The sequence below is a fragment of the Lissotriton helveticus genome, chromosome 1_1 (genome assembly GCF_964261635.1).
Source record: "Lissotriton helveticus chromosome 1_1, aLisHel1.1, whole genome shotgun sequence".
NCBI classification, from domain to species: domain Eukaryota; kingdom Metazoa; phylum Chordata; class Amphibia; order Caudata; family Salamandridae; genus Lissotriton; species Lissotriton helveticus.
The window spans coordinates 685,466,921-686,043,636 of record NC_136057.1 but is presented as its reverse complement, the minus strand read 5'-3'; the positions used below and the strand labels follow the sequence as shown (position 1 = coordinate 686,043,636).

At 43.6% G+C, this 576,716-nt stretch overlaps 1 protein-coding gene and 1 non-coding gene across 4 annotated transcripts; both read right to left on the bottom strand.

Moving 5' to 3' along the window:
- Nucleotides 1-205,056: 205,056 nt before the first annotated feature.
- On the bottom strand, nt 205,057-566,344 carry TSPAN19 (tetraspanin 19). 3 transcript variants are annotated; one of them, XR_013606926.1, is made up of 10 exons: nt 566,142-566,344; nt 525,463-525,566; nt 525,308-525,380; nt 498,877-499,010; nt 448,202-448,276; nt 443,799-443,909; nt 350,528-350,668; nt 333,212-333,295; nt 208,994-210,878; nt 205,057-205,724 (listed from the first exon to the last, which is right to left on the bottom strand). XR_013606926.1 is itself a non-coding variant. In XM_078674223.1 (9 exons), the coding sequence occupies exons 2-9, from the start codon at nt 525,526-525,528 to the stop codon at nt 210,804-210,806; spliced, it is 759 nt and encodes a 252-aa protein (XP_078530349.1). In that variant the 5' UTR covers nt 525,529-525,566; nt 566,142-566,344; the 3' UTR covers nt 208,955-210,803. The 3 variants fall into 3 exon arrangements, 2 of the variants coding, with proteins under 2 accessions (XP_078530349.1, XP_078530348.1); XM_078674223.1 differs by lacking the exon at nt 205,057-205,724 and having other exon boundaries at nt 208,955-210,878; XM_078674222.1 differs by lacking the exon at nt 205,057-205,724 and having other exon boundaries at nt 209,174-209,470.
- LOC144781197 (small nucleolar RNA U13) lies at nt 474,728-474,823 on the bottom strand. Its single transcript, XR_013600904.1, has one exon. It is a non-coding gene; the product is annotated as a small nucleolar RNA U13 (small nucleolar RNA).
- Nucleotides 566,345-576,716: the final 10,372 nt, after the last annotated feature.

The window sequence follows — 576,716 nt, the reverse complement described above, 5'->3', positions numbered from 1 at the left end:
ATGAATGATGATTGATTCAACCCAGATCTGTGACTGGGCGTGAGTATCTGAAAAGTTCAGTGCTGTGTCCATCATCTCCTTGCTTGTGTTTGCTTTGTTTGCCTTATGTTGGCAGGGTATGTTTGCTCACTTTGCCACTGGATTCAAGCTAGCCTGGCTGAAGAGGGGTGTTGCCCCGAAACCGGTCCCAGGATGCCTGTTTCAGGTCCAGGGGATACATGATTTGGCAGTTCCGGCTGGACTATTCGCATGAGGCTCAGGGCCAAGCCTGATTTGCATATAGCTCTGTCTGAACTGGGGTGGCGAAATGAGCTAAAGAATGATGTTGTATTCAACCCAGATCTGTGACTGGGGTGAGTGTCTGAAAAGTGTCAGTGCTCCGTCCATCATCTCCTTGTGTTTGCTTTGTTCATCCTCCCACATCCCCCATGCAAATACTAACAATGCACTCAACACCCCCTCTCAACATACCCACCACACAGACATCAACAGCTTCTACGCTTCCACCCTGCACTACACGCCACAGCAAATCTGCACACCAATGCCCATTTGCATGAATTCTTCACAACTCACACTCAGCAAATACAGAATCAAAATATGAAGCAGCGATGCACCCGACATCCTCTTCATCGCAGAGGCCTGGTTCAATTTCTCATCTGCTCCTGACATCACTATGACAATCCTAGCAGGCTACAAGATTACTCAGCAGGACCTCCTTCACAAGCCAAAAGGAGGACTCATTATCATCTACAAAAAATCCATCAAATGCACAACATCCACAGAGAATGCCACCCCATTCATGGAACACTTCAAGCTGCAAATCTCTGAAATATTCACCCTGAACAGAACCCAAGACTGCGGACCACCCTCCGCTTTATGCTTCTGAACGTTTGGGGTGTCTTTGGTCTACTAAGGGCTTTGACCGCTGGGATATGATTGGGATATGTAAAGTGGGTGATGTCTGTGTGAAGGGTAGAGTGAAGTCTTTCCAGGCCCTTAAGGCAGAATATGACTTGAGTGATAGAGAGTTTTTTCGGTATTTGCAGGTCAGGCATGCCCTGGCCTCAGTTCTGACTCCTGATGTGACCCTGCCCGAGTCCTCCCCCCTTGAGGATCGCATACTGGATGGACACCTGCCCGATAGCACTATCTCCCTTATTTACAAGAAACTGATTAATAATCGAGCTGACTTATTCGTCCGACTTAGGGAGGTTTGGGTCGGTGACGGATTGGACTTGGATGACGAGGATTGGCAGTCGGCACTCTCTTCTCCGAAAGAGGTCGCCATCCCCGCCCGTCTCCGTTTGGTTCAACTTAAGATCCTCCACCGGGTGTATGTGACTGGTCCGCGTCTGGTTGTGATGGGTTTTTCCCCAGATGGCTTATGCAAGCGTGGTTGTGGGATGAGTGCTACATTTCTGCATATTCTTTGGGAGTGCCCGGTGGTAGCAGCCTACTGGATTGATGTGCTTGCGGTGATGACTGTTGTGACTGGTGTTACCCTGCGGCCTGAGGCCCGACGATGCCTGTTGAACGTGTGGGAACCCACCGACTATTCTGTGGCCCAGACCAGATGGGCGACCTTGGGTTATATAGTCGCGAAGCCGGACATTGCGCAACTCTGGGGCGCATCCAGACCTCCCGAAGTCTCGGTGTGGGAGGATAACATGGACTGGTCCATGTTCCGAGAGAAGACCGTCTATGTGGCTAGGGGCAGACCCAGGGCGTGGACGAAGATTTGGGGTCAGTGGAATGCATATCGTGGAGATATTTGTACCCCTCCCTTGGTTGACGCTCCCGATGTTACCCTGTCTCCCTAGGCTGACGTTCCCGAAAAAATTTTCATGTTGTTTTAGGATTTTCCTGCCCTCCCCGCTGGCCCCCCCCCCCGGCCTTGCCGAGTCCCATTGATTTGCTTTTGTCTTCCTGATTAGTGGCTTTCCCCTCCGCCTTCTGGGCTGACTTGATTAATGTGCATTCGCCTTGTTTAGAGTTCGTTGTTTTTATGACTAATACAGAAAATTGTTATGTCCTGTCCTATGCTTTGAGCAATAATTGGTATATGCTTTGTGCCTGGCCACGGAAGTGATCGTTTGCTTCTTATGTTGTGCGTTGATATTACCGGCCAGCCCGTGTGGTTGTGGGCCCATCTCTGTAATTCTTATTTTATTGCTCAATAAAAGTCTTTAACCAAAAAAAGAAAAAAAAAAGACTGCGGACCACCCGGACAATGACCCACCTTTACCAACCTCATCAACAACTTTGTCACTCCATCACCATTGACATCAGAGCCTACATTCTCCTTGGCGACCTCAACTTTCACCTGGAAGACCAAAACAGCCCCTGCTCCACAGCACTTGAACAACATCATGCTCACCCAACTTGTCCCAGAACCAACACACACCACAGGACACACAGTGGACCAAGTCTTCACCACAAGTGACATCATCAAATACAACTCCACCAGACAGCTCACAACGACAAACCACCCAATCCTTCATTTCCAAATCCACACACCTCAAGTCGACACCTCTACCGGGCTTAGCACTCCAAGCCACGGCTGGTGCAAAATCACAAAAGCAGACTGGCCAAGCACCCACAGCACTGATCAGCCTAGCCCCACATACAACCTCAAAAAGGACATAAACAATATCAACAACTGGATCGGGAACTGCGTGTACTCATCAAACCCAACAAGAATAGTAGATCAAACAAGTAGGCCAGCTGGAACAGAGAAAACCTCCTGGACACCAAATGGCACTGTAAACAGATAGAAAAGAAATGGAGAACCAGCCATGACGCCATCAACTGTACTACCCACAAGGCTGCACTCAGATGGTATCACCAGCAAATTTGAAACACCAAGAGAAAAACCCTACTGGATCACATAGAAAAAAGCTCCAACAGCTGCTAGGTAATTTTCTTGTTGATCAAGGATTTCCCCTTGTCATCAGCGACTGTTAACAACATTGCTGCCTCCTAACAACTCTGCAACAACCTATCCAACTTCTTCCACAGCAAAATTGCAAACATCTACAGCAACTTTGCACACCAATCCAACCGCAGAGAACTCATCGCTATCCTCCTCACCACCAACCAAGACAGGTACCTGACCGAATGGACAACCCTCACCAGTAACAGCACAGCAGCAATTATGCAGACCATTCACTCAGGAACCCCATTAGACCCATGCCCCACCACACCTACAACCTGGTAAGATCACCAATCAACAAATATATATTCTTTACCGGAGGAACATGGCGGCCGCCGAGTGAACGGTCGCGGACGCCTGCGCAGGAGGCTCTAGCTGTGCTGGATCAATGAGGTTGGAGACCTCGAATCACTTTTACCCTCTGTAGCTTTGAGAAAATTTAGAGCATGTTTTTCGATGGATTTTGATAAATTTTAGAGTCTATTACCTTTTTTGTTCGGATACGGTTGCTGCCTTCTTTCAGCGGCACGTTCGGCTGTGTCTCTCCAGCCCGCTCTACACCCTGCCTCGCTCCGCCTCCTCGTTCAGAGGTCGGCGGTAGCGGTCTGGTATGTGGGGGGGCCAACGGCGAGTTTGAGACTGGAGGTGAGCCCAGGGGTAGACGCTTCTGTTTTTTCTACAGTTGGAGTTTGCTTTGAGGGTCCCCCAGGCGTGCTGCAGTCGGGATGACGCTGGGAGGTTGCTGCCAGTGAGCAGAGACCGAGTGGCCCCTTCTTGTTTCAGAACTGTGGAGGCGTGTTAGGACTCGGGAGAGCCTTACTCCGGGTGCAGGTAGGAGGGGGAACAGGAGCAGGAGATGGAGGGACTGGAGAGAGGAGTTTAGAGAGGAGGGTGGAACAGACAAAAGTGAATTTGCACACTCTGCGCAAGGAGCTCTTTTTGAGGCTGTATTAAAGTTAGAGGTGGTCGGGGTAGCAAATGTTAAAAAATATATGAGGATTGTATGGAGGAGGAAGACACCAAAGTGCAAGAGGGAAAGTCCCCTCCTCCCAGCTAAATAGGTATTCACTAAGAGCGAGAGGGCAGCACACTTCTCAGCCAATAAATTGATAATTCAATCCTCGATTCCACAACATAAATCACCACCAGCGGAGGAAATAAAACTGTCTGCAAAACAGCGCAAACAAGGAGCGGTTGTGTTGGAAGCCACTCCACCGAAATTAAGGATCCGGAAAGGAAAAGGAAATGAGGGTGCAAAGAAAAATATATTCACTAAGCCTAAAATTACTCCATCACTGAAAACTTTTTATCAAGTAATGTCGTTGTCAACTGCTAAAGTAACATCTAAAGTAACATCTTCATCTCCTCCTCCTCTGTCGTCGCCCTTGGTGGTGGAAGAGGGCTTGGAAAATAAGCTTATGCCCAAATCCCCAACTACGATGTTGCAAGGGGTCGCTCAAAAGTCTGAGGTCATTAAGGTCATTAAGGAAACCACAGGAGTCAAGTGTCCGAAGTCTAAAGATGTGCAATCAGAGCTTCCAGGTACTATTATGTCTAACCTTGTAGAACAGGCAGAACCTATCAGTTTTAGTGAGATATGGGACAATACGTCAAGGGTTCATCCTACTGTTACTTTATCTAACAGATATTCAGTATTAGAACCTGAAAATTGGCAGATATAGTAGATATAGCAGGCTCCGACATTGAACAAGCTACATCTCAGGTTGCAGACAAAGTTCCTGATATTAAAGGAAACGGGGACAAGTCGGGGAATATACATACCTGCGGAAATGAAGGTAGCGAAGATCAACACCGGATGTACGTTAGTACAACGTGATCTTTTAGATCGCGGTACTTTACAACGCTACCTTTACAATGCAAGTCGTTACAACGACTTGCGTTGGTGTGCGTGGATTGTGGATTATTATAATATTATATTCTAACACCAGCCCACGTAACAGTAGGGAAGGTGTTGGAATATAAAATTAAAACATTCCTTATACAACAGCACCATACAGCGCAAGTCGTAGTAACGAATTGCGTTGTAATGGCACCGTTGTAAAGGTACTGCGGTGTAAACACCGCGTTGTAAACGATGTTCCCCTCAACACCCCCATTCCCTGGTGGACACTCGCTTTGAAAGGGGATATTGCAAATAGATTTTCAGTTTCAGAGGCAAACCAGGCCGAATTGGCAAAAAGGTTTCTAGTGTCTGAGGCAAATCAGGCCGCCATTAAATCTTCGTGCGAAATCTTAGCCGAGAAATTAGGAGAGGTCACAGCAAGAACTGAGGCAATCGAGGCAGAGATCCCGAGGATGAAGAGCGCAATAGAGTCTACCTCTTTTCAATTGAAGAAACTAGCCATACAGAACAAAGAACTTAAAGAGGATCTGGAAAGGCTTGAGAATCATTCATGCAAAAATAATCTAAAATTTTTTAATGTGCCAGAGGCTATTGAGGGAGAAGATATAAAGGGCTTTGTAATTTCGCTTCTGGAAAAAACGGTGTCTAAGACTCTTCCCAACGTGGATTTAAAGAACGAAATTCAGAGGATACATAGAGACCCGTTTAAATGGAACCCTGGAAGACAGAAGCCACGGAAAATCTTGGTGAACTTCCTTTCTTATTCAGTGAAAGAACAGATACTATCAGCGGCCCTAAAAGCAGGCAGCATAACATCTCCCTTTTCTGACCTACCTGCATTTTCCTTTTCTATTAGGTCTGATATCTCACACATAACAGCAGAAAGGCAATGGGAGCTGGGGAAGAGATTAACAGAACTAAATAGTTTAGGGGCGAAGGCCCAATTAAGGTTCCCAGCCACATTGCAAGTCATGTGGAATAATCACATGCACATGATCCGAACAAACAAAGAGGCAGATACACTTATAGCTCAGATCCGGGATGAAAAACAGGGGGAGGTGTAAGGGAGGTTAATTGTTATGAAAAATTCTTTTTTTTATTGATCCAGCAAGAAGCAAACTTTTTTCAATGTTATAAAATAGAGCCAACTGTGAGGCGGGGTCCTAATAGGTAGAAACCTATTTTGGAAGAGGGGTTCCTCAGGTTGATGGGATGCAAGGGGGTCACAGGGGGGCGGGGTCCGGAAGGGGGGTTCTGGGGAGGGGGCACTGGGTGGCAGTAAAAAAGATAAAAAATTGTCCTTACTCCATGATTTTCGAATAAGTAGGCTGGTCAAAGGGTTTTTTGTCTTACAGACAAGCTTAGTACAAATCGTATAAAGTTAAGACCAAAATAAAGGGTCGGAACATTCAATTTATGTCTTGGAACCTGAATTGCCTGAGATGTCCGAGAAGACAGAGATTAATATTAAAATATATAGAACTTTCACCTGCGCAAGTATTCTTGCTGCAGGAGACGCACTTGAACAAGCCAGAGTTTGAATCTGTATTTATAAAAATACCGTGGCTTCAATGTTTTTGTCATTCTCAACAAGTATTGAGTACCGTGGAGTCGCCATTTTGGTAAAAAGGGGATGTACATGTATAATAAGATCATTCCAGACCAACCAAACAGGCAGATGGGTCATCGCAGTATTAGATTTTGAAGGGGAGAAATTGACATGTGCTTCTTATTATGGTCCTAACATAGACGACCCCCTCTGTCTGGTAAACAAGCTAATCATGAGACATCCACCATTTATTATAGGGGGAGATTTAAACATTTTGCTTGACCCAGTAAAGGATAGACCTAATACTAGTCATGTCATAGGTACTCCAAGAGCTCGAAGGGTTATGAAGAACCTATTAGTAAACATCAATTTAGTCGACCTATGGAGAGCCAAGAAGGGGGACATGGATGGATTCACTTTTTTTTGTAAGAAGAATCACCATGTCTCTAGAATCGACTACGTCTTGGTAAATAATGAAAATATAGAGAATGTAGTCAACATCTCAGTCTATCCGAGCCAACTGCGGACCACGCACCATTAGTGTTCTCATATTCTACTATAATAAGTCTGCAACAGGCTAAATGGACGCTAACTAGGTCGGCGCTCTTGGACCCTGGAATAATCCAGGCAATTAAAGGTACTACTTTGGAGTTTGTTTTCTATAATTGTGGGTCTGCATCCGAGGAGGTCGTCTGGGACACCTATAAAGCGAATCAGAGGTGAGTTCTGCGATGCCAGATGAGCGCAAAGAATAAGCGTGATTTTTTAGAACTGCAGGGTTTGGAGGGAAGAATCTCTTCTCTGGAAATAAAAAGGGGTCATATTTCCCAAAATAATGTAAGGGATATGAAGAGCATCGAGGGTAAGCTCGATGAAGCAAGAAGAGACTTACGATCCTACCTTGATCAGAAATGCAAAGCACAGTGGAAGGCTCGAAATATGGAAATCTTTGAGTATGGGGAGAGAGCAGGTGCTTTATTGGCATGGAAGGCAAGGATCGGCAGGGCCAAGAACAATATAAGAGAATTGCTGATTGACAGTGTAGGCACTAAATCTAGCGAGCCTGTCAGTATTCAAGACTGTCTCTTATTACGCTTTGCAAATCTCTACAAGGAAGACATCAACCCCTCAAATGAGGCAATAAGATCATGATTGATGGGTATAACTCTGCCAACACTAATGGATACAGCTAGGGACTTTCTTGATTCACCTATTAGTATGGAGGAAATCAAGGAACATATAAAGAGGGCAAAAACTAAGAAAGCAGCAGGTCTGGATACCCTGCCTAGTGAAATCTATAAGGAACTGGTATATGGGCTTTTGCCTGTACTCCATGTGTTGTTTAACAAAGTATATGGTGTAACAGGGAAAGTTCCCACCTCCTGGAAAGAGGCCACAATAGTGTTGCTATTAAAGCCAGGAAAGGATCCCCTATTGCCAGATTCATATCGCCCAATTTCCCTGCTGAATGTAGACTATAAAATCTTTATGAGCATATTAGCAGGGAGATTGGGCAAACTGACACCTAGTTTGATTAATTGTGATCAGAAGGGCTTTATGCCTGGGAGAATCATTCAGGAGCAAATACAAGTGCTAATTGGTAACATCGACTTGGCAGATAAAAGAGGGGATCCTCTGGTGGGGGTGGTATTAGATGCCGCCAAGGCATTTGATCGGGTCTGTTGGAGATATTTATGGGGGGTGTTGGAAACTATAGGCATGGGTCAAATCTTCATTCAGACCTTAAAAAATTGTTATAATGGAGCTTCGGCAAAAATCTTAATAAATGGTTCCCTGACCCCGAGCTTTGAAATCCAGAGGGGGGCTAGACAGGGGTGCCCTCTTTTGCCTATGTTGTTCAATATATATATTGAGCCCTTGGCGCAGGCTATTAGGCAGGATAATATAATACGACCTTTTAAATCAGGAAATTATGAATGTAAAATCTGCAGACGATATTATAATTTATACCATAAACCCTGACATCTCTACCCCCCATTTAGAAAATCTACTGCTCGAGTTTGGCGAGATCTCTGGTTACATGGCCAATTCAGATAAGACAGAGATTATGAGCTGGAATCTGATAAATAGTTATAGTCCCGAAATCAAGGAGTTTAGATATTTAGGGGTAAAAAGACTTAAATAAAATACCATTGATAAATCTAAAATAAATTGAAAAGGATATAGACTTTGCTAAATGGAAAAACCTCCCTTTATCGATCTATGGGAGGGTTAACTTAGTAAAGATGACAGTATTACCTAAACTAACCTTCTTTTTAGTGCGCTCCCCTTTATTTTTCCACAAAATAGTATAAATAAAATCCAAGGGAAAATAGGCAGTTTCATCTGGGGCCAGAAAAGTGCCAGGCTATCTTGGAACAAACTATGAAGAAAACTGATAAAAGGGGGGTTGGCGCTTCCGGATATAAATTTATACCTATTGGCCTTTCAATTCAAGGGTATCAGGATGCTTCTATCTAATCCGTCAGAAACTTCATGGGGTAGATTATTAGGAGAACTTGTGTAAGCGGAGGGCGGCAATGGGCAGGCGGAGTTCCTATATAAGTTTGGGGCCCCAAGATTCTTCAAGAAGGTACGCCTTAAGGTGTTAAAGGCAGCACTTCAGATATGGTACAAATTACGACGCATCTGGGGTGTAGGCTATTTTTCTCCATTCGCACCGATCTGGGACTCACCAGGTACCCCGGCCTGTTTGAGAGACTCTTTGGCAATCCCGATAAGAAGAGCAGGGTTAGAAAAGTGGTCGGATTTGGTAGATTCGGATGGGGTTCTCCCCTGGGAAGTACTTTTTGATAAGATTGGGTCCACATTTTCCCGATTTAAGTATCTTCAGTTAAGATCTTGGTTTGAGGCGGAGGTAGGAGAGACAGAAGGCAATTGGGAGTTAGAGCGGCTATTTGAGATTGTTCTACCGAGGAAAAAAGAGGTATCATTTTGGTATAACAGCCTCTTAGATGCAGTAAACCAGGAAGTTCCTCCGCAGGTAGCTGTCTGGAACAACACCCCACTTCACCAAGAATCTGAAACCCTGTTCGAGCTCTCCATAAAGTTAATGTATAAATACATTAAGCCTGCCACACTTAAGAAAAATCACTTTTATTTTCTAAACAGGCTATACTACACTCCAGCGAAGATAGCCAAATTTGCTGGCCCCTCTACCTCAGTACCATCATGCCCAAGGTGTCGCATCAACATAGTGGATGATATGCATATGTTTTTTGAATGCGCAGAACTGGGCAGATATTGGAAAGAGGTGGCTGAATCCTTGTCGGATATTTTTCAAATGCATATAGTGGTAGACCTGCCTCTGGTCCTTTTTGGCGTGAATAAGCAGGAGAATATAACATCATTACAGCCCCAGAAGGGTTTGCTCCTTAATCTGGTGGTTTTGGCCAGAAGAGAGATATGCATAAGATGGAAAGACTCCGCCCCTCCAACAAGGGAAAGTTGGATTAAAGCCGCTCTACGCATGGCGAGCTTAGAATATGTAGAATCATTAACGTACATCTGGTCCCCTTTGACATCATGGGGACGACGCCTGCATATGATAAATGGGTAATATTTGGAGAGTGGAATATAAGTCCAATGATTACGCCCAGTCCTCGGGACAAAGAGGAAGGCCGTGGATGGCTAGACGGATGCAGTAAGTCGGAGGGAGCACAGTCAGTACAAAGCGGCTTGTCAAAACTGCTGTGTCTATGGGGAGATGAGGACAAAAAATATATTAAAAAAAGATCACCAATCAACACTACCCTGACCCACATCATTAACACCTCTATCATGGTTGTCACTTTCCTGGATGAATGGAAACTTGCAGAATTCAATGCTCTCCTCAAGAAACCTCAGCCGGCCCAACTCAACAGAGCAACTTTGACCCATCTACCTGCTCTCCTATCCAGCCAAAGTGATCAAGAAGGCCATTAGCAAGCAACTCACAAACCATCTTGAACTTGACCATCTTCTAGACAACACACTATCAGGATTCAGAAAGATCCACAGCACCGAAACAGCACTCATCAGGGCCACCAGTGACATTTAAAACAACTTGGACCAAGGAGAAACAGCGGCACTCATCCTGCTGGACCTCTTTGTGGCCTTCGATACTGTGTCCCATAAGACCCTGAACAGGAGACTCCACTAGACTGGCATAAAAGGATACGCTCACAAATGGATCTGTTCCTTCCTCATGGAAAGAACCCAAAGTGTCTGCCACCCTTCACATCAGAGACCAAGAAACTGATATGTTGTGTCTAAAAGAGATCGCCACTCTTTTCAACATATAAATGACACCCCTTGCTAACATTATCCAATCACAAGACATCACAGTCATCAACACCCAACTCATCCTCTCCCTGATGGACAAGACAAATACCGCCAGAACCAACTTCTCCAACTGCATGACCATGGTAGCACACTTAACACGAACTAACTGCCTGAAGCTCAACTCTGACAAGACGGAAGTACTGGTCTTCGGCAACAAGTCTTCCCCATGGGATCCCACCTGGTAGATGTCGGAGCTAGGACCAACACCCACAGACCACGCAAGAAATCTAGGAATCATCCTAGATGACAAAGCTCAACATGACGGTTCAAGTCAACTCAGTGTGCACATCCTGCTTCTACATCAAGCGCCTGTTGTGAAAGATCTTCAAATTGTTGCCTCAGCACACCGGATGGACCATAACAAATCACTCATCACCAACAGGCTAGACTATGACAAAACTCTCTACACCGCAATCTCCAAACAACTCTTGCATTGACTCCAGACAGTGGAGAACGCAGCTGCAAGACTCATACTATACCTCCCACAAGGTACCCACATCACATCACACCTCAGGAACCTTCACTGGCTCCCCATCACAAGTGCAGTCAATTTAAGCTTCTCCAACACACATAAAAATCCCTTCACAACACAGGACTAGAATTCCTAAATAGTTGCATACATTCTCACCAACCTACCAGACACATACCCTCTGCATCACTTTCACTCACACACACTCCCAGCATCCACAAAAGCAAAACTGGAGGTTGCCTATTTTCCTACAGCACACCCAAGATATAGAATGACCTCCCTCAACCACATTAGAGCCTCCTCCACACTTCTTGAGTTCATATAAGCACCTTGGGAATGGACACGTTGCCCAAGCACCTGTATAGCCTCTCAGATGGTTAGTGAGCTATATAAATCAACATAACATAACAGGTGAGTGCGGAGGTCTGTGTGTGTATTTGTGTGTCTGGTACTGGTGTCTGTGGTGGTGGTTGTGGTAGCAGTGGGTGCTGGGGTGTGGGTAAGTGTGGGTGTGTGGTGCTAGGGTCTGTGTTGCTAATACTTTGTGGTGTGTTTGAGTGTGTTAAGTTATGTGGGTGGATAATGCTGTGGGTAAGTGTTTGCATTTCTGTTTTGGTGTGTGTGTGGGTGTTGTGCTGGGTTATGGGGTTCTGGGTGTTTGGGGAGAGGAAGTTGGTGGTTGGAATGGTGGTTGGAGGATGAGTTTTGGAAGAGGAAGGGTCCAGAGACAGTGGGGCAGGTGGGAGGCAGTGCTCGTAGATGGGCCTCAGCTCTGGCCCAGGTTCTCTGTATGGCAGACACAGCAGAGTGTATGCCATTCAGGAATGCAACGAACTCCATGAGTTGGATGGCACACAACAGTGCGGTGTATTTAACTTACTGGAGGTAACAGGAGGGCTTCTTGGCCTCAAGGACCCTCAGCATCCAAGGGAACTTCATCCCACAACCAGTTGTGTGCCAGGTGGAGCATTTACAAGATAGTGGACAAAGGGCCTCTGATGACCTACTGGGTTCTGTGGTTCTGGGTGTTAGGGGAGAGGAAGTTGGTGGTTGCAATAGTGGTTGGAGGATGAGTTTTGGAAGAGGTAGGGTCCAGAGACAGTGGGGCAGGTGGGAGGCAGTGCTCTTGAATGGGTCTCAGCTCTGGCCCAAGCTCTCTGTATGGCAGACACAGCAGAGTGTATGCCATTCAGGAATGCAACTAACTCCATGAGTTGGATGGCACACAACAGTGCGGTGTATTTAACTTACTGGAGGTAACTGGAGGGGTTCTTGGCCTCAAGGACCCTCAGCCTCCAAGGGAACTTCATTCCACAACCAGTTGTGTGCCAGGTGGAGCATTTACAAGATAGTGGACAAAGGGCCTCTGATGACCTGCTGGGTTCTGGGGTTCTGGGTGTTAGGGGAGAGGAAGTTGGTGGTTGGAATGGTGGTTGGAGGATGTGTTTTGGGAGAGGAAGTGTCCAGAGAGTGTGGGGCAGGTGGGAGGCAGTGCTCTTGGATGGGTCTCAGCTCTGGCCCAAGCTCTCTGTATGGCAGACACAGCAGAGTGTATGCCATTCAGGAATGCAACTAACTCCATGAGTTGGATGGCACACAACAGTGTGATGTGTTTAACCTACTGGAGGTAACAGTAGGGGTTCTTGGCCCCAAGGACCCTCAGCATCCAAGGGAACTTCATCCCACAACCAGTAATGTGCCAGGTGGAGCATTTTCAAGATAGTGGTATAAGGGCCTCTGATGACCTGCATCATGATTTGCAGTTTCACAGGGGACTGGGGCCATGCTGAGCCATGGGGGTAGATCAGCAGATGTTGAAAGAACATAAACAATAAATTACACGTATTTTAACATAGCAATGTATACTTTCACCCATTTATATCCTCCCCCCATGGACTCAGGGAGCCTCTTTCCTGACCCTTTCACAAGCACTACAGACCAAATTTGAGCCCCGGGGACCATTTTCCGATAAAAGAAAATGTCAGCCACTAATTTTCTGTGAAGGTGCGGCCACATGCCCTTTGGCATGTGGATCCAAGGATTCCTGTGAGAGAATCCACATCCCTAGATATCTATATTTTTGGCCTATAAGATCTCTGAAACTACTGAACAGATTTAACCCAACTCACAAAAAGAGTGCTTTCTGAACCAAGAGCTAGCTTTCTGTCAAATTTGGTGTAATCCTGTCCAGCAGTTGGGGCTGCAGTCATGTTCAACATGGGGAAAATGTGGTTTGGGACCCTCCCTTTTTCTTGGCCCCCACTTGACAGATTACTCCGAAACTTTTACCACAGCAGCTGAACCGACTAAAGTATATGTTGTGAAAATTTCATGAAAATTTGTCATGCAGCGCCAAAGTTATTGGCAAAAAAACAAACTCTCTTTCTATGGAAACTAGGTCCTAAAAGTAACTACCTACTGGTGACTGCCAGTAGGTAATACATATTTTCCACTGGGCCAAAAAAGCATTAAATCCACCAAAAATTAAAAATACGATGAAGAGCTTGCTCCCGTGCTTCATTACTAATCGGCCCGTGGGGAAGGCTGGGTTCCAGTGGCATTTTAATAAAAAGGAGGGGGTGTATTGACCCCTCTCTTGGGGCTTCTGTATGCCCTGGGGACCATCACCTCCCCGGGGCTTGTGTATAAATGAATATAGGGAGGTCCATATTGGCCTCCCCTGGGGCCAGAGGACCACCACCTCCCAGGGGCATATTTTTTTTTAATGGGGGCATTTCTCAGACCCTATCTCCTAGGACTGCCACCTGAGGTACTTCCTGAAAAAATGTGAGGGGCATGTGCCCTCCCCCCAGCAGCCTTGGAGATCAATATCACCTCTCTGGGGCAAAATCCAAGAAAGGAAGGGGGTCGCACAGACCCCCCTCCTGGAGCCAATAATGGCCCTGGGAACTGCCACTCTCCATGGCCAGCTTATGCTATGCCCATGGTGCCCACCTCCAGGACATAGCTGTTTGTTAAGACTTGGTGCCAAGCCATAGCAAACTGAGCTCCACTTTAAGGAAATGAGAAAATGTAGCTTTCGCTTGCTCAAGGTAGACCACATTGCTTTTACACACAGGGTGCTGCAAGTTAGCAGCTCCCTGTATGTAAAAGCAATGCTGGATCCAGCAGGAGGCAGGAAGTGGGCAGGGACTGTGGAGCCTTCAGTATCCTCCTGTGGTCCCCATCAGGGGCGTACCACCGGCACCTGAAGACCCCACGGTGCGGGGGGGCCCGAACAGCAGGGGGCCTCCTCAGCACAGTACTCAGGCCTGATAGCTCCAGATTAAATCTGGAGCGGGAGCACCTCTGTGTACCTTGCAGGGGGGTCCCTTCAACTTGGCACCAACATTAGATGCCAGGCCATAGGGGATGGGGTTCTAGGGTCAATATTGGACCTCCTGTTACCTTCAGTAAGTCCCACACATCGGGATTGCTGAGAGTTTGTCGGTGGCCATACCCTCTTTCTCCACCACTCCGCAAATGTGCCTCCTGAGGCATAACTAGTTGGGGGATGAAGTCCCCTTGGCTGCTGAGGGTCCTTGGGGGCGAACAACCCCTCCTGTTACCTTAGTAAGTCCCATTCTGCGGGATAGGTAAGAGGTCTTCAGAGGCCTTTCTTGCTCCTGCGCTCATTGTGACTCCAGTTGCCACGTCTTCGCTCTGACCGCCGGCTGCAGCAAGTGAGCGGGAGAACGCCGAGGACGAGGAGGTGCTGTGGCTGTGGTTCATCTCACGGCTCCAGGCTCCTCACGGATTATGGCTTCCTCGCTGGGAATACCATCCGGCTGCAGGGCAGCTGAGCGTTGGGTCTCGGCTCCCCACTGGTGCTCAGCCTAATGGTCTCTGAGCTACTGCCGAACCGCCGACCGCTCCCTCGTCTGTGACCTACTGCCCCAGCGACCTCCAGAGAGCAGTGGAGCAGAGCGGAGCGGAGCAAGGCGGCGAAAGGCGGCGAAAATTTTCAAACTTCTTCTCCACCTTTTTCCATGATTTCACTGGCATGCCGCAGGCAATCCTGTTTTCTCCAGCCCACTCCTAAAGCTGTATTCACGGTCGGGCGGCCCCGTACTCCCCCCTCCTGCACCGCTTGTTTCAACCGGCGACGGCAAGCTGAGGTGAGGAACTACAGACATGAGGGAAAGGGAAAGGGAGCTGGGGCCGAGACAAGCCGCGAGCACGGCCACCGTTAGAGGCTGCCGCAGAGTAAGAGCCCGGGGGTCGACTGGGAGGTGGTCAGACTAGGTCCGGCTTGCCCGCGGTCCACCCCTTGAGCTCTACTCGCTACCACAACCACTGTGAGCCCCTAGTGAGCCCCTAGACTCTCTTCCACCCCCGCTTGCCCCCACTTGTCAACCCCTCCACCTATCATCACATTATTGAAATTGGCAATAAACTGACAATGAACCTCCTAGAAGCATCAGGATCCACTGCGTGAAACCTGAGTACTGCCTCTAGCGGGGTCCAGCAGGAAAGGAAGGAGCCAGACCTTCCTAGCCGTCTCCCATCTCTCTCCCATCTCTCCCGCCACTCGTCCACTTGTCCATTTTCCGCCAATTTCGTCCATCACCCACCCTTGCAATTAAATAAAGCGAAAAAAAAGAGTAATGCATTATTACAGTGGTTAGGAACAGACAAGAGCAAACTAAAAACCAGCCTATCACCGTTAACAGAAACATCTGTTCATCACAAAGAAGAGTCCACAAAAATTCCCGTCGTAATCCCAACCAAAGCTACCAATGTCTATAATCACCCGTCAGACCAAGCTAAGAATTTGATGAATCCTATGGACAAAAAAGAAATTGCAGAGAATAATAAAAACAAAAAAGGTCATACTAATTTTACTAAGGTCAGGGAAAACTTTACTAATCCACCTAACAAAAGCATTACGCTCACTGAGCGAGCAAAAAAACGTATTGACCAGAACCTAAAGCTTAAAACAATAACCTATTACGATGAACTCTCCTTGTCCAAAATAGAGGATGAAGTAACAAACACAGAAAAAACTGCAGAAGCGCCATCAATTCAAGTTAAAATGAGAGACGAGAATGGAAACAAAAAGCAAACAGACAATTCCAGGACTTCAATGAAAATAGATGAATCCACGACCCAGTTCACTCAAGAAAAACCGAGAGAAAGTGACCACCTCAAGGACACCCGCCTTCTGAGTCCTAAATTAAACAACCTAGACGACTTAGAGCTCTCAATTACCGAGAACCAATACACCGAGAAATTAGTGGTTCCCCCTAAACAACAATACTTGACCAACCCTAACCCAAATTCTCGAGAGTCATATCATCTCTCCCAAGAACACAAAAAAATATTGCTGTACCCAGAATATGTATCCCAATAGAGGAAACATCTTAAAATTATGCTCGCACCTCCCTGGATTAGAAAATATAAAATCAACGGATATTGAAACCGTGGCCTTCCTGGAGCCAGAACAGGGCCAGAAAAATGAATTGACGGTGGTAACCTTCTTCATCAAAGATCAGGCCACAATCTTAATGAACAGCAAAGCTCAACTGAGTAACTGGGGCTTCCAGGTGGGGGGCGGAGCTAGCCGGCAACCGAGATGGCTGCCTAAGTCCGGAGCTCCTCCGCTCTGAACCACTATCCTTCGATTATCCTGCACATTTGGGACTATCACCGTGACGCTCTAGTGCCCAGGAGGTACCGTGGTCATGGCAGCCCCGTTGGAGAAGGAACGATTGGGTCCACGGGCCGGAGGACGGAGATCTACGGCCCGGTGTGACGCAGGGCTTCTTGAGTGGCTGCCTGGTGGTCTCCGGGTGCGGCGGTGTCCGCCCTTGCCCCGATTTCCCTCACGGGGATCAGGCTGCATGCCGGGCACTGGTGGGTGTCATTCCCCGCCCCAGCTGACACCCCATTGAATGCGGTGGTTAGGCTCCACTGAGGGGGCTGCGTCGTGTGGGCAGGTGTGCTTCTCCATTAAATTTGACGGCCTACACCCCATCTGGAGGCAACTTAGACCTACTCCGCGGTCCACGGCCTGGTGGACGGACTCTTTTGAATTGTGCGTCTGCAGCTGGTGCCTACCTGCTGGCCACGTGGAGTTTGCGGGCGTCTCTCCCTCTCCTGCTGCACTGATTCTCCCCCATGCTGAGCGCCAATACGACTTCTCTGGCCTAGAAGAGACAGGCGGAGAGTACATTGCCTGTGATTCCGCGCAGGGGCCGGGGAGGCTCCTCTCTACGCCATGGGGCGCCAAGATAGGACACAGCCGAAGCTTTCCTTCGCAAAGCAGAGCTCGAAGATGGCGAGGGGGGTGGCGGCGCGACTGGTGGGTACACACCGGAGGGGATGCCGCAGCAGGACCTGAGGGAGATACTCCTAGCCATGGAAAAGAATCTTCAGGGAGGTATGACGGCTATCGGCACGAAACTGGACGCCTTAACTTACCCCATGGACCGCATGGCGGAACGGCTGGATATGTCGGAACGCCGAATTACTGAGGTGGAGGAAGCGCACACCACGCTGGAGACGGACAACAGACAGATTAGCAGGGCTATGCAGACACTTCTGGATAAAACTGAGGACTTGGAAGCCCGTTCCCGCCGCTGTAACCTGCGTGTCACGGGCCTTCCGGAGAGTACCTCTACGGGTAACATGGAGTTGTTTATGGAAGGCCTGCTGAGGAAGCTGCTGGGGGACAATGTAATCTCCCACATGTTTGTGGTGGAAAGGGCGCATCGATCCTTGGGGCCACGACCCAAACCGGGTGCCCCACCGCGACCCATTATAGCTAAACTTTTGAATCATCGCGACCGGGACGTCGCGCTCAAATTGGCTAGAGAACAGCAACCTTTGCAGTATGAGGGATCTACTTTATCTATTTACCCTGACTTTACGGCTCGTGTCCAGGAGGCCCGGAAACAGTTTGCCCCTATGAAGCGCCAGCTACGAGACATGGGCGCTTACTATGCGATGCTATACCCGGCAACATAAGGTTCAATCGGCAGGGGAAGTCCCTAATCTTAACTGACCCTAAGGCGCTCCAAAAGGCCCTGAAAGACTGCCAACGAGAGAAGCGACGGCCGCGAATGGAGGATGCCGAGCTGGATGGGGGCTCCATGAAGGACCAGGACTGATTGGGACATATTTTGAGGTGATTGCTGTCCGGTTAGGACACCTCAGGTTTGGTCTCTGCTTTCTTTATCTTTTAATGACAGTTGTACCGCCCGGCCTATGGGGGCCTGACGTCCCGGAGGCTGACGATCCAATTGCCTACTTCTCAGGCATTGTCGGCCCTTGTTTACTGAACTTGAACTAACTAGACCTGAGACCCTTTGTGTTGATGCATCATTTTGGGAGACATGTCTTGGTATGCCATTATAGTTGTTCGACTATTGCTGCCACTATAATATGTGCGAGTATATGCCCCTGTTTGCTACCTGGTTGTGGTCACGCTAGAGCCCCTTTGGGCGGGGCGATACCTTCTGATGTTCTGCTCTTCGATTTGCCCATGTTTGGTTCCCAAATGTGCATGTTGTGGCGATGATGCCTCGCTTTCTTCTTCAGGGTTCTGGGGCGGGGGGGGTACCGGGGGGGGCAGCCTTTTGAGCTGTTGTTGTTCGGTACCCTTGGTACGCGCTAGCTTGGCTACCTCTGCCCTCGTGTGCTTACCACTGTTCCTATGGTTCTTGGGGGGGGGGGGAGGGGTGGATGTTTTGCGGCTGGAGAGGGTATTTGTGACTGTTGTGGAGCTGAGGGTTGCATGGGGAGGAGAGGAATGCTTGTTGGGGTGGATGGATGAACACGGCCTAGTTGGGGTAGGGCAAGCGTGGGTGGGGGGATGGGGTGGTTCTGTTTCAAGGTCCTTTTTGTTGCTTTGCGGTGTGGAGCAGCTGTTGTTTGAGGCATATGGACTAACTGGTAGGGGTGACGGTGATGGGCACACAATTTCACAGGTTACTAAACTGTATGTGGTAGATGCAATCTTTTTTACTCCTCTATGGCGGGGGACATGACAGAGGGGGAGGCGACTCCTGACACACTGCGGCTCCTGACGTGGAACGTGCGAGGCTTGAATGACCACCGCAAGGTCCGTAGGGTTCTCCAGTATCTGGCAAAACACAGGGTAGACATTGCAATTTTGCAGGAAACGCACCTGGCGCCACATAGTCCTATCCTTGGTTACAGAGGGCTCCGTGATGCAGGTTTTACTACTCATGCCCGTGGGGTTCTTACTTGGTTTAATCCTAAGTCCTCCCTTGCTTGGACGCCGGTGACCACTGACAGTAAGGGACGATTCACGATTACTTCCTGTTCTGGTAAGGGTCTGGACATGTGCATTGTGAATACGTATGGCCCCAATTTTGAACTCCCTAGTTTCTACACGACACTGGCTCAGAAGGTTTATGCGTTTGGGGACAGGGTTGTGTTTTGGGGAGGGGATTTCAACCTGACTCTGATCCCGGCGCTGGACAGGTCGGACGGCCCATCCCGGCCGCCTTCGGCCTCTGCACGCACACTGACTACACATTTGTCTAACCTCGATCTACTTGATGTCTGGCGTCATAGATTCCCATTGCGGGGAGGATTCACACACTATTCTGCCCCCCATAATATTCACACGCGGATAGACTACTGGTTTGCGTCCTCGGCTTGCCTGCGGGACGTATGATCCTGTGATATTCTTCCGCGGACCTACTCGGATCACTCGCCTATATTGCTCTCCGGCTCGGTGCCAGTGAGACGGATACTGCCTTTTTGTTGGCGCTTCCCTCCTTATTCATTACTCGACCCTCTCTTCAAGGAGGAACTCTTTACGGCCCTGGAGACTTATTTTGAGGCCAATGTGGGCTCTGTTGACTCGTTCCAGTCGGTTTGGGAAGCGTTTAAGCTTTATGCCAGAGGAGTTACTATCTCCAAGCATGGAGGTGTGTTAAAGTCGATCAGGGGCCGCCTTGATCTTTTGGAGCGGAAGCTTCGAGATCTGGAGGAGCTGCGCTTACACTCTGGCGGTGACTCGGTCGACCGGGAGATTGCTAGGGTTCTTCGGGAGTACAATGACGAGGCGGATCTGGAGATTAAACACTTAGGGAAATATGCTATTGCCAGGACTTACTGCGAGGGTGAGCGACCGGGTGCGGTGCTGGCCCGCTTGGCTAAGCGGGGCAGGGAGCGCTCTTCTGTGCCGATAATGAGATCTGGTGACGCCGGGCTCCTGCTTACGAACGATGAAATAACGGCATGCTTTAGGGACTACTACGAGGCTCTGTACGCCTCGAGGGGCCCCGCTCAATAGGAAGGGATAGTAGACTACCTGTCACACATAGAGCTCCCGTGGCTCTCCGATATGGACCGTAGGTTTTTGGCTCATCCCTTTGAGAGAGAGGAGGTGGTGTTGGCACTGTCCTCCATGAGGGGCGGGAGCGCCCCGTGCAGTGATGGCCTCACGGTGGCTTCCTACAAGGCATTTTCCGATTTGCTTCTTCCCCATCTGCTGAGCCTGTTCGATGATATGGCCAATTCGGGCTCCATGCCGCCCTCCATGCATGAGGCTGTAATCGTGGCTATTCTCAGACCGGGCAAGGACCCTAATGACTGTGCCTCGTATCGTCTGCTCTCCCTGATGAACGTAGATGCGAAGATCTTTGCTAAAGGGCTCTCTAACCGCTTATACCCTCTGGTCACGACACTGATGGCCCCAGAGCAGTCTGGTGTTTTCCCTACGCGCAATCTTGTTTATAACATCCGAACGGTCTTTGCTGAGTTTCAGCATACCTGCCCAGAGGTACCAGCCGTTGCCGTATTTTTAGATATGGAAAAGGCTTTCGATTCTGTAGAGTGGACTTTTATGCATCATGTTCTTCGCAGGATGGGTGTTGGCCTTCTCTTCCTGCAGTTGTTATCGGTCCTGTACTTCAAGCCGAGGGCCCGGATCCGTAATGGCCCTCTGACCTCTGAGCCCATTGAGGTGGGCAGGGGCACGAGGCAGGGTTGCCCGCTCTTCCCGATGCTTTATGCTTTGGTGGCTGAGCCCCTTGCTTGTGCCCTTCGCGAATACCATGCTCATTGGGGCATCTGCTTCCCCACATACAAGCTTGTTGTCTCTACTTATGCGGACGATACGCTTCTTTATGTACGCGACCCCGAGACTCATCTTTCCCCGGTATTGCGGGAGGTAGTCCGGTTTGGTGCCCTTTCTGGCATCCGGGTGAACTGGACGAAGTCGCTCATGTTTCCGCTTACAGCGGCCACGGTGCAGTTTGAACCTGAGTTTCCGCTGCAGTGGACCACTGAGGCGGTCTCATATCTTGGCATTCGGCTTCATACTGATTCGGAGATCGTTCTCCGAGAAAACTATGGCTGCGCGGTTTCGAAGTTGGAGGATGATGAAGAGAGATAGATTTCTCTCCCACTGTCTCTTTTGGGACGCATCGCGTTAATGAAGATGGTGGTGCTCCCACGTTTTCTTTTTCTGTTCAACACTATTCCTATGGTACTTTCTGTCCAGTTTTTCCGCAGGCTCTAATCGCTGCTGGTACGACTTGCTTGGGCGGGTAAACAACCTAGGGTTGCTTGGCATATTCTAATATGACCATATGCAGTGGGCGGGCTCAACGCCCCAGATTTGGAGCTCTACTACCGTGCGGCCCAGTCTGCTCATGCTTATGCGTGGATCCACGGTCCACAGGATGCCCCTTACGTCTGTATCGAACGGATAGTCGCGGACCCGACCCCCCTGCCGGCCCTGTTAACGCAGGCTAAGGATCGACGTACAGGCCTGGTTGATTCTTTACTACCGGTCACCCACGCCTGGCACTACATGGCGAACGCCCAAGCGTGTTCGCTCCTGTGCTCCCCCAGCGCAAATCTTGAGTGGTGCTACTGGCTGAGTCCCTGTAGGGAAAAGGGAGTGATACTTGTAAACAACAAGGGTTCCCTGTGAGAACAAGTGAAAATCAACCCCTAGGTCAGGGAATAAATCAGTGGAACAAACTACCTAGGCGGAAATTCTAGAATGCTAACACAATATTAATAGGACCCACACTGAGAGTGAACAGTTTCCAGTTAGTTACAAAAGTTTATTACAATCACATAAAAAATACATGTATCAACAATCAATAGCTAAAATTATACATTCCATAAAATGTGAACATACATCAATTATAACATAAAAAATCCTTGTACATAGAAGAGTAAGTTGTGTGTCGACGCGTTTCGGCGACCAGCGCCTTTCTCAAGACAGTTTACAACTTTCTAAAGCAAAAATGGACTAGACACAACGGTAAGGATTTCGACGCTGTGGGGTTCCATATAATTCTTGGAACCGGAATTGACGTTTCTGATTGACAGTGATTCCAATCTGATAAATCTGCAGTTCTTATATTCGAACCGGATATATGGATACTTCAATCTTTAAAATACTTCAGTCTTTGTTGCCAAGGTAAGCGGCCAGCCAGCAGATGAGCTTTTAGAATACGTCGCCTCCACACTTTATTATTTTATGTTTACTTCTAGAGCCTTAGAGTATCAGCGTTATCGGACTTTTCGTGAACTCTCAGACGTATATATTTTAAAATCAGTCACTGTGTCGGACTTGGTACACAATAGATAGCCATACGCGATCCCAAGCCTATAGTGCCGGCTCTTTAAATCTCCGCGGTATAGCGTGATCAGGGTTTAGCTGGGTTGTTTTAATTAAAACAGGTTGGCGGATTCCTTAGGTTTCTTGGATGGAGGCCGCATGGAGGCGAACGTCTAACTCGGACGTGGTTCCGTGGTAAAATAAAAGGGAGTGATTCTTGCACTGAGACGAATTGGTATTCACACCATGGGAGACTTGTTCTCGGGTGGCACGACGCGGACGTGGGACGAGGTGACTGACGCGCTGGAGGACCCCCCCTTGATGGCGCACTTCCAGTTTCATAGGGTGCGCAGTGCTCTGCGGGACCTTCTTGGGCCAGATCTGACGGAACCTGTGACGGTGACTACTTTTGATTATGTGGTCACAGTTAAACCCCCTCAGAGATTGGTTTCCACTCTCTATCGGATAGCCCAGGCGGAGCTTTATGCGGATTATACCAAGCCTCGTCTGGCCGGGCAACATGATTTAGGCACTGATATGACTAAGGACCTCTGGAGCTATTGCTGCGCCAGTGTCCGTAAAGTCTCCCTTAATGGTCGCCATAGGCTTACGCATTTTAAATTCCTGAACAGGACCTACTACACGCCGGAGAGGCTCCATAGATATGGACTCCGTGAATCCCCGGAGTGTGAGAGGTGCAGGGCCCCCCTGGCGGATTTTCTTCATGTTGCATGGTCGTGCCCCGTGGTCTTTTCTTTTTGGCAATCTGTTTTTGTTGAAATTAATAAAACGGTGCCCTTGACACTGGCTCCGGAACCTTTATTAGCTCTCCTGGGCTACTCCAGACCCTTGCGCTCCTCCCAGCGACGTATTGTGGATCTGGCGCTCCTGATGGCCAAGCATTGTATTGCCAGGGCCTGGATGAGAGGCCCCCCACCTACGGTACGAGTGTGGAAGAGAGAGCTGATTTATTGCTGCACTCAGACTGGGCTGTATAGCGATCTGATGCCCCCCAAGAATAGACCTAAGAATTACTGGGCTGCCGTGTTGGAGGGTGCGGCCCATGTGGAAGTGCCGGCTGATACCGCTGTGGCCCCTGACGAGGAACGGGATGGTTCAGTGGGGGAGGCTCCTGATGCTGACACTGATCATTTCTGGAGACTGAATTACTTATGTAGGGTGTTCTTGGCTGTGAGGGGGATGTGTTGCTGTGAGGTTGGCCTGCGTTTGCAGACCCTTTCCCCTTTCTTTCTGTCTGACCTGCCGTAATTGTTGTATCGTACTTCCTCCACGAAATGCTTTTGCCTTCTGCGACAACATATGCTGCTTGCCCTGCTGTTTGACTGTCCACATGTCTGTGATGCTGTTTGTGTTCTCGTTTTCTTGGTTATATGAAAATGCAAAGTTCAACTGGAAACGCTATGTCATCTTTGTCTATCATGTACAGTGGGTACTCTGGATGCTTTATTTTGAATTGCCGCCGGTCCCCCGGGATGTCGGCTGATGGGCTGTGTTTTATTGGAGGCTGCTCTTCTTGATATACGCTGCCGGCCCCAGGGTTGTAGGCACGCATCTGTGGTACATGTGCAATATTCAATAAAGCCTTTTGAACAAAAAAAAAAAACTGGGGAGTCCTGGTCAGTTTTCCTACCAGCATTAAATACCCAGACTTCCTAACAGATAACATACGGAACTCACCAATGGCCAGCAATAACAAACTATTGTTAAATCAGGGCAAGCAGATCCAACAGCCTTCTTTGACATCATGTGCCCCAAGACCAGGAATAAAATCAGTGCCCTGGATTGAGAATCCACTCCAAATAATAGCGTCAAAAGTGGGTGGCCCACGTAAATGTGTCCTCATGCCACATAAATCACAAGATTGGTCTTGGCTCTCTCAGGCCTTAGGGTAAAACACAGCAAATAGGGAATGATGAAAGAAACACCTATGACAAAATGCAACACCTTAATATCTGCTCCTGGAATATTCGAGGACTAACAAAAGAGAAAAACGGACAGCTAACCAAAGGCCTCCTGAAGACTCAGGATATAATAGCTCTTCAAGAAACCTGGGCCCTGGAAAACACAGTTTGGGAAGATTTTACTGTTATTGAATCCCATGCTATCCCTTCAGCTGTAGGTGGCCATGCCTTCGGAGGTGTGCTGATCACCGTGAAGAACACATTAGTTGCAAAGGTAGCACTGCTCTCTATAGGCCAGGGTGTCTACATTTTTATCAGCATTGAGATTCAGTGCCACGAAAAGGAAAAGCCGAGACGGCGAAAAATTATTCTCGGCAGCGTCTACTTGCATCCGTCCAAAGTAAGACGAGAGGTGAAACTGAGCAAAATGCTCCCTGATATAAACAACATTGAGGCTCATCACCCAAATGATATATGGCTGATAATGGGTGACTTTAACACCAATCTAATGGAGGTAGCACCCACTCTCTCTTTTCAACTATCCTTAACCGATTAAATGTGGTCTATCCCAGAGATAATATCTCAGTTCCAAAGGAAGGAAGAAAAAGGGATAAAATTGTCAACGCATCTAAACCAACTAGGCCTTTGCATTTTAAATGGAAGAATTGACTCAGATCAGCCGGCGGCATATACTCGATTAAGCTGCTGGAAGCTTGCAGCACTCCCGTGGCCCTGCAGAGAAATCCTGGAGCCCCTTAAAGGAGGGAAAAAAAGGAACAAGCACGACTATGGGGCAGCGGCTACAAGAGAAGGACTCGGCCCCCCAGAGGAAACATGTCGCTAATAATGAGAGCCCAGCAGTGACTGCCTCCCGCCACCCAGACTTCTACAGTCTCCCGTCAAAAAAGTGCGTGGAGGATTCCTGATTCCCGATTGTCTGCTATCGCCGATGAGAAGTGCTGCCCGAATCTCACCTGTGTCCCGCCTGGGGAACGGTGAAGGGATCCCTGCTGCCGGCTGTCGCCGTAGTGAATCGCTGGAAAAACGCCTGGGGCTGCCAGACTGAAGCGGAGGCCTCACGGACGCTTCTGTCGGTCCAAATGGTGTGGAGGGTCTCGCGTTGACAAACCGAGCAGTCCCGGCTCCCTATGGAGCAACAACTGGGCACCCTGACAACGGACATTAGCCTCCTCCGAGACGACCACCGAAAATTATCCAACAAGGTCTCGGATAATGAAAAAGCAGTCACTTCCATCCAGCCTATGATACGGACTCATTAAGACTCGATACAAACATTGATAGGCTGCATGTGGAGTACATGGAGACCTGGACCAAGTCATTCACGCCAGACCCAGAACGGTCAGCGTTCTTCTCCATTGAGCGGGCCCATCGAGTCCCAGCGCGCTGGCCGGGAGCCCCACCGCGCCCAATGCTGGTGATATTCTTACACTTCAGGGACCTAGATGCTGTGTTGACAGCGGCCCATCAGGCTGGGCCGCTTCGAGTGGAGAACAGACCCATCATGATCTTTTCTGATTATTCCCAAGCAGTCCAGTGCCAAAGGTCATCCTTCCTGGAGGTGAAGCGGTGTTTACGAGCAGAGAAGATGCAATACTCCCTGCTATTCCCTGCTCGCCTTAAAGTCATACATGAGGGTGCCACTCACTTCTTCGCGACCCTGGAAGAGGCGCATGATTGGATGGACCAGCACGGTGCCACAGGTCCTTGTACAGAGCGTGCCCACGAACAACATACTGGAACACAAGGATCCAGAAGGCAACGCTCACAGAGTCGTAACTGACAGGGCACCTCCAACTCGCTCCCACGCACCCTGGGGTCCCCAGACCTGTAGCAAATAGTCCAAGAGAGACGGAAAGCCCTGAAGGCGGTGGCAAGCCTACATTCCCCCCTCCCCTGCAACGGACATTGAGCGGGCCCCCCACATATTTACGTCAGAGGAAGAAGGGGACAGTGAAGCAACGCAATCAGGAGTGGACTCAGTGGCCTTGCCCTTGGTCATCCCACGATCAGCTGATGACTTGATATAAATGGGCACCCGGGCCTCAAAGAAAGTATCGGGGGGAGGAGAAGCCTCTGGGGCACCGGCACAAGTGATTTCCCTGTACGCGCGTCCACACGGCACTCTAGGCCAGGTCAGCCCTTTAATCACCCAAGCAGACCAGCGAGCAGCCATTAACTAGCGCGCATAGCCCACAAGCTGAGATACCTTGCAGACACAGGCCCCCACAAAACGTTGAGGCTCTCACGCCAACGGAGAGCTAGTTTGGACGTATCGCCTTTGTCGATGGGTTCCCCGCATTGGGGCTATGTTTTGCCCCACCCCAGTTTCCCCCCCACTGAACACGCCCATATTGCACTGTGTCCTTGCCAATCTACCGATGAGTAGCTACACAGACGCCATCATACAGCAAACAGGGGAGGGGCAGGGTAATGCCCAAGATCTTCTAGAGGGTCAAGGGGCTCCCCAAATCCTACGTGCCATACACATACACCGATGACACAAACTGGCACCATCACCATCCTTACCCTGAACATGCGAGGAATGCACACTGCGCAGAAACGGTACTCAGTCTATGCTTACATTAAGCGACATAGTACGCAAATTGCGTTCCTGCAAGAAACGCACCTTACGGCAGAGGAGGTGACGAAGCTGCGTAATCGCTGGAGGGGAATCATATGCGCTACTACATATTGGGCCTTTGCTCAAGGCACCCTTATATGGGTAAGTCCCAGTGTTCCATTCCAGGAACAGTCCCACAACGTTTACCCAGAAGGCCGATTCGCTTTCCTACAGGGACGACTGGACGGCCAAACAGTACTATTGGGGAGTATATATGGGTCCAATGTTGACCAAAGTAAATTCTGGGATGCACTGTCCACCCCACTGAGCACATACACACATGTCCCCTGGGTTTTGGGAGGGGATTACAACTGCGTACAAGATATAATACTGGACAGATCCCAGCCCCCCCCATCTGTTGTCTCTCATAGTGGACCAGGCAAAAAGGTTCGGGACATGGACACGACATTGGTCCCTCACGGATGCCTGGCGCGCTAGGAACCCAACCACTAGACTCTACTCGTTCCACTCAGTACCGCATGACCTCAGAGTGTGCTTGGACAGTTTCCTTTACTCCTCCACTATCATACCTCTCATTTTAGATAGAGACTACCTGGGCAGGACCATATCAGACCATGTTATGTTATGTTATGCTATTATTATTTGTACCGCGCACAGCTGCCCCAGCGAAGGGGCGTCCTGGCGCTTTGCCAAGGTAAACACAACACCACATAAGAAACTCCGGGAAGAAAAAAAGACAGCAGAGGAAATTAAGCATACAGAAGAGTTTTGACGGCCCGTCTAAACTGGAAAAGGTTATCCATCGCCCGGATATGCGGAGGAAGAGAATTCCACCACTTCGCCGCTAACACGCGAAAAGAGCGGCCACCAGCTCTAACCAGTTTAAAGCGCAGGACCGTCACCAGATTCTGCCCCAAAGATCTAAGGGTACGTGAAGGGACATACGGCGTTAGCAAATTCTCAAAAATTTTGGGAGACATACCTTTGAGAATTTTGAAAGCAAGGCAAAGAACCTTGAACTGAATTCTCTGAGGTATGGGAAGCCAGTGGAGCGAGTGAAGAGTTTTGGAGACCGAGCACCTCCTTGGCAGGCCAATCACTGCTCTGGCTGCAGCATTTTGGACTCGCTGTAGCCGGGTGAGTTCTGCCTGGTTAATCCCGGCTAGCAAAGAACTAGCATAGTCCAGTCGGGATAGTACTGATGCTTGAACCACCAGTTGCCTGGTGGGCGCATCAAAGAACTTAAGAATAGGTCTAAGCCCTCTAATGATGCCATAGCAAGAAGCTGCCACCTTCTTGGTATGGCAGATGAAGCCAAGGGTCGGGTCCAACCAGACTCCCAAATTTTTTATCTCCGATGCAGGGAGAGGAGTCACACCTAACTCGGAGGGTCACCACTTGTCACCCCACAACACCACCTGCTTGCCAACCACCATCACCTCCGTCTTCTTGGTCTTTAACTGGAGGCAGTTGGAATTCATCCAGTTAGCCACTGCTCGCAGACCATCAAAGAACCTGGGGGCCTCCATATCTGAGTCCCCACTCAGCGTGACCACCAGCTGTGTGTCATCAGCATATGAGACCATCGTCAGGCCCCATTGCTTGACGACCGCAGCCAGCGGTCTCACGTAAAGATTGAAAAGAGTGGGACTCAACGAGGACCCCTGAGGAACCCCCAGGGTCAACGGATAAAGTTTGGACTTACCGGGCGGGATCGCAACCTGAAAAGATCTTTCAGTCAAGAAGGATCGAAACCAACATAAAGCCGAGCCCTTGACACCCACTTCCTCGAGTCGCTGAAGCAAGATCCCGTGCGAGACCGTGTCGAACGCGGCACTAAGATCTAATAACAGAAGTGCCGCCGTCCGACCAGCATCAAGCACGGATCGCAGGTGTTCGACCATAGAAAGTAGGGCCGTCTCAGTGCTATGGCCCGCCTGGAACCCGTTCTGGGTAGGGTCAAGAATGTTAGCCCTAGTGAGATGGTCTGCAAGGATGCGTTCACATGGGCCTCAGCGACTTTGGTGGCCCAAGGAAGCAAGGAGATGGGGCGGTAGTTCTCAGGTTTAAGGGGGTCAAGGGTGGCCTTTTTCAGGATAGGTGTGACTACTGCCTGCTTCCACCTGATGGGAACAATCCCAGATGAAAGTGATAAATTAATCAATGAGAGCATCGGGGTTCGTCATAAGGGCGACATACTCTTAAGCTGGATCGGTTTCAACGGGTCTGCCGGAGACCCTGACTTGATTTTAAGACTAAGTGAGTCAAAAGCCTCCATGGAAAGGGAGGGCAAGGTATTAAGACAATCGCTGTCTCCCACCATACAACTGACCCGGTCAGGGAGAGAAAAACCCATCGAGAAGGTTCTATAGATGGCATGAACTTTCGCGAGGAAAAAAAGAGGCCAACGTCTCACAATGGGAATCTGAGCAAATTTCCGACATTGTTGTCCTCTTGGCCATCAGATCCTTTAATACCTTAAATATAAGTTTCGCTGGATTAGCACTCTGCTGAAACTCTTGAGCATAAAAGGCAGCTCGTGATTTACAGACCGCCCTATGATAAACTTTCGTTTTAGCCAAATAACATGCTTTTAGTGCCAGATCATACGATTTTCTCCATCGTCTCTCGGCCTGTCTACAGGCTCTTTTGAGAGATGCCAAGACACCATCATACCATGGGCTCGGCTCTTTCGGTCGACATTTGGACCATGATACAGGGATCAACGAGTCCAAGGCGTGTGAGATCCACTAACAAAAAGAGTCATAACCACGGTCTACATCAATAAAAGGGCTTAATGGTGTCTCCTCTAGGAGATGATAAAAGTCCTCCAATTTTAATTTATTCCAATGTCGTTTAGGAACTGTTCTTTTTTGAAATGCAAGAGGAGGCTCCGACATAGAACATGTCACTTCCACCAGCATATGATCTGTCCAAATCAACTGAACAGGAGGGGCAACCCTGACTCCCTCTAAATTAGTAAAGAACGGGTCAAGAATATGCCCGTCTCTATGCGTGGGGGAAGTCACCAGTTGGCGTAGTTGTAAAGCCTCTAAATCTGTCAGAAAACTTCCGATGGAGGAGGAAGAGGGACAATCAAGGTGAAGATTAAGATCTCCAACAACGTTGAAATTACCACAGCCTAGTGCCTCCGTGCTAATTAGCTCAGGAAGAGCAGCCCTAAAGGCAGCATCGCAGCCCGGCGGACGATAAATTAGCAGCCCGGAGAAAGTGAAGTGGTGACTGAACGAGATTTTAAAAAGAGCACTTTCACATCCTGGAAGTTTAGCAATCTTCCACTCGCTCGGGTAACACATCTTAACAGCCAAGGCAATGCCTCCCCCCCTGGTGCCACGATTAAGGGTATGAATGGCGTACTCTGGGGTGAAGGCCAAATTAAGTATAGATGTGTCCGAATCCTGCAACCAGGTTTCGGTCAAAAACAGCACATCAGGGGAGTTATCTTTAAGAAGATCGTATACCTCCCGATGATGTTTTACCAATGATCTGGCATTGAGACTCCAAATGTTCAGATCAGGCAATCTTGCCTTTCGATTATCTAAAGATGGTAACTCCAGCGAGCGAATCAAGGAGGGAGCATCCAATGTGCAATATCCACAACTACAGCGGTATGGGCCACATAGCGGGTGCACTGGTAATGAATTACAGGTAAACATCCGATCCCGAATGGACAGTAAATCGGTCCTAGAATACCTGAGAGTAGAGCAAGGCATGGTGGGCAGCCGAAAGATCAAAGTCCTGCCGCGACCCGCGCTTCCTTAGCGCTGACGGGCAAGACTCTGGCACGACTCAGGCGCAGGGAAGGCGCGGCCGCTGCGCGAAACCGCTGCGCGTAGAGGGGAGCTTTAAGTAGGCGTCCCTCAAATCAACCGGAGCGCTATACCGCTCGCAGGTGACGCCCCCTCTTCAGTCCACACCACTCAAAGATGGCGCCTAAAAGATTTCCCCATCCCAGGAACCGGTCCCGCAAAATGAGCGGTGAGTCCCGATTACAGTGCAAGTAAGGGGAGAGAAAGTTCCCTAGTTAAAATCAGGGGAGAAACATATCATAGAAAAACAAATATAAAACAGGTTGTTTACAATAGCAGCGTGATGAATGGACCGCGAAGCGCTATGCAGCATTCAAATACCTTAACAGGACTGATCCCAGGGCTGGTCGCCTTAAGTAGGCGTCCCTCAAATCAACCGGAGCGCTATACCGCTCGCAGGTGACGCCCCCTCTTCAGTCCACACCACTCAAAGATGGCGCCTAAAAGATTTCCCCATCCCAGGAACCGGACCCGCAAAAAGAGCGGTGAGTCCCGATTACAGTGCAAGTAAGGGGAGAGAAAGTTCCCTAGTTAAAATCAGGGGAGAAACAAATTATAGAAAAACAAATATAAAACAGGTTGTTTACAATAGCAGCGTGATGAATGGAGCGCGAAGCGCTATGCAGCGTTCAAATACCTTAACAGGACTGATCCCAGGGCTGGTCGCCTTAAGTAGGCGTCCCTCAAATCAACCGGAGCGCTATACCGCTCGCAGGTGACGCCCCCTCTTCAGTCCACACCACTCAAAGATGGCGCGTAAAAGATTTCCCCATCCCAGGAACCGGACCCGCAAAAAGAGCGGTGAGTCCCGATTACAGTGCAAGTAAGGGGATAGAAAGTTCCCTAGTTAAAATCAGGGGAGAAACAAATTATAGAAAAACAAATATAAAACAGGTTGTTTAAAATAGCAGCGTGATGAATGGAGCGCGAAGCGCTATGCAGCGTTCAAATACCTTAACAGGACTGATCCCAGGGCTGGTCGCCTTAAGTAGGCGTCCCTCAAATCAACCGGAGCGCTATACCGCTCGCAGGTGACGCCCCCTCTTCAGTCCACACCACTCAAAGATGGCGCCCAAAAGATTTCCCCATCCCAGGAACCGGACCCGCAAAAAGAGCGGTGAGTCCCGATTATAGTGCAAGTAAGGGGAGAGAAAGTTCCCTAGTTAAAATCAGGGGAGAAACAAATTATAGAAAAACAAATATAAAACAGGTTGTTTAAAATAGCAGCGTGATGAATGGAGCGCGAAGCGCTATGCAGCGTTCAAATACCTTAACATGACGCCCACACAATCATGCTGCGATGGCGCCCGCCGCATCCCCCTTTCCCTACATGGCGCATCACCAGAGGATGTCTAGACGACCCTGTTTTCAACCTCAGGCGGACAATATTAGCCAGTGCTTTGGAGAGAACACTGACACTGCCACCATGCGGGTGACAGAATGGGACGCCTTTAATGTAGTTATACGGGGCACATGTATTTGACACATCGCAGGAGTCCGTCGCGTCTTGGAGCGTGACATAGAACGCACAGAGCAAGCACTGGCTAATCTTACAAAAGAGACTGACCCAGACAAAGCTACCTGGCCCAAATTGCTGCCGCAAAAACAGCATACGAAGAGGCAATACTCAGCTTGCGTAGGTATAATTTCGCGGCACACACAGCACGTGTTCATAAAGAAGGTGACAGGTAGGAGCACGCTACTGGCGTGGCTGGTCAAGACGGATTCGACCCTCCCGCCAATCACGGGCATCCGCAATGCTCAGGGTGTCCTATTATACTCCCAGGACACAATCATGCATGCCTTTCGAGAGCATTACACATCATTATACGTTAGTCCTGCTCAGGTAGCTCTCTCCCGATTCCTGGATCGCCATCAGCTGCCCCAGATAGACCGCAACACCCGCCAAGAACTGGACGGCCCTATCCGAGCGCCGGAAATTAGACACGGTATGAAGGCATTAGCTACCCACAAGGCCCCCGAACTAGATGGTCTGCCACTAGAGTACTACCGCACCTTCGCCTCCCAATTAGTCTCCCAACTAGAGAGGCAATTCCGAGCGGCACTTGATGAGGGCGCCTTACCCCAATCTATGTGCGAGTCGGTTGTGGTGTCCCTTCTCAAACCAGACAGGGATCCGCAGCAACTGGGCTCCTATCGGCCCATAGCCCTATTGCCTGCAGACTATAAAATCTATGGGAAAATACTGGCAGACAGATACGCCACTGTCCTTCTGCAGTTGATCCATCCGGATCAAAATTGATTTGTGCCAGGTAGGAACACTTCCGACAATATCCGCTGTTCCAAGTACATGACCAGATCCGGGACCACTTCCTGCGTGCGGCGTGCCTGGTCCTGGATCTGGAGAAAGCCTTTGATACCCTCTCATGGGAATACTTGTTTCGAGTCTTGCAACATATGGGAATAGGATACTCCACGCCCACCTCCAGAGTGAGAATAGGTCCCCTCATCTCCGTCCCCTTTTTGGTCCGTGGCGATACCCGGCTGGGCTGCCCGCTCTCCCCCTACTCTTCGCCATGGCAATGGAGCCCTTAGCGGCTTGCCTCTGGGCCGCGGGTGATGAGTGGGGAATCCTTATTGCTAACTCCACACATGCGGTATCACTATATGCCGATGATGTCCTCATATATGCCCGAGACATTGCAGCGGACCTCAACCCTGTATTGTGCATTTTGCAAGACTTTGAGGAAGTGGCTGTATTCGGAGTTAACTCGTCCAAATCCACCGTCTACCCTTTAGTACAGGCAATGCCCCAATGCCAGCTGAGGCTAGGTAACATTGACATCTCATGGAGTCCCCGAGCAGTGTGGTACCTGGGAGTCCGACTGTATCATATGCCGAAGGACATCTACGAGGGTAACTATTGACAGCTGATGGCGGGCATCAGATCATCCATACACTTTTGGAAAGATCTCTCACTAGCAGTCACGGGTAAGATAGCGATAACCAAAATGATCCTAGTCCCCAGACTCCTATACCTCTTCTCCAACCTCCCAGTGGTTCCCTCCCGCTTGTTCTTCAGCAAACTGGATACCCTGCTTGGGACCCTAATCTGGGGATCCGGCTGCTGACGTATTGCCCTGGAAAAAATGCAGATACCTCTTGACCAAGGAGGACTAGCTGCGCCATCCTTCGAGGCCTACCTTGTGGCCATCCAACTACAATTGGTGTCCTGATGGACGGCGGGCCGGGCACAGAGAGAGCTGATCACCACGGAAAGACAACTTCAAACTCCCGCTGTTCACCGTATGCTACTACCAAGAGCTGCGCCCCCCCGGGCAAGCCACTCCAGCTGATGCCGGTGTGTGCCTGTCTTGCACGCATCCATAGAATGCATCGCGTGGCGCCTCCATACTCCCCTCTCCAGCCACTAGTAGGGCTTCCTAAAGGGCGCACACACTACACAGGGAGAATGTTGCATGTCTGGACGGAGCACACCATGTGGGAAGTTGGGGCGCTCTACTTTGACGGACAGTTGCAGACCTTTGAGACACTTATGAATGATTTTGAGCTCCCTAGGGGACAGTTCTGGCTGCATAGGCAGCTCCTAAATGTATGCCGTTAACATTGGCATACAATTGATGAGGAACCCCCTACACACCCAGACCTCCACGCAATCCTACAAATGGGCTCAGGGCGACACCTAGTTACCTGGATCTATAAGGCCATATGGTCCCTTAAGCAGCCTACACTAACATCCCTTAGGGAACAATGGGAAACTGACTTTCGCAGGCCTTTACATGATGGGGAATGGGTCAAAGTGCTGGCATTCACCAAGAAGGTGTCTAGAAACTACCGCTTCAAAAACATACAACTGCATATCCTGCATCGGGCGAATATCACTCCAGAAAAACTCCAGAAGTATTTCCCCGCCGGTTCCTTTGCCTACCCCAGATGTCAAGTGCCCGCTGCCTCCTTTTCCCACATGCTATGGGACTGCCCGACCCTACACAGCTACTGGCGTATTGTTCATAATGCCCTTAGGAAGATCACAGGGCTGCGAGACCTTAACACATGTAAGGCTAGCGCCCTAGGTAGGCGTCACAAACACATGAAAGTAGAAATGCACTTTGCTTCCCTGGTGCTCCCCCTGGCCAAACGGTGTATAACCATGCACTGGAAGGCACCAGGAGGCCCCCCTCTAGCGGCCTGGGTGGGCGTGGTCAAAAAATGGGGCGCAGCGAAAGAGGGAATATTGCGAGGGGAGGAAGTCCAGGGAATTCGAAAGCATCCGATCTCTATGCCTTGGGCCATGCTACTTCACTCCTTTACACAGGAAATTGTGACAGAGACGGAGACGCGGGGGTGATTCCCCAATGGCTCTTGCAGACCCTGAGGGTGCTCAGGAGGGTATACAGGAGGTCCAGAGACCAGACGGGCCGGATTTACTGGCTGCTAGCGACCCGACACCACACTCCCACGTAGATAGCTCTTGGCACTGTCCCCCCCCCCTCCTGCTACCCACTTCGGCACACCTATACCATGATGTCCCATAAAAGCGCAGCTCTCAGGCATCCACATACTCGTACTCATAACATAAGACACAGTGCATCCCAGTTTTTATACCCCAAGTTAGTTCATGGTTAGAATGTGGCTGATATTTTCAAACCCCTACAAGCTCATGTATGGGGGACAATGCACATCACACCTCCAACGCGGCGGGGTGCATGACATGTGTGAAGGTTACTTGTAACTGGACATAAACCCATGAGGGTCATCACCAATTAATGGACTGAGCGTTAAGGCTCAACATCCTTCACAACCATGTGTTCACATGTCAAAATATTCGGTCCCCATGTGGGACAATCTTGTACGCCGACACCAATGGCTATGAAAGATGTTTTGTTTGTAAAAATCTCAAATGTCAATAAACATGTTTTACAAAAAAAAAAAAAATTGTGAAAAAAACTTGACATAAACAACTTGACTTGGAGGGGGTCACATTTACCACTCCCACTCCAATCTGACCAACAGCGGGGAATTGGTCAGGCTTAATATTCCCACTCCAACACAAGGAAAAGTGCTAGATTTTGGAGGTTTGGATTTACTATTCCCGCTCCAACAGAAGCAAACAGTAGGGAAAGTGTTGTAATTTGGAGGGGTCATATCTAATATTCACACTCCAACCTGAGCAACAGTGGGGAAAGAGTTGGACTTAGGAGGGGTCTGCTTTACTGTTTTCAGTGCAACCTGAGCAACAGTATGGAAATTGATGGGATTAGGAGGGTCAGATTTACCATTCACACTCCAAGGAATACTAATTATGATATATATATTTACTTAATTAAAGCTATAATTCTTAGAACAACACAGTTACCTAGCATCTAGTTTACAACAGAAATATAACACTCATTACCAACATATATCATGGCATCAGCCAACCACAATGGACAAATGATTTAAGATGATATTGTGGATTGTAAAACGTCATCAACAGGAAAAACGTATTGACAATCTATAGAAATAAAAAGCAGATTTGAAGTTTCTCCCAGAATCACATTTCTCCAATATTAAACTGACCAACCTACATCATTCAACATAAGAGATCAATGTATACGGCATCTAAATACATGGCAACATAAATATTTGTCAGCCACAATCACCAAGATAAAAACTGATACAGAAAGGAGATGGATAATTGTCAACACATAAATATATGGAAAGGACTATAAATTCATCAATGTAAACATGCTTAGAAAGAATGCCAATGTCAGAGGGTTGGTGATGCAATCTGTTTCTAAATAGCTCTCTTCATCCTACAATCCTGCTATTAAAGATAAAATGAACTGGACATCTGGCCAGTATACTGTAGGGGAGATGGAATGGGTAATCATAGAGATTGCCCGTCAGCTGCCACCACATGTATTGACACACCTGGGTACCAATCGCCGTCTATATTAATGTGTAAGCAGTGGGTACACGCAGCCTGGGTCCCTGAATCTGTGTCTCTGGCAGGACCTGCCCTTGCACAATGTATCCACACATTAGATATTTCTCCTTGCTGGTACATTGTGAGCTAGGGCCGACATACAACTTGCGGCACTCAATAGACTATACTTCATGGAGTCTTCCATGGTGCTGAGTAAAGTAAATCATTGTAACTTTTATGTAGCCCACCCTAAGGCGGTGTCTTTGGGTGGTGGCAGCTCCCTTTTTCCTCCGCTTTGCTTGTGGCCATAATTCTGAATAGTATACACATGAAAAAGCTATTGAATTAATTTTATGATGTAAAGATCGTTTTTTTATTATTTGGTGCATTTTACTCTGTTAACCTTTTTTGTTGTGCAGGACTATTGCTGGGGTATTTTAACTCCTTAATTTGCTCTCTAAAGCCTCTCCTGGCCCCTCTCACCTCGGCTGTTGCTCCGGTCGGGGCGAGGTTTGGCGGCCATCTTACAAGTAGTCCTTCTCCCCAGCAGAACTGGTGGCAGCGTTCTAGCTGGGGGAGAGAGGACGCTGCATAAATTCAGTATGCCTTCATCAGCGCGCAGCGGTCGCGCATGGCGGGCGCGCCTTAGGCGCGCCAAAGGTAAGCCAAAGGTCAGCCCGTCTGCGCCCGTCCGCGCCTCGGACGCGGCGGACGCAGGTCGGGCTGGCAAATATGCCCAGACTACGACTATAACTAATATTAGTTATACACGATCGCCCATCATTAGATAAAGTCCTGCCATGTGCTACTATCGACCCTGTTAGACTCAGCTCCTGCCCAGCCTGCGGTTTTGCATGTGGTATTAATAACTCTACTTCACTGAAATCCAGTTTTGATGTAGCCTCTATTTCAGCAGCCCTAATAAATGCAAGATCAATGTGTAAACATGCCTTTGAAACCTTTTCTTTGTTGGAAGAGGGTACTCTGGACCTGCTATTTATTACGGAAACTTGGTTGGATGGTTCAAGTGCTCCTGACATCGAACAAGCCATTCCAAGAGGGTTTAAGATCCGTAGGAAGGATAGGTCTAGGGGTAGAGGTGGAGGGTTAGCAATCATTTTTAGAGAGTCCTGGGAGCTTAATGTGGAAGATCTAGATGATCTCGAGGACGGCGAGATTATGAATTTCTCGTTAGTTTTGTCCCCTCATTTCACTCTGGGTGGCTCCCTCATTTACCGTCCCCCCGGCTCCGCGGGACGATTCCTAAAAGATCTCTTGGAGACTCTCGTCCCTAGAGCAGTAAGATTCTCTCGTTTCTTGCTGCTCAGTGACTTAAACATTCATGTAGACTGTCAGGAACGTCAGGAAAGTAAGCTTCTATCCGACTACTTTGACCTGGCCTCTCTTACCCAATGGGTTTCCTCCCCTACTCATTCGGGTGGTCACATTTTGGACGTCATCTGTTCTAACTTTTCTTTGAAGGTTGAAGCCCCCCAAATACTCACTTGGACCGATCACCAGCTTATTAGATTTTCTTGGTCAGCCTTGATAGACTCACCTAAAGTCTACCTAAATACACGCCCCCCAAAAATCAACGTAGGCAATTTCTCTGCTTGGTTGGATCAGAATAGGCCCCAGTTGGGAGAAGATTTGGATTCTGCTGTGGAGATTTATGATGGGTGGATTCGAGCAGCCCTGTCTGTGTCTTCAAAGGCGACTGACCCCGGCAGAAGCAGGATGACTCCTTCACAACCATGGTATTCGCCCCATCTTCGAGCTGGTAAATTAGTCTGCAAAAAACTGGAGCGAGCTTGGAGGGTGGCTTATTGCCCACAAGCTAAGGCAGCTTACCGCTCTGTTCAGCGGGAATACTATGCCAATATCAAGCTGGCCAAAACTGAATATTTTGCCAATAGAATTGAGAAGGCGAAAAACAATAGCCGCGAGATCTTTTCTATAGTAAAAAGTTTCCTTTCTCCATGTGCTGAACAAATTTCCATCAAGCCCTCTACGGAATGGTGCGAAAGCCTTTCCTCCTTTTTCTTGACTAAAATTGCCAAAATCCAGCAAAGTCTCAGAGCTATCGGTGGGGGGAGCTGGACTGAGGATGGGGTTGGATCTAATGTCGAACCTACACACACCATGGAGAGCTTTGTCCCACCTTCGGTGGAGGACACCTTAGTGGCAATCAAGTCGTTAAAATCTGGTGCCCCAGGTGACACCTGCCCGGCCAGGGTGTTGGCTGAAGTGGCAGAAGCAGTGGCTCCTGAGGTTTCTCAAATAATGGGTCTATCTTTTACATCAGCCAGGGTTCCTAATGAATGGAAACAGGCTAAGTTGCTTCCTTTGTTAAAAAAGGTGGGTGCAGATCCTTCTGTGCCTAATAATTATAGACCTATATCTCTTCTACCAGCTATGGCAAAAATTAGGGAGAAACTAGCTTTCGCCCAGCTTAATGCCTTTGTAGAAACCTCGGAACTCTTACACCCTGCCCAGTCTGGCTTCCGTGCAGCTTATAGCACTGAGTCGGCGCTGGTGGAGATTACTGAGGCCATTAGGGAGTGTCTGGACAGTGGCGGCAGAGCGGCTCTGATTTTATTAGACCTCTCTGCCGCGTTTGACACTGTCCCTCATTCACTCCTTCTTACCCGCCTAGCGGGAATTGGTGTGGTGGGCTCGGCATTGAAATGGGTGGAATCCTTTTTATCGGATAGGTCTCAGCAGGTTTGGATTCCACCTTTTTCATCCTCGGTCAGGCCCCTCACTACCGGGGTTCCTCAAGGCTCCACATTGAGTCCCCTGCTTTTTAATGTTTATCTCACCCCCCTTATTGTGCTTGCTGAACAAATGGGAGCAAAAATCATAGCGTATGCAGATGATACGCAGCTTTTATTTACCTGGAAGGATGCAGCAACTAACACAGAGGTTGATCGTTCGTGCCTTTCCGCTGTGTTTAACTGGTTAGCAGCTGCACAGCTGAAGTGCAACGAAGACAAGACAGAAATTTTGCTGTATGGCCAATTTCCTTCTAATTTCAGAGACCTCTTGTGGCCGTCTGATTTTCCCCAGCCAGGCTCAATTACTATCGCTGCCAAGAATTTGGGAGTCTGGTTTGGAGAGGATCTGAGATTCGAGGCACACATAAAAAAACTTACTGCTGTGTGCTTCGGGTCTCTAAAAGCCATGAGAAAGTTCTTCCCGTATCTGCCATCATCAGCTAGAGAGTCGGTTGCTAGAGCTCTAATTTTATCTAGGCTCGACTATGCCAACTCTCTTTTTAGCGGCACTCCAGCTTTTTTAGTTGCCCGATTGCAGATTATCCAAAATGCGACAGCACGGCTGCTGTATAACATTCCCAGCAGAGAAAGCGTGCAAGCACACCTTAAGGAACTTCATTGGCTGCCGATTGCTCAAAGGATAACTTTTAAAATTCTCACTTTAGCATTTAAGGCAGTCCATGACATGGGACCATCCTATCTAAGAAAAAGATTTAGCCGCTATGTCCCCACACGGCCGCTACGTTCGGCCGGCTGCAACCTCTTGAGTGTGCCCCGCTTCCAGCGAGTACGACTAGGAGGATACTCGCTTGCTGTTGTCGCAGCCAGGTCCTGGAACGCCCTTCCTCTCTCCATGAGATCGATTGAAAATGTTGTTTCATTTAAAAAAGCACTAAAAACTCATCTTTTTATAACAGCCTATTAGTGTCATGTTTCCTTTAGATGGCCACTTGCTTGTTTTTTTTTTTTTTTCCCTTTTTCGCGCCAGGATACTCTGGAGTAATGGAGCGCGTTATAAAACAGCAAATAATAATAATAATAATAATACATTATTTTCCTTTTTCGTTTTTGGGATTCCTTAGTCACGGCAAGCACTGAATGCGCTCTTTATCCTTTGACGAGATTGTGGAGGCATTTGTGGTTACTACATATTTTCAGTTATTTGAGTAAATAGGAAAAGAAATAGCCCCATAACGAATATATACAACTAGCTGTTCTTGTAAATGATCTGTAGTGGAGCATGATTATATCAGATACTAGATCAGCGTTTCCCAAACTGTGGTCCGCGGACCCCCCGGGGTCCGTGACACATTCCCAGGGGGTCCGCAGGACTTGAGTGCCTAACACGTAAGAGGTGTGAAAGTACTTAGCGCCTGGGCGGCAAGACTGCAATACAATCTGGCCCCCAGGCTCACAGCACGAGAGGTGTGAATGTTGCTGGCTTTGGGGCGGCAAGACTGCAATGAAATCTGGCCACTGTGTTTGCAGCCGCACTAAGTATTTTTCTGAGACTCGAGGTTACTGTCCTGGTTCCCTGCCACAAGACACAGTGAATTTCAAATTCCCTTCCTGGTTTATTGATATGTTCACTATATTGATCCCATCTTATGTGGCTGACAGGTAGTTTCTCTATTATTCTTCCTGTTGGCATTTTTCAGAATCTAATCTCCTTCCGATGCTTCTTATATTTAGACAATCAGGCCTTGGAAATCACTATTTTTCAATACATACACAAAAAACTGTGAAACGTCCGGCCGCTCATAACCCACAAAGTGCAGTCAAAATAAATGTGTTCTGCCCAGGGCCGGCGCTAGGCATGGGCAGTGTGTGAAGCCGCACAGGACCTCGCGCTCGGCTGCAAGACAGGGGGCCCCCACCGCTTCACTGTGAAAGGCCACACTTTCACTGATTGCCCATCTGCTCCTGCTGGGCCCCTCCCTGCACAATCACACTACAATACACAGGCAAGGCTGGAGTCGACCTTGCTGATCACGGCGTGTTGGCATTCTTGGGGGTGCAGGGGTGGGGGGAAGGCAGAGCAGCTGGCCAGCATCACAGTGTCAGGGGAGGGGGAGCACCTGTCTTAAGTACCGGCCATTCCCCTTCTGCAATTTGTTGCCATGTGACAGAAGGCCCCTTTGTTTCCAGGACCAGCCAGACACAGGTAAGGGAGCTGGGTGAGGGGAGGAGGGAGCAGCCAGATCAACTGGCTTTTGTTAACTTGATGTATGTAGAACTGCCAGTGCTAGGGCAGTGTTTTACGAAATGACTCACTGCTTCAAAGGCCCAGGGGAGGGGGCCCCCTTTCCCTGGGCCTCTAAGCACTATAGAAAGCTGCAAGGTCCAGGTGTGGGGGCCCCTTTCCCTGGGCCTTGTAGCCAGTACTCCTTTATTTGTTCTCCAGTGAAATGAATCCAAAAAATAAAAACTGTTGGTGGAAAGGTCATCTTTTTTCTGACATTTTTCACTTCCAACTTGCAGCATTAGGATGGAGAGAAATAAAAGGTTAAAAATGTAAAAAATAACTAAAGCAAGACAGAGTGGGTCGAAAAGGTGCCAGATTGATTTTATTCACACCCAAAACACATTAGTGCCACTTTACAGAGTTTGCCAGTGAAGCACTATTTTTGTTTTCTTGTCTTTCTCTGAACAGCATTGTTTTCCCCGGGTTTGGAAGTGCACCATTCCTGGATGTACTGCAATACCTGCTTGATGGGCAGATTGGAAAACAAAATGCATGCCGAGGCTCTGTATTCATGAATGTGGTCTTTTTGAACTATATTGCTCACGTTTTGTAGGGATATAATCAATGGACATTGAAACTGGCCTCTTCCGGCCCTGTAGTCATGGCCTTAACTTTTCATGCAAAAGCACTCATTGATTTCTGAATAATAAGTGCAAAAGGGTTAAGGTAACCATGTTGTTCCTGCTTACATTTCACATGCTTTTATTTAATCTTACATTCTTTATGAGTGTTTGCTTTTTCCAGGATGTTGTCACTTTTTTTTAGGCAGCATATTGCTCTTGTTTAGTGCCTAATTTGAATTGGGTCGCCTCCAGGTGTTTATAGCGGGGCGCAATTGGATTTGTAGTTGAAGGCAGTGCGAGTTTCTCCCAGTGAGGCAGTATGGTGTTCAGTGGGGGAGAGGATGCGGCACTATGGTCAGAGCTGCCAAATTTGGAACTCGGGAACCAGGTTCAGTCTTCATGACCAGTCCACCAGACAACTCTCCTAAGAGAGCACATTTAGTAGGCCCCGAAAGACCTTAGAAGAATGGTGTCTGAGCACCGGCAGGTGGACCATAGCGGTGGCAAGTGTGGGTTAAACTTGAAGGCCTGTCCATTACAACCCTTATTGAAGCTCAACTTGAGTCTTTTGGGCAGGCCTTCGAAGCAGCACACCCTAGTGACTCTGTCATTGAGGTCATAGGACCCTTGAGCAGGAAGGCTCCAGGGCGGTTCGCCCTATGAGATCGCACTGAGTGCTGACTTCGGGTGGGGGCGTCATGTTTGCGAGTATATTATGTTTCTAAAAGCACTTGTTGCCTCCTTCCTGGCCTCCAAAAATTTTGGCCACAATAAAAATGTCATGAATACTCCGATGATTAATGTTCTTCCTAGAGAGAGATGGAGTTGTGTCAAGTGGAAGTTTTGACTTCTTTAAAAGGTAGTGCAGAGGGTTAATGTGCCTGCTGCAAAGAACATGTACCATGCAGATCACTAAATCCACATAATTTAAATAGGCCAATGGGTTACTGCTTTTGTCAGAGAGATGCTATTGTTACTTGCAGTTTATGAGTCAAAATCTTAACATTGAACAATGAGCTATTAACTGTCTTCTAAGAGCTGCATGCAAACTGCAAGGTATAAATTACAGCGTTATGGTTTTTTCCCCAGTCTTTGATTATCCCCATGTTGCAAAAAGGGTTAATTTGGACAGAAATCAATTCTAGTTATTAAATAGAACCCTGAACCATGGTATTACATTCTAAATTCAGAGTTTGTGTTTTTCCAGATCAATCACTAATACACCATACTGCCTACTAGTATGATTGTAATGGGACTCCTAGTCCTTTGTCTTAAGTAACATTACCTATTGTGATTTACACACATAGGATTGATTGTCTCCATGTAATGTGTGATGTAAAGTTCTCTGACACCCTACACTGGTATCAGTGGTGCTGTAAATCAAATTAAATGCATCTGAGCAAAAATGTGGTTATAGAGACTTGAGTGGCACTGTTAAAGGGTGGTAGTGAGGGAATCCCTGCCAGAGCGAGTCATTGAGGGGCACCAACATTGTCGCACAGGGCTCCACCAGCGCTAAAGACATCCACTTCTTCTTCCTACAGTTCTACCACCAAATCAAAAGTGTTGATTTGAAAACCCCTTGAATCTGAAGTGTACCTTCAAGTCAATGTATGATTTAGCAGTGGTCTTGGTTGTTTCAAGTCTTTTTTTATTTATGTTCAATCTTTATTGTTTGCAATGGAGTCTTGTAATTTTGTACTATGCGTTGTGTTTTTGCACTTAACATAATTCTGGCGAGTAAAGAGCCCACACACAAAAAAGATTGTCCTACATCTCTTAGCATGTGTATGCGGGATACTGGTGAGAGGATTTATGTTAAAACAAATTACGAAGTATTAATTTCATCCTAAGGCAGCACAATAATGGCACAGAAAGATAAGGGAGCCTTTTCAAATTTGCAATTATTTCCATGGTGTGAGAGATTTTCTCTTGTGTCATTTTATATTTTGAATGATCCCGCCCCTCATTACCTCAACAGGATCTTCCCCTTTATGAGGCAGAACTGGAAATTGAATCTTGCACTCATCTGGAAACAATCAGTTAACGAGGAGTAAATAATATACATTTTTGTGAGAACTGCACCTAGCTTTTCCATCCAATGTGACAAATGTATCCATTTAATACAGTTTTAAAATATATGGACTTATTTTATATGTATATTTATCTTTTTGTCCATGTTACTGATATCCACGTTAGGTCTCTTCGGGATGCCAAATAAGATCAATTGTGCTGAGATATCAATTTCTGTGATGTCACTTCTTGTGATGTTACCAAGGGTGGCTCCTCCACTAGGGCGGAGGAGCGTCGCCCTACTGCTTTCTCACAGGGTGGGAAGCAGAAACACAAAATTCTAAAACTCCCATTTTAAGTTCCTGCTTGTCGCACTGCAAGAAAGCAGAAGTGTTTGGTTGGGGGTGGGCAGGTCAGCTTTAGGGCAGGGGAGGAGTCCCTTGCCTACTGCTAAGGGCGCTGACTGTTTGGTCGGCCCTCCGGGGCCGACCAAACCAGTCATGGGCACGGCACCCTACATGGAGAAAAAGGCCTCCCCATAGGCGCCTGGCTGGTCGGCGTACCGACCTATCACAATGCTGCCATTGCAGCCTTGTGATTGGCTTAGGGAAAGGAGGCTGCCTGCTTCCTGTTCCTGCCATAGGCAGGATAGCAGGAGAGCAGGTCAGGAGCTGAGAGGTAAGTTTATTAATTTTTTTAATTACCCCCGCGCCGAACCCCCACGAGACCCTCCAACCGTGCATCATGTCGGCCGGGACTGGATGTTACATGGAAATTAGGGGGGCCTCACATCTTCCCTTTCGCCCGGGGCCCCAGAAGTTCTAGGACCGGCCCTGGTTCTGCCAATACCTGCCTTGTATCCATGCCGCTCTCTTTTTCATCCCTTATCCCTGAGTGAAGGGCATTTTAGAATTCCAGTTAATTTATGTATTCATTCGTTAAGGTCAGCTAAACATTTTGGAGAGCGGGCTCTGTATTTATGACATATTTTGTCATTGTTGTTTACTTTTAGTCAATTCTTGCATGGCATAAATAACTCTGGTGTGGTTCTTGAGCAGAGGTCACAGTTGTTTGAGAACATTCACATGTGATTGTAGTGTATATGGATGGCTCCTTCGGTCACACTTGTAGTTTGCATAACTTAAGCGGAGCTGTGATCAAGTCGACGAATCACAGCCAGACTTGGCGGGATGCTCCTGAATGGAGGAGCCTGGCGAGATGGGTGAGGAATTAATAGAAGAAGGGAAAACTTGTGAGTGACCAGGAGGGACTCCAAGAATGATGACGGATGAAGGTGGCAGAGTTGGAGTGCGCCTGAGCCAGGAGAATAGCCAGTTACGAGTCAATGCTGGAGGACCAGGAATAAAACAAGAGACAAGATTTATGAGCACTAATTTGAGGTAATGGGGAAGTGAAAGCAAAAGGGAGACAGACAAAAGGGAAAAAAAATATACAGAAATATATATTGTGCATAATATATTGATAGCCAGATCCTAAGAGACAAACAGTTTTAGCAGAGACAATTTTTTTTTGTTTCACTTGGTGTGAGAGCAGCAATGAATGCGGAGTGAGACGATAATAATATGATGTAATGTTTGAAATGTCTAATAGCCCTGGCCTATGGAATTATGCGGCCGGGGAGGATGAAATTGTGTGGCAGGATTTACTAAATAACGCGGAAAGGAAAAACAAATTATGTGGCTTTTAATGCTGCACATTTTATTACAGTATTGCATCCCTGCACATTTATTACAGTATTGCTTCCGTATTTTGTAATTTGTACACAGGTTAACACTGCCAGGGATAAGGTTTCACTCCCCATTATTATCACGTTAACACCCAAATACACAATAAGTACCAGAAGGGGAACCAGTCAACTTTTGCAAAGGGCCTTCCACTGCACAGCAACGTGTGTTGCTGAATTTTAAGTAACGTTTAATCTTTTTGAGCTGCAAACAAAGTTTGTTTGCTAAAATCCGAAGATTAGGCAGCGGATGACAGATTATGTGGTATATGCGGCAAATTCATGATTATAGAGAAAACACTGCTGCTGCAAATTTGCATTATCCCAGTGACCTTGCTTATAGTATTTCCCCTTTCTGGGAGATAAATTAAGCAATTGAGATTTAATTGCAATCTGAGGTCTACCTAGATGGCATGGAATCTTTCATAGAAGTGCAGGAAACAGCGTTTTGTAAAACATAAACTACGTCTAGTGTCTTTGGGTGCTGGCTCCCACTTACTGTGGGCCAGAGTTTAGCCTTTTCAATGCAATGGAAGGTGCTGTAGTTTGTTTTTGGCTTTTCGCTGCCCTCTGTTCCACTCGTTTTTTGTGCACTTCTGCCCTCTGTGCCACTCGTTTTTCCCTTATTTTTTGTGCCCTTCTGCCCTCTGTTCTACTCTTTTTTGTGCCCTTCTGCCTTCTGTGCCACTCTTTTGTGTGCCCCTTTTGCCTTCTGTTCCACTCGTTTCCACCGCCGCTGTGCCCCCTGCGGCTCCGCCCTCCTGACTGCCCACTGCCCATTTACTGCCCCTTATCACGATAACTATAACTTATTATAGTTATCATTGGATTGTAGTTGTTGCACTTGCAGATCTTTTCTTCTCAATTCAATAAAATATTTTTTTAATTAAAAAGAGTTCTTCGTTTTAGAATAACAAATTCCCCCTGTCAAACTATACTAACAAGTAAACTCAACTTCTGAAAGTGTTCCCTTCCCAATGTGCACAGCCTTTGGCCAGCCGGGCCCTGTGCCTAACCCACAATTAAGCCTGGGTGGAGTTTGCTCCTACCACTTCTTTATTATAACTTTCCAGCATGCTGCAGACTTCTGTACAGCACAGCTTAAAGACAGGCAAAGTCAATATCTCTGGCTAAACACCTATAAGGTCCCAAAGGCGAGACCTATTGGCTATGCCAATGCTTGTTCTTTCAGCCCCACCTCGACCCTGCTTCTAAATTTAAAGAGGACTGTAATGGAAATACTAATCTGATAGACTCATGGAAGTGAGGACTGTACCACTGACCCTACCGGGGGAGACTGAGCTGGAATTAAGTGTTTTGCTTCGACAAAAGAATCAATTACATATCACTGATCACCAGGTTTACAAAGTAATATATTTCTGTTTGGGGATTCATTTGCACACAAAGACTTACTCCCCTGCTGACTTTGAACATGGCCGTCCTGTCATCGGAGGTCAACCTCGAAGCTGGTGAACCGGGTTTGAGTCTCAGCATGGAAGCTCAACATCCTGTGATTCTGGGCAAATCACTTAATCCCCCAGTGCCTAACAAAAATGCATGTGTCCATCTGTAACGTAACTGGTGGTCATGTAAAGTGCTCTGATACCTGATATCCTCGGGTCTAGTTTGCGCTATATAGAACTCTTAAAAAAAAACGGTATGAAGGTTCACAGGTCTGAACCTGGAGGAACCAGTCGCTAGGGTCTTCGGGGAGCTAAGAGTTGCCCCTGTGTAAAAATCCTATTTGTGTATGCCTGAATGGTTGTGGAATATGCTCCCTTATCAGGACCACTTAATAGACACTGTGTAGCCTTTGTGGTTTGTTGTTGGCAGGGGATGGAGGCAGTGGGCACCCTAACAGGAGAAGGTCTCGTCAGGTGCCAAGTGAGGCCTCTCTAAAATATGCCTTAACTGTACTGCTCACCCATTGGTGGTAAAATGTTGTTCTACTTCAATTCAAGGAAAAGTCCCTGAGTCTGACACATTTTTGGCTGCATGTACGAACAGATTACCCCGAATTATCGTACAAGGCACTTAAGATTTTACTTCCTTTCCCCACCACATATTTATGTGAGAAGGCTTTCTCAAATCTTATGTACCCTAAAAATAAGTGCGGAAATCGCTTGCAAAATGTTGAATCTGACCTAAGTATTCAACTTTCTGAAATAAAACCAAATATTGAAAAGTTAGAAGCTGAGATACAGCACCATCCTTCCCATTAAAATGTTTTGATTTTTGCATATTTTTCAATATAAAATAATAAAAGCTTTAGTAATGCAAGTATTTGTTTGGTGTTTACTTGTTTGTGTATTTTTTGCGAATTACTGTTTTAATTTTTTTAAATTGAAATTGTACAAAGTGCTTGGGGGTCCCCGGCTTCCAGTAGTGATTCAGTGGGGGTCCTCAGGAGTCATAAGTTTGGGAACCACTGTACTAGATGATTCATTATTCGTATATAGGACGTTTTCTTGCTAGCATCATTTGATAAACATTTTACGTGTTGCAATAATTTTTTTTGTAATTGTTTTTTTTTAATTCCAAGAAACTTGATATGTGAAAAGATCCGGTGTCAGGGCCAGGGCAAAAAAAGAATAGGCACTGGTCTTCGCGAAGGCACAAAAACAATATGGTGTTGCGTCATCAGACTGAAAAAAAAACATGACTCTGTCATGAACCGCTAGCTTGACTATGTGGGTCACCAAGATGACTAATAGGGAAGTCTAGGTTGCTTATTTTAAGGGCCAAGATAGCTTAAAGGAATGAATGACTGGACTTGACAATTTCCTCCTGTTCCCAAACTCACACTGATTCGGCGTTGACTCATAGCAGTGGACTCGGGGCCGAATGTACGACCCTTTTTTGCAGCCGCAAACGGAAGATCCTCCCGTTTGCGAGCGAAAAAAAGGGTAATGGCATGTACAAATGCTATTTTGCGAGTCCCTGACTTGCAAAATAGCATTTGCGACTCCCACAATTAGGAAGAGGAGTCCCTTCCTAATAGCGAGTCACCATGCCATGTGCAATTGTTTTGTGTTTGCATTTGTGGCTGCAAAACACCTGCAGTTTACCGCCTACTTTATGTAGGTGGGAAACCACTCGCAAACGGGAAGGGGTTCCCAGGGGACCCCTTCCCCTTTGTGACTATGTGAGAAAAAAAATTTAAGAGCAGGTAGTGGTCCCAGGGACCACTGCCTGCCCATAAAAAAATTAAACTGAAAAGTTTAATTTTCTTTTTTAAATGCATCCCGTTTTCTTTTAAGGAAAATGAGCTGCATTAAAAAAAAAGACTGCTTTATTTAAAAGTAGTCCCAGACACGGTGGTCTGCTGAGCTCAGCAGGCAACCATCCCTGGGAGTGCTAGCCATTCCTAATGGGGTCGCAAATTGAAACAGCCTCATTAATATTCATGAAGTATGCAATTTGCGACCCCATTAGGAATCGCTAACATTGTCTGTGACCCTGTTATACATCCCAATTTGTAAGTCGCAAATTGGTGGGTCGTACATCTGGCCCTCAGTATCTTATCTCACCATTATGAAAGAAGATTATCGAAAACCACAAAAAAGTAAAAATCTTGTAAGCTGCAAGATTTAGGTCATTCTTGAGGAGATGAGCACTGGCAGCTACGAAAATCGTGTCCTGCCTAACTTTCGTGATTTATACTCGCAGTTAAACAGAGACAGCATTGCATAGATGCCTTAGCTTATGCTCCTCAACGATCACTACAGTTGTTATCCAAATATGCAAATAAGATAGAGGGGCATATTAACAAGGGCTGGTGATAACATTATTACCGCTTTAGCGTTCGTTTTCGGGCGAAAAGCGGCAATAATTTTCTTGCAATATCATCAAGGACTCGCCAGCGCGTGTTTCCTTGACTTAGTGCCCGTTTCCAACATGCCTATTTATTTTATTTGTAAGTTTTTTATAGCACGAACAAGATCCCGAGGGATAACAGAGCGCTTTACATTATGATGGCAGGAAGGACAAAAGCAATATCTATAACAATATCCATAAGAGTAAGGGAGAGAAAGAAAATACAGTGCAAAATACAACTAGGAGGGTAATACAATAAAACAAGTGTAGGCGGGTAGCAAGGGTGAAACACAATGTACAAGCGGGAGCTGTATCAAAAGTAAGAGTAAAGTCAGCAGGTGCAATATCAACGGGCCTGTGAGTCTAACCCTACTAGGTTATGAATTTGTTCATTAGGAATCTTTTGGCTTCCACTTTGAACCCCGTCAATGAGGAGATTCTGCAAACTTCCGGTGGGAGAGAGTTCCAAATCTTAGGGGCAGCTCCGGAGAAAGCTTGGTGACAACTTCTCTTTTTCTTAAGGATGAGTGGTTTCAAGAGGAGGGTAGAGGCACTAAGGTAAAGAGCTTTGTGTGTGAAAACAGCAATCTTTATTTGAATTCGTGCTTCGAAGGGCAACCAATTGAGGGATTTTAGGACTGGGGATATATGATCTTTTCGCTTGGTATCAGTAACCAGTCTAGCAGCCGAGTTAAGTGCAGCCCTTAGTGGAGCCAGAGCGCATTTGGGAAGGCCACAGAGGGTAGCACTAACCTCGGCAAGACAAGGGTTTGAACCACTTGCTTGAAATCATTTAGAGGAATGAAAGATTTGCTATTTCTGAGAGATCTCATCAAGTGGTTAGCTCCTTTGCATATATTGCTGATATGGCCTTTCATGTTCAAGTGCTTGTCCATAGTGATACAGAGAGACTTGGCTGCGTCTATGATGAGAGGCGTACAGTTGAAAGCAGTGAGGTGATTCAGCGAGAGGTCTAGCTTGGGGATGAGATTCGGAGGGGAGATGAGCAGGAATTCTGTTTTAGAGGTATTGAGCAGTAGATGATTCTCCGTTAACCAGTTTTGAGTAAACATTAGGGTAGTATAGAGTGAGATGATGTTTTCCGAGTATGGGATTTTCAGATATAATTGCGTGTCGTCCTCATACATGTGGAAGAGAATGTTCATGGAATTTAGAGAATGTGCTAGAGGTTCAAAGAAAAGATTGAGTAGGATAGGAAATAGAGCGGATCCTTGGGGGGACCCCCATGAGTACGGGAGAGGGCTGGGAGAGAGAGTGGTTTGCCTTGACTCTTTGAGTTCTGTGATGAAGGAAGGATGAGAACCATAGTGACACCTGATCAGAAAAAAAAAATTCTATTTTGCAGGATGGATAGGAGGTTGTCATGATTAACCGTGTCAAATGCGGAGGAAAGGTCAAGAAGGAACAAGAGGCCGGATTCATTTTGGTCGAGCATAATTAAAATGTCATAAAAAACGTGAGAAAGCGCTGATTCGGTGCTGTGCCACTTCCTAAAGCCCGATTGGTGCTGGTCTAGGAGTTGATAGTTCTTTATGTGGGCACAGAGTTGGGATTGCACACATTTTTCTAGTAGTTTCGCTGAAGTGGGGATGTTGGAAATTGGGCGGAAGTTATTGAGATCAGATTTGTCAGTGTTAGTATTTGTTAGTATGGGTGTTACCTGAACTGCTTTTAGGCAAAATGGGATCATGCCTTGTGCTAGGTAAGCATTAACAATCCTAGTCCATGTGGGGATCAGTGCATTCTTGATTTCTTTGAAGATAGAAGGGGGCAGCGGGTCGCTGAAGTGGTTGCAAGGGTTTATATTCTGAAGAATCTTGAAGATATCAAATTCACTAAAAGTGGTAAAGGTGCCCCATGATGCATTGTTCTTGGGATTCGTGGAGGTCGATTTACACCTAACAGAGGAGTCAATGGGTGAGTCAGCAATGGGAAAAGGTAGTAGATCCTTCTTAGAGGCGAGGTCAATGGAGATGATTCTTGATTACTCCGTGAAGAAGGCGGCAAGATCATCGCAAGAGAGTGGGTTGCCACCAGGATCAGATTGGTTAGACCCAACGACTGAGTGGTGTTTGACCACTTCGAAGAGTTTCTTGGGGCGGTTTACCACTTGATCCAGTTGGTGTCTGAAATAAGTTGCCTTAGCACTCTTGATTTGTTTGTTGTATCGGCTCGTGGCATCTCTAAGGAGTTTTAGTTGATCCGAGGAGGGATTGACTCGTCATGACCGTTCAGATACCCTAAGGTTGCTGAGTTTAAGTTTTCATTATACCAAGGTTTGGATATTTTTGTTGAGGCATTTTTTAGTTGGAGTGCAGCAATATTCTCCATGATATTGGAGATGGTTGAATTGGTGCACAGACATAATATCGACTCCAAAATATCGTTTGGACAGAATATCGAGTTTTAAATATCGTTTGGACAAAATATCGACAGGACAGAATATCGACAGTCAAAATATCGTTTTTAAGGTAAGTGAAGTAATATCGACTGTAAATAATATAGAAAGTGAAAATATCCAAGTATATAATCTAGATAGTAAAAAATATAGTTTTTTAAATAATATTTAATTATTTATAGTGTTTTTATGTTATAATATGTGTGAAAAGTGTCATTTTATGTTATAATTATTTTTAATTAATGATTTTTTTGTAATCATTGTGTAATTTTATTCTGTAGCGGGTTGTGGGTTTATAGGGGAATAGGGTGGGAAGTAATTTAATTATAATTAATTAAATATGTAAATGTATTAATTGGTAGTAATAATTAATTAATTGGTAATTAAATAATATTTGTTAATTATTTAAAATGTAATTGGTAATTAATTTAATTTAATTGATTAATTGCTAATTATGTAAATAAAAATAATTTATTTCCTGTAGCGGGTTGTGGGTTTATAGGGGAATAGGGTGGGAAGTAATTTAATTATAATTAATTAAATATGTAAATGTATTAATTGGTAGTAATATTTAATTAATTGGTAATTAAATAATATTTGTTAATTATTTAAAATGTAATTGGTAATTAATTTAATTTAATTGATTAATTGCTAATTATGTTAAATTAAAGGGGTATTTTTAGGGTTCAGGGTCAGTTTTTGGTTTTTGGGTAAAGGGGTATTTTTAGGGTTCAGGGTCAGTTTTTAGTTTTTGGGTAAAGGGGTATTTTTTGGGTTCAGGGTCAGTTTTTATTTTTTGGGTAAAGGGGTATTTTTAGGGTTCAGAGTCAGTTTTTAGTTTTTGGGTAAAAGGGTATTTTTAGGGTTCAGGGTCAGTTTTTAGTTTTTGGGTAAAGGGGTATTTTTAGGGTTCAGGGTCAGTTTTTAGTTTTTGGGTAAATGGGTATTTTTAGGGTTCAGGGTCAGTTTTTAGTTTTTGGGTAAAGGGGTATTTTTAGGGTTCAGGGTCAGTTTTTAGTTTTTGGGTTGAGGGGTATTTTTAGGGTTCAAGGTCAGTTTTTAGTTTTTGGGTAAAGGGGTATTTTTAGGGTTCAGGGTCAGTTTTGGGGTTTTGGGTAAAGGGTTTTTTTTAGGGTTCAGGGTCAGTTTTGGGTTTTTGGGGTACAGGGGCACAGTGTAAAAAGAAAGTAAAATTAAATTTACATTAATTTAATTTAATGAAATGAAATTAAATTAAATTAAATTAAATTAATTTTAAATAATTTAAATTATAAAAATTATTATCTACTTACCAATACTTACGTTGTAATGGTAGTGCGTTGTAAAAGTTGCGTTGTAACGTCATATATCCACTGATGCACTCCTTGGAGTGGGAATAGTAATTTTAACCCCTACGCTATCCAACGCTTTCCCTACTGTTGCACCCACTGGAGTGGGAATAGTAATTTTTACTCTATTGTATTTGTACGTTAATAATATTGGCTATTATTTAATTAAATTTTGTTACTATATATATATATGTTTTAAGAAATATGATTAAAAAATATTATTTTTTTACTTTCAATAATTATTTAATTATTAAAAGTTATTTTAAGTATTGTTAAGTATATTTTAGTAATTAATTTTTTATATTAATGTAATTAAACATTGTTTTTATTAAAGTCGATATTTTTTACAACGATATTTTTGTAAACGATATTTTTAACTCGATATTTTTGTACTTACCTGTTTGTAGATAGAAACTCGATATTTTCTCAACGATATTTTTGTTGGTCGATATTCTGTCCCTCGATATTATTTCAGTGATCCGGTTGAATTGTAGGCTTCGGTGAGTGATTGTACCTCAACTATATCAGCTTGGAAGGAGAGGGCAGATTTAGAGTGGGCAGCTGGTTCGTCACAGTGTATAGCTCTTATGTCCCTTTTCCAGATCTTAGATTTCAGTGGTTGAGCCTTTCTCATCAATACCTCCCCATTGATATAAAAGAGGATGCAGTGGTGGTCGGACCAATCACAAGGGGTGATGGAATCTATGGAGATAGACTGCTCCTTAGAAATAATGAGGTCTAACGTTTCTCCTTTGTTATGAGTTGGTTGGACACAGTGCTGAGTCAGATCTTGAGCAATTAAGAAAGATTTAATGCAACATACAGCAGGGTCATTGGGGTTAGACCAATGAACGTTGAACTCACGAAGGAAGATTTGTGACATCGCTGAATTGACATTACTTGAGATGATTTCCATTAGTTGCTCAGTGAAAGGGAGATTGTCACCCGGGGGTGGTAAAAGGTGTGAAGTTTGCAAAACTGGTAGGTTCATACTTGATATAGTGAGAATGAGATGCAAATTGAGCGTTACTGGGCGTACCCCTGATGGACTACCTTGTAAAATATCGCGAAATGTACATCGCGATATTTACAAGGATGCCCACGCATTTTTGCAGACATTAGTTTTTGGCGAAAAACTAACGTCTGCAAAAATGCAGACCTAACTGTACCTAACAATGGGGGTGGATTATGCTGATACGACCACAGGGTCATATCAGCAAGGTTATCGCCATTTTCCATGGAACATCGCTGGAAAACCAGCGATGTTTCATGGAAAACACCGATATCGCTGGGAAATTATCGCCATTGCGCTATGCGTTGTTAATACAGCAATAGCATGGTGATAATTGCCAGCGATAGCTGGTGATAAAAAAAATCTCGCTAAGAGCATCCAGCAATAATTATCACTGCCCCTTGATAATATGCCCCAGAGTCTTTCCCATTGGAGTCTCTACTCTCAAGTCTGCAGAAAATGGCGAGCCTAGGAGGAAGATGGGATGAGTACAAATGCGAAACAACATGCAATACATGTCTAGAAAAGCATATTAAATAGTGATATCGTACAATCTCGAGGTTAAATCAATACAGGGAATCATAACCAGCAACATCCGCAACCTACAATCAGAGACAGTAAAACATATCGACCAAACATATAGGAATATTGGAATGCTAGATATTGGCAGAGCTCAAATTGAAGCATTGGCACAGTGGAGGTGGAGAGATTGGTAACACACAAGCGTAGTGAACCCCCGCTGCTTTAGCAATTTACAGTGGGATGAATGACTGGGTGGATGAATGAGTATGTAGGTGAAAGGATGAGTGAATGATAGCTGGATGGACAGGTGAAATGCAGTGGTGTAACATAGCTTGAGGAGGCGCCCAGCTAAGTACAAAGAGAGGGGGCCTGTGCTCTGGTCCCAGTCCAAAGCTGTCAGCTGTTGCCAGTGCACAGCGCTGGAGGGGCCCCCCTGGAGCTCGGGAGCCCAGCGCACCACATGGGCTGCTGGAGCTATTGTTACGCCACTGGTGAAAGGATGGCAAAGTAAAGAGATGCATGGATGGATGAGTGAGTTAATGGATAGGTAAATGAGCAGGTGAAGGCATGGCAGAGTGAAAGGATGGATGGACAGATGGAGGTACAGCTACAACGATGGCAGAGTAAAAGGATAGATGGATAGTGGATGTACAGGTGGAAGAATGGCAGAGTAAATAGATAGATAAAAGATCGAAGTAAAGGCAAAGCTGGACAGACAGGTGAAAGGATGACAGAATAAAGGGATGGATGGATGGATAAACAAGTGAATGGATGGAAGAGCAAAGGAATGGATGAGTGGGTGAAAAGATGTGTGAATGGATAGCAGAGTGGATTTATGAATGGCAGAGTGGATGGATAGGTAATAGATGATTGGCAGAGTGGATTAATGAATAGATGGATGGATGGTAGAGTGGATGAGTGGACAGATGGCAGAATGGATGGATGGATGGGTGGATGGATGGATGATAGATGGATGATGGATGGGCAGACGATGGATGGATGGAGGGATGGATGGATGGCAGAGTTGATGGATTAATAGATGAATGTCAGAGGTGATGAATGGATAGCAGAGTGCACCGATGGCAGAGTGGATGGATGGATGGGTGCATGAATGGCAGAATAGATTGATGGATGGCTAAGTTTAGTAATGGATGAGTCGATGGTTGGACCACAGAGTGGAGGGATGGATAGATCATAGAGTGGATACATGGATCGCAAAGTGGATGGATGGCAAAGTGGATGGATGACAGAGTGGATGGATGAATGGCAGACTGTATGGGTGGCAGTGCATGGATGGATGGATGAATGGATTGAATGGGGAAAGATTCAATGATGGATGAAATAATAATGAATGACAGAATGTAAAGGTGAAATAGTGGATATCAGCAGATGAATGGAAAGGTGAAAGAATGAATGGATAGATGCATAGATGGAAGAGACAAGGAAACTGATCTAGGGATAGTTTGGCTCACTTGAATGGTGGCTGTTAGATCTGGGGGTCTCTAGTTGGCAATGGTATTCACCTTTGTCAAAATAGGGACCCATACTTCTAAGTCAAGATAAGGGGATTACACTCCTTAATAACCCCCGCTCACCCCCTTGGTAGCTTGGCACGAGCAGACAGGCTTATCTCAGAGGTAGTGTGTTAAGCATTAGTGAATATACACAGTAATACAGTGAAAACACTAGATATGGACACAACACAGGTTTTATAAAAATAAGTATTCTTTATATAGACTTAAACACAAGACCACAAATGACAAAACTCCACAATACTACACTTACGATTACTTAAAAGAAGATTAAAGTCTCTTAGTTCAAGTTGTTGGTAAATGCAACAAAGTTCTCAACAAAGTACCGGGATGCGTAACGCAAAGTGAACAAAAGACTCGCAAAAGGGGAGATGCGTTGGTTCCGTGACCCGGGGGTTGCGTCCTTCCTCAATGCTTACGCAGAGTAGGGGACTCGTCGTTAGCCTTACCGGTGCGGAGGTGATGCGTAGATTCTTGGCCTGGGGGCCCGTTGCGGTGCGCAAGATGGCGCCTTGATGTGATGCGATGATCCGGTTGCGATGCGAGAAGATGGCGTCCTTGATGCGGCAATGTGATGACGATGCGATGACTCTCTGTCAGCCTTGCGACGACTCTGTACTTTGAAGCCGCGACAGGCCCTGCGACACGCGTCTCCGGTGAGGCTATGGCGGCTCTCTCAATGGCATCACGCTTCTCCGGTGATGCAACAGCAGGCAGCTTCGATGAACACACGCTTCCCGGGAGATGCGGCGAAGGCTCGCTTCTCCGGCGTTGCAATGATTTCAGCTGCGGCGGCGACACGCTTCTTCTCGATGAGTCGCGCTTCCAGCTCCCAGCGGCATGCAAGTGTCTGGAGTCAGAATTCCCAGCAAGGAAATTTAGGAGGGAGCTGGAGGTGAAGTCTTATGTCCCTAAGATTTCAGCCGGAGGCAAGCACAGTTCAAGCCCTTGAAGAATATTCTGTAGATGAAAGTCCTTACAAAGTTCCTTCTCCTTTTCCTTGGCAATGAAGCAACCACTGCAGGCCAACCCAGCAAACAGCACACTGGCAGAGGGGCGGTCCAAACTCCTGCAGCTTCCTTGGTTCTTCTCCTTGGCAGAAAGGTTTCTTGTCCAGAAGTGATCTAATTGCTTGGGATCAGGGTCCCAATATTTATACCCCAAAATCCGTTGTTCTCTGAAGGCAGAGAGACCTCTGCCTAGTCCATACCAGTTCCTGAGCACTTTGTTTACATGGCTTTCTTCTTCCTTACACTGTGCAGGGAAGAGACATCAGCCGCCCCACAGGAGGTGGAGCCAGCCCAGGGGAGGGAAGATACAGCTCTGGAGCACTCTGTTGACATTATTCCTCCTCTCCTTTCACAGTGCAGGGCAGAGACATCAGACAAGTCACAGGGGTTGGAGCCAGCATTGTAGAGGGAAGGCCCAGCCCTATTCAGGTCCCATGTGCAACTCCTCCCTCCCATCTAGATGCAGATCTCTCTATTCACCACCGGGATGCCCCAGCCTGTCTCCTGGAGTCCCCCAGTCCTGTCACTCACAAACCCAGACAAGGAATACACAACCCAGCAGAGGCAGGCCTGGATATTTAGGCAAGAAAAAACCTACTTTCTAAAAGTGGTATTTTCAAACACAGAATATTAAAACCAACTTTACTAAAAGATGTATTTTATTATTCTGAGTTCAGGCATACTAAATTCTAATTTCTACCATGTTCCCTGAGTCAGTTAGGATTATAAGAATGTAATAATCTAACTGCCCATTCTGGCCTATGAGAACAGGTAGCCTTCAATGGTGAAAAACGAAAATGGCTGTAATCACTATTAGAACATGCTACACACATCAGAGCATGTCCTACCTTATACTTACAATGCACCCTGCCATTGGGCCTACCATAGGGGTGTCTAATATGAAGCAAAGGGAACGTTTAGGGACTGGCAAGTGGGTGCACTTGGCCAAGTCGACATGGCAGTGCTAGACTGCAGACAGGCCTTGCAATGGCAGGCCTGAGACACACTTTACAAGCTGCTTCTGTGGGTGGCTCAACCAGTGCTGCAAGCCCACCAGCAGCATTGGATTTACAAGCCCTGGGCACACATGGTGCACTGTACTAGAGGATGACAGATACATCAAATAACCCAATCATGGAATCCAATTAGCATATCAATTTACCATAGGGAGCACTTGCACTGTGGCACTGATTAGCAGTGGCACAGTGCCCAAAACATATAACCAGCAAAAACATTTCAAAACAGAGGACCACACTGTTCCGCAAAACAACAGACAGGAATAAAGCCCTACATTATACCAGCAATAATCCCAGAAGTTTAAAACAGAATTTACATTTTGGACAATTCCTTAGGATTCAAAGGAATTGTTCTTGTAAGGATGAATATTTTGCTCATGCAAATAAACTCATGGATTGTCTGGCTGAGAGAGGATATCTGAAAAAATTACTAAAACATTCTTTGAAAAGAGCCTGGTGGGTACCACGTGAGACCTTGCTGGAAAAGAAACTTAAACCTGAACTCAAGAGGTTAGTGTGTGTAACAACGTTTTGTTCGAATGCCCATCAATTGAAGAAGATGATTACAAAAAATTGGCATTTACTTAAAGATTTACACAGTGAATTTGCTGCGCCGCCACTGTTTGCGTTTAAGAAAGAAAAAAGTGTGGCAAACCACATTGTTCGAGCAGCCCTACCTAGTGAACAAGGAGCTACCCTAAGGAGTATGTTAGGATTAGCACCAGTAGTAGGACACCACAAGTGTGGGACCTGCACTTGTTGCGAACAGACCATTGAGGATTCAGTCTTTTCGTTTGAAGGCACCCATTGGAAACATGAAGCTTTTAAAACTAGGAATGTGATTTATGGAATTCTTTGCCCTTGTCCGAAATTATACATAGGGAAGACTAGTCAAGAAGTGCGACAGAGAATTACACAGCACAAGTCGAGAATACGAAGAACAGTGGCGAATGCACCATTGGTTAATCACTGGGCTATAAAAAATCATAAAGAAGCGGATTTAAGATGGACTGTGATATCAAAAATTGAGAAAGATACACGTGGAAGAGATCTTGAGGCAAAATTGAGTCAACATGAGGCATTATTAATTATGAAGTTCAATACAGCGATCAATGGCCTAAATGAGGTCTCAGAAATTTTTAAGGCTAATATCTAAAATACTCATGCAATCAATGGGGACTGGTTTGCACTGTCTGATTTCTGAATTTCCAACACCATCCACTAATACAAGTGTATTAATTACTGGATGAGGGACAGGACCATATGGACAGTACTGTTGAGCACCAGCATTCATTTAGTCGATTGACAGCCCTCATTTATTTTACAACTAAGGTACCACTGCATATGGAGGATTACCCATTGGGCATTTGTGAGGCCTGCCTCAATGTACTTGTTTTATTTTACTAAGCAAGCCCTTTTAATTTCATGGGTCCCGCAAAATCAGCGGTCTCAATAAAGTTTGGTATATAAACTAGAAAACTACAATTCCCAAGTCCAGCAGTAGGCAGCAGGTCTTCCATTCACGTGCTCCTCAGCTAGAAGCATTTTTGACGAATCACACGCAGTGATTTCGCACGTCTTTATACCGGCGGAAGTCAAAGACCGGCATTGTTTACACGGACGCGGTTGTAACATCGATAAGCCTTTCAACCATTTTTGACTCCGGGAACGTTTGGATCTTTATCTTTGCATCTTGACAAAATAAAGGGAGGCATAGAGTGTTAGCTAACACCCTTCCAGTCCCCTTCTTACAGCTTTCAAGCACTGACATTAGAACAACGCACAACGCAAGCTACACAGCTCGGAGGCAGCAGTAAGCATTCCAGTAAGATGCTGCCACCTTTTAAGTATGGGGCTCATCTGACTGACTTGAAGGGGCACGTTTTCATAAGTCGCATTTGAATTTCAGGGGATCCTGTTGCTCACCCAGATAAGACACAAGAAAACTGGGGGTAAGTCTTACACCCGGTCATGTGGACAGAGACTACTATTGACAATGTGATGTTAAGGTGTGATTTATGTCTGTTTCTGTCTCATTGTTGTTTGTGTGGTTCTAGACACTGACACACTTCAGTTACGCAAGAGGGTAATTGACCCTGAAGACTTAACGTAGGGAAAGCAATACGGAGAGACGCTGATGTTGTTGGCCGCAGGGTTTTAAAAGATTAGAAAAGCCTAAAATGTTGTTTTGTTTTGTTTTTTGTAGGGTCTTTTTGGTCCTGAGTAGAACCCCATTAATTCTCGGGTTTGAAATGCGTCGACTTGGACCCAGGTCACATAGAATAAGTTTGTAAATAGAAGGGCAAATCTTTGATTTTGATCATGTTAGAAGATATACAAACCTGAGAAATTTGTTGTTTTTGAAATTATGTTTTACTCTTCTGTTGTGTTGACACTGGGACCTTTTTGTAGTATGGTTGTTTGATGTACGAATGAGGATTGGATATTTTTGGCCAAATTTGCGGAAGAGGATAGTTGTTTTGGTGTGACGATTGAAGGAAGTTTGGATTGTAATGTATATATCTTTTTGTATATAGTCTGTTTCAAGTATTTTGTATGTATTGTTATGCACAAAAATTCATGTCTTTTGCAAAAATAATGAAGGCAAAAAAAGTTGAATAAATCATTAGATGGTGCAATTTAAAAAGCAGACTTTTATGTTTTGTTCGTAAAGTCTTCTGAAAAGAATTTCTAGGAGTCATTCTCAGTATTGGCAATTGTTTTGTTCTATAGTCAGGTCTAATAGTGGCATTAGTATTTTACTTCAAAGTGGGGGCTCTTTTAATTTTCCGGTTACTCCGTTGACACAACCAGACATAATGGAACAGAACTAGCACATATATTAGTACTGTACAACCTTAGAAAACATTTAAGAAAGTGGCCAAGAAAAATGTGTGAACGTAAAGCAGAATTCTAAGGTTTGGACGTATGGTTTCAATCTAATCTGAATTGGAAACCAGCATTTAAGAACATATTTTTTTTAGTTTTGCCAGCATCACGCCCCATGGGTCATGGGGCACCAGTACAAGCGTAATTGCAGAATTGGCTTGATTTTTCAACATATTATTTTGTAATCTAAACAATAAAAGAAGCTGCAAAAAGACACTTGTCCGTGTCTCCTCGCCACAGCCACAAGCAATAATACCTCTCGTCAAACTATTGGTGTTGCACGCGTTCTGCGCTTTGGCCATAGGATCGTGCCTCTGAGTCTAGTGTTGCATTCAATGATGGTGATGGGGCTAGAATAATGCCTTGGTAGTCCACCCAATACTTCCATATTCTGGTGTGTTTTTGGGGGCAGCCCCTAGCCTGAAACATTGGCTTCTCCAGCCTCATACAAAGGTTATCCAAACACCCTGAAGGGGTGGGGATTCTGCCTTCCGGGTTCTGGCAATGTCCCGTTTAGCAAGAGTGAGCCCTAGGAATAGCAGATGTTCCCGCCTATGTCTTCTGAGTTGTGCAGTAATGCAAGTCATGTGTTCTAGGGAGGTTCCAGCCCAGCACCTCGGCCAAGCAGGTGAATACTCCTTCCAAAATCTATCTAGGGTGGAGCAAGTCCACATTGTGAGTAGCTTCTTCACCACTGCATCTTAGACATTCTTGGGATGCATTCAGTCCGGCCTTACGGAGCCTGAGGCATGTGTAGTATGTTCAGTGTAAGTATTTGAGCGGAATCAGTTGCAAAGGTGATGTCATTGAGGCTCCGCTGGGGGACTCTAGGGCCTCGCTCCAGTCATCATTATCGATGGGACCTATGTAGGACTGCCAAGTCTCTCTGAGTGTCATCAGTGTTGGGGCGCTGTGGGTGACTAGCGTCTGATATATTTTGGAAATGTTATACTCCTCTAGATCTCCCATAAGGAGTTTCACTTCTAGTGGGCTGAATTCGGGGAGGGCCTATAGGTTTTTGAGTTATGGAGTTAGTGCATGACAGAACTGCAAGTATTTGTCAAACGAAACCGGCCTGTTTTTGGGATATAAATGATTATTAGTACAAAACTGTATTGAGATCTATTAGGTCAGGTTCAAAGGCCATTGAACCACTCCAGATAACAAAATATTTTGATATTGTTGCAACTACCTGCAATAATCAAGCATTTAGCATTTGTGATTATTGTAAATAGCACCTTATTAACAGATGTTCTATAGTCATCCAATTTTAGCATCTTCTTTTAACCATAACTAGAGAGGATATTAAAGGTAGAATGAAAGCATGCCATTCCCAGGCCATCTTTCAGCGAGTTAAAGATTCCTCTGTGAAATGTGCCAATTCAGAACCATTTGGAGCTCTATGATATTGTGGGACTCTAGAGTTCATTCTACTTCTACAGATCTCTGTAATCAGGGTGACACTAAACACAGTAGGGTTAGAGGACCTGGCCAGAACTGGTTTAGGTGGGGGACACACTTGCCATTCACTCACAGGCTCGCAGAGGGCATAAAAGTGAATCCTAAAGCCTCTACTCAGGACACTCCTAGAACTGTGAAGATCAGTAGTCAGACTGCCCTGCTGTCTGAAATCTGAAGGAAAGCTGGAGCTGCTCGCCCTGCACCCAGGACCCCAGAACTAACTCTAAGGTCAGTTGGCTGACCTCCTGTTTGAGCTACATGGATACAACAAGCTTCCAGAGGCCTCTCTCCCTGCAACTGCCAAACTGACCATTTACAACTGGCCCTGCCCTGGACCCTGGTGTTGGCCTCTGTTAGAGTGAGTCTGATGGTGCAGGGTACCCTGTAATTCAGACACCCCAAAAATCACCTCAATCAGAATGCCCACTTTTTTTAATCAAAGACTATGCTAAATCTCTTGGCAATGTGTCAACACATTAATGCACTTTCCAATGCATCAGAAATACAATCCATTTAGTAAATGGGCCCACTCAATAGTAGAGTTCTAGATCAATAGAAAGATAATGAGTTGTATTACATATTTCAAAGAAAGAAAAAACGGTGTAGAGTCAATGCCCTAAAGGCTCACAGTAAGTAGTGTAATATAGAGAAATGTAAAATCAGAAAGTGGGAAGCAAAATCTGGAGAGTAAGGGACAGTATCCCTAATAGAACAGTAAAATCTTCTGGTCCACCCCTAAAATCAAGGGTTTTTATACATTAGTTCTGCATGTGAAATTAGTATACCTGTAGAATCACTATGGTGTGAGCAAATGTATGATTTCATCAGCTAAATTAGAGCACATGAAAAATAAATGTCATATTGCCTTAACAACTGAATATTATTCCACTACATGAATAATTATTCAGCCTCCTCAATGGCAATGTTGTGAGGAGATGCTGGAACAAATTACATACATGAATAACCAAGTGTTATATGGATGAATAGGCCACAGTGACTATAGTTACAGTTTGTGACTGTGCTGCTGAAAACAAAAATGTCTGAGCTTGACTTTGTGCCTCAGACCTTGCAATGAGAGACGTGGGCAGAAGGGGAAGAGATGAGAGACAGGGATGACTTTCAAGTCAGGTCAAGTTTATTTGCATAGTTAATTAAAACCATTAAAACCATTGCATACCATCTCTGTAAAAAACATAAAACCAAATCTAATACATTCATTTGAGTTGAAAATAATACAATTCTAAAAACAACTTATTTTAACCTCCGCAAAGGATTGCTGCTATTGCACAGTGAATCGTTGTTATTGTGCAATTCGACCTGGTATTAATTAATAATATAATAATAAATGCAGGTAGCCGGGCCTGGGACTTTCAATGGGAAAATATTGCGCCTGTCCTTGCTCGATTCACAGGTTAAGTGCAGGTGCCTTGTGCAAATCAATGTTCTACAAAGTTGTAGGTTCCCAGTGCTGTATTTTCCTCCTGCCCACAAATTGTTAAATCAAACGTGCACCTATCACTGGTCAAAAAGCAGATGCCTTGTACCTAACCTTAATCGTTTGAGCAGGCCACCTTTTTGCTTCATTTGCCCCCTAGAAGCTAATTATAAAGTGCAAATTTCTTATGAAGTTACTTATCCTTTAAAAATAGCCAGGCCATGGTTTGTTCCCAGGGAAGATTATAATAATTTGTGCGAAACCATGTTCTTAAAAATAGCCAAGCTTTGCTGCCTAGTTGGCTTTCTTAAAGCAGAATTAAGGTGCCAGTTCCTTGTGTTGTTGGTAGCTCCTGTGACTTGCCTGCCCATGGAAGTATATGCTGATAAGATGCTTCTATAATAATCAATCCTCACTTTATCCCTTGCCCAATTCATTTAGGATCAGTTTTAGAAATGTTACCCCCATGCAGGCTAAGAGGATTGAAGTACCACTTAACCAAGTAATTACTGCTGGCCTACAAGAGGGATTTGCAAGTTGACCAGTGTTGGTTTCAACAGTTTTTTCCTTTGAGACAGGGGCACCAGACATAGGCAGAAAATGTGTGTTAACGTCTCTTGCTTGTATCCATGAAACCAGCATTTTTTATTTTGACACTGATTTTTCCAATCTGGAATTAAATCTTTGGAGTTTATGATCTCAAAGCGAAATAAAATGAATTGATGCTTTAAGACCTAGAAGAAGTGTGCTGAGAGATATTTCTGTGGTCTCAAGTTGGTATATGAGTCAATCATGGACAAGGCGTGCCGTCTGATTGCGAGGGCATTTTTGTCTATTAAATGGGAGAGGATCCCTATTGAGGTGTTGGTAACTTTGTTAAATGCTATTTTTCCCATACTGCTAGCCCAGGCATCTTGCATACTTAATTCAATAATAGCCTGGCTAGAGTGTTTTCAACAAGAACCTTTCACATTGCTGTGTTGTTGCTCCTCAATTTCCCGCACCACTAATTATTGATTGATCCCCTCTCTGAGGCGCGCAGTCTCCAGCATAGTTTGATAAAGGCACTCTTGCTTTGAAAGAATTGTTTTTTTTAAGCCAAACTGTAATTGTAACTGGGCTAGTGATGCGGATTTGGGCATATTAAACACAGTTTTGTATACTTTAGTTTGGATCTTATTAAAAGTGACTATTTCACGACCCACATAATTTCTGTGCCATTGGTCACCATTGGCATTAGTTGTGCAGACACTGCAGTAAGAAGATGATTTAGTGATGGACAGTTCAATTTCTTCTTTAATAGTTTGAACCCACAGATTAACAATGGTGCTTTAGCCTGAAAAGTGCTTAGATGATGTTTAAAATTCATTCAATGGTCCAAATTGACTCCTAGCTATTTATATGTAGTAACCACATCAACTTGCTTTCCATCTAAAAACCTGGTGAATGAATTACACTTAGAATCCACCAACCGGAAAACTTTAGTTTTATTCCGTTTTAGCTCTAGCCCTTGCACGTCCATGTAGTTTTTGAGTGCGATCATGCTGCATTCCAGGTCTATTGGTGTTTGACTCAGTAGGACGATATCTCTGCATACTGCAGGTAACCTAGTTTTTATGAAGCCAGGATTAGTGGGTGTCTATCGTCTTGTGGGAGGGCTCCTACCAGATCTGCAAGATATAAGTTGAACATATAAGTTGAACAGACTTGGTGCCAAGACGCTTCCTTGTTTGAGGCCATTCATTGTTGCTATTTTGTATGTAACTCTACTGCTATTGCCTACTTTGTCTTGCCCCCAGGTTTCTGTATATAACACTACAATTGCCCTCAACAGAGCTGGAATGCCCCATTCATCCAATTTTGACCAGAGGCATCCACGATGAACCCGATCAAAAGCAGACTTGAAGTCTGCAAAATATGCAAATAGCCGTGTTTTTCTATGTTTGGCCTTCTCTACTAGCAGACTTAGAGCTGTTAACTTTCAATTTTGACAAGATGGCGACTTTACCTAAACTGAACAAAGATCGGAAAAAGGCACTTTAACAAATCATAGGGAATTTGTTTCAAAACCAACAGTACTATATCAGTGTATATATGTATAATCAAGTGTGAAAATACATTGTTTTGATTTGATTTAGAATTTGTAAAGCGCAGCAGTTACCCAAAGGCATCAAGTGCTATAGACTACCATCCGGAATAAGCCCACTAGCTATTCAGCTGCTGAAAATATCTACAGGGAGTAAAGCCAAGTCTTAAGAGCCTTCCTGAAGGGCAAGAGCTGAGGGATGACCCTAATGTTTTGTGAAAGGGTGTTCCAGAGTTTGCCTGTGGCCGTAGAAAATGCCCTGTTGCCCCATTTCTTTCTTTTGGTTCTCGGCACTGTGAGCTGAAGTTGAAGCAATGAAAGAGGGTGCCTGTCTGGGGTGTACCAACTAAACATGGCTTTTAATCTTGTTGGATAAGGGAGATGAAAAGCCTTATGTACCATGCACAGAGATTTAAAGCTGATGCACTTACAAATTGTAAGCCAATGAAGGGTCTCCAATCCCTTCACAGCCGACTGCCCCCTGGGAATGTCCAGTACATTCTGCACCACCTAGAGTCTGTGCTGCATGTTCTTATTCGAGTCCAGGTAGAGTGAGTTGCAGTAATCCAGTCTGGACATTACCAGGGTGAGAGTGACCTGCTTATGAGCAGACAGCTGAATGAATGGGAAAATCTTTTTAAGCATCCTTATAATCCAGGTGCATGTTGCTGTTGTGCGACTCACCTGGGCATTAAAGTTAAGTTCAGTGTCCATTAGCACTCTAAGGTTCTTAGCCTTTTCCCCCAGGGTAGAACAGGTTCCTAAAGAGTGTGGCCAGCAGCTACTATTCCAGCTGGGTGCTCCTGGACCAAAAATCATCACTTCCGTCTTTTCTCTGTTGAGTTTTACAAAGTTAAATGACATCCATTCTGCCATGTTGGCCATGCAACGTGAGAAGTTCTCTGCTATCGGGCATGGATTCTTGGGGAGTGACACCATGATTTGAGTGTCATTAGCATAAGACACTACCTCCATTCCAAATGACTTGATTATTGCTGCCAAGGGGGGCACATGAAGATTAAAAAGCTTAGGGCTCAAAGATGACCCCTGCGGCTCTCCACAAGGCAGGAAAAAGTCATCTGAGTAGAAGTGCTGTAATTTCACCTTTTGGGATCTTTCCCAGAGGAAGGAGGACAAAAGGGCTAAGGCTTGATGAGAGATGCCAAGACCTTGAAGTCTATCCAGCAGCAGCACATGTGAGATGGTATCAAATGCGGATCCAAGAGTATCTGCGCCACCCCTTGTCCTCCATCCAATAGGCACCTTATACAATCAGTGGCTGAGATTAATGTGGTTTTGCATGTTATTAATAATGCACAAAACATGAACGCATAAAAATCTTTAGCCTGCCTCCCTAGGGGCTGGACTTTACCAAACTTCAAGAAATGGGTCTTAGAAAGTTTCTTGCTAGCATTCTGTCTGGAAACCCGTCCGTGACCGGAATTACTGTTGAAGCTGCAGTCATTGATGATGAATTGCCAGTCAGACTCAGCTTGCTGGTTTGCCCTACTGAAGGTGATCTGGCTTACAGAAAAGTTTCTGAATCTGAACATTGATGACTTGATCGGGGCCAACAATGAGCAGCATCCGGTCAACATCAAGGCCTTCTTGGAAATGGAATTCGGACTATGCCCACTTGGAGCTTTCTTGCCATCGTTGACGATTGCACCAGGACCCCGCTCATCAGCAACCCATTGCTGTCAAGCCCATTTTCAGATTCAGCTTGCCTCACCGATGACTCATTGGTGACCACTTTTCAACCATTAAAGTTGCTAAGTCAGAATGTTAACTCTCCACCGGGACGGAACCTGGTCCTTGCATCCGACCTGCGCTCCATCACGGTTGGCTTAACTTTTGACTTTGACCCAGTCTAGGGTAACCACATAACCACATTTGGGGCTTCGAGCTGTTTGGTACAATTTCTGATGCAAACTTTAAAAATTCAAATCTCTGGTTCTATTTTTTGTCATTTTTGTGTCATTTTATTTATTACATTGCATAGATTTTTCTTGTTTTGTGTGCGTATTTATAGATACTTTACACATTGCCTCTAAGTTAAGCCTAACTGCTTTGTGTAAAGCTACCAGAGGGCTAAGCATACATTTATTTATTAACTTTTCAGATTCACCCTGACAAGGGCTGTGATTATCCTGGTTGCTTGTGTTCTGGTTCAGTAAGGTCCTAACCTTGCCGTTTGGGCTGGACTGTAACTATTCCAGCAGGTTCAAGGCTGATTTCCTTGTAGCCACTTGCACTCATGTCATACCATCTTGGACACGAAATATGATTAGTTTGAACTACAATTAAAACAAGCATTGCTATGGCGGGGGGCAGGGGAGCGGGAGCGCATTCCTTTGAAATCTAATGGGGGTATGGGGGAGAGGCTTGGGAGCAGATTCCTTTGAAGTCTGATGCCGAGGCTCAGACGAATGGTGGTGTGCGAGCGGCTTCCTTTGAAGTCTGATGCCGAGGCCGATGGTGTTTGATGTGCACACGCCTGCCTCACACGCCTGCCTCACATGAACTGTACGCGATCCGCAGCTAGGTAGACTTTTCGGACTGCTTACTATATTTCGCCTATTCAATCCCTAACGGGATAGAATAGGCGAGACCTAAAAATATGTAAACTCATAAGAAATCATACAAAGCCAATACCGCTTATATAAAAACCCACATGGGCCTAGCCAAAGATCAACCAAAAACCTTTTGTGAAAAAGTAGAAAACCAGTCAATGCGGGTGAGCCACAGGGTTTATTCTCAATCAGTAAACAAGTTAAACGTACATACTGACACAACCTCAGCCACAGGTAGCAGTCTGGCTGCGACGTCTCAGAACCGCCACTCTGTAGGCGCTCAACCTAGAACCCTCGGAGTGGTGACATTCTAAGTGATGTCACCACGGAGTGTACCAGGGCGAGGGGAGGGCAAGGGGGGAGGCAGAGGTCAGGGTGGGAGATACCACACCTTTTTGGCATTGTTTAAGAGGCCACTAATTGTCATCCTTCCCTCATTTTCATGAAACTATTAGCAAATATAAGGAACGATTTTCCATTGCTAAAATAGCTGAGTAACACCATCATACCCATGAATGATATCAAAGAACCATCAATGACCTAGATCTAGTAAAAACCCTTTCAGTTGTATGACTTTTAATGAGATTTCTAAGACTGAAGTGATCAATTCCACTGCTTACCTGACCTTTCAAATCATTTCTCTGACCCTATCACTGCTACATTGGCAAAGGATATGAATCTGATAAATCTCTCACAAGCTCAGGATGTGATCTGTGATTGTCTCATGGCTGAACAAATCTCATCTCTTGAAAAAACAATCCAAACTTTCCACCTTTTCTCTAGGCTACCTTTTAAAGTCAAAGTATTGTAGAGTTGCATTGATACACAGCTCAAAGAGTTTATCACTTTGAAACAAGCTCATGGTGACTTACTATCAGGATTAAGTTGGGGCTTTATTACTGACACAGCCTTACAGCAAGAAATACATTATACTTTGCCCGTTGGTCTGTCAGTTAAATCTTCTACATTTTTTGTTGGCCTTCAACTCAGTTAACCACAAATTCTTACTTGAGGATCACATGGGCATCAACTGAATGGTACTAAATTGGTTCATCGTTTATGTACCATCTATTCAAACAGGAGCGCAGAGGGAAGGATGAGACACGGGTCGCCCTCCACTCAACAATCATAAATACACAAAAACCCGGTCTCTCAGGCAAATCATTTACAAATGGAAAGTGTATGAATTACTTTAACTTTTTTGAAAACTGCAAAAACTTCTCTTTTTTCTTTCATATATGGTAGTTTGCAACACTTTTATAGCCATTCATTTAAAACCCTTTTTCAATAGACAGTCCTCGAGAAGGCAATTAATTAGTGACTGAAATATGGTTTACATGCTTCTCAATACATTCAGTACACAATATTTCTGAATAAGCAGAAAGCACCAATTACTGTGAAAAAAGTGCAAAGGACAAAATGAACCCTCACGGACGCACCACCAACGGGGTATCTGGTAGGTACTCACCAGATAAGCCCACTATTCTCATCATCGGTAGTCATTTTGTCCCAAAGAAAAAGTGTCCAAACAAAATAAAAGGTGTAGGTGCAATGTAATAGCGAGAAATCGCACTTCACGTTGTGACAAAAAAGTGATTAAAATTGGCAGACACACTTTTATCGAAATTACTTTATTATTCACTATAAGTGTGACCTGTCAAATTAAAAAACAGGCAGGTTGCTATTCATGCATACCGATACCTAATGCCAACATATTTGTTTGCCACAAATTTTTGGGCAAATTCTTCAGGGCCTGACACTTCGTCACAGCACCAGTATTGTACACACCATTCAAGTTGACTGTCAAATGAAAAGTACAGAAAACATCACTATGTTAAAACCACAGCTGCTCACCCACACAGGTCCATATTCTGGGTTTATAATGATTATAGTTACCCTCAATCAGCTTCTGTCTCTCATCATCTCTATCATCGTTTATGTACCCAATCACTCAAGTCAGATAAAAAATAGATGATTCTCTCTCTAATACAGAACCCTTTTTGCAATTAATTCCCCGGTTATCCATGTTTACCCCATTTACTTTTTAAACCTATTGCTTGAACCTCTAGGGACTCCATAGCCCTAGCATATAACATCACCAATATGCTGAAGATACACAGGTATACCTGAAAGTATATATTTTTCTTATGATTGCTTACACTTAGCAGTGACCATTTAGAACATCCATGTCTGTGTTACTTATATTTATCTTACTACCCTCGGGTGAACATTAACACAGTTAAAATACTGAGCTGCTACTCAGCCATCATGGTATGCAATAAATGTATGGCTACATTCCTGACTAAAGTATACCAAAAAAAAGGGATGGATGGAATGCATTAATTAATCTCAGCCGCCAGTAAGTAGTCAGGGCTAAATTCCAGCCTGTCATTATTTTGCACACTGTGCCACCTCAGTTTGGACCCAGCCTATGGGAACAGTCCAGCCGGAACTGTCAGGTCATTGCCTCCGTGAACTGGAACATAAGCATCCTAAGGCTAGTTTCACCTTCACCTTCATTAGTGCTCATCAGTAGGATCTGGATTGGTTTTAGCGGGTGAGTGTGGATGGGACCCATTCTGGGCATACGAGTCCCACTTACAGCTGCTCACTGAAGTATTAAAAAAGTGATGGATGGAATGCTTGAATTAACCTCAGCCACTGGTAATTACTTGGGGACGCTTCCCAGTCCATGATTATTTTGCACAAAGTGCCACCTCTGTTTGGACCCAGCTATAAGGAAATCAGTCTTGAACCTGCTGTAATAGGTACAGTCCAGCCCAAACTGCAAGGCCAGGACCTTACTGACCCAGAACACAAGCAACCCAAGACCGGTTTCACCCTTGCTAGGGCTTATCAGTCGGGCATTATTAAGTTCTAGTGGCAGCGTGTGCACCGGACCTAGGACTAGGCATACCTTTCCTACTAAGAGTGTGGCATCGAAGTACCTAACAAATGATGGTTTGAAGGCCTAAATTAATCTCAGCCACTGGTAATTACTCAGGGCCGCATCCCAGTCAATCTTTATTTTGCACACCATACCATACTGTATTTTGGACCCAACCATATCCGAATCAATCTTGACCCTACTCCAATAGGAACAGTCCAGACCGAACTGCTAGACCATGTTGTTCCTGAACCAGAACATAAATGACCCAAGGCCGTTTTTGCCCATTTTAGGGCTATCAGTGGGATATAGCTTGGCTCCAGTGGCCCAGTGTGCACTGGATCCACATATGGGATTACCTCTCCCACTATGGGTGTCTCACTGAAGTATAAAAATGGCTGGAATGCTTAAATTTATTTCAGCCACTGATAATTTTTAAGAGCCACATTCTAGTCCATAAATATTTTGCATACCATGCCACCTCAGTTCATATACTTTGGTACATTCTTGACTACACTCGCAACCGCCACACTCACATAAATGACATGACCAGAAAAGTACAACCCCAGTTAGGCTCCTATAAGCCATAGAATCATACATCCAGGAACAAGATCTCAGAGCAGTTGATGTCCCATTCATTATATGCAGGTAAGGAAAGCCCACAACTGCTGCTTTACGTCACTGTGTATGACTATTCACAGAGAGCAAATGTTTGGGCCACATCATCCTTGTTATCAATTCATAACACTTCAATGGCAACCAATACTGCCCATGAGCATCTATAACTCGGCCTGTACACACAATTTTACATATTGCAGAAACTGAAAATCTGATATTGAATCTAGCCTTCTTGGAACTTTGGCATTCTTCTTTTTGAGCATCAGGCATTGGCTCAACCATTTTCTGGCTGGTTCTATTTTTTTCAGCAACACCCCTGCTACCCTGGTGTGTTTATCTCATCATAGACTTCCTTCGTAGGTTTCCATTTCATTACGAAACGTTCTCTGATGCTCGCTGGGATGTATCTGCACTATGTAAAACTACAAATCATTGAATACATTAAAAAACTATGACCTTGCACACCTGTGCTAGAACCTCATACCCCTACCCAAAGGCAAGCCCACGTACACCAGTACCAGTGAATGGCATGAAAACAGATGAGAATACTATTCATAATATTTCCAGCTTGCATATTGATAGAGCAGCTCGAGCTCTGACTCACACCAAATTGGACAAAAGAACCACTCGCACTGGCTTGGACAAGTCCTACACTGCAGTACATTACTTATACAGACATCAATATTATCTTGTCTGTAAGCAAGCCCAAGTACGTTCATCTCTATATTTCATTGGCAAATTCAGACCGTCTCTCAGGACTTCATGCAACACACCAATGCCTTTCACATAAAACGTAGTGCAGCCATGCACTCCTCCAACCACGCACACATGCTCCAGCTTCCATCGAATGATCAGGTCTCCCCTCAAGTGAAGCTGTGGCTTGCACCAAACCAGACAAGGTAATTGCGCATGCAAGCGCTGGCACAAAATCAAATAAGACTTCCTGATAGACCAGCCCTGTTAGCAAGGAAATCTTTAATGATACCCCCGGCTTGTACCTGATTGTGAAAAGAAGCACCAGTGCTACAAAGGCACACCAGTGGCAGCAACGTGTTATACAAATGTTAATTCCATACAGTACAATGCCCGCAGACCTTTCTTCTTTGTCATTATGACTTTTGCCATCTATTCGTTAAGTTAGAGGAGCATGACAAAATGCCTCCCGCAGACGAGCCACTTTTATTACACCACAACAATTCTAATAAGCTATTTACATTCCCCTTGTCTATTCAAATTAATAAAATCGTATTTGCTCTTGAGCTTCCATGTCTAGATGAGCCCATGAACGGCTGAAACAAAGTTCAGAGAAAAAAAGCTTGTGATGCAACCTGAGATTACTGACAAAGGGTATGTATTTTGAAGGCATCTCAGCAATCCTACAGTAGTATTCACCTTTGAAGAGAGCCCCAAGGAAACGTCAACATTCTCGTGGTATAAATAGTTCCCTGCGTCAGAAATGTAATCTTTTAAAAGTGTTAAATTCATTCTTTGAAACATAAACTTGAAACTAACAGAGCCATTTTAATAATTGAGCGCCAATGTGCCTCTCCTCTCATAGTTGAAATACTCAACTCATTTAATTGGAACTCGCATTCAACCTATGAACAGATTCTTGATGAAAGGTTTAGTAAATGTGATATAAACTTCGTATGAACAAAATGTTCAGGATTAGAAATGTCCTATCGGTGACTGCAAGATGGCTTGTAGCTGAACTGAAGGGAAAGCAACGTTTAACTGGAATGAATCCCAGAGCGGTTATTTGAGGTGAATTTGTACTAAGAACAAGGGAACCAGCACCAGACATATTTTGCTTTATTTATTATAAAGAAATAACACTCTGCAGGGTTTTATTGTCCACATGAACCTTACCTCCTTATTCTCTCAACTGATTATGCTTTAAGGAAAGGGCACTACAAACAAGGGGGGGCTGGCTCTAATCAGTAAGGCTGAGCCTCAATAATAACTAACAAAACACAAGTGCCAGTACTGATATGAATAATTCAATCAAAAACAATCCGCATCCACATCTAGAACAAAAATCCAAAAGTGGGAAATACTATTCAATAGTATTTTATTTAATGATTTTTAAAGTTATTTTCAAAATTTAGTACATAGTGCAAAATATTTCTGAAACTTACACGTGGAGCATAAAAACATTGACTAAGTATTCAGTCTTACATTCAATTGTTCATGCATATCACAGGCATCCATCTTCCACACTCATACAAGAAGAAAAAAAGAAGAAAACATTCTTTCTGTATATAATTAAAGAAGAAAACAGGGGGTAGAGTAAAAAATTACACAAAGACAGAAACAGAAAACCACAGGTCTGCAAATGATTTCAAAAAGTAATACACGTATTTGTTCAAATGTACATTCCTATTTAACTGATAATTTAAACAACCATCAATAAAAATTAATCCTGCAAGGTAATGTACAACATAGAGCCCGGGATTCGATTGTTTGTATATCCAGATGCTCTCGCAGACCGGTGGCAACAGGGCCTACGCGTTTCGAATCCCACTGAAATTGTTGGGGATTCTCTTCAGGGCCTTCTCAGTTCTCAAATGGGGGAGAGTCCTAAGTTAGAACTTGAGGGAGCACTGTATTGTGAATAGGTCTGGTCTTCAGTTGATGAAAAACGTGTCTCTGTAAAAATTCCACGTATTGCCAATATCCGGTGTCTGGATTCTGGTGCACCACGAGATATAGGAAGTGCCCCTACTCTTTCACGGTTATAATTTGGGGCTGAATACCGGATGGACAAAGGAAGGTTGAGATAACGAAGTCTCCGCCGTCTATCTCACTAGCGGACCCGATGAGTGCAAGTGTCTTCTATTACAAGTAATGATTTCCGGGGGGCACAGTCTTATTCAAACGACCCTCCACAGGGAGCAGCGTGCCACCCCTCTCGTGCAATTTCTAACGGGCGCACATAAAATTCGGGTGCTTTAAAGATACACTCGTATTCCGGTATGTAATCGTGCTAAGGACAAGGTCCTGGCGTGAGGAGTTCGTAGTAATTATTTTCGCAGGGGTCCATCCGAGCCGGCGGCGTTTCCTTGAGCACTTCTCTCTCGCGCATGCGTGAAGGAAAGGGCAGGCACATGTCAGCGTCCATCATGAATTGAGCCACAAAGGTATTTTAAAGTATATATATTGCAATTACAGTTGTGGATGGAAATAAATAGCAAACAATAGTTAAACAAAATTTGCATCTTGCAAAGGAAGCGGCCCCACTTTAGGCAAAGTACCAGAAATTAAGGAAAATCAGACGATGATGTGGGACTCCATCCAGACAGATCACCACCTCGGCCTGATGTCAGCTCCTGTCCTCCATTGCATCCTGCTGCAAAGATTCCCTTACTTGGATTGTGTCATTCCTCTAGGACAAAATGAATGTAGTGTTTGTGCCTCCACTTGGATGCTAAGGTATGTCCAACGATTTCAATGTAATTTCCATTGAAATGAATGGGCACTCCATGACGAGCTGAGCTCGTCATGAGCGTCCAAGGGGTTAACATCCTCAGTTCAGCAAGTTGCCAGAAGAGTGTCTTAAAGATCATCCCTGTCATTCCTTCTGTGTAACATTTATATTTAGTCACTATTAAAGATGTCCCATAGCTTTGGCATCGTGGCATAGAAGGAAGTTGAATAAACACAAACAATGAGAAGATCCACACTGTGGGTTTTACTGACACTATAGGACCTCATTTTACTTGTCTCTTGTCTTCAGAGCACAGAAAAATGTGTGAAAGTAAACTGTTCAAACCTGAATCCCTAAAAAACTGATGACATTGCTTGTGGGACGACTCTGGGTATGTGCCTGGTGGAAATTTGATCAGCGAAAATAGGCACCTTATACATGACAGGTCCAGCTGTCAGAAACCTCTATATAGCAGTGGATTGAGAACTGTTGAGGATTCTGGGTCCAGCTGCTTACAATAAATTAGATCTTTCCATACCTCTGTTAACATTCATGGGGTATTACGGTGACAATGTTGGTCATCTCATGGCAAGGTTCCTCTATAGGTTTACATCTAAGATTACCTAGTGATTTCTTGAAGCTACGGAGAGGGCAGTAGGAGCAACCAAATTCTTGAAAGGCATAGATGGTAAGCTATGTGTCCTTCGTCTCAATAAGTTACACAGGCAACTGCTGGCCAATACACAAATTAGTTTTACATCATTGAAGTATTATAGATTGGTCCACGACACATCCCAGTAGTCTGCATGTGTCGGACATGGTACTGCTAATGGTCCGTTATAAAAACCAGCTGCAGACCCTCCATTTGGACAGTGGAGCGCCGCCCCCCCCCCGCCCCCCAGCCACCACCCTCAAATAAAACAATAATAAAATGGGTTTTAAACCCGTTTTATTATTGTTTTATTTGAATCCCTCTGGACCTTGCCCCAGGACCCAGGACCTGTCTTGGGGGCGGGTCCAGAGTGATGACACTGCTGGTGGAGAAGTGGTGGGCACTGTTACAGTGCACATGGCAGTTTGGTCGGCCGAACCGCCATGAGCTCTGAAGCTCTCTCCAGACCCAGCTGCATTGCTGGGGCTGGAGAGAGCAGGCACAGGCTCCCAGTCTGCCTGGGAGCGCAAGTTTACAGCACTCAGGCCAATCCTGTTGCTGCTTTCAAGCAGCGTCAGGATTGGCCACAGTGCAATCTGGGAGCCTGTCCCCAGAAGAAGACTAGAAGAGCGGACGATCACTGGCAGGATAAGTGGGAGGAGTTGGACCCAGCTTCTCTTGCACTTGAATAGGCTGTGTCCTGTCTCCACACAATGGGCTGCAGAAACCCTGTAGTTAGTCTGGAGGCAGGGAAGGAAAGTTGAGGCGTCTGTGCACTTCACATGCATGCCTCTAGAAGCTCTCCCTACGTCAAAGGTACAACTGAGTGTAAAAAAAGGACCTGAGACACCACCACTTCAGGACACTTCAGTACACTTTTGGACCTGTGTATTTTCTGCCAAGAAGGATCTCTGTGCTGCTGAAGGACTGCCACTCTGCTGCTCTGAGGTAACTGCACCCTGCTGTGCTAGCTAGATGCCTACTGCTCCCTTGCTTGGATGAGAAGGACTGGACCTGCACCTCTTGAACCCAGAGTGACTCCAAGAACTTTTTGGCTGGCCTCCTGATCTGAAGCTTTAGGGACATAACAGGCTTCCAACAACCTTGCACCTGGACTCTGCCATCTGTGAGTCTACCCTGTCAAGTGGTGCCACCTCAGTCCTGGACCCTCGGAAGTGGGCCTCAGGTGCTTGCCAGTGGAAGTGACACTCTGCTGAGTGATGCATCCCGAGAAGAACCAATGCATCTCCTCTGCTGAGTGACGCATCCCGAGCAGAATCCACACACCGCTGCTACTGCAAGGATTGGGTCTGTCGCAAAGACCCTCAACACCTCTGTAATCCTCGTAACTGACGCAGTGCCCCGACAGCAAGGCGCATCAACAGACCAGCATTTATGAATGAAAATTACTTTATTCGAAACAAGTTTCATAAAAGTACAATATACAATATCCGAAATACATTTACCATATTCCCACCCGTAATATAAAACAAAAATTGGCTATACATGAAAACAATTCAGACATCGGGTAAAAGTTTTGACCTGATGAACCAAGCATTCGCCACATATTTGGCCACCCCACAAACCATATGCATTGAAATGACATTAGTTAGAATGATACGCATGGCTACTCTATGGTCCCTCACCCCCAAATTCCTACAAACAGGTTTCAACCACCTTTCTCTTGGTTGTTTGTAAGCTGCACATGCAAATAGGAAGTGGCCTAGTGATTCTTTCGGGCAGGAACAACCTGGACATTTAAGCTCTGTTCCTCTGTATCCCTTCCAACCTTCTTTGAATGAATTAAGGGGTAAAATACCATATCTGAATTTCAGAAACAGTGTTCTATCGCGAGGGACCTGGATGAAATCCATAAAAGGCTCTAACTTTCTAAGGGGCTTGTGGTCAAGAAAGGTACTAGTTAAATGACCCCAGTTTGGATTCCTGAGTTCTTTTGCAACAACCCAATCCCAGTAAAGTTTTTTGACAATTGATTTTGAGGGTGGCATTTGTGAAATCCAACTCTCCTCCAGACCTATTGATTTCACCAGCCTCTTTAAATTGTTGAGCCATTTAATTTTATTAGCTACATTCAAACTAATCAGCTCATCCAAAACCTGGGCATAATTAAAAAGTTCAGGGGTCCTTCTAAGACGAACCCAAAATAACAAGGGGCGAATTTGCACCAGATCAGAAATTGATTTTTTACCCAGATCCAAAAATAAAGGTTTCAAGGGGGACGATAAAGGTAGCGAAACCATATCTCTAATAAATTTATTTTCCGCCACTACTAAAGCTTTTGTATTTTCCGCCCCCCAAAGTTCTGAACCATAAACTGCCACTGCCAATGCTTTCCCTTCATAAACTGCCAGGGTAGGAGCTATGGGTCTACTAATGGATCGTCGCTGTTTCTTAGAAATTATTCCTGAAACCCTTTTGAGGTTTAAAACCATTTTAGCGATATGGGCAGACCAACTCAAATTATTACAAAGTCTCACTCCAAGGTAATCAAATTCTTCTACTACCTCCAGCGAAGCGCCATTCAACAAGAGGTTTACCTTCCTGTGTTTCTTTTTGGCAGTCAGCACCATCAACTTTGTTTTCGAAGTATTTATTGACAACCCCCTATCTTTACAAAAACTGCAAAAACGATCAAGCAGTTTTTGTAAACCCACGGGGGATTTTGACATGAGAAGGGTGTCATCGGCAAAGAGGAGAGTGGGTGTTTTCTCTCCTGCAAGGACGGGGGCATCAGCAGGGTCCTCCCTCAAATGGTCTACCACCCCATTGATAAAGAGGGAGAACAGGGTTGGAGCCATCACACACCCTTGTCTCACTCCCCTATTTACCGGAATCTTCTCAGTCAGTTGGCCCTGGGTTGCCCAGCGAATCCTAGCATAATTCCCTTCATGGAGTTTAATAATGAATTGTAGAAGGTAACTAGGAAAACCCATATCGGATAATACCGACCAGAGCTTAGCCCGTGGAATGACGTCAAATGCTGTCTTAAAGTCTATGAAAGCCAGGTATAGACTGCCCTTAGTAATTAACACTGACTTCCAACAGACTGCACAAAATCTGAAGACCTGATCTATTGCACCTATATTGCCTCTAAACCCGGCCTGAAAATGAGACAAAATGCCTTTATCCACAAGCCAAGACTCTGTGCGATTTATGATCACCCTACCAACCACCTTCTGAATAATGTCTATCAGACTTATCGGTCTGTAATTGGCGGGGTCATCCCTTTCGCCCTTTTTATAAATGGTTATCACCTCAGCACCTTTCCAGGAGTCAGGAACAAAGTGATCAGCCTGAATCAGATTCATCAGACATGATATATACTTAGCCCACACATTTGGTTCATACTTTAACATATCCCCTGGAAGACCATCTTGGCCTGGGGCCTTCCCGGGCAATAATTTAGAGATGGCATCTAATACTTCACTCTGGGAAAATAAGTCTGTGTTGGGGATCAAATTTTCACAAGGCATACTTTCGGGGATAGTAGCTGATAGAGATATCGAGCTATCCAAGCTATCCTCACAATACAGTTTTAAAAAATGGGAATACCATTCCTGTTCAGTAATATGATTTAAAATAGGTCCTGCTCCCTTTCTATCTAGAACATTAATTAGTTTCCAGAATATAACAGTATTTTTCCCACATGCTGCTTCCTTCAGCTGCTGCCAATACTCTTCCTCCCAATCTCTTTTAGCAATTTTTATACTACTTAAATAATCTTTCCTGGCCAACCGGACGGCCACAGGATCCTTGCTTCGTATTGCTTTAGTAATTGCTTTCCTTTTGGTTCTACAATTAATCGTGTACCATGGATTACTTTTGGGTTTAATACCGTTAGAACAGGATTTTACCGTTGGTTTCTTACAAAAGTGGGCTCCCAGTTTACTTATTAAATTATTATAAGAAATCGACAAGCTGAGATCCACTAGATTAACTGGCGAGGAGACTAGAGCTGTCAATCTACTGGTTTCTTTAGATACCAAATCCTTAATATTTTGGAGCTTCCCCTCATCACATTTGACCACATTCCATTTTAGCTTCCGGTTATTATTTACAGGGAAAACTTCTTTAGTTATCAACTCTGTTTTCCAACTATGATCGCGGCCACTTACCCACTTAAATTGCATACATAAGGGGTTGTGGTCGCTATAGGAGGACTCCCTGACCTCCATATCAATTACATCGGGCCAGGAATGTTCATCTGAGAGGATGTAGTCGATACGAGAGGGGCACCCCAACCTATTAAAGGTCATCGCTCCTTCGCGATCTGATTTTGTACGGCCATTAAGAGCCCATAAATTATGATCTAACACCAGGGCATTCATCTGAATAACTCTCGATGACCATTTCTTAATTGGGCTAAGATTTAATGGTGGTATGATCTGTCTACCTTCCACTACATTGGGCCCCAATACTTCTTCTACATCTAAAGGTTCGAATGTGCAGTTAAAATCCCCCCCGACCAGTATTTTAGATCTGGTCGGGATGTTTGATAGCTTCACATCCAACAATTCCAATATTGGGGAAGCGAGCCCTCCCTGGAGGCCTCTAGCATAAATACAGAAGATTTCATAACTATAGCCCCCTGCACAATTCTTTAAAGTAATATGTAAGATGTCATTAGAAACATACTTGTTAGTGATAACACTACAGTTCAGAGATATTTTCACCCAAGTATGTAACCCACCAGAGGGGCGCCCTCTCCCCAATGAAACAGCTGGAACATAAAAGGTAGAATAACCATTCATGTATTCGGGGGATGGGCACGACGTCTCTTGAAACATACAAATATCAAATTTGTTAATAAAAACATTCCAATCAGGGTCTGCTAAATTTTTCTTTAAACCTGCAATATTCCATGATAAAATATTGATAAAGGGACCCGGTGCCTTTGATTCCATTTGTCCTATAGTAGCTATATCTAGCGTACAGTTACCAGTTGCAACCATGGGTTCAATAATATCTGTACCTTTGCTAGTGGAACCTGCAGTAGCCACTCTGTCTTTGGGCGGTTTTACTTGATCTCCAGGTAAAACCTGCACCACCCGACTACCCAATCGCTCAATGGGCCTGTTAGTGAGTCAATCGACTTCCTCCAGGCCATTGAAACGATTGTATACAAAAGTATATATATGCCAACCCACTCTGTTCAGTTTTGCTCTAAATTATTAGCAACAGATCAAACTTAATTTTGATTTGTTTGGTATATTTATTTTTACCTTTTCTTTTAAATACACTCCATAGAAAAAATCAATTGTTTCTATGTCAGAAAAAACAACACAACATATAGAACAAATATACACATTAACTTATACATACCATTTATCAAAAAACACATTACTACATACATATAAACATTCACTGTACACTATACACTAGGTTTTCATTATATACAACCTCACTTATACAAATCTATTTTCAACTGTTCCTTTGGCAAATATCAGCTCTTTGCCTTTTGACAATCAATGAAACAAATCAGAGGAACAATAGTAGACAAAGTCGTAGTTAACAGGAGATAACCCTTGTTATCAATTCAATGAATCAATAATTATTAATATTTTGAACAAATTGTATCTCCGTTCTGCCGACGCGTTTCGAACACCACACATAAGTTGTGAGTTCTCCTCAGGGCTTTGTCACTTCTATCTTTCAAGTGGCTGGGGTAGTCCTATGTTCGGATTTTAAATCTTTAGAGCTGCAATCTTTATTTGATCTTGTGGGTTTGCCTATGGGCGTCTCCCTATGGCTCGGACACAATTTTCACCTTCATTAGGTAATCCGATCACTTCAGGAGCATGTCACTCCATATTTAATTTCTGGGTGCGGGCAATCTGGTTAAAACTGGATCTCCGGTCGTTTTCAAGCGCGCTGTCAGTTTCCCTTCACCTCACTTATAGTGATTTCGCTCCTATCTGCTTCTCTGCAGCTCTTCCACACTTCACTCTAGAAGCTTATGGAGTGACATGCTCCTGAAGTGATCGGAGATACAATTTGTTCAAAATATTAATAATTATTGATTCATTGAATTGATAACAAGGGTTATCTCCTGTTAACTACGACTTTGTCTACTATTGTTCCTCTGATTTGTTTCATTGATTGTCAAAAGGCAAAGAGCTGATATTTGCCAAAGGAACAGTTGAAAATAGATTTGTATAAGTGAGGTTGTATATAATGAAAACCTAGTGTATAGTGTACAGTGAATGTTTATATGTATGTAGTAATGTGTTTTTTGATAAATGGTATGTATAAGTTAATGTGTATATTTGTTCTATATGTTGTGTTGTTTTTTCTGACATAGAAACAATTGATTTTTTCTATGGAGTGTATTTAAAAGAAAAGGTAAAAATAAATATACCAAACAAATCAAAATTAAGTTTGATCTGTTGCTAATAATTTAGAGCAAAACTGAACAGAGTGGGTTGGCATATATATATTTTTGTATTCATATAGGGTTCAGCCAGTCCCATATTTCAAGAACCTAACTCCTTTTTTCTAAAAAATTGAAACGATTGTAGCATTGAATAGGGTAATCCAGCTGGGGGCCAAACCATCCCTCCTTAAACCTATTTCCACCATTATATGGTCTACCTCTCCCTCTTCGGACTTCTTGCCAGTCTCCGTTTGCGGCCCCTCCCAATTATTGGAGCGTTGGTTCCCTTGGGTTTCAAGTCTCCTCCTACCATTTTCGTGTGTGGTAGCCCTTAGCCAACTCCATCTATTATCATGGTTCCCCACGGGCATATAGAAGTATGACAGGGGTTTAACAAGGATCTCCGAGTCATTGTTACGGCAATGCCCAGAGCAAATAAACTCTACTATACAAGGATCTTCAAATGTAATCACCACACAGTCACCTTTGAGATGTTTCTTTTTCTCTCCTACCCATGGTGCTCTCTCAACCATAAGGATATTTTTATTGACATTGGGAGGGGGTGGGAAATTCCTATCCAACCAGTGACAAACTTTGTTTTTAAGGCCCCAAAATGTTTCAGTGATGTCTGATGTAAGCTCAGGGACACCCGTTAACACTATCACAAATGGGCAGGCGTCTGATGGTAAACTAATATTCTGCCGTACCCTTGGTGTCTTCACTGGGGGTGGAGGAGGGACAGCGCTTAAAGCGGTAGAACCAGCTTTTTCCAGAGGTTTATTAACGTCTGCAGAAACTTGTTTAGTGACCACTTTACCAACCTTCTGCACAGTTGGAACGGTTGGACAGGTCTTGGTTTGCTGGTTGGGTGCTGGTAAAGGGTTCCTAGCCAATGGCAGTGGGGTTCCCGATGTACCCGGGGTATTCTTCTGGATTACTTGAGTTGCTTTTTCCCCCTTACAATTCAGGTCCTTGGATATAATTCCAAGTTGATGTTCAATACCCTGGAGTCTAGTTTCCAAGGGCAAAAGCAAGGACCTAATAAGGGTCGCTAGAGAATCAAAAAAGGGCGCATCCTCATTCTCTTCACTCTCTACAGATTCATCAAGGCTACCATTATCAAGAATGCTAGCCAAGCTTGTATCGGAAGCAGTTACGTCAGGTAACTCTAGGGGCAGGGGGTGGGATACACGATGTGGCCTAACATTGTCAACTGGGGCATCCACACTTATCCCTCCCTCCTGTAAACCATTTCCCACACAAACTGAATTCCCCATATAAGGCAAGGTAATCTGGTTTACTACAATATCACTAGGCGCCTCTATAACGAATGATTTTGGGGAGGATGTTGTACCTTCTACAGGGAGCCCTTCTGCCTGTGAAGGGTCTGTGTGTATAATAGCAGAGGTAACCACTGGAGTAGTGAGAGTGGCGGACTCAATTGTGGGTACTGATAGTATGGGTACCGGAGGTATATTTATACATTGAGGCTGGGCCACAACTGATATAGGGGTCACATGAGTGGTTAACGATTGGGGCGTATCTGATAAACTCAAATGTTTAATCGGAGTACAAGCCAAGGCTATATTACCCAATGACGATCTTTTGGCCTTGAGCAAATCTTGAGAAACCCTCCGTTCCATCAATATAATACCCTCATCAATTAGGGTGTTAGTGCGAAGGATAAAGCTATCCAGAGTATTTGTAAGTTTTTTAGTTTTTATATTCTTTATCCCCGCCACCGCCTGACTACGGGTTTTTCGTGATGACATTGTATTACACCAGCAAGTAACTATCAAGGGGTACTCTAGTCAGAAAGTAGAAGGACAGATGCTAAATTAACAAGCCCTGGAATGTTAAATATTACAAAAATAAAAACTGGTACACTTGGTGGTGCTAAAGACTAAACAATAACATCCCATACGAGAATAGAGCACATCAATGACAACAACAATAGACAATTAATAAAACTTGCAAGGGGTTGCGGCCAGTCCAGTCCTTTCGGTCCTATGTCCCGCATTTATCTTAGACAGCAGTCCTATATTACAACGTTTGACTCAGCATTGGAGACTTGCAACTCATTAGAACCAATGCATTGCCCGCTGCATCACCAGTGCTGGACTTCACATCACAAGCCCCGTCAATGGGATCCTCGATGATGATGCCAGAGGTCTTCGTACCAGAGCCACGTGCATCACAGAACTGATGCATCGATTTGGCTGCGAGGCACACCTTCAACGCAAATCCATGCAACCCTCCGCAACCAGGAGTTAGGGTACTCTGTTCAGCCAGCCAAACTGGGTCTCTGTAGCCGGCCTGTGCTCCATCGCATGCTGTCTGAACTTGTGACTTTTTTCCAGTTGGCGCTTTGTGCTTTTTAAGTATAATTTCACTAAAACCTTTCACATTCAATATCTCCAGTTCTACTAATTGGATATTTGTTGTTTTAGTCTTTTTTTATTTATTAAAAATTTCTTCATTATTCTAAATCTGTTGTGGGCTCATTTGTTGTGTGTTTTTAGTGATTGAAGCACCGCACAAATACTTTACACACTGCCTCTGAGTTAAGGTTGACTGCTCTGTACCAAGTTACCGAGGGGGTGAGCACTGGTTAATTTGGGGTTTCGTTGTGTCTTACCCTGAAACAAATTGTCATTGCTACTTGACCGGGGCTTACATCCCAGTCAACCAACATCCACATTTGTTACACTGGTGGCAGAGGTGGGATTGGACTTGTGTTTGTGCAGTGCCATACAGTCATTTTGTGCTACACTACCTGTAAGACCAATTTGTTTTTAATTTTCCGTGATAGGCTTCTTCTGGTTTTTCCAACTCTACCCTCAATCCACTACTGGACTGTCTGAGCCCATACCTGCAGCAACGGAGTTTGAGCTGGCCAATCTGGAAAGCTACACAGTGGCTGCGCTAAACAGTTCTTCAAGATAAAGGGACTAAAAATATAAAAAGGGTACCAAAAAGTTAGAGCTGCAGAAAGCTCAGAGGGCCTGGACAGAAGCCTTCCAGTTAATGGTAGCCACAGAGAAACAAGATGATGAGGATGATATGGAGGATCAGGATCAAGACCAGGACAACAACCCTGGAATGCAGTCTTCAGGGGAAGGGGAGGACTCATCCCCTGTATTGGATCCCCCTGGAAGCAGTGTTTCATCACATTGCCTGTCCCCATAGGAGCAGGTGGACAGGAAGGCAGAGGGGGTGTAAGTACCCTCCTCAAAATGAGGCCCACTACAAGCTGGCCCTCTGCAACCAGATGCACCACTTCTGGAAAAAGTAGAAAAGCAATCTTGCAGTCAGTCAAGAAACTATGAAACTCTGGTTTGACCAGAAGGACACTCTAGTAGAGTTTTAACCTGTGAAAAAGTTGTGGGTTATGATGTCAGTGGAAACCCAAGCTCTCCAGGATCGCTGGACAGGCCCACATGAGGTAAAGAACCAAAAGAGGGAGTCCAACTACTTGATGGATCTCAAGACCTCTAGAGATCCCTTAAGGGTGCTCCACGTAACCCGCCTTGAGAGGTCCAAAAAGAGCATGCCGCTGGTGACAGAAAAGGGAGAAGAGGAGAGCAAGCCTCTCCATGACCTCCTCTCTGCCTAGGAACACGATGGGTCAGTGAACAGCATCAACCTTTTCCCGATACTGACCCAAGAAAAGCAGAGTGACTGTCGCCTGTTACTGGGGCAGTTTGCTTCTCTGTATGTGACATACATACTGGAGAAAGTCCACCTGTTAAGAACAAAATTTACAAGTTGTCAGATAAGGTGAGGGCCAGTTTCTAAGATGCTTGCGTTAGGGGTGAATGAGCCCTCCAACAGTCCCTGGTCCAGCCCTGTAATGCTGGTACCCAAGGATACCCCACAGAGCGCCTCTGAAGAACTTAGGTTGTGTCGGAACTACCGGGGTCTCAGTTCCATCATGAAAAATGACACACTTTCCATCCCGCAAGCTGATAAGCTCATAGAGAGTCTGCCAGGTTCAGCAGTACTTTTGATTTAACATCACGGTACTGGAAGATCGCTCTGACTGAGGGAGCAAAAGAGAGATCTGCATCCTCAACCACAGAGGGCCACTTTCAGATTCAGGTGATGCCCTTCGGTTTGAAGAATGCCCCTGCCACCTTCAGTGGTTGGTCAACAGTGTCCTAGCTTGAAAGAATGCATTCAGTGCCACCTACCTGGACAACATAGCTGTCTACAGCTCCTGCCGGGAGGAACACCCGTACCACCTCCAGGAGGTGCTTCGGGCCCTGCAGAGGGTAGGCCGGACTATCAAGGCCAGTAGGTGCCAATCAGGGCAGGGTTCCATGGATAATCTGGGCCACATGAAGGGTGGGGTCAAGGTGAAGCCCCTCCAGGCCACGATTGAGACTATCCTGTCCTGGCAACCCACGAAAACACAGACTGAATTGAGGGCCTTCCTTGGCCAAACAGAGCTGGCTCCTAAGAAGCAGCCCAGACAGGTTATCTGGACAGAGACTAGCCAGAAAGCCTTTGATACCCTCAAGGAGGCCATATGTACCGCACTGGCACTCAAGGCTCCTGACGTCTCTAAGGAGTTCATAGGGCAGACAGGTGCTTTAGAGCAAGGAATACGGGTGGTCGTTGCACAGTTAATTGTGGAGGGCCAAGACCAACCAATCAATCAATCAGAGCTTCTTGTAGACCGCAGCTTATCACCCCAGGGGGTCTCCAGTAGCCTTCATCAGTAGGAGGTTACTTCCACTGGAACAAGGGTGGACTGTGATTGAGAGGGAGGCCTTTGCTATGGTCGGGGCACTGAAAAAGCTTAGACTATACATGTTTAGGACTCACTTCCGTGTTCAGACAAACGATGGCCCAAACTGGTGAGGTGGTCCATCTCCATTCAGGAAATGGACGTTATGGAGGAACACCCTCATCTGTCAAACTATGCCAGTGCTGATGGTCTATCCGGGTTCTTTTGCCTTAGTGATGAGAACTAGCAGAGGTTGGGTAGTTATCCCCACTTTCAGCTGGAGGGACACATGTTAGTCTTATGGTGGCCTTCACCCAAACTTTTTGCTTTCCTCTTTCATTTTTACTGACCTTGTTTTTGTCGGCCGTAGGACTCTGTGCTCTTTACCACTGCTAACCAGTGCTGAAGCACTCTCCTCAAAACATAGTAACATTGGCTTATACCCAATTGGCATATTTAATTTACATGTAACTCCCTAGTAAAGTGGTACTACTTGAATCCAGGGCTGGTAAATTAAATCCTACTACTTGGTGTGCAGCACTGATTGTGCCACCCACTTTAAGTAGCCCTTTATACAGGCCTTAGGCCTGCCATTGCAGAGCCTGTGTGTGCAGTTTAAACTGCCATTTCGACCCTGGCACGCTCAATTCTTTCTTTTTAATACAAATAAGTCACCCCTAAGGCAAGCCCTGGACAGCCCAGAGAGCAAAGTGCAATGTATTTAAAAGCAGGGCATGCACTTTTCAGTTTTATGTCCTGGTAGTGAAAAAAGCTTAAATGTGGGTTTCCTCTCTGCAAGGCCTATCTTTGCCATAGGATAACATTGGAGGTGCCTTATTACATTTTATAAGTGTAATTTCCACATGGAAAGCGACACCCCTTCAAGTTTGATGTTTCTCGAATCAGAATTTAAAATCCTAACTTATGATGACCTCGGATTTTTAATTGCAATTCATGAAATACCTTATTTAGAAAGTTGGTATTTTCTTGCCTTAGCCATTTGGTGCCTGCAGCCTGTCTCTGGACACATGACTGGGTGTAAGTGATAGTTGGGCTTTATGTATACCTCCTTAACAGCCACACACAATGGGAGATTAGCTGTGACTGAGTTGGCCATCACTGGCAGGATGGCGGGAAGGAGCTGGACCCAGCCTCAGTTACAAAAAGAACAATTGGTGGCCAGGCTAGCTTGATTCGAATGACATGGTGAGCACAGGACCCACGTCTGGGCATAACCTTCCCACTTAAAGTGACAATGCAAAAAGAACAATTTATGGACAGAATACTGGAATAATGTCAAACATTCACCCCCTGTACAGAGATCTGGGCCTAAATTCATCATTTCTTTGCACACAATGCTATTCCAGTTTAGACCCAGACATATGCAAATCCGGCTTGCCCCTGCTCCCCATGGGAACAGTACAGCCCAAACTGCCAGGTTAAGTTCTCCCTAGACTGGAAACAAGGATGCTGGGACTGGTTTCAAGGTATCACCCCTCTTCAAACAGGCTAGTTTGGCTCCAGTGTCATGGTGAGGACGGGACCCACGTTTTAGAATACCATTCCCATTTAGAGTGATGGACCGAATGCTGAAACACTGTCAAACATTCCCCCCAGAACAGAAATACAGGCCTAAATTCATCGCTTTTTGCACACCATGCCAAAATAGTTTAGACCCAACCATATACAGATCAATATTGACACTGCTTTCCATGGGAATAGTCTAGCCCGAACTGTCAGCCCAGGTCCTCCCTGGACCGGATAAAAAGCATCCTGGGACCAGTTTAAGGGTATCACCACTCTTCAGCCAGGCTAGCTTGACTTCAATGGCATGGGGAGCACGGGACCACATCTAGGCATACCCTTCCCACTTAGGGCCACAAATGCAAAAAAACAATTGATATACAGTATGCTGAAACAATGTCAAACATTCAGAGATCTGGGCCCAAATCCATTGTTTTTTTTGCACACCATCCCATTGCTGTTTAGACCTAGCCATATCTAAATGAGGGGCATATTATCAAGGGATTTATCTCCACTTTTTTGGCTTTAAAAGCCAAGAAAGCGGAGATAAAATTATCTCCCTATCAGCAACAGGGTGCTAACACGCAAATTCACATGTTAGCACCCTTTTTCTCTACGCTTCCCCTTGCATCTCTAATGAGATGCAAAGGGGGCGTTCCAGAGAAAAATAATAGGAGAAATGTTGTTAAGCGACATTTCTCCTATTATCAAGGATTTCGATAACCCTGTTAGTGATAAAAAAGCAGCGCTAACCACGGTTAGCACTGCTTTTTTTACACCTGGTATTTTCCTGACTTAGCCATGATATCCTATGGAAGGTGGATATCATGGCTAAGTTTGTGAGCCCCTATCATCAAGCTAACGCCAAACTTCGAGAGATTATCGTTGGTTTTCCAGCGATAATCTCTCATTTGGCAGTTAGCGCAAGGATTTTTATCACTTCTGAGATAAACCTTGCTAATAGCAAGTTATCTCTGCGATAATTTCCGGCGATGCTTAGCGTTAAAAAATTCGTTGCTAAGCATCGTTAGCGATAAATATTGCTAATCGTTGGTAATATGCCCTGAGTCTTTACCCTGCTCTCCATGGGAACAGTCCAGCCCGGACTGCCAGTCCAGGTCCTCCTTCGACTGGAAACAAGCATCCTGGGCTCAATTTCAGAGTATCACCCCTCTTCAGCCAGGCTAGCTTGACTCCAGTGGCATGGTGAGCACGGGACCCATGTCTAGGCATGCCCTTCCTACTTAGGGTGACAAACGCAAAAAGAACCATTGATGGATGGAATGGTGAAACAATGTCAAACATTCACCCCCAGTACAGAGATCTGGGCCTAAATCCATAGTTTTTTGCACACCATGCCATTCCAGTTTAGACCCAGCCATATGCAAATCAGTCTTGATCCTGCTTCCCATGGGAACAGTCTAGCCTGAACTGCCTCCCTGGACCTGAAACAAGCATACTGGGACTGGCGTCAGGGTATCACCCCTCTCCAGCCAGGCTAGCTTGACTCTAGTTTCATGGTGAGCACGGACCCATATCTGGGCATTCTGTTCCCTCTTACGGAAACAGATACAAAAAGAAGAATTGATGGACGGAATTCCTCAGTTACACCTGAATAGGCCATGTCCTGTCCCCACACAAAGTGCAGCATACCTCCTGTAGTTAATCTGGAGCCAGGGCAGGGAAAGCAGGGCATCTGTGCACTTCAAAGAATGACTCTAGAAGTTTTTTCCCCATTCAAAGGCACAACTGTATCAATGAAGGACCTCAGGCACCACCACTTCAGTACACTTCCGGACCTGTGGATACTCTGCTAGGAAGGAGGATTGCTGTGCTGCTGAAGGACACTCACTGTGCTGGAATGCTGCTCTGAAGGAACTGCTGCCCTTCTGTGCTGACCTGCTGACTGCTGCCCTCTTGCCTGGGTGAAAAGGATTGGATATGCATCTCTTGAACCCAGAAACCAGAGTGACTCCAAGGGCTAGTTGGCTGCTCTCCTGATCTGAAGCCTCAGGGACATATCAGGCTTCAAATAACTTTGCACCTGCACCCGGACTCCTCCTCTGTCAAGTGGTGCCAACCGAGTCCTGGACCCTTGGAACTGGGCCTAAGGAGCTTGCCAGTGGAACCAACCTATCTACTCTGCTTCGCGATGCATCCCTGAGCAGAACCAATGCATCTCCTCGGCTGTGTACCACATCCCCGAGAAGAATTGCTGCATCACTGCTGGTGCGTGGATTGGGTCTGTCTCACCTACGCAAGCTTCGGAAACGACGTATCGCCCCAATGGCATGGTGCATCATAGAACAGGTCCTCACATCTCTTATTAATGGCAGCTCAATGACAGACTCCACATTCCAGCCTTGCAGCTCCTCAAAACCAATGCATTGCCCGCTGTGCGACACATCCCTAACATCGGCCTTCGCATCACAAGACAACACCATAGGACCATGCACCGCAGTGTCACCACATCTCAGACTTGACACATCGCTTCACCTGCATGGTGTATCTTCAACACAAATCCACACAACGCTCCACAACCAGAATCTAAGGTACTCTTTTCAGCTGGCCTAACTGGGTCCCTGTAGCTGGTGCACGCTCCATAGCAGTCTGCCTGAAGTTGTGACTTTATCACGGTCTGTCGTGACCCGATGTCCCTAGTTGGTGCTTTGTGCTTTTTGGTGCTATTTCACTGAAATCCTTTAAAATTCAATTTTTCTGGTCCTACTATTAAGACTTTTGTCATTTTGGTCTTGTGCTATTTATAAAAAATTACTCTATTTTCTAAATTCATTGTGGGCTTCTTTTGTTGTGTGTTTTCACCGTTTTACTGTTTGAAGTTTGAAGTGTAATACTTTACACATTGACTCTGAGTTAAGCCTGAGTGCTGGGTGAGCACAGGTTAATTTGGGGTTTGCTTGTGCCGTACACTGGCAACGATTGTGGTTGGTGCTTTAACTTACTGCATGCATGCCTGTTAATGTGCAGTAGCACGGCTACCTCTCAACAGTCGTAGATGATGAATCACTTGGATGTTTTGTTACCTGAATTGTGGTTTTCATTTTTTAAGTACATTTTTTCTTATCATGAACCAGTTTGTGCTGCTAGATCAGTGTTTTTCAGAATATGCAAAGACAAGGTCACTAGTGCGTATCTGTGAAATTAAGTACCTTTGCTATGACAGATCGCCTACTGCAATGATCAGATCATAATGGTGTCCTAACAATGTTTAGTTAATTTTTCTAACACCTGCCTTATTTTAACACTGCTGACACCTTAGATGTTTTAAAAGAGATATTATGAGTGTTGTAGAAAGTGGACCAAGCACTCAGACTCCTTTTTAAATTGGTTGAGAGAAATGGCATAACGTAGATAGATAGTTGACTTCATAAATTCAAGAATGTTCATATTGTTTTATGAAGATAGATAGATCAATCGATAAATGTATTGGCTTGATTAGTTAAAATATTTTGAGTGGTACACATACTAAGATATACAAAACAAGTTAGTGATAGTACAATAGGAGATGATTCAATAACTTGTGTTTCCCTGTCAGCATTACATATTAAAAACAGTGACTACAAGGGGTACTTTGAACACCCCTGTGCTGAGGATCAATCCCTAACTTTGCTTTCTGATGTAAAAGGATAATAAACTGTGCTCTAACCGACTGCCATGCCAAGTCGGTTGAAATTAATGTTTGTGCACATTGGCTGTTCTGTGCAAAACTGCTGCAAATATAATCATAAATTACTGTATCTCAGTGCGTTATTATGGAATTCAAGTACAGATTTAATCACTCCTAAGGGTTATCGATTATGTTACGTCTTATGAAAGTAATCAGTTACTAAGCCTTTAAAATCTTAAGAACATTGCTGATCTACTGCTAACAGATTATTATGGTTTATTCCTGTGTGGTTTCTGGTTGTTCAATCTGATCGCTGAGTCCTTTCACTGTGTCTATAGTTTTTAGTCTTTGTTCGACTATACTTAGGAATTTCACCATACGGCAGCTCAATTGTATATCCTCACCAGAGAAGCATGCAGTTACCACATGCCTACCATCAACCTAATGATCAAATCAGATTTTAAATTACTATCTTAAAAATGCCACTTTTAGAAAACTACCATGTTCCTGCCTGCCAAATGTGGCTTTCTGCCCGTACCCAGGGTCACCAGACTATAAATGGCTCTCCTGCGGTGTGAAGTGTATTACTCCTAGGCAGTGGACCATGGTCCTGGGTGTGGGGAAGTGTGGCAGTCTGGGTGGGGAGGAGCTGTGTCCCTGCTCTCACTGAACCTCAAAGGATATCCTGGGGCTGTACCCAGCCTTTCCCGGCTTCAGACGAAGCCTACCCTGTCACTGGCAGATGCAGCTTGTACTCCCCTTTTTATCACTAGCCACGCTGGAGCCAAGCCCAGGGGAAAGGGAAGAGCTGACCACAATCAGTTTCAGAGTTAGACATAAGGGTGTCCCCCACCCACAGGCAGTCATTGGGCAAACAAATGACATCTGCAAAACCTGATATCAGAACACCCTTGGATCTCTGAAGGTCAGCAGAAGGACTGCCATGCTGTTTGAGAAAAAGGAAAACTGGACCTGCTTTTGATGAACCCAGGACTCCAGACGTGACAACAAGGGTCAGTTAGCTGACTTCCAGTTTGAGCTACAGGAACACAACAAGCTTCCAGGGGCCTTTTCCGCTTCCCCCCTGACCAGACAAAACTGAACCTGACCTGGTCCCCTCTGTTGGCCTCTGTGCCAGTGCGTCCTGATCCTAAGAGTTGCCCTCAAGATCCTGGACCTTGCCTTAGCTGGAATCAGACTGCACTTCTCCCTGCCTAACTGAAGATTTCACCGGATGTGACACACAGTGATGCAGAGTCTTGCATAGCCACAGAGCTCCCAACTAAAAGCCTCACCAGATCCATTGCAGCCAATGCCGTTCAAAGCAGATTCACACAGCCTATCACTGAAGGCTTCACCAGATTTGACACACTGCGATGTTGAAGAACGCAGAACCCCCACAGAGCCACCCCGGTCAGCCAAAGGTTTCACTAGATCCGATGCAGGGCAACACAGACCCTGCAGAGTCGAGCCGCACAGTCCTTGCATTGAAGTCAGAAGGTAAAACTTCCAGCAAGATGAACCTGGTCCTCAGTCCGGCCTGTGCTCCTTCTAGGTCGGCCTGGACATGTGATTCTGTCCCATTCCAGCATGACCAGATACTCAGAGTTGGCGATTCATGACGTTTGATGCTATTTTGATGCTTAAACTTCAAAAATGAATAACTCTGGTTATACTGAGTTCATTTTTTTTATCATTTTGGTGTAAGTTTTTAATTGCAATGTACTCTCTGTTTCGAAATTGATTTCCCTTTGTGTTGGTTTTTTACTATATAACTATTTGAGTAATTTACACATTGCTTACAAACTTAAGCCTGACTTCTTTTGTGCCAAGCTACCAGAGGGTTAAGCACAAGTTTAATTAGTAACTTTTGTGGTTCACCTTGACAAGTATTGTGATTATTATTTGAGGAGGGTTCTCACCTTCGTCAACTAATACTCAAATTTCTTACACAGAGCAGTTGCACAACCAATATATTGGGGCATTTCTTATGTATTGTCCATTTTCTGTGTTCCCTTCTGCTTCTATAAAAACTTGTGAATGTATGCTGTTGAAACTAAGCTCCAATTTGATGTGGAAAATGGTCTTCTTGTGTATGAGCAGTACTACAACTGAACCATGACTGAATTCAAGCTTGGAGAATTCAAACCTGATTCATTACCCTTTAACTGGCCCCAAGGCCTGGGCCCACCACCCATCTCAAAAATATAAGGAACAGTGGTCTCTTTTCAAATATGGGTAAATATTTGTCCTGCAAGTGACGCAGTCAGTCAACATGTAGCATTTCTCTTTTTAGGAAAAAAATCCCATTTTCTCCATTTTGACCATGTGGTCGAGCTGACCAGAGACCTAGTTCTGGCATGCCTTGAGACTAGTATAATATCATTTATTCTATTCACCCAAAAAGCCTCATTCCCATATTCTAAACCATAGCAGTTAGAATGCATCCAACTCTGTAAGCAGAACCACATCAAACTCACGTGCAGTGCAATCTATTAGCTTCCAGTAGGTACCAGGAGTAATTGTAAAAACCTCTGTACTGTCCAAAATGTATAATATGGCAAATGTCCTCCTTATCTCCTGAAACTGACACCTCATTACATCCCTTCCAGAACCTACACAATGTTTGCCCACCGGATCGCGCAACAAGCCTTCAATCCAAGAAAACCAGGTAGTACATCACCGTGTGAGCAGCAGTGGAGACTTTAAAATATCCTGAATCCTGATAAAAAATCTGAATTGAACTAAGTGTGCTTCAAGAAACACTTGAAAATGTAACATTCAACTTGCATTTAGGTGAGCTGAGCAAAATAGTGATTTCCATCGATAAATATCGAGCTGGGTTATTCTTCTTACCTGATTATACTCTAACTTCCACTCATGGCCCTTAAAATCAATTTCTTTCAATCTGTCAGCACTCCAAAGTAACTTAAAGGTGACACTTTTGCTAAACAAAAATCACACCATACCCAGAACCAATACATTAGACACATCTCACCCCATCAAGCATGGCACCACACAACAAAATTCCTCATTTCGCTCCATATAATTATCCACGTGCAAAGTTGTTCTCCAAACATACTGGACCATATCGCATTACACTGTGCTACGTGCATTTCACTGTATCACATTATATAATCCAACAGAATATTTCACCAGCCCACAACATCCCATGCCATAATATGACTTCTAGCACCATCTACCAAATATTTTAATTTTGGATTGGATCTTTTGTACCAACTACTTTCCTTTTGGATTGGCGACTTTGTGAGGGCTTAAGGTGAGTTGATTTTGATAAAAAAAGAGAACTTTGAAGGTGCCTGTAGGATGGTTTAGCACTCTTCTCGATTGGCATCCTTTATCGCTTGAAAACAAATAAATTAGCAGTTAATTTTCGGTGCATTTTGACTGAGTTGCATCTTATTTCTTTCAACCCTATTGTTGTATAAAGTAGTCATAAATATAGTGCATTGTTTGAGAGCGTACTTGGGCATCAAATGAGTTCATCTAATACTCGCAGTCTGCATGCCAACATTGAGACTATTATGGAGGGGGTATTGGTGAGAGTTCCGTGGGAGAGTTGCACTCCTCTTTGTACTTAAGTTGTGAAACGTCTGGCTGTGTGTAAATCTAGCACTCGTAAAATATGCTGCTCGTAAAATATGTGTTGTTGGGAAAATTATTTTATCACCCTGTGCCTCAGCGCCCCAATCTTCCCAAAACTGGTTTATATGTTAAAAAAGAAAAGTTGCATTACACACATAAAAACTGTATCATGCTCTTAGCTTGGAAGTGCCCACGGGCAATTCAGCTTCATGTCATGTGCTATGCAAGCGTCTGTACTCTCTTGTTTACTTGCCTGTGATGTGGTTGGTCACACTTACCCAATGTTACCAAGGGTACATTCACCGTAGTAAAGACGTGCATGATTCAGAATTGTCCTCACGTTATTGGTAAGTGGTTGGTTATGCACCTTCAATGCTTTTTTATGGCGTTCGATGTCCTTTTCCAAGTGAACGGTCATTGTCTTTATCTGGGACGTCCAGTTCACGCATTGGCCAAACTGCATTGTCTGCACAATTTGGAAGAATGGGTCATTCTCCTACTGAGAGCTTGTAATCATGTTTGCAGACTCGAAGGGTTTTACCTCGATTCACTGTGAAGGAAATAATCCATTTTAAATGATAATGCCTGGAGAACAAAGCTTCTTGCAAACAAGAGCATCCAGGCATACACACAACGGGTGCCCTGACAATACCCTCTTCGCTTGGACAATAATATCTGAACGGACCCCAGACCCACTGCTGACCTGGAAGATTGAACATTAATCATTATACCTCTGGAAGGTCCTGAAAGCCTCAAGGTCTGTTGACTTGCGTGGACTTCGATCCGTAGTTGATCTTACTGTGAATCGTGTATTCATTGTTTAAAACGGAGAAAGTATTAGGATTATGCGTTGGACTTTATAAATATTAAAATAAAATCCTAAGCACGTGAATAGCTCCTGTTCTGAAGGGAAGTCACTCTCATTTAGGAGGCATTCCTCATCTAATAATAGGAGTCACATTCTAATTGGAGTGAAGTAAAGCAAGGGAAGGACTCTAAACCCCAGGGGAAGAGATAATGCCTTAGATTTGAAAACTGCGCAAAGAATGTTGGCATAAAAGCGAAGCCTAGGCTTACAAGTTATTCTAAATACGCAGTTGTTGCTGTAGCTAGCATTAATAGTCACCACAGGATTGAATGGCTTTATAGATTGTGTAAAAGAGAAAGAAATACTTTGGTAAGGTTAGAGTGGAAAGGAGAGAGAGAGAGAAAGAAAGATAAAGACATCGTAAAGTGAGAGAGGGTGGAAGAAGTTGAAAGATAAAGTAGGAGAAAGGTGAAACAGACATAAAGAAAGATATAGGGGTATATTATCAACAACTAGCGATAATTTTTGTCTCTAACTTGTTTAGAGACAAAAATTATTGCCGCACATCGGCGATTTTTATCGCAGATAAACCTTGCTATTAGCAAGGTTTATCGCAAATGCGTTAAAAAACGCCCGCAATGCATGAATATCGCTGAAAAGTCAGCGATATTCATGCATTATCGAGCAAATGCTCTTAGCCATGTTATCCACCTCCCATTGGATAACATGGCTAAGAACTGCTCAGGGCAGGTGTTAGCTTTTGGAGATATTCGCCCTTAGCGCAAATATCTCCAAAAGTTGGTAATAGGAGATAGCGATGTTAGCGACTGTTTCCAGTCGCTAACATCTTGGCACGCCCACTTTGCATATCATTAGTGATAAATATCACTGACATGCAAAGTGGGGCCCAAGATGGTCGCTATCTCCTATTAGCTGTCGCTAACTGGTGTTAGCGACAGCTTGGTAATAGGGAGATAATTTTATCTCCGCTTTCTTGGCTTTTAAAGCCAAAAAAGCGGAGATAAAACCCCTTGATAATATACCCCATAGTGACACAGAGAAACAGTGAGTAATAGAAACTATAGGCTGTAACTTTCAATACATTTGGCCAATACTGGACTTAGGGGTATATTATCAAGGGGTTTTATCTCCGCTTTTTTGGCTTTAAAAGCCAAGAAAGCGGAGATAAAATTATCTCCCTATTACCAAGCTGTCGCTAACACCAGTTAGCGACAGCTAATAGGAGATAGCGACCATCTTGGGCCCCACTTTGCATGTCAGTGATATTTATCACTAATGATATGCAAAGTGGGCGTGCCAAGATGTTAGCGACTGGAAACAGTCGCTAACATCGCTATCTCCTATTACCAACTTTTGGAGATATTTGCGCTAAGGGCGAATATCTCCAAAAGCTAACACCTGCCCTGAGCAGTTCTTAGCCATGTTATCCAATGGGAGGTGGATAACATGGCTAAGAGCATTTGCGCGATAATGCATGAATATCGCTGACTTTTCAGCGATATTCATGCATTGCGGGCGTTTTTTAACGCATTTGCGATAAACCTTGCTAATAGCAAGGTTTATCTGCGATAAAAATCGCCGATGTGCGGCGATAATTTTTGTCTCTAAACAAGTTAGAGACAAAAATTATCGCTAGTTGTTGATAATATACCCCTTAGTTCCTGCTATTTTGAAACAAAGTGAAATTAAGCCAGCTTCTCCAAAACCTCCATTTAAAACATACTGAAAAGCCACATCCCTTCTGAGTAAGACTATGATTAGCCCTGTCCTACTTTCTCACCTTTAAAAAGTACCCAGTGGGAGCATCTCTTTCACGCAACTCTTTCAAGACTATTGGTTAATGGTGACCCATGTTCTTCCCAGTAGTTTCCGTGTTACCGTCATCACATGTTGGTCTCTAAGTTGGCATGTCGAAAGTAGTTGGTGTTTTCCTCTGGATAATAACTGTATCGGAAGGGTGGTCTGTAGGCAGAACATAGACTGTGGTACAGAAAGGGTAGCAACATTGGTATCAATTATGGGTCACCAGCGGCAGCATTTGCTAGCCCTGGCTTTCCCTTTGGGAGCCTTGACACTGCCATTGACACTTGCAACCCCAGGTCACCATATGGTGTCACGCTCAAGTGCGGTGCTATTGACAGTTTATATTCGACCAGGCGTTGGAAACTGGAGGTCGGAGCACATTGTTTTCTCTATTTTTCACTGGAAAGTTTCACATGATTTCACTAATTCTCACTGTACTCATATGGATGCTTGATTTTGTTTTATCGTTTCTAATCTTTCAGCTGCAGACCATCAGTGATAGTACCTGTCTACTTCTTTATTTGTACAACATGCTGTCTCTCATCCATTCAAATCGTGGTCTTTCTGGGCACCAAAGTCCAATGCAATCTTGGATGGGCCTATTTTATCATTCTTAAAGAATATACTCTTCATTTTTACTTGTATTTCTATTTCTTGGGGACTATTTTACCAGGGTCACATATACATATTGCCCAATATTGCATGCAGAGAAAGTTCGTTATCATCACTCAAATCTCTCATAGAAATCTATACCAAATACCTCAATCTTACTCTTAAACAATCTACATCAAATCTACCTTCATTGATCAAAACTCTACTAGGTCTTCGTCCAAACGTAGTTTCCTGTGATTGCATCAGGGTAAAATGTCACATGACATCACTTCCTTTGATGATATCAAACTCAAAGGTAGTATTTGACTTCCTGCGACCGCATGTAGGGATAAATTGTGTGTGATATCACTTCCACCACCTCTGGCATTTTTTTTCTTAAATGACGTCCATCTGTAGCAGTCGTTTGTGGAAGTAGAAATAGAACCCTATGTTCTCATACGTTTTTGTTTCTTTGTTTCTTGCGTTTCTTGTATTTTCTAGCCACGTTCTGATTCACGTATTTTAAAACTAAAATAAACAGACTTTATAGAGACCAATGGCACTGTTAAAATTAAGAGAGAAACACTTAGGAAATATTTCACATGTCTTTTCAGTGCTAAGCTTTTAACCGTCATTTTTTCCGGGGAATAAATCACTGTTTCGGACGATTAATCTACTGCTCATAACATATTCTAGACTATTTAGTGAAACATCCTTCTATTGCCAATGTTCATTTGGAGTTGATATATGGATCATACCATTTAACGAAATCATATCTGTCAACTTCTGAAGCAAGCATCATTGTATTTCTGAACATTAACTGCAACACGTCTGCTGCATCCTGCACAAAAATCACCCTGAATCAATCAGAAAGTAACCCGTGTGCCTTCAGTTATTCGTTCCGAACAATACTGAAGAGGACATCAGAGCAAAAGGCCTTGGAAAGATAAACAGAGATGTAATCTAAACCTTTGCTTTCTGAGTCCGGATTTGCTATTGATAACACGATCTTTATACAAATCTGCAAGCTAAGGCTGTCTGTACTTCGTCTGTATTTAACTTGTTCTCACAAAGGGCATGGACACCTTTCTCACTGGCGGGGGCAGAAGCTGGAGTTGTTTCTAACAGGAGTGGACAAACATGCTGATGGTTGCTATTTTAAGCAGTTTCAATTGAGTTACACAACACAAAGGTGATTTGTGGGCCAGGAAAATTAGTTATGACATTTCGCTCTTTCCAAAGATCAAGGAGCAGGGCATCTTGCTTCGTCAGTTATTTATAGCTAGATCAGCTATTATATTCAAAGCAAACAAAAAGATTAAGAGGATGAATAAGTAAGTTTAACTCAAAGGAGCAAGATTAAAGGCTCTGTTAAATGAAAATATTTCTAGCTATGCAGTCTCAGAACACCGAATGAGAGATCCCTGGGAACAACTTCAGAACCTCTATGTCTTGTCATTTGAGTTCATCATTGCCCAGTTTAATAAAATAAATATCACACTGTATCTGCCCGGCCCTCTTCTGAAATATATGGCCAGGCCCAAAAAAATGAGATAAAAACACCTGCATTTTAGATGCCACATAAGCCCCTAATAGATCATTTCAAACAGAATGTTCTAGCTACGCTACAAAGAAATAAAAAAAATATTGCTATATTCAAGTGTCTACTTCAGTGACATTTTATTTATACACCTCGAAAAGTAAGCGTGTTCTCTCTTACACAGAACTGAAGGAGATTACTTTCAGAATCTTGATTGGGAGAGCACCTCATGCAGGATTTACAGGGAAAGTTAGCAATAGCATTGAGAACATTCGGTTGATGTTGAACATGTTTGTCATTTTCTTTGGTTATTTTTAGATTTCGCTAGCATACTGTGTTCCAATCTAACATTAGGCCTCTGCAAAATCTTTTTTCACTGAATACACAGTGCAGCTGATTCAGTGCTGAATGCCTGTTAGCTGATCTGAATGTATTTCTGCACTAAGCAGTGGTGATGGGGAGATGTTCCTTGCACACATTTCTCAGGGATACTCAGTGCAGTTACTTAGATTTCAAGTTAGACGTTTTGGGGTTTATTCACTGAGGTAAATATGTTTACTAATGTGTATATTTACTTCTATACTTAGTTGTAACTCAACACTTTTTTGCTATTCACCATTTCGGACTGTAGATTTATGCTGCATGTAAACCTATGTTTCCACCCCCAAAAATCAAGGGATAGGACCTCCCACAATATTATATTAGTGTACAGTTACTACTATTAACCTTGCACACAAAGGAGATCTTCACCGTGTGTGTGTGATATCCCTATTGACAAATAAAGAAAAAATATTAAAGTTTAAATATTCTTTAAAAAAGCGAATATTTTAAGGTAAAATATGAATGTAAATGGTTCATAGATAATAGTTTAAAAACTAGAGCTAAGAAAAGAAAGCATTATAGAACATTGACTTATTAAGTGAATATTGAATAAATAACTAATTGAACCATGCTCATTTAATTTATGAATACTATTTTTAAACGATAATTTAAAAAATCCTACTCTTGCTAAACATTTTTTAAAATATTGTTAAAAGTTACATGATGAATTATTTTTAATAGTCTAATAAAAGTTTCACAGTTTCATTTATTTTTAAATTGAGAATATTAATACATTTTAAACAAAAAAATAAGCTAAACATTATTTATTTTTTAACACTATAAATATGTGATATAATTTAAATGTTGAAATAATTAAATTAATTTAACATTAATTCATATGTGGTGTTAATTTATTTCCTTGCCTCATTTGTTATTTATGCAAGTGTGTTGCAGTACCTGTGAGTGCTATATTCGGCTCTTGACTTATTCCAAGGTTGTGTTGGAGTGAATTTGAGCCTCTTGTGACACATTTGGGGCTATTACTTTAGAAATGTGTGTGTGTGTGTGTCTTTGTATGAGCATGCCCCTTACTAAACCTGTCCTTAATTTCCCTAAATATCTCCCATTTAATAGGAAGTATACCACTTCTGCCATTCTCCCTCCCCCATTTATTATTAAAACATTTACCTATGTGTGTAGAGATCTCCACCACTATGGGCCTCATTACGATGTTGGGCAGAAAGCCTCCGACCAGCTGTCAGAGGCTTTCCGCCCAACATCTTAGGTTTCAATCTGACTGCCGTATTGGGATGATGGCAGTCAGAGTGAAACTTGCGGGGGGATTCCGATGTGGTTCCGACGGGCTCAAGGAGCCGTCAGAACATCGAAAGCGACCATAATTGCTTCAATGGAGGCAGAGCCAGGCTCGGGTCGGCCGTCATTATTAACATGGCACTTTATAACAGTCTTTTCATGTGGGCCTTTCCGACATGGAAAGGCTGTTGGAAAGTGTCTTTGGAGGAAGCTAGCAGTGCCCATCTCCCCCCTGGCCCTCCGCTACTAGGCCTGTGCCCCCTTTAATATCCCTGCACCGTGTGGCAGGCACCACGAGTTGCAGGGATATTTAAAAACATTAATTTCCCAATGGCAGCTTGTGCTGCAGGTCTTTTTTGTGACCCGCACCAGCTGCCATTGGAAAATTTATGTTTCAAATTCCCTAAAGGGCGGTCACATCAAAATCTGGCGGTTGGAACCGCCGACCTATGGTAGGTTGGTTCAAGACTGCTATGTCCGCACCACATTGTAATGAGGCCCTCTGTCCTCACAGAAAAGAAAAGAGAGGTGGAGATCTCCAGCCATAGGCATGTGAATAGCAGTTTGTAGTACTCGAGTAGTACTACTGTAGTACTACTTTATGTACTGCAAATAGTTTGTGAATACACCCCTTAATTGTTTAGTTTTTAAAAAACATCTTTACAGTGTATATTCATCCACCTCTACAATTTTTTTTAACTTCGCTACATTAAAAATATATTAAGTCTATAATAAATATTGCATATATAAACTTTCCTTGCTTATCAAGAGCCTTCTCATTCCTGTAGATACCCTTGAAACCTTCCCTAAAGCAAGCAGTATAAAAACTGGGTCTTCTACGGAAAAAAGGGAAGGTGTCACTAAGCAGACTAAATACTGGGGCCTATCTTTACATACATGAGCACAGACCAATATTCCAACTTGTGTCTCAGTAAAAACAATAGATGCCTTTCGATGGAGATCCTAAATCTGCATGAACATAGACCATCCTGGTTTAATATCTGTTCAAGGTTTTCTAGGCCTAATGATTCTGAGACAAACCTTAGTTGGGAAATAGGTCATGTGAGTAAGCCATTATTAAAGAAGCCATAACCAGTTTATAAAACAAGAAGAATCCATAAAATTATGGGTTGACGATGTCCCTACTGTGGTTGGGAGCACGTCTGATGTTTTTAGGTACCCCTCACACACCAACAGGCCCCTTGGTGTCATGCTTCATCATCGGGGTCATCGTATCCCTCTACGGGATACGGCGTGCTGCGACCTGCGAATGCGCGGGAGCACTCTTATGGCTATGTGTGGTGTATAGTGAGGGGTGTTTTATCATATAGTGAGTGAGTGTAGTGGTGGGGTTGGGATAGTGAGTGGAAATTAAAAAGGACCTGACTCGTGGGTAGACTCAAAAACTTTAATGGTTCCCCGAGTTGGTACTATTAAAAAGATATAAGAGGAAAAGGTGTAGTATTATGTGCGCCGCCTCTTTGTGTGTGTCAACATGTTTCGATGTAAGAACATCTTCTTCAGGACAGGGTTACACAAAATCCCCACCTTACTCACGTTTTTCTAATCTGTGTATATACAAAAAAGTGATATTTACAAGTGATGGTCTATCATTGTACCTAAACTTTTAGCCGCTATTTTGCAGACCTGTAGAGAGAAAGGATAAAAAAAAAATTCAGGTGATCCTTTCTTTCAAAAAGACCATGGGTTAAATACATCCGTGGTATTGGTCATGCAGAAAAAGTGCGGTTTTTCAAAATGCTGAAAAATAAATAATCATGGCACGAAAGTGTTACTCTACACAGAATTTACGTGCCTATTGTGAAAAATACTATTTCAGAAGATTTCGAAAAATATTCGAAAAAGAGGACACATACATGACAAACACACATACAACATAAAGCACACACTCTAAATTCGGGCCATGTTCGGTGCCACGTGAATTTTTCAATGGTGGTGAGGTCACTGTGATGTGAACAGTAAAAAGGCAGAAACATACTGTAAAAATAGGAGTTCATTGCTCCATGAGACCGTGTCTAACGTAGGGGTTACCCGGGCTTCCTTGCTGCCTGTGAAAAGGAATGGAGGACAAGATATATACATCCTGCTGTTTCTATTTCTTGGTACTTACATTATGGTCTGGAAATGTCCGTTTCATTTTGTTACTCACGGGTCTATGAGGAGAATCCCTCTTCGCTGCCCCTTACGCCGGCTCTGCTGTGTCTAAGAGTGTGTCTTTGACGAGCCCTTTTATGTGCTGGGTGCCCGCCCAGGTTTTTGTCAATTAGCCGCCGATGGGCACATATTTCGTCAATTAGCCGCCGGGGAGCCCATATTTGGTCTGTCGGTGATTACCTGTTAATTGGTGAGAGGCCGCGCAGGCGTCTTGAGCGCATGCGCGTGGGAGTAGCCTTCCCCGTGTGTACTGAGAGAGTGCGTCTCCATTTAGCGCATGCGCACCGCATTCAAACGGGATGGAATGCTTGATGTTCCTGTTGCTCGGTGCATGTTAGTCATGATGTGCTCACATTCATTCGTTTCTCTCATTTCACTATGTATTGATGGGGCACAGCCCCTCAGCAGGTATGAGAGCGGGCAGGGGGGTCTGGCAACTTATTACATCACGGCCCCATGTTGTTCCTGTTGGTCTGCGCATGCTCGTCACAACGAGCTCATATTCTTTCGTTTCTCTCATTTCCCTATGTATTGATGGGACACAGTCCCTCAGGGGGTACGAGAGCGGGCAGGGGGGTCGGTAACCTATTACAGCACGGTCCCACGGTGGATTTTACACTGGATGTGTATATCCTGAATGTCAATGTCCTGCTAGTGGTATCTCAATGTAATATCAGATTCACCTCCTTAATTGCCCCCATGGAATGTCATCATTAAGGCCTGATATATGGGTCCCCAAACGGAACACCCAACGTTGTTCCTTCTCGAAAAGGCCATGTTCTGAGGGCAACTGTTCAATTATGGTCCAGTGGATGTCATTGACACAGTGTCCCATTTCAAGGAAGTGATTGGCCATTTTGGTGGTGCTTTTTTTGCACCGTATATTGCTCTTATGTTCGTTGAGTCTGGTTTTGATCACTCTCGTTGTCATGCCAATGTATTCCAGACGGCAGGGGCACGTAATCATGTAGACAACGTTTTTGCTGTTGCAATTTGTCAACCTTCTCTGGTCCCATTTTTTACCATTGGTGAAGGTTAGTTGTTTACTCCTTTTTGTTAGATGACAGCTGGCACAATTGCCACATGGGAAATGACCCTGTGTCCCATGTACAGAAGGCTGTTGTTGTGGAGAATTTCTGGGGCGTGTATGTACAAGGATGTCCTTAAGGTTCCTCCCGCGTCTGTGGGAGAACATTGGTTTTTCAATCTCCAACTCCCCACAATTCAGGATGCGCCAATGTTTGTTCACTATTTTTGACACCTCATTTGAATGGGTGTCATATGTAGTGATACAAATTGGCCTGGTTTGTTTCTCAACGGTTACCACCTTATTTTCAAGGAGAGCCTCTCTGTTGTTGTTCTTCGCTCTCTTCATTGCTGTGTTGATTACTCTGTCTGGGTACTTCCTAGCTTGCAATTTCCCTTTCAGGTCCTGGGCTTGAGATTTGTAGTTGTCCATTTGTGTGCAGTTCCTCCTCAGCCTCAGGAACTGGCCATAGGGGAGGTTCATCCTAAGGTGTCGCGGATGAAAGCTGTCATACCGAAGTAGACAATTCCTGGCCGTGGGTTTAAAATGTGTTGTTGTTTCCAAACCTCCACTCCGATGGTAGATATTGAGGTCAAGAAAAACCAGTTCTTCATTAGAAACTGAGTGAGTGAATTTCAGGAAGCGGTCTTGGGTGTTTAGCCATTCCATGAAACTGGTCACTGTCTCTATGTCGCCCTCCCAGATAACGAAAATGTCATCGATGTATCGCTTCCAGGTGAGTATATTGCCTCAGTAGGGGTTCCGTGGAGTCAGGATTTTGTTTGTTTCCATATGATGTACATATAGCCCCGCCAGACTCGGCGCAAATGTGCTTCCCATGCTCGTGCCATGGCTTTGGAGATAGATAGTACCATTGAATTAAAAAAAGTTCTTAGTCAGAGCTAGTGTAATGCACTCCATTACCACTCCTCTTGGAGTGTGGTACCGCCAGCTTGCACTGTACAAAACTTCCTCAATTATGGCCAGGGTTTCGTCATGGGGGAGGCTAGTGTACAAGCTTTCCACATCCAGGCTGAGTAGTAGTTGGTGATTCGGGTCAAATGGTAGGTCTTGGAGTAGTTGTAAGACAGCTTTCGTATCTTTCAGATAGGTGTCTGTGGCCTGAATTAGAGGTCGTAAGAATGCGTCTGAGAATTTCGAGAGTGGTTCGAGAATCGAACCGATACCCGAGACAATGGGTCTCCCGGGTGGGTCTCCTATGTTTTTGTGAATTTTGGGTATACAGTAAAACTGGGGTATCCGCGGATGGCTCTGTATTAGGAATTCAGACTCCTTTTTGGACAACCAGTCGTGTGTCACAGCCTCCTCAATCATTCCGCCAATGGTTCTCCTTAGGGATTCAGTTGGGTCATGCGCAAGTATAGTGTAATTGCGTCTGTCTGATAGAAGTCTCAGGCATTCCTGGTTGTATGCCACTGTTGTTTGTATGACAATCGCACCGCCCTTATCGGCGGGTTTTATGGTTATGGCCTGGTTTTCGGTCAATTCGCGTATCGCCAATTGTTCCTCCTTGCTGGTATTATGGAAAACTGGTCGTACCGTGGAATTCAAATTCTTCAGGTCGTTCATTACCGCCTTTTCGAAGGTTAATACTTCGATGGGTAATAGGGCATCAGGTGGTGTGAAAGATGATAAGGGTCTCGAACCTGTGTCTGTCTCTGGGATACTCTCTTTGTCCTTAAAGAAAACCTGTAATTTAATTTTTCGGAGAAATTCTTGCAATTCTGCGTGCAGTTTAAAAGAATCCAATTTATTAGTAGGGACGAAACTCAGTCCTTTGTTGAGTACAGCCCTTTGTGTTGTTGTGAGTTCCCATGGTGTGATATTTACCACTAGGTCCCTCTGGAACTGGTTGAGGGGTTCGTTAGTGCCCCTGTCATGCTCCTCGTGTTCACCCTCGGGTCCTCTTGGTTGGGGTCTTGCCACATCACTGTGTTGCCTTTTCTGTTTCGCCCTCTGTTGGTTCCTCGGCGGGTGCCTAAAAAAGGCTGATTACTGTAAAGATTTGGGTCAAATTCAGGCATCCATGGTTGGTACATCGGACCGAAAGGGCCTTGTCCATAGTTGAATGGTGGGAAAGGTGTTGGTGCTGTGAACGGAGGCTGGAACGGTTGTGCTTGATAACCCCGCCAACCTCTCTGTCTCGGATAAGTTTGGCCCTGACGTCTTTGGTAACCTATTTGCCGCTGGTTGTTGCGGGAGCTTGAGCTGGAAGAACTGCTATCGGAGCCATCGCTCTCATTGTCACTGTTAGTGTTGCTCTTATTGTAGACGTCTCTCGTATACGGGTAGGCTGTCTCTGGAGTGAAGCGATCTTTGTCTTTACCCAGTTTTTTGAATTTGCTTTGTTTAAGTGTGGCCTCGAAGACGGCCATTTGACACAGGTCTCACAGGTTTGAGACCCTTATCATCTTTCATACCACCTGATGCCCTATTACCCATCGAAGTATTAACCTTCGAAAAGGCGGTAATGAACGACCTGAAGAATTTGAATTCCACGGTACGACCAGTTTTCCATAATACCAGCAAGGAGGAACAATTGGCGATACGTGAATTGACCGAAAACCAGGCCATAACCATAAAACCCGCCGATAAGGGCGGTGCGATTGTCATACAAACAACAGTGGCATACAACCAGGAATGCCTGAGACTTCTATCAGACAGACGCAATTACACTATACTTGCGCATGACCCAACTGAATCCCTAAGGAGAACCATTGGCGGAATGATTGAGGAGGCTGTGACACACGACTGGTTGTCCAAAAAGGAGTCTGAATTCCTAATACAGAGCCATCCGCGGATACCCCAGTTTTACTGTATACCCCAAATTCACAAAAACATAGGAGACCCACCCGGGAGACCCATTGTCTCGGGTATCGGTTCGATTCTCGAACCACTCTCGAAATTCTCAGACGCATTCTTACGACCTCTAATTCAGGCCACAGACACCTATCTGAAAGATACGAAAGCTGTCTTACAACTACTCCAAGACCTACCATTTGACCCGAATCACCAACTACTACTCAGCCTGGATGTGGAAAGCTTGTACACTAGCCTCCCCCATGACGAAACCCTGGCCATAATTGAGGAAGTTTTGTACAGTGCAAGCTGGCGGTACCACACTCCAAGAGGAGTGGTAATGGAGTGCATTACACTAGCTCTGACTAAGAACTTTTTTGAATTCAATGGTACTATCTATCTCCAAAGCCATGGCACGAGCATGGGAAGCACATTTGCGCCGAGTCTGGCGGGGCTATATGTACATCATATGGAAACAAACAAAATCCTGACTCCACGGAACCCCTACAGAGGCAATATACTCACCTGGAAGCGATACATCGATGACATTTTCGTTATCTGGGAGGGCGACATAGAGACAGTGACCAGTTTCATGGAATGGCTAAACACCCAAGACCGCTTCCTGAAATTCACTCACTCAGTTTCTAATGAAGAACTGGTTTTTCTTGACCTCAATATCTACCATCGGAGTGGAGGTTTGGAAACAACAACACATTTTAAACCCACGGCCAGGAATTGTCTACTTCGGTATGACAGCTTTCATCCGCGACACCTTAGGATGAACCTCCCCTATGGCCAGTTCCTGAGGCTGAGGAGGAACTGCACACAAATGGACAACTACAAATCTCAAGCCCAGGACCTGAAAGGGAAATTGCAAGCTAGGAAGTACCCAGACAGAGTAATCAACACAGCAATGAAGAGAGCGAAGAACAACAACAGAGAGGCTCTCCTTGAAAATAAGGTGGTAACCGTTGAGAAACAAACCAGGCCAATTTGTATCACTACATATAACACCCATTCAAATGAGGTGTCAAAAATAGTGAACAAACATTGGCGCATCCTGAATTGTGGGGAGTTGGAGATTGAAAAACCAATGTTCTCCCACAGACGCGGGAGGAACCTTAAGGACATCCTTGTACATACACGCCCCAGAAATTCTCCACAACAACAGCCTTCTGTACATGGGACACAGGGTCATTTCCCATGTGGCAATTGTGCCAGCTGTCATCTAACAAAAAGGAGTAAACAACTAACCTTCACCAATGGTACAAAATGGGACCAGAGAAGGTTGACAAATTGCAACAGCAAAAACGTTGTCTACATGATCACGTGCCCCTGCCGTCTGGAATACATTGGCATGACAACGAGAGCGATCAAAACCAGACTCAACGAACATAAGAGCAATATACGGTGCAAAAAAAGCACCACCAAAATGGCCAATCACTTCCTTGAAATGGGACACTGTGTCAATGACATCCACTGGACCATAATTGAACAGTTGCCCTCAGAACATGGCCTTTTCGAGAAGGAACAACGTTGGGTGTTCCGTTTGGGGACCCATATATCAGGCCTTAATGATGACATTCCATGGGGGCAATTAAGGAGGTGAATCTGATATTACATTGAGATACCACTAGCAGGACATTGACATTCAGGATATACACATCCAGTGTAAAATCCACCGTGGGACCGTGCTGTAATAGGTTACCGACCCCCCTGCCCGCTCTCGTACCCCCTGAGGGACTGTGTCCCATCAATACATAGGGAAATGAGAGAAACGAAAGAATATGAGCTCGTTGTGACGAGCATGCGCAGACCAACAGGAACAACATGGGGCCGTGATGTAATAAGTTGCCAGACCCCCCTGCCCGCTCTCATACCTCCTGAGGGGCTGTGCCCCATCAATACATAGTGAAATGAGAGAAACGAATGAATGTGAGCACATCATGACTAACATGCACCGAGCAACAGGAACATCAAGCATTCCATCCCGTTTGAATGCGGTGCGCATGCGCTAAATGGAGACGCACTCTCTCAGTACACACGGGGAAGGCTACTCCCACGCGCATGCGCTCAAGACGCCTGCGCGGCCTCTCACCAATTAACAGGTAATCACCGACAGACCAAATATGGGCTCCCCGGCGGCTAATTGACGAAATATGTGCCCATCGGCGGCTAATTGACAAAAACCTGGGCGGGCACCCAGCACATAAAAGGGCTCGTCAAAGACACACTCTTAGACACAGCAGAGCCGGCGTAAGGGGCAGCGAAGAGGGATTCTCCTCATAGACCCGTGAGTAACAAAATGAAACGGACATTTCCAGACCATAATGTAAGTACCAAGAAATAGAAACAGCAGGATGTATATATCTTGTCCTCCATTCCTTTTCACAGGCAGCAAGGAAGCCCGGGTAACCCCTACGTTAGACACGGTCTCATGGAGCAATGAACTCCTATTTTTACAGTATGTTTCTGCCTTTTTACTGTTCACATCACAGTGACCTCACCACCATTGAAAAATTCACGTGGAACCGAACATGGCCCGAATTTAGAGTGTGTGCTTTATGTTGTATGTGTGTTTGTCATGTATGTGTCCTCTTTTTCGAATATTTTTCTAAATCTTCTGAAATAGTATTTTTCACAATAGGCACGTAAATTCTGTGTAGAGTAACACTTTCGTGCCATGATTATTTATTTTTCAGCATTTTGAAAAACCGCACTTTTTCTGCATGACCAATACCACGGATGTATTTAACCCATGGTCTTTTTGAAAGAAAGGATCACCTGAAATTTTTTTTTATCCTTTCTCTCTACAGGTCTGCAAAATAGCGGCTAAAAGTTTAGGTACAATGATAGACCATCACTTGTAAATATCACTTTTTTGTATATACACAGATTAGAAAAACGTGAGTAAGGTGGGGATTTTGTGTAACCCTGTCCTGAAGAAGATGTTCTTACATCGAAATATGTTGACACACACAAAGAGGCGGCGCACATAATACTACGCCTTTTCCTCTTATATCTTTTTAATAGTACCAACTCGGGGAACCATTAAAGTTTTTGAGTCTACCCACGAGTCAGGTGCTTTTTAATTTCCACTCACTATCCCAACCCCACCACTACACTCACTCACTATATGATAAAACACCCCTCACTATACACCACACATAGCCATAAGAGTGCTCCCGCGCATTCGCAGGTCGCAGCACGCCGTATCCCGTAGAGGGATACGATGACCCCGATGATGAAGCATGACACCAAGGGGCCTGTTGGTGTGTGAGGGGTACCTAAAAACATCAGACGTGCTCCCAACCACAGTAGGGACATCGTCAACCCATAATTTTATGGATTCTTCTTGTTTTATAAACGTTACTTAGGGAGAACGAATCCATACTCTCTCTCTCCTTCCTTTGTTTAAAAATTGCCATAACCAGTTTGCCATGATTTTTTATAAAAGCCTTTTAAATCATCCAGCATACCCAGGGTGATAAAGGAATCACTAGCGACATGCACACCACAAGCAGCAGACAGAACATGGTAACTTAATTATAGGGACTATTCTCCGCCTACTCCATTTTATCTAGTGTACGCTCCCTAATTATTATGTTCTTAGATGGTCAGATCATACTATTTGTGTTATATACATATTAACTAGGAGCCCAGTCTTATTGACACATAAGGAAAACATCATGCTGCACTTTATTGTGGTGTATCTCTGAAAACTCAAAACTTGTAAAAATGGCACTGGCCCCATATACAGAAGCACAAAAAAGAAAACCTTAAGGAACAGGTCTTCTTCAATGCACCCTGCACCTAGAATCTGAAACGACTTTGCTGTATCCAGCATAATCGCATCTACCTCTATTTAATTAGGAAAGAGCTCAAAGCACACTACTTTAAAGATTACATCATGGAACCACAAATGTAAGCGGCACACCAGCCTAATTCACTCTCCGACTCCATCCTAGAATTTCTCTGATTAGATCCCTCCCTTTGACACTGCACCTTACTCCACTGCTTTCAGTTAGGTTTGCACTATGTAAATGCCACAGACATGTTGTTCATTGTACAAACACCAAAGGTAAACACTTAACAATGCATTGTACAGGAGATGGGAGAGCATGCACCTCTTCTTTAAAACAATTACTATGGGAAAAAACTTTGCCAGCCTCCATTCATTTTTCTGACTTTGCGTTTTGCTGGCTTTAGGTATCTGCGCTCTTTGCCATTGCTAACTGCTGCTAAAGTGCGTGTGCTCTCGCCCCTAAACATGGAAATATTGGCTCACCCCCAGTTGGCATATTTAATTTACATATAAGTCCCTAGTGAAGTGCACTACGTGTGCCCCAGACCTGTTAAATCAAATGCTACTAGTGGGCCTGCAGCACTCATTATGTCACCCTCTTAAGTAGCCCTCTAACCATGGGTCAGGCCTGCCATTGCAGAGCCTGCATGTGCAGTTTACATTGCCACTTCGACCTGACAAGATAGACCTCTTGCCAGGCATAAACCTTCCCTTTTTATATATATAAATTATCCCTAAGTTAGGCCCTGTATGACCAATAGGGCAGTGTGCAATATATTTAAAAGGCAGAACATTTGCTATTAAGTTTTACATGCCTTGGCAGTGAAAAACTCCCAACGTCGTTTTTCACTACTGCAAGGCCTATCTCTCCCATAGTATAGTGGAATTACCATATTATATTTCATAAGTGTAATTTCCAATTGAGAAGTGATAAGACTCCCCGAGTCTGGTGTCTCTGGAATCACAAATTAAAATCACAGCTTATGGTGAAGTCTGATTTTAAAATGCAATTCTGAAAGTGCCACTTTTAGAAAGCTGTATATTCTTACTTTAGCCATTTGGTGACTGCTGCCTGTCTCTGTTCAGTCTGGGTTGGGTGATCGTTGGGCTTTGTGTATTTCCTATAGACAACCACACATAAAGGAAGTTTAGGTGTAACGTGATGGACCATTCTGTAAGATGGGATGGGAGGAGCTGGCCAGAGCCTCACACTTACACCTGGATATGCTGTGTCCTGTCCACACACAAAGGGCTGTATAACCCTTGTAGTGAGTCTGGAGCCAGGGCAAGAATGGAGGATATATGTGCACTTCAAAACCTTTCTTGAAGTCACCCCCACTACAAAGGCACAATTGGACATGAGTACTACACCTTTGACACTATGACTTCAGTACACTACTGGACCTGTAAAGACTCTGCCTGAAAGAAAAACTGTTGTGCTGCTGAAAAGACTGCCACACTGCTGGACTACTGCTTTCCTGGACTCATGCCTTGCTATGATGCCCTGCTGCCTGCTGTTCCCCTGTCTGGGTGAGGGGGACTGGACCTGCATCACTTGAACCCAGAATTACTCCGAGGGCTTGCCTCCTGATTTGGAGTCTCAGGGACAGAAAAGACTTCCACCTTACCTTCATCTGCACTTGAACTCTGCCGTCTGTGAGTCTGCCCTGCCAAGTGTTGCCACCCCAGTCTGGACCCTTGGAAGAGGGGCCTAAGGTGCTTTTTAAAGCCAACTCATGCATACTCATCAGAACTGACGCATCTTTGCCCTTGCATGGACTGATACCAGCAATTCCTCATTGTTGTGTGCAGCGGAGCCCACGTATCGCACTCTGTGCCAGCACATCGCACTCGGAATTGACGCATACTCGGATGCAGGAGCAATAGCAGCGCATCACAGAACCAACCATTGACACTGTTGTACATGTCGTGATAGGGAAAACTCCTAAAATCATTTTTTCACTACAGTAAGGCCTATCTCCCCCATTGACTAACACTGGATTACCTAATTACATTTAATAAGTGATCACCGTTGATTGGGAGCAGATAGAAATATGGCATTTACACTCATATGATTTATAATTTAAAGTTGTTTCTAATGGAAAAGTCAGATTTTAAGTCACAATCCTGAAAATGCCACTTTTAGAAAGTTGGTATTTACTTGTCCTAACCATTCATGCCTTCTGTCAGTGTCCTGGGTCACATGGCTGTGAATGACTCTGCTGTTGAGTTTTGTTTATTACTTCCAGACAGTGACACAAAGGGGATTAGGTGTAGACAAGATGTGCTATCCGGCTGAATCGAGCCCCATTTATATTTCAAAGGGCCTGGCTCCAGAACACACAAAGGAACCTGACACTTATCTTTTCTCATCCCAGAATTCTTGGAGCCTTGACAGGCGAAGGGAAGAATTTTCCAGAAGTGGAGGTAGTATTGGGAATTCCCCCACTTTAAATGCTGGTACCATGTATAAACATTGGCCTTACAGAGCAACTCTTCAGTTCATTCCTGGACCTGTGGACATTGCAGAAGACGAACTGCCTTGCACCCCGAAGGACTGCACTGCTGCTACCTGAGGATTGTCCTGATGTTTGAGGACTCCCTTGCTCTCTGAAAAGAAAGACTGGATTTTCTTCCTTCATCCCAGGCTAACCTGAGTGACCCCAAGAGTCAGTTGGCTGACCTCCTATCTGAGCAACAGGGACACAACAAGTTTCAGAGGCCTGCCTGCAACTGCCCAGTGCACTGCACCTGCCTTGGCCTGAAACTGTACATGCCGGAGCTCGGCTGGCTTCATCTATATATTGAGTTCTGATCCCCAAGAGGTGCTTCCCCAGGCCCTGGGCCCTTGGCTGGCATCAGCTGAGCTCCCCCTGTGAAGAAAGGTGAAATTCCAAAGTTTTGGGCTCTGTGTGACCGTGAATGGGTGTGTTCGCATGGAGACTCAGCCACCCATGATGACCTCCAGCGCAAAGCTCCAGTGAATCCAACTCTTCAATGACCGACAGCGACGTCTGGGAACAATAGATGTGCACTTCACGCTACAGCCATGACAACTGGTGGTGAGTGCCAATAACGACTATCTGCGATGGTCGACTGGATCAACGCTCTATGGCTACGACTGTCCGCGACGCGAAGCTAGCTCTTTGCACTAAAGCGATGACCATCCACAATGCTCTCCCTGCTCCTCGCAGCCTCCTCCACCACTAAAAACAGAACTCTTCATGCAGAACTTTCAGAAGGTCTTTTTTCAGCTCAACTAACCTGATCCCGGTAACTGAACCGCACTCTATTGCAACTGGCTTGAATTTGTGAAGTTTCCCAGTCTAGGATGACTGTGAGCAGCGCTTTGTGCTTTTAGGCTCTTTCTTTACATAAAGTCAGAATTAGCCTATCTCCTGTTCCACCTCTTGGATTTTTTTTCTTTTTGGTATTATTATATTATTGAAATTTAGTCTATTTTTCTGAAATTGGTTTGGGATTTTTCTTGTTTTTTATTTTTACGTTGTTACTGTTTGTGTGTTGCATAAATACTTTACACATTTCCTCTAAATTAAGCCTGACTACATTCGTGCCAAGCTTACAGAGGGTTAAGCACAGCTTAATTTAGTGACTTTTATGGTGCACCCTAATATGGCTTGTGGTTGTTGTTTGCTTGAGGCTTTCACTCACTTATCCAATAACCCAACGTTTTACATTGGTGTTCAGTGGTGGGTTCCAGTACCTTGTGCACTACGACTCAGTAATTTTGTGTAAGTTTAAAATCCCATATAAATAATATGACATCAGATTCCAACTTTTTTTTTAAATTCTCCTTAGTATCTGATTTGGTAATGTTTTCCTTTTTCCAAATTTAAGTCTTGCACCCATTGCTTGTTGCTACAATGGAGCTGGAAGTGAGCAACACTGAACACCTCAGCAACGTTGTGCTGCAACGGCTCTGCAAGGACAGAGATGTGGGAAAAAGGCTGCCAAATGGGATCTCCAGCTAGCCTTAGAACCTTTAAGGAGACAGGGAGATACAGGCACCACTAGAGGAGCAAGAGGAAGATGACCTTGAGAATGGTGAAGTGGATTTCCAGGATGAGGATGATGAGGAAAATGGCCAGGTCAGAGGCCCTGCGATGCAGCAGGAGGAGGAGGGCCCTTTCCCACTGGATTGAGATCCCCTGCCAGGGCAAGGAGCAGTAAGTGCTACCACAACCTGTCCCCTGAAGAGCTGGAGGACTGAGCCCAGCTGGAGTTTGAGCTGCTGCTGGCCAAATTGAATTTGGCATTGAAGGGGAAGAACTTGCTTTTGGCTCATGAAGCGAGTCTTAAAGTGCTGGTCTCAATGTTAAGCAATGTACAGAGTCCAGCAGCAGCCATGGCAGGGAACATTTAGTATCCAGTGGAGACAGAAGGGTCCACATACCTAAAGATCTGATGACTAACTTTACTGTGGGGGATGACAACAACAAGTGATTCCAATTTATAAGATTGCCCCAGAGATGCACAAGGTCCCTTAGGAGGATTGGGGAGCCAGTCTCTGGAGCCCATTCCCACTGAAGGGAGGGATTCACTACTGGTCCCAGTAAAGGTGAACAGGATGAAGTGTCCCTTCATGAAGGAAGCACTTGTCAGTAAATATGGCATCACTCCTTAGATTATAGCCTGAAACTCAGGGACAGTTTGAATATGCCTCACTAGTCCTCTGTAGACTATGTGGATTGCTTCAGCAAGGGCCTGATGGTTGTGTGAAGGGCAGTGATGTGAGTAATTTCAATGGGCTACACAATTTGTTGCCAGAGAGAGCACATGTTCCGTAGTTGTTTTCCAGAGCAGCGCCAAAGTACCTGGCCCTCTGTGCAGGATCAACCCCAAAAGGGTTTGCCTTTACTCCTTAAGTTTTCTGAACTCATTTTTGTTGGCTTTTAGGACTCTGTCCCCTTAACCACTTCTAACTAGAGCTAAACTCTGTGTGTCCACTCCTCTAAACATTGTGAGACTAGCCTACACCTGATTGGAACATTACCTTTAATATAAGACCCTAGTACAGTGGTATGCCGTATGCACAGGGCTGCTAAATTTAATGTAACTAGTGCTAGCCACCCACTTAAGTAGCCCATTTAAAACATGACTCAGGCCTGCCATTGAAGTCTGTATGTATTTTTAAACTGCTAATTCTACTTGGCAAAATAAACTTTTTGCCAAACTTAAATCTCCCTTTTTACTACATATAGGTCACCCCTAGGGCCTAAATAGCCCATAGGGCAGAGTGCATTGTATGAGAAAGTTGGACATGTTTTTCTTTTCTTTTTTAAGTTTTACATGGTCTGGTAGTGAAAACTCACAAACTATTTTCTCCCAACACTGAGCCCTAGCTCTCCTAAAGTATAGCATTGGGTAACCTTATTGCAGTTATTAAGTGATAACTTTTTTCTGGAAGCAGGTATAAATAACAATTGGTGTCAGAGGCATTGTAATTTTAAACCCCCTGTAATGCTAAAGTCGGATTTTAGGTCCGAATTCTAAAAATGCCATTTTTGAAAGTTGTCATTTCCTTGTTCTAACAATTTGGTGCCTCAGTCTGTTTCCTAGGTCGCATGACTAGCAGTGGTTGACAGTTGGCCTTTGTGTATTCCTCCCAGAAATCCACACAATGGCGAGCATGGGTGTTGGCAGGATGGGCCATCTAAGACATGATGGGGGCAGAGCTTTCACCAACCACACTTGCACTTGAAAGGGGGGCCTCAGCACACTCAGAAAGAGCTTCACACTAGGCAATGTTATGAACCCCAATGTACCCCAATAGAGGCCTAGGTAGCTACACAACCTTTTACTGACATGTGCCCTACCTTGCACTGCATAACTGTTCTGGCACTGACCTTTTACTTATCTATGTGCGGAATAAATGTTGCTCAGTTTTCTCCGACATAGGCCTTATTTATTATGCATGAGGATTCCTAGTATCATATCTTAATCCCCTGCCCAGGACATACACAGCAGGATTACCATTTTCTGTATATTAACTCTGTACAAAAGTCACCGCTTTCGTCATCCTTGGACGACAGGTCCACTATACATAATGGCAAGCCATTACATATCTATGTAGAACCCCTTAGGGTACGTTTTGGGTATAAAAGAACCACATATTTGCCTGGGTAACCAGAGGATTGTAATTTTTGATAGTTGCCAGAAACTTTTCGCTCCTTGGTAAGGTTATGGGGTTTGTGGGGCACTGTGAGCTATCAGGTCTAAAGTTTAACATATTCTTTGGGGTGTCGGGAATCAGTCTGGACACCAATCCGTTAGTTTATGTTACCTAAACATGCAGATCCTATGTATTACTAGGAACTACACAGCAGTATTTATGCCCTCCAGACAACCTGGGAGCAAGTCAGGGATGCAGGAAATTCGAGACATTCTATGTAGGTAAAACCCCAGAAGCTTCAAACTTCAAAAGGGGCACCAGGTATAAAATTACGACCCTCAGACCAAGTCTTCATTTCACTTCTGGACCTGTGGAAGAACCCTCAGAGGACTGCCCTGCTGTCTGTGGCCTGCTATGTACTCAAGAGAACTGCCCTGCTGCCGTAAGCCTGCATTGTGCCCTCAGAGGACTGCCCTGCGGCTGAATACCTGCTTTTCTGCTTGCACCCAGGAATACCAGAGTGAATCCAAGGGATAGTTGACTGGTCCTCTTGATCAGAGCCACAGGGACAAAAAACACTTCCACCATCTTGAACCTGTACCTGGGCCCAGCCTCAGTGAGACCACAATTTTTAAATGGGTCCCCTCCTGTCCTGGACCCTTGAAAGTTGGGCTAAGTTGCTGTACCAGCCTAACTGTAGGTTTTATCAAATTCAGCATGAAGCGACAAGAAGCCCCACAAAACAACGCCAGGCAGGCTGCGCACCAAGGCCATAAGGTACATTCTTCAGTGGGCCAAACCTGGCCCTGTTCCAGGTCTGTGCTCTATCGTGGTGAGCCTGAACTTTGGACTTTATCCCTGTCCAGCACAACCAGATACCCCCTGTTGCAGATACTTCTATCTAAATCTTTGAAATTGAATTTCTGAATTTCTACTGATTGGATTTTTGTTATTTTGGTGGAATATTTATTATTAAATTTCACTATATTTGTCTAAATTCACTTGGACGATTTTTCTTGTGATGTGTTTTCACTTTATTGCAGTTTATTTAATGTATAAATACTTTACACAAGCCTGACTGCTTTTGTGCCAAACTACCAGAGGATTAAGCACAGGTTAATTTAATGACTGTTTGTTGTTCACCCTGGCAAGGATTGTGGCTGTTGCTTGAGAATGGCTCACACCCCCCTCAACCAATAACCTGATTTCTCATAACCAACAACTAATAGATAGTTAGGCCATTGACACCAGGAAGCAGGTCAAGGAGGCGGACAGCTGGTTCAACACAAGGTTCCCCAAGAAGGTACCTGGGAATCAACAAAAGGGAGGACAAGGTCCCCACCAGAAGAAAGATGGGGAGATTAAAATAAAAACAAGGAGTTTTCTAAAGGCCCCGAAAACAGTTCTCAGTGGAAGGATACTCATTCCCAAACACTGAAAAGACTGCTACAGGTCCAGACGGGAAACATTGTTTACAACGCGGTGTTTACACCGCACTACCTTAACCACGCTGCCATTACAACGCAGGTCGTTACAACGACTTGCGCTGGATGGCGCTTTTGGTTAAGAAATATTGTAATTTTATATTCCAACACCTTCCCTACTGTTACGTGGCCTGGTGTTGGAATATAAAATTATATTAATCCTCAATCCGCGCCCTCCAAAGCAAGTCGTTGTAATGACTTGTGTTGTAGAAACCGCGTTGTAAAGTACCGTGATCTAAAAGATCGCGTTGTACTGACATACATCCGGTACAGACACATCAAAGGGGATGCTAAATGCACTAAGAGGGTGCAGACCCCACTGGTGGGCAGACAGAGGGCTGGCTAGTACAGCGTTTGGGGAGGAGGTGGTCCAAGTTATAAGGGGGGGTGGTTCAGACGTTATCTTAGTGTCCCTGAATAACAAAGAGATTGTGCCAATTTCCCACGTACCAAACAATACTTTAAAGATTAGATAGTGGGTCACTATCAATGGGAAGCAGGTAGAAGCTCTAAGAGACACAGGAGCCAGTATGACTACTGTTAGGTGTCATCTGGTGTACTCGGAGCCTGTTATCTCTGATGTATTCCACTAGGTTGTGGTAGCAGACAACCATGAGAGTCACCATCCCATGGCTCTGACTTGAATTGGAGGGCTCAGGTTCTTTAAGGGTAGCTGTGAGTCCAGCCATGCCTGTGGAATGACTGCTCAGTAACAACATGGAACACATCGTCTAGAAGGAGGTGGGACTCTGGTCTTACCTGGAGATTTTAGGATTGTCCTAGAGGGTATGCTTAGCCTCACGGTTCATGGCAGCCTGAGAGGGAAGTCAAGAGTACCTGAAGCCTGAAAGAATGGCCCAGGAGTCAGCCAAGAAGAGGAAGGGCAGGGGCTGTGAGAAACCCGCTCCTCAGACTCTCAATGTCTGGAAGGAGGCAGAGCCTGATGGCGACTCCCAGGAAGCTACAGGGGAAGACATTGCTACCTTGGGGTACCTACCTAACCTGGCCAGCTGGCAAGGTGAAGGGAGGCATCCACTACTACTATGGTGGCAGACTGAGGCCAAGACAGCTGGCAACATGTCTGGTGATGCTCTCATTTATGGGGAGAATGATCTTCTGTATAGTGAGCCTAAGGTTGCTGAGCCTGGTGCAAACTGTGTATTGGTGGTCCCCCAGCTACAGGACTTCGAAACTGGGTCTGGCTCATGATGAACCCCTGGCAGGATCTCTGGGGCAAGACAAGACATTTGTCATGCTTGTCTCCCACTTTTACTGGCCTCGGATGAGTGCACTCAGATGCATTCAGCAGGTTCTGTCCCACCTGACAGACCAGAGGAAAGTCAGGGGGAAAGATAATGGCTCCCCAGTTACTCTTCTTGTTGTTGGCACCCCCTTTGAAAGATGGTCAGCAACATTGTTGGACCCCTGGACCCAACGACTGCCCTAGGCAACAGGTTCATCCTGGTCTTGGTGGACCACACTACCTATTACTGGGAGGCTATACCCCTGAGAACAGTGACTGGGCCCGGCCAAGTGGCCAAGGAGGTAGCATCTGAGCGGAGTACCAATTGCTTGTCAGCGCATATGAAGCCCATGTGGGATGAGTGTGGAGTAACTTACAAGACCAATGGTCTTGTTAAGAGATTCAACAAGACCCTCAAAGGCTTGATTATGGGCCTGTCAGAGGCCGTGAGGCAGAAGTGGAACACCCTCTTGCCATGCTTGTTGTTTGCCTACAGGGGTATGCCACAGACGGGTGTAGGGTTTACTGTCATTGAGCATCTGTAAGGTCACCCTGTCATTGGGCCATTCTACTTTGTGAAGGGGAGGTTTGAGCAAGCTCCAAGAAATCCCCCCATAAGATGTGGTGAGCTACATGTTGGCTCTCCGGAGTCAGATGAAGTGCTTCTGGAAGACGGCTACTGTGAACCTGGTGGCCAGCCAGGAGGCTATGAAACTCTGGCATGACAAGAAGGCCACACTGGTTGAGTTTCAACCTGGTCAAAAAGTGTGGATGATGGAGCCAGTGGAGCCCCGGCCCTTGCAGAACAGGTGGTGTGAACCCAATAAAGTAATGGAACACAAGTGGAAGGTAATGTACTTGGTGGTCCTCAAGAGCTCCTGGTACCGCTACATGTCAATCGCTTCAAGCCCCACCAATCAGAGGTCCAAAGTCACCATGCTACTGATGATGGATGATGAAATGGAGGAGGAGAGTGAACCTCTCCCCAACATATGTTCCAAGGAGCACAATAGGTGAGTGGAAGGTGTCAAACTCTCCCGTAACATAAACCCCAGAGCAACAGAGGAACTGTTGCCACTTGCTGAGACAGTCTGTCTCTATGTTCTAACTGATCCCTGTACTCCCCATTTGTGTATCCATGACATTGATACAGGGGACAGCATGCCTGTGAAGAATGGGATCTGCTAGCTGTCGGATAAGGTGGGTGAGAGCCAGGCATCAAGGAGGTAGTATCTAAGATGCTAGAACTAGGGGTGATCGAGCAATCCAACATCCCTTGGTTCAGCCCAGTGGTGCTTGTAACCAAGCCCATCCCACTGGGCACCACACCAGCCCTTTGGTTCCGTGTAGATTACTGAGGGCTCAATTCAGTCATTAAGACTGATCCTCATTCAATCCCCCGAGCTGATGAGCTCATAGACCGGGTGGGAGCTACCAAGTTCCTGAGCATATTTTATTTGACGTCCCAGTACTGGCAAATTGCCTTAACAAGAAGGGGCTAAGTAGATGTCTTCCTTCTCAACCCCAGAGGACGACTTTTAGTGTAAAGTGGTGCTGGTTGGGTTAAAGAACACCTCTGCCACTTTCCATAGGTTGGTCACAGAGTCCTGACTGAGATCGGGAGTTTTAGTATTGCGTACCTGGACGACATTGCGGTCTTCACTTGCTAGCTGGGAGTCCTAACTGCTCCACTTCCAGGAACTGCTTCTGGCCCTGCAACAAGCAGATATGGCTTTCAAGGAAAGTAAGTGCCAGATAGAGAAAGGATTTGGTGGTCTACTTGGGACACTAAGTTGGTGGGGGCAAGATGCAGCCCCCACAGACCCAAATTAAATGCTACTAGTAGGCCTGCAGCGCACATTATGCCACCCACTAAAGTAGCCTTGTAAAACATGCCTCAGGCCTGCTACAGCAGCCTGTAGTTCAGTTTTGAACTGTCATTTTGACCTGGCCAATTAAACTTTTGTGAGGACTAAACCTTCCTTTTTAGGTCTCGGCAACGAGAACTATTGTCGCCGAGTAAGCTCGCAAGGGAGTACAGAGCGGTGCACGAGCCGACCAGGGTCTGTGGACGCGCACACACAAAGGCAGGCTGGCAGGCACACACCAGACACACACAGACAGACACACACATGCACGCACGCACACACACACACACACACACACACCCTCCCTCTCTGCCCACTCCCTCTCTGCCGCCCCTTCCCCCTCCCTCCCCCTCTACCCCTACTCACCGGGCTCTTTCCCTCTGCAGCGGGTCAGTCAACAGGCAGCAGGCAGGCTCGGTGTCTTCTCCGGCGATCTTTAGCTGATGTGCACGCTCACGCTGCGTCTCCTGCGCGCCCACCACGCTGTTTCGCACCCGTTGATCCTCAGCTTGTGATTACTACTCCTTCTAACCCGGATTCTAAATTACTATTTCTTGGTTCTCTAACTCCACTCTGTTGATTCGTAACAAACTGATATTCAGCACATTTCACAGTCTCGCTTTTGCTTCTCATAAATACAATAAGATTATTTTAAGCAATGTCTACCCTTCTTTTGGTTCTGTGCCTATTATGCTTCGTACTATAGAGTTTTAGAAAGTGTGGTGGAAGATTCCATGATATCAGTGGTGTGCACAGTGCAGAGTGAGTGTGCAGAGTGCAGAGTAGTGAGTGCAGAGTGTGAGTGCAGAGTGTGAGTGCAGAGTGTGAGTGCAGAGTGTGAGTGCAGAGTGTGAGTGCAGAGTAGTGAGTGCAGAGTAGTGAGTGGGCAGAGAGAGTGTGCAGAGAGTGTGCAGAGTAGTGAGTGCAGAGTGAGTGTGCAGAGTAGTGAGTGCAGAGGAGTGAGTGCAGAGGAGTGAGTGCAGAGGAGTGAGTGCGCAGAGTAGTGAGTGCGCAGAGTAGTGAGTGCGCAGAGTAGTGAGTGCGCAGAGTAGTGAGTGCAGAGTAGTGAGTGCAGAGTAGTGAGTGCAGAGTAGTGAGTAGTGAGTAGTGAGTGCAGAGTAGTGAGTGCAGAGTAGTGAGTGCAGAGTAGTGAGTAGTGAGTAGTGAGTGCAGAGTAGTGAGTGCAGAGTAGTGAGTGCAGAGTAGTGAGTGCAGAGTAGTGAGTAGTGAGTAGTGAGTGCAGAGTAGTGAGTGCAGAGTAGTGAGTAGTGAGTGCAGAGTAGTGAGTAGTGAGTGCAGAGTAGTGAGTGCAGAATAGTGAGTAGTGAGTGCAGAGTAGTGAGTGCAGAGTAGTGAGTGCAGAGTAGTGAGTGCAGAGTAGTGAGTAGTGAGTGCAGAGTAGTGAGTAGTGAGTGCAGAGTAGTGAGTAGTGAGTGCAGAGTAGTGAGTAGTGAGTGCAGAGTAGTGAGTGCAGAGTAGTGAGTAGTAAGTAGTGAGTAGTGAGTAGTGAGTGCAGAGTAGTGAGTAGTAAGTAGTGAGTAGTGAGTAGTGAGTGCAGAGTAGTGAGTAGTGAGTGCAGAGTAGTGAGTGCAGAGTGCAGAGTAGTGAGTGCAGAGTAGTGAGTGCAGAGTGCAGAGTAGTGAGTGCAGAGTAGTGAGTGCAGAGTAGTGAGTGCAGAGTAGTGAGTGCAGAGTAGTGAGTGCAGAGTGCAGAGTAGTGAGTAGTGAGTGCAGAGTAGTGAGTAGTGAGTGCAGATTAGTGAGTAGTGAGTGCAGAGTAGTGAGTGCAGAGTAGTGAGTGCAGAGTAGTGAGTGCAGAGTAGTGAGTGCAGAGTAGTGAGTGCAGAGTGCAGAGTAGTGAGTAGTGAGTGCAGAGTAGTGAGTAGTGAGTGCAGATTAGTGAGTAGTGAGTGCAGAGTAGTGAGTGCAGAGTAGTGAGTAGTGAGTGCAGAGTAGTGAGTGCAGAGTAGTGAGTGCAGAGTAGTGAGTAGTGAGTGCAGAGTAGTGAGTGCAGAGTAGTGAGTAGTGAGTGCAGAGTAGTGAGTGCAGAGTAGTGAGTAGTGAGTGCAGAGTAGTGAGTGCAGAGTAGTGAGTAGTGAGTGCAGAGTAGTGAGTAGTGAGTGCAGAGTAGTGAGTGCAGAGTAGTGAGTAGTGAGTGCAGAGTAGTGAGTGCAGAGTAGTGAGTAGTGAGTGCAGAGTAGTAAGTAGTGAGTGCAGAGTAGTGAGTAGTGAGTGCAGAGTAGTGAGTAGTGAGTGCAGAGTGCAGAGTAGTGAGTGCAGAGTGCAGAGTAGTGAGTGCAGAGTAGTGAGTGCAGAGTAGTGAGTGCAGAGTAGTGAGTGCAGAGTGCAGAGTAGTGAGTAGTGAGTGCAGAGTAGTGAGTGCAGAGTAGTGAGTGCAGAGTAGTGAGTAGTGAGTGCAGAGTAGTGAGTGCAGAGTAGTGAGTAGTGAGTGCAGAGTAGTGAGTGCAGAGTAGTGAGTAGTGAGTGCAGAGTAGTGAGTGCAGAGTAGTGAGTAGTGAGTGCAGAGTAGTGAGTAGTGAGTGCAGAGTAGTGAGTGCAGAGTAGTGAGTAGTGAGTGCAGAGTAGTGAGTAGTGAGTGCAGAGTAGTAAGTAGTGAGTGCAGAGTAGTGAGTAGTGAGTGCAGAGTAGTGAGTAGTGAGTGCAGAGTGCAGAGTAGTGAGTGCAGAGTGCAGAGTAGTGAGTGCAGAGTAGTGAGTGCAGAGTAGTGAGTGCAGAGTAGTGAGTGCAGAGTGCAGAGTAGTGAGTAGTGAGTGCAGAGTAGTGAGTAGTGAGTGCAGATTAGTGAGTAGTGAGTGCAGAGTAGTGAGTGCAGAGTAGTGAGTGCAGAGTAGTGAGTAGTGAGTGCAGAGTAGTGAGTGCAGAGTGTAGAGTAGTGAGTGCAGAGTAGTGAGTGCAGAGTAGTGAGTGCAGAGTGCAGAGTGCAGAGTAGTGAGTGCAGTGTGCAGAGTAGTGAGTGCAGAGTAGTGAGTAGTGAGTGCAGATTAGTGAGTAGTGAGTGCAGAGTAGTGAGTGCAGAGTAGTGAGTAGTGAGTGCAGAGTAGTGAGTGCAGAGTAGTGAGTGCAGAGTAGTGAGTAGTGAGTGCAGAGTAGTGAGTGCAGAGTAGTGAGTAGTGAGTGCAGAGTAGTGAGTAGTGAGTGCAGAGTAGTGAGTAGTGAGTGCAGAGTGCAGAGTAGTGAGTGCAGAGTAGTGAGTGCAGAGTAGTGAGTGCAGAGTAGTGAGTGCAGAGTGCAGAGTGCAGGTATGTGCAGTGCAGTGCAGGTATGTGCAGTGCAGTGCAGGTATGTGCAGTGCAGTGCAGGTGAGTGCAGTGCAGGTGAGTGCAGTGCAGGTGAGTGCAATGCAGTGCAGGTGAGTGCAGTGCAGGTGAGTGCAGTGCAGTGCAGGTGAGTGCAGTGCAGTGCAGGTGAGTGCAGTGCAGTGGAGTGCAGGCGAGTGCAGTGCAGTGCAGGTGAGTGCAGTGCAGTGGAGTGCAGGCGAGTGCAGTGCAGTGCAGTGCAGGTGAGTGCAGTGCAGTGCAGTGCAGGCGAGTGCAGTGCAGTGCAGGTATGTGCAGTGCAGTGCAGGCGAGTGCAGTGCAGTGCAGGTATGTGCAGTGCAGTGCAGGTGAGTGCAGTGCAGGTGAGTGCAGTGCAGGTGAGTGCAGGTGAGTGCAGGTGAGTGCAGTGCAGGTGAGTGCAGTGCAGGTGAGTGCAGTGCAGGTGAGTGCAGTGCAGTGCAGGTCAGTGCAGGTGAGTGCAGTGCAGGTGAGTGCAGTGCAGGTGAGTGCAGTGCAGGTGAGTGCAGTGCAGGTGAGTGCAGTGCAGGTGAGTGCAGTGCAGTGCAGGTCAGTGCAGGTGAGTGCAGTGCAGGTGAGTGCAGTGCAGGTGAGTGCAGTGCAGGTGAGTGCAGTGCAGGTGAGTGCAGTGCAGTGCAGGTCAGTGCAGGTGAGTGCAGTGCAGGTGAGTGCAGTGCAGGTGAGTGCAGGTGAGTGCAGGTGAGTGCAGTGCAGTGCAGGTGAGTGCAGTGCAGTGCAGGTCAGTGCAGTGCAGTGGAGTGCAGGCGAGTGCAGTGCAGTGCAGGTATGTGCAGTGCAGTGCAGGTGAGTGCAGTGCAGGTGAGTGCAGTGCAGGTGAGTGCAGTGCAGTGCAGGTGAGTGCAGTGCAGTGCAGGTGAGTGCAGTGCAGTGCAGTGGAGTGCAGGCGAGTGCAGTGCAGTGCAGGTGAGTGCAGTGCAGGTGATTGCAGTGGAGTGCAGTGCAGTGCAGTGGAGTGCAGTGCAGTGGAGTGCAGTGCAGTGCAGGTGAGTGCAGTGCAGTGCAGTGCAGGTGAGTGCAGTGCAGGTGAGTGCAGTGCAGGTGAGTGCAGTGCAGGTGAGTGCAGTGCAGTGCAGGTGAGTGCAGTGCAGTGCAGTGCAGGTGAGTGCAGTGCAGTGCAGTGCAGTGCAGGTGAGTGCAGTGCAGGTGAGTGCAGTGCAGTGCAGGTGAGTGCAGTGCAGGTGAGTTCAGTGCAGGTGAGTGCAGTGCAGGTGAGTGCAGTGCAGTGCAGTGCAGGTGAGTGCAGTGCAGTGCAGTGCAGTGCAGGTGAGTGCAGTGCAGTGCAGTGCAGGTGAGTGCAGTGCAGGTGAGTGCAGTGCAGTGCAGGTGAGTGCAGTGCAGGTGAGTGCAGTGCAGTGCAGTGCAGTGCAGTGCAGTGCAGGTGAGTGCAGTGCAGGTGAGTGCAGTGCAGGTGAGTGCAGTGCAGGTGAGTGCAGTGCAGGTGAGTGCAGTGCAGGTGAGTGAAGTGCAGTGCAGGTGAGTGCAGTGCAGTGCAGGTGAGTGCAGTGCAGGTGAGTGCAGTGCAGGTGAGTGCAGTGCAGGTGAGTGCAGTGCAGGTCAGTGCAGTGCAGTGGAGTGCAGGCGAGTGCAGTGCAGTGCAGGTATGTGCAGTGCAGGTGAGTGCAGTGCACTGCAGGTGAGTGCAGTGCAGGTGAGTGCAGTGCAGTGGAGTGCAGGCGAGTGCAGTGCAGTGCAGGTATGTGCAGTGCAGTGCAGTGCAGTGCAGGTGAGTGCAGTGCAGTGCAGGTGAGTGCAGTGCAGTGGAGTGCAGGCGAGTGCAGTGCAGTGCAGGTGAGTGCAGTGCAGGCGAGTGCAGGCGAGTGCAGTGGAGTGCAGTGCAGTGAAGTGCAGTGCAGGTGAGTGCAGTGGAGTGGAGTGCAGTGCAGGTGAGTGCAGTGCAGGTGAGTGCAGTGCAGGTGAGTGCAGTGCAGTGCAGGTGAGTGCAGTGCAGGTGAGTGCAGTGCAGGTGAATGCAGGTGAGTGCAGTGCAGTGCAGGTGAGTGCAGTGCAGTGCAGGTGAGTGCAATGCAGTGCAGGTGAGTGCAGTGCAGGTGAGTGCAGTGCAGGTGAGTGCAGTGCAGGTGAGTGCAGTGCAGGTGAGTGCAGTGCAGTGCAGGTGAGTGCAGTGCAGGTGAGTGCAGTGCAGTGCAGGTGAGTGTAGTGCAGTGCAGGTGAGTGCAGTGCAGGTGAGTGCAGTGCAGTGCAGGTGAGTGCAGTGCAGGTGAGTGCAGTGCAGTGGAGTGCAGGTGAGTGCAGTGCAGGTGAGTGCAGTGCAGTGCAGGTGAGTGCAGTGCAGGTGAGTGCAGTGCAGGTGAGTGCAGTGCAGGTGAGTGCAGTGCAGGTCAGTGCAGTGCAGTGGAGTGCAGGCGAGTGCAGTGCAGTGCAGGTATGTGCAGTGCAGGTGAGTGCAGTGCAGTGCAGGTGAGTGCAGTGCAGGTGAGTGCAGTGCAGTGGAGTGCAGGCGAGTGCAGTGCAGTGCAGGTATGTGCAGTGCAGTGCAGTGCAGTGCAGGTGAGTGCAGTGCAGTGCAGTGCAGTGCAGGTGAGTGCAGTGCAGGTGAGTGCAGTGCAGGTGAGTGCAGTGCAGGTGAGTGCAGTGCAGGTGAGTGCAGTGCAGGTGAGTGAAGTGCAGTGCAGGTGAGTGCAGTGCAGTGCAGGTGAGTGCAGTGCAGGTGAGTGCAGTGCAGGTGAGTGCAGTGCAGGTCAGTGCAGTGCAGGTCAGTGCAGTGCAGTGGAGTGCAGGCGAGTGCAGTGCAGTGCAGGTATGTGCAGTGCAGGTGAGTGCAGTGCAGTGCAGGTGAGTGCAGTGCAGGTGAGTGCAGTGCAGTGGAGTGCAGGCGAGTGCAGTGCAGTGCAGGTATGTGCAGTGCAGTGCAGTGCAGTGCAGGTGAGTGCAGTGCAGTGCAGGTGAGTGCAGTGCAGTGGAGTGCAGGCGAGTGCAGTGCAGTGCAGGTGAGTGCAGTGCAGGCGAGTGCAGGCGAGTGCAGTGGAGTGCAGTGCAGTGAAGTGCAGTGCAGGTGAGTGCAGTGGAGTGGAGTGCAGTGCAGGTGAGTGCAGTGCAGGTGAGTGCAGTGCAGGTGAGTGCAGTGCAGTGCAGGTGAGTGCAGTGCAGGTGAGTGCAGTGCAGGTGAATGCAGGTGAGTGCAGTGCAGTGCAGGTGAGTGCAGTGCAGTGCAGGTGAGTGCAATGCAGTGCAGGTGAGTGCAGTGCAGGTGAGTGCAGTGCAGGTGAGTGCAGTGCAGGTGAGTGCAGTGCAGGTGAGTGCAGTGCAGTGCAGGTGAGTGCAGTGCAGGTGAGTGCAGTGCAGTGCAGGTGAGTGTAGTGCAGTGCAGGTGAGTGCAGTGCAGGTGAGTGCAGTGCAGTGCAGGTGAGTGCAGTGCAGGTGAGTGCAGTGCAGTGGAGTGCAGGTGAGTGCAGTGCAGTGCAGGTGAGTGCAGTGCAGTGCAGGTGAGTGCAGTGCAGGTGAGTGCAGTGCGTGCAGTGCAGGTGAGTGCAGTGCAGGTGAGTGCAGTGGAGTGCAGTGCAGTGCAGGTGAGTGCAGTGCAGGTGAGTGCAGTGCAGTGCAGGTGAGTGCAGTGCAGTACAGGTGAGTGCAGTGCAGGTGAGTGCAGTGCGTGCAGTGCAGGTGAGTGCAGTGCAGGTGAGTGCAGTGGAGTGCAGTGCAGTGCAGGTGAGTGCAGTGCAGGTGAGTGCAGTGCAGTGCAGGTGAGTGCAGTGCAGGTGAGTGCAGTGCAGTGCAGTGCAGGTGAGTGCAGTGCAGGTGAGTGCAGTGCAGGTGAGTGCAGTGCAGTGCAGGTGAGTGCAGTGCAGTGCAGGTGAGTGCAGTGCAGGTGAGTGCAGTGCAGTGCAGGTTGAGTGCAGTGCAGGTTGAGTGCAGTGCAGGTGAGTGCAGTGCAGGCGAGTGCAGTGCAGGCGAGTGCAGTGCAGGTGAGTGCAGTGCAGTGCAGGTGAGTGCAGTGCAGTGCAGGTGAGTGCAGTGCAGGTGAGTGCAGTGCAGGTGAGTGCAGTGCAGTGCAGGTCAGTGCAGGTCAGTGCAGGTCAGTGCAGTGCAGGTGAGTGCAGTGCAATGCAGTGCAGGTGAGTGCAGTGCAGTGCAGGTGAGTGCAGTGCAGGTGAGTGCAGTGCAGGGCAGGTGAGTGCAGTGCAGTTCAGGTGAGTGCAGTGCAGGTGAGTGCAGTGCAGGTGAGTGCAGTGCAGGTGAGTGCAGTGCAGGTGAGTGCAGTGCAGTGCAAGTGAGTGCAGTGCAGGTGAGTGCAGGTGAGTGCAGGTGAGTGCAGTGCAGGTGAGTGCAGTGCAGGTGAGTGCAGGTGAGTGCAGTGCAGTGCAGGTGAGTGCAGTGCAGGTGAGTGCAGTGCAGTGCAGGTGAGTGCAGTGCAGTGCAGGTGAGTGCAGTGCAGTGCAGGTGAGTGCAGTGCAGTGCAGGTGAGTGCAGTGCAGGTGAGTGCAGTTGAGTGCAGTGCAGTGCAGGTGAGTGCAGTTGAGTGCAGTGCAGTGCAGGTGAGTGCAGTTGAGTGCAGTGCAGGTGAGTGCAGGTGAGTGCAGTGCAGTGCTGGTGAATGCAGTTGAGTGCAGTGCAGGTGAGTGCAGTTGAGTGCAGAGTGGTGTGTATTGACAATGTAAATGACAATGCCATTTATTTATGATTTAAAGAAAAAAAAATGTCATGAGCAATGCTGTTGGACAGGCCACATGCAGGGCTCGCTCCCTCCCCGCAGGACAGGGCCCGGGCCACCGTCAGCACCATTGCCCGGCCCCGCCGCCATCTTGGACACGGCACCACGCGGCCGTGCGGCCTCAGCCCGACCCCAACCCTGGGCCTGGCCAGGCCCCGACATCCCGGCACCACCCTCCACCCAGGAGGTGAACGGCCCACTTGGCAGGTCAATGGGAGTACGAAGTGTCGATGGCTCTCCCCCGCCAGGTGCCGAGCACCCCCAGCCTCCTCGGGCGCTGGCTCCACCCCCCTGCTGGGTGTCTGGACTCCCTCATCCCGGACCTCCCGACCTCCAAGAGCGAGGGTCCGGACATCAAAGGGCGCCAGACCTATAACTGAGGCAGCCCCAGGACAGGAAGGCAGTTGTATCCTGGAGTCGAGAGACACCGCGACGAACTCATCCTTGACGGACTGTTGGCGCTGCCACAGCCCTGTCTTGTGAACTATTGTCCTGCCTGCTGGCGCTGCCGCGGCCCGTTGTAACCTGCATTCTCGTGGGACCTGCTGGCGCTGCCGCGGCCCGTTGTAACCTTCATCCTCGTTGGGACCTGCTGGCGCTGCCGCGGCCCGTGCCACCTACGACCTCTTCGGGACCTGCTGGCGCTGCCACGGTCTGACCCATCCGAACACCGAGCTCGAGGATTGTGAGCTATCACCGTTACACCCCCGTACCCGTGGGTACCAAGACTGTCCCGCTACCCCCTTCCCTTACTAGAGACTAGAATTGAGAGGATCATCGTGTCCTGATCGCCCTGTATCGTACCACTCTACTACCCGAAGTGCCTATAAAAGATGTTACCCTAATCTTTGTGTGGTGTCCATCTGTGGGGGGGAAGTTACCTGTCTGTGCGATCACTCTGCTCGGCCGACCCTCTAGGTCCCCGTCTAACATTGGTGGCTAGCGGCGGGATCCGAACCAACGCGTACCGTACAGACAGTAACTCACCCTACGACTAAAACCACAATGACGACCAAAGAGAGCGGATCGGCGGAGAAGTTCCAGATGGAAAAGCTGGAAGAATACAACCACCGAGAGCTCAAACAATTTTGCATGGACTTAGGCATTGCTACCACCGGGCTAAGCACAAAAGAAGACTTCAAAAACGCCCTAGAGGCCTGGACAGAGACAAATACCGCAACCCCCCGGGACCCCGCAGCCCCGGAAGTCAACACCACCCGGACGGAGGAACGGAGACCAGGCCCCTCCCATGAAGAGATCCAGGAGCGGGAAAAAAATAGATTACACGAGTTAGACTTGGCACGACTCAGATTAGACGGAGAGTTGAAACTGGCGGAACAAAAAATAAACTTAGAACACTTACGGCTCAGAGAAGAGCGAGAGGAAAAACAGAGACAGAGAGACCTCGAAGAAAAAAGACTGGCATACGAGCACGAGTGCAAACTAGCGGAGATAGAAATACGCAAACTGAACAAAAACCTAGGGGTGCCCGAGCAACCGCACTCCCCGGGTCCTACCGAGCAGAAGGTCCACATCCCCAAGGATGTGGTCCGAGAATATCACCGGAACGACGACATACAGCAGTGGTTCAAAGCCTATGAGATTGCCATGACCGCCCACCGGGTCGCTCGAAGTGACTGGGGGGCCGGTCTATGGGGGAGATTCGTCAACGAGGGTCGTGATGCCCTGCTGCAGCTTCCGGACCATCAAATGACGTCCTATGACCATATGAAGGCCGCCCTCCTCAGTCGATATGGACTTACACCCGAAATGTACCGCCAGAGGTTCCGCAACTGCACCCGGATCCCAGGTACGACGTGGTTGGAATACGTGAACTATTTCAGCCGAGCCTTCGAGGGGTGGATCAAGGGTAACAACGTAACCACCTACGAACAACTCTTCAATCTCATTGTGTGGGAGCACCTCTCCAACAACTGTTTCGTCGAGCTCAGGCAGCACCTCCTCGACAGTAAATTGACTGAACCCCGGCAGCTCGCCACCGAGGCTGACCGGTGGGAGAGCACCCGAGTGGCCCGGAGTGGGCCGAATGAGCAGAACAGAACCAACCAAGGTCACCATCGTCCCCGAGGAGGAGGAGGAGGCCCGGGCCGAGGCAGAGACGCCGCCCCGGCCGCACCCACGAACGCCACCCCGGCTCCAGCAGGCCGGGGAAACCCCCCGATGCGCCCGGGGTTCCGAGCTAACTTGACGTGTCATCGATGCCAGCGAGTCGGCCACTATGCCAGTGACCCGACCTGCCCGAAGAACCAGGTCCCCGGGCCCCGCCAGATGGCGGCCGCCGCCCTGGGAGAAGAACAAATCTCCGAAGACACGGAGACCTATGAGTCGGAGCAGTTCGAGTGGGAACCCGCCGCCATGACCCTGGCATGCCTGGGAGGAAGAGACATGGTCCCACGGACTCCCCTGCCCGCCAACACTCGGAAGTACAGCCAATGGGTGAGCATCAATGGGCGCAAGGCCGAGGCCCTGCGTGACACCGGGGCCAGTGTGACGGCCGTCCGCTGTCACCTGGTGACCCCAGAACAAATCCTACCAAACGTACTTTGCCCCGTCCGATCGGCGGACAACTCGGAGAGCCTGTGTCGGATGGCCTGCGTCCCCTTCGAATGGGGAGGAGTGTCCGGCATGCTGAAAGTAACTGTCCGTGACGATGCCCCCGTAGACTGCCTCCTGGGGAACGATCTCGAGAGCTCCCCGTGGGCCGCCGTGGAAAGAAGAGAGCATCTGGGGATGTTGGGTCTCCCGGACTGGGCCTGCGTAACCACCCGGTCCATGGCCACCCGCACCATCCCTAGACCAGAAGAACCAGAATGGGCAGCGCCTCCGCCCTCGATCACTCCAGAAGAAGACTTCCCCCAGACCGACCACCCGGACCCCACCCCAGAGGGGTCCACACAGCCCCCCGAGCTTCCCGACCTGGCACAGTGGCGTCAAGAAGGGGGGCCCACCCAGGAACAATTCCGGCAGGAGCAAAAGACCTGCCCCTCCCTCGAGGGATTGCGACAGCAAGCGCTCGCCCAGAGCCAAGGAGACCCCACCGGGGCCCACTGGGTTTATTGGGACAATGATCTCTTGTACAGCGAACAGAAAATCGCAGAACTGGGGGCCGGGCGAGTGCTGGTGGTGCCCCTCCACTTCAGAGACTTCCTGTTGAACCTAGCCCACGATGTCCCCCTGGCCGGGCACCTGGGCCAAGACAAGACCTACCACCGCCTGGTGACTCACTTTTTTTGGCCCAAAATGAGGAACGATGTATCCAACCATTGCCGGTCCTGCCCGACCTGCCAGGCCAGTGGGAAGAGCGGCCGCAAACTCAAGGCACCCCTACAACCATTTCCCGTGGTGACCACCCCGTTCGAAAGGGTGGGAATAGACATTGTGGGGCCCCTGGACCCCCGAACAGCACAGGGACATCGCTTCATCCTGGTCCTGGTGGATCACGCTACCCGCTATCCTGAGGCGGTCCCCCTTCGTACGATAACAGCCCCAGTAGTGGGTCGAGCCTTGATGGGGATCTTCTCTCGAGTGGGTTTTCCCCGAGAAGTCGTCAGCGACAGGGGTACGAACTTTATCTCAAAATACATGAAGTCCCTCTGGCAACAGTGTGGGGTTACCTACCGATTCACGACCCCCTATCACCCTCAAGGGAACGGACTGGTTGAGCGGTTCAACCGCACGCTCAAAGGGATGATTGGGGGGTTGGAAGAGCCCCTCCGTCGCCAGTGGGATGTGCTACTACCGTGCCTTCTCTTTGCCTACCGAGAAGTCCCCCAGAAGTCCCTCGGCTTCAGCCCTTTCGAACTCTTGTATGGACACCCGGTGCGAGGCCCGCTCAGCCTAGTCAAAGAAGGCTGGGAAATGCCCCCTCTAAAGAACCCTCCAGATGTTTTCAAGTACCTCCTAACCCTCCGCAACCAGACCAGAAGGTTCAGAGAGATGGCAAAAGCAAACCTGGAGGCCAGTCAGGAGGACATGAAAAGGTGGTACGATAGAAATGCATCCTCCATCGAATTTGAACCTGGTCAACAAGTGTGGGTAATGTCTCCCACCGAACCATGCGCCCTGCAAGACAAATGGACGGGGCCCTTCAAAGTAATCGAGCGCAAGAGCCCTGTCACCTATCTCATCGATATGGAATCTTCCCGAAACCCTCTCCGGGTCCTCCACGCTAATAGACTGAAACCCCACTTTGTACGCTCCGAACTCAGCCTCCTGATGGCAACCGACAATGGAACCGAGGAGGACTCCGAACCCCTCCCTGACCTCCTACGGTCACGGGAGAAGGACGGCTCCGTGGACGGGGTCCGACTCTCGGAGGCCCTCACCCTGGAACAGCGCCAAGGCTGCCGAGTCCTCCTGCTACAGTTCTCCACCCTGTTCTCCCTCACCCCGGGGGTCACCCCCTGGTGCTTACACGACGTGGACACGGGAGACAGTCCCCCTATCCGCCATCGGGCCTACCGCGTACCAGATCGGGTACGGGCCTGCATCCAAGAGGAGGTGGCCAAGATGCTCACCCTCGGGATCATCGAGCCCTCAGACAGCCCCTGGGCCAGCCCAGTGGTACTGGTCCCCAAAGCGGCCGCCCCCGGCACCACGCCGGAGCTCCGGTTCTGCGTCGACTACCGGGGCTTGAATGCGGTCACCAGAACAGACGCACACCCCATCCCCCGAGCAGATGAACTAATCGACCGCATGGGAGCTGCCCGCTACCTCAGCATCTTCGACCTGACAGCGGGCTACTGGCAGATCGGTCTCACACCCCGGGCCCAAGAACGATCGGCATTCTCTACCCCGGATGGCCACTATCACTTCAAGGTCATGCCATTCGGCATGAAGAATGCCCCAGCAACCTTTCAACGGCTAGTAAACCAGGTCCTGGCAGGACTCGAAGGATTCAGCGCCGCCTACCTGGACGATATCGCTGTGTACCGCCACCACTGGTCCGACCACCTCCACCACCTCCGAGAGGTGCTACAGGCCCTCCAACGAGCTGGCCTCACGATCAAGGCCAGCAAATGCCAAATTGGCCAGGGGTCCGTGACCTACCTCGGGCACCAGGTGGGAAGCGGTCTGGTGGCCCCTCTGCAACTCAAGATCGCTGCCATCCAGTCGTGGCAGTCCCCCATCACCCAGACCGAGGTCCGCGCCTTCTTGGGACTCACAGGCTACTACCGACGGTTCGTGAGGGACTATGGCAGCATCGTAGGGCCCCTCACGGAACTCACCTCTAAAAACCAACCCAAGGAGGTCAACTGGACCCCAGACTGTCAAGCGGCCTTCGAGAAGCTGAAGGCCGCCATGTGCTCCGCCCCGGTGCTCCAGGCCCCCGACTACAGCCGGGAATTTATCGTCCAAACAGATGCCTCCGACCACGGCGTTGGGGCAGTCCTTTCCCAGCTGAACCCCGAAGGACTTGACCAGCCAGTGGCTTTCATCAGCAGACGGCTCCTGGCCCGAGAACGACGCTGGAGCACCATCGAGAGGGAGGCCTTCGCCGTGGTGTAGGCCCTCAAAAAGCTCCGGCCTTATCTCTTCGGCACCCACTTCCGGGTCCAGACCGATCATCGACCCCTGCAATGGCTCATGCAGATGCGGGGGGAAAACCCGAAACTACTACGTTGGTCCATCTCCCTGCAGGGGATGGACTTCACTGTGGAACATCGACCCGGCCAAGACCACGCCAACGCGGATGGCCTGTCCCGCTTTTTCCGCCTCGACGAGGAAAGTCCCCAAGAAGATGGGTGACTCTCCCCGCCTTCAGCTGGGGGGGACGCATGTTGGACAGGCCACATGCAGGGCTCGCTCCCTCCCCGCAGGACAGGGCCCGGGCCACCGTCAGCACCATTGCCCGGCCCCGCCGCCATCTTGGACACGGCACCACGCGGCCGTGCGGCCTCAGCCCGACCCCAACCCTGGGCCTGGCCAGGCCCCGACATCCCGGCACCACCCTCCACCCAGGAGGTGAACGGCCCACTTGGCAGGTCAATGGGAGTACGAAGTGTCGATGGCTCTCCCCCGCCAGGTGCCGAGCACCCCCAGCCTCCTCGGGCGCTGGCTCCACCCCCCTGCTGGGTGTCTGGACTCCCTCATCCCGGACCTCCCGACCTCCAAGAGCGAGGGTCCGGACATCAAAGGGCGCCAGACCTATAACTGAGGCAGCCCCAGGACAGGAAGGCAGTTGTATCCTGGAGTCGAGAGACACCGCGACGAACTCATCCTTGACGGACTGTTGGCGCTGCCACAGCCCTGTCTTGTGAACTATTGTCCTGCCTGCTGGCGCTGCCGCGGCCCGTTGTAACCTGCATTCTCGTGGGACCTGCTGGCGCTGCCGCGGCCCGTTGTAACCTTCATCCTCGTTGGGACCTGCTGGCGCTGCCGCGGCCCGTGCCACCTACGACCTCTTCGGGACCTGCTGGCGCTGCCACGGTCTGACCCATCCGAACACCGAGCTCGAGGATTGTGAGCTATCACCGTTACACCCCCGTACCCGTGGGTACCAAGACTGTCCCGCTACCCCCTTCCCTTACTAGAGACTAGAATTGAGAGGATCATCGTGTCCTGATCGCCCTGTATCGTACCACTCTACTACCCGAAGTGCCTATAAAAGGTGTTACCCTAATCTTTGTGTGGTGTCCATCTGTGGGGGGGAAGTTACCTGTCTGTGCGATCACTCTGCTCGGCCGACCCTCCAGGTCCCCGTCTAACAAATGCCAATAGCTCTACCTTTAATGATGCCGAGACCATTGCATTGTAAATGCTTGTTAATGTTTATAAGCCAGCTGAAGGCTTGTGGGAAGCAAACAAACGCTGATCAGCGACAGCGATCAGAGAGAGCCGGGCTATTAACCTGTTCCGTGCTAGTGACAGAACCACTCCGTCACGAGCCACGGGTGTGCTGTGCTCATGACGGAGTGGTTCCGTCACACCGCGGCCGCTCTGCCCACGCGGCATCAATTCCCTGCGCGGGTGAATTAATGACCGGGCGGGGCCGTGACGGAACCACTCCGTCATGAGCACAGCGCGCCTGTGGCTCGTGACGGAGTGGTTCCGTCACAAGCATGGCGGCACCACGTGACTCCCCCTCCCCCCCAGCGCCCCGGCGGAATCACTGCCGCGGCCACGGGGCTAAATGGCTGAGTGAAAAGTCCTGATTGAGTGAATTACTTAAGGTCACTTGGAAACAATGGGTGTTGAACAAGTGGGGTTTATGTTGATGTTCCAATTTCGTAGATCCTAAATAATGAGGTTGTGCGCCTGTACCACGAGCCACCTGAGAGTGGACATCAGTTCTATGTCCTGAGGAGAGCCCCATGAAGGAGGACTAGGGGCTTGAAACGCGTTGACCACTTACAGTGGACCCGCAGTTGCGAATGGAAATTATTTTGCATTATGGAGCATTGGTATAACCTAGGGAGTGCTGTATGAGGAACTTTTGAAATATGCACCTGGGGTACAATTTTGCTCCAATAGGGGTCCAATGTCTAGAAAATTAGGGAGCATTAGGATTGTTATAGAATCAATTGTGGGTACAAAGTATTTACCCTGTGAGTTTGCTCCTGATTTTGTTTGCAATATGAACTGATGTATTGGTGTATCTAATTTATGTTGACATAAGAATTGATTTATTGATGGATTTAATGTTTGTTGTTGTGTATGTCTTAATGTGATACAATTTATATTTTGTATTTATTGCTATGTATTAATGTGGGTGGGAGGAATAAATACTGTTTGATAATTTGTGTATGGTTTTCTATGTGTGATAAAAATGTCCATTAAAATAATAAAGCAATGGGTTATTTACTAACTTAGTAACCACTATTATTGATTAAAGTGTGTGAAATGAAGCAGAGTGTTTGAAAGAGGGTCATTTTGGCAGTTGTGTGTTTTTTGTACTTTAAGAAAGCTGGCGTTTTTTTCTCAACCATTTGGTATATGCTGCCTGTATCCTGGGTCACATGACTAGGTTTAGCGGACAGTTGATCTTTGTGTATTGCTCACAGACAGTAAGACAAAGGAGAATAGGTGGTAGCAAGAGGGGCCATCCCTGACTTGATGAGCGGGAGGAGCTTTCACCTACCACACTTGCACATCACAAAGGCTCTTCCTAAGCACTCTCTTAAAGGGTTCTGACACTGATCCTTTGTTACCCCAGACAAGCTGGGATTAGGGCAGGGAGGCAGGAAATCCCAGAGACCTACTTCCTTGAAGCTAACCAAACCATGTCCCCTGAAGCATAGGAAGGGGCTGGACTACAATGTTGATCTGCCTGTGTCTTCATGCTAGCCTTGGCTACCAATAAATGTTCTTGAGCTTTCTTCCATATATCTGCTAACGCTTGACTCAATGTTGTGACCACAGGCACTTGACCAGACTGTAGGATCAGTATGGCTTTCGGATGGAACCCCATGGAACAAAAAAAAGTGGACACCCTCCCAAGGCTGAATGTATGCTGCTGTTATATTCAAACTCAGCTATAGTGAGTGCTGTTACCCAACTGCCTGTTAGAGAAGTCAATAAACAACGTTAATATTGCTCCATGGTCTGATTAGTACGCTCAGTTTGTCCAACCCTCCGAGGATGTGAGCGGAAGCTACATTTTCAACGAGGAACACAACTCCTTCCAAAAACTGGAAACAAACTGTACCCCTATCTGACACTATAGCAGTGGGCATGCCAAGCAAACGTAACACCTGAGAGATAAAAACATCCGCAAGGTCTCTAGCTGTGGATACTTTAGGCAAGGGAATAAAATGAGCTGGTTTAGTGAACAAATCCACCACCACCTATATAGTAGTACAACCTGTATCCAAAGGTAGGTCAGTAACAAAATCCATCCTGATAGTATGCCATGGTGAAGCAGGTACAGGTAATGGGTGCAGCAACCCCACAGGGGGAGTATGAGAAGCTTTACTAACTGCACAAATAGGACATGAGGCCACAAACACCTGCATATCATGGCCTACCGATTCCCACTAAAAAAAACAAAGACAAAATTCTTTAGTCTTGTTCATCTCAGGATGTCCAACTAAAGAGGAGGAGTGACAGAAGGTCAAAACTTGTTTCCTCAATTCTGGAGGTATGAACAATTGATCAACATGATACAACAATTCATCTTTCAACGTAAATAGTGGATTGCTCAACCATGGCATCATGTGTATATTTCCTAACTGATCTTTGACTGACACAAGAAATTCAGTAATGGAGGTACACCCCACAATTTTATTCCATGTAATTATGGGACTGAATTCAGGGACCAAAACATCATCAAAGGGTGCCACATGTATTGCGATAAAGCATCAGATTTGGCCTGTCGAGCTGCAGGTCTATATGTAATCATAAAATCATATTCATTAAAAAACAAAACCCATCTCATTTGCCTTGTAGTTAACGCTCGTGCAGATCGAAAGAATTCCAGATATTTGTGGTCAGTATAAATTGTGATGGTATGTCTGGCACCCCATAGATGATGTCTCCATTCCTGAAAAGGCATTTTGATTTCCAACAGCTCTCTTTCCGCCACTGTATAATTTTGTTCAGCTGGCTACAGCTTTTTGGAAAGGAAAGCAATGGGATTCATGAGTCCTGATTGTACATTTCGCTGTGACAACACCCCTCCCACAGCATTTTGGGAGGCATCAGCCTCAACAAAAAAGAGAAGAGCAGGATCTGGGTGTTTCAGAACAGGAGCTGAAGTAAACCTCACTACCAACATCTATTGCCAACTGAGCAGCCTAAGACCAAACAAAAGACAACCCCTTTAGCTAAAGGTTTGTCATTGGCATTATGAGGTCTGAAAAATGGGAGATGACACACCTATAAAAGTTTACAAAGCCCAAAGCACCTGTTATACAAGTAGGGGTTGGCCATGTAGTGACCGTTTTCTTATAGTCCAAGATAATCACAAGTAGAACACTTGGTGAGTGTACCAACACCCTCCATTACCAGTATGCTCCTCTAGTAGTAGTACAATTATTTAAAGCAATCCCTTTAAACCCTCAGGTTTCAATCCCATACTGGAAATAAAGGATTACAGGGTACCACAAGAGGACTGGCCCTTCTTGGAAATCTACCCTGATATTATTGGATAACAGGACCGTTACCTTGCTATTTAGAAAGACCTTGAATACTGATTCAGCGCCTGACTCTGTTACCAAGGGTCCTGAGGTAAGAACCTCTGTGAATTAAGTTCCTTTAGTGGCCCCCACACACTAGACATTCCTCTTACTGATATTTATAATTCCTTACAGTCCCCAGGAATGCCTTGTCCTGAAGAGACCCTAATACTCTCAGGTGGGTCGAAACGTCGTAGACAATAAATATGAATAGTCTTAAAGCACTAGAAAGAATCTAGTCCTTGATCTGGGAAATTGAATTATAATCTAAAGACATCCTTTTTTCTCCAATAACCTTCTGTAAATAAAGTCACCTTGTGGGGTGAGTGTTTGAAAAGTTTCAGCACTCTGTCCATCATCTCCTTGTGTTTGCTATGTTCGCCCTAAGTTGGCAGGGTGTGCCCAGACACGGGTCCCTTGCTCACGTTGCCGCTCGATTCAAGCTAGCCTGGCTGATGAGGGCTGTTAGCCTGAAACCGGTCCCGGGATGCTTTTTTCCAGTCCAGGGAAGACATGGCTTGGCAATTTGGGCTGCACTGTTCCCATGAGGCACAAGGTCAAGACTGATTTGCATATAGCTGTGTCTGAACTGGGTGGCGAAGTGAGCTAAAGAACGATGATGGATTCAACCCAGATCTGTGACTGGGGGTGAGTGTTTGAAAAGTGTCAGCACTCCGTCCATCATCTCCTTGTGTTTGGTTTGTTTTCCCTAAGATGGCAGGGTATGCCCAGACGTGGGTCCTTTGCTCACTTTGCCACTGGATTCAAGCTAGCCTGGCTGATAAGGGTCATTAGCCCGAAACCAGTCCCAGGATACTTGTTTCCAGTCCAGGGAAGACATGGCTTGGCAGTTCGGGCTGAACTGTTCCCATGAGGCACAGGGTCAAGACTGATTTGCATATAGCGTGTCTGAACTGCGGTGGCAAAGTGAGCTAAAGAACGATGATGGATTCAACCCAGATCTGTGACTGGGGGTGAGTGTTTGAAGCTGGGTCGAAACGTCTCGACAATGAATATGGATAGTCTTAAAGCGCTAGAAAAGAATCTGGTCCTTGATCTGGGAAATTTAATTAGAATCTAAAGACAACCTTTTTTCTCCAATAACCTTCGGTAAATAAAGTCACCTTGTTTGAATACAAGTTTGTTATGGTCACTTCACTGGGGTCACATATGTCACAAATATACATTTTTTATGCACTATAAATATACTTGGTGTGTCAACATGTTTTACATTTTTTCATAAAAATATTTGTTGTAATGAATAAAAATGTTACTCATTTTGGTCGAAGTGAGTAAAACCAGTTAAACTTCTCAGGCTACCTAATTTTTTGTTTCCGCGAAGACCGAATGATACTACACGTATCTAATTGATCTCTTCGGATTATGATTAAGTCTTTGCAAAAGTATAAACTTTCTCACATTAAATTTTCTTAGAATAAGTTCCTTGTGAACAACAGACACTTAAGTAGCCCTTTAAAACCTGTCTCCGGCCTGCCATTGCAACCTGGGTGTGAAGTTTAAAATTGCTTTTTTGACCTGGCAAAATAAACCTTTTGGCAGCAATAAACCTTCCTTTTTAATACATATAAATTACTCCTAAGGTAGTCCCTAAACAACCATGAGGCATTTTGTGGTGTATTTAACAAATGTTGGATAAGTACAGTTTCATACCTCTCAATCGACAACCCATTTTCTCACAGGCCCAGACAGGGCTTTGTTGTTGGTCTCAGACTGACACACAGAGACTCTCTAAATGCCCTCCGCTAAAGTCCTTGGGGCCTTAGAAGTGAACTTTAGTGGTTACTAGGGCACCAGAAGAAAATGTGGAAACTTTTGGATACTCTTAATCCAGACCAGTAGGATTTAGAAAAGTTTTTGAAGTTTTTGACTTCCATACATTCGCCAGGTCACATAAGACCCATTCAAGGACCGCATGCAAACTTTCTTATATACAAATTACAAAAAGACAGCCAACGCTCGTTGTAGTTTGTGGTCGCTGTTGGCCGCAGTTTTATTACCCTTATATACATACTCATTTTGCAATCCCCTGGGTATATCTTTATGGCCAGGTCACAAATCATTATCACGAGTTGTCATGAAACATGGTGTCATAAATCATTACTTGCTCGTTGTAAATCACGTATCATAAATCATTCGGGCATCGTAAATCATTTTGTGACATAAATCATTTGTTGCTCATAAATAATTTGCATGTCATAGAGTCATAAATCACCCTGACAATTCGTTATTCTGTTCTTCTGCAGGCTTATCGCCTTCCTTGCCGCTTTTGGGGTCAAACCTTGTTCTGTTGGTTTCCATGCGCCGCTCCCCCGCTCCACGATGTAGAAGTGAGCTGAATGTGGGGAGGGGCACCATATATCCCCCCATGCTATTCCCGACGCTACCAGGGCTACGCAATGATTGGGGGTTCAAACATAACCTGCCCCCCCCATTGTCCAGGTGACTATTCACCTCTCTGGTGCGGGTTTGGCGTGATGGGGGCACCCCTTCTGCATCGGGGTGCTTTCCGGGGACAGAAAAACGGTTCTTTGCAGGGCTCTGGCACCCGTTATGGCTCCGGACCATGAGGCGCTCTTCGGGGGCGGCCTCTACAAACCCATTTGGTGTATTTGACCTAAGTTTCATTACGGTTGATCTGAAATTGCACCTGGAACCCAGTCTAGCGCGTCAATTGACTATCATTGACGCTTTACTTTTTCTTTGTGTTTTTTCTACCTAATTATTCAAAAATTCATATCTTTACTAGATTGTTGTTTTTATAGTGTCATTTTGCTTATTGCTTGTTCTAAATAGGAGTGGAATATTTATTGTGTGTGTTTTTAACTCTCTGTCCATTTTCATACTTGCTCTACCCACTTTCTCTAAGTTAACCATGTCTTCTGCTCTGTGCCACAACAACCAGGAGTGGAGTCAGGCTTAAGTTACTAAAATGTCTGATTGGACCTAACAGGTTAGTAACTTTATCACTTGTGATGGACTACCATCCACCCCAATTAGTCATGCACTTTCTCACTGCTGGCCTCCTCAAAATCTAATTGTCAGGCTCTGAAGACTTCAGAACCAGACAGCCAGATTGTGCCTGCACATCCTTATCCTGAACAATGTCAATCGAGCTCTTAAAACCCTTTAGTGGCACCTGATCAATGCCAAGATGAAGTTTGCACCTTACATAAAACATACTGAGACAAGAGCCATCTCCATGTCAAGAAACAGCCATTTCACTATACTCAGAGAGATAGGCTGCTCATTTTCAGCCCTTTGGATCAATCAGTGATTGCTAAAGAGCTTGAAGGACATAGGCAGATAATTGGGTGTGCAAGGCCTTACACACTAGAATACCCCAGCTTTACCCGATCAGAACCCATCTACAACCTGTGCATGAGACATCTAAAAAATGAGCCATCAAATGTGCCTTTAATTCGGTTCAGTTCAGAACAGGGATCGAAATCAAAATATTTGAGAATAAGTTGAGAACAAAAGACACACTTAACCGACTGGACTCCTACGATCTCCTACTTTTTGTCTTCACTTTGTTGAGTGCACAAAGCATTTGAAAGAAAATATGCAGCACTTTACAAAGCTCTTCTATGAATAAATACATAATAGTCAAATATCTAGGCTTAGTCTGTAACACATTTTCTCAATTTAGAGGCTACTATTGCTCGAAGACAGAAACTAGCACCCTAAAACGTTTTGATTTCAACAAACTTGCTCTAGGAGGGTATGTTTTTGTATGTCTTCCTGATTATAAAACACATTGTACACCCACTACAGGCATCTACTTGGTAGGCAATTGATTTAGCAATTGTATACGCCAAGCTGAACATCAGTGTTCTAGTTCTGAAAATAGAATGTTTTCTATATTGAAAAAATTCCCTCAAGACCTATATACTTTTCATTATAAACATGGTTTACATATATGTACTTTGTTCATGCACAACAGCAACAATAGGAAATAATAAGTTTCATTTTAGTATTTTATTTCATCGTTCATTTGTTTTTCTTATAAATTCATCATTCTTTGTTAATTCATTTTCATTTCTTAAAAATATTTTTATCTTTTTTAGGCGTATATCATTTCGTGAAAAAATACATATTACATCAAATACCAACAAAATTATTACAAAAAGGAAAACAAGAGAAAAACCCTGGATTATACAAACACAATAAATACAATACAACTCATACACTCACATTCATTCCAATCCTATTGCTATACACACGTTCCATACACAATGCAGTATCTGAACAAAGCTAGACATAATCAGGCAGAGTTAGAATTATTTCTGCCTGAATTTATGACCATAAGATGTAGAATATGGGTTCCACGCAAGGTCGACGCGCGTTTCGGTGGGTTCTGTACCACCTTCCTCAGGACCTATACATTTATTAGAATAAGTAATCTTAGGTAGTAGTATGTACAAATCATATACACAATTTTATTCACACATTTAAAAAAGGTTATTCAAGGAATAATTAAAAAACATTTAAAACTTCACTAATTTGGTACTTAAACATAAACATTACATAATCATATTCATAAAACAAAAAATTGTTACAAGAACGAAATTGTCGACGCGGCGTTTCGGTGCTTTTTTTCTATTCTGCACCTTCTTCAAGGACTCGCTCACAGCTTAATATTTTCTAGAAAACATATCATAATACATATCGTTAGGCCCAGATCTTTTCACAGTTTCACTTAGATTTATATTGCATGTTTAAACTGTTTTCCCTCTATTTGGTAACCCCGAACACTTAGCAACCCCAGATCGTACGTTACTATATTCTCATATCTTTAGCGAGAGTATAGTGGATTATTGTCATCACTAGTCTAGTGTCCATGTCTTGGTTTTATTTTCTTGACATGAATAGGCAAACGATTAGCTTTTCGTGCCACAAAGATTTTTTTTATATATTATTGTTATTATTCTAGGCCATTATATTAAGTATTATTCTTTACAGCCCATCGTTGTCTTTAACTTACCCAGGTTTAGTCTTTCCTGGTTTCGTTGTTATAGGTATTTCTGAGCACGTATCCCTCTGCTCATGTTGCTTTCATTATTTACTACTATAGGAAAGATATGTCTAGTTTTAAATTAGCTCTATTTATTCAGGGAGTGTTGTATTTACGAGGAGCAGTCATGTGTAACTCTACCTTGTTTCTGTGATGTGTTGAAAAACTTTCCTAGGAAAGGGGATCTCATTTTTAAAAGGCAAATAATAGTTGTTTCTAAATACATTTAACATAGTTTTGTTAACATTGGGACATCTCTAGTGTTTTAAATTAAAAGAGATCAAGGCTGAGGTATATGTACCAGCAATAATATAATCGTTATCAGAACCAAAATTGATCCTACCAAAGGTTGAAGATGCTACCTGGTGAGTCACATAGCAGCCAACAATCCCTTGCAATGCAGGTTTTGCCTTACGTTTTATAAGTCTTGAACGTCAGCATGTTTCTTAAACTGACCATTGCATAGCTAGGTGGAAGGGCAATCCTTCTAAAGCCAACTTTGAGGAATTTAATCCATCTATGGTGTTCTTGTAAAGTTTTGACAATTTGTCTTCTTCTGTGGTCAGAGGGCTTCTCCCAGATCCCTGACTCATGTACCATTTCCCTCTTACCTACATCTGCAAAGGCCTGACTTTATTTCAGGCCACTTAGGTTGATACTGACCCATATTAAGTATTATAACATATGTTGTGATGTACCCTACGTAAGTCGAGGAATATCTTTGTGGTTTCTTTCTTAGGTCTTAGGGACAGGTTAGCATCCATGTAAATCAGCCCCACCAGGAGCAGCCTGCCAGCTGCTCAGCCCAACTGTCACACCTCACCACACAAGCACTCAAACATTCCAATCATCTCCATCACACCAATATTCTACTCAGAACACTCACACTGGCTGAACAGCTAGGAACCAGGTATGGTAGGATAATCATTAATACATATGCAGGATATAACATATCCTCCTCCTTTTAAATGGAATCTAAAATAAAAATACTAAAAATCAATGAGTCGTTGTTGCAGACATTTTCTCGAAGTACTATGAAAGCACTATGACAGTGGCAAGCTGTATCTTGTACAGCTTAAGCAGCTATCATAAATAGATGTAATAAATGTACATCTGAATGGTGTTGCTTGCCTTGAAAGTATAATGTCCTGATGATGTGAATAAATGTAGCACACCTTAGCTGGAGCTGTCCGCTCTTGAGGACACTGATGGGGTTGCGAGGCGTGGTGCTAGAGTTTCTCTGCTTTCTTGTGGACACTTGTGCTTTTCTGTGAATAACTTCTTCCTGGAAATGTACTTTACACTGCCAGTATCTGTAATTTCAGTAGGTTCCTTCAGTATTAAAATCCTCTTTACCATGTTATCTTCATCTTCAGTACGACCAGCTGTCAAGGATGGGTCAGTATCCCATCCTCGTCGCTAAAATTATGTTCTGTACCAGATAAAGCCGAGGAGTATCTTTGTAGCTTCTTTATCAAGTCTTAGTTACAGGTTAGCATCCATGTAAAGCAGACCCACCAGGAGCAGCCCGCCTGCTGCTCAGCCCATATTCAACTGTCACACCTCACCACACAGGCACCGAAGCATTCCAATCATCTCCATTGCACTAACATTCCACTCAGATCACTGACACTGGCTGAGCAGTTAGGAACCAGGTAACACAGGAGAAACATTAAAACATAGGCAGGATATAAGAACATACACATTACATCTTAACCGTAGCAATTACATTCTATCTTTCAAATAAGGTTGCATATGTATAGATTATGTGAGTATAGAAAAAAAAAGGATTTCCAACTTTCCAAAGTATCTTGTCTTTAGAGTAAGCCACACACAAATTTGACAGGGGAGACTGTCAACCCTTATATCCTGATTTTATAACATCACCTTCATTGGTACTATTTAAGACATTCGCCATATCGATGTACCAGATACATTAGATATAATAATGATCCTAGAATATTGCTTCATAATCATGCCCAACATCTTATTTATCTTTTCGGCTTTATGAGGAATGATTTTTTTCTTTATCTGCCCCGCCTCCCACCACCTCCCACGTCCCACCCTGAGGAACCCCCCCTCATGGATCTTGGCGATGTTGGTCGCCCTATGGGAGTCCAGACCCTAACCCAGAATCTACCTCTAACTATAGAAAACATTTTACATAATATGTGCATCTATTTATGGTGAGTGATATCTTGATATCTAAAGGTCAAGAGTATGCAAACGGGGTATACACGTGCCCCCCCTTTTTTTTCTTTTTTTTAAACAACCTTGCAGACATCTTTTTTTTTTTTTTTTAAACAACCGTGCAGACATCTTCTTTTTTTTTGTATTTACACTTTTTTTTTGTATTCCATAAATTACCCCTTATACTTATATAGTTTGCTATATGTTTAACACTTATGCGGTATTCTCTCCGCTATCTCTTGATGCTGCATTTCCCTCATCTGACTTAGAAATGTATCAACCTCCTGAGTGATGTATCAACCTCCTGAGTGTCATTCCAGCTCACTATCTTGATTTTATTTAAGACATTCGCCATATCGATGTACCAGATAAACTTTATATCATCTATCCGTTTATTATATTCAAACCCCAAGGCTAAAATTTTGGTAAATGACCTTCTAACAGAGTGGATACCAATATATCGTGGTACCAGGCAGGGGTGTCCTCTTTCCCCTCTTCTGTTTAATTTATATATTGAACCTTTTGTTACTCAGATGAGATCAGACCCCCTGTTTAAACCCTTTAATATTGCAAACCTGGAGTTAAAATTTGCCCTTTATGCGGATGACCTCTTAATGTTCACCTCAAATCCTGATGAGGCTATTCCTCGACTCTTTGATCAGGCAGAAGACTTTGGGGTGATTTCAGGTTACAAAATAAATAAAGAGAAAACTGAGGTCATGCAGTGGAACCAGGAGGTGGGGTTCCCTGGGTCTAAGACACAGATGAGGTATTTAGGCATTCATCTGGTTCAAGATATAAAACAGTTATCAAAAGTTAATCTGGACAGAGCTTACAAGGAGGTCTGCGGCTTATTACAACGTTGGTCGGGCCTCCCATTAAACATATTTGGCATAGTAAACTTAATTAAAATGGTCATCGTGCCGAAAATCACTTTTCTGTTTAATTCAATTCCATTGACTTTCAGCCAGAGAGACATAGCAAAAATGCAGGGGAAAATAGGCTAGTTTGTTTGGAACACGAAGTCTCCAAGAATATCTTGGAAGAAACTGAGGAGGAGGTTAAAATCAGGAGGCTTAGCCCTACCAGACATACTTATTTATTGCCACTCATTCCACCTAAAAAAATTTAGGATAATGGCAGATAAGGCGGATACATCTTCTTTGGGCCGTCTGTTCCAGGCAATGCTGAATGGTATACCACAGGGACACGAATATTTTCTTTTTAAATTCGGGGATCCCAGATTCTACAAAAAAGTAAGGCTAAAGATCTTAGAGGCGGCCCTAAAAAATTGGGTATTTTTTAGAAAAAAATTGGGAATTCCATACTACGCTCCCCAGGCCCCGATCTGGGATTCTCCAGGGACTCCCGAGTGTCTCAAAGACCAATTAGCACGCCCTTTGAGGCTAGCTGGTATAACACACTGGAGAGATATATTAAATGACTCACAGCTTATTGAGTGGGAAGCACTTTCTGGATTGACAGGGAGAACACTCACTAGGTTTAAACATTACCAACTTTCGGGCTGGTGGGCCACAATGGCTTGGACAGCTGGTTCATTAAATCCAAAGTTTGATCTAGTGAGCAGAAAGGGTAAATGGAAAAAAGAAATATCTTTTTTGGTATTGGGCCATGCAAGAGGGAGAGGGAGTGGCAGAACCTGAACTTCAAAAGATATGGTGCAATGAGGTTGTTTTAGATCATAACAGTCTTCAAGACCTATGGATAGATTCCTTTACGATGTTGCACACTGTGGTTAAGTCAGCTCCACTCAAAAGGAACCACCTGTTTACCCTATGCAGAGTCTATATCACACCCAAGAAGCTAGCAAGGTTTACAAATGCAGAATATTGTTGCCCACGGTGTAAACTCTTGGCTGCAGACGACCTACATATGTTTGTAGATTGCCCAATGTTAACAAATTATTGGTTTAAAATTGGTGAGTTCATTGCTGCAGTGTTGAACATACAATTCGCAACTACTCCAAGTATAATTTTGTTTGGGCTGGCTAAGGAACATCATCTAGATGATATAAAGTGTAAATTCATCTTCTATATAATGTTATTGGCCAGGCGCGAAATATGCAGGGCGTGGAAGAAAGAGAAAGCACCTAGTTTTCCAGACTGTTTGCAACAGATCATTTATGTAAGTGAGTCTGATATGGCCTGCGACAGCTCAAGTAGAGATAAGATCTGGGCAGCACTAGCTGCATGGCGGAACAGATGAACGTGTTCCAATGATTTTACCTGGGCTCTGTTGGGGCTCAGTCTCCAACATAGCGAATGGCAGTCCAGTGAGATACTGTTGGAGTGGATCAAGCAAACAGTGAATACTAGAGCGGATGTGCCTTTCTCTCTCTCCTGGGGGGGTCAAACATCGGAACCAAAATATAAAAGTTCCAGGAGAGAGAGGGAGGTTACCCACCTAGAACGCCCTTCTTCCTATCTTGGTATATGAGGAATACAAAAAAAAAATCACCTTCATTGGTACAATTGAACTAGTTGGGGACCCTTGTTAGCTCCTGTGTTGTTCTGCTCAGAGCATTTTGTCTGCAAACAGGACTTTGGCTACAGAGGAGGAGAAAGGTGATAATGGGGAAAGAAGACTACAGTCCTCAGCTTTCCTGGCCCAGCAGTGATGCAGTCCAAGGTGTCAAAGCGCCATAAATTAAATCAGAGACATACTGCATTGTGGAACACGTGCGGGTCAAGCCCAGGCATGGCCTAGGTGAAGACCCGGCTAAGAGTGGGTCCGTCTGTGCCCGTCAGAGCCCGCAGGAGGCTGGGTTAGGCCACCCCCTTTGGCCGTGTTTTGAGGTATGTTTATTTCATCTGTTGTATCCTGGTTTGTAACTAAACCAAAGGAATCCACCCTTAATGGAGTAAAATTAAGGTATCCTTCCAGAGTGTATTATGCACTTCTTGTGAGTTGCGATTCCCTCCTATTGCCTGGGGAAGTACACACCTTTGTTAAAATAACCCTCGGCCACCAAATGGACCCTGGGTGACATGCTTCATCATCGGGTTCTTCCCGCCCCGCTGCGGGACAGGGCGTGCTACGACCAACGAAGACGTGGCAGCACTTGGTAGTAAACACTATGGGGCCTATGCTGATTCGGGGAAAAAAAGCGTCCGTCGGAATCGTATCTGGAGCCCTCTCCATACGAATCATACACGTCTGTCTGAATCGCATAGTACGATCCGTATCTCGGCAATTCGTCCGAATCGTCGCGAACTGTACGAATTGCAAGGCTGAAACCGTACGACACGGACCCTCACAGTGAACCGTACGATTAGTAAACATGCCGTACGACCCGAAGAGTATGATCTGGACTGGGGTATGAGGACGCGATTCGTACGGGCCAGGTCAGGTAAGGGCGATTCGTACGGACAACCCCACAATCACATGCACACCGTACAGTGCGTACACCCTATGATCGCAGGAGTACGGTGTGTACCCCTGCGATCATGGGGTGTACACACTGTACCCCATGATCGCAGGGTGTACGCTCCGGGGGGGGGCCCATTCAGTACCTGTTTCCAGGCGTTCTCTGCTTCTCCGGACGTTTTGGGGTCCCGTAAAAAAAGCGTTGTACGGTGCATACCCGACACAAATCGACCTTGCCGGGTTGGGAAAACCTGCTTCGAACTGTACGGATGTCGCGTACAGCGGGTTCCGAGGGAGAATCGTGCGAAGATTAGAGTCGTACGGTCTTGGTACGATTCGTACGGAGTCCTGCTCCTGGTACGAATCATACTTCATCGTACGTACGGAGCGGTTGCAGGGTAATATTCATTCGGGAAAAAGCGCTCCGTACGGCTATTCGGAGTGGTTTTTCCCTAATCGGAGTCCGCCCCTGTGTGTGATGCAGAAGTGAGAGTGGAAGGGTCAAACGTGCGAATGGTGAGGTAGATACAAAATACCTGGCTGAGTGGAAAAATTATTTTTAATGTTCCTTCTAGCTGATATTGTCAAAAGTGGGGAAACTAAGGTTCTATGCTACAATGGGCTAACACCGCCTTAGTCGACGTGTTTCAAAGCCATCCCCCTGGCTTCTCATCAGGACCTTTTAGGATCCTTATTCCACTCTTATAATTAAACAACAATGTGATCTGCCCATCAGTTGAGTGGAATATGAAGCATATAAAATAACATGCACTAGATACCCTATTAGGTGTGGTTCCTTAACAGGTCTGGAAGAATAAAAACAACGTTAAATTTCAATACATGGGAGCAGTCGCTGGAACACAACACCCCTATAGTGGTGATGATGAGACTGTTAACAATGTACCAATAGTTGCCACCAGTTGATAGAATTGCACTTCATAAGGATAAGTAAGTTTCAGATTTAGAACCAAAAATAAAACAAGGAGAACAAGGGAAATGAGAAAGAAATTGCAGAACTAACAAACATTATTAAGAAGAAGTGTCTGATCAAATAAAATTTAGTGTAATGTTTGGGTGGTTTTGGTGATGATTCACAAATCATTTAAGGTATTCATGATTTGTCATCATCAAAGGAAGGAATTGATGGAGCGAGGTACAGAAGATTTTGTGTGTACCCCATTCAGATCAATCACCCCCATAACAAAGTAAATATATACATTTTTATTGTTTTGTATTAACTAAAAACACACACATTACATATGGGAAATGCTTTGTACTAACAGGGTTGATTAACATATTAATTAATGATGTAAAACCCATGTTTATTCTATTTTGTGCATTTAAGTGGTGTAATAGTGCATGTCTATGTTGTAACGTACATAGTGAATTGCATGCTGCTTTTCTGCTTCATTTTTTAATGGCTTGCAGGGTGATGCTTTTCTGCTAGGTAATAGTTTAAATATTAGCACTGGTAGGTGGGGGGACAGAAAACACTTATTTTCTGAGTATTTACATTTTCTTTTGTGTTTATCGTAGTTTTGGCAGGTTGTCAGTTCCAAAATGGCTTTGCTTTTCCCGGTTCTGCGCAGTAGAAAGACCTTACATTTTCTTGCTGAGAGAAACTTGTGCATGCTCTGTGCTTCACTGAAAACTTTGCAACCTCAGCTGACTATGTTCGAGGCCTTTTGATATGAATGCCGGTAAGTGGCTGAGGGCCAAAATGATAAACACTAGAACAGCTGAATGTCTGCCAAAGAGAAAAGTCAAATGCCTTCCAAAAAATGACCACATGGAAACATCTGGATCACTGCCAATGAACATTTAAATCCGATGATGAACGGGGACAGTCAAACTTGTATCTATCAGTTTGTCAAACAAAGTTATTGACAGACATCCTGGAAGTTGAGAAATTCATGGACAGTCAAATTTGTATCTGTCAGCTTTTTAATCAGGAAGCTATTCATGGACATCCTGAAAGTTAAAAAATACATTGCCAATGAACGGACATCCTGAGAGCTAAGAACTGCAATGTCATGACCAATCAGAGAAAGTTAAACGGCAAGAGTTGAAACATTTGAGAGTAGAGAGCGAGCAAATACAGTATAAATATCAGACCAAAATTGTGGTTTAGTCAGAGAAGCTGATCGCAGAGAGATGCTGATTGCACTGCAGCTGTTTGCAGAGATGCTGGGAGCCTGAAACTATGCCAGAATGCTCACTGATAACCCCTGTAGGTTGGAGATTGTTGCGGGACATTAGCCTGGGTAAGAGATCGCGCCGAGGAGGCCAGGGTTAGTTGAGTATAGTTTGGGTTTTAGTGCTGGGTAGGAAGGTTTTAGTGTAGGAATCTTAAGAATTAAATGCATGTTTTAACTATGGTTCTCTGATCTTTTTCATGAAGAATTTCTCTTTCAGTTACATGACCAAGGATTGATTGATCTTTTTATTTAGAGAATAATGGAATTAATGTGAATCTGAATTTTCTCTTCATGTCTTTTATTAAACAGATCTTGATTTATTTCCTGAATAAATGGCAATACTCAGTGAGAATTAACAATGACAGAATAAATTATAATTTTCTTTTATGCAAATTAATTATATAAAATCTTTAACATGATTTCAGGTGTTTGTGATTATTTTAGAGTCAATTAATTATGCAAATCAATGTATTGTTGTAGTGAGGTTAAGCTGGTCTTGACAATCACTATCAACTTGCTCAACTAATTGGTCCATCAACCTAATTGGCGGGGTACATTGATGCATGGATTCGTTTAGTAGAATTATTGATGAAAACAAATGTTGGTGTTAAAATCTGTGCTTAATAGTATTCTGTCATAGGAGAGAATTCACTCTACCCATTATATATATATATATATATATATCTATATTACCTACTGGCGGTCGCCAGTAGGTAGTTATAGTTAGGACCTAGTTTCCATAGGAAATCCGCAACATTCTATTGGGAATAACTTTGGCGTTGATGGATGGAATTGGCTGAATTTCTCCAAGAAAATGGCCAGCTCCGCTCCTTCCCTGAAAATTTGGGGGGGATTCGTGAAGTGGGGGCCGAGATAAAAAGGGGGTCCCAAAACGTGTTTGCCCCATGTTAATTTCCATAGGGCGGTTGGACTCACTTTTAGCCCGAACGGCTGAATGGATTTTCACCAAACTTGGCAAAATTGTAGGGACTGGTAGCCCGATGTGCCTTTGCTATGTCTCAGGATATATGCTCCAGTGGACTTTGAGTAATTTAGGTTCAAAAAAAAATATATATCTATATGCGCGCCCGGTACGCGCACCGGGCGCGCTCCAGTGCGTAACGCGAGTTTGCGAGCGGAAAGCTGATTGGCTCTCGGGTGTCTGTCAACATTCCAAACAGTCCGGAGCGGCCGCCATCTTGTGTCTCGGTAGGATCGAGACACAAGAGGTGGCAAAAACAAAGGGGGAAATGAGCAAAAGGGTGCAGGGTAGACCCCCCTGAGCCCCTAGGTTTGATGTGGGGGCCATAAAAAGGCCCCGCAGGGCAAAAAAAACAAAACGATTTTCGCGGGGGGAGCGCCCGGTACGCGCACCGGGGAGCGTACGGGGGAGCGTACCAAAGGGAAAACCCAGTAAAATAATAATTTAAAGTGCTTAGAGGTAGGGTAGCTGTGAATAGAGTTGTTGTGTTGTGTGGGTGATTTAAGTACCAACATGTAGGTACCAATGCAGAGTCTTAAATTCAATGTACACCGTCTCCTCTGTAGATATCTTGCATGTTGTTACAGAAGTTATTGTGGTATATGAAATCCATAACATAGTCTGTCAGGAAAGCAGAAACAGATCCTTTAAGCACTCCTTGAGAAAGCCTATGGGATCATGGGTAGTCTACCCTGCTCCCTTATGATGTTTTCAAGTATTACATTTTACTCTCTTCTGAATCTACACAAACTTGGTGGTGATATGGTGCATTAGAGACAGACAGTGAGAGAAAGGAGGCTGGAGATCAAAAAGAGATGTCAAATACACATTTGAGATAATATAGTGGGAGAAAGGAAGTAACTATGAGCAAACTTACTATGTAACACAAAAAAGTTGCACAGTATACTGTAAGTCTCACTTTATATTATAATCATTTTGGTACTACTTCATGAATTACATATAAAACTGAATAATGTCTCAAACAATTTTTAAGGATTAAATATACATTTATTGTTGTGAATTTTCATAATTTAATAACACTTGCAACATTTCATTATCCAGAATCTACTCCAAATTTGTATTGCATGATTCCATATTATCTAAACAGTCAATGAATTGTTGGTGAAGAGACTCATCCAGGAAGTCAAGTAAATCTTCTTGAAGAATCTCCTCATCAGTAATTTCGAAAATAATCTCCTCATCAGTAATTTCTAAAGAAATATTGATGGTCTGTTGTGTATCTTCCATTTTCTTGCTGTAAATTGCATACAAAATAACTATATCAGTAGAGTTAGGGACTGTTGGGTTTAAGTTCAGAGAGGTACTTCTGAGTTTTTAACAGTCAAGTTATCTTTGGGCAGTGTATGGTATCAGGCAGGAAGTAGAAATATAAAAAAGTGCATGTGATGAAGTCTAAGTAAATTAATAATTATACCAGAGAAGCCTAACTCAATCCATAACTATAACAGAGAAACCTATCTCAATCTATAACTATAACAGAGGGACAGTAAATAAGCATCAGAAAACGTTTTTCCAAATTAACTTAAAGTGCACAACATAGTTCCCCTTACAAATTAACAACTTACCTTACAGAAAGCTGTTGAAGTTTTCTGAGAATATCCTGTATAAATGTACCTGAGGTAGTTCTAGTCAAAATGGCCGTGTTTCCCTCTCATTTTTCATATATATTCATGTACATAACCAATCAAATGTCAGCACATAAAAGTAGAAAATGAAAGTAACATTTTAATTGGTTGTAAATCCTAACACTTTATATGTGTTTTTGTCATGTAATTTACCTCAGGATATTTAGACAGGGCTACAGCCCAAATGGCTCAATGGAATTCCACCAAATTTGGGAAAATGGTAGGGACTGTTATGTAGTAGGGCCTATTCTATATGTGGTGAAAGTTTCTCCAGTGGTTTTTAAGTAAATTGACGTACAAAATTTTTTGGGGGCGCTTACCGGTGCGCGCCCCGGTACGCGCACCGGCAGCGCAACGGGAGTCGTCCATCTTGCGTTTCGGTAGAATTGAGACACAAGATGGAGGATAAACAACGTTGGGAATGGGTATAAGGGGGCACGGTAGACACCCCCTGACCCCCTAGGTTTTCTGAGGGGGGCTTAGGAGGCCCATATAGGCCAAAAAAAATTTTTTTTTTTTTAATTTTCGCGGGGGAGCGCCCGGTACGCGCACCGGGAAGCGCACCGGAAGCGTACCGGGGAGCGTACTTTGGTGAAAAACAGTGAAAAAAGTTAGAGGAAAGTAATCATTTTGAGTGATGAGAGGTAGGGTAGCCCTGAAAAGAGTTTTTGGGTTCTGTGGCTGATTTAGGTGCCTACAAGTAGGTTCCAATGCACAGTCTTAAATTCAGGAGGAATATTCTGATCCCCTCATCTGAGAAGTGCACACCATCTCCTCTGTAGATATCTTGCATGTTGTAACGGAAGTTATTGTTGTATATTGAATCCATTCCATAGTCTCTCATGTAAGCAGAAACAGATTTATTCACATGTTTCCGTGCTTTCTCAAATTGTGGACAAAATTGGTTGGACCACTTCCATTTCTGTCTTTGGCATATATTGGAATATACCAAGGCAGTTTGTGGAAGAAGTGTCATCAATTGCCCAAAGGTGTCCTTTAAAAGCATTTCCAGACCTACCCCAGTCAAAGTGCCTAGGTCATTTCCACCACAGTGCAAAATTATGAGGTCAGGGTGTGGCAGATGGTAAAAGGTTTTCACCAATGGTATCAATTGATGACATCTCAATCCTCTTTGGCCAATCCACTTGATGTCTACATTTGGTAAATCAAGGTTGTGAAAATTTCTGATAACTGCATACCTTTGAGCCCAGTGGATGTAGCTATGTCCAATAATCCAGACAGAATACATGGTGACAGGAGGTTCTGGTGCAGTCAGATGAAGTGTGGGAATGAAATGGTAGTTGGAACAGTAGGAGTTTGTAAAAAAAAACCTGTGGAGTTTCAGTGCTCTTGAATCACAAGCAATGATTGGTGGATTCAGATAGTTGAAAACTGAAAGTTAGGGTGCATGGTTCTGTTCTGTGAAAGAAGTAATTTGAATGGTTAAGAAAAAGTCATTTAAAGAAACATTGCACCGGATAAACTGGTGTATTGAGAGGTCAAACATCCTTGCTGAGTTCATTTGCAACATTGTAGAATACACTTTTAAACCTGAGAGCTCAGTGAGGAGGGAGTTGCTATGATAACAGGTAGAAAGGGCTGAGGGGGGGGAAGGGTGTTGGTTTGAAAATAGAGAGGGAAGAGTTTTAATTGGTTAACATGAGGGATATGTGTGTAGAATTAGAGGTTTTCTGTGCCATTCATTGTTTCAGTGCCTGGAGTACATACCTTTTGTTCTGCTAAAGAAGTATTGGTGTGTGTGTCTGACACTGTTCTCAATCGCCCAACGCATTTGTAAAGGTGAGTAATGATTCATTTAATATAGATAGAGACTTGTATACTCTATGGAGAAGATTTGGAAGCAAATTGTGGTTTTTTAATGTTGCTTTGTGTCATGTTTTTTGATAATGCTTGATAAAAAGTTTTTACTGCATAAAGGAATTGTATTTTGTAAAATTGTGAAGTTTCAGTAGTGACATGGAATGCTTGTACATAGGACCTGTGCTGTGTTTCTTAAATGTGATGTGAAAAACGATTTTGGGGAAAATGAATGGCTTTTACATTTTTGAGAAGGAATAAATAGTGTCTGCATGATTAAAGAAATAAATGTGAACCTTTCACAATGATGTCACCTGTGTTACCTCAGATTAGGAAGCAGATTGAGATTCTTTCTTGTTGGTTTGTGTCATGTTTTTTGATAATGCTTGGTATCAACATTTGCAAGATAGAGGAATAGTATTTTGTGAAATAGTGAGGTTTCAGTAGTGAAATTGAATGCTTGTACATAGGACCTGCGCTCTGTTTTAAAAAATGTTATTTAAAAAACGATTTTGAGACAAATGAATGAATTTTACATTTTTGAGAAGGAATAAATAGTGTCTGCATGATTAAAGAAATAAATTTGAACCTTTCACAATGATGTCACCTGTGTTAACTCAGATTAGGAAGCAGATTGAGCTTCTTTCTTGTTGGTTTGTGTCATGTTTTTTGATAATGCTTGGTATCAACATTTGCAAGATAGAGGAATTGTATTTTGTAAAATAGTGATGTTTCAGTAGTGAAATTGAATGCTTGTACATAGGACCTGTGCACTGTTTCTTAAATGTTATTTAAAAAATGATTTGGGGGCAAATGAATGGCTTTTACATTTTTGAGAAGGAATAAATAGTGTCTGCATGATTAAATAAATATATTTGAACCTTTCACAATCATGTCACCTGTGTTACCTCAGATTAGGAAGCAGATTGTGCTTTTTTCTTGTTGGTTTGTGTCATGGTTTTTGATAATGTTTGGTATCAATGTTTGCAAGAGAGAGGAATTGTATTTTGTAAAATAGTGAGGTTTCAGTAGTGAAATGGAATGCTTGTACATAGGACCTGCGCTCTGTTTCTTAAATCTTATTTAAAAAACGATTTTGGGGTAAATGAATGGCGTTTACATTTTTGAGAAAGAATAAATAGTGTCTGCATGATTAAATAAATATATTTGAACTTTTCATAATGATGTCACCTGTGTTACCTCAGATTAGGAAACAGATTGAGATTCTTTCTTGTTGGTTTGTGTCATGTTTTTTGATAATGCTTGGTATCAACATTTGTAAGATAGAGGAAAGGAAGTGGGGCCTGTGTCTAAGAGTGCAGTGGGGAGAGGCTTCATGAAGTCCATTCCACTGCCCTCTTAGACACAGGCCTAAACACCTCTGCTCCCCAGGACAGGCCTGACCTCATCTGTACTCCTGGTCAGGTCTCACATCATCTGCATCCTGTTACTATCTATTTTACCCAATAGATTGAGGCCTGTCCAGGGGGCACGGAGGAGGTGAGGCTTGTATAGGGGTCAGAGGAGGTGAGTCCTGTCCACAGCACTCTTGGACACAGGACTTACCTCCTCTGCACCCCTGGACAGGCCTCACCTCATCTGCACAATCTGCTTACTAATCGAATGCTTGTACATAGGACAAGCGCTCTGTTTCTTGAATGTTATTGGAAAAACGATTTTGGGGCAAATGAATAGCTTTTACATTTTTGAGAAGGAATAAATAGTGTCTGCAAGATTAAATAGATATATTTGAACCTTTCACAATCATGTCACCTGTGTTTCCTCAGATTAAGAAGTAGATTGTGCAGATGAGGTGAGGCATGTCCAGGGGTGCAGAGGAGGTGAGGTCTGTATCCAAGAGTGCAGAGGAGAGGACTCACCTCCTCTGACACTTAGACAAGCCTCATCTCATCCGTGCCCCCTGGACAGGCCTCAATCTATTGGGTATAATAGATGGTAACAGGGTGCAGATAAGGTGAGGCCTGTCCAGGGGTGTAGATGAGGTGAGGCCTGTCCAGGGGTGCAGATGAGATGAGATGAGGCCTGTTCAGGGTTGCAGATGAGTTGAGGCTTGTCCACGGGTGCAGAGGAGATGAGGCCTGTGTTCAAGAGTGTAGTGGGAGAGAGGCCTGTCCAGGGGTGCAAAGGAGGTGAGGCCTGTGTCTAAGAGTGCAGTGGGGTAGAGGCTTCATGAAGTCCATTCCACTGCCCTCTTAGACACAGGCCTCACCACCTCTGCTCCCCAGGACAGGCCTGACCTCATCTGTACTCCCGGTCAGGTCTCACCTCATCTGCATCCTGTTACTATCTATTTTACCCAATAGATTGAGGCCTGTCCAGGGGGCACGGAGGAGGTGAGCTTGTATAGGGGTCAGAGGAGGTGAGTCCTGTCCACAGCACTCTTGGACACAGTACTTACCTCCTCTGCACCCCTGGACAGGCCTCACCTCATCTGCACAATCTGCTTACTAATCGAATGCTTGTACATAGGACGAGCGCTCTGTTTCTTGAATGTTATTGGAAAAACGATTTTGGGGCAAATGAATAGATTGTACATTTTTGAGAAGGAATAAATAGTGTCTGCAAGATTAAGTAGATATATTTGAACCTTTCACAGTCATTTCACCTGTGTTTCCTCAGATTAAGAAGTAGATTGTGCAGATGAGGTGAGGCATGTCCAGGGGTGCAGAGGAGGTGAGGCCTGTATCCAAGAGTGCAGTGGAGAGGACTCACCTCCTCTGACACTTGGACAAGCCTCACCTCCTCCGTGCCCCCTGGACAGGCCTCAATCTATTGGGTATAATAAATGGTAACAGGGTGCAGATGAGGTGAGGCCGGTCCAGGGGTGTAGATGAGGTGAGGCCTGTCCAGGGGTGCAGATGAGGTGAGGCCTGTTCAGGGTTGCAGATGAGTTGAGGCTTGTCCACGGGTGCAGAGGAGATGAGGCCTGTGTTCAAGAGTGTAGTGGGAGAGAGGCCTGTCCAGGGGTGCAAAGGAGGTGAGGCCTGTGCCTAAGAGTGCAGTGGGGTAGAGGCTTCATGAAGTCCATTCCACTGCCCTCTTAGACACAAGCCTCAACACCTCTGCTCCCCAGGACAGGCCTGACCTCATCTGTACTCCTGGTCAGGTCGCACCTCATTTGCATCCTGTTACCATCTATTATACCCAATATATTGAGGCCTGTTCAGGGGGCACGGAGGAGGTGAGGCTTGTCTAAGGGTCAGAGGAGGTGAGTCCTGTCCACAGCACTGTTGGACACAGGACTTACGTCCTCTGCACCCCTGGACAGGCCTCACCTCATCTGCACAATCTGCTTACTAATCTGAGGAAACACAGGTGACATGATTGTGAAATATGCTAATATATTTTTTTAATCATGCAGATACTATCTAATCCTTGTCAATAATGTAAAACCAATTCATGTGCCCGAAATCTTTTTTTAAATAACATTTACAAAACAGAGCACAGGTCATATGTATAAGCATTTCATTACACTACTGAAACCTTACTCATTTAGAAAATACAATTCCTTTATGCACCAACATTTCTTTACCAAGGATTATCAACAATGTATTAGTCTCGATTATATTCTCGTCCTGACTTACTCTATTTTTCCACCTGTCCCCTTCTAACACCCTCTCTCTGACTTATTCCTTTTTACATCCTGACTCTGTGTTACACTCTGTTACACACTCTCTTTGACTTACTTTCTCTTACACACTGTCTCTAATTTATTCCCTCTCTCTCTTTTTTACAGCAATTTGTAAGTCATACTTTCTCTTACATCCTCTTCCTGATTTACTCTGTCTTACAACCTTTCTCTTTGTAACATTCTCTCCCAGAGTTACTCCCTATTACACCTTTTGTCTGTTTTACACCCTCTCTCCCTCTTTCTGACTTTTTTATTCTCTTCCTCTCTTCGTGTTACACCCTCTGTCTGACTTACTCCTTGTTACATCCTCTCTCTGGTTTACTTCCTCTTACACCCTCTCTCAAACTTACTCTCTCTCTCTCCCTTTTACAGCCTCTCTCTGTTTTAGTCTCTTTTACATCCTCTCACCTTCTAACACCCTCTCTCTGTCTTACATCCTCTTACACCCTCTCTCTGTCTTCCACCCTGTTACACCCTTTTTCTGACTTACTCCCTTTCTCCCTTTCTTTGACTTACTCCCTCTCCCTATTACATCCTTTCTCTGTCTTACAACATATTATACACTCTCTCTGTCTTACTCCTTCTCTATGTTTTACTCCCTCAACCTGTTTTTTTGTCTGACTCTCGCTGTCTTTTTGTGTTAGTTCCTCTAGCTCTTTTTCTCTGTCCTACTCCTAGTTACATAGTTGCTGCGATATAAACTTAGATATGTTGTAAACTAGTGTTTATATCGTTTGCTTATTGTCATTGCTTTGTTGTTTGGTAATAGTGGTCTATAATGTGTTATTTTTTTCTTTAACACAGATTGAAATCAAGATTTCAATAGTAAGGAACTATGCCCTCAAGGCAGAGGAGAAGAAAAGATGTCAAGCGGAAAAAATCAAAAACAGCAACGGAATTAAAGCACTCCTCTACGACAAATACTTCAAAAAACAGGAAAAAAGCTCCTGGTAAGACAACTAAGTCTTTCTTACGGAACATATGTAGATCAAAAAAAATGTTGAAGAGAATGTGAATATACAGAAGGAGAGAGCAAATTTGAAAAGGAAGGAGAGGCCCCCCAAAAATGTTACTACTGGAGCAGGAGAGATTAATATGTATAGGAATAGAAGGCAAAACTAATTTAGGGACATTCGTAAATGAATGTTTCGCAATAGGGTGGTTTTAAATTTGTTAAAAAATATTAAGAAAGGTAAACAGAGAGCTGCTTTTTATAAGAAAAAGAAAAGTGTAGAGAAGATTGTTGATCAGGCTTTTGAAGTTAAGAAAAAATTATTTATTTTAATAATCAATAGAATTAGGACACTTAACAAGACAATTGATGTTTCAAATCAAAAAGTAGATGCAAAAGAGTAATTAATCGGACACATTTTTGTAAAGTTTTTTCAGGAGAATGGATGCATAGTTCAAGTTGTGAGCCATTTTTTAATGAGGAGAGTTACTTCCAGGAGAATGATTTGGTGCATGCAGTTGACACCTGTGGTCGAGCATATGAGGTGAAAGACGGTTGTCCGATTGAAAAAGAGAAACTTGTGTCTAGAGATGCAGAAGAGGTGTTAGCTGATGAAGTTTTAGGGAGACATACTAAGGGTCCTGTGTACACTTGGAAGTGTAGTAGTATTTGTAGTGTGCGACAGGATTCAATCAATTTGCTTCGTAATTTCTTACGGACATATAGTAAGAAAAGTCTAAAACAGAAAATGAAGATGTTGCAAGAGTTAGATCCTTGCAGAGTGAGAGAAAACACAGGTTTGCAGGGGCATTCACTGGCTTGTCTTTCTAGAAAAGTATGTCAGAGTGTTTTTCATCATTTTAGGATGTTAGCAGTACATCATACTAAAGTGAGGAAATTAGTGAGAAGGTTGTATTATGCAAAAAGTCCAGCACTTAAGCTAAAACAGTTTAACAGTGCTCTTTTGCATGGAACTGAATTAGATGTGAAGACCATTTGTGAAGAAATTGAGTTAAATTACTTTGGTGAAAAAGAGGACAGTGTAGAAATTGACACAGAAATTCAAGGTAATGTGGAAGACAATGTACAGACTTCAAGTACAGAAAAGTGTGACCAGGAAATTTCCAAGTTTAAGGTGAAATCAAGTAAAAGGCCAAATTTTAGTTGTGTGTGTTGTCGACGAACTCATTATAAGCACCAGACTAGATTAGTTGATTTATATGTAAAAAAGCGAAAAGGTAAATAATAATGAGTGGAAGGATTATGCAACTTATTTGTTGGTGGAGAATTCTTTTGATTTGAGTTCTGATCAGCGTAATTGTAAATATTGTTATAATAAATTAAATGAAAACAGAATGCCTGCTAGAGCTGTTCATAATAATCTTGAATTGGTAGACATTCCTCCTGAATTGATGGATTTAAATACATATGAATCTATTTTAATTCAATGTGTGCATCCTTTTCAGGCTATTGTTCGCATGGAGCCTAAGATAGGGAAATTGCCTCCTTCAGATTTACAGAGAGGATTAAAGGGAAGAGTTGTTTATTTGCCTCTAGATTTCAAGAAAAATATTGATACAATTGGTGTAGAGAAAGTGGAAGAGGAACCTCTGGTAATTCTAGTTAATGGGGTTCCGACAAAGAGTAAGAAAATCTGGCAAGATTTAGTGGATGTTAGGAAAGTCAAAGAGACAACGTTGTATTTGGTCAAAAACAATGAGTACTACAAACATGTATGTGTTGGAGCAGAGGAAACAGTTGCAGAAGAAGACAGTGATTGTTCAGCCGGCCAAATTGAAAAAGTTGATGTGTCTAGAAGTGAAGAAATATATGAACATTATACTGTTCTTCCTTTGCATTCCAAAGAAATAATGGGGAATGCAATTGACTTGTTTCAAATGAAAGCAGCAAAAGGAAGTCCCATTAGTGTATGGGAAGAAAGTTTGGAAGCTCGTTGTTTTACACAGTTATTTCCAACAGGTCAAGGTGGACGATATGACGATCGACCACTTCAAATTCCTGCATCTGAATACCGGACTTTAAGATTATATGCTGAACATCCAAGGTTTCGTCAATGCATTCCGTATTTGTTTAATCTACTGTATGAAAGTGACTTGTCTGGGCTTTCTTATGCAGTGAACCATATACTGAAAAGTGGACCACATCTGCAAAATGTTTCGGCAAGGGACTTCATGGAGAAAGTCAATCTGCAAGACAGTATTTTGGAATCTCAGCTAATCAATCTCATGGCATGTCAACGTGGAACAAACGAGTATTGGTTCCGTCGTCATGGGGAATTGAAATGTATGCTAAGAAACTTAGGAACTCCTACATGGTTCCTCACTCTTAGCTGTGCTGAGTATGCATGGGACGACTTACTTCAATTTCTACAAGAGGCAAACGCAAACATACAAAATATAGAATTCAAAACACCTGGAGAACTGCGTTCTTTGGATCCAGTGAATGTATGCAGATATTTCAATCATAGATTTGAAGCTATGATGTCTTTTATTACGAACAAAAAAAATCCTCCCCTTGGAGAGGTTTTGGATTTCTTTTGGAGAAAGGAGTATCAAGCGAGAGGTGCTCCTCACATACATATGTTGTTGTGGATTAAAGATGCACCCAAATTTGGAACAGATTCGGATGAGACAGTGATGAGCTTCATTGAAGAGTATTCAACATGTGCTGTTCCGAAAACTACAGAAGAAAACAGTTTAAGGCAACAAGTTTTACGCTTTCAATCCCATCGGTGTGGAAAGTACTGTCGTCGAAAATTCAGAAATAAGGACAAGTTCTACACAAAATGTAGTTTCGGGTTTCCACGACCAGTGATTTCTAAAGGAAGAGTAAATAATTTGATGTCTTCTCTGCGACATACTGTGACGAGGAAATCACCAAAAAATACATACAATTTAAAAAGAAACGAAGAGTCCAAGTACATCAATGACTACAACCCAGTGATTTTGTCCATATGGAATGCTAACATGGATATTCAGTTTGTGGCTGACAACTCTATTGCTGTGGCTCGATATGTGACGTCTTACATCACAAAAAAAGAAAAGACAGAACTGAAGGAAATGTGGGAGGACATTTCACATGAAAAGAGTATAAGTAAAAAATTATACAGTTTCAGTCTGAAGATGTTGTCGCATCGAGAAATTGGAGCAAATGAATGTTCTGATCGGTTATCATCAGCAAGTCTCTACGCCAAGTCTAGAACAATTATTTGGCCGAGTCTAGGTCTTGCTACAACACGAAACCGAGTTTTGAAATCTGTACAAGAAATTGAGAATTTGGCGGAGAAAGAACCAAACAGTACAGATATTTTGAAGACAAATATGTTGGATACATTCTATCCAAATAGAAGTAGTCATCTTGAGAACAGTTGTTTGTATGAAGTTCTGCAAAACTATATTTATAAGAGGAACATCAGAGAAGATATCAATAATGGAATATATGCTGTCATTGGGTGTGAAGGATGTCTAGTGAAGCAGAGAAAAGGCCATTTGATTAATCATCGAAAATTGAGTTGCGAAAATCCAGAGAAAAGAGAATTTTACTATTTAGCTCTTTTGCAACTCTTTAAGCCATGGCGTACAGAAGAGGAACTACTTGGAGATTTTCTCTGTTATGAAGATTTAATGCAACCAAGGATACTATAGAATGTCCTGTTTTTCCAAATTATCTGCAAATGTTGAACGAAGAAATAGAGCAAGAAGCCACAATTGCTGTAGAGATTGCTAGAGACAGTTCTCAAGACAGTCAGAGTTCTACTTCATTGAGTCAGGATCCACTAGGAGGACCGGTTATCCAAAATGAAGCTGCCACTGCCATGAATGAGGTGGAAAGAGCTATGGAACAAGCTCAAGATGATGTAGTTAACTTGGAAGATTTGGTGAAACAACTAAACCTTGAGCAGAAACAGATATATGACGAAGTCACAGAACAGATTGAACATGGATTCAGTCATGAGAAAAAAGAGTGCTCATGTACATCATTTAAGCCTGTCAGACTGTACGTGAGTGGAGAAGCGGGAACTGGAAAACGTTTTCTGATTAAAGCAATTGCAACTTATCTGCAGAAAAGGACTGAATCACCGCTATCTTGTGTTGTTACCGCTCCAACTGGGCTGGCAGCACATAACATTAACGGGATTACTTTACATCGTTTACTGATGCTACCAGTTGAGCATGAAAACAAATTGCAATACCACAAGCTATCTGGAGATGCTTGTTCTGAAGTTTCCAGAGTCCTAAAGAAAATGAAGTTTCTTATCATTGATGAAGTAAGCATGGTCTCAAATCTAATGCTTGCTTTTGTGCATTTGAGAATGCAAGAAATTCTTAGAACAGAGTATGATGTGTTATTTGGAGGGAAACACATTATTGTTCTTGGAGATCTACTGCAGTTGACTCTAGTGAAAGGACAACCAGTGTTTAAAATGGTCATGCATGAAGATACCAGGAAGTGCCTAGGAAGCATTGGAAACGTTAATATATGATTTAATTTCAAATATGCAGCACTACTTCAAAATATGCGACAGGCAAAGGATGAAGATTATAAAAATATTCTACAAGATGTAAGAATCGGAAAAGTAAGTGAGCATGGGAAAGAAGCTTTACATGCACGATTAATTTCAAATTTGTATCCAAATGAAAACATTCTTCCAGAGAATATTTTCAAGAAAATTAATGAGAACAAATCTGGGATATGTTTGATGCCAACTCTGCAAGAATGTTCCATGTTCAACAACAAAATGTTAAAGTTAGAAAATGAAGAGATAGTGAAACTGGAAGCTATAGATAAAATAGAGCATATGGGAGCAACAATTATTTTGTCTGAAAATTTGAAATCAAAATTGGATTCATTAGAGAAGAGTATATCTAAAACTGCTGGTTTTGAAAAGACTCTGAATGTGTGTTTAAATTGTCGTATCATTTTGAGAAGGAATTTAAATGTTGAAAGAGGTCTGGTAAATGGAGCAATGGGTCATGTTGTTGATTTTGTGAATTACAAAAATAGAGATGGAATTGAAATTTTAAAAATTAAATTTGATGGCATTGACGAAATAGAACAGATTTGTTGTTGTTCAGCTAGATTTTTGCTTGTGAAAGACTTATATGTTCGCCGAAAACAGTTTCCTGTTTGTTTGGCATATGCGGTGACAATTCATAAATCTCAAGGTTTAAGTTTAGATAGTGCTTTGGTGAACATTGGAACTTCTGTGTTTAAAGAGGGTATGGCATATGTGGCATTATCACGAGTCAGAACTTTATCAGGATTGTACTTGATTGAGTGTGATGAAACAAAGATTTGTGCAGATCTAGATTGTGTTAAAGAATACAATAGGTTAAGAAGAGAGTATGCTCCACATTTGCCTCAATATCCTCTGTTTGAAAAACGTGTGGTAGGCCGAAAAAGAAGAAATGAGAATAATTGCAGTGAGGTAGTAGCAAAAAGACAAAAAGTAGATGAAACTGTAATTGTAAGCAGAAAGAAAAAGGATTCTGTTGAAGATGTTGTTGGATTTCAGTTTGAAAACAGTTCTGGTGTCAACTGCTATGCTAATGTAGTGGTTAATGTTGTTTTCTTCAAACTTTACAAGAACAGATTGTTGAAAATCGGGATCAAAGATTCTGTTGTTTATTGAATTCTGTGTTTGAGAAATGTAGCAGTGATAGAGCAAAAATAGAAAGTGTTTCAGAAATTCGAAATCTTTTAGACATATGTTCTGGTCAAAAACAATTTTCACAGAATATTCAGCAAGATTGTCAGGAATTTTTTATGTATATGTTTGAAGTATTGGAAGATGAAGGTGTAGATATAAGAAATCTTTTTAGCCTTTCTTATCAATGGCAGCATGACTGCGACAACTGTAGTTTATCAAGTAGTACTACAATAGACACCAAAAGATTTATATATTTGACTTTACCAGACTGCAAATCAGTGCCTTTTAATAATCTAGTTAAAGCAGCTGATCACAATATGGTGTGTACCCAATGTAAGTCTGCAATGCTGTCCACATTATTTATACAAAATTATGGTCAGTATGTCATTTTAATGTTCCAACGATGTAGACCTGATGGAACTAAATTGACAACTTCTATTAAGAATTTCGTGGCTTCTCAGTTATCAATTTCAGGAAGAACTTTTGCAACTGTAGCTATTATTTATCATGACGGTCCTTCAACAACATCAGGGCATTATACAATTTATTTAAAATGTCGAAAAGGTTGGACTAACTGTAATGATACTCATTTGACTTTCAAACAACGTTTGCCTTTTGACTTAAAAAATTCATACCTAGTGTTTTTACAACCAAAATTTAAGTAAAGGTAATTGGCCTATGAAGACGGGAGCAGTTAATAAAAGTTAGTCTGCTGTTTAAAATTATATTGTGAGTAAAAGTGTTCAAGATAATATACAAATTCTAGTTGTCATATAGGTACTGTAAGTGGATCTCATAGTAAGTGATATCAGTATTATAGGAAATGTTGAATATCAGTGAGCCAGAGATGGAAATATGAATATTTAAACATTGTGAAAATGTTGTAGGAGATTTTCTTTCAGAACGTTGGGAAAACGGTAATTTCAGACTTTGTTTTGAGTAATTTGAAAACATACTGATACATCTGACACTATTTGGCCTTATGGAAAAGTGAAGGAATAAGCAAAGAGTCATGACTGAACACAAAAAGGAAATGAAAACATTGAAAAATATTTCACATGTTCTTGGAGCTTTTCTTATAGAAAGTCGATCAAATGGAAGTTTTAGAGAACAGTAGAGTATTTTCCAACGAAAAGGACCTTCATGATGTACTATTTGGCTTAAAAGAAAAGTAAGTGAATCAAAGATTAGTGTACATATGTGATTTGTAAGTTTATATGTATTTTTTTTAAACACAATCTTTTAGATTGTGTTTTTTTTTCCCGCTGTCATATGATGAGTAGTTTTTTTTTTAGTGAAATTCAATATATTCTGACAGCAGCAAAAATAAACTGTGTAACATGTTGTACAAGTTATTCTATAGTTTGTATTGTGTAATTTAAATTGTATTCCCATTATCTCACACTCATTTTCCTTTTTCCACCCTCTTTCAGCTCTCTTTACTCACTCACACTGTCTTTCTCTCACTCTGTTTCACCCCCGTTCCTTTACTCCACTTCTTTCACAACCCCTCATTCCCATTTCAACTGTCTGCATCCTCTCTCTCCCTTGCACCACTTTTCAGCTTTCAGTCTCTCTGCTTAACTTCCCTTTTCCATCTTTTCCTCCTTTGCTCTTTTAGTAATTCCTCTTTACTCACTCACCTCTTTTGTCGCAGTCTGTCACTATAACTCACCCACTCTCCCTGATTTATCTTTCTTTGCTCCTTTCTTTTGTCCTATTCTCTCTGTTTTTTGTTCACTACCTCTATGTCCTCAGTCCCTCACTCTCCTTGTGTTATGCTCACTTGTGTTTATCTACCTTCTATCATTTCTCTTACAACAACTTCACTGCTCCTCTCTCATCGTTCTTCATCCCCTTTTCTTTTACTCCGGTTCCATTACTACCCCTCATTTCCTATTTTTCAGTGTCCTTCTCTTTACTTTCATCACCGAATCACATTCTCTCTGTTCCACTGCTTTAGTCCTCTTCCCCTCTCTTTCCTTCTTTTGCTCCCTTACTCATTTTCTTTTCCTCACTCATTGTACTCCACTTCACTCAGTTCTTCCCTTAGTCCCTCTGTCTACTAACTTCCTCACACCTTTTCCCTCAATCCTTCTATATTATCCTCTCTCCCTTCATCCCTTCACTCTGTGACTCCCCTTCACTCACTCTCAGTCATCTTCCATTCCTCATTCTTGTAAATGCATCCTCAATCAGACTCCTTTCCCTCTCAGTCATTCCCTTTTTACTTACTCCTGTTTCCTGATTTAGTTTTGCTAACTCACATTCTTTTAGTATCTTTCTTACCTTCAGTTCATTTCTCTCTTCTTCTCTTCCTCTCTGTCACTGAATGTATCTGCCTTACTCTTAGTAATTTGCTCTCCTTCTATTTCTTTTTCCCTCTTTTTGTCCTTCTACATTACTTTATTTCCCTTTCTGTGTCCTTCACTCTTACTTTATTTCTTAGTACACTTTTAATGATTTTAACCTCTTGACGTGTCTCTTCTATTTTAAAATATATATTTTACTAATTATAACTTATTTTTTTTCTCTCTTTCACAGATACAAAGTGTAGTAAAAACATGTAATTAAATTTACATTAATTATATGGTAACTGTGACTAAAAAAATGTAGTTTGTCATCAACCTTTGCTTTAACCTCACTACTATTCTCTCACCCTACCTCACTCCTGTTTCCTTACTCTGCTTCCCTCACTTATTCTTATCCTCCATGTTTACTCCTCTTTCCCTTACTCTCCTACCGCATTTAACCTCTTTCAGTCCCCCTGCTTTACTTCCCTTACCCTCTGTTCCCTTCCCTCGCTCCCTCACTCATTCCCTTACTCATTTACTTCACTCCTCTCACTCCTTCTCTCAGTCCGTCTGTCCTCACAGTTCCTCACTTCCGTTCCCTCACTCTGTCTCTCTTACCGTCGCTGTCTCTGTCCCCTCACTCTGTCACTACTCTTTCGTCATGCTCACTCCCTACAACTCACCCACACTCACTTTCTTACCTTTCTTTGCTGCTTCACTCAGACCCTTTCAGTAACTCCTTCCTTTACTGTCTCTGTCTTTTCTCTCTGTCACTCCCCATGTCTTACCCTTATTCACTTTTATCCACCCTCTTTCACCCCTCTTTACTTACACTCACTGCTCTTTTCTCACCCTCCCTCACCGTTGTTCCTTTACTCCGGTTCCGTCACTACCCCTCATTCCCCATCCTTTACTGTCCTTCCTTTTACTTTCAACACCCACTCACATTCTCCCAGTACCTCTGTTTTAGTCTTCTTCCTCTCTCTTCCCTTCTTTCACTCCCTTATTCATTTTCCTTTTCTCACTTACACCCTATTACACCTTCTCTCTGTCTTACTATGTAATAAACAGTCCCTCTGTGTTGCTCCCTCTAGCTCTCTTTCTCTTAACATCACTCTCTCTGTGTCTTTCCCTCATGCTCACTCCTTTATTTATTTATTTATTTTTTTGGGGTGCGCGCCCCGGTACGCGTACCGGTGTGCGTACCCTGGAAAAAAAAGAATGACAGAGTTTTTTAAAAATGTAGTTTTTTTATATAAATTGGAGGTAGTTCTAAAAAGAACTGTTTTTTTATTCTTTTTGTTGTTTTATATTTTTTTATTGTTTTTTTAACATTTTTTACTTTTTTGGCTTTTCTGAACAGTTTTATATTTTTTTGTATTTGGGGAGAAACAAAACACAGGGAATTGTAAACGGCTCAACTGGTGCAAAAAAAATCATGAAAAAATTAAGGTTTCTTTGGGCACTTGTGGTTATCACCAGCAACGTTGATGAGTGTAATACTTTGCTCACCATAGGTAATTGTTTTTCCACTAAATATACAAACGATTTTGTATCTACCAAACTTGGTTTGGATGTTTGGGATCATCTCCCTTGTCTCTGGACCCGATGGAGTGGGTTCTTTGCTTGTTGAGGCTCTGGAAGATGTTTGGGGAAGGTTTCTGGCCAGTTCTCTCACCTCTGCCGCAGAATAGTTGTTAGGATGCCTGCGTTGCATGTGGCGAATCATGGTGTGATTACCAAAAGAATATTTTTTGGTAGGGTTCCCCCTGAAAAGTTCACAGCCACAGATCAGACAAGTTACTTTTGCCACATTGACTTTCTTGTGGCCTCTGGGGAATTTAAAAAACTCCCTCACAATGTGCTCTCTCGGTTTGTAAGGGGGATTGTCTTCAGGCAGGAAAGTCCTCCTCTCCTCCTCCTCATCCTCCTCCTCCTCTTCTTCTTCACCACCAATGTGGTGTTGTGGTGGTCCTTTTGGTGGTGATGGTGGTGGTGGTGGTGGTGCAGATGCTCCTGCTGCTGCTGCTACTGTAGCCATTTCTCAAACAACGGAAACAGGTCTTCCTCACTCAAAGAACAAAGTGAGAATGAGGAAAAAAGGTGGGGGCTTTCATCATTTGGAAAACAAAACTGTCCTGAACCAATGAAAAGTGTTATTTTCAGGTCACATGACCAGGGCTTTCATCATTTGGAAACCAAAACTGTTCTGAACCAATGAAAAGTGTTATTTTCAGGTCACATGACCCGACGCGCTTACGCTACGTGCCCCCGGGCGCGCCCGGGTACGCGCCCGGGGGCGATTACGTAGCGCGTATGCGTTAGGGCGCTTCCGGATGCGCTTACGCCGTGCGTCATAAGACACATCACGCGGCTACGCAATACGTCGCGATGATGTTTTCGTTCGCGGCAATAGCGCTAAGGGGACGCTCACCGGTACGCGCACCGGTGTACGCCGCAAGACTGCGCTTACCGGTGCGTTCACCGGTACGCACACCGGGAGCGCTCCAGGGCAAAAAAAAACATAATAAATAAATTAAAAAAAAAATAGTATTACATAAATATACAATATAGGATTCATTATAAAATAGAAATTAGCTATTAAAAAACCTATGAAATTCACTGAAAAAACCATAGGTTTCACACCAGTTATAGTTAGGAATTAGCATTTAAAAAACCTATTAAATTCACTGAAAAAACCATCGGTTTCACACCAGTTATAGTTACCAGGAAATTTTACTCGCATAAAACCATTGAAATTCCCACGTTATAGTTAGTTGGACTCACTATAACTTGCGCGCCTGCAATGCACTGCTGATGACGTCACATATTACATCACTCATGACATGGCCAGTGACATCACTCATGACATCACTGATGACACCATCCTTGTGACAGAGTAACAGACCTCCTTTCAGTGTAATGTAACCCTTGAAACACATATTCAAAAATAGAAACTAAAATTTACAAAAAAATGGAGATACCCATACCAGTTACAACAACCAATTCAGTAATTCCACCATCTATATACACATCCACTCATTCACCAACAGTTCTATATAGTCACTCATACATATACTCACTCATCATATGTAGTGATACACCTATACGTCCTGTTACACACCGACAGTCATCCAAAAGATACTCTCACACGTACTCACACATGCTAATAAACTATTCAACATCCATTTTTTTGCATATACAGCTATACACACACTACCACTTTACTTCCAAGGAAACTTACACATACTTACTCTCTTAAACAATCACTTATAGAAACACATACTAATTTAAACAGGAACTCTTACAATCCCTCACTTATATACATCAATATTCACATATACTAGATTAAAACATATGTAGTTACTGATAAAGACACTAGTGAGACAGTCATTCACTCACTAACACACACATATACACACTCATCCACCCATACAGTCCTGCACATATGCTGTCTTCAAAACACATACAAAGAGAGAGTCAGTCATTCATGCATCTATGTGCTAAGTAATACCCCCACCAAACTATACAAACACTCATACTGATACTAAGAAAAACATCTAATAACCCGAATACATACACATGTAGCTACTCACCAACCCATGCAGCCACTTATACACAAAGTGAAACAATAATACATATAGTTAAATATTTAAACATTACTCACTAATATATGTATTCACTAAGATACACTTAATAAGCCACTTAACCAATCAATTTTTTTTTTTTTTAAACATCCATGTAAACACTTATTTAAACATTTATTCTTCCATCAACTTTTACATATACATATATAACACATAATCATTTTTCAGAAAGACACACATTCACTGGATGGTGTCATCAGTGATGTCATGAGTGATGTTACTGACCATGTCATGAGTGATGTAATATGTGACGTCATCAGCAGTGCATTGCAGGCGCGCAAGTTATAGTGAGTCCAACTAACTATAACGTGGGAATTTTAATGGTTTTATGCGAGTAAAATTTCCTGGTAACTATAACTGGTGTGAAACCTATGTTTTTTTTCAGCGAATATATATCTATCTATATATATATATATATATATATATATATATATATATATATATATATAGATAGATATATATTCAAGTCCACACTTTGTCCGCGCAAAAGTGCACTCATCACCAGGTCAAAAAATAAAGCACAGCATGTCGAAGTCGGCATGTTCCCTCCATAATACTCGATGTGCCCAACGCGTTTCGGAATCCATTTCCTTGTTCACGGGCTAGCAGCATAGTTACAAATCTCACGAGACTGCCACACACTGCTTATATATCTCTTTAATAATGCTCAGGTGAGTGTCACATCCATAGCAGTGCATGATGGTAGAAGCAGTCCAATCAAAACATATAACTTTTCAATGCTGCTAAAATATCAAAAAATAGTCCATTACCCTGCGGGGTACATTGATGCATAGATTCCTTTAGTAGAAATATGGATGAAAACAAATGTTGGTGTTAAAATCTGTGCTTAATAGTAATCTGTCACAGGAAAGAATTCACTCAACCCATTATAAATATATATGAAAGGAGAACTCGTCAAGAAAACCCCAGCACTGCCACAATAGTTTTCAGGCTGGAAAAGACGAAGAGAGGAACCCAGAAATGGTGCCAAACAAAGTGCGTTTATTCTTGCTCAATTTTGCTCAGCATGCCCGCCATTACGCGTTTCGACAGTATCCACTGTCTTGATCACATGATTATATATATATATAGTCACTGAAAAAACCATAGGTTTCAGGCCTTATATAGTTAGGAATTAGCATTTAAAAAAACCTTTGAAATTCACTGAAAAAACCATAGGTTTCAGGAGTTATATAGTTAGGAATTAGTTTTTAAAAAACCTTTGAAATTCACTCAAAAAACTATAAGTTTTAGTGGTGTTATAGTTAGCTGGACATTTTACTCATACAAAACCAATGAAATTGCTCCTATATAGTTAGTTGTACTAACTATATTTCGCGCACCCGCAATCCACTGCTGATGATGTCACATATTAGATCATTCATGACATGGTCAGTGACATCACTGATGACATCTCAAATGACATCACTGATGACATCACTGATGACATCATCCAGTGAATGTGGTTTGCTTCGTTATTTAAATTTGCATTATATATATAGCAATTTACATTGAAGAATGAGTGGATATATATATAGATAAATATTTGGATGGAGGATTTAGTAGAGGTGTAATTGACTGTTTACTTGACCAATTTATAATGTCTCACTAAATATAGTGGATAGTCACTAAACTGTGTGAATATCTGTAACACCTTGTCAGTTGTTGTGTAAACTGATTCTACAGTTGGTTACTAGCTATGTGAAAGTCTATATTAGTTATTGATTAGTTAACTGAGTATTTGTATGGGAGTGTGAAAGTGTGTGTGGTTCGGTGGGGGTGTGTGACTGTCCAAAGATGTGTGAATAGTTGATTCAGTAGACATATGAAGTTAAAACTACATGTTCTAACAGTTTGGGTGAGGGAATCTCTTTATGGGTGTGGTGATGAGCAAATATATTTCTCAAAGGTACAGGTCCAACAAACTAGAAAAATAAAAGGCAGTGTATGTGTCAGTTGTTGTATATAAATAAGTATACATAAGACACAATGATTGTGTGAGTGACTGTATGGATAACTGTATACTTGTAATAATGATTTTATAATTCACTAAGTATGACTTACTATCTAAATGAATAGAAGAAGTGGTGTTTGTATAAGTGTTTTGCTAAGTAAATATGTAAGTATGATCCATTGTTTGCATAAGTGAGTAAGATGACTTCATATGTGAATAGGATGCGTGCTGTTGTTTAATGTCGATATAGATGTATAAGTATTTTTGATAGTGTTCTATTGTTCATTGACAGCATGTATGAGTGAATCCATAGATAAGTGATTAGATGTGTGTATACATCTATGAATCACTGAGTAGATTTTTAGATACTTGTATTGCTGTGACAATGGATTTAAATATGATACTCTGTATTTTACAAACAGTGATGAAAAATTGTAATAGTGTATGAAAAGGTGTATGTGATTGTCACGTGGATGATGTCATCAGTGATGTCATCAGTGATGTCATTTGAGATGTCATCAGTGATGTCACTGACCATGTCATGAATGATCTAATATGTGACATCATCAGCAGTGGATTGCGGGTGTGCGATATATACTTAGTACAACTAACTATATAGGAGCAATTTCAATGGTTTTGTATGAGTAAAATGTCCAGCTAACTATAACACCACTAAAACTTATAGTTTTTTGAGTGAATTTCAAAGGTTTTGTAAAAGCTAATTCCTAACTATATAACTCCTGAAACCTATGGTATTTTCAGTGAATTTCAAAGGTTTTTTTAAATGCTAATTCCTAACTATATAAGGCCTGAAACCTATGTTTTTTTCAGTGAATTTCAAAGGTTTTCTAAAATGCTAATTCCTAACTATATAAGGTCTGAAACCTATGGTTTTTTTTAGTGAATTTCAAAGGTTTTTTAAATGCTAATTCCTAACTATATAAGGCTTGAAACCTATGGTTTTTTCAGTGAATTTCAAAGGTTTTTTAAATGCTAATTCTATTAGCGGATAACGTTTAAATATAATAATATCCTAATGGGACCACCTGAGCAGCCCTAGGGGGTCATGGTGTTTCTACCCTGCCCCCTTTTTGTGTTCTACACGTTTGTTTTTCTGCTTTCTTGTGCCTAATTCCTAACTATATGAGGCCTGAAACCTATGTTTTTTTCAGTGAATTTGCAAGGTTTTTTAAATGGTAATTCCTAACTATATAAGGCCTGAAACCTATGGTTTTTTCATTGAATTTGCAAGGTCTTTTAAATGCTAATTCCTAACTATATAAGGCCTGAAACCTATGTTTTTTCAGTGAATTTGCAAGGTTTTTTTAAATGCTAATTCCTTAACTATATAAGGCCTGAAACCTATGGTTTTTTCAGTGAATTTCAAAGGTTTTTTAAATGCTAATTCCTAACTATATATGGCCTGAAACCTATGTTTTTTTCAGTGAATTTCAAAGTTTTTTTAATGCTAATTCCTAACTATATAAGACCTGAAAGCCCACCAGGAATCTCCAGTATGCACCAGGGGACTGCATTGCAGAGAGGTGTAATTAAGCCACGGCCCTTTTTACACCTCTCTGCAACGCAGCCCCCGTGCATGTTTGCAGAGGGGGAACTAATTCCCCTTGCATAATGGGGGTCCCTGGGGGCCAACTAGCCCACCAGGAGCCTCCAGTATGCGCCAGATGGCTGCATTGCATAGAGGTGTAATAAGGCCACACCGTTTTTTACACCTCTCTGCAACGCAATCCCAGTGCATGTTTGAAGAGGGGGAACTAATTCCCCTTGCATACTGGGTGTCCCTGGCAGCCATCTTGTGCCTTGTTCAAACCAAGGCACAAGAAAGCAGTGAAACAAAGGTGTGAAACTCGCAAAGGGGCCAGAGTAGAAACACCCTGACCCCCTAGGCCTGCTCAGGGGGTCCCACAAGGAACCCCAAGGCAAAAAAAATAATATATATATTTTTTTTTAAAGTTGCGGGGTACAAAAAAACAATAAAAAAATATAAAACAACAATAAGAATAAAAAACCAGTTCTTTTCAGAACTACCTCAAATTTATATAAAAATGCTACATTTTAAAAAAACTCTGTCTTTCTTTTTTTCTCCAGGGTACGCGTACCGGTACGTGTACCGATACGTGTACCGGGGCGCGCACCCCCTCAAAAAAAGAAGGAAAAAAATAATGAGTGTTTGTGTGAGTGGTGTGTGTGTGTGGGGGGGGTGGGTGTTGGGTGTGTGTGTGGGGGGGTATATGTGTGGTGTGTGTGTATGTAGGATGTGTGGGTGTGTGTGTGGGGTGTGTGTGTGTGGGTGTGTGTGTGTGTGTGGGGGTGTGTGTGGGTGTGTGTGGGGGTGAGGAATGTGTGTGTGGGTGTGGGTGTGTGTGAGGTGTGTGTGTGGGGGGGGTGTCAGAGGTGTGTGTGTGTGGGGGTGAGGTGTGTGTGGGGGATGTGTGGGGTGTGTCTGTGAGGTGTGTGTGTGTGGGGGGGGGGGGAGTGAGGTGTGTGTGGGTGGGGGTGTGTGGGGTGTGTGGGTGTAGGTGGGGGTGTGGGGGTGTATGGTGTGTGTGTGGGTGTGGGTGTGTGGGGTATTTGGGTGTGGGTGGAGGTGTGGGTGTATGAGGTATGGTGGAGGGGGTGTGGGGGGGGTGGGGGGGGTGTGTGTGTCGGGGTATGTGTGTGGGGCACCCCTCAAAAAAAGAAAAAAAGAATGAGTGTGTGTGTGTGTGGTGTGTGTGTGTGGGGGGTGGATGTGGGGTGTGTGTGTGGGGGGGTATGTGTGTGGGGTGTGTGTGTAGGATGTGTGGGTGTGTGTGTGGGGGGGTGTTAGAGGAGTGTTTGTGTGGGTGTGTGTGTGTGTGTGTGTGTGAGGTGTGTGTGGTGTGTGTGTGTGTGTGTGTGTGTGAGGTGTGTGTCAGAGATGTGTGTGTGTGGGGAAGGGGTGAGGTGTGTGTGGGGGACGTGTGGGGTGTGTCTGTGAGGTGTGTGTGTGTGGGGGGGGTGAGGTGTGTGTGGGTGTGTGGGGTGTGTGGGTGTAGGTGGGGGTGTGGGGGTGTAAGGTGTGGGTGTGGGTGTGTGGGGTGTTTGGGTGTGGGTGGAGGTGTGGGTGTATGAGGTATGTGTGGGGGTGTATGTGGGGGGGTGGGTGTGGAGTGTGTGTGGGGCACCCCCTCAAAAAAGAAAAAAATAATAATAAGTGTGTGTGTGTGTGTGTGTGGTGTGTGTGTGGGGGGATGGGTGTGTGTGTGGGGGGGTATGTGTGTGGGGTGTGTGTGTGTAGGATGTGTGGGTGTGTGTGGGGAGTGTGTGTGGGTGTGTGTGTAGAGGTGTGTGTGTGTGTGAGGAGTGTGTGTGTGTGGGTGTGTGAGAGAGGTGTGTGTGTGGTGTGTGTGGTGTGTGTGTGTGTGTGGGGGTGTGTGTGTCAGAGGTGTGTGTGTGTGTGTGGGCGGGAGGGGTGAGGTGTGTGTGGGGGATGTGTGGGGTGTGTCTGTGAGGTGTGTGTGTGTGTGGGGGGGGAGTGAGGTGTGTGTGGGTAGGGGTGTGTGGGGTGTGTGGGTGTAGGTGGGGGTGTGGGTGTGTAAGGTGTGTGTGTGGGTGTGGGTGTGTGGGGTGTTTGGGTGTGGGTGGAGGTGTGGGTGTGTGAGGTGTGGGTGTGGAGTGGTGTGGCTCACTGGTTAGAGGCGGCAGACCCAGAAGCAGAGGACGGCCCGGGACCAGGGTTCAATTCCCGAAGCGGCAGGGTCGTGGACCATGGTCAGCGCACTCGATAATTCTCGCTTCGGTGCCTACTCTAACCAGGGATCACACTCGGCAACTCTGGGCATTAGCTTGCCTCATCTCCACAATGGCCCCCCACATACACCGGGGATGCCTGGTTTCACCTTGGAGATACCCAGCAGGGATCATCTCACAGGGAAAACCAGGACGGGTTCCCCAGTGGTCTACAGCGCTGGGACGCCCCATTGCTGGGGTAGCCATGCGCTTTACAAGACAACATAACATAACATAACATGTGTGGGGGTTGTGTGTGGGAGGGGTGGGTGTGGGGTGTGTGTATGTGGGGGTATGTGTGTGGGGTGTGTGTGTGTATGAGTAAAATGTTCAGCTAACTATAACTGGTGTCAAACCTATGGTTTTCTCAGTGTATTTAATAGGTTTTTTAAATGCTAATTCCTAACTATAACTGGTGTGAAACCTATGGTTTTTTCAGTGAATTTCAAAGGTTTTTTAAATGCTAATTCCTAACTATATAAGGCCTGAAACCTTTGTTTTTTTCAGTGAACTCGCAAGGTTTTTTAAATGCTAATTCTATTAGCGGATAACATTTATATATGTTAATATCCGTATGGTACCACCTGAACAGCCCTAGGGGGGTCAGAGTGTTTCTACAAGGCCCCCAAATCTTTTTTTTTTCTTGTAAAAAAATGAGGTACGCGTACCGTAAGCGTACCCCGCGATTTTTTTGTTTTTTTTGGGCCTAGGGGGTCAGGATGCTTCTACCCTGCCCCCTTTTTGAGTTCTACACGTTTGTTTTTCTGCTTTCCTGTGCCTCAGTCTACCGAGGCACAAGATGGCTGCCAACAGTTTCTGTTTTGGAGTGTTGACAGACATTGGCAGCCAATCAGAATGCAGCTCGCGCACTAGAGGTACGCATACGGTACGCGTACGTGCGCGTACCGTAAGCGTACGGGTAAGCTCACGGGTAAGCTGCCATAGATATATACATTTTTTTTAACCTAAATTACTCTAAATCCACTGGAGCACATATCTTGAGACATAGCAAAGGCACATCGGGCTACCAGTCCCTACAATTTTGCCAAGTTTGGTGAAAATCCATTCGAGCTAAAAGTGCGACCGACCGCTCTATGGAAATTAACATGGGGAAAACACGTTTTGGGACCCCCTTTTATCCCGGCCCCCGCTTGACGAATCCCCCCCAAACTTTCAGGGAAGGACCGGAGCACCGCAGGGCAAAGTTGCTGAAGAATTCAGGCAGATTCCTCAACCGGCGCCAAAGTTAGTCCCAATAAAATGTTGCGATTTCCCTATGGAAATCAATCCTAACTATATATACCTACTGGCGACCGCCAGTAGGTAAAATATATATATCTATATATATATATATATATAGATATATATATATATTACCTACTGGCGGTCGCCAGTAGGTAGTTATAGTTAGGACCTAGTTTCCATAGGAAATCGTCAACATTCTATTTGGATTAACTTTGGCCCTGGTGGATGAATCTTTGAGAATTTCTCAAAGAAGATGGCTCGGTCCGCTGCGCTCCTTCCCTGAAAATTTGGGGGGGATTGGTGAAGTGGGGGCTGAGATAAAAGGGGGTCCCAAAACGTGTTTTCTCCATGTTATTTTCCATAGGACGTTTAGACACGGCTACAGGTCGAACGGCTGAATGGATTTATAAGAAATTTGGCAAAACTGTAGAGTCCGGCTCGCAGATTACGCTTTTTGTGGAATGGTGTAAATCCGTTCAGTAGTTGTTGAGAAAATTAAAGTCAAAGTCAATTATATATCTATAAGCGGGGACGGGCGCGGACTCAAGCGGCTGCGCGCGAGCGGATTTTTTTGTTGCTGCGTGACGTCTGTTAACGTTCGATTCGAAGGAAATCAGGAAGTGTTGACCGCCATTTTGTCACTGCGAGTAAATATATTGTCATTTCAAAGCGTTGGAACATGGAAAGGGGAGAAGGTAGAGATTGTTTTGCTGCGTAGGTTTTCTCAGGGTGTGCAGTAAGGACCTTAAACGCGAAAATATATATATTTTTTTTTTTCGAAAAAAGTTGCGGGGTGCGCGCGAGTAAATATATTCTCGTTTCAAAGCGTTAGAACATGGAAAGGGGAGAAGGTAGAGATTGTTTTGCTGCGTAGGTTCTCTCAGGGTGTGCAGTAAGGCCCTTAAAGGCGAAAATATATATATATTTTTTTTTTTAAAGTTGCGGGATGCGCACGAGTAAATATATTCTCGTTTCAAAGCGTTGGAACATGGAAAGGGGTGAAGGTAGAGATTGTTTTACTGCGTAGGTTTTCCCAGGGTGTGCAGTAAGGACCTTAAACGCGAAAATATATATTTTTTTTTCCCGAAAAAAGTTGCGGGGTGCGCGCACTCGGGCGCGCACAACTATTTACAAAAGTGTGAAAATGGAGATAAATCAGAAGTTTGAGTGCTTTGATATAAGGTGGCTCTGAAAAGAGCCCTTGTGTTAATTGAGTTGTTTCTGCATTTATAAGTAAGTACAGATGCAGAGTCTGATATAATATTGTTGGCAGCATTTTGAAAGGAAAGACAGGGGCCCATTTTCTGGTTAACAGGCGACCAGGCCAACTTTTCACGCCAGGCCCATTCCTGCAAAGTCGACCGCCATTTTTAGGAGATCTGCAACCACCGGCAGTCACTGGGTTGCAGGAGCAGATGGACTCAAGCCTGTCGGGCGAAGCGTCGCTGCACCGCCACAGTGGACGAGACCCTGCTGGGTGCGTGGAGCGTCGATGCACCGCAAGAGTGGACGAGTCCTTTGCCGGGTGCGTGGAGCGTCACTGAACCGCAAGAGTGGAGGAACCCTTTGCCGGGTGCGTGGAGCGTCGCTGCACCGCAAGAGTGGAGGAACCCTTTGCTGGATGCGTGGAGTGTTGGGTGTTGGGGGTGCAGCTGAGGGGCCTCCACCTGGGGAGGTGGGAGAGGCTCATCCGCGCCGCCTCTCCCGCCCAGTGCACCCCACGGCGTCTTGCTGACATTTGTTATGGCCGGACCAGGCGATGAAGAGAGGGGGGGGGGGGTCGGAGGCATATGCAAGACATTCACCCTTGTGGCCTGCAAGGCGCCGAAAAAAGAAGAGAATGGGAAGACAACTACATCTCGGGTAGGGCCCATGCCTTCTCTTGCCGATGGCGGCCGGCCGCTCTTTGCCACGGCCCCAGGAACGGATCCCTTGGTTCATCCTGGGGACAGGCCTTGGCGAGTGGTGTCGCCTCCGGACTATTCACGTAATGGTTCTCCACCCCAGGCCGTTGCCGACGGCTTTTGTAGACTTTCTGACGCTCAAAAACCCTACTAGAAAGCAGCCCAAATGTAGCCCAACATTGCAACTTTGGGGAAGGAGGGACAGGGACGGCGTCAAGTAGACGGCGAAATGCATTGTGGGTTTGTTGCTGCGGCCGTTTGTCATGTAAATAGTTGTTTTAATATATTTTTGTTCAAGAATAAAAACGTTTTAACCTGTTATTTTGCTGTCGTGTGGTATATTTCTAATATTTGTCGCTCTGATGTCGTTTCCCCTCCCAAATGTAACATGTGATTGTAATCTACCGCCGGACATTCCGACAGGACATGAGAGCAAAAGGGGGGGGATCAGATCTGAAGTTGGGCAGGCGATAAGATCACGTTTTGCTATGTGGGGCTATCTATGTTCGTGATGGGGCCTAAAAGGGGGCAAGATGGCGGGGCCACTGTGCCGTGACTTTCGCTTTAACTCCAACAGTGGTGAGGGTTAACACAAATGAACGCCGCTTATGTACATATACATTTTCATTTTCTACACCACATGAAACCTGCGTCAGGTTTCATATAGGCGTTTTGTTGCAGGTGGGCATTCATTTGCATGAAAGCCCTGTAAAACTAACACAGTGAAATTTAGAAGATTTCACTGAGTCGGCTTTATAGCATTCCTGAATCAAATCCTTACGCCTGTTTGAAACAGGCATAAGGAGTGATGTACCATGCAATGTGTGGCTTGCTCCTGTGCATTGGAGTAGACTTGTCGTGCTTATGACGTGATTCCTGCAATGTGCTGCTTTTGCGGCACAGGTGCGTGACGCATCTGTGTTGTTTTTGCTCAATGGTGCTCCACATTGTAAATGCGGCACACCATGGGTGGCAGAGCAGCGGTGCACATTAACTGGTGCATCTCTGGGGATGCGCCAGTTAACATAAATCTGCCCCTTTACATTTAAGTATGAGCAGGGGACACAGAGTTGGTGAGGCTTATCCAAGGTTAAAAAGAGATGAGTCCTGTTCACTGAAAACTTGGACATAGGACTCACCTCCTCAGCATCGCTGGACATGGCTAAATAATAGCTGCAAAATGTTACTCTTGTTAAAAAAATTTACTATTATAGTCTCTGAGATTTGTCTCTTACTCTGCAACATCTCATTGTTGTTCTCTTTCTTTAAAGATAACGACAACATTAACCATGAGTGATAATAAGCAATCCGTTGATCTCGATCTTATCGTTGAACTTGTCATTGAAACGTCAGTGGAAGTGGATCCCTTAGATGAATTAAATCCTGAGGATGATGAAGAACATGATGAGGATGCAAATTTGTCAGAATTGTATGACATAGGGTGGGAAGCTGACGTGCTTCAGCATATGGAACTATAAACATTTATTTTTAAAATGTACTGTAAATAAAAAGTGAAAATGTAAACCGTTTCATTTAAAATTAAACATAACTTGAAAAACAGGTTATGTGTAGTGTTTTAATAAAATAGTCAAATATGCTCATAAAAATATTTCTAAACCAATGAAAAGCTTTATTAACAAGTCATATGACCTGTTATGCTTACGTTACGCGCTCCGCACCGCGCCCCGGATTGTTGGTCATTCAAACTGAGGCTGGCGCCAGCATGAGAGCGCCAACGTCTCATGGCTACGCCATTCAGAAAATATTGTTGGCAGCATTTTGAAAGGAAAGATCTGCAACCACCGGCAGTCACTGGGTTGCAGGAGCTGATGGACTCAAGCCTGTCGGGCGAAGCATCGTTGCACCGCCACAGTGGACGAGTCCTTTGCCGGGTGCATGGAGCGTCGCTGCACCGCAAGAGTGGACGAGTCCTTTGACGGGTGCGTGGAGCGTCGCTGCACCGCAAGAGTGGAGGAACCCTTTGCAGGGTGCGTAGAGCGTCGCTGCACCGCAAGAGTGGACGAGTCCTTTGATGGGTGCGTGGAGCGTTGGGGGTGCAGCTGAGGGGCCTCCACGTGGGGAGGCGGGAGAGGCTCGTCCGCGCCGCCTCTCCCTCCCAGTGCACCCCATGGCGTCTTGCTGACATTTGTTATGGCCGGACCAGGCGATGAAGAGAGGGGGGGGTCGGAGGCATATGCAAGACATCCCCCCCTCGTGGCCTGCAAGGCGCCGAAAGAGGATCGTCCGCGCCGCCTCTCCCTCCCAGTGCACCCCACGGCATCTTGCTGACATTTGTTATGGCCGGACCAGGCGATGAAGAGAGGGGGGGGGGTTGGAGGCATATGCAAGACATCCCCCCTCGTGGCCTGCAAGGTGCCGAAAGAGGAAGAGAATGGGACCACAACTACATCTCGGGTCGGGCCCATGCCTTCTCTGGCCGATGGCAGCCGGCTGCTCTTTGCCACGGCCCCAGGAACGGATCCCTTGGTTCATCCTGGGGACAGGCCTTGGCGCGTGGTGTCGCCTCCGGACTATTCGCGTAATGGTTCTCCATAGTTGTTTTAATATATTTTTGTTCAAGAATAAAAACGTTTTAACCTGTTATTTTGCTGTCGTGTGGTATATTTCTAATATTTGTCGCTCTGATGTCGTTTCCCCTCCCAAATGTAACATGTGATTGTAATCTACAGCCGGACATTCCGACAGGACATGAGAGCAAAAGGGGGGGGGTCAGATCTGAAGTTGGGCAGGCGATAAGATCACGTTTTGCTATGTGGGGCTATCTATGTTCGTGATGGGGCCTAAAAGGGGGCAAGATGGCGTTGAGCTCGGTTTCTCTCACTAGTTTCATATTTCTCATGAGGGGTTGTTCCTAATGTTTCTATTTTACCAAGGTCAAAAAGAGATCCTATCAGTGGCCTACTGATTTTGTTCGATTCCTTTTGTTTTCTCTAACGATTTTTAAGTTAAAGTTTGCTAGTACGATACAGCGGCTAGTCCGCATTTTATATATATGTCTTTTTTATTAGGGGTGTCTTCCGGTGGAGTCCACGATCTACCTCTAATAAACGGTAAGTGTTCCTCTGAAGGAATGCGTCTTGAAAGTGGCTGACTGTAATGTATGATATTTCACTCAGTGACTTTCAGGCCCATGCTGTTTCAAAACTGTGCATGTGTTTGAAGCAGGCGTAGGTATTGACGCAGCATAGAAACTACTAGGAACCAATTGGAAGTGTTGTTTTCAAGTCACATGACTTCACATGCGCGTCTCAGGACGTGTACGCGGTGATAGTATCTGGTTGGAAGTAGCGGTCTAATTCAGGGAAGTTTCAAAACGTGAAAAGGAGTAAATCGAAACATATGCGGATTTAATATATCTTCTGAGTAGTATAAGTTCTATGATGGGTCTATGAAGAAATTTAATAAGTTGCAATCGCGAAGTTTTCCCGAAATATATAGGCGGGTGCGCGCACACGGTCGCGCACGATCGAAAGCCAAAAAACGAGAGATAAACGCCCTTTATAATATGCTCCTGGAGCTGTTTTTGGTACAATGAGTTAGTTCTGAAAAGAACTTTTTTTTTTTTTTTTTTTTTTTAAAACAACTGTTATGTTGTTTTTTATTTTTTAAACTTGCAACAACATTTTCAAGTGTGACACAGGATCAAAATAAAATGAAGAAAATTATCTTTTCTCGGGGCATTTATGACTCTCAATTTTTAGTTTAGTAAGAATGAGGCTCTGCTCTCCGTACAGAAGAATTTCTCCACACTCGTTGCATTTCATGTGCACCTTTGCAAGATATGGTCTCAAGTCCATCACAGCACTCGATGGAGATACAGGTCGTCCACCAGAAGATGTGCTGGCCACCTCTGATGGTAATAGCATGGCCAGGGCTCTTGTCGATGCCTTTGCAAATTCCACAGGGTGCACTTGTTTGACATGCCGCATCATGGTATGTATGGAAAAGGAATATTTTTTTCTTGGATTTCCTCTTGAGAGAACCAAATTGCATATCGTGCAGGTAACTTTTGGTGCATTTACTTTCTTTAATACTTCAGGATAAGTAAAAAATTCCCAAATAAAAGATTCCTTTTTTCTTTTTAAAGGTAGTCGCTCATTTCCTTCAGATTCGGAAGATGAATGCGGGGCGGCAGCCATTTCAGCAAAGTCTTCCGAAGGGTGTTGAACGTTGTTCTCTTTTGAGAGTACAAAAGATTGTGAGGGAAGTGGGTGGAGTCCTCCGTGTAAATTGCAGAATAGAAACTACTAAGAACCAATTGGAAGTGTTGTTTTCAAGTCACATGACTTCACGTGCGCGTCTCAGGACGTGTACGCGGTGATAGTATCTAGTCACGTACGTCATTTGGAAGTAGCGGTCTAATTCAGCGAAGTTTCAAAACGTGAAAAGAAGTAAATTCAAACATATTCGGATTTAATATATCTTTTGAGCTCGATTCAAGCATACAATTGTTAAAGTATAAAACCTTTTATATTTTTTTTTAAAATACCAAGGTGTGTACATTCGGTCACACACGAAAGTTTAAAAAGACATTCGGCTCTATTTAATGAAAATTTTCATAATAATAAAAAAGAAGCCCAGGTTTAGTCTGTTTGACGTATTATAAGTTCTTTGATGGGTCTATGAAGAAATTCAATAAGTTCAGATTGCAAAGTTTTCACGAAATATATAGGTGGGTGCGCGCAGTCGGTCGCGCACGAAAGCTTGGAAATGCGCTATCCATTTTATTGAGAACTGTTGCCGAGAGTGCGCACACCGGGTCGCGCACGAAAGTTTAGAAAGGCTATTTTTATTTACAGACAAATTTTAATGCGTTCAAAAAAAGGCAAGGTACCTACTTTCTAATTCTGTATCGTTTTACAAGGAGTTTCTATGCAACTTGAACAGTGAAGAAAACGGCTTGTTTTCGAAAGAAATATTGCCAGAACTTTATTGACAAAAGTATAGGTTGTATACACGAGATAGTTAGGAATTAGCATTTTAAAAACCAATGAAATTCACTGAAAAAACCATAGGTTTTACACACGTTATAGTTAGGAACTAGCATTTACAAAACCTATGAAATTCACTGAAAAAACCATAGGTTTGACACCAGTTATAGTTAGCTGGAAATTTTATTGATATAAAACCAATGAAATTCCACGTTATAGTTAGTTGGACTCACTATAACTTGCGCGTGTAATGCACTGCTGATGATGTCACATATTACATCACTCATGACATCACTGATGACACCATCCTTGTGACACAGTGACAGACCTCCTTTCACTGTAATCTAACCCTTGAAACGCATATTCAAAAATAGAAACTAAAATGTTCAAAAAAATGGAGATACCCATACCAGTTACAACAACCAATTCAATAATTCCACCATCTATATACACATGCACTAATTCACCAACAGTTCTATATATTCACTCATACATATATTCAGTAATCATATGTAGTGATACACCTACACATCCTGTTACACACCGAAAGTCATCCAAAAATTATTCACACACATACTCACACATGCAAATAAACTTTTGAAAATAAACAGCTATACACACACACTATTACTTTACTTCTAAGGAAACTTACACATACTTACTCTCTTAAAAAATCACTTATAGAAACACATACTAATTTAAAGAGGAACTCTTATAATCCTTCACTCTCACATATAGTCACTTATATACATCAATATTCACATATACTACATTAAATCAAATGTAGTTACTGATAAAGACACTAAAAAGACAGTCATTCACTCACTAACACAGACATATGCACACTAATCCACCCATACAGTCCTGCACATATGCTGTCTTCAAAACACATACAAACAGAGACTCAGTCATTCTTGCATCTATGTACAAGTAATACCTCCACCAAAGCATGCAAACACTCATACTGATACTAAGAAAAACATCTAATAACCTATATACATACACATGTATTTACTCATCAACCCATGCAGCCACTTATACACAAAGTGAAACACTAATACATATATTTAAATATTTAAGCATTACTCACTAATATATGTATTCACTAAGATATTCAATAATATATACATATATAACACATATTTATTTTTCAGAAGGACACACATTCACTGGATGGTGTCATCAGTGATGTCATGAGTGATGTAATATGTGACGTCATCAGCAGTGCATTACACGCGCAAGTTATAGTGAGTCCAACTAACTATAACGTGGAATTTCATTGGTTTTATATCAATAAAATTTCCAGCTAACTATAACTGGTGTCAAACCTATGGTTTTTTCAGTGAATTTCATAGGTTTTGTAAATGCTAGTTCCTAACTATAACGTGTGTAAAACCTATGGTTTTTTCAGTGAATATATATATATATATATATATAGATATATATATATATATATATATAGATATAGATATAGATATATATATAGATATAGAGATATAGATATATATTTTCCAATTGCAACGCTCTCAGAAATCAAATCGTTTTGATTTCTGAGAGCGTTGCAATTGGAAAATCTGCTTTGGAATTTGAATACTCTGCCGGAGTGCGCGCCACCTCCCACGGGGCCGCAAGCAGTCCAGACGGAGCAATTTTGGTAAATATATATACATATCTGCATCATATAAACGGCAGAGGGGACAGAGGTTGAAGCACGAGGGCTACAGCGAAAGCTGTCCAACTGGAAACCGACACACTGGTTACAACCAATGGAAATATACGCCACAAACAAAGTCCCTTAACAGAACCCCTTTGTGGGTTGGAAATATCACCTCAGCAAATAAAGAACGACATCTTGGAGAATAGCCTTGAGAAAGTCGTGGGTTACATTCCCTTAACGACGAAACACGTGTTGGCTGTGACGTCTCCAGAAATTAAACTACACCAACGACAACCCTGACTAAAAAGGATCTGAATTATTTATGAATGTATGATTGATGTATGGTGGAAACACATGTATACTGCCTGAACTATAAATACAAAACGTGTGCTAAGGAGTCTTAAGAAATACATATATATATATATATATATATATATATATATATATATATATATATATATATATATATATATATATATATATATATATATATATATATATATATATTTGCAAGGGTCTTGGGTAAGGTGTGTGTGACATGGTGTGTTGTACTTTGGTGTTATGGGCCCCACCGGAGTGACCTGGACCCTGGGTTGGTGATATTTCTGGGTAAGCGCTGCATCAATCTGTAAGAGAAGTGATATTTTTTCTAGAGAAGTGAAATCTTTTTCACTAAAGGCACCGCAATTATTAGGGTATGTGGGTGCTATGCTGCCCATGAGGAACAAACAAAGACAATACTTGATATTGCAACAAATAACATAAAACACACACTCTATTATAGATCAAAACACATCTTCAGATCAGATTTCACAAAATAACGCCCTGGCCATATGTGTATGGCGTGGAGTATCACGTTGCCTCTATGAGTGAAAAGTAACAAAATTGCACATACATTATTAATACCCAACTAATGCCCCATGAGATTGTTCACGGGAGGGGAGGAGCGCCTGCAGTCACACACCGTTGAGAAATGGTTAAAGAATGAAAAAACGGGGTAAAAACCATGCCCAACTTGTGAAAGAAATGCTAAAGAACTGCTCGTTGTCAGGCGCGGTGCGTCTATTGGGGCGTGGGGGCGTAGCCCCCCCGCCCGCAGATCCCTCGGCTCTTTGAACTTAAGTAAACTGATTCAGTTTACTTAAGTTCAAAGAGCCGAGGGAGAACTGACAATCATGTCAGCATGACGTCGGACCGCCCACCCCTTCAGAGTCTGAAGTGGGTGGGCGGTCTGGCGTCAAGTTGATTAACATGATTGTCAGATGGGGGGCAAGGCAGCAGCACAACACAAGTGCGCATGAGTGGGGACGGAGGGTGAATTTTCGCACCGTGCCCACTCATGCGCACTTGTGTTTTGACTTGTTTTCGCATGCCTATTAGGAGCCCAGGATTGGCTGAGAGGGGCTGTCGGTGCCAAATGACCCGGGCGGCGCAGACCTGCTCACAAGACCTCAGGTAGGATTTTTAAAATGTAGTTTATTAATAACCCCCGTTCCCACCTACCCCCCCCCGGTAGCCCCCCACACACACACACGCGACTGGGAGAGAGTCTGAGACGGTGTGCTTCTGCACTCCGTATGTTTTTGTTATATTTATCAATGGTCATTTTAATGTATATTGTGAGATAGGGGTGCTTGAAAAAAGGTCACATTTAAGATCTGATGGCATGTGGATAGTGGTACACTTTAGATTTATTTCAGCGAGTTCAACACACTGTCGGCTTCCCGAAAGTGGCGAACATGCAATCCTGATGAGCTCAACCTATTTTAAAGGGATACCAGCTGGGTCGGAGCAGAGAAATGAAACCGAGAGTTCCCACCTCCTCCACAGAGCAGCTCCTCCAGGCACAATAAGAAATAGGTGCTTATCTCGAGAGTGGGAGGGGGGGTATGGTGACTAGTGTGCATGGCCCGGGCGTTTCAGAGCTCTGTAAGAGAGTAGCAGGCAGCCACCCTGCAGGCAGGATGCATCAGAGCTCAGCATACCACACAGGCATGAAGCAGAAGCCAGAACAACACAGGCATCCGCGGGCATTAAAGCTCATTGCATAGGTCACAGGCAGGAAGCAGCCGTCAGAGAACAGGCAGGAAGGAAGCAGCAGGCATCAAAGCTCATGCATAGGGGAGGGCACAGGCAGTAAGCAGCAGTCACCGACAGGCAGTATGCAGCAGGCATCACAGTTCAGGCACAGAGTACAGGTAGGAAGCAGCAAGCAGACTTAAGGTAGAACTGGAGCGCCAGCACCCACGCTCTTCAGCTGCTGCACGCGTTTTCCCCTCAGCCTTCAGAGTCCACTTGAAAACCATGCTGAGTTAGCCATGGGGTGCGGAATTCAGGGTCTACCGTCTACGTGAAGAGCCTGGGCATGAGGGACATTGGGTATTGGCATTGTATGTACACATTCAGCCCCACTCTTCAGAGCCTACTGAATTAAATTCAGAAGTGAATGTCAGCTGCACCACGAGTCTGCTGCCCACAGGTAATAATTTTTGGGAATCACCACTTATTTTTCCTCAACAAACACCACCCTCCCAACCCCCCTGGCAAGCGACACTCATCGCCAACTTTTACGCCCTCCCACTTTCAAATGTCACCAGCCACCACTGCTCTTTGTCTCAGGGGAGATCTACAAGCTATGCCGTACTCACGTCATCAAGGTCGCTCATCCGCTATAGGCACTGCCTCGCTGTGGCTCAGCAGAACGGGGAGTCGGTGTGTTGAAGCTGCTTAAATGCAGTGTATCTTCCGTATTTGTGCACAGAAAGGTTATGCTGGTAGAAAAAAGCTAGAGCGTAGAACTACCTAAAAATGTCCGCTGCGGCCAGGACCATGAAGGTATTCAAAGTTGTTCACTTCCTGTTCTCCGTATTGCCTGTGTAGCCCAGTCAATACCAAGGGAAAGGTGGGCAACGACTGACTGTGCCAGTGCTAGTGCTTGTGGGTGTCCGAGATAATTAGCAGGAAGGTCCCATACGTCTGTGTACTCTGTACACATATCTGAATTAGAGGGTGTCTTCCTGAATAAAGGAAAACATGAAAAAACACACATCCAAATCCCAGAACAATGAGGTCCATATTATACTCGTTGTTCTTAATGGTTGTATGATGAAACCTACTGGGGTCTAAAGGCACACTGATCTTGGTCCGATCAAAGGTGTCTGGTGTGCCGGTTCTATAAGCTTGGCAATGTCTGGAAAAATGAATCCCCTTTCGGTCACTATTATGTGGATTCACTATTATTTGGATTCTCTGATGTACTCGTGGTACTAAGCGTCACATCCCAGAGCTATTGAGGTGCGATACACAGAAAACACAGGCTGTTCATAGACGGCTGGATAGACGATCCTGCGTGGATGGAATGTGCTAAGATGCTCTTTCTAAAATGATTATTGCCGGCCTGAAGATAGAAAAAAAGGCCACCCTGAAGTTACAAAAAGGGGCCAATATCCCTAAGTTCCAAACCAGTGGGATGCGGCAGATGACGGTTTGTACCACCCCCAGCCACCTTACATTGTTGGTACCCTTTCTACTTGTCCATTATAATTAGGGCTCCCGGTTTTATGGTATTTATTTTTTACCATTTCCGTCTGTATTTATCCATATTTATTTTTATGTTGTTTTATCTGTATATATCTGTATTTATTTTTGTCGCAAGCAAAAAAAGACGTTGCAGCTAGTATTTTTCCACATTTATTTAAATAGGCAGTGCGCATGGTTGTCACAGGTTTAGCTATCTGCTTTAATTTAATTATTAAATTAAAACAGTGTTTTACATGGATTTTTTTAAATAAAGCACTGCACTCGTTTTAGATGCCTTGAATAATGCCATGCACAGGCATCTTTAAAAAAAAAAAAATCCTCCTGACAACAATCCTGATGCCTGTCTGGTTGTGCCTAAGGTGGCAAGCGCTGCATTTCCTGTGGTGCGGAATGTAGAGCCAATTGTACATTCAAGGCTGTGGCTCCAGATGCCAAATCATACAGGATCATAGTCATAGCTGCTAAGGTCCTGGTTTGTTTATGGGTGATAATTACAGGTTTTCTGTGGACATTCCAAAGTATTATGTCTGACACTTTGAGTGACACCGTTACCAGGATAACAAAGTTTGAATGTCAGAAATTACCCATTTTTCCCAAAAATATTAGTGTTCTTTTAAATTCTGGGAAGAATGGAAAGGCAAAAAATTACAAAAAGGTTTGCGCTTTCAAACTCGAGATTATCTGGATTATTCTGCCCACTTCATCACCCTTACTGTTTACGGACATATGTGGTGTCCTATTGTCCTGTAAAGCGATATGAGCCTGTTGTTTGGGGCAGTCTTGTGGAGCGTGTTCCCTGCCTCTAATCAGCGATTTCTTGATTCAGGAGTATCAAAATCACTGCTTGGGAAGGCAACATAGAGTTTGCACAGCACAAGAGGTTGCCAACAAATTAATTTAGTGCAAGCAAAGGGGAGCCGCTGGCCAAGTGCCCTCCAGGGGTCAGAGAATCTGTCGGATTCATCCCAGGAGTATAAAAAGCACCTCAGCCTGCCACTTGCATGAGGCAGAAGAAGAAAGGGCTTTACAGGGAGAGTTTTATTAGCTGTTTAGCCCTGCCAAGTTGACAATGTACAGTCCTAGCGGGGATGTGAATATTTCACTAATATGCGTTAGTTAGAGACTAAGGGGCTCATTAGGATGGCGTCCGTCCGCCACCCTAGAGGAGGAGGGACCGTCCGCAGGGGCCGCCGCGGTCCCTCCAGTGCAATTAGGATGTGACCGCCAGGGTGGCGGTCACATCCTATATCTTTAACATTGCGGCGGGTGCAGCTTCAAGCTGCACCCGCCGCAATGTTAAAAATGCATGCACCGCATTTGCGTGCACAAAGCGGCAGGCTCCGCGCGGTGCCTGCTGCTTTGTTCACGCATATGCAGGGGAGTACCATAGGTACCCCCCATTTGCACCCCCCACCCCCCCTTCACCCAGGGGGCCCGCAACGGGCCCCCGAAGTGAAGGTCCGTATGCTTTTCCACGGCGGAAAAGCCGCCGCGGAAAAGCATACATTTTACACCATCCTAATATGGCTGGCGGTGTCTGATAGACACCGCCAGCCATGTTAGAGCTTTTCCGCCGCGGTTGTAAGCCAACTGCGGCGGAAAAGCAGCGGACTGAAACCAGGACCCACCAGCCATCCTAATTTGGCGGTGGGTCTTTGGTGGGTCCGCAGAGGATTTTCCGCATCCGCCGGGCCGGCGGTGGCTTCCGCCGGCCCGGAGGATGCAGAAAATCCTCCATCCTAATGAGCCCCTTAGTACTGTACTATCACACAGTGTAGCTGCGCCCACAGTTCTTCCTCGCACAGTGAAAAAAAAAACGATTTAACTTGCAAAGGGGCTGTCTCTGTCTCAGGAATGTTTTGTTTCTTCCTGCCACACCAAGTCACGGAGGAAAATTTCAATTTAAGGCCTGAATGTATATGAAAACGAATGCGGCCTAATTTCCTTAATGTGTTTATACAGCCGGTCTTTCTGACCTTTTTGGGTCACACATTTCTGCCGGTCTACGTTAGTACCAGGTACTCACGCTATTAACCACTCCCCACCTCCTCAAATGTGTACAGCTGTAGTGGTGCAAATAGCGAAATACAAGTCCACCCCCACCCTTTCACTTACCTGTGACCTAAAACTGAATGGGGTGCTGGCGCAGGGCTCACTAGACAGCCGGCGCTCCAAAGATGTCGAAGGAACAGCTGATTGCTGGGCAGGCGGCAAGTCCGAGGGGTGAAAGCAAGTGACATCAGTTGTCTAGCAAATGTATTTTCTCAAGCAGGGTGAGCCGATGGGGGTCGTAGCAGGGCCGGCGCTAGGCATGGGCAGTGTGGGCAGCGGCCCAGGGCCTCGCGCTCTGCCAAAGATTAGGGGGCCTCCCATCAGTGTGAAAGGCCACACTTTCACATTAGCCAACCTATTCTTGCGAGGCCGCCTGCCCCAGCTGATCATATTACATCATGAACTTGCTGGCGTGGTGACATTCCTGGGGGTGCAAGGGTGGGGGAAGGTACAAACTAAATGGGGGACAGCACACCAGTTGGGCCAGCAATTATCTTGGCTCAGTGGTGTCAGAGGCAGACAGAGCCTCAGTTAAGTATCAGCCATTCTAGGCCCTTTGTTTCCTGGGGAAGGTGGACACAGGTAAGAGGAGGTGGGTGATGAGTGGAGGGGGCAGCCAGAACAACTTGTTTTTGACCTTTCTTTGTGTATAAACTGTGTCTTGTGGGAAGTGTGTCCTTACTGTTTCATGGCCCTGGGGAGGGGGCCCCCTCCCTGGGCCTTGAAGCACTGGATCAAGCTGCAAGGTTCAGGTGTGGGGGCCCCCTTCCCTGGGCCTTGTAGTAATTATGCAGTGCCAGGGTTGGATTGGGAAGGGAGTTATTCGGCTGGTGCAAGAGGCCCAGTCCCTGAGGCTTAAGTGGGCAGTTTTTTTTCCTCATTTATGTTAAGGCTTGCTCTGCTGCTGTGAACTCGAGAGGCCTCATCAGCTTCTTCCACTGCCCATTTTCATATAAATAATTCGTTTTTCGATTGTCCTTGAACAGCAAAAGAACTGAATGGTTTTTGGGATTGATTTAATATTAAATGTTCAATCTTGGTGCTCCATGTAAAGCAAGCATTTGCAATGCAATAGGTCTTGCATTTAAGCGAGTTTGAGCTATTGACATTGTAAATGACAATGCCTTTTTATCTATATTTTGTTTTTTTAAATATAAATAAAAGGCATAGTCATTTACAATGCTAATAGCCTAAATTCGTGCAAATGGGAGACATATTGCATTGTGAATGCTTGTTTCCTTCTGGCACTCCGAGCGCCGCAGAAGGGAAGTAAAACTACAGGTCCCAGAATACACATGTGTGAGGCAACTATAGAGCTCTAAGTATCTGCTTGATGCCTGCCCACTAAGTCTAGTTAAGCATATTAGTTGCACAGAGAGCCAGTGATAGCACTGTCCACCTTTGGAGCTGAAATCATCCATAACATTACTCAGTGAGAATTATCATGGCATACTCATCCTCCTGTGTAACCTTTGACCCACAGTGTGTCCGCCTTGCATGACATCTGGCATTGCAAGTGAGAGACCAACTTCACCTCTCTATTAATTTTTGAACTTCCAAAGACTCTTATTTTGCAGTCATATTTAAGTATTATGTCCCTTGTGCTTCTCGCGGAGTAATGGATTAGGAGCCTGTGGTCCCAGACCAGTTATCTGATCTGCATAAATGAGCTGTGTCTGAGGCTTTTTGTCCGTAATTTAAAAAGAGAGAAGTCTGACAATACCATCTGCATGTATGTATTAAGCGGGTATATCGCTCCTTGGTACAGGGCCTGTCCTTTCACCAAAAACACAGTATGTAGCATGCAGCCTTTCAATAAAAGAGACAAAAATAAACACACCCAGCCAACAGTGGTCTGCAGTAGTTTATTTATAGCTGGCAGATTATTTTCAAAGAGCAGAGCAGTGAGTGCCTAATTTGTAACAACATAAGTGCCCGGGCTCTCATCAGGCGGTCACTGCAGCTTGCACCACACATTGCCCTCGCCACGCTGCCAATTTTAGTAACAACACAGCTACTAACCATCACACTACTGCAAGCGCGATAATTTGAACTATTTCAGGCCCCCAAGGCTGTAAGAATGGCTTGGCTGGCAGGTACGCCTGGCTGGTCTGGCTTGTCTGCGTACCGACCAATCACAATGCTGCCATTGCAGCCTTGAGATTGGCTTAGGGGATGGAGGCTTCCTGTTCTATTCCTGTTCCTGTTGCAGGAGAGCTGGTCAGGAGCAGAGACGACGCGAGACCTGGGAAGGTAAGTTTATTTTATTTTTAAATTACGCCCCCGCGTGCAAACACCTACGTGACCCGCCACTCGCGCATCAGGCCGGCCGCGATTGGATGTTACATGCAAATTCAAGGGGCCTCACATCTTTCCTTTTGCCCGGGGCCCCAGAATTTCTAGGATCGGCCCTGGGTCGTAGTGAAGGCAAAAAGGTGAGAGTAAAGGGATGAGGCCCAGAATTTCCCGCGCCTATGAGAGATTAATTGCCTAGCAGGTGTTAATGTGACCAGGCAAACACCGCAATCAGGAAGAGGGGCATGGCAGGCAACCCTGGGCTGGAGCACGGTTTGCCGAACAACTCTTGGAATCAGAGAATCCAATTTGGTTGTATTTTTCCGCTTCTATTTATAAATACAGACGGAAGAAAAATATATTTCCGTCTGTATTTATATGTAAAAATCCGTTTAAACGGAAAACCGGGAGCCCTATTTATAATATAATGGGGAAGAAAAAGGCAGGAGGTTCTTTGAGCTTACCAACCCCTCTCACAACTTCAACATCAATTGATAGAATGTTACTGAGGGCAGTAAACGTTATCAGCAATTAATTTAACCTCATGGAGAGAAGACTCTCCCTTAGTTCAATCAACATGGCGTCACCACCCAGCCATTTACCCGGGGTCTACCAGCTGCAAGGCCACTAGATTCCGTGGTCCAGACACTGCCTGCCGCTAAAAAGAAGCCTGCCTTAAGTTCCACATCAGTCCTAAAACGGTCAAAAAGTTTGGCCAAAATTGAGCACAAGTTAATCTCTACCCAGACGATTGAGCTAATGCCAACTCATTCACCAACTTCGAATTCTGACTACCACCATCTCCCTGATAGGGAAGTAGGCTTGATGGGCTTATTGTCTAAATTACCTAAGGGTTTGATACCATTGGAAGACAGCCTAATGAAGATCAAGGACTTAAGTCAGGTGGCAATTTCACCGATTATAGCAATGTTAGACGCCATAGAATGTATCCATTTGGCCACCAATAATTTATGTTCATAATATATATTGCTGGCCGAAGGGTGGCTAACCAGAGTAGGATGTGGTTAATTTGTTATCTGCACACATAGCTGCACTTCCTTCTGAATTTGTGGAGACTGTAATTGTCAGTTTGAACCATTGGATGTACATCTTAATCTTCATTCTTCTGAAGCGGACCGAGTATGGTCCATACCTCAACTGGCAATCACCACAGTAGTTAGATGGCCCCCCTGGTAAGTCCAGTTAAAAGCTTTCGCCTTAAATCTAGGCCTCTGGGCCTGTAATGGTAGGAACACCTCAGATAGGGAGGGATGTCCAAAATGTATATGGCTCCAGGGATCGAGGGGTATATTATCAAACCCCAGCGATAATTATCGCTGAGCGCGCTTAGCGCGCTTTTAATTGGATCCATGTTAAAATATTGATATAAAAAATATCGATGAAAAAATATCGATGTAAAAAAATATCGATAACAAAAATGTCTCCTCCATATTAATAGTTAAAACATTAGATAGCGGGAGGGTAAAAATTACTATTCCCACTCCAGTGAGTGCAACAGTAGGGAAAACGCTGGATAGCGTAGGGGTAAAAACTACTATTCCCACTCCAGTGAGTGCAACAGTAGGGAAAGCGCTGCATAGCGTAGGGGTAGGAATTACTGTTCCCACTCCAGTTAGTGCAACGGTAGGGAAAGCGCTGGATAGCATAGGGGTAAAAATTACTATTCCCACTCCAGTGAGTGCAACAGTAGGGAAAGTGCTGGATAGCGTAGGGGTAAAAATTACCATTCCCACCCCAGTGAGTGCAACAGTAGGGAAAGCGCTGGCTAGCATAGGGGTAAAATTGACTATTCCCACTCCAGTGACTGCAACAGTAAGGAAAGCGCTGATTAGCGTAGGGGTAAAATTTACTATTCCCACTCCAGTGTGTTCACCAGTAGGGAAAGTGCTGGATAGCGTAGAGGTAAGATTTAATATTCCCACTCCAGTAAGTGCAACAGTAGGGCAAGCACTGGATAGTGTAGGGGTAAAAATTACTATTCCCACTCCAGTGAGTGCAACAGTAGGGAAAGCGCTGGATAGCGTAGGGGTAAAATTTACTATTCCAACTCCAGTGTGTTCAACAGTAGGGAAAGCACTGGACAGCATAGGGGTAAAAATTACTATTTCCACTCCAATGAGTGCAACAGTTGGGAAAGCACTGGACAGCATAGGGGTAAAAATTACTATTTCCACTCCAATGAGTGCAACAGTTGGGAAAGCGCAGGATAGCGGAGGGGGAAAAAATTACTATTCCCACTTCAGTGATTGCAACAGTAGGGAATGCGCAGGATGCCAAAACAATAAAAAATAAAAATATCAAAATTGTCAATAAATTTTATTTCTAATTTTAACATAATTAATATATAAATATATTATTAACAAAGACAATTTTTTTTATTATTTAGCACTATAAAATCCACAACAATTAACTAAAATGAATTACACAATTACATTTAATATTTATTAATTAATTAATGAAAATTATTTTTTATTATTTATTAATTAAACAATTAATTACTTAGCAGCTTTCACACCATTTACACATATCTACACCACAACACACACCTACAATTAATTACACAATTTCAATTAATAATTACTAAATAACTAATAGAAATACATTTTAATCTATTTAATAATTAATCAATAAATAATTAATTACTTACCACCCTTCACACCATTTACATATATAAAAACCACAACACACACTTAAAATAAATTAACATACCTAATTAATAATTAACTAATTGAAATTAATTAACAACTAATTATTAAAATATAATGAATTAATACATTAACACATTAATTAATTAATTAATTTTACATAATTAAATTACTTCTCACCCTAATCCTCTATAAACCCACAACCCGCTACGGAACTAATAACGCAGAACAATTCTAAAATATATAATAAAATGAAAAACAATTCTTATTATAAACACTCAAATACATAACATTATTAAAAAATCGATATTTTAGTAAACTATACTTTTGTAAACGATATTTATTACAATTATATTTTTGTAATCGATATTACTTACCTGTCAGTCGATATTCTTGTCATCTATATTTTTGTGGTCGATATTTCTTCCAAACGATATTTCTGCGGCGATATTTTTGTCCCAAGATATTTCCCAGTCGATATTCCTGCTCTGCACCCTTTTAATTATCGCCGCCTATCGCTGGAATATATTGCCAAGCTAGCGCGGTATTATTAAAGCTTAGCGCTATGGCGATAAATATTCCAGCGATAGCGGGGTTTTTCATGGAACATCGCTGGTTTCCCAGCGATGTTCCATGGAAAACGGCGATAAGCTTGATGATAGGACCTGTGGCCTTAGCCCCACAATCCACCTCCCATGTTCAATCAATCAATCAGGTCATTTGTAAAGCGCACTACTCACCCGTAGGGTCTCAAGGCGCTGGGAGGGGGGGGGGGTGCCGCTACTGCTCGAACAGCCAGGTCTTGAGCTTCTTCCTGAAGGAGAGGTGGTCTTGGGTCAGGCGCAGATTGGTCGGAAGTGAGTTCCAGGTCTTGGCGGCCAGGTAGGAGAAGGATCTTCCTCCTGTTGTCGCTCTTCGGATGCGGGGGACGGCGGCGAGGGCGTGGTTGGTTGATCTGAGGAGGCGCTTGGGAGTGTAGAAGTTGATCCGGTTGTTGAGGTAGCTCGGGCCTTGGTCGTGTAGGGCTTTGTGCGCGTGGGTGAGGAGCCGGAAGGTGATTCTCTTGTTGACCGGGAGCCAGTGTAGATCTCTCAGGTGTCCGGAGATGTGGCTGCGTCGGGGGATGTCGAGGATGAGTCTCGCCGAGGCGTTCTGGATCCGCTGGAGTCTCTTCTGGAGTTTGGCAGTGGTTCCGGCGTAGAGGGCGTTGCCGTAGTCCAGTCGGCTGGTGACGAGGGCTTGGGTGACCGTCTTCCTCGTCTCGGTGGGGATCCACCGGAAGATCTTACGTAGCATGCGCAGGATGTTGAAGCATGACGAGGAGACGGCGTTGACTTGTCTGGTCATGGAGAGGGAGGAGTCCAGGATGAATCCCAGGTTGCGTGCGTGGTCCGTCGGTGTGGGTGCGGTGCCCAGGGCGGGGGGCCACCAGGAGTCGTCCCAGGCGGAGGGCGTGGAGCCCAGGATGAGGACCTCCGTCTTGTCTGAGTTCAGTTTCAGGCGGCTGGTCGTCATCCATTCGGCTACGTCTCTCATCCCTTCGTGCAGGTTGGCTCTGGCGGTGGCGGGGTCGTTGGTCAGGGAGAGGATCAGCTGGGTGTCGTCGGCGTAGGAGATGATGTTCAGGTTGTGTTGGCGTGCGATGGCCGCGAGGGGGCTCATGTAGACGTTGAAGAGGGTTGGGCTCAGCGAGGATCCTTGGGGTACGCCGCAGATGACTTTGGTGGCCTCTGACTTGTACGGTGGTAGGCGGACTCTTTGTGTTCTTCCGTCGAGGAAGGAGGTGATCCATTCCAGTGCCTTCTCCTGGATTCCGATGTTGCTGAGGCGCTGTACTAGGGTGCGGTGGCAGACAGTGTCGAAAGCCGCGGAGAGGTCCAGGAGGATGAGGGCCGCTGTTTCTCCGTTGTCCATCAGAGTTCGAAGGTCGTCGGTGGCGGCGATGAGGGCGGTCTCGGTGCTGTGGTTCGCTCGGAAGCCGGACTGTGAGGGGTCGAGGGATCCATTCGTCTCGAGGAAGGCGGCCAGCTGCTTGTTGACGGTCTTCTCGATGACTTTGGCCGGGAACGGGAGGAGCGAGATGGGACGGTAGTTCTTGAGGTCGGTGGGGTCTGCTGTGGGTTTCTTGAGGAGAGCGCTGAGTTCGGCGTGCTTCCAGCTCTCGGGGAAGGTGGCGGAGTCGAAGGAGGTGTTGATGATGTAGGTATGCCTTAGTCAGGAATTTAACAGACGTTAAATTCCTGAGTTCAGGCAGAGTTAGTGCGATTTAAATTATCGCTACGCCTCGTTGATAATATCGCGTAGCTGCCTTTGCGATATTTTCAAATGTTGTTTTCACAGCCACGCCTACTTTGCATCTCATTATCGATGTGAGGCGGGGCGTGTGAAAAACGGGAGCTAAGTCAAGGAAACACGCGCTAGTGTGTCCTTGTAAATAATGCAATATAATTATCGCCGCTTTGCGCCCAAAAAACGGATGCTAAAGCAGCGATAATTGTATCACCGGCCCTTCGTAATATGCCCCCTAGTCTTTTGGACTAATTCCTCCTGGATGTATTGCTGTGGCCTGCTCTTGCAGACATGACAGTGTTATCTTGCACTGATAGCGGCCACAATCCTTTATTGTAGAGCTGAAATCGATAATGCCCATAGTTTCACCAGACCATGATGAACCCTTTGATAGACGGTTGGCCCTATCCACCAACTGGAGTAGGGTTAAAATGGAGTGTCATCTCTCTGTCTGAAGAGTTAATTGATAATATATATTGCTGGGTTGTCGGAGGAATAGATTAAATTTTGCTAATGTTAGAACAGTCCCAGCATGTGCTGGGTGACTGAACAACACTCATTAATGCCCATTTGCAACTTTTTTACAATCTCCCGGAGTTCTTTTATGTAGAATCTTGTAGCTTGGACAAGAGGCAGAAACCCCCTACTATTATAATCAGCTGTGTAGAACAGCTAGATTAGTGTTGTCCTATCCCAATAAGCAGCAAGATAGATTGAAGGTTCAGGAGGCTTGAAAGGCATACAAAGTTAGTATCAGCTAAGCAAAGAGAGAATGGGAAACTAAAAAGTGGGAATCCTTGGTGGTTTCTGTAAAAAGAGGTGACTCTCGTTCAATTTGGAATACAGTTGCCAATGTAGATCGGAGGGTCTCCCCCAATTGAAAATCATAGACCAATGGATGTTTGGGTTGCGTGCGTTTCAAATTGGTATTCTCCTTATGAACCCAGTGTATCCCCTGACATTGATTCTCTCATACATGATAGTAGTGCTACTATAGAGACTAGCACTGAAGCAATTCCATATGGTATTTTGAGTGACCCTCCGGATTACCAAGTTATTAGTACCAAGGACATTTTATTGGTAATCAGTAAGATTGTTCCTCACAAGTACCCGGGATTGGACAAGGTCCCAGGAGGTCTCTTTTTGGGAAGGCCTGAGGTGTATGGACCTTACTTTGCCCTTGGTTTTAGTGCTATAATGAGGGGAGCTCCTACCACTCTTACATGGACTCGGGCTGAGATTATTCTTATTTTAAAGAAGGCAGCTACACAGATTCTCGCTCCCCTGCAGGCAGGGTTTAGAGAGAGGAAAAGTCAGTCATCGTCAAAGTATATTTATTTCAGTTAATAAAAACCATAACATATTATACAGCATGACAAGTAAAATGTTAAAAATTGCAGATTCACAAGATATTGAGAAAAGACTTCTTTCTAACATTTAAAGGTATAATACAAAAAAAACACACTTCTCAAACAAAATGTGTAGATAAGCCCACATTGGAGATGTTATGCATACAGAGACATGTAATATGGATAAACTGTTCCTGGGATGTCGATATGAGTGTACATTATTTTCATTCTTACAATTACCCTGACGAAGGGTCCTCAACCCGAAATGCATTGTGAATCAAGGGACTCATGTTACAAGCACAGCTGAAACAATACAATTGTACAATGTGATGTAACATTGTTCTAGGCTAAAGAGAGCTACATTAAGCATGAAAATATGTTTGAATTGTAATGCTGAAACAGTTGAAAATGAAGAATAAATATACCTAGATAAATCATTTAAAATAATGTATGCAGTGTACTGAACATTGTTGAACTAATTAAGGGGCCTATTAGGATGATGGGCGGACTTTGTCCGCCATCCTGTCGGACAACGGGACCGTCCGCCATAATGGCGGGGCTCCCGTCCTCGGAATTAGGATGCACCCGCCACAGTGGCGGGTGCATCCCGCATTTTTAACATTGCGGCGGGCGGTGCTAAAAGCACCGCCCGCCGCAATGCTAAAAAAGCATGTTGGGCGTTTCAAAGCACAACATGACAGGCACCGCGCGGTGCCTGCCATGTTGCACTTTGAAATGGTACCCCCCACCCCCCGGAGTCCCCGGGGGCCCGCAATGGACCCCCGCAGGGAGTCTCCGCATACCTTTCAGTGGCGGCATTGCCGCCACAGAAAGGCATTCTCCAAAGTCCATCCTAATATGGCTGACGGTGTCTGATAGACACTGCCAGCCATATTAGACCCCCCAGCCACCCTAGTGTGGCGGGGGGTCATTTCAGTGAGGATGGCAGACGGATTGCCAATGTCAGGCCGGCGGTGGCTACCGCCAGCCCGGCGGGGGCAATTCGTCCGCCATCCTAATCTGCCCCTAAGTTAGGAAGGAACCCTAGAGGTCCACAGTGGTGCACATTGTGTTTGGTACACAGATTTTGAGCACCTTTCTTGAATAATTTGTATACGGACACGAACAGGCTCCATCACACGGCAGCACACAAGTGATTACGTTGATTATATGTTTTAAGCTGATAGAAATTACAAGTGCAGGCTAGAAACTCTTTTTTGAAATACATATAAATACAGATACCAGTGTGAGCACACACTTGTCCTAATTTCTTTAAATTTAGAAGTGTAGATTGGTGTAGTAATGGCCCCACCAAAATTATAACAGAATTCTTATAGAAATACAGCAGCATTAAATGCAAACTAAAATCTTTTAATACAGGTTTGCTTTGTCTAGTGCTCCTCAACAATTCACAGTGTGGCAGATAAGTAAGAGTTTCAGGCATGTTTAAAGGGATGCAGAGCCCATCCTTTTCCGCTTTATTTCCAAAATATAGTGCTGACATGTCTATTTAAAATCACCTCCAGTTAGCAGAATTGTCGATTTTTGTAAGGTGGCGTTCTTTTCCTACCTTTTTCCTTGTTAAAGTGCAGACATGTTCGTGCAAAATCACCGAAAGGCAGAACAATTATCGATTTGTTAAAAGTGGCGCAGTGCCCCTCCTTTTTCTGCCTTTTTCTAAATTATAATGCAGACATGTGCGTGAAGAGTCTCTTAAAGTGCATGAGGATTTTGGTTTAAGAATCATTTGATGAAAGTGCAAACATGTTTTCGCAAAACCGCCTAACGTTACCTTTGCCCATTGTCAGTCCTAAACAATATTGTTAAAAATAGCATTGTTCCATTCAATTACTGAGATACATCTAAAAATGCAAACATCAAGTTAAATGGTGGACAAACTACCTGGTGATCATCAGACCTTTTGCTGACCGTAACTGATCTGCTTTGAGAAACAATTTTATAAAGGGTGCTGTTATTTGTGGGGTTTCACCTTTCATACAAAAAAGTAAGGCATGCCTATATGTTCTAATGCCATGCAGATTGAAGATTCCTTTCAGTATTATCTTATGTTCAGTTAGTAGAAAGGGACAGATGGATAAAATGTGAGACAGGCTTTCTTCATGTAAATGGCATAGTCTACACTTGGTAGCCTCTGGTTTCGGTTGCCATTTAGAGTTGTATTCCAATGTTTGACATAAGCCAAATCGCAGATGAACTAGCTTATTTTTATGGAAAGATCTAAATAATGTTGCTAAATATGTTTGTGGAGGAGGTTGCTTGTAAGAATCAATGTTTGTCCCTGCGTGACTTCTTTTGCTAAACTCATCTTTGTCTCTATGCCATGACAAGAGAGCGAAAAAGTTCTTTAGACCAAATCCTTTGGTTCCAGCTTCTTTATTGGAAATATGTCTTGTTGAGGCAGGGATGGTTATATCTGAGATCAGCTTTTGATTTAATTTCCCGCACTAATTTGTGGCAGTTTTTTGATGATATGAGGATGTTGCACTACTTAACGAATATAATTAAGCAAATGCACAAAGGTAACTCTGCCCAAGTAAGATGTGGTCAGATGGGAACATTAACCAAGCCCTTCCTTGTCAAGAGGGGGGGGGGTCCTTGTGCCAACCCTTTCCTCACTTTTCATTAATGATTTAGCAACTTTTGTAGATCATAGTGGATCTGATGCTCCGACTCTTGGAAACATCAGTACTCCAGCCCTGATGTTTGCAGATGACACACTCCTCATCTCAAAATCGCTCATGGGACTCCAAAGTATCTTGGATAGGTTTGACAACTTTTGTAGCCTTAGAAGATTGTATATTAATGTGGCCAAAACCAAGTTCATGGTTCTCAACCCCTGTAAAACTTCTCACCCCAACCCCACCCTTTGAACGTGTATGTACTTCTGAGTACTTGAGGGTTACCCTTACTGAACATTTTAATTTGCAACCCCATATAATAGGGAGTAGGCTCAGGTTAGAGCAAACATCAGAGGGTTGTTGCACAAGGGCTCACCTTTTCGCCCCATTTCTACTACTCTTCAGATCTTTACTCTTCAAGCACTCGCCTCAGCCCTCTATGGAGCAGAGCTTTGGGGGGCATAGGGATGTGTCTATCCTACGTCTGATGAAAAATTGTTTTATGCGAGTGTTAATTGGCCTTCCTATCAGCATCCCGTTGCTCCCATTAAAATTAGCGGGCACAAGCGCAGATGATATCCTGTGGATGAAATATGTGAGAGTTACCTTTTTTATTATTGGTTTAGGTCAGTTGTGGAATGCTCCTTTAAAGGCCAGTATAATTACTCAGGTTCAAGGTAAGAATGCATACTGGCGAAACAAAATGAGTTTACAGCATAGCCAGACCAATGTTGGGTCCTTGGCCTCGGCTTTCCTCCAACAGAAAGATAGGTAAAAGTGGAAGAATTTTTACGACGGAATTGAGCCGGCAAATGCAAGGAAACTATAGGTGCAGTTTAGATATGGGTCCCTCCCTCTTCCCTCTTTTACAACCAGATGGGGGAACCAAGCAAGGACCCAATCTCAGTTATGTCCTTCCTTCTTTGAAGTAAATGAAACACTAGAGCATGCACTAGTTTTTTGTGCAGCGTACCAAGATGCTAGGAGATTGTACATTTGCCCATTATGTCGCAATCTTGGAATCAGAATGTACAGAGATGCTCTGAAAATTTTAAAAAGCAACATTTCCAGTGTGTAGTCTTTGTGGTTTCACGATTCTTATTGACCATGTGACCAAGGCAGAAATAATTAGATTAATGGTGGAGATTGTCTTATGAAATATTTTATACAATTTTATATTTTTTACAAATTTTTAATGATGTATTTTTTTCTTAATGATTTTATATATTTTTATCTTGATATTAATTCTTAATAACTGCAATTTGCGGGAGATTTTTTAATTGTATGACCGTTGATGGCATTTTATGCCGAATAAAGATTGTTGTCTGTCTGAACCAGTGGTTTGATATGATGTTTATATTATACGTGTTAGGTTATGTGAAAAATTTAAATTAAAATATGGAATTAGGTTACCAGCTCATATAACAAAGAAAAACCATAGCTGTTCTTACTTCCACAATAGGATAGAGTCCAAACATGTAGAAAGTGGCATCCAAAATGGACTCCAAAAGACAGAACATGTTAGAAACCCAGCCCCCATGCCAATTTCATGTCTCCCATTTAGAGCTAGAATCAAGTGCATTGAGGCCACGCTCTTCATCTTCGGCAAGATGGTACACCATTTGGCTGCATACTGCGATCAATCTCACTCCTGCCTTCAACGTTCTCCTGCAAATAGGCTGGCAGGGAAAGTATACTTTCACTAGATATGCACCAATACTCCAGAACAGATTCTCGTCTTACCTTTTGAAAGAAAATAAAAACATTACTCTTTCTATAAACAGAATAGTCTCTACTTAAATGTCTTCATGCCTACGTTTCTATTATCTGTTTGGTTGTCTTCTTTTCTATATCACTCCTAAAATGATATAGGAATGTAGTCCTTTAATGGTGCAACTGAAAGAAAACAAACAGTGAATGGACAGTGGCCCTCTTGGGCCTACTCTACGTCTGGACTTATAACCTTCCACAGGCATTGAGTCTAATGACTCAAATGTTTAAAAAGGCAGTGCCTATCTGTCCCAGAATCTCCGGATAGCATCTCTATAATTTTTACATCAAGTACTAGTTAAAAGCGTCTCAGGGGACTATACAGGTGATATTGGTAAACACATCGGTACCATTTACATATTTAGGTAGAAGATTTGAATTCATCAGAAATTTCCAACATAATGTTTGTATCACTTTGGTTAGTGTATATGATATCCTAGGAGACTTTTGCAAATCTGAATAGCTTTAATGGCAGGCTGACATGGAAGGTATGCTAGTGAAATCTAACCTTTGAAATTTCAAGTTCACTTCTAACAGTTTAGTTTTCCTATAGTTGATTCTAGGGTGACTGTTATCAAACATGAAATTAATTGGCCTATTAAACAAAGAAAGGATCTTGCCAGATGGTCCAAATGTGTTGCTATCTGCCTTATAATTAGAAGTTAATATTAGACAGCGTTCTTTTTTGTAATATTTGTCTACATACAAACAATTCAAGTCTGGTTAAATTAGTAAAGCATTTACACAGGCAATAGGTCTGATGTTGGCTCCATGCCCTTTCGTTTTGTGAGTGCTTGTTTGTTTTGTCAAGGTTTTTAAAATGTTTTATTTTTGTGGAAGCTGTCAGGATCTAGTCAATCCCCCCAAAATGATGGATAAAAGCAAAAATATTGTTTTGTCTTAAAAACCAAACTTCACTATTGAAGTCCCAGGCCTTGAAGAACCTACTTTGTGTGTGTAGATGTGCCCCATAGGCATCGGTCACTGTGAAGTTAAATGATGGATGAAGTGGACTGGCCTCTTGCCCCACCTTGTAATGTATAGTGGGTAGACTACAAAATGTAAATAGCACCTTAGCAGACCAAAGGATGACAAAGGTTGTCTGAAAGCTTGTATACATTGGTATATTATAATTATAATGTTAGTAAAATCAAAAGATCTTGGCTTACCTAAGCATAGATGTGACAACAGCACAAAGTGACAGACCATGAACCCTGTGTCATTACTGCACCATTCCCACCTAACACTACTATTACATTTTAATTTTTATGATTTGAGCTACCAACATTGATTACAAAAAAAATCATTAAGTGCCTTGAACAACTTTGGCCTTCTTTCCAAAATTTCTGAATAGGGTTACAGCAAGGGAGAACTCGAAAATCTGGAAAGACAAAAGGAGGTTTGCTTTAGGATGAAATACCTTTATATAACAATGTAATATACAAACTGGAGACAAATTTAAATATTATTATGTGCACCAATTTTGGCCTTGTCCTCATGTGGTGCGACATGACCACTTTGAGCTTCATTCACAAAAAGCCAAAATATGTAGACAACACCTTTAAAAATCAGTCTTCATAATGTAATGCAGTGTAGAATGTAAAAGGTGAGGCTTTAGTTCCACCATCAGCGGTCAATACCACCCTCTAATTGTTCATTTTGTTTGTTAAAAGCATCTTTCAACACTAAGATGTGCAGAGCATTCAGTGGTGTAGTAATGAGTGTTGCGAATGGATGTGTTTGTGTGTGTGTACACGTGTGTGATTGCATAGATGTGAATGTGTATGGGTATAGGTAAGTGTGCTTGTGTGTCCCGTCAATCCCCCTCCCTCCTAAATTTACCCAGAGCCACTAATCCATGGATGGCTGGAAGTCATGGGAAGAAACAATCTCTAAGGTTCTTATTAGTTCAGGATTCCAATCCTGAACGATATTGCCTGAAACACAGTTTTTAGCTCGAGCCTAGCGACAGCGCGCATGCACTTCTCCCTCTGCGAGACTGGTGTAGTAGAGTATGTGAGAAAGAAGCTTCGCCCACTCTCCTCCCATTTTTTAATTGGCTTGTGTCATTGTCTTTCGTAAATGCTGCCTTCAGATTCATTAATAGGCTTGTTAGTCCCTCCTTAGTACGGCCTTGTCTTCATTGGTACACTCCCATGGTGACTAGCCTGTAATATCTTCAATTGGTTTTACATAAGCTTTATCATTGTTGCTTAAGGCAGCTTCCTTACATTGTGTTTGTCTTTCAACAAGCCTTGGCAGCATCAATCGTCACGGTGATAAACACACTTCACTTTTTGTGTTTGTCTTCCTAACAAGCAATGCCAAGCTCAATTATCACGGTGATAAACACACCTCAATTGTGTTTGTCTTTTCAACAAACATTGTCAAGTTCAATTACCACAGTGATAAACACACCTATATTGTGTTTGTCTTTCTCTACAAATACTTCAACGGTGGTAAACACACTCTTAATAAATGTTGTCACTGCCATCACAGTTCTTTAATTCAACTGACCCTCAGTTGTGTTTGCATTTTCAACATACATTGTTAACCTGTTATTACAGTAAAATGCAGAACGTCACCTTAGCTCCATTTTTTTTATCAAACCCTGGAGATCATCCTATCCGTTGGTCTAAATGGAAAAAGGTTTTCCTTAATTATGCGAGAGTCTGCGGCGTCTCCTTGAGTGCAGAAAGGAAATCCGCTCTTCTCATGCATTGCTTGAGATCTGAGGGTCAAGACGTTTTTGAACATCTACCCGAACTTGATGATGAAGAATCTAACGGCTTAAATGAATTTGAGATTTGTCTTAAAAAGTTAGATAAACATTATCTTCCAAAAATAAGCACGGTCTTAGAAAGGTACAATTTTGGAAGGAGGATGCAACTTCCACCAGAGTCTGTTGAAGTATATTTTACTCACTTACGAAAATTGGCAGCTACCTGCAAATTCGACAACACTCTTGAAGAACGCATCCGCAATCAATTTATGTTGGGATGCAACATAGAAAAGATAAACGATGAGTTGTGGCAGAAAGATGATCCTAAATTAGATGAGATCGTCTAATTTGCCAAACATCTTGAACACTCTCTTGCATGCGTGGAAGTGATAAAAAGAGTCAAATGCTTGTGCTACTAATACTGAGAAAGTTCAAAGTGTGACAAAACCTAGTGTTTCAAAATTTAAAGATTCAACCAATGTACAAACTAGATTCAAAACTTATAAGAAGAACAAACGTGTGAAAGAAGTGTTCGTTTCGAATACTTCTGATTCTGAATCAGATGAAATTCACTGTGGTGAGGTTTTGGTTCAATCTGTTGACTTTACCAACAAAGCATCAAAAAATCCGATTGATGGGGTACAAGTGAATAGTTGTACGGTTAATATGCTTTTTGACTCTGGTGCCAAAATTACTTTAATCCCCAAGGCGTTTTATGATTCTAACTTAAGTCACAAGGTTAAAGTTTTCAAACCTGACATTAAACCTTTAGCATATGGGGGACAGCCGATAAAACTATTTGGTTATTTCACAGGTAAAATTGAGTATAAAGGAAGAATTACTGCCGGAAAGATTTACATATCCTGCAGGGGAGACTGTATCATCTGTTGGTTCCATCAAGCTGACCTAGGTGTGATGTTGGTCCCTGGTGCTGATCCTTGTATAGTTCTGAGAAATCCTGTTATCACCTCCACCAATCAAGTTATGGACAAGGTTGCATACAAAGATGGTCATTCTAAGAATCTAGTCGAAGTTACCCAATCTCACGATTTAAAGTCACAATTTGATGAGGTCTTCAGTGAAAAGTTAGGGTGTCTCTCTGATTATACTCATAAGATTATACTCAAATCTAACTCTGTTCCAGTCTCTTGCAAAGTACGAAATGTACCCCTGGCACTAAGGGAGCCTATGCGGAATGAATTAGAAAAGCTTAAGAGTGAAGGTATCATAGTAGAAACCAGTAGCGGTCGGCAGTAGGTGTTTCTGTAGGGCGGTGATGTGGGCAGGGGAGGGGTAGGGTCGGGGGTAGTAATGTATGGATTACAAAGTTTTACAGGTAAGTAAACATTTAAATAAATAAAATGAATTTCGTTGCGCGCACTGCATCACCAAATGTAATGCAGTGCGCGCAACGTTTTATTTATTTAAATGTTTACTTACCTATAAAACTCCATAATCTATACATTACTACCCCCCACCCAGCTCCTCCCCCTGCCCACGTCACCGCCCTACAGAAACACCTACTGCCGACCGCTATTGGTAGAAATGGAGGCAAGTGATTGGTTGGCTCTGGTTGTTTTGGCTCGCAAGGCTTCTGGCGAGATTAGATTATGTGTTGACCTTCGCAATCTCAATCGTGCTGTTGTTGCTGACAAGTACCCACTTCCCAACATCTCTGAGATGTTCACTCAACTTGAGGGTGCGGGAGTTTTCACTACGTTAGGTCTGAGGGCAGCATATCATCAGATCAAGATAGATAAGGATTCCATGGATTTACCGTCTTTTATTACGCCCTTTGGGACATATAAATTTACTCTTATTCCTTTCGGTCCTAACTCGGCTGCATTAGTGTTCCAAAGAGCCATGGAAAATGTTTGGCAGGGAGTGCCAAGTGTTAAGGTATATCAAGACAATGTTTTGGTATATAGTTCGTCACAGAAGGAGCATGATGAAAGGCTTAGGGAAGTTTTGTCGAGGTTCAAGTCTCGCGGTTCGACACTTAGAGGGAACAAATGCAAATTCAATTTGAGTGAATTGGATTATTTGGGACATAAATTAACCAAAGGAGGTGTTATGCCTAGAGATCATTTAGTTGGAACTATTGCCAGCCTTTCTGAACCTCAAAATAGAGATGAATTAGTTAGTTTTCTTGGGATGGCAGAATACTATTATAAATTTGTTCCCCAGTTTGCATCAAGAACATATACCTTAGGAGCACTTTTAAAGAAAGGGACAACATTTGTGTGGTCTAGCAATGGAAGAATTTGATGATGTCAAGAATGCCCTGAGAAGTGCCCCTTCTCTTCACAGTTTTGACACCTCTGCTAAGCCAATCTTGATTACGGATGCTAGCTCTAAAGGGTAGGTGCCGTTCTTAAACAAGTAAAAGATAGTAAGGAAGAGACCATCATGTTTCTTTCAAGAGCTCTCGTAGGGCCAGAAAATGCGTATTCTGTTATAGAAAAAGAAACCTTGTGCATTTTACGGGCCATCAGAAAATTAAAAAAGTTTTTATGGGGAAACTCTTGGTTCGTTCAGATCACAAGCCTTTAAAAGATCTTTTTACTAAAAAAAAACCTAGACGCAGTCTCCTCAAGAATTTGCAGATGGGTCATTGCTCTCCAAGACTACGATTTTGTTGTGAGTTACATACCTGGCATAGAAAACAAAGTATCTGATTGTCTCTCCCGGCTCGTTCAGACAAATTCGAATGTAGACTCTGAGAACGTAGGTGATTTGTGGGATAATGACGAAAACAAGGTGTGTGAAATTATTACTGAAGTTGTGGAGAAGTGTGGCTCAGGGGTTAGAGGCAGCAGACCCGGAAGCTGAGATCGGTCCTGGACCAGGGTTCAATTCCCCGCCTCGGCGGGTCTTGGGCTAAAAATTCCACGGACTCGATAATTCTCGCCCCGGTGCCTCCTCGACTCACGGGTTCACACTCTGTGACTCTGGGCAATAGCTTGCTTAATCTCCACAACGGCCCCTCGCGGCGGGATGCCTGACTTTCACCTTGTGGATACCCTGCTATCTTCACAGGGGAATACCAGGAAGGGTTCCCTAAGCAAGCGCCGGGAAACCCACTGCGGGTAGCTGTGCGCTATATAAGCTCAACTACATTTACATTTACATTTGTGAGTGAGGATGAGTGAAAAAACTGTTTAAGCAAAGATGCGGTCTTTGTGAAAATCTCCGACGTAATCACTAAAGGTTGGAAGAGTATGAAAGGTCTTGATAAGGATGTTTGCAAATTTTGGAATGTTCTTGATGAATTATCTATCCATTCTGGAGTATTATGGAGAGGTACGAAACTCATACCTCCCACCTGTGTCAGACCAAGGATCATCCAACAAGCTCATCAGGGACATCTTGGTTTCTCAAAAACTAAAGAAAGAATTTGCATGCACTTTTGGTGGCCAGGCATTGATCTCCAAGGTGAGCGTGTTGTGAGAGATTGTGCACCGTGTAATACATGTGATAAAACCTTAACAACGAGAGTTCAACCTATGGTAATATGTAAAGAACCCTCTAGATGCTGGGAGGAAATTGCTCTTGATCTGCTGGAACCCATTTCTAGTTCTTCTGGCCAGTATTTCGTGTTGGTTCTAATAGACATGTTCTCCAGATGGCCGGAGATTAAAGTTGTAAGGAGTACAGAGACAAAGGATGTTATTAGCTTTCTTGAAGAAGTCTTTGCTAGGGAAGGACTTCCTGATTCATCTTATGACCGACAATGGGGTCCAGTTGGTCTCAAAAGAAATGGAAGAGTATTTAACTAAGAATGGAATTAAACATAAATGGTGTTCTCTCTATCATCCCGAAACCAACGGGATGGTAGAGAGATTTAATCGAGTCCTCAAGGAGTCTGTACAGATAGCTATAGCTCAGGGAAAGGACTGGAAATTAGAAATTGCTGAACGTGTGAGAATTTATCGTCTCACACCTCATTCCACCACTTTACAAAGTACTGTTTGAGCTGTTTAGAGGACGAAGTCCTAATACTCATCTGTTTCAACCATGATGAGAAACAATTCTAAAACTACTTCGGGTGTGGGTTTTTCTGATAGTCATGATGACTCTCAGAAATTAAAGGTTTTAAAAAGAAAGAACTATTTCGATCGTAGAAAAGCTGTTTCACACACTCGTATACAGGTGGGTGACAGGGTGAAAGTTCGCTTACCCAAGAGAGTTAGTGGTTTATCAAAATATTCTCCTCCTTTTATTGTCAAAAAATGTTTTGAAAATGCTGTCAAGTTAAGTGATGGTCGCATATGGAATTTAAGTACCTGCTTCCAATCACTTTAAACTTGCATTATCTCATGTCTGTTCCAAATCCCCCTCCTCCCCAAGTAAAATGGATTTAGAAATGATTAGCGAAAGTCATGTGAATTCCAGGTAGCACATAATCCTGTGACATCTATGTTACATGTCATCTGTACTAAAGCCACCTGATGGGTTTTCAAAAGCCTGTTTTATTAACAACACCACCAGTACCACCAAAACCACCACCAATACCAACACCATTAATACCACCACATTGACCAATACCACCACCACCACAAATATCACCACCAATACCACCCTCACTGTCAATACCACCACCAATATCACCACCACCAATACCACCACCAAAACCACCACCACTGCCAATACAAACACCACCAATACCACCAACAGCACCAATACCACTACCACCACCACCAATACCACCACCTCCACCACCACCAATACGACCACCACTTTCACCACCACCAATACCACCACCACCACCATCAATACCACCACCTCCACCACCACCAATACCACCACCAATACCACCAATTCCACGACCACCACCGATACCACCACCAATAGAAAACACCACCAATACCGCCGCCAAACCACCACCACCACCACCAATAATACCAATACCACCTCCGCCACTGTAAGTCTGTAAGCACTATTTAGTTTACTGAGTTTCTCTTACTGCAGGCTGGACATGCGCCTGATCAGCTGAAACCACTTGTGTTTTTTAAGCAGCACTGCCGCCCCTGTATCAGGGGTGTCTGCTTTCAATCACTTTAACACGGCATTATCTTGTGTCTGTTTCAATCCCCCCCAGTAAATTGGATTCAGAAATGATTAGCGAAAGACATGTGAATTCAAGGTAGCACATAATCCTGTGCTAATGGGCTGAAGCTGACAACAGCACATCGGTGTTACATGGCATCTGTACTAAAGCCACCTGAGGGGTTGTTTTCAAAAGCCTGTTTTATTAACAACACCACCACCACCATCAACACCACCACCTCCACCAACAGTACCACCACCACTGCCAATGCCCCCACCAATACCACCACCAATACCACAGCCAATACCACCACCACCATCAACACCACCAATACCACTACCACCACCACCACAAATACCACCACCACTATCAATACCACCACCAATACCACCACCAATAACAATAACACCACCACCAATACCAACATCATCAATACCACCACCAATACCACCACCACCAATACCACCACCAACAATACCACCACCACAACCAATACCCCACCACCAATACCGATACCACCACCAATACCACCACCACCAATACCAGTACCACCACCAATACCAGTAGCATCAATACCAGGACCACCACCACCAATACCAATATCACCACCACCAATACCAAGTCCACCACCACCAATACCGCCACCACCAATACCCCCACCTCTATCAATACCACCACCACCAATACTATGCCACCACCAATACCAGTACCACCAAAACCACCATCACCAATTCCACCAATACCAATACCACCACCACCACCAATACCACCACCACTATCAATACCAACACCTCCACCATCACCACCAATACCGCCACAAATACAAATAACACCACCACCATCAATACCACCACCACAATCCAATACCAACACCACCAATACCACCACCAACACCACCAATACCACCACCACAACCAATACCACCACCACAACCAATACCCCACCACCAATACTGATACCATCATCAATACCACCACCAACAACACCAATACCAGTACCACCACCAATACCAGTACCACCACCACCAATACCAGTACCAGCACCACCAATACCAGGACCACCATCACCAATACCAATATCACCACCACCAATACCAATTCCACCACCACCAATACCGCCACCACCAATACCACCACCTCCACCAATACCACCACCACCAATACCACCACCAATACCAGTACCACCAATACCACCACCATGAAATTCCACCAATACCACCACCACCAATACCACCACCACCAATACCAATACCACCACCACCAATACCAATACCACCACCACCACTACCAACACGACCACGTCAGCGCCTCTCACTCACTGGTAATAGCACGGGCACTGTACAAGGCCAGAGCTGCAGCCGAGACCATCCTTCCCTCCCTCCATTCCTACCATAAAGCACAGCCCGCCCTGCAGTAGGAGGGGAAGTCAGGGCCTTACTACAGCTGGAGTGTTTTTTATTAGGTCAAAGATATCAATGACATTACGCAATGCCACACTGCACACTCAAATCACGGAGAGGGCAGGAACTAGCCCCCCTCCCTCTCTTCCACCTGAGCCGCAACAGTGTAATCACAAAGCGAAAGGTACTGGAGTGCTTTGTTAGTGTTTATAGTATGGATCATATGTAACCCTTACTTTACACTTTGTGTCTGTGAAACTTACAACACTCACACATCTTCTTCACTGCACTATTTATCACTACTTTGAAGACGTCGCAGGCCGGTCTCTTCCTCTGATATTTTACAATTTAACAAGCGGTCGAGAAGGCCCTTTATTGTAATGTTATATGTCTCGCATTTGCGAGAGTTTAAGCTATTAGTATTGTGAATGACAATGCCTTTCATTTATGTTTTAAAACCCAAAACATTAATAAAAGGCATTGTCATTTACAATTCCAATAGCTCAAACTTGCATGAATGCGAAACGTATTGCATTACAAATGCTTGGTGTTGTTTCAGTCACTCCTTTAGCTCATTTTATCTGACATAGGTTTTTGGGCTGTAGTCTACATTGTTTCATTTCTTTTATAGATTGGAGCAGGCATAACTTTGATAACTACATTTATCATTGAATATTACCTTAAACATATGGCCCATATCCACCTATTGCTAGGGATTACTTTGTTAAGCATGTTATGACATTGAAAAGCACGATACCTTATGTGGTGCTCAATGCAAGAGAGGAGGCAGCACCAGGGATGAAGTCACAAACTGGTCACTTTATTTCAAACATTTCTTTATTTTTCTTCATAAAAACACTCGACAACAGCCAACGCGTTTCGTTCCTGTAAAAGGAACTTCCTGAGGGCAAAAAATGTATGAATACATTCGTAGTGTGGACCCAGAATACTGGCCTTGGACGTAATAGTCTCAATCCTTTTATTTCTTATTCCTTCTTATTTTTCAAGAACCAATACCATGATATATCTTTTCTTGAAACTGTACACCGGCGTAGTTAGACAAAAAAAGGTTTATTTGCCTCTGTCACAGCGTTGTACCGTCGGGAAGCAACAAGTCGACAGAAATATTGTAGAAAGTGAAGCTAAAATTCAGCAGTCCCGCAGTAGGTAGTACAACTGCTACCTAGGGCTTAGGGTCTATTGTGATGGTTTAGATGGGGTATCGTTTCTCATAACAACACTCACACATCTTCTTCACTGCACTATTTATCACTACTTTGAAGACGTCGCAGGCCGGTCTCTTCCTCTGATATTTTACAATCTAACAAGCGGTCGAGAAGGCCCTTTATTGTAATGTTATATGTCTCGCATTTGCGAGAGTTTAAGCTATTAGTATTGTGAATGACAATGCCTTTCATTTATGTTTTAAAACCCAAAATATTAATAAAAGGCATTGTCATTTACAATTCCAATAGCTCAAACTTGCATGAATGCGAAACGTATTGCATTACAAATGCTTGGTGTTGTTTCAGTCACTCCTTTAGCTCATTTTATCTGACATAGGTTTTTGGGCTGTAGTCTACATTGTTTCATTTCTTTTATAGATTGGAGCAGGCATAACTTTGATAACTACATTTATCATTGAATATTACCTTAAACATATGGCCCTTATCCACCTATTGCTAGGGATTACTTTGTTAAGCATGTTATGACATTGAAAAGCACGATACCTTATGTGGTGCTCAATGCAAGAGTGGAGGCAGCACCAGGGATGAAGTCACAAACTGGTCACTTTATTTCAAACATTTCTTTATTTTTCTTCATAAAAACACTCGACAACAGCCAACGCATTTCGTTCCTGTAAAAGGAACTTCCTGAGGGCAAAAAATGTATGAATACATTCGTAGAGTGGACCCAGAATACTGGCCTTGGACGTAATAGTCTCAATCCTTTTATTTCTTATTCCTTCTTATTTTTCAAGAACCAATACCATGATATATCTTTTCTCGAAACTGTACACCGGCGTAGTTAGACAAAAAAGGGTTTATTTGCCTCTGTCACAGCGTTGTACCGTCGGGAAGCAACAAGTCGACAGAAATATTGTAGAAAGTGAAGCTAAAATTCAGCAGTCCCGCAGTAGGTAGTACAACTGCTACCTAGGGCTAAGGGTCTATTGTGATGGTTTAGATGCAGTATCGTTTCTCATAGCAAGATGATTGAGCTACAGCAGACCACACCACATAAGAGTCTGTACTATGGGTCCTTATGTCAATAACCACAGATGATCATGATAAATCTCAGAGACATGGAATCAAATTGACATGCAGAGTCACGGCATCATGGTCCGAAGGTCGCAATCGAGGTGCTGCCTCCACTCTTGCATTGAATTTTGTTTCTGGATTTCCAGTGGGACCAAGCTGCAGCAGGTCCCGTGGTGGGCTGGCACAGGGCTTCACTTAACAAGGGACTTTATGATTGACGTGCCCAGCGCAAAGTCAGCTGTAGGTTCATTTTTGTTGTACCTTGTGTAGTGCTGCATGGCTTGATAAATCTAGAGTAAAGCACCGCACATCGCTGCATTGCTTTACTCTGCCCCAGGGAGGTGTTCCATGGTGGAGCGTGAGCATTCTCATGCATCCATTCACGGATTTTGGCACATTTCTGGATTTACCATTACTGGTAGACTTGGGAATGCAGAAAAATGCTGCGCTTCCCCAGGTCAGGCATAACGAGGAGAAATATCTTTATTTCTCCTCTTCTTTTCCTCTTTCTATGTGTGATAGAAAGAGGAAAATGTAAAACGCTCTGAGGATTTTTTTTGTGCAGGAAGGTGACCCTTGCACCCTGGCACTAGGCAGCAGTTTGTGCGCAAATGCAAGGAAAGGACAGGTATGCGCTGCATAATGATAAATACAGCACATTCCTTCCCTTTCATGCAGGTCAACAAGGTGGCTTACGGAACGCTTGATCAAAATGGCCCTTGATGTTTTTGAAAAAAGCCATGTTTTCAGTTTCTTGTGAAAGCTGAACTTGGATGACTGCTGATGCAATTGTAGTGGCACGTTATTCCATAGTTTTGCATCATGTAACGTGAACCAATGACCTCCTTTTCTAACCCAGACAAATTTTTAAACTGCAATAAGTTTTCTGGTAGTTGATCTAAGAGAGAGAGAAGGACAGTGTGAGAGGATCCAGTCATGCAGGAAGGCACGCCCAAGCTCCATGTGTAATCAGGAGAGCCTAGAAATTAAAAAATGTTTGCACTGGCATATAATGAGGAGAGGTTAGATGGTTAAAGATGGACTGTCTGCGGTTCACAATACTAATGACAATAGCTGCTTTATTTTGGAATTTTTTGGTCTAATTGTAAATGATGAGTATGAGGAAGCCCTGGAGCGCCCCTTTGCCCTGGACGAGGTCCTGGAGGCCATTCCCCTTCTCCACCCTGGCAAAACGCCTGGCCCGGATGGGTATCCACAGGAGTACTATGCTGCCTTTTGAGATATCCTGGCTCACCGATTTTGGCCCTCTTCCGGCATGTGGCGGAGATTGGCTCCTTCCTCCCTGAATCGGATCTGGCCACGATAGTGGTCATCCCTAAGACCCAGCCACCCTCCATGAGTTGCGCGGATTACCGCCCAATTTCGCTCATTAATACCGTGATCAAGCTCTTCGCCACAATACTGGCCCAGAGGCTTGAGCCTCACCTGTAAGATCTGGTCCATCCCGACCAGTGCGGGTTCATGCCGGCCAGGGGCACCCGTCACTGCATCCTCCGCCTTCACCTGGCCTTGGCCCACCATGCCCGCCTGTCCCCATATCTGGCCCTTCTCTTCCTCGACTTCGAAAAGGCCTTCAACACGATGAGCTGGGCATACCTGCAAGACGTGCTGGAGGCGATGGGCTTCGGCCCATTGTTTCGCCGCCTTATCAGGGTCCTTTACGCCAACCTTACGGCCTGAGTTCTCGTCAATGGGACGCTCTCCGAGGCCTTCCCGATCAGCAGAGGCACGCGCCAGGGATGCCCCCTTTCCCCACTCCTATTTGCGCTAGCGATGGAGCCCCTGGCGACGCTCATCCGGCGGGGCCCCCTTGTCCAGGGGTGGGCCTGGAACAGGAGTCACGTAGACAAAATAGACCTATATGCTGACGACGTGCTCCTGTACTTGGCGGACCCGGCGGGCTCAGGTCCCAGGTACTTGGGCATCCTTGCTGACTTTGAGGGGGTTTCCGGGCTCCGGCTCAATGCAGCCAAATCCACACTGGTCCCGCTGCATCCCTCCAGGGAGTGCTTTGACTAGCAGTCGTCTATTCCTCTCAGACACCACTCGGTTAAATACCTAAGGATATGGGTGGCCCTCCTGCCGGACCTTGAGTGGGCATTGAACATCGTGCCCCTGGTGGCCCGGTTGAAGGCGGATCTCAAGAAATGGCAATCCCTTCCCCTCAACCCCCTAGGAAGGAGCGCCCTTTTGAAAATGTTGGTCCTCCCCCGCTTCCTCTACATCTTACAAAACATCTCTATCCCCTCTCCCGCGATTGGTTTCACGAACTTGACGGGACCCAGTCCCGATTCCTCTGGAGTGGCGGACGGCCGCGGATGTCCCTGGTGCACAGCTGCATCCCCCCTTTTGATGGGGGCCTAGGGGTGACCCACCTTTACCTCTACTACCTTGCCACCAAATTGATAGTCATCCACGACTGGTATGCGGGTGGCTGGTCCGACCCAGCATACCGCGTGGAGCTGGAAACTACGGACTTTCCGCAGATCCAGGCGTTCCTGTACGGATGCCCAGTGCCACAGACCAAGGCGCCAATCACTAGAACGGTCCTCTTGGCCTGGCGCGCTGCCATGCGCCACGTGGGGTGGAACCGTAAACTCACTCGTCAGACGCCGCTCTGGCATGGCACCTGGCTCCGGGAGGTTTCGTCACTGAACGGATTCCGCCGCAGGGATTTAATTGGCATCTCGGTCCTTGGAGACGTCTGGGTGGTGGACCATATCCGTGCCTTTGCAGACCTACAACAGCGCCATGCCCTTCCCCACACCCAACACTTCCTTATCTACAGCTACGACATGCCATCCTTGCACATCTCCCCTCGCCGTCTTCCCTCCCAGAGTTCTGTCCACTAGAGGCCCAGGTGATGATAGGGAACCTGGACAAAGGAGGAGTGTCCCGTATCTACCGCTCCCTAGTGAATAATGGCCCCGCGCCCTTGGATGGGTTGCGAGCCCGGTGGGAGGTGTGGGTGGGCCCCCGAGAGGAGCAGACTGGAGAGATGCCCTTATGGCCCCTAGAACCCTAACCATGGCCTCCAGGCTTCGCCTGGTGCAGATATACTACCAACAATGGGATTCTATCAATGTGACAAGAAAATTAATTTTTAATTGGATTTTTTATTATTCAGAAAAAGGGGGGGTGAAAAGGCTACTCTTTGGTGATGGCAAAGGCAAGCACTATGTGTTTTTAAAATACCCCTCACACACTAAGAATCCCTTGGTGTCATGCTTCATCATAGGGGTCTTCCCGTCCCTCTACGGGGCGGGGCGTGCTGCGACCTACGAACTACGCGGGAGCACTTGTTTTTTTTTTAGGATAGGCTATGTGTAATGTGAAGGTAATGTGAGTGGTTAGGAATGTGTAGGGACTTATGTGTGTGAATATATAAAACTTTAAAAATTTCCTGGCTAGTAGAAAAAATTATTTATTCGCTTCTCTAGCTGGAAATGTTAAAAAGGGGGTTGTGGTAGGGCTATAATGTGCCCTACTTGGTCGACATGTTTCATAAGCAGTCCCCTACTGCTTACTCATCAGGACCTCTGCTAGTCCCTACTAAAAAATACTCAAGTAACTCACTAAATTGTATGCCTATTGTCCTAAGATAGAGTAGCAAAAATAGGTTACTCTATTTAGCATTAGGGTTTGAGTAGGCCCTATTCACTGAAAAAGATGACCTGATGTGGTCTCTAGAAGGAAGGAAAAAAGGAGTAAAAGAAAAACACATATAGTCACAAAATCATTGACATATATCTAAACACACAGTAATCAGCAGTCACTTATTTGTCATATTCGACCTGTGGAAAAAGAGCGTGATATATTTTTCTCAATATATTTTTCTCAGTCTCTTTTCTCTTCGTGCTGTGTTTAGCCATGGGGTGGACTGGTGCGGCGCCCAGGAGGAGATCCCGGGGCTCCCCAGAATTGTTCCATAAAATATGGGGGAAATGGTTCAATATGATCCCGTCATAATCCTTGTTGTATCAAAGGCCTCATGCTCCGCCGTCACTGCAATGCAGGTTGAGATGCTGGACTGGAATGGATTGACCCTGCATATATGTTTTACTGATTCAGATCCGATGTCTATGTTGATTAATGAGCTGTAACCGATGAATTCTCTTCGCTGTTTTATATACTCAATAAAGTGGATTATCAAAAAAAAAAAAGACCAGCTTTGTAGGAATCTTGTTCTTTAGTAATATTGTCTGCAAGTGACAATATTACCTTGGTATTATATTTGCGAGAGATAGTTTTACATCCAAAGGGCTGGATCAACTCAGCCAGTTGAGGAATATACGCCCTGAAAAGGGTAGGGCTCAATAAAGAGCCCTGTGGATCCCCGGTTAAAACTGGTCAAAGAGGAAGAGAAATGGGAAAGACAGGTAATCGGTGAAAAGTTAGAAAGATCGGAGTGTAACCAATTGAGTGCTAGGGCACAGAAAACCAGCTTCTTGAGTCCATGCAGCAATACTGTGTGAGATGCCATAGTTAAGTTGCTGACAGATTAAGGAACACAAGGGCAATTGAGCTACCAAGGTCCAGTGAAATTTTAATGTGCTCCTAAGCTGCCAACAATGCCGTCTATGTACTATGTTTCATGCATAACCCCAGTTGAGACTCATGTAACAGAGAATGGGCTTCTAAATAACCAGAGAGTTGGATATTGATCAGTTTCCCAAAATCAGTAGCTAATGGAAACAAAGCTATTAGTCTGCAGTTTGTTAGAGAAGCTGGATCAGTTAAAGTTTTTTTAATAAGGGTCAAACCCAGTGCAGCTTCAAAGCACTGAGGGGTGATCCCCATTTACACATGAGAATAGCTGCATCGGTGTCAGGTAAAGAAATAGCCTTAAATTCTGAAAGTGAAGTACTGGCCACTTGACCGGCATTGGAACAAAAACATGAGGACTCAAGGTCAGATGATAAGTCCTGATAAATCTTAATAATTTTATCTTGTAAAAAGCTGGGCAAGTCATCGCATTTAGGTTTGATTACGATAGCGGACGGAATCAAGTCCACCTGCCTTCGTCCTGGGGATTGGGACTGGCCGCCTACATGAGATTACAATATGACCGTCACTGTGGCGGTCACAGTATCACATGGCATTCTTCTCGGTCGCTTGCGGAAGGTGGGGATAGGAGGCCAGGCTCTGTCATGGCTGGAGAGCTTTCTCTCCAATCACTCACAAAGTGTCAGGCTGGGCTCCCTACGTTCCACCTCTAGGGAGCTCACCAAGGGGGTGCCACAAGGTTCATGCCTAAGCCCTACACTCTTCAATGTGTATGTGGCCCCCTTGGCGGACATTGTGAGAGTGCATGGGTTCACCCCGGTATCGTACGCTGACGACACCCAGCTTCTGTTCCCGTTCCAAACCCTCACACCCTCAATTAGGAAATCTTTCGCTGAAGGTATGAGAGCAGTGTCGGATTGGATGGCCTCTAACTGCCTCCAATGTAACATAGGCAAAACGGAGGTCATGTTATTTGGGGAAGCACCTCTCCTGTGGTCACCAGATTGGTGGCCTCTGGACCTGGGTCCGGCTCCATGTCCCAAGCAGACAGCAAAGAATCTTGGAGTACGCCTAGACCAGGCCTTGTTGCTAAGAGAACATGTCAATCAGGTGACTGGGTCTTGTTTCCATACTATTGGACCCTTAAGACGTATTTTTCCATTTCTGCCTGACCTATATAGAAAGACCCTTGTTCAGACCCTTGTAATGAGTAGACTAGACTACTGCAATGGCCTTTACATCTCTGCCAATGAGGAACAACTTAGTAGACTGCAAGTGGTCCAGAACACCGCGGCAAGACTGGTCCTTAATGCCCCGGCCAGATCTCCCTCCCGTCCCCTCCTTGATACACTTCACTGGTTACCAGTGCGGCAACATATCAAGTTTAAGGTTTGCTGTACCATATTTAAATGTCTCTCTGGTTCTGGACCAAAATACTTGACAGAAAAATGTATCCCCTACAGGCCTGAACATGCCCTACGTTCCAGCAACCAAATGCTCCTTCAGGTACCCCGTGTGAGGTCGAGCTCTGTCTTACAAGGGTCCCATATTATGGAACTCGCTTCCCTTTATCTTGAGACAGGGTACCAACTTCCAGATTTTTAAGAAATCCCTCAAAACCCATCTTTTCCCATCCTTGTAATTATAGTACACCTCACCTGCGCAAGATTAGGCTACATAGCTCTGGCACAAGCGCAGAGATACCCTCTAGGGGGTCGAATCCTGCGCTATACAAGAAAATAAATAAATAAATAAATTGTATAAGTTCAGCATTACGGCGGGTGCTGCTGGCTGCAGCACCCACCGCAATGGTAAAAATGCATGTTGTGCATTTCCCTGCACTACGTGGCAGGCACCAGGCGGTGCCTGCCACCTGGTGCAGGGAACTGTAGGGGGGGCACCCCAAGTGCAAATACTAACTGCCTCTGCCCACAGGGGGCTCATAATGGGGCTCCAAAGTACATCACGGCCAGCCTTTCAATGGTGGCTGAACAGCCATAGACAGGCTGGCGGGGATGCAGCATACTAATGTGGCAGATGGTGCCTGCTAGGCACCGCCCACATTCTAGGGATGCAGGCGAGTCCAACAGGCAATCGTAATGATTGGCTCTCTTGGACCCGTGGCGAGCGGTCTTTCTCTGAGCCCAGAAGTCTGATTGCACTCCTCTGATAAGCTTGTGGTATTTTTTTTAATTGGATACTGTAGGTCTATAATAGGCTCAATATTGTATGCCAATTCTAAAATAAAGCATGCATGAACAAGTGTCTGATCAGTGAAGAAAGAATCAAGTATGAGAACAAGGCAAAAATACTCCCATCAGCCCACCGCTTGGCGGAAAATCGTCATCTGGGTTTTTTGTAAATAGACTGGTATCCGTTAGGTCTCTCACCTGATGATATTGTGAGATGACCTACAAGTACTGCAACCTCTCCCATCTAGCCATGTTATCCATACATTCTCTTTGTCACTGGAGGATCTGTTTGTAGGTCATCTCACAATATCATCAGGTGAGAGACCTAACGGATACCAGTCTATTTACAAAAAATCCCAGATGACGATTTTCCGCCAAGCGGTGGGCTGATGGGAGTATTTTTGTCTTGTTCTCATACTTGATTCTTTCTTCACTGATCAGACACTTGTTCATGCATGCTTTATTTTAGAATTGGCATACAATATTGAGCCTATTATAGACCTACAGTATCCCTTGTGTTTTTGTTACAGTTGGATTGGGGGATAGGATACTTAGTAGGTCTTTAAATTTGTTTCCCCTATAGACCCTCCCACACAGTTGTTTTTTGTTATTTTTTTTAATTGTACAAGATTACTGTGCCAGGGTCGTAATTGACACAAAATCTTCTTTCCAAAACTTTACATTAACTTTTTAGGGCTTTTGGGCAACTTTGGAAGCCAGGGGCCTGTAACTTTCTGTTTAAGAGAATTTTTAAACCTAGGTTGGGAAATAAGGTCCATGGTACTTGACTGACAGTTGTTGGTTTGGAATAGTCATTATCTATTTATTTTTTTTTAATTGTTTTTATTGCAGAATTATAGATAAAACACCGGGGTAAATCAACCATTATCACCACCTCGATACAAGGTACCATACAATCTCAGGGTAGTACACAGCCCATCAGCCCACATCCCGGAGGCCGGGCGGCGCAACTTCAAAGTCCAACAAAAGGTCTCCTAGTATGTTACAGAGGGGTTTCCGGTCAACAATATAATGATGCATCTGCTTTTTTATTGCCCCTCAACAACTCTCCCTCTCCCCCCAGACCTCCCCTGGAAGAGTCGTTCCTTCCATGTGAGCAACACCTGGACCTATTAGATCTGTGGAGCAGGCTCCGCTAACACACTCCTATGTCGACTCTCCATGTTCCCTTCTCGTTGCTACCTGCTTTCCTATCCCTACCAGGGTGGCCAAAGAACTCCCCCATTCCCCCCCTCCCCCTAACTGCTGCTGATGTGGGTTGTGACTGTGGGTTTCGGACAGAATGGCGCGCCATCAATAAAAATTAAGTTTACGCGCCTCCGGTCTCATGGAACCTCAATCTCCGAAAGTCTCTCCTCCTCGTCTCCTATCAAATAATCACACAATGCCTGCACAATCGTCTCCCAAGCCTTAGCCATCTCCAGGCTCCTCTCATTCCCCGTTCTGGTGGCCTGCCGCATTCTCAGTACACTCTCGCACCTCGACCATTTCAATAACTCATTCGTCCACCTCCTCACAGCAGGGCCCTCCTTAGTTTTCCAGCGCCATGTAATCTCCCTCTGGGCCAGCATGAGCCCCAGATCAATGAACTTGCTTGTCATTTTCGTTTTCGCTGTGTGAGGAAACCAAAGTAATAGGCATGCAGCCATGTCAAACTCCACTTCCCTATCCGTGACCGCGTTCAGAAGTGCACCCACCTCAGGCCAGTACGTACCCAGCCTTGGGCAGTCCCACAACATATGATCCAGTTCAGCCTCCGGTGCCGAGCACCTCGGGCATGCCGCTTCCTGCACTTGAAAGTGCCGGCGGAGCTTCCCTGGGGTCAGATAAGCTCTATGCAAAAGGAAAAAATGTACCTGTTGGAACCTGGCATTCCTACTACCCTTCCACGTTCGCGCTATAATGTGGCCCCAATCCGCATCCGGAATAGGCATTGCCTATACTTTCCTCCCATCTGGCCTTCAGCGCCTTGAGCGGTTCTAGCCCTCCGTTCAACATCCGTGATTGGAGACAGGTTACCGCCTTGATCGTACCCGCAGCCATCACCACGTACTGACAAGCCAAGGTCGTGTCCGGCTCCGTCAGTCCCACCTTCCAGTGTTTTTGCATTGCTGCAGAGATCACCGCATGCAAGAGATAACCCCCATCTGGTAGGCCAAATCGCTCTTGCAGCACCTCAAACGGGGCCATGACTCCCTCCACAAACAGATCCCCTAAGACTTGTAGGCCCAGCTCCTCCCATTCCAACAGCGGAGACCAATCCCCTCCGTGCGGCAGCGCCGTCAGGATCCCGAGAGGCATCTCCGGGGCATAAGGTCGCGCAGCCCGCTCACGCTTCAGGCTCCTATTCCAGCACAACCGGAGGGTTTTTTCCTCTAAGGTGAGCTCACTCAATGCCAGTCTCTGTTGCATAACTATATAGGAGAGGACGTGCCTCTGGATACCCGTCCCACGAATCCGGTCAGGACCCCTAAATTCCCTAGCGACATTCTGTGTCAGAACCTGGAGCTGGGCTGCCAGGTAATACAGTTCGAAATCCGGCACTGCCATCCCTCCCTCGAGTTTGGGTCTAGTCATGGTGTGCAACGCCACCCTACGTCTGCCATGCCCCCAGAGGAACTCAATAACCATCGACCTCAGATCCCTAAAGATCCGCCGCGGGACCCAGACCGGCAAGGTTCTGAAGTAATACAGCAGTCGAGGGAGAGCTACCATTTTTAACAATGCCACTCTACCCTGCTCCAACAAAGGGAGGGAGGCCCAGAAGGACATGCAGCCACGCAATCCCCTGATACATCTACCTATATTGCCTTCTAGAAGGCTCGCCGCGTCATGATAGATCCGGATTCCCAGGTACGTGAAGCATCTGTCTGCCCAGACCACATCTACTGCAAGAGGAGGACACCGGGTATCCGTTCGCAGCGGGAAAACACACGTCTTATTCCAGTTCACCTTAAGTCCTGACAATCCGCCGAAGGAGGAGAGCATCCCCATAGCCCCACTTAAGGCCGCCTCCGCGTCCTCCAAATACAGCAACAGGTCGTCAGCATACAACGAGATGTAGTGAGTACTCCCTCTATAGTGGATTCCGTTAAAGGAGGCCCCCGTCCTGGCTTGCGCCGCCAGTGGTTCCATCGCGAGAGCGAACAGAAGGGGGGAGAGCGAACATCCCTGCCTAGTCCCTCTGCGTACCGGATAAGCGGATGATATAAGTGACCCCAATCGCACCCTAGCGGTGGCAGAGGAATAGAGCACTTTCGTCCAACTTCCAAACCCTCCACCCAGTCCGAACTTCTCTAGCACCCCATCTAGGTAACACCATTCAAGGCTGTCAAAAGCCTTCTCAATGTCCACCGATAAGACAGCCGACGCATAGTCCGAGCCTAAGGCATCTTGCAGTATACGGATCAGCCGGCGGGTGTAAGTGGCCGTGTTTCTGGTAGGGATGAACCCTGCTTGGTCTTTGTGTACCAGCGTAGTCATGTGAGGTAGCAGTCTGGTGGCCAAAATACGGCTCAAGATCTTGTAGTCCACCGTCAGCATAGAGAGGGGCCTGTATGACGTCACCTCCAATGCATCCTTACCGGGCTTCAGAAGCGGCACCACCAGTGCTTCTCTCATGGAGCCGGGTAGGTGCCCTAGAGTTACCGCCTCAGAGTACACTGTCAGCAGCCTGGGCGCCAATACATCAACGTACTTCGCATAAAACTCAATTGGCAGGCCATCCACCCCTGGTGTCTTGTTTCTGGCCATCTGCTTAATAGCCCCTCGAATCTCCATTAAGGTGATCGGTCCGCCCAAGGCCTTCGCCGTCGCCTCATCTAGCACCGGGAGCTGCACCATGTGTAAATAGTTACTTATTTCGGAGGGCCCCGCCTCCAACTGAGTATCATAGATGCCCGTATAATACGACTGAAAGCGCTGCAATATTGCCGTTGGAGAGTGGACCACCTCCCCTGTGTCGGTTCTGATACACATAATCGGGCAACTCCTTGGCTCCGGGTTAGCAAGTTTCGCAAGCAGTGTGCCCACCTTATCCCTTTCCGCATGTACCTTTGTGAGGTATAGCTTATAGTCATAGCATCGCAATCTCTCCGTTTCTCTCGCCACCACCTCCTTTGCTTCCAGCAGTCGCTCCTACAGATCTGGCCGCTCAGGCCTACACCGCTCAATCTCTCTCAGCACACATTCCGCCTTCTCCAGATCCGCCAGGACAGTAGTCCGTACATTCGAGAAGCTGCCCATACAGACACCCCTCACCACCACTTTCATCGCGTCCCACTCTATCGATCTCCTGGTGGCCGAGCCCTCGTTCTCATTGAAATAAAGCGCTATACCCTGGTTGACCCTGTCACCAAACACCAAGTCTTCTAGAGTATCCGGCCGTAGCCTCCATGTCGGGACCGCAGACCTCGCCCCCTGCCATCTTACCGCCATCAGCAAGGGGTTGTGGTCCGAGATGGTCCTAGCAAGGTATTCAGTGTGCGTCACCATGGCTGCCAAGGGGGCGCTACACAGCACGGAATCTATTCTGACATGCAGAGCGTGCATTGCCGAGTAGAAGGAATAATCCCTAACATTAGGATGTTGTGTCCTCCATATATCTAGCAGTCCCCACCGCTCTTGCCAATCCTTCCTACGCGCTGCCAGTGTACGCACCGGGGAGTTGGCCAGTGGCGGGTGTGATCTATCCCACGCTACATCGGTGATTGAATTAAAGTCTCCTCCTAGTATAATGGGGCCCGCCAGGAAGTGGGCCAGCGAGCCCGTGAGAACATCCAAATATCGGGCCTGATCAACATTGGGGGCATAAACACTACATAAGACCACCTCACGGCCATATAGCCTCCCCTCCACCGCCACAAACCGACCCCCAGGGTCCACTAATTGACTCGTGACCTGGAATGGGATCCCCGCCCTGATCCATATCAGTAGCCCCCTTGAAAATGCTGAATAAGAGGTACCAAACACACGGCCACGCCATCTCTTCTGCAATGCATCACACTCTGGTTTGGTTAAATGAGTTTCCTGCAACAGAGCAATTTGAACGCCCCTCCTCACCAGATAGGCGTGCACCTTGTATCTCTTTGACATATTCCTGAGACCACGAACATTCCATGTGAGGCACTTCAAATCAGGTAACGACCCCATCGCTGCCGTCCCCCCTCCACCTCAGCATTGTGAACCTACCCCCCACATCGTCGCAGCTATACCCCCCAAAACACCCCAACAAACTTCCCCAACCCCACTCCCAGGACAGGACCTAAGAGCAGTGCTTTAGCCCCCATCCAAACCTGTAACATCACTCGTATTCCACTATCCTGTGGCAGTCACCACAGGAGGCCTTAAGGGCAGTAGGGGGTGCTTCAGTACCGACCCGGGGCAGGTCAACCCTCACCCCAAGCCCATGATCCCATATGAAAGTTACAACAGAGTACCTGCCAAACGCCAAGCATCAGGAAAATAGTGCCCCAGTGGAGAGCCAGCAGCATGCCCCCATACTATTCATTAAACAGTCCATCTGCCGTCTGTGGTGTGACCGTCGGTCCTGCAGAGCTGTCAGCTTCAGAAAGTTCTCCTCCTGATTTTCTTCCTCCGTCCTCCGAGTCCGAGTCCTCCACCAACTCCCCCCTCTGCGACCCCGTGATGATCGCCGTTGCCGCCAGCGCTCCCTTCCTGTCCGCCGCCAACAGATCTTCTCTCATCGCCTGTTTGAGTCTGTCGCGTTTGCGGATCCGCTGAGACTTTCGGATCTGAACTGGCCTCTGTTTCTCCTTCCCTCCTGTGTGCTGACGGTCAGTTCCTGCTCTGTATAATTCTAGCCACGACCAAGCCTCATCAGGGGTTTGGAGAAATTGAGATGCGCCATCCAGGATCACTCTCAGTCTAGCTGGAAAGAGTAGCGAGTATTGTATTCCCTCCTCCCTCAGTTCCTTCTTGACTGCCAGGAACGTTGCCCTGCTCCTCTGAACTTCCTGTGTATAGTCCGGGAAGATTGTGACCGAGCTATTGTCCACCTGGAAGGGTCCCGCGGACCTCGCCCTTTGTATCAATAAGTCACGGTCTTTGAAATGAAGGAGCCTGGCCACCATCGGTCTGGGGGACGACCCTGCGTGGGCGGGCGGGACGGGACCCGATGCGCCCTCTCTATCGAAAAGAACGGAGATAAGCCTTCTGGAGCAATGACGGATCTGAACCAGTTCTCCATATACGCCACTGCATCGTCCCCTTCGATTTTTTCCGGCAGGCCCACTACCCTTACGTTGTTCCTGCGGTTGCGACATTCTGAATCCTCCGCCCGTTTCTCCAGCGTCGCCAGTCGGGCAAGGACATCGGACAGTTTATGTTCTGCAGTGACTACCGCCGGTTTTAGCTCCTGGAGAAGCAGTTCGTTTTCCTTCACCCTATCGGAGAGTTTGGCGGGATCTGCCCTCAGGAGGCCCAGTCCCGTAGCCACCTGCGCTATATCCTGGTGCAGTGTCTCCTTGGTCGCTGTGATCGCCTCAAGTATATTGTCGAGGCGTGCATTCAGTCTGCGTTCCTGAGCCGATGCATCCGGGCATTCCTGGAGCGCGCCGTCCATGCTCAGCATATTCGTTTGGCCCTGATTCAGCCCTGCCGCCGCTGCGCCACCGACATCAGCCATCCTGGTTACCGCTCGGGCCTTTACAACAGCTCCTAAGGGCGGACTGTTCAGCCGTGTCACCTAATCACCAGGCATGGGTACCCCTCTGTTCCAGCATTACGCGTTCACCAGGCAATAACTCCCCACTTCAGGCTGTATATCGCCCGGTGTGAGGGAGAGCACTCGAGCGATCAAAATGGCCGACCCCCAATTGCTCCTCCCGGGGTCAGTCCCCCTCTCACTAGTCGGTGGGGCCTGTGCCGGTCACTCTCGGGCCCAGTCTCCCCGTGTCCTTGCGCTAGCAGCTGATTCCCCACCACTTCGTCCCCGGTCCCATGCAAGAGCGAAGAGCCTGGGGGGGGGAAAGGAGTCCGTAGTCCTTCTGCAGCCGCGGAGCTCCCGACCCAGACCGGAACCTCAAGCTGCGCAGGGGCCCTCAGCCGCCCGATGCAATGTTCGCCTGTGTCACCCGGTTCAGTCCACTCTGTTCGTGGTTGGCAGCGCTATTCCAGGCCAATTCTGCACCAGCGGCAGCAGCCGAACACTGGCCACTGCAGGAGCCTGCGTTGCGCTCTCCGTTACCACAGCCAGTCCCTCCTGACTGCAGGGCGTCTCTCAGGGCTCCCGCTGAATAACCGGCCTGCCTCAGCTCCGGGGATCTGCTCCTCAATTCCGCCGCTCCGCATCTCCAGGGGCCTCCGCCTCTCCTACGCCCGCCCTCGCCCCAGCGCTGCCCCCGCCGACACTGCACAGAGCTACGGGGCAGCCCCACTCCCCGAGGGCAGCGGAGAACAACGGCGGGGGGAAGGGCCCTTCGGTCGCAGACCGCGGTGCGGCCGAGCGCTCACCGTCTCGCGGTCGTCGCCGACCCCCTCCGCGATGTCGGGCCTCTGCACCGCGGCTCCCACCAGGCAGCAGCTCTCTTTTCACCTCAGCCGGAGAGCGCTGCAGTCCGCCGATCCCTGTCCGCCGAGGGGAGCCGCCGCCATCTTAGGTCCTTGGCCCCAGTCCCCCAGTAGCGCCGTGCCGGTTCTCAGCACTGCTGTGGGGCATCCGCCGACCCCCCAAATCGTGCCCCAGTGCATCCGATGCGGTGGGCAAAGCCTCCGGATGTATTGCCGGCTCCGAAGCGAGGGATTCCAGGAGAAATCCGGGATCCGGGACGGAGCTTCGGGCTCACGCCGCCATCCCAGTCGGCGCCCAAACCACGCCCCTCTGGAATAGTCATTATCTATATTGCCCACCAGGGACTGAGGTCATCATTTAAGTGTAGATTCTAGTTCATATATGCCAAGTTTGGATTGAATGTATAAGCGCTGTTGAAGGTGGTTCATTTTGACTATGGAGATTTCCATAGGGATGAGATAGTGATCTGACCAAAAGAGCAGTTAAGCAGTAAGAACTGGAAGTGTGGGAAAATTAGAAAAAACAAACCCAATGATATGGCCATCGGAATGAGTCGAATACAGACCTTTTGAACAAAATTAAGTGCCAAAATCAAACCAAATAAAGCTTCCATTTACCAACTGAAAGCGTCATCTGCATTAAGGTTCTCAGAGAATGATGAAATTCAAATATTGTATGCAGATTAAGCAATGGGCCTCTTTGAGAGATTTGATATAGGTGCTGGAGTATCCTAGGGGCAGATAAACCAGGACTTCTGACATAGAAAAAATAGTAGAAAATTGGATTCTTCAGCTATTTTAGATACTCCACAACAAGGCAGTCTCTTGTGTACTTTTGCTCTTTACCCATTGCATCTTTGTGGGGGATTTCAACATTCATTGGCACTGCTCTTCTGATGAAGAAATTATCAATCTAAATGAAAATACATACCCATTGGACCTCTCCCAATTTGTCTCCAAATCCACTCACAATACAATCAATTTAATACTCTCCAATAAAAGTGTGGGCTTGTGAGACCATCTTCCACTATCACAGATCGTCATCTGATTCATTTTAATTAGCTTACTTCCTCACATGAAAGCCCTGCCGCTGGAGCTGCTCCTAGCCAAATTAGCCCCTATTCCAAGGTAGCTCGGAACAGCTCGCTGAGAGCATTGGAAAATAAAGTGCCAAATATTCCAGGGTCAATTGAGTCTGTTTCTTAGGAAGTCAATAATTAGAGTCACACCCCTGTGGAAAGGTTGGCTCACCTATCCAGAAGCGTGTCAGGAAGAAATAACATTTCAGGACCTTGGTTCAACGATACCTTAAAACAAGAGAAAAACTATGCAAAAAGGCAAAAAGAGCCTGGTGTAAAAACTATAGCACTGAGGACAGAACAAAGTACAAGCGGGCACTTAAGAAATATAATATCAGCCCCTGGGCAATTCCAGTAAGAGGGAATTCTATGAGGGCAGGATTGAACTTGGAGAAAACAAATCTAGACACATTTTTAAAATTGTAAAGAAATATCTCAGATCTGGTTGTCTGCCATAGAAGTTAGGATCCTTCAGCCAAGTGGTGAGAAGAACTGGCCTCAATCTTTTATAATAAAATCCAGGCTACCCACAACAGCTTAAACATAAGAGGGATTTTGGAAGTAGGCTCTCATTGTCAGTTATGAGCCTAAATAATGTGTCCTGCTCTCTATCTTCCTTCAATTTTATCTCTTTGGTATGCACCAGAGCTGCCATTTTAAGCCTAATGTCAGGCTCCCCTCGGATCCCTACCCCCTATTCCCTTAGCTCTGGGAGTGGATGTCATTAACGCAGTGTTGAATAGTCTGTTAATTAAGTTGCCACACTTCTGTCCTGCTGGGCACATGGCAAAATCATATCTTTCCTTAAGAAAGCCAATGTGGACTCCTATGTCCTAGGCAATTACAGGCCCATTTCCCCACTGCCAGCGCTGTCCAAACTATTGGAAAAGTTTGGTAATTGGCAGTTGTCTCATTAAATTGAATCAAATGAGCTATTACACTCCAGCTCGTCATGTTTCAGACCAAAGTTCAGCACAGAGACTGCTCTCTTGTAAGTCTCTGAACTGATCAGAAACACTCTGGATGCTGGAGAAAAGGCAGCCCTGGTATTTTTAGACCTATCAGCAGCTTTTGACACAGTTCCCCATTCCAGGCTGCTCACTCACCTACAGGATATAGGCATCAGAGGAGCTGCAAGGAAGTGGATACAATCGTTTCTGGAAGATAGGGGAGAGGAAGTCTGTATTCCCCTTTTCATCTGGCACTCCGAGAGTCTCAGTAGGAGTGCCTCATGACTCGGCCCTCAGCCCTACAATGTTCAACATCTATATGACACAGCATTGGTCGAGTCTTTTGGTGCTAAAATAATCTCCTACGCTGAGGGCACACAGCTGGTCTTTTTTTAAGAATGGCGAATATCCCATGATGTCATTTATCCCTGTGTGAGAAATCACAACCTGTTTGCAGTGTCCCCCAACTTTCTGCCCTATTTTGACCACAAGATGCTGTTTTTCTGACTCTGACTATACCCTGGGCTCTGCTAACCAGACTCAGGGCCTCTGCTCTGTTTAAAAAGTACATGTGATTAGTTCTAATTACAATTGGTATTGAAAGACCCTGTAAGTCCCTAGTAGACAATAGGACTAGTTGGATTTTGAGAGAATGGTGCTTTCTGGTACAAGAGTAAGTCACACTTTGGAGGAAGTGGCCATTCACCTGGGTGGCACCCTGCATCCCCCAAAACACCGGATAAATATGAAAGAACTGCATAGCTCCTCAGATCAGCTGCCTGAAGAAATACGAAATAGGACTGCCCTGCTGACTCCCTGGCCTGCACCAAGTGGACTGCACTCACCAGGACTGCACCTGCTGCACACTGTGGGATTCAGTACCAGAAGGACTTTGACTGATTTTGAAAGTCTAAAGAGTTGACTCCCTGCGAACTACAGGTTAACAGAGCCCACCTGCATCATCTCCACCAAAAGTCCCCATCCTGGAGTGCGTCCAGTGGACTTTTAAGGATTTGGCCTGGTGCATTGTGAGAATTGTAGCCGAGACAACCCAAGGACCATCTAGGAGATTCCAGACCCTTGTATTTGTGTTTTGGACACTTTGAACCCTCAAGGTGAACTTTAGGAAGAAGTTCCAGAAGTTGGGAGAATTTTGAGGAAACTTTTGAAAATATATCCATAAGGTGACCGACCTGCTGTTGAGAGTCAAGCCAACTACTTTCAACAGCGACCTGGCTTAGATTTCAGGTTCATCCTGCTGAAAGCTCCAAAGCTCAAGACTTCCAAGATTTGACCGGGGCCTGGCAGAAAGTCAAGCCAATGATCCAGCACCGAATCCGATCTGACGAAGTGCGATGCCCTAAGTCTAAGGAAAAAGCTCCAGAAAAAGGACTAAGGGCTAGATGTAGGTAAATAATATTTACCGACTCTTAAATACCGAATTTTACCGATTCGGTATTTAAGAGTCGGTAAATATGAAGGGGGGAGATGTAGGACAATCCAGATGGTTTTTTTCCGAATCGGTAAAAATCGGTATTTACCGATTCGGTAAATACCGACCGGTAATGCCCATTCATTCCTATGGGCTTTGGAGCCCATAGGAATGAATGGGCATTACCGATTCGGTATTTACAGAATCGGTAAATACCGAATTGCACAAGGGTGCAGGGGGTGTCACTTTGACACCCTCTGGCCCCCCCAAAACAGGCTCGGGTGCCATGTGGCAGGCATACATGCCCCAAGGGCAGGTCTGCCTGTCACATGGCAGAGGTGTGCATGCACACATGTGCATGCCCACCGGAATCGGTATTTTACCATCAAATTGGATTTGATGGTAAAATACCGATTCGGTAAGGCTTGTGGGACTCAGAAGAGTCCCACCTACATCTCAAAGGCCCAGGTTGGATTAAGCCAATCCTCTGTGCACAGGTCTCCCACAGTACCTAATGAGGAAATTGCAAATAGTTCGAAATGCGACTACCAAGGCGGGCTCATGACTCTCCACATCTGAAGGATCTGCATTGGCTCCCTGTGAATAAGCGCTTCCTGTTCAAAACCTTACTCTTAATGCACAGAGCATTGAATCACACTGGGCTGAGCATCTGTCCACCAGGATACTCTGCTACAGCCCCAAGAGAAATTTGCGTTCTTCTCAGGGCCATCTGGCTACAGTTCCTAGGATCCGCCTCTCTAAAGCAGGAGGCCGATCTTTTGCCTTCCTGGTCCCACAAGCCTGGAACAAACTTTCAGGAGACCTGCTTCAAAAGGAAGGGAAGGGGCCATTCAGAAAGAAAAGTAACACATGTTTTTTTCATTCATAACTGCACAGTGTGAATTAGATAAAAAAAATGATGCCAATACCACTGCCTTTCCGAGAAGGGTGGCCTTGCTAAGTGATCAAATACCCTAAGGGTATTGCAAGTGCACTTATCTGCACTTACATGGTTGTTTAGGGGAAATCTCTAAGCGCCACCCACCAAGATTTTTAGACTACAGTCACCAATCATGTTAGTGACAATCTTCAAGGATATTTTGACACCCCACAATAAAATCCAGGAAAGTTATTTTTTCAATGTGTCATTTTTCAAACACTCACTAAAGAAACTGATACATTATTTATTTTAGATCTTTTTAAATGCTAATGTCCATGTACTATCGCCTCAGATTTCTGTTCGGTTCCATGTTTACATACAGTACATTTTTCAACAAGCAACGGCAAACCAATAGTTTGGAGTTGTCCACAAGCCTTTTGGCAATTCTTTTTTTATTTTGTGATGGTTTTTGCAAACCTTAATTGTTGGGGAAGCTGCTGGGTGTTTGTCAATCTAAAAACAAACATTGACTAAAGGCAAAAGAAAATTTGGGCCTCAAAAAAGCATACTTGACCATACTCCCTGGCACTGGAGGAAACTACTTTGTTTGTGGGTATGATCATTGTGAAAGAGCAGCATGCCATAATTCATAGTGTCATACTGAAGTCAGCCAATGGCTGAAGTGAGTTGATACGATGCCCCTTGATGCAGGGTTCGTTGGAGAAAAATGTGAATGACACAACCATAGACAAATGAATGATGAGTGGCTAAAACCATGACAAACAACTATGTCATACATCTAATTTTTGTAAAATCAAAAGGTCTTGGCTAACACAGACCTAAAAAGCCACTGATTCTGCCGTTCACTGCCAATCCCTTGCCTTTGGGGAAGAAAGAGAGAAAGAAAGAGAGAAAGAAAGAAAGAAAGAAAGAAAGAAAGAAAGAAAGAAAGAAAGAAATGAAAGAAAGAAAGAAATGAAAAAAAGAAAGAGGCAAGAAGGAAAGTTAGATGAAAAGATGGAAACAAAGAATGAAATGTAGAAAGAAAGAATAAGAAAAAAAGAAAGAAAGAAAGAAAAAAGTAAAGAAAGAAAGAATGAAAGAATGAAAGAAAAAGCATGAAAATAGCAAAATAGTAACAAAGAAGGATAGAAATCAAGAAAGAAGGAGGGAACGAAGGTAAAAACCATGAAAAGAAAGAAGGAATGAAAATATAAAAAAAGAAGGTGGAAAGTTGGAAAAAAGAAGGAAGGAAAGAATGAAAGTTCAATAGAAAGTAGGAAAGATGGAAACAGAGAAGGAAATATTGTAAGAAAGAAGAAAGAGAAAAGATAGAAAAAGGAATGAAAGAACAAAAGAAAGTAGGTAAAAAGAAAGCATGAAAGAAGGAACAAAAGAAGGAAAGAACATAAGAAAGGAAGAGGCAAAGAGGGCACAACATGGAAAGAAATGAAGGAAAGATGGAAAGAAAAAAGGAAAGAAAGAAACAAAAAAGTAAGGAAAATGGGAAGAAAAATAGGAAAGATAGAAAGAGCTCAATTTGTTTTAAAGGAAGGAGATATATAAACATGGAAAGAAAAAAAGGAAGATGGAAGGAAAGAAGGAAAGAAAGAAGAAACTTAAAAGGAAAAAAGAGGGAATGATGGCAAGAAACATGGAACAAAAGAAGAACAAAAGGAAAGAGAAACAAGGAAAAAAATGTGAAGAAAGAAAAAGAAGGAAATATAAATTAAATGAAGAAAAAAGGAAGGAAAGAAGATAAGAAAAATGGAAAGAAAGAAAGATGGTAAAAAGAATGAGAGAAAGAAAGTAGGAAAGAAGAGAAATAGCATGAAAGAAGGAGCAAAAAAGGAAAGAAAGCAGGAAAGAGAGAGAGAAAAAAAGAAAGCAGAAGTAAGGAAATAAGAAGGACAGATGGAAAGAAAAAGAAAGAAACAATAAAGGAAGGAAAGATGGAAAAGAAAGAAAGGAAGATGGAAAGAATGAAAGAAAAAGAAAGAAAGAAGGAAAAAAGAAAAAAGAAAGAATTTCAGATAAAGATAGAGAAAAGGGAGGTAAAGATAGAGAAAAGGGAGGCTAAATATATTTAAAAGGAAAGTATTTAAAAGGAAAGAAAAAAGAAAGGAAGGAAAGATGCAAAGAAAGAAGGAAAGATGTAAAGAAAGTAGAAAAGTAAATAAGTAAAGAAAGTAGGAAATAAGGAAAGAAAGCAAAAAGAAAAGAAGGATGAAAAGACGGCATGAGAAAAAAAAAGCAATACAGAAAGAAATAAAGAAAGACGAAAAAGGGAAATAATTAAAAAAGTGTTACAATTGCTGCAAATTAAAGATGATAAAGGCTGATATTCTTCCTGAGCAAAGTTTAAAGTGTGGAATGTAGCTTGTACTGAGTGGTAGAAAGGTCCTGATTTCACTTCAGACTCTAAACACAAAAGCAACAATAACGTGATTATAAGGTGAAAACACTGGCACTAAAGGAAACTACCTTGTGTGCGGATGTGCTGCTTGTGAAAGAGTAAATACATTAACTCACAATGCAGGATGAAGTAGCCTGATCCGTTGCCCATGCTGTAGTGGGTGGAAGAAAAATACGAGTGACAACAACTAACTAATAGATGAAGAGAGGTGACTGATAACCTTTAAAGTGTATAACATACATATATATAATTTTAGAAAAATCAAAAGGTCTTGGCTAACGTCAGACCTAAAAAAATAATACCTATTGTAAAGGCCTCTTGTCTGTTTATTTTTTCCTCATGAGTGAGTCTTGTTACAACAAACACATTTCACGTTCTGATCTAGCCTTCTGACCTGATGCAGTTAAATAAAAAATCTTTCATTTAGAAACAAATAGATAGTTATGTGTCTGCGACTGGAATATGCACTGAAAGACTCGAATGAGTGTGCTGTGGTGCATCAGCGCCTCTGGTGACTTTCTGCGCTGGACTCTATTGTACTGAAAAGGACCCACTCAAAAAGGAACTACTGTGCTTGACTTCTGATGCTGCTGCCATCACAAACACCTCTCAACTAAAAACCCACACATTAATGAATTTTGGCAACCAGTGATTAGCTGTCCTATCAAATGCTAAATCCAGGGTTTGAATCGCAGTCGCGTGTACTGGTGCGCTCCGCTTGCTCCCACTTACTAATCGTTTTGTTTTGGATGGGTACTTTTGTGTTACACCCCTCAGATGTTGTCTCCACACCACCGTAGCGCTTATGAGCTCTATGGCTGTGAATGATTGGGACAAATTAGAATTTGCTCACAGACTCGATAGATCACATTTCCTAACGGGTTTGTTAAAAATGATTGTCTATAAATCTGTTTGACATATAGAACTAATCAATTGTATCCCCTTTGTCCCTTAAGACAGGAATATGTTCTTTCAGCACAAGCAGAAGTCAATTCCAGCGCACAGCAGTTTTAGCCGGCTAAAAGCACAGAGTTCAAACTCTATCCGTCCCATTATGGTTTCCCCTTTCACACTAAAATAAACAAGGGGCTGCTTTTCCTCTTTGACCCTTCCCCAGGCCAGCTGGTTTCACACTTGGAGAGTGCAGGGAACGTTCGCATCAGACTGGTACCACAAATCGCATCCTATTTCACAGAGCCTAGCCTTAGGGTCACTTTACAAGGCTTGATACAATTTGAATGAAAAGCGGAACATTCTCTGGGTTGTGAGTTGCATTCCAGCTATTTTTCCGAAGTGCAACAAGGGTCTTTATAGTCTCCGGACCAACCACCTTCTCAGTCTCAGGGCTCTTTTTACTCCCCGGACCAACAACCTTGTATATCACAAAACATCAAATTTGTTGTCCTTTGAGTGTGGTATAGAAAACGATTTCTGACTTTGAATTAAAGTGTCTCCATTTGCAATCTCCTTGTACAATTCCTCAAGGAATACACAAGCCCAAAACAAAGATGCAAGTATGAATTGCTGATCTCGTCCACTACCAATGTCTAACTTGTATACACCTCTATTATTGTCATAACTTAGGGGCCGATTAGGATGGCGGACGGATGCATGACTGCTGGGCTGGAGGCGGCGACAATGTACCGCATCGTCCGCCAGCAACAGGCCTTCCGTCTGCCATATTAGGAAGGGGAACTGGGCACATTTCTCGTCCGCCGCGTAAAAACGTTAACCGCCGCGGAACCACACCAGACACCACGGCGAACGGAGCCAAGCCAGGCTCACCGCCGTGCGGAATGACGTTCCGACCGTCCACAATATTACGATGTCGCAAACAAACCAGAACACCGCAGCGGAAACACCTCCATCTCATAGACGGCGGAAGCACCACAACGGAGAGGGAAAGCACTGCCACGAGACCGACCGCACGGACCCGAGCTCCATGGACCCAGCCCTACACGCCTTCCCGGACCTGTTCCTACTTCACTACCAGCAAGTCATGCACCGTCGTGGACGCCGCCGCAGGTTCGCAAGCATGCAATACACACATACCATGCCACAGCATGCATGAACACTGGTACCTGTCCACACCAGACACCCTCGTGGGGACAGGAACACACACAAGTGCACCCACACCAGTCCTACCTCAGCACAATCACCCCCCCGCATCAGGCACACGCTGCCCACGCAACACCACAGCCAGCCCACAGACGGACTCTGCTGCACTGTTGGTGGTTGGGGCTGTTATCGCGGCCACTCTGTCCGTGGCGGTCAGTTTTTCTATTGTTTCGTCCGCAGTCGGTGGTCTTTGGAGACATCCTTCCTCCGCGGTCGAGTTTTGCTTGAGGGGAATCCTAATAGCACCGCCGGTTTCCCCACGGTGCGGTCGGACGGTCATTTCCCGCGAGACTGGCAGTCCGGACGCTTTCCGTCCGCCATCCTAATCGGCCCCATAGTTCCTAATGGCTTGCACACAGTCTGCTGATTATATTAATGGGTTTGTGAGAAAATGGGTTGTTAGTTGAATGGGGTGAAACTCTACGCACTCAACAGCCACAAGCCTTGTCAGGGTGAACATTAAATTAACCTGTGCTTAACCCTCCAGTAGCTTGCCACAAATGCAGTCAAGCTTCACTTACAGGCAATGTGCAAAGAATTTATTCAGCACTTAAACAGTAGTAAAATAAAATTATAACACAAGAAAAATTCCACACCAATTTAGAAAAATAAGTAAATTTTCATAAATTATTTGACCTAAACATGATAAGAATCTAATCAGTAGAAACAGCTTTATCAATTTGTGAAATTTAAAGTGAAAAATAGTGCCTGAAAGAACAAATCGCCAACCATTGACGTCTTGTTGCACAAGACTGGTGCAAAGTCTACAGTTATGGCTGACCGTGATGGAGCGCAATTTAGATACACAAAGTGGATTATGCCCGGTCTCCACTTACTTTCGTAAAAAATGTCTGTGAAGGTAAAGTTGAGTGGGGCAAGGTAGCCAGTGGTGACCGAGGAGAAGGCATCATCTGTGGGGAGCCCATGAATAAAGTTACGGTGAAAGTTTCTACCTTTGGACATAGTCTCTTTTGTGGAAGTTGAAAATCTCCAGCAGAACGAAGCTGCAGGCTGTAGCCGATAAGGGTATCTCAAAGCTGGTTACACATCTGAACAGGAGTCGCTGAACATTAGAACATTATTTTCTGCTGTGGAGAAGAATGTAGTGGGGGCTACAGCAAATTCAGGCTGACTGGTGATGCACCTTAGATGAATCGGTCCAGATCTCCTCTTATTTTACAAGTCCCAATTTTTGGGCACATTTAACACCATTTCCAAGGGTCCAGGACTTGAGGGGCACTCCTTGGAGGATCAGGACTCATTCATGCTGGGTCCAGGTGTGGGTTCAAGAGGGTTGGAGCTTTCTCTGTTCCTCAGGTTCTGATTAGGAGGCAAGCCATCTAGCACTTGGAGTAACTTTGGAAGTCCTGGCTCAAGCAGAAACGCAGGTCTCAAGTAGCAGGTCAGTTCTCTTAGGGCACAAGGAAGGCTTCAGGAAGCAGGGAAGTCTCTTGGTGCAGTAGAGAAGTCCTCTCAAGTACATAGCAGGCCCCAGGCAGCAGGACAGTCTTCCATGGGTCCAAAAGTGAACTGAAGAGTGGGTCTTATGGCCCTAATGTTATTCAGAGAGCCAGATTTGAAGTGGAAGGAATTTCTGGAGTTTCCGCCCACAGAATTGGATTGAATTTCCCACCTCTCCCCCACCCCCACGAAATGGTCCCAGGCTGTCTGCAATAACAACATGCTAATATGAAGTTATTTGTGAGCTGAGGCAGTGTCTTTGAAATGCAAGTGGAGCTGTGCACATCTCTGTCACCTCATCCTGCCAGAATGACCCATCCTGCAAACACCCAGTCTCTCTCTATTGTATTGCTGTCTGGGAAGAATGTGCAACAGCCTACTGCCACCTACACCTAGTCATGTGACCCACGAGAAATAGGCTGAACCCACCATATGGTTAGGGCAAGAAAATGCTTACCTTCTAAAAGTGCCATTTTCAGAATTGTAACTTAAAATCTGATTTTACATTTACAGAGGATTTTAAATTACAATGTAATCTCCAAACATTCCTAATTGCTCCAAACAAAGGCTATCACCTATTAAATGTAATAAGGTAATCCAATGGTATCCTATAGGTGAGGCAGGCCTCATGGTAGTGAAAATGAATTTGTGAGTTTTTCACTACCAGGACCCGAAAAACTTAATATCACATGTCCCGTTTTAAAGTACATTTAATTGACCATTTCTGGGTATATGATGGACCACTTTACAAGGGACATATAAGTAAATTAAATGTGCCAATCAGATGTAAGCCAATTTAACCATGTTTTAGGAAGTGGGCACAAGCACTTTCGCACTGCTTAGCAGTGGTAAAGTGCACAGAGTCCTAAGGCCAACAAAAATAAATTCAGCAAAATAGGAGCGGAGAAGGTAAACAGCTTAGGGGAAGATCACTCTAAGGCTAACTGGTATGACATGTGCCCCCCCTCAGTTAAATATGTGTAGAGCTAGCCAACCTCCTGGAGGAGGAAGAACCTGGACATACCATCAGCGTTGGATTTGTCTGAGCCAGGGGCGTTGTTCCACCATAAAGTCCATTCTCTGTAGAGAGTTGGACTACATCAACGGTTTGGGATTCTCACCCTATTTTTGCAGAGGTCTGTGGTTTGTCTGAACCCAAAAGTAGGTCCCAAACAGGTATGGTCTCAGCTTCTTCAGTACCCAGACCACATCAAACGCCTGCCTCTCAATAGCACTCCCCCTCTGTTACCTGGAAAGTAACCTCATAATGATGAAGGCTACAGGTTGCTCTAGACCAGGTGTCTCCAACATTTTGCTTGTGAGCTACTAGTAGCTCTCCATCTACCTGTGAATAGCTCTCCTTGTGCAACTCAGCCTACGACTATTGACGCTTTTGCTTGGTTGAAATATTATATGTATACCAAAATTTAAAAGAATGTAGTCATTACAAAATGTGCTTAAACTATTATTTGTGTTGGTGAGATTTATTACTCTTATTTATACCTCTGTGCCAGGGGGACTGCAGCTATGATTTGTATGTACTACCCACATAATATTTCAGTTCAAATTGTCAAAGCCTTTCTTACATTACTACTGGAATTCCTACCTAATGCACCGATGTGATCACTACTGACACTCTTGGATGGGGTACTCAAATTTACATCACTAGTATTAGTAGCACGGAATGATTTTCATTGAACATAAGTAGCACTTTTTACAGAAAAGGTTGGAGACCCCTGCTCTAGACCCTTCCTATTAACTGTGACAGTACAGCCTCTTTGAATATTGTATGTAGCGCACACCCTTGTTTGAGAAAGATTTTCTGTGATAGTTCAAAATTACTTTATGTTCCTACTTTGTCAAAAAAATGTGTGTTGCCTACCTCATGTGAACTTATGATGGTTAGAGCATGTGTAAACAATCACTTGTGACCTGGCCGCAGAGCTTGAAGTTTTTTTACCAAAATTCACAATTTTATATTATAATGTACATTCAATAAAAACAAATTCAAAACCGTTAAATTGTGGTTTTTATTGTGGATCACTGTCCACTTATTCTGTAATCATTTCTCGCGTAGCAATAAATAATTTTTTGATAAGAGTGATTACACAGTAATTCTTCTGATAATGGCAATTCTCCATTTTTTGTTTTTACAAATTTTGCATTCCTTCGAATGCATTCTTATTGATGCCCAATTCATTTCGGGATGGAGATCCCTTCTTCAGGGTCCTCTGTAAACATAAATAATGAAAATGCTTTTAGAATTTAGAAAGAAATGTTACATAACTGCATGGAATAACTCTTTCTAAATAGGTGGATTTATGTGAATTAACATGAGGTGCTCATTGAGTGCTGATTAAAAAGTGCACAGAAAGGTAATGTCCACACCACCCGACTTGGTATTCAAAAATTACTACAGTGCTAAACAAATGACACTGAAACCATGTTAGCAAAGATGTGAAACTGTGTACAGAGAACAAGAACACCCGACGTGCAATTAGTCAAAGATGCTGTGTCATAGCTAAGATTAGACTGTAATGTTTAAAAGATGACCACTTACTCGAAGTAAAGTGTATGATAACAATAGTGAAAAAGGTCTTCACACATATCAAACGTGACCTGTGGAATAATGTAGCAGCGTCTGGATTGAGTGGTGTGGGGAGCAGAGGAGCACTGAGGTGGCTAGAGCAGAAAAGCATCGAAGAGGTGTCTTGGAGCTGCAGGTTTTAAAAAAATTATTATTCCTCACCTGCCCCCCCACACATCCTGGGCATGCCACTAAGCTTTTGTGGCAGCAGCTTCCACTGAGTAAATTCAGCGAGGACTGCTCAAGCTGCACAACCACAATTGGCTATACCAGGCATTAGTCAACACACTATTAATGCTGTTAAGGGTAAAATTTCCACCAGACAAGAGGAAATTCCGTTCTCGGTTGCACGAAAAACAAGTCAGCCTGAAGCAGTGTTTCTTTATATGGTACTCCATGAAAAACACCTAATTTTGTACAATACACTTGCGAATGGGGATGGCTCGCCCTGTGGAGGCCTGCGCCACTTGGGGCTCAGTCTTTGCTGAATTACATACCAGGACTCATGGTACACCCTCATTAGCGGCTTATTAATCTATCGTACCCCGGGCCCCTATACCCAGTTCACCACTCATTTGATTGATGGTATCACAGAAACTGCCCTACGCAGAGATAAGTTCCTGCTTCTAGGCGATCTCAACATCCATTTAGATAACCTAGCTGATAAAGCAGTTACTGATTTTCAACAGCAACTTTTATCCCTTCAACTATCCACTGATTCTAAAGCCCCTACCCATTCACAGGGCCACTTACTGGATCCTATATTCGCCAACTGGGATGGTGTAAATATTCATTCTCCTATCCCTGTGGTATGGTCCGATCATTTTGTAGTTCCATTGACACTTACCGTTCCAGCAACAAATACCCACAAACCCCATTGCACCAAATACCTTAGTCGGAAATGGACTACATTTTCTAAAACAAAATTTGCCTCAGCCCTTACTAAAGGTGGTAGACTAGGTGGGGAAGATACTGTCACAGCATCTGACAGACTCGATGAGCGCATAATTATGGCCCTGGACGCTACCGCCCCGCTCTGTAAAAAAAAACCCTATAGCAGGCCCCAGAAATCGGCCCCTTGGTTTAGTGAGGAACTCCGCTTAGTTAAAGCGGAATGCAAGAAACTAGAAAGACAATGGAGGGTTGCGTATCTGGACCAAGCTAAACTGAAATACATAGGCAGACGCAGGGAATATCACAATCTATTCAGACGCGCCAAAACCAAGTACTTTTCAGACAGGATTGGAGAAGCCCAGAACTCCACCAAGGAGCTATTTAAAATTTATAAAGAAATCTCCATGTGTAGCTCCTCTGTCGATCCTTCACTGAGTTCAGTCGAGTCCTGCAATCGTATTGCTACTTACTTCTCTGACAAAGTGGCTAACATCTATTCTGCTTTCACAGGGGGGAACGAAAAGGCAACTGAGTTCAGGGAACTCCCTAATGTAGACGCAGGCATAAACAGATTAGATAAATTTGCGATTCCTCCGCCTACTGAGCTGCAGCGGATTTGCCGCTCGATCAAATCCGGGTCCCCCTGTGACCCTGCGTCGCCGAAACTTCTTGGTGGAAGCATCGAAATTTTAGAACCCTATATTAGAGATGTACTTGACATCTCTTTTAAGACCTGCTCTGTACCCAAAAAATGGAAGCAAGCAATTGTACTTCCGCTCCAAAAAAAATCTAACCTTAGCTGGGACAGGTTGGACAATTTGAGACCCATTTCTCTCCTTCCTTATATGGCCAAGGTGGCAGAAAAGGTGGTTAACTCCCAAATTATGACCTTTGTGGAAGAATCCAATCTCCTCCACCCTACGCAGTTTGGATTCCGTCCTCGCCACTCCACGGAGTCTGCGCTGCTTTTGGCCACCGAGACCATTAGGCAAGGAGTTGATGAGGGTCAAACTATGGCACTCATCTTACTTGACCTTAGTGCCGCCTTTGACACTGTAGCTCATTCCACCTTGCTACAGTGTCTTAATAAGGGAGGAATTAATGGGAAGGCACTTAGATGGCTACAATCCTTCTTGATGGAAAGAGGCTTCCAGGTTAGACAGGGTGAACACTATTCCAAGCTGTTCTATCTCGACCAAGGGGTTCCCCAGGGATCTGCCCTCAGCCCCACCCTGTTCAACCTGTATGCTTCCCCTGTGGCCACTATTGTGGAGAGATATGATAATCAACTGGTAACATATGCTGACGACACGCAGCTGGCCATCTCCCTATCACGGGCACCCGGCACCGCGGCCGCCAACTTCAGTGCCTGCATGCAGGAGCTAGCCTCCTGGATGTCTAACAACTGCCTGAAGTTGAATGGCTCCAAGACTGAGGTGCTCGTGGTGGGGAAGAGTCCATCTGTCTGGTCCTCGGCATGGTGGCCAGACTGCCTGGGTCCTACACCTGTGCCGGCTCAACAGGCCAAAAATCTAGGGGTATTATTTGACTCTGAACTATCATTCACACCCCAGATCAATCGGGTTGTAGGAATGTGTTTTGGAGTACTCAAAACCTTGCGTAAGGTCCTTGATATGCTCCCTGTTGGAGACAGACAGACCTTGGTGCATGCCTTGGTAACATCAAGGTTTGACTATGCTAATCTCCTGTACCTGGGTAGTACGGTCAGTAGTATCAACCGTCTCCAGGTATTGCAGAATGCAGCAGCCAGGTTGGTACTTAGGCTCCCGAGGCGAACCTCCTCCAAGGCGGCCTTAAAATCCCTTCACTGGCTGCCAATCTGTCAAGGGATTAAATATAAGGCCCTCTGCGTATGCCACCGCATCTTGGGAGGCAGAGCACCCGCCCCTCTGAGCGGCCTTATCACCCCCTACAGACCTGAGCGGATGCTCAGATCCTCCAATACTGGCCTGGTCACAGTCCCCAAAATCCGCAGAGCCCGCATGGGTGGCAGATCGTTCCGATTTCTTGCAGCCAAGAACTGGAACTTACTGCCAATTGAACTACGCCTGGAACCTTCTGAGGCCAAATTTCGCAGAGCCCTTAAAACACACCTGTTTTGTCTAGCACTGCCCTAACTCCTCCGCCCTTTTTAAAGCAATCTTAGCGCAGGGACACGCCGGTGAGCATAACTAAGCGCTTTATAAAATTCCAAAATAAATAAATAAATAAATTAGCTGTTTTGCCAGAGGTGCTTAAACAGATTCAAAATGAGTATGCAGCAGCCCCTGTCCTGGATTTGGGGTTGAAACTGGCAATTTTGCTGCAGTATCAGCCATTATGTTGAGTAAAATTACAGGCGAAGGCTAAAAAATAGGTTCTAGAGATGCTCATACAATTTGAATACCAAGGTTTAATGGAAAGTTGTAACCTCTCCTATGAATAATCCTTTGTTTCCAATAATGAAACAAGATCATTCATATAGTCTAGTATTAGATTACAGACACCTAAACACAGTTATTTGTACATTTGCAGTGCAATATGCGCACAAGCCAGCACTAATGAAGAATATAGTGCATAGAAAATACAAAACAATACTAGATATCTCAAATGGATTTGTCTGTCAAAATATAGCACTTTAAAGCAGATATTTGACAAGCTTCACTGCTCTTGATTCTCAGAAACAATTCTGTTGTTTGCCTCAGGGGTTTTAGAACAACCATGTGTTGTTTTTAGCCCTGGTTGCTGAATATTTACAAGAATTTGATGGCCAGGCATTGTCATAGGTGAACGACATTTATTTGACAAATAATGACCTTTCTACACATTTGACAAGAGTTGATTGCTTTGTTCTGGGATTTGCTCACATCCAAAATTGCCCACCACAATGTCCGATTTAGGGCATAGGAGATGTCAAATGAAGGTAAAAGTCTTGCAACACACTTCTTAGAGAACTGTGCGCTTTTACAACCACCAAACACATTCAAGAAACTTCAGGCCCTGATGGGATTCCAAAATTTTGGCAGAACTTGCATTCCAGATGGCTCAGAATGGGTTAAACCATTCGACAACTTGATTGATACAGACTTTTCAAGCACACATTGGACAACTGAACCCACACAGATTTTGCATTAAGTGCAAACTGACATGCTAGCCTCAAAACACTTATACACACGTGTCAACACCACAATTCTGGTGATCTGTATCATTGTAGGTGAATCAGGATATACCTATGTTTCATTACATGAAGGAGACACTGAACCAATTGCATATTAATTGAATTGATACACCAATGCTACGATGCATTTTGCATCGCTAAAAAAAGATTCTGACTGCGGTACAGAGTGCTGTGGTGAGAGAGAGCATTGGCTCAGGGGAAAGGAATAATTTTTGTAAATCCAGTGCCGGCCTTAGAGGCTGTCACAAAAACCACTGCCCCAACGCTAAAGCATTACAAAACAAGATAGATACATCTGGCCAATTCTCTCACAGCAATAGATGTAGACTTCCGATTTAACTCTACATTACAAGCGCAAGTATATGTGCAATATGAGAATGAAGCCCCTCTGCCTAACGGTGCATGCCTCTTGATCAGTCTGATTAAATCACTATACTGGCGGTTCTGCACAGCCTGCCCTAGGGACAAAACAGTAATACTCAGTAGGATGTGCAGTGGTTAAGGGTAGAAGTAGGATGGTAAATTCCAACCTGAAAACACCTACATGCAGTCACAAGGTGATAGCACAGTGCGGCTGGAAGACCTAATAGCTCTAATTCTGGCACTTGAGAATACAGATACAGGATTCTCCACACTCATAATGTGTGATTTGTATTATTGTGTCCAGTCTTACAATAAGTATCCGCACCACTCTAGCCAGAATGGATCCAGAGTTTTCAAAGGGTACACCAAAAAGCAGAAAGCATTTTGCAGACATGTGGCTAAGCTGAAAGAATTCTTGCCATGGACTCCTTCAATTCACACCTTGAGTCATCAACGTGTAGGAATACATGTTGCAGGGAATTCTATGGCTGATGAAGCCACAACAATAACAGTGCAAACTGCTGATGTTGCTCCGATTACTTGTGCTAGTATGAGGATAGCTAAAGACATTATGACGCTGCCAACTCTGCATGTGAGGACACCCATTTGCCGAAAGGCTTTCCAGTGAAGTACTCTGACCAGTTAAGTGAGCAAAACATACTATTTGCTCATATTGTCAGAGTGGTGATAGAGTAATACCAAATTCAGATTGCAGGTTAGGTTGAATACTAGCAGCACATGAGAGCCTAGCATCAATTTCAATATTGCAGCAATGCTATTGGTGGCTAGGTCTTTAGAAACAGATTAGGGAGGGCGGAGGCAATATGGCTGACTAAGTGGACGTCTTTGATCAGTGCCCCGGCAACCGGCAGGCTGTGAACCCATAGGTTGCTTTCTACAACTTCAGAGCTAGGATTCCCGACCCCCACTCAACATGGGCGTCCGCAGGGGGGGCAAGGGGGGGCACTTGCCCCCCCCCCCGGATCACCCGGCCTGCAATGTCTGGTGCTGAGTCAGTGGCATTTTTATTTCCATGCAGCATTGTTATATATTAGAATGATGATCGTCGATTGGAACTTTTAATTTTGTGAGCATGCAGCCAGGCAGGCCTCTTTTTTGTATAATTTTAGGCCAGCAGCAGGCAGCAGCACCAAATCCCTATGACATCATGGCGGCAGACGGAGAGTGCTGCGCCACCTATCCTACGCTGCAAAGTACCGCGCCCACGCCTGCGCGTAAGGTCACACGGCCCCCACCCCCACAGTGCAGTGGTATTGTTTCCACGGCCGTGACGCAGGAATTAGGGAAAACGGCTGCTGAGCTGACGCCTGACCGGCAAGATTTAGAGCGATTGAAGGCCCGGGCTTGCCTTCTCCCAGAAGTTGAAAGTAAGTGAGTCATCATTCATAGCATCTTAGCATGTTGTCCTTGCAAGTTGCGGGCTATAATAGCTGATTTTGTAGCGAGGTGACGACGAGTCCGACGTGACGTTTTTGAACCCCGTGGACTGGTCTGCTCACCTCCCTCTCCCTTCGCACTGGTGGCCGCACAGCTGATGCGTCTGTTGTGAGGCCCCTGTGTCATTTGCGGGCCATTCTGGTGCTCAATCAGTACCGTGTTTAAGTTCAACAGCTACCCATCTACATTGACAAAAGTTACCCCCCAAATAATCATGCGAAGATCTGGGGTAAATAGAGGGAATAATACTATGAACTTGGGCTAATGGGATGGATGGGATCACTAAGAGAGCTGCAAGGATTGCTTTGCGCTGTACTAGGTTGAGGTGAGGAGTGTGTAAGATGGTGCTGTATGTTTTGTTAACTGAGAAAACCAAATACAATTGTTTATAAAAAAAATAAACTTGTCACATGGCCACATGCATCCAATACTCATGATGTTGAAAGCGAGGACCCCCTGTCTAATTGCAGTTGTTGCAGTTTCATCTATGTGAGCAAGATGAGTAAAGCCCTTCAGTCGGACCTGCTGTTTACGGGCCTTTGGAGCATTTTCTGAATCTGAAAGATGGTGAGGGGTGCTGCCTTCTGTTTTGCTCCCTGCAGGAAACTGTAGTCGTGTCCGTGCTGTGCTTGCTGCGCATTAATATTAGAGAATATAAGTATATCAATTCTCTGTTCCAGATCGCTGCTAATTAGTGTGAATCTCTGAATAGGGTGCTCCTATAATGATTTTAACAACTCACCTGCCCTTTCCTAGCCTGTTTACCTTCTATTGCATTACAATTTATATTCTGTATCTTTTATTTCTATTTTCTCAGTATGCCTCACTGGACATTTTTTTAAACTCTAAACGCAGGCCGAAATTGCCATCGGCTTCAGCAGATCATTTTAATCTGTTTTTCTTCTGCTTACAAACTGAGACCTGACAGGCTTTCTAGTAGGCAAGCTAGACCCAGAATGGACAGGGATCCATATTTGCGTGTATCGGGTACAAAAATCCAGTCTCCAATATTATATAAATCTAACCCAGTTTAAGGATGACAGTGAGGTGTCCGTACTTGTCAACCTGGCAAACACTCCCAGCCCAGACAAGTACATATCCTGATTGACCACCAGTAAGTCAAGCCATTAAATCGCTGGCTAGATTGAGAAAGATTTATTGAACAGCGGTTGTAACCTTGCTGACAAGTCTCCAGTTGTAACCTTGCTGACAAGTTTCCAGTTGCTATGGAATATACTCCTCAGTTGATCTTCTGATCATATACTGTCACTAATAATGCTTACCTCAATGGCACTTTCTCATTCTTTGAAAAAGAGATCCAGTTTTAGGTTCAGATCATTTCGATCCTCTGGCAGTGCTTAATTGTTTAAAATAAAATAATGAAAGACAATATCAAGTACAGGGGTGCTATATTTGTTTTAGTAGCCTGCTATTGTCACTGCCAGGGTATCTGAATATAAATGCTGAATGGTCTTGTGTCTACTTCATGCCATGGGCGTCCGCAGGGGGGCAAGGAGGGGCGCTTGCCACCCCCCTCACCCCCTGGAGCGCCCTCTTTGCCCCCCCTGCCAGGGCCGGCTCTAGGGCGGTGCGACCGGTGCCATCGCACCTGCTAGCTTCCTGGGGGCGCCGTGTTTACAACTGAATTATGATTTTAAAAGCACCTGCTGCACGTTCCTTTCCTCTTGCAATTACGGGGCCTCACAAAAATGTCAAGATAACTCCTGTGATTAATGTTCTTCCTGGCCAAAGATCAGAGTTTTGTGATGTTTTTGACTTATGTGAAGGTAGTACAGAGGGTTAATATGCCTACTGCAAAGAACGTGTACCAAGCAGATTACAGAGTGCATTTAATGTAAATAGATCACGGAGCATTTGCCTCTTGCTCTGGTGTTGTTTTTGTCCCCAGGCTGCTCTACGCCCCTTCTCACCTCTCTGAGAGCCAGTGCCCCCTTTGACCCTCTACCTGCCACCCACCCCTTACCCGCCTCTTCTCCCGGTTCACACCTTGGTGCTTTCACACTTAACGTTCACACCTTGGTACTTTCACACTTAACTTCACCTCAAGCTCGCATTTTCAGAGAAGGCCCGCGCTCCCTATCACCGACATGAGGAGGAGGAAGAGAGAGGGGGGACAGAGGAAGACTTGGTGGGGTCGGGGAGACTGATACGGTGGGGGGTGAGAGTGAACGAAGAAGAAGGAGAGAAAGAGAGAGAGAAGCAGTGGGGAAAGAGAGACTGAGAAGTAGGGAGGAAGGAAGATGAGAGAGCAAGTGGAGGGGGGAGTGGGTGGTCTGGGTGAGGGAGAACAGCTTGGGAGAAGTGAGACCTGCGTCCTAACTCCGCCAGCGAAGACAGCGGGTCCAAAGGAGGAAGAACCAGGCCAGACAGAGTAGGTACAGGCAGTGTGCATGGAGGCAGGCTCGGTGGGTATGAAAGAGGGACAGGGCAGGCAGAACAGTTCCAGAGAAGGGCGAGCAGAACCGGACCAGCAGATCCTCCCAGAGCTCAGGGAGACGGTGCGATACACAATCAGAATGTAGTGTTCAGCTTTTGGGGTGCCAGGCGGTAACTTTAGGATTCAGGGTGGGTGTGGGTTTTAAGGTGCCAGGGAGTAATATTAAGGTTCACGGTGGGTTAGGGATTGGGGTGCCAGGGGGATAATTTTAGAGTTCAGAATGTTTATGGGTTTTGGGATACCAGGGGAGTAAATTTAGGGTTCAGAGCGGGTACGGGTTTTGGGGTGCAAAGGGGGACATTTTAGGGTTCAGGGCGGGTATGGGTTTTGGGGTGCCTGGCGTACAATTTCACGGTTCAGGGTGGGTATGGGTTTTGGGGTGCCAGGGGGACAATTTTAGGGGTCAGGGTGGGTATAGATTATGGGTGCCAGGTGGGGATATTTTAGGGTTCAGGGCGGGTATGAGTTTTCGGGGGCAGGGGTAATTTTAGGGTTCAGGGTGGGTATGGGTATGGGTTTTGGGGTGCTAGGGGGTCATTTTAGAGTTCAGGGTGGGTATGGGTTTTGGGGTGCCAGGGGCATAATTGTAGGGTTCAGGGAGGGTATGAGTTTTGGGGGGGTGGGCTAATTTTAGGGTTCAGGGTGGGTATGGGTTTTGGGGTGCTAAGGGGTAATTTTAGGGACCAGGGCAGGTATGGATTTTGGGGTGCCACAAAAGAAAGAGATGGCTGTGGCACAAGAACCCTATGGTGTATGAGATCATATGCGGCCTGCTTCCTGCCCCCATAGCTCCTCCTGCGCCCCAGTGCTTCTTGTGCCCCATCTGGCACTCATCATGTCGGAGGATGGTGATGCCGTTAACATTTTGCCCCCCCTGGAAAAATTTCTGCGGACGCCCATGCCACTCAATCGACCTTCTAGCGGGGGCTCCTGTAATGCCATATTGGAGTGGTGAGGTAGCGAGGCCTATTGGGGCTGACAGTAGCGGGTTACGCAATCCCACCAGCTGTAGAGGAGTGAGGCCAGCAAGTCTACAGAGCGCAAAAGAGCAGTTGGGTGACTGCTGGAAACGGGTGATGACGCACGGCCACTATTACAATGAACAGAGCTGTGATTAACGCTTGGACCCCTCCAGAGCCTTGGGTCTGCACAGGCTGTACCGGAGGCCAACTACATTGATAGGATTAAGGGGGGTAAGGGTGCGATGCCCCTCCTCCTAAAGCAGTAACTAATGCTTGTGCGTCCGGCGCCCGATGAGGGACACACATCCACATGTTAGAAGGCCCCGACATTTGAAAATCGGGCGAAAGGCAGAGGCTTTTGCTGATCACCATAGAGTCGAGGTGCGGGCCTTAAAGGATTCTATTTAAGGGCTCATATTCCTATAAGGAGCTCATCATGACCCAGGAGACTGCAGCAGATCTGTGACAGTTAATTTAGGCTGCTAGTGAGAAGCAGAATTTGGTTGCCTCTACCCCCTCGACATATCTAATTAAGCTATATTGTTGCTTTCACCTGGTACTTGGAAGGCATTGCAGCCCTCAAAAGTGAACTAGAGGGTTAACATGGCAAGCTATTTGAAGAGACCCAGTGTACATTATGAACTATAGATCTGGCCCAAGAATTTACTGGTTTGGTAGAGGAAAGTGCGGGGCTTGGCTTCGGGGTGCCCATAGGAGGGATATCGGTGGAGGCCACTTCTTACTCGCATGCCACCAAAACTCAAAGGGGCCTCGGGCACAGCCTCGAAGTCCTGCAACACTATTGAAGATAGTAGTGCTAGAATGGCACAGAGTTGGGCTGCCATTGATGCTGGTGCGGAGGGGAAGACTGCTTTGCCATCTAACCTGGATATCAAAAATGTAATCTTAGAAGGAAATAAAGTGATCACTGAAAAGATCAACGGATTGGCAATAACAGTAATGCTACTGTGCCAGAATATGGATAAACTGAGGGAACTAGTTAAGGACTTGGGCACAAGAGCAGATGATGAGAAGGAACCTTTGCATGTGCACTCTAATCAGCTGGGGGCCAAGAGCAGTGTATTCACCAGCAGGAGGCAAAACCTGCTGATTTGAGGACTACTCCTGCTGTAATAATGTGTATATTCTTGGATTATCGGAAGGCATGAAGACAGCTCCAGTGGGACTGTTTCTGGAGAGCTGGCTCGCCTCACAGTGCTGCCAAGACTGAATGTGGAGGGCGAGTTGCATGTGGACAGAGCTCATAGAACTCCGCGTGGTAGGCCTAAGCCTGGTTTGCCACCAGGCATGTTGATTGCTCATATGATAAGATATAGGGATAAAGTAGGTATATTGGCAGCGGCTTGTACGCAGGGAGAGGCAGAATATAATAACAATAACACATCCTTTTACTCAGATTATGGCATGGCAACACAAAAAAAAGTTAATATTTTGTTGAAGTTAAACGGACACTCAGAGACAAAAAATGGGATTATGCTTTACCTCCTGCACATTTCAGTGTTGATTGGCAAGGGAAGAGGCATTTTCAGACCGACCAGAAGAAGCCATGCAGTTTATAGAGAGTAATTAATGTATATATGATGGCGAGTGCTATCTCAGCTGACTGGCATGATGAAAAATACAAGTGGTGGGATGAGCCAACATTATGTTACATACCCGAGGCTGCACATGATAGAGAAAAATATATGTTGGCCAGAGTGGGGATGAGTGAGATACATGTTTTGTTCTTGGTATGCCTGTTAACAATGGCGTTGTTGTACCTGGGGGAACCCACACCATGGACCTCGGGGAACACTGCACTGTAATGGGGAAGTTTGATTATGTCATTGTTAACAGGCGGAATGACACCTACTGTGTCAGTTGTAGAGGCCAGGTTGGGGCAAGCCACATGGGAGGTGGGAGGGAGGGCAATGTTTCTTGTATGTTTTCTGAGAAGGAGCAAATACAATCAGAACTGTGTTGATTGGCAGTAGATAAAATGTGCGCCTATGAGATGACTTACACGTACACACGTGGAGCTGACAATTCTATCATGGAATGATATGGAAATCCAGAACACTGTAAAGCAGCAAAGGAAATGGTCTTACGTCTGTAGACAAAAGACCAAGATAGTTATGCTGTAGGAGACACATTTACTACCACAAAAACATGGGTAATTACTAGCCAAATGGCAGGACAGTCTATGGCATGTGAGCTTTACTTCATCGGTGAGAGAGGTGTTACTGTGGGTGGATAGCAGCATCCCATTATGAATAACCAAAGAACTGAAAGCAGCAGATGGGCTCTATGCCAGAGTGGTAAGAGAGATAGAGGGTACCCCTACGGTGCTTCATACTTCATATACTCCACCGTGGATTCCCCTGACTTCTTTATGGAGTTCATGCAGGTTTTGACGCCCCATGCGCACCATGATATTATTTTGATGGGGGACTACAATTGTGTGTTAGATAAGTAGCTTGACAGTTCTCCACTGTTGGTGTAACTGCAGTGCAGGGCATCTAGGGTGCTTTTGAAGAGTTTGGGCATGCTAAATTTGATACAGCTATTGCGAGCAGTGAATGGCCAGACAAGGGGCTACTCCTTTTATTCTGCTCCCCATGCTGTGTTCTGCAAGATTGATTATATGTTTGCGCAGGATCACTGACATAATATCGACTGACAAAATATCGACTACCTAAAATATCGAGGAAAAAATATCTACAGACAAAATATCGAGTTTGTATGTACAAACAGGTAAGTACAAAAATATCGAGTACAAAATATCGTTTACAAAAATATAGTTTTAAAAAATATCGACTTTATTAAAAACAGTGTTAAATTAAATTAAAATTTAAAATTAATTACTAAAATATACTTAAAAATACTTAAATTAAATTATAATAATTAAATATTTAATAAAAGTTATAAAAACAATTAGCAATCATATTTGTTAAAACATATATATATATTAACATAATATAATTAAATAATATCCAATAATATTAACGTACAATAGCAAAATGTAAAAAATACTATTCCCATTCCAGTGGGTGCAACAGTGAGGAAAGCGTTGGATAGCGTCGGGGTCTAAATTACTATTCCCACTCCAGTGGGTTCAACAGTAGGGAAATTGTTGGATAGCGTAGGGGTTTAAATTACTATTCCCACTCCAAAGAGTGCAACAGTAGGGAAAGCGTTGGATAGCGTAGGGGTTTAAATTACTATTCCCACTCCAAAGAGTGCAGCAGAAGGGAAAGCGTTGGATAGCGTAGGGGTTAAAATTACTATTCCCACTCCAGTGAGTGCAACAGTAGGGAAAGTGTTGGATAGCGTAGGGGTAAAAATTACTATTCCCACTCCAGTGGGTGCAACAGTAGGGAAAGCATTGGATAGCGTAGGGGTTTAAATTACTATTCCCACTCCAAAGAGTGCAACAGTAGGGAAAGCGTTGGATAGCGTAGGGGTTTAAATTACTTTTCCCACTCCAGTGGGTGCAACAGTAGGGAAAGTGTTGGATAGCGTAGGGGTTAAAATTACTATTCCCACTCCAGTGAGTGCAACAGTAGGGAAAGCATTGGATAGCGTAGAGGTAAAATTTACTATTCCCACTCCAGTGGGTGCAACAGTAGGGAAAGCGTTGGATAGCGTAGGGGTAAAAATTATTATTCCCACTCCAGAGAGTGCAACAGTAGCGAAATTAAATACTTCATATATTATATCAATAAATATAAATTAATATGTATCAAAAATTAATTTAAAGTAATTACGAATTTAATATAATATAATAATTAATCAATTAAAATTACAAATTAAATTTAATGATTACAATTATTTAACTATTAATACAAATTAATTACAAATTAACAATTAATAATTTAACATTTAAAAATTAATTTACAATAAATTCAAATTAAATTCAATAAATTGAATTTGATTTATTTAATTCATTATAAATACATGACTTCCCACTCCAGAGAGTGCAACAGTAGCGAAATTAAATACTTCATATATTATATCAATAAATATAAATTAATATGTATCAAAAATTAATTAAAAGTAATTACGAATTTAATATAATATAATAATTAATCAATTAAAATTACAAATTAAATTTAATGATTACAATTATTTAACTATTAATACAAATTAATTACAAATTAACAATTAATAATTTAACATTTAAAAATTAATTTACAATAAATTCAAATTAAATTCAATAAATTGAATTTGATTTATTTAATTCATTATAAATACATGACTTCCCATCCTATTCCCCTATAAACCCACAACCCACTACAGAAAATAAATTATTAAATTGACATAATTAGCAATTAATCAATTAAATAAAATTAATTAGCAATTCTAATTTAATTAATTACCCATAAAAAATTAATTAACAATTAATTCTACAACAATACCAATAAATATGTTTGCATATTTAATTAATTATAAATAAATTACTTCCCACCCAATTCCCCTATAAACCCACAACCCGCTACAGAAAATAAATTAGAAAAATTAACACAATTAACAATTAATCAATTAATTTAAAATAATTGCCAATTAAAATTTAATTAATTACCAAATATAAATTAATTAACAAATAATTAAAAATTAATACCAATAAATAAATTTACATATTTAATTAATTATTATTAAATTACTTCCCACCCTATTCCCCTATAAACCCACAACCCGCTACAGAATTAAATAACGCAAAAATTAAAAATTTAAAAATTCATTAATTATTATTATTTATAACATAAATACACACTTTTCACACATATAATAACATAAAAAACACTATAAAAAATTCAAAATTATTAAAAATTAGATAATTTTAATAACCTATAGTATATACTTTGATATTTTAACTGTCTATATTTTTAACAGTCGATATTACTTTACTTACCTTAAAAACGATATTTTTGATGTCTATATTCTGTCCAGTCGATATTTTGTCCAGTCGATATTTAAAACTCGATATTATGTCCAGTCGATATTTTGAAGTAGATATTTTGACTGTTCACCGTTTGCCCACCCTAGGCAGGCTATGGATTTTGAGGAGCTGTTATATCTTGATTGCACGTTATCAGATCATGCCCCTTTGGTTGCCACAGTGCAAGGACGAGCGTATGTGGCCCTATTTACCGTAGTAGCTATTTCAGGCACGCGTCTTTGAGGATGAGGCCTACCTGGAGGTAATCTGTGAAGCAGTGAGCGAATTTTTTGTTAATGATACAGACTCTGTAAATTCGGTTGCGATTCTCTAGGAGGCATTTGACGTCACTGTGCAAGGAAAGTGCATGGCTACCACTAATGTAGTGCATCAGTCATTGACACGTACGGTCATGCACCTGGAGCACCAAATTGGGAATATAGATAGACAGGCACCACATTCAGAAGCGATCTGGGAAGATTGCTACAGATTGCAGGGGGAACTAGATGAGGCTTGTGAAACTCTAAGGCGCCATGATTACAAGACATATACAGTGATCCAATATGAACAGGGTGACACACCGGGTCGATTATTGGCATGGTTGATCAATACAGAAAGGGGAGAGAATGTGTTTCTTACAATAACAGATGTGCATGGAACGACTCTCACAAAGCATGACGGTATCCTAAGCTGTTTTGCAGAGTTTTACTCTCCTCTGTATGCGAAACAAGAAGGGTATGATAAAATAGGTACCATACTAGATGAAGTGCAGCTGCCAGAGGCAGATGATAAGATGAGAGAAATACTGAAAGCCCCAATTGGCAAATCTGATATAAGATGGACTATTAAACAAATGAAAACCGGAAACACACTGGAGAATGATGGCTTGACAGTTGAATTTTCTAAGGAATATGTAGACATATTATGTGCACCACTGTTAGCCATGTATCAGGAGGCATTTAAACAGGTAGTGCTACCTGTCAAGCTGAGAGAAGTATATATATATATATATATATATATATATATATATATATATATATATATATATAGTGATGTTGCCTAAACCAGGGAGGGATACAGCAAAATGTGAATCATTCCATCCATTATCTATGACTAATGGAGATGGAAAGATCCTGGGGAAGATATTAGCTCTCGGTTTGGCTAAGGTAGCTAGGGAACTGATACATCAAAATCAGATGGTGTTCGTGACAGGCCGGACCACTATCACAAATATCAGGAAGGCATTTCTTATAATAGAATATATTCTGAAAGAGGAAGAGCTTTGTGTGCTTGCCAGTCTGAATGCCCACAAAGCATTTGATACTGTAAATTGGCACCATATGACGTGTGTGAATGCAGTATAGATTGTGTGGCAAGTATTTAAAGTGGATACAGTTACTTTATACAGCTAGTAAAGTCAGGGTGATGGTGTGTAACGGATCTCGGACAGCTTGTTGGTGGAAATAGCGACCAGACAAGGGTGTCTGTCACTATCGATTTTTTTTATTATTTTTGAACCCCTGGCAAGATTGCTGCGATTTAGGCATGCAGAGGAGGGAGTGATGGTTGGGAACAAGTGGGAGATTATCTCTCTATATGCACATAATATCGTGCTGACCTTACGACACCATGAACGCTCTTGGCCTGTAGTATATGACACATCCATGGAAGTGGGGATTCATTCGAGAGTTACACTTAATACAGATAAATATGTATTTTACCCAGAGCAAACACCAGGCCACATAGAGGGATCTTTCACTGGCATAAGTCAACAGGCGACCTCCATTACATTTTCTTGGTGTGCATTTGAGTTCCACCATGACAGATACGTATGATACTAGTGTGGATCTCAGTGTCCGTCGCTGGTTGAAATTCCCGCTATCGCTCACGGGACAGATATCGATTAGTAAAATGATTTTTTTGCCCTACGTCATGTATGTTTTGCAACATATGCCTAAGCGGGTACCGGATGCTTGTTTCAGGTGACTAGATGAGCTGCTTAATTTATTTTATTGTGGCACTGGGAGAGCGTGCATACGTCTAAGAGTGTTGCACTTACCCTGGGATGCCGGAAGTTTAAGGGCCCGACATTTCCGAAGTTATGATCAAGCCTCCAATTTGCAGGATGCGATTGACTGGTTTATAGAACAGTATACTGACCCAGAGACAAATATACTAGTACGAATAGTGAAACCGCATGAACTCTTAGCCTTTTCATTGGTGCACAGAAAGAAAAGAGGGCTGCTACTGATGCAAATCCAGACATTACTGGACATATGGGAGCAGGTTTTGAAAGATAACAATGATAACTATATGTATTCCGAAATAATGTATGACGTTACAACGCAAACATTTACAACGCATGCCTTTACAACACAGTTTTTACATCACAACATCCATTATAACGCATGATTTTACATTGCATGCCATCACAACGCCTTTTTAGAAACTATATTTGCAGCGCATTCCATTACAATGCATATCAATACAGCGCATATTACTTTTGGGGCAACAGTAGGGTAAGTGTTGGATAGTGTGGGGTAAAAATTACGATTCCCACTCCAGTGGGTGCAACAGTAGGGTAAGTGTTGGATAGTAAAGGGGTAAAAATTACTATTCTCACTCCAGTGAGTGCAAGAGTAGGGTAAGTGTTGGCTAGTGTAGGGTTAAAAATTACTATTCCCCATTACTTACCTTATATTGAGTTGTAATGGCATGCGTTGTAGTGACATGCATTGTAATGACATGCGTTGTAGTGACATGTGTTGTAATGGCTGCGTTCTAATGGCATGCGATGTAAAGGATGTTGCGTTGTAATGACTGCGTTGTAAAGGTAGTGCGTTGTAATGACAGCATTGTAAAGGTTGTTTCCCATTCCAAGCATTTTATAACCTGGTTAATGGGAATTACCCCTCTATTACAGACATTCCTGGGGCGAGGGTTAGGGAGGCAATTTCCCCCGCACATTAGGAGACATATATGAGGATGGACGGCTAATGAGCTATGTTGCTTTTTGTGCAAAATGGGAACTGACATGGGAATGCTTCTTGGCTTGCGCAGGGTTGGTTGCTGCAATCCACAAAGATTGGGTGGGGTTCCCACAGGAACCAGATCATCAATCAAACCTTACCGGACATAAGCGGAGAGGGTACATTAATTACCAGTGCATTGAGGCTACAGTGAAACACCGATCTGAGTGAAGAATTGCAGGGTCGGAATTGGGCGCTTGTACTCTGCAATTGTGGGTATGTATCACGCAAGACGCAAATTAATCCATTATAAATGTATACACATAGATTATATCACACCTAGTTGGCTACAAAGGATAGACCACTCTAAAACAAAAAATAGCAATGAATGCAGCTACCTTACAGGGCCATTTATACACATGTGGTGGGAATGTCCAACAATACTTTTGAGAGAGAGTTATTAAGACACTGAAGGATTTGACTGAATTACCCTTGCAGTGTCTACTGAGTTTGGGGCCTTGAACTAAGTCTACTGAACATGCAGAAACAATTGTTGAGTTGGGACTAGTGTTTGCAAAGAGATGTATAGCCAAATGTTGGATTACACCCAGGTTGCCTACCAGTAAATACTGGCGGTGAGAGTATGTGCGTTGGGTACGTGCTAAATGTGGGGTGAGGTGCAAATTGGTTTGCATTGGACAGGGTCAAGATGGTAAGATGGTATGGGAATTAGCAGGGGTACAATTGCAGCAGACCATGGGTGATACAGTAACTGAACCAAATGACAATGATGTAAGACCGTAGGTGTATAATACCATTCCACTGTTTGTGATGCTCCTAATGCATTTATCGTTTTTTTTAAACTCATATGATTAATATACTGCTCGAATTTGGCTTATGTTAACAGATTGTATTGTAACTTCCTCCACTCTGAACGGGGAGGGGCATTTTGACCATGGCCTAGAATTGAACATAAGTAAGACTTAAGCCATGGTTTTACACCCTTATAAATCTACCTAACCAAGTTTAATTGTTAATAATACTTTTTTAGAGCAGGTTGATTTTACGTGCTTGGGGGTGACTTTGTTGCACAATCTTAGATGGAAGACCAAAATAAGTAAAATCACATTGAAACTACAATAAGAGACTGGGCTATTTTAGAGATACAAAAAAGGTAAAATCAATTAGTATAGCCTCGACGATTGAGGTATATAAAACTAGGGTGAAAAATGTTGCCCTGTATGGCACAGAGCTCTGGAGCCATGAATCAGTCAGTGAGCTAGCAATAGCGGAAAATAAATTCCTCAAGCACTTAACATAACTGCTGTATAGCTCCTAAACCCTCTCAATCATGCAAGAAATGGGCTTATATCCCATTTCATTTACTACCTAGGCATGGCCACTATTATTCTGGCTCAGATTGTGGTCAATACCAGAGTTGGAGAACGATAGAGCTCCACTCAGAGAGATTGTAAAATCAGAGGGCAATCTAAGGATCCCATGGTTGTTGTATGTAAAGAAAATGTTTCAAGCCACCTCTTTTGAGAATCTTTGGGACTCTCCAGAATACTCATTTAGAATGGTGTAGAGAATATTTCTGGGGAGAAACAGTAAATAACAGCAAACCAGGGAGTCTAACAGATCCATATTTTGACCATAAGATTGTCTCTCTCTATATTCTTTCTCTAGATGGCATCCAGGACTCGCTCCTTAGACAGCTATATTGAAAGTTCAGCTATGGGATTTTGCAAGCGAGCATACCCAGTTAGAAGGGCAAACCCTAAGAGTCTTAAGACTCTCTGGCCTGTCTGTGGTACTGCTTCCGAATCACTAAGCCACATATTATTTTTCGTGTGGCTTACAAAATCCCAAGGAGAAAATGGATCATGCCCCTGTAACTTTACTAGGTATAAGGTCACTGGGCCTAGCACTTAGGGTACTAAAAACAGACGCACGGAAGGTGAATGTCATTAGTCAAGCGAAATATTGGCATGAAGTACGATAATTCGGAACCAATTGGATAGGGAGCTAAAAGACGACTCAGGCTTCTAAGGTGGATACTGTGTTAGGTACAGGACTCATATAGTGCAATATATTCAAACTGGGATCCTGCTATTTTTGATTTATATTTTTAAAGCAGCCATACGATAGAACTGTTTGGAATACTAACCTGCAGAATCCAAAACATGAACTACTGTGCATAATCAGCTTGGGGTATAATTGACCATTTAAAATATTTAAACAGTTTTATGAGAATACATTTGGATGATTTTTCTTGAATATGTATGAAATGATATTTTATTCTTTTGTATGTTTTATGGATTTTTATCCAAAATAAGCAATTTAAAAAAACTAAATTGCACCTATTGAAAAATCAGAATAAACATACATTTAAAAAAAGATATTAACTAGGGACTTCATCCTTAAATGTGACATCTGCCGGCAAATTAAAGTTTTCACCATAGCACCCCCACCACAGACACCACTATTAACATAAAAAAGCTTGTATTTATTTGGACCGCTACAGCCCCTTACGATCAGGTTGGGCTTACAAATATATCTTGGCTGCAGTGGATTCCTGCTCTTGATTCTTATGGGTTTGGCCACAGCGATTGGCTGATGCCCGAACTGTTATAAAGGATCTGAAAGTCTTTATCGGGACTTAAGCAGTTGGCACATTCCATTTGGGCCAGGGGCTGACATTCGCCTCTATGGCTCACAAAGACACCATGGGAAAATTGGATGTGACCATGCAGTATCCTCCCCCTACCATCCTCAGGGAAACGCAGTAGTGGGAAGGAAGAACCAGGACTTAAAGCCGTCTTTAACAGCGAGGGTATTGGATCAGGTGGCAGTTAGGTCCATCCCCTTTATGGGGTTAAGAGGTGGTTATCTGACCTCGATAGTTCCGGCACAGTGCCAGCAGAAACACCCTTTGACATTAATGAACGTTTGGCTGTTTTACAGGAACTGAATAACTTCCGGGACGCACAGAGCAATGTTAAAATAAAACACACCGTCACTATATAAGTAAAGTAAGCACCAGTAAGTCCTGTTTGGCTCCCCAAGATTGTTGAACTGGTCTGGGAAAAAATAGTGGGCTGTTGAAGGTACCAGAGCTATACTTCTACCGCCTCTTGTCGGTTGCAAGAACAAGAGATTTGTGTCGATCAATCTTGCTAAATCGAATCATGTGTCTGGTTCCATACAGGAGCCACTGTGGGATCCTGCATAGTTTTCTGTCTCCTCTTACTACTATATAGTAAGCCCCATTGGAAGCTTTGATCAATGGTGAAGCTTCTACTCCCCAGCTGGGGATGGCAAATAGTGAAGTATCTCTTCTACCTGCTACATCTATACAAACCATTTGTACAGAAACACAGATTTCTATTTGGAATTCCAACAAAGATGGTGTCTACATCAATGTACCACAATTAAAGTCAGCTTCAAGTTCTACACAGCCTGCAGAGCTGCAAAAAAGAGATCACAGAGCCTCTGACTATTTTATTGATTCCGATGACTACTCTTCAGATTCATCAGTCCCACTACTACCTCCATTTCCCCCCGAGGTAGATTGCATGTATTGTTCTTTCGGCTGTAGAAGACGTACGTTGTTTGTCCATGACTGTACCTATGTATGTTTGTACAGTTTTGTTACTTTTCTTCGTCCTTTGGATTGGTTGGATTGGTTTTGTGACAGTCGTTTTCTAGCTTCTGAATGGACACATTCTCCCAGAACGCTGCTGTGCAACTGATGAACTTGGTTATAACAACCCATTCTTCATCATATAAAGTGGGAAGAGACCTTTCCCTGTTGAACATTTCTGCTGGTCTTGTTCCTTATGGAATTGTTTGACATAGGGTATCGTATAATACATTTTGATTTTACTGTACTTTTACAAATACCATATGTATTCTGCATCTCTTTAAAATACATGATCCACCTAGTACTGTCCCAGACGATTGGGACATTGATACAGTGCAGAAATGCTAGAAGTTCCAGAGTATTCCACTGTTTTTAACTATGAGGAAATGTATGATGGTACGACTAACTGTGATGAAATGTTCTGGTTCAACATTATGGTGGCTATTTCTTGTATAAAGCAAGTACTCTGTATACAGTATTTAATGACATACAATGAGATACTGCCCTACACCACCACGGGGCAGCTCACAAACGTTGCACCGACGTTTGCATATTTCTCTGGTCACAATATAGCCAATCCAGTGTCTTAATGTTACAGGCTCACACCATCACAAGCAAAGAAAAATATGCTCATTAATACAAAGCTAATATATTCAAATCTTTTCTACTTCAGTTATCCACATAAGGGTTAAACCTATGGAGAGACACTGTTGATTTAAAATCAATTTGGGCAACTAAAGATTGGCAGGTTCAGGGGAACAAGGTATTATTTAGAGTATACCATATACCACATCAAATGATTTTTCTGAACAAAACTGTGCAACAGACATCAGGTCTTAGCCTGGCTAAAATAAAATATGTAAATACACTTAACATTCCTACTTTTGCACATTTTACAAACTGGCATGGCTTACAAATTACACAGAGGAAAAATTAGACTCCATGCTTTGCAACGGTTGATACAATTCTTCAGTGACCAATCAAAGGGTATGGTTAGTGTGGCCGTTAGATACTAAGGGATATAATGCTTGTTTCCTGTGTGACACCAAAGAGTTTACGATCAGAAGGCTCAGACACAACACTTGGGGGTGGTAACAACTTATAGTGTTGGGAAGTTGTGCTTTGTCTGGCTAAAAACTTCAACATTGTCCCAGATGAAACAACACTCTCTTCTTTCTGATGACATGGGACTACAGGAATCTTTTATTAGGTCCTCGAAAACTAAGTCAAACGTGCTTCTTGTATGACATATACAATGAAGTATGGAAGGTTTCCCAGCAGGAGGCTGCTGAGAGACTGCGCAAGGGTGACAGGACCAATTTGGAAAGGGCTCTAGCAGTAGTTTATAATGCTATGACTACATTGTCCACTGGGATATACTCTCTGGGCAACATTATGTCATCTGTCATAGACATCATACAGCATGGAAGGGGGCGTGGCTAACCGCCAAGCATGGCGGATGCAGTGTGAGCGAGCTCCGCCCGTGCCACTGAAATCCTGTCCTAATCCTTCTAGATCGGCGATACTGACCCCCAAAGGGTACTCTGCTGAGACCCCACGTGCCCCTGGCTGAGTCTCAGTGTTCCGGGGCATCAGCGTTTCTGCTGGAGCCGATGATAACTGGGCAGGAAGGCGGGGCCCGCACGAGCCACGGCCTGCACTGACGGAGCAGGTGGAGAGCTGAGATGGCTGCTGTGACTGGCGTAGAGTCTGCAGAGGCTGGGAGGAATACATCTGACCCCCGTGTGTGCACTGTGCATAGGGAGACCGGGGGTGTCGAGGCTGTGCAACGCGCGCTATGGTGTGGCGTGGAGACCGGCGGGGCTGACAGCAGATCCCTCCACGGAGGCGGTCTGAGAACAGCGGCAGCCCCAATCTCCCTGCGCTGGAAGACGGCAGAGATCCAGCTGAAGGTACGCTGAGCACCGCGTGACCTAGCCCCAGGGGAGGAAGCTTCAAAATAGCGGTGTGCCTGGATGTTGATGGGAAGTCTGGGAGGTGCAATTCAACGATCCTTACAAGTCCCTGGGCCCCGTTGACATAACGAGGTGCACCACAGAAGCCCCGCACTGGCATGGGTGAGGAGAGACCAGCCAAATACACCGGAGGCTTGCTGGCAGCATTACCGCAACCAATATACGCAAGTAGCAGACCTTCTCCTGCCCCCACTCAGCCGGCCCATGCAGGTGTCCTGAGGCCCTGAACACGGCCTGCCACAAGAGTCCACTGCCCAGCGCAAGTGATTGGTGCATTGCCGGGGGACCCCCACTATCCCTGAACAACAGCCAGAGGTTGGGGTATAGACTTTACTGCAGGAGCAGCAGCGATGCGCCTTGACTGGCTCTGCCTGGTGGAGGGGTAATCATAGGAGCAACGCGGAAGGTCGGCCAGTCAGTTACTGGGAGGCCAGCACGAAGTAGAGGCAAGGAGTGCCCAGAGGACCTACTGGGACGGCTGTGCCCTTACAGCTGGATGGTTGCAGACAGTTGAGGCCAACTGTGTAGGTGGAGCTCCAACTGCAGCCTGTGGCCCCCCTTGGAAGACCACTGCCCCTGGCTGGGTGCATTGCAGTGCAACAGAGGAGAGGCAGGGCCTACCGGATGCGCTGGGGGCTGCTATCAAATGCCCGTCAGTTGGTAAGTGCACCTGGAGACCACCAATTGGTGCTTAGAAGGGGGATGTCCCTAGAGTATTGAGTACTGTCAATGCCAGGCCACTGCAGGATAAGGACCTACAAGAGCGGCAAGAGCTTGTATATTGGAGGGTCGTGTCCCGGGTGGCCTGCTGGGGGATTCACCCTGCCAGGGGCCTGAAACCTCACTATTGTTGTTGTGGAGGTGCCCCCGGAGAAGACCAGTGAGGGTTTCTGGGTGCTTCAGGTTGCATGCCCGGCCAGTTGTGACACTCAGTGGCCACAGGCCTCTTAACCCAGCCCTAGATTGAACTTGCCATCCTGACTTCTGTGGGGACTGATTGAGCTCATCACTAGTAGTCTAGCACAAAACCTGTTACTGCCCTACCAATGAGAGCGGCAAGCTGATAATCTGTACAATTAGGCGCCCCAGGGGGAAAATTGCAGACCCTAATCACTTTAAAACGCATTCCGCCGGACGACACAGAGCTCCCCACACAAATGACTAACACTATCCCGCCAACCAACATGGAGTCCCCACCGAACAAGATAGATCTAATAACACAAGAAGTGAGGGACTCGAGAAAAGCTATCGAACAACAAATAGGAACCCTGACAACCCGGTTCACCCTCTTGAAGGCGGATCACACTAAACTTGCTGCCAAGGTCAAAGACAACAAATTAGATCTGGCGGAATTGGTACCGCAACACAAGGAACATAGGGAACAACTCCAACAACTCCAGCTGCAGGTAACGGGGCTTCAGGACAGAGCGGACGATACGGCAGGAAGGGCCAGACACGTCAATATCCGCGTCATTGGCTTGCCGGAAAGATGCGGGGGCCAACGCAACTGCATTTATGGAACAATGGTTCAGAGACCACGTGGCCCCGGAGGGTCTTTCAAGTTTTTTTTGTGTCGAATGGGCACATACGATCCCTACCAGCAGGCCGACGGTGGGTGCCACACCCCACCCTCTGATCATCAAAATACAGAACTACAGAGACAGGGATATACTGCTGCCGAAAGCCAGAGAATTGTCCTAAATCCAATACGAAAACCAGAGGGTATCGCTATCCCCAGATTATACTGTCAACAAAAGCGTTCTCAATACCAGGACATTAAGACTAAACTCAGAGCCCTGGACATCAAATATGCATTGTTGTTTCCGGCTAGATTAAAAGTGATTCATGAGCAGTCGGCACAGTTCTTTAATACCCCATAGGACGCGGAAGAATGACTGGAGATCACACTCTCACCGGGTGGGGTCTGGGCCCTCCTCGCAGAGTACATCTGGCACACCGAGACCTAAAGGGAACGGCGGCTGCGGCGGCGCACATTGAACACGATGACAAAAAACAGGAATAGCCCACCGGACCTGGCACAGAAAGGTCGTGCGGAGGCACTGTTGACTGCCAACATATTTCGGGAAGGTGCACACCAAATATCCTCAGAATCTTCTGAGGAACATACCACCTATTCAGACTCTGACCAAAGCATGACTTTATTCAGTGGCATCACTCCGCAAACTGCAGAAGGTTTTATAGGGTTGGATAGAACCGGGGTGTCGGGGAAGGATCACCATAAGGGCTGCACCCCATCAGTAATATTTATGTAACAGAGAGCATCCCCTTTTCAGAAGCACTGATCTAAATGCATAACAAATACAAAATGGTCCGGGCCGCGTTAAGCTCGTATCATCTTTGTTCAAGTAGCTCACTAGCTAGGACCACTTACCCCAATGGCGAAAGCAACAACTGCACTGTTTATTGGTAACATTGTTATATGTATGGTTTGGACCAGCACAGTTCTAATGCTGGACCGAGTATTTTATGATAAAGTTCAACAGTTGGCACAACCTGGCCCAACCCACCCTTCTACTCTATGTACTGACGACCTACTCTCACTGGATATCTACGGACCACCAACACATCACACTTACACATTCAGGATAGTTACACAATAATTACCTGGAACGTGAGGGGACTTGGGTCCATATATAAAAGACATAGAGTCCCACCTTACTACGACTGAGGCAGCCAAGTTGCGTAGGAAATGGAAGGGCAAAGTTTTCTCTACTTCTTCTTCTGCCTTTGCTCGAGGTACCTCCATTTGGCTTAGGAATGGAGTTCCTTTCAAAGTGTTAGAACAATGGACAGATACATTTTAGTCAGGGGAACCTTAGATGGCACACATGTAGTGTTGGGGAACATGTATACCCCTAACTTTGAGCAGGATAAATTTCTATTGAGCCTTAACCCTGTACTCACGTCCAGGGCGGCATATCCGTGGATTCTGGGTGGAGACTATAATGCAGTGCTAGATATAGGTAAAGTTTGATCGCACCCACCGCTCCAGGGCGCTGGTGCCATCAAACAGGCTGAAGCACTTTGCAAATGGGCGAAGGGCTGGTCCATAGGGGACGTGTCACAACTGAAGTATCCCAACAGTAGAGAATACTCCTTTTTCTCGCATCTGCACCAACTACACATTAGAATAGACAGGGTGCTGTGTTCTATTACTATCTACACCCAGATAACGCACGCCATGTATTTAGGGAAGACTTTCTCGGACCACAACCCCTTAGATGTCCAGGTAGCCTGGGGCAGAGTTCCCACCCCGTTGCCTACCTGGACGCTATGGCAACAGATGCTGGACGATGCGGTCTTTTGTAACACTCTAGCTGAGGGAATCACAAACTACTTCACTGAAAATACAGCCACTGCTTCCTCACCCCAGGTGGAGTGGGATGCATTTAAGACGGTGATTAGGGGAATAGCAATTGGCACCACGGCAGGAGTAAGGAAAGACATACAAGACAAAGTCAAGGAGGTGGAAGACTCGTGGGACGAATTAGAACAGGATGCAGCAGTAGACCATACCAAGGGCGTACGATTGCAGGATGCTCGCATTAAACATGCAGAGCTACTGGAAACTTTACGTCAAATCTATTACACAGCTTTCCCGCACACCAAACACGCTGAAGCTGACAAGTCGGGCCCACTCCTGGCACGCATTATTTGAGATGATCCCTCACAGACTCCAATACATAAAATAAATACGGTACACTGAACCCCTGTTGACACACAGCAAGACGTCAACACCGCCTTTTGCGAATATTACCAAGTATTGTACCAGACACCACCACCAATGGCAGTTGACTCCCTCCATACTTTTTTTAACGGTCTAACATTCCCAAAGCTAACTCCAGATGTGCAGAAGGAACTTTCCGGCCCCATCACAAGGGCAGTAATTGAAGAAGCCATGCGTGACCTGCCACCGAATAAGGCCCCTGGTCTAGATGACCTCCCAATTGAATTCTTCACCACATACTCAGATGCCCTAATTCCGCAGCTAGAGCGACTGTACAACACTGCCATAGACACAGGTATGCTGCCCCATACTACCATGCAGGCCTTTGTGGTCTCCCTTCCTAAACCGGGCCGCTCACCGCTCGACATTTCGGGATATAGGCCTGTATCATTACTCACAACCGAATATAAAATACTGAGCAAGATCCTCTCGCGCAGACTACTCCCCTATTACACAAGATGATACACCCGGACCAATGTGGGTTTGTGCCTGCAAGAAGCACATCGCCTAATATTAGGAGGTTATGCCATGTTATGGGATCAGTCCCCCCAGACAACCACACAGCAGGATGTATCATTTTAGACCTCAGGCAGGCGTTCGACACTCTTAGGTGGGATTATATGATCCCGGTGCTGGACAAATTTGGCCTCCGCCTGACTACCTGAAATGGATACAGTTGCTATACTCAGTCCCCACTGCGAGGGCCCTTACAGCAGACACATTTCACGTGTCTACCCCATTGGAAGAGGCACCAGGCAGGGCTGCCCATTGTCCCCTCTTCTGTTCGTGCTAGCCCTGGAGCCTCTAGCACTTAGGCTACGACTACAGGCAGAACAGAAGGGAATCCGACAGGGCACCACCACCCATATGATATCTGCCTACGCAGATGACTTAATAATATATATAGATGATTTGACATCTGATCTTGCACCTATCCCAGAGGTCTTAACACCCTTTGCATTAATTTCAGGACTTATTATTAACAAGACTAAATCACAGGCCTTTTTCTTACACCCAGAGAGGAGCCCGACGGAGGTACAATTTGGACAACATCTCTTAGCAGTGGCCCCAAAACCCTTTAAATACCTGGGTATCCAAATCTACAGAACAGCACCAGACCTCATAAAAGGGAACTTAAACAAAACTATCAGGGCGCTCCGAGCACAGGTCACCTTCTGGACGTCCCTGCCACTCTCAGTCATGGGCAGAGTGGCGATCACAAAAATGGTGGTCCTACCCCGCCTGTTATATTTCTTTGCAAATTAGCCAGTTTTGTTTCTGGCAGACACATTCACCTCCCTGAACAAGATTTTGACTGACCTGATATGGAGCAATGGCCATCGTAGAGTGGGACTGACTAAATTACAGCTGGATACAGACAAGGGAGGGCTGGGAGTTCCCGATTTTCACGCCTATTGCTATGCGAGCCAACTGCAATGTCTGTCATTCTGGCTGGCAGGGCAGAATCTGCATGAAATTGGCTATACCATCCGGGAACTAGAACAAGCCGTATTACACACACTCTTGCTCCCCCAGGCCACAATACTCACTACTGCCCCGTCACTCCTACGCACTGCGCTCACATACTGAAAACAATCTATATGGTACACGCGCAGTTGCCCCCCCCCTACTCTGACAACATGCCGTTGCTAGGGATACCTACCCCCTCTGGTATACTTACTAAACGGAGAATAAAGGCCTGGGTGGAAGGTGGGGTGACCACGGTGGGCGCATTGTTTGACGAAGGCACCCTTATGGATCTTGGTAATTTCACTAGGTATAATGGGGTAACAGACAAATTATACCTTACACATGCTGCAGTACTTCACTATGTGAAGAAACACTGGGCCCGCACAGGGAAGCACCTGCTCAACACAAACTGGTTCACATAATACACTTATGGGCAACGGTCGGCATCTCACTAAATGACTACATAGAAGCATTACAATGCATATTGGCACCACCCTGACAGAGCTGCGCACTAAATGGTCTAGGGACTTGGATAAAGAATTGACTGATAAAGAGTGGGGTTCGATCTTAGAATATCCCAAGAAAATTCCATGAAACGCCAAATTCATATTTATCCAATATATGGTCATACGAAGGGCATACCTTACACCTCGCAGATTGCAGTCTATGTTCCCCAATGCACAACACTGTTGCCCCCGATACAAGGCAGATACAGCGTACCTGATCCACATGCTGTGGACCTGCCTGGTACTCGCAGGGTACTGGACAGAGGTGGTGGAAATTATTGTTGCAGCAGCGGGTATCCCCGTGCCGAGAACAGTCCGATTGTTGCCTATTAGGTATCACCAGATGCACTACAACTCAGAAAGTAAAACTATGCTTTGTAGACCTGCCTCTGCTCCTGTCTAAACACGCCATCACTATGCAGTGGAAATCAGCCAAGCCTCTGCCGCAATGTGGCTGGCACGGGGAGGTGATGAGCTGGGGTAGCTCAGAAAGTATGACAATCAGGCGTGAGGTGAGGAAGCAAGTGGGCTGCGTAAAAAAGTAATTTCCATGGAATGGGACATCATTCTCAAAAGCGTTCAAGGTTGTAGTTCCGGCTCCAGTCCCCAAAGTACAGGACCAATAGGGGGTTCCCCCTTAACCCAGCCAATCCACTCATATAACCGTTCGCTTGCCTCTTCCTTTATGACTACCCAGAGAACATACTATGGACATGCATATGGACTGTCGAGCCCCAGCAGGAGATAGAGTGCATGCACCTGCTATATCAGTGAGAAGGTTATTCTGAGAATAGGGGCGCTGCCCCGGGACCGGGAGGAGGGCCAGGGCCAGTTGAGTTAAAGGGTTGGGAGGGGGGAGTTATATAGCTCATATCTCGTCTTCATCTACGCAGGCTCATGGGTACCACCGAAGTATCATTATTAATTGGTTCACCAGTGGGTATAACTATATAAACAGACTAACAGCAACAATACATGCGCCTGTACCAGTTATTAGAAATGTTTTTTGACATGTTGTCTGAGAACCTCAATGATGCACTTATAATTAAAGGTATGATGTAGACTGTAAAATACCACAAGTACAGTGTTTTGTTTCTGTATGATGCTATATTGGGACAAATTCAATAACATTTGTTTAAAAACAAAATCATACAGCATGGACACAGCTTAGATCAATAATGTTCCCAAGCCGATCTCTTCAGGCACTTCATGCCGGACGCGTTCCCTGGCGACACATTAATGCCACTAGCTTATTTTTACATTACGATTTCACAAAACAGCAAACAATCATGGCGAGAAAGGACGTGACATACATTACATTACACATAGAGAAGTTGGAGAAGTTGCCATTCACTGTTTCAGAAATACCTTCCATGGATTGGATAACCCACAGGTTTATTCCTCTGCCAATTTGGACATTTTGCTTGCTTGCAATACTGTTTACAATACCATTAGATAGGCAGAAACCAGAACTAGGAGAAGGATATGTGCACAACACATGGATCTTACCTTTTAGATATCGCTGTATGATTAGCCAGACTGAAGTCTTTCTTAGCGAGACTGACTGAAAGAATACTTTAGGGCATTCCTTAGTGTGTAGGAAGGTTTAGCTTTATGGTGCATGTAATGCATCTAAGGCTAATTTGTCCTGCTATCTGAAGGCTTTTCCAGCTGCAGTGATATGTCCAGCTTTCAGATTACTCTTGATTGAGAGTTATTTGATGTCCAGCAACCAGAGCTGCTGCAGCATGAAACAGGAGCAAAAGGAACAAATGACCGACGGAATGCTGAACAATGCAAACATTCACACCCAGTCACAAGGATCTGGCTTTAATCTATTGTTCTTTTGCTCATCACACCACCCCAGCCAGGTACTCCATGGTCCAGAAAAAAGCATCCTAGGAGCAGTTTGGAGCATCACCCCTCGTAAGCCAGGCTAGCTTGAACCCACTGGCACAGCGAGCACGGGACCCACATCTGGGGATACCATTCCCACTTAGGGAAACAAAGGCAAAAGGAACAAATGATGGATGGAATTCTGAACAATGCAAACATTCACCCCCAGGCACAAGAAACTAGGTTTAATCCATTGTTCTTTATCTCACCACGCTACCCCAGTTTGGACCCAGTCATATGCAAATCAGTCTTGACCCTGATCCCCATGGGAACAGTACAGCCCAAACTGCCAAGCCAAGTCCTCCTTTGACTAGAAACAAGTATCCTGGGACTGGTTTTGGGGCATCACCCCTCATCAGCGGGGCAAGCTTGAATCTAGTGGTGCAGTGAGCATGGGGCCCATGTCTGGGCATACCCTTCCCACTTAAGGCGACAAAAGCAAAAGGAACAAATGATGGTCGGAATGCTGAACAATGCAAACATTCACCCCCAGTCACAAGGATCAGGGTTCAATCCATCAGTCTTTTGCTCACCGCATCACCCCAGCTTAGACCCAGCAATGTGCAAATGAGTCTTGACCCTGCTCCTCATGGGAACAGTCCAGCCCGAACAGCCAAGCCAGGTCCTCCCTGGACCAGAAACAGCATCCTGGGACCGGTTTTGGGGCATCACCTCTCATCAGCCAGGCTAGCTTATAGCCAGTGGTGTAGTGAGCACTTGAGCCACCACTGGCCATACCCTTATCACTTAGGACGACAAAAGCAAAAGGGAGAAATGATGGATGGAATGCTGAATGATGCAAACATTTACCCCCAGTCACAAGGATCTGGATTTAATCCATAGTTATGACCTAGCCATATGAAAATCTTATTTGACCCTGCTCCTCATGGGAACAGTCCAGCCCAAACTGCCAAGCCAGGTCCTCCCTGTACCAGAAACAAGCATTCTGGTACCGATTTTGGGACGTCACCCCTGATCAGCCAGGCTAGCTTGAATGCTCAGCAGCCAGGCTAGCTTGAAACAGTCTAGAAACAGTTTCTGCAGTCGTGACCTGTTCTACACAAGTACTCTTTCCACCTGCCAACACAGTTAAGGAGACAACACTCTGGCCTTCGATAAAGCTTTCAAATGTTCCTTTTGATGCTTTGAGCAGACTGAAAGCCTTATTGCTCCAGAATGATGTGGCCTTAATATCTGAAAAGGAGACGTTTCATCTTCAATTTACAAGGTCTTTTTCTGAGATACGGTTGTTACTTCGCGCTAATTTCCTGCTACATTTTGTGGAACTTGTGCACCTCATTTATAACATGGCTAGTACCGCAGGAGTGGTACACTTTTTAAAGAAAATAGGCTTTGGCTTGGTTAGTACCTTCCAGAAAGCCTTTGCAGTAATTGCATCATTCATGTACTCCGCGCAGAGAAGCATTTTTGGAGATCTTCCACTGGTCCTTGTCATGATTGTCAGGACTTTGGTTTTACTTTTTCTGCTCCACAATGGATGTCCCATCAAGAAGCCAAATATAACTTGCACTTCCACATGTGCTCCTGACATGAACGCATGATACAGTGTTTTGGCCCACCCCTGATTCAGGACTAAATAAACACTGCTTCTTGTCTTTTCGACCCGTCTGACTACACTGCTTAAAGCCCGTATTCCACTGTCATCTGTGCACTATCGAGTGTGCCCTAGAAATATGCTTAGGAATGCAACTGGTTCGGTCATCAAACATTGACCGCCTGGGGTGCCCATTAACAGCCCACTTGTACTGGTGGTTCTTGCACTTGCTGTTGCTTCTGAACACATTCTACAAGCCCACCTGGGATGCTCCTTGTAATCTGGATCTTGACTCTGCTTCTACGGATACTGAACTGGCTGCTCTTCCTTCAGCGGTTGCCTAAAGGGATGGATGGGAACATGTTTGCTCAATGGATATGATCCGATGGAGGCCTCTGGGAACATTGTCTGTGGTTGCTGGGATCAGTAATGTTTCATCTACCTCTCGGAACACATAAACAATCTGGCAGTTTTGGGTTATGGGCCATTTTTTAATTTGGCTTTCTTTTTAATGCAAACATGCTTTAATATTTGTTTAAAGATAGGTTTTACACATTTTAACAATTATTACGTGGCTTGACACTTTTTTAGATTTTAGCAGAGTTTGTACACTTATTAACGCTTACGTTTTAGCCCTTGTCAAGGGTTGCTTTCATTGACTCACGCCCAAGGAATGGGTATCACGAGGGCAGGATAGGCCTGGTAAGAAAGACCACCACTTACATACTCACATTTCTTAAATTGCCTTCTCTGTTTCACATGATGACTTTCGACATACCTTTGCAAGCATGACAATGCAGGATCACATTATCTGAAATGGCATTGCTTACATTTCTACTTCATAGGCACACTATCACGATACCTTGAACATTTACTGCAAGAGATAAAGTTCACTACCCTTATGTAATCATTGTTATTGTTCTGTAGCTGATAGCGTTATCCAACTAGAATAAATAATTACGGCCTGACAGGGGTTGCAACATTGCCACATGGGTGCTATTAAGAACCACTTCCTTGTTGGGGAAGAGGAGCAATCAGCTGACACTGGAAGGTCACTACATGCTGGAATTTCAGCTCAGCTGATTCCTGCTTAACAACACAAGAGATGTCCAGCTCTACACCAAGACGGACAGCCTGATGAAACATACCTGCAGGTAATGGGGCATTAGACCACCCAGGCAGGGATTTAGCTGATTACCCACCCTAGGCAAGGCTAGGTTAGGGAGCGCTCTGTAGCAGTACACTATATACTGTACTTAGATGCCTGCATATATTTATTGTCACAATGGTGGGAATGTTCATCTTTTTTGCTATACTTGTAATGCTAATTACTCTAATCTGTTTTATTCCATTGATTATCGCAGTACACACATTTTAGACAAGAATCTCAATGCTTTAATAAATAATTACACTCCTTGCTAAGTATTTCCTGTGTATTTCTTTAGGTATGGCTGAGAGTCCAAGTGAAAGGGTTCTAGATCTGTTACCACAGTTTCCTTATGGGATCAGGATTGCCATGTTCTGAGGTTGCACACACAGTTATTGCCCTGTAAGATTAGGGGTGCAAATGGTGCACTGTGGGCTAGCATACCTGGACAGTGTGCAAAGAATTAGTATGGCACAATCCTGATGTTTAGGTTGCCCAACAAACACTCAGTTTTACTGAGGAGGTACAAGCCGTTTAAGGGTTTAAGGGTTTCTGGCTGTCATGAAGTCCACCACGTCGGTGACATCCCCTACCACTCCTTCACCTCATAAGGCCCTGACCAGCGGTCTTGAAGGTCCTGTTAGAACTGGGGGTCTCTAGTTGGCAGCGGTAGGTACCACTGTCCAAATAGGGACCCTTGCTTCTAGTCAGGGTAGGGAGGAAACACTCTTTAGATAAACTCTGCTCACCCGCTTGGTAGCTTGGCACAAGCAGTCAGGCTTATCAAAGGCAATGTGTAAAGTATTTGTACCAACACTCACAGTAACACAGTGAAAACACCACAAACTGACTCCACAACAGTTTAGAAAAATAAAGGTATTTAATCTAAACTATACAAGACCGAAACGACAAAAATCCAACATACACAGTTCAAGAATATGGTTGCAAAAGGGTTCTTAAAGATGCGATAAAATAATCCACAGTTGCGTTAAAAGTTCACAGTTGCGTCACTTTTAGCCAACAGTACCTTTTAAATGCGACAAAGTTCCAAAGCAGAAGCTGGTGTGGTGGAAAACAAACGATGCATTGCTCCCGAGACCCTGGGGAGGCGATGCAACAACCTCGCTGCAGCAGCGGGCGTGTTGCGACAAATCCGGTCTGTATGGGGAGGAAAGCGGACTTGTATGGATTCCGGTGCGTAGGTTCCGTAGGAAGTTTTCTCTCACAAAGGCACAATGCGATGATCTTTGGAGTTGCGACGATCTCCGGCGTGGTGATGAGCGGACCAGCGGTGATCTTCCTCTCACAGCTCCTCGATGCGATGGCTTCTGCAAGGACACTCGCAGCGACGTGATGCTATCCGCAAGCAAGCGGTGGGACGATCTCACCCAGCTATGACAGGCTCTGCGACGACACTCGCAGCGATGGTAATCTTCCCGCACCGGTCTGGTGCACCCCGCAAACGAAGGATGCGATGGCTCTGGCAGCGGCAACAGGCGCTGCAATGATCTCAACCTTCGTAGCGCCGGCAATTTCCTCGCACTGTCGGGGATGCGGTATGCAAATGAGCTATGCGACAAAGCTTGCAGAAACTCTTTAAAAGCTTGGTTTCCAGCTTCCCAACACAGGTACAACTTCCAGAGGCACCACAACTGGCCCAAGCACTCTAGGAAGGACAGAACTCTCTCTCAGCAGAGTTCAGGGAAACTGGGGGTGAAGTCCTTTTGTTCCTGGGACTTCTTAACAGGGAGTCAGCTCTTCTCAGGCCCTTGGAGATTCCTTCAAGACAGGGGACACAGCACAACGCAAAGTCCTTCCCCTCTCCTTGGCAGCAAAGCAACAGTAGGTCAGTCCAGCAGAGCAACAGCAGGACAGTCTTCCTTCTTCAGTTTCAGCTTTCTCCTTGGCAGAGGTTCCTTCTTGATTCCAGGATGATCTAATTTTCTGTAGTCAGGGGCCCTGCACTTATACCCCTAAAAGTCTTTGTTCCCTTTGTGCAGGAGGGCTTTGATCCCGGTCTTAACCATTTCTGGGTGTTCCTTGAGTACTTTGTTTTCCTGGCCTCTCCTTTCCATTCAGGGAGAGGGGCAGGGTCGTCAGCCGCCTAGCAGGAGGTGGAGCCAGCATTGTGGAAGGCAGGCACAGCCCTATTCAGGCCCAGGTGCTGTCCCCTCCCACTACTCTAGATGCATATGGAGCTATTCAGCCCAGTGATGGCCCACTCAGACTCTGGGAGCCACCCAGCCCCTGTCACTCACAGGCCAATGCACACAGAAAGGTCAGACAAGAGAACAGTAACTTTCTAAAAGTGCTGTTCTCAAACACAGGATTTAAAAACAACATTTCCTAAAAGATGTTTTATTAAATTCTGAGTTCAGGGATACCAGACTTTTATGTCCTATCTTGCTCCTATGGGAAGACATACTGGTAGCCACTGTAGCCAGCATTCCCCATGATAGCCTATGGGGCAAGATAGCCTTGCAATAGTGAAAAACGAAAATGGCTGTAATTCTCTACCAGAGCATGTCACCTGCACAAGTACATGCCCTACCTTTCACATACACTGCACCCTGCCCAAGGGGGTACATTGGGCCTTCCATAGGGGTGCCCAATGTGTACAGAAAGGGAAGGGTTAGGCCTGGCTAGTGGGGACACTGACCAGGAAGACATGGCAGTTCACAGACTGCACTCAGGCACTGCGGTGGCAGGCCTGAGACACCATTTTAGGGATACTCATGTGGGTGGCACAATCAGTGCTGCAGGCCCACTAGTAGCATTTGTTATCACCAGCCCTGGCACACTCAGTGCACTTTACTAGGGACTTCTTGGTGACACAAATACGCCAATCATGGATAACCAATCATCATAACAATTTACACAGGGAGCACTTGCACTTTGACACTGAACAGCAATGGCAAAGTGCCCAAAGCATCTAAACCTGCAAAAACGAAATCCAGTATAAAACAAATACAGGAGGTAGAGGCAAAAGTATAGGGGGGAACCATGCCAAAGATGTCAGGTCTAACAGATCCCTTCACATTTAGTGATTAAAGAACACTTTTTTAAATTGGTCAATGTTACGTGGATTTGCAAAGAGCATTATCACCCACAAGGGTATCCTGGCCCTGTGCGGGTGTGTGTGCCTAACAATGCCTGTGGTGGGTTGGTTAATTGAAATCCACATCTTCTGGAATTCATTAAGAGTGGAGGAGGCTCTGATGTGGAGTGGGAGGCCTGCCACAGTTTGGGGATTTAGTGAGAGAGCGCCCGCCCTCCCAATACGGCTCTGTTTTTGCATGGGATGTGTCCTACAGAGTGGCGGTGTCTGGCTAGTTGATGGAATGATATTCAAGTATTCAGGTAGTTGGGGCGTAAGTTGTGTAGTACCCTGAATGTGTATGAGTAGTTTGAAATTAACAGGTTTGTGTATTGGGAACCTGTGGAGCTCTCTGAGGTTGTGTTGTGATGTGAGTTTTGTGTGGAAGGTTGAGGAGATGACTAGCTGCTGTGTTCTGGATTGTTTGTAGTCTTCTAGTGAGTTGCTTGATGGTCCAGGTGTAGAGGGTGTTCATATAGTCCACTTTCTGGTGACTAGGAACCTAGTAACCTAGAAAGTATTCGACTATGGATTTAGTACATAGGAAAATGGGTTTTAGCATTCACAAACTTTCTGATTTGCCGATTTGGGGGGTTTGCGAATACTAAACCACTTTGTACATTTGGCCACTAATTCTTTATTTTCAGTATAAACTTTACTTTAAGGAGTATGACAGCTGTGTCAGTTGTGGACCAAAAAGTGTTCTAACATATTATTTGCTTAATTACGTGGCTTCTCTGCAAACATAAAACAGTTCAAACCTTGCTTAATGACATGAACCTGGAAAGCTTGAAACATCGACTTTCACTGAATGTCAAGTCACTTGGATTCACCTGGAATACCAACCTCAACCTCAAGAAACACATTGTCAGAAAAACAAAGACAGCCTTTTACCAGATGTCTCTTTCACAGAAAGTTAAAAAATGTCTTCCCGAAAGCGAATTCAGAACTGCAGTTGAAGCTCTCACACTCTTGCATCTGAATGATGGTATTTCCCTGCTCCATGCCCTCCCAGACTCAACACTGGTACCCATTAAGGGCATCTTACATACAACTGCACATCTCATCCAGGCTCAGAAAAAACATGATCACTTCACCCAAGCCTGTGCCATCTTCAAAATGAGTGTCATAATTTAGAAAGCCACATTAAGATCGGGTAGGTTGGCATTTAACCATTACGAAGGTTGAAACGCATTGGCAACTACAAACTAGGAGGTCAAGAGCAAACAAGGACCAAATCTTTGCCAAATGAGTATGGCATTTTGAGCTGAAAAAAATAAGCTCAAATTAGAAATGTGTAAATAGTCTCTGACCCCCGCAGGACCTAATGATTAGAATTTATTGAGGACAAAAAAATAAATGCCCCAATAATAGATCAAAATAAGTAGGACTATAAGAGTTCTCAGAGGAACATTTTCCTTCAATAGAGTGATTGTATCTGCAATGTATTTTTATCATAAAGATATATGTGTATTTATGTGAAAAAATGTCTATTGTGATGTTAATGCTTATATATATGTAAGTATTGTAAATATTGTAGATGTTGTTGTTTTGCTACAAAGGAAACAACAAGGGTTCACTCAAAGACAGTCGATAATAGGAACCTTAAATGAAAAAAGTATGTATAAAAAAGATGACAAATAAGATAACCCAGAGTTAAGTAATAAAAACATATGTGGTATAAAGTAAAACTGAATTTATGGTTTCTGAGGCATCCTTTTGGTTAAAAATTATTTAGAAAGCCATCACAACCAACACCTCCACTTATCTTGAAGAGGCGCTCACCATCACTGGTGATTCTTGTCTCACTCACAGTCAGGATACCATTACAAGTGTAAAAAGAAAAAACAAGATGTCATGCCTTTTCCATTTATGGACCCAAGATCTGAAACACATACCTGTGTCCATCAGGGCTGCCTTAATGCTGCCCCAATTTAGTAAAGAGTTGAAGACTCATCTCCTTGAGAACAATAAATCACAATGCATTAACCCAGCTACCTCTCATATCATTCATTGACTTATGCTTGGCATTGACCCTGTAAGAGCTCTGCTGCCTTTTGGTAATGTTCACTCTGTAGAAATACCAGATGCATACATTCCCACACACACACAAATCACCCCCCCACACACACACACACATACATACATACTTACATTGCTTAAAGTCGCCTTAAGAAGTTCTTTCGTAACAGTTTTCAGTTATTCAAATCCAGACTTGAAATATCCACAAATTCTCAGATTACTGTTGTGAATCGGGCCCACAGTGAGTTTCCCCAGCCTCTTCATTATATTGTTCAAATCTACATGCTCTCCAGCAACATTGGCTGACAGTGAATGAGAGAGAGAGAGAGAGAGAAAGAGAGAGAGAGGGAGGGAGAGAGAGGGAGAGAGAGAGAGAGAGAGAGAGAGAGAGGGGTGTTACGTTCCTATCTCCTTAGTCCTCAATGAGGCTAAATGAGATGAATGATGGTTAGTCTTACCTACTCTAGATTTGGAGGTTACATAGAGAAGTTGTAACATCTCCATGTTTTCCTAAACAAGTCCTTTGATAAACTTTTACATAAAAAATGTAATTTATCAAGGTAACGAGCCTTTTAATCATAATATTTACTGTCTATGAATTAAGAGAAATCTAATGTAAAACAGTTTGCTTTTCTTATCCTCTCTAAACATTGGTCCCAGTATTTTCTTCTCATTCATAACACTTTGCTTGCTCAGTGTGCCTCTTTTGCTCTGTTTTATCTCTCTTGCACCCTCTGGCCGTCCTAGAGAATATCAAGTTTAAAAAATGGTTTATGAAACATAAAACTTTACTAAAAATACTCCAGATTACCAACATAATGTATACTTTTAGAAGAAAAAGATATTTGTTTGTATCATTACTGTTAGAAATTGGGGTCTGTAGTTGGCAGTGGTATGCATCTGCCCTAGTATGAGCCCTTCCTTCTAGTCAGGGTAAGGAAGTTACATACCCAAGATAGCCCCTGCTCACCCCCTTGGTAGCTTTGCACGTGCAGTCATGCTGATCTCAGAGGCAATGTGTAAAGCATTTGTACATTAAACACACAAGAACACAGTGAAAACACTAGAAATGGACATCATATCAGTTAAAAAAAAAACTAATCTTTATCTAAGCAAAAGGTTAAAGCAATTCAGTCCATAGAACTCCACAGATGCATTGAATGTAGCTCAAAGTACCTTTGATGCATCAAAATCCAATATAAAAAACAGCTGCAAAGGAGGGAAGTGTCAGAAAACACAGCAATAAATGCATTGCTTCTTGAATCCCATGGGAATCGAGGTGTCAGTTCTGCTGCATGCTGGAGAAGTGTTGCATCGATTCCTTACTATGAGGAGAAGTGATGAGTTGAATTCCAAAAGAGGCTCCTTACTGTGGAGCGATGCGATGGAAAATTCAGATGTGTTGGGTCAATGCGACGGCCATGGGCAGGTGATGCATCGATTCCTTCAGCTGCACAGCGGGGGAGGGGGGTCTCGGACGTCTGCGACACGGTGCTAGGAGATCAGGCTGAGGCGGTTCTTCCAACCAGAAACTGGTGCTGGATCAATGTTTTAGCTACACTGTGAAAATGCATTGTTGTTTTAACCGCACAGTAGGCTGGCAAGGGAAAAAACACACCTGAAAAGTGATGTGAAGATTTTCAGCTCTTGAAGCAGCAAAAACACCTCCAAGGGCCCAGAACTGGGGTTGGCAACAATTGGCAGGTCAGAACTCCCAGCAGAAGAGTTCAGGGGAGCTAAAGACAAAGTCTATGATGACCTTGAGACTTCCAACAGAAGGCACACACACACAAGCACTTGGAGAACTTGGAAAATAGAATTCCAGAAAGCAGTCCAGTTCTTTCACTGCTCACAGTCAGAAGACTTTTCAGGTTTTTCAAACAAACTTAAATCCTTCTCTGTTCATGGTGCAAGACTGTGTACACTGGGTTATGCGGGCAATAATTAATTTTACTATGAGGTCAGTTTAGGATGTAGAGGGATCAAACAAACGTAGTTCATTAAGCAACACATATGAAAAATAAAAACTTGTAACAAAGTGCAATGGGTAATTTGAAACATTATGAATTGTTTTATAGCAAAGGAACAGCAAAATGTGAACGAATTATGACTTTTTCATATGCACATAAAATCGTTAGCTGGACATAATATTCAACATAGACACTGTTGCAATAATTAATCAGCACCTCAACATCAAGAAAAAAATGCATCAGTTGAAAGCCATAATAGTAAAAGAGAAAAAGTTACAGAAATAAAAAATGATGACCGTGTCAAAACATTTAAGCCCACTCCGTGTGCATGCTGCCCGATGATGAGGAAAGACTCTGCAAGGAACACAGGACTAAGTCAGACTGATAGTCTGTCAATATCAGCGCTGGTACAAAGATAGCAACAATTGATGCGCATAAGAAAAAATAACTCGACAGCAACAGGCCCTCCTTGTCCAAGCACAAGCTGCACCTTCATATCCAAGGTCGAAGGGCCAGATGTAGGTAATCGCATTTTACCGATTCTAAAATACCGAATTTTACCGATTCGGTATTTTTGATTCGGAAAATGGGATGTAGGTAAAAATTCGGTAAAATATACCGAATCGGTAAAATTCTGAATTCTGATTCGGTATTTACCGAATCGGTAAATACCGAATCGGTAAAATCTGAATCTGTAATACCCATTCATCCCTATGGGCCTCCAGGCCCATAGGAATGAATGGGAATTACCGATTTGGTATTTACTAATTCGGCATTTACCGATTCGGAAAATACCGAATCGGTAAATACCAAATCGGAAATACAAAATACAACCAATTAAGCCTGTCAACCAATCAGGTTCATCCACCACACCCCACAACAAAGCAACAGAGGAACCAGCCAATCAAATGCATCTACACCACCCCACAACCAGGAAGTGGCCACACCCATGCAGGTGCAGAGTAACTGAACATCCTGGAGAGCTGTGAGACACTGAGCAATTAGCTGCCCTGAGCTTAGCTGAAGTATACAATTGAATCCCAGGACTCACAGAGGGAAGGAGCAGAGCGCAAGAGAAAACTAAAATTCTGCACAGCTGAACTGCAGGTGCTGGTGGAGGAGGTTGTGAGCCACCACACCCATCTATTTGGTAAGCAGTCTCTGCATGTTGCAGAGTCTGTGAAAAGAAACACCTGGCTGGGGATCCAGTCAAAGGTGAATGCCATCAGGGTCACATAACGGGAAATTGATGACCTTAATAAACAGTGGTATGATCTTAGGATCATAACCAAAAAAAAGCTTGCAGCTCAGAAAGAAGAAGCCAGTGCCACAGGGGGAGGAAGGAGCAGGGGACCTGCACTAACAGACCTAGAGCAGCTGGTGGAGTCCACCCTGGTGCCAGAGAGTGTCCATGGGACAGGGGATGCCTATAGCTCAGCCAGAGCTGCATCAAAACAAGGTAAGCTGCATGGACTTCTCCTCCCCCCCTTCCCTGTCCCCCTTCCCCAATGTGGTTGTGTGTTTTACACTCCAGTACATGTAATAGGATTTACCTGCAATGCATCATGGGAGACGTAGTCATAGAAACATACATCACTACATTCATCACAGAAAACTGCAAGGCATGCCACACACTACATCCATAAGCAGCTGAGGACTTTGCAATTGTGTGACAGGAATGTGATTTAATAATGATACATAGGTGTACAGCACCACTAGCCAATGTCCATATCTGTCCACAGGAGAGTCATCGCGCAGGACAGCACAGGAAAGGGAGAAGAGGGCACCCCAAATGTAAAGGAGTGAAGATGCAGGCACAAGTGCAGGGCAAAGCACTGATCCGCCACCCGCACCCACAGCACAGGCAGCATCAACACCAGAGCGACCCACCACAGCACAGCCTTGTTCTCCTCTGCTGTACGACTCACCACAGCAGGACCCAGCAGCACTCTCTCCCACACCAACTACAGATTCCTCAGAACTGGTAAGGCCAAGGAGGCATGATGTGCCCCCTCTCAGAATCTTGGAGACGTCCGATGAAGATGATAGGGAGGGTGACACCCAAACGGCTCCACTGGAGGCTAACAACGCTGGGCAGAAGTTAGCATCTGAAGGTGTGCGTACCGGTGCCATATGCCGTAGGGTACGGGAGAGAACCACAACTGAGGATGGAGAGGACACAATGGTCAAAGTGCAGTGCCTGCAGGCAAAAGGAATATTATTAGTCCAGAGACAGGTGGGTCACTTAAACACCAAGATGGGCAGCATAGACCGGGGCATTAGCTCCATGGCAGAGAGTATGAAAGATATGGCAGATGGAATAAGGGACATGTCGCAGTCCATGATGGCTCTCTGTGAAAATCTAAAGTCAGACCGCACACAGAGGTGCTGGGAGAGGCTGTGTATGCAGCAAAATACAAAGGCAATGAACCGTCTTGCAACCGCCACCTCCCTGCTATGTCGGCGCTCTGTGGCCCTGCAAGAGGGCCTTGTGCACTGCTGCACAGATGTGTCTAGGGGGATGGGGAGAGTGACATCTGCCATGGAACTGCTACTGACCAACCAGTCAGCCAACGCTGGGGACCTAGGTGTGGGGGACACTGAAGACACCACCAGCAGGAGCAGCAGTAGCACACCCATAAGAAGAAGAAGAAGCAGCAGGCACCAATCTGCTGACCCTGGACCAACAGCCACTGTTGAAACACAGCCTCGGGCATCCCGCACTGTTGTGCGTGGGCACAAACAATAAAGCTGCCCACACTCCACAGAACATGTCAGGGTGAAGTAACCTGTGACCGCCCAGTGAGGTAGTCAGACATTGAAGTACCATGGTTTGACATTAGTAATATGCCGTAGAGCACATTAAACTACGTCATTCATATACAAAGCCTGGCTGTGTCTCTTACTTACTTAGAAATAGCTGTGTGTGATCTCTGCCCGTCTCAGTCTCCCATCTGTTGCTGGTGCTGCTCCTGCTGCATACGGCTCTGACTGTTCAGTTCCATCATCAATGTCCTCATGATGTGTTATTTCCACTTCTGTGCCTTTCTTGGTGGCAAGGTTGTGCAGCATAGCACAGGTTGCAATGATTTTACAGCAGATGATATGAGTGTACTGCCGTGCACCTCCGCTCTTGTGCAGGCAGCGGAACCTGCTTTTTAGAAGTCCAAATGTGCGTTCAACAACATTGCGTGTTGCTCAGTGTGCCACATTGTAACGCCTCTCACTCCTGGTAGATGGATTCAGGTAGGGGGTGAGAACAAAGGACCGCCGAGCATAAGCACTATCGCCTAGCTGGAATAGAGAGTGCCATTAGTTACATACTCAATATACATTCATCTGCAGTAACTATCAGGGTGTGTCACAGATATTTACCTAGCAGGTATCCTTCCCCAAATTCTCCAGCAGCAAGGCGTGTGTAGATCCCACTGTTCTGGAATACGTAGGAGTCGTGGGTGCTCCCAGGGAATTTGGCCACAATGCCTGTTATGATGTTGCCAGCATTGCATATCACCTGCACACTGATTGAGTGGGTTGACTTTCGGTTCCTGTATATGTATTCTGTGGCTGCAGGTGGGCAGTTTGGGATGTGGGTGCCATCTATACAGCCTATGACGTGAGGGAAGTGTGCCAGTTGATATAACTCAGTGTTGGTCTTCAGCAGTTCTGTATGTGTGTCAGGGAAGCTGACATAATGATGCATTATTTGCATCATGGCCTCCAGGAACTTCCTGAAAAAACAGGACAGGCAGCTCGGGGATACCCCACCTACCACAGCAATCACACTCTGGTAACTCCCAGATGCAAGCAGGTGTAGGCTACACAGCACCTGCACATGGGGGGGGGATGGAGTGCGCCCTTGGTGTTAGGTGCTCCAGGAGTGGGTGCAGGTCCCTTATCAAGTCCAGGATGGTTTGGGGGTGTAGCCTTTACCTTTGCAATATCTCTGGCTCAGTGAGTTGGAAGAGCGTAATCCTCTGCCTGTAGACCTGCTCCTCCCTTCTCCAGACCCTCTCTCCTGCTGCCTGTAGCCGTAGCCGCCTTGCAATGACGTAGAATGCCGCCATTCTGGTCACACTGTTGCATTTTGGGGCCTTTTTTATAGCCTGCACCTGGTTACCACCTGTTTTCACTCCATGGTAAATACCGAGTCTTAAATACCGAATTTCATGAAATTCGGTATTTTTGAGGTTCCCTGCATCTCAAAACTCATTTTTTACTATTTCTTATTTACCGATTCGGTAAATAAGAATTTGGTAAATAAGAATTTGGTAAATTCCGATTCGGTAAATTACCGACTCTTATTTACCGAATCGGTCTATTTTAGCCTCCTACATCTCAAAAGCCAAAAAAAGGTTGGTAACGGCCGAAATTCGGTATTTTCGTCCGTTACCGACCGGTATTTGGCTACCTACATCTGGCCCCAAATGTTTCCCTTCTGTCCAGATTGCACCCTGTTTCACAGCGTACCATCTGTGTCACGCTCAGCGGGTCCAAGTGAATAACACCTGTCACTTCTTTTAGACACTGCCAGTGTTTAGGCGACTGGAAATACTGAGAAAAGCTCTTTAGACAAAAAAATTGGATTGAGATGACTCTATATCACACTCAGAGTCTATGTGTACCACCTGTGTCTTGCCCACCAATCCAAGCAGTCCCTGTATCACACCCAGAGAAAAGAGTACCATCTGTGTCACGCCCAGTGGTCCAAGCGACTAAACTACCCTCAACCTTTCCTCGCTTGCTGACTATAGAAAAACAGTGACCTCTGCAGGTTCCCAGGGACTACTCAGCTCGGACACATAAAATAGCAATACTTCAAGTACTGTTGGTGGCAGGGCGCTCAGGATAGGTTTTTGCTCTCTTCCTAATATGCCATGCGCCAAATGCTAGGACTAAGGATCAAATGTAGTCTCTTACCCACTGACGGATGCTTCAGGAAGGACCTCTGCCCATGGATTTAGCAGAACTTCCAATCAATTATAGCATCTGCTCCCCGGTCCTGCTGAAAAGATGTGAATCCGTACAAGCAGAGTACTGTCCCCTGAGCTGGGGTCGGGGATGATGTACCATTGTCTCCTGGCTGGCTCACCAAGATGTTGCCTAAACGTGAATTTAATTAAACATAGCAGCCAGGAGAGCAGGCAACATAGTCGGGGTTTAAGGCTGTCTCAAGGCACATTGTTTCTGTTCATGAACCATCATTAAGTAATTTGTACATTCCTTTAGAGACAGAAATCTGGGTCTAGTCACAGGCCATAAATCTGTTCATTTGATAAGAAGCACAGGTGGGTCTCGACCTTGTGTGGACACAATGTGGGGCCAGTATATACATGTCCAGATGTCTGGCATGGGGAGCATATAATCACGGCATGTAGTGTGCATGTTGTTTTATGATTGGCAGAGTGTTCCTAAGTTAGTGTGGCATCTGACTTTATGGTGTTTTGGGGAAGCGCACCCCTCCAGCCAAATGTGTTTTATTGGGGCCAATTTCCTGATAATATTGTGGTGTCGCTGTCTATCTGTGGGATCGATCTGGGTTTTCCTACTCACACATTTGCCTAAGGGTTACTTATCACTCCACCTGTGATCTGTCAATCAGTTGCTTCTGGCCTAGGTCTCAGAGCCTGCCTGACCACATAATTCGTACTCATGTTTGAGAGAGAGCTTATATCAGGTGATTTCAATAACGGTAATGTGTTTGTCATTATACATACATATATTGTGACATGTATTGATATTGTATTTTCCAGTATTAACACATTTGTATTGTATTTTTTTATTGGTATACATAATCATATGACCATAATGTGTCTTTTAGTTGTTCACATAGTAATTCTGAAACTTTACATATGCAGTCCATTTGATTTTTTGGGCTTCCTTGCTACTTTTCGTAGTACTGTGCTACATATGAAGCCCAATGTGAATGATAGCCAATAATTATTGTTATAAAAATTTAGATTATCATTTTTGTTTCTAGTTATGAATTTCCATGGCCTCCACCTAGTGTCAGACCTCGTCCTAAATCTATCTCTTTGGTTTGTAAGGTAAGGAGTAGACTAGCTGCTCCCACCGTTTCTGCCCTTTGGAGCTGGCGGCAGCGTCTGGCCAAATCATGGTCCTGTTAGAGCAGTGAGTTCCTGGATGTTCCATTAGCACAGTCAGTCAGCGCTCTAGCAGTTAGCGGTAATCCGCCATTTTGCGTGCGCGAGAATTCTTCGCTGCGCACTTCAACTGTGAATTTTCCGGCGGCAGGTCGCGCTTCTCTGGCGTGCCTTTAAGTCTGCGTTTCTGACTGGGTTTACTTAGCCCCTTTTGTTTCCTGAGCACCTCGGTTCGGTAAGAGGTTTTCCTCTTCCTAGAGGTCTAGTCTGTAATTTCCAGCCTCCGCTATTCCCAGTTAACAAATCTGTAGCGGCCAATTGAAGTACTCCGCAGCCGCTTTTTCTTCGTTTCAAGAACTGTTTCCTGAGTTGGAGGAAGAAATTCTCGTTTCCTGTGTTCAGAGGTCAATTGGTGTGCGGTAGGAAGGTTTCCTACTCTGTCAGGATTCCTGTATTCACGACGACCACTGGTAGGAGTATTCAGAATTATATAGAGTTATTTCGTTAACCCAAGTCAAGTATCTAGCTTCTAGAATCCATTTCCTCAGTTCTGGACATTAATTGGAACTTTGAGAGACATTGTTTGAAACACTTTCCATGAACTTACTGAACCTTACTAGTCATAGGATTGTGTTATCACCGAACAAGGATATCATCCAGAGAGTGAGTCCTGTCAGCAGAGTTATACCCAGGCAACAGGTCTACAAGTATATAGGGGTACTTAATGATATGCATATGATTTGTACCAATGTATACCATCTTTAATATCATCAATAACTCCATTGACTTCGTCCAAGGCTTGTCAAGTCAGGGTCTAGCAGTTCACTCACTCTCTTTTGATGTTACTACAGAGAGCAGCTAAATCCACACAGTTTTCAGGTAGGACACTGGTTAGGAGGAATTAGTTCTGGGCCACAGTATTGTTATGAACTGTATTAATGTTGTGCTCAATCTTGTAGGTGAGACCAGACCAGAAATATAGAAGAGTCTTGGTGCCCCCACGGAAATTCAAGGATTTTCAGGTACAGTTCGTGACAGATTGAAGTGCCCGTTAATTCTTCCGTCCGAGCAAGATGGCTGAAGGCCTGGATGTGAAGGCGTTAGCATCTGTACTTGAGGGGTTACAGAAGCAATTGAGTGAAACCAGGGAAGAGGTTAGGAAATCCAATTTAGAGGCAGGCTATCTTCGTCAGAGATTAGATCAGCTGTCTGTGAGTCCCAGTCCAAATTTTGGGGGTTTAAAAGCTCCAACTTTTGATCCTTCCCCTACCTCATCCTCAAATTTAACTACACAGGTGGTACATGCCATGTCCCCGACCATTCCATTGGCGGCCCCAGAGAGGTTTCAGGGAGATCCCCATAAGGCGCAGATATTTATGACCCAGTGCTCTTTGCATTTCCTTTGCAAGCCAATTCTATTTAAGGAGGATCAGTCCAAGGTGGCTTTCGTACTTTCTTACCTGAGTGGTGACGCAGCTGCATGGTCCATGCCCTTGGTAACTTCGAACAGTCCAGTCTTGTATAAATTTGAAGACTTTAAAGCGGAATTTTTGCGAATTTTCGATAGAAGAACCATTTCCCAGACCACCGACAATGAACTTTTAGATCTGAAACAGGGGAGTAAAGAATTGGTGGCATATCTGGCGCAGTTCAATAAATTAATTGTAGAGACTAATTGGCCAGCAGAAAAGAGGGCGGCAATCTTCTACAGAGGACTTAAGGATGAGCTGAAGGATGGTCTAGCTCAAATTCCCAAGAGACCTACGGATGTGTCTGAACTCATAGATTTAGTGCTCCAGATCGACCAAAGGCAATCAGAGCGGCGGAGTGAGAAGCGCAAGGATTTCAAGCCATTTCCTCCTCGTCTGGATCGGGTGCAAACTGAACCTGTCAAGCTTGGAGAAGGCATCACTGGAGAAGAGCCCATGCAAATAGGAACTGTTAGGGGCCCTCTCACGTTGGAGGAAAGAGAGAAACGCCGAATAGGAAAACTTTGCATGTATTGCGGTCAGTCTGGTCATTTTGTTAGGGAATGTCCAAAGAAATCAAAGTCTAAGCAATGGGTAAAAGACAAATCCCACCAGTAGATGGAGTTGCTCTGGTGGGAGTTTCGCAAGAGACAACTCCCAAATCTCAATCTTTAGCAAACACACTGCAGTCTGCGGCACCTCACTTGATTTTGTCCTGCAAGATACAATTTGGGAATTCTTCGGAGGATGACGTCGCCATTATGTTGGATTCTGGGGCAACCGGAAACTTCTGTGATATCCGTTTTGCGAAATCTCTGGGAATTCAATTTGAGAAAAAACCCCGCCCAGAGCCGGTGCGGGCAGTCGATGGAACTAATCTATCTTCTGGACCCATCGTTTTTGACACAGAGAAGATCACCGTTTTGGGTCCTGGAGAGCATCGAAGTTATGTTCAGTTCAATCTAATTGACGCTCCACAGTTTCAGATGATTTTGGGATTACCGTGGCTCACCGAGCACAATCCTCACATTGATTGGGCGAGTCGTACAGTGGAAATGAATTCTCTTTTTTGTTCGGAGCATTGTTTTCATTCACCATCTGGAAATATTCCGGCTTCCATGCCATGGGGATTCGTTGATCATGCCCAAATTATTTGTGCGGTAGAGATGCCTGAGATTCCTACCGAATACCAAGATCTAAGAGAGGTGTTCAATGAAAAGGAGGCGAATAAATTGCCACCGCATAGAGAATACGACTGTCGGATCGAGTTGGAGCCGGGAGCCTCCTTACCATGTAGTCGGATCTATGCTTTATCTGAACCAGAAAATCTCCATTTGAAAGAGTACATTGAGCAAAATTTAGCATGTGGTTTCATTCGACCATCTCAGTCACCAGTGTCTTCTCCGCTCTTCTTCATTCCAAAGAAGGATGGCTCTCTGAGGACTTGCATAGATTATAGAGCCTTAAATTTGGTTACTAAGAAGAACCGTTATCCATTGCCCCTCATCTCAGAACTTTTAGATCAAGTGAAGGATGCACGCATCTACACCAAGTTGGATTTGAGGGGGGCTTACCACCTAGTTCGTATGGCCGAAGGAGAGGAGTGGAAGACGGCCTTTCGAACTCGGCTGGGGTTATTTGAATACCAGGTAATGCCATTTGGTCTATGCAATGCCCCCGCAGCTTTTCAGCATTTTGTAAATGATATTCTGCGAGAATTCTTGGACCGTTTTGCAGTGGTATACATTGATGATATCCTCATTTTTTCTGACAATCAAGAAGATCATGTGGGTCATGTTCGAGCAATTTTGGAACGACTACTGGAGCACCATCTGTTTGTGAAATTGGAAAAATGCGTTTTTCATTCCACTAAGGTTGAATTTCTGGGGTTTATTCTTTCTCCAGAAGGAGTGTACATGGATGATTCTAAGCTACAAGCAATTCGTTCCTGGCCTGCTCCTAAGACAGTAAAAGAAATCCAGAGTTTTTTGGGGTTTGCAAATTTCTATCGAAGGTTTATTCAAAATGTTTCTGAAAAAGTGAGTCCCATTACCAAATTGTTAAAGAAAAATGTCCGTTTTGATTGGAAGGAGGATTCGGAAGAAGCTTTTCAATCCTTAAAAGCAGCCTTTGTCTCTGCACCAATTTTGCAGCATCCTGATATCACGGAACCTTTTTTCATTGAAGCTGATGCTTCAAATCTGGCCATTGGGGGAATTTTGTCTCAGCGCCATAAACAGACAGGTCAGCTGCATCCAGTGGCCTACCACTCAAGAAAATTATCTTCCGCAGAAATAAATTATTCAATTGCTGACAAGGAGCTGTTGGCTGTTAAGGATGCATTTCAGGTCTGGAGACATTATCTATTGGGAGCAAAGCATGTGGTGACAGTTTTCACAGATCATCGAAACCTGCAATTTTTGAAATCGGCACGAACCCTTACCCCCCGTCAGTTACGTTGGTCGCTGTTCTTTGCGGATTTTGATTTTGTGTTGACTTATAAACCTGGATCTGCTAATGGAAAAGCTGATGCTCTTTCTCGTCTCAGCACTGAAGGAGAAGCGGAAAGGACCACAGAGGGCTATATCATTCCTCAAGACAGAGCGGTGGCAATTTTGGAAATTGGAGATTTGATCCGAGAAGAATTTTGCAAAGAGGAATTTTCTAATTGGATCATGGAAGGTCAGGATCGGGAGGTACGAGATGGGAAGCCATTTGTACAAGGAAAGATGTTCGTTCCTAGTGAAACCCTGCAAAAGGAAGTCATTCAACAGCTCCATGATCATCCCCTGGCAGGACATAAAGGTGCAGACAAGACTTTGGAACTTGTAAAGAGGACTTTTTTTTGGCCAGGGATGGACACTCAGGTGAGACAGTACGTAGCCACTTGTGAGCAATGTGTTAAGGGAAAAAGTTCTAGACAGTCCCCTCAGGGTTTGCTACTACCTTTACCAACAGCTCCATCTCCTTGGCATACCATCTTAATGGATTTTATTGTGGAATTACCTTCCAGCCAGGGGTACTCAGTCATTTGGGTAGTGGTAGACCAATTCACCAAGATGAGTCACTTTATTCCCTTGAAGGCTTTACCCACTGCACCACAATTGGTCTCGCTGTTTATCCAACACATAGTTAGGCTACATGGCGTTCCAAAGGTCGTGATTTCGGACAGGGGACCCCAATTTATTTCCCGATTCTGGAGGTCCTTTTTGAAAGGTTTGGGAGTAGATTCTCGTCTGTCTACCAGTTTCCATCCCGAAACTGATGGCCAGACAGAAAGAGTGAATCAGGATCTGGAGCAGTATCTTCGCTTGTACTTAATGGATCAGGATGGAGAGTGGCCTGATTTGTTGAGCACTGCGGAGTTCGCCTATAATAATTCCGTTCATTCAGCTACAGGTTTCTCCCCATTCTTTTTGAACTCAGGTCGACATCCAAATATGTTCTTGGGTGGGGAGGAGGCAGAGGTCCCAGCAGCTGAGGAAGTGATTCAGAACCTACAGAAGACCTTTCAGTTGGCTTCTCAGAATCTTTCCAAAGCTAAACTTGGATATAAGAAACAAGCAGACAAACGAAGAAGAGAGAGTCCAAAATTTAATGCTGGGGATTTGGTTTGGATTTCTACCCGCCATATGAGATTAGTTGAAAATAGGAAGTTTCAACCTAGGTTTGTAGGTCCATTCCCAGTTGAGCGTATGATTAATCCAGTCTGTGTCAGGGTCACTTTACCTAAGTCCATGAAAATTCACCCCACATTCCATGTCTCCTTAATCAAACAGAGCCCCCCAATGTTGAGACAAACTCGCCCCCCCGTTCCTGTGCAAGTTCATTCGGCTGAAGAATTTGAGGTGAAGAGAATCCTGGACTCCAAGCAGAGAAAATGCAGTCTTTTCTATTTGGTGGATTGGAAAGGTTTTGGCCCTGAAGAGCGATCTTGGGAACCCAGTTCAAATGTCCATGCCTCCAAGTTGGTTGCTGAATTTCACAAGACTTATCCACAGAAACCCAGGGAGGGGTCTTTGGGCGGGGGTACTGTCAGACCTCGTCCTAAATCTATCTCTTTGGTTTGTAAGGTAAGGAGTAGACTAGCTGCTCCCACCGTTTCTGCCCTTTGGAGCTGGCGGCAGCGTCTGGCCAAATCATGGTCCTGTTAGAGCAGTGAGTTCCTGGATGTTCCATTAGCGCAGTCAGTCAGCGCTCTAGCAGTTAGCGGTAATCCGCCATTTTGCGTGCGCGAGAATTCTTCTCTGCGCACTTCAACTGTGAATTTTCCGGCGGCAGGTCGCGCTTCTCTGGCGTGCCTTTAAGTCCGCGTTTCTGACTGGGTTTACTTAGCCCCTTTTGTTTCCTGAGCACCTCGGTTCGGTAAGAGGTTTTCCTCTTCCTAGAGGTCTAGTCTGTAATTTCCAGCCTCCGCTATTCCCAGTTAACAAATCTGTAGCGGCCAATTGAAGTACTCCGCAGCCGCTTCTTCTTCGTTTCAAGAACTGTTTCCTGAGTTGGATGAAGAAATTCTCGTTTCCTGTGTTCAGAGGTCAATTTGTGTGCGGTAGGAAGGTTTCCTACTCTGTCAGGATTCCTGTATTCACGACGACCACTGGTAGGAGTATTCAGAATTATATAGAGTTATTTCGTTAACCCAAGTCAAGTATCTAGCTTCTAGAATCCATTTCCTCAGTTCTGGACATTAATTGGAACTTTGAGAGACATTGTTTGAAACACTTTCCATGAACTTACTGAACCTTACTAGTCATAGGATTGTGTTATCACCGAACAAGGATATCATCCAGAGAGTGAGTCCTGTCAGCAGAGTTATACCCAGGCAACAGGTCTACAAGTATATAGGGGTACTTAACGATATGCATATGATTTGTACCAATGTATACCATCTTTAATATCATCAATAACTCCATTGACTTCGTCCAAGGCTTGTCAAGTCAGGGTCAAGCAGTTCACTCACTCTCTTTTGATGTTACTACAGAGAGCAGCTAAATCCACACAGTTTTCAGGTAGGACACTGGTTAGGAGGAATTAGTTCTGGGCCACAGTATTGTTATGAACTGTATTAATGTTGTGCTCAATCTTGTAGGTGAGACCAGACCAGAAATATAGAAGAGTCTTAGTGACACCCGTGTGGCAGTCTCTCTTTGTCATTCCACTTCCCCTTTCCCTTACTCTTCTGGGCTTAGAGAAATCTGGGTCTAGGGGAGTGGGGGAGTTGGGAAATATTCAACTGGGAACTTCTACTTCACGCCATCTGCCCCCACGGAAATTCAAGGATTTTCAGGTACACTTCGTGACACCTAGCAGTATATGTAGCTCACTACTAGGTCATGTTTCCTTTTTGTTGCACAGGAGTGCATAAGGAAGATGTTTTTTGTTTGGCTTGTTAGGCACAGTTATATTTTGTGAGCCAGAGCGCATCCAAAGAAACCTATGTAGATTAAGATGTATTGTATATGTTATGTATTTATTTATTGGTGTCCAACAGCATGTGACCATAAATGGGTCTTTCATTTGTTAATGTAGTAAATCTGAAACAAGCCTTGGGGTCAAAACCTGTGTTGGGACCCCTCTTTTTTCTTTGTGAAACAAGCGTAAAGTTGTTAAGTGTCAAAAATCCAAGGCATTCCTATGTCTGGTAATATATATATATTTATATATATAGACATATATATGTATAACTATTTAACTTATTTATGTATAGCACTATAATGTAATATCTCTACTTTGGTTGGCAGAGTCAAAGATGCAATTTGACTTAGAAATAGGGGCACTTGCCCAATATTTTGTCGTGGAAGCAAGGACACTGTGACAACCAGAAAAACTGACTGGATGTATTGATGGAACATACATCACAGAGGAACTGGAACATTTGTTTGCAATTTTGTGGAGCTATCAAACAAAAGCAACTGAGATGTGGGAAAACAAAGAAAAGAAGAAAGAAATTACTTCTCTATGAAATCAATAGTGAAAGTCTGTTATAAAAAGTAGAAAAACCATAAAAACCATGTACATAAAATGTTCCATCCCAGTATAGATATATGTATATATTACATGTATATATATATATTTATTTAAAGAATAATAGTGATGGTTTTTGAACTAATGTAATATACTATATGTCACAGCATTACTTGCCAATTGAATGCATCCTTTTTCAAATAGTCTGTTTGCCATGTTCATTAAATCAGTAACATGTGACCTACATTCATCCGTATAAAACGATGTAATTTTATGTGATTCCCCATTGCGAAAAAGGCAGGTGTGCCGAAACGCGTCATGTGAGAAAATAAAAGCGAATGGAGAAACTCACCTGAGTGTCGGAGTCCGATTTCTGGAGAGAGATTTGGGAGTGGAGACAATACATATATATGTATATATATATATTACCTACTGGCGGTCGCCAGTAGGTAGTTATAGTTAGGACCTACTTTCCATAGGAAATCCACAACATTCTATTTGGAATAACTTTGGCACCGGTGGACGAATCTTCGCGAATTTCTCCAAGAAAATGACCTGCTTGGTTCCGCTCCTTCCTTGAAAGTTTGGGGTTGATTTGTCAAGTGGGGGCTGAGAAAAAAGGGGGTCCCAAAACATGTTTTCCCCATGCAATTTTTCATAGGGACCTTTAGCCAGGTCTACAGCCCGAACGGCTGAACGGAATTACACCAAATTTGGCAGAGAGGTAGAGTTTGGTTCGCAGATTGTGATTTTTGTTAAATGGTGTAAATCCGTTCAGTAGTTTCTGAGATAATTAAAAGTAAAATCATACCGATATCCAGAGACGGAGTTCTACATGCGGACGGAGATCCGTTCAATTACGAGCGCGAGCTGCATGTTGATTGGCTGTCAACTGTCTGTCAACACTCGAAACCAGGAAGTGTTGGCAGCCATCTTGTGCCTCGGTAGAACCGAGTCACAAGAAAACAGTAAAACAAAGTTGAGAAATAAGGAAAGGGGGCAGGCTAGAAACATTCTGACCCTTTACGCTTGCTCAGGGGGTCGTACATGGATGTTTAGGCTCTATTATTAGTTTTTTTAAAGAAAAATCACGGCGTACGCGTACGGAAATACGTACAATTACGAGCAGGAGCTGCATGCTGTTTGGCTGTCAATACTCCAAACCAGGAAGTGTTGGCAGCCATCTTGTTTGTCTCGAGAGCCGAGTCACAAGAAAACAGTAAAACAAAGTTGAAAAATAAGGAAAGGGGGCAGGGTAGAAACATTCTGACAGGGGGTGGTACATGGATCTTTAGGCTCAATTTATATTTTTTTTAAACTAAAAAATGGCTGGGTACTCATGCAGTACTTGTGCGCGGTGGAAAAGGTGAAAAAACTAGAAGTCCTTTTTATTTATTAGGTCCCGGGGGGGCAAATTACGGGGGCAATTTGTTTGCATAATGGGGGCTTGTAAGGTGCCCTGAGCACTGGGGAACGGCACTCCTCTGGTTTTATTTTGAAGTATGCGGGGGGGCTACGGTCCTACTCCCCGCAGTCTCGAGAAGCGGCACCCATCGGGTCTTTTAAAAAAAAAATATATGTTTTGAGCTCTCCCTCCCTCTCTCCCCGTACACGTCGCAGGGAACACCACCTTTCTGGGGCAGTAATATGTAAAATGACCTTTCAGCTCCGGGTACCTGCATTGTCTGGGGCTTTTTTATTAATGTTGGGAGGGTGGGCTTGATAATACGTCCTTCTTAATTCCCATAGAAGCCTATGTTCTGGTGTTAACATGGGCTTCTATGGGAAATAACTAGGCGTATTATCAAGCTCATTATCGCCGTTTTATCGGCAGTTTCCTGCCAATAAAACGGCGATAATTTTAACACCGGTCCTTGATAATATGCACCTAAGGTTACTGGTCAAAAAAAGAGCAATGGGTCATATTATCAACAAAAGGCGATACATTATCGCCACTTTTATCGGCAGGGAATTGCCGATAAAGCGGCGATAATGGGCTTGATAAAATGCCCTTGTGAATTCCCATAGCAGCCCAGGTTAACACCAGAACCTGGGCTACTATGGGAATTTACAAGGGTCTATTATCAAGCCCATTCTCGCCGCTTTATCAGCAGTTTCCTGCCGATAAAAGCAGCGATAATGTATCGCCTTTTGTTGATAATATGCCCCTTCATTTCTATGATAGTATTTAAAACTTTCCTTTTTTTTGTGTAGCAGTTGTACTCACTACGCATGCGCAGCCTCGTTTCGAAGCCCACTTTTTTTCTTTTTCTTCAAGTTCAACAAGCAAACGTTTCTTTATTTCAGGTATTACATTTGCCGCTTTCTTTTCCCGGGTCAGCTGCTGTACTTTTGTAATATATTAATAATCATATTTTTTCTATATTCATTTGAAACGTAGTGCCGAGGTGCCAAACATTGATTACGTACTACGTCCACCGCCATTTTAGTAGTTTTTCACTGTTATTTATATTATATGCTACTTAGAACTCAGTAGTTTTCAATCCTAGTCCTAAATATCTTACTATAGTATTTCAGCATTATTTTTATTGTGGACCGTCATATCCCCCCCACAAAATAAAAGAAGTATATGTTTTTTTTAATTAACTTTTATTAAAACAATAAATGTAAACGAAACTCAATTATAACTATATTAGAAGCAACTAGAAAAATAACTTTAACAACAAACAATATTATAAACAAATTGTTAAATGGACTCCAAAATTCTAAATTAGAGTTTAGAATTATGTAGATGTGAGTAAATGAGCTGAAGCATTACAAGTCTTGGTAACTCTACGGTTTTACGTGTGCAGTGTGCCTCGTACATTTCAGTTCTGTTATAGTGCCACGTTCAAGTGGTGTCTATATGGAAGTACTATTGCGTTACTGACGCAAAAGTGCCATAACGGGATTGTAAATATGCCGATTTATTTCTAATGCATTGCTATGAAGGCATTGTATATGTAGGCTGCTGTGCTTACCGTCTATAAACACTGCGGCCAAACACTGCGGGCAGTTGACTTCACAACTTGTTTTGAGCAATTCTTCTACACGTCCAAGCCGACAGCAGTGTCTATAAGTTTAAGAGAGAAAGAGAAATTATGTCACAGAGAGTGGTAGAGAGAGAGAGAAAACAACATTAAAACTGTCTCACAGAGTCTGGAGTTGAGATTTTTTTCTTGAAAAGTTAGACGTAGATTTACAAGCTCCTTGCATCACTTTCCTCATGTTAAAAGTGACAGAAAAGTGGCGTAATAAGCTTGAAGATCTGTTTGTCAGACTGTTGTAACCTATCTGATGTCACTGCTCTGAGGTAATTATAGATTTTACAGAGAAGCTGCTGTACACTACGCACTCTCTCCTTTCACAAATAAAGGTAACACTACGGTTTTTCGAGTGCAGTGTGCGTGGTACATTTCACTTGTTATAGTGCCGCGTTCAAGTGGTGTCTATATGGAAGTGCCTACTGCGTTACTGACACAAAAGTGGCATAACAGGATTGTAAATATGCCGACTTATTTCTAATGCATTGCTATGAAGGCTTTGTAGATCTAGGACTCTGTGCTTACCGTTGTATAAACATTGAGGGCAAACACCAGCCAGTGGAATTCACAACTTCAGTTGGGCTGTTCTTCTACATGTGCAAGTAGACAGCAGTGTCTATAAGTTTAAGAGAGAAAGAGAAATGATGTCACAGAGAGTAGGAGAGAGAAAGAGAGAGAAACGAACATTAAAACTGTCTCGCAGAGTATGGAGTTGAGATTTTTTCTTGAAAAGTCAGATGTAGATTTACAAGCTCCTTGCTTCACTTTACCCATGTTAAAAGTGACTCAAAAGTGGCGTAATAAGGTTGTGGATCTGTTTGTCAGACTGTTGTAACCTATCTGTTGTCACTGCTCACAGGTAATTATAGATTTTACAGAGAAGCTGCTGTACACTACGCACACTCTCCTTTCACAAATAAAGGTAATACTACAGTTTTACGAGTGCAGTGTACCTGGGACATTTCACTTGTTATAATGCCGCGTTCAAGTGGTGTCTATATGGAAGTGCCTACTGCATTACTGATGCAAAAGTGGCATAACGGGATTGTAAATATGCAGACTTATTTCTAATGCATTGCTATGAAGGCATTGTATATGTAGGCTGCTGTGCTTACCTTGTATAAACAGTGCGGCCACCGGAGTTCACCACTCGACTTGAACTCTGCTTCTATACGTCCAAGTATATTCAATACGTTGCGGACAATTCCATTGCTGTTGCTCGATAGACCGTGGTTGCTTCTGAACGATGTTTGGTGAAGGAACCAAAAGGACATTTTGATTAGTCATCGTAAACTGAGTTGCAAAACTACTGTCAAAAGTGAATTTTAATGTGGGTTCTTAATATTAAGTACTTAGACTGTTGCAGCTCATTGAGTCGCAGAGTTTGGAGTTGAGAGTTTTTCTTGAAAAGTCAGACGCAGATTTACAAGCTCCTTGCGTCACTTTACCCATGTTAAAAGTGACTCAAAAGTGGCGTAATAAGCTCGTGGATCTGTTTGTCAGACTGTTGTAACCTATCTGTTGTTACTGCTCGGAGGTAATTATACATTTCTACACAGTGAAGCTGCTGCAGACTACTCAGTCTTTCCTTTAACAAATAATTTGTTGTTGTTTCGGAAACAAAGGGCCATATTATGAAGCAAGGGCAATACATTATCGCCGCTTTTATCGACAGGAAACTGCCGATAAAGCGGCTCTAATGGGCTTGGTAGTATGCCCTTGTGAATTCCTATAGAAGCCCAGGTTAACACAAGAACCTGGGCTGCTATGGGAATTCACAAGGGTATATTATCAAGCCCATTATCGTCGCTTTCTCTGCAGTTTCCTGCAGATAAAACTGCGATAATTTGAACACCGGTCCTTGATAATATGTCCCTGTTTGTATTGTGAATATATTCCGGACATTTCAGCGATTATAAAAACGTTACTGCTATTGGGGAAAAAAATTAAATATGTAAATTAATACATTATATAGGAGTGCGTTCGTCTAAAATATTAAGTCGCATTTTTGTATGTAGTCAGCTACAACCCTTTGACTCCTTCTGATGCGTACTCAAGTGTTACTGCTCACCTTTTGTGGAAACGAGTGTCTTCATGATGTAGTCACGATCTCCAACAAAGAAGTCTCATACGTGTTGCCGAGTCTTGATACCTCTATGACTCACGACATACTCGTGCTCCCATCATCATCGCAGGTTCTTCACCCGCTCAGTGCTTCAGGCACTACTAACTCAGTGACCAAAGAGGCCATGCATGTAGTAGTGGGCCCTTAGTTCGGTGCTTTGGGAACAACTCTAAAATGGCGTACGGTACAACACGTGCGCTCCGTCTTTTTTATACATAGGGTCACGTGTGTAGTGATAGATGCGCTGAATGGGTGTGGTGTGGGTGTATACCAGCCATGAGGGAGTGTGTGTGTCGATCTGACAACTAGACCTGTGTCAGGATTACTGCAATCACTCAGCTGAAAACCAAAGCGAAAAGGTCTAAGTGTCTGCGCTGGGGAAAACAGAAGAGACATTTTGGCAAAGTGCGGCGACATCAGGGTTCAATCTTGTTGCTTCGCCACTGCGTCAAACGCATCAAGTGCTCTTTCCCTAGAAAGATGGAGCAGACGGTACCACTTATCTTTAGGTCAGCGGTCAAGTGTTGCGGGCTCGCGAGCAGTTGAGCTCGTTAAGCGCGCGTTCAGTGAAGAGAACTGCGCACTTCAATTTGGCTTCGGAGCGAGGAGCAAGTGTCTCCTCCTCGCCCCGCAATTGTGAAGAATACAATCTTACCTGTTATCTGAGAAACGCTTGTAGTCTTTAGTTTAGTTAGTTAGTTAGGGCAGTAAAACGCATGCGCGACGTGGCAGCAACTTCAGACATCGAGAAGTATCGAGCTGTAGCTGCAGTGCCAATTGATAAACTCGAAGTAACCAGCGTTACAGGTGAGGACTATCCATTTTCCTGAGAAGGATAAGGTACTGAGAGGTTTTCAATTGTATTTTCATTAGAGCCATTGTCCGTTGTGGAAACCTGCAAGAATATTTTGGAAGAGTAGAGTTGATATTTTCTCCGTTTGAGTAAAAGAGTTGAAGTCATACACTGCTGGTAAGAATAGTAACAGAATCAAAAATATGTACAGAGTAATAAGATTCTGAGCTAAATAAATAGTGAAATATTTCTGTTAACAGATATCAGCGTTCCAACTTCCATTACCAACTACAAAAGAGAGCAACATTAGCCCAGGTCGATCAGGGTAAATATTAAAGAAAACAGATAGCTAAACAATACAGTTAAGAAAAGGATATTATGTATATTCTATTCATATTGTCTCCACAGGTGCAGTGATTATTCACCCAGCTGAACAGACCTGAAGCGGACGAGGACTCAAGTTCTTCCACGCGGAGGCTATCTCTCTGTTTTTTCCTCCCATTCCCCTTTCCCCAGCGTTTTAGTTGGAACTCAAGTCAAGTCAAGTCAAGTCAAGAAATTTGTATAGCGCGCTACATACCCATAGGGTCTCAAGGCGCTTGAGGAAGGGCGGGGAATTATTTGTCGAATATCCAAGTTTTAAGTTGCTTTCTGAATGCTAGGTGGTTCTGAGTAAGGCGAAGGTGAGTGGGAAGTGAGTTCCAGGTTTTAGCTGCGAGGTAGGAGAAGGATCTACCTCCCATGGTGGTTTTGTTGATGCGTTGATGGTTTTGTTGATGGTTTTGTTGAACTCAGACTTGTTTAATCGTCCGGGTGAAAGTTGAGGCGAGGGGGTGTTGTGAAACATCGTCGACTCCTGTGGCCTGGCTTGGAAATCTGACAACCTGCAACTAAGAAATCACAACAATGGAAGTTTGGACCTTGTACTTTTGTTGTGTTTTCCTGGTAGCGCAAGAGTGGCCTTCTTTTTTCTATGTGACATTATAGAGTCACCATGTATGTAGCCTATTTTGTGATGCATTTTATTGTACAATGCGTTTCAAAAACTAGTTGTGGTAGGGTGCTTTTAAATTAAACTGAGTACTCTGGTTACGAGTTTGTTGAGTGTAGAAGTATATATATTTTTTTCTATTTTGTATTCTATCATAATTGTGCTGACTTTTCTGCTTTAGCGTGCAGTACTATATTATTTTATAAAATGTATAACAAACTGTTGAAATCATGTTTGAAATTAGAATGGAAACATGTAAGCTGCTCTCTGTGAGGAATAGCAATACCGGCTCCCGCAGGAAGTGGGGAGCCGGCTGGGATCGTGGAGGCCTTGCGGCTGTTCCCACGGTCTGCAACGTTAGATTTGAGCCCCGGGGGATGGGGTCCTCGGGAATTATAGAAAATTCGTGATAAAGGCTATTTATTTTCATGGTAGATTTATCGTACGCATACCAAGCACGTATGGACGACGTACAGCTGGAATATTGGAAATCGTCCGGTAAGCGTACTTAAGCAAGAAAAATACAAATAATTTTAGATATTTATGAAGTGTATTTGTTTATGTGTTGTGTGGCTCTAAAAAGAGCCCTGGTGTTTATTGGGAGAATTTAGTACCTACAAGTAAGTACTGATGCAGAGTCTTAAGTTTATGAGGAAGAGTCTGTTATCCTCATCTGTAAAATGTACACCATCTCTCCTATACATGCCATGCATATTGAAACGCAGATTGTAGTTGTAAATGGACCCCATTCGATAGTCTCGGAAAAAGGCAGAAACAGATTTACTCACATGTTTCCTAGCTTTTTCAATCTGTTGACAATAGTGGTTGGACCAGTTCCATTTCTGCCTTTGGCATATATTAGAATATACAAAGGCAGTTTTGGGGAACAGTGTCATCAATTGTGCAAAGGTGTCCTTCATAAGCATTTCCAGACCTACCCCTGTCAAAGTGCCTAGGTCATTGCCACCACAGTGCACACTTATGAGGTCAGGGTGTTGGAGATGCAAAAAGGATTTCACCAATGGCATCGATTGGTGCAACTTTAACCATCTCTGTCCAATCAATTTAATGTCTACATTTGGTAAACGTAGGTCTTTGTGAATTCCTTTCCGTTCTGCGTACCTTTGACTCCAGAAAATATAGCTGTGTCCCATAATCCACACTGTAAGCATCTTGAAGAGAGGTCTGGATGCACTCTGAAGTGGCAGTTTGAAAAGTGAGATTTCTTCTAAAATGGTGGACAGCATGCAGTTTTGAAAAAAGAAAAGGATTGATTAGTTGTTCGAGAACATTTTGCACTAAGCTAGGATGAATGTTTCTGTGTTTTAAAAGGCTGATTTTTGTTGGTTAAAAAAAAGTGTTAGCAAAGAACATTACATAAGATAGGCTGGTATATTCTCAAGTCAAGCATACTTGCTGTTTTAATTTGCAACAATGTATGATGAACTTTTCACCTGTATGCTGAGTTAGGTGTTCCCTGAAGTGTTTCTATGGTAACTGACAGATTGTGGAATGGAGGAAGGGTTGAAAGTTTTGTCAGTTGGAAAGGGTGCAAAAGTTCAAGCAATATAAATGTGTGTTTCGATTTGAATTTAATGTGGGAATAAATGTGATTTTTTATTTATTTGTATATGTGTGTAGATTGAGTGTGTAGATTGATCGGAAAAGTTTGCTATTTGCTATAGGACTTCCTGATCCTGTAGGACTGCTTAGGGGGATTTACAATGATGTCTACGTTCAAAATCTTTGATGGCCTTTGTTGAGCCTTTGATGGCCCTGGGGAGCACTGTCTCCAAGGGTCGGCTCCTGTAGTGTTATAGGGTGCCTGTCCCTGGGACTCTGCTGTTTGCTATGGTTGGGCGAGAGTTCTCTGTGAAGTAGGAAAGCAGATTGTTTTTCGTCTGAGAGAGCAGTATGTAAGCTGGTTTCTCTGACCAAAAGCAATTCCGGCTCCCGAATGACGCAGGGAGCCGGCTGGTACCGTGGTGGATTTGGTGCTCTCCCTACGGTCTTGAACATTATATTTGAGCCTCGGTGGATGGGGTGTCCGGTGATTGTAAAAAATGAGTGATGTATGCTATTTTTTTTTTTACGGTATATTTATTGTGCGCGTACAGTGCGAATTTTGAAAGTTGTTCCATAAGCGTACGTAAGCAAGAAAAATCAATTAAAAATAAATATTTTACTGATATCTATCAAGTTTATGTGTTTATATCTTTGTTGCTTGTAATGAGACCTTTTTGCTTTATTGGTACTTATAAGTAAGTGCTTATGCATTGTCTAAATTTGTTGAGGAGCAGTGTTTTATACAGTGCTGAACTTTTGACCCCTGTTGACAGTTGACTTTTGCATGATCTGTTGGGGGTAGGGTGGAAAGTTATATCAGTTGGAAAGGTTTGGAATGTTAAACCAATAGAAATGTTTGTTTTGTTTTGAATTAATGTGTACAGGATTTTAATTGGTTATTTATTTTATTTTATTTTATTTTTTACATTTGTATGGCGCACAGCTACCCAAAAAGGGTTTCCCGGCGCAGACGACATTTGGTTGAATGAACTGTGCTTACTTAATAGATTTATTTCTGGAAGAGCCAAGTCTTAATGTTCTTCCTAAATCTGGCATCATTTTCCTCTTTGCGAATGTGAAGGGGGAGTGTATTCCAGAGAGAAGGCCCTAGGACATATATGTATGTATGTGTAAAATGAGAGGGAAAATCGTTGTACATTAAGGAATTATGGGGTATATCAAGAAAGGCGATATTAATATTGCCGCTTTATGGGTAGAAAACCTCCGATAAAGCGGCGATAATGTTATCGCCTGTCTTGATAATATGCCCCTATATTCGTCCGTTGTTAAACGTTTTATAGTAGTAAATGTGTTTTGCTATAATGCATGCTGTTATGTTTTTTTGTTTAATTTCAGTTTGTGCGTCTCTGTACATTTAGGGATTATGGGCCATATTATCAATAAAGGGCGATACATTATCGCCGCTTTTATCGGCAGGAAACTGCCGGTAAAGTGGTGATAATGGTCTTGATAATATATCCTTGTGAATTCCCATAGAAGCCCAGGTTATGGTGTTGATTATCGAGACCATTATCGCCGCTTTAGCGGCAGTTTCCTGCCGATAAAAGCTGTGATAATGTATCGCCCTTTACTGATAATATGGCACTGACGGGCATATTATCAAGGACTGGTGTTAAAATTATCGACTTTTTATGGGCAGGAAACTGCCAATAAAACAGCGAAAATGGGCTTGATAATACGCCCTTGTTAATTCCCGTACAAGCCCATGTTCTGGGGTTAACATGGGCTTCTATGGCAATTAACAAGGGTGTATTATCAAGCACAGACGCGGCCCGTGGAGGGAGTTGTGGTGGGACAGGCGGGGCGGGGGAGGGGCAGGGTGTCGGGTGATAAACAACGAAATCTGGATGATTGTAGGTAAGTAAACAATTAAATTAATAAAACTAATTTCGGGTCATATTATCAACAAAAGGCGATTGATTATCGCCGCTTTTATCGTCAGGAAACTGCCGATAAAGCGACAATAATGGCCTTGATAATATGCCCTTGTGAATTCCCATGGCAGCCCAGGTTAACACCAGAACCTGGGCTGCTATGGGAATTTACAAGGGCCTATTATCAAGCCCATTATCTCCGCTTTATCGGCAGTTTCCTGCCGATAAAAGCGGCGATAATGTATCTCCTTTTGTTGATAATATGCCCCTTCGTTCCGTGCCCAGCATCGCATTTTGCGATGCAGGGCGCGCTACGAAATTCGGGGCATATTATCAAGGACCGGTGTTAAAATTGTCTATCTATGGGAATTAACAAGGGCGAATTATCAAGCCCATTATTGCCGTTTTATTGGCAGTTTTCTGCCGATAAAACTGTGATAATTTTAACACCGGTCCTTGATAATATGCCCTTTCGTTTTATTAATTTAATTGTTTACTTACCTGCAATCATCCAGATTCCGTTGTTTATTACCCCCCACCCTGCCCCTCCCCCGCCTTGCCTGCCTGCCCCATTGCAACTCCCTCCACGGGCCGCAGCTGATGAAGCCCATTATCGCCATTTTATCAGTATTTTCTTGCCAATAAAACGATGATAATTTTAACACCGGTCCTTGATAATATGGCCCTATATTAGTCCCTTTTTTCAATAATTTGTAGCCTCTGTTTTTATACTGCCCTCTGTCTCCTCTTACTCCTTTCTCTCTCTCTGTACTACTGTCTTTTTCTTATATTGTACTCTGTGCTCATATTGTCGTTCTTTGTGTTTATATTTTCTTGTCTCTTCTCTTATTCCTTCCGTCTCTTCATTTTCTTCTCTCTCTTATTTCATTTTTTTCTTGATACTCCCTGTTCTGTCACCTTTCTGATTTCTCTCCCTCTGTATATAGTCTGGGCATATTTAGAAGCCCCTTGTGCGACTTTGTTGTTTTATTGTGTTCGTTTTTTTGATGTAATAGTGGCAGAAATAATGTAGTAAAATGCATATGTATTTGGAAAATGAGTCAGTGCTGTTCACTGTTATGTAGCAATTATATACATGGAATATGTATTGTCCGTTAAACGTTTTTCAGTAGTAAATGGTAAAATACATGGTCTGATTTTTTTTGTGTAATATCACACTGTGCATCTGTGTACATTAAGGATTTAGCATATTATCAAGGACTGGTGTTAAAATTATCGCCGTTTTATCTGCAGGAAACTGCTTATAAGACAGCGACAATGGGTTTGATAGTACGCCCTTGTTAATTCCCATAGGAGACCATGTTAAAACCAGAACATCGGCCTCTATAGGAATTAACAAGGGCGTATTATCAAGCCCATTATCGCCGTTTTATCGGCAGTTTCCTGCCGATAAAACGGCGATAATCTTAACACCGGTCCTTAATAATATGCCCCTATGGGGCATATCATCAAGCCTGGGCGTTAAAATTATCGCCAGTTTATCACCAGGAAACTGCCGATGAAGTTGCGATAATGGGCTTTATAATATGCTCTATGGAATTCCAATCAAAGCTCATGTTAGATGTTCTTTCCTGTCGATAAAGTTGCGATAATTGTATCACCCAGGCTTGATAATATGCTCCTATATTCGCTCCTTTTTGCATATTTTCACACTCTGGGCCATATTATCAAGGCCCGGTGTTAAAATTATCGCCGTTTTATCGGAAAGAAACTGCCGATAAAACAGCGACAATGGGTTTGATAATACGCCCTTGTTAATTCCCATAGAAGCCCATGTTATGGTGTTAACATTGGCTTCTATGGGAATTAACAAGGGAGTATTATCAAGCCCATTATCGCCGTTTTATCTGCAGTTTCCTACCGATAAAACATCGATAATTTTAACACCGGGCCTTGATAATATGGCCCTCTGTTGTCATACTCCCTCCTCTCTTGTCTTACTCCTTCCTCTCTCATTATACTATCTTCTTTTTCTTATATTCCGTTCTCTTTTTATACTTTTTTTTTCATACTTGCTCCTATTTTTGCATGTTTGTCCTACTGTTTATATTGTCTCTTGTCTTTATGTTCACCACTGTCGTCATAGTTGTTACTGTCTTCTCGTAGTACTCCCTCTCTGCTTATACGGTCAGTCTTTCTTTATATTAGTCTTTTCTCTATATTTTTGTCTCTGTGTCTTTTTACATTCCTTCGTCTTTCTTCATATATACTCTTCTGTTGTTATATTCTATGTTTCTTCTTATTCTTGCTGTTCTTTGCAGGTATTCCCTATTGTTTTCTCATACTTTTCTTTTTCTTCTAATACTCTTGTGTCTGTTCTCACATTTCTTCTGTCATTTCTTATACTTTGCACTCTCTATTAATATTGTCGTCTTTTCTTATTGTGACATTTCTCTCCTCATTTTACCCCCTGTTGTTATACTGCTCCCTGTTTTCATATTCTCCTCTCTCTTCTCTTACTTCTTAATGTGTCCTCTTACTACTGAGTTTTTCTTATATTGCCTTTTGTCCTAAATTCCTTCTCTCTGTGTTCATATTTTCCACTGTTTCTTCATATTTCTTTTCTATTTTCATTTTCTGTCCTCTCTGTTTATACTTCTTAAATCTGTTCATATTGTTTGCTCACATCTGTTACTGCTCCTTGATTCACTGTATACACTCTGCAGCACTTTCCTCATATTCTCTGTCTTTTCATACTGACCTCTCTCTTTATATTTGTTTGTCTTGTCATACTTTTGCCTCTTTCGTCATACACTTTTCACTCTTTATAATCCTCCATCTGTTTATACTCGTTCTTTTCACCTCAGACTGTATCCTCTGTTCTTCTTTACCCCTTTTTTCCTTTTGCTCCACTTTTCCTGACATTGTTCATGCTTTCTTCTGGTACTGTTCTCTCTGTCCTTATACATAGTGTCCTTTGCTAGTATTACTTTTGTGTTCTTATAGTTGTGTATCTTTTCACATGTTCCTTCTTTTTTCTTTAGAGTCTTTCTCTCTCTTCCTATAGTGCCCCTCTGTCCTCTTACTCTCTTTTTTTCTTCTTATACTCTTTCTTCTTCTCATATTTCCATCTTTCTCTTCATACTCTCCCTTACCTATTCATACTTTTCCAGTTTATCCATACTTCCTTTATTCTGTTATAATGCAGTGTCTATTTATACTCTCTTTTTTATTATATTTTCCCTTGTTTCATACTCCTTCTTCTTTTGTTGTATGTCCTTTTATTTTTATAGTCACAGGTTTGTCCGAATAATCCTCCCTCTGTTCTTGTAAGTAATAGAATAGAATATTTGATGTATTTATTTTTGTATTGTTATAAATATTTTTTTATTATACATTCTGTTTATCGATACTGAAAAAACTGTATGATGCCTACTAAGTTTCAAAAGCTGAAACAACGAAAGAAAGGTATGTATTTGAAGAGAAGTCATCAACAAGATTTACATGAAGAGCAATGTGTTAACAAAGAGAAAGAAAGTCCTGTAAGAAAAGGAACACTTTTTTGAGATAAATATTAAAGACTAAGTGTAGTGTGCACAAAACAGAAAAATGTTATTAGTGTATCAGCAACGAAAAAGAAAAATACAAATAAAGAGAACAATCACGGAAAATCAAGTGCAGAGAAAACTGTGTATAGTAAAAGGAGGAGAAACCAATTTATGGAAATTAGGAAAAAAATGTTTTATAATAGATTTGTCTCAAATTTAATTAAAGAAATTAAGGTATGTAAGAAAAAACAGTATTTCATAAGAAGAAGAAAGGTATAGAAAATGTAGTTGAGAAAGCTTTGGAATTGAAAAGAAAATTGTACATTTTAGTAATCAATATAATTAGATAACTAGATAAGCCAATCCATTTAATGAAGGCCAAAAGTAGGTGGACAAGAGTAATTAACAGAAGTAATTTTTGTGAGGTGTTTTTGGGTGAATGGAAACATAGTTCAAGTTCTGAGCCTTTTTTTAATGAAGAAAGTTATCTTCAGAGTAATGATTTGTTGCATGCGGTTGACACTAGTGGTCGTGCTTATGAGGTTAGAAATGGTTTTCCTATTGAGAAAGAGAAAATTGTTCCTAGAAATGCAGAAGAGGTGTTAGCTGGTGAAGTTTTAGGGAGACGTCCTAAAGCTCGAGTGTACACTTGGAATTGTAGTAGTATTTGCAGTGTGTGGCAAGAATCTATTGATTGTTTACGCAATTTCTTACGTAACTATACTAAGAAAAGTGTTAAACAAAAGATTAAGATGTTGCAAGGACTAGACCCTTGCAGAGTGAGAGAAAATACTGGTTTGCAAGGTCATTCTCTGGCATGTGTTTCTAAAAAAGTATGTTGAAGTGTTTTTCACCATTTCAGGATGTTAGCAGTACCTCATTCTGAAATGAGGAAATTAGTGAGAACATTGTATTATGCAAAAAGTCCAGCACTAATGTTAAAAAAGTTGTACAGTGCTCTTTTGTGTGAATCTGTATCAGATGTAACAAATGTTTGTGATGAAATTCAGATTAGTTAATTTGGTCCTCAGGAAGACAGTGCAGAAACTGAGCCATTAATAGAAGAAAATGTGGAAGAGAATGTAGAACATTGCAGTGTAGAAAATTTTGAGCAAGAAATTATAAAGTTTAAGGTGATTTCAGGTGAAAGGCCAAATTATTCTTGTATCTGTTGTTGACGAATTCATTATAAAAATCAGACCACGAGTGTTGATTTGTATTTAAAAAGTGAAAAGGAAAATAATAATGAGAGGAAGGATTTTGCAACTTATTTGTTGGTTTAGAATTGTTTTGATATGGGTTCTGATCAGCGTATTTGTAAATATTGTTATAACAAATTAGATGAGAATAAAATGCCTGCTAGAGCTGTGCATAATATTCTTGAGTTGGTAAAGACAGGAACGTTGCCTCCTTCAGATTTACAGAGAGTATTAAAGGGAAGAGTTGAATATTTGCCTCTAGATTTAAAGAAAAATATTGAAACTATTGGTGTAGAAAATGTAGAGGATGAACCTCTAGTTATTCTTGTTAATGGCGTTCCTACTAAGAGTAAGAAAATCTGGCAAGAATTAGTGGATGTTAGGAAAGTGAAAAAGGCAACGTTGTATCTGGTAAAAAATAATCAATATTACAAAAATGTGTATGTGGGAGAAGAAGAAATAACTGTACAAGAAGATAGTGACTTGCCATCTGGACACATTGAAAAAGTGGATGTGTCCAGAACTGAAGAAATCTACGAACATTACAGTGTTCATCCATTGCATTCCAAAGAATGATGGGGAATGCTATAGAGTTATTCCAAATGAAAGAAGCAAAAGGAAGTCCCATTAGTGTATGGGAAAAAAGCTTGGAAGCTCGTTATTTCCCACAGGAAAAGGAGGACGATATGATGAACGACCTGTGCAGATTCCTGCATCTGAATACCGGACATCGAGATTATATGCAGAAGATCCAAGATTTCGACAATGTATTCCGTATTTGTTTCATCTTTTGTTTTTGTCTGGATTTTCTTATGCAGTAAACCATATATTGAAGACAGGTGTACATCTGCAAAATGTTTCGGCAAAGGAATTTATGGATAAAGTACAGCAGAAAGATAATGTTTTGGAATCTCAGCTGATTAATCTGATGGCATGTCAGCGTGGTACTAATGAGTACTGGTACCATTGTCACGGACAACTCAAATGTATGCTAAGGAACTTAGGAACTCCTACATGGTTCCTTACTCTAAGCTGTGCTGAATATGCTTGGGATGATTTACTTCAATTTCTTCGAGAGGCAAATCCAAATATAATAAATATTGAACACAAGACACCTGGAGAATTATGCTCTTTGAATCCTGTTAATGTATGCAGGTATTTCAATCATAGATTCGAAGCTATGATGTGTTTTATCACCCAAAAAAAATCCTCCTCTTGGAGAGGTTCTGGATTTCTTTTGGAGGAAGGAGTATCAAGCGAGAGGTGCTCCTCACATACATATCCTATTATGGATCAAAGATGCTCCCAAATTTGGAACAGACTCAGATGATAATGTGTTGTCTTTTATTGAAGAATATGCTACATGTGATGTACCAAAAAGTACACAAGATAAGGACTTAAGACAACAAGTCTTATGATTCCAAAGCCATCGTTGTGGGAAATACTGTCTTCGAAAGTACAAATCTAAGGACAAATTCTACACCAAATGCCGTTTTGCATTTCCTCGACCTGTCATATCGAAAGGAAGAGTGAACAGTTTTATGTCATCTTTCCGGCATACTATCACAAGAAAGTCTCCAAAAATACCTACAACTTAAGAAGAAATGAAGAGTCAAAATACATAAATGACTATAACTCAGTCATTTTATCCATGTGGAATGCTAATATGGATATTCAATATGTTGCAGACAATTCCATTGCTGTTGCTCGATATGAGACATCCTACATAACAAAATCAGAAAAGACGGAAATGAAGGAAATGTGGGAAGAGATTTCCCATGAGAAGAGTCTAAGTAAGAAATTATACAGTTACAGTTTGAAGATGTTATCTCATCGAGAAATTGGAGCGTATGAATGCTCGGATCGCTTATCATCTGAAAGTCTGTACTCCAAATCTAGAAGAATCATTTGGGTGAGTCTAGGTCTTGCTGCAATACGAAACCGAGTACTCAAATCTGTACAAGAAATTGAATATTTAGCTAAAAAAGAGCCAGAAAGTACAGATATTGTAAAAACAAATACGTTGGATACATATTATCCAAATAGAAGTCATCATCTTGAGAACATTTATATCTATGAAGTGCTGCAAAACTATATTTTTAAATGGAATATTACAGAAAATATCAATAATGGTGTATATGCTGTGATTGGTTCTGAAGGATGTCTGGTGAAAGAAAAGGACATTTGATTAATCACCATAAACTCAGTTGCGAAACACCTGACAAAAGGGAATTTTACTATTGAGATATTTTGCAACTTTTTAAGCCATGGCGTTCAGAATTGGAATTACTTGGAGATTTTGAGAGCTATGAAGATTCCTTCAATGCAACTAAAAATACTATAGAATGTCGTGTTTTTGCTAATTATGTGAAAATGTTGAACGACGAAATTGAGCAAGAAGCTACAATTGCAGCTGAGATTGCTAGAGATAGTTCTCAAGACAGTCAAACTTCTGCTCCGTTGAGTCAGGACCCACTAGGAGAACCAATTGTTCAAAATGAAGCAGCAACTGCTACGTAAGAGGTGGAAACACCAATGTATCAAGCGCAAGAAGATGCAACAAACTTTGGAAACTTGGAAGAACAACTAAATCTTGAGCAGAAAGAAATATATGAGCAAGTGAGAGAACAGATTCAGCATGGATTACTTCATGAGAAGAAAAAGTGCTCTTGCTCATCATTTGAACCTATCCGTATGTATGTGAGTGGACAAGCTGGAACAGGAAAACGTTTTTTAATTAAAGTAATCACAAGTTTTCTACAGAAATGAACTGAGTCACATTTGTCTTGTGTTGTCACTGCTCCAACTGGATTAGCTGCCCACAATATCAAAGGAATTACTTTACATTGTTTATTAATGCTACCAGTAGAGCATGAAAACAAATTAGAATACCACAAGCTATCTGGAGAAGCTTCTCGTGAAGTTTCAAGAGTGTTGAGGAAAATGAAACTTCTCATTATTGATGAGGTAAGCATGGTATCAAACTTAATGCTTGCCTTTGGGCATTTAGAATGCAGCAAATTCTTAAAACAGAGTATGACGTATTATTCGGAGGAAAGCACGTCATAGTTTTTGGAGATCTTCTACAACTTACTCCTGTTAAAGGCTAACCAGTGTTTAAAACTCTGGTGCATGAAGATACTAGAAAGTCTTTGGGGAGCATTGGAAATGTAAACATTTGGTCATATTTTCAGTATAAGGAACTTATTACAAATATGCGACAGGCAAATTATGCTGATTATGGAACTATTCTTCAAGATATAAGAATTGGAAAAATGAGTGTACATGGCAAACAAGCTTTACAGAGACGATTACTTTCCAATTTGTTTCCAAATGAAAATATTGTCCCAGAGAAATTATACATGAGAATTGCAGAAAACAAATCTGTAATCTGCTTAATGCCAACACTGCATGAATGTTCTATATTCAATGAAGAAATGTTAAAGTTGGAACATGAAGAAATTATAAAATTGGAAGCAATTGATAAAATAGAACACAAAGGAATCCCTATTATTTTGAGTGAAAAGTTGAAGAGGAAATTTGATTCTTTAGAGAAATCGATAAGTAAAACTGCTGGTTTAGAAAAGAATTTGTATGCATGTGTAAACTGTAGGGTAATTTTACGACGTGATTCGAATGTGGAAAAAGGTTTAGTAAATGGAGCAATGGGCAAAATTGTTGATTTTGTTAATTATGTAAATAGAGGTGGGATTGAATTTTTGAAAATCAAATTTGATGAAATTGCTGAAGTAGAACAACTTAGTCGTGCAGCTCGATTTTTGCTTGTAAAAGATTTGTAGGTCTGCAGAAAACAGTTTCCTATTTGTTTGGCATATGCAGTGACCATTCATAAATCTCAAGTTTTAAGTGTAGATAGTGCTTTAGTGAATATTGGAAGTACCGTGTTTAAAGAAGGTATGGCATATGTTGCTTTGTCTTGAGTCAGAATTATATCTGGATTGTACTTGATTGATTTTGATGAGACAAAGGTATGTGCAGATGCAAATTGTGTGAAAGAGTATAATAGGTTAAAAGAGAAAATGCACCCAATTTAGGTAAATAAGCAGTATTTGAAACGCGTGTGGTATGTAGAAGAAGAAGATTTGAGAATATCTGTAGTGAAACAAGATGAAGTTGCGCCTGCAAGCAAAAAGAGAAATGAAAGTGTTGAAGAGAATGCTGGTTATCGGTTTGAAAATAGTTGTGGTGTCAACTGCTATGCTAATGTACTTGTTAATGTTGTTTTTTTTCTTGAAAATTTGCAACAGCAAATTGTAGAAAATCGGGACAAAAGATTCTGTTCATTGTTGAATTCTGTTTATGAGAAATGTAGTAGTGATAAAAGTAAAATACAAAGTGTTTGTGATATTCGAAATGTGTTGGACATATGTTCTGGTTGTACTCAATTTACGCAGAATATTCAGCAAGATTGTATAGATGTTGAAAACCTTTTTGGCCTTTCTTATAAATGGCAACATGACTGTCAACATTGTTTGTTTACATGTAGCACTAACATAGACACTGAAAGATTCATATATTTGACTTTACCTGACTGTGAATTAGTGTCTTTTAACAATCTAATTAGAGGAGCAAGTCAAACCATGGAGTGTAGACAATGTAAATCAGAAATGTCATCAACATTACTTATACAAAGATATGGACAGTATGTTATTTTAATGCTGCAACGTTGTAGAGCTGATGAAAGAAAATTGGAAACTTTAATTAAAAATGTTGTAACTGGTCAATGTTTAATATCAGGAAGAACCTTTGTAGCTGTTGCAATTATTTTTCATGATGGACCTTCTACCACATCTGGACATTACATTGTTTATTTAAAATGTCTGAAAGGTTGGATACATTGCAATGATAGTCAATTCGTTTTTAAGCAACGTTTGCACAAAGAGTTACCAAATTCTTACCTAATATTGTTAAAGGCAACATTTAAGATCAACATTTGCCCTTTAGGATTACTGCTGTTAAGGTAGATTAGTCTGGTGTTGTAGAGTATTTTGTAAGTGAGGGTGAGGAGCTTGAAGGTGATCCTCTTGTTGATATTGAGGCAGTGTAGGTGTATCAGGTGGTGAGTGATGTGGCTGCAGCAGGGAATATTCATAATCACTCAGGTGGAGGTCTTTTGGATTTGTTGTAGTTGTTGTAGGTGTTTGGCTGGAACTCCTGTGTAGAGTGTTTTGCCACAGTGTAGTCTGCTGCTGATGAGGGCATGTGTCACTGTTCTTCTTCTTTTGGTTAGGATCCACTTGTGAATGCTGCGGAGCATGTGGAGGGTGTTATAGCAGTACGAGGAGACGGTGTAGACTTGGTTACACATGGAGAGGGAGGAGTTGAGGTTGAATCCTAGGTTGTGGACATGGTTGGTAGGTGTTGGTACTGTTCACAGTGTAGTCAGGCAGCAGGAGTTGTCCGAGGCTGAGGGGGTGGGTCTGAGGATGAATACCTTGATCTTGTGCGAGTTTATGTTTACAGTGCTGCTCTTTATGTAGTTGGTGACGTCTTTCATTGTGTCGTGGAGGTTGCTTTTGGTGGTATGTGGCTTCTTGGTGAGGAAGAGGATGAGCTCGGTGTCGTCGATGTAGGAGATGATGTTGAGGTTGTGATGGTGGGCTACTTGTGTGAGGGTGGCCATGTAGATGTTGAACAGCGTCGAACCGATGGATGAGTCCTGGGGGACCCGTAGACGACATTGGTGGTTTTGGATCAGAAGGCTGGGAGGCGGACGTTCAGGATTACTATTGAACAACTTCCAAACAAAGGATTTGATGCATACTATTTGGCCGTGTGGAAAAGTGTGTGAAACCATTAAGGACTATTTGTTGTGTATTTTGTCAGCATAATATATTTGTAAGTAACATTATTTACAGTGTAAGAAAATTAATCATAATGTTTTGTTATTTTATGATTGTTTGAGATGTGTCATATTTACGTAAGAAATTGCTCTTAGAAAAAAACATTTAAGATGTTTTTCTATTTTTTAAATTGTTATTGAGAATGTTGAATGATTTTATTAAGATAATCTTATTGATTGTCTATTTTTTGCCCGCTGTTATGTGATGAGTACTATTGAACTCACTGTTTCTAGTGAAATTCAATATATTCTGAGAATAGCAAAAAAAGGCAAATTTAATGGTTTACAAATTTTTTTGTGTCTTCCACAGGTGATAATTTTATAATATATAATTTTTTGTATTATTTATTATGCTTAAGGTAAGTACAAGTAACTGTCAGCCGCGGCCCGTGGAGGGAGTTGCACAGGCGGGGCGGGGGAGGGGCAGGGTGAGGGGTGATAAACAGCAGAATCTGGATGATTGCAAGAGGTAAGTAAACAATTAAATTAATAAAATGAATTTCGTACCGCTCACTGCATCGCAAAATGCGATGCAGGCCACAGAACGGAGGGGCATATTATCAACAAAAGGCGATACATTATCGCCGCTTTTATCGGCAGGAAACTGCCGATAAAGCGACGATAATGGGCTTGATAATAGGCCCTTGTAAATTCCCACAGCAGCCCAGGTTCTGGTTTTAACCTGGGCTGCTATGGGAATTCACAAGGGAATATTATCAAGCCCATTATCGCCGGTTTATCGGCAGTTTCCTGCCGATAAAAGCGGCGATAATCTACCGCCTTTTGTTGAAAATATGGCCCGAAATTAGTTTTATTAATTTAATTGTTTACTTACCTGCAATCATCCAGATTCTGTTGTTTATCACCCCTCACCCTGCCCCTCCCCCGCCCCGCATGCCTGTCCCACCGCAACTCCCTCCACGGGCCGCGGCTAAAAGACGCAGTAGCGATCTAGTCATTTACCACAGAGTTGTGGGGAATCCTTGGTGAGGCGCGCGCTCACTAACGAGTGCGCACTTCACCGAAGACATTCCGAGTTCAGATCCATTTTCAATTGCTCCTTAGACATTCCTGAAGAGAAAGTGGAAATATTTCTGTGAGAGTTAAAGAACGTTAGTGAGTAAGTAAACTTACCTGACATTATAGACAATATTGAATATACTCAGTCGATGTATTTTCTCTAACTTAAAACAAGAAACGATAAAATGTTAAGCAAGGTCCTAAGGGAAAAGAACACATTGAGTAAGGAATACTAGAAAGACATTTGAATTAAGAAGGAACATTAGTGAAACACATAAGATATTCAAGGATTGACAGAATAGATAACAAGCAACTGCATGAAGAAAGGTTAGTAGAGGAACACAAGGAAATTAATAATATAAAAATTAGACAATAAACTGAGAGGCCTAGGTTAATGAATGTTACGTAATTATAAGTTATAAGCAGTGAGAAAAATAAAGAACCGCAAGTTACAAGGTTGCAGATAAATACTAGAGGAGAGGCTAGTTCGAAAGTCGAAGGGGTAGGTAATTAGTAGAGTTAGACTAAGTTATAGATGAGGAATAGAGATAAACACATGAAGTATTCAAAAAGTAGTGTGATAATGATGTCTAAATATACACAGATACCCAGTGTTATTCTGGACAATAAATAGTATCTTTTGCATTTTAGTAAAACACATTTACTATTTTGGAATGGGTAAGGTGAATAGACATATTCTACATTTTTTAGTAGTGCATTTTACTATAACCGCCTGAGTCTTTTCCTATAGTCATAAGGAGTGACTGGTTTCAAAATTTAAGAAAAGCTAAGAACAGGATATCCTTATAAGTAATTATACTTATATAACTTTGCAAAGGACTAAGGGCCCGATGTAGGTCGGTCGGTAACGGCCGAAAATCGGTATTTTCGGCCGTTTCCGACCGGTATTGAGTAATCGGTATGTAGGGACACATTATTTTACAGATTCGGTAAATTTACCGATCGGTAAATTTACCGATTCTGTAAAATACCGATTCGGTATTTATACCTATTTGGTATTATTGATATGTAGGTGGGACTCTTCTGAGTCCCACAAGCCTTACAGAATCGGTATTTTACCATGAAATCCAACTTCATGGTAAAAAAACGATTCTGGTGTGCATGCACATGTGTGCATGCACACCTGTGCCATATGACAGGCAGACCTGCCCTTAGGGCAGGTATGCCTGCCACATGGCCCCCGAATCTTTTTTGGGGGTGCTAGAGGGTGTCAAAGTGACACCCCCTGCACCCTTGTCAAAATCTGTATTTACCGATTCGGTAAATACCGACCGGTAATGCCCCATTCATTCCTATGGGCTTCAAAGCCCATAGGAATGAATGGGCCATTACCGGTCGGTATTTACCGAATCGGTAAATACAGATTTTTACCGATTCGGTAGCAGGAACATCTGGATGTTCCTACATCTCAACCCCTTAGATTTACCGATTTTTAATTACCGAATCGGTATTATTCGGTAATTTAAAATCGGTAAATCTATTTTACCTACATCTGGGCCTAAAACTCTACTAATGGAATGTTATTAGATAATAGTATTTATATTGTATTTTTTGTAGGCCAAAATACGTGAAAACTGTAGTTTTGTATTATATATTCCGAAAAGTGATAAAATTAGCTGTTAATATTTGTATACAAGGAGCAAGAACATAAAGGAAAAATTATGGAAAGATAACAGCCTCATATTGAGGAGGTTTTGGATATTACCTCGAGTATAATTGAAGAACTAATCGTATCTGTCACAGGCAATGAGAGTGAAGAAGGGGAAATTAGTGCTGCAGACATGAAGTGTGATTTTGAAGACGAAAGCTTTGATGGAGATTTTCTGGAAGTATTAAATTATGTTGAAATTTTAGAACAAATTAATTCAGAAACTGCTAACGAGGAAATTGATCTGAATTACATATCCGATGTACTTGTATTGGAATGTCAGTTAAATTATAAGATGTTACAAGAATAAATTTATTGTTTAAAAATAATAAAGGGTTGAGCACTATCTACTAATGTATTTATTGTACTAAAAGTGAAGCAGTTATAAATTCAGTTATATATTCTTTAAATGTTTGTATTGATTTAATATATGCAAAGTGGGTCTTAGGGTATGGATTGCTTAAAATCCGTATGGAGTATACATGCAGTCTTGTATACACCTGCAAACTTGTGTTTTATGCCTTCAATTCCCCAGTCTGTATCCTTAGACTTCCTCCAAACACTCTGACACTGCTGTTTTAGTATTGTAGTGAGCCAGTCAGCAATATGTTCTTTTCCATTGTACCGTGGTAAAACTGAAGCTGTAATAAATTTAGTGAGGAACTTTCCTTGCAGAACTGTAATCATCCACTCACTACCTAAGTACTCATGCATTAAAATAGGCCTTATGGTATAGACTGTTTCAAACCCTTATGGACAATGTATGCAGTCTTCTATGTACTTGCAAATTTGTCTTTTATACGTTCAATTTACCAGTTTGTATCGTTACACTTCCACCAAACACTCTGTCACTGTTGTTTTAGTTTTGTAGTGACTCATTCATCGGTATGTAGTAATCCATTCACTACATTAAAACACTAATGGGCACATATACAATAACTGGCATATCCCCAGGAATATGTCAGTTATTGTGCTCCGTGACACCACCACCATGGATGTGCCGTATTTACAATGCGGTGTACTATGGGACAAAAATGGCACATATATGTGATGTATCTGTGCTGTAAAGGTGGTGCATTGTTTGAGTTATGTTGCAAGTGCAACGTATCTCCAGCAATGGTCTGGGGGCCCTATGCTCAGACTGCTGTGTCAATCCTTACACCTGCTTCAAGGTTGTGCAGGGTTTTGACACAGCATGAGCCCAAAAGTGACAAAGTGAAATCTTGTAGATTTCAGTCAGCCACTTTTAGGAGCTGTTCCTGCGCCAGAAGCCCCCCCTCCCCCCCATGTAGGAATGTCTCCTGGTAGAAGGATTTACAATGTGACGTACCTCCCAGATACGTTATAGTTAGAAATTAGCATTTAAAAAACCTTAGACATTCACTGAAAAAACCATAGGTTTCAGGCACGTTATAGTTAGGAATTGGCATTTAAAAATCCTTAGAAATTCACTGAAAAAAACATAGGTTTCAGGCACGTTATAGTTAGGAATTAGCATTTAAAAAACCTTGGAAATTCATGAAAATCCATACAGACAATCCATACATGCACATATCCATACAGCCAATCCTTCAACACAGACACCAGCAGTGCATGCATAACTCCCACACAGACGATTTGAGAGCATGAACAGAATCTGGGCAGGCTTTTGTGTTTTTTAAGGCCGATATAGAGGAATGTGTAGCAGCAGAACAAGCTTCCCTCAAATAGTACGGAAACAAAAGAGGCAGCAGCAGTGCAAATTGCTCTCACCCAGTGCAGGTACACTATAGGTGCAGTTTCCATGACACATGCAACACAAGTACAGTACCCAATGCGGCTGGCACATATCGGGGCTGGGGAGGTAAAAAATGTACCTCCACGCCACGTCTCTCCTCCGTCCTCCCTCCATCAACTCTCTCAGCTGGAACGGAACAGGAATGCCCCAGGCACCTTAATGCAGCGTTGTGATTGGTCTGAGCACTGTGGTTCAGCGCTCAGACAGGCAATGGGAGCTTGGACATGTTCTGGATACAGCCTGGGTGGAGAACATGCAAAGTGCACATGACTATTTGGCCAGTCCTAGACGCAGGGCAAAAAGTCATGCTCACTTACAGTGTTTTACCACTCCTCCCTCTGCTCCCCTATCATCAGAGCAGCCTGCCCCACCCACAAAGCTGCCGCAGCAGAAGAAAATTAAATACTAATAACCTTTAGTTATTATCATTTTATTTTTATTTTATTTCACTGCTGTAAAGCAGTGGGCGGCGCATCTCCGCGAGCCGACACCGACAGTAAAGTAAGCGTCCCCAACATGCTGAAAAGGTTTATCTCAGTGAAAGGCATGATACTGTAGGGGGTGAAGCAACCTAATGGTAGTGAGTCAGAACATGAGCAGCAATTGGGTTAAGGGATCAGGCACTATAAACAAACTCTATCTAGGGCACTTTATATTTTATGGTACACATAGCCTGAAGAGATAGATGACTGAAAAACTTTTTACATTTAAAAAAAACATTTAGAATTCCCCTTTAGCCTATTACAATATCTTAAACCATTGGTTGATTACGTGAGACTGATTGTGCCACCTTTCGTTCAAGAAGTAGGCACTAAGTTAATCAATTCTGGACAATACAACTGCCTCGATTTCAGTGCTTTCTCTTTTATTGTTCTTACTGCAGTTCAATAGCTACTTCAGCCTTCTTTGGGCAGCAAAGAGGGAAGATACAAAATGTTGAAGAAAAGAGGCTTGAATAACTGAAGATCACATAGTCTACCAAGCCATCAGCTGTAGTGAGACTCAAAAGCCTGTTAAAACATGGTGGGTTTTTAGTGTTTCAGACCCGTACTGCATCAAGGTGAAGAGGTAGGAGATTGATTTACCCGGGGTAGAGCTTTAATCTTGTAGGGTTCTACCCATAAAACGTGTCCATGTTCCCCTATCTGCGAAAGCTTTTACTAAAACTAATCCAAGATGGCTACTGTACATGCATATGCACATGGCCATCTTTAAATGTATTTTCATTAAACTTAAGAAGCATCCCGTGTGTGTGCACACATCGGGCCATAGGGGATGAAATAAACACAGTTGGTCTCACAGGCAAGACCTGTTGGCTTTTCCATTGCTTGTTAACAGTGCTGTCATTTCATGTTAACAACGTTCACCTTTTCCGTAATGTTCTTTTCTTTCGGTCGAGCTTCTGTCTACACACTGGCCCTCCACAGTTCCCAGAATCTGCCGGTCACTTACAGCTTGTGCAGTGACTGCGATATGCAACAATGGCACCCATACCCTCCTTCTGCTTTATCACTTATTCTGGTCCCCCTGATAAACATCCTACTCAGCCCTCGCTCTCCACAAGTCAGCCCCAAATTCCACAGTCACTCCTAGAGGCACCTATCTAGCCTTTTTGGCTCTCACCGTGCACTCCTCTAGCCACGATCACTGGAACTGCTATGCCAACACACTTTGGCCACTCCAGCAGTTAGTGAAGTATCAAGGAATGAGAATATATTTAAGGCATATCCTAGACATATTTCACAATCTCTTATATCCTCAGTACAGAGCATTATCCTCCAGCAGGATCTGGCATCAGAGACAAGTGTGTAGGAATACAGACTTCCTGTGCCAATCCCATGACACCAGGCTAAGCAACCAACCAATGCTTCTCGTGTGGCTACTTTGGAGAGTTCCTCCCTTTAATTATAGCGTTAATTAAGTCTGGTTTCATTGTAAGTCTGCAACACTACGGTGATGTACTTCGTTTCTGCTGGCACATGCAAAACCTTAATGTGGGTGCAGGCAGCGCTGTGAAAGAGAGGAGTGAAGCTTAAGCTCGACTGGGGTTTATTGGAATTCATTTGAAAAATAATAGTAATTGAGTCTGTTAGTTATTTATTAATGTATTGGTTCATGAATAATTCTGTTATGATTCAATTTTCTAGCTAAAATATGGTCACAATTAAAGATGAAAATGTTGATTTTTGACGCCAAGGGTTAAATTCGTAACTAGGGTTTTATGCATCACCTGGGTTTTGTGAACATATGTTCTGTCTAAACAGACAAGAAGTGCCAGTCAAAGTCTAACAATGAAATGAATTTAAATATTTCTTAAATCAGCCTTAACTCCTCAAGTTCAAGTTTTATTCCAGCATAATTCGACTAGGTAGTCTTTACTGCAAATCATCCTGAAAGGCAATCATAATAAAGCACGTAGGTGAAATAGACAACTATCTTAAAATAAATTGAGTGTTAGATTTGTGAAGGGAAAATAAAGACATAAAGCATATAAATTCAAATGCTACGATGACTGCTGCATTGAAATAGAATAAGGGGATGGCAAATTAAAAATATACAAATTAACAAGCATCATGCGCCTAATATAAATAACTAAGAACATTTTAACAAACTTTGCGAGTGAGGCGTAAGGCGTAAACATGTAATCTCCTTTCTCTGGACTACAGACAAGCAGGTTTCAAAATATCATATTTGTTGCATATTGGAGGAAATCTGCCTTTTCTGCCAAGTCACCCCTGGTTTTTCACCTTTTTCTAGAGCCTCTTTTTGGCAGGTATTAGTTTAATGCCAGGGAGTGAAATTTAACTTGCACAGGCATAATTCTCATAATTTTGGGACTTTAGTGTTACATTAATTATGCAAAATTCATGAAATGACACCAATAAGCCACTTTGTGTGATTACGCAAATTTGCAGTTACAATTTACTGTGAACACTTCATTCATGGTAAAAAGTTACCACAAATGCAAGGGGGACAACAGAACGTGAGTGGCTGTTGTTAGCAGTGCTTTCGTGTTTTTTGCACAATATGTTTAGCACGTAATGCATCCCTGTGTCAAAAATGGACATGTGGACAAATGTTTCAGTAAAATATAGCACAAAATGACAGATTGGCATTTTGCATAATCGTGGGTAATTTTGCCAGCATTTTTATAATTATGTTAAAGGAAATTACACAAATTGTTCACACCCTTAATTTGGATCTGTGCTCTAAACACTGCTATTCAGTGCCACACTGTGTATGCTCTGGCCCTATGGTGGGATTGGTCTATTTAGCTTTTCTTTAAGGCCATTGTAAATGGTGCAGAAAATGAACCAAATGCACAGAAGATGAATGTTACCATTGGGCTGCAATGATACATGAAAACGTATACGGCTGCCAGGTGCACCACTGTACTCTGGCTGGATTGTAGATTGAACACACTGCAGGAACAGCTGACAGGAAAAAGAGTGTGGGCTTTGAAAGAAAACCTATTGTCATATATTATTAAGTCACTCAACAACAAGTTCCTGTAAACCAACTAGGCAGGGTACATAATATATAAACAAAAATGTTTTGCACTGCATATTTGATCAGGCAACTGAAGGCCTAACAATCTATTTAATCTAAATGAGCTCAGCTACATTTTCCATAAACCAGGCCTTGGTGTGAATAATATATATTTTCTACTTCACTGCTTGGGAAATGCAAGAAAAACGATTACAAGTTATTTTAAACTTAATTTTCAAAATCCAATGTTACTGTCAAATCTGATTTGTTTTTTTATAACTTTAGTGGAAAGGTAACTATATAAAAATCTACTTTCTTCTGCCTGAGTCAACTTAAAATGAGCTTAACACCACGTTTGGCATTCATCACACCTCAAGAGGCCAATACACATTCCTTGTGGGACTTGATGACTCACTTGTCAGAGGACGATAGCCTGACCTCTGGACTGAGAAAGGCAGACATTTGTTCAACACCTGACCACTGAGGAGGGACTACATGGGTAAAGAATAGCTAGCAAAACAAAGGATAGGCTGGCACTTCTTCTTTTGACTAGCTGATTCCAGATGGGGCTGACAGGATATAGTCTCCTGTATCCCCAGAGCCCACCTGGACACTCTGGCTCCAATCACAGCAAGAAGGAAACACAGTTCTGAACCTGTCAAGTGGGAGGTGAGCTCATCTACACAGAAAAGTTGCTAAGGCCCTACCTGTAGCTCCTAAAAAGGGTTTAGGGCATCTGTGAATTTCTACAGTAAAGAAAGGAGAAAGCGCTTCAAAATGAGGTGAGCAAATGGGAGAAAGTAGTAAACATTGTGTAGGAAAAGTTCTAGAATCAGTTGCTAGTGTACAGGAACAGAATGGCACCTCACCACCACCTGCTCAGAACATTCCTTGGACCTGGTAACGAAACACCTGAAGACGGATGTCCTTCTGGAAGAAAAAATACTTTTGCTTCTTGCTGGAAGTAGAGTATGTAAAAACTGTGGAGTCCTGCTGGCACCCAGGGACTGGAACAGTTCTCCAATGTTAACTGGTAAGCTTCCTGTTTGCCTGTTCCAAGAACAAACACGACCACGGGCTAGAGAGAGACCTGGTGCCTAGAAGCCTGCCCTGAGTGCTCAGGGGCTGTGGCAGTGACCAGAAATAATTTTTCTAGCAATTGGAGAATTGAGGAACTTAGTCATCTTTCCATTTTCCGGACACCTGGTACAAGATGGTTCTATAGGACCTCACTCTAAACATATCCAAGCTTTGTGTAGCCCAACTTCGGCCTTCTAGAGGATTGTCAGAGCTAAAAAGATGACTAAATCCAAAGGCAAAATCTTGTCTTGGGTAAAGGTGGCAAATTCATCCCAAATACATAGTGACATTGGTGACTATGAAATGCAGTTTCGTCCTGATCAGAGCTTTTGGCATCAAAACTAATGGCTTAATTGGAAGCATGATGCCAGTGCATCTGACTTCGAGGGACACGCACTGGCCTCCGGTTTGGAACTGGCATCACTGTAGGACTTTGAGTTCCATTGAAGCAATTACGTCTTAAGGTAAAAACTTTGACTGGCCCGGCCCCGTTAGATTTCTGATCTCCGTTCCATTGCAGATGTCCTGAAATCGCACCTAGGTCCAAGTCAACTGCAAACTGTTGCTTTGCAATGGTTCTTTACTTTTTCAGAGTATTTTTTGTCGTAAAACTTAAAAAAAAAAAATCATATCTAAGGCTCCTCTTACCCAGTTCTTGTATTTTTTCGCATTACATTATAAACTATTATTCTATATTAGTTTTATAATTGTATTGAGTTATGTTGTTTACAGTGAAATTGTTCACTCTGCTTGAACATGGCACACGTTTTTCTAGGGCCTGCCTGCTGCTTATGCCATATATACTTGGGATTGAGCATCCATTCCCCATGAACTATTTTAGCCTAAATAGATTTTCTTTTTTCTGTTGGTAGTATTGACCCTCCTACCAATATAATAATCTAATTTATGACAATCATTAGCTAATTTCACAACCTTATTCGTGGCAATGGTTTGAAGGTTAGGAAGGTTTGTAAAGGTGCCACATATGTGGCGGTGGATGGGATGGGTTATGGCTCATTGCTGTGGTCTCACTGACGTTTAATGTTGAATTCCCCTAAATTTGAAACAAGTCATATCATACCCACTGTGGGACATATTTTAAATGAATACATTTTCAGAACAACATGGTATATTTTTGAGACCATAGAGCAAACTCAATGCATTTTAAATACTGAAAAATTATTTATAAATAGCATATTCCTTTATATTCACATGAAGGGTATACATACAGGTAACTTCAATCACAATATAGTAATCAACTCAAATACAATGTTGTACCTGTATTACAATGGTGCAAAGTCCAATTCCATTTATAACAATAATGTTACTGAAGAACCATTTTCCAATTTCACTGCCGCAGCCCTGTTGAAATACACGGGAAGACATTAAAAATGCCACGGTTCTAACATTTATACATGGACTCTGAAAATATTCACTTATGTTTTAAGAAGTGACTATACCTGCCATATCGCCATATATTCAAGAGGCCAATGCCACACAATATCCTTTGTTATTCTGAAAACCATTTTATGAATTGGGCAGCCACTTTACCAATTCAGGTTTATAAAGAATGTATAAACTATGGGTTCTCACCAAAACATCACATTTATCAAGTGCCCCTACAGAGAGGCAGTTGTAGAAATAACTGACCGCAAGAAATATCAACTTGGGACAACATATAATTCTGAGCCAAGGCTTGATCCCCTTATCTACAGTAAATAAAGAAACCTAATATGAAGCGACCAACCACATCTTTGCAACTTGTGTTCTGTCTATACTGCTCAAATGAATGCAGTGTTTGTCAGAAAATTGCTCTTTTGTCACATCATTTAGTGTATCACAAATATGGGACATTTTCCAACATAATACATGCTACTGCATTCCCCTTGCTGTAGGCAGAGACCGGACCAACTCCTAAGTATTTGTGGGCATAAAATGTTGACAGTTATGATCATACATAACAACAACTTAGCGGAGAGACTAAAGAAGTCATATTCAGCTGCTTGATACCCTCACTATAGGCTGTCGTTATATTCCTGATGGAGCAGGGTTTTGCGAGAAATAAAAACTTGCTTGAATTGACACCCCGTAATATTTACTAACAGTGTGCAGTGGAAACTAACATATGAATTACATAAAATACACGGGAAACCACTTTGCACATGCATGCACTAATGTGAACTAATGCATGAAAGAACTAGGCCGCATTTTGCATCTTGTATCTTGCTTTAAAAATAATAATAAATAATGCAGTTTTTGCTTAAAGTTTTGTTAAGAAAAATATTAACATGGGATAGTGCAAAGGTGGATGGTAAACAGTGGAAGGTGCATTTCATATAATTAATAAATGCCTATGTTTTATTCATCATAGTGAGCTGAATAGCCCTGAATTTCCGACATTGTAGAATGGGGGCAGGAGAAAAGCATGAATAATCCAATAAATAGTCAGAAAACCTGAACGCTGCAGGAGAAGTGCAAAAGGCCAAGGTTGAACAGCTACGAAAGACATTGTTTGCCAGCCAAGAGACCTGAAGTCATTGTATATACTTGTTCCGCGACACACAGGAAAAAAAGGACTCATGTGAATGATGAAATTGTTAACAATAGCATGAATCAATAAACAAGCATATACAAGTCGAGGAACACGTAATGTGAACGATGGATAACAAAGAGGACTCTAGAATTTTTAATGTTATCATGGTGATGTGATTAATCACCCCCTGACAATCCAATAAGGGACTGAATTCTGAAAATTCTTTCAACTATTTTGGGTTGGACTTGTAGGTTTTAGGGTATAACTGGGGTGGTTTAGGCGGATGCTGCAGAAGAGAGAGATAGAGGGGAGACTTGTCGCTATATGTCGGTTTGCAGAGAGGCCTAGTTGATCATGTCCCTGTCCCGTACCTGTATCCTGAAATCTTTGTTCCTTGACTCTATCACGGGGAACCCCCGCTTCTGCCTTGGCCAGGCGCGTACTATTTCTAAGAAATCTTTGGGTTAGTATAGTTTTCCATGTTCTCTTACAATTTGCATAATCATTTGCAAATTTATTTTTGTCTCTGAAACTTGTCTCATCATCTATCCACTCCTTCATATGCATTTCGTTCATTTGATGACGTTGTTTGCATTTTATTGATGTTTTTCTCTCCCTTTGTGAATTTTCGATGTTTGCTGTGACTTGTATGCAAGGACCATTCTTTCTCTCATATTATTTTGTGATGAACTTTATTAATCATACAGAGAGTCTGTGATTATTTAGCTAACTTGATAGATAGATAGATAGATAGATAGATAGATAGATAGATAGATAGATAGATAGATCGATAGATAGATAGATAGATAGATAGATAGATAGATAGATAGATAGATAGATAGATAGATAGATAGATAGATAGATAGATAGATAGATAGATAGATAGATAGATAGATAGATAGATAGATAGATAGATAGATAGATAGATAGATAGATAGATAGATAGATAGATAGATAGATAGATAGATAGATAGATAGATAGATCTAATATTAACATCAACTTCTCAACTAATGGTCCATCAACCAGAGGAAAGAGAGTTGACATACAGGTTCAGTTATTTATTTAGAAATGTCAGATATGAACCTGTAGAAGAAAGCAATTTATCACGTCATTAAAACTTGACCCCCCAGCATATCAGGAAATTGGGTGAATGTGTATGGGCATTTATATGTGTTGTTATCGAGTATTAACCCCTGATTAGGTGTTGCACTGGATCATTCTCGAGTTAGGTCCATGTAGTGAAGCAGCTTATTTCTCACATTGTCCTATTCTTTCAGCAGTAACCTTTTGCACATATTTACATGTGCGACAACATTGGATTTGTTTCCCTGAAACTATTGCAATGCCCTGAACATCACCTACAAGGTTTCTTTTCGCACTATGTACAAATGTCATCTCTATATTCATCCATTGGGTAACAGGCCTATCTACTTATCCATAACATCCCAAATCTATACGCACATCGCAAGGCTGCTTTCTACACGCAAAATCGCGGAAAAATCTGCGAATCCGCAAGCGGGACGAATTTTGCTCAGGAAGCACTTACAGGGTTAAAGCAGGTGCCCAAATTGAAGCTAATTTCTTTGTAAAATGGTTACAAAGAAATTAACTTCAACTTGGGCACCTGCTGTAACACTGCAAGTGCTTCCTGAGTGGCGCCTCATTGCCTACTTGCAACTATTCACTGACCCTGCTCTGACCCTCGAAGCAGGATCAGAGAATAGTTACAATTAGGCAACAAGGCGCCTGACCCAACAATTAAATCTAAGCAGGAAGCACTTACAGATAAAAAAAGCAGGTGCCCGAGTTGAAGCTCAAAATCAGTCACACATTATAATCAGCCCAAGTATCTAGTGAGCACGGTCGATGCTAGGCAGGTGTGCTTTCTCCCCAGATCTACCGTCTACAATTAGCTTTAATCCGTGATGGAGGTCTAGGCATCCACAAGTTTCTCGAGTGCAATACCCCTGTACTTCCAGTGACCAGGAGGCTGCTTTCTCCTCATCTGCTGCGCTGATCAGCCTCTGACCCTTTATAAACTTGAGGCATGTGAACTCGCACAGAAGCCCGGCCCCAGCCCACACACTCTAGGCTATCCAACCTCTTCCTGCCCTTTCCCCCACTGTGATGGACAGCTCACTCGAGGGACCTCGGCGCCTATGGGCGCGGTGGCAAAGTTACAGACACACGGGGTCACTGAAGACAACTCTTCCGGGCCTTTACGCTGCTGTAGTGCAGGAAAAGCACAATACATTTACCCAACGAGGTAGCACTTACTGCTTTCTCCTCATTTGCTGCGCTGATCGGCCTCTGACCCTGTATAAACTTGAGGCATGTGAACTCACACAGAAGCCCGGTCCCAGCCCACACACACTAGGCTATGCAACCTCTTACCGCCCTTTTCCCCACTGTGATGGACAGCTCACTCGAGGGACCTCGGTGCCTATGGGCGCGGTGGCAAAGTTACAGACACACGGGGTCACTGAAGACAACTCTTCCAGGCCTTTGCGCTGCTGTAGTGCAGGAAAAGCACAATACATTTACCCAATGGCGTAGCACTTACTGCTTTCTCCTCATTTGCTGCGCTGATCGGCCTTTGATCCTTTATAAACTTGAGACATGTGAAATCGCACAGAAGCCCGGCCCCAGCCCACACACACTAGGCTATGCAACCTCTTCCCGCCCTGTCCCCCACTGTGATGGACAGCTCACTCGAGGGACCTCGGCGCCAATGGGCGCGGTGGCAAAGTTACAGACACACGGGGTCACTGAAGACAACTCTGCCAGGCCTTTACGCTGCTGTAGTGCAGGAAAAGCACAATACATTTACCCAACGAGGTAGCACTTACTGCTTTCTCCTCTTTTGCTGCGCTGATCGGCCTCTGACCCTTTATAAACTTGAGGCATGTGAACTCGCACAGAAGCCCGGCCCCAGCCCACACACACTAGGCTATGCAACCTCTTCCCGCCCTTTCCCCCACTGTGATGGACAGCTCACTCGAGGGACCTCGGCGCCTATGGGTGCGGTGGCAAAGTTACAGACACACGGGGTCACTGGAGACAACTCTTTTGGGCCTTTACACAGCTGTAGTGTAGGAAAAGCACGATACAGATTTACCCAATGAGGTAGCACTTACTGATTAGCCAGTAGAAAGTACTCCAGTTAAGTATGGTGCAATTCGCAAACAAAATCCGTGAATTCGCAGATTTTTTTGTGATTTTGCGCAAATTTGCGAACCGCTGATTCGCAAAATTTGCCCATACTTACATATTTATCGCTGAGTTATCGTCACTTCATCGCAGCCAAAGTGGCAATAAATGTATCGCCTCATTCACAAGCTGGTGCCAACAGCCGATATCACCAGTTTACCTGCGATAGCAGCCACAGAAAACATCGCCACTGATGACCACAGCAACTAACGCTAATGAGATGCAGAGTAGGCCTTCCCGTGCAAAAAGCAGCGACAACACCACTTCGCAACATTCTTAACGACCAGCCAGATTGGCAATAAGATCACAAAACAGGTATTAAATGATTGTATTGTCCCAGCACAGAGGGTCGGATTACAAGTGTCTAATTACATCCACCTCTCAAAACCATTCTGAGAGGGTGTGGGTAACAGGACTGATATTTAACGATAATACTACAGTTTCTGATCTGATTACACAGTAGACCATGGAATCTCGTCGTTGAGCCCATTATGATGGGTGTCAAGCTTAAGGACCCATTTCTGTTCCTTAACCAGGAGAAATTTTGCTACATCCGCAGTGTGGGATGGGATGAAGGGTTGTTCCAACACAGTCTATTGGAATTCAGTGGACAAATGATTGGCTTCTAAAAAGTGTGTAGTAAGTTTAGTAGCTTGTCATATATCCAGATAGTGGACATTTAACTACACTACTGTTATGAGTGTTTTTAGTCAGCACTATCAGTTTGACTCTGTCTAAGGCCTATACTGATTAGACCTAGTTTCTATGTGAGTTGATGTGTGTAGTTAGTCAATCTGACTTTTGACCCCTGTTGCTCTGACCTTTCAGTGAACGACATTAGCTGTAAGCTAAAGACAAGACTCTTCCCCTGGAGACTGCAGGTGATTTTTTGTACTTGTCTGTTTTATACTGTTTCTTAGTTGTCACTTATTATTTATTTTACTATTTGCAGTAGCATTTATTTGTTATGAGGTCCTGAAGAAAGCAAGGACAACTATGTCCACACTTTGCTGAAACATGTCGACCTGGTTCCATCTCTAGACAGCGCATTTTTCAAACTGTCTTTAACAAATTTTTAATATTGGCGAAGCGAGCATCATCCGAATAAAGTTTGTTCTATGCTCCCTTATCCAATTTTATATACACTTTTGTACTTTTACTTTTTCACGTTTAAGTCACACCACGCTTCACCACTCATCAGTCTTAAAGAGTGATAGACCATACTTTTGTTTGTTCAGCGGAGGAGAACTATCTACCACCTGGTCTCCTTACGTCTGTAGAATACATACTTGCATAGATGGTCTTGACAAATCCCAAATGAAGAAGGGCGGTTCCGAGTGGTGACTGATGGGTATCTCTGACCATCTATCGAGTTGTCATTGTATACCACGTTTTTCTAGTCAGTTTAGGGGTCTTTTGTTGTTGACCTGTTCCCTGCCCACTGTAAACTCACTTTTCGTTCAGACCCTCTGGTACTTCTTTGTTGTTCTGTATCTGTGGGGACTGTTTCCAGAGCCTGGTCTTTAAATATTCCCCTGGGTCCTACCTCACCGTAGTGTTTTTTGTTGTCCCCGGGCCCTACCACATTACATTGTGCTGTGTACAGCAGACGCAACCATGTCACCTCAGGCAGTGGGGTAGACCTGGGCCATGTAGCTGGTTCGTATCCCCCTGTGAGCATAAGCGGAGTGGACTTGCATACGACAGTCCAGCGTAGGGGTGTGGTTAATCAACCCGGGGCTCTGGGCGTGGTCAAGTTTAGGCCTTCCTAACTTGAATGGACTGGCCACTCAACCTCTGCGCACTGTTGCTGTGTGTGAATTATTCACTGCTATTTTATCAACTTAAACATATCTTTTCAAAAAAATCTTTTTCATTGTACATTCTTGAACATAAACATATGTTTTGTGTTTTTAAACATGATTTTTTTTTTTTTTTTTTTGATTTAAGTCATCAATTCAATGGATCTGTGACATAACATAACATGACATTACAATTAAATTCACATTTATAATCAATTTTCCATTTCATGAAATTATAACAAGGTATGACAAGCTGGTTTAAGCCCGATGCATTTCGAGTCTTGAAAGACTCTTCCTCAGGGGCCTGAAACTGAATATATACATACTGTGAGTTAAGCTTTATGAATTTTAGATGTAGCAGGCAGTACAAGAATTGACTTTAGTGAAATGAAAAAAGAAGAATCCAATAAAACGTGCACATTCCGACACCTCACCACAAAAATGTGAGAAGCAATCCAAAAATATACTCACACTCCAAACCTAAAATGGTATGAACCACCTATCAAGAGTACCGACAGTGTCAAAAAATCAGCATTACTGGTAATGTTGTAATCTGCACAAATTCATAGAGACATCCCAACGTCTTACCTCGGTTTTAAATCATTATCCACCTCATTCTGACTGTCACTACCTTCAAAACGGCAAACTTTCAACTCCCGCAAAAGCGAAACACGCTGTTTAGGCTCCCGTTCTCTCTAACCCCTGAAGGTTTACACCGCCCATGACAACACGAATTTACCTTCTAAACACCAATCCGGTATGTAATTCTATTCCATCTGAATGCGGTAACGTTCGCCACAATGCTGGGGTGAAAGGCTCTCTGCTTTTACTGCCTCCATGGCGTATGCTACCCTGTGATTTCCGGAAACAACATAGAAAACAGACTACATGGTTCTTACTACAGGCGCCATCTTAACCTGGGCTAAAAATCGATATTACCCATAGCTAAAAACCAAAGACTCTGAATCACAACAACTCTCAACTGCTCAGGGGAACACCCACTGATTCCCTAATCAGTAATCGAACCCCTCACCAAACTTCAGTGAAAACAACGTGAGAAGTAACGAAAATGAAAAATAAATAAAAAATAATATAACGAAAAAACGACCAAATTAAAGATAGGTGATGTAAAACAATAATAACATAACCATACAATAAACATTCTACTAGAATAGATAATATACAACAGGGCTTTACAAATCTTTTCATGTCAGTCTGAGACCTACAAATGCACTACACTCCGGGTGCACCCTTATTTATAAGAAACACGAATAGTCAATTTTTTCATTGAGCCCTTTTGGCTCCTGGGTCCCTAATCTTTTAATCCAAAATATTTCTCTTTGGAGGAGGGATCTAGTGAGATCCTCTCCTTCTTGTTGATTGATTTTTTCCAGGACTGAAAACTGTATCTGGGAGATGTTGTGTTTATTGTCCAGCCAGTGTTTAGCAAGTTTAGGCCTTGCCAAGGAAGTAACTAATGCGGGTGTCTCTGTTGTAGCGGCGGTGCCACCAGTCCAGCAATGGACAATGTTGCTTTGTGTCATGCCCCCGGAGTGCAGGCTCGGCCGAAGGGATAAATGAGGGAGCGCAAGCCCGCTCGGGGTCAGGGATCATACATGCCAACTGTTGTGTGTGTCGCAATTACTGCAGCATAAGCCAAAGGTCTACCCTCAACGCATGACGAGTTCAGCCAGCCATGAACTCTACATCTGTGTCCGCCCTATCCTTACCATAGGCCTTCTCACAAGTGGCTGCACACCTTCAGCGCACAACATCACTGTGTCGTTGTCAGGCTTTTGGGCATGCGCAGACAGGCATGACAATGGTGTGCCGTAGGAGTGCACGTGATGCAACTGCGCTACACACAATTGTAAATAGGCCCGGGGAGTGGAGGAGCAGCAATGAGGCTACGTAATACACATTGATGCCGCACATTTGCTACAAGAAGTACATGTCAAACAGGAATCACAAAGTCACACAATGTCGCACACAAATGTACCAGTGAGCCTGCAAACACATCATGCCCAACAAACTATTGACTCATGTCTCTCTGTCACTGTCACAGGTGATCAAGGATATGCACTCTGCTCTTGGAAGATGACCTCCGAGCCCCGAACACACAGGCCCAGAGGCAGTACAATGCGGCCCACTAACGCCCCAGGGGCATCGTGGAATGCACATTTGGCGTGTTGAAGTCATGTTTCAGGTGCCTGGACATCACAAGTGGAAGGCTCCTGTACAGCCCAGACATCGTGTGCAAGAGGATCATTGCATGTTGTGTGTTGCAAAACATATGTGTGCGCACCAATGCCCCACGGACAAAGTGCCAGATGCACCGGATGATGATGAAGAAGATGAGGCCGGTGGACCACACCCTACTGCAGCCGCAGCAGGAATAGCCCATACAAACACCATCATTGACAATTTCTTCACATGAACACGTCACATTGTGACAGTCCTTAGCAATCATGGGACAGTACAAAATGACCACAGGCACATCATGTGCAAATAAATACATTCCAAGACACATTCCCTGAGTGCATGTCACTCACCTGTACCAGCTGATCACTCAGACAAGTGTAAGTGCGACATGTAGTGCCAACAATTTCATAATTTGATGATAGATGGTGGTTGTGTCAGCGTTGTAGGGAGAGACTGTTTAGGATGTTACGTATTCGAAATGGCAGATCTGTGTTTCATAGATAGTATGGAATCCCACTCTTCGTTGTTTCACATGTGTCCCAAATCATTACATATGGGCTGTCATTCGTGACTTACTAGTTACAACAAGGCTTCTTTTGGGGTCAAATATGTACCACCATTATGCAGGGATGCACCCTGTGACTCAAGACCCACAACATGAATGAATGAATGAAGCAAGTTTTATAACGCGCAACTTAGCCCCAGAGGGCGTCAAGGCGCCTAGCCAAATGAAGTGGTACATGAGCAACATGTACATAAGGGGGAGTCACTGCCCCTACATTCCATGCTTTCACACTTGATTGATCATAGACATGACATGTCTGTGTGCAGGAGGTGTTGATTGTCCCTCTGCAATGTGAAGGGGAGATATGGTTTCACATTGTGTTCCATGTATGTTTCCGCATTGGCGCAGTTTACATGCAGTCTGCATTTCAATGTACATTCTGACTGTTTGTGAGGAGATGCTTATTTTTTTTGTCAACTCTTTTTATTGGCATTTCCATTTTCATTTTCAACATCTCATTGCGTGCACCATGTACATCAAAATACTTTGCCAACAGTGTCCAGTTACCAGTGCGCTGACAGTGCAATGTGCTATTATTATTATTATTGTGTCATTTATAGAGCGTGCAGCTACCCCAATGGGGTGTCCCTGCGCTAAGTGATTGACCACAAGATCTCTCAAACAGAAAGGTTACAGACAAAAAAGGTAGGATTTCAGAGCGCGACGAAATTCAGATTCAGTTTTGATCATGCGCAAACCCAAGGGCAGCTTGTTCCATCGTTGAGCGGCACTGAGCTCAAATGTTTTGCCTCCAGCACGGGATTTTTTGAATCTGGGAATGGTCAATAAAAACTTGGAATTTGAGCGAAGAGCTCTGGGGTTACAGTAAGGACGAAGGATAGTTCTAATATGGACAGATCCAATGCCCTGAGTAGAACGATAGGCCAAAGTCATGGCTTTGAATTCAATTCTTTTGCTCATGGGCAACCAGTGCAATTCCCGGAGGTAGGGTGAAATGTGCTGCCTTCGCGATAGACCCCCAATCAGGCGAGCCGCTGCATTTTGGACTTATGGAAGTTTGTGGCAAAGGCCAGAAGATAAACCCAAATAGAGTCTGTTCGCATAGTCCAAATGCGAGATAATTAATGCATGGACGATGGTCTTTCGGCTAGCACTAGGTAAATAGTTGATACGTTTTTTTAGCGTTTTAATTTTAAAAAAACAAGCTGCCGAAACTGATTGAACCTGACACCAAAGTGACAGCTGTTGATCCCACCGGACTCCGAGGTTCCTAACCGTGTCCTTCGGAATCGGGGCTTGGCTAAGATCTTCCGGCCACCAAATATTGGCTGATTGAAGAAAAGCACTTCAGTTTTAGCTGTATTCAATCTTAAAAAATTGAGATCAATCCATTTAGCAATGTCCCTGATGCAGGATTTAAGAGGGTCAAAAAAGGAGAGGGAAGGATCCTCAAAAGTAAAAAGCAGCTGGATATCGTCGGCATACGACGTAGTTTTGATACCCAGTTTGGAGATCATATCAGCTAAGGGAGCAAAGTAAACATTAAAAAGAAGCGGGCTCGGGGACGAGCCCTGGGGGACACCCCATTTCAACGGTCTGGGTGTGGAAGTAAAAGGGGGGGTGTGCACCTGCTGCGTTCGGTTAGACAGAAAGGAGTCTATCCATTTAAGGACCTTGCCCTAGATTCCTATAGTACTCAGTCTATCCAGGAGTATGGGGTGAGAGACGGTGTCGAATGCCGCCGATAAATCCAGCAGCACCAACACCGCCCTCGAACCCCGATCCAATGCCCAGCGGACGGAGTCCGCCATCTCAATAAGGGCTGACTCCGTACTGTATCCTCTGCGAAAACCATGTTGGGAATCATGGAAAAGACCATGAGTTTCAATAAAACCAGAAATTTGTTGATGGGCTAATCGCTCCAGGATCTTAGCTGGTGCAGGGAGAAGTGATATCGGCCTGTAGTTGGCTGGATCATTTGGATCTGCGTTGGCCTTTTTTAGGATCGGAACTAAGGAAGCTTGCTTCCATGCTTCCAGGTAGATACCCGTAGCCAGGGAGGAATTCCATTAAGGGTCAAGAAAGGGGTTAAGGAAGGAGGCCAGAGCTTTATATTGTTTCGCCGGCCAGGGGTCTCCAGGGGCTCCTGACCTACATCTGAGTAGTTCCCGTAGGGAAAAGTCCTCCGGTATTTCTGTAAACTCAGCGAGGACTGGGCCTTGATGAATCAGGTCCGTCTGAACCACATGGGACCCCGAGCTATTACCAGCGGGGAAAGAAGCGTAGATCTGAGCGATCTTATTCTCAAAGAATTCGGAAAGCTGGGAGCAGAGCTCTTGTGAGACATGCTGCTGACGAATCAGTGCCTGTGGATCAGTAAATGATCTAACAATAGAGAAGATTTCTCATGAGGCATTTCTAGCTTTGTCGATATTCTCTGCCAAGAAGCCTCTTTTATGTATGATAATCTGCTTCCGATACTCTTTGAGGGCTCTTCGGTACTCTTGTTTACTCTCTACAGAGTACCCTGATCTCCAGCGCCTTTCCAATATTTTACAGGCTGATTTTTGCCGTCGTAGTTCATCCGAATACCAGGGAGCGGCTGGGGAGGCTCTGAATGTTTTTATTGGCCTAAGGGGAGCCAGAGAATCAATAGCCTCACTAATCCAGTCATTGAGGTTGGAGATGCGTGAATCCAGGTTCTCCGCCGGGATAGGACAGCTATCATTAAGGTGCTCCTTGAGCGAACTATAAGAGATTTTACTCCAGTTTCTACCTAGTACCTGTGGAGTCATCGTAGGTCTGTCTACACAGGTCAGAAGGATAGAAAAAGGGATAATGAAATGATCCGATCAAATTACAGGAATGGGCTCATAAATAAAGATCTCAGGGAGATTGGAACAGATAAGATCCAATATGTGCCCGGCTCTATCGGTAGGGTGAGCTCAAGCTGAAACAATTTGCAAGTAGCCAGAGAAGATAAAAAATTAGCGCTAATCGGACAGGAGTAGTCATCCGCATGCAAATTACAATCACCAAGGAGGGTATTAAGGCGCTAATACAATTTCACCCATATGGCAGGTGACTAAGTCTCGGGCGCCCAGACATGTCTGCAGCTTACAAGAGTCATTGCGTCCCATTTCTGCGTGGAGAGACAAGTCTTACACGTGTAACTCAGTTGCAATCGTAACATTTGCAAGAAAACAATAACAACAAGATACGGCATTGTCGCCAGGATTCAGTACAAAACGTCCCCTCATTCCCATCCCCGAAGCCCGCCTCCCCCTCCCTTTTCTAAAAATGTGTGTTCGTCCCCTTATTCTGTCTTACCGACTCTCCCCTCCCCCTTATCATATGCATGTATCACTATTCCTATTACACCCTCTCCACTTTCCCATGGCGGGCCCCAGCTTGCGTTTCAGTGTTGTTGTTGTTCGCCGTGCACCCCTCCCCTCTGCTATCCACTCTGCCCGCAAAGTCCCCCTCCACCCCCTCATCTGTGTCAGCCTCTGCCACCTGCAGTGCGTTGAGCATGCCCTCCCAGCTTTCCACCAAGGGCTCTCAGCGGAGCCCCACTGTTTCCTCTCTCCTAATGGCGGTCCACTCCGCTCGGGCCCACGACAGGAGGGACAAGGTCCACGCCTGCACACTGGGCGAGTCACTTGCCTTCCATCTTTTTGTGAGGAGCCGCACCGCTGCAACCATCCCCAGGTCTAGAAAGCGGGACGATACCTTGTCCTTAGGTGACCGCTTGAAGTGGTGCAACAGAAATTCAGGCCAATTGCAAGGGATTGTACGGCCAGTGCATTGCGCGAGCCGGGCACCGATGTCCCTCCAATAGGTATCGAGCCCTGGACAGTGCCACAGAATGTGAAGGAGATCCGCATCTAGCTCGCCACACCGGGGGCAAGACGCATCCACCCTGTGGAAGTATTTGTTTATTAAGGCGGGGGTGAGATAGGCCCTGTGGACTATATATTCTTGGATCTGGCGAAAGCACATGTTTCTGGGGATGTGCACCGGGCTTTTGAGTATCCTCTCCCATTCTTTGTCCGCCAGCGCACCTCCCATATCAAGCTCCCACTTTCCATGGAGAGGGGTCAGATCCAGCTCCGTATGCATCCGTAGGCCGCTTTTGCCTGTAGGGAGGAACAGTTTCCCTAGGGCCAGACGGTGCCGGGATGCGCCCCAGATAAAGGCTCGTAGGATCCCATTGAGCTTGGAGAAGAAAGATGCAGGCACGAACAGAGGCAGATTCGCAAAATAGTATAGGAGGCGAGGGAGCATCACCATTTTGGCCAGGGCCACTCTGCCTGTGGGCGTCAGGGGGAGTGTGGACCAGTAGCCTATCTGTGCCTTGAGCGCCGTCACCGCTCTACCTAGGTTTCCGTCCTTCAGGTCTGGATCCCCAGATATTTAAACGTGTCCGCTCGTCACTGAACTCTCGTGCCCTGTAGGCTATACTCCGGAACGGTAACCTCGCTGTTGAAGGCGTAGAGGCAGGACTTGCCCACATTGACTCGGAGCCCCGAGAAACCGGCAAAGTGACTCAATAGCGGGTCAAGCTGTTCTGGCATGTGGTTGACATCTCTGACAAAGACCAATAAATCATCGGCATATAAAGACACTTGATAAACACCGTCACCTAGTGGAATTCCGTCAGCCAGGAGCTGTCTCATGGCTGTCGCCAAGGGTTCCATGGCTAGCGCGAAGAGCAGCGGTGACAGAGGACACCCCTGCTGGGTGCCCCTGCCCACCGCCACTTCCTCCGAGATGTACGGCCCTAGCCGGACGCGGACCACAGGACTCCTGTACAGTAGCCCCACCATCTGCAGGAAGTTCCCTTCCAGTTCATACGCCTCCAATACCGCCAGTAGATAGCCCCACTCAAGGCTATCAAAGGTCCTAAGTCCAGCACCAGGCACCCCGCTCTGGGCCAGACCGCCGCCGCTTCTGTCGCTACTCGGAAATACCTCCTGAGGTTCAGAGATGTGGACCTTGCCGGTACGAAACCATTTTGGTCCGGGTGGACTAAATGCGGGACCATTGGCGCCAGACGCTCAGCGAGCATTTTAGCTAGTATCTTATAGTCTGTGTTGAGCATCGCCAACGGGCGATACGAGCTCAGGGACATTGGGTCTCTGTCAGGTTTAGGTAGGGACACCAAGCGCGCTTTCCGCAGAGAGTACGGAAGATGGCCCTCCTCTATCGATGCCCTATACATCTGAAGAAGCTGCGGTGTTAGGATGTCCCTATTCGCTTTGAAGTATTCGGCTGGCAGGCCGTCAGGCCCCGGTGTTTTCCCCGTCGCCAATGCCTGGATCGCGTCTCCCACCTCTTCTAACGTGAGTGGGGCATCCAGCTCTGCCTTCTGCGCGTCTGTGACAGTGGGCAGCGCAACTGACTCCAGAAAGCCAGTCACCGCATATTCCTGACCAGTGCCTCGAGCTCTATACAGGTCCCGATAATGATCGGTGAGTGCCTGATGAATTTCGCGCTGCGTATACACCACTGTCCCGTCCCCTGAGCGGATGGCACCAATCGGGGCATTGCGTTCTGCGGCTTGAATCAGCCAGGCCAGTAAGCAGCCAGCTCTATCCGCCTTCGCGTGCGTCTTGGCCCTGTGCACTGCGTAGTTGTGGCAATGTAGTCGTTTAAGTAGGACCGCGTGCTCACCTTGTAGCTCCCCCAGCTCAAGCGTATGCCTACCCGCTCCTTCAGCCTTCCGCCGTACTGCAAAAGCTCGGATTCTATGCGGGTCTGTGACACGGACACCCGTGCGCGGATGTTCCACGTGGTCCCTATGCAGTGTCCCCAGAGAGTTGCCTAATGGGCGTCCCATTCCACTATATTGTTGCTCGTTGTGTCCTCATTCTCCTCAAAGTAGGATAGGATGGCAGTACCCAGTGATGACCTGAACTCGGCATCTTCCAGCGCAGCCGGCTGAAGTCGCCAGGTGGGCACCGGGGGTCTATCCACCGCCCAGCTAATCTGGAACCACATGGGGTTGTGATCTGAGTGCGTCCTACCTAGGTATTCCGACTTAGTCAGGAGCAGGAGCAGGGACTGGGAGCCTACTATTCTGTCCAGGAGAACATGGAGACCGTACACCGGCGAGTAGTATGAGTACATTTTGTCTGTGGGGTGCTGTGCACGTCAGAGGTCATGGATGCCCCAGTGCGTTAACCAGTCTCTGAGAGCTTGCGCCGCCGAGGTCGCTGCCACTACACGTAGGGGCGGAAAAGAGCAGTCTAACTGAGTACCCAGCACCATGTTATAGTCGCCGCCTAACAGCCAGGGGAGGCCCACATACCTCTGAAGGATGTGATTTAAGGTCGCCAGGAGGGCAGGTTGCTCCGTATTGGGGGCGTAAATAGAACCCAATAATATCTCCTGTCCATTGAGCCTCCCCCTAGCAGAGGTGTACCTCCCCTCTGGGTCTACTTGTGTGTCAGTGCATGCAAAGGGAACCCCTGCCCTCACCCATATCAGTGTGCCTCGCGCGTGTGCTGAATAGGTCGTGCCATGAAGCTGCCCCCTCCAGCGCCTGCAAAGTCTCTCCAATTCCACTCGGGACATGTGTGTCTCTTGAAGAAGCGCGATCCCCACTTGGTGGCGCTGCATGTATGCGAAAACAGAGTACCGACGCGACGGGGTGTGCATGTCGCGGATGTTCCAGGTCATGATGTTAGTGCACGCCATGAGTTGTGTTGTGGTGTAACCGCCCGGGGAGTCAGGGGGTGTATCTTGCGGGGCCGAGGGGCAGGCTCTCGGGTGGGGATCGCTAAGTGCCGCATCTGTAACATGTGAACCAAAAGTAACTTTATGGGCGTACTCCCAATGGGGAATGCGTCCAGACTAGGCAACTTGACTACTGCTTAATGTGTCGTGACCGCAATGCACGTGCGTGTGGGGAAACGCACAGTCGGTGATGTTATCGGATTACTCCCTCATCTAGGGCTCTTAACGCTGCTGAGGTGTGTTTGGCACGCCACTGACAGTGGAGCGTACCGGGCTGGTGCGAGCCACCTATGGATATCACCCCGCACTTTAGTGTGTAAACTCGTACCCCAGACGAAGGCGCGGCTGTGTGTGAGGAGATGCCTATTGAATGCGGGACAATAGACTTTTTTCTACATCATGAATGTAGTGTTGTACTCACAGATTTTCATCTCACCGTTTTTTTCTCTGCTTTTCTGGTGCATTTTACCGCATGACACGTGGGAATTGCAGGCCTGTCACTGGTTATCGCAGATTTTTGTATCACGGTTTGAGACATCGCCCCCTTTTTCACGTTTCGCATTTTTGCAGCACCACATTAATTTTAACACGGTCATTTGACGCGTTATCGTGAGACTATCGCATGGTACCGCCATGTTGAGACGTTAACACAGCGTTATTTTCCCGGGATGGACTGTGATGTGAAGAGTTGCGTTAAGCTTTTTTTGCAATAATTATCACACGTTCTTCAGAATATGCCACTTAGAGTAGGTTTCGTATAGTAGGAGTATTTTTGATGACTGCCTTGTTTTATATGCCAGCATATATACATTGTTTTAGCACCATGGTAGAATCATATCTACTATTCACGCTTTTGGAGCTTGCAATCACTTTAATCTGCTTCTGTCTATTAATCATTGCAGCACACATATTATATACAAGAATAAAGTTGGTTCAATAAATATATTGAAAACGTCCTACTGTATATTCTCTCTATACTTCTCTGAGAATAAGTAAACACGAGTGACTGAGCAAAAGGTTCTGTATTGCTTGAATGATCCCTGAAGGGTCAAGGTTGTCATGTTTAGTGGTTGTCAGTCTTGGCACCAAGCCCCTAGTTTCTCTTGTCCAAACAATGTGTGGATTCTATGGATTAATAGAAACGTCACGAGATTGCAGCTTTACATTACAGTAGGAATCCAAATGAGTATTTGCTTTACAACTTGAAATAACTCCAAACTTGAGTATGTATCTGTAGAAGTGTGACCCTCCAGGAAACACAGTAGATCATACAGTGGAGGTCAAAGAAGGTTTATTTGAGTAACACAGCTACAGGGACCCCATTCATCACCAAGCTCAGACCAACTAACAAATCCTCTATTCCAGTCTACCACCTTGCAACCTTCCCCACATTCCAAAACACCATAACGCAGGACATCACAGTATCACTCCTAGTTGAACTAGCCTCACCAAGTCATAACTAAGGTGGGAGTGATAGGAACAAAACTACACCTTCTTCTGGAGATTCTTTATTAATTACCTCTTTTGTAGCTTGTGCATGTTCTGACTGTCAGGGATATTTTAGCATCAGAATTCTTACCTTAGGATAGATTCCATAATTGGGAGTTTCACAGAACCAGCCTTCAAGAGTTGTGTTCAAACACGAGCATGGTAGTTGGTCTGGATCTTTAATTTGATTCTTCTTCCAGTCTGAGGCATTGTAATTCCCACAGCATCTCAACTAAGAAAAAAGAACACCAACATTACAGTATGATGTGTAGTTGAAACTTGTTAACTGCACGCCACCAGTCAATGCATGTGAGTTTCAAAGAACATTTAAGCAAAGAATAACGTAGAGCTAGAAAAATTACAACACGTTTTCTAAATCTTGTAGCAAATTCTTTAAGCACAGGATTACAAATGCTGTTCACACTGAGGTAAAAAATGGCAAAAGCACTCCAACCACAATGTTACAGATTTGGGTTGGATTGGTTAAATATATCCAAGTCAACCTGGAATAAATAAGAGCTGCTCCTGACACCTGTTTCACTCTTATTGGAGCTTGTCTGAGAAGCATAACTTGGTCTAGACACAACAGAAAACAGAGATCCATACATATGCATATATATATATATATATATATCCAAACAAAAGTTCGCCTGCAGTAAGGGAGCCCACACAGGTGAGTAGATCTTGCCTCAATTTATTCAGGGAAAACAAAGTGAACAGCTCGGTGCTTCGCCGAATTAAAGTCCTGCCCAACGCGTTTCATGTCAGGGACATTTCGTATGGGGCTCAGGGCTTTGGCTTGGTTCCATCAATCGGCAGGTTTTGGCAGTTCATTTAAATGCGATGTTTCCCGCCCTGGTGGGCATGGCCACCCGAGTGGCCTGATGGTTAATGTAGTGCCGTTTGATACTTCAGTGAGTTGCCGTGTGGTCCCTTTTCACCCTATAACTCCCAAGTGGGTTGCTGACACTGTCGCTGCACAGATTGCCATCTTCCTTCCTCGAATGGCCTCACCTTGTCCCTGTTGCCACTACGCCGAGTGACGCAGCAGCGGGGCTGCACTGGAGTTCAGCGGGGCTCACCTTGCGGCTCAGGCTGGGCCGCTTAACATCCAAACAAAAGTTCGCCTGCAGTAAGGGAGCCCACACAGGTGAGTAGATCTTGCCTCAATTTATTCAGGGAAAACAAAGTGAACAGCTCGGTGCTTCGCCGAATTAAAGTCCTGCCCAACGCGTTTCATGTCAGGGACATTTCGTCAGGGGCTCATGGCTTTGGCTTGGTTCCATCAATCGGCAGGTTTTGGCAGTTCATTTAAATGCGATGTTTCCCGCCCTGGTGGGCGTGGCCACCCGAGTGGCCTGATGGTTAATGTAGTGCCGTTTGATACTTCAGTGAGTTGCCGTGTGGTCCCTTTTCACCCTATAACTCCCAAGTGGCTTGCTGACACTGTCGCTGCACAGATTGCCATCTTCCTTCCTCGAATGGCCTCACCTTGTCCCTGTTGCCACTACGCCGAGTGACGCAGCAGCGGGGCTGCACTGGAGTGCAGCGGGGCTCACCTTGCGGCTCAGGCTGGGCCGCTTAACATCCAAACAAAAGTTCGCCTGCAGTAAGGGAGCCCACACAGGTGAGTAGATCTTGCCTCAATTTATTCAGGGAAAACAAAGTGAACAGCTCGGTGCTTCGCCGAATTAAAGTCCTGCCCAACGCGTTTCATGTCAGGGACATTTCGTCAGGGGCTCAGGGCTTTGGCTTGGTTCCATCAATCGGCAGGTTTTGGCAGTTCATTTAAATGCGATGTTTCCCGCCCTGGTGGGCGTGGCCACCCGAGTGGCCTGATGGTTAATGTAGTGCCGTTTGATACTTCAGTGAGTTGCCGTGTGGTCCCTTTTCACCCTATAACTCCCAAGTGGGTTGCTGACACTGTCGCTGCACAGATTGCCATCTTCCTTCCTCGAATGGCCTCACCTTGTCCCTGTTGCCAATACGCCGAGTGACGCAGCAGCGGGGCTGCACTGAAGTGCAGCGGGGCTCACCTTGCGGCTCAGGCTGGGCCGCTTAACATCCAAACAAAAGTTCGCCTGCAGTAAGGGAGCCCACACAGGTGAGTAGATCTTGCCTCAATTTATTCAGGGAAAACAAAGTGAACAGCTCGGTGCTTCGCCGAATTAAAGTCCTGCCCAACGCGTTTCATGTCAGGGACATTTCGTCAGGGGCTCAGGGCTTTGGCTTGGTTCCATCAATCGGCAGGTTTTGGCAGTTCATTTAAATGCGATGTTTCCCGCCCTGGTGGGTGTGGCCACCCGAGTGGCCTGATGTTTAATGTAGTGCCGTTTGATACTTCAGTGAGTTGCCGTGTGGTCCCTTTTCACCCTATAACTCCCAAGTGGGTTGCTGACACTGTCGCTGCACAGATTGCCATCTTCCTTCCTCGAATGGCCTCACCTTGTCCCTGTTGCCACTACGCCGAGTGACGCAGCAGCGGGGCTGCACTGGAGTGCAGCGGGGCTCACCTTGCGGCTCAGGCTGGGCCGCTTAACATCCAAACAAAAGTTTGCCTGCAGTAAGGGAGCCCACACAGGTGAGTAGATCTTGCCTCAATTTATTCAGGGAAAACAAAGTGAACAGCTCGGTGCTTCGCCGAATTAAAGTCCTGCCCAACGCGTTTCATGTCAGGGACATTTCGTCAGGGGCTCAGGGCTTTGGCTTGTATATGTATATGTTAAAACATTTTGTGTAGCAAGAGTGAACAAAATGCCTATGAAGATGGAGCCTGATTTTTGATGGTTGAGAAAAGTATTATGTAAACTTTTGTCCACTTTCGTGCAAACACATAAACAGTCTGCACTGTCATTGAATAGCACTTTCTTGTATCCTTTCAGTAAAAGCTTACAAATCACCGCAACAACGTTTGGATATTATTTATGCCAGCAACGTTCTCCTGGCAAGTATGCAGCATTTTGGTTATTAGATTTCCCCCAAAAGCATCTGTTTCTGCATTCTTTTTATCTGAGCCCTTGCTGGCCTGGAGTTTTATATAGCGCAAACTTGACCTGAAGGTACCGGGTGTCAGAGCGCTTTACATATTTAGTTGCCTTACATGAGGTTACATTCATTAGGTCTTGCGTGGCATAATGCGCATATGCGCAGTTGAGCTCGCAAGATTTTATGTTTTAGAGTGCACTTCACTAGCAAGGGTTAAGCCCCGCCCCTCTTCTCCATTGGCTGGCTTCCTAAACGGTGGCCAGCCATTGGAGAAGAGTTCCTAGTGACGTTCTTCTTTCTCTCTAAGCCCTGTCCTTTTCAGACTGGGTTCCTTGCCTTACGTGTGTGGTAAAAGCTTTCTTATCTTCTTTATGGGTCCAGATGGCCCCATAAAGAAGATAAGAAACCTTTTAAGTCAGCAGGAAGTCCGGGAGCCCAGTCTGAAAAGGATGGGGCTAAAAGAGAAATGTGTACGTCATCTGATCGGGGGTGTCATCCATAGAGAATAGGGCTGGCGAGCTCTGCTCCTCCATTACGGACTGGTTCTGCATGGTGAAGTGAACGCTAACTTCTATTTAGCTGTCTTTGCTCGTTCGCCGGCACTTAATAATAATAATAATACTGGGTTTTGTAAAGCGCGACAGCTACCTCGCGGGGAGGTGTCCCGGCGCTAGTAGAACACAGAAGACCTGGGATATTAATTAAAATTGGCAATTAAACTAGCGTGGTTGGATGAAAAGCCAGGTTTTTAGCAGTGTCTTAAAACAGGATTCAGAAGGGGCCTGTTGGATTTCTTGTGGCAGGGTATTCCACAGAGAGGAAACGGTAGCCGAAAAAGTCCGACCGCCAAGTCGAGCTTTTTTCGTGCGTGGGACTGTCAATTGAACACGACAGTTGGACCGTAATGCACGGGTTTGGGAGTATCTAGGAAGACGTTTTTTCAGGTATTCTGGACAGGAGCCATGCAAAGATCTAAAAGCCAACGTTAGGGCTTTGAACTTTATTCTGCTGGCAACTGGCAGCCAGTGCAGGGATCGGAGATGCGGAGAGACTGACTGCCTGAGTGGAATTCGCAGTAACAGTTTCGCAGCCACATTTTGAACTACCTGAAGCCTTTGTGTCAGGTATTTTGGTAGACCTAGGTAGAGTCCGTTGGCATAGTCCAGCCTTGAGGTCACAGTAGCGTGGATAACCGTTTTTCGGCAGTCTTCTGGTAGGAGTCTGAGAATTTTACGCAAATTTCTCAGTTTACTCATACAGCATCCGGCAACTTGTTGGATGTGGGAGGTGAAGGACATGCAATCATCCCATCTCACTCCAAGATTTTTTGCGTGTGACTGGGTGATGGGGCAGGGCCCATCTCCCTCGGCCACCAAAGATCTGACGCGGGTGGGGGGCCCTTGCCAAAAAAGATGACCTCAGTCTTATTGGCATTAAGTTTTAATTTGTTTGCATTCATCCAATGAGCTACATCTTGAAGACAGCCTTTGAAGTTTGAAAAGGACTCTTGCGTGATCTCAGAATACGGAAATACCAACTGTGTGTCATCGGCATATGAAATTGCCTTGACACCCCAGTTGGCAATTAACGTAAAGAGAGGCGCAAGGTAGACATTGAACAGAAGGGGGCTTAAGGCCGACCCCTGTGGGACTCCACAGCCAAGGGTCTTGGGAGCCGACGAGATCGTCCCAAGTGCCACCTTCTGGGTTCTCCGGGATAGGTAAGAATGTACCCAATCCAACGCCTTATCCTGAATCCCTATTTCGGCCAGCCGGCTGAGTAGTCTGGCGTGGTCCACCGTATCAAAGGCGGCCGACAGATCCAGGAGTACCAGCATTGCTGAGTTCCCTGCATCCATCGACCACCTAACTGACTCGGCTACCTCAATGAGTGCTGTTTCCGTGCTAAAACCGGGCCGGAAACCAGACTGTGTTTCATGGAGAATTTTGTTTACTTCTACAAATTTACTCAGCTGGCGCTGTATGACTTTTTCCAACATTTTTCCCGGAGCGGCTAATAGGGATATCGGGCGGAGATTAGTGAGATCTTCCGGATCCCCATTGGGCTTTTTCTTTAAGGGCAGGAGGGTAGCGTGTTTCCATGCATCCGGAAATATGCCCGACGCAATGGAGGAGTTCCAGATATGATGAAGTGTGGGAGCTACAAAATCGGCTATAGAGCTCCATAGTTTTGCAGGACAGGGGTCGTCGGGCGAACCAGATTTACATCGGAGCAGTTCTTGCCGAACTTCACTCACAGGGATATTAAGAAACTGAGTGAAAGTCTCACTTAGCTCGCACTTAATCACAAGGTCCTGTTTCACTGTTTTTATTACTGGTCCAAAAGAGTCGTAGACCTTTTTGATTTTTTGGTCAAAGAACTCGGAAATTTGCTCACATAGCATAACTGTTGGCGCAACCTCCCTCTCAATGCACTTTGGTTTAAAAAAGGACTGTACTGTTTTGAAAATCTGTTTACTAGACTGTTCTGCCTGTAGAATCAAGTCTGCATAAAAACGTTTTTTTTTTTCCTAATAGCTTTCCGTAGATTTTTTAAAGCTTCTTTGTACCTAGTCTTTTCCTCCAGTCCATAGTTTACTCTCCAGAGTCTCTCCAGTTTTTTACAAGCTGATTTCTCTATTCTTAGCTCCTGCGAGAACCAGGGTGCTGAGGGAGAGTCTCTTTTCGATAGTGCACGGGAGGCTGGCGCGATGGAAGAAACCATCTTTCCAACCCACTCGTTGAGGAGTTGAGCATCAATATTGGCGTTGTTTGTCAGGGCTGGGGTAGTCATTTCCAGGATAGGGCCCATAGTCTCAGGGATCAGTTTCTTCCATTGCCTTTTTAGGAAGTAGCATTTGCTGGACGCAGAGATGTCGTGCGCCAAGTTAAGTGTAAAAGGGACAAGTGAGTGATCTGACCAAGTCAGGGGGAGTGGATCCTCGGACAGCACATTTTTGATATTGGAGAAGATGAGATCAATAGTATGGCCCCCCCTATGTGTCGGGCCCTCATTGACCAGTGTAAGATTGGCCGTGCTTAAAGTAGCTCTAAGTAGCTCTGCCATGGCACAGTCGGATTTATCCATGTGGATGTTGAAGTCGCCCACCACGATAAAATGGGGGTGGAGAAGCGAGCTCTGAACAATCATGTCCAGTAGAGTAGATAAGTTAGAATCTGCGCCGCCGGGTGGGCGATAAATCACCAGTCCTGCTAATGAGAGCTGAGGACTAGCCTAAAAGCAGAAGTGGAGGCCTTCAATTCCATGAATAGTCGTAGGGGCTGAGGAGGTTAGTCTTAAGTGCTCTTTAAAGATGATGGCTACGCCACCGCCTCTTTTTGTTCCCGAGCGATTGGCGAGACATATTTTAAATCCCGAAGGGACAGCCAATGCAATGGAGGTCAAGTTGTCTTCCTTCATCCAAGTTTCTGTTAACAACAGGATATCCCATTCCTGTTCTTCGAGTAAGAGCCAAACATCGTCAGCATGTTTGGCTAGGGATCTACAATTCAGTAGGCCAGCTCTAATGCCTATCTGAAGTGGGGACTTGGGATTAGGAGGCCTCATAGGGTTTACATTGCCAAAAACTACCTCACAATTGCTACAAATCTGAGGAGGGGCGAGGGTCAGAGGGTCTATAGAGTGCGGACAACATTTGAAGGAGGGAGCCAGAGCTTTTAGGTCCTCACCTGACCATATTATCCTTTCGTCTTGGAGTCCCCCGCCAGCAGCATGTCTGGCCCCGGCCGCGGTCTGGTCGCGGACGGGCGCAGACGGGCTTGCCTTAGGCGCCCCCGCTGCGCCCGTCCGCTGCTCTTCCGGTGGAAACACATGATAAATAGTGGCGGAGGGAGGGGCGTGGCCTGTCAGGTGGTGGGCGTGGCCTGCGTGTCCCAGGGCAGGGCGTCCACTCGAGAAAGTATCCCGTGGCAGAGGGGGATCGAGGTAGGAATGTTGTCAGTCACATTAAATACACACTCGAAATAGTAAAAGAAAGTCTAAAATCACTTCAATTTACACAGTATTACAGTTTTAAAAACGCTAGCTAGACTCTCCCGGCTTCCGCCTCAGGAGGTCAAAGTGTTCTGCCTCGCGCTAGGAATGGCGCGCTATTTGAACGTTCGTTCGTAAAAAGGGGCGTGGCATGTCAGGTGGTGGGCGTGGCCTGCGTGTCCCAGGGCAGGGCGTCCACTCGAGAAAGTATCCCGTGGCAGAGGGGGATCGAGGTAGGAATGTTGTCAGTCACATTAAATACACACTCGAAATAGTAAAAGAAAGTCTAAAATCACTTCAATTTACACAGTATTACAGTTTTAAAAACGCTAGCTAGACTCTCCCGGCTTCCGCCTCAGGAGGTCAAAGTGTTCTGCCTCGCGCTAGGAATGGCGCGCTATTTGAACGTTCGTTCGTAAAAAGGGGCGTGGCCTGTCAGGTGGTGGGCGTGGCCTGCGTGTCCCAGGGCAGGGCGTCCACTCGAGAAAGTATCCCGTGGCAGAGGGGGATCGAGGTAGGAATGTTGTCAGTCACATTAAATACACACTCGAAATAGTAAAAGAAAGTCTAAAATCACTTCAATTTACACAGTATTACAGTTTTAAAAACGCTAGCTAGACTCTCCCGGCTTCCGCCTCAGGAGGTCAAAGTGTTCTGCCTCGCGCTAGGAATGGCGCGCTATTTGAACGTTCGTTCGTAAAAAGGGGCGTGGCCTGTCAGGTGGTGGGCGTGGCCTGCGTGTCCCAGGGCAGGGCGTCCACTCGAGAAAGTATCCCGTGGCAGAGGGGGATCGAGGTAGGAATGTTGTCAGTCACATTAAATACACACTCGAAATAGTAAAAGAAAGTCTAAAATCACTTCAATTTACACAGTATTACAGTTTTAAAAACGCTAGCTAGACTCTCCCGGCTTCCGCCTCAGGAGGTCAAAGTGTTGCGACACTTGCGACAATCTAGCATGTAATACCTCTCGGTGGCTCACTTTGCTCGGTATGCATGTGCGTCTTTGTCTGGAAAGAAAAATCAACTTAAGAGGCTGCCCGGTTCGAGCAATACCGCCCTCCCGTAGTCCCCTGGTGCCACTTTCACTAACTTCCAGTTGATTCGCGCCAGGACCTTTCTGTCCGCCCTGTTCTCCCCCTTATTCTTACCTCCAAGTTGCTTTTGGCTTAAGTCTTCCACCGTTTGTATGATTCCTTTGCTTTGCTTTTTTGTTGCTTCTGACACCAAAAGACTCCAAGGTTTGGGACGTAACCTGCTAAGAGGCTGGCTGACCCATGTTTGCACACCCACCCATGTAATCGCACCAACCATAAAATAAATGTTCCTCTTAAAATAAGCTGCCCCGAAGCCATATACCCATTGACTTGAGCTCACCCCTTACCGTAAAGCAGTGCAATAGCCCCAACATAAATGTGCAACTCCGTGCGAGGCGGCCACCATTACCGCTGCATAGACACTTGACTAAAAATTGTGGGCGAGACAATGAAGGGAAGGGAAGCATTGTCTTGACGATACAGAATCTGTAGTAAAATAACTGACCTGTATGTGGCTCGAACCTGCAACCATGTTACTCTTCGCACCACACCGTAACCAATTGAGATAAAAGACCCAGAACGCATAATGCAACAGAACATTGTAAATCGGTTCAAATATTAGTTAGCATGTGGGAAAAGCATTATTACATCCTTCATACATACTTCCCTATTATTTCAACAGTCCCCGGTCTGTGCTGTGGCGGCTGGTGTGGGCCTACAGCTGCCGTGACCTTGTGCCTTTGTCAACGTACCGGGTGGCCTGTACATTGCTGCTTGAAATCGCCTTGTGCCAATATAAACAGCCCCAGCTGCACAACCGCAGGCCATCCAGTGCAACGCGACCAGCCGTGAGCGCCCCAATGTTACCACACTTATGCACTGGCCCCCAATACTGAAAGCAAATTCCCTTTATCAGCAGTGCTTTATCGAGAAAGGGCAAAGCTATCATTGGATGCAAGGCAGGGCGAGAAGGCAGTCCCCATTGCCCCCCTGCACGGCACGGCCAGGGAACACACAACGCGTGTAGGTGCTGCGATTAAAACAACGTGCAATATTCCTTTTACATTAAAACTGAGCTACTGAAGGGTATTAGCGATGCGTGGTTATCAGGCCCTCCACGCTATGTGGATCTGTAGTGCACAGGTTAGCGCTATGATAGTGTGCCCGCATTGATAGGCGTTATTCTGGGGAGAATGTGTGTGTGTGTGGCTCTGTGTGTGTGTGTGGCTCTGTGTGTGTGTGTGTGTGTGTGTATGTGTGTGTGTGGCTCTGTGTGTGTGTGTGTAGCTCTGTGTGTGTGGCTCTGTGTGTGTGGCTCTGTGTATGTGTGTGTGGCTCTGTATGTGTGTGACTCTGTGTATGTGGCTTTGTGTGTGTGTGCGTGTGCTCTGTGTGTGTATGTGGCTCTGTGTGTGTGTGTGGCTCTGTGTGTGTGTGTAGGGCTCTGTGTGTGTGTGTAGGGCTCTGTGTGTGTGTAGGGCTCTGTGTGTATGGGGGTTTGTGTGTGTGGGGCTCTGTGTGGGTCTGTGTGTTTGTGTGTGGCATTTGCGAGACATTTAGCTATTGGCATCGTAAATGACAATGCCATTTATTTATCTGTTTTCAAAACCAACACATAAATAAAAATGTTGTCATTTACAATGCCAATAGCTCTAACTTTTGCAAAGGCGAGACCGTTGCATTGTAAATGCTTGTTTTTTGTTAGGCACAAGGAGATTAAGTGATTTGCCCAGAATCACAGGATATTCAGCATCATTGCAGAGACTTGAACGCAGTTCCCCAGATTCGAGGACGACTGCCCTAGCCGTTAGGCCAACTCCTCTCTTTTACATTTTGACAAACAATTGGATTTCAAGAATATATCCTCAGAGGAGGCACTAAGTTTGAGCTTGCACCAGCATCTGAATGTATTGCTCAATGCTTTACATCATAAGTGGTGGTCTGTCTACCGGAGCATCAATTTAACTCTAATTGCTGTAAACTCTGCATGCACTGGCACGAGACCCAGTATGTTGTGAGCCTGGTAAGTACACTGGCTTACTAATTAATGAAGGTCCTAATTTCCCCAGTTTGCATAAAATTAAAAGCCACTGTATCATCTAGATTGTCAGAATGAATATTGAAGCAACCCACAAAATTAGACTTTGGAAAGCAAAAAATAACTTGACTGATACTGGCTGCGCTTCTGATGGGTGATAAATTACATTAAACGTACAGTCATGAGATATGTGGAGGTGGCAGGTAAGAAAGTCAAGAGTATCATTGTTCCAGCCAGGCATTAACTTGCAGTTTAGATGCATTAAAAAACAAGCGATGGAAATGCAATAGTTCTCGCATTGTTTGATTAAGAGCTATTGGCATTGTAAATGGCAATGCCTTTTACCTATTTGTTATGGAGTGAATGTATGTGGTCTGTAGTGGAACTATGTAGGTTGGATTGGAAATTTTTGTTGTGGAATTGTGTGGTGTGGAGTGGAATTAAGTGGCATAGTGTGCAGTGGAATAATGGGGATGGTAGTTATGTAGTATTGAGTGTACTGGAATTATGTGGAGTGGGATTGTGTGGAATGGTATTGTGTGTTGTGGACTATGATGGGACATTTATTTTTATTATAATACGCTTTCTTCCGAACTCAAATCCACTAATGAACAGTACAAACTGGACCACGACAGAACATCTGCCCTTCCGTGTTATTAAACAGGGTACACTAGTGTAAAAACTTGATAGGTTGCAGGGCTCAGGCTGACTAGAAATGCACAGTGTAATCACTTATTCAAAATCATTCTTTAAGGCTGGAAGGAAAGACATCCTGTCTGCATTCGTCAATAAAAGTTACTCATAACCAATGTCTTGACTGATTGAAGATTATGAACAGCGATTGAATAGTAAGATATATTTCCAATGTTTGATAATGTTCCCCATCATACAGCTAGCAGTGTGCCAAGTGAGGCCTGTGGATTATGCATGGGGTAAACAACATAAACAAAATTAGTTAATTTGTCAGCTTCTGCCTTGTATGTCTCCAGGCGTCAGAAACATTAACTAAACGATAGATTAAAAAAAATCCATCTTTAATGCTCGTTGCGTGTTTCCAGCAATTGCCAAGATTCCAGTGGCAGAGAAATTATGTAGCAATCGCTGGGCACAGGGCAAGCAGGAAGGAAGGGCAACAAGGGTTAAAAGGGGTGGGGTCGTGGGGGATGTTAAGAACTAAATGGGAGAGAATGAAGAAAGCCAACAACAATACAAGCACTTTTCTCCATTTTCAGTCGAGTTGCAATGATAATATATGAGTAATGGCACTTCTGATATGGGTTACAAAATTATCTATATGATAATGCAATACATGTTCAGTGATAAGTATTGCTTTGCTAGGTTGCAGAAAACCAAAAACAAAGTCACAAGCAGATAGAGATTACTCCTGGACAGCCCTCCTGCGGGGGTGGGGGGTGGGGTTATAGAAGTAGGAAGGCGCAATTAACAAACCGAAACGAGGAAGGAATTTGAACCACTGGTAGGAGAAGTGAGTGATATCAGAAAGTTGTTTTATATTGAAACACATTTTTGTCCCTTAAAACAGTTCTAACCAATGTAAATGGTCTGTTAAAAACTAATGCCTCACTGAGCAGCAGAGCACCCTGGTTACAGCAGCTCCAATCGAAGCACAACAGCTGGTCTTTTCCAGCAACGGCTGATGACAAAATGTGAAAGTCACAACAACTAATGCAAATTGCTCTTAATGCCAAGCCAACCCTGATTTCAACAGTAGCAAACCTTGAGTGTGTACTGGATAACGAGCAGAGGGGCATATTAGCAAGGGCTATATCGCCGCTTTAGATGGACTTTCTCCAGTTAAAGCGGCAATATTTTTAACGCCCTATTAGCAAGCTGTCGCTAACAGCAGTTAGCAACAGCTTGTAGGCGATAGCTACAGGTTTGGGGCTCGCTTTGCATGTCAGCGATATTTATCGCTAATGACATGCAAAGTGGGCGTACACAACCTGTTAGCGACAGAAAGCAGTCACTAACACAGCTATCGACTATTAGCAAGGCAGGCGAAGTGATAAAAAAACGCCTGCTCAGACCATGACTTAACCTGTATATCCAATGGGAGGTGGATATTCAGGTTAAATCCCCATTGGCGTTAATGGCTGAATATCGCTGGATGTCCAGCAATATTCACGCATAGAGCCGCTATCGCCGGATATTTTATCGCATTAGAGATAAATGTTGCTAATAGCACATTATCTCTGCGATAATATACGGCGATAGGCGGCGATAAAAAGAAATGCGCTAAGCACATTTAGCGATAATTATCGCTATTTGTTGCTAATATGCCCCATAGTCGCTCAAGAACAGATAAAAAAGCAAAGTGTAAAAAAACAGTAATTATTTCCTGTTGTGTGGTAGGAAACCAACCACCAAAAGGAGGGACAAAGAAGAAGGATTGACCACTAAGAAGGAAGGATTTTTAAAGGACATTGAAACAAACAGGACATTTAAGCCCACAAAAAAGTAAGTATGTATATACTAAAGTATAAACAAGAAGTCTCGAAAACAGGACCTAAGTACTCCCAACCTGCACCTAGGTTTCCCTGATCTATGGTGACAGAGGAGTGGCAGCCTCAAGTATCAATGTTTCCCAGATGAACAGCAAGTCTGTTTTGGAATTGTCACAGCAATGGTTTTGGACGGAACAGGAATGCAATAGTGCTTAACAGCTTAACAAGAGGCCCAGTAGACCCGAAATGCACACTACTTACTGATCTGTTTTTAGTATTATTGGCACCCTTGAGGTTAATATTGGAAGAAATAATAGCCAAAATAACTGTATCACCATTGCCAGATATCAGCTATCCCTACACAGTCCAGAGCCAGAAAATATTGTTTTAAAGAAAAGATGGATCACCCTTATGAAGATGTAGAAGGCACCTGGATAAGCAGAACAAATATTGGGATATGGTCCTAAAGCCCTTTCCATGACAGCATCATGGTCTGTATAGACGTATCTATGACTCAGATGAGTGTTGATGACCTTGCCTTTGGCATGCATTCAGTCTGTCACTTAAACATGCCAGCTGCATGCTGCCATACAGCGTCCCTATTTAAATAATTATGGAAGAGCTGACACATCACTGCAACAAAATCAACACACACATAACTCCAGTGAAGTAAAGTCTTCTAGGATGGCAATCATAATAACAATGAAAAAATGCTACCAATCCAGGGCAGGGGCACAGCAATGGCCCCCTCACATTGAATAGAAACAAACTGCTTTAGGAAAAGAAAATGAGGATAACAGGTGTTAAACTAGTCAACTGCCCCACAGCCTGCTCCTGACACAGTGGTGAAAAATGGGAGGGACAAAAAGGCATGGCCAAGGTTTCTCCCAAGGGTCCTGATCAGATATTAAGTCACTCCATTTAAATGGCAGTGGACCTACCCAAGAATTGACTAAAACAAAATTAACTAAGACATCATCTTATTCAATCAGCCTTTTCTCAGAAGCCATAAAATGTAAAATAAAGACAAATGTGCCTATCCCTTACAAGTGACCTTCATTAATAAATTAAAACAATGTTTTTACATCAGGACCAAAACACCCCAGTTGAAATGCTCAATACCTTCTGAGCTAGAGAAAATGTGAGAAAGGACAGAAAGACAGATCATGGTTTAGCAAATATTTAGCACGCACTTTTTTCATGTCTTAAAAGAGGTGGATCCGGTGGGTTATGGGAGGATGTTGGCTGTGAATCCTATTTGAATAATCCTGTAGTTCTATCCCTTGAGTCGGTATCAGCAACCTCCTACCACATATAAACATTGAGCCATTGGTACTGCACACACTGAAGAAGAATGCACATGCTACTCTCAGTCTGAGTGGCAAGCCGGAATCATTTTCTCAGTCCCCAAGTCACACCTGATAGGGAAAGCAGTGAAATGATCTACAGCCACTGGTGTCAGGGGTGATCACACTTGAATAACAATCTGGTAATTACCAGGTGCGATAAAATATGCACTACTTGTAATTGTGATACATCCGCATACAGGTGTTTACACACGGATCACACTCTAATGGACCAATTGTAATCATCCCAAAGTGTTGCACATGAAGCACAGAAACAGATATGCCGCACACATGAATAAAGACAACTTGTCTGCTATGTACCCACGGTATCCAGGCTCACCTACTGTTCCTCAACTGCAAAGTGCTAGCTCAAAGCACAAGCAGGGATATAAAGGAGAAAAGGCCATCCCAGGTATGGGAGGCACAACCTCTGCTTGGTGCTTGTCTATGTGCTGGTGTAGACATATGTGGCTATCTCAAATGGGAAATCAAATCAACAGGAGAGGAAGAGAATACTTATAAAGCCACTCTTGGTCCCCTAGTAACAAATAAACAATCAGCAGAAGAGTCATATCTCAACAAGGAGCGATTGCAGGAGGAGTCACACCTATTATTAAAGAGATTCCTCACTCACCAACCTGCCTCTCTTGTGTGCTACGACACCTGATTACAGTGGAGTGGGTCCTAGTGAAGTGCAGTCAGTGATAGTGAAAAGTAAAAAATGTCTTTACTTGTCCCAACTGAGTTTATTGATGGAGAAGCAAGAAAAGGTTAAAAATAGTGTACGTGGATGTATATACTGGTTGCAAATGGCCAGTCACATCCTTATGTGAAAGTGCAATTACCGGTCGACATGTTTCAGCTTCCGTATGCAAGTAGCGAGGTTTTAATCAGGACCAGAGAGTCACAGGGTTATGCACACGCTAAGGTGCACCCTCACCTGTGACACTTAAACACCGCAAAAACTCACGGTGACTATGGGACTTGGCAAAGTTTGAGAAGTCAGACAATTCTGTAAGACAAAACACAAATAAAGACAAATATGCCACATTACAGGTTTTGCTCAGATAGCATGATAAAGTGGTGTGGATGCCAATGCTCATGCTGCCATGCGTGCATATCAGGACGTCCCAATAAGTTTATCTTTTAAAAGTTTATCTTTTATTTTTTAAACAGTCGTGGTAAAGGGGCGTGGGTTTTACCCCTTAATCATGCGATGGTAAGTGATGGTGGACTACGTATTGCCCCTATGATCTGTCACAATATGCCAAATGAATGTGTCACTGCTCCAATACCTGCCTGCTAATTCCGAATGCCAGGTATGTGGAAAAAAGTTAATTATTATTAAGAACTAAGAAAAAGGTGAACATGACTATTAAGAGAGCGATGCGGAACCGCAAAGCTCGGGAGTTTTAGAGAGGATATTCAGGCTTTTATGAGGTGTAGAAGAATCTTACACCATGGATCTTAACGGGGGCGGTGGCTTGTAGACACACGCTAGGAAATGAATACAATAGTTACAACAGCATTGAGGTAGACTTCATTACCTTAAAGTTGCAGGGATTCTTCCATATTTACTACACCAAAGGCAGACGCCCGCATCACAGCTGGTGTTAGCAGTATTCCAGGACCCCGAGGATAAAGGCGTCCGGGGTGGTTGAGTTTAAGTACTTGGGGCCAGATGTAGGTAAATCTATTTTACCGACTCATAAATACCGAATTTTACTGATTCGGTATTAATGAATCGGTAAAATAGAATGAGGGAGATGTAGGTAAATCCAGATGTGCATTTACCGAATCGGTAATATTCGGTATTTACCGATTCGGTAAATACCGACCGGTAATGCCCATTCATTCCTATGGGCTTTGAATACCGAATTTCACAAGGGGGCAGGGGGTGTCACTTTGACACCCTCTAGCACCCCCAAAACAGGGTCGGGTGCCATGTGGCAGGCATACATGCCCTAAGGGCAGGTCTGCCTGTCATATGGCACAGGTGTGCATGCACACATGTGCATGCACACCGGAATCGGTATTTTACCATCAAATTGAATTTGATGGTAAAATACCGATTTTGTAAGGCTTGTGGGAGTCAGAAGAGTCCCACCTACATATCAAATTTACCGAATCGGTAAAAATACCGATTCGCTATTTTACAGAATCGGTAAATTTACCAATCGGTAAATTTACAGATTCTGTAAAATGACTGGCCCTATATCTCAAAATCCAATTACCGGTCGGTAACGGCCGAATTCAGTCATTACCGACCGGTAATTGGCCACCTACATCTGGCCCTTAGTGTGCTGTGACCGGAGAGTGCCGGATCGGCATGCTGTTCCATCCTGTCACGTGACTGTGACGTCAACGCGTATGCGTGTACGCGTCGGTCACTTATAGGGCTATGTTTATAGAAAGAGTAGAATGCTAACCTTCATGGCTCTTGTCAAATTTTGACAGGTTCTACTTAAAGGGGGTATAAAGTGCGTTAATAAAGTGTTTAGTGGACAAGCGCTGATTAGGAATGTTTTTTTAGAGTGCACAAGGTTATACCAATTAGTTGGAAAATCAGCTCCATTGGTATATTGGGCACAATGCAGGTGTGGATTATGTGTGTTACACATCGCACCGGGGTACCAACTAGTAAGTGAAACTGAAGTAAGGGGCACATTGCTGGCGCAAAAGATGTGGTTGTATGTGTAATTCATTAACCCTTGGCTGTAAGTAAGAAATGGCAATGGTCTCAATCATGTAGTGTCACCTGATTGCAGGATAGTGATAGAGGATATTAAAATATTGGAACTGCCCATAGAGGATACAAAGTACTGCCCATGTCATGGGAGTCTGGGGTTGCAGGAGGCACCCCATTTAGTGACAAGTAACCCAGTAGATGCCAGGTGTCAACGTGGAATGGAGTCTCTAAATTCATGGAATGCCAAGACTATTTCTTAAGGACTGTTCCCCATGGAATGTTGTCATTTAGACACTGTCTATGCGTGGAGAGGCGATAAATCCAACACTGTTCCTTTTCAAACAGAAGCCTTTGGGTGTTCTTGCCTACATTGATCTGCTCAATTACAGTCCATTTCAAGTCATTAGTGATATGGTTAGACTGCAAGAAATGTTCAGTGATTTGGTAGTGCTCTTCCAGCACCGGATAATACTTCTGTGCTCGCAAATGCATTGTTTCACTTTTCTTCCGGTCATCCCCAAATATCTGAGGCCACATGGGCACGTGATCACGTAGATCACGTTGGTGGAATTACAATTAGTGTGGGATCTCAGTGTCCAGATGTTGTTAGGCTCTAGGTTGAAAACCTTGGAAGGGGTGGTTAAATGGCAGACACTACAGTTCCCACAGGGGAAGAATCATGTAACACAAGGGAGATCCCAGGCGTTAAGAACGGATGGGTTGGGATTGCTGTCTTGTCTTGACAAATTAGAAAATCCAGTACTAGGTGCCTGGTGAACAATAAAGACGGAATTGACGAAATTGTTATATCACATTTCAGCAAGATAAATGCGGAAGTTCAGACAGTTGACCGTCAATCTCTTGCGGACTATTTTACAACAGTCCACCTGCCTAAAATTAGCGAGGAGGACTGTATGCTTTTGACTGAACCGATTACAGTCACAGAATTAAGTGAAATCATTAAAAAAAATGGCAAATGGGAAGGCGAGTGGCAATGATGGGATCCCCATTGAAGTATATAAACTGTTTTTAAATGTACTCACCCCTTTATCAGTATCACTGTATAACCAAGTTATGGCTGGAACGGGAGTTTCAGACAGATTCAAGAGAATCAGTGATGATCTAAATTCTAAAAAAGGATAAGAACCCTAATGATCCAAGCTCTTATCGCCCAATGAGCCTACTAAATGTAGACTATAAGCTTCTTATGAAAATCTGGGCAAATAGAATTATGGGCTGCACACATTATTTGGTACATGCAGACCAAACAGGGTTTTTGCCAGGGGAGATCTATGGCTGAGAATACCTTCTATCTGATTCAAGCTATTGACTATTTTTCTGCTACAAAGGAGGCTCCGGCCATCTTAATGATGGACGCAGAAAAAACATTCAACCTGGTGGATTGGCAGGCCCTCTTGTTTATTTTGGGGGAGTTCAGCTTTCCACACCATCTGATCGAGATGCTGGAGAGAATCTATAGAAGAGCCATCACAAAAATTATTATAAATTCAGAGGAGGCGGGAGAGGTTGTAATAAGGTGGGTACTAGGCAGGGATGCCCCCTCTCTCCCCTTCTATTCTCACTTTTTATTGAACCATCAGCGATAGAAATTCTTTCTAACATATTAATCCAAGACCCCCTATTAGAAATGGCCAAAATAAATCTATTTGCTGATGATCTGATCCTGTACCTTAATCCAGAAAAATAAAACATCCAGAGAGCATTGGGAGAGATCCAGGCATTTACAGAATTGGGAGGTTACAGGGTTGATCAATCTTAAACGGAACTTCTTTAATTTAATACACCAGGAATAGAGCTGCCGGAAGGGCTAAAAAAAATCTTTGAAACCAATTAGATATCTGGGCTTGTATGTAACAGTGGACTTCCTTCAACCTTTTCACCTAAATTACGGTAAAACACTTCACAAAATAAAAAGTCTGTTAGATAGATGGGCATTATTGCCCTTGTCAATAATAGGTCGAGTCTCTCTAATAAAATTGTCGATTCTTCCTTTGTTGTTATTTTTATTTTTAAATCTTCCTTTAAAGATTCCAATCTCATATAAGTTGATATGGTGCTTTGGGAGTTTTTAGGGCTAAGAAAAAATCTTGCATTAATTTATCTATTTTGCAATTGGATGTAGATCAGGAGGTCTTGCGGTACCTCATTTAGCTACTTATTACCAAACTGCATTACTTAGCTTAACAACTCAGCTTCTGTCCCCTTTCTCGAAGTTTGATCATTTTTATTTAATCATATGCTAAGGGAGAGTGTTATTAAGCTATCAGTATTTTTGTGAACTGCAAAGTTACCAAAAAACCAAGATATAAGGTGGCGAATACACTATTAAGCCACTTTCAGCGATTTCAAAAAAATTATAATATTTCATCATGCCATTCATACTCCTTTCTTTGTGACTGTGAGGTATGGGGCCTCAAACTCCCACAAAAAGGGGTACAGCCTTATATTTTGTTGGGCGTTTGTAAATTGGGCGATTTTTATAATGGTACTAATCAGATAATGTGGGAGGCTTTTGTGACACAATTTGTAACAAGGAGCTGTGACCTCTGGCTAAGTGTTAGGCGGATTTCACAAGAGTAATTTTAATAGCTCCCTTTGAATCAAACCTATTGGGCATTGCCAACTTGTACAAGGTACTACGCCAGGAGAAGAACAAGAACCTCATTGAACTAACGCTCCCAAAAATTGCTCAGGAAACTAACTTCAGGTTTAGTAGACAGGAATGGCTATGAGTCTGTAAGCTTGGCCACAGGGCATTGAGAGTGACCAACCTTCAAAGAATGTCCTTCCTTTCGAGATGGGTGGCCTATTACACTCCCTCCAGGCTCCATAAATAGTTCCCTACGCTACCAAATGACTGTTTTAGATGTAATCTGCCTGAGGCAGGGAACTGGAAACATATATTTTTCACTTGTCTGAAATTTCAACACTTTTGGGAAGAGGTTTTTAGGTTGATCAGTAAATGTGTTTTACTAGTTATCCGTCCATGTGCTTCGCTGGCGCTATTTGGCTTCTCCTACGTAATTAAGCAGCTCTCATTATACAAGCAATTCTTCGTGTCACTTGCCATAGCAGTAGCCAGATCTTTAATTTTACAAAATTGGAGCTCTCAGATATTACCTACATTGACCGTGTGGCTACAAAAGATGGAGTGGACAAATTTGATGAGGCCTAAGCAAATAGGATGGGGCGTTGCGGAGATTTGGGATGACATGGAAGGGCTATGTTGGAATCACACACATAAATGATACTGTGTGATTTATTAATATGGTATTTTCAGGCGAAGATTGTAATTATATAGGTTATTAAGCTAGGGGTCATACATTATCATAGATTTGATATTTAGAATGCTGGTTTAATACATCAAATAAAATGGAGTTTGAATTTATGTCTTTTTTTACCATGGATTTTAAATGTGAGACTGTATATGCAATAGATTTTATCTTCTCTGCCTCTTAGTATATTTTGTGTATCATATTTATTATGTACTAATGGATTATGAAATTTGTTAAACTTATTGTCTATTTATTATATGTGATTGGAGAGTCTGCAAATTTGTCTGTACTATGTTTGTTTCCAACGCTCAAAAAAAAGAAAAAAAGAGGATCTCCCTTGGCTGATTATTCGCTCTTTTCTGGCTTTTCTTCAGGATGTTTTCTGGGTACGAATGCGGAGCGGGTTCTTGTGAACCTACTGCCAAGAACAACCTCTTAGAGTTCTCCATATGGGCAGTACCTCCGTATTAGGAGGAAATGTAGCAGATTTGACGATTACCATACCCGATCAGCTGATTTAGCAAAGAAATTGAGAAGTCGTGAGTACCTGGAAAACATCCTGAAGAAAAGCCAATAAAGAGCGAGAAATCAGCCAAGGGAGATCCTTCTCGATAATCCCTTACAACATACAGCACAGCATCTAATGCTATCACAAAATCCATCAACAAACACTTGCAGATCCTACAGACAAACAACAGAAATTGGGAGAAGCCGTTGTTTTCCTTCAAACGGGCAAGAAGCCTTAGCGACTCCTTAGTACATACGTGTCCAAGACAATCAGACAGCAATCCCAACCCATCAGTTCTTAACACCTGGGGTCTACCTAGTGTTACAGGACACTTCTCCTGTGGGAACTGTAGTGTCTGCCATTTAACCACCCCTTCCAAGGTTTTGAACCTAGAGCCTAACAGTATCTGGACACAGAGATCTCACACTAATTGTAATTCCACCAACGTGGTCTACTTGATCACATGCCCATGTGGCCTCAGATATTTGGAGATGACCGGAAGGAAAGTGAAACAATGCATTTGCGAGCACCGGAGTAATATCCGGTGCCGGAAGAGCACTACCAAAATGACTGAACATTTCTTGCAGTCTAACTGTACCACTGACTTGAAATAGACTGTGATTGAGAAGATCAAAGTAGGCAAGAACACCCAAAGGCTTCTGTTTGAAAAGGAACAGCATTGGATTTATCGCCTCTCCACGTATAGACAGGGTCTAAATGACAACATACATGGGGGACAGTCCTTAAGAAATAGTGATGGCATTCCATGATTTTAGAGACTCCGTTTCTCATTGGCACCTGGCATCTACTGGGTTACTTGTCACTAAACGGGGTGCCTCCTGTAACACCAGACTCCCATGACATGGGCAGTACTTTGTATCCTGTATGAGCAGTTCCAATATTTTAATATCCTATATTTCTATCCTGCAATCAGGGTGACACTACATGATTGAGACCATGGCCATCTCTCACTTACCACCAAGGGTCAATGAATTACACATACAACACAACTTTTGCCCAGCATTGTGCCCCTTACTCCAGTTTCACTTACTAGTTGGTACCCCAGTGCGCTGTGTAACATACTTAATCCGCACCTGCATTATGCCCAATATGCCAATGGGACTGCTTTTCCAACTAATTGGTGTAACCTTGTGCACTCTAAAAAAACATTCTTAATCAGCGCTTGCCCACTAAACATTTTATTAACGCACTTTATACCCCCTTTCAGTAGAACCTGTCACAATCCACCATGCCTCTTGCGAGACACTTCGTGTGCGCATAAAGTTATTTTTTTTCCAAAATAACAGGAGCCATGAAGGCTAGCGATCTACTCTTTCCATAAACATAGCCCAATGAGTGACCGGCGCATACACGCATACGTGATGATGTCACGGTCACATGACAGGATGGAACAGCGGGCCTATCTGGCACTCTCCGGTCACAGCACACTTAGTACTTAAACTCACCCACCCCGGACGCCTTTATCCTTGGAGTCCTGGAATACGGGTAACACCAGGTGCCATGCGGACATCTGGCTTTGGCGTAGTAAGTATGGAAGAATCCCTGAAAATTTAAGTTAATTAAGTCTACCTCGATGCTGTTATAACTATTGTATTCATTTCCTAGCGTGTGACTTAAAGCCACCGCCCCGTTAGGATCCATGGTGTCATGGTGTAAGATTCTTCTACACCTCATGTAAGCCTGAATATCCTCCCTAAAACTCCCGAGACTTGCGGTTCCACATCACTCTCTTAATAGTCATGTTCACCTTTTTCTTAGTTCTTAATAATAATTTACTTTTTTCCACACACCTGGCTTTCGGAATTAGTAGGCAGGTATTAGAGCATAGTGGCACATTGATTCGGCATATTGTGACCGATTACAGGGGCAATATGTAGTTCACCTGTTATACCATCGCGGGATTAAGTGCTAAAACCCATGCACCTTTTCCACCACCACCCTAGGTTTAAAAGATGAGCTCATGGGCACGTCCTGATAAGCACGCATGGCAGCATGAGCGTTGGCAACCACACTACATTATCGCGCTATCTGAGCAAAACCTGTAATGTGGCATATTTGTCTTTATTTGTGTTTTGTCTTACAGAATTGTCTGACTTCTCAAACGTTGCTGAAGTCCCACAGTCACCGTAAGTTGTTGCAGTATTTAAGTGTCACAGGTGAGGGTGCACCTTAACGTGTGCATACCCCGTGACTCTCTGGTCCTGATGAAAAGCTCGCTACTCGCATACGGAGGCTGAAACATGTGGGCCGGTAATTGCACTTTCACATTAGGATGTGACTGGCCACTTGCAACCAGTAGAGACATCCACTTACACTATTGTTTAACCTTGTCTTGCTTCTCCACCAATAAACTCAGCTGGGACAAGTAAAGACATTTTTAACTTTTCACTATCACTGACTGCACTTCACAAGAACCCTTCTGCTGTAATCAGGCATCGTAGTACACCCTAGAGGCATTCAGCCCCTCGGGTGGGATCCCAATGATGAAGTATGTCTCCAACTAGGTTGGTGAGTGAGGGATCTTTTTAACAATAGGCGTGACTCTTCGTGCAGTTGCTCCTTGTTGGGAATCACTCTCCTGCTGATTGTTTATTTCAAATGGGAGACACAGAGTACACATTACTGCAGTGTTCATTCGATCTTTATATTGATTATCTCATCCACTTTCCCCGGTACCCGTGACCAGTATTCAATCAGCTTAGTGTATTTCCACAACTTATGATAAAAAGTAGGCCCTCCCACTTGGATCTGCTTTGTTAAAATCTGGGCTGATATCATATTTGCATGTGATACACAAGCAGTGTTCTGTCATTGTACTGCCATGGTTTGCTAAACTTTCTGAGGTGCAGGCCACCAAACCTGCAAAAATACCCCAACAAACCAACTATATGTAGAGTGTAATCACCCAAAGCCTGCTAAGGTATGAACACTCTCTCAACAGATGAAGATCATATCTTGAGAAGAAGGGGTTTGTGTGGTGGAGTAGAAACTGTGGATGCCTCCAGTCCCTTATCCCCCTGTTTCTAAAATGCCTAAATTCCCATTCAACTCCATAAAAATGTCAGACTTTAGTAGAAAGGGGGAATGGCTATGGCTCCAACACTGTGTCATCTAGTTCTGTGCTGCCTACTTAATTAAAGTAATCTCTCATATCAAGGATCAATATGCAAACTTAATCAGGTCATTGTTAATTCTGTATATATCTTTGGTCCTGGTCATAACTGAGAGATTCTGAGACAGGTGGTCCTGCCATCAGAATATTAATAATTGCAGCAATACAAATACAGGCATGACAAAACAAAGTTAAAGCCAGGCCTATTTGCTTTTCCAATGCTTTTTAGTAATGGTGGTAACAGTGGCAGTAGTGGTGTGGTATTGGTGGTGATGGTGTGGTATCGGTGGTGGTGGTTGAGGTATTGGTGGTATTGGTGGTAGTTTTGGTATTCTTATTGCTGATGGTGGTACTGGTGATATTAGTTGTGCAGGTGATGTGGTACTAGTGGTGCATTGTGGTCGAGGTGATGTGGTATTGGTGGTAGTACTGTGGTGGTCACATTGGTGGTGTAATGAGATATCTGTGGTGCTGCTGGTATTGGTTGTGATGTGTTTGCAGTGGTGGTATTGATCGTGGTCATGATGTTGGTGGTATTGGCAGTGTCTGGTATTGGTGGTGATGGTGGTTTGGTGGTGGTGTTCTTGGTATTGGTGGCATTCATGGAGTATCAGTGGTGGTGCAGTATTTTTACTGTGGCAGTGGTATTGGTGGTGGTATTTATCTTGGTAGTATTGGTGGGGGTGGCATTAGTTTCAGTATTAATGAGGTGGTGGTATGGATGGAATTGGTGGTGGATTTGGTGGTATTGCTAATGGTGGTAAAGGGTGGTGGTGTAATTAAATGAAATAACAAAGATTTATAGGAGCGCAGCAAATACCCAGAGGCATCAAGGCGCTAAAGAAGGTAGAGTCTTGGAAAGATATGAGGTCAGCAGAAAGAGAGGTTCTCAGATCAAAGAGAAGTACCTGCATTCAGTTAAAGGTTGAAAAGCCAGGTTTTCATAACTTTTTCGAAATGTATCATAGACCTGAAAGCTACTGTTGGAGCATGGGAGGGAGTTCCAGACTTTTAATGCGGCCCCTGAGAAGGCTCTGCCTCCCCAAGTAGTCTTCCAGATTGTTGGAACCACCACAAGATTATTGCTAGGAGACCGAAGCTGTCTATAGAGAATTTACCACTGGAACATGGTTCTAATTCCTCTAGGCCCGGTGCTTTGTACAGCCCTATGAACAATGCATAGGGCTTTGAAAATGATGTGCTTGTTCACTGGTAGTCAATGAAGTTTGGAAATCCCTGCCGAGACTGATTGATATTTGGGGATGTGTAGTATTAGTCTTGCAGCGCATTCTGTACCAGCTGTAGCTGGGCTAATGCAGAATTATTAATCTCACGGGTGAGAAATGAAGGGTAGAGCCATTTGCTTCCATGCCTGCAGAAGGATCCTGATGATCCAAAAACAGATTGGTACTGTGTGGTTGACCTGAATGTCAAACAACAGAGTTGTGTCTACCAACACTTCAAATTGCTTTTGGTAGTCTGTTGGAGTGGGTAGTATGCCTAACATTTCCAGCCACCAGAGGTTGCTTCAAATGGATGGTTGGTTACCAAAGACCTCCATTGTGTCTCAATTGAGTATTTCTTAATGATTACCCATCCAGGTGGCTACCGCCTGCATGCAAAAAAAATGTTTAATTGACAGAGAAGGCACTATATCCTTGATAATTCCCACAATTATTTGTGTCATTGGCATTCGAGAGGTGTATTGGTGGTATTTGTTGTGGTGGTGTCTTAGATGATTACATTGGTATTGCAGTGTGTTCTTGGTATTGGTAGTGGCAATGGTGTGGGGCTGGTGGTGGTGGCTGTATTGTGGCGTTGATAGTTTTAATTCTATTGATGGTGGTGTTGTAGTATTGTTGTAATATCAGCAGTGGTCGCATTGTTTGAGAAGTTGGTGTGGTACTGAAGATTGTGTTGTATTGATATTGGTGGGGGTGTGGTATTGATGGTTCTGATCATTTGCCTGTCAAATAACATGTGTACATCTATTAAACACACCTGCAATTTGCTTTTAGCTTATTATATTGGGATAGCCTGCCCACCAGGTGGCTCTGCAATGCGATAAGCAAAAAGTATTAAGACGGCCATGTTAGAGTCTGAACTACTGAGATAATGGGGAGAAGACTGGGGCATTTGAAATGGGAGGGACCATAACAAGTGTTAATATGGAGGAAGTCAATGCCAATATGATTAACGATATATTCAAGTGTTAAAAATGAAATCACTTCTCTATTGATAAATTTGCCCCTTGTGAACTCCACATCAACACTGACTCAGAAATATGTGGTTAGGCAGGCCTTGAGACCCAGGCTTGAGGTTATTGATTGTCAGACCTCAGGTGAAGTAGCACGGAGCCAGCATGCAAATGCCCAAACAGGAAATCCCAGATTGATCCCACAGATAGATGTAGTGACACCACAATGATCCATCGATCCCATAGATAGATGCAGTGACACCACAATTGTCCAGGGAGATAGGCCCCAATAAAGCACACATGGCTGGAGGGGTGCACGTGTGGCCAAAACACCATAAAGTCAGATGCCACATGAAGTTAGAAACACTTGACCAATCAAGACACAGCTCACACAGTACACGCAGTGATCACAAGCTCCCCATGCCGGACATCAAGACACGTTACCCACTGTTGCACTGTGTCCACGCAAGGTTGAGGCCCACTGGATTTCTCCTCCCTAATTAATAGCTCCAAAGACAGGCATACATATTCCTTACCAGAAAAGGATAACCAGAAACATTTTATTACATTCAATGAACAGTATAAAAGTCTGTGTTAGACTGATTGCAAATAGAGAGTCCTCAGACCCTATGCTTCTTACTGTGCTCCCAGCTGCATTGTTTAATGAAATGAACTACTATTGTTTTGCCAAACACCTGTTGTCTCTTGTTTTATCAAAGTATTTCATGGTCGAGCAACACAAAGGAAATGCCTCTGTGGGATAGTAACCTGTTACTCAAGATATGTGAACTACAGGGATTCAGGAAATGGGAGTTAATTGGCATCATCAAGCTGGGAGATGCATGGGGGGAGGATCGACACAAAACTCCAGAGGATCTTTGGGAGGAATTCCAGCTGGAAGGGTCTGAAGCATTTAGGCAGCAGCACTTGAACCATGCCCTGGTGACTCATGTCCCAAAGGAAGCTCCCCTGGCAGATGCATCCCTATTGGAGGATAGACTGCTCTCTGAAGCAATCCTAGAGATAGCTACATTTCTCATCTACTAAAAAAACATTTTTAACACCTCTGACCCCAAGGTGAATCTCAAGGGTAAATGGGAGGCAGACTTAGGCCCTTTTGAGGAAGGGGAATGGGGAGAAGCAATGGCTGCACCTAGAGAAGTGGGCATACGCACGTGTGTCAGACTGGTGCACATGAAGATCCTGCAGAGAGCATACCTAACGAGGTTGCTGTTGGCGAGGATTGGCTACGCCACAACTCTTCAATATCTGGGCCTGTCCAGTCATACAGCCTTACTGGTTAGCAGTAAGACAGCGCCTCACAGATACAGCAGGCTGTCACAGAAAATGTAGTGATTCTTGATATCTTGGGTGAAGAAGCAATGCAAATGTGTTCAAAGATTTTCTGGGGAGTAGGTCTCATGGTGGCCAGGAGAAATGTGTTCCAGAAATTAGCCTGATCTGGCAGCCCTGGAATGCCATGCGGGATAGACTTTGAATCTCTAATTGAGGCGGAACATGTTGCAAGGGAGGGAAACATTAAAGATGGGATCCTATATGTAAGACCCTATGTGCAGTGGGGTAGAGGGTGCTAATGTTTCCTGTACTGCTTATGAACATTGTGTCTGGACTGTGTTGATGTTTGTTTTTTGGAAAATAAAAAGAATACAAAAAAGGAGGCCATTTTAGGATCAGCCTCATGCCTTGGTGCTTAGCAAAACATTAAATAAATGTCTGCTGCAGTAAAAGGTTTGGTGTCCGCGTACAAAGCCTATATGACATACTGAATTGAATGTAACAAAATGTGTGATGGTTGAGAGGGCCCTCATTGCTTCCAACATAAACACTCCACAGAGAGCAAATGATACATCAAACGGCCGGTGGCATGAATGTGATCGACTTTGTGTGAAGCCAATTGCTGAAAGAAATTGCTCCCAATAAGTCTATGGTTGAAGGAGACTGATCCAAGGCTCCCTCTTTGTATATTGCAAGTAATAAATCATGAAGACAACTAAGTTATCAACATAATCCTAAACAAATGTTTATTTATTTATTGAAAACATTTCTTAAACTTTGAGGCCAAGCAAGAAAAGAATTAAGAAACAACACAGAAATTCCTATAAACAAACGACGCACTGTGAGATAATATGACATTGACAGCAGAAATTTCAGTATTAATGCTTGATTTATTAACAGAAGGAGAGGCCTAATAGAGCTGTCCAATCCCGTCACCACAATCGCAACAATTGCTTCATTTTAGCACAGTGTGTTTCCTGTACGAAACCTATGAAGACCCCCTGCCTCCTAAACTCAAATTAGGCATTTCATATTCACTCTTCAGGTGTTTCTCATTTTAAGTAAACTCACCCCGATTAATGAGCTGATCATAGCAGAATCTCAAATGGAATTCCTCTCTGCTCAATTATTAGTGGGCCGTCGACAAACCCAATTATACATCCAAAACATCCAGCTGGTAAACTAACTGAGGGATCGGCCTGCATTGCAACCTAGACCCATTTTCCTGCCACCTCATCCATGGCATAGGGGGAGCATGTCATGCTCACTCTGCCATCCCTCTTGTCCTTCTCCACTCTTGCCACCATCTCCCCTCTTCCCCTCACAGTTGCCGTTCTGCTCACATTTACCACCTGCTCAGAGCAGCTGGTAAATGTGAGCAACAAGCCCCATGAAAATAGTAATACCTTTCAGAATTCTATCTGGTAAATTCAGGTCTACATGGATATTCCCAATTCCAGGGTGGCGCGTTACCACACAATGCCAAATTTTAAGGGTGCAGACATAGCACCTCACTGCTACCAAGAAACTTGTAATCAGGGCCATAGGGGGAAGAGACCTACAAATCCTCTGTTACACTACACTGGAAAAGCATATCATAAAGTCTTTCTTTTGTAGAGGCACTCTACAGAACCACAACCAAACTTGATGGCAAAGAAAGGTAACCACAAGAGCAAGAAATAGATCCAGTGATAATTCCAACTAATTGTAAGCCTTGGGTGAACGAAAAACGTTTGATACTGCTGTACTTCATTGTTGACCTGAGGACAACTGAACCCCAGAGCACAGATGGATCAGCAGCAATCCCGTCCCCCAGCACCTTGAGAACCTCACAGGTGAGTAGCCATGCTTTACAAACCCTGATTGATTGATTAGTTGATTGAGGACTCTATTTTGACTACGCTCCTTCTGAAAATCCCAAAAACATTTAATCTAAAACCAAACATAGCCCAGGACAGTAAAAGGAGTGTGTCTTGTAAACACTACAAATCTGTAGATAACAATCTATTATTAGTGTCTCTGAGATTTGGGCTCACAGGCCCTGCTAGTCTGTGCTACTCATGATATGAAGAATAAACCTCTATCAGCTGTGTTTGCCTTCGATAATCCAACACATCTCATGCCCTTCTTGATAAATGCATCCAAGTATATCCTTGGTGACAGAGACATATGTTACTTTCTTTGAAACATCTAATTCTGAAATTATTTTGATGAAATATTGCTTACTAGTTAGCTCGTTCCTGAAGGATATACAGATTACATTAATGTATCAATTTAATTCACTCAGCTACACTATATAAAGCCACTGAGTTTGACCAGTGTAGTGAACCATATGTTAATGTACAATCCAGGCAGCGCTCACAGGCTTTTCTTACCCACCCCTGCCCAGGATGAGATATTACATTTTAATTATCCAACTATTAGATCATTTTTACTGAAAGAAACTATGGGCCTGATTCACTAAGGTAACATACACTTTTGAGAAACTTACACTTTTAAGTAGGTTTACTACTTTTTGGCTAGTCACAAAATTTGTGTTTAGATTACACTTTTTGAATAAATTTACACTTGGAATTTGTGAATAACCAAAAAGTAGTAAACTTATTCAAAGCTGTAAATTACTCCAAGGTGTTAGTTAACCTTGTAAAGCAGAACTTCATACTGGCTTCACATGCCCTGGAGGCTGCTGCCTTACATCTGATTCACCAGCTGTTAGCTCTATGAAGCAGATTCACCAGCTGCTAGCTCTATGAAGCAGATTCATCATTTGGTAGCTCTATGAAGCAGATGGGAGTAGATCATAAAGACAAACAAAGCTCTTGCACCTAGAAAAAGTCATATGCTTTTTCTGGAAATCACTGCATGCAGCTGAAGTGATTTTTCCTTACCTGGTCTTTTCGGAATCTTTTTATGGAATAGTTGATGTGCCACAACTTAAGGACAATTTATGATTGCTATATTTTAGGCTTAGGATTTTCGCAAAGACGGTTGGAGTATTTCCATATTTATTGCCAACCTACATCTTCTTAGCTTTCTTAAAGCCTAATGAAAGGAGATAGTCTAACTCCTGTCGAAAGAAAACTAAATGAGTTATTTTAACTTGATCTTGAAACCTTGTTGGAAACAATATTAGATATCAAAACTAGCGCCCCAGTTCCTTGACTCATTCCTGGTTCCACTGCAGTCCTTGTGTTTTTGTGCCTTGCTAGCTTGCTGTTTGAAGTCAAAGTGCCTGAAATTATCCAGCTCTTTTTGAAGTTTGTTGAGGGTTTATGCCTGATGAACAGGCCGTAGGCCCTATAACCCATTCAAAATGTCACTCATTTCTCCCCTTATTACAAATGGGACTGTCCTGGCATCGCTAGAAGGCCATATATATGCTTATACTTTGTGGTGGTAGCGTTCATTATCCTTATCCCAATCAGCCGTGATGTCTGCAGCAGTCCTCTGTGCGTACATGAGTCTAAGAAGCATTTACCGCAGTCTCACCACTTTCTTACATTAAATGTTCATGAATTATTAGTTCTGAACCAGTAGCAGCCAGGAAGATATTTTTTGAAAGTCCAGTGGGGTGGGTTTGCCCTCCAGGTAGAGGTGTTGCTCAGTAAACAAATCTGCCATCTAGGTTTGAGCAGGAGAAGTGTTACCTGAACTTAGGCCAAGTTTCACGCCACTCCCTGGTATACCATGAAGTGGGACACTTTCTGAGCATGTAAGGAAAGGTTGAAGGGCTGCTCACCAATGTTAGTACAAACTGTTCTCTTCATAACCCCATGATGGACTCATGTGCCTGAAGTAAGAAAAGAGAATGTAAATACCTGCTTTCCTTAAGGAGGAAACAGTGTTTTTTGACTTGGGCCTCCATCTTCTGCGTGGAAGATATTGTATCAGACCTAAGAAGGACTCTGAGCTCCAGCAGAGTCTCTTGCGGGTGGTGGAACCTGTCTTCTCAGGTCGAGGTGCTTTGAATCTGAAAGGTCCTAAACAGAGGATCCTGCTGTCTACTTGAAAGAATTAATTTTGTTTGCCATTATGGAGGACTGAAGACACCGTGGGGCATATTTACAAGCCCATATCGTCACCACAATGTTACTATCTCTGAAGTTGTGGTAGCAATAGAGGTACCGCATTATTCACAAGGCAGCGTTAAGCCACTTAACGTGGTTTAACGCTGCCTTGTACATCAGGCACCCTTTCATGCTATGCTTAGCGTGAAAGGGGCGGGCAATGGGTGGTGTGGTGGGCGTTCCACTGCAACACCCATTGATTTTGCTGCTGCCCCATATTTACAAGGGTGGCTTATATTTGGAGCAGCGCCAAAATTAAGATCAGTCTTAACGTGGCGCAACAAGGAGAAATGTTTAGTTTCTCCTTGTTTTTGCTGTTTCCATGTGTGCTGCATTGTCCAGCAAACATAGAAATGTCAAAAGGCCATTGATTGTTTATGTACAGGAAGGTGCCCCTTCCTGCCAGTAAACAATTGTAGGAAGGTGGAAATCTGACTATATGGTTACCCCCATTTTTTGCCTGGTGTTTTGCTGGTTTTCGACTTAGTTGGACTGGGACCCGGCTTTTCAGGGCCCCAGTCTATCTGCTTTCTCTATAAAATGGACTCCATGTACTTTAGGTACATACCAGGTTGGTTACTGGGTCAGCCTCGTAAGTCTCTGTATATGGTACCTTAGGTACCCAGAGCCTAGGTGCACCCTAGGCCTATCAGGGGCTACAACATGTATTGTGCCACCCCTGGTTAGCCTTCCAAACTGACTCCACAGGTTTGCAATGTCAGCCTGGGTAAGGTGGTGTAATCACCCCTTACTTAGATATAGTATACATATATCTATATCTATATCTATATCTATATATATATATATATATATATATATATATATATATATATATATATATATATATATATATATATATATATAGATATATAGATATAGATATAGATATATATATATATCTATATCTATATATATCTATATATATATATATATATATATATATATATATAGATATATATAGATATAGATATAGATATAGATATATATATATATATATGTATATATATATATATATTCACTGAAAAAAACATAGGTTTCAGGAGTTATATAGTTAGGAATTCGTTTTTAAAAAACCTTTGAAATTCACTCAAAAAACTATAAGTTTTAGTGGTGTTATAGTTAGCTGGACATTTTACTCATACAAAACCAATGAAATTGCTCCTATATAGTTAGTTGTACTAACTATATTTCGTGCACCCGCAATCCACTGCTGATGATGTCACATCTTAGATCATTCATGACATGGTCAGTGACATCACTGATGACATCTCAAATGACATCACTGATGACATCTCTGATGACATCATCCAGTGAATGTGGTTTGCTTCGTTATTTAAATATGCATTATATATATAGCAATTTACATTGAAGAATGAGTGGATATATATAAATACATATTTGGATGGAGGATTTAGTAGCAGTGTAATTGACTGTTTACTTGACCAATTTATAATGTCTCACTAAATATAGTGGAACCTGACTAAACTGTGTGAATATCTGTATCACTTTGTCAGTTGTTGTGTAAACTGATTCTACAGTTGGTTACTAGCTATGTGAAAGTCTATATTAGTTATTGATTAGTTAACTGAGTATTTGTATGGGAGTGTGAAAGTGTGTGTGGTTCGGTGGGGGGGTGTGACTGTCCAAAGATGTGTGAATAGTTGATTCAGTAGATATATGAAGTTAAAAGTACATGTTCTAACAGTTTGGGTGAGGGAATCTCTTTATGGGTGTGGTGATGAGCAAATATATTTCTCAAAGGTACAGGTCCAACAAACTAGAAAAATAAAAGGCAGTGTATTTGTCAGTTGTTGTATATAAATAAGTATACATAAGACACAATGATAGTGTGAGTGACTGTATGGATAACTGTATACTTGTAATAATGATTTTATAATTCACTAAGTATGACTTACTATCTAAATGAATAGAAGTGGTGTTTGTATAAGTGTTTTGCTAAGTAAATATGTAAGTATGATCCATTGTTTGCATAAGTGAGTAGGATGGGATGTATGACGTTAAAACGCATACTTTTACAACGCATACCGTTACAACGGGACTTTTACAACGCAAATACTATTACAACGCATGTATTTACAACGCATTTTTTTACAACGCAGGTACCTTTACAACGCATACCATTACAACGTAAGTATTGGTAAGTATATATATTTTTTTTTAATTGTATATTATTTAAAATTATTTTTATTTAATGTAATTGTATTTAATTTAATTTAATTTAATTTAATTTTATTTAATTAATTTAATTTATATTTATTTTTATTTTATTTTTTTCTTGTACCCCTTTATCTAAAATTCCCAAAACTGACCCTGAACCCTAAAAATACCCCTTTACCCAAAAACCCAAAACTGACCCTGAACCCTAAAAATACCCTTTTACCCAAAAACCCAAAACTGACCCTGAACCCTAAAAATACCCCTTTACCCAAAAACTGAAAACTCACCCTAAACCCTAAAAATACCCCTTTACCCAAAAACTGAAAACTGACCCTGAACCCTAAAAATACCCCTTTACCCAAAAACTGAAAACTGACCCTGAACCCTAAAAATACCCCTTTACCCAAAAACTGAAAACTGACCCTAAACCCTAAAAATACCCCTTTACCCAAAAACTGAAAACTGACCCTGAACCCTAAAAATACCCCTTTACCCAAAAACTGAAAACTGACCCTAAACCCTAAAAATACCCCTTTACCCAAAAACTGAAAACTGACCCTGAACCCTAAAAATACCCTTTACCCAAAAACCCAAAACTGACCCTGAACCCTAAAAATACCCCTTTACCCAAAAACCCAAAACTGACCCTGAACCCTAAAAATACCCTTTTACCCAAAAACCCAAAACTGACCCTGAACCCTAAAAATACCCCTTTACCCAAAAACCCAAAACTGACCCTGAACCCTAAAAATACCCCTTTACCCAAAAACCCAAAACTGACCCTGAACCCTAAAAATACCCCTTTAAAAAAAAACTAACATATAACATTTTAAATATAATTATATACTTACCAATACTTACGTTGTAATGGTATGCGTTGTAAAAGTACCTGCGTTGTAAAAACATGCGTTGTAAATAAATGCGTTGTAATAGTATTTGCGTTGTAAAAGTTCCGTTGTAATGGTAGTGCGTTGTAAAAAATGCGTTGTAATGGGTGTATACCAGTAGGATGACTTCATATGTGAATAGGATGCGTGCTGTTGTTTAATGTCGATATAGATGTATAAGTATTTTTGATAGTGTTCTATTGTTCATTGACAGCATGTATGAGTAAATCCATAGGTAAGTGATTAGATGTGTGTATACATCTATGAATCACTGAGTGGATTTTTAGATACTTGTATTGCTGTGACAATGGATTTAAATATGATACTCTGTATTTTACAAACAGTGATGAAAAATTGTAAAGGTGTATGTGATTGTCACGTGGATGATGTCATCAGTGATGTCATCAGTGATGTCATTTGAGATGTCATCAGTGATGTCACTGACCATGTCATGAATGATCTAATATGTGACATCATCAGCAGTGGATTGCGGGTGCGCGAAATATAGTTAGTACAATTAACTATATAGGAGCAATTTCATTGGTTTTGTATGAGTAAAATGTCCAGCTAACTATAACACCACTAAAACTTATAGTTTTTTGAGTGAATTTCAAAGGTTTTTTAAAAACTAATTCCTAACTATATAACTCCTGAAACCTATGGTTTGTTCAGTGAATTTCAAAGGTTTTTTTAAATGCTAATTCCTAACTATATAAGGCCTGAAACCTATGGTTTTTTCAGTGAATTTCAAAGGTTTTTTAAATGCTGATTCCTAACTATATAAGGCCTGAAACCTATGGTTTTTTTCAGTGAATTTCAAAGGTTTTTTAAATGCTAATTCCTAACTATATAAGGCCTGAAACCTCTGGTTTTTTCAGTGAATTTCAAAGGTTTTTTAAATGCTAATTCCTAACTATATAAGGCCTGAAACCTATGGTTTTTTCAGTGTTTTTAAAAAAAAATTGATTGGTTAACTGGCTTATTAAGTGTATCTTAGTGAATACATATATTAGCGAGTAATGTTTAAATATTTAAATATATGCATGAGTGATGTAATATGTGACTTCATCAGCAGTGCATTGCAGACGTGCAAGTTATAGTGAGTCCAACTAACTATAACGTGGGAATTTCAATGGTTTTATGCGAGTAAAATTTCCAGTTAACTATAACTGGTGTGAAACCTATGGTTTTTTCAGTGAATTTCAAAAGTTTTTTAAATGCTAATTCCTAACTATAACTGGTGTGTAACCTATGGTTTTTTCAGTGAATATATATATATATAAAATTTCTATGGCAAAATGAAACCCCTCATTTTGTTCCTTTTCAAATTAAATGTATTAAGTGTTACCACTTTATTCCAATCAAGATGACTTCAGGTGTGCCATACTTTTGTCATAAGTAAGACTGTTAGCGTTCTAGTTGTTCTTTAGAACACTCTGGGACATTCTGTCGTTGGGCAAAGCCGGGGGTTCTATTCTCTATTCTTTTCTGGTGATGAAAGCGGTATCTTAACAATTTGTATATATTTTAATCTGTAGCGCTTTTAATTAGCACGGTAGCACCGCGCTCTCGTGTGCAAGATTACATTGCACCGAGGCACTTTATAATCACCTTCTCCTCCCGGCGTGGCCGAATAGGGGCTTACATCGCGGGGAAAGGCGCCATCTTGGAGGGAGGAAGGGTTGGCGGTCCAGTGGCAGGACGCCTCCCACCCTCCTCTATAGACTACAAAATGATGAGGCCATTCCGTCCGCGCAGCGGGCGGGCGCAGCGGGCGGGCGCAGCGGGCGGGCGCAGCGGGCGCGACGGCGGCGCGCCGAAGGCGCGCCAAAGGCAAGCCCGTCTGCGCCCGTCCGCACCGGACACGGGCCTAGGGCCACCCCCCCTGGCCAGAATGCTCGCGAAAGCACCACATCTTACCCACGCTCTGCGCTGATGGATCTCCGCCCACAAGCTATGGAAAAATGCATAAGGTATAGCCCTGACTCCATATCATCTAAAATTGTACTGGACTGTAATCACTGTCAAATGTCCATTCCCCTATTTAATAAAAGAGCAGGTAGTGAAAATCCGATCCAGACAAACCAAGTGTTCACGATAGCCCTCATTAATGTGCGCTCATTAGCCAAACATAGGCAAGAGGTAGCCGATGTACTCATCGACAGGAACATAGATATAATGTTCCTGACGGAGACTTGGCTGGATAAAGCCTCTGACCCGGACCTTGTAATAGGCGTTCCACAAGGTTTCTAGTCCTACAGGCTAGATAGAATTGGTAAAAGAGGCGGTGGGGTTACTATAATTGCCCGTGATTCTTTTAAAATTCGTACCACTGCCATTCCTTCAACGGCATGTGAGGCGCTCCAATTCGACATCTATCTGTCCCCCTCACACAATTTTAAAGGTGTATTACTATACAGAAGACCAGAATCGCGGTCGGAATTCCTCACAGAAATACTTACTATCCTAGAAACTACAGCTATTGATAAAACTGTGACTCTGTTAGGTGATTTTAATTTCCATTTGGAATGTAGCGAAGATAAGGATACTACTTCGTTGCTATCCGAAATGGAGGTTTTTGGTCTAGCTCAGTTGGTGAAAGGACCCACTCATAATGCAGGCCATACCTTAGATGGTATTTTTACCAACCTGGAGAATATACTAGTGACTGATGTCTTGCCAATGACTTGGTCCGACCATCACCTGGTACTGGCCACAATATTAATTAATAAAACATCTACGGCCACCTCACTCCCCCCCAAACGAGAAGTGTTCAAGGTCTGGAAAGACATCAATATCCCCAGTTTTAAGGAGGCGTTACAGAACTCTACACCCACATGGGCTACTGATCCAGAAACCGCTATTGAACAATATCACATATGGGTGGGCCAGGCGGCTAATAAACTGGTACCGGAAAAAAGAATGTCCCGGAATAGAAGATCTCCCTCAGCACCATGGTACACCGAGGAGCTAAAAAAACTAAAACAGCAATGCAGAAACAAAGAGAGAATCTGGAGGAAAAAGTATGATAATGAGGATAAGATAGTGTACAAGGAATTGTTAACCCAATATAAACTTCTGATTACAGAGACAAAAAAGAAGTTTTACACTGAGCAAATTGAAAGCGCAAAAAACTCGAATAAAAAGCTCTTTGAAATAACTAAACATCTTGTGGGATGCGTCCCAGACCTCAACCCCCCTTGCTCACAAGATTTCTGTGATTCATTGGCTTCATTCTTTTTTATCAAAGTGAACGACATATTTTCAGCCTTCAACCTAGGTGATAATCAATGCCTTGAAAAAATAAATACTCCATCTCCAAGTAATAATTGTTCTTGTTTTGCAGAGGTCACAGAAGCTCACATTCAGGACATTATTAAAACAATTAAATCTGGATCCGCCCTGGATCCCTGTCCTTTAAATACTCTTCGTTCAATAATGGATACGGTTACTCCAGTTATTACCCAAATAAGCAATCTCATGTTCCGCACAGGCATCGTTCCAAACCAGTTAAAAAAAACTTTACTCAAACCCCTCCTGAAAAAACCCGGCTTGGACAAAGCAGAACTTAAAAACTATAGGCCTATAGCGAACTTACCCTTCCTTGCCAAGATAGTTGAAAAAGCCATGAATATTCAACTTGCGGAATTCATCGAGCAACACCATCTGCTCGACGAAACACAATTTGGATTCCGCAAATATCATGGAACGGAAACAGCACTCATCAAAGCAGCAGATGACATTCGACTAATCAGAGACCAAGGTGGCACAGCACTGTTGGTGCTCTTAGATTTATCGGCTGCTTTCGACACGGTTGACCATAAGATCCTAGTCAACCGTGTCGAAAAGATGGGCGTGCAAGGCCTAGCAAAAGATCTGCTAGCGTCTTTTCTAGCAGAGAGATCCCAGGCAGTTATACTGGGCCAGTTTGAATCCGCTGAGCTATCGCTGCCATGTGGGGTACCTCAAGGTTCATCCCTTAGTCCGACACTATTTAATATATATGTGTCGGACCTCGCTAACACCATCAAAGCACATGGGATGAACCTTACCTCATATGCGGATGATACACAGCTGATACTGGCTGTTAGAAATGATGGGGAAACAGTGGCGGAAAATTTCAAGACAGGTATGCTGGCCATTGGAAAATGGATGTCAGCAAACTGTCTGAAATTAAATTCTGACAAAACTGAGGTGGTCACCTTTGGCCACCTCAGCCCTAGCTGGTCCCAAATTTGGTGGCCATCATCTTTTGGAGCCGCACCCAAACCAGTCACGAAAGTGAGAAATCTGGGGGTCATCTTTGATGACAATCTAAATTTCATGGCTCACGCCAATCAGACGGCCTCTACAGCGTTCTACAAGTTACGTCTGGTTAGGAAGATCCTTCCTTTTCTCCCTACCAATGTGGGTAAGACACTGGTCAGCGCTTTGGTTCTATCAGCATTGGACTATTGCAATGGCTTGTTTGCAAATGCACAAGTCAGGATAATCAAGAAAATGCAAACAATCCAAAATGCGGCAGCCAGACTTCTCCTTAACATCCCCAAATTTAAGCCAATACAAGAATCTCTGAGGAGTCTTCACTGGCTTCCTGTCAGGAATCGAATTAAATTCAAGACGTTATGTATCGTCTACAAGGCACTACACCATCAAGCACCTCAATTCCTGCGCGACCAACTTGTCCCATACACTCCCACTCGAATGCTACGATCAGCAGGACAGAATGACTTGGTAGTGCCACGGACCAGGCTGGTCAACTGGGGAGACAGACGTTTCCTAGTTGCCGCCCCAAGATTGTGGAATACTCTTCCACAAACCATAAGATCAAGTCCAAATCTAATGTCCTTCAGGAAGAAATTGAAAACTTGGCTATTTAACCTCTGAAAACATTACCAAGATCATACAGGAGAGTAATACAGTACAGCGCCGAGACGCCTGCGGGCAATTGTTTTGCGCTTAATAAATGCTAAAATAATAATAATAATAATAATAATAATAATAATAAAATAATAATAATACATCTGGTTGATATTTGGGCTACATTTGGGCTCTTTTGTCTCTAGTGGCCATCTTGGGAGACTGCATATCAGAATTTTTTTAATGAAATATAAGAGGATTTGAGAAGTCACTCAAAATGTGTCCTAATTTTTCTTTCTTCAGCACTAATCATAATTTTTATGGCAAAATGAACCCCCTCATTTTGTTCCTTTGCAAATTAAATGTTTTAAGTGTTAACACTTTATTCCAATCAAGATGACTTCAGGTGTGCCATACTTTTGTCATAAGTAAGACTGTTAGCGCTCTAGTTGTTCTTTAGAACACTCTGGGACATTCTGTCATTGGGCTCTAGTTGGGCTACATCTGGCTGATATTTGGGCTACATTTGGTTTTTTTTGTCTCTGGTGGCCATCTTTGGGCTACATTGGGCTACATTGGGCTACATTGGGCTACATTGGGGCTCTAACATATATATAGCCCAATGTAGCCCAATATATATATTTTCAAAGTTAATTTTCGTAAAAACCACTGGAGCACATATCTTGAGACATAGCAAAGGCACATCGGGCTACCAGTCCCTACAATTTTGCCAAGTTTGGTGGAAAACCATTCAGCCGTTCGGGCTAAAAGTGAGTCCAACCGCCCTATGGAAATTAACATGGGGAAAACACGTTTTGGGACCCCCCTTTTATCTCGGCCCCCGCTTGACGAATCCCCCCCAAACTTTCAGGGAAGGAGCGGAGCGCCGCGAGGCAAAGTTAAGGAAAATTTCAGGAAGATTCCTCAACCGGCGCCAAAGTTATTCCCAATAGAATGTTGCGATTTCCCTATGGAAAACAATCCTAACTATATATACCTACTGGCTATCGCCAGTAGGTAATATATATAGATATATATATATATATATATATATATTCACTGAAAAAAACCATAGGTTTAACACTCGTTATAGTTAGGAATTAGCATTTAAAAAAACCTTTGAAATTCACTGAAAAAAACCATAGGTTTCACACCAGTTATAGTTAGCTGAACATTTTACTCATACAAAACCATTGAAATGCCCACGTTATAGTTAGTTGTACTCACTATAACTCGCGGGTCCGCAATCCACTGATGATGATGTCACATATTACATCATTCATGACATGGTCAGTGACATCACTGATGACATCTCAAATGACATCACTGATGACATCTCAAATGACATCTCAAATGACACAACTTGATCCGGCATGTACAGAGTAGGCACCCAATTAATTTCGCAAGGGAGAGCACCAGGGACCTGGCACGCAATCCCCCAAGAGATGGTGCCAGCACCTCCACTGGAGCAGCAACACCGTCTGGAAGAGAAGCAGCACATTTAATCCCGAACTTTCACCCGGTGTTTGCAGATTTAAAAATAAAAGGCTAACACTGTGATGAACTACTCTGCTACGGGGAGCAGAGCATTGAATTAATTGTTCGAAAGAAGGAGGAACACCGCTGCTCCACCTATCCCTAATGTTTCCCCTTTTTTTGCTCCTGTTGAGCAGTTTGGCATTCCCTAGTTTTGTTTTTGTTCTGAAAAAAATACCAAAAATGTTTTAAAACGATCGGAAAAAGTAAAAAAAAAAAAATAAATAAAAAGAAGAAAAAAAACAGTACTTTTTAGAACTACCTCTAATTCTCCAAAAAGAGCTTTATTTCTTACATATTCTCAAGGAGTGAGTGGACGAGAGGGGAAGCAAAGTGAAGCAGGGGGACTGAAAGAAGGTGAGTGTGGGAGGTGAGTGAGGGGAAGGGGAGTGAACATGGGAAATGAGGATAAGTGAGGAAAGCGGAGTAAGGGAACGGGGTGAGGAGAAGGGTAAGAGAAGAGCAGTGAGGTTGAGGAAAGAGATGTGATAGAGGGTGGATAAAGGCAAGTGAGCGTGAGACAAGGGGAGTGAGGAAGTGAGGAGACAGAGGGAGTGAAGGAAAGAGTGAGAGAAGGGGACTGAGTGAGGGTGCATAGAAAGGTAAGTGAGGGAGTGTGGATGAGTTAAAGGGAGTGAGCATGAGGGAAGGGGACTGAGAGAGTGAGGGGACAGAGGTAGTGAAGCTAAAAGAGAGGGATTGAGGGAAGGAGAATGAGGATGTGACAGGACAGAGGGAGTGAGAGAAGGAGTGAGTGAAGTGGAGTAAGGTGAGTGAGGCAAGGGGAATGAGTGAGTGAGCGAATGAAGGAAATAGAGGGGAAGAGGACTGAAGCATAGGTACTGAGAGAAGGTGAGTGGGGGATGAAAGTAAAGGGAAGGGGAGAGAAGGATGGGGAATGAGGGGTAGTGAGGGAACCGGAGTAAGGGAACGGGGGTGAGGGAGGGTGAGAAAAGGGCAGTGAGCGTGAGTAAAGAGGGGTGAAAGAGGGTGGATAAAAGTGAGTGAGGGTAAGACAAGGGCAGTGAGGGGATAGAGGGAGCAAAGGAAGGAGTGACAGAAAGGGACTGAGTAAGGGAGGAAAGAAAGGTAAGTGAGGGAGTGTGGGTGAGTTATAGGGAGTGAGCGTGACAGAAGAGGAGTGAGAGAGTGAGAGGACGGAGAGAGTGAGGCTAAGAGAGAGAGAGTGAGGGAAGGGGAGTGAGGAAGTGAGAGGACAGTGGGAATGAGAGAACGAGTGAGTGAAGTGGAGTAAGGTGAGTGAGGGAAGGGGAATGAGCGAGGGAGCAAAGGGAAGAGAGGGGAAGGGAAGTAAAGCAGGGGGTCTGAAAGAAGGTGAGTGTGGGAGGGGAGTGAGGGAAAGGGGAGTAAACATGGGGAATGAGAATAAGTGAGGAAAGCAGAGTAAGGGAACGGGGATGTGGGTGGGTGAGAGAAGAGTAGTGAGGTTAAGGAAAAGAGTGATGAGAAAGTAAATTTTGTTTGTCAAACTTACCTTATAAGTAATGTAAACTTAATTACATATTTTTACTAAATGTAATATCTGTGGAAGAGAAAAAAAAGTAAGTTATAATATTTATAATATATATTTCAAAATACAAGAGACAAGGCAGGAGATTAAAAGTCATAAAAGGGTACTAAGAAATAAAGTAGGAGTGAAGGACACAGAAAGGGAAATAATGGAATGGTGAAGGACAGAGAGAGTGAAAAAGAAATAGAGGGAGAGCAAATTACTAAGAGGATAATGAGACGGATACATTCAGTGACAGAGAGGAAGAGAAGGAGAGAGAAATGAAGTGAAGGTGAGTAAGATACTAAAGGAATGTGAGTTAGGAAAACTAAAGGAGGAAAGGGGAGTAAGGAAAGAGGAGTGAGTGACAGGGAAGGGGGAGTGATTGAGGGTGGATTCACGACAATGAGGGATGGAAGGTGAGTGAGGGTGAGTGTAGGGACGTAAGAGAGTGAGGGGACAATGGGAGTGAGGGTAACAGAGAGGGAGTGAGGGAAGAGGAGTAAGGAAGTGAGAGGACAGAGGGAGTGAGAGAAGGAGTGAGTAAACGGGAGTAAGGTGAGTGAGGGAAGGGGAATGACTGAGGGAGCAAAGGAAGGAAAGAAGGGGAAGGGGAGAGAAGCAGAGGGACTGGGAAAAGGTGACCGCGAGAGCAGAGTGAGGGGAAGGGGAGTTAAGGATAGGGAATGAGGATAAGTGAGGGAACCGGAGTAAGGGAACAGGGGTGAGGGAGGGTGATAGAAGGGCAGTGAGGTTGAGGATAGAGGGATGATAGAGGGTGGATGAAGGCGAGTGAGTGTAAGACAAGGGGACTGAGGGAGTGAGGATATAGAGGTAGTGAAGGAAAGAGTGAGAGAAAAGGACTGAGTAAGGGAGCAAAGAAAGGTAAGTGAGGGAGTGTGGGTGAGTTATAGGGAGTGAGTGTGACGGAAGAGGAGTGAGAGAGTGAAGGGACGGAGAGAGTAAGGCTAAGAGAGAGGGAGTGAGGGAAGGGGAGTGAGGAAGTGAGAGGACAGAGGGAGTGAGAAAAGGAGTAAGTGAAATGGAGTAAGGTGAGTAAGGGAAGGGGAAAGAGTGAAGGAGGGAAGGAAGGGAAGAGAGGGGAAGGTAAGTAAAGCAGGGGGTCTGAAAGAAGGTGAGTGTGGGAGGGGAGTGAGGGAAAAGAGAGTAAACATGGGGATTGAGAATAAGTGAGGGAAGCGGAGTAAGGGAACGGGGGTGTGGGTGGGTGAGAGAAGAGTAGTGAGGTTATGGAAAAGAGTGATGAGAAAGCAAATTTTGTTTGTCAAACTCACCTTATAAGTAATGTAAACTTAATTACATATTTTTACTAAATTTAATATCTGTGGAAGAGAAAAAAAGTAAGTTATAATATTTATAATATATATTTCAAAATACAAGAGACAAGGCAGAAGATTAAAAGTCATAAAAGGGTAGTAATAGATAAAGTAGGAGTGAAGGACACAGATAGGGAAACAAAGGAATGGTGAAGGACAGAGAGAGCGAAAAAGAAATAGAGGGAGAGCAAATTACTAAGAGGATAATGACGCAGATAGATGCAGTGACAGAGAGGAAGAGAAGGAGAGAGAAATGAACTGAAGGTGAGTAAGATACTAAAGGAATGTGAGTTATCAAAACTAAAGGAAGAAAGGGGAGTAAGGAAAGGGGAGTGAGTGACAGGGAAGGGGGAGTGAGTGAGGGTGCATTCACAACAATGAAAGATGGTGGGTGAGTAAAGGGGCGTGAGAGAGTGTGGGGACAGAGGGAGTGAGGGTAACAAAGAGGGAGTGAGGGAAGAGGAGTGAGGAAGTGAGAGGACAGAAGGAGTGAGAGAAGGAGTGAGTAAAGTGGAGTAAGTTGAGTAAGGGAAGGAGAATGACTGAGGGAGCAAAGGAAGGAAAGAAGGGAAGGGGAATGAAGCAGAGGGACTGTGAAAAGGTGACTGCGGGAGCAGAGTGAGGGGAAGGGCAGTTAAGGATGGGAAATGAGGATAAGTGAGGGAAGTGGAGTAAGGGAACGGGGGTGAGGGAGGGTGAGAGAAGGGCAGTGAGGTTGAGGAAAGAGGAGTGATAGAGGGTGGATAAAGGCGAGTGAGTGTAAGACAAGGGGACTGAGGGAGTGAGGACATAGAGGTAGTGAAGGAAAGAGTGAGAGAAAAGGACTGAGTAAGGGAGCAAAGAAAGGTAAGTGAGGGAGTGTGGGTGAGTTATAGGGAGTGAGCGTGAACGGAAGAGGAGTGAGAGAGTGAGAGGACGGAGAGAGTGAGGCTAAGAGTGAGAGAGTGAGGGAAGGGGAGTGAGGATGTGAAAGGACAGAGGGAGTGAGAGAAGGAGTGACTGAAGTGGAGTAAGGTGAGTAAGGGAAGGGGAATTACTGAGGGAGCAAAGGAAGGAAAGAAGGGGAAGGGGAGTGAAGTAGAGTGACTGACAGCTGGAAAGTGGTGGATGGGAGAGAGGGAAAGGGCAGTGAAGGAATGGGGAATGAGGGGTAGTGAGGGAAGTGGAGAAAGGGAACGGGGGTGAGGGAGGGTGAGAGAAGGCAGTGAGGGTGAGTTAAGAGGGGTGATAGAGAGTGGAAAAAGGTGAGTGAGAGTGAGACAAGGGGAGTATAATATATATTTCATAATACAAAATACAAAGTAACTTGTACAACATGTTATATGGTTTATTTTTGCTGTTCTCAGAATATATTGAATTTCACTTAAAACGGTGAGTTCAATACTACTCATCATATGACAGCGGGCAAAAAATAAAACACAATCAAAAAGATTGTGTTTAATAAACCCATACAATGTTTCAATAAATAATGTAAAACTTAGAAAAAACCTATCTTAACTCATTTCTTATCCACTTACTTTTCCACGAGGCCAAAGAGTATATGAAAAGTCCTTTTCTTTGGAAATTACTTAATAGTACTGTTAAACTTCCATTTACCCGAGTTTCTGAAAGAAAAGCTCCAACATCTTTTACATCATGTAACAATAGTTATATTTCCAGCTGTGGCTCAGTCATGATCATCATTTCCTATAATACTGATATCACTCACTATGTGATACACTTACACTACCTCTATGACAACTACAAGTTTTTTATTATCTTGATCACTCTCACTCACAAAGTAATTTTGAACAGCAAACTAAGTCTTATTAACTGCTCCAATCTTCATAGGCCAATTACCTTTCCTAAAATTTCGGTTGTAAGAACACTAGGTAAGAATTTTGTAAGTCAGAATGCAAACGTTGTTTGAAAGTCAATTGAGTATCATTACAATTAGTCCAGCCTTTTTGACATTTTAAATAAGCTGTGTAATGTCCTGATGTTGTCGAAGGACCATCATGGTAAATAATTGCTGCAGTTGCAAAGGTTCTTCCTGATATTGATAATTGAGAAGCCACAACATTTTTAATTAAAGTTGTCAATTTAGTTCCATCAGGTCTACATCGTTGGAACATTAAAATTACATACTGTCCATATCTTTGTATAAATAATGTTGATAGCATTGCAGATTTACATTGAGTACAGACCATGTTTTGATTTGCTTCTCTAACTAGATTATTAAAAGACACTGATTTGCAGTCTGGTAAAGCCAAATATATAAATTTTCAGTGTCTATTGTAGTAGTACTTGAAAAGGAACAATTGTCGCAGTTATGCTACCATTTATAAAAAGGCCAAAAAGATTTTCTACATCTATACCTTCATCTGGCAATACAACAAGCATATACATTAGAAATTCCTGACAATCTTGCTGAATATTCTGTGAAAATTGATTTAGACCAGAACATATGTCTAAAACATTTCGAATTTCAGAAACACTTTGTATTTTTGTTCTATCACTGCTACATTTCTCAAACACAGAATTCAACAAACAACAAAATCTTTGATAACGATTTTCAACAATCTGTTCTTGTACAGTTTGGAGAAAAAAATACAACATTAACCACTACATTAGCATAGCAGTTGACACCAGAACTGTTTTCAAACTGAAATCCAACAACATTTTTAACTGAATCCTTTTCCTTTCTGCTTACAATTACTGGTTCATCTACCTTTTTTCTTTTTGCTACAACTTCACTACTATTTTTCTCATTTCTTCTTTTTCGGCCTACTACATGCTTTTCAAATAGAGGAAATTGAGGTAAATTTGGAGCATACTCTCTTCTTAACCTATTATATTCTTTTACACAATTTAGATCTGCACTAATCTTTGTCTCATCAAAATCAATCAAGTACAATCCAGATAAAGTTCTGACTCGAGATAAAGCAACATATGCCATACCCTCCTTGAACACAGAACTTCCAATATTCACCAAAGCACTATCTACACTTAAACCTTGAGATTTATGAATAGTCACCGCATATGCCAAAGAAACAGGAAACTGTTTTCGGCGGACATATATATCTTTCACAAGCAAAAATCGAGCAGAACAACTACTGATTTGTTGTACTTCTTCAATACCATCAAATTTAAATTTTATAAATTCAATTCCATCTCTATTTTGGTAATTCACAAAATCCACAACATAACCCATTGCTCCATTTACTAATCCTCTTTCCACATGTAAATTCCATCGTAAAATTATATGACAATTTAAAGATGCATGCACTCCAGCAGTTTTAGATATTATCTTCTCTAAAGAATCCAATTTTGATTTCAACTTTTCTGACAAAATAATAGTTGCTCCTTCATGCACTATTTTATTAATAGCTTCTAGTTTCACAATCTCTTGATTTTATAACTTTAACATTTTGTTGTTGAAGATTGAACATTCTTGCAGAGTTGGCATCAAGCATATGACAGATTTGTTTTCAGGAATTTTCTTATAAATATTCTCTGGGAGAATGTTTTCGTTTGGAAACAAATTTGGAATAAATCGTGCATGTAAAGCTTCTTTGCCATGCTCACTTACTTTTCCAATTCTTACATCTTCTAGAATATTTTTATAATCTTTATCCTTTGCCTGTCGCATATTTTGAAGCAGTTCTGCATATTTGAAATGTAACCATATGTTAACATTTCCAATGCTTCCTAAGCACTTCCTGGTATCTTCATGCGTAAGCATTTTAAACACTGGTTGTCCTTTCACTGGAGTTAGCTGCAGTAGATCTCCAAAAACAATGATATGTTTGCCTCCACATAACACATCATACTCTGTTTTAAGAATTTCTTGCATTCTTAAATGCACAAAAGCAAGCATTACATTTGATACCATGCTTACCTCATCAATGATAAGAAGTTTCATTTTCTTTAGGACTCTTGAAACTTCACAACAAGCTTCTCCAGATAGGTATTGTAATTTATTATCATGCTCTACTGGCAGCATCAATAAACGATGTAAAGTAATCCCTTTAATGTTATGTGCTGCCAACCCAGTTGGAAGGGTAACAACACAAGACGCGATGACTCCGCTCTTTTCTGCAGATAAGTTGCAATTGCTTTAATCAGAAAACTTTTTCCAGTTCCTGCTTCTCCACTCACTTACAGTCGGACAGGTATAAATGATGTACATGAGCACTCTTTTTTCTCATGACATAAACCATGCTCAATCTGTTCTGTGACTTCGTCATATATTTGTCTCTGCTCAACGTTTAGTTCTTTTTCCAAATCTTCTAAGTGAACTACATCCTCCTGAGCTTGTTCTATGTCTCTTTCCACTTCACCCATGGCAGTGGCAGCTTCATTTTGAATAATTGATCCTCCTAGTGGATCCTGACTCAATGAAGCAGAACTCTGACTGTCTTGAGAACTGTCTCTAGCAATCTCTGCTGCAATTGTAGCTTCTTGCTGTATTTCCTCGTTCAACATTTGCAGATAATTTGAAAAAACAGGACATTCTATGGTATCCTTGGTTGCATTGAATGAATTTTCATAACTGGGAAAATCTCCAAGTAGTTCCTCTTCTGTACGCCATGGCTTAAAGAGTTGCAAAATAGCTAAATAGTAAAATTCCCTTTTGTCAGGAGATTCACAACTCAATTTTCGATGATTAATCAAATGGCCTTTTCTTTGTTTCACCAGACATCCTTCACATCCAATTACAGCATATACACCTTTATTGATATCTTCTGTGATTTTCCTCTTAAAAGTATAGGTTTGCAGAACTTCATAGAGACAAACGTTCTCAAGATGACTACTTCTATTGGATAGTATGTATCCAACATGTTTGTCTTCAAAATATCTGTACTGTTTGGTTCTTTCTCCACCAAATACTCTATTTCTTGTACAGATTTCAAAACTCGGTTTCGTGTTGCAGCAAGACCTAGACTCACCCAAATGATTGTTCTAGATTTGGCATATAGACTTGCTGATGATAACCGATCAGAACATTCATATGCTCCAATTTCTCGATGCGACAACATCTTCAGACTGTAACTGTATAATTTCTTACTTAGACTCTTTTCATGTGAAATTTCCTCCCACATTTCCTTCAGTTCCGTCTTTTCTGATTTTGTGATGTAAGACGTCACATATCGAGCCACAGCAATAGAGTTGTCAGCAACATATTGAATATCCATGTTAGCATTCCACATGGACAAAATGACTGGGCTGTAGTCATTTATGTATTTGGACTCTTCATTTCTTCTTAGGTTGTATGTATTTTTCAGTGATTTCCTTGTCACAGGATGTCGCAGAGAAGACATAAAATTGTTCACTCTTCCTTTCGATGTTACTGGACGTGGAAATGCAAAACGACATTTTGTGTAGAACTTGTCCTTGGATTTGTATTTTCGACGACAGTATTTTCCACAACAATGGGTTTGAAAGCGTAAAACTTGATGTCTTAAATTGTTTTCTTCTGTACTTTTCGGAACAGCACATGTAGAATACTGTTCAATGAAACTCATCACTTTGTCATCCGAATCTGTTCCAAATTTGGGTGCATCTTTGATCCATAGCAGCATATGTATGTGAGGAGCACCTCTTGCTTGATACTCCTTTCTCCAAAAGAAATCCAAAATCTCTCCAAGTGGAGGATTTTTTTGTTTGTGATAAAAGACATCATAGCTTCAAACCTATGATTGAAATACCTGCATACATTAACTGGATCCAAAGAGCACAGTTCTCCAGGTGTCTTGTATTCAATATTTTCAATGTTTGCATTTGCCTCTCGTAGAAATTGAAGTAAGTCTTCCCAAGCATACTCAGCACAGCTAAGAGTGAGGAACCATTTAGGAGTTCCTAAGTTTCTTAGCATACATTTTAATTCCCCATGACGACGGTACCAATACTCATTAGTACCAGGCTGACATGCCATGAGATTAATTAGGCGAGATTCCAAAATACTGTCTTGCAGTTTGACTTTATCCATAAAGTCCCTTGCCGAAACATTTTGCAGATGTACTCTACTTTTCAGTATATGGTTCACTGCATAAGAAAGTCCAGACAAGTCACTCCCAAACAGTAGATGAAACAAATATGGAATGCATTGACGAAACCTTGGATCTTCTGCATATAATCTTAAAGTCCGGTATTCAGATGCAGGAATTTGTACAGGTCGGTCGTCATATCGTCCACCTTGACCTGTTGGAAATAACTGTGAAAAACAACGCGCTTCCAAACTTTCCTCCCATACACTAATGGGACTTCCTTTTGCTTCTTTCATTTGAAACAAGTCAATAGCATTCCCCATTACTTCTTTGGAATGCAATGGATGAACACTATAATGTTCATAAATTTCTTCACTTCTAGAGACATCAACTTTTTCAATTTGCCCAGCTGAGAAATCACTGTCCTCTTCTACAGTTGTTTCCTCTTCTCCAACATATACATTTTTGTAGTAGTGATTATTTTTTACCAAATACAACGTTGCCTTTTTGACTTTCCTAACATTTACTAATTCTTGCCAGATGTTTTTACTCTTTGTTCGAACACCATTAACTAGAATAACCAGAGGTTCCTCTTCTACTTTTTCTACACCAATTGTATCAATATTTTTCTTAAAATCTAGAGGTAAATAAACAACTCTTCCCTTTAATCCTCTCTGTAAATCTGAAGGAGGTAATTTCCCTGTCTTAGGCTCCATGCGAACAATAGCCTGAAAAGGATGCACACATTGAATCAGAATAGACTCATAGGTATTTAAATCCATCAATTCAGAAGGAATGTCTACCAACTCCAGGTTATTATGAACAGCTCTAGCAGGCATTCTGTTTTCATTTAATTTATTATAACAATATTTACAAATACGTTTATCAGAACCCAAATCAAAACAATTTTCTACCAACAAATAAGTTGCAAAATCCTTCCACTCATCATTATTTTCCATTTCACTTTTTACATATAAATCAACTAATCTAGTCTGATTCTTATAATGAGTTTGTCGACAACCCACACAAGAAAAATTAGTCCTTTCACTTGAATTGACCTTAAACTTTGTAATTTCATGTTCAATTGTTTCTGTACTTGAAATCTGTACATTCTCTTCCACATTACCTTCTATGACTGAATCAGTTTATGCACTGTCCTCTTTTTCACCAAAGTAACAAAACTCAATTTCTTCACAAATGTTCTTCACATCTAATTCAGTTCCATGCAAAAGAGCACTGTTTAACTGTTTTAGCTTAAGTGCTGGACTTTTTGCATAATACAACCTTCTCACTAATTTCCTCACTTTATTATGATGCACTGCTAACATCCTAAAATGGTGAAAAACACTCTAACATACTGTTCTTGAAAGACAAGCCAGTGAATGCCCATGCAAACCTGTTTTTTCTCTCACTCTGCAAGGATCTAACTCTTGCAAAATCTTCATCTTTTGTGTTAGACTTTTCTTAGTATATGTCCATAAGAAATTGAGAAACAAATCAATTGAATCCTGTCGCACACTACAAATACTAGGACATCTCCCTAAAACTTCATCAGCTAACACCTCTTCTGTATTTCTAGGCACAATTTTTTCTTTTTCAACCGGACAACCGTCCTTCACCTCATATGCTCGACCACTGGTGTCAACTGCATGCACCAAATCATTATCCTGAAAGTAACTTTCTTCATTAAAAAATGGCTCACAACTTGAACTATGCTTCCATTCTCCAGAAAAAAAATCACAAAAATTAGTCCAATTAATTACTCTTTTCCACTTACATTTTTGTTTGAAAACATTGATTACCTTATCTAGTGTACGAATTCTATTGATTACTAAACCATATAATTTATTTTTAACTTTAAATGCCTGATCCACAATCTTCACTATACTTTTTTTTTCTTGTAGAAAGCACTCTTCTTTTTATACATCTTTACAGTTTTTAATAAATTTAAAACAATTCTGTTATAAAACATTTGTCTACGATTGTCAATAAATTGGTTTCTCCGTCTATTGCTATAGTGAACATCATCTCCTTCTACAGGTCTAACATTTTTTGAGGGGCTCTGTTTTTTCTTTGTATTTACAGATGATTTTTTTTCTTTGAAAAAACATCATTTTTCCTTCGTCAGAATATTCTTTTATCTTTCTATAGATGATTACAATCTGTGGTAAAGAAAAAATAACATATTATAGACCACTACTAACATACTACATAGCAATTATAATAAGTAAATGATATAAACACTAGTTTACAACATAACTAAGTTTATACCAAAGCAACTGTGTCACAGCAACAGTGCAGTACAGTTTCATTATTAATCTCACTCTCTGCCTGCACCATCTCACTCTGTGCCTGTGTCTCATCTCACTCTGTGCCTGTGTTTCATCTCACTCTGTGCCTGCCCCATCTCACTCTTTGTGTGTCTCATTTCTCTCTTTGCGTGTCTCATCTCCCTCTGTGCCTGTGTCTCATCTCACTCTGTGCCTGTGTCTCATCTCACTCTGTGCCTGTGTCTAATCTCACTCTGTGCCTGTGTCTCATCTCACTCTGTGCCTGCCTCATTTCTCTCTTTGTGTGTTATTTCTCACTTTGCGTGTGTCTCATCTCGCTCTGTGCCTGGGTCTCATCTCACTCAGTCTCTGTCCCATTTCTCTCTTTGTGTGTGTCATTTCACTCTGTGCCTATGTCTCATCTCACTCTGTGCCTATGTCTCATCTCACTCTGTGACTGTGTCTCATCTCACTCTATGCCTGTGTCTCATCTCACTCTGTGCCTGTACTTCATCTCACTCTGTACCTGCCCCATCTCTCTCTTTGTGTGTGTCATATCTCTCTTTGTGTGTCTCATCTCACTCTTTGCCTGTGTCTTATCTCACTCTGTGCCTGTGTCTCATCTCACTCTGTGTCTGTGTCTCATCTCACTCATTTTTGACAAGGATCACACTGAGTGTCTGTGTGAAATAAGGATTTATATTTTCACATTTTTCAATAATGTCACCTGTGTCTGCTCACAGTTTGCATCTCTTAGCTTAAAGGGTACTCTGTGCCTATGTCTCATGTCACTCTGTGCCTGTGTCTCCTCTCACTCTGTGCCTGTGTCTCATCTCACTCTGTGCCTGTGTCTCATCTCACTCTGTGCCTACCCGATCTTCAGGCTGTGCAAAAAACAGACCATATATATATAAGCAAGACATAACATTCCTTTTTCATTTCAACAGCACACCCTGGATCTTTATTACAGAGCTTAGAGCCTATTTACGAACTAAGAGGCCTAACAGACATGCTGCCTAAGATTCTCTACTAGTACATATCCTAAAGCCTGACTGACTTCGAGAATACATGTATTCCCATATTTTTAAACACATCAACTAAGCAAATTATTCACCCAGATTCATTTAAAATCAAGCTTGACTCACAGTGTGATCTTAGGCACACGACCAGGATGTTACATGTAATCTACCATGTCTGTCTCTGCCTCCACTATGTGTGTTTGTGCTCATACTATCTCACTGTCTCTACTGGCAAAAAACAGCAGACCATATATATATATATATATAAAAAAGACATAACATTCCCTTTTCATTTCAACAGCAAACCCTGGATCTTTATTGCACAGCTTAGAGCCTATTTGTGAACTAAGAGGCCTAACAGACATGCTGCCTAAGATTCTCTACTAGTACATATCCTAAAGCCTAACTGACTTCGAGAATACATGTATTCCCATATTTTTAAAAACATCAACTAAGCAAATTATTCACCCAGATTCATTTAAAATCAAGCTTGACTCACAGTGTGATCTTAGGCACATGACCAGGATGTTACATGTAATCTACCATGTCTGTCTCTGCCTCCACTATGTGTGTCTGTGCTCATACCATCTCACCATCTCTCACCATCTTACATTTTACCAAAAAACATGTAGCATAGTAAATCGTTTTACACACAGAGCACAGACCATTTAAATGAACACTACATTACAATGCACAAACCTGACTCATTTCCAAAATACATTTCCAATATGCACCATTCATTTTTTAGACAGCATTACATAGAAACATGAGACACAATGCAAGAATAAACAAGCCCAATATGCTTCTTAATCTTCCCCATAGTGCATATAGCACTCTATCTATATTAAATGAATCATTACTCATCTTTATAAATGCTTTTGAAGATTTAGAACAGTGTCAGTCACACACACCAGATTTTCTTAAGCAGAATCTCTGAAATGCACCTCAAACACTGCAACCCCAAATGGCCCCGATTCCCTGTAATTCTTCACACATATCCCTGGACTTAACCAATCAAAATTCTTCCCACACTATTTCAAAACCAAACTGACATTTTAATTGGTTCTACATTTCAACACTTTCAAACTCACATAATATTCACCCATCCCCCCAATGCTCATTCAGCATGTTACCATGGTAACTCCCACCTAACTCAGAACACAGGTGAAAAGTTCATCATACTATGTTGCAAATGAACTCAGCAAGGGTGTCTGACCTCTCAATATACTAGCTAATCATGTGCAATGTTTCTTTCAATGACTTTTTCTCAACCATTAGAATTACTTCTTTCAAAAAACAAAAGCATGCCCCCTAATTTTCAGTGGAGAATTTTAAAAAAACGCCAATCATTTCTTCTTTTTCAAGTGCACTGAATCTCAACCACTTTTTTTCCATAGCTCCTATTTTCAAACTGAGATTTCATTTCCACAACTCATCTGAATACAACCACATCTACCTTCAAGATGCCTAAAGTCTGGATTGTGGGTCATAGATTTGTTCACTGGAGTGAAAGATATGCAGCAAACAGAGGTATTTACAACCTTGATTTACCAAATGTGGATATTATGTGGATTGACCAGAGAGGATTGAGATGTCACCAATTGATACCATGGTAAAATCCTTTATGAATCTACCACACCCTGACCTCATAATTGTGCACTATTGTGGAAATGACCTGGGCACTTTGACTGGGGTAGGTCTGGACATGCTTTTAAAGGACATCTTTGGGCAATTGATGTCACTTTTTCCAAAAACTGCCTTGGTATATTCTAATATATGTCAAAGTCAAAAATGGAACTGGTCCAACCAATTTTGTCCACAGATTGAGAAAGCAAGGAAACATGTGAATAAATCTGTTTCTGCTTTCCTCAGAGACTATGGTATGGGTTCCATAAACCACAACAACTTGTGTTACTACTTGCAAGGCATCTATAGGAGAGATGGTGTACATTTTACAGATGAGGGGAATAGAGTCTTCCTCTTGAATTTTAGACTCTGCATCGGTACCTACTTGTAGATACAAAAAACACCCACATAACACAACAGCTCTTTTCAGAGCTACCCTACCTCTAAGTACTCTAAATTATTTTTTTACTCTAATTTTTTACACTGTTTTTCCCTGTGGTGTGCTCAGGGTACACGTACCGGGAAGCGTACATGAGAACGCACCCAGTTCTTACCCCGCGAATTTTTTTTAAAAAAGTTGTTTTGCCCTTCAGGGTCCTTCTAGGCCCCCCTCAGAAAACCTAGGGGGTCAGTGGGTATCTACCCTGCCCCCTTTTAATCATTTCCCCCTCTTGCTTTTCACCTCTTGTGTCTCAGTTCCACCGAGACACAAGATGGCGGACTCTCCGGACTGTTTCAAATGTTGACAGACACCCGACAGCCAATCAGCTTTCCACTCGCGCATTTCCGTGGTGCGCCGGGTGCGCTCCCCGGTACGCGTACCGGTGAGCACTCGGAGCGCGTCTATAGATATATATGTGTTTTTCGCAGTTAATTTTCATAAAAACCACTGAAGCAATTTTCACCAAATATAGAAAAGGCACCTCTGCGTACCAGTCCCTACAATTTTGCAAAGTTTTGTGTAATTCCATTCAGCGGTTCGGGCTGTAGCCCTGTCTATTCGTCCTATGGAAATTAACATGGGGAAAACATGTTTTGGGACCCCCCTTTTTTCTCAGCCCCCGCATGACGAATCCCCCCAAAACTTCCATGGAAGGAGCGGAGCGGAGCTGGCCTAAATGTTGGAAAATTACACACAAATTCCTCAACCGGCGCCAAAGCTATTCCCAATAGAATGTTGCGGATTTCCTATGGAAACTAGGTCCTAACTATAACTACCTACTGGCAACCGCCAGTAGATAATATATATATATATATATATATATATATATATATATATATATATATATATATATATATATATATATATATATATATATATATATATATATATATATATATATATATATATATGTATAAACACGAAGTTTGCCTGCAAAAGGAAGGAGCCCACAAGCAAGGTGAAATCACGGCTTTTTAATCCTGTTGGGAGCAGCAGTGAAATGGATGCAAATTTCCAGCAACAAGCATCAAAGTCCAGCCTGACGCGTTTCGTAGCCTTACTTCATAGAGGCTTGGGCTTGTACTCGGAGGCAAGCATTTTTATCAGGCAGCAACATACTTCCCGCCTCAGTGGGCGTTGCCAATCAGATGGCCTTGTGGTCTTGGTAGTCACCTGTCTTACTCGAGTGAGTAGCCTGCCCCCAAGCACCTAGATAATGTCACAATAAAACCCGAGTGGGGTGTGCTGTTATGCTTCTCAATTCAAAGCAGTCCATAGTCTGCCAACAAGTGCCCCATTGCTTCCATACCGGTTGCGTTTTTAGGCGTCTCCATGGGGGGCCAGCAAGCCCCAGGGCCTCCCTCCGCGGCTCAGGCTCACCGCTCAAACATAAACACGAAGTTTGCCTGCAAAAGGAAGGAGCCCACAAGCAAGGTGAAATCACAGCTTTTTAATCCTGTTGGGAGCAGCAGTGAAATGGATGCAAATTTCCAGCAACAAGCATCAAAGTCCAGCCTGACGCGTTTCGTAGCCTTACTTCATCAGAGGCTTGGGCTTGTACTCGGAGGCAAGCATTTTTATCAGGCAGCAACATACTTCCCGCCTCAGTGGGCGTTGCCAATCAGATGGCCTTGTGGTCTTGGTAGTCACCTGTCTTACTCGAGTGAGTAGCCTGCCCCCAAGCACCTAGATAATGTCACAATAAAACCCGAGTGGGGTGTGCTGTTATGCTTCTCAATTCAAAGCAGTCCATAGTCTGCCAACAAGTGCCCCATTGCTTCCATACCGGTGGCGTTTTTAGGCGTCTCCATGGGGGGCCAGCAAGCCCCAGGGCCTCCCTCCGCGGCTCAGGCTCACCGCTCAAACATAAACACGAAGTTTGCCTGCAAAAGGAAGGAGCCCACAAGCAAGGTGAAATCACGGCTTTTTAATCCTGTTGGGAGCAGCAGTGAAATGGATGCAAATTTCCAGCAACAAGCATCAAAGTCCAGCCTGACGCGTTTCGTAGCCTTACTTCATAGAGGCTTGGGCTTGTACTCGGAGGCAAGCATTTTTATCAGGCAGCAACATACTTCCCGCCTCAGTGGGCGTTGCCAATCAGATGGCCTTGTGGTCTTGGTAGTCACCTGTCTTACTCGAGTGAGTAGCCTGCCCCCAAGCACCTAGATAATGTCACAATAAAACCCGAGTGGGGTGTGCTGTTATGCTTCTCAATTCAAAGCAGTCCATAGTCTGCCAACAAGTGCCCCATTGCTTCCATACCGGTGGCGTTTTTAGGCGTCTCCATGGGGGGCCAGCAAGCCCCAGGGCCTCCCTCCGCGGCTCAGGCTCACCGCTCAAACATAAACACGAAGTTTGCCTGCAAAAGGAAGGAGCCCACAAGCAAGGTGAAATCACAGCTTTTTAATCCTGTTGGGAGCAGCAGTGAAATGGATGCAAATTTCCAGCAACAAGCATCAAAGTCCAGCCTGACGCGTTTCGTAGCCTTACTTCATCAGAGGCTTGGGCTTGTACTCGGAGGCAAGCATTTTTATCAGGCAGCAACATACTTCCCGCCTCAGTGGGCGTTGCCAATCAGATGGCCTTGTGGTCTTGGTAGTCACCTGTCTTACTCGAGTGAGTAGCCTGCCCCCAAGCACCTAGATAATGTCACAATAAAACCCGAGTGGGGTGTGCTGTTATGCTTCTCAATTCAAAGCAGTCCATAGTCTGCCAACAAGTGCCCCATTGCTTCCATACCGGTGGCGTTTTTAGGCGTCTCCATGGGGGGCCAGCAAGCCCCAGGGCCTCCCTCCGCGGCTCAGGCTCACCGCTCAAACATAAACAAGAAGTTTGCCTGCAAAAGGAAGGAGCCCACAAGCAAGGTGAAATCACAGCTTTTTAATCCTGTTGGGAGCAGCAGTGAAATGGATGCAAATTTCCAGCAACAAGCATCAAAGTCCAGCCTGACGCGTTTCGTAGCCTTACTTCATCAGAACCGGGAAGCGTTCTGGGCAGCGTACTGCAATGAAAAATGAATGATAGACTTTTCAAATGCTGTATGTTAATTGATTGTTGTTTTTGTTGATTATTTTTTATTTTCTTTATTTTTTAAGCATTTTTTTTTAATGTGATTGTGTTTCATAATTTATTAAACTTTCTAACATTTCATTGTCAGAAATTTCATAATTATCATGGAATATACATTGTAGTCTCTGAGGGTGTAAAATGTCCTCATTTGCAAGGAGGTTATCTACTGCTTGTACAGATTGCAGTAGTTCATTGTCCCAAGTTTCATCGAAAAATTCAATGTCAATTTGATCAATTGTATCAATCAATTCTTGGCTGCTGTCTTGTAGGTCCATTTCAAAAGAAACTTGGTTTTCGCCTTCCATTTTGCCTGAAATTTGAATTAAAAAAATATATATTAGTAGAGATAGGGCAATGTTGGGAATAATTTTAGATAGGCATTTTTTATCAGTGAATTTATCTTTGGGCAGTGTATAGTATCAGAGTGGAAGTAGGAATATAAAAATGTGTATGTGATTTAACGTAAGTAAATTCATAATTATACAAGAGAAGCCTAACTCCATCCTTAACTATAACAGAGAAGTCTCTCTAAATCTATAACTACTACAGAGGGATAGTATATATCTATCAGAAAAAGTTTACCATATTAACTTATAGTGCACAATATACTTCAGTTTTAAAAATAAAAACTTACCTTTAGAAAGAAGTTGAAGGAATTAGTGAAAATACTATTGAAATGTACAGCAAGAAGTAGTAGTCAAAATGGCTGTGTTTTCTTCTCTTCCTTTATATATATTCAGGTATATAACCAATGAAATGTCAGGTAAAAAAAATAGAAAATGAAAATAACATTTTCATTGGTTGTCAATTCCAACACTTCAGATGTGTTTTGTGAAGTAATTTACCTCAGGGTATTTAGAGAGGTCTACAGGCTAAATGACTAAATGGAATTCCAATCAAATTTGTGAAAATGGTAGGGATTGGTATGTAGTATGAGCTAATCTATATTTGGTGAAATTGTCTCCAGTGGCTTTTCTGTGAACTACTTTCCCACCTTTTTTGATGGTGCGCTTCCCAGGGAGCGACCCGGTACGCGAACCGTTGAGCGCCCCGGTTCGCGAACCTTAAGCATTCCGGGAGTCCACCATTTTGTGTTTCAGTCGAATTTAGATACAAGATGGAGGGCAAATAATGTTCAGAATGGGTAGAAGGGGGCACGGTAGACTTATCTTGACCCCCTAGGTTTTGTGAGGGTGGCTGAGGAGGCCCATATGTGCGAAAAAAAAACATTTTTTAAAAAAATTTCGCGAGGTTAGCTCCCGGTTCGCGTACCGGGTAGCGCCCCGGGGAGCGTACTTTGTTAAAAATTAGTGAAAATGTTAGAGTAAAATAATAATTGTGAGTGATTAGATGTAGGGTAGCTCTGAGAAGAGCTTTTGGGTTTATGGTACATTTAGGTACTTATAAGTAGGTACCAATGCACATTCTTAAATTCAGAGTGAAAACTCTGTTGCCCTCATCTGAGAAGTGAACTCCATCTCCTCTGTAGATATCTTGCATGTAGTATCGCAAGTTATTGTTGTACAGGGAGCCCATTCCATGGTCTCTCATGTAAGCTGAAACAGATTTGTTTACATGCTTCCTCGACTTCTCAATTTGTGGACAAAATTGGTTTGACCACCTCCATTTCTGTCTTTGGCATATATTTGAATATACCAAGGCAGTCTGAGGAAAAAGTGCCATTAATTGCTCAAAGGTGTCCTTTAAAAGCATTTCCAGACCTACACCAGTCAAAGTGCCCAAGTCATTACCTCCACAGTGCACAATTAACAGGTCAGGTTTGGGCAAATGCATAAAGGTTTTCACCAATGGTATCAATTGGTGACATTTTAATCCTCTGTGGCCAAACCACTTAATTTCCACATCTTGTAAATGGAGGTTAGGTAATTTCCTGTTTTCAACGTACCTTTGAGCCCAGTGAATATAACTATGTCCAACAATCCAGACAGAAAACATGGTGAGAGAAGGTTCTCCTGCAGTCAGATGAAGTGTGGCAATGAAATGGCAGTTGAAAAAATGAGAGTTTAAAATGAAAAAAACTGTGGAGTTTCTGTGTTCATGAAGCAGTAACAGTGATTGGTGGATTTTGATTGCTGAAAACAGAAAGTTAGGGTGCACGGATGTGTTCTTTGAAAGATGTATTTTGAATGGTCAATAAAAAATCATTAAATGAAAGAATGCACTGGATATGCAGGTGCACTGAGAGTTCAGAGTTCAATTGCAACAAAGTTGTGTGAACTTGCAAACACCAGAAGTCTTCCAATGAGGTGGTTGCCATGCAGAAAAGACAGAAAGGGCAGAGGGGGGAAGGGTTTTCATTTGAAAAAAAGTGAGGGAAGAGTTTTGATTGGGTGACATGAGAAATATGTGTGAAGAATTACAGCATTTCTGTGCTTTTGATAGCTGCAGACTCTGGAGTGCATACCTTTTGCTCTGCTGAAGACAAATTGGTGTGTTTCTGAGACTGTTTTCAAACTCAAAGTATTTGCTAAGGTGAGAAAATATTTCTTTAACTTAGATAGAGAATAGTGTGCTTTAAGGAGAAAATTATGAATTATGTGGCGCAAATTGCTTGTAAATATGCTCCCACCTGTGCATGGAAAATTTAGATTTTGAATGTTTGTGTTACATAGCCATGTTAAAAGTGACGCAACCATGCAGGAAAGGCAATCGAAAAACGCTTTTATGTGTCTTAAGGACATTTTAAGTAATTTTCCCATGTGCAGTGTTTTGAAATTATGAATTGAAAATCGTTTTTGAGGTAAAGGAATTGTTTTTAAATTTATGACAAGGACATAATGGTGTATGCTTCTTTATAAGGCAATTGACTGTCCCTGATGTTATTTTTCCCATTTTAATGTAAGACTTTTCTCTGTGGCGCAAATTGCTTGTAAATATGCTCCCACCTGTGCATGGTAATTTTAAATTTTAAATGTTTGTGTTACATAGCCATGTTAAAAGTGACCCAACCATGCTGGAAAGGCAATCAAAAAACGCTTTCATGTGTCTTAATGACATTTTAAGTCATTTTCCCATGTGCAGTGTTTTGAAATTATGATTTGAAAATCGTTTTTGGGGTAAAGGAATTGTTTTTAAATTCATGACAAGGACATAATGGTGTATGCTTCTTTATAAGGCAATTGACTGTCCCTGATGTTATTTTTCTCATTTTAGTGTAAGACCTTTCTCTGTGGCGCAAATTGCTTGTAAATATGCTCCCACATGTGCATGGAAAATTTAGATTTTGAATGTTTGTGTTACATAGCCATGTTAAAAGTGACCCAACCATGCATGAAAGGCAATCAAAAAACGCTTTTATGTGTCTTAAGGACATTTTAAGTAATTTTCCCATGTGTAGTGTTTTGAAATTATGATTTGAAAATCGTTTTTGAGGTAACGGAATGTTGTTAAAATTTATGTGCGCCATATGCCCCCAAATTTCTTTTTCAGGGGTGCAGCAGGGTGTTATTGAGACACCCCTGCAGCTTTGGAAAAATTCCTAATTTGTGATGAGCACATTGTTAATCGCAAATTGCACCTTCATTTATATGAGCCTCCTAGCCCATGGAAATGAATGGGTAATTTGCAATTAGCAATTTTCTCATCGCAAATTTGGAATGGTAAAGAATCGCTATTTATTCCTTAAAATTCGCTTTTTTGGAAATGCAATATAGTTATATGATACATATGGCGGTTGATGTCTAACAAGATAAGAAGCTTAGGCATACATTTATGATGACTGGCGCAATGAAGTAGAAATCACTTACTTCATTGGTAGAGCTTTACATGTATTATCTCCTCTGTATTCTTCATCAAGCGTAACTTTAATCTGCAATCCTGAGTAGGCCTCACTTTAAACAAACCTCTGGATAGGCCACATCTTATTGTTATCTTGATTTAATCATTTAAAATGCTAGGGACAGATTTATGATAGGTGTATGCCTCTTTTGCGCCACTTAGAAAACATTGTCCATGGGGAAATGACTTAAAATGTCCTTAAGTCACATGAATGTGTTTTTTTAAAACGTTTGCAATTTTTTTGGGTCACTTTTAACATGGCTATGTGACTCAAACAGTCAAAATCTAAATTCGCCATGCACAGGTGGGAGCATATTTACAAGGAATGTGCTCCATGGGGAAAGGTCTTATAATGTAATATGGGAAAAATGACATCAGAGACACTGAAATGCCTTATAGAGAAGCATACACCATTATGTCCTTGTCATAAATTTGCAAACCATTACTTTTCCCCAAAAACGATTTTCAAATCATAATTTGAAAACACTGCACATGTGGAAATGACTTAAAATGTCTTTAAATCAAAATGTGCGATTCCTTAAATGCAATGTATCAAACAAAAAATATGTAAAAAATGATATTAAGGATTTGGAAACTACCACCAACTTCTAGTTTGTGGTAATTTGCGAATTCTTTTCAAAAAGCATTTTTTTCCAAAAAACAAAAGGTCCCATATGACGCCCATACATGCCCTTAGGGCATGTAGGTGTGCCATATGCCCCCAAATTTATTTTTCAGGGGTGCAGCAGGGTGTTCTTGAGACACCCCTGCACGCTTGAAAAAATTCCTATTTTGTGATGAGCTAATTGCTAATCGCAAATTGCAACCTTCATTCCTATGAGCCTCCTAGCCCATGGAAATGAATGGGTAATTTGCAATTAGCAATTTGCTCATTGCAAATTAGGAATAGTAAAGAATTCCTATTTATTCCTTAAAATTTGCTATTTAGGAAATGCAAAATAGTTTGATGGTAGATATGGTGGTTGATCTGTAACAAGATAAGAAGCTTAGGGATACATTTATGATGACTGGCGCAATAAAGTGCACATTACTTACTTCATTGGTAGGCCTTTACATGTATTATCTCCTCTGTATTCTTCATCAAGCGTAACTTTAATCTGCAATCCTGAGTAGGCCTCACCTTAAACAAACCTCTGGATAGGCCACACTTTATCGTCATCCTGGATTAATCATTTAAAATGCTAGGGACAGATTTATGATAGGTGTATGCCTCTTTTGTGCCACTGTGCGTCACTTTTATAATGCAGCGGTGGTGCAAAAGATTTGCTATGAGGCGACAACATTACAAATTGATGCATTTAGGCAGATATGTCATGGTATAAAAAAACGTACCACATGAAACCGATGCAGCAGTGATGCAAAAGATGCACCATGTCGTAAGACAGGCCTCACTTGGGGCCATATGTATCAAGCTAATTAGCATTCGCAAAGATCAAAATTCTACGAATTTTGGCCTTTGCGAATGTTAATTAGACAAATGGTATGTATCAAACAAGTTTGATGCAAAATAAGGAGTAGCAACATTTGCTATTCCTTATTTTGCAATTGCACTGAAGGATTTGCAAATTTTGTGACTACTTAAATGCAATGTATCAAACAAAAAATATGTAAAAAATGACATTAAGGATTTGGAAACTATTGTGGTAAATTGGTGGTAATTTGTGAATTCTTTTCAAAAAGCTTTTTTTTTAAAAAACAAAAGGTCCCATATGACGCCAACACATGCCCTTAGGGCATGTATGTGTGCCATATGCCCCCAAATTTCTTTTTCAGGGGTGCAGCAGGGTGTTCTTGAGACACCCCTGCACCCTTGGAAAAATTCCTAATTTGTGATGAGCAAATTGCTAATCGCAAATTAAACCTTCATTCCTATGAGCCTCCTAGCCCATGGAAATGAATGGGTAACTTGCAATTAGCAATTTGCTCATCGCAAATTAGGAATGGTAAAGAATCGCTATTTATTCCTTAAAATTCGCTATTTAGGAAATGCAAAATATTTTGATGATACATATGGCAGTTCATCTCTAACAAGATAAGAAGCTTAGGGATAGATTTATGATGACTGGTGCATCACCAGGGATGTGCCAGTCATCTTGCGCCGCTGTTCCGCCACCCATGGTGTGCTGCATTTACAATGCGGCGCAGCATGGGGCAAAAACGGCACAGATGCTTGACGCATCTGTGCCGTTAAGGTGGCGCATTGCTGGAGTTGTATCGCAAGTGCGATGCAGCTCCAGCAAGGCTCAGGGGTGCACCATCTCCACAATGTTGCGTCAAGACCTATGCCTGCTTCAAGCAGGCGCAGGGTTTTGACACAGGTTTCTCCTATCTGATTGTAAATGCGGCACACCATGGGTGGCAGAGCAGTGGTGCACGTTAACTGGTGCATGCCTGGGGATGTGCCATTTAACATAAATCTGCCCCTTTACATTTAAGTATGTGCAGGGGACACAGAGTCGGTGAAGCTTATCCAAGGTTAAGAACAGATGAGTCCTGTTCAGTGAAAAATTAGACATAGGCTTCACCTGCTCAGCATCGCTGGACATGGCTAAATAATAGCTGCAAAATGTTACTCTTGTTAAACAATTTTACTATTATAATCTGTGAGATTTGTCTCTTACTCTGCAACATCTCATTGTTGTTATCTTTCTTTAAAGATAAAGACAACCTCAACATGAGCGACAATCTGCAATCAGTTGATTTTGACCTCATCATTGAACTTGTAATTGAAACATCAGTGGATGTTGATCCATTGGATGATTTAAATCATGAGGATGAAGAAGAGCGTGATGAGGATGCAGATTTGTCCGAATTATATGATATAGGATGGGAAGCTGACCTGCTTGAGCCTTTGGAAATATAAACATTTATTTTTAAAATTTATAATTAATAAAAAGTAAAAAGGTAAACCGTTTAATTTAAAAATAAAGACACATTCAAAAGCAGGTTATGTGTAGTGTCTTCAATAAAATATTAAAATATGCTCATAAAATTAGATCAGATTCACATATAAAATAGCATAGGTAACATAAATATAAATGTCATTTCTTTTCTGGTATTTCTGTATTGTAAATTTGCCAACGACTAAAAAATCTTCTAATTAAAATGTCAAGTAGTGTGTTAAGTTTTTTATCACTGTTACTGATTTACTGTTTGGTAATAATGGTTAATAACATTATTTATTATATTTTTCCACAGATTCAACTGCAGATCATTTCAAGATTTCACCATGCCTACAATAGAAAGACAGAGAAAGGCTGCAAAACGTCAAAGACAGCAGGTGAAAAATAATACGCAGCAGTCCTCTAACAAAAAGATTTGTCAAGTCACGAAGAAAGCACCGGGTCAGAGCACAAAACACTTTATAAGAAATATGTGTAATAAAAAAAATATTACTACAGAAAATGTTTCAGTCCATAAAACGAGAAGGAAATCAAATGGAAAAGAAAGGCCAATGAAAAATGTTACTGCTAGAGCAAGAGATAACTCTGTGCATGATAGTAGAAGGAAACAACAGTTTAGGGAGATTCGTAAACGAATGTTCCGGAACAGGATAATTGGCAATTTGTTAAAAAATATTAAGAAAGGTCAACATAAACTAGTTTTTTATAAAAAAAAAAAAAAGTTGAGAAAGTTATTGATCAGGCATTTGAAATTAAACGTAAGTTATTTATTTTGATAATCAATAGAATTAGGAAGCTAAACAAGGCAATTTTTGATTTCAAAAGAAATAGTAGATGGAAGAGAATAGTTAATCGTAGTAATTTTTGTGAAGTTTTTTCTGGAGAATGGATGCATAGTTCAAGCTGTGAGGCATTTTTTAATGAGGAGAGTTATTTCCAGGATAATGATTTGGTGCATGCAGTCGACACCAGTGGTCGTGCTTATGAAGTGAAAGATGGTTGTCCAGTTGAAAAAGAAAAACTTGTGACAACAGAGGCAGAAGAGGTGTTAGGTAATGAGGTTTTAGGAAGACGTGCTAAGGGTCCTGTGTACACCTGGAAGTGTAGTAGTATTTGCAGTGTGCGACAGGATTCCATCAATTTGCTTTGTGATTTTGTACGGTCATTTAATAAGAAAAGTTTGAAGCAGAAAATGATGTTGTTGCAAGAATTAGATCCTTGCAGAGTAAGAGAAGTGACAAGTTTGCATGGACATTCACTGGCTTGTCTTTCCAGGAGAGTATGCCAGAATGTTTTTCATCATTTCAGGATGCTAGCAGTGCATCATAACAAAGTGAGGAAATTAGTTAGAATGTTGTATTATGCTAAGAGTCCAGCAATTATGCTTAAACAATTATGCGCTGCTCTTTTGCATGGTTCTGAAATAGATGTGAAGAATATATGTGAAGAAATTGAGTTTTGTTACTTTGGAAGTAAAGAGGAGAATGTTGAAATTGAGCAAGAAGAAGAGGGTCTTGTGGAAGATAGTGTACAGGTTTCCAGTACAGATAATTTCCAGAGGGAAATTGCGACGTTTGAGGTGAAATCAAGTGAGAGGCCGAATTTCACTTGTGTGTGTTGTCGACGCACTTATTATAAGAATCAGACTAAGTTAGTGGATTTATATGCAAAAAGTGAAAGGGAAAATAATAGTGAATGGAAGGATTTTGCAACATACTTGATGGTAGAAAATTGTTTTGATTTGGGATTGGATCAATGTGTGTGTACTTATTGTTCTTGCAAATTAAATCAAAACCAGATGCCTGCTAGAGCAGTTCATAATAATCTGGAATTGGTTGAGATTCCTTCTGAATTGAAGGATTTAAATACTTATGAATCTATTTTGATTCAAAGTATCCATCCCTTTCAGGCTATTGTAAGAATGGAGCCAAAGACAGGGAAATTGCCTCCATCAGATTTACAGAGAGGATTAAAGGGAAGAGTTGTTTATTTGCCTCTAGATTTGAAGAAAAACATTAACACAATTGGAGTAGAAAAAGTGGAAGAGGAACCTCTGGTTATCTTAGTTAATGGGGTTCCGACAAAGAATAAGAAAATATGGCAAGATTTAGTAGATGTTAGGAAAGTTAAAAAGGCAACATTGTATTTGAAAAAAAAAAAAAAATACTATAAGAATGTATATGTTGCAGAAGAGGAAGTAAGTGAGGAAGAGGATAGCGATTTGTGTGCTGGTCAAATTGAGAAAGTAGAACCCTCTACTAGTGAAGAAATATATGAACATTATAGTGTTCATCCTTTGCATTCCAAGGAAGTCATGGGGAATGCTATTGAGTTGTTTCAAATGAAACAAGCCAAAGGGAGTCCCATTAGTGTTTGGGAGGAAAGTTTGGAAGCTCGGTGTTTCCCACAGCTTTTTCCAACAGGTCAGGGAGGAAGATATGATGAGCGACCTCATCAAATTCCTGCTTCTGAATACCGGACTTTGCGATTGTATGCAGGAGATGCTAGGTTTCGACAATGCATTCCTTATTTGTTTCATCTCCTGTTTGAAAGCGATCTGTCTGGACTGTCATATGCAGTGAACCACATCTTGAAAAGTGGTATACACATGCAAAACATCTCGGCAAGTGACTTTATGGATAAAGTCAATGTCCAAGATAGTATTTTGGATTCTCACCTGATTAATCTCATGGCGTGTCAGCGTGGTACTAATGAGTACTGGTACCGTCGTCATGGTGATTTAAAATGTATGCTGAGGAACTTAGGTACTCCCACATGGTTCCTCACTCTGAGCTGTGCCGAGTATGGCTGGGAAGACTTACTTGAATTTCTACGAGAGGCAAATGCTAACGTAGATAACATCGAATTCAAGACACCCGGAGAACTGTGCTCTTTGGATCCAGTCAATGTATGTAGGTACTTCAATCATAGATTTGAAGCTATGATGTCTTTCATCATGAATAAGAAGAATCCACCTCTTGGAGAGGTGTTGGATTTCTTCTGGAGAAAAGAGTACCAAGCAAGAGGTGCTCCTCATATACATATGTTGCTGTGGATCAAGGATGCACCTAAATTTGGAACGGATCCAGAAGACTCAGTGATGAGTTTCATCCAACAGTATTCTACGTGTGCTGTTCCAAACGCAAAGGAGAAGAAAAGCCTAAGAGAAAAAGTTCTGCGTTTCCAAAGCCATCGATGTGAAAAGTACTGCCGTCGTAAATTCCGAAACAAGGACAAGTTCTACACTAAATGTCGTTTCGGCTTTCCACGACCGGTGATTTATAAAGGAAGAGTAAACAGTTTGATGTCTTCGCTGCGACACAATGTCATGAAGAAATCACCTAAAAACACTTACAATTTGAAGAGGAACGAAGAGTCCAAGTACATCAACGACTACAACCCGGTGATTTTGTCCATGTGGAATGCTAACATGGATATACAGTTTGTGGCTGATAACTGTATGGCTGTGGCTCGGTATGTGACGTCTTACATCACCAAAAAAGAGAAGACAGAATTGAAGGATATGTGGGAGGACATTTCCCATGAAAAGAGCCTCAGCAAGAAGTTGTACAGTTTCAGTCTGAAGATGTTGTCGCATCGAGAAATCGGAGCGTACGAATGTTCTGACCGGTTGTCTTCAGCAAGTCTCTATGCCAAGTCCAGGAGTATCGTTTGGGCGAGTCTTGGTCTTGCTTCAACGCGTAATCGAGTTCTCAAACCTGTGCGGGAAATTGAGTATTTGGCGGAAAAGGAGCCAAACAGTACCGACATTTTGAAGACAAACATGTTGGATACATATTATCCAAATCGAAGCAGTCACCTCGAGAATGTTTGTCTGTATGAGGTTCTGCAAAATTACATATTCAAGAGGAACATCAAAGAAGATACTGAGAAAGGAGTGTATGCTGTAATAGGAAGTGAGGGATGTCTGGTCAAGCAAAGAAAATGCCACTTGGTAAACCATCGAAAATTGAGTGGCGAATCTCCTGAAAAAAAGGAGTTTTTCTATTTAGCACTTTTGCAACTTTTCAAGCCTTGGCGTGCAGAAGAGGAACTGCTTGGAGATTTCCTCTGTTACGAAGACTCTTTCAATGCCGCCAAGGAGACCATAGAATGTCCTGCTTTTCCCAAATATGTAGAAATGTTGAATGCGGAAATTGAGCAGGAAGCAACGATTGCAGCCGAGATTGCCAGAGACAGTTCTCAGGACAGTCAGAGTTCTGCTTCATTGAGTCAGGATCCACTAGGAGGACCTGTTATCGAAAATGAAGCTGCCACTGCCATGAATGAAGTGGAAAGAGCCATGGCACATGCTCAGGAGGATGCGGTTAACTTAGAAGAGTTGGAAAGACAACTCAACGTTGAGCAGAGGAAAATATATGACGAAGTTACCATGCAAATTGATCATGGATTAAGTCATGACAAGAAAGAGTGCTCATGTACGTCGTTGAAGCCTGTCCGACTGTACGTGAGTGGAGAAGCGGGAACTGGAAAAAGTTTCCTCATTAAAGCAATTTCATGCTATTTGCAGGAAAGGACAGAGTCATCGCTGTCTTGTGTTGTCACTGCTCCAACTGGACTGGCAGCACATAATATTAAAGGGATTACTTTACATCGTTTACTGATGCTGCCAGTGGAGCATGACAACAAATTACAATATCACAAGCTATCTGGAGATGCTTGTTTTGAAGTTTCAAGAGTCTTGAGGAAAATGAAACTTCTTATCATTGACGAAGTAAGCATGGTTTCCAATGTCATGCTTGCCTTTGTGCATTTGAGGATGCAAGAAGTTCTCAAAACAGAGTATGATGTGTTATTTGGTGGCAAACACATCATTGTTTTCGGAGATCTTTTGCAGCTGACACCAGTGAAAGGGCAACCTGTGTTCAAAATGCTCACGCATGAAGATACCAGGAAGTGCCTAGGCAGCATTGGCAACGTCAATATATGGTTAAACTTCAATTATGCTGAACTGCATGAAAATATGCGTCAGGCGAAGGATGAAGTTTACAAGACTATTCTACAAGATGTTAGAATTGGAAAAGTGACCGGGCATGGGAAAGAAGCTTTACATGCACGATTACTGTCAAATTTATATCCAGAACAAGATGTTGTGCCTGAGAATATTTTTCAGAAAATTACTGAGAAGAAATCTGGAATATGTTTGATGCCAACTCTTGCAGAATGTGCCAAATTTAACAACAAAATGTTGCATTTAGAAAAGCAAGAGATTGTGAAACTGGAAGCTATTGATAGAGTAGAGCATATGGGATCAACAATTATTTTGTCTGAGAATCTGAAAACAAAATTGGATTCATTAGAGAAGAGTATATCTAAAACTGCAGGTTTTGAAAAGACTCTGAATGTGTGCTTGAACTGCCGTATAATTTTAAGAAGGAATTTACATGTTGAAAGAGGTCTGGTAAATGGATCAATGGGTAATGTTGTTGATTTAGTGAAATACAGAAATAGAGATGGAATTGAATTTTTAAAAATTAAATTTGATGGCATTGAGGAAGTACAGCTAATTGGTCGTTGTTCTGCTAGATTTTTGCTTGTAAAAGACTTATATGTTCGCCGTAAGCAGTTTCCTGTTTGCTTGGCATATGCGGTGACAATTCATAAATCGCAAGGTTTAAGCGTAGACAGTGCATTGGTGAATATTGGCAGTTCTGTGTTCAAGGAGGGTATGGCATATGTGGCATTGTCACGAGTTAGAACTTTATCGGGATTGTACTTGATTGAGTGTGATGTCACAAACATTTGTGCAGATCTAGATTGTGTTAAGGAATACAATAGGTTAAGAAGAGAGTATGCGCCACATTTGCCTCAGTATCCTTTGTTTGAGAAACGTGTGGTAGGCCGGAAACGAAGAAATGAGAACAATACTGGGGAGGTTGTAGCAAAAAGACAAAAAGTCAATGAACCTAAAATTACAAGCAGAAACAAAAAGGATTCTGTTGAAGATGTTGTTGGTTTTCAGTTTGAAAACAGTTCTGGTGTCAACTGCTATGCTAATGTAGTGGTTAATGTTTTATTTTCTCTAAAAAATTTAAAAGAAGAGATTGTGGTCAATTCTGATCAAAGATTTTGCAGTTTGTTAAATTCTGTGTTAGAGAAATGTACCACTGATAGAAGAAACATAGAAAGTGTGTCTGAAATTCGAAATCTGTTAGACAGATGTTCAGGCCAAACACAATTCTCTCAAAATATTCAGCAAGATTGTCAGGAGTTTTTAATGTATATGCTTGATGTATTACATGCTGAAGGTGTAGATGTAGATCAGCTGTTTGGGCTTTCTTATCAATGGCAGCATGACTGCGAGAACTGTATGGTATCAAGTACTACTAGTGTAGACTCAGAAAGATTTATATATTTAACTTTGCCAGACAGTAAATCAGTCTCCTTTAATAAGCTAGTAAAAGCAGCTGATCACAACATGGAGTGTAGCCAATGTAAATCTGAAATGATGTCCACATTATTTATACGAACATATGGCCAGTATGTCATTTTAATGTTCCAACGATGTAGGCCTGATGGAACAAAATTGACAACTTTAATTAAAAATTTTGTAGCTTCGCAGTTGTCAATATCAGGAAGGACTTTTGTAACTGCAGCAATTATATATCATGACGGCCCTTCAATAACATCAGGACATTACACAGCTTATTTAAAGTCTAGAAATGGCTGGTCATTCTGCAATGATTCTGTTTTAATTTTCACAAAAAAATTGCCGTATGACCTTAAAAACTCTTACCTGGTGTTTTTAAAACCAAAATTTTAGGGAAAGAATCTCGGGATGTGCTCTGTGGAATTTCAAGAAGTTCTAATGGCTCCTACACAATTTGGCCTTGAGGATAAGTGTAGTTCAGAGACATAACTTCTAACCATAGGACTGGACATTATGGAGAAATACGTGCACTTTGAATGAGTTCAGAAAAACTGTTTCTTTTTATAAACTAATTGAAGCAGCCAATCAAAACATGGAGTAGAGGGAATGTAAGTCTGCAATGCTGTCTACTGTTTTACATTGCTTTGTGATTAAAAGTGATGTAGAGAATTAAATAATTGTAGTAGTCATAGAGGTAGTGTAAGTCTGCTTGTATCAGTGTCATAGGAAAAGTAGAACATGACTGAGCAAGAAGGGGAAGATATTACTATTCCAGGATTGTGAAAATGATCTTCAACATTTTAATTCTGAAAGTTGCGGAAATGCCAAATGACGGGATTGGCTTACAAGAAATCCAAGAGTTATAAATGGCTCTGACAAGATTTGGCCTTGTGGAAAATTGTGGTAGAGAGCAAGAAGTCATTTATTGCATGTAACGTGTTTTTAAAAACGATGGAGATTTTCTTTCAGAAAGTGGCGGGCTGAAAGTAATAACAGCACAAAAGAGTGTAAGCTGTTCATAGGACATCCTTGGATGTCATGGAAAGTAAGTTAACTTTAAGGAGTTCTGAATTTTGATTTCTGATGTTGTATGGGTTTTTTAAACACAATCATTTTGATTGTGTTTTTTTTCCCCGCTGTTACATGATGAATACCTTCAAGTCACTGTTTTTAGTGAAATTTGATACATTCTGAGAACAGCAAAAATAAACCATTTAACATGTATAATTAAATCTGTACTGTTTGCATTTATGATGTATATGTAGAACTGTGTAGGAGGCATGGAGAAGGTGAGGCTTCTGTAAGTGTCAAAGTTGTTGCATGCAGTGCTGCACTTCTGCGTATTCTTTCATATGCTAGACTACATCTGCACAATGAGATACCTAAGCAAAGGAAACGCAAGTGATGTGATTGAGAAATGAGCAAAATAAATTGCACGTATTTCAATTACATCACCTGTGTTTCCTATCATTACGAATCACATTGTGCAGATCAAGTTTAGGTCTGTCCAGGGAAACATAGGAGGTTTCTACTTTGTTGAAGAGTGCAGTGGACATGACTCACTTCATTGGTAGACTTTCACAGATATTATCTCCTCTGTACACTTCAACAAGTGTAAATCTCATCTTGAACTCTGAGTAGGCCTCACCTTAAACAAACCTCTGGATAGGAGACATGTTATTGGCATCCTGAAGCGACACTTTTCTGAAACAAGAGCAATGCAAAAGATGCACCATGTTTTAAGATAGGCCTCACTTCATCTGTATCAAGATACTGTTAGTTTAAAATGTATATCTTTAGGACTGTGTAGGGGACCTGGAGAAGCAGAAGCTTCTGTCAGTGTCAAAGTTGTTGAAAAACTATTTGTCCTTCAATCTTTTCCCTTGTCTTTTGTAATTTTTAAATACATGTTTTAATATTTTTCAAATGTTGGTTCTCTCTTTCACAGATTGAAAGTATAAAAATAAAAAGTGAGTAATTTAACGGCAATTATAAGGTAAATAGTTGTACTATTTTCGTTACATTTCTATCACATTCACCTACTATTAGATCCACTGCTTCACTTCTTTAACCCTCAGTTTCCTGCCTTTGCTACTTTCCTCATTCCTTTCTCTATTACCTACTTACTCAACTCCTTCCACTCTTTTTCTCAGTCCCTCTGTTCTCATAGTTCCTCAGTCTTGTTCACTCACTCCGTCTCTATTACTCTTAGTGTCTGTGAATTACTTTCCCACCTTTTTTTTTGGACCGCTTCCCGGGAAGTGGCCCGGTTCGCAAACCAGCAGCGTTACGGGAGTCCACCATTTTGTGTTTCGGTCGAATCAAGATACAAGATGGAGGGCAAATAATGTTCAGAATGGGTAGAAGGGGGCACGGTAGATGTATCTTGACCCCCTTGGTTTACTGAGGGTGGCTGAGGAGGACCATAGTTCTTCACTCTTGTTCACTCTCTCTGTTTCTATTAATGTCACTGTTTCTGACTGATCAAAAAAATTTTTTTTAAAAAAGAACAGTAACTATAAGGGAAGGAAACAGACAGTTATGTTAAAAGAAAGACAGCTATAGGGAGTAAACTAAGGATACTGTTACCCGCAATCCACTGCTGATGATGTTACTGACCATGTCATGAATGATGTAATATGTGACATCATCAGCAGTGGATTGTAGGTAACAGTATCTCTTGTTTACTCCCTAGAGCTGTCTTTCTTTTCACATAACTGTCTGTTTGCTTACCTTATACTTACTGTTCTTTTTTTTTTTAAATATTTTTTTTGGTTAGCTTCCGGTACGCGTACCGGGTAGCGCTCCGGGGAGCGAACTAAAAGAAATAGAGGTTGGCAGAGTTCCAAATATTCTACCAATTTTTTTATAACGGGGAGGTAGTTCTGAAAAGAACTTTTTTTTAATGTTTTTGTTGTTTTATATTTTTTTTTATTATTTTTTGAACATTTTTTTACTTTTTTTGTATTTTCTGAACGTTTTTATATTTTTTTTGGTTTTTTTGGGGGGGGGGAAACAAAAACGATCCATTGTAAAGGGCTCAACAGGAGCAACAAAAAAAAAATAATTTATTTTTTGGGGCGTCTCGGACAAACATTAACATGATTCTGAATAGCTCTCATAATCAAAATGATGCTACTTTCCCTGTAGCAGATGAAATCGCCGCAGTGCACGCACACTTGCTTCACGTGCCCAAACAACATTTGAATGTTTGGGATCATCTCCCTCGCCTCTGGTCCCGACACCTCTGGAACAACCGATCTTCTTGCCATTGGAAGGGGATTTTGTTGCTCATCACGTAGCTGGGCAGCACTATAATTATTTGGGTGCCACCTACTCATATGCCGATGCATAGTGTGATTGCCGTAACTGTATTTTTTTTCAGTTCCCCTTGACAATCTATCACCGCATATACGGCAAAACACGTAGCGTGCATTCACTTTTTTTTGCCCCTCATGAAATTTATAGAATTGCCAAATGTAATTCTCTTTTCGATTGTACCTCCTGGGCTCCTCTGGCAAAAACCTTGGCTCTTCCTCCTCTTCCTCTTCTTCCTGTTCTTCCTCTTCTTGCAAAATTACTTCAGCAGGTGGTCCTCTCTTATTTGGATTTGGTGGAGGTGGTGGGTTAGAACCAGCTGAAGCTACTAATGAAGCCATGTCAAAGTGTAAATAAAGGGTCTTTCTCTCACCAAGATGAAAGTCAGAGTGAGGAAAGAAGGAGGGGTTTTCATCATTTGGGAAAAGCAAAAGTTCTAAACCAATGAAAAGTGTTCATTTTAGATCACATGACCTAGTATTACATCATTAGGAAACCAAAAGTGAAATGAACCAATGAAAAGTGTTATTACCGAGTCACATGACCTGCTGTGTTTACGTTACGCGGTCGGCGCCGCGCCCCGGATCGCTTCCGGTTCGCGTACCGCTGCGCTTCCGGGTACGCTAACGTAGCACGTCATATGACGTATCACGCGAGAACGCGAAACGTCATGCTGACGCGACGCATCACGATGTTGTCATGCTGACGCGACAGTTGCGCAAACGGAACGTTTACCGGTTCGCGGACCGGGTCGCGGCTCCGAATTGAGCTAACGGGAAGCTAACCGGTTCGCGTACCGGGAGCGAAACAATAAAAATAATTTAAAAAAAATTGTATTAAAAACATGTAAAAAATATTTTTCGATTTAAAGAAGAATACATTGTAAAGGTTTTGATATTTGCTATTAAAAAACCATTGAAATTCATTGAAAAAACCATAGGTTATAGACCATATATAGTTAGGAATTAGCATTTACAAAACCTTGAAAATTCACTGAAAAAACCATAGGTTATAGACCATATATAGTTAGGGATTAGCATTTACAAAACCTTATTTTACTCACACAAAACCATTGAAATTCCATATATAGTTAGTTGTACTAACTATATATCACGCACCCGCAATCCACTGCTGATCATGTCACATATTACATCATTCATGACATGGTCAGTGACATCACTGATGACATCACTGATGACATCTCAAATGACATCACTGATGACATCACTGATGACATCTCAATGACATGACTGATGACATCACTGATGACATCTCAAATGACATCACTGATGACATCACTGATGACATCTCATTTGACATTACTGATGACATCACTGATGACATCATTCATGTGATAATACGATGAACTTCTTCAGACTCTAAAATAACCTTAGATACACTCAGTGTAAACAGACACTCACAGACTGTCACTCATCCATGGAGTTACTCACACACCTACTCAGTCATGCAAAGAATCAATTACACCTCCATTTCCTCAACTATACAGTTATACATACCTTACTTATTCAAACGTATACTAACACATATTTACTCTCTTTTACAATCCCTGATACAAGTTCACAATGATCAATACAGAAACTCACACATTCACGGACTCTTATGCACAGTTATTTATATATGTCAACTCTCACATGTACTGTGTTTTACATATGTTCTTACTTTGACATGTAGCACTCAGATATCCATTCACTCACCAATGCACTCAGTCAACCGCCCATACACCTGTTTCCACATGCACTTTTGAATCCATATATCTAGTGAATCAACTGCTTACACATCTATGCACAGAGTCATACACCTCCCAGCCACCCACACACACACTCAGTCTCCCATACAAATACTTGGGCAACCAATCAATAACCCATATACTTACTCATATAGCTACTGATCAACACATGCAGCAGTTTACAGAACAACAGACATAATGATGCACAAATTAAGACAGTTTACTGACTAACCCATGCACTCAGTGACACACATTTAATCACTCACTCATACAGTCAGTCACACACCTACTAAATCCTTCATCCAGACACTTATACATCCACTCATTCTTCAATATGTAAGACATTTGAGATGTCATCAGTGATGTCATTTGAGATGTCATCAGTGATGTCATCAGTCATGTCATTGAGATGTCATCAGTGATGTCATCAGTGATGTCATTTGAGATGTCATCAGTGATGTCATCAGTGATGTCACTGACCATGTCATGAATGATGTAATATGTGACATGATCAGCAGTGGATTGCGGGTGCGTGATATATAGTTAGTACAACTAACTATATATGGAATTTCAATGGTTTTGTGTGAGTAAAATAAGGTTTTGTAAATGCTAATCCCTAACTATATATGGTCTATAACCTATGGTTTTTTCAGTGAATATATATATATATATATATATATATATATATATATATATATATAAAAGCAACTTGCCCTGAAGCATTCTGAGAGCACACAACAGCATTCCGCTCTCCAGCTTGCATTTTCATCTTGCTTTCATGCTCCGCATTCATTTAGTTTAGCCGACGCGTTTCAGGGCCACCATGCCCCTTCTTCATGGGCTGCACAAACTTAGCTGGAGGCACGCACTAATTGGCATATCCGGTTTATTTTATTCAAAACCCTCAGTGGGCGTTTACCTATTTACAAGCCCCCAGATGCTTTGTGGGGTTTGAAGTCCTTAGTGCGCTGGGGCATCTAAACTTTGAGTAAGTTCCAGTGTCAGTTTGTAAATCATGCTGTCATATTATTACCTATAGTAGGCTGCTTCACAGTCTAGCAAGATGTTTAAAATAGAAACGCTGTGCCACAGAGTCCTGCAAAGTTGAAGACTCGAGCCTCTGCCTGCAGGAAGTTGCATTCTGCTTCCCGAAGGTGGTGGTGCCTCTCAGCACGGCCGGGCCGCCGTGTGGAAAAACTGGAAAAGCAACTTGCCCTGAAGCATTCTGAGAGCACACAACAGCATTCCGCTCTCCAGCTTGCATTTTCATCTTGCTTTCATGCTCCGCATTCATTTAGTTTAGCCGACGCGTTTTAGGGCCACCATGCCCCTTCTTCATGGGCTGCACAAACTTAGCTGGAGGCACGCACTAATTGGCATATCCGGTTTATTTTATTCAAAACCCTCAGTGGGCGTTTACCTATTTACAAGCCCACTGATGCTTTGTGGGGTTTGAAGTCCTTAGTGCGCTGGGGCATCTAAACTTTGAGTAAGTTCCAGTGTCAGTTTGTAAATCATGCTGTCATATTATTACCTATAGTAGGCTGCTTCACAGTCTAGCAAGATGTTTAAAATAGAAACGCTGTGCCACAGAGTCCTGCAAAGTTGAAGACTCGAGCCTCTGCCTGCAGGAAGTTGCATTCTGCTTCCCGAAGGTGGTGGTGCCTCTCAGCACGGCCGGGCCGCCGTGTGGAAAAACTGGAAAAGCAACTTGCCCTGAAGCATTCTGAGAGCACACAACAGCATTCCGCTCTCCAGCTTGCATTTTCATCTTGCTTTCATGCTCCGCATTCATTTAGTTTAGCCGACGCGTTTCAGGGCCACCATGCCCCTTCTTCATGGGCTGCACAAACTTAGCTGGAGGCACGCACTAATTGGCATATCCGGTTTATTTTATTCAAAACCCTCAGTGGGCGTTTACCTATTTACAAGCCCACTGATGCTTTGTGGGGTTTGAAGTCCTTAGTGCGCTGGGGCATCTAAACTTTGAGTAAGTTCCAGTATCAGTTTGTAAATCATGCTGTCATATTATTACCTATAGTAGGCTGCTTCACAGTCTAGCAAGATGTTTAAAATAGAAACGCTGTGCCACAGAGTCCTGCAAAGTTGAAGACTCGAGCCTCTGCCTGCAGGAAGTTGCATTCTGCTTCCCGAAGGTGGTGGTGCCTCTCAGCACGGCCGGGCCGCCGTGTGGAAAAACTGGAAAAGCAACTTGCCCTGAAGCATTCTGAGAGCACACAACAGCATTCCGCTCTCCAGCTTGCATTTTCATCTTGCTTTCATGCTCAAAGTTTAGATGCCCCAGCGCACTTGTCGTGTATTTCTATAGGTTCTGATTCGATCCCCCTATTCCTGACCCTATTCTGGTTAAACTTACTAGCTAGTTAACTAACAGTCAGCCCATGAGGCAAGAAATCCCCCATGATGCAGATACCGTTATCTGACGCAGTCACACTACGGCACAGGAACGTGTTATCTGATTAGGTCATAACGCTTGAGATCTAATTAGACAAGCGATATTCCTCCAGCCCCTGATAAGGCATACGACGTTCTCATAACAAATCAAACCTATGACAACCTGGATAATCCGTGCGGCCATTGTTTTGATTTCACAGAGAACTTTAGTAAAGAATGTGCTAACGAGCAAGTCGTATGACATCTTTATTGACGTACCTATGTCCATCCTTACGTCAATCTCGGCACCTTTAAGGTATAAATATTGCCGACCTTGCCCTATGCAAACACACGCGTGGTGACAAGACGGAGCAGCCATACTTGCCGAAGCCGAGAGCAGAAGCAGACCCCGCAGGCAGCAGCCCCGCCTTCCTGACGCGCTGAGAGACGCGCTGCTATCTCAAGCCGAGAGACCCAGCACCGGCGCTTCCGGGTAGCCCTCGCAGGCAGCCTGGAATATCGAGAGCAGAGAAAGAGATACCATTCCTCATTCATCCTAAATTCCAGGTACAGAACTGAATAACCCCTCCTAGAGAATTCTTTAGTTATTCACTTGGCAAAAACAAACTTAAACTAAACTGTAACTTTCTATTCCCGCCCACGCATTAGACTTAGGTCAGGTACACGGGGTAGGCGTATTTAGAAACACCAGTTGAGTACGTTTAGTCAAATGTATATGTGTATGTAAATATATTTTAATCATTTTAAACATCATATGGCTCAGAAACCATATCAATGTTTTTACAGTATTATTTTATACTATTGCTTCTAATGTATGCACTTTACTTAACTATAAGTATTGCAATAATATCGATCCATTTCTCTTGTACGAGAAAAGAGACTGATCAATAAATAACATCTTTTATTGAACACGCCCGTCTCTTCCTTTTCTCTACATTCTGATGAGACTAAGAATGCACGTACTGACTGAGTAAAATAATTGCCTTGTGCTCACACGACTCTCGAGATTGACTCTTGATTAGGGGAGAGCAAAGTTGTCATGTTCTATGGTTGTCAGAAACTAAATCCCTTCTTGTCTAATCAGGGGAGTTCATCCTTCCTTGAACATTCGAGAAAGTTTCTAGCGAACTCTGAGCTTAGCTGGCAAACCCAAAAATTAAGTCTAGTATCGACAGTAGTAGACCTAGTTAACGTCTGGCCTAGGCCTTTACTGCTGTAGGTACTATTCCAATGCGCAGAGCCTATTGGGAAAATAGGAGCTACACTACACACTAAGGACTTCAAACCCCACAAAGCATCAGTGGGCTTGTAAATAGGTAAACGCCCACTGAGGGTTTTGAATAAAATAAACCGGATATGCCAATTAGTGCGTGCCTCCAGCTAAGTTTGTGCAGCCCATGAAGAAGGGGCATGGTGGCCCTGAAACGCGTCGGCTAAACTAAATGAATGCGGAGCATGAAAGCAAGATGAAAATGCAAGCTGGAGAGCGGAATGCTGTTGTGTGCTCTCAGAATGCTTCAGGGCAAGTTGCTTTTCCAGTTTTTCCACACGGCGGCCCGGCCGTGCTGAGAGGCACCACCACCTTCGGGAAGCAGAATGCAACTTCCTGCAGGCAGAGGCTCGAGTCTTCAACTTTGCAGGACTCTGTGGCACAGCGTTTCTATTTTAAACATCTTGCTAGACTGTGAAGCAGCCTACTATAGGTAATAATATGACAGCATGATTTACAAACTGACACTGGAACTTACTCAAAGTTTAGATGCCCCAGCGCACTAAGGACTTCAAACCCCACAAAGCATCAGTGGGCTTGTAAATAGGTAAACGCCCACTGAGGGTTTTGAATAAAATAAACCGGATATGCCAATTAGTGCGTGCCTCCAGCTAAGTTTGTGCAGCCCATGAAGAAGGGGCATGGTGGCCCTGAAACGCGTCGGCTAAACTAAATGAATGCGGAGCATGAAAGCAAGATGAAAATGCAAGCTGGAGAGCGGAATGCTGTTGTGTGCTCTCAGAATGCTTCAGGGCAAGTTGCTTTTCCATATATATATATATATATATATATATATATATATATATATATATTACCTACTGGCGGTCGCCAGTAGGTATATATAGTTAGGATTTTTTCTCTATGGGTTTTTTGAAAATTCTATGTCTAATAACTTTGGCGTTTGTGGACGGAATTGGCTGAAATTTTCAGGAAAATGGCACATTTTGTTTCTGAGCAGCCCTTGAAAATTTGGGGGGGGTTCGTCCAGTGGGGGCCGAGAAAAAAGTGGGGTCCCAAAACGTGTTTTTAGCATTGAGTTTTCCATAGGGCGGTTGGCCTCACTTTTAGCCCGAACGGCTGAATGGATTTGCACGAAACTTGGCAAAATTGTAGGGACTGGTAGCCCGATGTGCCTTTTGTAGGTCTCAATATATGTGCTCCAGTGGATTTTGAGAAATTAACGTTTAAAAAAAGATATATATCTGTAACAGCGGACCGGGCAGCGGCCCAGGACGCGTACTTTTCGCGCAACGGAGCTTTGTGAAGCGAAGCTGATTGGTTCTCTGGCGTCTGTCAACATTCCAAACAGTCCGTAGCGGCCGCCATCTTGTCTCTCGGTAGGATCGAGAGACAAGAGGAGGCCAAAGCGAAGGGGCAAATGACCATAAGGGGGAATAGTAGATCCTCGCTGACCCCCTAGGTTTGATGTGGAGGTTTTAAAAGGGCCCCGCGGGGCAAAAAAAAAAATAATAATAATAATCGAACGGCTGAATGGATTTGCACGAAACTTGGCAAAATTGTAGGGACTGGTAGCCCGATGTGCCTTTGCTAGGTCTCAATATATGTGCTTCAGTGGATTTTGAGAAATTAACGTTCAAAAAAAGATATATATCTGTAACAGCGCACCGCTTCGCGTACTTTTCGCGTTACGGAGCTTTGCGAAGCGAAGCTGATTGGCTCTCCGGTGTCTGTAAACATTCCAAACAGTACGTAGCGGCCGCCATCTTGTCTCTCGGTAGGATCGAGAGACAAGAGGAGGCCAAAGCGAAGGGGCAAATGACCATAAGGGGGCATAGTAGATCCTCGCTGACCCCCTAGGTTTGATGTGGAGGTTTTAAAAGGGCCCCGCGGGGCAAAAAAAAAAAATAATAATAATAATCGAACGGCTGAATGGATTTGCACGAAACTTGGTAAAATATTAGGGACTGGTAGCCCGATGTGCCTTTGCTATGTCTCAATATATGTGCTTCAGTGCATTTTGAGAAATTAACGTTCAAAAACAAGATATATATCTGTAACAGCGCTCCGCTTCGCGGAGATAAAATTATATCTGTATTACCTAGCTGTTGCTAACACCAGTTAGCGACGGCTAGTAGGAGATAGCGACCATCTTGGGTCCCACTTTGCATGTGAGTGATATTTATCACTAATGACATGCAAAGTGGGCATGCCAAGATGTTAGCGACTGGAAACAGTCGCTAACATCGCTATCTCCTAGGGACTGGTAGCCCGATGTGCCTTTGCTATGTCTCAATATATGTGCTTCAGTGCATTTTGAGAAATTAACGTTCAAAAACAAGATATATATCTGTAACAGCGCTCCGCTTCGCGGAGATAAAATTATATCTGTATTACCTAGCTGTTGCTAACACCAGTTAGCGACGGCTAGTAGGAGATAGCGACCATCTTGGGTCCCACTTTGCATGTGAGTGATATTTATCACTAATGACATGCAAAGTGGGCATGCCAAGATGTTAGCGATTGGAAACAGTCGCTAACATCGCTATCTCCTATTATCAACTTTTGGAAATATTCGAGATAAGCGCGAATATCTCCAAAAAGTAACAGCTGCCCTGAGCAGTTCTTAGCCATGTTATCCAATGGGAGGTGGATAACATGGCTAAGAGCATTAGCTCGGTAATGCATGAATATCGCGGAGTTTTCAGCGATATTAATGCATTGCGGTCGTTTTTTATCGTATTTGCGATAAACCTTGATAATAGCAAGGTTTATCTGCGATAATTTCTGACGGTAAAAAAATCTTTGCAATGCATCGTTAGGGATAAATATCGCTTAACTTTGGTAATATGCCCCAACGTCTGTTAACGTTCGATTCGAAGGAAATCAGGAATTGTTGAAAAACATTGTGTGCGCCATCTTGTCTTTTTTCAAATGCCACACTTTTGTCGTGCACGGCAGCCATTTTAGATGCCTTGACCAGACCCACTCTGTGCACGCTGTCGATCCTTAGCATGGCTCCCCACCCTCGCAAGCATCTCACCCAGGCAGTGGTCACCCCCGCTCTCTGTCTTATGCATGGGTAATAAACCTCCCCCCATCTGCGCTGCTCTTCCCTGAGAATCACACCCTGTGCCCGCCCGACACCTCCCTTTCGCCCTATTCACTACCGCACCCTCTGACACTCCTTTTCCTCTGTGTCCGATTGTCCAGGCCGGTCCTAGGCTATCAGCTAGCCCTGCAGATGTAGTTTATGGCCACAGCTGTAAAGAATCACCCCTCTTCAAAGGAGTTATAGTAGATCAAGGCCCACACTCGATGAGATCCGTCACAGCAGAAGCGTTGCTATTATCTGAAAACCATCCTGTATTGTGATTGGGGAGGGGACCGAGCGTGAAGCGGAAGATTCCAGGGATGACTCTTTGTACATCAAAGTTTTTACAATTATGTGTCACATTAAAAATATATAGCACTCCGACAAAGTAGTAAGATTATAAAACTTTAATAATTTATAAATATATACAAGAAAACAAAAATAGTAATAACGTATAAACATTTTTAGGGAAAAACAACGAAGTAGCGGTCGGCTGTGCGAATAGTCCCAACGCAGCACAACGTCCAGATTTCCGGCGTGGGGCGTCGCGGGGGGTGGGTCATCAGTAGCAAACTGTTGTGCGAATAGTTCCAAGGCAGCAGAACGCGCCGAAATCTAGATGACACGAAAGTGATGTCTAGTAAGTTGCCACCCAGCAAATAACGGCGTGGGGCGTCGCGGGGGGTGGGTCATCAGTAGCAAACTCTTGTGCGAATAGTTCCAAGGCAGCAGAACGATGGCACCAAGGTGATGTCCAGTAAGTTGCCGCACTGGTTTTGGTATCCTACAATGCTGCTCCGAATAACGGCGTGGGGCGCCCCGGGGGAGGCGGCGTGAACGGGCCTCTCCAGGTGGAGTCTCATCTGTTTTAGTGGGGCGCCCCTTTACCGTTTCAGTTGCCATTCCGTCCGCTTTTGGTCCACTGTGTCAAAATCCGCCATTCAGCTGAGTTGCGCCCACTCTTGCGGTGCAGCGATAGGCGGCTGCCACAGGACTCTCAAAATGGCGGCAGGCTCTTTCCTTTTTGGGCGTGGTCCACTGAAATGGCCCTGGGACACCTTGGAAATCGGACGCTTGTCTGCTAGGTCTTGGACCCCATTCTCGAAAGCGTCCCCTCCGCCTTGAGAATTCATCAAAAGTTTTGGGGGCCCCGACTCCTGCAGGCTTCTGGTGGGGAGCGGCTGCCATGATCGCTCGCGGAATGACCACGACGGAGCTACGAGATGGTGGTGCTCTCATGCTGACGCCAGTTTAGTCTGAAACATCCAGAAACAAGGTGGGGCTTTCATCGTTTGGGGGAAAAAAAAAGTTTTCATCCAATGAAAAGTGTTGTTTTTAGGTCATATGATCAAGCCTTCCATCATTAGGAAACCAAAAGTAAAATGAACCAATGAAAAGTTTTATAAACAAGTCACATGACCTGTTATGCGGCATAGGGTATAAAATGCGGAGAAAATACGTTGGCACGTGAGGCGGCGTCAGTAGCGGACCGATGTGCGAATAGGCCGAAGGCAATACAACGCGCCAAGATCCGGATGGCACCGAGGTGGTGTCCAGCAAGTTGCAGCACTGGTGTGGCCATCCTACAATGCTGAAAGTCGGCGTGGGGCGCCCCGTTGGCCTGTGAGTTTGCGTCAGTAGCGGACCGATGTGCGAATAGGCCGAAGGCAGCACAACGCGCCAAGATCCGGATGGCACCGAGGTGGTGTCTAGTAAGTTGTCGCACTTCTGTGGCCATCCTACAATGTTGAAAGTCGGCGTGGGGCGCCCCGTTGGCCTGTGAGATGGCGTCAGTAGCGGACCGATGTGCGAATGGGGCCAAAGGCAGCGCAACAATATTTTCTGACTGACACCACAAGGCGCTGAGATGCCAAGATCCGGATGGCACCGAGGTGATGTCTAAGTTGCGGACTGATGTGCGAATGGGGCCAAAGGTAGCGTAACAATATTTTTTGTATGGAAGATACCACTAGGCGTTGAGATGCCAAGATTCGGATGGCACTGAGGTGATGTCTAGCAAGTTGCTGTACTGGTGTGGTCATCCTACAATGCTGAAACTCGGCGTGGGTCGCCCCATTAGCCTGTGAGATGGCGTCAGTAGCGGACCGATGTGCGAATAGGCCGAAGGCAGCACAACGCGCCAAGATCCGGATGTCACCGTGGTGGTTTCATAGTTGAGAGGCACTTCATCTGCAGTGGGGCGCCGAGATCCGGATGGCACCGAGGTGATGTCTAGCAAGTTGCTGTACTGGTGTGGTCATCCTACAATGCTGAAACTCGGCGTGGGTCGCCCCATTAGCCTGTGAGATGGCGTCAGTAGCGGACCGATGTGCGAATAGGCCGAAGGCAGCACAACGCGCCAAGATCCGGATGTCACCGTGGTGGTTTCATAGTTGAGAGGCACTTCATCTGCAGTGGGGCGCCGAGATCCGGATGGCACCGAGGTGATGTCTAGCAAGTTGCTGTACTGGTGTGGTTATTCTACAATGCTGAAACTCGGCGTGGGGCGCCCCATTAGCCTGTGAGATGGCGTCAGTAGCGGACCGATGTGCGAATGGGGCCAAAGGCAGCGCAACAATATTTTCTGAAGAGAAGACACCAAAAGGTGCTGACATTCCAAGATCCGGATGGCACCGAGGTGGTGTCTAGCAAGCTATGCAGTTGAGTTGTGTGCGCACTTGCGGCGAATAGGTCGAAGGCAGCATAACAATGTTTTCTGAATAGGAGACACCACAAGGCGTTGAGATTCGGTTACCACCGAGGTGATGTCTAGCAAGTTGCCGCACTGGTGTGGCCATCCTACAATACTGCTCCGAATAACGGCGTGGGGTGCCCGAAGGGGGGGGAGCCGGCGTGAATGGGCCTTCCTAGGTGGAGGCTTGTCTGCTGTAGTTTGGCGCCCCTTTACCGTTTCAGTTGCCATTCAGCTGAGTTTCGGCTGCTCTTGATGCTACAGCGACAGGCGGCTGCAAGAGGACTCTCAAAATGGCGGCCTGTTCTTTGGATTTGGGCCTGGTCCACTAAAATGGCCCTGGGACACCTTAGAACTCGGACGCTCGATTTTTTTTTCCTTTCCTGTACATGCAAAAAAAGGTAAATGCCCGGTACGTTACACGCTTCATCTGCCACGATGAACTCTCCAGAGGAACCGAAAAAAAATATAGTTGTGGTAACTATACCATGCATCGTCATATGGAGAGGTGGCACCAATTAATTATAGTGCTGCATAAAAGAGAGATTTGGAGGAGAACCCCTGACCTGCTAGTACATTCATCAAAGAAGTGGCACTGAGAGCTTCAGAGGCAAGGGAAACGGTCCCAAATATTTAGAAGAACTTTGGAAAGATTAAAATGACATGTTTAGATTGTGGCAAATTAATTTCATGTGGACAGATGAGTGTTACTCTAATAAATACAGCATATGAACATCATCATAGTCGATGGTTGGTAGAGACATTTTGACTATATCCTGGACCTGCCCGTCCTCGCCCAAAATGGCGCCGGAATAAATGGGACTCGTAACTCCTTGTTGTGTACTGGTTGCAGAACCTTGAAATCACGAGATACGTATGCAGTTTTGAAGCACATGGCGGGCGGGGACGAGAATTGATTGAATATTTCGACATCCCTATTGATATTAAGTTCTGATGTGTTATTGATTACTGTACTGTTGAAAGTTCGAATTAACGTCACCCATGGTACTTGCCCGCAAATGTATATCTAGATAATTTTATTGTAACTGGCCCTGTCGTATTTTAATTATAAAATGTACGTCCACCGATTCCGTAACTGTTAGACACCTTAGTTCTTGCAACCTAATGGCCCGCCCGTTACGTTCCTCTACAGTGTAAATGTCTATTCATCATATACGATTACAGTTTGCTCTGTGGCAGGCCCACGTGGTTATAGGCTCGTATTTGTATAATGAAATTTTCACAATAAAGGTTTTTAAAAGAAAACATGGTAGTAGTATATACATTGGTAAAGTTTTTAATAATAGTGACTGTTTTAGAATCATTAAAAGGCAAGTGAAATAAAGCAGACCAATTACATGAAGGGTAAAAGGTATAATACGAAGGAACGCAGTAAAGATAAATGGTCAAGGGCTGTTGTGTTTTCTATTCCTGCAACATAAAGTGATCGATAAGAATCTCATATTCAGGCGTATCAGCGACTAAGACAGCAGGTCGACCCTCTTTTGCTCAACGGCTCCGTCATGGGACGAAGAAACGCTCTTTTTCTCGAAAAAAGAATATATTTTACTTGCAGGACAGTTGTAAAATTTCCGGGAAAGTACATTAGCCTGGAACATTATAACATATATTTAAGAAAAAATAATGTTCGGAAGTAATGAAAAGCGTAATTTTTAGGTCATATGACCAAGCCTTTCATCATTACAATAAGAAAAGTAAAATGAACCAATGAAAAGTTTTATTAACAAGTCACATGACTTGTTATGCTTACGTTACGCGGTGAGCGCCCCGGAAGACTTCCGGATGCGCTAACGCGGCGCGTCATATGACGCATTACGCGACAACGCAGGTACAGAATATAGTCAAAATGTCTCCACCAACCAGCGGTCGGAACACAACCCCTTTCAGCAGGCTAAATAGTTCTGTTAAATGACAACAGAAGGGACAGGCAACAAGAACCATCAGTCAAAGAGGGGAGGGCTAGTTCTTCTCTACCGGGTTACATTGGGGCGCTACCGGAACTGATCGAATTGGTAGTCTACAGTGTTTCTGGATGTTTCAGACTGAAGCTGGGGTTAGCATGAGAGCAGCACCATTTCGTAGCTCCGTCGTGGTCATTCCGCAACCAATCATGGCAGCCGTTCTTTATCGTTATTTTGGGCGGGGTGGGTGGCGGAGCCGAGCTGTTTTGCAGCCATCATTGTGTGGAGTTCAGTTCATCTCACTAGTTTTGTATTTGTCATGAGGGGTTGTTCCTAATGTTTCTATTTTAGCGAGGTCAAAAAGAGATCCCATTAGTGGCCTACTGATTTTGCTCGATTCCTTTTCTTTTTTTTTACACGATTTTTCGTTATCTGCAAAGACTAAACAGAGTATTGCGACTCTGTGTTTGTTTGTAAATAGAGAATGAACCAAAGAGAACTAATTCTAAAACAGTAAATACTTGGATAACAATCAATCAAATGGAGAGAGAAGCAGGCACGACGGATTACAATGGGGGCAAAGGCCTGCGTTAACTACCTTTCACTATCTGCAAAGAGAGAGTACTCCTAATAGAAATGAGGGGGGGGGGCACCATTCAAAGCAGATCAGTGTGCATAAACACGAAAATGTTTTCACTTACCACGTACTTGACATTCGACAGCTTATGATATTTGCTATTAAAAAACCATTGAAATTCACTGAAAAAACCATAGGTTATAGACCATATATAGTTAGGAATTAGCATTTACAAAACCTTGAAAATTCACTGAAAAAACCATAGGTTATAGACCATATATAGTTAGGAATTAGCATTTAAAAAACCTTATTTTACTCACACAAAACCATTGAAATTCCATATATAGTTAGTTGCACTAACTATATATCGCGCACCCGCAATCCACTGCTGATCATGTCACATATTACATCATTCATGACATGGTCAGTGACATCACTGATGACATCACTGATGACATCTCAAATGACATCACTGATGACATCACTGATGACATCTCATTTGACATCATTCTTGTGCTAATACGATAAACCTCTTCAGACTCTAATATAACCTTAGATACACTCAGTGTATACAGACACTCACACACTGCCACTCATCCATGGAGTTACTCACACACCCAGTCAGTCATGCAAAGAAACAATCTCAACTCCATTTCTTCAACTATACAGTTAAACACACCTTACTTATTGAAACATATACTAACACATATTTACTCTCTTATACAATCCCTGATACAAGTTCACAATGATCGATACAACTACTCACTCATTCAGTGGCTCTCATGCACAGTTATTTATATATGCCAACTCTCACATGTACTGTGTTTTACATATGTACTTACTATGACATGTAGCATTGAGATATCCATTCACTCATCAATACACTCATGCACACAGTCAACTGCCCATGTAGCTGTTTCCACATGCACTCTTGAACTCATACACCTAGTGAATAAACTGCTCACACATCTATGCATAGAGTCACACACCTTCCAGCCACCCCTACACAAACTCAATCTCCCATAGAAATACTTGGGCAACCAATTAATAACACATATAGCCTCTCGTATAGCTAATGATCAACACATGCAGCAGTTTACAGAACAACAGACATAATGATGCACAAATTAAGACAGTTTAGTCACTAACCCATGCATTCAGTGAGACACATTTAATCACTCACTCATACAGTCAGTCACGCACCTACTAAATCCTTCATCCAGACACTTATACATCCACTCATTCTTCAATATGTAAAACATATTTAAACTTTACAAAAACACACAGACACTAGATGATGTCATCAGTGATGTCATTTGAGATGTCATCAGTGATGTCATTTGAGATGTCATCAGTGATGTCATCAGTGATGTCACTGACCATGTCATGAATGATGTAATATGTGACATGATCAGCAGTGGATTGCGGGTGCGCGATATATAGTTAGTGCAACTAACTATATATGGAATTTCAATGGTTTTGTGTGAGTAAAATAAGGTTTTTTAAATGCTAATTCCTAACTATATATGGTCTATAACCTATGGTTTTTTCAGTGAATATATATATATATAGACACATATTAACCTATAAGTCACTCCTGTGGCAGGCCTTGACAATCCTGGAGGCAGAGTGCTTGGTTTTGTGTGAGAGGGTGCCCTAGCATGAGCTGAGCCCCTCTGCAGCTTTCGGAACCATCTCCTTATAGCTGTTCTATGATATAGCCACACCATATACTCTTAAGTGCATTATAATCCTCGTGGTTAATGCTAATTTTGGTTTGGCTTTATCAAAACATGTCGTGTAAGGTGTCAAACACTTTGGAATACTACCCCCACCACTTCTGGCGGCGGGGGTAGCATTCCACCCTTCTAGAGGGAGAAGACATGTAGTTACTGGTAAACCCGGCTAAAGTTAAACAGAGCCCCAGCATCACAAAATGGATGCTGCTGCCACAAACACGAGTTTGCCCTCCTGATGCTGGATGACATTCCAGCAGGGGAGGCCTGGGCAATAGGTATCTTGTCCAGGGAGGGGCTGGCACCTCCACAGACAGGCTTTAGTGTATTGGGGCAGGGTGGGTTGCATTCAGTGAATGCTTTTCAGACACTGCCTGGGGCACACAAGGTGCTCCATGCATTTCCCAGTTCAAACCGGTTTCTGGAGCACTCAGCCCCAGCTCTGGCGCGAAACTGGACAAAGGGGAAGGGGTGTAACCACCCCCTCCCCAGGTCCACACATAGGAAGGACTTTAGAGTTAGTCCAACCCCTAAACTTACTATAAGTATAGAACCCCAGTCCCTAGGACTTTAGATTACCCTGGATGAAACTCTGCAACATATATCTTGGACCTTCGACATTCCATATAGACTGGAAGATGGAATGGCACCAACTGCATCTTTACCAGTCTGCATTTTTGAGGCTCCTGCCAGATCCCGAAGAATCTGCAACACAGGATATAGACTTTCAGACATCTCTGATGTTGACCTGTGCTCCCAGCAAAGCTGAGACCTGTAGCGCACACAAGAGATGTGGAACCGGAACTCCTGGACATCGTGTATCTTTGCAACTGCACCAACTTCCCAAGGTATCCTGAAATTGTGCATTGGGATATTTGAAGCCCCTGCCCCAACCACATTTTGCACTGAATCTCAGAGGCCTACACTCCACAAGTATCCCGTGGGCCCGCTTTGTGCATTTCCGCTCAAGGCCCCTTTGCAGTTCCTAGTCCGTTGGCTAGCAAGCCCCCACGAATGGTCATCTTTGCTTTCTTGAACTTTCCAGGTTGCTCCAGACTTGCTCCCACTCCTCTCCAAAGGAGGAGTCCCTCAGACCTTGCTGGTCTGCACTGAAGCCAATCTTGACATCTTGTGTGGGTTGCCATTGCCAAGGCTTGTTGGGTCCAATCCAGATTCCGACACTGTAGTCAACTAGATCCTTCATGGGACAGCCCGGATCCTGCTCCTGGTCATCGTTGACACCTCCTGGTCCTTGTGGCTGAAGAGACAAGCTTCACCTCTTTCACCTGAAACCACCTGACATCGGTTGGCAGCTTCTTCCTGCCATCCTGGTCACTGGCTAGTGACCCAGACTCTGTCTCCTCTGCTTTCAGGTTCTTCACATCTCCGAGCCTCCCTTGGATCCACCCGGACAGTTTTCCTCTGATCGCCTACAGCATTTCTTCGCAGCTCTCCATAGGAATCGATGACGAAATCCGACACCAAAAGACACCTATGCACCCGGCTTCCCTGGATGAGGTAACACGAGTACTCCAGTGCTCCCGTGGGTCTTGATTCTCGAAGTGTCCTAGCCTAAAAGGGTTCCATCGTAGTTCACCTAGAAGTTCCCTTAATCTTTAAAATTGTAACTTGTTTGTTCTCCATGGAAAGTCAATGGTGATCCGTGGCTGTGTTTAGACACTGCATGCGTCCCCCTTGGGCCTCCTGCATCCTAACCTTTAGTGATTCTAGGTAGCCCCAGCGGTTCTACAGGCCCTAGACCTGCTTTCTAACTCTCAGGTGGTACTTATACCACTATTTTAGTATATGGTTTGTGAGGCCCCTGGGGCATAACGTGTACTGTGCAACTTATCGTGTGCTAATTAAGGGGTATATTACCAACAACTAGCGATAGTTTTTGTCTCTAACTTGTTTAGAGACAAAAATTATCGCCGCAAACCGGCGATTTTTATCGCAGATAAACCTTGCTATTAGCAAGGTTTATCGCAAATGCGATAAAAAACGGCCGCAATGCATGAATATCGCTGAAAAGTCAGCGATATTCATGCATTATCGAGCAAATGCTCTTAGCCATGTTATCCACCTCCCATTGGATAACATGGCTAAGAACTGCTCAGGGCAGGTGTTAGCTTTTGGAGATATTCGCGCTTAGCGCGAATATCTCCAAAAGTTGGTAATAGGAGATAGCGATGTTAGCGACTGTTTCCAGTCGCTAACATCTTGGCACGCCCACTTTGCATGTCATTAGTGATAAATATCACTGACATGCAAAGTGGGGCCCATGATGGTCGCTATCTCCTATTAGCTGTCGCTAACTGGTGTTAGCGACAGCTTGGTAATAGGGAGATAATTTTATCTCCGCTTTCTTGGCTTTTAAAGCCAAAAAAGCGGAGATAAAACCCCTTGATAATATACCCCTAAGTTCCTTGTATTGTACTTTTACCTCTGACCTCATAAAGAGTCCAGAGGGGTTGTGTTTAGAATAAATACAAATATATTTGATATATACCTTGTGTGGTGTGCTTTCATTTGATCATTCAAGAGATTATAATTGGTAAAACAACTAGCTTAACTCGCCTCTAAGTCTTAGCCTGAAGGCTGCTCTCCACAGCTACCACTAGGATAGCTTTCTATAAGGTTGACTTTTCAACCTACCATCAATAAGGGTCAATTGGACTGGTGCAAGGTGCCCACTAGTATAGTAGACATCATATACCAGGCCAACTTCTCACAACAATCATTAAAGAAAATTGCATTTTGCAACTTCTATGTATGCCGCATTAAGCTGCACACATAGAAGTTACAAAATGGCATTTCAGATTGTTTATGTGCAGGAAGGGGCACCTTCCTGCACATAAACAATCTTTGGTATAGCCTTTAACGGTCATTAATTCATAACTGTATTTTTGTTTGCTGTGCTTTGTTGTGTTGTTGTACCAAACTTTCCACCCATATCCCTTTGCGGGTTAGTTTTTCCCAGAAGGCCATAGTGCAGAAACAAAGTAAAGGGATACATTTATTGGAATACCGGGTACACCCCGGTGCCTCCCCCACCCAGATCAAGTGGGCTGACAGATCATTCACAGTTCGCATTAATACATTGTATTCTCTACTGTGCCCAGTGCAGACCTACATTGGACGTTCCTTTCCAGCCTTTTCTCCAATTTGTTCTTCGTCTTTTGCTCCATACTCTACTGTCACCTCCTATCCCGCTCCCTAATCCCTATGGAATTCCATTATTTGTCTCACACTTTCCGCAACTAGGGCTCCAATTTCCCACCACTTCCACTTGCCGTAACTCATCATGCTGTAAATACCTCCTTACAAGCATTTCAATGACAGCACTGTAATTGAAAGGATAGCCTTATTTTCAAGCAGTACCAAGCAGCATTCTAGTCTTTAGCCGAGCCTACAGAGTGATGCCACGCGGTCAGACTTAAAAAAAATAATAAAGCAAGTAGCCAAGAGAGAATGGCCTCATTTCACAAACTTTTTCTTCCTGTGAATAATTTAGAGGCAGTTACTGTGTCTTACACAACTTAAATCAGTGTTAAGTCACACCTAAAAGTGCAATAAGGCATACTTACTAACAGAAAAAGCTTTGCTAATTCGAAACATTTGACTATTTTAACAGCCCGCAGGCCTCGCTCAAACTACATTTTTCAATGCAAGAGGTTGTGCTCAATTTCATTTACTGAGCTTTTAGTTGCCTGTTTGTTGCAAATTATATGGTAATGTGTATGTTTATAGACAACAAATCATACTTACACTTTTCTGTATAGTATTCAAGAGTTCCCATTCATGCTCTTGATGCAGGAAACTTCTGTTCCCATAATGTGTAATAACATCATCAAATTTTTCATTTAGTATTTTGAGAATCTGTTGACACAAGCATCCCTATATTAGCATCCATCAGAACAGACATTGTTGCTTGATTTCGAATGTTATAAAACTGTAACATTTGCAATACTTTTCTCTGGTGAGAAGTGGTACTTTCCTTTCATTAAGAAAAGAACGAACAACGTGCTATGTTTCCTAGCCATGGATTTTAATTATTGGGAACTTCTGCTTTTCGAATAATAGAGTCCCAAATGTGGCAGAGAAGAGTAACTTTATTTGAAGTGGCTTACAATACTCATTCATATGCAGGCCCTTTGTCAAGCTGCAATTAATAGCTAGGACTCAAAAGCAACTACAGCTAATCATATAAAAAAAAAGCTCGTAAACAAGATTAGTTCTAAAGATAAATGCAATCAGATCTTGTGCTTGAGTACAGTACACATAATTTCCTGGCAATTAAAAACCGCCAGTAACAGCCCAAGACAGTGAACATCATGATGTTTAGCAAAATCCTACTGCCGTGACATGTCTGTTTTGAATAGGTTACGTATACGATCACGTCTTTAATTCACATTACAGGAAATAAGGCAAGTGTTTGTCTGTTTCACAGAGAGAAAGGGAACAGGGAGGAATACGATAGAGTGGAAAACATTAAAAAGTAATCACTTTCCTTCTGCACAACTGAAAGCCAACTTTTTGACCACAAAGGTGTTGACTCATGGGGTCGTTATCAGAATCAATAAAAATGAGGGGGGAAGCATTAGAGTTTAATCTGAGCGGGTGGTTGCTGATGGGCGTCACCTGCACTCTTTTTAGGGGGCTGTCACTTATTCTTCCGCAAAGTCAAGAGAGAGAGAGAGAGAGACAAACACACAAAGCAGATGAAGGAAGACAAAGACTTAAAAAAAAGTCACAAAGGGAGAATGCAGGAACCTGCAAGAGTGAGATAAAGGGGAATGAAGTGTCTGGCAGTGAATTAAAGAGACATGAGGTGAATTCGGCATCTTGGGATTCAGAGCACTGACATTTAATAGTGATGGCCGGGCTGTTGAGCAGCATTTTGGGCACGCCACTCATTATTTTATAAATGCACCAATGTGTAGCACCCCTGTTAATGAGAGATGGAAGTTGGTGGGACCCCAGTAGTGCCATTAAAGCCGCATTGGTGTGTTTAGAAACCACAAAAATGTAGTCTATTTGCGTTTGCTGGTAAGCAGGCAAAGTATTACATTAAGATAGTTAGGAAATTGGAACCAACCAGTAGAATTGGAGTATTACCCCTTACAATACAGATGATACTCAAGTGTTGTATAGCTCTACAGAGAGTATATCAGTCCATCTTTAAGATGGAAGATGATTTAACCAAATAGGATAGGAGCAGAGTTGAGATGGGCTGCTGCTGAGTAGGACAGAGCCACCTTGCAGTGGGACAAGAACACTGTGGCCATGATAATACTACTCGTAGAGACTTCTGCTGAGGCTGTCCTAACCCTGGTCATAGGGCTTCCATGTGTGGTTCCCAGCTCACTGGCCTCTCGTTTTCCCCATTGTTGCCATAGGTCAGACATCTAACGATGTCATGTTTAGTGTTCTGCGAGATGACACATTTTCCTGCGTCACAAAGAAGTGGAGGCCATTATGGACACGTTTCACTATTTAAATTGTGCCTCCGAGTTCATGACCCAGAATGACCTCAATATTCAGGCTGTACTTTAGCACTGGTGTTTTTTACAGCTCCACTTCACTACTGGCATTTCTTCTTTGTAGTGACAGCATGTTGAAGATTCTGGACCTTATAAACTAAAATGAACTGGCACAGCTACTTAAATGGAGGCCGGTGGAGACGGGACAATGTTGCATGACAGTGGCCAGCTGGGTATACTCACCCATATTCTTTGCGCATGTCCGAAAATACAGGAATTTGGGAGGTGGTACTCCGGGACATAGACACAATTTACCACACGGAGTTGCCTAAACTCCCCACGTTCACGCTATTAGGGCTGCCCAATGCTTTGATGTATCCCCTCAAATCCGAGCGAGGCAGAGCGATAGCTCTAGCACTGAGCGCGGCCAAACAGGTCTTGTTGGCTCTATGGGGTACGGAGGAGATACCCTCCACCCTATCTGGCTCTATAAAGTATGGGACTACTAGGCATGGAAAAGATTACAGCAGGCCTTACACACTCTCTTCCTAAATTTGATAAAACCTGGGGGTCTACTATAGAATTTCTGTCAAATTAATTCAAGGAACTCACCTGCCCAAGGTATTTCAGGGTGCTCTACCTCACTGGCTCCCCTCGCCCGCAGGAATAGTCCCTACACGACCCCCCACATAGTTTACATACAGGTTGTATGCCTGGCCCCCTCACACACACACTGGGAATAGGCCTTAGTACCCCCCTCTTCTTCTTTCCTACCTTCTACTCTCTATACTTTTACTTGCAGGTTAAATAAACGATCCCCACCAGCCATTGGATGTAGGTGGTGGTGGCTATTATATTGCTTGACCTGCTTTATCAAATAACAATAAAAGATTTAAACCATAAACAAAAATGAAAAATGTATGAAGAATATTGGCTCAACACATAGGTACTGTGTAATGCGCATAGAGTAGCACTACCGCTCATATCTGCAGCTTGCTGTTTATGCTCCAAACTACCTATTCTACTTCGAGTCTTCACTCAACAAATACACACACCTTTGAGGTATGCTTCACACTGTAGGCGTATCATCAAGTACTGTATATGCACTACGGTATCTGCAGAATAGGTATATGCACACCTTTTGGAAATACTGTGCATTGTAAGCATGTCATCCCACATTTTCAATATCTATGGTGTTACACCAATCTGCCCTGAATCTACTTCACTTAGTAGAATTGTAGCTGTTGTCATATGTTAATGGGATTCTGTGCACCTTATCAAATGCTCTGTTTCTCTAAATGTACTTTCTCAATACATGCTTGTGAAACAGTTGATCAATATTAGGGTACATGTGATAATTCTATTGTGTTTATATTCTTATTCAATCAAATAATACATGTCCCCTAACGTTTCTGATATAATAGCAGCTGCTGGCATATTCCAACCTCCTTTATTCTTAAATGGAAGGGGGGACCAATGCTTTCTTGGTGGTTTGCTCCTTCCCCCTTCTCCTGTCCTGGGCAGAAGTGGTGGTTATTCAGGTAATGGCAGCTGAGCGGACTCCTGAGGAGACCGTGGAGATACCAACTTCTCTGCCATTGTCAATGGCGAACCAAGCTCATCATACTTTACCGTGATCAGTTTATTTCCTCTTTACAACACTCTAACAGCACCTCTCTAAAATCTTAGCCCTGACTAATTCCATGTACGAATTCCCACATCTACTCTCACTGGGAATTCATTGGATTATTTTGAGTGGGATTATTAGTAGTCCCACATTTAAACTATTTAGGCAAGCTGCAATTTGTTTGCTCCTAACATTCAGGAATGTTTTTATGTCGACTTTTTTAGTAAAATGTATTATAATAAGTATATTACGTGGAATTAAACTAGCGGACAGGCAGGATAAAAAGAAATTAGACAGAATTTATTTTTTACTTAGTGTTTCACCCACTCTTCCCATTCGTTGCGAAATTAAAATAGTAGAAATACTTTCTTCAGCACAATAGAATATTACATTTCAGTCATGTCTGTCTGTCATGTCAAAAATAAAATATGTTCAATAATCACGAGGGAACTGGCAGGACCAGATGTTCATTTTTTTTATAAATAAAACATACATTGCTAATTATCAAATGTATTCAATTTAATGTATGGAACTTGTAATATTATTTAAACATTCCACAGCTTTGCACTAGCGACAGAGTTATTCTTAACGGTACTGGGTGAATTAATCTGCAGAAGGTAAAACATTGTCTAGAGTAGACCAATATCCCGGACATATCAGTTGACCATACTTCATTAAATCGTTTTTTAAGGAAATTTGTTTTTTTAATTTTATAACAGTAGGATCTTCAGGAAGAACTTCTTCGAAACTGAGCATCAGTGCTGGAATCACTTTCAAAGAAAGTATATTAATATTTAATGATTGAACACAGTAAAATTTAAACCAGCAATAACTGGTCTCAATTTCTCTGAGGATGGAGATTTTGCAGCACATCCGACAACCTTCGATCAACCGACACATAACTTGGGTTGTGTGATGAAAATACGATGCATGTAACAAAAACACATTGCAGAACAAAATTAGGATTTTTCTTTTTTTTTGGCAGTTGGTCATTTAAAATGTTATTTATGTGCATACATGATCTGCATAATACTTTGACATTATATGAAATGTACACATACCTCTTCTTGTTGAGTAAATAGTACCAACTGGACAGCTATTTGAGCCACACAAATTAGAATTAGCAAGGACATATACTACAAGGGAAAGAGAGACAATTTGTCGAATTAAATTGGTTACATCACTAGATATTGCAATAGCAAACACAAGCACTTAGAAGATACTGATAATATTGTCACATCAATAGAACTGAAAACTTTTAGTATGCATACAAATGTTTATGGTTTTGTGCTCTGAATAACTTTAGTCTGTTTAGGGCCAACATTTACGAATGATTTTCACCATCACTAGTGCCTTGCAAAGTGGCAGTAGTTATTCACCATACAGTGTCAAAGGTGTTTTGTTTTACGCTGGAAATGTGCACTTTCCAAAGGTCAACCTACGCTTTGTACCACTTAGAGCCATTTGGCCGCCAGAGGGTCTTACTGGAGTGGATCAGCGAAACACCCATAGGTTTTGACTGAAACCCCTGACTTCTATGGTAGCCAGACCAACATTTGTTTAAAAAAAATAATATCTACTTTAACAGGCTGCAGGCATAAACAAGGGCAGAGGTATGCAATTCTCAAAAAAGCAGACGCATCGCGTGTGTGCTGTAGTGCACAGCACACTTCCATTGAATGCATGGGAGTCTTATGAGTTTATCTTCTCTTGGGAATTTATAATGGAAGAGTATACCTCATGTAAACCTACACACACTTGCCTCTGCACCATGGGGCGAGACTTTGCATCACACAAGGCAGCCTTGCATCAGCACAAGAGCAGGGGGTGTCAACAGCAGAAGGCAGATCTAAGTAGAAAGGTGCCTGTGCTGGTCTTCCCCATCTTGTAAAGCAGTGCAGCAGGTGTGAATGCCTTGCTACGTTGTGTGAAATATTAGTAAATCTTGTCCTTTGATTCCAATAGCAGCTATGACTGTGATGAGGACACAAATGATGGTGAGAGAAAGCTGTGCTTTGTCAACACTGCTGATCTATAAACGGTCTGTGGGTGATGTTACAAAAACATTCATCACGAATGGTGTTGTAGAAAAATATGAAGAACCTGTTTATTGATGTGGAATAATATTGATTCTAGAGTATCAAATGCTACTGAATTGTTCGGGTAAGAATATATAGGAATGTATAGATCCACTATCCCTAATTCAGATCTACTTATTTTAAAGGTGCATTATATATGGAGATATAGATGTATTATTCCTGTTAATGATAATTAATGATTTTTGAATGGTTTGACTGAATGAGGTTTACTATGGGAGACATTCAGTTCAAATTGATACCAGAGCTATGAGAAATTCGATGACAACATATTCATTAAGTTTGCTAAAAAACAAAGTCCCATTTCCATGTTCAATAAGTGCAGCATGCACAGAAAAGACAAGAAAGAGGAGAAATAGAGACATTATTTCTTTTTTTACACCTCCCCTGGGAAGGGCTAGTCTTTTATGCATACCCAGGTCTACCACTCCTGGTAAATCTGGGAATGCGCCAAAATCCATGGTCGAATTCATGGGTACACCCCCGCTCCACCCATTGAATAGTTCCTTAGAACAGAGTAACGCAAGTAAACAAGCCATGTATGGCCACGCAAGGTGGCCTTGCTTGGCTTGGTAAATCTCATTCTAGGTTTTGTGTCGCTCCACGTCCCCTTGCATGGCCTAAGGGCAATGCAAAACCTTCGATAAATAAGTCACTCAGGGTGCATTAGTATGTTTTTCATAAAAGTATCAGGCAGCCGCGGCCCGTGGAGGGAGTTGCGGTGGGGCAGGCAGGCGGGGCGGGGGAGGGGTAGGGTGGGGGGTGATAAACACCGGAATATGGATGATTACAGGTATACATTTTTACATAAGAAAACGGAAATCACAAACGTTTTTCAGGCATTCTGGCAGGTTCCTAGATGTAGCCTTGAAAGCATCTGCAATCGGCATCCAGGCAAGGTCAGAAACCTGTGGATGCGGATTACAACTTTTTTTGGGAGTCAAGCCCCCAATAATAGCTCATAGTACAAGCAGCTGTCCTCTGACTTCCGGTTTTAGTCACACCCCACCAAATTCACAGTTCCCCTGCTCTATGTAGAGTCAGAGAAGCGCTCAGTTGACACCGGCGTAATACTTTGAATTGACAGCCTGATGGCTACTGGGACATCAGGTCACAGTGCCACTCACCCTGACCTTCTCAGCATGGGCTGATGCCACTTGACCTACTAGGAACCACCATGCACGAAATGGCAGTCTAGTGTATGGAAATCATACATTAGACCCCTAGAGCTGTGGGAAGTACCCCGCATGCTGGGTCCAAAGCTATTTTGTTCTAAAAGAACTTTGTGAGTTTGTTCTTGCTGAACAAAGTATTTTGCCAAGTTAGCACATTAAACATTTACCAAATCGTGAAAGGCTTTGGCCTTAAGTGGGGCCGCAGCAGCGACAGCTCCACTGAAGACACAAAGATCTCTGCCTGCTTGGGGCACAGAGATCTCTGCCTGCTTGGGGCACAGAGATCTCTGCCTGCTTGGGCCACAGAGATCTCCGCCTGCTTGGGGCACAGAGATCTCTGCCTGCTTGGCAGGGATCTCTAAATTTGGAGGGCTGTCCACCGCCTCAGGAGCAGAGACATAGGTGACAGCTGACTTGATGGGCTGGCGAGACACTGACCAGGATCTAAATCACCTTTTACGTTCCTAGTATTGATAACTGCAGGGAGAAGAGTAACTGGCCAATTTTAAAGAGCACTGGCAATGAGGACCTAAGGGCCAGATGTACGACCCTACCAATTTGCGAGTCACAAATTGTATAGTTTTGAAAAACGCAATTAGGAATGTACAACAGTGTCTCAGACACTGTTTGCGATTTCTAATGGCGTCGCAAATTTCATGCCTCTTTAATGTTCATGAGGCAGGTGCAATTTGCGATCCCATTAGAAATGGATAGCACTCCCACGGGGAGCAGACCACCATGTCTGTGGCTCCTTTTTAAATAAAGCATTTTTTTTTATAATGCCGCCGGTTTTCCTTAAAGCATGGGTACTCATAGTACGGCCCGGCAAGCCTTTCTTGGCGGCCCACAGACCTTGCAGACATTGTACCTGTGTTTTATTTTTTTTATTTTTTCAAGAGTGTCAGCATACACCACCGCAGCAGCACAGAGACTCTGCTCTATGGGGGCCGGGCGATTCCAGCGATAGTCAGAGTGAAGATGCAGGGGCGCTAAGAGGTGATATACAACAAAGCCTTGTTATCAACCTAATAGTCTTTTAAAGACCTGTGAATTACTGGGGTAATGCTGTGTGTGTGCCCGGGATGCTGTCTCAGCCCAGGCTGCCACAAGGGGGATGGGAGGGTGGTAACAGAGGGTAGCAGACAGAGGGAGACAGAGGGAAAGAGACAGAGAGAGGGAGACAGAGGGAGGGGGGGAGAGGGAGGGAGGGAGACCGAGGGAGGGAGACAGAGAGAGACAGAGGGAGACAGAGAGAGAGAGGGAAACAGAGAGGGAGGGAAACAGAGGGAGGGAGACAGAGGGATGGAGACAGAGGCATGGAGACAGGGAGACAGAGAGGGAGACAGAGGGAGGAAGAGCGAAATAGAGGGAAAGGGAGGGAGAGAGAGGGACACAGAGAGAGGGAGACAGAAGGAGACACACAGAGGGAGGGAGACAGACAGAGGGAGACAGACAGAGGGAGACAGATAGACGGAGACAGAGGGAGACACACAGAGGGAGGGAGACAGACAGAGGGAAACAGAGGGAGACAGAGAGAGAGAGAGAGAGAGAGGGAGGGAGGGAGAACGAGAGAGATAGAGAGAGGGATGGAGACAGAGAGAGAGAGGGAGAGAGACAGAGCGAGGGAGGGAGAGACAGATTGAGGGAGGGTGACAGAAAGAGAGAGAGACAGAGAGAGAGAGAGAGAGAGAGAGAGAGAGACAGAGAGAGGGAGAGAGAGAGAGAGAGAGAGAGAGAGAGACAGACAGACAGAGAGAGAGACAGAGAGAGAGAAAGAAAGATGTGTGTATGCCGGGTCTGGTGGCTCAGTGAACGAGGGCGTCCGCTGCATGGGCCTGTGTTAAACCTCATTGTCACAGTTTTTTTTTTCTCGCCCCACCCCCCTCCCCCACTGACCCCGCCCCCACCGGTGCGGCCCTCGGTCACAAACATCACTGTATATTTGGCCCCCGAGAGAAAGATTGTGAGTACCCATGCTTTACAGGATGCATTTAAGAAAGAAAAATGAAACGTGTCTGTTTCATTTTTTAAGAGTAGGGCCTGTTCCTAAAAGATATTTTCACATCCATTCACAAAGGAGAAGGTGCCACCTGGGGACCCCTTCATGTTTGTGAGCAGTTTACCACCTACCTGAAGTAGGTGGTAAACTGCAAATGTTTTGCGCAAAACAATCATACATTGAAGTACGAGTCGCTATTAGGAAGGGACACCCTTGGCACACCCCTTCCTAATATCAAATCGCAAACCCTATTTTCCGAGTTGGTAATAGGTTACTGACTCGCAGAATAGGGTTTGTACATGGGGCAGATCAATTTTGCGGTCGCAAACGGTCCGATTTCTCGTTTGTGACAGCAAAAAAATGGTCGGACATCTGGCCCTAAATCTTTAGACAATAGGGGACAAACCTATTGTATTTATCTAAAAATCTACGTAATTAAACAAAAACATACACAATAATTTGCAAGAACAGAACTCAAGTTAGTGAATCTAAATGTAATGAAAGACATGGTAACATGTGAAGACAGAGCAGGTTATACATATTTTAACTGAAGTATTGATGTTATAAGTTGGATTACACAATAAATACATCTTTGAAACTAACAGCCAAAGTCAGAATCTAGTGAATTTGACAATATCCTGATTTCCATTTGTAAGAGTGAATAACATGCTTAGGGTGTTGCTTTATTAACCAGGGGAGCATATAGATCAGAAATGGAGAATGTTGTTTTTTTCAAATATGTAGTTTTTAACATTTCTAACCAATATAACTTAGTTGCTAGCTCTCTCTGAATGCTTTTTTGGTAAATGGCCAGTAAATGAAACATGTGCCTTTTAATTTCAGAAAGCTCTCTTGTCTCTCAATTTGCATCTTTGTCAATGCACCCTTTCAAACTTTTTGAATGACAGAGTAACTCCACTATATGTGCAACATCGTACCTGTCTGGTCACAACCTCTCTGGCATGAGGAGGAAACACCGGAAATAGTATACAAGATGGGGATCCCTCTATTAGCATGCGTATGTGGGACCAGGGTTCCTACAAAGTATTTTTTTGCAAGGTCATATTTGTAAGCCTTAAACAATGGGACTAAATGGTGCATTATATTTTCCAAGCAATGTATTTAGATATGACACAGCATAATTTTTAACATCTTTCAATTGGCTTCATAGAGCTATCTTCCCCAGACATAATTTGGGATTTGATAACCTGTCACATATCTGTGGGAAATGAAAACAATCTATTATACAATCCAAAAGCATCCATGTGCTACTTACTAACTCTCTCTTAAATAAGCGATACATGCAAGGAACCCCTCCTTAGTCCAAAGAGCACTGCATTGGAAATGGCTCCCAGCAAAGACTAGAAATGTCGAAGACCACAACAAATTTAAAAATGCTGTAGAACATGTTTTTCCCCAACAGATTACTATAGTTCCTATCCTTGGAAGAAGCCGAACCAATTTCAAAACAAGGATGGTGATCACAAGAATATACAAAGTCAGCTCTAATTCTTTATTGACCCGTTACACAAGGAAGGTACATGATAGCTGCAAGAAAATAAAAGTAGTACTCGATGTATCACGCATAACACTAGGTACTTATGGTCTAAAAATACAGGTCACGGTGTTCTAGCAGACTACTGTTTGAAAGTGTTCCAAATCAAATGACAGGCCCTTGTTGGAGAGGAAAATCATGTAGACCATTAATGACAAGGAAAACTGACCATAACACTTTTTTAGAGAACTATTAATAAACGTGCATTAAATGCAAATTGTAGAAAAGATTATAAAAATAAATAATTGTTGTTACTGCATTGTAAAAACATGCAGAAAAGAGTAGTATAGATGATATAAATCGTATAAGTTACATAGGTTGTGATTCACTAAAGTATAAGAACTATACTTTATTAACGTGTTAAAAACTTGCAAATGATGAACTCTCACGTTATAAAGTTTACCGTTAATCATTTGGGAACATCATTTGTATGAGAGAATAACTAATGAGATCTATCAAATGGTAAGATACTGACTATGATAGTACATTTTACTTAAATCTACTTCTTTTTGTGTAACCGTGTGCACAGAAAATGACAAAAGAATACGGCGCCAGATCACGTAACCAGGCCCGATATCCCTTTAGAAAACAATCTATTGGCAGAAACTGGGGCTGCAATTGCTGAGACTTCTGCTAATTCTGAAGCTGGAAATAATCTTGTTGAAACCCCCACTGAAATTACGCTAACTATCATCTACAATACTATGATGGCGCATCGGGCAGAAAGTAAATCTGAAAATCTTCGCACTCAAGCCACCTGTACCAAAATGAAAAATGCTATTCGTCGAGCAATTAAAATTTGTGCTGAGACTACTGATAGAGTAACTGAAGCTGAGGCACGCATTTTGGCTCTGGAGGAAGAGTCTATGTCCCAGAAGCAAGAACTTGAGAATGTTAAAGCCCATAGGGATGACCTTTCCTACAAGTTAACGAGCCTAGAAAATCAGGCCCGCAGAAATAACTTACGATTTCTTGGAATACCTGAAAAGAAGGAAGGGACTGATGTTAGACAATTTGTTGGTGGACTTTTAAATGAGGCTTTTCCTGACTTAAAATAATGGGACTGGGCAAAAGAAGTCCAAAGAGCGCATCGTTTCCCCTTTTCTATTAAGAAACCTCGTCAGGGTGAGATAGATTATCCCCGGGCAATCCTTGTTAGCTTTAATAACTTCCTCGCTAGAGAGGAAGTTTCAGCCTTAGCCAGACCTGAGAAAAAAGCAATTGCAAAAGGATGCACATTTTTTGTGCGGCCGGATTTTTGTCAGGCAACAGTGGCCCAGCGGTGGCATCTTAGACAATTAATACCTGATTTCCAGAAAAAAGGGGCCACCGTCTACCTTCAGAACCCAGCCAAACTAAAAATCTTGTCGAAAGGACAAACAAAATTCTTCTTATCAGAGATTAAGGCTAAGGAGTTTCTAGATACATTATAAAAATGACATCGTTATTAGGCAGGATATTATGTTTCTATTTAGTTTGCAATATTACCATACTAAACTTAATTCTTAAGTCATTAGGGTGTTAATAGAGTTAAAAAAAAATTTGTCTGCTTCTCCTTTTTTTTTTCTCTTGTGGTGTGCGGAGCTGGAGGGACGCGGCACTCCATACATTACAGGAACTGAGAGTTCCTGAGCCTCATGTGTGGGGGAGGGGGATGGGTGACTAGTCTTGGACCAGGGGGTGGTGGTGGTGGTGGGTGGTGGGGTGTAATGCAGCAACAATAGGTAATCCGGGCATTATAAAACAGATTAGTTGGATTTTTATAAACCATAAGAGTAGTAAGAATCAATTAAAAAAGATTATTGTTCATTGTGTTTTTCAAAACTCTAAAATGGGGAGAAAAATTAAAATTTGTTCGTTAAATATCAATGGTCTGAATGATTTTAAAAAGTTAGGGATTTTGCGACATTTGATTCAATCTTTGCAATTTGATATTCTGTGCCTACAAGAGACACATATTCTATGGTCTAAGAGAAGTTTGTTGAAAAATTTGGGTCTTGAGCTTCTGATCTGCTCTAAGCAAAAGGGTGTCACAAGAGGAGTTGCTGTTCTCATATAACGAAGGACTGGGAAATGTGTTAGAACCTTAGGCGATAAATGGGGGAGATGGGGACTAGCGGAAATTGTTATTGAAGGGACTAAATTTACTGTTGGTTCTATATATGGTCCAAACCAAGACGATAAGGAAGTATTTAACCTAATTAATTCTGAATAAGCAGAGTGGAATCAACCTTTAATTCTATGTGGAGATTTTAATATCAATATTGATGCTAATTGTAATATCAGGAATACTTGGAATTACAAAGGTTGTAAGATCCAAACCTTTAGAGCCCTTAGGGAACTAATCTTGGGGAACGGATTGATAGATGTGTGCAATAAGCTAAGACCCACGGAGCCAGGCTTTACTTATTTTTCAGCTCCACACCAAAAATTTGTTCGTTTAGACTATTTTTTTTATCTCTGTAAAGCTTACTGAAAATATAAGTATAGATGTTTTACCACAAATCGTCTCCGATCATAACCCTATCGTACTAGAATTATTACTTTCTCCTCAGGATTATTTTTGAAAAAGGCAATGGTCATTTCAAAGAAATCTATTGTTAGATCAGGACTATTTAGCTCATAAGGATATGACTATAAAGGAATTCTTTTTGAACAATAATAATACGGCTTCAATTCAGACAGTTTGGGACACTTTTAAATCGATTATAAGAGGTGAGACCCCGAGTTATTCGAATTACCGTTTAAAAAAAAAACAAGCTGAATTTAACGCCGCCTTGGACAAAGTAACTCAGGCGGAATTAAAGCTAGCCTCTAGTATCAGATTCGGTTCTGGTGTACAGGAAGCTCAAAAAGCTCTGTCCTCTGAGCGTCAGCCGTCTATTCATTCTTGGCTGAGCAGGTAGCAGTGAAGTACAAATTATTTAAAACAGAATGCTATGAACTAAGTGAGCAGACGGACAGAATACTAGCGCAAAGACTAAGGCAGAAAACAGCTATCACCGAAATAATTAAAATTACTGATCAAGATGGTGTAAGTCAAGAGTCTAGGTCTGGTATACTGAAGGCATTCCGGGATTTTTATCAATCTCTGTATAATAAATCGAATGATGGTACTAGTGTAAGGAGCGATGCGTCCAGCTATTTATCAAATTTGGACTGTTCCTCTTCTCTCACTGAAGATCAAAGAGCAGTACTATCCGCCTCAATCACTTGGGAAGAGTTAGAAGGGGCTAATCTTGGACTAGCTTCTGGTAAAGCGATGGGTCCGGACAATATCCCCATGGAATTTTATCGTACGTTCCGTAATGTTCTGAAACCAGAGTTGCTAAAAAAAATTCAAGAATCATTTTATGCCCGATCTCCTCCCTCATGGTCATTAGCAACAATAGTTGTATTAAAACAAAAAGGAAAAGATTCTATAGATCTTGGGTCATATAGACCAATTTCCTTAATAACCTCTGACAGCAAGATCTTTTCTAAAATTTTAGCAAATAGGCTAAATGATCTGATGCCTAATTTAGTAGCTACATTTCAACACGACTTTATAAAAAAGAGAGACACAGCGGATCACATAAGAAGAATTATCGCCCTCTTGGATTGGGCGCAGGCCTCGGGATCCCCAGTCGGAGTGGCCCTACTGGACGCCGAGAAGGCGTTTGATAGGGTCGACTGGGGGTTCCTTTGGCATGTTCTGGCTTGGAAGTGTTTCCCCGTGGAATTTATAACGGCCTTGAATGCTTTATATAACGAACCTAAAGCTGTGATCCGAATAGCTACCGATACTTCTACCACACTATCAATAACAAGGGGGACCAGGCAAGGGTGCCCTTGCTCCCCCTTGTTATTTGCGCTTTATATAGAACCATACTTGCAAAAACTCACAAATGAGGATAGTATCCCCCCGGTTATAATCCATCAAATAGGATATAAAATCTTAGCCTACGCTGACGATGTTGCGATCGTCACATCGAGTATCAGTTTGGCATTTCATAAGATCATAGAACTAGCTTGTGAATTTGGCCTATACTCCGGTTACAAATTAAACATTGCAAAAACACAGATAATCCACTCTGCGGCCGGCTCACCAGCTGGTTTGACACTATCAACTACGGCTCTTTACCTAGGTGTGAAATTGTCCGCTAAGGTAGAAGATATTCTAGGGCTTAATCTTGATCCATTACTGGCTTCCACTAATAGGTCTCTTGAAAGGTTAAACAATCTACATATCTCTCTTTATGGCCGTACTAATGCTGTCAAGATGCTTTTTTTTCCTAAATTTCTTTATTTTTTTCGGACTATACCTTTATTGTTCCCCTCTAGCTTCTTTATAAAACTAGATAGAATAATCTCAAGATTTTTATGGGGATACAAAAGAGCTAGGAGGTCTTTTTTTTTTTTGGGGGGGAAAACCTTTATTTACGTAAAAGTGTACACCGCTATTCAGCCGAACATCCCGGGGGCACGGCAGCACGTTAAAGACATAATATCATGGCACACACCGATCATATCTCCGGATAGGTGAGGTTTAATTTTACTTGTATATCAGGATGAAATCAAGAACGTAAAAAGCTCCAATATAAAGTAAATAAATATGGGGATAAGGTGCCGAACCGTAAAATATAGTTATACAATGGGCGGGCCAAACAAGAAAATCCTACATAATTAAGACGATCACAATTAAGACATTGGCACCGCGTCAAATGAGTCAGGATACACATGCATACAATTACTATGAGCACCAATTAGGCGCCCGCCCATTGATACCAATAATGCAACAGCAATTGAGGCACAGATTACGACAGATCAATGAAAACTCGGGGATTAACCCATTAAACTGATCCCAGACCCAGAGAGAGGAGAAAGTGAAAGGAAAGCCAAAAGAGCGAAGAGAAAAAGACCATAGAAACAAAAAAAGGGAAAAACAATAAAACCCCTCCCCCAACCCCCCACCCTGCACCCCTGCAGATGGCTACGGCCTACCCCCCCTAGCAGCGTGCCTGTCGCCCAGTATCTGAAACCCGAAATATAGAAGAGAGAAGAAATATAAAAGAGAAAGAAACATTGAGGGGTCCCCAGTGCAGGCCCCCGGCCCCCCCCCACCGCCGCGTAGCATTTCAAATACCCCAACGTTGTTACCAAAATGTCAAAGGCACCAACCTAAACAGGATAGCACTCCAGCTCCACAAGTCACATAGCTAAGATGAAAGTCCCCCCGTGCAGCAACCAAAAGAAACTGATTACCATTACTCAACCCAAACCCACCCGGCCACAATATAGACATATCCCAGTCCGTTTGGTGCAAGGTCAGACAATCAAAGTACCAACAGTGATGCAAGCAGGTAAGCCCGGAGGAAGGCAGGGAATCTTGCAGTACACCAGGACACGACACACTCGAAAGCCGCCCACAGCCCACTTGGCCAGTTCCGGATTAGGAGAACAAAGTCCGGTTCAAAAAGATTAATCATTTTGCTGCGTCTGGAGTGCATGACGATATCAGCCACCGGAGAGAAAGAGCATGAGACGAGACTCCACGAACCGCACATCCGATGGATACTCCGATACTCCATGTACCCATGGAACCAGGTGTCAGTGTGACGATCCGTTTTGGAACGAACAGGGAGACCCCCAAGTACAAACTCTCGCTTCTCAGCCACAATTAAAGTCACATCAACACTCCACAGCAGTGTCTCTCCAGAAACTGTAGAGGGGATCACACAAGCTAAGTCTCCCAGAGATAATACCGGCATCGGGCTTTCTTTCCATTCCACATGTACCAGGGTTTGAGCACCATAGCAATCCAATCCGGATTTTGTCCTCCCAGCACACAGGGGGGCATCCGATCCTCACCCTCCGATCTTCAGCGCGCGCCACCATCGCCACGGACAGGTACGGCTCAGTGAAGGCGACAGTACAAACCGGGACTCCCAGCATGAGTGCCGCATGGGCGCACACCAGAGCAGCCAGCCCGTGATACAGAAAAGAGCATAATACCAACGCCGCCATGTTGCACACAGTGTGGGTGTCATCTCCATTTCCCCACAGAAGGCCACATTCTTGCCCCCTGGATCTCAAAAGCGCCATCAAAAACATTGTGTATCAACCGGCTCCGATCACCTGGAGTGCGGGATACAATCAGCTGCACGCGGGTCACACAAAGCTCTGTTAGGGAGACAAAGAGCGGCGGCGTGTATTCCCGTTCCACAAATCAGCAATCGGGGGGGGGGGGGCATGACCGGCATAGAGGGATGGCATATTTCAGATTCACCAGGCTCAACAGATCGAGTGCTGGGTGCATATTCAGAGGTGGGCGGACCTCCATAGCGGTTGACCGGCACCTTCCGGGTCAGTGTGGCCGTTGTTCCATTCGCGGCCAGCAGCCGCATCACGCAGGGTCCCGGCTCCGGGACTCGTGCAGGCCACAATGCACGGGAGGACATATCTTCGTCTTCAGGGCTCGGAGATCAGTCAGAGTCACACACGGAGGGGCAGTTCCCTCTCCGACATTCGGGAGCCTAATAGCAGGGCAGAATAGACAGCGGGATCCGGCAGTAGGGGAAGAAGGTCGACGGAGCCGGGAGCCCGGGCGACCATCTTGGTCGCCGGTCTGGCTCCGCCCCCTAGGAGGTCTCTTAATTGGTGTACCCTACCTATGCTTAGAGGAGGTTGGGGAATGCCGAATTTCCGCCTATACTATCTGATGGTATCGCTTAGGCTCATGAGTGGTCTAATCTTTCAAAGGATAACTATAGATGACCTCACATATCCATCAATTTATGTAATGATCCTTGGCACTCAAGCAAGACAATGTTTAGTACGTTTTACCGAACCAAGTTGTTACAAAAAAACAAGATTTAAAGTCATAATAACGGCTTTTCAGATATGAAAACAATTTAAGAAAAGATTTTGTTTGAATAGCAATTTTACCTACTACACACCACTATTTGATAATCCGATGTTGCCAACAATATTCACAGAACATATTGTGCAGCGCTGGCAAAGTTCTAACATATCCCGGTTAGGGGATCTCTATCAGGAAGAACAATTCGTAACATTCATGTACTTACAGCAACAGTATATTCTTCCCAAAACCGATTTTTTTTTAATATTTGCAAGTACGCAGTTTTCTAAACACAAAAAATGTATTGAACACTAATAAAATTAAGAAAATTGATGTATTGGAATGCTGCCGGAAACAAAATAGAATCGGGGTGATCTATCAGACAATGATAAACCGAGTAGAAGATAATCTTGAACTATTTAACACGAAATGGCAAAGGGATTTGGGTATAGAGAGTATTAATGTATCTGATGCTTTGGCATTGTCCGATCAAGTTTTTTGTAATGGATCTTTAAAAAGCCAATTCTTTATGAGCATATTTGGCCTGTACTATACCCCTGCTAAATTATTGAAGTGGAAAGCCAATAGAGGTGATAAATGTAGCCGATGCGGATTTCTTGGCGCAGATTCTATTCACATGTTTTTTCTTTGCCCTAATCTAACGCATTTTATTTCTGAAATTCAAACGGTTTTAAATAACATTATGAACCCACCAGTAATACTTTCTGCCGAACTCGTAATACTTGGTATCCATACAAATCCCGATAGGCTGCAGACAAGAGCTGAAGAAGGTTTTTTATTTATATCTATGTCTATTTTTAGATATTGTAAAACCTCCCATTGGCTTGATGTTGATCCTCCTTCTTTCTCTCAGTGGCAATCTAAATTGCTAAACATTTATCAATTAGAGAAAGCTATGTACTGTTTAAAGGGGAAGAAAAAGAAAGCTTTTGGTTTAAAAATTGGGGCCCCTATTTATAATTGGATTCAATGTTAAAAGTCTAATCTGTTTACTCATGTCAACCCTGTTAAAGTGATGCTCAGTTTTGTTTATTCTTTATCTTTATTATTTGTCTGATCTGTAATGCTCGGCTAACTATTTATTTGCTGCTATAAAAGTTAATAAAAATATATTAAAAACAATTTTTTTTAAAAAGACAAAAGAAAAGTAGGTGCTACACAACTCTATTTAATAATGCTTCAATGAAACTTATAGAGAATGTACTTCACCTATATAACAATATATTTTGTCCAAAACAATATTAAAATTATATTAAAATGATTGAAATGTATTTACATGTTGGTAAATACAAAAAGTTAAAAGTACCCTATATTGACACATATTATTTGTAATCCTAATAAACGTTCCCAGTTGCATCAGGAGTTTTAGTAAAAACAAGGCATCTTCATATTCCTTTATGAATGAATTATATTAGCCTAACTTAATAGGGGCCTGGATACATTCACCGAGTTTTCTGCCTTGCTAAGCTCACTGTCTATGAGAAATTTCTCCAATATAACAAATTATGTGCAACAGTGTTTTCCCTTATTGAGTTTACTTGTATTGAACGAAAGATGTTGCTACAATTATGTTACGATCTCTCTAATACGGCCTACCCTAAAATGAATATCATTGCGCACGCTGAAATGCCCAATGTGTTTTCAGCGCGCGCAATGAAAATAATTGTATTTATTTATTTATTTACATTACTCCGATCCGCCGTGAGCCGGACTTTACTATCCCCCACCGTGCTCCTCCCCGCCCCGCACAAGGCAGCACACATGGAAAAAGCAAAAATGAGGAGACATAATGCATGTCTCCTCATTTCGTCAACTTAAGACCAGGATTTTCCTGGTCTTAATGTTGGCGCCGCCTCCTATGTACGCCAACCTTGTACATAGGGGACAGCATCAAATACAATGGGTGTTGCGGTGGAACGCCCACCAAAACACCCACTGCACGCTCCTTTCATGCTAACCACAGCATGAAAGGGTGCCTTATGTACAAGGCAGCTTTAAGCCACGTTTAGTGGCTTAACGCTGCTTTGTACATATGGCACAGCCCCTATCGCCACCAAAACATCTGTAAAAGTGACGCTGTGGTGGCAATAGGGGCTTGTACATATGCCCCTCATTTTTTAGGGTGAAATTCAGATGGTGTGTGTCATCCAGGACTATATGACAGTCTGAAGAAATTATTGGAAAATAAAATTTCAATTTAAGTTGGGTGTCCTCAGCATACTGATGAAAAGAAATGCTAGGTTTTTTTATGTTATCTCCAAAAGGACCTTGCCGCAGAACTAAATAGGTTGAAACTCAATAAAGGCACACATCTCACATTCACACACACTACCATCTCTTTATTAGACATGCTCCACCCATTCACCTTTGGACCTTTTGAGCACAACATGCAATTCACTGACAAGGGTTCATGCCCCTGACACCCAAGTGATCTGCCTGACTAAACCACCTACTATTAATTGACAAGTAAATTAGTAAATGGTGAAAATGCGAGAATTATTTTATAGTACCGAAAGTAAAGGAAACCATTCAAATGACTTATACTATGTAATTTAAATTCAATTAATTATTTTTAAAATGATTTCCAATGCAGACTTTTACTTCAAAAAACAGAAACATGCACACAAAACTCCAGAAACGTGAGAAGACCAATGGAAATGTAAGTATCAAATTATGTCTATAAAAAATAAAAAGTAAGCATAATATATAGAGTATCTTTAGAAAAATATTTGATTTGATTTTTTTACATTTATATATGTTAGAACCTGGGTCTCTAGTTGGCAGTGGTCTACACCCTGTCCAAATAGGGACCCTTGCTCTCAGGGCCAGCTCTAGGGCGGTGCGATCGGTGCCACCGCACTGGGCATTGACTTGGGATGGGGTGTCATTTTTGAAAATGTATTTTCTCATTTTAAAAGCACCTGCTGCTGCGTTCCTGGCTTCCAGCAATTTTCAAGCATCAATTAAAATGTCAGGATCACTCCCATGATTAATCGTCTTTCTGGAAAGAGACCGGAGGTTTTTCAAGGGGAAGCTTTGTCTCATTCTAAGGTAGTGCAGAGGGTTAAAATGCTGCTGCTAAGAATGTGTACCATGCAGATAAGGAACTGCACATAATGTAAATAGGTCAGTGGGTTACTGCTTCTGTAAGACTGCTCCTTTTGTTACTTTTCGTTTATAAGTCAAAATTATAATATAGAACATTGAGCTATTAACAGTCATCAAAGAGCTGCATGCAAACTGCAAGGTATATGTTAGAGCTATAGGTTTCTTTTGCCCAGTCTTACATCATCTTAATCTTGTGAAAAGGGTGCATGTGGGTAGAAACAAGTCTTGTTATTAAAGAGTACCCCTAACAATGATGTTACGTTTTAAATTCTAAATGTGTGCTTTTCCAGAATAAGGACTCCTAAACTATATTGCCTACCAGTATCGATGACATGTCACTCCTACATTACACCTTGTAGTCCTATCTAATGTAAAATGTCATAATCACTGATTTACACACATATGATTGTCTCTGTGCAATGAGTGTGTGATGTAAAGTGCTCTGACACCTTACACTGGTGTGAGTGGTGCTACAAAACTAAATGAATCTGAGAGACAGTGGTTATAGAGACTTGAGAGGCACTGTTAAAGGGCGGGGGTGAAGGAATCCATGGCAGAGGTGGTCATTGGGGGGGCGCCAACAGACATTGTCACACAGGGCGCCACCAGCGCTCAAGCCAGCCCTGCCTGCTCTAGTCAGGATAAGTAAGTTACACACTTGCTCACCCCCTTGGTAGCTTGACAAGAGCAGTCAAGCTTATCCCCAGAGGCAATGTGCAAAGTATTTGTACATGCGCACAAAGTTACACAATGAAGACACCACAAAAGTACTCCACACCAGTTTAGAAAAATAGCCAATATCTATCTGAGTAACACAAGAGCAAAATGTCAAAAATCCAAATAACGTTACGTAGTCTTCAGTATTTAGCAAAGTTTCAGTTCTTAAGAAACAATAGCTCTGACTGGGGCTACAGGTCATGCTTGACCAGGACAAATACTCAAGTTCAGTACAAACGCAAGGGAACCGGGCCAGATACAGGAGTCAGCCAGACCCTAGCACAGTACCTTGAATATGTCAAAAATGAACGATGGGGCATTGCGAAAGCAGGTTATGCGTTTGTTTCTTACTGTTGTGCAGGGTCGTTGCTACTCAGGGACAGTGCATTTTGCACATGAAGTGAGATGTTACTGTAGCAAGTGAGGCATTGGTTCCTGGAGGCAGTGCTGGGTTGTTGCTAACACCCAGGGGCGATGTGAGGCACAGGAGAGGTGATGCGTTGGTTGAAGCTGTGATACCTCGCTTCCTTACTGCTGTGCATTATTGATGATGAAGTCAGCAGTGAAGCTGTGAGTCCTCGGTTTTGGGCATCAAGGTTGAGCCACTAGGCCACAGGTGCAGCGTCGGAGTCTGAGCAGTGCATCACAGACATCAGTGCCACAGTGCGCGAGACTCCCACAGTTGCAGGTCTTTGGAGTTGCTGCATTGTCATCTGAGCTTGCTTTGTAAGTCACAGTCGTTGCATCAAGCAGAGACCATGGTTTTGGTGCAGGTGATGGCATGTCATCAGACTTGCAAACAGGCATTGTTCCAAAGTTGCTCAGCATTGGTTTCTTCTTGCAGCATGGAAGCTCACTTCCAACGGCCCAGAAACTGGAATTACCACCTCTTGGAAAGTGTGGCTCTCAGCAGATGAGCCAGGTACTACAGGTGAGGGCCCTGAGACTTCCAACAGGAGGTAAGCGCAACGCCAACCCTTGAAGAAACTTTGAAAATCAGGATGTAGAGAGCATAAGTCCAGTCATCTCTCTCAGAGGACAGAAGCAGCATGCCAACATAGCAAGGCAAACAGAAAAGTGGCAGTCCATCCTGTTAACCAAACAGCTTGTCTGCCTGGTAGAATATCTTTAGTCCAGATGTGTTCCAAGTATATGGTGTCAGAGGTCCAGTACTTATACCCATTATAATGTTTGAAGTAGGGAAACTTGAAAGAAAGGTCTTTGTAGTGCACATGACCCCCCCCCTGGCCCCCCTTCCCGACCCTGGCTCCAGTCACACTACAGGGGATGGAGACTTCTTTGTGTTGTGACAGGCGCGGCCCTATTTAGGTGCAAGTGCAACTCCACCCACCAATTCATCAGCCTGGTGATGAGCCATCAGGATACGCAGGGCACACCTCAGATTCCTTTGTGTGTTACTGTCTAGAGTGAATTCAGAAAGACCTACTGTCATCTATCCCAGACGTGCATTCTAGGGACAGGCATAGGCACAGAATGGTTAAGTATGAAAATGCAGGCTTTTCTAAATGTGATATTTTCAGACCTGCAATCTAAAAAAATACCTTCTCTAAAGGATGTGTTTTTAAATTGTGATTCCAGAGACACCAAACTCTAATTTTCTATCTTCTCCCAATTGGAAGATACTCTGGTATGATATTACCAGGCAGCCTCAATGCTAGCCTTTGGGAGAGATAGACCTGGCTTGTCTTGCAGATCTACTGGTTTTGGCTGGCTTCATGAGGACAACTGTTGGAGTATTTGGTGATCCAGGAACAGAAAATGTGGATTGCCTGTTCCAGGGTTGATGCAGCATCAGGCTGGATGGTGTTGAGGGCCTCCATAAATTGGGTCTCAGTCACTTTGCTCCAGCTGTGGTGGGAGGAGCTCGGGGTCTTGATGGTGGTGCCAGAGAAGTGGATTTTGGTGTGATTGGTTCAGGTGAGTTTTGTGACATGGCTCTTATTGAATCTGTTGCTAGATATGAAGATCAGCAGTGTGTGTTTTGTGCTGTGTGTTGGGGTCGGTGACCAGTTGGGTGAGGCCAATGTTGTTCATGAGATTTGTGGAATTTGTGTCATTTGGGTCATTGAGGTGGAAGTTGATGTCACCAATTATGATGTAATCCTTGGAGCTGTTAGCTAGAGGGGGGAAGAATTCGGAAATGGCATTACAAAATACAGGTCATAGTCCTGAGGTCTGTAGGTGAGGGTGCCTCTGATGATCATCCTGGCATCGGTTTGGAGTTGGAAGTTGAGCTGTCCCATGATAGATGTGGTGTCGTCTATGGTGTGTATGCATCGGAGAGTCTGCTTATGGATGATGGCGATTTCTCTGTGTTTGTACATGTGTTCTCTGTGTATCGTGTTAGACCCAACAGACATTGTAGTGGCAATGTAGGGGGAGAGGAGGAGTTGATCCAGGTCTTGGAGATGAAAATCATACCAGAGTGAAGGTTGTGATGATATCCTAGATTTCTGTGGTGTTTTCACTGATGACATCATCCAGTGACTGTGTGTTTCTTTAAAGTTTAAATATGTTTAATATATACAGGGAAAGGCGTATTGAAGAATGAGTGGGTGTATAAGTGTCTTAATGGATGATTTAGTAGGTGCGTGACAGACTCTATAAGTGAGTGATTAAGCATATCTTACTGAATGCATGGGTTAGTGAGTAAACTGTGCGAATGTCTGTATCCATCTGTCTGTTGGTGTGTTAGCGGCTGCATGGGTTTGAGAAAAGCTAAATGAGTGTCTATATGGGTTATTGATTTGTGGTCTGAGTATCTGTATGGGTGCCTGAGTGTTTGTGTGGGTGAGGTGTGTTTGACTCTGTGCATAGATGTGTGAGTAGGGGATTCACTGGGTGCATGGTTTCAAGAGTGCATCTGTGATAGACTGTATGGGTGGGTGAGTGTGTGTATATGTGTGTTAGTGAGTGAATGTATATCTCAGTGGTACATGTGTGAGTAGCTACATATGTGAAAAGCAGCAAATATGTGTGTTGGTGTACATAAAGGTCTATAAGTGAGAGTGTGTGATTGTGAGAGTGGCTGTATGGATGAGTGTATGCTTGTATCATTGATTGTATAAGAGCGTAAGAAAGTGCTAGTATTTGTATGAGTAATTGAGCTGGTGTATGTATAGCTTTATAGGTGAGTAAATGTCAGTGTGATTATTTATTTGCATGACTGACAAAGTGTGTGAGTACCTCTATGGATGAGTGGCGGTGTGTGAGTGTGTATGAGTGCATATGATAGCCCTGTACTGTCCATAAGTATGAGTGACTGTACGGGTGAGTGGATGTGTGTGTAGACGTACGAATCAGTGAGTGTCTATGGTTTTGAGAATGGCAGTCTGTAATTTAGAGTGGGTGTATCAAAAGTTATGTTAGTCTGCGACAAGATTCATGAAATTATCACATGGATGATGTCATCAGTGATGTCATCAGTGATGTCACTGACCATGTCATGAGTGTTGTAATATGTGAAGTCAACAGCAGTGCATTGCGGGGGCACGAGGTATAGTTAGCTGAACTAACTATAACGGGGATTTTCTGTGGTTTTGTCCAACTAGCTATAACGCCCCTGAAACCTAAGGTTTTTTAAATGCTAATTTCTAACTATAACGTGCCTGAAACCTTTGGTTTTTTCTGTGAATTTCAAAGGTTTTCTAATTTCTAACTATAAAGTGCCTGAAACCTATGGTTTTTTTAAGTGAATATATATATATATATATATATATATGTGTGACCGTGAGCTCTGTCAACTTTGTTGCAATAAACATCCTTGCCTGAAACTTGGGATTTGTGTGGTCTCTGTTCGCCAAGCCGGCAGCTTGTGCAGGGGTCATTGAACTTGGACTTAATATATGTATATATATATATATATATATATATATATATATATATATATATATATATATATATATATATATATATATATATATATAGATATATATATATATATATATATAGAGAGAGAGAGAGAGAGAGAGAGAGAGAGAGAGAGAGAGATAGATACACACACACAACTCTGTCACACACTTGTATATATATGAATGTATTATTATTTTGAAAATATTTTCGGTATTAAATGCCACATTTGCTGAGTGCCAGGACTGCAGTTCCATGGCTGAAGCATGTATATTCCCCGGGGCATATTTACTCCCTTCCTTCCGGGGATCCTCATCGCTGTATTAACAGCCGAGAGTCCCCGGTGTTTCAACTTTATTTTCACCGAATCATCAGCCTGATTCATCAAGGGGCCGTTTTGCGAGCCCCTAATAGCGAATCATAGCGATTCGCTATTGAGGACTCGCAAAACGGTATTCATGTTGGAATTGCTAAATAAATAGCGATTCCTACACATTCCTTATTTGCGAGTAGCAAATTGCTACTCGCAAATAAGGAATAACTCCCCATTCATTCCTATGGGCCAAAAGGCCCATAGGAATGAATGGGGAGTATCCCTTATTTGCGAGTAGCAATTTGCTACTCGCAAATAAGATAGCGATTTTAAGGGTTCCAGGGGTGTCCAAAGGACACCCTGTAGCACCCCTTAAATGCACATTTGAACAGGTGTTGCGCACACACATGTCCAAAGGACATGTGTGTGTGTAACATGCAAAAGAAAAACATGCACTAAAGTGCTTTTTACACTATTTTCGCAATTTACCACCAAGTCAGACTTGGTGGTAAATTGAGACCAAATATTGCGATTTCGCTATTTCTAATTGGTTGATGAATTGCATTTAAGGAATCTCTATTAGAGATTCCTTAAATCCAATTCCTCGCAAATATGCGAATTCTTAAATAGCGATTTTTGCATTTGGGATGATGAATCCCAAATGCAAAAATTGCACTCGCAAAAGGCAAGATTCTGAGAATCTTGCCCTTTGCGAGTGCAATTTAGCTTGATGAATCAGGAAGTTTCTTCTCTCTGCGCCTCGCAGGGTGCATCAGTGCTGTTGATTGCACAGCGCTCAACAACTGCAGGTGGACAACAAGGGGTTACGTGACATAGGTTTCGAAAATAATCCGGGTCTAGATTGCAAACTGCGTGCCTTTTTAGTTTTGAGCTTGTTAGGGGCCGAATTGTAGTGAAGAAAGTAGTGAATCTGTGACCGGAGAGGTTGGTAGTGGGGGTGTTGGGGAGAAGAAACTGCTGGGAGAATGCATTCATTTCCGAAGAGTGTGTGAAGTTCACGTCAAAAGATAAAATCAAAAAGGGTGTGCGAAAACTTCAAAATAAAAAGTTTCAAAAGAGTGACCACGACTGTAGAAACAGTGAATCTTCAATGATCCGGCACTGAAAGCACTTTGGCCCACATGCATCAAGCATTTTTGCAGTCGCAGACGGTGCGATTCCTTAAAATCGGCCGTTTGCGAATGCAAAAGTGCTTGTTGGGATGCATCATGCCATTTTAGAAGTCGCATCTTTTTTACGATTTCTAAAATTGCATTAGCATTTAAGAAATCGCAATTGTGCGATTTCTTAAATGCTATGCATCATTGTAGAAAAATATTCTTTTTTTAAAATTGGAAGTGCAAATTACCACGAAGTTCAACTTCGTGGTAAATTGCGAAATTGATTAAATATGCACAAAAATGCATTTTTTAAACTGTAAAGTTACACACACACATGTCCTTAGGACATGTGTGTATGTAACTTATGCTGAAAAGTACATTTCAGGGGTGCATGGGGGGGTCCTTTGGACCCCCCCCTGCACCCATGAAATTTTCTAAGTGCCACTCGCAATTTCCATTGACTCCTATGGGCCTTTTGGCCCATAGGAATCAATGGAAATTGCGAAAATTAAGTTAAGAAATCGGTATTTCTTTGGGATTCGGTAAAAAATGCGATTTTTACCGAATCCCACAAGAATACCGAAAATATTGATGCATATCATTTTGCATTTCTTAATTTGCGATTCCTTATTTTTCGCAAATTAAGAAATGCAAAAAGACACAATGATGCATGTGGGCCTTTATGATTCAGCTGTAACATTGTGTTAAAGCGCACCATTTGGACCCATTCTGCACAGATAAACATGCCCGGCTCCAGCTGGGTAGATAAAGATGAGCCCAGATACAGCAGACGTGGCAAGAGAGGGAATCGTGGCTAGTTCGGCGCTAAATTTACTGTGGTTAGCCAGGTGGTAAACACGGTAGTGCGTGAAAAGCGGCACAGTAGTAAAAGTGGTATTTACAGCTCAGTGGTAAAAGCATCACAGGCCGCTGATTGGTAAACGCCTGAACATTCCTTGGTGGAAATGCTGTTTTAAAAATATAGACAGTGAAGACAGGTTAAGGTACCTTAGAAGTAAAGACAGTGAAGGAAGTTCTGTAGTAAAGTCGGCGAAGACAGATTTAAGGTAAAGACAGCTCAAAGTGCAGCTCGTGGGTCACTGCACAATGACACGCTTCTGGTGCTGTGTCCTTCCCACCCCTCCGCCCCTGTCACCCCGTGAGATAAATTGCCGGTGCTACAGAAAGTCCCTGCATACTCATTTAGGCTGGATTACCGGAATCGACAGATCGCTGGTCAGATGGTACAGGACCATCTCCTGATTTTTCCCTGTAAAATGAAAAATATGAGACAGAAATTGAGACCTCTTGGCAGTGTGTAATGGGTCTGCCCCAGAGAGCTGTATGGGTCTTTCAGTAGTGTTACCTGCACTGGTGAGAGGTGTTTTGGGGGCGTCCACGCAGCCTGTGTCACCGTCGCAGGGACGCAGTGTGGGGTTCCGTTGTTACTTGCCTGGGGAGTGGTGTAAGGACTTCATGACCTTTTCTGGAATCTGTGCACTAAGTAACCACCTCCGAGAGAGTTATATGGCTCTGGGTAATATGGAGGTAGCATGGGACTATTATGGATCCGGCTCGGGCATAGGGGTGGTATCTAAGCACTATTATCAGCCAGATTCATCAAGCCGAAATCGGCTCGCAAAGGGCCAGATTCTGAGAATCTGGCCCTTTGCAAGCGCTATTTTTGCATTTGGGATTCATCATCCCAAATGCAAAAATCGGTAATAGCGATTTAGCTATTTAGCGAGGAATTACATTTAAGGAATCTCTATTTGAGATTCCTTAAATGCAATTCATCATCCATTTAAAAATTGCGAATTCGCAATTTCGGCCCGCTATTTACCGCGAGGTCAAACCTCATGGTAAATAGCGAAAACTTAGAAAAATGCTTTTAAAAGCATTTTTATAAGTTGCATGTTGCACACACACATGTCCTTTGGACATGTGTGTGCGCAACACCTGTTTCAATTTGCATTTAAGGGGTGCTACAGGGTGTCCTTTGGACACCCCTGGCACCCTTTAAATCGCTATCTTATTTGCGATTAGCTAATTGCTAATCGCAAATAAGGAATACTCCCCATTCAAAGGCCCATAGGAATGAATGGGGAGTTATTCCTTATTTGCGATTAGCAATTTGCTAATCGCAAATAAGGAATGTGTAGGAATCGCATTTCTTTATGCAATTTCTACATGAATCCCGTTTTGCAAGTCCTTAATAGCGATTCCTTATGAATCGCTATTAGGGGCTCGCCAAACGGGAGAATGATGAATCAGGCTGTATGTGTCAGTCCGTCAATATTTTTAGAAAGACGAGTTACCAAATTAGCCAGCCTGTCTGCTCGTTTGAGCATCTCCCTGTTTGTCATCATACAGGCTTCCCGCCTGTTTTGCTTGATCGATTCTGGCTTTCTATGCCTGCGTGCCTCTTGTTCTTGACTGCTATCTGCGTGGCCATTTCTTTTTCCTGCCTTTTTGCTTGCTTTGCCTGCACGTCTTTCTCAACACCTTTGCTTCTGATTGCCTCCCTGTTTGGCTTGCCTGCCTGAGAGGCAGGCAGGCAAGTCAAACAGGGAGGTGCCTGTTGACCACTAAACTCTCTTTTCGCATGCTTATCTGTCAGCCTGTCTTGTCTCCGTTTCCCGCGTGTCTGTGATTGTGCGCTCACCTTGAGAGTACGTTGTTCTACTACACTTTGGTTAACTGAACAGTTGGCGCTTTTGTGATTGATCCCCTGCCTGCCTCGTGCTGCCTCCGAATCCCTGTTAAGTGTTTCCCACAATAACTCACAGTGAAAGTATAAGTGCGCCCATGAAGTGATTACACACGCACATCGAGGGCCCCTTTACCCCACCAATTTAGCCCCTCTTGCAGGTCGTGGGCAGCACAGCAATGACCATAGATTCTAAACTAAGCTTCCATGACACGAACACACTGACTGCCAAAGGCAATACTGACCACTCCCTCTGCCTCTTCTGTAGGTGCATGTGTGGCCAGAGCCAGTTTTGATCTTCTGACCAATCCGGGCCAACATTGTCCACTGACTCTCTGCATCTTCCCCAGAGTGCCATCTGACCATTGAAAACCAATGGAAACCAACAATCCTGGACAGTGTTCAGTTATAAACACTTCCCCCTTGTGTGCCAAGGTGCAAGTAAGCGTTCATAACAAACATCATGCGCGTTTTCTTTGGGTTAGTCGCAGGTGAGGTTGCTGTTTGTGTATTTACGGTTGTTGTGACTGTAAAGGCCTTTTACTGTCTGCATGTTTGCGTGCCCGTCTATGTTTAAGTATGGCGCCGTCATTTTTTTTTATTTGTACCGGGTTTGTTTTCTTGCACACGTTTCTGTCAGCACGCGAGTTACTGGTTCTGTGCAAGCTTGTCTGTGTTATTGCTGTGTGAACCGGTGAAATGGTGGTGGCCTTTTGACCAATGATACGAGTTTCCATAATATACAACAGTAATCGCTGTGAAAAGGCAGAACAACTGGCCGTTATGTGTAACACACATGGGTTGTTTAAAAATAAAAAGAATATACCTATTAGCATTATGATTCTGGGCTTACACCACCTTAAACCTGTGTTGCAGACGCGGCAGAGCACTTTATCAATATTTCACGATAGCCGGCAGAGAAGGATGCACCCAGCGTGCTGTGGCCTCCTCTGATGGCAGAGATTGTGGGAGCAGGAGTGTCGCTGCAGCCGCCACACAACCCCACGACAACTTGTATACTGGACACTTCCCACTCTGATGCATGCTTCTACTATCCGGTCTCTGACAAGGACTATGGCTTCAAGTCGGACACAACCCCGTTACCCTCAGCCGATCCACAGTCTGCACTGGGCCGGCACCGAACCTCTGAGCCGGCACGTCACTGCCACGTGCAGCTACCATTCGCCCATGTGGGGACCGAGATGGCGTCCCACCCCAAGAGTTGAAGAACCGGGTTTTAGAACCCAGAGGCGCCAGGGGCACGTCCAAAGTCTTCGGGTTCACCTGTCTTAGAATACAGAGACACGGGATACTTCTGAGTGGCGTCAAAGATCAAATTTATTGGCTGTAGCCAGTAACAGAAGTCCTAGAAATCATCACGATATGAGTTCTCAGGAGACTGCTCAACTTTAAAAAGCAAGTCATCCCTTTTTATGCCAAACATTATGCTTCAGGCAAACATTCCTTGTTTACAGTTTAACCAATCACATGTTTCCACAACGAAAGTATTGCATGACGACAAACCCATTTTACAGTTGTCCGGCCCATAATCAATCATTGAACAGACCCAACATTCTTCTTTAGACAAGCTGGACAAACCCATAATAACAAGCATTTGCAATGCAATAGGTCTCGCATTTACGCGAGTTGGAAGCTATTGGCATTGTAAATGACAATGCGTTTTATTTATGTTTTTAAAACCAAAACATAAATAAAAGGCATTGTTATTTACAATGCCAGAAGCTCAAACTTGTGTAAATGCGAGACCTTTTGCATTGCAACTTACAAATGCTTGTTACTATCTGTTCTCAGGATATTGCACTGCTGCAATAAGTGTATTAACCACATCAGTGACTAAACGGATATTCTAAACTGAGGTTTGTAGATTTTGAACATAAGCACAGATCAGAGATCTCAGTTGATAGTGTTACGAACCCAGATACGAAAACATACGTATTTTCTCAGTGTTAAAACAGTTCAGTTTGAACGCCATTCACAGACTGAGACACGTTACATCCCATTCTTTTCTGCCATTTAAGCTCTAATGATTCTCCAGTTCAAGCTGAGAAGGGGGTGCCTAGGCGTAACAAGGACGAGATGGCTCACGTCACGCATGCGCATGAAAACCCACTCATCACTTGTAAGAATCAAAGGGATCGAAATAAATTGTTAACAGAGGATCACTAGAGAATTCGATTCTCCTTTGAATGTGAGGGTGAGTTTGTCTTGCCCCTCGTGTCTGTCCACATCTGCGAGGGTCACCCTCAAGGCTAATAACGAGTTATCTACGATATTCTTTAAGAAAAGAGAGTCCACTACAGCAAAAGTTGTCCTGTTAACATAACCTTATTAATATGCTAATTTACATGCAGCAGTGTAGCCAATCCGTGTCCCGGTTTGTAGTTTCTTCCCTTAAAATGACCGCCCACAATAGGTTCTATTTAGTTACAACATAAAGAAAGGACTACATTTTATCCTCCGCAGATCTCATCAAATGGCAACATTAATGTACAAAAAAAAAACGTGGGTTGCAGGGGAGGAAGCTGCGTTCATGGAACATATTACGAAGATAAATGAACACTTGAAAGTTTAATGTAAACTGACACTGATTCAGAGTCATCTTTAACTATGAGTGTGCTATGCCGATCGCAAATAATTCCAATTACACAACTTTAAAACTGTTATACCTTAGAATATTAAATTGTCGCTAAACAGTTGTCCTAAAAGAGAGTCTTTGGTGCTTACTGTGGATATACAATAGACTTGGTAAAAAAGTGCAGCATCATATCACCATATTAAATCCGGTGCTCTTAGTTTATAACAGGAATGCATTCTGGAGGTGGTACTTAAAATTTCCGATTGACCATAGTTTGTATTGTTAAATGAAAACCAATGGCTGGATATGTGCAAATGCCTGCTGCGTGTAATCTAACATTGCACATGGAAAAGCTGGGGTGGAGGGAAATGCTGCGTTTGTGCTCAGAGGGTGGGGGGCGGGCTCAACGTGAATCGGGAGGGTGAAAGTAATATTTAATGAAAGCAAGCAACTTTGTAGCTCCCAGGTGGCATAGTAAAAATTAAAAAAACAAGCTAGCAACAAAACAAAACAAGCAAACAAATGCCCCCGGCCCTCACTTACCTACCTCCGGCCACAGAAACGCTGGAACACGCTGTGACGCACACCGCAAGTCGGCCTGGAGCGCGCCTCGGCAGAGACGCGGGAGGACAGGAGCGTGACGCGCGTGAACGTGCACGTTGGCGTTCCCGCGCTTTCCCGGACCTGAGTCGGCTCGTGCACAGGTCTGGAGCTGCTCGCTCACTGCTCTGACTCCCTTGGCAGGGAGCAAGGCGGCTATAAGTCTCTTTGGCGGCAGGGCTTCGCCCTGCAACGCCAGCGAGACCTAAAAAGGACCACAACCGATATCGTAAATAGACCATAAAAGAAGAAACAGAAACAGATAGAAGTAGGATAAGGCATGTTTGTGTGCAGTAAAACTTTATGATGTCCTGTGCTCTGATCCTTAATCTTGATCAGCTAAAGGGCAGGAACTGGTTTAACAAGGTCAGCTTCAGGCAACAGGGTCAGTTCACTCAGGTCAAACAGGAGTCAGCACGAACTCGAGCTAAGGTGTACATGTCCTTAAAAGACTAGTTCAGCTACAATCATCGGCCTATGTGAGGGCAACCACAAAATGGCTGCCATACACAAATTGGAACCCACGGGTTCAGAATTCACAGAACCGTGGACCCTCCTTTTGCCCTTACATAGGCAATCACTCAGTCTGTATCTGAATCGAAGTCAATATTCATCAGATCATTTAGGGGCTGCTGGAGCATCATTCTATCTCTCTGTACTTCTCTCGAGACAGGCGGTCTCCTTACACACGTAGTAGCACAAAGGCCACATATGGCAGGACCACACTGTACACAAAGACAACACAGAAAAAGAATCGCTAAAGCCGTACCAATGATCATCAGAATCTTCCATCCCCAAGCGGATAACAGTCCCCAAAACCATCCAGTCAACGATCTCCTTTGTCCACATGTATAGACTCAGAGATCTTATGCAGTCTGGAGATGGCCTGGTATACTGTAGGAGCATTATCTGGAATGAAAACGCAGCAACTCAATTGGATCACTTTACATACTCCACCTCGATCTGCAAGTATGACATCTAAAACCATACGGTTCTGTAACGTCATGAGACGATCAGCTTGAAGCTCAGCAGTCAAATTACTAAGTGCACCGGCAGTTTCATTTACGGTGGACTCAACCACTCTTGTCAATTGGCGTATGTTCCTACTGTTAACCATAGGTCCCCAAAACGGCAGGAAACCCTTAAAGAAGTCTCCCACTTCTTGTCCAGCGGTATCTTCCTGATCGAAGACACCTCTAACAACTCTCGTTCTGTGGTAATCTGCAGCAGCAGTGTACGTAGGGGGCAACAAATACGCCACATAACATGTGCCCGAAAAATCAGGGGGCAACCATGTATATGCTCTGATGAAGCAGACAAAATACGTGCCCTTAGCTGCTAAAAATGGTGGGGAAGATTGAGACGCAAAAACGTACGTCTGAGTACATACACTCTTCCCTAACTGAGCTCTCGGATTCTTGCCATTACCTTGCAAACAAAAATGACCTCGGTGGGGTACGATCCAAATCGGAGGTGACCTCTTCCATCCCTGCTTCTCATCCAGACTAATACTATATCCGGTTGCATTCCAACCAACATATGCTAGTAACTCATCCTTGGGAATAGTCCTATACGTTTCGATATCTCTACTCATATTCGTAATTCCCTTCACCAAGGCTTTATTACTTGAGTTATCTCTCATGGAACGCAGGGGATAGACTTCGATGGCATAAATAAACATCATTTGGAAAGCCCGTAGAGACCCATTCTGACTAAACGGTAGAACCAAATAGGGAATACCTCTATCCGTAGTATGCGGCATAAGACCACACACCCAACAATTAGTGGTGTTCACTACCAACTGGTGTTGATGCAGAAGCTGTACAAAAGAATTATTCACAAATTCCGACCTTCTAATCTGCTCGTGTTCAGGTAAGATATGAAAAGAATGCAAAGAAGTAGTAGTAGGAAAAGACATAGGTTGGGAGGTGGGTGCAGAAGTCAATTGGGTAGTGAAAACAATCCAACCCACCAATGCTAACGTCATGCTTAAAAACATCAGAACACATGTTATCAGAAAACATTTGCTATGCATTAATTTACACAGTTTCATTTTAAAGTTAATTTCCTCGGCAGCTCTCTCCATCACAAAAAACTCCATCCTCTAACCGTGCTGTTCACGGCAGTTGGTTTTCTTCCACTAAGGAATGCGTCTGTCAGTCAGGGGAACGCCCTAGGACCAACCAGAACCGTCGACCTTGTGTCTACACGGCTGCAATCCCAAGTCTTTATACCGCGACCCTACAGCTGAGCTCGGATGGCAGCTCGAAAAAGAAAAATAGGCCAAAACAGTTTCTTGGATGAGAGAGTGCAGTTCTCCAAAAAAAAAACGAAAAATTATGTTTTTATTTGTCCATTGTTTCTCGGTCGTAAATTATAACGGCCTTTACCAGGCACTGTCTGATCTTTAAACAGAAGTTCAGGCTCAGTGGTGTCCAATCTCAGATGCGGAGGTACAGCTGCTTGCAAAATGTCGTCATCCTCTCGTTCAGACTTTGTCCATACTAGATGTGCATCGCTAAATGGCATGAACTTCGGCACCTGTTCTGTCTCTGAGTCACCAATACCTTCACGGATCCACTGGTCGTACGGCAGAGGTAAAGGCACCCTCTTACAATGTACGCCGTGGACCCAATTCTGCTTCCCGAATACCTTCACCGAGGTTCTTGTCCACAGGAGCACATGGTGGGGGCCGGTCCAGCGGGGCTGCTCGTTTTTGGTCCGCTGAAAGTTTTTCACGAGGACCCAGTCACCGGGATTGATGGTGTGACCTGGGTCCACAGATGCTGGTGGAAAGTTATCGTGAACCTGTTGATGCAAGACACGCAATTTAGCCGTCAGGTCATACAAATAGTCCACCAACACAGGATACTCGATGTCACTAAACTTCACTGGCCTCGGCAGTCCCCACACATTCGCCGGGCGACCAAAAATAATTTCATATGGACTAAGCCCAATTCGGGAATGCACTGTAGTTCTAGTTGACAAAAGTGCCAACGGCAAAGCATCGGGCCATTGGAGACCAGAACTCGCCTGAATTTTAGCTAACTTCAGCTTCAGAGTGCCATTGTAGCATTCAACCAAACCAGCTGATTGGGGATGATTTGCAGCATGACATTTTTGTCTTATGCCCAAACCCTCACACACTCTCTTCATGATCTTCCCCACAAACTCACTTCCATTATCATTCCACACCATCCTTGGCTATCCGAACCTAGGGAAATATTCTTTGAGCAAGACTTTAGCTGTGGACGAGGCAGTAATATCTTTTAGGGGATATGCCTCTGCCCATCTAGAAAAGGCACAAACAACTACAAGGACGTATTTCAAATTATTGCATCTTTCCATGTGGATAAAATCCAATTGCAGAACCTCGAACGGATACGTCGGAGGCGCAAAGTGACCAGCTGGAGTTGGAGTTCCCTTACCGGGATTATACATCAGACACACCATACAATTCTTGACCACATTCTCCGCACATTTGGGAATTCCACCATTCTCCCACACTGGAGCCAACAACTTACAAATCCCTTTCGCACTAATGTGAGACAACCCATGTGCCATCGTAACCACCGCAAGCACATACGCATCCGGCAACATCCATCTTTGGTGTTCTGATAACTCAACCCAACAACCAGTCGAATCCAATCTACCCGTAGTTTCTCTCCACACACTCTTTTCATTTTCAGTAGCTTCAGCCTGGATTGATTTCACACTCTCAATCGTATCTTCACACATTCCAACTGCACCAATCCATCTCCCAAGGCCTGCAACATACATTCGACTCATCACATTTTTCACTGTTTCTTTCGCAACTTCATCCGCAAACGCATTACCACGACCAACATCATCCGTAACCTTCCGGTGAGCACTACACTTCACATTCGTAACTTGCTTCGGCAAAGTAAGTGACTCAAGAAGCTCATTCACCAACTGCCCATGTTGAATCTTACTCCCATGGGATGTGAGAAATCCCCTTTCTTTCCACAAACGTCCAAAACTGTGTGCTACACCAAACGCGTACTGGCTATCAGTATACACATTCACTCTCTTTCCCTCAGATAAAATACACGCTCTCGTTAATGCAATCAACTCTCCTGCTTGCGCCGAATTATAGCTCACTCGTGCAGTTTCAACGATCGTACATAATGTCGTCACGGCGTATGCCGAGGTCGTATCACCATTTGGGAGCTTGTAGCATGACCCATCGACCCATAGCGTACCATCAGGATCCGAATGAGGAGTATCTTTTAAATCGACTCTCCCCTTCGTTTCCTCCTTCGTCCTAAGAAAACAATCATACTGTTCCTGACCATCTGTGTCCACAGAAATCGGCAACAATGTCGCTGGATTCAATACATTACACGGCTTGATGTGTATATGACTAGCCAAAAGCATCAACTCATAGCCCAACAATCTCGCACTAGTAAGGTGCTGAGTCTTGGTTCGATTTAATAAAGTATCCACTGCATGTGGAACCATCACAACCAACGTATTATCCATCACCAATCCAGCAGACTGTCGGATAGAAACAGCCGCTGCCGCTGTAGCTCTTAAGCAACTTGGCAATGCTCTAGCTACCGGATCTAAAGTCGACGAGAAATACGCACATGGACACTGCTTATCACCAAACTGTTGAGTCAAAACTGACAATGCACAACCCTCTCTCTCGTGAACATAGAGTGTAAAAGGCTTACTGTAGTCAGGAGTACCCAACACTGGAGCAGAACACAACGCATCACGCAATTCAGAAAAACTTTTCTGACAATCGTCAGACCACGGAAGAGGATTCGGTGTATCTTTACAAGTCAAAGCCAACAGGGGTTTCGCCAATAGAGAGAAATTTGGAATCCACTGTCTACAATACGACGTGATACCCAAGAAAGCACGCACTTCTCTCTGTGTGCTTGGTACAGTCATTTGCGCAATCGCTTGAATTCGTTTTGGGGTCAACCTTCTTCCCTCCTTTGACAAGAGATGACCTAAGTAGGTCACTTCTTGGCGACAATACTGCAACTTAGAAGGTGACACTTTATGGTGCAAGTCCGACAAATGTCGCAATAAAGAAAGAGTAGCTTCTTTACAAGTTTTCTCATCATCAGCGGCCACTAACAGATCATCCACAAACTGAATAAGAGCAGCACCAGCAGGCAACACAAGAGTATCACGTTGAGTTTTCAAAGCCTGACTATAGATAGAAGGACTTTCACAATAGCCTTGAGGAGCGCGCTTGAACCGGAAGCTTCGTCCTCCTAAAGAGAAGCCAAAAAATGTCTCTACTCTCCTCGGCAATTGGAATGCTGAAGAAAGCATTCTTCAAGTCAATAACTGAAAACCAAGCGGCTGAAGCAGGAATCAGAGTCAGTAAAGCAGTAATGTCCGGAACAACAGGAAACTGTGGCACAACAATCTTATTGACCTCTCGAAGGTCGATCACAAACCTATACACAGGCGGCTGGGAGTCAGTACGCTTCAAGACAGGCAGAACAGGACTGGTACACACATTACCTCTCGTTTCTTCAATCACACCTTTCTCAATCAAATCATAGATAATCGCTAAAAGAGCTCTTTCACCATCACTCGAAATCCAATATTGGGGAATACGTGGCAATTTAACATTCGATTTGAGCGTAACAACATAGGGTGGAATCTCCAAAAGACCCACATCATTAGAACCAGTAGCCCAAAGAGTATCAGGGAGAGAACGCAATTCCAGTGGAAGTCGATCTTTAGATAAATACATTGGAGAGATCACTTTCTTACCCAATGTAAGATGTACTCCCGAAGGAGAACAATACAATGTCGAATGCAATCTTTTTAACAAATCCAAACCCAACAAATTCTCACCACAACCTGTCATTAGAATAAGGGGTGCTTCCAATTCACAAGGCCCAATGGAAAGAGACAAAGGACTAGAAACTGGATTACGTACCGGGGCGCCAGACAATCCTACCGAAACATTCGTTAAGCCAGACAAAGGTGCGCCAGGGAGTTTAGAGTGCATGATAGAACTCTTTGCTGCACCAGTATCCAAAAGAAAAGGCTCTACTATACCTGATGTAACTACTGCAACATAAGGTCCACTCTGGTCTACTGGAACTGACACTACTCCCTCTCTTTGTCCATGGCTGTCCTAGCAATCATTATAACTAGTACCCTCATTTTCAACATAACAATCGTCAGTGTAGTATTGCGTAGATCTGCCAGTCTGTACATTCTGCTGATCATAATAATTCATTGAACTCTGAGGAGGAAAAGAACGTTCGTTCTGAGGAAACGCACCACGTCCTCTACCTCTAGATACTTGCTGGAAACCACCACGACCTCTCAGACCCGACATACCACTTGTACGTTGTCATAAAACAGGACACTCATTCTTGTAATGACCTTCCTCCCTACAATACGCACACTGATTCAGACCAAAAGGTGGTCTTGGAGCAAAATACTCAGGCTTCTGTAATATTCTCAGAAACTGTGGAGGTTGCTGAAACTGTGGACGTTGCTGTGACTCTTGCTGATTCAAGCGAGGCGGATACGCCTGCTGCAAAAGAACTTTTGTCTTCAAGTCTTTAGTCTTCTTCTCTACTCAATCTTTCTCATCCTTATCCCTATTCTCGTAGTACTGTGCAGTCGCCAATGTCTGAGCCGACGAAGAAACAGCCCATCAACTCTCAGAGTCCTTCAACTTGTTACAAAGCTCTGGAAGTAAATTAAAGACAAACTTATCTACGAACAATCTTTGGCCACCTTCCGTACTTATGTCCTGACCACTATGATCTATGAATGTTTCTTCAAACCTAGTGAAGAAATCTGACACACTTTCATCTTTCTTCTGTTTGCATGCTGCTAACCTGTCCCAATTCACTCGTAAAGCCGGCATCATTGTCTTCATAAGGTTGATAATTCTGCCAGATAAATCTGCAACTAGAGGCTCAGGCTTAGCTCCACCAACCTGTCTACCATCCGCAGCAGTAATATTAACCCATGTATCACCTAACTCTGGCGCATGATCCTCATGACAAATCTTTGCCCACAAAGGTTGAGGAACTACGTTACCCAACAGCCTGTCTATGTCGGCTAAATTCATGATGCATGTGTCAACTGTCTGGGACAATTCTTTGTAATAGCCAGCTGGATTCTTACAGGGATCAGGTAAAGACTGTTTAAGGGCCAAAACTTCTACTCTCTTCCATGGAACATGTACCCATACTCTCTGAAAATGAGGCAGAACAGGTGGATTAGCGTTTGCGTCCCCTTCTCTCCAAACTGGGGGAACCTCTCTCATTGGATATTGTCGCACCTTTCTCCTAACTGCGGAATCAGGCTCAAATAGTCGCTGAGAAGGGAAATCACTTCTACATGCAAGTACCATCGCAACTGCTTTCTCAATTCCGGGACCTACTATCGTCCCTTTCGCAAACTCGGACTGTATATTTAGCAACTCCACTGGGACTGAACCCAAATCATTATCTTCCCATTCCTCACGAAGGAAAGTACACATAACTTCAAAAACATACCTTTGCTTGGGTGCTTCCCACTGCTGGAAAACATCCATAACTGACTTTAAGTTATACCTCGAAACATTCGAAACCCATCTGCGAGCCAAGAGATCTAACACTGCCCGTTCTTCGGGACCAGGTAGCTGACTACGCATTTGTTTACGTGCAGAAACAGGGGTCATACTCAATGACCCAAAGAAAGGAGACAAAAGACCAGTCACAGTATCAGTCATTTGTTGTCGAGCAGAAGGAGAAGCTGTCATAAGGACAGGAGACAAAGTATTTTGAGGTGATAGAAGCGTAGGGTTAGTAGCAAGAGAAGTTGAAGGTACAGGAGAATAAGGCAAAGTAGTTCCAGACAAAACCGATAGCAAAGTCGGCGGCCCCAGAGGAGGCTGCGCCGTAGGAGGAAGAACCAGCTGAGGAGGAGCCGGTGGCTGAACAGTAACAAGAGGTTGCGGAGGTGCCGTAGCACTCTGTGCATAAGGGGGTGGTAATCTCAACAAATGTGACATCAAAGGATCCTTCTCAGGGTCCTTCGTTGCATTCTCAAGAAGAGATGGCAAAGCTGGATAACATTTATCAATAGCCATATTATGTTGCCTATCTGACACCTCAATTGCTTGATCTTCTTCGTCTTCTTTAAACTGCCTAGCAGCTTGCATTATTGATACATCCTTTTCTCTTTTATCTCTTTTAGCTTGTTTAATTTCTCGTTGTCTGGCTTCTTTACGCCAAAGGCGAAAGGAGTCAAACATTGCCGGCCGGGCTTTCTTCCTAAATAATTTAGTTTCCACATTGTCTAAAATCTCTGTATCAAAGCTACCATGTTGGGGCCATTGTAAGACATCATCTTTTCTAGTATAGCGGACCCATACTTCATTAAACGTAATGGGGCCCACGCCGTGTTTAGAATAGAGCTCCTAAGTCGGAGTTCCAACTGGAGGTATCGGACATGAATCCTCCAATCTGGAATCCCTGTTACAACCACAACAGAATATCCTCCTAATTTTGCTAAGACTAGGCATCTTCGCTCACTAATCTAGCTTCAAACTTCAAGGGATTATCTACAACGATAGTCTTGCAAATATACGAGTCCCTCGGCTTTGGAAATTGCAATTTTCAAATCAAAACTAAGGACCAAACAAACTAAGAACCAAAGAACCAAAAACTAAGGACTGGGAGCGACCCACTTATACTTAACTGAGGTATCAGTCACGCCACCAGAAGACCCGTCTATCGCCTCGCCGTACAAAGCATCACAAATGGGTCCAAGACAGGGCGACAGTCAGGGCAACAGTCCTTCGTAGCCGTCAGGAAAGCGGGAAGCCTCGCAGCAAAGACCTTCAGTCCACGTTCGACATGCCGGGGTCGATGAAGTGGTGGCCGTCCTCCAGAATTTCCTCACGAAGCTCCTCACGATCTTCAGGCTGGGACCGGTACCGCTGAAGTCGCCCCACGTTGGAAGCGCCAACTGAAGAACCGGGTTTTAGAACCCAGCGGCGCCAGGGGCACGCCCAAAGTCTTCGGGTTCACCTGTCTTAGAATACAGAGACACGGGATACTTCTGAGTGGCGTCAAAGATCAAATTTATTGGCTGCAGCCAGTAACAGAAGTCCTAGAAATCATCAACTCTACAAAGCAAGTCATCCCTTTTTATGCCAAACATTATGCTTCAGGCAAACATTCCTTGTTTACAGTTTAACGAATCACATGTTTCCACAACGAAAGTATTGCATGACGACAAACCCATTTTACAGTTGTCCGGCCCATAATCAATCATTGAACAAACCCAACATTCTTCTTTAGACAAGCCGGACAAACCCATAATAAAAAGGACCACAACCCATATCGTAAATAGGCCATAAAAGAAGAAACAGAAACAGATAGAAGTAGAACAAGGCATGTTTGTGTGCAGTAAAACTTTATGATGTCCTGTGCTCTGATCCTTAATCTTGATCAGCTAAAGGGCAGGAACTGGTTTAACAAGGTCAGCTTCAGGCAACAGGGTCAGTTCACTCAGGTCAAACAGGAGTCAGCACGAACTCGAGCTAAGGTGTACATTTCCTTAAAAGACTAGTTCAGCCACAATCATCGGCCTATGTGAGGGCAACCACAAAATGGCTGCCATACACAAAATGGAACCCACGGGTTCAGAATTCACAGAACCTCAGAGTGAAAGTTGATGCTTTTATTAAACGAGAGGCACTCAAGGGATACGTGGGGATGGTCTTGAGCGAATGGTCCCAGGGGGGCTGCGTGTCCCCCGCAAGTCATAAAATCAAGTCCCGGGGAGGTGGCGGTCCCCGGGGCAGCTTGGGGGGTATTGGCCCCCCCACACATTCTTTTCACTGCCCCCGGGACCTGGCCCACCGGGGTGCTTCAATACAACGAAGCAATGGTTACGTGCCTGGCGCGTTTCGAGGTGTAGACCTCTTCTTCAAAGGCTTATGTAAATGTAAATGTAGTATACTTGTAAAGCGCACAGCTGCCCCAGCAACGGGGCGTCCCGGCGCTGTATAACTCTGGGGAACCCGTCCTGGCTTTCCCTGTGGGATGGTCCCTTGCTGGGAGTCCCCAAGGTGGAGCCAGGAATCCCCGGAATTTTCGGGGCCGTTGTGGAGATTAGGCAAGCTAATGCCCAGAGTTGCCGAGTGGAACCCCTGATTAGAGTAAGCACCGAAGCGAGAATTATCGAGTCCGCTGACCAAGGTCCATGACCCTGCCGCGTTGGGAATTGAACCCTGGTCCCAGGCTGACTTCTGCTCTCAGGCCTGCCGCCTCTAACCAGTGAGCCACACTACTCCACACTCAAACTGACTCAAACTGATGGCGTTGCAATAGCTCTTTTTATTTCCAGTGCTTCAGTTAATTAATGGCCCTCCCTTGGGCGTCGCTTCGTATGGTACAAGCGCTGCTGCAATCTGAGACATTTAGTTCCTCGAGCGTTTACATATTCCCTAAGTGGGTTTACAATCACCAACATTCATATTTCAGAGTTAGTTCAGTTCCTATAGTAGGATTGGTGCAAGTAGATTAATGTGGCTCGTCGTGCTGACGGGTTGCAGAACAGTTCCAAACCCCAGCCTCTCCTTCTTTAGAAGATGGTGCTCCCCCCACGGCAGGGCGGCCATGCGCATATTATGTCTAACAAAGTGCCCAATGCATTTAGAGGAACACTCGAAGACTCGCCTACCATCCGGTACTTGTAATCCACTTGCCACGATATTATGGTTACTTGCCTGACACGTTTCGAGGTGTAGACCTCTTCTTCAAAGGCTTATGACTCAAACTGATAGCGTTGCAAAAGGTCCTTTTTTCTGGTGCTTAAGCAGTCAGTAAAGAAGTTAATTGACAAACTCAATGTGAATGAGTTGAATCTGATCTTTTCCGAGAACATCAGTAGTAAAAAGATCGACTTTTTAGAAGTATCAGTTGAGATCAATAACAGTATCATACAAACCAAACTTTTCTGCAAAAAAATAGCAGGGAACAGTATTTTGATTGCCAGTAGTGCACATCCATGCAATCTTGTGTATAGCATCCCCTATGGGGAATTGCTACTGGCCAAAAGAAATTGTAGCACCGATGATGCCTATAAGACCGAGCAGGCCATCATGTGCAAAAGATTTAAAGAACGGGGATATAGTGACAAAATCCTCTCCGAGGCCCAAAGCAGAGTAGAAGGTACCACCAGAATGGATCTCCTATATCCTAAAAAGAAAGAGGAGACTAGTGACACCATCAGATTTATTACAACTTACTCTGGACAGGCCAGATAAGTTCACAAGATTTTCAATAGACACTGGCATGTTTTACTGACAGATGAGCATCTCAACAAAGATCTAGCAAGCAATCCTCAAATAACATTTAAAAAAAGCAGATCCCTCAGAGATGAGTTGAGCCATAATCATGTGACTCAACAAGAAAGAGAAAGAGCACTGGTGAAATCTGGCTTAAAATGTTGCAGGAACTGTAAGGCCTGCAAAAGCAGCAGTGATTGTGACAGTCTGATTGCACCCAATTCAGGCAGAGAATTTCTTATTAAGAAAAGTCTCACCTGCAATACAACCTATTGTGTATACATATTGATGTGTCCGTGTAACAAATGGTATGTGGGCAGCACTAAAGACCAAGCAAAAAAGCGAGTGCTGGAACACATACGGGCGGTGAGAAACAATAACAAGCAATGCCCAGTAGCCCGTCACTTTAACTGCAACCATTTTCAGGATTTTATTAATTATTTATTATAACGTTTTGTATAGCGCGAACAAGACCCGTGGGTATCAGAGCGCTTCACATAAAGAGCAGGTTACAGATTAACAGTATAGTCACACTAATAACAACACACAGATATGAGGTAGATAATTATAGGCTTTGGGTGCATATAGATATATATCCTTTCCGAATGTGCATTATGCATTAAGAGGTAGGTTAAGGCTTAACTTATATCATATTCCATTTGCGCAAACATGTAAGAGGTAGAGGATTATATGGCTTTAGGAAGTGAGATAAATATATAAGTTCACATTTACATGAGGTAGCATTTTGTATACAGCTTAGTCTCAGTAGAGTCGCCGGTCTCATATCGTCGAATGTCCTACAGTTTATTCCTGTCAGGGGTTCCCCTTCTGCCGACGCAAATGTTCAGTAGTAGGGCTGCACTTGCTCGTAATTGTGATCAAATGAGCCTATGTAGGGAATTTACTCATCATGAAGCTCTTCACTTCCCGCTTAAATGTTGCAATATTCTGAATCTTCCTAATGCTTGGAGGGAGTGAGTTCCAGATTCTGGGGGCAGCTCCTGAGAACGCTCTGTCATAGGTTTTTTTCTTTCGGAAAAAGGCTGGTCTCAGCAGCAACTCTTTGGCACTCCTAGCTGGTCTGTTACCTCCTGATAGCTCAATTTTCTTGGCTAGGTATCTTGGCGTGTTGTAGTGGAGCGCTTTATGGGTGATACATGCTATCTTTAGTTGAATTCTGGCTTCAAAGGGTAGCCAGTTTAATGCTTTCAGGTGAGGGGATATATGGTCGAATTTTCTCGATCCCATGATGAGTCTTGCCGCTGCGTTGAGGCAAGCTCTTAGTGGTGCTGTGGACGTTTTAGGTAAGCCGGCTAAGGTGGTGCACCCATATTCAATCCGAGAGATAACTAGGGATTGGATTGCCAGTTTAAGATCCGCCTCTGAGATGAATGGTTTCAATTTTCTTAGGTAATTCAGGTGGAAGCGGGCACTTTTAGCCATTGAATTAATGTGGGCTTTCATGTCAAGATTTTCATCTAAAGTGATTCCTAGCGAGTTGACTAGGGTTGGGGTGCCGTCACCAACTTGGTCCATGCCTTTATTTCTGTCTGGCTCCTTGTTGGGGAGATTAGTAGGAACTCTGTTTTGTGGGCATTTAGCTTCAGATGATTGGTAGTTAACCATTCCAATGCCATTTTTAAAGTCTCATTCATTAGCTCAATGTCTTCAAGGGAGGCGATCTTTATGTATATCTGCGTGTCATCCGCATACATGTGGTAGGATATCTGTGAGTTTTGGAGAATTTCTGTAAGAGGTTCGACATACAAGTTAAACAGGTCAGGTGATAATGTCGATCCTTGTGGAACTCCAATTGAGTTAGGGCATGTAGGTGAAATTGATTGGTTGACCAGGAATCGTTGTGTTCTGTTTCATAAGAAAGACTCAAACCATTTCAGAACATTTCCCGCCAGCCCCATCCTGTCCTGCAGCCTGGTCAGTAATGCTTCGTGATTTACTGTGTCAAATGCCGATGACAGGTCCAGGAGAATTAGTAGGCATGCTTGATTTTGGTCTAGTGCCTATAACGCATCATCAACAATATGGAGGATCGCTGTTTCCGTACTATGCCCTGATCTGAATCCTGATTGGCATTCATCTAGTGGGGAGAACTTGGTGATATGTTGGCTCAGTTGGCACTGCACGCATTTCTCAATTAGTTTGGCCAGTAAAGGGATGTTGGTCACTGGGCGAAAGTTATTCGGATCTGTTGCATCCGCTGTAAGTTTTTTGATTATGGGAACAACTTGCCCTGTTTTCAGACAGTCAGGGAGGATCCCTTGTGATAATGATGCATTTATTATTTTGGTCCAGATTGGGACCACAATATGGTTGATTTCTCTTATGCACTTTGCAGGTAGGGGGTCGTGATAGTGGTTGTTAGGCTTGATTTCCGAGAGCGTTTTGGCGACCTTCTCCTGGTCATAAAATTAGAATGTGTCCCAGTATGCTTTGTATTTTGTCTTGCTACGCTCTGTTGTCGAGTTGGAATCGTTCGTAGTCAATGGTTGGATGGGAAGGTTAGCCGCTGCGCTTGTGAGCTCCAATTCCAGCGTTTTGGCCTTCTCCGTGAAAAATGTCGAGAATTCCTTGCAGCTTAGAGGTGTTTTTGCGTTCTCATGAGCGGTTTTAGCTAATTTATTTGATTGTTGCTTTAGGATCTCAAAGAGTTTCCGTGGTCTGTTTATGGCATTGTCTAGTTCGGATCTTATATATTCCCTTTTGGAATTGATGATCTTTTTGTTATATTGGTTTCTGATTTTTCTGAGGGCTTTCAGCTCCGGGGATGATGGGTGTTGTCTCCATTTTCTTTCGGCCATTCTCAATTTGTGCCTGTCTTCATTCAGTGATCCATTAAACCATGGATTTTTTACCTTCTCCGTGAATCTTTTCAGTTTTAGTGGCATGGCGTCATTGATGTTCCCGACTGAAGTTATGTAGTGATCTGTCATCTCATTTACATTCTGCAGGTTGCTAGGTGGCTTTAGGTCTCTCTCCCACTTTCCACGAGTAGCTCAATATTAGCCTCCTTTGTGTCTCGAATCCATTTTTTGAGCTTGAAGGGTTGAACGGTCTTGCCCTTTTTCACTACGGGTATCAAGAATGTTATGGCATGATGATCTGACCAATCACACGGGGCTATTGAGAGGATTGATGTGTCTTTGACTCTCGAAATAATCCAGTCTAACGTTGCTCCTTTCGAGTGAGTAGGTTGCGTGCATGCTTGATTGAGGTTTAGCTCGGCGAGGAAATCTTTAAGCGTGTTAACTAGTTTGTCATTATAGTCCTCCCAATGTAGGTTGAAGTCGCCTAGGAATATATTATTGGCATCAGTGTTAGAATTGACTGTTATGATCTCCATTAACTGCTCTGTGAACTTTGCGTTCTCTCCAGGTGGGTGGTAAAACAGATGCAAGTTGCATCTTTGATTGGTTGCTGATCTCATATTAAGACCTAAGTATTCACAAGATTAGAGTGGGTCGGATTGTATTTGGTTGACCTCTAAATCCGATCGGTGAATGCAGGCTATCCCTCCTCCAGTCTTTTTTAGTCTATCTAGTCTCAAAATGTTATATTGAGGAGGTACTAATAAATCCAGGGTTGGCGAAGATGATTCTGTAAGCCATGTTTCTGTGAGGATTGCCAGATCAATTCCCTTGTTGATGATGAGGTCTGCTATGTCTGATGCATGTTTGGTTGCCGATCAACAATTGAGTAGGAGGCAGATCAGTGGATTCCCAGTGCTGCTAAGGTTCATCTTATTGGTTTCGGTTATTAGCTGGATTTGATGTAAATTGTTAAGGTCGGGTTTTCTATCATTCTTTCAGGATGTTCTATTAGAATCGACTGGTACTACTTTGATTCTTTCCTCTCTCTCATGGCTCGCGGGTTCATACGTTCGGAGTAAGGCCAGGGTTTCCTCCTTCGACAAGGACTTTGTTCTATTTGGTCTGTTGTGCCTATTTGCTAATGGCATGGCCATCTCGTTGCTCTTTCTTTGTGAAGAGTGTACAAGGTTTTGTATATGCGTGACCTTGGAGTGAGTGCTTACCGTCATTTCCAGTATTTTTTCAATCGCTAGTAGAGAACTAACTGTGTCTTGTGCCATGTTGCCAACTAGTTTCTGAAGCTCTTTAATATCTTTCTGGTTTTGGACTTCTTAGAAATGATTAACCTGTCTATCCGTGTTCTGTGTTTTTCTCTTCTCTGTTTTTGGTCTGTTCTTAATGTCGCAGTATTTTTCTTTATATCCACAGTTTGAATGTCTGTTCCGTTTCTATTTGAGATGATGTGTGTATTATCTGGGTTTAGAGATGCTAGGAGTGTTTTTGTGGGTGATGTTGATGTTCTAACTGACTCAATTATGGTATCAGAGAGAGGTAAAGGGAGGTTGATACCTTCGATCTTATTTATTTCCCGATTCTCATTAAGTGATTCATTCGAAATCAATGTGTGTTCAGTGCAGGAAGTCCCAACATTTGAGAGTGGCGTCGACTCCTCCATTTGGAGTTGGTCCTGTTTGTTGTTCTCGAGACTAGAAGACCTCCCTGTCCATTCAGCCTCATTATTCGATATTGTCAGACCTGTTTCATTTCTATATCTCGGGTTAATGGCCTGATCCTGGTGACCTCCAGTTCGATTGGCGTCTCTGGTAGTAATAATGTTGTTTACAGGAGTGACTTCTGGTGTGTTCCGATCTAGTTGGTATCTTGTTCCCTCTAGCAGTTCTTTTACGGATGGGAATATCTTGTCGAACTTATCTAGTTCGCTGTTCGCTGCTTGTATCAGCACTATTCCAGTTTTATATATGGTAATGCATAGTTCGGCTCCACATCTTATTGAAGGCGAGGTCGTTATTTTTGTGCCATGTGGGATGTTTTTCATAGCTTTTATGTTAAGCGTACTTGTGAAGGCATTGCGCCATTTAGCCGTTTTATTTGAGAAGAATATTAAGTCGTTCACTATAGTGCCTTTATCTATATTGAAGTATGGGTCAGAGAACAGTGTGTCTGGGTGTTTCCTCAGGGTATTATGTTTAAACTTTTTTGCTGCATTTTTGGATAATTTAGCTGGATATTTTATGCTCTGACCATTCGAGCCAACAGCCCCAAGGTATCTTTCGTCCATGTTTGCTCCGTGTTGTAGGATAAATGTTGACTCTTCACTGTTTGGATCATAAATTATTCCAATACTGATGTTGTATAGTAATAAATATAAATCTCTCTTTCGAGTAATTTTCTTATGAAGTCTCTTAGTGGTTGCCGTTCCTAATAGCCCTCATTGTGCTCTTATGGTGTAAAACTAGACATTTCAAGAAGTCCGCTGTTATGGTTGATCTTCTGTGGACGGAGGACTTCCTCCCTTTCCACTATTTTTGCTTAGTCCACTTTCCCCTTCCAGAGTCAGATTAGTGTGTTAGCTCCTTTCTCTCTGTCCAGTGCTTCGTTATTCCCCATTTTGTTTCCTCGTCTTTGAATTATTGTCTCTCTGCTGGCAGTTAAGATGATAGTCTTGTAGATAGATGAAAGATAGATGATAGATGATAGGATGATAGTCTTGTCCGCATGGTTGTCATTGACACCGTGGACTTAGGAGTGAGGGGGGGCAAGAATTATGCTTGAGAAAATTAGAATCTCGCGACATAATTGACTTTGAAAGTGTTGTATCATATGGATTAAATACCAGTGAGGTACTGGCAATCCATCTGCTTGAAACATGAATTTTCTTGTAGTATTATTAGTTCCGCAGCTGCTCTGTAGTAATTTTAACTTTTATATTCCTTTTAGGGTATACCTCTACTATCAACATGGTTTTAAGGTGTGAACGCATGGATTTGTTGTCGACTGCATACCAAAGAAAGTTGACAGCATTACTTCAAAATTGAATTTTACATGTATACATATGTACGCTTGGTTGTATTTGGAAGACAGTTACAATGTGCTCGGTCTGCCCACTGGGGTGATAGGTCTGATTTACTATTGTACTTTAACGGGACGTTTTAGGCCACTCACGTGCAGGCTTAATGTAGGAATATCAGCCAGATCGTTATGACTTAGCCCACTTGGGATTTATTATTTAGGTCATGCCAATATGTATTCGTTATATTATGTAAATGTGAAAATCAAGGAACCCCTGAACAGTAAATATTTTTCAATTCCTAGGACAGCGAAATTAGATTCAAGTGAGAAATAACTCCTAGGCAATTTTAATCAATCATGTAAACATATATGTAGGGGAGAATTAAAGAAACAAAAATTATGTAAAAAACATTCACTTTTAATAATTTTGTTAAAAACTTTTGTTAAAAATTATGTTAACACAGTATGAAATACATTTCAAAATATTACAATCATATTAAATCAGAAAATAGACATTAATTTAAAATAGTGGCAAAATGTATAATCTTTATCAACTTTGTTATATTATGCGTCATAAGAATCTACTGGACATTGTGTATATATGTACATATATCGATCATTTGAGATTTGATTCTTCCCCCTAGTACATGTAAGTTTCTAACAGGCCCTTGCATCACGTGAATGAGACTATTACCGTGTTTCAATTCTTATTTAGTGGCAGAATTTGGCGTAGTCAAGCACACTCGGGCACAACCGTGAAATGCAGACTACGTTAGTGTTTTCCATCAAGCTTTACCAACTTCATTACAATGATTTTGCGATGTATTGCAACATATTATTTGTATAGATATATGTATACATTTCTTTGTGGGTAGCGTATTAATTGCTTCCAGAGAGTAACAACCATTACTCGCTTGTACATTTGTATAGAACAACCATTACTCGCTTGTATATTTGTATATATGTAGATTTTGTATATAGTATGCACGACTCAGTTCATTTTGGCTGTTATGAAATGGCCGAATTATTTTCTCACACAAAGGGTACACTTGAAACCGAAGTCCTGTTTCTACTACCATGGATGCAGAGGTTTAAATAATGTGGCGACTATGAGTCTTCTAAAGCGTGACAAAGGTTTAATTGCTGAAACGCGTTGCTTTTCTTGCCATTAAAGATATTAATCTTCTGCACACAAAGGCGTTCGAGTTGTTTGTTTACTACAAACACGACTGGTGGAATGGATGTATATATATATGTATATATATATATATATCAGAAAATGCTTCAATAATTCACGCTCTCAGGTTCCGTTTGAAAGGAAAGATTTAATGCTCAAGGTAACGTGTTTTTAGGTACATTGGTGGTGGTTAGTGAGGTGCGCACAGACAGTGTGAGTCGATACGGTGTTCTAATTTTGACTGCACATGTACCTGGCGGTTGCACATGTGCCACGCTGATTATCACTACATGCCCAACGTAGTGCCTGATTCACCCCACTTGGCGGTGCATGCTTTCTTTGACCTTTGGTTCACTAGACGCACTCGCATTTGGCGACCACATTGTGGGCGTCAACTACGTCTGGGAACACGGGCGGATTTCCTCTTACATGGGATATAAACTTTACATGGTCTACCAAAAGTTGTTGAACATCAGTAGGGCTTATCAGGCTCTGTCCACACACTTCTACACGGTGGAGAATATGCATCCTTTGGAACACATTGATGTATATTTTTTTACATTTTTGGATGTAGCATTTTGCTTTTCATTATTACATACAGATATACTGTGAACATTTGCAACATTACTCTTTCGTTTTCGACTATACATGTATATACTATGATTTCTTGTATTGATATGCTACTACATGATGGCCGCCACATCCACTATGCTTTGTACCATGTGTTTGAAACCATAGTCCACTTTTCATGGCAATGTCCAGAGTCTCATGTCTATGTATAGCACTGTTTTTATGAAGCTCATTGTGTGATCAAGAAAGTTTTCTTTCGAAATGCGTTACCTTCAACATTAAATCTTTCCTTTCAAACCGAACCTGAGAGCGCAAATTATTGAAGCTTTTTCTGGTATTGTGATGCTGGTGTAGCTCTACAGACACTTTATGTCACTGAACCACAGGCGGATCTCCCTGGGATCCACAAGCATGTAATTGAGATACGAAATGTGCTAGGGGAAGACTATTTCAATGTTCTATTTGTCACCGAAACATGGCTTACTGATAGTTCTGGGCCAGATATTCATCTTGCCCTCCCACTAGGCTTTCAAATCCACAGACTAGACCTGATAGGAAAAACGGGGGGCAGAATTGCCATTATATTTAGAGATGCTTTTAAATGCTCAACGACCCCACGCTCTCTATCAGGAATACAAAAGTGTTCAATTTTATATCTCCCTCTCCCCTTCCTGTACCTACTCAGGTGTTCTGGTATACAGACAGCCAGGCCCTGCTCCAAATTTTTAGAAGCATTCCCAGACACCCTAGCTAGCCTATCAGTATGGAAACCTCACCTAACTATACTGGGTGATTTCAACATTCATTTTGATGCTCTGGATGCCCCCACCACCAAAATGCTGCAGAGGGAGTGTGCAGGTACCAAGCAGGTGCCAAGCAGTGCAGGTGGTGTGCCATTGTTGCTACCACCCCCCTCCCGAGACCTATGGTGTAATTAGCGATTACACCCCATAATAAACTCGGTTCCTCTCAACACGAGGGTCGCCAGACTAATACTGTTTTTAATAATTTTTCACATTTATAACCTCTGGTTAGGGTGGGCCTTAGCTCACCCATACCGCCGAGGTTTACACCCTTTTCTTGGTCCTGACGAATGCCTTATTAATCATTACACATAGGCAGAAACATGTTGACCACATTTTAGTGGATATTGCTGAACAATTTATTCAGTATTAATGTCCTACACCTTGTTTTTATACACGTCTAATTGGCTCCTAATGAAATTTCTTTTTTAACACAATCGAGACATTTTTAAATCTCTTTCACTAATAACTGAACACACATAACCAGCTCTGCAGTAATTCTGGCATTGAAGCACACCAGGGTGGCATTTGGCCTCTCCTGGTGGGACCCAATGATAAAGCATGTCACCAACTAGGTTGGTGAGTGAGGGCTTTATTAAGAACTTTATTAAGAACTTTATTAAGAGCCTAGTTGGATTCTTCTGTTGTGCTCTACTTCCAAAAAGGCACACTCTTTCGTTGTTATGATTATATTTACCTGAGGGACTGAGAGTGCTCCTCATACAATTTCCCTCCCTCTCTTGTTGTTTTCATCCGATTTGAAGGCCCTGCAACAAATTCAACTGGTAACTGATACCAACTCACGACAAAGAACATATTTTATACCTCATATTTTCTAATAACCCCAGGTCATGTTACATGATGTAATCCCAGTGCCCTGGTCAGACCATCACCCCATTCTTTTCAGACCACCCAGACTGGAAAGAGACTGGAGAAAGGAGCTCAATCCAGACCTTAAAGTGAAATACAAAACCTCCAGTAGATCTCATCACAGTGAACTAAAAAAGGTACAGGCTCAATTTTATGAAGAAAAAATTGTTCAGGCTCTTAAGTCGCCGAAGGAACTTTTTAGAGTAGTCAAAACTCTGACCACCCCTCCTTAAAATAGTGGTTCTACTCAGGCCTCCAAAAAAAGATGCAACAAAATAGCATCCTTCTTTCATAAGAAAGTAACAGACATTTATGGCCTTTTTCAGAACATCGCTGAACATACACATGAGGTCTTAGATAAGGTCAGTGAGTTATCTACAGTCCCAAGCCTATCACAATGTCCCAAACTTAAGGAAGATGCAATCCTCAGTTTGTTAAAGTCCACTGATTTAGGATCTCCGTTAGACTCAACACCCCCTCAGGCCCTTCTCAAGGTGCCAGAGGCCATACTTATTCCACTAATGGTGCTAATTAATAAGTCATTGGAGTCCGGCATGGTTCCACAACATTGGAAGCATTCTGTAATCAGTCCTACTCTGAAAAAACCCCACCTGGATCCGGACACGCTAAGTAATTTGCAACCTATTGCCCTACTCTCTCTCCTCTTGAAACTCTTGGAGAAGCATGTCCATTATTTAAGGGAGAATAATCTTCTACATCCAATGCAGATGAGCTTCTGTGCCCAGCACAGCACAGAAGCTGCTCTCCAAGCAGTAACCGAGGAACTCAAAGCTCTATTAGATAATGGAGCGTCTGCCGCCATTATTTTGCTCGATTTCAGTGCAGCCTTTGACACTGTCAATCATGCCATTCTAAAAAATAGATTAAGGGAAATAGGAATCCAGTATATGGCGATGGACTGGCTTACCTCTTTCTTGGAAGACAGATTCTACCAAGGAATAGAAAAGGACTTTTTCTCGGACCCCCTGCCAACTAGATGCGGGGTACCACAGGGTTCGTTCAGCTTGCCACTATCGTACATGAGTTTGGAATTTCAGTGGTATCTTATGCAGATGACAACCAGTTGATTGTCTCTTTGTCCAATGGCCCCAGTCACTGAAACCAACAACTGGCTCCCTGCCTGAACAAGTTGTCTCACTGGATGTCGAACTGTTGCCTAAAATTGAACTGAGAGAAGACTGAACTAATGATATTAGGCAACATGGCCATACCCAGGCCACCATATAGTTGGCCTTCTTGCATGGGTAATCCGCCTGACCCCAAACCAGTTATAAAAAATCTAGGTATAGGGATGGATAGTACCCTTGCAATGAAATTGCAAAACAAATTGTCTGGAATCTGCCTCGGCTCTTAAGAATGCTTAGAAAGGTATTGGCCCTCATCCCAGAGCAGCTAAGAAAAACAGTCTTGCAGTCACTCCTAGTCTCGCGTCTGGACTATGGCAACTCCCTTTACCTACGCTCATCCAAATATGTGATAAATAGACTCCAGCTTGTGCAGAATGCGGCAGCGAGGGTCCTGCTCAAGCTCCCCAGTTACGTCCCTGTTAGAGAACCCCTTAAACAACTCCATTGGCTGCCAGTTGCCATGAGTACAAGTTCGGTATGCATCACTCACAGAGCAATAAATAACAAAGGACCTGAAAAACTTAGAAACTTGATATCAACCTACGCTCCAACGAAACTACTAAGATCCCCCCATCTACATCGCCTCCGCACAACCAAAATCAAAAGATCAAGATGGGGGGGAACATCCTTCGCACACCTGATTCCAAGACTGTGGAACGAGCTCCCACCCGACCTAAGAGCATTGCAAAACAAACTTGTATTTAGAAAAAAACTCAAAACCTGGCTGTTTTCTTTATGGGCCTGTCCTTAACACAGTACTCTCATCTAGCGCTGGGAAGCCCCCGGGCAGCCATGCGCTCTACAAATCCTAAACTAAACTCAGGGCAAGCGAATCATCTTATTTGCCATATAGGTAACATTTTCCTCCCAACACTGCTTATATGCCTTTACTTAAGTAAGGGGCTAACACAGTTTCCGTAACATAAAAAACAATAAAGGAAGACATAGAGAGGACCAAAGCCTGGACCTTGCTTACTACCACATTAGGTATTCTCCATGATTCGAGTCTGGAGCGTTACTGGGTTTTGAACAATGAAATGATTACAGATAAATTATCGGGCATCATTTTTAAGCAATCTTTTACATAACTCAACTTCCTTTTCCATTCGGCAATAAAGCAGGATATCCAATGTTGCTAATATTGTTGCATGCTCCATTCATATTTTATATATGTTATTACTGTGAGCTTGGAAGTAAGGAAGGCAGCAATATAAGGCTGATAAAGTCAGCTTGTAAATATAACAGCACTGATCAAGAACATGAGCGACTTTAACATCTCTACTTACCAGGATTAGTAAACATCTAACTTCTCTCAGTGATCCCAGAAAGCCCAAAAGAGAAATGATAGAAACAGCAGCTCCAACACCGAGCAGAGCATAGGCGACACCAATTGTCAACGAATCTTCTGCATCTAAGGATACTGCAGCAAAAAAAATGACAATAAAGTGACTGGTTAGTTAGTTGAATAAGGATCTGATTGTTTTTGCGTTGGCTCATATACTACCACACGATTATGTTTAACATTCTCATCTGCTTTTTCTTTTCTGAGAAAAAATATTTATTTCCTGCCACAACACTGTTACACTGTTGTATCTATTAAACCATTTGATATCTACGTTTTCAACGTTGCCTTTTTCACTATTACATTTTTCTTTATTAACGTCATTGTTATAGTTCTGCTTTATTTATCTATACTACTATAATAAAGGAAGAACTTTCAGCCTTTGAGGCGGGTAAACTCGGGAACCACAGCACCAATCCACACACCCGATACACCGTTGGAATCGTCAGGATGTGTAGATGGTTATAGGCTAAATAAATTAAAAAAAATGTTATTTATAAAATGTACAGTAAAAAAAAAGTAGTCCCTCCGAAGTAACGCCGGCCGCGACGTGCGTGCTCACGTCGGGAGCGCGGGGAGGAGCGGCGTCCAGGAGCGCGCCGGACATGGCGCGGGGGAGGAGCGGTGACGTGAGGAGCAGCGGACAGGCCAGCGGCGGTGCGAGCAGCGGACACAGCGGACAGGCCAGCGGCAGTGCGAGCAGCGGACAGGCGGGAAGAGCGGCGGCTCAGGTAAGGGGATCCCTGTCGGGGCAGGTGGGGGTCAGGGCAGGCAGGGGTCGGGGCAGGTGGGGGACGGGCCGGGCGGGGGCCCGGGCTGCTGCACAATGTCGGGGCAGGCGGGGTCGGGGAAGCCTGTTGCACCCAGACAAGGTCGGGACGGGCTGCTAGTATAGAATATAATATGCATAGTATTTATTTTGTATATTAAAAATAGCTGTTCAAATAACCCTTTGCGTGTTTCTGTCGGCCGTTGGCCGACAGGAGCACTACCTCGCTAGTGCTGCTGTCGGCCAACGGCCATTTTGCGGAAGTGCCGCACTGTCGCAAAATCGCAGCCGCAGGAAAGGGGTTAAAATGCATCTATACAGTACTTGGTTCAATATAATTCTCCATAGTGAATACATGGTTGAGAGCAACTGAGTGCTATAAGTTAAGATGGCTGCTGTGTTCTTGGTAGGGTGGGTGATGCAGTGCAAGTAATGATCACAGTGAGACTAGTTACCAATTTAGTCTCCTTAAAATAAGTGACTGGCACATGTGGCAGAGTCTATTATTTAACAACATTAACAGATCATAGGGAAAAACTACAAATGGGCCACCGTAAGACTGTCCCGCCTTCCATTGGGCTGCACATGCACAACACTATTAGAAATTGCGTTAGCATTTGAATGTGGGAGTAACACCTACCAATTTAATAAACACAATCTGGTAAAGTCATAATCTCTCAACACCTTGCAGCTATGAGACAAGCAGAAGGTAATCCCTAGAGAAGTGGGTGTTAAAGTAAAGAAAACAATAGAATAACATTTCCAAATCAACTTATAAAGATGGAAGCATATTTAAAGAGCAAAACTATTATTAAAACAAGTTAAGAGGAAATGGAGATATTTATTTTTGAGGTTTTAAGTCAAAAAGTATCTGTAAAATGTGATGCAGCATGATTTATAAAAATCATAAAGAATGGCACATTCACAAATTAAGGAAATGAAAATCTGAAAGTACACTGCTCACACGTTATACACAGTGAACATGAAAAAGAGTTAAGCGTAGTAGAAGCACCATAAAAGCTTGCTTTAAAATGTGAAATGAAGAAAACGTACAACTCAGGATGGGTCTTTCAGGTGCTCTGTTAAAATGGTTCACCCACTCCTACAAAATAGATCTAAAAGAGTCCTGATCAACCACGCCCTATCTGACCAGACACCAGTCATGACTGGCATACCCCAAGGTTCATCACTTTCCCCCACCCTATTCAATCTGTATATGGAGCCCCTGGCTGAAATCCTCAATCTCGCGAACATCCCCTACCACATGTATGCTGATGATACGCAACTTTATATGAAAATTGCCACTCCCAAAGACATCAGCACCCACAATAACACATTAATGAAGGTACACAATGGCTGACTCATAACCACCTCACACTCATTACACTCAAAACCGAATTAATCTTAATCTCTCCACCCAATCCCACCACAGTCATCAAAGACTAGCTCCCACAGCTTATAGCCTTGAACTATGCCCCACATTTCATCGATTCATCAAAATCGCTCAGAATTATATTCAACAACAAACTTTCCATGCAGAACCACATCATCCTGCCACCAGAGGGGCCAATCACCATCTCCAAGTATTAACCCGTTCCGTGCGTCGGACGGTCAGGAGCCGTCTGACGTCACCGTGGGCGTGTGCGTCAGACGGCTCCCAGCCGTCCTAGCACCCACCTATGGGGGAAGTGATGGTGCTCCCCCTGTGGGCCACCCTTTAAGGTGCCCCCACCTGGGAAGCCTTCCCCTACCCCTCCTCCACGTCAACTAATAATGTCAGCGTGTGAGGCGCGCTGACGTCATTAGAGGATTCCCGACAGGGTGGAAGCCATTTGCTTCCAGCGCGTTGGGAAGAGAGGAGGTGAGTTTCTCCTTGGGGAAGGGGGTATTTAAACAAAATAGGCATTGGGAGACAGGAAAGGGTTTTCCTTTCCCCTGATGGCTTGCTTGAGCATTCCTGCTGCACGATTGTGCGATCGTGCAGCAGAAATGCCCACTAGACACCAGGGAATTTTTATTTTTTTTGTTTGAAATTGAATTACTGTTTGGGGGGAGCGGCCCCTTAGGCAAGGGTCATTCCCCTGATGGGGGCAATGTTTTTTGGCTTTGTCTGTCCCCCCCGGGCAGATTTTGCCATTCTTTTTAAAGTGGCCCACTGGACCACTGGGGAATAATTTGTGGGGAGTGGCCCCTCAGGTAAGGGTCGCTCACCTTTGGGGGGCATGTTTTTGGCTGTCTGCCCCCATGAGAGGCCAGATCTCGCCATGTTTTTATAAAATTGGTCCCCCTAGAATACCGGAGATTTGCTTGTGGGGAGTGGCCCCTTGGGCAAGGGTTGGGGAGCATTAATTTGGTTGTTTCTGTTCCCCTTGGGGGCAGATCGGCTGATTTTCTCTTTGTATGGCCACTAGGCCACCAGGGATTTATTTGTGGGGAGTAGCCCCTTGGGCAAGAGTCACCCCCCTTTGGCGGCAATCTTTTTGTCTGTGTCTGCCCCCCTGAGGGGCAGATTGGCTGATTTCTTTTTTTATATAGCACTAGGCCACCAGGGTTTTTAAATTTATTTTGGGGAGCGGCCCCTTGGACAAGTGTCGCTCCCCTTTATGGTTGTGGCCATTTCTACCCTCTATGGGTGGCAGTTTAGCAGTATGTTTGGAGGCTCATCTACCCCAAGGGGAGCAGAAGCCACTAGACAACAGAGGTTTTTAAATGTTTGTGTTGGGGAGTGGCCTCAAGGGCAAGGGTTGCTCCCCTTTTATGGGGGTGTATATGTTATTTATACTCTTAGGCCCGCCTACCCCTTAGCTTGGCTGGTGGATTGTGTGTGGACTGGTGCATTATTTGCATATTTGATTGTAATGTTTTTTTCTCCTTTTTATTCTAGTGTAAAGCTTTTGATTCCTGTTTGCAGTTTCAGCAGTGGTTGTTCTGCAGTTTTGCGTAGTTGCATTTTTTTGGTAAGAAATATTTTTTTGTTGTATTTACTCCTCCCCCTGACCTCTGCAATTTCCTGCCCTAAGCCTGCCATCTGGCTGGGGACAAAGGATGTGGGGGTAGGTACTACTAGCATTCCTTACAGATATGCTCTCTCTTTGAGGTCAGTTTGATTTACCCAGTCCCCTCCGTATGACTAATGCTCCCTGTTTTTCGTTTTTACGGATGTTTACAGATAAATACAGACAAATGTGGATAAAAAATACAGAACATTGTGCTTCTTTTAAGTGACTCTCCTTGCTGTCTTTCATGAATTGTAGCCCAACAGCTGAGCAGATGGACAGCATGGGAAATTAAAAAACAGGATAAAATGCCTTTACATAATGGCATATGTCAAGATATGTGGATGTATTGTTACGTAATATTCGGCAGCTAAATCCCTACAGACTTCAAAGTATGAGTGTGTGTCTATTAGTTAAATAAATATGGAAATGCACAGTTTTACAACTTCATTTATACACAAAACACTTAATAAATATGGATAAAAACGATAACATTTCCAAAAAATAAATATGGATAAATACAGGTGGAAATGTTTAAAAAAAATACCATAACACCGGGAGCCCTATTTATAACTTAACCTCTGCAGCTTCAGAGGTTTTCTCTGTCAGATAACCCTTGCTATATGCGGGCACTTATCACCTCATCAAGGCAGCCTGGCTAAGCTTGCTAAGGCTGACCAATCAGCAGAGATAACTTATTTTCTGTACCAGTTATGACAAATCAATAGTGACAAGTTGTTGGATTTATCAATACCAATGTTTTAAGTCTTTGAAGGACATTTTCCTCCTTTCCCAGTAATATGTTACTTAAATAAAATATTGCAATGAAAGCCTATGGAGCTAAGTATCTACAATGGGGAAAAATAAAATGGGCAGTTTTCTCGCACCAGAGCATATAAAACATTTTTATAAGGTTCCTGCCTGTAGTTACATGGCCCTCAGCCCCTGGCTGGGATGTTTAGGGGAGACCTTGGGGGTGCCTGATATGTAAAAATAAGGTAGATGTTCAATTTCAAAGTGCAAATTTGCATATAATTTATTTTTAAAGAGTCTGTAAAGCAAGGCTACCTTTCAAATGACAGCAGGCACTCAGCAGTGCACACATGCATGTAAGTGAATGAAACCTGCTGGGCCTCTAATTTTCCATGTCCTGTTATATTATAGGTAGTTTGAACCCCCTAGCCCTATTATATCCTAGGGACTTATAGGGTCTGTCAAAAATAATTGTGAGAATTTACTTTTAAAGACAGGCTGCCAGGCAGGGATGTCTTTAGAAGGACAGCGATCACACAGCAGTGCATACATGCAATTATAGAAACTCTGTTGGGCCTCTAAATCTCCATGACCTATTATGTACTAGGGACGTATAGGTAGATTGCACCCCCTGCCACTACTATCTACTAGGGACTTATAGGATCTGTCATTGGCAATTTTAAGTGTACCCTATTACATGTACCTTTTTAAACATAGCACTTGCCCTGGGCCTGGCCATCAAAGCCCACAGTACAGTCAGAGTCAGTTACCACCAGTATCATTCAGGGGGTGGACAAGGCAAAAGGACCACTTTTATTTCTGTCAGCCACTTATTCACTATCAGTGGCAAAGGGCATTCAGTCAAGCCACTGGAACTAGTTAAGAAACTTACAAACAACATACAAATAGTGGTCACAAAGCCACCCATACTGAGAAAGAGACAAATACAGTACCCACTAAATGAATAATGAGATGCTGGCCTTTGACAATTTTTATTTATCATGAATATCCATTGTAACAAGGGTTCTTTGGTGATTAACGCATCTGCCATTATTAAAAATATTTTTTTTATTCCTCTTGGTTCATTATTATTGTTTTGACGTACCTGTTCTTGCTGCCTTTGTTGTGAAGTTTAACTATCTTTTAGTACTTGACATGATAGAGTTTGGCACTCTCCCAAGTAGCTGCCTTCCAATCTCCTCAACTCTTTTAGATTGTCAGGTCGTTCTTTTCATTATTTGACGGTTGTCTTCTTATCAGCTAGCCATATGTTTGTTGCTATTCACTGCACTTTCTGCTTCTCTTGTATTTTTGTTTCTTATTTTATTGAGTCAAATTGGCTTTTCTAAGAGTGGGGCGGTAGGGGGTTGGATATATTAGCAAATTTACTGCACATCATTTACTACAATCTCATCTGTAGTCATATAGTTTCACTTTTACGTGATTTTTTTTCTTTGCTGGGGGATCAAATGCTACCTTAGTTTTAAGGGGTTCATTGATTAGGAGGTGGCTATTTCTCACTGATGTCTGTCATTAACATAATTACACTTAATGTACAGGTGCCTAATTGTCCATGAACAGAGAAAGGTCTGGGTGAGCTTCTGGGATCCCACTGCTGTCTGCCTTGGTACCGACTCAGAGTTGAATTCAAGAAGGACGATAAGCTCCAGAAGTATTTATGGTCACATTTTGGTTGAAAGTTGTTGTAAACGCCACCACCCAAAGTCAAGGAAGCCCTTGCACTGGTTTATTCAATTTCCTAAACGGAAAGGTAGCAAGTTACATGGTGGAAGGTGGTACCAGCCTTTATTAGAGCATAATCTTGCAGCATTTGTTCTGATCAGTATTTACCAGGCATTAAATTTTTAATATGCTGTACTCATTAAGGAATACTGATACAACGGAGACATACAGGATATAATAAGTCCTGACATTTCTTAAATAGGCAGGATGGGAGCCAAAATGAGGCGGACCCCTCCCAGAGTCTATCATTTTCATGAAATCAACACACTCTGACCCTAGTAGCAGATTTGTAAGGGCCAGGGCACCACAGGAAATTCAATACTGTGCAGGGCAACCTTTCATAAATAACAAGCGTCACAGCAACAACAACTAAGTCACCCGCACCCAAAGTGGGAACTCATACATGCATGAGCCAAACAACCACCACTACATCTTGGGGTCTCACCAATCCAACTCCCATTGATGCAGACAATGGAGAAAGTGCACTTACCTCAGCAGATGGTAATCCATCATTGTGGCTACTTTTTATCATTGAGAGATTGCAAATTGCTCACTAGTCAACCTAAACCAGGTCAACTGATGAAGGTACAGATTCAGAGCAACCAACCATGCCACTAGAATCCCTGCTTCTTCCACCACCTTCAATATCATGCTCCTCTGATGTCAGTGCAAATAGAGAAAAATATGTGACTCTTGACAGTTATATGAAGCCTAACCTTCTCCAGTGAACAAAGTGAAAAGAAGAGCCTTCACAGGTTTCTTTGTAGGTTTCATGTAGTTTATTGATTGAACAGCATCCCAGCAGAGAGCAGCTCCTCCAACATCAATAGCTCTCTTCAACTGATCCACAGAGAATCCTCCTACACTTCCATTCTACATGTAGCTAAGTAACCAAGCTATGACATAAGCAAGTAGACATCTCTACATATCTCCCTTTCATACAATACAACAAATAATATATATATATATATATATATATTTATATATATATAATAAAATAAAGTAAGAAGGAACAAAAAAACAAAAAACTAATAACTAGTTTGTTTACTAAAATATAAAAAGAAACATTAAGAATCTATATCTAATATTCACAGATATTTTCTAAGTAAAGTTCTATGGCCTACACACTTTACAAACATTTCCTAAACTCCAAATTGTATCATCTTGCAAAACCACAACATTGGATTTTACATTTTTAACCTGAAAAGGTCCTATATATTTAATTTCACCTTTACGAATCCATTCATTTTTCTGTACTACGACCCAATAACCCACTTGAATAAACACTTGTTGTACTCCTTTTCTAGAATTGTACACACTCTTCATCTTTTCTTGACCTTCTTCAACTTTTTTCAAAAATTGTTCGTGATCAATCCATACTTTTTCTTTCTTACGCAACCAAACAGGACATTCTTTTTTTCTGGTTCTCTTCCCTTGAGAGACACAAAAGTAGCAATACCAGTACTAGAATGAGGAGTAATTCTATGCATCCACATAATTTTCCTTAGCTCTTGTTTCCAAGACAATCCATTTGCAAGAGACAACTGTATATTTTCCATTATAATTCGATTAACTCTTTCTACCAAACCATTTGCTTGAGGTCTAAAAAGAGCCACTTTCTCATGAGCAATACCCATCCTTCTGAGGTAATTCACCATCTCACTTGAAACAAACTGTACTTCATTGTCAGTCACTATTCTAGCTGGTATTCCCTCCTCAAGAAAAGTTTTTTCAAGAAATGTTATGACGTTATTTGTATTGATTTCTCCCATGGTTTCCACCACAAACCACTTAAAATTATAATCAACTAATAGACAAGAATACATCTATCTCTCATTCCTAACTTATTAACTGGTCCAATAAAATCCATAGATAATTTTTCCCACGGTCTTGATGCAAATTTCGTGCATTCCAAAGGAGGTTGACGTACAACTTTGGACTTATCACTGTTCAAGCAAAATTGACAGTCTTTCACCAGAGCCTCAACTTCACTATCAACTCCAGGCCACCAGAATGATTCTCTAACTCTTCGCTTCGACATTCCCTGACCTGGGTGACCCTCATGAATTATCTCAAGAATATGTTTCCTTAGCTGGTCCAACATCAATAGCTCTCTTCAACTGATCCACATAGAATCCTCCTACACTTCCATTCTACATGTAGCTAAGTAACCAAGCTATGACATAAGCAAGTAGACATCTCTACATAAAGCTTTCAAGTAAGATATGAATGATGCCTTCTCAGATAAGAACAAGATAAAGAAAAGAGGTAAAACAATCATATATGACACTTCTTTAGAAATACTGGAAACAGGGCTAAATGGAAAGCAGGCTCAAGTATTAAAGATGGTTGACTGTACATCTTTCACAGCCAATAATCAATGCAGCATACCTGCAAAAGAGAGAAAGCAAAAAAAGGCAGGCAAGGTATATAACACCTTCTCTCCCACCACTAAAACTATCTAATTAATTGACTAAGAAGCCTTCCTTCTCAACAATCTCTAGTCATAAAGAAGAGTGTAGCTCAACTTCTGCCACCATTTTTACTCCAAACATCCCAAACAATACTTACCTTGTGTACTGAAGATTGTGAAGACCAAAGTATTCAATCATCGATCTCTAGATCTACAAAATCTATGTTCCAAACAATCTTGAAAGAAATCTGTATGATTAGGAATAATTAGACTGAACAGTCAACCAGATTTGAAATGTAGGCACAGAAACTATACTCTGCTGTTGAACAATTAACATTCTCCAATATAAACTAGCTAGGAAATGGAAATTAAAGTCATCCAGCTGAAAAAACACCATGAAAGAACATCAGCCAAGCACCAGTCTTCAAATTAAATCTTTGGCTAGCAAATGGGAGGACTTTGAAAAGTGTTCCTCGTGATCCAATCCATGAAGTGTTCACTTTCCTGGTGGTACAGAAGGCACAAATATTAACATTATTTATTTATTTTATTTATTTATTTATTTAATTTGTAGAGCGCACTAAAACCTAACAGGCATCCTGGCGCTTAGCAAACTCTGAGTGAGGCAGAAAAAATGTTACAACAGCAGATGGCAACTAAGCTTTGGGGAACAACCAGGTTTTTAACCTTTATCTTGTGGGCCACATCGCTGGACGCATTCTAGATGTGATTTTTATTTACCAATGCAGAACTAGTCACATTCCAAAGGATTATTCCAGTCACACTGTCAGACCACCAACTGGTAGCTTTCCAGCACAAGACATCACAACTCTCTACACCTAAGGCGTACTTACCAGCAAGCACATAATGACCTTGGCTCAAACTGAGTTTTGAGGACCTAGAAACTCAACTAACATCCAACAAAGATCTAGATACAATACATTCAGTTAAAAACTCTATGAAACTGGACGCTTTTTACATCCTAATTCCATAGAAGCCAAAAGAAAATGAATGGATGAATGAAGAACTAAAAAAGTTGCAACGCACCTGGCTCAAAACAAACAACACTCAAGAAAAACATCACCTACAAAACCACAGCAGAATATACAAGTCATCTATCAAAAAAGCTAAAAAAGCTAATATTCAAAAAGAATTCAGAATGCAAAATATACAAACAAAGAATTTTATCAAATTTCCACCAAATTCCATAAACCTAAATGCACCAAAGGGAACCATCCTATTTCACAAGAATGTACTGGCAAACTGGCAAATCATTACACAAAGAAGGCAGATTCCTATTAAAACCAACTGTATTGTACTTTCTTATCCTGCTTATTAAGGTTCTCCAAGAGCTTCTCAATCCCTGCTTGGTTGTTTTATCTCTTAAAAATGCAATATAAAAGTTGAGAAAAAAAAGGTTCTCCAAGGGCTTGTGTGTGCTTGCTTCCTGTTGGAAGTCTCAGGGCCATCAATGACTTCATCTGCAGCTCCTCTGAACTCCTCTGCTGGGAGTTCTGACCTGCCAAGTGGTGTAAATTCCAGTTCTGGGCCCTGTGGTAAATAAATAAATAATACCCTATTTTTGACTAGACATATATCATAACAGATAGCTCAATAAATAAGAGTCAAGATTCGAGGTAGTAGGAGTTTTGCAGGTTTAATACAGCATAAGGACAGGAGCAGGACAACCTGCATAGGAACAGGGGCCCAGCAGCTGCTGGGGCTGGGTCTGGGATGAGCGCGCTAACTTTTAATAACAATACACGAGCATATATACATAGCGCAAACACATAGCATTACATTGCGGTAGGCGTAGCAGTGGGTGTGACGCGTAGCAGTCGCGAAAGATAAGAGTAAAAAGAGGTGTAACTGGGCGTATACATAGACATGTGGTGCAGACGTAACAGAATATGTCATGAATGGGGCGGAAACATTGGAGGGGGTTACCTAAGGAGCCGGGACCTCTAACCTGGTGGTGCGCGCAAACTGGCAATGACGTGTTACGAGGAGAAGCTGGGGGCTATGAACTCTGTGCTAGGAGCAGAGACTAAAGTCTGGAGGGTCGGAGCGACATGTACCTAAACCCTATCTAGTATCTGATGTTTAGGGAACATGTTGATATAAACTAGAAGTCAAGAGGGGAAAGGCTAACTTGATTCTAAGACTGGACCATGCATTATTCTACATGTAGTGCGTGATGAAGAATATTAAATGACCATTAAATGCAGTATTTCTCTAAAGTGGAGACGAGAAGGCTAGACAATGACGGAAACTATTGATGCAGTTCAGTAGCTTAGGAATGCAGAGAAGGAGGACTGAACTGATAACTGGAACTATAACATACTTTTGGCAGACTCAGAGGCAGAGCCAAGCTGCACCGGGCACTGCGAGGCAGGAAGTAAGTGAAAGGTCGAGGATACAGGTGGGGGCTGTATCGCTCCTCAGCGAGACTTCAGGAGACAGGAGCTGAATCTGATGTCCAGGCCCTTTTGAGGCCTAGAAACGGGGACTTTATAATGGAATAACGTGCACACTGAGAAACGTGGCAACATTATTTTACATAGGCCTGATATTCGTAGTATTCACGAGAACTGGAAACTGGCATACTAGAGGTGGACACAACTATAATTGCGTCATTAATCGGACATGGGGAATAACATATGCATATTGGTCATGCACACATAACATATGATGGATGACACGTAGGGACACAGAACATGGCAAAATTTACTTTTCCACATTCCCTCCTTGTCACTACGTTTCCATCAGGAAACATCAATATTCATGATACCATCTATCATTTCATATAGTATCATTTGCTCGTCTCGAATTATCCTGGAACGGGTTTTAGAACGGGGCTTGGGACTAGGAATACAAGAGGTAGCACACATACCGCAAATCGCAGGGCCACATTGTATACAGAGGCAGCAGCTGAATATGATCGCTACTGCAATACCTAGAAAGGACAGGACTTTCCATCCCCAAGCGGAAATTATATTCCAGAACCAACCGGACCATGTCCAGGTGCCTGGATCTTGGTGTAACAGATGGGCAATTTTATGAAGTCTGGTTATAGCTGAATAAACAGACGGCGCGTTATTTGGAATGAAAATGCAGCAACTAGATCCGAGGACTCTACAGGCCCCGCCCCTATCGGCCAGTATGACGTCAAGGACGAGACGATTCTGTAAAACGACAATTCTCATAAAGGATTGCTCTTCGGTTAAGTTACCTAGAGCGGAGGCAGTCTCATCTACTACAGCTTCAAGGGTTCTTGTTAACCTACGGATTAGCTTACTGTTTACAACTGTACCTAAATAAGGGAACACACCTTTATCAATATCAATGAATTGTTCTGCAGCAGTTTCAGTATAATCGACAATCGGGAGGTTTCTCTTGTGTCTAGTATGTACTAGGAAGGAATTCCTATGGTAGTCAGGTGGGGCTAGAAAAACAGGTGGCAGTAGGAAGGCAATGTAACAGGTTCCCTCCCAATCGAGGGGCAGACGAACATATGCGGTTTGACCACAAACAAAATAAGAATGACGTGAAGCTTTAAAAATAGATTTCCCACTGTCACTATACTTGATAATAGTAGTACAATCACTATGTCCTACATGTACAGAACCATAATTACGGACACATAATTCGCCTTTGACTGGTAGTACTGAAATAGCAGGTGAGTCTGGAGTAGTATCAGACTGAACATTCAGGACCATAAAATTCGACGAATAGTTACCTAAATTATACACTTCATTTTCTAGATCTAAACCTGTTCTGTGGGGGAGACCTTGCTTGTCTGGGAAACATGTGCTGTTAAGAAAAGACATATCTGTTGAGGATGACGTTAACGTGGACCATGCTCCACATGAACCATTATGTGAAAACGGATAAGGAAAAAGTGGCAGAACTCCCTTCGGTGTCTGGAAAGGGGGAAGTCGACCACACACCCAACAACTAGTGGCATTGCTGGTCTGGTGTGAGTAATGTAACATGCGGATAAATGAGTTATTACGCATAGCGAGGCGATATGAATATTCGTGAGGAGGCAGATCACTAAACGTGTGCTCTGCTATAGCATTAGCAGACTTATTTACATGAAGAACTGGGAAATATAGGAAAAAGGCATAACTGGTGCAGGAAATCATAATGCTGATGAATAATATGAAACTTAGAAAAACGATACATCGGTTTGAGTTTTTACTAACTCTCTCACTATGGGGGTCTATTTTATACATGTCAGAAACAGTCTAACCGTTTCACCTAGGGGAGGACTTAGACAATCAAACTGACTGACTTATTTTACTAGACCGGAGTTTTTGCTTATACTCCTGCTGCGGAGTTTTCTCTACCAAGGGAGGGGTTGTATCAATGTCTTTTGCGGGACAGTCCTTAAAATCCTGGGAAATGTTCTTAAAGACGGGTTTCAGTCCTTTTAAAAGTTTAACGTGAGAAAGGTGTATCCATCCTTTTCGGCCTTCCAACTTCACGGCTGTACGGGTGGTGAGGAGGACCTGACGGGGCTCTTTCCATCGAGGCTCCAGCGGACTTGATCTGTCAAAGTTACGGACCATCACCATGGAACCTGGAACGATTTCATGCGGTGCCACCTCGGTATTGTCTGGAAATGCGGCAGCAACCTGTGAACGACATGAGTTGAGGGCAGACATCAAGGAAGCTAGGTAATCTGTCAGCATATTACATGAAACATCAGTAATACTTCGGGGTCTAGGAGTACCCCACATGTTAGGGGGGCGGCCGAATACGACCTCATACGGGGACAGACCTGATCTGGAATGTGCGACCATGCGCATATAAAACAAAGCGACTGGCAGAGCTACTAGCCAGTCCACACCCTTATCTTTACATACTTTGGCGATTCGGATTTTCAGAGTCTGATTATGTCTCTCGACTAGACCGGCTGCTTCAGGATGGCGTACACAATGAAACTTCCACTGGTACCCTAACAACAGGGAAACGTGCTTCATGAGTTCAGATGAGAATGGCTGACCGTTATCAGAATATACGACTCTAGGGAGTCCATATCGAGGGAAGAATTCACGAACCAACTGCTTGGCAGTGGTCGCGGCTGTATAATCTGGGACTGGATATGCTTCTGTCCATCTGGACAAAGCGCATACAACTACAAGGACATACTTGAAACCTCGACATCGCTCCATCTGAATATAATCCATCTGGAGGACCTCAAAAGGGTGGTCAGGAGGCTGGAAACCACCTTGTTCCACCGGGACACTTTTACCTGGATTAAACTGACAACATATCATACAGGTACGGACTTTCTGCTTGGCTGCAGCTCGTAAATGCTTGTTGAACCAAATGTTCTGGATACTGTCTAACATAGCTTTTTCTCCTAAATGTGCTGGACTATGTGCGGTATTAATGATGACTTGAACCATAGAGTCGGGGAGAAACCATGTGGCTCTACCCTTCGTTAACCATCCTTGATCTGTCTGGACCCCTCCTTGTTCAGACCATTTCTTGATTTCATCGGGAGTAGCATGTAACTGGATATCTATGACATCTTGAGTGGGGTCCTTAACTGTCATACATGTAATCGGATCTGGAGTGTGTGTCAGGTTAACTGGAATGTCTAGAGTCTGTGCTGTAAGCTTGGCTGTGCGATCTGCTAGATCATTACCTTGGGAAATAATGTCAGTGACTTTCGTATGTGCTTTGCATTTCATGATAGCAATGGATGTCGGTAAATGTATGGCATCTAACAGAGCTTGAATGAGGAATCCATGCTGAATCTTGGTTCCATGAGAAGTCATGAAACCTCTCTCCTGCCAGAGCACTCCGAAGTCGTGTACAACTCCAAATGCGTAACGTGAATCGGTGTAAACATTAACTTTCAGGTTCTTGGCGTGTATGCAGGCTTGTGTCAGAGCAACTAGCTCTGCTGCTTGAGCGGACAGGGTATCAATACGGTGTGTTTCAATAACATCGGTGTCAGTAGTCACTGCGTACGCGGCGACTAGTTCTCCTGTACTAGTTCTCATACATGAACCATCCACATAAAGTGTCAGGTCAGGATCTGGTAACGGAATGTCTGTCAGGTCTTGTCTTGGCTTTGTCGTAATATTGACTACTTCCACACAGTCATGTGGGTCAGGATTTGAATTAACTGGTGGTAACAGTGTAGCAGGATTCAGGACGTTGCAGCGTCTAATTTCTATGTGTGGCTGGAACAGTGTCAATTCATAACCTGTTAAACGTGCAATTGTCAAGTGCTGAGTTTGTGTTCGGTTTAGAAGAACTTCCACGGAATGTGGAACTTGTACTGTCAAGGTATGTCCTAAGACTATGGAATCACTTTGTCTAATAGCTAGTGCTGTGGCTGCAACTGACTTGAGGCACGCAGGCAACGCCTGGGCGACCGGATCTAATGTGCTCGAAAAATAAGCACAGGGCTTGTATTGTCCTGCTTGATCTTGTGTGAGAACAGATAATGCTGTACCTTCACGTTCAGTAACGAAAAGTGTAAAAGGCTTACTGTAGTTCGGTGTAGCTAGAACTGGAGCTTGGCATAGGGCTTTCTTTAACTCGTTGAAACTAAGTGTATGTTCAGATGTCCAAGGGAGAACAGTCCATACGGCTGCCTCCTGTGTCGTTAACTGTATCAGTGGCTTGGCTAGAAATGCATACTGTGGAATCCATTGTCTACAATAAGAAGTAAGGCCGATAAAGGCACGTACCTCCTTCTGGGTCCTGGGCTGGGGAAGACTCGCTATTAACTGGATACGGTCTGGTGTCAACTGCCTACCCCTCTTGGACAGCAAGTGTCCTAAGTAGACCACTTGCTGGACACAGAATTGAAGCTTCGAAGGGGACACCTTGTGCCCCATCTCGGCTAGGAAATACAAAACCCTCAGTGACGCACGCTCGCAATCACGTTCAGAACGGGCTGTGATCAGTAGATCATCGACATACTGGAGCAGGGCAGTGTCAGTTGGCATGTGAATGTTGTCTAGTTGCCTCTTAAGTGCTTGACTGTAAATACTAGGGCTTTCTGTGAAACCTTGAGGAGCGCGTGTGAACATATAGCTCCTTCCATTTAAACAGAATCCGAAAAGAAACTGGCTGTCTGGATGAATTGGAACACTAAAAAATGCGTTCTTGAGGTCTATTACTGTAAAGAACGTAGCTTCAGAATCAATGGCTGTTAACAGGGAGGAGATGTCTGGGACAACTGGGTACTGCGGAATAATACATTTGTTAAGTTCTCGTAAGTCAATCACTAATCGATATACTGGGGGTGCATTTGGGTCAGTACGTTTCATGACTGGAATGATCGGAGAGTTACATACATTGGAGTCAGTTTCTACAACTACTCCTTGAGCCATGAGCTCGTCTATAATTTTGGATAAGGCTGCTACAGCCTCAGGTGGCAATCTGTACTGCCTGATTCGTGGTAACACTACACCTGGTTTCAGGGTCACACGATGGGGTGTGATTTGCATGTAACCTACATCAGTTGGACCTTGCGCCCATAAATGCTGCGGAACATTAGACAGTCTGGAATCAAAATCTCGTAATACATAGTGACCCTTAAAGTCACGTAGGAACAGACGTATTCCCTCTGGGGAACAACAAATAACCGCACCTAATTCTTTCAGTGTTTTAATGCCTAATAGGTTTTCTGGACATGACTTAGTAAGTAACAGGTCAGTAGTGCGGGACAATGGACCTACTTCTAGAGTAACTGGCTTTGAAATCTCATTAACGATAGGCTTTCCTGAAAATCCAAGGGAAACATTTCTTGAGCCTGAGAGCGGAGCCCCTGGAACTTCGGCATGACTAATTGTGGTCCTACTTGCCCCTGTATCAATCAAAAACTTTCTGTCTTTCCCTAATACTTGACTGTGAACATAGGGGCCTTCTTGATCTACAGGTATCTCGATGAGAGGCAAGCCTACCTCCCTCTCTAGGCTGTTTCATGAATATGGCTGGTACTCTGGATACTCAGACTGTGCATACTGATACATCTGCGATGTAACATGCTGTGTTGCAGCAATAGGCTGCGGTGCTGTAACTGTCTGTGGTGCATTCTGTGGCTGAGGAATCTGTGAAACTTGTTCCTGTCTAGGCGGACGTGGTCTTTCTTTAGTCTTACCAGTAGCTATGTTGTGTTTCAGAACTGCACACTCATTTATAAAATGACCTGGCTGTTTACAATAATTGCAGTTCCCTTTAACGGGAGCTGCAGGATGACTGGCTTGATTCGGACCCCTCTTCTGACTGTCTTGAGGAACAGATTGTGCAACTAGCACTTTCATTTTCGTGTCTTTCATACGTTTTCTCTCGTGTTCTTGCTCTTCCCTGATTCTATTCTGGTGGTACTGGAGCATTTGCAACATCTGGGACGGAGTATTAGCTTGCCAGGTACTTTCGACTTTCAGAACTCGGTTTTTAATTGGTGGGCTTGAATTCTCGACTAATTTAGTAACAAAAAGGTGAGGGTATGACTCACTACTCGTCTTGAGGCCACTGTTGATGCTAAAACATTTTTCAAATCTAGAATAAAAATCACTAATATCTTCGTCTTGTTTCTGTTTACAGGCTGAGATTGCATCCCAGTCTTCTTTTCTAGTTGTTAATAATCTGGGTAGAACTTGAATTAATAATTCTGGTAATTCTTTACATTTCTCTCCTAGACCAGTACCTGGTACGCGTATCTTATCTTCTGCTTCTAGGACTGCCCAATCTATCTTTTTCTCTCCCACCTCCCATTCTTTTTCCTTTAGCTTTTCATACACCCCTGCGGGTAGCAGAACTTTTAACATTTTAATGATATCTGGGTAAGTGTATTCTCCCATACGGAGCATGTCTTTTAATTCTCGATGGAACCCTGCTGGATCTTTGTCATGACAGGGAATTAATTTCTTCATCTCGAGGAGTTCCATCTTTGTGATCGGAGTGTATACAAACACTCGCTGCATTTCGCCACCCGTTCCTCTGACTGGGTGGACTTCTCGTAACGGATTCTGTCTGTCTATGTAGAATGATTTACTTTCTGGGGGTGAGACATGAACAAAATGCGGGTTCAAGAATGTTCTATATTTGTGACGCTGTTCTAGAATGACACTAATTAAATCGGTACCTAGACCTCTCCATCTATACTGGAGTAACTCGTTCAGGATATCATGTAACGGACCTGGATCAGAGTGCTGACCCTCATACAGAGTAATGAGGTACTGAATCATATACATACCCACCAGTCGCTGCTCGGCTGGGGGCAATTTCAGAAACATTTGTGCCACTATTTCGTCTGGAAAAGTGATAGAATCAGTAATCCATCGGACTGCTGATCGCACTAATTCCTGTTCATGCATAGTACTTAACTCACTATAACCGATTCGTGATTTCAGAATGTGATCGGTAGCTTGAAATACTTGTTCTAGGGAACCTTGTTCTGGTGCTGAATGATGGAAAATAGACTTGGGTTCTAGACGTAAATGGCGATCTGGAAATCTAGATTTTCCTACATACGCTATTCTGGCAGTATTCTCGTCGTCTTCCTCTTCAGGATCAGAGGTACTTTCTTTCTCGCTTACTTGTGCTGCTTTACGCTGTTCGTGTATCTTTATTATCTCTCTACGGATTTTCTTGTACATACTTTCCATGGCACTAATGGTATTGTGCTTTCCTTCGGCTATATTATCACTCCACTTTGTCAGGATTTTCATTTCGGCTGGATCTTTAGACGGGTAATCTTGTTCTCTTATTAGACAATTAATTAAGAACTTTAATATCATGCGCTGAATCTCGGCTTTCCTTTGAGACATGGCATCACTAATACTTTCTGGATCATCCCCTGTACGGATGAAACGATATATTCTGTCTAGATCTTCTTTCATATTCGGCAAGGTGACTAGATACTCGGTCACCCTCCTTATGCGTACGGAATATAAAACCATATTAAATTCGCCTGGAACTGGGTCATAGACACATTCGCCAAGGGTTTGCCTGATTTCTGCAACAGACTTATTACTCTTGGGAGTACGCTGTGATGCTTGAGCATGTAATTCGAGTGCTGATAAACGCTTGTATGGCGGCGGGGTTTGAGGAAGACCTCCTCCTGCGGCCCCTAAACTAGAATCATCAACTGATGCTTTTCGTCCTGGCAGGGTCGGTAATTGTAACGTGGGCTGGACTTGTATGGCGGGCTGACCCGGGGGGACTGTTAAGGGCACCCCGGTGTCTGGAGGAGCAGGAATTACCTGATTTACAGGGACTGGCGGAGCGTGAACAGGATTTGCATATTCGGGGACTGTGTCGTCCAAATAGGACGAAATAAAAATATCAGCTGCGGTCGGTTTGTGACGTAACTTGGTCGGAACTAATGGTGGCGGAAAATTACTGGATGCCTCTGGGGTCGCTTTTGGCAAGCCCTCGGCAAGAAGAGGATACATACCCTTAATGAGGGCATTCCTCTGCCTGTCTGATTGTTCGGCTTTGACTCGTTCACCTATCTCGATTAATTCTCTTTCTTGGGCTCGTTCTTGGGATTCTCTACTTAGTTCTGTCTTTCTGATTTCTTTTTCGGTTCTTTTATGAGCTTCTTTCCGCCATAACTCGATGGCATCTTTCTGTGACTGTCTGGCTTTCTTTTTCCATAATGCTTCTTCTACTCGCATGATGCATTCGGCATCCCATGTACCCGATACGGGCCATCTATACTTTTCTTCTAACTGTTTGGTATAATCTACCCATAAATCTAGATACAATATGGCGCTTATGCCATGTTTCTGATACATAAAATGACCTGGACTGTCCCTGGGCGGGACAGGAACTGCTTCTTCTAACAAACCCTTTCTAGTTTTTAACTGACGTAGTCTCGAAAAGAGAGACATTGTAAACTTGAATCGGAACACAATACAATAGACGAGGAACAATAACAATTGGGAAAACAATTCAGGCATACCACGACATTGGAAATACATTGAACAACATCATAACATTACAGTTCGGACAGAATAATACCTGGAATACTAAGAACAGAAACACAAGAATTTCTCGAGAACGGAACAGACTAGAGTTACTGGATGCACTGCTGAAACAGTACGGAACATACCGGTCCCATAAAGGGACGCATCAAGACCCGTATCCACCTAGGTGAACACTTCGTTAGTGGGCCTGGGTACCACCAACCCACGGACCAGAGTCAATTTAGATTGACCCTGTCTAGATACTACCCCAGCAATGGTACTCACCGGGCAGCAAGAACGGAAAGGCCTTGGACTGGACTGGACTGCTACGACGACGGACGACGAACTTCGGACTTCAGTTACGGGTGGGCCTCCGGATACCTCGGACCTTGGACTTTTGGCTTGGGCTCTGGTCGGAACTCGCCGCGTTCCTCCACCGTCTCGTTTGGATGCTGGACCGCCTCCTCCGTCTCCTCCGTGGGCCTGAGGGATACTTGAGCAGAAATATCTGCCACTGCGCAGAAGAGTTCCGTCACGACTGCAGAGGGTCAGGGGGTCGGCGTGGCTTCACCGACGCGTGGGGAAAGGGCAAGTCCCTGTTCGGGCGCCATTATGTGGTAAATAAATAAATAATACCCTATTTTTGACTAGACATATATCATAACAGATAGCTCAATAAATAAGAGTCAAGATTCGAGGTAGTAGGAGTTTTGCAGGTTTAATACAGCATAAGGACAGGAGCAGGACAACCTGCATAGGAACAGGGGCCCAGCAGCTGCTGGGGCTGGGTCTGGGATGAGCGCGCTAACTTTTAATAACAATACACGAGCATATATACATAGCGCAAACACATAGCATTACATTGCGGTAGGCGTAGCAGTGGGTGTGACGCGTAGCAGTCGCGAAAGATAAGAGTAAAAAGAGGTGTAACTGGGCGTATACATAGACATGTGGTGCAGACGTAACAGAATATGTCATGAATGGGGCGGAAACATTGGAGGGGGTTACCTAAGGAGCCGGGACCTCTAACCTGGTGGTGCGCGCAAACTGGCAATGACGTGTTACGAGGAGAAGCTGGGGGCTATGAACTCTGTGCTAGGAGCAGAGACTAAAGTCTGGAGGGTCGGAGCGACATGTACCTAAACCCTATCTAGTATCTGATGTTTAGGGAACATGTTGATATAAACTAGAAGTCAAGAGGGGAAAGGCTAACTTGATTCTAAGACTGGACCATGCATTATTCTACATGTAGTGCGTGATGAAGAATATTAAATGACCATTAAATGCAGTATTTCTCTAAAGTGGAGACGAGAAGGCTAGACAATGACGGAAACTATTGATGCAGTTCAGTAGCTTAGGAATGCAGAGAAGGAGGACTGAACTGATAACTGGAACTATAACATACTTTTGGCAGACTCAGAGGCAGAGCCAAGCTGCACCGGGCACTGCGAGGCAGGAAGTAAGTGAAAGGTCGAGGATACAGGTGGGGGCTGTATCGCTCCTCAGCGAGACTTCAGGAGACAGGAGCTGAATCTGATGTCCAGGCCCTTTTGAGGCCTAGAAACGGGGACTTTATAATGGAATAACGTGCACACTGAGAAACGTGGCAACATTATTTTACATAGGCCTGATATTCGTAGTATTCACGAGAACTGGAAACTGGCATACTAGAGGTGGACACAACTATAATTGCGTCATTAATCGGACATGGGGAATAACATATGCATATTGGTCATGCACACATAACATATGATGGATGACACGTAGGGACACAGAACATGGCAAAATTTACTTTTCCACAGCCCTTGGAGGTGTTTCTGCTGCTTCAAGGACTGAAATTCCATGCATCGATGTTCAGCACCTGTGTTTTCCACTGCAAGCTTCCTGTGTGGTTGAAAAACCAATGCATCGCTGCAACCGATAAATCGATGCATTGCCCATTTCCACGGCTCCAATATCGCTGCAGCCCATGTCCCAAAGCATTGGGTCTCTGACATCCGAGACTTCCACTCTGACTTCAATGCAGGCCCTGCTGTGCAGCTGCAGTAATCAGTGCAACACCTGTCCACAACTGTGAAAATCGACGCAGCGCCTGTTTCGCCACCACATCGACCTAGCACGCCTTAATTTTCCACATATCGCACCTGTACGCCAAGTCTCCAGTGATGCCGTAAGGAGCCGAAGCTGCGTGTTCCGAATTCATCACATCATTTCAATACTTCTCCTGTGTGCAGCAGAAATGATGCCTCCATTCCCTTGGGACTCCAGAATCGCGGTATCGCTTGTGTTTTTACGATGCTTCCCTCTTCTGCAGCTGTTTTTTGTCTTGGATTTTGCCGCATCAAAGGTACTTTGTGCTAAAATCAATGCACGAATGGAGTTCTATGGACAAACTTGCTTAAACTTTCAAAAAAGTGATAGCTTTGCTTACATTTGTTGGATTGTTGCCATTTTGGTATTTTTTGGTTAAGATAAAGATTGGTTCTTTTTCTAAACTGATGTGGCGTCCATTTGCAGTGGTTTCACTGTGTTACTGTGTGTTTTATATATAAATGCTTTACACTTATCTCTCAGATAAGCATGACTGCTTGTGCCAAGCTACCAAGGGAGTGAGCAGGGGTTATCTTGGGTGTGTAACTCCCTTACCCTGTCTAGAAGGAAGGGTCCCTTCTTGGACTGGGTGCATCCCATTGCCAACTAGAAGCCCTCATTTCTAACAGGAAGACATTAATTTATAGGCTATTTTGTGATTTCAGCATGTTAATGGAAAGGAATACACATTTTGTTCCAGTGTCCATAAATTATATATAAGAACTAATTTCTTGTAAGCATACACGCATCTATCCCCATAAGTCCTGGACATCAAGATTAGTACTAACATTTTGTTTGACCACTTGTAATGCTGTCACTAAAAGCCCTATACACATTCGAAGTCCAACGATACACTGGGATATTGATGATCTTTTATTTCATGACTCCGTTCTAATGGCTTCAATGAGAGAAAACTTCTTCAAAGAAAATGATGATAACAAGTGCCCTGGAATATCACCTGGGGCACAGCCAAGACTATAACTGATGTGAATTGATATCCAACATGTCACAATTAATCAAAACCATGATCTCAGTAGTGACATCAACTATCATTTCGTGAAGGGCATCAAAGTTCCCCAATGTGCTGGCAACACAATTCCTACAAACTCCTGATACAATGGTACTTAATATCCATTAGACTCAGGAATATGCAGAATATCTACCACATCTACCACATCTGTTGATTAGGAGTGTACTGACTATATGTTAAATTGTGAAATTACACTATAATGTGGTTTAATTGGTGTACTAAGTTATTTGACCTTGCTTGGATTGTTTAATTTACTTTTGACTGGTTTTTCCAAGCTTGTACACCAGATATTTAAAAAAGAGTCTCAGGGAAAGAAAAACTGTGGATAAAACAATAAAATAGAATGACAACATTGACGCAAAAATGTGTTTTTAAAAAACGTGTCAATTTATTCGCTAAGTAAAATCCAGAGATTGGTAAGGTATTGACTTAACAATGGAATCTGCTAGCTAAAGATCCAACAATCAGGACATTTCTCAGTAAGAAAACAAATAGAATTTTCAGATAAGAACTTACAAATAGGAATGTGATGTTTCCTACTTACAAAATGTTTAACAGAGAACAAACAATGATTTCATAAATGTAGTCACTGAAGTATGTGAATATTTGCAATTGACAAGTGCAAAAAATTCAAGTTCCCCACTACAAGGGAATTTTATAACAGGGACTACGTTACTGTTTTTTAAGTTATTAACATATGTTTTACTTTGTGGCTGGTAGCTCATTAATGTGGGAAGTACAATCAGTCCCCTAAGTTAAAGGACTGAAATGCGGACACCTGATGGACCCTAGCCAAGCATTGTGCACAATATCACCATGAGGACACAGCCATCACGGTAAGACTGCACACCCTACTAAATGTGAAGCAAGACCCAACTGGAAGCAATAGAAAACTTACATTTCGCTGAATAGAGTGTGTGTGGAATCAGGTAGGTCCAGGATGAGGACATGGGTCATCCCACTGACTGAATTTCTTTTATTGAAGTTTTATATAGTGCAAACCTGGCCCAAGGGCATTCAAGTACTTTACAAAGAAACCCAGACTATTTTAAATATTTGCTTTACTTTTTTATGCAAAGGACGATACATTACTCGCCCAGAATCACAGAATGTTTAACCAAGGCCAGGATTCAAACCTAACCCTCCCTGTTCCAAAGCTAGTTGTTCTAGACAGGTCACATCTCCTCTCCCGAGTTTCAACATATATATTAGCAGACTAAAAGAAAAAGCACTACAAAAACGTTGTGATTTGCATGCAAATTAAGAAACTATGCCACCATCATGAGCTCATGAACTTGCCAGCATGTTCACTGAATGGATACCCCACATTATGCACTTACCTTACTAGTAGGCAACAAATAACGTTTTCTACCATACAGATAAAAACATGTTACAGCATGTCTCAATTTTTATAGTTTTTAATCAAAATGCAAAATATCTTTAAGAATTGTTACAAATAAGTTCTTCATAAGGAGATACTGCCCACTACTCATGTCAAATTGGAAACTACTGTGACTATGAATACACAGTAACACAACATCAAGTTCCAGGTTTACATGCTATAGTAAAATGGCATTTGCCACTTAGTTTAAACTGACTATGCCTTTGAGGCACTGGAACTAGAATGATGCAACGGTACCATCCTACAGTGGTAAAGAACAGGCATGCCATCTTGGAGCTTACATTATAGGTTTAGTTAATAGTTTAGGATTAACTTCACTAGTTACAACGCAGCTTTCAGGCACTGCTTGCCTTTTGTTGTTGGGTTTCTCCTGTAAAAATATCTATACATACTAGTAATGTAAACTTGGGAAGAGCTTGGTTTCAACACTTTGAATTTGTACTCCATTCTCTGGTATTCTTAACGCACTATTATTTATGATTGAGGATACACCTTAAATATACATTATAACAATTAATTTAAAGAAGTTTACATTTATAGATATTATTACTTGTATCACCTGCCTAACCTGGCACTTAACATCTTTTGTCATTTATTGGACAACATCAATTACTTGCACATCCTTGCGCACACATTTAAGCTTCTAATATTTAATACGGTACCCCTATTTCTACCTTGCAGCTTAACGTTTTGCTATATGGACTTCATAACAGTCTACATCACTTAAACAAGGACAGGCTTTATTTTTATCTAGAGCATAAGATGCACCATTGTACTGATATACGAGGTTCTACATAAGCTAAAAAAGCCTATTATGCAACGTATTATTATAAAGGAAAGCCAATTGTAATCTCAAATAGTTTTTCTTATTGGCACTTCTCTAAGTGACCAACGCATAAATAATTTACTTCTACCTTTTCTTACCCCTCTTTATAGCAAACTACTGTTCAGACAATGTGAATCAGTAGAAATATTTTTACTAAAATGTAGAACCATATAGACCATCTCTCTCTATTACCATCATTAACACTATCCAGGCAATCCCCCGTTTAACTTATATTAACTAACCCATATATCATGTGATATTTGTTCTCTTTACAACATATTGCAAACGTCATGCAATTTATTATGTATATATTTGGTGCCTAATAAAATATTTGAGGACTCTACCTGACAAAGATATTTCTATTTAGCTTTTACCGAAAGTACTATGATGTATTACTTTTTATTTTCTATTTTTTAATTAACACTCTCTATGAATCCAGTAGGGGAGGTTGATCACTATTTTTTTGGGGTACGCAGAATAAACACATTTTGTTTTTTTTAGCTGATTACACAATTGACTGTGCTTTCGCTATATACCTCGTGGAACTTTTCAATGGTTCCTGCATGTTTCTAAGGTATTCTACTAACTACTATGCAATCACCCGAAAATGTCTGTATGATCTCTTATGATGTCACTCAGCTTTGGATACGAACTTCAACGCCCACTCACATTGGTCATAATCATTAGGCTGAATGTATCCAGACATTACTAAAATATGATGTGAATATGGTTTGTCTTCATGTTTCTGACTGTACTATTACTTACAGACACATATCACCTGCTAAAGCTGTGATCCGCGATAAGGAAACGAAAAGAACCAAGTATTGGCTAATGTCTATGTACAAATTCACTGCACTTCAATTGAATTTTTACCTAACAAGGAAAACGCTAACGTATAAAAACAGATGAATATTCTCATTATTTGAGTATTTACATACTCCAGTATTTCTTGTCCATTAAAGTGTACTTTTGATAAGACTCCGGAGGGTATATTTTCAACTCGCATTGAAGGAATATTCTGCCACAGATGTACGGATGTGCTCCACATGTGCGTATGTGCAATGTCCACAGGTAAGAAGAGAGGCAAGCAGTTCAATGCTTTTTACGAAATGTTTATAAAGAGTGTCTGAGAAATAAACAGGGAGCTTCAATGCGATAACAGGGTTCCCATCTTTATAATCGAAACACCATGCAGGTGCTCTTCACTCCAGAGGAGTGTCACATTTTGCTCAAGTGGTATCTGTTCTCTTTCGAGGTGGTGTAGCACAGTACCATTTTACTTTTACCAATCTCTAGATTTTCTTCCATTTCTGATTATTAATCCACAGTGAGTGCCTCTTTGTATTACCTCCATTTTTAATCCAATATTTAAAATAAACATGTGAGGTCACTCATATACTTACCCAAAGCTGTGAAAAAGTTATTCTGGTCATATAAAATCCACAGGCCACATCCAAGAAGTATGAGACCCAGAAGCTACAAGAAGTAAACAAGGGCAATATCATTACTTTAACTCTTTTAAAGCTTTGATTCAAGTACAGGTTGTGGAATTGCTTACCAGAAATACTCCGTTTAAGAGATTAAACAGATATCTCAGGATTGTTATTTTATCTTGTATTTTCATGGTTCTATGTTGCTGTTTTTGGTATACTTTGAAAATATCTGCAATGGAAAAAAAATAGAAAAGCTAAAAATAACAGTCAGCTATCTGATTTAAGCTGCCAATATATAATTAAAACTGACAGTGTAATAAGAAAAGGATGCAGCACAAGGTGCTAGGTAATGTTCATTGTTGTTCATTCAAACATCAGCTGGAATAAATAGTACCTGTCCATATGAGGGCATTGTATTAAGCCTTAAGGTTGCCTTAAGGTAGGGCTTACCTCGTTTGGGGAACGAAAGTGCTGGCTGGTCTGCTAAAGCACAATATTGCAAGTAAGATGGGCAAGAATAGAGAAAGTTATAATTTTTTATTTTCCCCATTATATACTGCTTAACAAAAACACTGGTTTGACCCTATATTTAGGAATTAAGGTGCTAGAACGTTTATGAAGGCTGATTTATTACTATGCTGCACATTGATGAGTTTGTCCAGTATGACTTTGTTCGCGTTTGTTTTGGACGGCCTAGGTTTTATGAAAGTAACACTAGGAATAGCTCAGTCACCGACTTCCACTGATTAGTCTGCATTGGGGTTCAGAAATGAATCCAAGTTTTGAATTAGAAATAAATCCAATCCAAATAATTAGATGGCCATTGCCCTACTTAGGGGCTCATTATGATGTTTGGCGGAATCACTTCTGCCCAGCACCGACTTGGTCACAGCGGACACCCGGTCGGCGGTCCGGACCACCTCATTACGATGCAGCCAAACACTGTTTGGTCGCATTCCCATATTTCACTATGGGACCATGCATTACGGGCGTTACACGGCCGTAATGCATGCTTCCATAGTGAAATGGGAGATGCAGTTTATCCCTGCCCTCAAGGTGCCTGCCACAATGTGCTGGAATCACCAAGGGGGCACCTATGGCCTCTAACCGGAGGCAGTGCACCAAAGGGGGACCCCAAACACGCTTTCTGACATTGTTTCTATGTCGGACAGACCAGCATGGAAACCATGTCGGAAAGCGTGATTGTAATCTCAAAGGCGGAAAGAGCCGCCCTTGAGATTACAGGCCGGATTCCGTCCAGGTTCTCAGAGCCCATCGGAAGCCAGACGGAATGACCGGCTGGTTTCCTTTCCGACTGCCTCCATCATAATGAGGCAGTCAGAAAGGAAACCAACCGGCCTGTTACGCTGCGGCCCTAAAGGATCCAACCTCAGGTCGGAGCCTTTACGGGGCGTATCATAATCAGCCCCTTAGTGTTACCTTCCAAACATTTGATGAAGCGATTATTAACCATCTTATACTAAACAGAAACTGCAAAGATTGTAACTCCTACAGAGCTATGTTTTTAAATGCTGTTGCTGCCCATGGGCCATGTTACAGCAAGTGAGCGTTAGGAGGGTTTAGTTAAGATCCAGTCTTCGCCACAGTATTGGGCTGACTAGTGTCATAAGAGTTTTAAGAAAAGTAAGTGATTGCTTGCCACACCAACTTTCAAAGCATGTGTTGCTTTTGGTTGGAAATATATAGCGGCATTTGTTGATGTAGCTTAAGTAAACATCTGAACAGAGCACAACAACATTCAAAAAACAACCAAACGATACAATTAAAACGTAACATGGCACATCACAAAAGCAGTCAAAACAGAACAGAAGACAACAACCACAGTATAACTTGACAAAACACATTGCAAAATTGCAGCATATAAACAGAACAGCCCAAAAAAACAACAGAACATGTCACCACCACAACATTATTGTCACACCTTACCACCTCCATAATCCTCTTATCTAATAAAGTGATAAAAGGTTTTTGAAGCAAACATTACCTTAACTTACCACTGAGGACATGAAATAGCACCAGTCAAAATGTTTTGTGATCAGTCCCCAACAGTGCTTTAAGCTGCAGCTAATTCATTTAAAAAACAGTTTTCATTCTAGAGGTAAGATGGCGGCCGCTTAGGACGGCCGGGAAGCAGTGAGACCGGGGAGATGTCGGTTCTGATACAGCACGGTAATCAGGCTTAGACACCACACCACCCACGGATCGTCATCAGCGAGGACGGAGGACAGAGTAAAGGACACTAAATCGTATTAATCCTCAAGGGGGAAAAAAACGCTGTATGCTCCTTACCTGCCGCTGGCCGCTTAAGCGGCTTCTATGGGAGTTAGCGCAAGCCGCAAGGAGGCTCACATCGGGAGGCGTGTCAGGAGCCGGATTGCTTGCGGAGTTTGTCGAGCAAGTGGAACGGAGTTCTCGTAGCGGGCGGAGCTCGCTGTTGAGGAAGCGGCGGAGGCTTTGGAAGTCCCAGCGGGCGAGCGTGCACCAAAAGATGGAGGAAAGAACACGGAGCATCCTGGAGGCGGCAGCGGGGATAGAAGAAAGAAAGTGGGGCAGTATATCGTGTGGTAAGGAGCAGTTTGGGGTCAAGGAAAGGAGGAGGGAGATTATGGCTCCCAAAACGAGTGCTAGTGCCAAAGCAGCTGCAAGAAGGAAGGCTGCAGCTGAGCAGGCAGAGTTAATGGTAGAGAGGGAGGCAGATGGCAATAAGAAAAAAAGCAAACATCCCCCGCTAAGAAAACGGTGCAGCAACAAGGGGCAGCTAAGGGCAATCATGGCACTACTCCGATTTCTGACATTTTTCAAAAACTTATTAAAGACAAAGACTCTAATAATGAGGCCATCGAGGAGTTGTCGGAGGAAGGTGGTAGTCCTAAAGGAACTGGTGTGGCTGTAGAGAATGTGTTGGACATACCTCCGCAGCCTGATGATTCTACAAACAAAGAGGAGTACATTAAAGGGAAAGCTGGTTTAGTGGAAGAAACTGAAAATAACACCACTGTGTCTCCGAACCCAGAAGCTGATATAGCCCCTCTGGTGCTGGAAGAGGAGCTGGAAGAAGAGGCCAGCGAAGGTACAGGTGATAAGAAGGAAGCCCCCAGTGAGGCTTTCTTTTCAGTCTCAGAGGGGGGGGAATGGTGGGACGAAGACGATGATAGTCTGGAGCAAGAGATCAGTGGTTCAGCCACCGACAGTGAGCCAGAGAAGGAAGATTTAAGCCCTCCGACAACTGCGGTAAAATTCAATACAGGTGCAAAAATACATGGACAGAAACGTGATCATCCAACGACTAATTCTGCGTTGGAGAGCCCGGGAGGTGAAGCAGCACAGATGTCACTTCTGGAGGTGATACACCAAGAAATAATCGCACACAGGGAAGAGGCTCGACAGGAAAGTCGCAAATCATAGGCTGCGGTCAGGAAAATACAAGGAGCAGTAAGGAAGTTGGCTAAGGTGTGTGTGAATCTGGGAGAGCGGGTTACTAACTTGGAAGAAAGAGTGGTGTCGACGGAAGCAGAGACAGCGGCTGCCTCCAGCAAGGTAGATCTACAAGGTGAACAGTTGGTAGATGTGCAATGGAAGCTGGAGGCGTTGGAAAATAGATCTCGGCAGAATAACCTGCGTGTACTGGGGATACCAGAGGGATCAGAAGATACGGACATGAGAGCCTTTGTGGTTAAGTTGTTCGAACACGCTTTCACGGAGCTGAAGGGATGGGATTGGGCAAAGGAGATTCAGAGGGCGCATCGCATTCCCTTTAAAATCCACAAAAATGCCAAGGAGGGAGATAAGCCCAGAGCAATTTTAATATTTCTTGGTAACTATAATTTGAGGCAGGCAATTTCAGAAAGGGCAAGACCGGACCTGAAAAAGAATGTTGATGGCTTCTCCTTTTTCGTTCGCCCGGATTTCTGCCACGTCACGGTGGAGAGACGCTGGAGATTAAGGCAGATGATAAAACTATTTCAGGACAAGGGTATGCAGGCATACTTAATCAATCCGGCACAGCTGAAAATAATTAACGGTGGGAGAACCTTGTATTTCTCCTCCGAAGTGAAAGCTAAGGAATATTTGGACACACAAGGGGTTTAGTATACTCTGCAGATGTGAACAGGAATAACTCTATGGTAGATATGATTAATCTCAAAATCGGTTGAAATAGAAATCAGTAATAATGTGTGGGGTGTGGTGTGGTGTGTTGTGCTGGGTAGGGTGGTGTGGACAATGGTGTTACAGGTACTAGGGTGGGATATTTAGAAATCTCCTCGGTCATTACTGCGAACCATCACGTGCACAGACCAGTAGGTCTGAGCGCCTCTGAAAAGAGGGGGTGGCAGGGGGGGCTGGAGGGGTTGAAGGGGGGAAAGGGAGGGAAAGTGAGGAGGAGGGGGGGGAGGCGGGGGGAAGAGAGGGAGTAGTGGGGGGGAAAAAATAGAGAAAAACTTTGAGATGGAAATGGGTCTGATGTTGGCATATAGTAGATTCATGGATAACAGACAGGTCAGAAGTAGAAACTTTGTTAATAATGTCAAACATTAAGATATGCACCATCAATGTAGGGGGGCTAAATGAATGGAAGAAACGACAGAGATTAAGCCACTTTGCTAAATTTAATAATATTGACATACTGTGTATACAAGAAACCCATCTGCCCTGGGCTAAAAGGAAGTTACTGAATATACACGGATATATTATGCTAGGATGCTCGTCACAATCATCTACAATAAGGGGGGGTGGCCATTATGGGGAAATGTAATGTGGGGGGAGTGAGACGTACCAAAACGGATGGGTCCGGTAGATGGGTTCTGGTGGAATTGAATATAGGCATTACATTGTATGTGATCTATGGATCAAATGAAGATGAGCCAGCAGTATTTGACGAGCTAGAAGAGGAGGTAGCTAATTGGGGTACCCCTATGGTATTGTGCGGAGACATGAATATATCGGCTGATTGGAGGCAGGGAGGTAAATATACAGGACGCAAACATAAGGTATATAGGGCTTTAGGCTCCCTATTACAGTCTCATGGTCTGACCGATGTATGGGGGGAAAAACTGCCTGGGGATCCAGGTTTTACTTATTTCTCATATCCAGCCCAGAAATACTCTAAGTTGGACTATTTCTTTGTCTCAACGGGGGAACTATGCAATGTTAGAATTGCCAAGCTCCCAAGAATAGTCTCGGATCACAACCCTCTGATATTAACATACAAAGTGCATAATATTCCTAGGAGAACAACTAAGTGGACTTTCGAAAGGAAACTACTAAACGATGATAGGTTTGTTAAGCACCTCAAACAGTGGGCGAAAGAGTTTTTTGACATAAACAGATATAGCTCATCCCGGAACGGAGTAATGGGAAGCCTTCAAGGCATCCTTAAAGGGGGAGACGATCAGCTGCTCCGCCAGGGTAAGGAAGGAAGATAGAAGCAAAGTGGAGAAGCTCATTTCAGAGTTAGCAGTTTCAGAGAATCGGCATATAGAGGAAATAGGATCAGGCAAGGATGGTAGTGAAACTAGCGTTGCGTATAAGACAAGAAACCAATCGAAATAATATCCGCAAGATTGAAGATAATGGAATAGAATATACGGACCCGAAAGAGATAATGGGTGTGTTCCGTAAATTTTAGCAAAAACTATATGATCAGGAGGCGGGCTGGGTACCATCTAGGCAAGGGCCCGGATATGTATGTCCGGTTCTAGAGGATAAAGACAGGGAGCAGTTGGAAAATGATATAACCCTAGAGGAGATAAGGACTGCATTACAGGATTTAGCAGCAGGTAAAGCTGCAGGTCCAGACGGGATACCTATGGAAGTTTATAAGATCTTAGGGGAGGAAATTCTTCCATTGCTCGTAGATCTTTTCAACTGAATAATTTGTTCGGGGAAGATCCCTGACTCTTGGAAACAGACCAATATTGTAGTGTTCCATAAAAAGGGTAAACCTGAGGAAAACCCGGGCTCTTATCGGCCAATATCGCTGATGAACGCGGACACCAAACTGTATTCTAAGGTGTGGGCAAAGAGGCTAGGGGGGATCATTGGCCAGCTTGTCTCTCCGTGGCAGCACGGGTTCGTTCCAGGGAGAGGTACTACAGATCACACTTCGCGTGCGATCTCGCTATTTGATGCTATCGCTGTCACGGGGGGAGAAATGGCCATGATCCTCCTAGACGCCGAAAAAGCCTTCGACCGTGTGGTCTGGGAATTCATGTGGGAAGTTTTGGTCAGTAGAGGTTTCGGAGAGAAGTGTAGGAAAGCAATAAAGGCTATGTATTTGGATCCAGTAGCTAGAATTACAACTATGGGCCTGCAGTCGGATGAGGTGGTAATTAGAAGAGGAACTCGTCAGGGATGCCCTTGCTCTCCATTACTCTTCTCACTTTATATAGATCCCCTAATCAGGGAAATTCTAGCTTCAGATAAAATCTCCCCTGTTATATTAAATGGGCATACCACCAAATTATTGGCTTATGCGGACGATTTGGCAATTGTCACTACCAACCCGCAGGCGGCCATAGTAGAACTAAGTCAACTGGCTAACGCCTTTGGAACCCGCTCTGGGTATAAGCTGAATGAAGAAAAAACTATAATAATCAGCACTAATAATATCTATAAAGTCGACCAGAGGTATGTGGAGTCTGCAGTTTATCTGGGGGTGAGGATTAATGCAAATGTGGAGAAAATTATACAAGAAAATTATGTACCCTTAATTGTCGCAATAGACAAAGAACTAAGAAGAATAGATGTTTTACACTTATCTCTGATTGGCAGAGTGAATGTTTTGAAGATGTCAATATTCCCGAGAATATTGTACTTATTTCGTGCCATACCTCTGCTAGTAGAAGAGGGGCTGTTGAAGAAAATGGAAGCTGTTTTCTCCCAATTTGTGTGGCAATATGGGAAAATTCGCCGATCTTTCGCTCGATTATCGGCACCACTGGAGGGAGGGGGACTGTCTGCACCAAATTTGAGGCTGTATCACTGGGTGTGTCTAATGATGCAAATGAATGTTCTATTTAAATATGTTGATATAGCTGTGCCGATTGGTCTGGACAGAACCCCCACAATATATGAATTGTTAGTAGGAGGGAAAGCATTGGGGCTCCTAACACGAGAAATAAACCTTAGGTATTTTAAAAGGAGTAAAAGTAGGGTGATGCTTAGTGCTTGGGGCACCTGGAAGTCAATAATGAGATTCCTGAAAATTCCGAAGATTAATAGTATATTAGACCTGTGGCGGTCAAATCCATTTGTGCATCTTGGACAGAATAGTAATAGTAGGTTATGGAAGGAGCTGGGTATTAGTTGTTTGGGGGATGTCATGGTTGAGGATGAACTACTGGGATTTGATACACTTCAGCAAAAGTTTGGTATACCTGCTAGTCAATGGCTCTTATATAGACAACTGGAGCAAACAGTTAAGTCAATCAGACCTAGGATTTCAATCCAGGAGCCTAATTCGTTTGTGAACTATGTAAGGAATGGTGGCAAGAAGATTAAAATCGGGTATAGTTATCTCTTGCAGGGTTTGGGGGATGACATCGGACAAATTGAATCTGATTGGGCGGAAAGAATTGGAGATCCTGATATAGATATAGACTTTGCCTTAGCATTGAATAAGAAAATATTAAGAGCTTCAAATTTAAAGGCACAGCACTACAAGACTATTTTTAACTTATATTACACGCCTGCCAAGCTGTTCAAGTGGGGTAAGAGAGAAAACGATAGGTGTCCCAGGTGTGACCAAAGCCCTGCAGATTTATCCCACATGTTTTGTAAATGTCAGAATCTTACTCCAGTTTTTAAAGAAATTGAAAGGTTTTTAACGGGGCTGCTAGAGCAACAGATCACTCTATCCCCTACTATTGTTTTGATTGGTAGAGACGAAAACCTAAAACTAGAGTACGAGGCCGAAGCACTTATTTTTCTATGTATGGCTGTTTTTAGGATTTTAATCTCGGCTGGTTGGAAAGACTCTGTAGCTCCCACTTTCCAGATGTGGTTAACTAGGCTTTTGGGAACTCATAATATAGAGGAATGTTTGTACGATTTTAAAGGAAAGAGGGTGAAAGAATTTGGTAAGAAGATATGGGCTCCTCTTAGAAATTGGAGAGAAATTAGATGAATAAGAGTTCACAGATCTATAGGTGACGCTGATTGTCTTCCCTTATGTACTACTGTCCGGAACAAACATGGTTGTATATCTCCTACGATTGTATTTATAAGATGTATACTGTATTTTCAATGTCTGATTTTATCCTGTTGATTAATGTAATAATGTATTTTTTTGTGATACCCGGAACCATCTCAATAAAAAAAAAAAAAAAAAAATTGTTTTCAAGGAAGGTCCATTTTTATTTTTAGATTTTTTACTATCTGAATTCATTGTCTAAGTAGATCCAGAGAAGCTATTCAATGCAAAATTCAACACTGGGTTCTTAGGTCTAGTTATTATGTCGTACATCTGGGGCTTAAAGAATCTTATTTTTTTAATGCTTTTGGATTCAATGGTAACCTAAATGCTTAATATGAGCTGGTGCTTGTCGGTGCAGGCCACTGGCACTCGTTTTCAAGGACCAGCACTTATTTTTTCGCATGAGACATTTACTGAGAGTCAGAGAGGGGAAAACAAACAAAGCAGATTGCCGGAGGAAGAGACAGACAGAAAACCGTCAAGAATGGAGAAAGCAGAAGCCTGCAACAGCGAGATGGGCAGGAAGTGCCTGGTACTGAATTAAAAAGGTCTGAGGTGAATTCAAGACTATGCAGCTGTACCAGCTGTGGGTTTCTGAGCAGAGCTGCAGGCACCTGTATTCAGTCTTTTACAAATCAAGCACTGATCTGACTAAAAAATCCCAGTATCCAAGCGTGTCGGCTACGGCTATGCCATTGCCACAATTTTATCAAATTATTTATAAGCGGTTTAAATGATCACCTGAAAAGTACATCATCAAGGGGCTTGATTAAGATGACAGAATGGTGTTGTGTGCTCTCCGCCAGGCCACATTAGCAATCCTAAGGCATCCTGATGCCCAGTGCAGCCAGCGCGGTAGCCTGATTCAGGAACAAGGCGGGATGCCCTCTCCTTGTTGGGAAAACACTGACAGCAGGCATAGAACTTGCAGAGACAACCTCTGACTCAAGGTGGCAAGTGAATTATAGCAAGTTGGCCCCTGCTGGTTGAAAAAGGGGCAGACCGCCGGCCCAAAAGTGAGACTATGGTGGTGGAGAGAGACAACTAGTAGCAGTGCGAAGAATCCCAGTCAATGAAAGAAGGTAAGGTGCTCTCCATAGGGAGCACGCCAGGAAGCAACCAGACAAGATTAGTACTCACTAAGGGAGAGCTGTCGGCAAACAGGGTACTGGGAGGAGAAAAGGCCCTGAGGCCCATAGGAAATTGACTACCCCACAGCATGAACAAATCGCCTCTATCAGGGGTTGTATGTCAATACAACGCGGTGTTTACACCGCACTACCATTACAACGCTGGTTTACCACGACTTGCGCAGTAGGGTGCTGGACTTAGGAATAGTAAGATTTAATATTCCAAAACCAGCCTACGTACCGTAGGGAAGGTGTTGGAATAGTAAATCTACTATTTCTTAGCCTAGAGCGCCCTCCAGCGCAAGTCGTGGTAACGACTTGCATTGTAAAACCATTGTTGTAATGGTAGTGCGGTGTAAACACCTCGTCGTAATGGATTTTCCCCCTATCAGGGGAGCCTGGATCCTCTAGCAGATGTGACAGGCCATGCGATGCCAACGAGATAAGCAAACACAAGGAGATGATGGACGGAGCGCTGAAACTTTTCAGACACTCACGAGTCACAGATCTGGGTTGAATCCATCATCATTCTTTAGCTCACTTCGCCACCTCAGTTCAGACCCAGCTATATGCAAATCAGTCTTGACCTTGTGCCTCATGGGAACAGTCCAGCCCAAACTGCCAAGCCAGGACTTCCCTGAATCGGAAACAAGCATCCTGGGACCGGTTTCTGGGTAACACCCTTCATCAGCTAGGCTAGCTTGAATCCAGTGGCAAGGGACCCACGTCTGTGCATACTCTGCCAACTAAGGACGAACAAAGCAAACCCAAGGAGATGATGGATGGAGCGCTGAAACTTTTCAGACACTCATCCCCAGTCACAGATCTGGGTTGAATCCATCATCATTCTTTAGCTCACTTCGCCACCTCAGTTCAGAGCCAGCTATATGCAAATCAGTCTTGACCCTGTTCCTCATGGGAACAGTCCAGCCCGAACTGCCAAGCCAAGTCTTCCCTGAACAGGAAACAAGCATCCTGGGACCGGTTTCTGGGTAGCCAGGCTAGCTTGAATCCAATGGCAACAAGATAATCGGTCTGTAGCACCAAGAGGCTACCTGCCGGGGTCCCAGTCAGCAGATGTTGAGACTCTGGGAGGTGAGCTGAGGTTCTAGGGGTGAAGGCGAGGCTTGATGTTAGGATGGGAAAGACCCACCCCATTATTTTATTTAAAATATATATTACTGCCATACAGTGGACTTTCTACCCCTCTCCTCCCCGGAGGCAGATCTGGGGTAATTTCCCCATCTGCCCACTGGGGGGGCAGAAAGACTGTTGCCCCATTTACTTGGGTGGGCATGGCCATGCCCATGCAGGGCAGCCTCACACCTATATTTTTTTAGTAACACTCCCTGGCATCTAGTGGGCGTTCTGCCCCCCAGGGGGACAGATAGGGTAATTACTACAATGTGCCCCCAGTGAGTCAGAGACACTGATGTCCCATTTATTTGGGGTGGGGTTATGGCAATGCCCATGCTGGCAGCAACCAACCCTATATATTTTTTTTTAATTCCCCCTAGAGGGCAGATTAGGGGAATTACCTCAAACTGCCCACCAGGGGGTCAGAAAGACTGCTGGTTCATTCAGTTGGGGGAGGGGGGTGTTGGACCCGGGGTCTCCGCACTTAGGGTAGCTTGGCACAAGGTGGTACGGCCTCTCTCCAAGGCAAATTGTCGCACTTGCGTCACACTCAATTCAGTAACACAGCGTACCTCCACTTAAAAATGACACCACACCATCTTTAGAAAAAGTAGAAAAGCTTTATCTTTCCTTTAAAAACTGGTTTTCAGTTTCATCAGCAATATTGTTTTATCACATTAGATTTCCTGGTTACTGGATTACAGGTTATCACAACAATTCAAAACATGCCAGAGAACCCCCAGAGAACCCTTCTCATTTGTCTCACTATTAGTAGGTTATAGAATACTTCATTACATGCCAAACCTTATTTCAGCTCCAGGGGCTATTAATCAGGCCTAGAGGCAAATTAACAGGACACCTCGCAACCTATCTCACACAGGTAGCTGAATTGTTCTTCAACTGAGCAATATTTAAAATTTGGACAAGGTAGGAATTTTCATCAAGCTATTCAGGCATAAGGTTATTAACACAAGACCTTCGTTTTATACAGAGTTAACTTCCATTAGCTTCCACAGAGCAGGATTCTTTAAGTCTTTACATGGCAAAAACCCTGGAGTCTTAAACAGTAAACTGCCACCTATAGCGTACCAGACCTTGCCCTGCTTCACATGAGAAAAGTACGTTCTTACTGTAGATCAGCAGTTATCGTTTGAGTCATGCGTTTCCTTTCCTTCCCCCCTTTTCTTTATACCCTGCTTATTTCTGTAGGGAAAGATGTGGACGCTGTTCTTAGTATGGAGGTAGGGAGGAGTTAGGGATTCCTCTCTTCTTCTCGATCTTTTCTCCCAATGTCCCAGGGCAGGCCCCCGGTAAGAGATTCCCCCCTCCCCTTTCTCCAGAGCAATGCGCGTCTCCCCTAGGATTCCTCCTTCTCTTCGCGTTACCCCCTGGCTTCACCCTCGCAGTGACGGGAGTTAACGCGCCTCCTTGATAACTCCTCTTCCTCAGGGCGGGCGCACCTCTTCCAGGCCCGCCCCGCTCCCTTTTCTGCAGCAATGGGAGGACTCGCCGGAGAGCAAGCGCGCCCCCTCAGCAACTCCTCCTTCCAGACGGGCGTGCCTCCTCTAGGCCCGCCCCACTCCCTCCTCCGCAATATTGATAGGACGGGTCTCAGAACGGCGTCCGCTAACAGCTGGCGGCCTGGTCCGATGCCGCTCACACCCCGTCAGCCCGAGCCTCTCTCTCCTGACAGACCTTGCGAGCCTATCGACCAGTGCTCCGTCGGCCTCCAATCCACCGGGACCCCGGTCCCCTCCACAAAAGTTCCACTTGGGCCACGGCAGTGTCACCAATCAAGCGCGAACCGCTCAGGTCAGTCTAGGGCATTAATTAACAGGCTCTAGCGTTTTACATCAGGCAGCTAGAGTACGGGCTAGTCCAGGCGCTGGGTGATATCGTGACAGGGAAAGGGCTAATACGCCAAGTCTCAGGCTATCACGGAGGGGGGCCCACTCACCCTCACCGGACCAGTCAAGTTTTCTTTTCCACAACCTGGCCTCCTTCCAGTTGTTACGCCGCTTTGAATGGAAATGTCCACACGGGGTCAGGTCAATGGACCAGTGGTAGCTTCAGATGAGAGAATAGCAGCCACTGAAGGCAGTCAATCCTTCCACAATGTGCCAGCCTCCTTACTCCACAGCCTGGACTCTCAGTTGAACCTTCTCCATTCACCTCCTCACATCACACTAAAATGGCCGCCCAACATTCTATCTTGTATATCCTGGGCCCAGAGTGTCTAGAGTGGACCAGAAGGTTCTGGAACCCCTCCTAACATCCCTATGGTCCCCAGCTGTGTGGTAAATTCTGACAGTTAGCAGGCCACCATTTTGTGATGGAGCACCTACTCTTCCTCCATTTTAGAGGAGCACCTGCACTTCAGTGCTAATTAGTAGCAATGAAGCGCCCAGAGACGTAGGGTCAACACCAAAAAAAAAAAAAGAATGTAGTGAACATACAAAAAAATAGAAGGCAAAAAGGGGGTAAAAATTATGAGGGACCACCCAAAGGGCTGACAGGTCTAACAGGGGGCATGGCCATCACCCCTAAATTAAAATTAAAAAACCTTTCCATGCGGTCTAGTGGGCTTTCTGCCACCACGGGGGCAGGTCAGGGGTAATTTCCCCCATCTGCCCTACAGGGGGACAAAAAGACTATTGTCCCATTTACTTGAGTTGGGGGCATAGCCATACCCATGCTGGGCAGCCTCCACCCCTACATTTAAAAAATAAATCCTTGGCTTCTAGCGGCTTTCTGCCCCCTGGGAAATGGAGCAGTAAGACTGTTGCCCTATTTAGTTGGGGAGAGGGCATGGCCAGGTCCATGTGGGCAGCTCCAACCCCATATATATTTTTTTTAATTCCCTGCCATCTAGTGGGTTTTCTGCACTACCCCGGGGGGGCAGATTGGGGATAATTACCTCATCAGCTCCCCCAGGGGGCCAGAAAGACTGTTTCCAAATGTATTTGGGGTGGGGGCATGGTCATTCCTATGCTGGGTAGCCTCCACCCCCACAAACCTATAGTATCAATAATACCTGGTGTCTAATGGTCTTTCTGACCCCCCGCCGCCCACCAGGGAGCAGATCGGGGTTTTTGCCCCATCTGCCCCCAGGGGGCAAACATACTGTTTCATATTTTTGGGGGGCTGGGGCATAGCCATGCCCATTTTGGGCATCTCCCACCCCTAAAGCCCTATTAAATTAAGTATTATCTGGTATCTGGTTTGCTTTCTGCCCCCCCCCCACACATGGCAGCAGATCAGGTGTCATTGCCCCCATCTACCTCCCAGGGGAGGCAAAAAGGCTTAAATAAAAAAGTAATTAAGAGTGAGCACAAGCCCTTGCCCAAAGGCCGCTCCCCCATCCCTGGTGTGTACTGGGTGGATTCGTGCTTGGGGATCGCTCTCCTGTGGTGATCTCCAAGCAAGGATCCAATTGGGCAGAGGTAGCATTGGAAAGGGGAGATTCTCCCCTTTTCAATGATACCTCTCCAGTTAGAATCAGTGCTTGGGGTTGGGATATCACTCCGAGTACTGATTCAGTAAAAGTAAAACAAGCCTACTGGGTCATTTTACTTTCACTTTCACTACGAATAAGTCAGCGTGCCCTGTGAGCAGATCGACATTGCAGTAAAAAAAAAATCAGACTGCTCAGGAAGCTCTTTCTGAGCAGCCTACTGTTGGAAAAAATAAAGGACACCATCTGGTGCCACCAGAGGGGCCTTTATTTATATTTCCAGTGCCAGCCAATGGCCGACACATGCACTGGGGAGGTAGTGCGAGTAGCTTAGGGTGAATTGTACTCATCTGAGTCTATTCTTTTGCAGACTTTGCAGTGCCAGAATCAGTAAAGACCAGGGATGCTGGTATGCTGTCGGCTGGAATGACTGGACAATCAAGATTGAAGTCGTTCCAGGAAGCTGGACAGGATGTGCAGGTAAGTCTGACAACTGAACAGGTGCTTTCTTCCACTGGTGCTGAGTTACCACTTGACAGGCAGGGTGTGGCAGGCAGGCATGCCTTATATAGGCTTTCATAGGGTCTGGATTAAAAATGGCCACCTAGAAAATTCAAGAATGTTTCGGATTCAAAATGGCCGCCAAAAAGGTTCCAGAAGGTTCTTAAGATAGGTAACCTAGTGGAAGTGAGCCAAAACCGAGTGGTGGTGAAGTATGTGGGCAGACGATCCAACTGGCTGTGAAACTACTCCATTGTGTTGTGTATGACTACAGTGTTTCATGGGGCCCCTGGTGATGTTGCAGGGATAGCAACAACTCAGGGCATGCCATATTAAAGGTCATGACAGATAGATAGAAAATACAGGCAACTGTATGGTTGATATTGCCTATTAAAATGATGCAAAATTTCCACTTACAAAGTAGGAATGTGCGATGCAATATGTTTGGCACTTTTTTAATGTTGGCTCTGACTTAAGTTATGGCTGCTGAGATATTTATAATAATTATCATTATTCTGAAACATTTACATTGCAAATGATCATGCATAATAAATACCCACTCATTGTGTGAGCTATCTCTCACCTGGAACCAGGATGGGGTTTGACCTTTAAACCCCTTGCAGAGGAGAAATCCTCTGACAGGTTTTGTCTGACTCCTAACACTCCCTATCTAATAGAGCATAACTCATTGGAGAGAACAGTGTAAGCCATCGGAAAGTTATCATTTTCCCAGAAGAGGGTACCATATATATTGTTTACTTTTTGGCCTAGGGAAATCTACCCAATGGGTCACAGTTTGCAGGGAACATAACAAAACCGAATCAGGGTCGTATTCAAAAACCTTATGAATGTGAATTGACTTTAGAGAGAATGAGTCTTTTGGTGCTCACATATTTAGAGCACATTATGTTTGTCTTTAGATGACCTTATTGGGATACTGCCCATGCAGTTCTCTTACAATTGCTTTGAACAAAATTCAGCCAGGAAGTGTTATACTTGGCATACTATGTTGTCAAGTGTTTCCGGCATGGCCCATTGTAGGTTTCCCTATGTTAGCCTAAATGTGCACATTATAGTCCTCATTTTATTTGCACACTTTACCATATAGAAGCGCTGGATTTCACACGGAACCTGCATATGTTTTTGTGCTCAGTTCTTTTTCTGGGATTAAGTCTGAACACCACAGACAAGGTCAAACAACAATGTCCCTTGTTATTCTTTCTGGCCGGGTACTGGCACCAAGACATAACACAAAAATGAAGCTGTTTATGTGCACACATGAATTCAACAAAAGGAGGGAGGGAGAGGAAGAAGTGGATTCAATTTCCCCTAACAATTCGTTAAAAACAAAATAGAATCCACTCAGAAGGTGGTAGTGATCCCTAAAGTGATGGGGAGCACACAGTGTTGTTTGAATACCCCTCACACACCAACAGGCCCCTTGGTGTCATGCTTCATCATCGGGGCCTTCGCATCCCTCTACGGGATGCGGCGTGCTGCGACTCACGGATACGTAGGAGCACTGATAGTGAACTATGTGTTTGTGTGTGTGAGAGGGAGAGTGAGTAGTGAGGTGAGAAAAGTGGAGGATAAAAAATACCTGGCTCGTAGGAAAAAATATTTATTATGTCCTCGGCTGGTATTGTTAAAAGGGGTGCAAGACGAGGTTGTCAGTTATACATATTAGGGTATATCAACCTCAAAAAGTGCGTCGACATGTTTCGGAGTATAGCGACTCCTTCTTCAGGACGAGGATATGCACGACTATCCTCACCTTACTCACATGGGATTTTTTTTTTTTGTCAAAGTGTATTCTACAAAAAACACTAGGTGAAATGTACCTATAAGTGTTATGGTATGGACAAGCTCTGTTGCGCCCAATTGGCGTTGAAGATATAGAACCTGTAGGATAAATCAAAAGCATAATAAACATCACAGTCGGACGTCCAGGACCAGGAAAAATAATTCCACACATGTATGCAATGTGTATGCGTCTAAGAACCAAATGGGAGACGCTGGTTATTCGCGCATGTGTATTACGCACTGGGGAGCACTAGGAGGTTTTGACACATGAATGCAATGCACATGCCTCTACAAGCCAAATTGCGAGACGCTGGTAGTTCGCGCATGCGTGTTACGCACTGGGGAGCTGTTATGATGTGGCCGAAATATAAATGATGGGAAGTAAAGTGCACATATCGGGCTTGACAATATTTGACATGGAATTGCTCAACAGGTTAGAGCAATGGCCACAACACAAGGGGGGGTTGGTATTATATAAACGTGGTCTCCACATTCAGACCTGCTCTTTTAGGACATTGAATCGTTGGCTGACAGTCAGTACAGTTTATACATCAGTTATTCACAGTATTATAGTTCAATTTTTTTTACAGGTCAATTTTTTATAGGAGGTTTTTTGTCTGATTATTTTCCCAAGAGCACGTAAAAGTGGTATGCATAATTAAGGGGTGTCCATTAGGTCAAGATGGATCATCGCAATTGGCTCCAAGGAATGGAGTCGTTCAATCCACTGGTGTCTGTCCCTAGACAGAACACCCACCTTTGCTCTTTTTCGAATAGACCAACCTCCGTTGGTAATTGTTCAATCACTGTCCACTGTATTTCGTTCACACAGTGTTGGTGTTCCAGGAAATGTGCTGCCATTTTTGTGGTTGATTTTTTACATCTTATGTTGCTTTTATGTTCATTAATCCTGATTTTGACCGCCCTTGTAGTCATGCCCACATATTCTTTGTTGCAAGGGCATGTGATTAGATACACAACGTTCTTACTATTACAATTAGTGAACGTGCGTTGTTCCCATCTAGTGCCATTCATGAAGGTAAGGGTCTGACTCTTTTTAGTTAGATGACAGCTGTTGCAGTTTCCACAGGGATGGTGGCCATGTAGCCCCTGCAACCTTGTTTGTTGTTTTTTCGTGGTTGGTGGTCTCGTGTGTACAAGAATGTCTTTTAGATTCTTGCCCCGCCTGTGGGCAAACAGAGGTTTCTCCAGATTGAGCGAACCGCTTGTCAAAATGCGCCAGTGTTTATTAACCAGTTTTGAAACTTGGTTTGAAACTGAACTGTACGTTGTGACACAGACTGTTCTACTGGATGTGTTTTCTATGGCAGGTTTGTCTTCAAGGAGGGCTTCACGGTTGTTATTTCTCGCCCTTTTCATTGCTTTTTGAATGACCTTGTCTGGGTACTTTCTTTGTTTCAGTTTTTCACCCAGATCTCGGGCTTGGGTTTTGTATTTGGCTATGTCGCTGCAGTTCCGGCGTAGGCGTAGGAACTGTCCGTATGGTAAATTCTCCCTCAGGTGACGTGGGTGGAAGCTGTCCAACCTGAGGAGACAGTTCCTCGCCGTTGGTTTGAAATGAGTCTCAGTTTTTAACAGACCTACCTTGTGATAGATGTTCAAATCTAGGAAAACCATTGAGTCGTTGGACATTTGATGGGTGAATTTCAGAAAAGGATTTTGGTTATTTAGCCAATGCATGAACTCAGTGATTGATTGGCCATCCCCTTCCCAAATCACCAGAATGTCATGTATATAGCGTCGCCAAGTGCGGATTCTTTCCCTGAAGGGGTTGTCTGGGTGGAGAATCCTGGAGGATTCTAGATGGTGAACATACAATCCCGCCAGGCTCGGCGCAAATGTACTCCCCATACTAGTTCCATGACTTTGCCAATATAGAGTGCCCTCGTATTCAAAAACGTTTTTAGTTAATGCTATCGAGATACACTCCATGACCACTCATCTGGGGGTTTGATATTTCCATCGGTCAGAATGTAGTACTTCTTCAATGATCAGTAGTGTCTCATCATGTGGGAGGCTCGTGTAGAGACTCTCTACATCAAGGTTCAACAGCATCTGTGAGTCTGGGTCAAATGGATGGTTCTGTAATAACTGCAGAACCGCTTTAGTATCCCTTAGGTACGTGTCCGTCGCTTGCACCAGAGGCCTCAAAAAAGCATGGCAAATTTTGACAGTGGTTCCAAAATAGATGAAATGCCGGACACAATCGGGCGGCCTGGTGGGCTCTCTAGGTTTTTGTGGACCTTTGGTATTGTGTAGAAGTAGGGCGTGCGGGGATTTTTTTGAATCAGGAACTCTGATTCTTTTTTGGTGAGCCAATTATGCGCCAAAGCCTCCTCAATCATTGCCTCTATCTGCACACGTAGAGACTCAGTGGAGTCTCCTACCAGAACCTGATAGTTCCTCCTATCAGAGAGTAATCTTCTGCATTCCTCATCATATGCAGTTGTGGTTTGAATCACCACTGCCCCACCCTTGTCTGCGGGTTTTATGGTGAGTAGTTTGTTCTGCGTGAGTTCTTTTATCGCCTCATTCTCAAGTTTACTCATATTCTGGAAAACATTTTGCTTGATGTTTAATTTACTGAGTTCAAGCATGATGGCATTCTCGAATGCCAGTACCTCAACGGGAAGTTGATTGTCCAGGGGTGTAAAAGTAGACTTAGGTTTTAGACCCGTATCCGAAGTCTCTGGGGATGGTTCTTTGTCTTTAAAGAAAGCCCTCAGTTTTATAGTTCTAATGAAGTCCTGGATCTCCTTATGCAGAAGGAATGAGTCAGGTTTGTTAGTAGGGACGTATCCTAAGCCCTTATTGAGTACCTCGTTCTGTAGGTTAGTTAAGGGCCAGGGGGTTATGTTGATGACTAAGTCCCTCTCTTGTTTGTTGAGGCTTGGTTCGCAGTCATGCTCCTGGTATGGACCCTGGGGTCTGCTTCTTCTGCGGGCTGCCAGTTGACATTGTTCCCCTTCCTGTTCCTCCCTTCGGGATTAATGAACATAAAAGCAACATAAGATGTAAAAAATCAACCACAAAAATGGCAGCACATTTCCTGGAACACCAACACTGTGTGAACGAAATACAGTGGACAGTGATTGAACAATTACCAACGAACGTTGGTCTATTCGAAAAAGAGCAAAGGTGGGTGTTCCGTCTATGGACAGACACCACTGGATTGAACAACTCCATTCCTTGGAGCCAATTGCGATGATCCATCTTGACCTAATGGACACCCCTTAATTATGCATACCACTTTTACGTGCTCTTGGGAAAATAATCAGACAAAAAACCTCCTATAAAAAATTGAGCTGTAAAAAAAATTTAACTATAATACTGTGAATAACTGATGTATAAACTGTACTGACTGTCAGCCAACGATTCAATGTCCTAGAAGAGCAGGTCTGAATGTGGAGACACGTTTATATAATACCAACCCCCCCTTGTGTTGTGGCCATTGCTCTAACCTGTTGAGCAATTCCATGTTAAATATTGTCAAGCCCGATATGTGCACTTTATTTCCGATCATTCATATTTCGGCCACATCATAACAGCTCCCCAGTGCGTAAGACGCATGCGCGAACTACCAGCGTCTCGCAATTTGGCTTGTAGAGGCATGCGCATTGCGTTCATGTGTCAAAACCTCCTAGTGCTCCCCAGTGCGTAATACACATGCGCGAATAACCAGTGTCTCCCATTTGGTTCTTAGACGCATACGCATTGCATACATGTGCCGAACCTCCTAGCCAGCACCGCGATCGGCCATACACATGTGCGGAGTTCGAAATACTTACTTCTAGCGCATGCGCCTTTTTGCCGCAAAACACGCCCATGACCAGCGCGCAATACCGGACCTGGTGGAGGGATTCTATCCTTCTTTGGGCATAATTCCGCTTCCAATTACCACCTAATTGAAGCGGTTTAGGCGGTATAAAAGAGACAGATTAACACGACTCGACATATCGTCGGAGCCGCGTTGAGGGGATGGCAGCCTACTAGGTCGTGCAGTAACCGTGAGTTCTGTTGTTCAAACAGGGGCTACTGGGATATCCAGTACTACTATGTATTCATGACCCTAAAACCAATTGGGCGCAACAGAGCTTGTCCATACCATAACACTTATAGGTACATTTCACCTAGTGTTTTTTGTAGAATACACTTTGACATAAAAATCCCATGTGAGTAAGGTGAGGATAGTCGTGCATATCCTCGTCCTGAAGAAGGAGTCGCTGTACTCCGAAACATGTCGACGCACTTTTTGAGGTTGATATACCCTAATATGTATAACTGACAACCTCGTCTTGCACCCCTTTTAACAATACCAGCCGAGGACATAATAAATATTTTTTTCCTACGAGCCAGGTATTTTTTAACCTCCACTTTTCTCACCTCACTACTCACTCTCCCTCTCACACACACAAACACATAGTTCACTATCAGTGCTCCTACGTATCCGTGAGTCGCAGCACGCCGCATCCCGTAGAGGGATGCGAAGGCCCCGATGATGAAGCATGACACCAAGGGGCCTCTTGGTGTGTGAGGGGTATTCAAACAACACTGTGTGCTCCCCCTCACTTTAGGGATCACTACCACCTTCTGAGTGGATTATATTTTGTTTAAACGAATTGCTAGGGGAGATTGAATCCACTTCTTTCTCTCCCTCCCTCCTTTTGTTGAATTTATGTTCTAGACAGCGCACAGCTGTGGGAGCCCCTCCCTATATTGAACACACTTAGACATTCGCCATACATTACATTCAACGCCTAGCCTTCCCATTTACCAAACCAGAATGGAGGATGAACACGGCCTAACCTTCAGTGAGGACGACATCGACAAGATTCTTGCAGATGTCAATCCTTTTGAAGGGTTAAGCAACAGTGACCCGAGCCCAGCCGTAGCAGATTGGGATGAATTGATGAACTTAAGAAAAGTCCGAGTAAGGGCAGCCTTACATGGTCTGCGAATGAGAGAATATTTGAGGAACAAAATAGCCCCGCAGGGATTATTGGTAAGAAATGAACCTTTCATCTTTCAGGATGACCTCGTCTTTAAGAAAGCCTGGTCTCTTATCTCCTGGCATTGCACCAGAGACTGGTTGGTGCGAATAGTTCAAACAGCCACAAGAAAGTCATTGGAATTGAAAGTAGAGATTCAGAAACTCGAAATACAGCTGAAAGCTTTCGTTTCACCAGCAGACTTAAAGAAAGGGCTGGAGGAACTTAATCAGCAAATGAAAGATTTCGAGATCACTTTAAAACAAAGCAAGTTTAACAAACTGAAAAAAGATAAGGACAGTTTCACCCCGGAGTGGGCATACCCTTACACGAAAGCAGATTATGTAACAAAAGGAAACATGAGTGATACAGACAGTGTGAGTTCAGATGGCAGTTCCACCAGTACCAACTCAGGTGGTTTTCAACAAAGGAAACAACAAAGGGGTGGTTTCCGCCAACAGAGATCTCAATTCCCCCGCCAGAGAGGCTGGAGAGGTTTCCAGGGACCACCTCAATATAATCCTTACCAAAACCAATTCCAGTTCCCTCAATACCAATTCGGCCCACCACTAATGGGACAAATGTACCCCGAATGGGGACCAGACCAAACTACCGCACCCCAGAATGCTCAGCCTTTTTTATCATGGGGCCAAGGACCCTGCGGAGGGAGGAACAGGAAGGGGAACAATGTCAACTGGCAGCCCGCAGAAGAAGCAGACCCCAGGGTCCATACCAGGAGCATGACTGTGAACCAAGCCTCAACAAACAAGAGAGGGACTTAGTCATCAACATAACCCCCTGGCCCTTAACTAACCTACAGAACGAGGTACTCAATAAGGGCTTAGGATACGTCCCTACTAACAAACCTGACTCATTCCTTCTGCATAAGGAGATCCAGGACTTCATTAGAACTATAAAACTGAGGGCTTTCTTTAAAGACAAAGAACCATCCCCAGAGACTTCGGATACGGGTCTAAAACCTAAGTCTACTTTTACACCCCTGGACAATCAACTTCCCGTTGAATTAAACAACAAGCAAAATGTTTTCCAGAATATGAGTAAACTTGAGAATGAGGCGATAAAAGAACTCACGCAGAACAAACTACTCACCATAAAACCCGCGGACAAGGGCGGGCAGTGGTGATTCAAACCACAACTGCATATGATGAGGAATGCAGAAGATTACTCTCTGATAGGAGGAACTATCAGGTTCTGGTAGGAGACCCCACTGAGTCTCTACGTGTGCAGATAGAGGCAATGATTGAGGAGGCTTTGGCGCATAATTGGCTCACCAAAAAAGAATCAGAGTTCCTGGTTCAAAAAAATCCCTGCACGCCCTACTTCTACACAATACCAAAGGTCCACAAAAACCTAGAGAGCCCACCAGGCCGCCCGATTGTGTCCGGCATTTCATCTATTTTGGAACCACTGTCAAAATTTGCCGATGCTTTTTTGAGGCCTCTGGTGCAAGCGACGGACACGTACCTAAGGGATACTAAAGCGGTTCTGCAGTTATTACAGAACCATCCATTTGACCCAGACTCACAGATGCTGTTGAGCCTTGATGTAGAGAGTCTCTACACGAGCCTCCCACATGATGAGACACTACTGATCACTGAAGAAGTACTACATTCTGACCGATGGAAATATCAAACCCCCCGAGGAGTGGTCATGGAGTGTATCTCGATAGCATTAACTAAAAACTTTTTTGAATACGAGGGCACTCTATATTGGCAAAGTCATGGAACTAGTATGGGGAGTACATTTGCGCCGAGCCTGGCGGGATTGTACGTTCACCATGTAGAATCCTCCAGCATTCTCCACCCAGACAACCCCTTCAGGGAAAGAATCCGCACTTGGCGACGCTATATAGATGACATTCTGGTGATTTGGGAAGGGGATGGCCAATCAATCACTGAGTTCATGCATTGGCTAAATAACCAAAATCCTTTTCTGAAATTCACCCATCAAATGTCCAACGACTCAATGGTTTTCCTAGATTTGAACATCTATCACGAGGCAGGTCTGTTAAAAACTGAGACTCATTTCAAACCAACGGCGAGGAACTGTCTCCTCAGGTTCGACAGCTTCCACCCACGTCACCTGAGGGAGAATTTACCATACGGACAGTTCCTACGCCTACGCCGGAACTGCAGCGGCATAGCCAAATACAAAACCCAAGCCCGAGATCTGGGTGAAAAACTGAAACAAAGAAAGTACCCAGACAAGGTCATTCAAAAAGCAATGAAAAGGGCGAGAAATAACAACCGTTAAGCTCTCCTTGAAGACAAACCTGCCATAGAAAACACATCCAGTAGAACAGTCTGTGTCACAACGTACAGTTCAGTTTCAAACCAAGTTTCAAAACTGGTTAATAAACACTGGCGCATTTTGACAAGCGGTTCGCTCAATCTGGAGAAACCTCTGTTTGCCCACAGGCGGGGCAAGAATCTAAAAGACATTCTTGTACACACGAGACCACCAACCACGAAAAAACAACAAACAAGGTTGCAGGGGCTACATGGCCACCATCCCTGTGGAAACTGCAACAGCTGTCATCTAACTAAAAAGAGTCAGACCCTTACCTTCATGAATGGCACTAGATGGGAACAAAGCACGTTCACTAATTGTAATAGTAAGAACGTCGTGTATCTAGTCACATGCCCTTGCAACAAAGAATATGTGGGCATGACTACAAGGGCGGTCAAAATCAGGATTAATGAACATAAAAGCAACATAAGATGTAGAAAATCAACCACAAAAATGGCAGCACATTTCCTGGAACACCAACACTGTGTGAACGAAATACAGTGGACAGTGATTGAACAATTACCAACGGATGTTGGTCTATTCGAAAAAGAGCAAAGGTGGGTGTTCCGTCTAGGGACAGACACCACTGGATTGAAAGACTCCATTCCTTGGAGCCAATTGCGATGATCCATCTTGACCTAATGGACACCCCTTAATTATGCATACCACTTTTACGTGCTCTTGGGCAAATATTCAGACAAAAAACCTCCTATAAAAAATTGACCTGTAAAAAAAATAAAAAATAAAAAAAATTGAACTATAATACTGTGAATAACTAATGTATAAACTGTACTGACTGTCAGCCAACGATTCAATGTCCTAAAAGAGCAGGTCTGAATGTGGAGACCACGTTTATATAATACCAACCCCCCCTTGTGTTGTGGCCATTGCTCTAACCTGTTGAGCAATTCCATGTCAAATATTGTCAAGCCCGATATGTGCACTTTATTTCCGATCATTCATATTTCGGCCACATCATAACAGCTCCCCAGTGCGTAACACGCATGCGCGAACTACCAGCGTCTCGCAATTTGGCTTGTAGAGGCATGCGCATTGCGCTCATGTGTCAAAACCTCCTAGTGCTCCCCAGTGTGTAATACACATGCGCGAATAACCAGCGTCTCACATTTGGTTCTTAGACGCATACGCATTGCATATATGTGCCGAACTTCCTAGCCAGCACCGCGATCGGCCATACACATGTGCGGAGTTCGAAATACTTACTTCTAGCGCATGCGCCTTTTTACCGCAAAACACGCCCATGACCAGCGCGCAATACCGGACCTGGTGGAAGGATTCTATCCTTCTTTGGGCATAATTCCGCTTCCAATTACCACCTAATTGAAGCGGTTTTGGCGGTATAAAAGAGACAGATCAACACGACTCGACATATCATCGGAGCCGCGTTGAGGGGATGGCAGCCTACTAAGTCGTGCAGTAACCGTGAGTTCTGTTGTTCAAACAGGGGCTACTGGGATATCCAGTACTACTATGTATTCATGAACCTAAAACCTACCTTTAACATCTTATAGGTTGCTATATTGAGCAGCGAGGAAGGAACCCCCAATACCACGCTAAGGCTCAGGAGGTCAGATAACCTTGGTCCATAAGTAAGCCACACTTATAAGATCCTTTTCCTTCCTCTACTGTTAATGTCTGGGAAGATATTTGGCGTATCTTCAATTAGTGTATGTCTGTGTCTATTGTGTGTCTTTTTCTTGTTTTTTCCACAGGGTACTTGAATCTTATTTTCGGTTCAATTTTACCCTCCCATACATGGAATTATTTTTCCTGGTCCTGGACGTCCGACTGTGATGTTTATTATGCTTTTGATTTATCCTACAGGTTCTATATCTTCAACGCCAATTGGGCGCAACAGAGCTTGTCCATACCATAACACTTATAGGTACATTTCACCTAGTGTTTTTTGTAGAATACACTTTGACATAAAAATCCCATGTGAGTAAGGTGAGGATAGTCGTGCATATCCTCGTCCTGAAGAAGGAGTCGCTGTACTCCGAAACATGTCGACACACTTTTTGAGGTTGATATACCCTAATATGTATAACTGACAGCCTCGTCTTGCACCCCTTTTAACAATACCAGCCGAGGACATAATAAATATTTTTTTCCTACGAGCCAGGTATTTTTTAACCTCCACTTTTCTCACCTCACTACTCACTCTCCCTCTCACACACACAAACACATAGTTCACTATCAGTGCTCCTACGTATCCGTGAGTTGCAGCACGCCGCATCCCGTAGAGGGATGCGAAGGCCCCGATGATGAAGCATGACACCAAGGGGCCTGTTGGTGTGTGAGGGGTATTCAAACAACACTGTGTGCTCCCCATCACTTTAGGGAATACTACCACCTTCTATGTGCACACATGTCCTGCCATATAGATGACCATAGGAGCCAAAAACAAACACATGGAATGAGAGGTCTGAGACAGGATCACTGCGTCTGCTGAGATGTAGAGCGTCCATCTATGTATGCTAAGGTATGGGGTCCACCACTAATCCCAGAGATATTTGGTATCTAATAATTTAGCTTCCATAGCAGGGGAGGGGGTTTAGGTTACTTTGTCCTATATAATGACAGGGCTTTTCATGGTATACGGTTTATTAACCATGACAACAGTGTTTTTAGTATGCATTTGTTTTCTATTTCTGGCATGACTACCACATTTCAGTTTCACAATAGTTTCAATTAATATTCTAAACTTCCTTTGTGTCTCCTGTTTATCCTATTGTGGACAAGTACAAGTGAGAGAGCGAAAGGGTGTGTCCTGTTACCACGATCCTTGAGTGGGTCAAGAGTGTTGTGCTCTGGGGTGCCAATTCAACTGTTTTTCTGGTAAGGTTAAGAGGGCAAGTGAGGCACTATAGCTAGTCGTACTCTGGCATATGGATTGTGGAAAAGTAAATTTTGCCATGTTCTGTGTCCCTACGTGTCATCCATCATATGTTATCTGTGCATGATTAATATGCATATGTTATTCCCCATGTTCGATTAATGACGCAATTACAGTTGTGTCCACCTTTAGTATGTCAGTTTCCAGTTCTCGTGAATACTACGAATATCAGGCCTATGTAAAGCTACGTTGCCACGTTTCTCAGTGTGCACGTTATTCCATTGTAAAGTCCCCGTTTCTAGGCCTCAGAAGGGCCTGGACACCAGATTCAGTTCAGCTCCTGTCTCCTGTCTCCTGAAGCCTCGCTGAGGAGCGATACAGCCCCCACCTGTATCCTCGACCCTTCACTTACTTCCTGCCTCGCAGTGCCCGGCTCAGCTTGGCTCTGCCTCTGCCTTGGCTCTGCCTCTGAGTCTGCCAAGAGTATGTTATGATTCTAGCTATCAGTCCAGCCCTCCTTCTCTGCATTCCTAAAGCTACTGAATCGCATCAATAGTTTCCGTCATTGTCTAGCCTTCACGTCTCCACGTTAGAGAAATACTGCATTTAATGGTCATTTCATATTCTTCATCACGCACTACATATAGAATAATGCATGCTCCAGTCTTAGAGTCCGTTAGCCTCTCCCCTCCTGACTCTTAGTTCATATCAACATGTTCTCTAAACATGAGATACTAGATACTGCTTAGGTACATGTCGCCCTGACTCTCCAGACTTCAGTCTCTGCTCCTAGCACAGAGTTCATAGCCCCCAGCTTCTCCTAGTAACACGTCATTGCCAAGTTTGCGCGCACCATCAGGTCAGAGGTCCCGGCTCCTTAGGTAGCCCCCTCCATGTTTCCGCCCCATTTATGACATATTCTGTTACGTTTGCATCACATGTCTATGTATACGCCCTGTTACACCTCTTTTCACCCTTATCTTTCGCGACTGCTACGCGTCACGCCTATTGCTCCTCCCACTGCTACGCCTATTGCGATGTAATGCTATGTGTTTGCGTTATGTATATATGCTCATGTACTGTTATTAAAAAGTTATCCTTCCTAGCGCGCTCATCCCAGATCCAGCCCCAGCAGCTGCTGGGCCCTGCCATCCTATTCCTATGCAGGTTGTCCCGCTCCTGTCCTTTATGCTGTAATAAACCTGCAAAACTCCTACTACCTCGAATCTTGACTCTTATTTATTGAGCTACCTGTTATTCATTTATTCATTAAAAAATAGATCCGGTATTATTTATTTATTTACCACATAATGGCGCCCGAATAGGGACTTGCCCTTTCCCCACGCGTCGGTGAAGCCACGCCGACCCCCTGACCCTCTGCAGTCGTGACGGAACTCTTCTGCGCACCGGCAGATATTTCTGCTTCAAGTATCCCTCAGGCCCACGGAGGAGACGGAGGAGGCGGTCCAGCATCCAGACGAGGCGGTGGAGGAACGCGGCGAGTCCCGACCAGAGCCCAAGCCGAGAGTCCAAGGTCCGAGGTATCCGGAGGTCCACCCGTAACAGAAGTCCGAAGTTCGTCCGTCCGGCGTCCAGTCCAGTCCGAGGCCTTCCGTTCTTACTGCCCGGTGAGTACCATTACTGGGGTAGTATCTAGACAGGGTCAATTTAATTGACTCTGGTCCGTGGGTTGGTGGTACACAGACCCACAAACGAAGTGTCCACTTCGGTGGATGCGGGTCCTGACGTGTCTCTTTATGAGACCGGTAAGTTTCGTACTGTTTCAGCAGTGCATCTAGTTTCTGTTCCAGTCAGTTCTGTTCTCGAGAAAATTCATGTATTCTGTGTTCCGTATTCCAGGTAGTATTCTGTTCGAACTGTTCTTTTAAATGTTTTTCATGTATTTTAATGTCGTGGTATGAATGGGGAATAAGTATCGTGTTCATTGTGTATTGTATTGTGTCTAGATTACAGTCCAGTCATGCCCTTGTTTTCTAAGTTACGTCAGTTAAAAACTAGAAAGGGTTTGTTAGAAGAAGCAGTTCCAGTACCGCCTAGGGACAGTCCAGGTCATTTTATGTATCAGAAGCATGGCATAAGTGCCATATTATATCTAGATTTATGGGTAGATTATACCAAACAGTTAGAAGAAAAGTATAGATGGCCCGTATCGGGTACATGGGATGCCGAGTGCATCATGAGAGTAGAAGAAGCATTATGGAAAAAGATAGCCAGACAGTCACAGAAAGATGCCATCGAGTTATGGCGCAAAGAAGCTCATAAAAGAATGCATCCTCAGAACGAGCACAAGAAAAAGAACTAATCGAGATAGGTGAACAAGTTAGAACTGAACAAATCGAGAGACAGAGGAATGCCCTTATTAAGGGTATGTATCCTCTCCTTGCCGAGGGCTTGCCAAAAGCGACCCCAGAGGCATCCAGTAATTTCCCGCCACCATTAGTTCCGACCAAGCTACGTCACAAACAGACCACAGCTGATATTTTTATTTCATCCTATTTGGACGACACAGTCCCAGAATATGCAAATCCTGTTTGCGCTCCGCCAGTCCCTGTAAATCAGGCACTTCCTGCTCCTCCAGACACCGGGGTACCCCTTGCAGTACCTGCTACGGTCCCCCCGGTCCAGCCCGCCATACCAGTTCAGCCCGCATTTCAATTTCCTGCCACACTAGTACGAAGAGGATCAGTCGACGATTCTAGTTTAGGGGCCGCAGGAGGAGGTCCTCCTCAAACCCCGCCGCCACATAAGCGTTTAACGACAGCCGAATTACATGCACAAGCGTCACAGCGTACGCCCAGACATCAGTCTGTAGCAGAAATAAGAAAAGCCCTTAATGAATGCGGCTATGATCCAGTCCCAGGCGAGGATAATATGGTTTTATATTCATTACGTGTAAGAAAGGTGACCGAGTATCTAGTCACCTTACCGAATATGAAAGAAGACCTAGACAGAATATATCGTTTCATCCGTACAGGGGATGATCCAGAAAGCATTGGCGAGGCCATGTCTCAAAGGAAAGCTGAGACCCAGCTCATGATATTAAAGTTTCTGATCAATTGTCTAATAAGAGAACAAGATTACCCGTCTAAAGATCCGGCTGAAATGAAAACCCTGACAAGGTGGAGTGATAATATAGCCGAGGGTAAGCACAAGACCGTCGGTGCTATGGAGAGTATGTACAAGAAAATCCGTAAAGAAATAATAAAGTTACACGAACAGCGTAAAGCAGCACAAGTAAGCGAGAAAGAAAGTAACTCTGATCCTGAAGAGGTTGAGGACGAGAATCCCGACAGAATAGCGTATGTAGGAAAATCTAGATTTCCAGATCGCCATTTACGCCTAGAACACAAGTCTATTTTCCATCATCCAGCACCAGAACAAGGTTCTCTAGAACAAATATTTCAAGCTACCGATCACATTCTGAAATCACGAATCGGTTATAGCGAGTTAAGTACTATGCATGAACAAGAACTAGCCCGATCAGCAGTCCGATGGACTACTGATTCTACCACTTTTCCAGACGAAATAGTGGCACAAATGTTTCTGAAAATGCCCCCAGCCGAGCAACGACTGGCGGGTATGTATATGATTCAGCACCTCATTACATTGTATGAGGGTCAACACTCTGATCCAGGCCCGTTACACGATGTCCTGAATGAGTTACTCCAGTATAAATGGAAAGGTTTAGGTACCGATTTAATTAGTGTCATTCTAGAACAGCGTCGCAAATATAGAACGTTTCTGAACCCGCATTTTGTTCATGTCTCACCCCCAGAAAGTAAACCATTTTACATGGACAGACAGAATCCGTTACGAGAAGTCCACCCAGTTAGAGGAACGGGTGGCGAACTAGAACGAGTGTTTGTTTACACCCCGATCACAAAGATGGAACTCTTAGAGATGAAGAAATTAATCCCCTGTCATGATAAAGATCCAGCAGGGTTCCATCGAGAATTAAAAGACATGCTCCGTATGGGAGAATACACGTATCCAGATATAATTAAAATATTAAAGGTCCTGTTGCCCGCAGGGGTGTATGAAAAGCTCAAGGAAAAAGAATGGGAGGTGGGAGAGAAAAAGATCGATTGGGCAGTTCTAGAAGCTGAAGACAAGGCACGAGTACCAGGTACCGGTCTTGGAGATAAATGTAAAGAATTACCTGAATTATTGATTCAAGTTTTACCCAGATTATTGACAACTAGAAAAGAAGACTGGGATGCAATCTCAGCTTGTAAACAGAAACAAGATGAAGACATTAGTGATTTTTATTCTAGATTTGAGAAATGTTTTAGCATCAACAGTGGCCTCAAGACAAGTAGTGAGTCATACCCTCACCTTTTTGTTACTAAATTAGTCGAGAATTCAAGTCCACAAATTAAGAATCGAGTTTTGAAAGTCGAAAGTACCTGGCAAGCTAATACCCCGTCCCAGATGTTGCAGATGCTCCAATACCACCAGAATAGGATCAGGGAAGAACAAGAACACGAGAGAAAACGTATGAAAGACACGAAAATGAAAGTACTAGTTGCACAATCTGTTCCTCAAGACAGTCAGAAGAGGGGTCCGAATCAAGTCAGTCATCCTGCAGCTCCCGTTAAAGGGAACTGCAATTATTGTAAACAGCCAGGTCATTTTATAAACGAGTGTGCAGTTCTGAAACACAATATAGCCACTGGTAAGACTAAAGAAAGACCACGTCCGCCTAGACACGAACAAGTTTCACAGACCCCTCAGTCACAGAATGCACCACAGACAGTTACAGCACCGCAGCCCATCGCTGCAACACAGCATGTTACACAGCAGATGTATCAGTATGCACAGTCCGAATATCCAGAGTACCAGCAGTATTCATGAAACAGCCTAGAGAGGGAGGTAGGCTTGCCTCTCATCGAGATACCTGTAGATCAAGAAGGTCCCTATGTTCACAGTCAAGTACTAGGGAAAGATAGAAAGTTTTTGATTGATACAGGGGCAAGTAGGACCACTATAAGTCACGCCGAAGTTCCAGGGGCTCCGCTCTCAGGCTCAAGAAATGTTTCCCTTGGATTTTCAGGAAAACCCATTGTAAATGAAATATCAAAGCCAGTTACTCTAGAAGTAGGTCCATTGTCCCGTACTACTGATTTGTTACTTACTAAGTCATGTCCAGAAAACCTATTAGGCATTAAAACACTGAAAGAGTTAGGTGCAGTTATATGCTGTTCCCCAGAGGGAATACGTCTGTTCCTACGTGACTTTAAGGGTCACTATGTATTACGAGATTTTGATCCCAGATTGTCCAATGTTCCGCAGCATCTATGGGCGCAAGGTCCAACTGATGTTGGTTATATGCAAATCACACCCCATCGTGTGACTCTCAAGCCAGGTGTGGTATTACCACGAATCAGACAGTACAGATTGCCACCTGAGGCTGTAGCAGCCTTATCCAAAATTATTGACGAGCTCATCGCTCAAGGAGTAGTTGTAGAAACTGACTCCAATGTATGCAATTCTCCGATCATTCCCGTCATGAAACGTACTGATCCAAATGCACCCCCAGTATATCGGTTAGTGATTGACCTACGGGAACTTAATAAATGTATTATTCCTCAGTACCCAGTCGTTCCAGATATCTCTTCCCTATTGACAGCCATTGATTCCGAAGCCACGTTCTTTACTGTAATCGACCTCAAGAACGCGTTTTTCAGTGTCCCTATTCATCCAGACAGCCAGTTCCTTTTCGGATTCTGTTTAAATGGAAGGAGCTATATGTTCACACGAGCTCCTCAAGGTTTCACAGAAAGCCCTAGCATTTACAGTCAAGCACTTAAGAGACAACTAGACAACATTCACATGCCAACTGACACTGCCCTGCTCCAGTATGTCGATGATCTACTGGTCACAGCCCGTTCTGAACGTGCTTGCGAGCGAGCATCCCTTACAGTCTTGTATTTCCTAGCCGAGATGGGGCACAAGGTGTCCCCTTCGAAGCTTCAATTCTGTGTCCAGCAAGTGGTCTACTTAGGACACTTACTGTCCAAGAGGGGTAGGCAGTTGACACCTGACCGTATCCAGTTAATAGCGAGTCTTCCTCAGCCCAAGACCCAGAAGGAGGTACGTGCCTTTATCGGCCTCACTTCTTACTGCCGACAATGGATTCCTCAGTATGCATTTCTAGCCAAGCCACTGATACAGTTAACGACACAGGAGGCAGCCGTATCGACTGTCCTCCCTTGGTCATCTGAACATACACTTAGTTTCAATGAGTTAAAGAAAGCCCTATGTCAAGCTCCAGTTCTAGCTACACCGAACTACAGTAAGCCTTTTACACTTTTCGTCACAGAACGTGAAGGTACAGCATTATCTGTTCTCACACAAGATCAAGCAGGACAGTACAAGCCTTGTGCTTATTTTTCGAGCACATTAGATCCTGTAGCCCAGGCTCTGCCTGCGTGCCTCAAGTCAGTTGCAGCCACAGCCCTAGCTATCAGACAAAGTGATTCCATAGTCTTAGGACACTCCCTGACAGTACAAGTTCCACACTCCGTGGAAGTTCTTTTAAACCGAACACAGACTCAGCACTTGACAATTGCACGTTTAACAGGTTATGAATTGACACTGTTTCAGCCACACATAGAAATCAGACGCTGCAACGTTTTAAATCCTGCTACATTGTTACCATCAGTTACTTCGAATTCTGCCACACATGACTGCGTGGAAGTAGTTAACATTACGACAAAGCCAAGACAAGATCTGACAGATATTCCGTTACCAGACCCCGACCTGACACTTTATGTGGATGGTTCATGTATGAGAACTAATACAGGAGAACTAGTCGCCGCGTATGCAGTGACTACCGACACCGAAGTTATTGAAACACACCGTATTGACACCCTGTCCGCTCAAGCAGCAGAGCTAGTTGCTCTGACACAAGCCTGTATACACGCCAAGAACTTGAAAGTTAATGTTTACACAGATTCACGTTACGCATTTGGAGTCGTACACGACTTCGGAGTGCTCTGGCAAGAGAGAGGTTTCATGACTTCTCATGGAACCAAGATTCAGCATGGTCTCCTTATTCAAGCTCTGTTAGATGCCATACATTTACCGACATCTATCGCTATCATGAAGTGCAAAGCACATACGAAAGTTACTGACATTATTTCCCAGGGTAACGATCTAGCAGATCGCACAGCCAAGCTTACAGCACAGACTCCAGACATTCCAGTTAACATGACACACACTCCAGATCCGACTACATGCATGACAGTTAAGGACCCTACTCAAGATGTCATAGATATCCAGTTACATGCTACTCCCGAAGAAATCAAGAAATGGTCCGAACAAGGAGGGGTCCAGACAGATCAGGGATGGGTAACGAAAGGAAAAACCACTTGGTTTCTCCCCGACTCTATGGTTCAAGTCATTATTAATACCGCACATAGTCCAGCACATTTAGGAGAAAAAGCTATGTTAGACAGTATCCAGAACCTTTGGTTCAACAAGCATTTACGAGCTGCAGCCAAGCAGAAAGTCCGTACCTGTATGATATGTTGCCAGTTCAATCCAGGTAAAAGTGTCCCGGTGGAACAAGGTGGATTCCAACCTCCTGACCACCCTTTTGAAGTCCTCCAGATGGATTATATTCAGATGGAGCGATGTCGAGGTTTCAAGTATGTCCTTGTAGTTGTATGCGCTTTGTCCAGGTGGACAGAAGCATATCCAGTCCCAGATTACACCGCCGCGACCACTGCCAAGCAGCTGGTTCGTAAGTTCTTCCCCCGTTATGGACTCCCTAGAGTCGTATATTCTGACAACGGCCAGCCATTCTCATCTGAGTTGATGAAGCACGTTTCCCTATTGTTAGGATACCAGTGGAAGTTCCATTGTGTACGCCATCCTGAAGCAGCCGGTCTCGTAGAGAGACATAACCAGACTCTGAAAATCCGTATTGCAAAAGTATGTAAAGAGAAAGGTGTGGACTGGCTAGTAGCTCTGCCAGTCGCTTTGTTCTATATGCGCATGGTCGCACATTCCAGATCAGGTCTGTCCTCGTATGAGGTCGTATTCGGCCGCCCCCCTAACATGTGGGGTACTCCTAGACCCCGAAGTATTACCGATGTTTCAAGTAATATGCTGACAGATTACCTAGCTTCCTTGATGTCTGCCCTCAACTCTTGTCGTTCACAGGTTGCCGCCGCATTTCCAGACAATACCGAGGTGGCACCGCATGAAATCGTTCCAGGATCCATGGTTCTTGTCCGCAATTTTGACCGCTCAAGTCCGCTGGAGCCACGCTGGAAGGAGCCCCGACAGGTCCTCCTCGCCACCCGTACAGCCGTGAAGTTGGAGGGTCGCAAAGGCTGGGTGCACCTTTCGCACGTAAAGAAGTTTTATGGACTGAAACCCGTCTCAAAGAACATTTCCCAGGATTTGAAGGATTGCCAAAATATTGTTCTCAAGGACTGTCCCGCAAAAGACATTGCTACAAACCCTCCCCTGTTAGAGAAAACTCCGCAACAGGAGTACAAGTTGAAACTCCGGTCTAGTAAAATAAGTCAGCCAGTTTGATTGTCTAAGTCCTCCCCTAGGTGAAACGGTTAGACTGTTTCTGACATGTATAAAATAGACCCCCATAGTGAGAGAGTTAGTCAAAACTCAATTCGATGTATCGTTTTTCTATGTTTCATATTATTTCTCAGCATTATGATTTCCTGCACCAGTTATGCATTTTACCTGTATTTCCCAGTTCTTCATGTAAATAAGTCTGCTAATGCTACAGTAGAACATACGTTTAGTGATCTGCCTCCTCATGAACTCTCTTACCGCCTCGCTATGCGAAATAATTCTTTCATCCGCATGTTACATTATTCACACCAGACCAGCAATGCCACTAATTGTTGGGTGTGTGGTCGACTCCCCCCTTTCCAGACGCCGAAGGGAGTTCTGCCACTCTTTCCTTATCCGTTTTCACATAATGGTTCGTGTGGAGCATGGTCCACGTTAACGTCATCCTCAACAGATATGTCTTTTCTTAACAGTACATGTTTTCCAGACAAGCAAGGTCTCCCCCACAGAACCGGGTTAGATCTAGAAAATGAAGTGTATAATTTAGGTAACTATTCTTCGAATTTCATGGTCCTGAATGTTCAGTCTGATTCCACTCCAGACTTACCTGCTATTTCAGTACTACCAGTTAAAGGCGAATTATGTGTCCGAAATAATGGTTCCGTACATGTAGGACATAGTGATTGTACTACTATTGTCAAGTATAGTGACAGTGGGAAGTCTATTTTCAAAGCTTCACGTCACTCTTATTTTATATGTGGTCAAACTGCATATGTTCGTCTGCCCCTCGATTGGGAGGGAACCTGTTACATTGCCTTCCTACTGCCACCAGTTTTCCTAGCCCCATCTGATTATCATAGAAACACACATCTAGTACACATTAGACATAGAAGGGAGATCGAGTCCCCAATTGTCGATTATACTGAAACTGCTCTAGAACAGTATACAGATTTCAACAGAGGTTTCTTTTTCTTTATAGGACCTATCCAGAATAGTAAGCTGATCCGTAGGTTAACCAGAACCCTTGAAGCAGTAGTCAATGACACTGCCTCTGCTCTAGGTAACTTAACCGAAGAGCAATCTGCTATGAGATTTGTCGTTTTACAGAATCGTCTCGTCCTTGACGTCATATTGGCCGATAGGGGCAGGGCCTGTAGAGTCATCGGATCTAGTTGCTGCATTTTCATTCCAAATAACGCGCCGTCTGTTTATTCAGCTATAACCAGACTCCATAAAATTGCCCATCTGTTACACCAAGATCCAGGCACCTGGACATGGTCCGGTTGGTTCTGGAATATAATTTCCGCTTGGGGATGGAAAGTCTTGTCCTTTCTAGGTATTGCAGTAGCGATCATATTTAGCTGCTGCCTCTGTATACAATGTGGCCCTGCGATTTGCGGCATTTGTGCTACCTCCTGTATTCCTAGTCCCAAGCCCCGTTCTAGATCCCGTTCCAGGATAATTCGAGACGAACAAATGATACTGTATGAAATGATAGATGGTATCATGAATATTGATGTTTCCTGATGGAAACGTAGTGACAAGGAGGGAATGTGGAAAAGTAAATTTTGCCATGTTCTGTGTCCCTACGTGTCATCCATCATATGTTATCTGTGCATGATTAATATGCATATGTTATTCCCCATGTTCGATTAATGACGCAATTACAGTTGTGTCCACCTTTAGTATGTCAGTTTCCAGTTCTCGTGAATACTACGAATATCAGGCCTATGTAAAGCTACGTTGCCACGTTTCTCAGTGTGCACGTTATTCCATTGTAAAGTCCCCGTTTCTAGGCCTCAGAAGGGCCTGGACACCAGATTCAGTTCAGCTCCTGTCTCCTGTCTCCTGAAGCCTCGCTGAGGAGCGATACAGCCCCCACCTGTATCCTCGACCCTTCACTTACTTCCTGCCTCGCAGTGCCCGGCTCAGCTTGGCTCTGCCTCTGCCTTGGCTCTGCCTCTGAGTCTGCCAAGAGTATGTTATGATTCTAGCTATCAGTCCAGCCCTCCTTCTCTGCATTCCTAAAGCTACTGAATCGCATCAATAGTTTCCGTCATTGTCTAGCCTTCACGTCTCCACGTTAGAGAAATACTGCATTTAATGGTCATTTCATATTCTTCATCACGCACTACATATAGAATAATGCATGCTCCAGTCTTAGAGTCCGTTAGCCTCTCCCCTCCTGACTCTTAGTTCATATCAACATGTTCTCTAAACATGAGATACTAGATACTGCTTAGGTACATGTCGCCCTGACTCTCCAGACTTCAGTCTCTGCTCCTAGCACAGAGTTCATAGCCCCCAGCTTCTCCTAGTAACACGTCATTGCCAAGTTTGCGCGCACCATCAGGTCAGAGGTCCCGGCTCCTTAGGTAGCCCCCTCCATGTTTCCGCCCCATTTATGACATATTCTGTTACGTTTGCATCACATGTCTATGTATACGCCCTGTTACACCTCTTTTCACCCTTATCTTTCGCGACTGCTACGCGTCACGCCTATTGCTCCTCCCACTGCTACGCCTATTGCGATGTAATGCTATGTGTTTGCGTTATGTATATATGCTCATGTACTGTTATTAAAAAGTTATCCTTCCTAGCGCGCTCATCCCAGATCCAGCCCCAGCAGCTGCTGGGCCCTGCCATCCTATTCCTATGCAGGTTGTCCCGCTCCTGTCCTTTATGCTGTAATAAACCTGCAAAACTCCTACTACCTCGAATCTTGACTCTTATTTATTGAGCTACCTGTTATTCATTTATTCATTAAAAAATAGATCCGGTATTATTTATTTATATACCACAGGATACTGAGGTTATATGGTGGCTCAGTTCCCACATACTGATGTTCTATGGTCCCAAGCATAGTTCTGTTCTTCAGCAGAATTCCTGCAACAATGTGAGCAGGTGAAACAGATCTTTATCAGATAAATGTTAGTGTGAATGCTCAGAGTAAACTGAAATTCAGTTTTCATTCATTTATTCCTGGCAATATTCTACATTTAACAATTTTAGTATATGTGAGTGAAAACGTCAGTGAAGATTTCTAAAATGAATTAATTCAGGTACAAATTGCAGTACAAAAAAATATTTTTAATGACTGAAAACTTCTGGAATCATTACATAGGTGGGATGGATTTACCAGGAATAACTTCTAATATATTTTGTTTAACCTAAACTTTGTAGATATTTGACCAATTTAATTTTTCAAAATGATTGCTGTGGTCTTTTCAATCCAAAACAACTTGAATTTGAATCATTTAATGAGTGATTAGCATTTTTAAAAAAATGTTTGATACAACAATTCAAGCAATGTTTAAGATTCCACTGTTACAATTTATGTACACCAATTTCAAAGTCACAACCTATCTGAAAGCAGAAAAAGGATTTTGGCAAATTACAACTATATGGTAAGAATAAAGGTTCAGTAAGAAGAAATCGGAAAACAAAATTGCGTGCCAATAAAGAATTTCTTATTATTAACTTGGTGTGGGTTTGGAAAACTAATGGGAACACTGTTAGCAATAGTTACGACATACAACATGGGATCAAATCTCATAACCCAAATAGGCACGGAGAAGGTAACACATATATTTTGGTTATGACAATGTCCTGCACATGTACTAATTATGTATTTAGTATGTATTATGACAGAGAGCAAGGTGCAAGAATACAACTTTCTAAGGACTAATGGGCCCATTTCAAGTGTGGTGGACAGCCTGCCAGCTGGGGAGGTCAGGGGAACCTCTAGCCTATGCGCCATGGATGAAGTTTTGAATACCCTATTTATAGATACCTGTCTGCCTTGCAGCGATTGAGTTGCCTTCAGTGCTTCTGCCAGTGCGGTTAATGTACTGAAGGCAGAGATGAATGCTGAGCAGGAGCCATGTTTGTTTCACATGCACTGCATTCATTTCTTATTTTATCGCAAGTAATCCCCAAAGCAACAGTACTGTGGCCTTGACATTCAATGAGTCTTATTGCTGTATGCCAGGGCTATTGTTTGTTTTTCTAGACCAGCTCTGCCATGTTTTTGGTGTTACCCTGAAACCGGTCCCAGGATGCTTGTTTCCAGTCCACGGAGGACCCATAGGGTGCAGGGTCAAGACGGATTTGCATATGGCTGGGTTCAAACTGGAATGGCATGGGGAGCAAAGAAACAATGTATTTAGGCACAGATCTCTGTACTGGGGTGAATGTATGACATTGTTCTGCATTCTGTCCAATTGTTCTTTTTACATGTGTCACTCCGAGTGGGATGGGTATGCCCAGACGTAGGTCTTGTGCTCTCCATGTCACTGGGGTCAAGCTATCCTGGCTGATGAGGGATACAACCCAGAAACCAGTCCTAGGATGCTTGTTTCCAGTCCAGGAGGGACCTGGCCTGACAGTTCAAGGCTGGACAGTTCCCGTAGTTCCGTAGGGATCAGGGTCAAGACTGATTTGCATATGGCTGGGTTGAAACTGGAATGGCATGGGGAGCAAAAAACGATAGATTTAGGCTCAGGTTTCTGTACTAGGGTGAATGTACGAAACTGTTCTGCATTCTGTCCATCAATTGTTCTTTTTGCGGTACTGTTAGGTCAGCAGTAATACTGTATGGCGTCCTCTCGGGTGACAGAAGAACCCTCCCCTGGAGGCATAGTTCGGCACATCAATCCTGCATGAGTCCTCCCAGGATCAACACAAGCTCTATCCATAAAGTCACTGATAAGCCACCAGTAATAAAATATGGAGTTCACCCGGAGCGACAGAATCTCGTTATGCAACATGCCTGACCAATGTCTGAAACAGAGGAAGAGCTGTGGGGTCAGCAGCCCGGGATGACACATGCATTGAATCCAAGCATTAGGACAGGCCCAAATTAAGGTACTTCAAAAAAGACTTGGAAATTTAACTGGATCGTCTCCAATTGAACTTCATTTTACCTGGAGTAGAGATTAGAGAAAATGTTCTAAAGAGTGTGGCTGTGGTGCGAATCGTCATTTGGTTAGACTTCGAGGCATAAATGCAGACGAATTATAAAGTAGACAATGTACATTCACTTGTTGGGAATTAGCATATTTTCTCCATGAATGAGGTGAAACACTTTCTGGTCGAGTTTTCTAAAGCGTTGGGGGATCTCAGATTAGCGTCTGCTGCTGCCAAGGGTCTTTACAGTGGGAAGATTATGCATCGGCGAGTTTTACAAGCAGGATATTTTATAAGATGTCCTCCTGTGGTTGCATAATATCCCAACACCATGCCCATTAACATAGGGACTTTATATACAATTATCTTTAATTATAAGATGAATACAAGTACTATTGACGATGCAAATGTAAATGCAAAAAAAGCCACACTTCATAAACGGTTCCTGCGTTTGGTGAACAGACACAGCTCATATCCTGGCGTGTGTCCTGCAGAAGGACAGCAGAGCTATCTTCTAAAGTATCACAGTAAAATGCTAGGGCTCCGCAGCACGAGCAAACCCCTGGAGACTGATTCGTCCTAGGAGACTACTGAATACAAAAGCAATATAAAAATCCAATCTCTTGATTTAAGGCAGGAAAAACTGTAACGCGAAATAAAACGGATGACTCCTCACAGAAGTTGTTGATCTTTATAAATCAGCCTCTTGGTGTGCTATGATGTCTATCTAAAGTCTCAGAAAGAAATACGCCGAAATATATCTTAAATCTGGTTCTTGCTATGTATGGAAATGCCCATAATACGGATGTTTACATTCTGCGCTATGTCTAAATCTCCTACACACGTTCACTTTATACTGGCCTCCATTGGCAACGCGCGTCATAGATATCAATCAGCCTTTGCAATTCTTACCGGCATTGGCAGCTCTCTCCGAGTTACAGATGTTGGATCCTTCTTTTATGAAAACCAGTGAATAGTTTTTTTTCCCCAGAGACCCATTTCTTAATTGAATTGTAGCCGTTTAAGAAGCGCGGTGTGTTGTCATGTAAACACAGCAGCTACCTGCCTGCAGTGGTTCTAAAGTACAAAGATCAACAAACACGTCTTCCTTGGGTAGAACAGTTAGGTCTGAACACGTCTCGAGGGTGTGTACTGTTGATATCAGCAGCCAAGAATCTGTACGTTTTGGCACATGGTGCATTCTTAGGATCCGGATTAACATCGGCAAAAGCACGACAAAGACAGTAGGCTAGACTTCTTTATTGTGAAAAGCATGTGTAAAAGCCAAGAGCCTTTAGGGGAGGGCTATCAGTACACTGTGTAATTCTTTACAGGAACCCCAAACCAAGCTATATAAAACACACCAAGTAATATAAGAAACCGAACCAATGCATGAATATATATGCTAACAATGATGAAGATTCCCTCAAAATCTACAGATGTTGCTAGTAAGATGGGAACACACTTCCACTGTAGGGTCAATATCTGCAGTCAACATCTACTATAAGCAATCTCACCATCTGGTCCTCATCTTAGAGGGGACAGTTGTAAAGGTTTAGCTCATAGTGGATGCCACGCAGGAGTGACCAGGACAAGCATGGTGGCGGTCACTTAACACCGAGCACCAGGACAACTGGGCCCTGCCAATGTATCCATCCTGAGTTACAACAATAGGAGAGAGAGGGAGAGTACGGGACACTCTCAGTCCCCCGGGTAAATCTTTGTCAAACAACAAAAGAGTGTGTAAGGGTACTAAATGTGTAAGCACAAGTACAGAGAAAAGAAAAACCTTAGTAATTCAAGTTGAGAGTCACTAGGGATTATTAGGAAGCCCTCACTCACCACCCTGGGTGGTGACATGCTTCATCATCAGGCCCACCAGGAGAAGCTGAATGCCTCCCTGGTGTGCTGCAACGCCAGAATACTGCGGAGCTGGGTTTTTTGTGACAGTAATGTGAAAAAATGTGAGTTAAAAATGTCAAGGCAGTGTACCACGTAAAAGAAATTTTATTCAGTGGTCAGCCTGACATGATTAAAAATATATGTGTTGGGAAATTTACCAAATAATGTATTGGGTATTTCCACTTAAAGTGGGGTCGACATGTTTCTGCCCGTTATGTGTGATTTACTGGGCTTTCTTCAGGACCATGAGGAGTGTACCTCGGCGGTATGGGCGTGCTATGGCCCACCCTGACCAGAGGACGTGACAGTTAAAATTCAGTGTCAAAATGAAAGGTGCAAAAAAAAAAAACAACAAGATCCTGAGGATCGGTGGCCAATCTGTTGTAAAGATTAAGAAGCGGGTAGTGAAACCGACACTGGACTATGGCCACAGGTGGAACCAAGGAGACACAGTGAGAAGATATGGATTTCATTTCACCCAGGGATCAATAGACAGCACCAGAGCGTTATGCCAGCATCAATGATGAGTAGGTACTGGCGAACAGAATGGAGCTGACGGAGTAGTTGGCTAAAGATACAGGGAGGTGAGGTCTACTAGCCAGAAACACGGGGTGCCCCTCCACTGTGACCCCATAGGACCGCTGACAAGCGTTGGACTCACTGATCAACATACAGGGCTACCAGGACCAAAACCGAACTCCAGCAGGTATGCCTTGCTCCCTCCCATTTCCCCACTCCTACTACAAGCATTTGTCCTGCAGGCGAATTGCCTCTGTGACAAGGAGACACATTTGAGATCAGCACTAATGGAGCCCTGACCTGCTCAGATAAATTGGATGCCATTTTAGCTGTCAAAACATCCACCGGGACTCTTTGGAATCCAAGTCACAATAGCATTGGACTTAAACTTCCTGCGTAAAGACCGGAAGAAAATGACAGCGCAAGTTAGGAACAAGAAAACCTCTAGTTCAACAATACAGCCATTAGAAACAATGCAGTCTGAAGAATCAGGTACAGTAACTGGAAAAGAGATGGAAGCACTTGGAACACAGAGCAGAATATTTGGAAGGAAGGACAAGGCATAACAACATAAGGAGTGGTAGGCATGTGATAGAAAGTTGAGGTCACCTACATGGACACCTAGATTAAACAAGCAGCAGGCCCTGAGGGATTGTCACCTTTTTTTGTGTTAGAAAGGTTGCATCACATTTCTGCTACACCCCGGTCACCTGGAGTTCAGGCGAGACCAGTGGTTGTGCAGTTGCTCCATCATCACAATAAAGACCACATTTTGCAGCAAGCATGACTACTAGTACAATTAGAGATCGAGAATAGAAAAGGTCATGATATTCCTAGATATACTGCAAATGTGGGCATTAAGTATTAAAGCTGGGTATGCTCAGACGTGAGTCCCAGGCTCTCCACACCACTGGAGTCAAGCTATCCAGGCTGATGAAGGCTGATAGCCAGAAACCGGTCCTTGGATGCTTGATTCCGGTCTGGGAAAGACATGGCTTGGTAGTTCGGACTGGACTGTTCCCATGAGGCACAGGGTCAGAGCTGATTTGCATATAACCAGTGTCTAACCCAGGGTGGTGTGGAGTGCAGAAAAATGATGGATTTAGGCCCAGATCCTTGTACTGGGGTGAATGTATGACATTGTTCTACATTCTGTCCATCAACTGTGTTTTTTGCAATTTTCACCCCGAGTGGGCTGGGTATGCTCAGACGTGAGTCCCAGGCTCTCCACACCACTGGAGTCAAGCTATCCAGGCTGATGAAGGCTGATAGCCAGAAACCGGTCCTTGGATGCTTGATTCCGGTCTGGGAAAGACATGGCTTGGTAGTTCGGACTGGACTGTTCCCATGAGGCACAGGGTCAGAGCTGATTTGCATATAGCCAGTGTCTAACCCAGGGTGGTGTGGAGTGCAAAAAAATGATGGATTTAGGCCCAGATCCTTGTACTGGGGTGAATGTATGACATTGTTCTACATTCTGTCCATCAACTGTGTTTTTTGCAATTTTCACCCCGAGTGGGCTGGGTATGCTCAGACGTGAGTCCCAGGCTCTCCACACCACTGGAGTCAAGCTATCCAGGCTGATGAAGGCTGATAGCCAGAAACCGGTCCTTGGATGCTTGATTCCGGTCTGGGAAAGACATGGCTTGGTAGTTCGGACTGGACTGTTCCCATGAGGCACAGGGTCAGAGCTGATTTGCATATAGCCAGTGTCTAACCCAGGGTGGTGTGGAGTGCAAAAAATGATGGATTTAGGCCCAGATCCTTGTACTGGGGTGAATGTATGACATTGTTCTACATTCTGTCCATCAACTGTGTTTTTTGCAAATGTGCACAGCAGCATGCCATGTTCATCATAGCTAAGTGATGGCTTTAGGGAGAGGGGAGTTAATTACCAAACTGAAAATCATGATGGACACTGGGACACATTTATTTGCAGATCCTCAAGAGGTCTGGTACTGGATAGAACTCCACACCGGGCAGGAAAATAAACAATGGAAACCTGCTCACTCCAGCATAGAGACCTGGAAATGGTGACGAGGGGAAAGAAGTTGATTATGGAAAACGCAATCCAAACGGAAAAAGGTACAGTCAGTCGTGACTGCAGCAATGCCAAGGAGACCACAGGAAGGGAAGACCGAGTAAGGACAAGAAATGCATCAACTGCAAGTTCCTGCAACAGAAGTATCAGAGAACTCAGAAGAGGATATCCTCTGGCAAGTACACATCACTGGCCCTAATGACGAACTGATATGAATGTGGGGAGGCAGAGGAGGTTCCTTGAATAAACAAAGAGGGTCTTGTCATGTGATTGGCATACATATAAAACCTGTTTGGGATAGACTTGAGTCATTGTACTCTATAATGTCCATCACTTGATCGGTTTTTAGTATACCTAGGGTCCTCACAAATAAAGGTGATAAATGAGGAACCTTGAAGGTATTTTTAATTCAACTGGATCCCGGTGTTGTCCAGTAGTTTTATATAAGAACTACCACCAAGTCTTCGTGAAGGTTGAGTCTGCCCGGTAGCGCCATCTTACCAGGGGTGGGGAGAGGATGCCGATGATGAAGCATGACACTATTACGTGTGTGAGGCATCCTCTTCCATTAATGATGGCCTCCCTGGTGATAGAGCGCGCAGGACCACTAGCTCAATTTTATCATACTCACCTGGGCTCATATACATTAACACTTTGAACTAGTAGTCCTGCCTTTTTACTACTGACAGCCTATCAGTTATTTGAGTCCTTTTAAGACTTATATTTGTAAACCATGACACACCAATCCTTGTCACTTTATGGTATAAGTCCTAGGGATCGAAAAAGGGAGTTAGAATAATGAAGTAGTTAGTAGAACAATTTACCTTTCCTGAAATAACCACAGACTCGGGAGAAGTTTTAAACACTTTATCTATGCAAGGTTTTCTGAGTCAAGGCCACAATACAGTGACCATAAATTTCACAAGCAAGAAAATGGTTAATAGAATATAAAGTTTGCAAAAAATCACAGTAACACCTTTAAATATTGGTACCTGGGAAGGGTGAAAAGGGGAAATAGCACAAGGACATTCCACAAGGATTATATTTACCTACAATGGTGCAAGGACCAATCCTGGCCACGGGCTGTGGCAAAGACAGGGCTCCTGACTAATCAGGTACCCACGTGACAGGACAGGTGCAGATCAGGACGGGTGACCTCAGCTAAGTGCAACGCAAGCGTCACACCCCTCTCTTTTTTAGGCCAATTCAAATACCACGATTGGGTAATCGATAACTCTCCTTCAGCAAATCTCGATTCTTCTGACAGAGTCCGCCGCCAGCACCTCTGCTCTCGATCTCCTATAGCATGCGTTGGGTCAGTAACAGGTCAGCTATTTGGACAAGTCGGACAATTTCTCTATCTAAGCCTACCTTAGTTATACCATTCTCAGGGCAATGTACCACCCCTAAATGTTGAAAATCTATGTGTTCCCCTTCAGTGATTTGTCAAAAAGATGAGGAGAGGTCATCACACCATACTAAGATGAGGTAATTCTTCATTGACTTGTATTGATCAATTTCCCGCCCATAATTTATTTTCTCACGGTTTTATTCCACCCAACAATATTGGTTTCATTTTAAATACATTGTATTTGATACAGTGCATTTCTTTCCTCTTCTGAGGTCAAAAGGCTAGTTTCCCAGGAACACCGTGGGTAAGATCGGTGCTGGCAGCCATTCAATGACAATGGCTTCAGGATTTTCAGGGTTTCTCTGCGCAGGCGCAGCTTTTTCAATATGGAGTTTGTGTCACTATTCAGACCCAAAAAAGAACAGATAATAAAGTCAAAGAGAGACAAATTAGAATACAAAAATAAATGAATGCACTGTATACCACTTATCTCTACTCTATCCCCATTACTTTATTTATACTACAGCATTAATAGTTAAGCACAACAAACAATGTTTAGTACAAGCAGCAGCATATGCGTTAGTATGAGTAAGCATGAAGCGGCCATCTTGGCACTAATGCGCAGAAGCAAGAAGTTCCCACTGAAAGCACAGATACGTCACACCACGTAGATGTGGCTGATACATGCGCAGAAGAGTTTCTGCGTTTTCGGCGGCCATCTTAGGACACTCGGGTTACTGTTAGTAAAAGCACATAGGTAAGCTTCCCCTAGATACTAAATATGTAGTGTAATGCAAATATTAATAGACAAAACATGTTGATTAATTAATGATAGGTTATTTCGAGAGGACGTTATCACTCTCCCAGTTCAATTTCTTCAATTACTTTGGGAGTTCTTTTTTCACTTTTATCCTGGAAAACTTTCATTCTTTTATATATATCCCCCTTTAACTCTTCCATTTGAATTTCATCTATCTTTAGTTTCTTCTTTTTCTCATTCACTGTATATCTTTTTTTGTTTCTGCAGCATTTGCACCAAATCATTATCACCAATATTATTAGTGATATTCCCATTATTGGCATCAGTACTTCACCTACAATGCTTCTATCAACATTAGAAAGCCAACTACCTACTGAGAGAAACCATCAGTTAGTCTCTTCCATACACTATCAACCTCCCGTGGTTTCAATTCATCTTCCAAATGAGTAATGTTTCTTACATACCTTCCAATTTCAACACTTTTATCAGGTATGTTAGTGCAACAATGTTGCGCCTTCAACATTTTACAGACTCTGCCCTCTTTTGCCAATAATATATCAAGAGCAAGTCGATTTTGTAAAACCATTGATGTGATCGCAACCAATTCGGTATTGATCAATAAGAATCTTCCAGCAGTGTCAGTCGATAAGCGATCCACCACTGTAGACAATTTACAAATTCTTTGCGCGTTCAGAACTACTCCCACTGAAGGTATCAATGCACTAAATATATCACCTACAATTTCTGCAAAACTAGCTCTTTTATATTGTGTTAGTTCATTCTCGTGTTCATTGCTTCCAGAGATTCTTTTTACATGGTATACCTTTAGGAATACTATTCCAAAATAGCAACTCCCATACCAATGATAAGGCAACTTAAAGTAAGCTTTGTTCCCACAAATATAATAGACTCCAGGAAATACTGGATCAGTTTCCCCTTTAGTCCCCAACCCCCAATTATGAGGATATTGTGTTCGCATTCACTGGAACTGATGAATACATTGTTATATTCTGTTTTCAACCTATGGAGACAGATTTTTCCCTTCTTTTCAAAATCCAGAGACATAGCAGCATGAGGCTTGCCAGTTGCCATAAATTCCTCCCTTTCAGCCTATTTGGGTATCTGGGGTTTCGGTTCAGTGGCCTTTCTATTAAAATCCTGTCTCCTTTTCTCCACTAAATTCAAAAATATCTTTTCCTCTTCGTGTAATTTACATGTTAAATTATCTTTGTGTGCATCAGCTATATCTATTGTCTTCATCGTTAAAAAGTATTCACCCATGAATTGTAAGTCTCTACTACTAAGGACGGGATTCATTTTTCTACGTATAGGAATTTCATAAAAAATGACATGTAAGTCAGAGTACAAATATCGTAACCTTCAAGTTCTATAAAACAAACTAGTTAATATACATCAGGAAATACCATATGTCAACGGTAAATGGTGGTAAGTAACTCCTTCAGCTACTGATGTCGGTAATTTCATACAGAGATAGCAATCACTTACTTGCATTGTCTCTACATAATGTACTAATAGGTTAGCAAATACATTCAAATCTGTTTTGTTTCTATCTCATCTGGTGCTTCTAAGTCTACTCTATCTTGTTTGTGGTGCGCTACCTTTCCGTGTATACTAGTGTCAATCTGTTTAGCAGCCATCATGTAAGGTATCGCTATTGTCAATCCTAGCCATACTATAAGCACTATTAATACACTATATATGCATATCCTACAGCATGTCTTTATACAATTTCTTTTCGAGTTTCCAGTAACTCTTGCATCAGCCATTTTGGCTAAGGAGACTTATCCCTTCTTTGCAAACTTTACACGGAATATAAGCATGAATTTTCTCAAGTTGGTCTCACATCTTTGAAAGACAGATCAACAATCAAGTCTTGATCACTTTCATCACTGATTTCCAGATTCTCAAAATCTTCAAGGATGACATAAGTCCATTCAGGAACTTTGTATTTATTGTTCATTCTTTTTATCCGTGGACTTCTTCTTCTTTGAGTGCTTGTTGACGGTTCAGTTGGACTTGTCACTTCATCTACTTGTTCAGGTTCTTCATTTATTGTGACCAGGCGATATTTCAGTCTTTTAATGAAACCAGGCCATTTATCACCTTTTCCTGAGTCTTTTAGCTGGTACTGTGCTTTCTGTTTCTTCAGATGCTCTTTTATTCTCTTTGAGTTGTGGCACAATTTGATTTTCATCAACTTCAGGTATCCTCTCTATCTGACCTTGTCTAGGGCTTCTTATCGTTGACGTTTCTGCTAGACTAATTCTTCTAGACTAATCTGACCTAGTTCAGGATATTGCTTTGCTGGGCCTGGAATTTGTTCTTCTCCCTGAACCCATTTTGCTAATCCTGTCTGGTCCTGCACAGGTCTTGCAGTTTCTTGATTGTCTTCTGCATCTGCATTTTTTCGAGTACCTATCTGTCCTTCCTTAGACAGCGGTGTTCTGGTTGGTGTTTCGTTGGTCTGAGTATATTGCTCTTTCCTTAACTGTTCCTCCTCATGATTACCATTGGCTTGGATTTCTGTAATCTGAGTACGTTCTTCTATTCCTGTCTCGTCCTCACTATCAGTCTGACTATCTAAATATGTTTGGCTTCATGTTCCTATTCTTATTTTAGGTATGTCGACTTCTGGAATCCATTCATCCTGACTGGTGCTCGGTTGTTCTTCGTCAACTACTTCAGGATCAACTCCTTGAGACCCTTCAGCTGCAAAACCTTCAGCCTCAACTTCGGCAGGTTCTGTTACCCTTTTGGTATGGCTGGCGTGGATCCAGTTTGGAATTCCCTTGCACTTTACAGCTGTGGTGGTAACCAGTGTCACTTGATGTGACTCTCCCCATCTTGGTGCTAGGCAAGATTCCCGGGTGTGATTTTTATCACTACCCAATCTCCAGGGCTCAAATCATGTGCTGGAGTTGAATGTCTTGCTTCAGCATCTTCCCCAACCTGGTCAGAGATAGAACCCACTTGGTCAGCCAACTCTTTGCAGCACTCCAACACTAAATCATCAGATATAGTTAACACCTGGTGTCCTGGTACCCACGCTTGCCTCATTGCCCTTCCCAGGAGTATTCATGGGGACTCAAGCCTGTTTTCTTGTCTGGAATGCTTCTGAGTCCCATCAGGACAAGAGGTAAAGCATCAGGCCATTCCAGTTGGGTAGATTCACACATCCTTCCCAATCTTGCTTTTATTGTGCCATTCAATTGTTCTACCACTCCAGAAGCCTGTGGGCGGTATGCACAGTGCAGCTTTTGCTCAATTTTGAATGCTTCACAAATTAGTCCAATTATTTCATTATTAAAATGTATTCCTCGGTCTGTTTCAATCATCACTGGAAACCCGAACCGAGGAATGAGCTCTCTTAAAAAGAGCTTGGCCACAGTTAAGCTGTCATTCCTCCTGGTAGGGTATGCTTCTACCAATTTGGAAAATAAACAAACAATGACTAAAACATATTTTAGTCCTCGACATGTAGGTAATTGAATTAAATCAATTTGTAGTCTGATAAATGGGCCTTCTGCCTTCCCAATTTTCCCGGGACAAACCACAGTTTTCTTACCAGGGTTCATTCGCTGACAGGTTAAGCATCTCTGGCAAAGACTCTCTGCGATGCTCCTCAACTTCGCATTAAACCAATCCTACCTAAACAATCTAATCATGGCATCTCTAACTATGAATGTGTCCCCATGGTACATTCTGGCCATTGGTGCAAGCATACAGTCAGGTAACACTGGCCTCCTATTTAGGTAAACTATGACCCCATCTTCAGGTCTCCTCTGACACCCTCATTTTTGCCAGTCTTCCTTTACTTTTGGCTCTGCTTCATTTTGCAAATCTTTCACTTCCTCCCATGTATTCACTCCTCTCAACAGCATACATTGGCAGCTGATTTTGCATGCTTCGATTTTCTTGTTTGCTGCATTTTATATCTGGCACAATTTTTGGCCACTTGGTCAGCATATCGATTACCAGCTGTCACTTTGTCATTTCCAGATTGGTGAGCAGCACACTTGACCACGGCCAATTCTTTTGGCAATTGAATTGCTTCAAGTAATTCTTTTAGAAATTGTCCATTTTTAATAGGGGTTCCTGAAGAAGTTATGAACTCCCTTTGCATCCATAGCCGGCCAAAGTTATGCACAACCCTGTAACCATACTGACTATCAGTGTAAATGGTTACTCTAAACTTTTTCCCAATTTTGCACGCTTTTATTAAAGCAATCAATTTGGCTACTTGTGCAGACTTGACTCCTGGTAAATAGGATGCTTTTACTATACCAGATAATGTGCACACAGCATAAGCAGCACTTAGTTTACCTTCCTCATGGTGCATACATGAGCCATCTACAAATAGCTCATGTTCTGGGTCTTTTAAAGGTTCTTCTTTTATGTCTGCTCGGTTTAGTACTGAATTCAGTTAGGTCTATACAATCATGTTCACTTCTTCTCTTACTTCTTCAAAGTGGGTATTTGGTAACAGAGTTGCTGGATTTAAAATAGTACACCTGACTATTGTCATGTTTTCTGAACCAATAATAATTCTTTCATATTTAGTCATCCTACTGGGAGTTAAATACTGAGTACGTGTTCTGGTTAACAGAATCACGACTGAGTGTGGGACATGCACTGGTACAGGGTGTCCCATAACAATGGATTCACTTTGCTCAAGACTCATGCAGGTTGCAGCTACTGCTTTCAGACAACCTGGCAGTGCTGATGCCACTGGGTCCAATGTGGCAGAAAAATATGCCACAGGACGTCGCATTAACCCATGGGTCTGGGTTAGAACTGAGAGAGCACAATTGTCTCTTGTGTCACAGACTAGTGCAAACTCTTTTGAGTATTCAGGCATTCCCAATGCAGGAGCTTCACACAGACTGTTACGTA

Bases quoted from the DNA above. Each gene is read 5' to 3' on its own strand.
- TSPAN19 (XM_078674222.1), bottom strand. From the start codon at position 525,528: ATGAAAATACAAGATAAAATAACAATCCTGAGATATCTGTTTAATCTC. The intron at 525,381-525,462 runs GTAAGCAATTCC...TACTTCTTGTAG, and splicing joins TCTTAAACGGAGTATTTCTG to CTTCTGGGTCTCATACTTCT. The intron at 448,277-498,876 runs GTAAGTAGAGAT...TTTCCCTTGTAG, and splicing joins TTAGATGTTTACTAATCCTG to TATATGTCCTTGCTAATTCT.